Raw genomic sequence first — 518,882 nt, 5'->3', positions numbered from 1 at the left:
AATCCTTAATAATTTTACCTTTAAAAAAGTTATGGTGGTAAAATATACATAAACTTTACCATTTTCACCATTTAAGTCTACAGTTCAGTAGCATTAAGTACATTCACAATGTTGTATAATTATTGTCACTATCCATTTCCAGAACTTTTCCATCACCCCAAACAGAAACTCTGCATCCAATGACTCCCCATCCTTCCCTGCCGCCAGCCCCTGGTAACCTATATATCACCTTGTATCTCTATGAAGTTGACTGCGCTAAGAACCTCATCTAAGTGAAATCATACGGTATTTGTCCTTTTGCGTCTGGCTTATTTCATTGGGCACAGTGTCTTCAAGGTTCATCTATGCTGTAGCACGTGTCAGAATGTCCTTCCTTTTTAAGTCTGAATGATATTCCATTGCATGGAATATATACTAAAGTGCATTTAGTTTATCCATTCACCCCTCAGTGGACACTTAGGTTGCTCTCACCTTTTGGCTATTGTGTATAATGCTGCTAATTACTTTGGTGTACAAGTTGCTATTCGTTTTTAATTATTTTTAAAAATGGGGTTATTTAATAATAACCGGAATTTGATAGATAAAAACCTTCAAAACCCAAGGCCAATTGACAGAAAATAGCAAAAAAGATCGTGGGTGATAAAAATGTAAGGAAATTTGCTCAAGGGCAAGGTTGTTTCCTGTTTGATTTTCTTCCTTGTTCATTTGTGTCAACCTGTTCCTCCTTAACCAGTTGTTAGACACCTTGTTAATTTCATAATAGCTTTGGCCGGGGAAGGAAACACTGTATTAAATATACCCACTGACTATAAATATATCCCAATTTCAGAAATGCTCTGTGTGGATAATTGTTAAAGCTGGGTGATGGATTAATGGAGATTCACTATATTATTCTACTTTTTTTTTTTTTTTTTTTTTGCGTTATGCGGGCCTCTCACTGTTGTGGCCTCTCCCGTTGCGGAGCACAGGCTCTGGACGCGCAGGCCCAGCGGCCATGGCTCACGGGCCCAGCCGCTCCGCGGCATGCGGGATCTTCCCGGACCGGGGCACGAACCCGTGTCCCCTGCATCGGCAGGCGGACTCTCAACCACTGCGCCACCAGGGAAGCCCTATTATTCTACTTTTTAATGTTTAATATTTTAATAAGAAAATAAAGAATAATTTGAAAAACTTAAAAAATGTATCTTGAAGTAGAGGAAAGAGGGTTCATTCTACTTCCTGACTTAACCCACCTTTCCTGGCTCAGTCTCCATCCCAGAGGTTGGAGGTTGGAGACTGGTTTGCGTGCCCGGGTCCTAACAGAGTGCTAGGTGCCCCCAGGAGGCCTCCCGGGGACCCGGAGGGGTACAAGCAAGTTGTTCCAGACTTATTCCCCTCCTCCTCAACCTCTGGCCCCATTTACTGTAGTGAAAAGAATTCCAGTAAAATTAACATCCTGGATGGAGAAGCAAGGAGAAGTGGAGGGGGAAGCACCCCTAGCTCAGCACCTGAGGGGGCCAGCAAGAACCGAGCTGCCAGGGAGAAGGGGCAGGGCTGTACCACAATGCTTCCTTCAATCCCCAACCTCCACTTCCTTATATTAGGAATGTGAACAAAAGAAGGAACATTAAACCCTATAGTAATACTCTGCCAGCCTTTCATGTGGTCTGGGAACATCTGCTTGAGAAACCACACACTGCGGGGTGAGTCACTGGGGTCTGGCCTCGCATTGGCTGAGAGGATCTCCTGATGCCGGAGGAAAACTGGCCTTTCTCCTATTGGAAGGGAGCAGCCCCAGAGCCTCCAGCGATGCCTTGGCTCGGGTGATGCTGCAGCTCATCGCCACCACCGTGGCCTCCCAGCTTCTCCTCGGCCCCTGGCAGTGTGCACGGCTTCCCAAAACTGTCTGCGGAGTTCCGAAGAGGTTGGAAAAATGATAAAGACAGCCGCAGGGTGGTCAGCAAAATCTGAGTGTGAGGGTCTGACCCTGAAACACTGAAACACCGACCACTACCCCACACCTCGTTTAAATGAGCTGACGGGTCACTCCCGGGGGTGTCGGTCCTGATGTGATTGAAAATGTGTGGTGGCTTCTTGATCCCACAGTAAAAATCTCATTTTCCATAGTAGCAGCTCATTCCTGGTTTGTATGTTAAGATTTGGGCCTGGCAGGCAGGTCCCAAAGCAGCCCAACAAGGGCAGGGTCCTATGTGAAAACGTGTGGCCTTGGTTCTCTGAAATCCTAGACGGTGGATTCACGGGTTCTCCCGTGACAACTGTCTAGAAGGGGCTGGCCGTGGTGACAACGGGCTCCCATTTTAGGACCAGTTCTGAGCCAATGCTGCTCCCCTCCATCTCTGCTGGCCACCTCCCTCTAGTTACCATGGATACAACTTTTCCATTTTCTGGAAACATTTGAGAAAAAGAGTAAAGAAGCCGTCTCTAATACCTTTGCATACAATGTGTTTGGGACAATATCGAAGTTCTACAGGCTTCGTGAAAAGGGCTTGGAGAAACCACAGCAGGAACAATAACAGCTGTTTTGTTTTTAGGTCAGTATATAAAAGTCTCGGTGCTGAACTTCCATGGACTATTCCATGTAACCCTTTCCACAAACTGCCTAAGATAGTATTATAATTGTACAGGTGGAAGCCGGTCCAGCAACTTGTCCGAGGCCACACGTGTTGTAAGCGGCAGAGCTGACCTTCACACTCAGCCCTGACTGAGCCCAGACCCCTGAAAGACCTCGAGAGCACCAGCTTAGAGCTCACTGTTCAGCGAGGCTGAGGTTCCCAGTTCTAAAGCATTTGCTTGAGGTCACACAATTAGTTAACAAAAGAGCTGGGATGAGAATCAGGTGTCCTGCCTCCTAGGCCAGGGTGACATGGTTGAAAGAGCTTGTACTGACAGGTAACCGTGGGCTGACTAGCATCTCCAAACTCCAAGTTCCCCTCTGCAGAATCAGCGTGGAAATCCCTACCTCATAGTTTGGAGCGAAGAGTAAATGCCGTAGTAAATGCCATACAAAGCCCCAGTGTTGACCCTGGCACTCGTTAGGACTGAATCATACTACTATTACTAATATTATTATTTATCCTGGCAACGGTGTTGCCCTGTTTCACTCACAAAGTTCCTCCTCGTCTGCTGAAATAATAAGCAGGCCTTGTTTCCTTAACTGGACAGGGACACGGCTGGGAACAGCGCAGGCCCTTGTAGATCCTTAGTCTTCCCTACCCTGTTTTTTTTTTGTTGTTGTTTTTTAATCTTGCTGTGCCACGTGGCTTGTGGGATCTCAGTTCCCCAACCGGGGATTGAATCCAGGCCACGGCAGTGAAAGCCTGAATCCTAGCCACTAGACCACGAGGGAACTCCCTCAGCTGGCCTATTGTTCGGAGTAATCATCCAAACCCAAGGTTGGGTTCTGAGAACTGGGCTGAGATCTGGCCCAGAGCTGACTGACCTCTGTGAGTGAGGAGGTGGGAGTAAAGTGACCGATGTCTTGGTTTGCTCAGGACTGAGGGGTTTTCTTGGACATGGAACTTTCAGTCCTAAAGCCAGGACTGTCCTGGAAATGGCTGGCCACACAAGATGGCAGCAAGTCTAGGCCAGAGTGCATATCCTTGGGGAGCTCTGGGCATTTTGGGGGGCGCTGATCTGTTGACACTCACAAGGGTAGCGAGGGATTTCCTCAGCCAGTTGGCAGAGGTCCTCTCTCTCTGGCCAAGAGTAAAGAGAATCCACCTTACTCTGTTGAATGAGGCTTGACATCAGGTAACTTAAGTATGAAACAATCGCAGCAGCTATTGGAGGACACAAAGGACTCCTCGCCCCTCGCTAGGCCTTTGGGGGTGCCCTCAGCTGCTCTGCTCCTTCCACTAGGAGCACCAACCAGCCACTCCCTAGAGAGAGGCAGCTGCAGAGAGGACCCCAGACTGCTGGGACCAGGGGTGCGGGCTCCTCATTGGCAGGGCCCCTCCTAGAGGCTTGGGGGCATTTTGTACGTGTGATTTTGCATTATTTTTCTTAAAGAAGGTCCTCAAACTGCATAAGCTTCCGGGTCCCTCAAAGCCTGGATCCATCCCTGGCTGAAGGCAGTGGCTATCAGGGCTGAACTTGGACCTCAGCAGGGCAGGAAATTGCTCCCAGAAGAGAGTTTAGGGCATCTCCAGCCTCAGAACCTGAAGCCACCCTTGGAGAGTCATTGCCCAGTGGAGGTGAAAGAATTTGGATAATGAAGACATCCCTGGGGAAAATAGCTATGATCCAAAACTCCCACAGGGCAGGGCCCAGGGGATGGAGGGGTTACAGAGAGCTAAGGGAACAATGCCTTGAAAAGAGGGAGACTGGCCCCTTACTGCCACTGGACTTCTGGTGGGTAGCACCTTCCTGGAAGCTTTGTTCTCAGCACTGGATTCCTGGAAAGGTGAGGCTAGCTGGCATCCCCTAGGGCTCAAAGGCTGGAGTGTAGCCGCTGAGGAAAAGGCACTGTGGGCCCTGAGCTGTGCGGCCCTGGGCAGGATGCTTCCTCCCCCATCTGCGAAATGCCTGACTCTTTAAGAACCCACCCAGCTGAGAAATTTGATGAGACAAACTAGAAACCCAGCCTGCTACTCTCTCTCCAACCTCTGCAAGAACTACCCCATTCCATCCAAAAAAAAAGGAGCAAAATGGTCCAAGGTCATGGGGTGAATCTTTTGTCAGTCTGTGCATCTGTGCAAAGCAGGAAACCCAGGCAGGAAAGAACAGTCTTGACCTACAGCTGCTCCCCTAGCGGTGTGGCAAATAGAATGGGCAGGAGTTTGGGAGACCAGATCTCAGTCCTGGCTATCACTGTCCTCTGTCCCCACGTCTGTCTATGCCCTTAAATGCTGGTGGCAGGGGGAGGAATGCCACTAACATTCTTATTCTGATTTTTTCAGAGGGTGTTGTAAGAATCAAATATGAAAGGATAAAGTTCCACTCATACTTAAAGGGTTATTGTTTACTTAATTCCTTGAAAGAAAATCACAGTGAGAACTTTCTCCATCCCAGGAGGGCTTAGTTTATTGAGAATGATTTCAACACCCTCCAGAGTGGCTTTCACACCTGGCCTAGCCTGCTGGTAAATGCTCAGCCCGGAGACCTTTCAGCTGGATCTCACTGTTATGTAAAGGGACCAAATACGGCCTTAGTGTATTGGCCTAAAATGTTCCCATGTTTATTGATGGGTCCCCATGTTTATTTAATGTTCCCATATTTATCACAGCAGGCTAGGGTCAGTAGTCCAAAGCCTGTCAGCGCCAAGCTCAAATTGTTACACATCTGACTGCTTTAAATATACTCCAAAGAGACATTTGTAGCTATTTAGAGCCTACCTACATTGCATACCCTGTGAAACTGCACAGAACATCTGCCAACCAGAGATGATCTGACCCAGAGATCCGCCCCCCCCAACCTTGCTTCTGAGTGACACCACCTAAATATGTCAGCACCCTCTCCGCCCTCTGCACCCGCCCTGCCCCGGAGTTCTCTTGCCTCACGCCCCTTCTGGGTGGTGGCCTTTTGCCAGGGTCTCTAGAAGGTCTCTTGCTGGCAGGGCCTTCACCTCCTATTGTCCAAGTGTCACCCAATAAAGCTTACATGTGGCTGCCTCTCATGGTCCTGTCTCTTCCTCGATCAACCCTAAAGTCCTCGAACTTACCACGCTCACTCAGCCCCAACCTCAGACATTTCCCCAGGGGTCACCTTAGGTGTTTGTACAGACATCAGCAAGCCTCCTAAGGCTGAAAGTTCTCCACACAGGACTTCACTGCTCAGCCCTCAGGGCCTTTGGGGTGGCAGCAGCTCCTGGAAGCCAGAGGGGCAAAGCCCTAGCACTCCAGGTGTCAGGCTTGTAAGGGAACCTGGAGGTGGGGATGGCTCCAGAGTCCAGCAGGTGTGTGCCTGGGATAGGATCCAGGCAGACAGGGCTCCAGGGTGCTGTCGCTGTAGGTTAGAACTTGGCCGGTAATTTACCCAAGAGACATCACTGACGAGTGAGCACTGAAGCTGGAGGGATCTCTCGTGGAGACCAAGGGCAGCTTCATTTTACAGAGAAGGAAATTGAAGTCTGGGAAGTTGTGGGAAGTGACTTGCCTGATCACATACTAATTACTGACGGGGCTGGGGAGCCTAGTCCATTACTTTTCAACCACAATACCCTACTTAAACATGCACAGGGCCAATTTGTACCACTGAGCTACTTATGTGATGTGCTATGAGAACAGTACCTGCAGATTGGCCGTTCACGTTATCTGACAGCTGTAAGATCAGAACATCTCATTTCCCAGCTACAGTGACTGGTTCAGGGTGAGAATTATGTCAGTCGGGGTATGTCCTCTCTAGCTACACACAGACCTGGGCAGTGTGGGTCTCAACCTGCCGTGGATCCCTTGCCTCACGTAGAGAATGAGAATGAAGACTGGAGATAGAGACTGAATCCTGGCAACATTGTTTGAGCTTCTGGATCAAGCCTCACCTGAAGTTGTCCCAGGACTTTTCAGTCATGAAAGACCTGGAATATCCCTTTCCTACATAACGAATCTGAGTCAGATTTTCTATCATTTGTGGCATACCCTGGAGTGGCAAATCGGCCGTCTCCCTGCGGTTATTTTCTACCATCATTCTTTGGCTATGGTCCTTCTGATCACTCGTGTGGATGCAGATCCACCTCCTGCAGTTCCCTCTTGTGATGCTCTCAAAGTTCAGCTCCGTTTGACAGACATTTACTGGACTTCTACTGTATGCCAGGCCCTGTGTTATGCTTTGGGAAAGAAACAAAATTTTTAGGACACAGTTCCTGCTTTCAAGGAATTTATAGACTCAGAATATATTATTAAATGAACTGCAACACGCAGTGATATGTGCACTTTTGCAAGTCCCAAGCAAGACCCAGAAAGAGTACCTAGGAGGAAGAAATTCAGTGTCAGGAGCTGAGGCAGTTATACTGAACGATAAAGTGAGAGTGACTTGGAAGCAAGAGACTCTTGGATGATGACAGCTTTTTCCTAACCTTAGCTGGCCTGGCTTTAAGCGGTTGTGGGTCCTTAGCACCCCTCCTCCAAGACTAGTTCTTTCCAATGTGTGATGCCTTCCGGAGAGAAGTTTAGATTAAGTACCTCAGGGTCTGAGCTAAGGGCCATGTGGCCATATGGGCTACTCTGGGGTTTTCAGGTTGGAGAAGAGATGAATATTTTCAAATGTATATTTTGATGTTTATGTTCATATACTTGAGGATATATGGAGAATAAGAAAGCACTGCATTTATTTTATGAGGTCTTAGTAAACTGAGACAGGACCAATATGGGCAGATGTTATGAGACCCTTTATAAGACCCTGGCTGAGCTGTCTAGCCTTTCCTCCTGCCATTCCTGTCCCCCTCCTCCCCTCCCCCACCCCATACCTGCCACATGGGACCCCTGAGCAAAACTGAACTACTTCTTGTTCCCAAGACACACTGGGAACTATGTGTTCCCAGTATCTCTCCACATCTTCTTCTTCCAGGAAGGCCTCCTTTTTCACCAACACAGGGCCTCTTCATCCTCTGCACTTCATCTAAAACCTTCCCACCCCTTCCTGGGAGACCCATGTTTTCCTTTCCACGTCTGTCCCACATCCTTTGTACACACCCTGTGGAGGGAGGGGAAGAGAGCAACAGACCTAAAGACAGGAAAGTGTGAAATTGAGAAAACAGGAAGCTCTGCAGGGCCCAGGCCAGCAAAGCTCAGTCAGACAGGTCATCCTTTTCTCTGCCGCCACTGAGGGCCACAGTTAACAGTGGTCAGCTCTGTCACCCATTGGGACTTCTATTTAGAATGACATCCTCTGTGCCCCGAGATGCTTTCAAGGCCCTTCTGGAAGGACCTAGCCCAGCTGGACAACCCCCACCCAACCACTGAAACCACCCATAAGCCAAAGCACAGCTGTCCTCAGATTGTTATTGGTGGCAGGGATGTCTCCTCTCTGGGTTGGATGTTTTTTGGAACAGCAGCTGTATATTCTCATTTTTCTGTCTTCGATGCCTAGCACACTACCTTACTTATAGAAGATACTCAATAAATGTATGTTGAATGAGTCAGTGATGAATAAATGCAAGAATGAATGAATGAGCACTTCCCATGGATGGAGACTTGTGATTTTAAAAAAAAAAACCCACTGAGTTCTGATTATGCTAACTATGGGCTTTGGAAGCTTTATCTTTCTCACCTGAATAATGAGGACAGTGGGCACCTGTGTTCAGGCTCAAAACTGTGGATTCTACAAAAAATGGGCAGAAGATCTAAGGAGGCATTTCTCCAAAGAAGACATACAGATGGCCAAAAAGCACATGAAAAGCTGCTCAACATCACTAATTATTAGAGAAACGCAAATTAAAACTACAATGAGGTATTACCTCACACTGGTCAGAATGGCCATCATCAAAAAGTCTACAAACAATAAATGCTGGAGAGGGTGTAGAGAAAAGGGAACCCTCTTGCATTGTTGGTGGGAATGTAAATGGATACAGCCACTATGGAGAACAGTATGCAGGTTCCTTAAAAAAACTAAAAATAGAACTAGCATATGATCCAGCAGTCCCACTCCTGGGCATATATCCAGAAAAGATGAAAACTCTGATTCAAAAAGCTACACGCACCCCAATGTTAATAGCAGCACTATTTACAAGACATGGAAGCAACCTAAATGTCCATTGATAGAGGAATGGATAAAGAAGATGTGGTACATATATGAAATGGACTATTACTCAGCCATAAAAAAGAATGAAATAATGCCTCTTGCAGCAACATGGATAGACTTAGAGATTATCCTACTAAGTGAAGTAAGTCAGACAGAGAAAGACAAATATCATATATCACATAAATATGGAATCTGAAAACATGATACAAATGAACTTATTAATATCTACAAAACAGAAACAGACTCACAGACTTTGAAAACAAACTTATGGTTACCAAAGGGGGAAGGTGGGGGAAGGGATAAATTAGGAGTTTGGAATTAACCCATACACACTACTATAAATAAAACAGATAATCAACAAGGACCTACTGTAGAGCACAAGGAACTCTACTCAATATTCTGTAATAACCTATATGGGAAAAGAATCTGAGAAAGAATGGATATATGTATATGTATGACTGAGTCACTGCTGTATAACTGATACTAATGCAACACTGTAAATCAACTATGCTCCAATATAAAATGAAAATTAAATGGAAACAAATGTGGATTCTAAGAGTACTGAACTTTCTTACAATGACAAGCTTCCCCGAGTGAAATCTGCTGCAAGAGCTCTTAAAATGCTCTTTCAGTCTGATGATTCCCATTGGAATCCTGCACGGGCTGGAGGACCAGGTGCCACCACCGCAGCCCCTTCTTAACGCAAAGGCTCTTGTGCTAACTTGCCCAGGGTGCCATGCTAGTTAGGGTAGAGCTGGATACCCCATCCAGTTCTCTTTCTACAAGACCACCTGCCCCATCACACTGATGACAGCTAGAGGGCTGCAGACATTTAAATATGTCAAGTGCACGCCAGAGAAATCAGTGCAGTTGCTAACTGAAACCCGGGGCCGTAACTGGAGGGGATAAAGGGACGTTGGTCTCATCGGAAATGTGAAACCAAGAAAGAGACTGGCGAGACTTCTTGGCACCCAATTTGGGTTAGAAGAAGTGAAAGAGAAACTGGGAAACGGAAATGAAGGAAAGAAAGAGTTTGAAAGGAGGTTATTATAAGACACTGGCCAGTTGGACTAGGGGCCAGTTTCCTCCTAGTAGCTCTGTGCCATTCCCAGCAACAAGGGGTGGCTCTTGGCTGGGGTGCCTTGCTTGGCTGTGGTACAGGAAGAAGAGATACTGGGCTATGGGTTTGGGGTCACTGTGCTTCAAAGTTAAGGGGGCAGAAGGTTATAAAGTCCTAATTCCACCTGACTCTCTTGAAGAGCTGGTGGAAAAGGAAGGTTCGCTTCCCTGGTAAGAAGATTTTAGAATATGGCGGCGGTAGCTGATGCATGATACGTGTCAGCATCCAGGAAGCCTGCTCTTCACCCCGCGGTTGAGACCAGAAGCTGTTCTTCAGAATGGGAGAAACAGAGAAGACTTTAGTGTCAGATGTCTACGCTAAAAATGTAGGAGTTTAATTTTCCTGGTTCTGTTACCCCAAGAGATTTTGGCTTCACGGGGATTTTTGGAGGTGTGTTTCTGTGGTTAGATGTTAGAAGCCCAGGTGGAAAAGTTAAGCACATTTCTTTCAGGCTGCATGTGGTGGACACTGTTTCTTGGCTACCCCCAAAGTCTCTCTCAACTCCCTTCTACCTTGCCATTTCTCACTCTCAAGGTTAGAATTTGTCACATATTCACTTCCACAGTCTTCCTTGAAGATAGGGGTGAGCATATGACCCTGTTCTAACCCATGAGATATAAATGGAAGCCTAAGAGGGTAGAACTTAGGGGATTCTGAGAAAGTTTCTGCCTTCATAATAAACATAATTATCTATCCAATCATAACATAATCATCAAAGTGATAGCCTATCACCTTTGCCATATTCTAGTCCCACAAAAATTGCTTTTGAAAAAAATCACACCTCAGTTTTACAAGTTTGGAATCGCTACATATTCGCTTCCCTTCTTAGAGATTCAAAATACACACAAGCATATTAAATGCACTGAGAAGTCTTGGTTATCAGTTATGAAGACATTCACCTGCAAAAGCAGAAAATTCAGCTGCTTTTTTAATAGGGCTTTTTTTTTTTTTTTTTTAAGACAAGAAGCATAGAGAGACCTTGGTTCAATGAACTAGTTGTGCCAGAGCAGATGTCACTGCAATTTTCTTGGTCTTCCCTCACAGTGATGTGATGGCTGCTGTAGTTCCAGCTATCACGTTTGTATTTACAGTAGGTAAGAGGAGGAAGGGAAAATCCCAAGTTGGCCCTCTATTTTGTTTATTATGAAGGCAAAAATGTACCTTATTTTACTGTGCTTTGCAGATATGACATTTTTTATGAATTGAAGATTCAGGGCAACCCTGCATTATCAGATGATGATTAGTATTTTTTACACAGAAGATGTGGCACATATATACAATGGAATATTACTCAGCCATAAAAGAAATGAAATTGAGTTATTTGTAATGAGGTGGATGGACTAGAGTCTGTCATACAGAGTGAAGTGAGTCAGAAAGAGAAAGACACATACCGTATGCTAACACACATATATGGAATCTAAAAAAAAAAAATGGTTCTGGGCTTCCCTGGTGGCGCAGTGGTTGAGAGTCCGCCTGCCGATGCAGGGGACGCGGGTTCGTGCCCCGGTCTGGGAAGATCCCACATGCCGCGGAGCGGCTAGGCCCGTGAGCCATGGCCGCTGAGCCTGCGCATCCAGAACCTGTGCTCCGCAACGGGAGAGGCCACAACAGTGAGAGGCCCGTGTACCACACACACAAAACAATGGTTCTGATGAACCTAGGAGCAGGACAGGAATAAAGACACAGATGTAGAGAATGAACTTGAGGACACTGGGAGGGGGAAGCAGAAGCTGGAAAGAAGTGTGAGAGTAGAATTGACATATATACACTACCAAATATAAAATAGATAGCTACTGGGAAGCAGCTGCATAGCACAGGGAGATCAGCTCGGTGCTTTGTGACCACCTAGAGGGGTGGGAGGGAGACGCAAGAGGGAGGAGATATGGGGATATATGTATACGTATAGCTGATTCACTTTGTTATACAGCAGAAGCTAACACAACACTGTAAAACAATTATACTCCAATAAAAATGTTTAAAAAAAAGTAAAGTATGTACATTGTGTTTTTAGATATGATGCTATTGCATACTTAATAGATTACAGTGTAGTGTAAACAACATTTTTAAAATAAATTTATTTATTTATTTATTTTTGGCTGCATTGGGTCTTCGTTGCTGTGCGGGCTTTCTCCAGTTGCGGTGAGTGGGAGCTACTCTTGGTTATGGTGCACGGACTTCTCACTGCGGTGGCTTCTCTTGTTGTGGAGCACAGGCTCTAGGCGCGTGGGCTTCAGTAGTTGCGGTACACAGGTCCAGTAGTTGTGGCTCGCAGGCTCTAGAGCACAAGCTCAGTAGTTATGTGGCACACGGGCCTAGTTGCTCCGCGGCATGTGGGATCTTCCCAGACCAGGGCTCGAACCCGTGTACCTTGCATTGGCAGGTGGATTCTTAACCACTGTGCCACCAGGGAAGCCCAGTGTAAACAACTTTTATATGACCTGGGAAACCAAGAAATCCATGTGACTCAATTTATTGAGGTATTTGCATTATCGTGGTGGTCTGGAACCAAACCCCAAATATCTCTGAGGTATGCCTACACTGATTTCTGACTCACAGATACTGTGAGGTAATAAATGTGAGTGTCATTTTAAATGCTAATTTTTACAGCACAATAGGAGACCCCTGGGAAGATGCCAGCTCTCAATATAAGACTCTAGCTTGTAGGTTGGTTCTGGTACACGGTGTCTGGGGCTAATGGTTTTCCCATGTGGCCCACTTACTTTTCTTGGGTACTTTTCCTCCAGCAAAGGTGTTCTAATCTAGCAAGCTCTTTTACATATAAAACGCTCAAAAAATGAAACAGTTCCAAACACATGACGTTCTTCCATGAGTTTCATCACCTCTCATTGGTCTTTGAGTCTTTAGAAATACCTCATATGGAGCGTTCATTCCAGGTTTCATCGACTTGCAGAGAAATTGGCTGACCTCACTGGGGGTTCTGGGTTTTTATGGAGGGTTCATTCATAGGCAATGATCAAATCATTGGTCAGTGGCTACAGATTCAACCTCTAGCCCCTCTCCCCTCCCTGGAGGTCTAAGGGTGGGACTGAAAGTTCTAACCCTCCAATCACAGGGTTGGTTCCCCTGGCAAGCAGCCCCCATCCTTAGGTGACCTAGGGACAATCCCAATTCATTCATTCACATAACAAAAGACACTTTGATCTGTCTTACCACTTAGGAAATGCCAAGGGTTTTAGAAGCTCTGTGCTAGAAATGGAGATGAAGACCAAATATATACTTATTATAAATCACAATGTCCCAGTCTACTCCCTGCTCTTCATACATTCATCCCTTATAGCGAAACAATCATAAAGGCCTCAGAAGACACTAGCACATTACCAGAATCTCATTCAGTCGTTAGTAACTATCCAGCCCGTCATCATATCGTATGAAAGTGTCTCCCCGGGCAAGGCCACTTGGGTTTCCAGGCTCCCACTCTACCTTGTCAGCTTCCCAAGGCAGGAGCATTGTCTGCTAACACAGCTGCACGCTTTCAGGCACCGGATATGACTGAACTATGAGTCAATATCATCTCTTCTCTGAACCTCTCTCAAGGTGTTAATGTTGGATTTCCCTTATTAAATAACCCATCCATTCATTCCCTCACCTTCAGCTACTCTTTTCCCTTTTCTCCATTTATACCCAAACCATTCCACCTTCAGAAGGGACAACAGGTGGGGTCACTACACTGGTCTACACTGCAGGCAGCAACACTAGTCTAGCAAGTGCCTTCCCCTCCGCTCATGCCTGTTACACAGGCCAAGAACCAGGGGGCTACCTTTACCATCTGGCAATATGACTGCATTCACTGTTCAACCCAATTTTGCCAGGTGGGGTGAAGGCACCTCCCACCCCATCAGGCCCTTAGAAATTCTGTCTGACATAAAGGTTAAAAACATACTTACATTCTCTTGCTGAGGAATCATCCCCGCTTCCAGCCCTTGTAGGTGTAGCCCTGGTCCTGCCACCACAGCATCAAGTAAGAAAGAAAAATTTGAGGTGATGGGGGGGCTAGAAAGAATACCCACATTTTTCCTCACCCCATCCCCAGATCCACCAGAAAAACAGAGAAACCTGTCCAGTGGGGACACTCCTTTAGCGCCACTCATGTTCACGTTGAGTGTGAGCATAGGCTCGTGAAGGCATCTGAGCCAGCCCTTCATGCTTTAAACTCCCGGCTTTAGACAGCCAACGTTTGAATTGCCTGTTCCAATTCTCTAGCAAACTAGTACTCTGAGGACGATCTCGCTCTGTGTGTTTGTTGGATATTATGGGCCATAAAGTGTGTTCCTTGGTCTGAAGATACGGACGTTCAGCCATCCACCTTGGTGCAATAATACCTGTTCCGGTTCTTTTATAAGACCCTGAGCATTTGTATCTCCCACTGGGTGAGAAAACCTCAGTCTAGCGTCAGTGTCTGTTCCTGTCAGGACCTATTTGCAGCGCCCACACCCCTCCCCCTCCGCCTCCCCAGGGCTACCAGCATCAGTCTCACTTGCCAGCTATGTTCAGAGCCTTCCCACCAGGGAACTCGGCCACACAGCCATCGGCAGCCTCTGTCTCTTCTCAACTGAAAGAAGATACACAATGTGAGAACTGTGAGTTAAGCTTTAGTCAGGGTCTTCCTGAGGACTATAGCCTGGGAGACAGCCTCTCAGTAGCTCTGAGGAACTGCTCCTAAGAGGTCAGGGCTCATTGGGCGGGGGGGGGGAAGCTAGTTTATAAGTGATTTTAAAAATTTTGAGGGGATCGCTACAGAATACATGCAGGCAAGCATACTTCTTGGTGAGAGATGACTGCTGGTCGCAAAGAACAGATATTTCAAGTTAATGATTGTAGTGCTTTTCTATGTGTGGGAAAATGCAAGAAGCTGGGTTCATTAAAATTCTTCCTGAGATACATGTAACTCTCTAAGGGGCCTGTTTGTCCAAGGCACAGGGCATCCTGTCCTTAACTTCCTCTGTCTGAATCACAGAGTGCACTGTGGGTCAGTGACTGAAGTGGGTTCATCTTTGTAGACTTGCTCTCTTGCAAACTCTCTTTGCTCTTCTTTCTTGTTTGCAGTCTCTTGTTGGCAGACAGAACGGTTCTCATTGACATTGTGTGCCTTAGAGTGTATGGGAGAACGACACCCAGACTCAGCCCATTCCTGCATTGCTGCGGTGCCCACGACCCACTTTCAAGGGCGCAGGTAGCCACCTTAAGTGAGCACGTGGGGAGATTTTCTTGTTGACTGCAATTGCCTTCCAAACCTGGGCACCAACGTCCCCTTCTTTAATGTACCCCTCAAATTTCTATAGTGATTTCCACAGGGCTGTGTGCCGTACAGACACCCCTTTAATAGGCCAAGTTTCTGTTGCCCTTCTGCCTGACCGTATGGCCAGGCCATTGGCCACTGACCATGAGTCAGTAAAAACCCAAACATTGGGGCTTTTACCGCTACTCAATTCGTACCGCTGCTAGGAAAGCATCATGCAGTTCAGTGCACTGAGCTGATTTGGTTTTACCTTCTTCAACCAGAGTGGTGGCCTTCCAAACCGGATGTTGTCCCTTTACCCTGGAACTGCCATCCCTAAACCAAGCTGCAGTTTGCTGTTCAGTCAATAACCACTCATAGGGCTCTGTCCACATGGAAGTTGGTTCCAGCAGCTCCTCAGGTGGCTCCAAAGTCAGCCCTAGAGCCCTAGAGGCTCCCTGATAGTATCTCCTCTTTGTCTTGCCTAGACAGCATGATCTTGTATTAACCATTTACATATTATTATGGAACTCTTCGGAATGCTGCCATCCCCATTAGAGCACTTCTCCAACATCACCCTAGACATTGCGGGTATTTCAGATTTCAAGCTCATTTTCTGTCCTCCAGTCATAGGAGTAGCTTCAATTAATAATGTCCAGTAGCAAGGTAGTAACTGCCCCTCAAAGGGAAATTCTCTAGTCCAGAGCCCCAGTGGTCCTCACTGTAAGTCCCAGTCTATGCTCCACGTAGGACTATGGCACAGAGGATTTGTCCCTCCCAGCAATCTAGCTTCTGTCCTACACTGTGTGGGCAAATCTCATTTAGCATATCTAATTAATACTTCTTGAAGGGAGGATTTACATGTCTGCTGCTTTACAATATTAGGTAGGGGAAACGACCACTTCACATAAAGCCTGTTCAAACACACCAGTTCTCCTACAACCTTTTACCTTAATTGCATCAACACTTATGTTTCTACCTGTAGCCTCCATTAGGACTCTATCAACAAGTAGGGGACGCGTTCCCTGACTAGACATGATATCCATTCCCATGAAACATCCAGGTAAAGGAGCCATAACTGCTTTACATTATACCTGCTTAAACATTACAACTTTCACAATCCTATCCATGCTTACATTTTTATGTTCTGTCAGTCTAATTGTAGCCTGAACCTGGGCTTCACCAATGGGTTTTGGTACCATAGTGTCTGGGGCTCCGGTATCAGGGAGTCCTGGAAATGTCTCTTTTTTACCTGCTGACCACTTTATCCACTTTTGTGCAAAAGGCTTTGGATCCCAGGTGAGGGGTTGAGTCAAGGGACCCTGGCCCTTTCATCAATCTTTATCTTGATGACTCAGCCTAACTGTTGCCACAAGCAATCGCTGGTCAGGTTTTTCACTGGAATCTCTGCCTTCCAGACTTTCAAATTTCTCTGTAAATAGAGCAGACTTGTTTGGGGCCCTTAAAGTTGGGGGACCAGAAGGGGGTCTCTTTGGTAGTGCTGTATTAAAAACTGTTTTAATCCCATCAATGCCCGTTTCATTCTTTCCATTTCATGATAACCCTCTAAAGATTGCCATGCTGCGGGGATGAGTCCCATGACACTCCCCTTTTTGTTTCATTCCTATCAAAAGTTGCTTAATTCACCTTATTTCTTAATAACTGTTTAAAAGTTTCCACCTCCTGGGGAAGAGTCTCTTGAAGGTACCTTTGGCTTCTTCTCATTCTCTTTTTATTTAACCTGTCTTCATTAGCATCTGTAAGACCCATGAGGGGAAATTGAGACAACACATTTGATAAGGCTTCCTGGACTGTTATTCAGTTTTGCAACAATAAGGTTACATGGGGCGTCCACGTGAAAGGGGTCTCCTTAACCACAGTATTTGCCATGACTGTTGCCAAAATCTTGGCTTTCTGTGCACCGATGCCAAACAGAAATTTGGAGACAGAGTTATGGAGGAAAAAGGAAAAGTGGCTTTATTTCTTTGCCAGGCAGAGAGGGAACACAGTAGGCTAGCGCCTCAAGAACTGTGCCCCCCTCCCTGGGGAATAGGGAGAAGTTAGATAGTCAGGACTCGTGATCAGAGGTATGTGATAAGGATCAAGGTAGTAACAGTCTTGCATTCTTTCTTTGGCAAAGTTTCCCAAGGATGGGGTTGCTGACAAGATGAGGGTGTGTGCAGGGTCTCCTAATCTTGATGAGTTTCTCTGGTCCCTTTAATCTTGCCTCAGGTGGCTGCTCCTCTCTTGATTAGCAACTGCTCGAATCTGCCCTTTGGAACTTAGGGAAGGTCATGGAGGCAGGAGTCTTGCCTACAAGAAATGGGGGACAAGACCTCCATGCCCGGAAGCCCCACAGGGCCCTGCTCGGCATCATGAGCTGGGTAAAGGGCATATTCAGGGGGTGAACATCGCAGTCGGTCGTTTTAAAGCCAGTTCTAGGAGGCTAGCATCTCAGCTGCTTCGGGTGCTCTCCTTTGGCATTCATAGGGGGAAATGGAGAGTCCCTCTTCTCAGGGTAAATAGACCCTACAGTGGCTTTTATCCAGTCCACCAGGCTGGCTGTTCCCCTGGGAATAACCTCGTGTTCACCTGGATTTTGTATCACCATCTGGGGTTGTTCAACAGTGCCTTGTGTGTCCTGAATCAACCCAAACATGCTCTTACCCTCCACAGCATTCAAAACCGAAGACACAGCCCTCAAATTAGTTACTCCCACAATCCATTTCAGTAACAGTTCTTCAGGAAGCTGATAATATCTATGATCAATGTTATGACTCTTTCACACTGATGAAATCAAATTCACATTTTATGGCAAGACAAGAAAAATTTAAACATAAAATTTTTCTTTGCCCATTGGGACCTCCTCCCTCCCCTTTAGTGTGTGTTGTGCATCTGCATTAACCAGACCTCCTTAGGAGATAACATTCTTTCTAATCTTGTAAAGGGTCACATCTCCTTAGGAGATAAACGTCCTCCTTAATCTTGCAAGGGGCTGCGATGACCCATGACCCACTACTCGCTTTGTACATGTAGATATGGATTGTGTAAACTGTCAATAATACATGGTCATTTAATGTACAGCCCTCTGTCTCAAAGACATATATAACTGTGCTTTGACCTCTAATGGGCGGAACGGTTCTGATTCTCGGAGCTTTCCGAGAGGATGCTCCCAGGTTATGACCCTCCGTTTGGCTTGAATAAAAATTTCCATTTCTTTCTTAGATCAACTGATTAGTTTTTTTGTCAACAGCCCTATACCCCCTGGTTTCAATAGTTTTTTGGTTTTGTCCTTCCCCCACAACCGACTACCTTCCTGGAGACCAGAAGTCTTTGAGGTCCTTTCTGTTTCCCTGCAAAACTTTTACCTTAGAGGGTGGCTGTGAGGCTAGTGACCAGCTCAGACTGACCAAATTCCGAGCTTGGTCTAGTACCAGGATCTGAATCAGCTCTCTCTTTCAGTTTCATTTAGGCACTGCAGAGTAACTGATTGCAGTACAGCAGCTACTCCACACCCCCGGTGACCATGTGGTCACCCAGCAATCAAAGGTTCTTCATCCCTTGCCCCGTCATCCTTTCTCTTTCCAGACCACATATTTCCACGAGCCAAGGCCATTCTAGCAAATTCCACTTCTCTGACACCAACTAAAGATCTGGTCACCAATTTCACTATGCGTGTGTTGGGGGGTGGTCCCCACACCAACAAGCAATTCTTCAACACCAGCTGGGTGTCCTGCAATTTAACTTAATTCTGATGCCATCTGCCTGAGATGGTGTCAGATCCCATAGGTTAAAGGCTCAGTTGTACAAGAGGCTCTCCACCCCCTTTTCCCAACACACTTCAGAGGCCAGTTGTAAGTCCAGGTTGTTACTTGTCCTTCTGACTGACTTGATATAGATTGGAAGCTCCAACGACTTCCTCCTTGGGCTCAATTAATTTGCTAGAGCAGTTCACAGAACTGAGAAAAGCATTTACTCGCTAGATTACCTGTTTATGATAAAAGGATATATACTCAGGAACAGCCAGCTGGAAGAGATGCTTACGGCAAGGTATGGGAAAGGGCGTGGAGCTTCCATGCTCTCTGAGGGTGCCCCTCTTCTGGCATTTCCACCGGTCTACCAATCCAGAAACTGTCTGGATCCTGTCCTTCTGGGATTTTATGGAGGCTTCATTACGTAGGCAATGATCAAATCATTGGCCATTGGCTATAGATTCAACTTCTAGCCTCTCTCCCCTCCCTGGAGGTCAAAGGGTAGTACCGAAAGTTCCAGTTCTCCAGTCACAGAGTTGGTTCCCCTGGCAACCAGCCCCCCACCCCCACCCCCGTTCTTAGTTGATTTTGGGGCATTCCAAATGTCATTCAATTAACATAACAAAAGACACCTTGATCTGTCTCACCATTTAGGAAATTCCAAGGTTTGGGAACCAGGGACAAAGACTAAATATACATTTCTTATTATAAATCAATATCACAGCATCCCATTAGAAAAACTGACAGAGGACAAGATCATGTAAATCATGGAAGAAGAGATACAACTAACTAATACTATGAAAAGATAATGATAGTTAACTGTTAATCAGAGAAAGGCAAATCTAATTTCAATTTCAATTTTAGAATCCATTTTGTAAGTTTTAGGTTGGCCAAGATTAAATAGAACAATAAAACCTAGTGTGGTCAAGGTCTAGGAAAGTCGGGCAATTTTATACTCTGTTGTTAGGATTGTAAAGGGATAAAACTAAACAGGAAGCCAATGATTTAAATCATGCCTATGTTCAGTGCCACCATTTATGCAGATCTTTATCTATACATTCTTTTTATTGAGAGATATTCACCAGATATTGCTGAGTGGAAAACAGAATGATCCTTTATCTCGAACTGCATATTGTAGATAGATGATTGTATAAAGTGTACAGTTCTGCCTATACAATATACAGACTAACAGAAGGGTTTAGAAAGTCGGTCATACGCAGACCTACTAGAGAATGGACTTGAGGATATGGGGAGGGGGAAGGGTAGGCTGGGACAAACTGAGGGAGTGGCATGGACATATATACACTACCAAACGTAAAATAGATAGCTAGTGGGAAGCAGCCGCATAGCACAGGGAGATCAGCTCCGTGCTTTGTGACCGCCTAGAGGGGTGGGATAGGGAGGGTGGGAGGGAGGGAGACGCAAGAGGGAAGAGCTATGGGGACATATGTATATTTGTAACTGAGTCACTTTGTTATAAAGCAGAAACTAACACACCATTGTAAAGCAATTATCCTCCAATAAAGATGTTAAAAAAAAGAAAAGAAAAGAAAAGAAAAGAAAAGAAAAGAAAAGAAAAGAAAAGAAAAGAAAAGAAAGAACGACGGTCAGGGCTTCCCTGGTGGCACAGTGGTTGAGGGTCCGCCTGCCGATGCAGTGGACACGAGTTCGTGCCCCGGTCCGAGAGGATCCCACATGCCGCGGAGCGGCTGGGCCCGTGAGCCATGGCCGCTGAGCCTGCGCTTCCGGAGCCTGTGCTCCGCAACGGGAGAGACCGCAGGAGTGAGAGGCCCGCATACCGCAAAAAAAAAAAAAAAGAAAGAAAGAAAGACGGTCATAGTAGTTCTGATCTCGGGTGGCCTTGGCCTGCGTCGGCTTGAAGCAGGACTCTGGTTCCCAGACAGAGATTGAAGTCAGGCCGCGGCAGTCAGAGTGCTGAATCAGAGTCAGTGGCCAGTGACAAGGTCCTGGCCCTTCGGCTTTGCAGAAATGAATTCCCATAAAGACAGAAGTAGTGAAACAAGTAAAGTATTTATTATGAGGAAAAGAGTACGTGTGGATAGACACAGGGGCTGACTCAGAGAGAGAGTTGCACCCTTGTCATAGTTTGAATCACTTATATGGGGTATTTCTTCCAGGTTTCCTTTGGCCAATCATTTCTATTTGCCTGGTTCTGAGTCTGTATTTGGTATATCTCAGGATCCTCCCACGTGTGTGTGCGCATCTCTCACCCAAGATGGATTCCAGAGAAGAGGTCTATGGGTAGGTTGACGTCACTCCCATTTTGACCTCCAAGGAGCTTTTCTGCGCATGTATAGTCGGGAAGGTCTCCTTGACCTCAAGAATGAGAAATATGCGGTCTCTATCTTTTATCTGAGTGGTGCTCAGCCTCCTCCCTCACTCCTGCTATCTTGGAGTATCTGTCCACAGGGGACAAACTCCAACTACTCAGCCTGGGGCCCATCTATCTCCTGCCTCAGTTCTTTCTGGAGGGTGGGATTTGGGGTTATCTTTCCTCACTTATCAAGTCTGAGAGACCAGCATGTTCCCACCCATCTTCACACACCTTTGTGACAATAGGCCCAGGTCCTTGGCGCCTTTCCAGGCACTTGGCCAAACCGGATGCCCAGGGCACAGCCACCATGAGAAAGGAGGCCCTGGTAGTTGGGAATGCAAAGGAAATTGTAAAGGAAATTTTGGCCCACCGAGAGGAGAAAAGAAAAGTAATTCGTTTTAATACTGAAGAACATCGCCTTTGAATCTGGGAGAAGCTTCCTGGACTAGGCTGCCCTAAGAAGACCACATATAGTTGCTTATGTAAATTTTCAGTACCTTTTTCTGGAGCATTCGTCTATACCTCCCACTCCCTTATATTGTGAAAGAATGTAACTCAGCCAAACCGTGAAGTCCTCTACCAGATGGTGTTTCGCAGCCCAGCCACCCTAAACAATGTTGACTCAGACTGACAAGGAGAGGTTTGGTGCCTGTAACCATAACTTGTACATCTGGGGATGGGGAGAGTTTCTCCAACTTTTCATCCTGTTTTCTTGGAAACAGTTGGACCTATTTAAACTGTGTCTGGATGGAAATTTTTACAAAGAACAAAAATGAAGATTTCCATTCAAAAATCCTTTTTAGGTTTTGTTTTCCCCAGGCCCAATAGTCACTATAACGGGAAGACTAAAAAAGGAAAAAAACATGTGAGCCTTGGGTTTTCTCTGGAGAAGGTGACAACTGATATTCTGCAGCTCTTCTGCTCAGGGGCTGGAAACCCCAAAGTGATGGCGCCAGGCTGATGTGGGGGAAGATGGTAGACCGAGAGTGTCCCCCCTTCTAAAGGGCTGGCCTAAACCCAGAGTCCAGAGTGTCACCTAATCCTCTGATGTTTAAAAAAGGCAGAAATTGGATTTTCATGTCAACTCTCCCAACATGTAAACATGAGCAACTGATTGGAACAGTGAAAAACTATTTTATGAAACAGCAGGAGAGACCCTAGGGATCATCTTGTTGAATCCATCATTTTGGAGATAGACGTCTGAGGTCCAGAGGAACAAATGACTTGCAAGGATGATACCAGAGTCTAGACCTACTTCTTCCTGCTGTGATTTTAGTAACTGGCATTCAACTGATGACTCTTTTAAATAACCAGACATATTTAGTTAGGTGAGTTCTTTCCCTCCCTCTTCTCTTCTCTCTCTCTCCTTCCCGCCCTCTTGGTTCTTTCAAGTATTCATTCATTCACATATATCTCCTTTCCATTATTTTCTAGACAATTTAAATTTTGAATTCCTCTGATTCAGGAGGTGTTTACGAGAGTGCTTCTTAATTCTAAGTACTTAAGAGTTTTAAAAAAATGTTTATTTATTATTTATTTTTGGCTGCTCTGGGTCTTAGTTGTGGCACGTGGGATCTTTGCTGCAGAATGCAGACTCTTAGTTGCAGCGTGCATGCGGAATCTAGTTCCCCATCCAGGGATTGAAACTGGACGCCCTGCATTGCGAGCGGGGAGTCTTACCCACTGAACCACCAGGGAAGTCCCAAAGTACTTAAGACTTTTTAAGGTGTGCTTTTACCATGTGTTTCTAATTTTATTGCCCTACGCTCAGGACATTCGGCTTGTAAATCTCCACTTTTATATCTCGTTGATAGGTTTTCTTTGGAGCCACATATACGATCAATTTTTATAAAGATTCCAAGAGCAAAATAAAATAATGTCTATTTTTCGTTAGTTAAGGCACAGAATTCTGTGTATGTACCAGATCAAACTTGTTGATTGTAATATTCAGATTCTCTAGTCATTTATTTCTGTTTTACTAGATCTGTCAAATTCAGAAGAAGTATATTAAAGTATTTCAATATGTATATACAGTGTGTGCGCGCATGATTTAAATTAAGTCCTCGTATTTTTGGTAGTTTTTGTTTTATGTATCTGGTAACTATGCTGTTGGGAATATCAAAACTTATAGTTTTCTTCACACTGTAGCTTTTACCATACTATAATGTTTCTCATAACTCTAATACTTTTGACTTTAAATTCTACTTTATCTGATGTTAGTAAATCTATCTGCTTTCTTTTTGAATGTCTCTGTTTGATATCTCTGTTTATCCCTTTATTTTCTTTAAGTATATCATTATTTTAATATAATCTACCCATGCTTATTATTAAAAATATAAGAAATACAGGAAAGTATAAGGAAGAAACACATTACCAAAAATTCTACTATCTAAAAGTAACTGATGATAACATTTGGTTGACATCATTCCAGACAGCTCTTTATGCATATATAGAAAGAAGGATCCAGATAACGACAAAGATAGAGATATAAAAACAATTGTGTATTACTCAGCCATAAAAAGAAACGAAAATGAGTTTTTTGTAGTGAGGTGGATGGATCTAGAGTCTGTCACACAGAGTGAAGTAAGTCAAAATGGGAAAAACAAATACCGTATGCTAACACATATATATGGAATCTAGAAAAAAAAAAAAGGTTATGAAGAACCTAGGGGCAGGATAGGAATAAGGACACAGATGTAGAGAATGAACTTGGGGACACGGGAAGGATGAAGGGGAAGCTGGGACGAAGTGAGAGAGTGGCATGGACATATATACACTACCAAATGTAAAATAGATAGCTAGTGGGAAGCAGCCGCATAGCACAGGGAGATCAGCTCTGCGCTCTGTGACCACCTAGAGGGGTGGGATAGGGAGGGTGGGAGGGAGACGCAAGAGGGAAGAGATATGGGGATATATGTATATGTATAGCTGATTCATTTTGTTATAAAGCAGATACTAACGCACCATTGTAAAGCAATTATACTCCAATAAAGATGTTAAAAAAAATTCTGTAAGGATGGTATCATTCCATATGTGACATATTTTTAAAAATAAATACTACACTTAACTTTGAATGAATTTAATAGAAACAAATGCTTAGATCAAACTACTTAAGGTAATTGTTTGTTTGTTTTTTCTCTACAAGGGAAAAAATTTCCTAAAAGATGCCGCAAAATGTAAGGAAATTTAAGAAGTTGAAGTCATTGTGGGTTTTTTAAAAATGTTAGTTTCCATATAGAGAGGATTGGTTGATTACTTGCTAGGAAAGATAGGGGATTAACAAATAGATATATCCTTTATCCTGACCTCTCCTTCCTCCGAATTTTGATGCTTGTATTATTTTAACTTTGTCAATTTTGTCAGAGTTGTAACAATTTCATTCTGCATTCTGAAGCCATAATTATCTCAGATGTTTAATAGTGCTCCTATATCTACGTGGACTCTGTGTTCCCCACCAGACCCATTTCTATGGCTTCAGAATAACAGGGCTCTTTATTTCAATTCATAGTTTAGTGAGTGAGATTTTGCCATCAAGTAGATTTCTCAAAAGGGCTCATAGATGCTGTATTTTCCGAGTCATGTCTGAAAATGTGAGCTTTTGCCTTTATATTGATACTTAAGCTCCAACTTGGCTGAGAAGAATCCACTTGGATCATATTCTTTTTCCTCGTAGACGTTTCTCCTTTGTTCTGGCACTGATTGCTACTGGAAAGACATGTGAAACCTGCACACTTTTTCTCTTTGCAAGCGAATTTCTTTTTGCCCTGGATGTGAAAATATATATACTTTTTTATTTTCTAAGTTTCATAGTTTAGCCAGAATGTGTCTGAAGGTTTACTATTATTGATTTTTCCTAGTAAATGGTGTGTGATTTCAATCTTGCAGATCTAGTCTTTATTCTAATGTTTATATGATTTCACTTTTTAAATACAGATTTGTAATCCATTTGGAATTTATTCTGGTGTATGGTATGAGGGATGGGTCCAATGTTATCTTTCTCTTAATGACTATCCAGGTGTTGTTTGTGGTGTGTTGAACGTTAAGTGCTGGCGTAGCGTGCAGATGGTGCTGTCAGTGGGCCATCGTGGCTGGAGGGGGAGGGGTCAGGGACAGAGGTACTGATTTAGGGTCATAGTGGGGATGGGCAAACAAGGAGACAAATGGGATTGACAGGTGTCAAAAATCCAGAAATGGCTAAATTAAACCCATCATCAATAAACAGTAATTGGTAAGAATTTATTGTGCATGTAAGAGCTTTTAAATTCAAAGACTTAAATGGAGCTCAGGGTCATGACATTATAGGTTAGCTAATAAAGTGAAAGTGAGGAAGTTATTTAACCTTTACAATGACTGGTTATTTATGACGAGGGTTTCCAGACGGCAGGGGATTGGTTAAAAGTGATTAACTCGTATCATTTTTGGAAAGCTGACTTAAGTTTCCTTTATGATTATCAGGCATTTACAAGAAGTGGCCCAAGTTAAGTTCCGCTTGTTTTGCTGAATAAACTAAATTAAGTTTCACTTATGTGGCCTAAGTGTTTTTGTCTGCTCATGGAATTTTCAAGTCCAGTCTCCATTTTGTATTTAATTTTAACAATCCCCTCCTTTGGTCATTCTTTCAGCAGGTTAAGAGTATGAACAACTAGTATAGCATCACTCTCACTTACCACTGTTGATGGAGCTGGGTGGACGAATCACATAGTCACTGTTTCTGCTAGTTGAGTCTTCAGGACAGATGGTCATGAGTCACTGTTGCATTGTTATCATAGACAGGGAGGTCAGATCACTGAGTTCTTCCAGCTGTCTGATCCTGAGGGATTCCATTTGGGATGTAAGTGGCTGCCAAAATGTATTTAAAACCCTGGAGAGAATACAGTGCACTAGAGAGGTTAATATGATGACTATAAGAAAATAATAGCCAAGGATTGAAAAGTTCTCCACAGCAGAGATTCCCAGGAGTCAAGATTTAACCAACTGAATAAATCAAAAAGTTACAATCTGATTCAGATTTTATCTTTCTAAGTCAATCTACATTTTTTTTTGGATAATTTGTAATTGGGTTTCCTTTTTTTTTCTGAATTATTTACATAAGAACACATGATAGGTGAGCAGTCACATGTCCTCATGATTACTTGGGACAGGATGAACATGAGGATGTTAATTTCAGGAGGCGGTGTTACAGGTGAGCTTCCACCTAAATTAGACCTCTACTCGGAGTGAGCAAGCAGGTAATTTATAAGAAGCATTTCTATGGAAACAAAAGAAAAACAAAGGTCAGTAGTTGGAGCAAATTATAAACACAGTTTCTGAATTTGGAGAGCAGCAGTTGAGAAAATTTCTAGATTTGAGTTTTGAGTTAGGATCATCTTTAAATAATGGGAAGAGGAGGATAGTTTCAATTTTTTTTTTTTTTTTTTGCAGTACGCGGGCCTCTCACTGCTGTGACCTCTCCTGTTGGCGGAGCACAGGTTCCGGACGTGCAGGCTCAGTGGCCATGGCTCACGGGCCTAGCCGCTCTGCGGCATGTGAGATCTTCGCGGACCGGGTCACGAACCCGTGTCTCCTGCATTGGCAGGCGGACTCTCAACCACTGCGCCACCAGGGAAGCCCTGGACTGTCTTTTATGATGAACTCTCTTGAGTGTCCCACACAGCAACAGGCATAAGGTTGTCCATATATAACCCATTGTGGTGGTTTCTCCGAGGTCTGCAGGTAGATGTGAAAACCTCAAAGACAACCAACAGAACTAGAATCTAATAACAGGTACACTATAGTTTTCTACTGAAACACAATTTTTATAGTCACCCTGTTTTTATCAAAGGTAATTACAGTGAAACTAATTTGTTTATAAAATAAATCTAGTCTTACTAAACTTGACTTGATTATTTATACAGTTATAGCAAGAATAGTAATTCTATGTATAGCCTCAAATATGACACTCCAGTCAAAGCTTTGGTAATATCCAAGGGGCTTTATTGGTTCCATAAAGTCAACCTTAGTTCCCTAAAATTGGTAACAAGGAATCTCATATTAGACCTTTAAAAGTCTCTTTAGGCTAAGAAGCCAGCCAAAGACTTGTCCAATTGTATCCTGTTACAAAGAGAACAGATTCTTTTTGGACTTATGTAAATACACATATTGTCCTGAGAAATAATAATATTTGTTAAGAGTTTCTGAATTCTGGAGGGATCAGGCAGGGAGAAAAAGATAAATGTTTCAACTTTGGTTTACAAAAGTATACCAAATTGCAGTAAGTTATAGATAGATTAAAAGAGAAGAGAAAAAAGGGTTCTTTAATTCTGGAAAATAAACCATTAAAGAACCAGCAATGTTTTAAATTGTCATAAAAATTATAATCATTTTCATCAGTTCATTCTTTCCCACGTAATTAATTCCTGCTTGATTTTTCAGTTAGCAGTTTTATGAATCAGTCAGTTTTCCATTAGAATTTTAGAAATACCCAATTCAGTGTTATGATTTAAAAGCTACAAGAAACCTATATTCTAAAATACCTGTCAGGGTCATTTCCATGAATCTCTTTGAAGATTAAGCATTTTGCCTGTAGCTGATTGTAAATGCTTTCAGAGAAGAATCAAGAGGAAAACAGGGGCTTCCCTGGTGGCGCAGTGGTTAAGAGTTCGCCTGCCGATGCATGGGACACAGGTTCGGGGACACGGGTTCGTGCCCCGGTCCGGGAAGATCCCACATGCCGTGGAGCGGCTGGGCCCGTGGGCCACGGCCGCTGAACCGGTGCATCCAGAGCCTGTGCTCCGCAACAGGAGCGGCCACAACAGTGAGAGGCCTGCATACGGAAAAAAAAAAAAAAAGAGTAAAATAATAACTGTCTGTGAATGACAAAAGATTAAAATTAGCCATAGTTAAAGACCTGGTGAGAATTTATTTTAAAAAATTATGCAATTGACAAGTAAATTTGATTAATTTTATGATATACAACATTTTAAGATAATAGGTAGAATTATGACTGATAACATTATACCAGGATAAAAAAGATTTTTAGAAATTTCATGTAATTTTTTAATTATAATATATACCCTTGTAAATATAAGCTAAGAAGGTTAAGCGTTACTTTTTATTTGACAATATTTCCCATGCAATTTAACATAGCAAATAAAACTAAATAAATTAACATTTCCCTTTTTATAAGGAGAGAGAGCACATCTTTTGAGATCTTCCAGGGGCCCTCTGAAAAATCCCAAAATTAGTTTGAGGTAAAAAAGACTTCATTTAGAATTTGATTTTGGACAGTTTATCAAAAATGTCCAAAGATTTAAAGCACTTGATCAACTAGGAGCACAAGTCAGTGTGAAACAATACTTAGTTATTCATTCAACTAAATGACAATTAAAAGATTTTAAAGGTAAATGCAGAAAATTACATAGTTGTAAAAAAAAAAAAAACCCCAAAACCTTAGTTTTTTAATCTTGAAAAAACTCAGTTTTTCTAAGTAATCAAAGACTTAATAAAGACAATGTGAAGTGCAGGAAATATTTTCATAGGACACAATTCTTTGTTTCTTAGGCAGATTACATTAAAGGTAAAAAAAATCTTTTTATAATCTTTTACTAAGAATAGATCAGTAATCTAAGAAATTTTGTGACTTTAACAGAGAGAAAATTAAACTCTAGTTTTGTATCCGTACATTACTGAGTTCATTTAAAAAACCTTTTCAAATAAATTTATTCACTTTTAACCAGTTTTGATGTCACAACATAAAATTTCTTTTCCTCAAACTTTCTGCAATATTTTGTATCCATTTAGGCTTCGTCTTCTTCCTTTTCTTTTCTTATTCTGGAAAAACTAGTCATTTTATTTTAGGATAAAATTACTCTCTTTTTTCCTTAACAAAAATACATCCTATATTTTTTGTATACTCTTCATATAAAAATACATCCCATTTTCTTCCCAGAGTTGTTTCCCTTCACTCTTTGTGTCTAGTAGTTTTATTTTTATATATTGATTATAAATTTTAACTATCAATAACCTTTACTTTTCAGTGAAAACTAGGAAGCAGACATTTGTGAACTGTCTATCATATCCTGTAGTATCCTATAGTAAATTAGTGAATTTATAAAAACACAATTATAAAAACATAATTTTTTAGAGATGTATGATTTTTTTATTTCTTTTTTTTTTTTTTTTTTTTGGTACGCGGGCCTCTCACTGCTGTGGCCTCTCCCGTTGTGGAGCACAGGCTCCGGACGCGCGCAGGCTCAGCGGCCATGGCTCACGGGCCCAGCCGCTCCGTGGCATGTGGGATCTTCCCAGACCGGGGCACGAACCCATGTCCCCTGCATCGGCAGGCGGACTCTCAACCACTGCGCCATCAGGGAAGCCCCGAGATGTATGATTTTTATAGTGCAATTTTAAGGTGGCAAAGACATATTTATTAATGGATCTAAATATCTTTTGTCTTTCTGTAAAAACTTAAGAAGTCAAAAGTATATAAATTTATGTTTAGCAATGAATGTCTCAGCGTGTTATCTTATTTGCAAGTTATCTAGATATTCAATGAACATCCATTATTTAGCTTAACTTAGTACAAACTTTTATTTGCACCTATTTAAATTACTTGTTTTAAACAATTATGCTTGGATTAAATATTAAACAGCTAATCATCATCTTAAGTTATTTTTCTCATTGACAAATTTTGTAACAGAGATAGCATGAGCTTATTTGTCTGGTAAACACAAGTAGAAAAAGTTGTATGATTGCATTACCTTTAATGCTAACAATTCTGAAGACATACCTGTTTTTATTAAATCAACAAACTTAAACTAGTTTTTATTTATCCAATATTATTGCAGATTATGTGAACCTGAAAAACATTTGGGTTAGTTTCTACAATTCTGAGAGTTTTAGCGGTAGTTAATTCATATAAGCCCTTATTTTGCTTTAAGCCAATTCAATAGAATTCTTTAAAAAAATTTCATATATATAATATACATACATACATAGATATACAAAAACATAGACAGACACAAAAAGAAATCTTATAGCTTTCATTTAAAAAATTTAACCATGTCTCAGGTACAATAATGCAAAATTCACGTGACTAGCTGGGGCTTCTCTGGTGGTGCAGTGGTTGAGAGTCCGCCTGCCAATGCAGGGGACGTGAGTTTGTGCCCCGGTCCGGGAAGATCCCACATGTCACGGAGCAGCTAGGCCCATGAGCCATGACAAAAAAGCAAAAAAGAAGAGCTGGATCCAAACTGTATTTCTGGCAGATGGACTAAGATTACCTGCTCAGATGACCGAAGTACTTTACTAAAATTTTTAAATTTGTGCACTGTAAGGAATCTTTCAGATAAGCTATTTTTGGAGTCATTTTTGTCTATCAGAAGCTTCTGCACACCAATCAAAGAATGCATTCCACTGTGTCTGAGAGGTTTGGGACCCTCTCTTCTCAAGGGTGCCCCTTAAGGTGGATTATCTTATCTAAGTTAAAGATTCCTCAAAGTGGCCACTATAATTCCAAATTATCCAAAATTTCACCTGTTTTCCAAAAAGACACAAGATCCTGATTTATAGAGGGTATACATATAGGAAGCAGGAGTTTTTGAAGGTGGAGAAAAAGCTTTAGACCGGGTAGACCCCCATCTTTACCTTTAGATTTCCCAAGATAACTTAACTGTGAGGGGACTTTTTTTTCAATAGCTGTTCCAAAATACAGGAAATAGCATGAACTCTCCACCCCCTTTGGAACAGATGAGGGTGACTTAACAAACAAAAGCTTCAACAAACAAAATACAGGTATGCACAATTAAGTCAGAGAGCTCAAAATGCAAAAAGGGCTCAGATCCAGGAGAGACCTGACCATGCACTCCACTGTTGTTGAGAAATCAGTGAGCTCAAAGGGTTCTGTGGATACAGCACCTGGTTTGCTCACCAACCTCAGAGTTGCTGGGGTCGGGGTGGGAGAGTCTTTGGATCCCACCTCTGACACCAGAAACTGTCAAAAATCCAGAAATAGCAAAATTAAACCCACCAAGTCAAAAATAGTGTTTAGGAAGAATTTATTATGCATATAAGAGCAGTTCATGGACTGGGAGCTTTAAATTCAAAGACTGATATGAAGCTCGGGGTCATGACCTTACAGGATGGCTTATAAAGGGAAAGTGAAGAGCTGTTTAATCTTTACAATGAATGATTAGTTATTACAGTGGGGGTTTCCATATGGCAGGGGATGGGTTAAAAGCAATTATCTCATATCATTTTAAGGAAGATGACTTAATTTTCTTTTATGATTATCAGGCATTTATAAGAAGTAGCCCCAATTAAGTTTTGCTTGCCTTGCAGAATAAACTAAATTAAATTTTGCTTATGTGGCTTAAATGGTTTTGTCTGCTCAGGGAATTTTCAAGTCCTGTCTCTATTCTTTATTTAATTTTTAACACAGGAAAGGACATGTCAACGCCAATGTGAGCCAAGATCCAAATCTTAGGAAGTTTATTCACTTAGGGAATGCAAAGAAGGAAAGAGAGGAAGGGGGGGTTGAGGAGGTAGGAAAAATACCAAGCAATGTTAAGGAAGCCAAGGCAAGAGGATTTCAAGGAGGAGGGAATCAACAGGGCCAAATGTTCCACAGAGGTTAAAGGGATGAAGATTGAGAAAAGACCATTGCATTTGGTCTTGAAAGACTGGCCTCCACGGGAAGGTAAGGGCAGGAGCCTGGTGCAAGGGGAAAAGGAATAAGCAGATGATATACTTGTGACAGCTCTTTCCAGAACAGTATGGAAGAAGAGGGAAAGATAAAGATGTTCAAGACTTAGCAGGGTAGAGGGGATGTTTCTTTTAGGCAGAGGGAGACTTTAGTACTTTAGCAGACTCATGAAAGGGGTCAGGGAAAGGAGAGGTGGAAGATAAAGGGGGAGAAAAGCAAGGATAGAAAGGTAGGTGGCGGGAGATGGGATTGCAAGGCAGAGTGCAAGCAACAGAGACTCATTTTGGACCATTTTAGGAAAACAGATCAGTTATTGCCTCATGTAGCTGAAACAAGAGATGGGGAAAGAAACAAAGGAAGCAGAACGAAGAACCCAAATGTTTCCAGATGACTACTTCCATCTTTCCTATCTGCTTTTCTCTGTAGGCTTTCCTCTGCAGGGGAACATAGCTACCAACCTCTGCCGGCCGTGTGTTACAGTTTCACTGTGAGAGAGGCACGAAGGGGAGGTGCCCAAGAATGCTGTTTCTGGAGTCAGACTGTCTGGGTTCGAATCCTTGCTCTGCCTTTATTTGGGCAAATTGCTTAACTTTCTGAGTCTCAGATTCCTTATCGGGAAAATGGGGTAATCACAGAATCTGCTTCATATGAACTAAAGGAGATAATACAACACAGTGCTGACATTTTAAAGTGTTAATCATTAAAGCTGCTGTTATTATCAGTATCATCATCATTATTCTCATGGTGCTGAGCCTCTCCCCCTGACTCCAACATGAAAAACTTCAGGAAAGAATTCTGATTGACCCAGCTTGAGTCACATGCTCGCTCCTGTGGTTATAAGCGGATGGGGAACCCTGATGGGTGGCTCCACTGGAGCCACATGGATGGTTGGAGATGGGGTGTTGGCACCTGAACGCAGGAAATTCTGCCTCCTGGAGAGGGAAGTGTAATGAGTACTAACAGGAGCTGTCCACTCCTGGGAGTGAAGTTAGCCTGGAGAAAGGAAGGGACTGTCCTTTTGGAGTCTTCACTATCTGTTCCTCTCATTTTGACAGCTGCATACATCCCTACTTCCCACTCAAGTGAATTTGACATGAGGTTTTCCTAAAGGCAGGGATCTGGTGTCTGCAGAATGTATTGCAGGTTTTTTTGATGATCTAGTTGCCACTTGGAGAGGAAGCAGGACCCCAGGGAGGTCAGTGATGTTGGGGCTGGTTGGCTGGGCAGAGAGCAGAGCCAGCATCATAGGGCAGGCTGGGCTTAGCCCCACCGCCAGCTGCTTGATGCCGCTCTTCTTCGCAGCACGCACAGAAAAGACGTCTTAGCAGCCAAAGTCCACAGTCCTCTGTCTCACCTGTGAACGTGGCACAGTGGAGAGGCCAATTTCATGCTGTTCCTACTCTAATGATGATTGCACCACCTCTTCTGGAATAAGGCCCATCTCAAGAGCTCTCTATGACACACAGCACATTCGTTTTCCCTTCCCACCAATCTCAGTCCAGCTGTGTGTGATTTCACATCTCTGCAGACAGTCACACTTACATGCCCCACCCTTGAACAAAGATCAGGTAATAGCAAAGAGCGCTGTAGTCTTCACCATATGCCAGGCACTCTGATGCAGAGAGCAGTCACTGAGGAGGACTTGCCAAGTCTGAGCCTCGCTTTTCTCATTTATGTGGAATACCTGAGACCCAAAGGGGGGAGAGCACATGTTTACCATCATACAGAAGCCAGGAGCTGAAGAGGACTGGTTTGTGTAAGTAGCTCACAGTGTAGCAGGGAACACACAGGCCCGTGAACAGCTCGTTAGAGGGCGTTGTGACAGATGCTGCAAGAGGGATGGGAGTCAACCTGTGGCTGAACAGAAAAGGGAGGTGTTCGTTTTGTCCCTAGGAAAGAGCCAGCTGGAATGAGGGGACGAGCTGGAAATTGTAGACACAATGAAGAGGGCCTCAAGTTTGAGTAGGATTCTGCCACATGTTATGGGCTAAACTGTAACTTCATATATTGAAGTCCTCATCTCCAGTACCTCAGAATTTGCCTATATTTGGAGATAAGATCTTTAAAGAGGGAATTAAACTAGAATGAGGTCATTGGGGTGGGCCCTTATCCCATATAACTTGTGTCCTAATAGGAAGAGCAGATTAGGACACAGACACATATAGCGGAAAGACCTTGGGAAGACACAGGGAGAAGACGGTCATCTACAATCAAGGAGAGAGGCCTCAGAAGAAACCTACCCTGCTGGTACCTTGATCTTGGATTTCCAGCCTCAAGAACTGTGAGAATTTTCTGTTGTTTAGCTACCCAGTCTGTGCTACTTTGCTGGGGCAGCCAGAGCAGACTAACAACTAAGTGGAGGAGGATGTGCCTGGCGGAGGGCTCAGTTCAAATACAGTCCCAGAGAGCAGGGACCCCACGGCCTTTTTAGGGATTCAGCAGTGAGACTCAGGCACTGAGACAGTGAGCTGGGGCTGGAACACTAAGGGGCTTGAATCCCAGCAGGCAGACGTGTGATATAATTAGACTCATGTTCTAGAAAGATCGGGGACGGATGGGTGGTGCAGGAAGGGGCAGACGTGGCGCAAGGGGTACATTCCCGACACACAGTTCATCTTTCAAAGTGTCTTTTTGATTCCCCCTTTTCTGCGCCCCCACCCACCCTGCTCCGGGCCTGTGTCAGCAGCACCTGGGTTAGCGCTTCCCCACCCCCGCCCGCAAGTGGTCCCCAGGCTCCAGGCCTTCCGGCCCCACTTGGAGAAGTACCTGGTTCTTGAGCTGGGTAGCAACATGTTTTTGTTTTGTTTTGTTTGTAAAAATGAATAGTAATGACAGGAACATTTTCACAGGCTGGGCAATTTTAAAATTGCTCTTACAAGAAGCCCTGCTCTTAGGAAAAAAAAAGTGTAATCTATAATGGGGAAGACACACACTTGGGGTAGTACATTTTGGGATGCTTGTTTCAAAATTCAGTATCATGATAAGTTTATTCTGAGTCTTGTGAAAAGATGAATGCTTAGTAATAGCAGTCAATCTACAGACAGGACAGTGAGCCACGAAGACATTAAAATATAAAAGAAAAGGTATTTTATTGGTCCAGGAAAAGACAATTGGATCAATGGAACAGAATAGAAAGTCCAGAAACAAACTCATGCACATATGGGAATTTAATATTTGCTAAAAATATCATTTCAAATCAGTAGGTAGGGAAATACGATTCAGTGTCAAGATAGTTGGTTATCCTATAAGAAAAAAAAAAAGCTGTCACCCTATTTCATATCAATCACAAAAGTATATAAATGGGAGATGGATTCAAGACCAAAATCATTTTAGAATGCTTTAAATACTTTAGGAGAAAATGTAGAATATATTGATGATCTTGGGGAAGAGAAGGCTTCTACATAAGACACACACACACGCACACACACATAAGTGAGTCAAAAAAGAAAAGTGTGAAGTCTCATAATTTGATTACAACATTAAAAAAATCAAACACTTGTAAATGACAAATGCATGCAGGTGCGTATGTGTGCATATGACAACAAATAACATTAAATAACAAGTGACAGTGAAGAGAACAGGAAAATGACAGGTTTTGTCTTGGATGATGAGAAAGAAGCTGGTCTCATTTGACTGTGTCCAACCCTGCTAAACAATTCCCCACCAGCGATGGCAACGTTGAGTTTCAACCCCAAGCAGTCATGCATTGAGCATGATTAGACTTTTGATGGTGGATCCCTCTGGTACAATTTCAAGAGGCCCTGCCAGAGCCTCCTGTCCACTCCACCCCTAAAGAATTCTCCTGCCTATTAGCTGATGCCCCAAACTCTCCTTCAAAAGCTACATCCTTACGTCGAGGCTTTGATTCCTGGCCACAGCCTCCTACCGTTGAAGAGGGCTTTACACTCAAGCAGGTGCTTTTCTGCCCACTGGCACATCAAATCCTCCCTTCCACCCCCGATAACTCTGTGATACAGAGTTATCCAAAGGTGGATACAGAGAGGTAGCTGGAGATATAGAGAGGTTAAGTGACCTGCCCAGGGTCAGATGAGGGATCCTTGGCAGAGGTGGGGGGAAAACCATAGCCAGAACAGTGGATGCCTCATTGGACGCCTGGTCTCTGGACACCTGGCTCCCCAGGGAGCCAAAGATGCAGGAAGACAAGATGAAGTCTCTAGAGTTGACTTCACTGACAGTGGAGTTCTGCCTTGGACTGGCTTCCAGGCATCAGTTGACTTCGAAGAACCAATGTCAGCTTGGTCTGAAACTCTGGCCTGCTCACTCAGGGACTATTCAGTGGAGGTGGGGTTCAAGGACGGACAGAGTCATTTCAAGGACACAACCTTGCTCAGATACGTAGGCTCCCAGCCAGGCCTCAGAGCAGCATGGACAGCCCGGTGTTTGTTACTGAGTCGTCTCTCTCCTGATGACTGTCACTAAGTTGATGCCACACTGCCCCAATCACTATAGCTTTTCAGTAATTCTTGAGATGCAATAGGGCAAGTTGTTCTTCAAAACTGTCTTGGCTTACCTTGGCCCTTTGCTCTACATACACATTTTAGCAATAATATATCAAGTCAGGACTTTGATTAACATTAAATAAACTCATAAATTAATTTAGGCAGAATTGACATTTTTTATAATATTGAATCATCCTACCCGTGAGCTTGGCATATCTCTCTATTTAATTTCTTCCATCGTTCTCAATATTAAGTTTTATATGGTTCTCCATTAAAATTTCACACACCTTCAGTTAGATTTATTCATTCTTTACATTTTTGTTGCTACTGGAAAAAGTATCCTTTTTTCCAATACTCTTTTTTACTGAGGTAGAGTTACATATGTTACATATACAGACTACAGTTGTACAGTTTGATGAGTTTCCACAATTACACTTAGCTGTGTAATAATCACCACCTCTAACAAAATGTAGAACATTTTCATTAACTCCAAATGTTCCCTCATGTCCTTTTCTAGTCAATTTCCCCCTGCCCCGAGACAATCACTCTTCTAATTTCTATCCAAAAATTTCCTTTTAAAATAGTTTTTAATTGTTTGTGGTTGTTCAATACATATTTTTATAGAGTCCTAATCCTACCCTTTCATTTCCGTGAAGCACGCATTTCCCCCAGTGCACATGCTCATACGTATTATTGATGTTTCATGTGAGTTTCAGACACTCTCCTGAGAGTGTCTGGGGACTGGGGCAGAGAAGGCCTGTGTAGATGCTGGGTCTGCGGTGGAGATCTACACTCACGCTCTCGGCAAAGGCCCATGAAGGTTTTCCTTAGCTTTCTGATACTTAGAAAATCAGTGATAAGTATTGGTAAGCTCATGCCATTACCCTTAATTCATGACCTCAGAGGAAGATAGGAATTTGGTATTATCATCCTAACATCAGGCTTATCTACATGTAGCCACTGACTCAGACATCTGGATCAAGACTGTTCGCGGGTGAATGAACACACTTGTGGGTACAGACATCTAGTCATAACATACACTTGACTCACTAGCCCCCATTCTCTGGGCTGCAAGAAGGGGAGCAACTGCGGGCACTTGAGCTCAAGCTTCAGTTTCATGATCTGTGAAACGGAGATAAGTTCAATTTAGATTTGGTTAGTGTTCAAGGTGCTTCTGCGGGAGTGGGTATTCGCCCCATTTTACAGATGATGAAACTGAGGCTTGTGGAGGTTAAGCAACGAATGCGAATGGCATCACAACTCCCTGCCCACTTACCGCACGGGGTTGCCCTAAAGACCAGGTGAAAGCACGGATGGGAAAGTGCCCTGAGCGGAGTTGAGTTTGCACAACTATTGAAGAGAGTCCTGGTGGGTTGTCTCACACCTGCCGTCCCTGCCGGCTCCCAGCCAAGCACGTAAGTAAGAAGAGAGGGAAGCATCTGCCAAGCAGATGTGCTTGTCAGCATCCGCATCATCCTTGCTGCCTCTGCCCTTGTTTGTCGCGTGCCAGCATTGTGCAAGGCCTGATCACGCGTTTGCTCAACTGGGAGCTGGAAGCCCTTTGCCCATGGCCGGTAAGGCCTGTAATCTGGCCACTGGCCGCTGCCAGTGGCCTCACTGACCCCAGCCACTTCCACCCTCTCACTCAGAGCCTTCCGCTGGGCTGGAATGTCAGGCAGGTCTGCGCCTCCCCCCCAGTCCCGTGCTCCTCTTCCCACCTGGGACTCTGCCCCCCAGGAGTTCCTGTGTCCTGCACTCTCACTGGTCTTTGCTCAAAGAGGCTCTCCTGACCCCGTCTCTGAACCAGTGCTGTCCCCCGAGTTCCAGCCACTTTCCACCTCCTCACCCAGCTTTACTTTTCTTTACTAAACTTCCCACTGCCTGGCACGATAGTATATCCCCACCTGTGACTGTCTACTCCCCGCATAGAATGTAAGCTCCGTGAGGGCGGGGAACCAGCTGCATTTGTTCACTGTTGCTTCCCACACCTAGAACAGGGCCTGACATTGCAGGACCTCGATAAGTATGTGTTGTTGGTGAATAATAGCGAAATCACCACTGTCACTGAACACTATGGAATGAGTTCAGCCTCCATAACTACCAAATCACTGGCCCCGTGAATCTTATTTCCACTTACACATCTTTGGGGGCTCTCAGTCCAAGGGGCCCCATGGAGACCCTCTAATGCAGGGAGAGCAGGGGACCCAGTGAATGATCTTTTTGGAGAGAACCGTGGCCAGCCCCTCACATAGGCTGTACTCCTCTCTAGGAGTATATTGGGGCCTCTTCCCCTGCCTTTTATTTTGTGATTTTTTAATCTGGTGAAATGGGGTTAAAATCAGTGTGACTCTGTGCTCCAGTTTGCCGGGAACAGGCCTGATTTATGCCTGTTGATAGTTCCCCTTTTACTTTCAGAGTGTTCCTGTTTCAGCAATATGGTCACCTTGGTTAAAAGGATTATCAAAGGCCACCTGGAAGGGGGAAGAACTTAGCCAAGGGCAGCCTTGGATGGGAGGGAAGTTTGTCCCACCCTTGGCCTTGGCCTGGCAGAGGGACAGGGTCTGATTTCTATGAGCTTCCTGTCCTTCGTGGAAAGAGCTAGGCGGGCCCACCTATTCCCATCCTGCTGCCCGCCTGTCACTGAGCAGCCCTGACGGTTCTGACTTGGAATCATGTTGCAATCTGTGTGAGAGCCCGGGTCAGGAAACGCCCCACTGGTTCCTGGAATCAGAAGGTCCTCCTTTCTGAGAGCTTTGCCTCTTTGGCATTTTCTGGGGATCATTTTCTCCTCCATCCCATCTCCCTTCTGCCCTGAACTGCTGTGAAAATGAAACAGGAGAGCTGGGGACTGACTTGGGGATCCTCTTGGGACCCATTTTCAGACCAGGAGGTGAGGTTGGGAGAGGTCACTGACCAATGTCCCTCTGCCGAGTGTCCGCTGTGTGCCAGGCCCTGCTATCAGCACGGGCAGGGTGTTGAGTGGTGGTAAAGACAGACGCCCCTGCCCCACGGGACTGTCATTCTGGTGAGGCGGACAAACAAAACCAGATGCAAATAAGAAAACTGGCATCAGGATAAATGCCGTGGAGACCATTCTCATGGTGTGAAGTGGAGTGGTTGGTAGCAGGAGGGTGAGTCGAGGATGGTCTTGACCTTCCAGCTGAGACTTGAATGAGGAGAAACAGCTGAACGACAAGGGGGAGCTTGCTAGCAAGGGCAAGGAAGCAGCCTGGTCAAGGTCTGCGCCGGGACAAACTTGATGTGTTTGGTGAGTAGAAAGAAAGACCTGTGTGGCTGACGTGACAGGTAGCAGGGTGGAGATGAGCGGGTAAGGGATGCAGCTGTCAGGTAGGCAGGGCTAGGGCAGGCAGAGCGTTTTAAGCCAGGGAAGTTTGGGATGTTTCTCTGGATGTGATGAAGAGTCTGGAGCAGGGGTTTGACTTGACCTCTAGGGCCACAGGAGCGGAAGCTAGGAGACCACCTTGGGAGGCTGCTGCGTGTCCAAGTGGCTTGGACTATGGTGACAGTGAGGGGAGGGAGGAGGTCTGGCCTGGGATATGATATGGAGATATGGCCAATGGGACTTAGAGCTGGTGGGCTGGGGCAGTAAAGAGTGAGAGGAATCCAGAGAGGCCCTGCACCTCTGCCTTGCAGATTCACCCTGTGGAGTAAAGCTACACGCATCACCATCACACCAGCCATACTGCAGTCAGCACTGGCCCGAGCCAGGACTGTGACACCCCTTGACCATCTGTCTTCTTTTTTTTTTTTTAACCCACATTTGTTTATTTATTTATTTTTGGCTGTGTTGGGTCTTCGTTTCTGTGTGAGGGCTTTCTCTAGTTGTGGCAAGTGGGGGCCACTCTTCATCGCGGTGCACGGGCCTCTCATTATCGCGGCCTCTCTTGTGGCGGAGCACAGGCTCCAGACGCACAGACTCAGCGGCCATGGCTCACAGGCCCAGCTGCTCCACGGCATGTGGGATCTTCCCAGACCAGGGCTCAAACCCGTGTCCCCTGCATTGGCAGGCGAACTCTCAACCACTGTGCCACCAGGGAAGCCCACCATCTGTCTTCTTGCCCCTGCCCTCCAGGACTCTGCTGGCCTTCCCTTAAGTGGAAGCTCCATAATAGAAGAAACTAATCCAGGATCCTGCACCAATAAGAAAGGGCAACTTGGAGGGAATGTGTGTGTAGTTTTATTTGTGGCCTTTGGTAAATTTACCTTTTCCTAAAGTATTTTCCAGATGACAGTGATACTGTGAGATGCTCTGCAGTTACACCTGCACACTACTCCCTCCTCGTCGAGCCCATGAACATGTATCATCATATTCAAGGCTCTGAGAAGTTCTGCAGCAAGCGTGCCTATTTCTCTTTCCCAAACTCCATTTACCATGGAACCCCTTTTATTAACCGTGTATTGGCATCCTGAGGACCTGGTGCTCTGCAGACGATGCTCGGGAACACTGAACTAACCCATCGTTGCCCCAAACAGTCAAGCCCAAGGCAGAGTGGAGGCAGGCTGGTCCCCCAAACCATGCCTCCTACCGCAGGCTCGAGTACAGAGCCACGCTGTTGTCCTGAGTGGGGAGGGGAGATGTGCTCCTCCCCACCCTGAATCTGTCAGGTCAGCCCTGCAGCTCAAGCCCCTCAGGGCTGCTTGGAGAAAGTTCCATTGGCTTCTGTCTGCACCATCTCCTCACAGGCTCACTTGTTATAAGGGAGGCTGGAGAGCCAGCATCATCTCTGACTCTGCCCCTAAACTGCCTTGAGCAGGCATCCTCACCTGCTAGGAAATCTAAACTGTGCAAATAGACATATTGGGGTGCAGGGTGCTCACAGCCCGTCAGGAGCAGCCAGGACCCCTGCGTCGTGCATTCGGGATGCATCCGGCACCTGCACGTGTTATCCAGGAAGGATGAGGTGGCGACAGTGGGATTGGTGTCCTCTAGGCGGGTTGTGTGAGCCAGGTGGGGCGGCTGAGGGCTGAGCGGCAGTGGGCAGCCCTTCCTGCTGGCCTCTAATTCTTGCATTGCGTTCACATTCCTCCCCTGAAGCCCCTCTGGGCCCTGTCTGGTGGCGTGTGAGGGCACAGAGGAGATGCTCCTTGGGGTGGAGTCAGTCCCCGCCCATCCAGCTGGCCTTGAGTCCCACATCCAGGGCTGTATTCCAGGTCCAGTACTAGGGAAAGGCAGCTCAAAGTCCCTTGGGCCTGCCATTGCTGGTTGTGAGATGTCAGTTAGAGAAATCTGCAGTTATGCCCTCCGAGAAGCCAGGAGGAAGCTGTCCTGAGGCTCAGAACCCTGGGAGCAGCGGCAGCAAAGAGGACACTTCGGTAGCCCTGGGCAGCTCTGGACAGTCTGTCTCCGGTGCACTCCCGCCACACACCTGCCAAGCAGGCAGGAGGCGCTTACTTCCTGGTCTCGGCCCGAGGAAGTGGAAATTCAGGGAGTGACGATGAGGCTCGTGCAGGGCTGGAGCGGGGTCAGACCCGGGCTCTCTCACCCCGACCCAGAGCGCTCCCTCGCAGCCGTGCAAGCAGGAGGTTTGGCTAACAGGGGGACTGTGGGGTACCGTGGCCTCACGCAGCTGAGCAGGCAGCTCCTGGAGGAGGTCATGGGCTTGCGCAGTGGGTGCAGGGAACACCCTTATGCCTGACTGAGCATTACCCACAGCCCCCGTCCTCAACAAGAGCACATTTGCTTGGACCCCCTTGAAGGAAATAACACTGCAGAAAAACTGGAAATGGGGCCAATGAATGAGCCCTGGACCCAGCTTCTAAATGCTTCTGGGTATACCCACAAATAGGTGTGTGAGCTCGGAGAGATCACTTACTCTCTCTGGGCCTCGGTTTCTAGAACCAGCAAATGGCAGTAATATTTGTCCTAATTACGACACAGAACTATTGTGAGGATCAGAGAAAGCAATGGGTGTGAAGGCAAACTTCACAAGGTTCAGCATTTTCTCATTATTCAGGAGCCAGATGGCATTAAGCCAGTGTTTTCACAGCTTCCCCCACTACTATCCCCCCTTCCGGTTCCATTAAAATCAACTCAAAAGTTCCCAAGGGATGATTTCACTTCTTGATTGTCCAGAAACTTGACTTTATCTTTTCTCCTACTGGCTGATCTGGGGTGGTTTTCCAGAATGTAAACTTGCCCCCAAATTGTAAACAAGTTCAAGTAGATCAACTCCAGGGCACAAGGTGGGGAACAGAGAGTGCGAGGGATTGGGTTGAACTTGCTGGGGACACGAGGATATGAAGTCTCAGGAGGTTTACGCCATCTTTGCAGCACTTCCTTCTCCTACTATACGTGGATGACGATACGTAGAGCCTCTGTGTAGGAACAGGACTAATTACAGTGCTCTAGGAAGTGTTTCTCAAAGTGGACTCCTTTGAAATACTCAGTGATAAAGGGTTTGTTCCCTGGTCACATCCCTTTGGGAAGCTTCTGAATCAGCATACTACCTCATCCTCTTACAAATGACCAGTGAGCATTTATCTTTTTAAAGCTCTGGGAAGTCCCATAGTTAAGAAACCTACACCTTAACTTGGTATCTGCCAAACGTACTTCGCTAGGAAACCCCAGCCCATGCTTCAGCCCAGGAGCATCTGCGGAGGCGCTGGGGACCAACTGCGTGCACAGGATTTAACACCAGTCCAGCTAATTTGGGGTTAGGTTTGTCTGGGAATTCCAGACCGTAAATAGGCTCCTTACAGCTGGAGGCATCACATGCTCTGAGACCCAGAGACGGAGCTGACCTTACGTCAACTGTGTGGGCTGCTTCTGGGGGCTGGGAGGCTCCTGGGGTGGAGAGAGTGCTCTCGGGTGGCCTTGGCCTGCAGCTGCTTGAAGCAGGATTTAGGTTCCCAGCCAGAGTTTGAAGTCAGGTTGCGGCAGTGAGGGCGCTGAATCCTAGCCACTAGACCACCAGGGACCAGTGGCCACTGACAAGGCCCTGTGTAGGTCAGCTGTGTAGAAATGAATTTCCACACAGAGGTGGAAAGTAGTGAAACAAGTACAGGGTTTATTAGGAGGAAAAAGAGTACTTGGGGTAGACACACGGGCAGGCTCAGAGAGAGAGGTGCCTCGTGGTAGTTTGAATCACTTTTACGGGGCGTTTCTTCCGGATTTCCTTTGGCCAGTCATCTTGCTTTGCATGGTTCTGAGTCCGTATTTGGTTTGTCTCAGGGTCCTCCCATGTGTGCGTGCGTCTCTTAGCCAAGACTGATTCTAGTGAAGAGGCCTATGGGTAGGTTGACATCACCTAATATGCGGTGGCGCCCCCTCTCTTTTTGACCTTCAAGGAGCCTTTCTGCACATGTGTAGTCGGGAAAGTCTCCCTGACTTCGAGAATGAGGAATATGTGGTCTTTTATCTCTTATCGGGGCAGGGCTCAGCTTCTCTTCCCTCCTGCTATTTTGGAGTACCTGTCCACAGGGGACGAACTCCAGCTACTCAGCCTGGGGCCCATCTATCTCCTGCCTCAGGAGGTTTTGGACTCCTGCAGTAGACAGTCCGTCTGGGACAGAGACAGGGGCTGAAGGGTGAGGGGGGGCAGGTGCAAGGGTCTGGTGGCAATGGTAGCTTGGTGGTGGGTCTGGCCGCGTGTTTAAATCCTGCCTCCGCTACAAGTGAGCTCTGTGAGTTTGGGCAAGTCCCTTCCACTCTCTGTGCCTCTTGTTCTTTATCTGAAAGGGGGGATGATGATAATAATAGTTCCTGCCCTACTGGGTGCTGGGAGCTCTGAGGGCCTGCCGAGCAAGGTTTCAATAGACGCAAGAGGGAAGAGATGTGGGAACATGTGTATATGTATAACTGATTCACTTTGTTATAAAGCAGAAACTAACACACCATTGTAAAGCAATTATCCTCCAATAAAGATGTTAAAAAATAAATACATAAATGCCAGCTATTCTCTTTATGCAAATCCTTTTTTACTTTCTCTCCCACCTTTCAAGCAGCTTCCTCCTCAGGTGCCTCACTGGAATACCAGAGTCGGCCCATTTGGGGCAGCTGAGGGAGATGCCACTTTAGAAACCAGGATACGAAGTGGTCGGGAAGGAAGTGCCAGGCGAGGGCTAATCCCATCTCCCGCTGTCCCTTGTGAGGCCTCGCGCTTCAGGTCTAGCTCAGGTCGTCTGTGTTGCTGCCTAAGAGTGTTTTGTTGTTGAAAGAGCTTCTCACAGGCTTTCTGAGGTGCAGGTGCAGGCGATGTAGCAACATCCCCGGGACGGCCGGCAGGCTCTCAGCCCAGGCCAAACAGCCTCCCCGCAACGCCCCACCACTCACATCACGGGGGACCCTTCACTGTCCTGCTGACCAGTGGCCCATGGAGAAGGACACCAGAAGAGAGGTGACAGGCTCTGCTCTTGTGGCTTCTGGTAGCTGGGACAGCCCTGAGCTGAGGTAGGAGGATCTGAAGGGGCCCAAAGGCTCTGTTAACTAAAACGTAGCCATCTAAGTGCCCAGAATTCCTCTGTTAGAAAGAATCTTTGGATTAAGGCCATTGGGCCTCCAAACAGGTCCTCCATGTGCGTACATGCACCGGGGCAGACAGCAGGTGCAGCAAAATATCACTACAGCTTCTGGGGCTGGACCAATAGGACACCGGCGGATAAATGCTGAGAACACTGCACAAGAATCAGAGGCGGAAGAGGCCTCAGAGGACAAGGCCAGGTGGAACGGCCCCGGTGGGGGGCAGGGGGCACCCAGAGGCCAGGGAAGGGGCTAGGAGGCCAGCTTTCCAGTTCCAGCTGTGCCATTATCTTGAGGGTGAAAAACTGACCCTGTGGGTCAAAGATGGGGGCCCCTCCTGGGTAAAGCGAGGCAGCAGTTCAGACCATCCCTAAGGTTAGACCTGGGGGGGACTCGGTTAACTCTCAGGTTTTCTGGTTCTCTGCGGCCAAAAGCACTGGGACAATGAAGCACCAGGGTGGCCGGAGGGGACAAGGGTGGGAGTGTGAAGAGGCTGCCACTGGGAGGTGATGGAGGCGATCATGGTCCGAGGGAAGCTCAAGGCCAGGCAGAGCCCTGGCAGGCAGGGCGCGGGGAGGCTCCGGGAGGCCCTGGCTGCGGCCCAGCGTCGCCTCTGCCCTGCCCACCCTGCTCCGGGCTTCCCTGGTGGTGTAGTTGTTGAGAGTCCACCTGCCGATGCAGGGGACACGGGTTCGTGCCCCGGTCCGGGAAGATCCCGCATGCCACAGAGCGGCTAGGCCGGTGAGCCATGGCCGCTGAGCCTGCACTTCCAGAGCCTGTGGAGCAAAAAAATGTTATTAATAAGTTTTATAAAAAAACAATATAGATAGATATGTGTCACACTGTATAAAAGGCATTGAAACCATGTGTATGGTTGTAGGTTCTATTTTCTCTACCAGATTAACCAGCCATGATGGAGTTAAGAGAGTTAGTATCATTCATATTTTTTTGGAATACTTCAAAGTACAAAAAGCAGTATTAATATTTTAAGTGCAAAGAAAGCTTATAATAAAACAGACTTTAAAAATCTGTACATCAAGGATATTTTTCAGGCCTTCCTGTGTGCATAGCACGGATATAGAAAGAGAAGGGGAACTGCCTAGAGAGGACCCATCACATCAGGTGTTACAGGTCTGGCCCATTTCAGCTTGCAGGACCATCTCTGTTCTCAAGGGGAAAGTGTCGATCAAGTTGAAGAGGGCCACTGGCGTCACCAGGGAGACATAGCGCTACTTGCCCATGCCGCGCTTATCCACTAGCACCATACTGAAGGAGTAGAGTGGGATTCTCAGCGACAGCCTGAGCTGCAGAGCTAGGGCTGGAGGCATAATCTTTGCTCCCATCCTGCCGACGAGGGTCGGGAACACACCTGCCAGCTCCACTGCGGTGCTGTGTAGAAGATCCAGGCCACACTGTGCTTGCCGCAGCAGCCCCAGCTGCGGCCGGTAGAGGAGGTTTCGGGCTGTGGGCGTGGACGCAACGAGCAGTCTTCTTTTCTCATAAAACTGATCCAGAAGCGCAGCTGCTGTTCTGACGCCGACATTGACATTCGTGGCTTCAAAGCCAGCAGCATAGCATCTTCCAGCCTCTCTCCGGGCCCCTCCCGTGGCGGTGGAGGCCGGGCTCAGGTTTCCCGGGGTGAGCGGTGGCCCGAGGCCCACCGGCCAATCTCCGCTCGGCTCCCTTCGCGCGCGCCTCGGGGGCCTCTCCTTGCCCCGCCCGGCTCGGCCTGCTTCCCTCTCTCCCTTCCCTGCGCCCTCCCCAGCCCGTCCGCACCTCCTTTTCTCCGCATCTCTCTTCCTCCCCCATCTCCAGCGAGGAAACCTAAGACCCCGTGTTTCCTGTCGTGGTTTTGTCCTCGCGGAGGGCAGATCTCCCACGTCCCTGTCCCTCCTGAACTTTCCCCTCCGCCCCACAAGCGATGGCCTGGCGATACAGGCAACCGCTCTCTCCTGACTGGGGGCCCGGCAGCCTGATGGGGCTGGGGGCTGCTGCTGAGCGGCCCTTAACACAGCTGCTCAGGACACCCCCAGGTGACGGGAAGGTGACGCACCCTGAGTTAGCCACCACAAAGAAAAACCCACGTAAGCTGAGGTTCTCCTGGGCTTGACAGAAATCGGGCTGACTTCCGGGAGGAGGAGGATCAGGCTCAGGCGGAACTAGACAGACCTTTCTTATACCAAACCTGGAGTCCGGATGTTTTGGGAGAGAGGTGTCCAAGGTTGGAACTTTTTGGGAGGAGAGTCTTGGGAGGTTTTAGAAGTGAGGTCCTGGGGCTCCCCTGGTGGCGCAGTGGGTGAGAGTCCGCCTGCCGATGCAGGGGACACGGGTTAGTGCGCCGGTCCGGGAAGATCCCACATGCCGCGGAGCGGCTGGGCCCGTGAGCCATGGCCACTGAGCCTGCGCGTCCGGAGCCTGTGCTCCACAACGGGAGAGGCCACAACAGCGAGAGGATCGCGTACCGCAGAGTAAAAAAGAAGTGAGGTCCCTGTAGATTCCTTTCAGGAACGTCTGGGGCTATATTTCAGCTTATTTTGCTCAGCTATAAAAGGCATTCTGGGAGGTCAGCAGATCAGCTTTGAGAATTTACAAAACAGCAAGAGAAAGAGATAAAATACCACCCTACGAGGGGCGTGACCTCTGGAATGGCACCCCGTGCTGGAGAGACCACTCTGCCTACAGCCTGCAAGCCAGGGCAGCTGCTTTCTGCCAGCTCAGCTGTTGATGGGAGCCATGATCTTGGGCGAACGATTTCCCTCTCTGGGTCTCAGGGTTCCAGGTGGAGAAGGGGTTAGGCCTTCCAGGTTTCCAAGGATGGAATTTCCTGTGGACCGCAAAGGGGGGTCTCTAACACGCCCCTCCTGGCCGATCACAGCCTCTGCATCTGTGCGCTGTTTATTTTCTCTTCCTTTAGAATGAACTTAACTCATAGGAATGTTGCTGATAATTGCCCCCCTTCTCCCGGGTTTTATTGTTACTTGAAGATGCTCATTAAGTATCTGGGGAATGAGGCCTGGCAGATGTGCAGGACTTGGAGGGTTGGACTCAGTGTTGGAGAAAGAGCCCTGGATGGAGCACAGAGCTGGCTCCTCAAGGGTTCTGGGTGCCCACTGTGGGCCCTGGGCCTTCCATCACCTGGCCTGTGTGTGCCCGAGCTTCTGCCGCCTTCCCTGGTTCTCTCCAGGGCAGGCACCTGAGCCATGGGAGAGTCCCCTGGCCTGGAGCAGGGAGGGGGCGGCTGCTGAGACCTGCACCCCGTCTGCAGGTGGGGCAGCCTGGAGGCAGTGTGGGGAGCCTCAGGATGAGCCCTTGCCTGGAGCAGGGGTGCGGTGCAGGGCTCGGCTGGGAAGCCTGCAGCTGCAGTGTTGGGCACAGCATCCCAAGCAGGAGATAAAGATTGAATGACCATGGGCATCAGGCACCACTCTGATCCTCTGAGGCCCATCTGAGAGCCCATCTCCTCTATGCAAACCTCTTCTCAAGCAAAAGAAGAAGAGGAAGAGGAAGAGGAGGAAGGAGAAGAAGAAGAAGGAGGAGAAGGAGAAAGGCAACCCTTCCTTAGTTCTCAGCGTGACCGCAACTCTTCTCTGACTCCCATAGTCCAGACCAGATAACGTATAATTCTGTACCGTCTTGCATTTAATCATTTCAGGGCTTTTCCCATGGGTTCCCAGAGAGGATATGATCACTCCAGGACCTTCATGTCCTCTACCTGTATGAGAAGCGAAGGAGCCCCTTTCAGAAGTACTGGGGGGTATGCCTGCGGATTTGATGCTTCCACACGCGCACTCCCCACCGCCGCGCACCCCACTCCTCAGCCCCGGGCCCGGGCAGCAGACTTGCGTGTCCTGCCCGCATGTCGCCCTCCTCTCCCTGTTCAGTTGTTCTCAGTACTTGTATTTTCCTTGTGCCATTTGCTTTTTCTCTCCTCTGCCGGTCTCTGGATGGAAATTAAACACAGAGGAATTCCCTTCGTTGCATCTCTTCAAGGAGAAAACTACTGTCTCTGCTTCCTGCCTGCACTGCTGTCCACCGCTTGTCGTAAGGACACCGATAGCCCTGGAAGACCCCAGGGGCTGCCGACGGTCAGACATAGTCAGAGACACTCGAGCAATTTTAATCTTCGGTACATTTTATTGCTTTCTGATGCTTCATAAAATTAGAGCCATCCCAGTTCGCTGATTCTCTGATGCTCATGCTGTTAACATCTCTGAAGCTGGGATGCATCTCACTTAAATTGAAGGTAGGCTCTTCCAGAGAGGGCCGCAGTCACTCCTGCTGGGCACCTGAGAACCACTTTAGAGTCTTGGCTTCGGGGTGGTGTTTTGGACCGCATGGGAAGTGTGAATTCAGACCGCAAGCCTGTGTGAGGAGGAGCCTGCAGTTCAAATTTTCAGAGACTCCCTTCCCTTCCCTTCCCTTCACTCAGTACCGGGATGAACATGAAGTCTCCTTGCTGTTCCCACCGTGAGGCGGGGTCATCACTTGTTACTGGTACACCGAGCCCTCTGCTGTCTCTAAGAGACTCTCCATGTGGGTTTATTTTCTTTCTCAGGGATGTGTGAAATAATGTTCATCTTACAGTTCCTGATAACTTTGATTTGAAAAAATATGGCTTGTGGTTTCTCTATTAATCAGAACCCCCATCGTCTGGCCATTCCGGGGAGCAGGACAGCTGCTCTGTTAGTAAATTCCAGCGTGGCTGTGGTCACTGAGAATTCACTGTAGAACCCAGCACGTGGGTCTACAGATCTCAAGGGGCAGCGCCCGGCAGCCCAGGTGTTCTGAGTCTCCCCAGCACATGTGGGCTGGGCGGTTAGGACCGAGCCCAGCCAGACAAGACACACAGGCACTTGCCAGACCTAGGCTGGGGGTGAGAGTCTGGAATCCCTGCAAGCCCAGCCCCACCCAGAGGTGGCTCAGGGTGAGGTGAACAGGATGGGTGGGAAGGGAACTCGTGTATTGGTTGCATTCTTTCAGGGAGAGACTCGTAGCTCAGCTCAGGTGATGGGGTTTGACCAGGGTGGTGAGAAAGCTCTGGGAGTGACCTCAGTAGCCATGTAGTCATCGGCCCAGTGGTGACCCTCCTGCTTTCACTTCTCCTTCTTGGCTTCCACTGCCATAACCTGCCTCCAGGAATGACTGACAACCCAGCGCCTCAGAGCAAGAAGCCGACTGCCAGGTCAGTTAGTCACTGTAAGTGCATAGCGTCCCAACTGGGCAGGGTTCCCACCCCCTGCCACCCTGAGGGCCACTGGTTAGCCTACAAATGCCTGCTTTGGCTGTGGCACCAATTTCTGGCCAATCAGCTGTGGCCTGGGTCACATGATACATAGCATGGAACCTCCTGGAACCACTTTTTCTCAGGAAGGGGCAGTATTACTGCTCAGGCAGTGTGTTCACCCTAAGGTGTAAGTACAAGACCCTGGCAGTTTTGCATGTCATCCTTCCTTGGAGCTTTGAACTTTAGCGAGGGATGTGGAGTTCAGCATGCCGACTTAAAAAATTTATCTTTTACTTTTTAAAGAATGGAGATGTAATTGATATATCACATTATATTTGTTTCAGGTGTACAACGTGATTCAATATTTGTATATACTGCGAACACGCTATCGTTGTTCCACTCTCCTTTTCTTAGATTTCTTAAGGCCCCTCAGTTGTGACCCGACACTTCTACAAATCCCATGGTTCCCACTTCCAAGGGCATCTTCATCGTTTTGAAAAATGGCACAATGGCTCTGTCATGAGTCCACCATATCAGGCCCATGATCTGTCCAGAAACAGTTCTATTCAAATGAGGGATACTGACATATGTGCCATGGAGAGGACTGGTTAGCCACGGGTGTCAACCCACAGTCTCCTCAAATATACTTCAGATACCCTTGGTTTACTTTAATAACCTATGCTGATTCTATCAGATATACACTTTGCTATATATTTCTTGAACATATCTCTTTTAAAATATGGCATTTAAAAAATAATGCAAAAAACAGAAACATGTTATAAATATTTGTAAAATAAGAGAAAAATCACCTACCTCACCACTTATAGACAACCACTGATGGTATTTTTTTAAATACATACAACAAATACAGTAAAGTACACAAGCCATTAAGTATAGAGCTCAGTGAATCTTTACATATGTGCACATCTGTGTTACCACCACCCCGATAAAAATGTGGACGTTCCCAGCAGCCTAGTACACACCCTCATGGCCCTCTCAGGAGACACTCCTTCCAAAGCTAACCACATTCTGACCTCTGTCATCATGGATTAGTTTTGCCCATTTTTTGAACATCATATACATGGAATCATATAGTATGTAGTTTGATGTCTTTTTTCAAGAACACAATAGCTGTGAGATTCATCCATATGCCTATAGTAGTTTGTTTTCACTGCTGGGTAGTACTCCATGTATGTATTTCATAATCCCACCATCTTAATATGAACACCATTAGCATTTTAATGGCATTAGTTATCTTTCTTCTGCATGTGTATTTTTAAACAGTTATAAAGCAGTGTACTACAGCTTACAGTGTTTTTTGTCTCTTTATGCTTAACATTTCTGGTCTTAAGAATATTTTATTTTATTTTATTTTATTACTTTTAAAATTTTATTTATTTATTTTTGGCTGCGTTGGGTCTTCATTGCTGTGTGAAGGCTTTCTCTAGTTGTGGCGAGCAGGGGCTACTCTTTGTTGTGGTGTGTGGGCTTCTCACTGCGGTGGCTTCTCTTGTTGCAAAGCATGGGCTCTAGGCATGTGGGCTTCAGTAGTTGTGGCACGCAGGCTCAGTAGTTGTGTCTCGTGGGCTCTAGAGCGCAGGCTCAGTAGTTGTGGCGCACGGGCTTAGCTGCTCCGCGGCATGTGGGATCTTCCCGGTCCAGGGCTCGAACCTGTGTCCCCTGCATCGGCAGGCGGATTCTTAACCACTGCACCACCAGGAAAGCCCAAGAATATTTCTATTTTAACCCTGTACTGTGTCTTGAAGAAAAGTTGCTGGAGTTGCTTTACACCCATGTGAAGACTTCCTCCTATTTGTTGCAAAACAGCCATTTAGAAAGCTCAAAGGGGCTAAACACCACAGTATCCTTCATAACTTGGTCTGTCCTCACTCAGCCATTGTCTTTACACTTGGAGGTCTCGTTTCCTCCCCAGACTGATGGGCCCAGGCCCACATCTGGGAGCTCACGTTCATATGGACACACAGAAGCCTGCGGAACAGAGTTCCTCCCACTTGGCAGATTGCCTCGTCTCAGGGCTGGGCGAATCCACAGTCTTAGGCTCTGAGCTGCCTGTGAGGACCAGACAGCAGGCTTGGTAATGACCGAGATGCAGTTGGTCCAGGGCAAGCCTGGGATGCTGCTTAATTGCTGGATGCTGCTGGCTGTCCCTGAAGATGCAGGCTTAGAGCCCTGGAGGATGGTATGACTGTGGTCCCAGCTCCCACATCCCCTTCTTTCCCAGCACCAGGCACATGGCAGACCAGGCACAAATCTAAAGGCTGGCTGGGCTCTGAGTCCTATTTCATCTGCTGTGGGCCTCAGCTCCTGGGGACTTGGCTTCTCTTTGCAACCTAGAAATGCAGTGTGAGGAACAACGCGTGTGCGAATAGTCAGCATAGCTTGCTCTTTGCTCTTAGTATCAGCATATTCCCTCATCATGTAATTTCTGATTTTATCTTGTCTTGTGTTTCTAAAAGACTCCAGAGGAACTGCATGTTCAAAGCACAAGTCTGGCTTTTACTTCCCCGCCAGAACCCCTTGTTCTACAACAGCTTTAGGCCTCCTGGATGTGTCTGCATGTCGACTGTGCCAAGACGGGCCAGAGGATGGCTTCGGAGGACCCCATCTCATTACTTTCCTTTGCTCTCACTTGCTGGAATATGGCAGAACTCTGGGGAGAGTGGATGCTGCTGAGCACAGGTAGAAGGGGCCTTGTCTTCCTCTGGCCGTGTTCCTGAGAAGTATTACATCCATCTTGTTTCCTTACTGAGGCTCTCAGAGCAGAGGCGCTGGGGTGTATGCGGAGTCTAAGACAGCGTGCCTATCCCTGGGGAAGTAAGGCCAGGGCACAGGACACAGATCTCCCCGCTTGTCTTTGCTCTGTGTGTCTGAGCTGCACCCCACAGCCCTCAGACCTCACTGGTTATGGCCCCAGTCAGTTTATGTCCATGAAAGTGTGGAGGGGAGACTAGAAGCAGCTCCCGGCAGCCCTTGCTCTGTCAGCCGGGAAAGGTTGGGGGCAGCTGGGCACTCTCGAATAAATACAGGGTCCACGGTGAAAAAGAGGAGCCCCCGGGCTCCAAGTGTCCATGACGGCGAAGCACAGGGAGTATGAATGTTGCCCCACCTTCTCTCTGCTCCAGACTGTGTCCCAGCCTCTCTCCCCATGCCCTCACCTGGTAGGGCCCAGCGCTCACCGCCTCAGTGGGGCCTGTGGTCTGTTACCAGCAGCTCAGAGACTGTGTAGCACTGGACTCCCTAGGCTCTGGGCCTCTGCATCTGCCATGTTTTCACTGAGGAGAAATAAAGGGCGGTGTCCTTGGCCAGAGGGACCTGGAGCATTGGCTAGCAGGTGGGACAGATTTTTGGTCCCCCAGCTGCTGCCCTAGGTTTCTTTCTGCTGGCTCCTTCTCTCCTTTCAATTCCCAGGAAGTGAGAAAGACCAAGAGTTCGGCCAACTCTGCTGAGAGAAGCATCTTGGAGATGCTGCTGAGAAAGGGACCGAGGCAGCACAGGCCTGTAGCACCACCTAGGGGAAGAAATGCCCCTGCGCTCGCCGCTGGCGCAAGCAGACTCCTCATTGCAAATCGACACAATTTATGAAAATGCAGGATTCACTTGAAGAATAAAAAATGAGATGAACAGAAAGGAAAAGGAGAGTCATTGTTCATTTCATAAAAATTATTTCAATTATTTCTCAATTACAAAGGCATTCCTTTTCAGTTAGGGTACCTTTAAAAATGTATGTTCCCATCCTTCATTTTAAGTTATTCAATTTAGTAAGGAATTTACATTTTTTTTCCATGAAGTGTTAAGAGATGACACTTATATAAAATTATAAAACTTGTGAAAGAACTGGATCACTCTCCAAAAGGGCAGTATAGATATACCTGGTTTTATAGATTATTCTTATTCTCATTAAAATTTTTAAGTCATAAAAATGAAAACCTCAGAGTGTTAATAGAAGGAAAATTTTCTTGTTTGACTCTATCTAGGATGGAGGCCACTAGTTCTTTTTTTTAACTTTTTAAATTGAGGTATAGTTGACGTACAATATTATATGTTTCAGGTGTACAGTATAGTGATTCACACTTTTTAAACGTTATTCTCCATTTATAGTTATTATAAACTACTGGATATATTCCCTGTGTTGTACAATATATCCTTGTAGCTTACTTATTTTATACATAGTAGTTTGTACCTATTAATCCCCGAACCCGTTTGCCCCTCCCCCCTTCCCCCTCCCTACTGGCAACCACTAGTTTTGTTCTCTGTTATCCATGAGTCTGTTTCTTTTTTGTTATATTCACTAGTTTGTTGTATTTTTTAGATTCCACATATAAGTGATATCATATAGTATTTGTCTTTCTGTCTGACTCATTTCACTTAGCATAATCCCCTCCAAGTCCATGCATGTTGTTGCAAATGGCAAAGTTTCATTCTTTTTCTGTCTGAGTAATATTCCATTGTGTATATATATATATACCACTTCTTTATCCATTCATCTGTTGATCGACACTTAGGTTGCTTCCATATCTTGGCAGTTGTAAATAATGCTGCTATGAATATTGGGGTACATGTATCTTTTCAAATTAGTGTTTTTGGGTTTTTTTTTTTTTTTTTTTTTTTTTTTTGCGGTACGCGGGCCTCTCACTGTTGTGGCCTCTCCCGCTGCGGAGCACAGGCTCCGGACGCGCAGGCTCAGAGGCCATGGCTCACGGGCCCAGCCGCTCCGCGGCATGTGGGATCTTCCCGGACCGGGGCACGAACCCGTGTCCCCTGCATCGGCAGGCGGACTCTCAACCACTGCGCCACCAGGGAAGCCCAGTGTTTTTGGTTTTTATGGATAGATACCCAAGTGTGGAATTGCTGGGTCATGTGGTAGTTCTTTTTTTTTTTTAATTAATTTATTTTTGGCTGCATTGGGTCTTCATTGCTGCACGCAAGCTTTCTCTAGTTGTGGTGAGCAGGTGCTACTCTTTGTTGTGGTGCGCGGGCTTCTCACTGCGGTGCGCAGGCTTCTCATTGTGGTGGCTTCTCTTGTTGCGGAGCACGGGCTCTAGGTGCACGGGCTTCAGTAGTTGTGGCGCGTGGGCTTAGTTGCTCCGTGGCATGTGGGATCTTCCCAGACCAGGGCTCGAACCTGTGTCCCCTGCATTGGCAGGCGGATTCTTAACCACTGCGCCACCAGGGACGTCCTGACAGTTCTATCTTTAGTTTTTTGAGAACTGTTTTCCATAGTGGCTGCATCAATTTACATTCCCACCAACAGTATAGGAGGGCTCCCTTTTCTCCACATACTCGCCAACGTTTGTTATTTGTGTTCTTTTTGATAATAGCCTGACAAGTGTGAGGTGATATCTCATTGTGGTTTTAATTTGTACTTCTCTGATGATTAACAACATTGAGCGTCTTTTCATGTGCCCGTTGGCCATCTGTATGTCTTCTTTGGAAAAATGTCTATTCAGGTCTTCTGCCCATTTTTAAATTGGGTTATTTTTTTGATGTTGAGTCGCATGAGCTATTTATATATTTTGGATATTAACCCCTTACTGGTCATATCATTTGGAAATATTTTCTTCCATTCTATAGGCTGTCTTTTCGTTTTGTCTATGGTGAGGCCCCTAGTTCGTGATCCCGTCCCGTTTATATGTCAATGGCTCTCTGATCTAGCTCCTTCCTAAAGCCAGATGGACGCTCAGCATCTCTGCTTGGATGTCTGAACTGAATTCCTGAACCTCCCCCCAGACCTGCTCCACATGCAGCCTTCCTGCATCTCAGTGGCTGAGATGAAAGGCCCAGGAGTCATCCTTGACTCCTTTTTCTACCAAGCAGCAGCCAATCCATGAGGAAATAAGCTTCTATCTTCAGAACATAACCAGACTGACAACTTCTCACCACTCTATTGCTGACTGTAGAGCCGAGATGCCTGGATTACTGCAGTAGCATCCTAACCCAACTTCGTCCCTTTACAGTTCACTTTAATAGAACAGACTGAGGTGTCCTTCAAATGTGTCAGATGAAGTCTCTCTTCTACTCAGAAGGCTGCAGTGGCTCCCGTTTACTCAGAATAAAAGCCAAAGTCCCTGCAATGTCGTCTAAGGCCCTATATGGTACACACCCAGGGTGCTTCTCTGACTGCAACCCCTGTCCTCTTGCTTTTTCTGCTCCCACCATGCTGGCCTCCTTGCACAGCAGGCGCGCTTCTCTCTCAGGGCCGTGCACTGGCTGTTTCTCCTACTCTTCTCGGGTACCTGTCACCTCCTTCAAGTGTTTGCTCATCTCCCAAGTGCTCAACAAGTCTACCCTGACTTAATAATCTTCAAATCCAACAATCACACTCAAACAGTATTTGTTCAGCTCTCTTGAATTGAACAAACACTGTTTGTTTATTCTTGGCCAGAATAATTCCAGTTTATACTCGTTGCTGCAGAGTAATTATTAACAGTGTCCCCTTTCACTTCCCAAAAATGACCTGGCTTGCATGTCACCAGGCTCCTCAGGAGCTGGGACCGTGCCTGGTTCATCTCTTCCAGTGTCTGGCATGTGAATGGTGACTGAACTGGACCGTGTCACACAAAACTACTCTTCTGGAATTGACTTCAAAGCCTACATCTTAGTCTTATAAATAAACAATCTCATGATGTTAAGTACCTGTCCTTTGAAAAAGTCAATGTTTTCGCTGCTTCCAGAAAGATACTGAGAAACGTGACAACAACCAGTGTGGACCCACAAAGGGGCAGCTTCGTACGTTCCTGGTGGAAACGTTATTTATACAAACTTTCTGTGGAGCAATTTGTTAGTGCACATGGAAGACCTTTAAAATGCGGTTAATCTTTGATCTGTTGATCCCATTTCTAGGAATTTATCCCAGAGAAATAACTGCGGACATACAAGGATTTCCCTACAATGACGTTATTCTTGGTGTTATTTTAAGAAGTAAAAATTATAAACCACTGATTCTTCCAGTAATGGGGAACAGGTTACACCAACTACAGTGGAACAGCAAACAGACGTGACAAAGAACACGGAAAAACAGAAAGCATTTTCTGTAGCAAGTTTGAGAGGCAGGTTCTGTGAGAGTACGTAGGGTAACGTACTTTGTTTTTTAAATAAACACAGGCACAATGACGAATCTGGAGACACAGAGATATGTTCACAGCAGTTGGAGGCAATTCTCAGTGTAAAAATCCTGGAAGAGCACGTACAGGGCAGTGTGCATATTACACTGTCACTGAGGTAAAATGGGGCGGCATACATAAATGAGTTAACAAACAGGTACATGCCCATTTGCTTGTACACGTACAAGACATCCACAGAGGTGGACCCAAAATCAACGGGACCAGATGCCTGTGGGGAGGAACCATGACTTCACACTTTTATACTCTGAAGTTTGAACCACACGAACTTACCACTGCTCCAAAAAATAAAAACTGGAGATAAAAAAATAATGTTGAACAACAGTAGCATCATTTCAATTAGTGTGTGGTCTCTCAAGGAATTATTCTGAATGAATCGTAACTGATTTAGGGGGATGCTAGTTTTTAAATGATGCATTTCAGTAATGGTTAACTTTTATGTATGCAATGAACCACACGTTGGTATTACAACCAGAAAAGAAGTTTAAAATATAGAGTAATTTTTAAAAACTTAATTGTATCCTTTGACTTTTTTTATTAGAAAATCTCTTTTTGGAAATGTATTCAGTTCACATTTTAAGCCACTTTTTGACGCTTTTAAAAACAGTAAAATTTGTCAACAATAAATTTTCATGTAAATACAGCTAAAAAAAAAAAAAAAAGACCTGGCTTGGATGGTAAGTTCTATGGTCGTCCTAGGGGCAACCTCATGCATTTGGGTTTCTCTCCCAACTCTTCTCTACCACATGTAGTTGGTTAGGTTCAAAGTAAACGGCCCAAGGTCACTCTAGTGTTTCTATTGATCCTTAGTGCCAGGCAGCAAGCACCGTTAGAATCTCCCCGTTTTCTACCCCTTCTCTCTTGAAAACACACGGGCACACAGGTGCGTATGACCAGGCACACAGCCGCTTCCGTGATCATCTGTGGAGATAGAAGAGGTAAATTGTATGTGAGCAGCTACTTGCTGCTTGCTCTACTTCTCTGTGACTCTGAGAAAAATCTCTCGTGCTTCAGTTTCTTCAATCATCACCCATCCATTTATCCATCCCCACATTACTGTGCGCCTATTTTGTGCCAGGCACTGTGCTGGGCACATGAAGTCCTTGCCTTCTTGGAATTTACAATTTAACAAGGGAGACGGACGATAAACAGTCTAATAACGGAATACAAGCTCAGAAGAGTTCCATAAAGGTCTGGGGAGAGGAACTTAGGGGGAACAGAGAACACCTGCCTAAAGAGAGAGCATCTGAGACTTGATGGACGAGTAGGGAAGGTCCTGTCCTGGGAAGGCAGAGGAAACAGCATTGCAGGCAGAGGGGAGATCTTGGCACAGTCCTAAAGGATGAGCAAGCATGGCATGTGAGAAGCCCAAAGAAAGGCAACATCTGTGAAGCACGGGGAGCCAGAGGAACAGTCTGAGCTCGGGTTAGAGGCAAGTGGAGGCCAGACCTCCTCAGGGGTTGGGGGTCACCATGAGCAGGCCACGGTGGGAAAAGGGTCTGGATTTTATTCCAAGCGTGATATAAACCTGTTTCAGGGCTTTAGAGAAGGGTGACCTAATATAATTCGTGTTTTTAAAAGATGCCCCTGGCAGCTTTCTAGAGAATGATGGAAGAGGGGCCAGAATGGAGGTGGGCTCTTGTAATCCAGGCAAGTGATTCTGGTAGCTTGGAGCAAAGTGGTGGAGGTGGAGAAAAGAAGTGGGTGGATTTGAGCTACATTCTGAAAGAATTGATAAATCTTGCGGATGGGCTGGATATGAGGGGTGAGGGAGAGGGTGGAATCAAGGAAACGCCCAGATCTCTGACCTGAAGTACTGGAATTGAGGAAGAAAGGACTTGAAGGAGGAGAGGGTTTCGTGAGAGAAATAAATGTCTAGAGGGCAGTTAGGTACAGGAGTCTGCAGCTAGAGGACAGACCAGTGTCGGGATGTAAACGTGATGAGTCCTGTGACTCGGGATGGCATCACCAGGGAGAGCACACCCCCCTGCCAAGGACCAATTCTGAAAAACTCACGAGCAGAGGTTTAGTAGAGGAACAGCTGCAAAAACAGACCAAAGGGACGGTTACCTGTGTCATGTTTGGGAGAGGTCAAAGAAGATGAGGACAGAAAAGTTTCACTAGATCTGGCAATGTGAAGGTGGTTGGTGACATTCGCAAGAACAGTGAAGTGGTGGAGGCAGAGCCAGGTTAGCGTGGTTTGAAGAATGAGTCAACTATTCGTGAATTTCTTAGCAACATTAGGAGTAGAAGGAAACTTCCTGACTTTGATAAAGTGCACCTATCTGCCACCTATTGTAAGGATCACACTGAATGGTGAACTAATATGAACATTTCTAGGTTTGTTTTTTTTTTCCCTTCCAACATTGCATTAGAGGTCCCAGCCTAATGCAAAAGGGCGATAAAAATAAATGAGATATCGTCTACATGATTAGAACTAATAAAAGGGTTTGGGCAAGCTGCCTAGATACATAATACCCCAAAGCTATTCATTAGCAATACCCAAGTAGAAAATAAAATAGAAAAAAATCTCATAAAATAAATCCTACTCAAGACTTTCATGGGGAAAAGCGATAAACCTTTACCAAAACTGTGCTGGGAGATTCCCTAGGAGGGGGCTCTTTTCGGCTATTTGCTCAGTGACAATCTCTGTTGACGTGACCTAGGGAGCATGTATCTGATACAGAATGAAGAAAAAGTTATTGGTATTCTGGTCATGGAACCATGAGGTCCTTGGCCAACTAGATGCTAAAGTTTCCGAGAATCAAGACATGATCTAATGATTTTTTAAAAGGTGACAGAGGCAGTGATAATACAGTCACTGGAGGAAGGACCCGAGCATGAAGCCGGTAGACAGAAATAAAGAGAGCAGCGGGGTGGTATCATTAATCAACACGAACCTCAAAAGAGCACAGGGTTCTGCAAAAGGGAGGGGATGACTGCTCTGGGGGCAGCGTGGAGGGCAGCAAGGCCGCTGACCCACACCCAGACCTGAGACTGTGGGGCAAGAGAGAGACGAGGCTTATCCTTGAGGTGTGCTTAAGACATCCTTGTTTATGAGGAGCTCATGCTTTGAAGAATTAGTAGCAGTCATATTTGTACTACTACATTCATCTCACCTTCCCAGCCTCTCCCCTGATCCTCAATATTGGTCTATATATAATCTCAGCAGGAGAATTTAGAAAGCTGAATACTTTCATATTAAAATGTGTGTGTGTGTGTGTGTGTGTGTGTATACATGTACCCATGTATGTGTATGAACAAACAGAACGGGGAGGTGACGTGAGGAGGGGATGGTTGGATTTAGGGTTAAAGGAGGATTTTTTAACAGTAGCACTCCTGACATTTTGGGGCCTGATAATCCTTTGCTGGAGGGGCTGTCCTGTGTGTTGCAGGAGGTTTAGCAGCAGCCCTGGCCTCTACCCACCAGGTGTCAGTCGCACCCCCTCCCCAGTCATGACAGCAAACGAACCTCCAGATATTGCCAAATGTCCCCTGGGGAGAGGTGTGCAGAACAGGACGTAATTTAGGTAAACTGGGAAAGTTAAAGGAGAGGGATGAAATCCAGGCAAAACTTTGTTGTCTTCAGTCTGTGGCTTCTCTAAATTTTAGCGTAAACCCATTGGTTTATAATAGCTACTTTCTACTGACTCACTTTCCCCATTTTAGTTGGCTAGTGTAATAAACATTAATGACAACATTCCTTTCTGACTGCTGGGAAGTGGTGGTGGTGGGGGAGAAGGGGTGACACAGGCCTTCTTCTGAGACTTGACTTGTAGCCTTTCTCAACTCCACATTTTCCATGTACAGATATGGTCCTTAAAATAAACATAAATCTTCCTTAAGGAAGCCATGCTCCGATTCAAATGTATTTGAGGAGTTATAATACATAACCAGCACTGTCTTTATTCAAGGGAAGAATCAATCTAATATGATATTGTTTATTAATATCAAGACTAAATTCAGTAATTTTGCTCTTGGGCATTTATCTCAGAATGAATTATGAACGTCACTCAACACACAAATTGAACTGGGTTTCAAAATATTTTTTAAAAATACAGGACAACTCAACAACAAAAAATAAAAAATTCAATTTAAAAAACGGGCAAAGGACTTAGATATTTCTCCAAAAAAGATATATGAATGGCCAACAATCATAGGAAAAGATGCTCAACATCACTAATAATTAGGAAAAGCAACTCAAGACCACAGTGAGATATCACTTCATACTAATTTTTTTTTAATTTTATTTATTTTTTTATACAGCAGGTTCTTATTAGTTATCTGTTTTATACATATTAGTGTATATATGTCCATCCCAGTCTCCCAATTCATCCCACCACCACCCCTCCCCCACCACTTTCCCCCATCGGTGTCCATACGTTTGTTCTCTACATGTGTCTCTATTTCTGCCCTGCAAACCAGTTCGTCTGTACCATTTTTCTAGGTTCCACATATATGAGTTAGTATACGACATTTGTTTTTCTCTTTCTGACTTACTTCACTCTGTATGAAAGTCTCTAGATCCATCCACCTCTCTACAAATGACCCAATTTCATTCCTTTTTATGGCTGAGTAATATTCTATTGTATATATGTACCACAACTTCTTTATCCATTTATCTGTCGATGGGCATTTAGGTTGCTTTCATGATCTGGCTATTGTAAATAGTGCTGCAAGGAACAATGTGGTGCATGTGTCTTTTTGAATTATGGTTTTCTCTGGGTATATGTCCAGTAATGTGATTGCTGGGTCATATGGTAATTCTAGTTTAAGTTTTTTAAGGAACCTCCATACTGTTCTCCATAGTGGCTGTATCAATTTACATTCCCACTAATAGTGCAAGAGGGTTCCCTTTTCTCCACACCCTCTCCAGCACTTGTTATTTGTAGATTTTCTGATGATGCCCATTCTAACTGGTGTGAGGTGATACCTCACTGTAGTTTTTTTTTTTTTTTTTTGCGGTATGCGGGCCCCTCACTGTTGTGGTCTTTCCCGTTGTGGAGCACAGGCTCCGGACATGCAGGCTCAGCGGTCATGGCTCATGGGCCCAGCCGCTCCGCGGCATGTGGGATCTTCCCGGACTGGGGCACGAATCCGTGTCCCCTGCATCGGCAGGCGGACTCTCAACCACTGCGCCACCAGGGAAGCCCCACGTAGTTGTTTTTCTGGGGTTTTATCTTGTTCCTTCATCTGGTACATAACCCTATGCCTTTTCATTTTGTCTCTCTGTAAATGTGGTTTTTGTTCCACAGGCTGCAGGACTGCAGTTCTTCTTGCTTCTGCTGTCTGCCCTCTGGTGGATGAGGCTATCTAAGAGGCTTGTGCAAGTTTCCTGATGGGAGGGACTGGTGGTGGGTAGAGCTGGCTGTTGCTCTGGTGGGAAGAGCTCAGTAAAACTTTAATCCGCTTGTCTGCTAATGGGTGGGGCTGGGTTGGTTGGTTGTTTGGCCTGAGGTGACCCAATACTGGAGCCCACCTGGCTCTTTGGTGGGGCTAATGGCGGACTCTGGGAGGACTCACGCTGAGGAGTACTTCTCAGAACTTCTGCTGCCAGTGTCCTTGTCCTCACGGTGAGACACAGCCACTCCCCGCCTCTGCAGGAGACCCTCCAACACTAGCAGGTAAGTCTGGTTTAGTCTCCTATGGGGTCACTGCTCCTTCCCATGGGTCCCGATGCGCACACTACTTTGTGTGTGCCCTCCAAGACAGGAATCTCTGTTTCCCCCAGTCCTGTCGAAGTCCTGCAATCAAATCCCACTAGCCTTCAAAGTCTGATTCTCTAGGAATTCCTCCTCCCGTTGCCGGACCTCCAGGTTGGGAAGCCCGACGTGGGGCTCAGGACCTTCACTCTGGTGGGTGGACTTCTGTGGTATAAGTGTTCCCCAGTCTGTGAGTCACCCACCCAGCAGGTATGGGATTTGATTTTATTGTGATTGCACCCCTCCTACCGTCTCATTGTGGCTTCTCTTTTGTCTTTGGATGTGGGGTATTATTTTTGGTGAGTTCCAGTGTCTTCCTGTCGATGATTGTTCAGCAGTTAGTTGTGATTCCAGTGCTCTCGCAAGAGGGAGTGAGTGCACGTCCTTCTACTCCACCATCTTGAACCAATCCTCCCACCTCATACTAATTAAGATGGCTATTATAAAAAAGAAACAGAAAACAGCAAGTATTGGTGAGGATGTGGAAAAATTTAAACGCTTGTGCGATAATGGTGGGAGTGTAAAATAGTACAGCTGCTATGGAAAACAGTACGGCAATTCCTTTAAATATTAAAAACAGAATCATCATACGATTCAGGAATTCCACTTCTCAGTATACACCTGAAAGAACTGAAAGCAAGGCCATGAATACATATCTGTACACCCATGTTTAGAGCAGCATTACTCACAATAGCCAAGAGGTGGTAGCAACCCAAATGTCCATCAACAGATGAGAGAAAAAACAAAATGTGGTTATCTATCTATCTATCTATAATGCAATATTATTCAGCCTTAAAAAAGAAGAAAATTCTGACACATGATACAACATGGATGAACTTGAGAACATTATGCTATGTGCAATAAGCCAGGCACAAAAGGACAAGTGCTGTATGATTCCACTTATATGAGGGACCTGTTGGATGGAGTCAGCTGCATAGAGACAGAAAGCAGAAGGTGGTTGCCAAGGGCTGCAGAGAGGGAGGAATGGGGAGTTGTTGAATGGGTGTAGAGTTTCAGTTCTCCAAGATGAAGAGAATTCTGGAGATGCATTGTGGTGATGGTTGCATAACAATGTGAATGTATTTAATGCCACTGAACTATAGGCTTAAAAATCATTAAGATGGTAACTTTTATGTTATGTGTATTTTACGTCAATTAAAAATTTAGAAAAATACAAGAAACGATAGGAAAGGATTAGCTGAAGTTAAGGCAGAATTTATTCAATTTCCCTGCAATCATATTATCTAAGACATAAGCGGTGGTTATTTGGCAAGGATACAATTCCGTTTAAGGCCTTCTATAGTTGGATTTTAGTTCAGAAATGCAGCATATTTGGTACAAATTTGAGAGAATTTATTCTGGCATGGGCTCTTGTTCATGATAAATGCATCTTTGCCTCACCATTCCTTGACCAAACTCAATCACTCTCAGTGCAGGGCATGGCATGACCTTCACAGCTTCGCTGAAGGTCACCTGGCGTACTGTGGCCTGGCCAAGTCATGTGAGCGTGGACGAGGGCAGGCTCCCTGCTCTCCTCAAGCTGTGTTCTCAATGATGACCGCAATTCCTTGGCCCCCTCCAATGCAGGCCGATCCTACAGCGTATTTTCCACCCCGACGCCTAAGAAAGAAAGCAGTGGCTGAAATCTACTTGAATAAAGAATGGACAGAATTAGATAATTAAGTAAATAGTATTTATAATGGTCACATTTGCATTATTCATTCTTGTTCAGCTCATCAGCTCAATCTTTTTTCCAGTCCTCAATATTGGAGAAAAGAGGAGAAAGAATTTGGAAAGCTGGATAGTCTTATTTTTAAAAAAAAGTAGTAACAAAGAAGAGGGAGGCTGAAACAAATATAAAAGCTTAGGCTGCTGTGAGGAAGGAGTGACGACAGGAGGTAATTGGGATAAACTGGAAGTTGAAGAAGGGGGAGTAAATACTCAGCCCCTTTGGTTTATTTGTTTTAGATTTTTATGAACCTTAGAATAAGTATAATTACTGAAGTTCATCCATATGAAAGGTCAGATAATTTAGAAACATTTCATGTCCCTTTCATAAAAATCAGATACCTTTAAAGTACCATCTGCTCTAATTCTTCAGTCCTGATAGAATAACCTTGAGAAACCATCAAGGAATTATTTTTTGTGCACATCAATCACTCATTTCATCTCAATCATTAAGTGAAACAGGAGTCCCATTTACCTTAACTTCCCAGGGGGGCAGAGTGATTTTCTGCCCTGACATATTTGGTTTTGTTTGCAATTTCCCTACTAACAGAGCAAAATGATCCAAATTACACAGTACAGAAGGAGGAGCTCTTCCATTAAAACTGAAAAGTATCAAACACACAGAAGGCTCCTCCTGGAACCCTGGAAACAATGAAGGAAAAACTTAGCTCAGACCCAAATTGTCAGTTTGCTTAGGTTTCTTGAATGACAGCACCTAGATCAGTATTTTGTTTTCTTAAATAATTGTGTCTCAGTCCTATAACTGGCACTAGAATGCAAGTGCTATGAGAACCAGGGCCTCATCACGGGCTTGCTGCTCTGCACCAGCACCAGGGATGGGGCCAGATGTACACTAGGCCCTCAGTGAACATGTGCTGAGTGGCTGCACTGCGAATGTGAGTAAGAGCGAGCATCGCAAGAGCAGAGGCACCAACAAGTCAACTGAGTCATCTATAAGGTCTACTGAAAAAGGGGTCTCCAAATAACCTGTTCCTGGTGAGAAGTAGTGCGAGGCGGTACGAAGAAGAATGAAAAATGTTGGATTGTTCTGGGGAAACCCAAATTCGTGCCTTTATACAAAAGATGGCAAATCTGAAAAGCAACAATTTCTAGCACGTACCTTAATTCATGAACCAGGTGTGCAGTAATCCTTGATCCAGATCCCCCTAATGGGTGACCCAAAGCAATGGCCCCTCCATTCACGTTGGTTTTACTTCGGTCAAGATCCAAACTCTTTTCAACTGCCAAGTACTGGGGAGCAAATGCTTCATTCACCTTAAAACAATCAAAACACTAATAAAAATGCTTATTCACAAACTTATTTCTGAGAACTGTCCAGTCCTGTCAATGGCTAATCATCCTGGTTTTTTTTCTACTTAAATTACATTGCAAGGTTATTTTAATTTATCTTCAATCATTCTTTGTAAAGATAACAGGTTTGAAAACGGGTATATTTACTAAGTGATACTTGAAGTGTAATATATCCCTTAGAGAAAAGAAATCCTCAGTGATACTATAAACGGATACTGGACTAGAGGCAGTAGGATACTGTAGAAAGCCCACAGGTTCTGCAGCTAGATGGACAGTTCAAATCTTGGCTATATGGATGTTCTTTAAACTCTCTCGACACTCAAATTTCTTCAGTGGTAAAATGTGACTGTCGTATCATCTTAAGAGTTATTGTTAAGGTTAAGTGAAATCATGGGTATTAAGTGTTTAGTGTATTATCTGACACAAGCAAGTATTCAATAAATAGTTGCTATTATTATTACTACTACTCAGTACTACTAGCCACACTTCCAAGAAACTGATAGACAATAAAGAATAAACCGTCAGGGGGGACAGCTTCAAGATGGCGGAAGAGTAAGACGTGGAGCTCACCTTCATCTCCACAAATACATCAAAAATACATCTACATGTGGAACAGCTCCTACAGAACACCCACTGAACGCTGGCAGAAGACCTCAGACCTCCCAAAAGGCAAGAAAATCCCCATGTACTGGGTAGGGTAAAAGCAAAAAGAAAAAACAGAGACAAAAGAATAGGGATGGGACCTGCACCTCTGGGAGGGAGCTGTGAAGGAGGAAAAGTTTCCACACACTAGGAAGACCCTTCACTGGCAGAGACTGGGGATGGGTGGGGGAAAAGCTTCAGAGCCGCGGAGGAGAGCGCAGCAACAGGGGTGCAGAGGGCAAAGCGGAGAGATTCTCGCACAGAGGATCAGTACTGACCAGCTCTCACCAGCCTGAGAGGCTTGTCTGCTCACCCACCAGGACGGGTGGTGGCTGGGAGCTGAGGCTCAGGCTTCGGAGGTCATATCCCAGGGAGAGGACTGGGGTTGGCTGCGTGAACACAGCCTGAAGGGGGCTAGTGCACCACAGCTAGATGGGAGGGAGTCCAGGAAAATGTCTGGAACTGCCTAAGAGGCAAGAGAGCATTGTTTCAGGGTGCGCGAGGAGAGGGGATTCAGAGCACCGCCTAAACAAGCTCCAGAGATGGGCATGAGCCGCGGCTGTCAGCGTGGACCCCAGAGACGGGCATGAGACGCTAAGGCTGCTGCTGCAGCCACCAAGAAGCCTGTGTGCGAGCACGGGTCACTCTACACACCTCCCCACCCGGGAGCCTGTGCAGCCCGCCACTCCCAGGGTCCTGTGATCCAGGGACAACGTCTCCAGGAGAACACAGGTCGTGCCTCAGGCTATGACAATGTCACGCTGGCCTCTGCCACTGCAGGCTCACCCCGCATTCTGTACCCCTCCCTTCCCTTGGCCTCAGTGAGCCAGAGCCCCCTAATCAGTTGCTAGGTTAACCCTGTCCTGTCTGGGCGGGGAACAGATGCCCTCAGGTGACCTACACGCAGAGGTGGGGCCAAATCCAAAGCTGAACCCTGGGAGCTGTGCGAACAAAGAAGAGAAAGGGAAATCTATCCCAGCAGCCTCAGGAGCAGCAGATTAAATCTCCACAATTAAATTGATGTACGCTTCATCTATGGAATACCTGAATAGACAACGAAACATCCCAAAATTGAGGCGGTGTACTTTGGGATCAACTGTAGACTTGGGGGTTTGCTTTCTGCATCTAATTTGTTTCTGGTTTTATGTTTATCTTAGTTTAGTATTTAGAGCATATTATCATTTGGAGATTTGCTTATTGATTGGGTTGCTCTTTTCCTTTTTTTTAAATATATATTTTTTTCCTTTTTCTCCTTGTGTTAGTGTGTATGTGTATGCTTCTTTGTGTGATTTTGTCTGTATAGCTTTGCTTCTACCATTTGTCCTAGGGTTCTTTCTGTCTGTCCATTTTGTTTGTTTTGTATAGTTTTTAGCGCTTGTTATCATTGGTAGATTTGTTTTTTGGTTTGGTTGCTCTCTGTTTCTTTTTAAACTACTTTTAAATTTTTTAATTTTTAATAATTAAAAAAATTTTATTTTATTGTATTCTTTCTTTCTTTATTCCTTTCTTTCTCTCTCTCTCTCTTTTCTCTCTCTCTCTCTCTCTCGTTCTCTTTCTTTCTTTCTTTTTTTCCTCCATTTTCTTCTGAGCTGGGTGGCTGACAGAGTCTTGGTGCTCCAGCCAGGTGTCACGTCTGAGCCTCTGAGGTGGGAGAGTCGAGTTCAGGACATTGGTCCACCAGAGACCTCCCAGCTCCATGTAATATCAAATGGCAAAAGTTCTCCCAGAGATCTCCATCTCAATGTTAAGACCCAGCTCCACTCAACGACCAGCAAGCTACAGTGCTGGACACCCTAGGCCAAACAACTAGCAAGAGAGGAACAAAACCCTGCCCATTAGCAGAGAAGCTGCCTAAAATCATAATAAGTCCACAGACACCCCAAAACACACCACCAGACGTGTCCTGCCCACCAGAAAGACAAGATCGAGCCTCATCCACCAGAACAAAGGCACTAGTCCCCTCCACGAGGAAGCCTACACAACCCACTGAACCAACCTTAGCTACAGGGAGCAGACCCGAAATACAACAGGAACTACAAACCTGCAGCTTGCAAAACGGAGACACCAAACACAGTAAGTTAGGCAAAATGAGAAGACAGAGAAAGACACAGCAGATGAAGGAGCAAGGTAAAAATCCAACAGACCAAACAAATGAGGAGGAAATAGGCAGTCTACCTGAAAAAGAATTCAGAGTAATGATAGTAAAGATGATCTAAAATCTTGGAAATAGAATGGAGAAAATACAAGAAATGTTTAACAAGGACCTAGAAGAACTAAAGAGCAAACAAACAATGATGAAGAACACAATAAATGAAATTAAAAATTCTCTAGAAGGAATCAATAGCAGAATAACTGAGGCAGAAGAATGGATAAGGGACCAGGAAGATAAAATAGTGGAAATAACTGCCTCAGGGCAGAATAAACAAAAAAGAATGAAAAGAATTGAGGACAGTCTCAGAGACCTTTAGGATAACATTAAACACACCAACATTCTATTATAGGGGTCCCAGAAGAAGGAGAGAAAAAGAAAGGGACTGAGAAAATATTTGAAGAGATTATAGTTGAAAACTTCCCTAATGTGGGAAAGGAAATAGTCAATCAAGTCCAGAAGCACAGAGAGTCCCATACAGGATAAATCCAAGGAGAAACACACCAAGACACATATCAATCAACTAACAAAAATTAAATACAAAGAAAAAATATTAAAAGCAGCAAGGGAAAAGGAACAAATAACATTCAAGAGAATCCCCATAAGATTAACATCTGATCTTTCAGCAGAACCTCTGCAAGCCACAAGGGAGTGGCAGGACATATTTAAAGTGATGAAAGGGAAAAACCTACAACCAAGATTACTCTACCCAGCAATGATCTCATTCAGATTCGATGGAGAAATTTAAACCTTTACAGACAAGCAAAAGCTAAGAGAATTTGGCAACATCAAACCAGCTCTACAACAAATCCTTAAGGAACTTCTCTAGACAGGAAACACAAGAGAAGGAAAAGACCTACAATAACAAACCCAAAGTAATTAAGAAAATGGTAATAGGAACACACATATCGATAACTACCTTAAATGTAAATGGATTAAATGCTCCAACCAAAAGACATAGATTGGCTGAATGGATACAAAACCAAGACCTGTATATTTGGTGTCTACAAGAGACCCACTTTAGACCTAGGGACACATACAGACTGAAAGTGAGGGGATGGAAAAAGATATTCCATGCAAATGGAAATCAAAAGAAAGCTGGAGTAGCAATCTTCATGTCAGGCAAAATAGACTTTAAATTAAAGGCTATTACAAGAGACAAAGAAGGACACTACATAATGATCAAGGGATCAATCCAAGAAGAAGATATAACAATTGTAAATATTTATGCACCCAACATAGGAGCACCTCAATACTTAAGGCAAATGCTAACAGCCATAAAAGGGGAAATCGACAGTAATACAATCATACTAGGGGACTTTAACACCCCACTTTCACGAATAGACAGATCATCCAAAATGAAAATAAATAAGGAAACACAAGTTTTAAATGATATATTAAACAAGATGGACTTAATTGATATTTATAGGACATTCCATCCAAAAACAACAGAATACACTTTCTTCTCAAGTGCTCATGGAACATTCTCCAGGATAGATCATATCTTGGGTCACAAATAAAGCCTTGGTAAACTTAAGAAAATTGAAATTGTATCAAGTATCTTTCAGAGTTTTTTTTTTTTTTTTTTTGCGGTACACGGGCCTCTCACTATTGTGACCTCTCCCGTTGTGGAGCACAGGCTCCGGATGCGCAGGCTCAGCGGCCATGGCTCACGGGCCCAGCTGCTCCGCGGCATGTGGGATCCTCCTGGACTGGGGCACGAACCTGTGTCCCCTGCATCGGCAGGTGGACTCTCAACCACTGTGCCACCGGGGAAGCCCTCAAGTATCTTTTCCAACCACAACGCTGAGACTAGACATCAATTACAGGAAAAAATCTGTAAAAAATACAAACACATGTAGGCTAAACAATACACTACTAAATAACCAAGAGATCACTGAAGAAATCAGAGGAAGTCAAAAAATACCTAGGAACAAATGACAATGAAAACATGACGACCTAAAACCTATGGGATGCAGCAAAAGCAGTTCTAAGAGGGAAGTATAGCACTACAATCCTACCTCAAGGAACAAGTAACATCTCAAATAAACAACCTAACCTTACACCTAAAGCAATTAGAGAAAGAAAAACAAAAAACCCCCAAAGTTAGCAGAAGGAAAAAAATCATAAAGATCAGATCAGAAATAAATGAAAAAGAAAAGAAGGAAACAATAGCTAAGATCAATAAAACTAAACGCTGGTTCTTTGAGAAGATAAACAAAATTGATAAACCACTAGTCAGACTCACCAAGAAAAAAAGGAAGAAGACTCAAGTCAATAGAATTAGAAATGAAAAAGGAGAAGTAACAACTGCCACTGCAGAAATACAAGGATCATGAGAGATTACTACAAGCAACTATATGCCAATAAAATGGACAACCTGGAAGAAATGGACACATTCTTAGAAATGCACAACCTCCCGAGACTGAACCAGGAAGAAATAGAAAATATAAACAGACCAATCACAAGCACTGAAATCGAAACTGTGATTAAAAATCTTCCAGCAAACAGAAGCCCAGGACAAGATGGCTTCACAGGAGAATTCTATCAAACATTTAGAGAAGAGCTAACCCCTTCTCAAATGCTTCCAAAATATAGCAGAGGGAGGAACACTCCCAAACTTATTCTATGAGGCCACCATCACCCTGATACCAAAACAGACAAAGATGTTACAAAGAAAGAAAACTATAGGCCAATATCACTGATGAACATAGATGCAAAAATCCTCAACAAAATACTAGCAAACAGAATCCAACAGCACATTAAAAGGATCATACATTATGATGAAGTGGGGTTTATCCCAGGAATGCAAGGATTCTTCAATATACACAAATCAATCAATGTGATACACCATATTAACAAATTGAAGGAGAAAAATCATATGATCCTCTCAATAAATGTAGAAAAAACTTTAGACAAAATTCAATACCCATGTATGATAAAAACCTTCCAGAAAGTAGGCATAGAGGGAACTTACCTCAACATAATAAAGGTCATATATGACAAACCCACAGCCAACATCGTTCTCAATGGTGAAAAACTGAAACCATTTCCTCTAAGATCAGGAACAAGACAAGGTTGCTCATTCCGCTATCATTCAACATAGTTTTGGAAGTTTTAGTCACAGAGATGAGAGAAGAAAAAGAAATAAAACAAATCCAAATCGAAAAGAAGAAGTTAAACTGTCACTGTTTGCTGATGTCATGATACTATACATAGAGATCCCAAGGATGCTACTAGAAAACTACTAGAGCTAATCAATGAATCTGGTAAAGTAGCAGCATACAAAATTAATGCATAGAAATCTCTTGCATTTCTATACACTAACGCCAAAAAATCTTAAAGAGAAATTAAGGAAACACTCCCATTTACCATTGCAACAAAAAGAATAAAATACCTAGGAATAAACCTACCTAAGGAGACAAAAGACCTGTATGCAGAAAACTGTAAGACACTGCTGAAAGAAATTAAAGATAATACAAACAGATGGAAAGATATACCATGTTCTTGGATTGGCAGAATCAACATTGTGAAAATGACTATAGTACCCAAAGCAATTCACAGATTCAATGCAATCCCTATCAAACTACCAATGGCATTCATCACAGAACTAGAAGAAAAATTTCACAATTTGTATGGAAACACAAAAGACCCCGAACAGCCAAAGCAATCTTGAGAAAGAAAACTGGAGTTGGAGGAATCAGGCTTCCTGACTTCAGACTATACTACAAAGCTACAGTAATCAAGGAAGTATGGTACTGGCACAAAAACAGAAATATAGATCCACGGAACAGAATAGAAAGCCCAGAGATAAATCCACACACATATGGTTACCTTATCTTTGATAAAGGAGGCAAGAATATACAATGGAGAAAAGACAGCCTCTTCAATAAGTGGTGCTGGGAAAACTGGATAGCTACATGTAAAAGAATGAAATTAGAATACTCCCTAACACCATACACAAAAATAAACTCAAAATGGAGTAAACACCTAAATGTAAGGCCAGACACTATCAAACTCTTAGAAGAAAACATAGGCAGAACATTCTATGACATACATCACAGCAAGATCCTTTTTGACCCACCTCCCAGACAAATGGAAATAAAAACAAAAATAAACAAATGGGACCTAATGAAACTTAAAAGCTTTTGCACAGCAAAGGAAACCATAAACAAGACCAAAAGACAACCCTCAGAATGGGAGAAAATTTTTGCAGATGAAGCAACTGACAAAGGATTAATCTCCAAAATATACAAGGAGCTCATGCAGCTCAATATCAAAAGAACAAACAACCCAATCTAAAAATGGGCGGAAGACTTAAACAGATCTTTCTCCAAAGAAGATATACAGATTGCCAACAAACACATGACTGCTCAACATCACTAATCATTAGAGAAATGCAAATCAAAACTACAATGAGGTATCACCTCACACCACTCAGAATGGCCATCATCAAAAAATCTACAAAGAATAAATGCTGGAGAGTGTGTGTAGGTAAGGGAACCCTCTTGTGTTGGCAGGAATGTAAATTGATACAGCCACTATGGAGAACAGTATGGAGGTTCTTTAAAAAACTAAAAATAGAACTAGTATATGACCCAGCAATCCCACTACTGGGCATATACCCTGAGAAAACCATAATTCAAAAAGAGTCATGTACCACAATGTTCACTGCAGCTCTATTTACAGTAGCCAGGACATGGAAGCAAACCTAAGTGTCCGGCAACAGATGAATGGATAAAGAAGATGTGGCACATATATACAATGGAATATTACTCAGCTATAAGAAGAAATGAAATTGAGTTATTTGTAGTGAGGTGGATGGACCAAGAGACTGTCATACAGAGTGCATTAAGTCAGAAACAGAAAAACAAATACTGTACGCTAACACATATATATGGAATCTAAAAAAAAAAATTGCTTCTGAAGAACATAGGGGCAGGACAGGAATAAAGACGCAGGAAAAGGGGCAGGACAGGAATAAAGACCTAGGAAAAATGACCTCACGATCATCAGAAGTCTCAAAGACAATCATGTCAGGGTGTTGAGAGCTATGTCTTTGAGTGTTTATACATCTATAAATGGTGATGAACAGCTCTGCGGAGCTGACATATTTCAAGAGTTTTAAGTGTGAAATCTAAAGTCAGAAATTTAATGGTACTTATTTGCTAATACAAATATGGTAATTAAGCAGCCCCCTTTGAAGCTCTGAGCTATGACCACCAAAGAATGGAAGAAGAGATTTAAGGATAAACCATTCATCTGAAACCACAGTTACTTGGTGAGAGATTACCACAGAGGACGTCACACATGTGCCTAGAGTGAAAAGGCCCTTTCTCTATCAGTTTAAATAGAGAGATTTCCTTTGTTATATTAGTTATTTCCCAATATCAAGTAGCTTAATTACCTAAAATTTTCAAATACTCCCCAAATGTAGAATGTATATAATCCATTTTTAAGCATTTTCTTTATCCTTTCTTTTAATTGTACTAAATATTTAAGATGCCTTTGTTTTAAATTAACATTAAACAAATCACTCTTGCAATAAATTTAAGTTTCCAATGCCAAAAGTTATGATAGGTGCGTTCCAAATCAAGCCACACTATGGTGTAAAAGCCAAAGGTAAGTCTGGGGGATGGGGGTGGTTGTGAACTTGGCAGAAGTGCAAGAATCTTTTAGATTTGGGATCAGATTATTGTTTTTCTATTAGGTCAATTTTTTACCTGTATTTTTTCACTTTAATCCATAAAACAAGGGTAAAGTTACTTATTTCTCACCCACCTTATATAACATTCAATTCAATTCAACAGGAACATTAATAGTCTAAAATGTAGTAGAATCTTACGTCGTCATAAAAAGTTTCTAAGAGTTTATACTTTAGTAGAAGAAATCAGGCTCTTTTAATTATTCAAATATAAATAAGGCATTTTAATCAGGTATGGCCTGATTATATGCCAATACAGGCATGTAATGAAAGTAATACTTATTTAGATGCACATCATTTGGAAAGTTTAATGGTACTAAAACAGAGCTATAAAAATCAAACTAAAGCCATTTATGCAATAGGAGTTGGTGGTTTATCTGTGCTGTAAAAAACGTAGAACACTTACTTCTACCAAATCCATATCCTTAAGACTTAGTCCTGTTTTCTTCAGTGCCCCATTGATAGCAGGGACAGGACCTATACAAGAACAAAACCCAATTTCATCTTATAAGTATCAAATTTCTCCTTCTTTACTAATCAGGTACGTAAGGAGGAAATAGAATGACAGTTAGTAGCTGAAAATCTTGCCACCCTGATAGCACACAATACTAAATGATATGACAATAAAGAAACAGGAAATGGGACCAGGGTGAAAAGCTGTTTATACAAGTTGTAGATGAGAGACTTAACATGAAAAGTTCTACCATAAGTGACTTTAAGAGTTCAAACAGCCAAAGGAGTCATATGGGGTTTTGTATAGATCATTCTTTTTTTTTCTACAAAGTCTTCCTTTATTAATGAACTCCTATTTCCCTCATGGTAATATTGAGAGATCAAAGCTCATTGGTTCCACGAATTTATATACACATCTATGTACATACACACATAGGTGTTTTTTTGCTCTTTTTTTTAATGTTTGTTTTTTTTATTTTAGTTTTTATTTAAAAAAAATTTTGGCCTCTTTGTGCAGCTTGTGGGATCTTAGTTCCCCAACCAGGGATTGAACTGGGGCCACAGCAGTGAAAGCGCCAAGTCCTAACCACAAGAGCACCAGGGAATTCCCGTGTATAGATCATTCTTAATACCAAATGGTAAGGCAGACTGAGCGCTCTCCTGGGATACAAATCATATGTATTCCCAGTACAGAAGTGACTGTGGCTACACTGAATTTTCAGGCCCATTTGGACAAAAGGCAAGAAACAGCAGTAGTATCTCCATATGGGCATAGTAAGATAGGAAGCTACCAGGCACTTTAGGGAAAAGATATCTGAAGCAAGGAGACGTTTATAACTCCAATGGTAAGCAGAGATTTGAAGTAAAACATAACCCCCACTGAAGAAATGCAAATCCACCTTAAAAAACTTTTGAAATAAACTTTAGCTCCCAGATTTCTGATGATCACTAATGACAGTTTAATACTGCTCATAATTTTTAAGTAAATTGATATTTCTTTCCAAAAAAAAAAAATCTGGCTAGGGATGATTATCTACTTCTCTATCGGTTCTTAGAGAATGAAATTGCCATAAATGTCTAAAAAGAAAAATATGTGGTTGTGTTTTGTTGAATTCAAGGAGTCAAATATTCTGTATCAAGTTTCACAAACATACCTAAGGTAAAATGGGAAATCAGTCTTTATAAGAAAAGCAAAACACAATCTAAATGCAATGTAATTAATTTTATCACCTAGTTAAAAAGTTTCTTGGACAACAGCCTGCTGATTGGCAGGGCCATCCAATTAACACTTTTCGATTGAAAGCATCAGTTCTATACTGGCTACTGATTTAATACAGAATCTAATTCCAGATTCTTTTTGTATCTCTAAGACATGAAAATGGGATGGGTAGTCGATAGAAGAGCATCAGTTATCCAGCATGGTCAGGGGGTGAAGTATCCTACAGGGGTGAAAGATACACAGAACTAAAAGCTGAGGGTGTAAAACCATTGTACATACTTCCATGTCTTCATAACCACAGTCAGCATGACTAAATGTGTTCATATTAACTTAGAATCATTACACTCGATTGTAACAATATGCTAGGCCACAAGCTAATTTTTAAAGGACTGTTTCCATACCACTCTGCTATTTACTGGGACTCAGGAAGGTAGAGCATTCTTGTTGGGAAAAGGACACTTTACTCCTAGTGCTAGCTCCTACCACTAACAGCTGTGTAACCTTGGGTACCTTTGGGGGCTATAAGCGTCTCATCAGAAGTGCTTTGAGCTGGTTTTTAACTCATTTCTTTTGAAGCACTGGAATCCTTTCTACAAATGAAACCCTATAACAGATAAAGCAAGAGCTGCCCTGGCTGAAGAGGCATTTCAATGGCATTTATTGTACTACGGGGCAAATATTCAGGCCCTGAAATAGAAGGAAGAAAAACTACATTTTCTTGCTAACTATGTCAAAATGTATCAGAACCTCTTAAATGAAGCTAAACTGAAAACTATAAAATAACTACTTATCTATATCAAATAAATATGGTTGATCATTAAAACAATCAAGGTACACTGAAAAAAACCCACATTCCTAGGCTCTACCCTGGACCTACTGAAACAAAACCTTGGGGTGGAGTAGGGTTATGGGTAGATTCTGATCATCATTTGGGGTTGGGAACCCTAGATACCCTGCCCTAGATACCAAAATGATAAATGCCATACCAACATACAGATATTTAACTTTTCAAGCTACCTTCCATTTCTAAGATGAAAGTTATATTTTGCTGACAGCGGGTAGCTGAAAGCTAGTAAGCTTTTAAGACTGTAATAAAGAAAAAAAAAAAGACTCACATAGCAGTTACTAGAGTTGTGGGAAGATTAAATGAGATATATTAAGGACCATGTGTAAAACAGCCAGTGGGGTATCTTCTCTATTTCACCCCATGATTTTTCCATCTCACGTTTTCTTCTGTCTTATCAGTACCTCGTAATCCTTCTATGTTGTTTACCGTGTGTTAATTTTATGTATCTTAAGCGGACAACGGGACACGATTACTGCCCAGAAGGAGTTTACATGGTCTTGATCTTCCTATTATGCCTGGCACAGTTTTTCATAAAGATAAGTTGTTTAAATGATCGATTAACAATCTCCTTTTCTCTACAAGTGCCCTTGATTTGGCTACTGTTTCAGGAATCTGAATGCCAAAGAAGCCTTATCTTCAGAAATGTAACAGAACCAGTTTGTTTCACTACAAACTTACCAATACCCATGATAGCGGGATCACATCCAGACACAAAATAGCCCACAATTCTTGCCAGTGGTGTGAAGTTATGTTTTTTAACAGCATCTTCACTAGCTATGATAACAGCTCCAGCACCATCAGAAATCCCCTTGGAAACAAAAACAGATGTTAACTAGAGGGTAAAAGAATAGGGTTAATCAAGGTTTGAACTAATGGAGTGGTATTAGGATTATGGCAATACACAGGAAGCAGTGCCATAATTTGGGATACAAGTAGCATTAGTGGCACACTGCTGGGTTAAAGAGATTGTTTTAGGCACAGAATACAACCTCACTAAGGGAAAATAGGAAAGAATGTCAAGAAAAAGCTTATAACCAGATGTGGGTAGATGTAAGAAGAAATCTGATGAGTTGTATACATGAGGAAGAAAAACTAAAATAATAAGCCAGGTAGATTTCCTTCTAACATTCTGAAAAGACTAAGAAACTGGAAAAGTATTATATAAGGGCTCCTGGCTAAAATATTTTATTTTGGACTATGAAAACCCAAATTAATAGAATATGAACACTACTAGCTTAAGCTAGATAAGCAAAGACTAGCATGAAAGGTATCTAAAAGGTACTGCATGATTATTTTGCATTGAACACATCAGGAAGAGTTCAAGAGAATCCGTGGTGCTACCTACCGATGCGTTCCCTGCAGTGACGGTTCCTTCTTTCTTGAACACTGGAGGAAGTTTACTTAACTGCTCCAGGGTTGTTTGGGGCCGAGCGTGTTCATCTACCTGCACTGTCTGCTTTCCTTTCTTTGTCTTCACCTCAATTGGTACCATCTCATTATTAAAGCAACCAGCATCATTAGCTGAAATAGTAGAAAGACCATTCATAAGACAGGGGAAAAAACAACAGAAAGCAGAAAAATGAAATCAAATATACCCTTCAATTTATTAATTTAGGCTGCACCACACAGCTTGCAGGATCTTAGTTCCCCAACCAGGTGTGGAACCTGTGCCCCTTGCAGTGGAAGCACAGAGTCCTAACCACTGGACTGCCAGGGAAGTCCCTATATTTCAGTTTAATTTAATATTTCAGTTTAATTTCAGTCCCTATATTTCAGCATATCTCAGTCTATTTTAATATAAACCTTTATTACTTACATAACTTACCTTGCCTATTGGAGGATTTAATATACTATCATCCTTGCAGATGCGTTCTGTACCTTTTTAAAATTACAATTTCCGATTTTTTTTACAAGGTACTGCTAGACTATTAGTGTTTGTTACCTACAGGTGTAATGGCACTGAATGGATTTCATGCCCTTTTTTAACTTCTCTGGGTGAGACATGAAGTAATTAAAAAGTTACCAAGCTGCACCTACAGTCAACAATAATGTATTGTACACTTAAAATTTTATTAAGAGGATAGATCCCACGTTAAGTGTTCTTACCACAATAAGAAAAAAAGTTACCAAGTTGTCTATGTCACCAAGTAATCTATGACTGAAATTTAATGACAGGCAACCTGAAGAAATTATACGTGCTATTACTGACACAATTCTAAGTAAAACAGCTTACCTACTTCCACCTCCACTGAGTGGACTGGACAATAGTAATATAAAGCTTCAGAAATAGAATAAGCCAGGAATAATATGACCTTAATTTTGATATCACTTTATAGCAGGCTAACACTTTCCTTATTTGGTTCTCACAACAACTCTGTTAGGAAAAAAGGGAAGGCAAATATTTTTATCTCTGTTATTAGCTCAGTGAATAAATACTTGGTGAACAAATGACTTGACTGAAGTCAGGAAAACTGTATGTGGCAAAATTAGAAATAGGCTGATAACGCTTCACCTCTACACCAATACCCTTTCACTTAAATGTGTAACCAAAAAACAGAGGATGAGTTGGATTGGCTCCATTAGACTTATCCCTCTTGAAATGCTAAAATGAACTTTATCCTCACTATTCCAAGTATTTAATACCCCTAAATAAGGGTTTCTGCTCAATTATAATAGTTTAGTTTTCAAAACCCTTTCAGAGGACTAACAAATTTCTTCAACTCACCATACTGATAAAAGAATGGCTGTCATCTTGCTCGTTTTGGACTGGCTCACCAGCAGTGCGCAATGTTACACAAGGGCACCACGGCACCACATTTAGGGCCTTGGACTAGTTCTGGGTCTCTGAATCAGGCGCAAGGATTCTCAATTAGGAATGGGAGAGAGAAGTCATAAAAGGATACCCAATGGGTCTTTCCCAAACATATCATCCCCTTCTTGTGCATATGATATGCCTCTCGGGGGGGGAAATCCTCTCTGTCCCAGCTGTCCCAGTGAGCCATCGTCTCTGATGGAGTGTATCATAGCCCTCAGAGTCTTCTGCTGACCAGTTTGGGGCAAAATTCAAGTGTTCAGATAGGGCCAATTAACCATGCTACTTTTTTTTTTTTTTTTTTGCAGTTCACGGGCCTCTCATTGTTGTGGCCTTTCCCGCTGTGGAGCACAGGCTCCAGACGCGCAGGCTCAGCGGCCATGGCTCACGGGCCCAGCCACTCCGCAGCATGTGGGATCTTCCCGGATCGGGGCACGAACCCGTGTCCCCTGCATCGGCAGGCGGACTCTCAACCACTGCGCCACCAGGGAAGCCCCATACTACTTTAAGTAGTATTCACATACTTCAAAAGAGAAACACCCAGTTAATTTGCAATTTATAGAATATTTAATCATTAAAAAAAAGGAATAATGAAAAACTGTGGTTTTCTAAAGGTATACTTTTAAACTAATATTATTATATGACCTTTATAATCTAAAATGATAAAAATCTTTCCTAGTTTTCTTTCTGTAGATATTTATAATAAACAATTTCACCGACCAGCTTTCCACCTCTGCTGTGACTGCAGGGCATATTTGTCGCTGTCTTCTCTGCTTATTTTATGTTTTGCAGCAAGATTCTCTGCAGTAATTGCCATTGGGATTTGGATATGCTGATCTGTTAATCCTGTCCACAAAGAGTCTTCCAGCTATTAAAAGAAATTAATAAAATGATCCGTAAAGCGTATCTTTTGAAAGTAATATGCTGTCATTTCTTTAAATTTAAATAATCAACAGTTCCAATAAAAATAGTAAAATTAGATTTTCTGATAAGCATTTAGTATTATGATTCATATTCGGTTCTGAGACATTTTTTTAAAACCATCCAACACCATAATAAAATGCACACACCCTCCTCTCTAAATGCAGGGCTCTAAAGAGAGCCAACAGTGCTAAACGTGCAGGGTGACACACACAGGAACTCACCCCACAATCAAAACTTAAACCCTTGTGGCTCCATTTTGTAAGACACTTCACAGAGTCCTCATGCAACACTTCCCTGCAGCCACCTTTGTAAAGCAGTTACAAGCCCCTTACAAAAGCATACGGCTCTGCTCTTTTTCCATCCCATGCCTTCTGTGGTAGGAACAGCTGGTTCAATCAGCTGTTACTACAAGGTTGAAAAGAGCCTGGAATAGGCTCCTTGAGTAACAGTTGGTATTTGTTATCCAATTAGTTAAGTCTCTGATAAACGTACTCCACCTGTTTCTTCTAGACTGCCTTGTCACCTTTTGAGTCACTGACCTGTCTTCCCAAAGGTTTTCTTAAACATATTAGGTATCTTAAATATTACCTCATATTTTCTAAGTCTTACTCCTTTCAACTTTCAAAAGGCAAGGTGAGAAACTGGGTGAACGGGATAAATCAATGATTACAACTGGGAAATCCTAAGAATATACAATGTCATCAGTCCTTTGATGTGGGAAGGACAGCATACTATCACTCTTTTTTAAAAAATATTTATTTATTTGGTTGCACCAGGTCTTAGTTGAGGCAGGTGGGCTCCTTAGCTGTGGCACGTGAACTCTTAGTTGCGGCATGCGTGTGGGATCTAGTTCCCTGACCAGGGATCGAACCTGGGCCCCCTGCATTGGGGGCGTGGAGTCTTAATCACTGTCCCACGAGGGAAGTCCCTATCACTTTTTTTCAGTACTACTCAGGCAGTTCTCAAAGGGTCATTTTTTATCTGACTGATTTGGGACACTATAAACTATATTTGAGGAGAATGTTTTCTGTGATAAAGAAGAAATCTATTCAATGGAGATGGCTCCAGAAATAAAATTTCCATAAATCTTGGTAAAGATTTAATTATTTGGTTTACCAGTTATTCAGTAGAGAGATTAATTCAACCTTTGCCCATCTTTTTAATCCACTCCTTCCCTTCCTCTATCTCCCCGGGTGTTAATGCCACTACCAAAGATGTGCCGAGATAAAGTCTAATTTTATGTGAGTTAAAATGTCAAAATTAACAACTACGAAATAGTTTACAAATTTCAAATCATTCATATTTTGCCAATCCCCTATTAACAAAATTGGTTTAAAAATTTTTCTCTACCCCAAAATGCTGTTATTGAAATTATAGTACAATAGCATAAGAAATAATCTTTAAAAATTTTAATGGTTCCAACCTTGAGATCTGATCCAAACGTAGTTCCAAAACGAATATTTCTGACATAGAAGGGAGCCTGGCTCATGCTTTCAGTTCCTCCACACAAGACAATTTCAGAGTCTTTAACACAAATTTCCTATTTAAAAACAAATGAATGACAACAATGAAACCTTTTATTGTGATAGAAGTATGACTTAAAAGTAGGTATTAAGCAGTAAACCAATAGTAAAGCTAATAAGCAACATACCCTCGCTTAACAGTAAAACTTCCCCATTACAGTGTCTCAAAGGGAAATATTTGTAAAGTAATTGCAAAGCAAATGCTAAAATATCCATTCCCAAGATACAAGGAGAAAAAAAAAAACGAACAGACTTCAATCATTTGTGCAGAAGTAACAAATCCTACCCACATTTTGACAAGGAATGGTAATTCTTAACTCAATACAAATATTGAAAATTAGCATAGATATTAATGTCTGATATAAATGTACAGATTTGCAGCAGATAATAAAGAATAAATCCTTTAAAAAGGCAAAAGTAAAATTTACCCTATTAATGGATGAATCTGAAGGAGACCACAGATTTATAAGAACTAGGTTAACCTAGAGGACTCATAAAGAGGAACCTATTTCATTCTTCCAAATTTTTCTACTATTTGCATTTCTCAGAAAAACAGCAAAGAACAACCCTCCAGGAGAGAGACCTTCAAGATGGCAGAGGAGTAAGACGTGGAGATCACCTTCCTCCCCAGAAATACATCAAAAATACATCTACATGTGGAACAGCTCCTACACAACACCTACAGAATGCTGGCAGAAGACCTCAGACTTTCCAAAAGGCAAGACCTGGGTAGGGCAAAAGAAAAAAGAAAAAACAGAGCCAAAAGAATAAGGATGGGACCTGCACCACGGGGAGGGAGCTGTGAAGAAGGAAAAGTTTCCACACACTCTAGAAGCCCCTTTGCAGGCAGAGACTGCGGGTGGCGGAGTGGGGGAAGCTTTGGAGCCACGGAGGACAGTGCAGCAACAGAGGTACGGAGGGCAAAGAGGAGAGAGTCCCGCACAGAGGATCGGTGCCGATTGGCACTCACCAGCCTGAGAGGCTTGTCTGCTCACCCGCCGGAGTGCAGGGCTGGGAGCTGAGGCTCAGGCTTCGGTCGGAGTGCTGGGAGAGGACTGGGGTTGGCGGCGTGAACACAGCCTTAAGGGGCTAGTGCACCACGGCTAGCCCGGCGGGAGTCTGGGAAAAAGTCTGGAACTGCCTAAGACAGAAGATACCATTGTTTCAGGGTGTGCGAGCAGAGGGGATTCCTTCCCCATGTGCCCACAGAAGGCAGAGCACTGCCTAAGCGAGCTCCAGAGAAGGGCATGAGCCACGGCTATCAGCTCAGATCCCAGAGACGGACATGAACTGTGAACGCTGCTGCCGCTGCCACCAAGAATCCTGTGTGCAAGCACAAGTCACTACTCACACCCCCCCCAGGAGCCTGTGCAGCACGCCACTGACAGGGTCCTGAGATCCAGGGACAACTTCCCCAGGAGAACATACAGCGTGCCTCAGGCTGTTACAATGTCATGCCAGACTCTGCTGCCATGGGCTCGCCTGGCATTCCAATTATGACTACCATACCCCTTCCTCCCCCCCGGCCTGAGTGAGCAAGAGAGCCCTAATTAGCTGCTGCTTTAACCCCGCCCCCGTCTGGGCGGGGAACAGATGCCTGAGGGTGACCTACATGCAGAGGTGGGGCCAAAACCAAAGCTGAACCCCAGGAGCTGTGCGAACAAAGAAGAGAAAGGGAAATCTCTCCCAGCAGCCTCAGGAGCAGCAGATTAAATCTCCACAATCAACTTGATGAACCCTGCATCTGTGAAATACCTGAATAGACAACAAATGTTCCCAAAACTGAGGCAGTGGACTTTGGGAGCAACTGTAGACTTGGGGTTTACTTTCTGCAACTGATTTATTTCTGATTTTTATGTTTATCTTAGTTTAGCTTTTAGTGCTTGTTATCATTGGTGGATTTGTTTATTGGTTTGGTTGCTCTCTTCTTTTTTTTTTAATTTTTAAAAATTTTTATTTGTTTATATATATATATATATATTTTTTTTTTTCTTCCCTTTTTTTCCTTCCTTTTCTTCTGAGCCGTGTGGCTGGCAGGGACTCAGTGCTCTGGCCAGGTGTCAGGCCTGAGCCTCTGAGGTGGGAGAGCTGAGTCCAGGACATTGGACCACCAGAGACCTCCCAGTCCCACATGATATCAATCAGCGAGAGTTCTCCCAGAGATCTCCATCTCAACACTAAGACCCAGCTCCATCCAATGGTCAGCAAGCTCCAGTGCTGGATGCTCCATGCTAAACAACTAGCAAGACAGGAACACAACCTCACCCATTAGCAGAAAGGCTGCCTAAAGTCATACTAAGTTCACAGACACCCCAAAACACACCACCAGATGTGGCCCTGCCCACCAGAGAGACAAGATCCAGCCCCACCCACCAGAACACAGGCATCAGTCCCCTCCACCAGGAAGCCTACACAAGCCACTGAACCAACCTCACCCAATGGGGAGAGACACCAAAAACAATGGGAACTATGAACCTGCAGCCTGAAAAAAGGAGACCGCAAACACAGTAAGTTAAACAAAATGAGAAAACAGAGAAATATGCAGCAGATGAAGAAGCAAGGTAAAAACCCACCAGACCAAACAAATGAAGAGGAAATAGGCAGCCTACCTGAAAAAGAATTCAGAGTAATGATAGTAAAGATGATCCAAAATCTTGGAAATACAATGGAGAAAATACAAGAAACATTTAACAAGGACGTAGAAGAACTAAAGAACAAATGAAAAATGATGACCAACACAATAAATGAAATTTAAAATTCTCTAGAAGGAATCAATAGCAGAATAACTGAGGCAGAAGAATGGATAAGGGACCAGGAAGATAAAATGGTGGATATAACTGCCTCAGGGCAGAATAAACAAAAAAGAATGAAAGGAATTGAGGACAGTCTCAGAGACCTCTGGGACAACATTAAAAGCACCAACATTTGAGTTATAGGGGTCCCAGAAGAAGAATAGAAAAATAAAGCGTCTGAGAAAATACTTGAAGAGATTATAGTTGAAAGCTTCCCTAACATGGGAAAGGAAATAGTCAATCAAGTAGAGGAAGCACAGAGAGTCCCATACAGGATAAATCCAAGGAGAAACATGCCAAGACACTATTCAATCAAGGTGTCAAAAATTAAATACAAAGAAAAAATATGAAAAGTAGCAAGGGAAAAGCAACAAATAACATAAAACAGATTTCCCATAAGGTTAACAGCTGATCTTTCAGCATAAACTCTGTAAACCAGAAGGGAGTGGCAGGACATACTTAAAGTGATGAAAGGGAAAAACCTACAATCAAGAGTACTCTACCCAGCAAGGATCTCATTCAGATTCGATGGAGAAATTAAAACCTTTACAGATAAGCAAAAGTTAAGAGAATTCAGCACCATCAAACCAGCTTTAAAACAAATGCTAAAGTAATTTCTCTAGGCAGGAAACATAAGAGAAGGAAAAGACCTACAAAACAAATCCAAACCAAGAAAGTGGTAATAGGAACATACATATCGATAATTACCTTAAATGTAAATGGATTAAAAGCTCCAACCAAAAGACAGAGACTGGCTGAATGGATACAAAAACAAGACCCGTATATATGTTGTCTACAAGAGACCCACTTCAGACCTAGGGACACATACAGACTGAAAGTGAGGGGATGGAAAAAGATACTCCATGCAAATGGAAGTCAGAAGAAAGCTGGAGTAGCAATACTCATACCAGACAAAATAGACTTTAAATTAAAGGCTATTACAAGAGACAAAGAAGGACACTACATAATGATCAAGGGATCAATCCAAGAAGAAGATAGAACAATTGTAAATATTTATGCACCCAACATTGGAGCATCTCAAGGCAAATGCTAACAACCATAAAATGGGAAATCAACAGTAACACAAAAATAGTAGGGGACTTTAACACCCCACTTTCACCAATCATCCAAAATGAAAATAAATAAGGAAACACAAGCTTTAAATGACACATTAGACCAGATGGACTTAATTGATACTTAGGACATTCCTTCCAAAATCAACAGAATACACTTTCTTCTCAAGTGCTCCTGGAACATTCTCCAGGATAGATCATATCTTGGGTCACAAATTAATCCTCAGTAAATTTAAGAAAACTGAAATAGTCTCAAGTATCTTTTCCGACCACAATGCTATACTAGATACCAACTACAGGAAAAAAACTGTAAAAAATACAAACACATGGAGGCTAAACAATACACTACTAAATAACCAAGATATCACTGAAGAAATCAAAGAGGAAATCAAAAAATACCTAGAAACAAATGACAATGAAAACATGATGACCCAAAACCTATGGGATGCAGCAAAAGCAGTTCTAAGAGGGAAGTTTATAGCAATACAATCCTACCTCAAGAAACAAGGAGAGGGCTTCCCTGGTGGCGCAGTGATTGAGAGTCCACCTGCCGATGTAGGGGACACGGGTTCGTGGCCCGGTCCAGGAAGATCCCACATGCTACAGAGCGGCTGGGCCCATGAGCCATGGTCACTGGGCCTGCGCGTCCGGAGCCTGTGCTCCACAACGGCAGAGGCCACAACAGTGAGAGGCCTGCGTACCGCAAAAAAAAAAAAAAAGAAACAAGGAGAGTTTCAAATAAACAACCTAACCTTACACCTAAAGCAATTAGAGAAAGCAGAACAAAGAAGAACCCAAAGTTTTTTGTTCCTCAAACCAAAGAAGGAAAGAAATCATAAAGATCAGATCAGAAATTAATGAAAAAGACATGAAGGAAACAATAGTAAAGATCAATAAAACTAAAAGCTGGTTCTTTGAGAAGATAAACAAAATTGATAAACCATTAGCCAGACTCATCAAGAAAAAATGGGAGAGGACTCAGATCAACAAAATTAGAAATGAAAAAGGAGAAGTAACAACTGACACTGCAGAAATACAAAAGATCATGAGAGACTGCTACAAGCAACTACTGTATGTCACTTAAATAAACAACCTGGAAGAAATGGACACATTCTTAGAAATGCACAACCTCCCGAAACTGAACCAGGAAGAAATAGAAAATATGAACAGACCAATCACAAGCACTGAAATTGAAACTGTGATTAAAAATCTTCCAACAAACAAAAGCCCAGGATCAGATGGCTTCACAGGCGAATTCTATCAAACATTTAGAGAAGGGCTTCCTTGGTGGCGCAGTGGTTGGGAGTCCGCCTGCCGATGCAGGGGACGCGGGTTCGTGCCCTGGTCCGGGAAGATCCCACATGCTGTGAAGCGGCTGGGCCTGTGAGCCGTGGCCGCTGGGCCTGCACGTCCGGAGCCTGTGCTCCACAACGGGAGAGGCCACAACAGTGAGAGGCCCGCGTACCGCAAAAAAAAAAAAAACATTTAGAGAAGAGCTAACCCCTATCCTTCTCAAACTCTTCCAAAATATAGCAGAGGAAGGAACACTCCCAAACTCATTCTATGAGGCCACCATCACCCTGATACCAAACCCAGATAAAGATATCACAAAGAGAGAAAACTACAGGCCAATATCACTGATGAACATAGATGCAAAAATCCTGAACAAAATACTAGCAAACAGAATCCAACAGCACATTAAAAGGATCATACACCATGATCAAGTAGGGTTTATCCCAGGAATGCAAGATTCTTCAATATATGCAAATCAATCAATGTGATACACCATATTAACAAACTGAAGGCAAAAACCATATGATCATCTCAATCGATGCAGAGAAAGCTTTTGACAAAATTCAACACCGATTTATGATAAAAACCATGCAGAAAGTAGGCAGAGGGAACTTTCCTCAACATAATAAAGGCCATATATGACAAACCCACAGCCAACATCGTCCTCAATGGTGAAAAACTGAAACCATTCCCACTAGGATCAGGAACAAGACAAGGTTGCCCACTCTCATCACTGTAATTCAACACAGTTTGGGAAGTTTTAGCCACAGCAATCAGAGAAGAAAAAGAAATAAAAGGAATCCAAATTGGAAAAGAAGAAGTAAAGCTGTCACTGTTTGCAGATGACATGATACTATATATAGAGAATCCTAAAGATGCTACCAGAAAACTACTAGAGCTAATCAATGAATTTGGTAAAGTGGCAGGATACAAAATTAATGCACAAAAATCTCTTGCATTCCTATACACTAATGATGAAAAATCTGAAAGTGAAATTAAGAAAACACTCCCATTTACCACTGCAACAAAAAGAATAAAATATCTAGGAATAAACCTACCTAAGGAGACAAAAGACCTGTATGCAGAAAATTATAAGACACTGATGAAAGAAATTAAAGATGATACAAATAGATGGAGAGATATACCATGTTCTTGGATTGGAAGAATCAACATTGTGAAAATGACTCTACTACCTAAAGCAATCTACAGATTTAATGCAATCCCTATCAAACTACCACTGGCATTTTTCACAAAACTGGAACACAAAATTTCAGAATTTGTATGGAAACACAAAAGACCCCGAATAGCCAAAGCACTCTTGAGAATGAAAAATGGAGCTGGAGGAATCAGGCTCCCTGACTTCAGACTATACTACAAAGCTACAGTAATCAAGACAGTACGGTACTGGCACAAAAACAGAAATATAGATCAATGGAACAGGATAGAAAGCCCAGAGATAAATCCACACACCTATGGTCACCTTATCTTTGATAAAGGAGACAAGAATATACAGTGGAGAAAAAACAGCCTCTTCAATAAGTGGTGCTGGGAAAACTGGACAGGTACATGTAAAAGTATGAAATTAGAACACTCCCTAACATCATACACAAAAATAAACTCAAAGTGGATTAAAGACCTAAATGTAAGGCCAGACACTATCAAACTCTTAGAGGAAAACATAGGCAGAACACTCTATGACATACATCACAGCAAGATCCTTTCTGACCCACCTCCTAGAGAAATGGAAATAAAAACAAAAATAAACAAATGGGACCTAATGACACTTCAAAGCTTTTGCACAGCAAAGGAAACCATAAACAAGACCAAAAGACAACCCTCACAATGGAAGAAAATATTTGCAAATGAAGCAACTGACAAAGGATTAATCTCCAAAATTTACAAGCAGCTCATGCAGCTCAATATCAAAAAAACAAACAACTCAATCTAAAAATGGGCTGAAGACCTAAATAGACATTTCTCCAAAGAAGATATACAGATTGTCAACAAACACATGAAAGAATGCTCAACATCATTAATCATTAGGAAATGCAAATCAAAACTACAATGAGATATCATTTCACACTGGTCAGAATGGCCATCATCAAAAAATCTAGAAACAGTAAATGCTCGAGAGGGTGTGGAGAAAAGGGAACACTCTTGCACTGTTGGTGGGAATGTAAATGGATACAGCCACTATGGAGAACAGTATGGAGGTTCCTTAAAAAACTAAAAATAGAACTACCATACGATTCAGCAATCGCACTACCGGGAATATACCCTGAGAAAACCATAATTCAAAAAGAGTCATGTACCAAAATATTCATTGCAGCTCTATTTACAGTAGCCAGGACATGAAAGCAACCTAAGTGTCCATCAACAGATGAATGGATAAAGAAGATGTGGCACATATATACAATGGAATATTACTCAGCCATAAAAAGAAACGAAATTGAGTTATTTGTAGTGAGGTGGATGGACCTAGAGTCTGTCATACAGAGTGAAGTCAGTAAGAGAAAAACAAATACCGTATTCTAATACATATATATGGAATCTAAGAAAAAAAAAAAAGGAAGGTCATGAAGAACCTAGGGGCAAGACAGGAATAAAGACACAGACCTACTAGAGAATGGACTTGAGGATATGGGGAGGGGGAAGGGTAAGCTGTGACAAAGTGAGAGAGTGGCATGGACATATATACACTACCAAACTTAAAATACATAGCTAGTGGGAAGCAGCTGCATAGCACAGGGATATCAGCTCGGTGCTTTGTGACCATCTAGAGGGGTGGGATAGGGAGGGAGACGCAAGGGGGAAGAGATATGGTAACATATGTATATGTATAACTGATTCACTTTGTTATGAAGCAGAAACTAACACACCATTGTAAAGCAATTATACTCCAATAAAGAGGTTTAAATAAATAAATAAATAAATTACTATCTTGAATACACCCATTTTATAAAGCAAAATGGACTCCAACCCAAGAATGTGAATATAAAATATTTTGTCCCATTGTAGTAATGAAAATCACGTAAGGTCTCAAAATTTATAGCTGTGATAAAATATAGACAGTAGCAAAGGAAAACTCTGTCTGATCTGTAATAATGTCAACCTCATTTAAGGAGGGATATAGTTATCAATATATAAGCACCACTTTCATTCTCTATTATGCCAATCTCTTTTCTTATATACTTTTTCCCTCTCTTGTCTTACCAGTCCTGCAATCACATAGATGATAATTGGCCAAGCAATTCATCTTTGCTATAAGCTTGGTGAAAAAGCAAAACATATGAGCTAAGTACGCTAAAGAAAGGGTAAAATTGATAGCAACAAAAGCCTAAAAACATGATTTCCTTGGTGGAAAGTTGTTCAAAGTCAATTTCACACAAATTTTCTTTCCAACCACAAAGGATTCAAGAGTAATAATCATTATTAGTGTTGTTGTTTCCCAATATTTAGTAAGACAGTGTATAAAATCTAAGTGCCTTGAAGAAACCACCAGAAATTTAAGACTTAAGGGCTCAGGAACAATAGTATTAAAAGAAGTCAGAGCAATATTCTTCTTAGAGTCATACTTTAATATGAATATAACATTAATGATGAAACTGCATTTAGCCTAGTCCCTTAGAAAATTTAGTAATAACAATATTCCTGTGTTTTAAAGGGAAGAATTTAGTAGTGTTAGGCAGAGGAGTAAAATCTTACCTTGAGGTTACAGAAACATTTAATCATCTTGATTCTCTCCTACTCCGCTATAATATATATTACATTAATTAGATTTATATTCCTATCTATTTTTGAAAATGCGATTTTTAAGACATTTTCCACATTTTGTTATATCAAAACAAGCAGACCATTCATTTATATGGATTCAGAATAGGACACGCCTAGTTATCATCCATAGCATTATGTTACTATATTTGACAATGATGGAAGCTTGTGTATGTAGTATGCCTATACCTGTAATAAAAGTAGATTAGATTAATTTGTTCCTAATTCAAATTTGATTCCATCTGAACAAAATTCCAAGTCATATGGCTCAGAACAAAGTCTATATTTGACTTCCACAATTTAAAAAGACATTGACAAAATGAAAAGGAGTTGAGGAAATCCCCAACTGTATATTTAGACCTAGTTCATTTTCACCAAGATCAAGATGTTATTTTCCAGACCGAGTTAAAGAATGAGTTTTCACCAGGGTCCAGCTAATATTTATTTTCTCTAAGGACTAAAAGAGAAAAAATTGGAACCTGATTCATGATGATTCAGATTAGAAAAAATAGAAAATGTTTTGAAATTTCAGAGTTATTAACTATCGCAATGAATATTATTGAGGCTGTGAATTTCCTTTCGCATATGTTAAGATTGGCCTCCTTCTATCATCCGTGTGGGATAACATATGCAGCTTTAGCTGCCAAAAGCTGTGCAGTGAAAATAGCTACATTTAACATTGTGGTGTGATAATACACACTATAGTTGAGGATTCTGCATGGACCTTTGCTTTTTTGTTAATAAAGTAGATTCAAATTTTATTTTTAGTGTGAAATAATTAGAGAGATTTATGGAGTCATCTATCCTAGTCAGTTTGTTCTCTTTATTATATAATGGGTTAAAAAAAAGTTTAATCTTTAAAAAAAATCCTCTAAGAATTCAAGATTTGCATGCATCTCGTTGTGGTGATCTGTAGCTTTTGTGTACCCGGCTGTCTATGGTTATAATTTAAAAAAAAAAAAAAAAAAAAGCAGTATACAGATGAACCTGAACCATAAATTATTTAACATATTGTAAAGTTTGTAAATGTATGTTTTAGGAATGTTCTGTATAAGTTCTCAAAGAAAATCAAAGGTGAACTCATATAACTAGTTTTTGTACATTTACACGAAAAATAGCACGTTACACATTGCAGCTTATCAATCACTTGTCTGCAGTTACACTCAACATGCTCCTGGATATTTCATTGCACTGGTTGTACATGTAATTGCTGTTATTTTTACAACAGCCATGCAGCACCCCAGAGGCTGAATTCAGGAAATGAAATTGAAGCTTATTGAAATTTGAGGAACGACTGTCCAGTAATATAAAGAAACAAGAAAATAAGTTGATTTTGCCCCTTATAAATGAACAAAATTGATTAGTAAATGAGCCAAGTTGTCCTTCAATTCTGTATCAAATGTCCAGTGAAAGTTCTGATTACTAAAATCTATGCAATTAAAATATTATAAACCCCTTGTTACATGGGTACACTATCAAAACATTTACCTCAATGTTATTTCAACAATAAGCATAATTAACAATGTTATAGCTCTGAGGTTTTACATAGACATTAAAAATGCCTATAACAAAAATTAAAAAAAAACAAGGACTTTTTCAGTACCAATAATTAACCAAGTTTTTGCAAGTTAAAGATAAATGTACAATTTTAAATTAAATGGCAAACTAATATGGCTACTGATTCTCTTCCTCAAAGCTTAACCTGAGAGAGGTTCTAGAAACAAGAGAGGTTTATGAATCTTGTAACCTAACAGAAAAACTTTGATAACACAGTTATAAAATGAGTGTAAGTGTGTTCCGATAAAACTTCATTTATGGACACTTGCATTTAAATTTCATATAATTTTCATGTGTCATAAAATACTATTCTTCACTTAATTTTTTAACTATTTAAAAATGTAAAAAATATTCTTAGCTTGTAGGCTGTAGAAGAACAAGCAGCAGGCAAGATTTGCCAATGGGCTGTAGTTTGCTCATCCCTAAGCCAAAAGGAAAAAGACCGGGTCTAAGGAGTCTTCCAAAAGTCATCAGGAATGACTGAGGAAGAAAGAATTAGAAAAAAGTTGAGATATGAAGTAAAAAATTATGTAATCTAAGTACCCAATTATTTATTTAAATATATATCTAAAATTCACACAGTGACCTTCCCTAGAGGTAGGAATTTAGGGTACTTTTATTTTTTTTCTTCTCTATTTTTCTAAAATCCCCATAATGAACATGTTATGTTTTTATTATTAGAAAATAAATCACTTTAAATCTGGAGGGAAAAAAGAAAAACAAAAAATCCTCCAAGAGCCTGATGTTTAAAATGATTGCTAGGAAAATCAGGGTCACTACCTGATATATTGTTACAGAAATAAATTAACCTGAAAGTGATTTATTCATTACAAAGTTTTATCTTTTATTTTGTAATAACATGAAGACTTTGACAACTTAGATTTTACTATATCCCTTTTCCTTATGCTCAAGGGAACAAATGTATTTGCCCAACTATCCCTTGAAGAGATTATGCTAGTTTGTACTTCTACCAACAGTATCATTCAGTTCCTTTGTAATAAAATACATTTCTTATCATCCTCTAAATTCTCCAGCTCCCTTCCTCATCTTAGAGTCTTTATTCAGTGTTTCAAACTGCCTTGCCCGGCACTCTCACAGACCTGGGTTCAGATTCTTCCTCTATAACTTAGTAACTTAATGCCTTTAATAATCAGTTTCCTTGCCTGTAAAATGGGAATAATAGTTCTTGCCTCATAGGACAGTTGTGAAGATTAAATGAGATATTGAATGTAAATCTATGTGCACAGTGTCTGGCACATAGGAAGCACTCAATAAGAATGACAGTCATGACTAGCTTTTTAAAAATTGTGATAAAATACACATAACATAAAATTTACCCTTCTAACCAATTTTAAATATACAGGTCATTAAGTACATTCACACTGTTATGCAACCAACCACCATCCATCTCCAGAAGTCTTTTTCAATTTCCAAACTGAAACCCCACACCCACTAAACACTAACTCCCCATTCTCTCTTCCCCACCAGCCCCAACAATCCCCATTCTACTTTCTGTTGCTATGAATCTGACCACTTGAGGGACCATATAAGTGGACTCATGCAGTATTTGTCCTTTTGTGACTGGCTTATTCCATTTAGCATAATGTTTTCAAGGTTCATTACTAGCTTTCAAGAAACTATTTTCTATGAATATTTTTCCAAGAAAAATTAAATATTGACCTCTCCTAATAAGTACTATAAAATTAAAAACCTACAGTGTTATATTGAAGTGAGGCATTTCCTCTAATAACTATTAATATTTTCAGAGAATTAAATGTTACCTATACCTGACATCCATTCACAATGGACTGGAAACCGGAGCCACAGAGCCTATTAACAGTGACAGCTGGGGTCTCTTTTGGGATTCCCACACGCAAACCAACATGTCTTGCCAAGTATATAGCATCTGAAGAAGTCTGGAACAGAGGGAAAGAAAAAGAATTTCCTCTATATATCTAGGAATTAAGAAGAAGGACACAATATAGTAAAATGTTTACAATTTTTCAAAAATTATAAATTATACGGCTCTAAGGTAGGACACAATGCATACAGGTACAGCATATTTTATATAATACGTGTTAATGATTTGAATAAAAACTTTAATTCGGCCAACTCGATTTTAAACAAAGTATGAGAAATCCTTATATTAAAATCTCAGTAGAACACAGAATTTCATAACAATTAGAACTGTTTAAAAATGGAATACGCCATCTCGAAGTAGTATGTTCTTTGACAGAGGAAGCATTAGAGGCTATGGTTCTCAACCTTGGCTGCACAGTGGAATAACCGAGGAAGCTTTATTAACACAGTGATGCTCAAGCTCCTAACCAAACCAATTAAACCAGAAAGGCTGGAGGTGGCCACAGGCATCAGTAGTTACTTTTAATAGCACCCAGGTGATTGTAATGTGTAACCAAGGCTGAGGCTGGCTGACCTAGGAAGGGGAAAGATGAACAATGGTCAGGAGAATAAGAGGTGGGACTAGACTACTGCTTCCCAAACTTTAAAATGCATACTGGGGCATCTTGTTAAAATGTAGGTTCTCAGTAAATAGGTCTAGGACTACCTGAGATTCTGCATTTCTAACCACTGCCCTGGTGAGGCCAATGTTGCTGGTCCAAGGACCACACACTTTGAGTAAGAAGGGATGAAACAACTTTTTTTTCTTTTTAACAATAACAACAGCTTCTATTGTAGAGAAAGCTAAAGCAAATTTGATAAAATGTAAAGTTACAAGAATAGTACAATGAACACCCTAAAGTTACCTTGATGGACCAATTCTTTACGTTTTATCAAATTTGCTTTAGCTCTCTCTACAACAAAGGTACGTTAGTGCCTTTAACACCAAGAACCTTAACACCTCTCAAAATAGGCAGGACATAAATATATAAGTTCAAAGTATAGTCGATTCTTATTATGTGTAGATTATATACTTGCAAATTCACCTACTTGCTAAAATTTATTTGTAACCCCCAAAATCAATACTTGCAGCACTTTTGTGGTCATTTGCAGACATGTGCAGAGTGGAGAAAAATTTTAGCTGCCTGATAGGCATGTTCCTAGCTAAGGATGAACAAGGGGACACTCTGCCTTCTTGCTTCAGCTCTCATCCTAGAAATAGTGATCTTCCTGCAGTCTATTTAGTTTTATGCATTTTTGTGCTTCTTGTGGGTGATTTTACTGTTTAAAATGGCCCCCAAGTATATAATGCTGAAGTCCTTGCTCTCCAGTATCCCTAAGTGCAAGAAGGCAGTGACGTGCCTCACAGAGAAAATATGTGTTAGATAAACTTCATTCAGGCATGAGTGATAGTGCTGTTGGCTGTGAGTGTAATGCTAATGAATCAACAATATATATTAAATACAGTGTCCTTAAATAGAAACATATATAAAACAAGGTTATGTACTGATCAGTTAACAAAAATGTCGTGACCAGAGGCTCACAGGAACCTCACCCTGTCGTTTCCCCTGGGAGCAGTGGTTCAATAGTTGCTAATTCGGTGTACACGGCAACTATATAAAACATAACTACTGTGAATAACGAGAATTGACTACCATGAACAGTTGTGTGCCAATAAATTAGATAATTTAGGTAAAGAGGGCAAGTGCCTAGAAAGACACAAACTACTGAACCCAACTCAAAGAAAAATAGACAATATGAATAGACCTATAACAAGTGAAGACTGAATTAATTAGTAATCAAAACACTACTCACCAAAAAAGCCCAGACTGGCTTCATTACTGAATTCTACCAAACATTTAAAGAAGCATTAATATCAATTATTCACAAACTCTTCCTAAAAAATAGAAAAGGATCACTTCCCAACTCATCATGAAGCCAGAATTATCCTGATATCAAAACCAGACAAAGACATCACAAAAAAGTACAGATTAATATCTCTTATGAATATGGATATAAAAATCTCCAACAAAATACTAGCAAACAGAATTCAGCAATGTACAAAAAGAATTATATGCCATGACCAGTGTAAGGGTCATCCAGAAATGTAAGGTTGTTTCATCACCTGAAAGTCAATTAATATATCACGTTGTATCAACAGAATAAAAAACAAAAATCATACGATCATCTCAATTGACATAGAAAAAGCACTTGACAAAATCCAACACCTTTTCATGATAAAAACATTCAATAACCTAGGAAAAGAAGAGAACTTCCTCAACCTGATAAAGGGCATCTAGAAAAACCCATATAATCATACTTAATGGTGAAAGACTGGATGCTTTCCCCACAATATCAGAAACAAGACAGGGATATCCATTTTTTGTCTCTTTCATTCAACATCAGAGGTTCTAGACAGAGCAATTAGGTAAGAAAAATAAATACATAAATAAAAGAAATCCAGATTGGAAAGAAAGAAACATAACTATTTCTACTCTCAGATGACATAATGTTATATATAAAAAATCCTAAGTAATCAACTAGAAAATGATTAGAAGTAATAAATGAGTTCAAGGTTTCAGGATATAAAATTAATATATAGAAATCAATTGCATTTCTTTTTTTGAAAAATCAGCTGCATTTCTATACACTTGCAATGAACAATCTGAAAATGAAATAAGAAAACAATTCCATTCACAATAGCATCTAAAAGAATAAAATACTTAAGAATAAATTTAACAAAAGAAGTGCAAAACATATTCTGACAACTCTAAGACATTGTTGAAAAAATTAAAGAGGATTTATACAAGTGAAAAAACATGCCATGTTCATGGCAATATTCCTTCAACTGACCTACAGATTCAAAACAATCTCTATCAGAATCTTAGCTGACTTATTTGTAGAAATGGGTAAACAGATTCTAAAATTATCAAACTGCAGGAGACTCAGAATAGCCAAAACAACTTTGAAATGAATAACTAAGAAGGAGGACTCACATTTCTTGATTTCAAAACTTACAAAGAAGCAATGATGATCAAGACAGTGTGGAACTGACATAAAAAGGATAGACATATAGATCAGTGGAAGAGAACTGGGAGTCCAAAAATAAAATCATGTGTCTATGGTCAACTGATTTTCCATAACAGTACCAAGACCATTCAATGGGAGAAAGAATAGTCTTTTCAACAAATAGTGCTAGAACAACTGGATAGCCACATGCAGAAGAATGAATTTGGACCTGTACCTCAAAACATATAAAAAAATTAAATCAAAATAAATCAAAGGCCTAAATGTAAGAGCTAAAACTATAAAACTTAGAAGAAAACATAGGGATAAGTCTTCATGACCTTAGATATGGAAATGGATTCTTAGATAATGACACCAAAAGCCTGAGCAACAACAACTGAAATTGGGCTTCATCAAAATTAAAAATTTTCATACTCCAAAAGATACTATTAAGAAATGAAAAGATCGCAAAGTATAGAAAAATATTTACAAATCATGTATCTGTTAAGGGACTCATATCTAGGATATATAAAGAACACTTATGACTCAATAATAAAAAGACAAATAACCCAATTAAAAAATGAGAAAAGGATATGAATTAGACACTCTCCAAGAAGATACGGCACTGGCAACAAGCTAATGAAAAGTTGTTCACATCATCAGTCATCAGGGAAAGGCAAATTAAAACCACAATGAGATACTACTTCATATTCACTAGAATGGCTATAATAAAAAGACACACAATAACAAGTGTTGACAAGGATGTGGCAAAAGTGGAACCTTCATACACTGTAGGTATGAATGTAAAATGTTTCAGCTGCTTTGGAAAACAGTCTGAAAGTTTCTGAAACAATTAAATGTAGAGATACCATATAGCCTAGCAATTACACTCATAGGTATACACCCAAGGGAAATAAAAACGTATGTCCACACAAAAACTTGTACTTGATGTTCAAAGCAGCATTATTCACAAGGGACAACTGTGCACCTTTTTCTGAGCCTTATCCCAGCTCTAAGAGCTGAAAGCGCTCAGCGCAGGAGGTGGCAGTAGCCTCCAGTCTTCTCAGCCTGCCTCACCCTTCTCAGTCTGGAACCACCTTAACGAGTCAGGAGAACAGTGATTAGGGCCCCAGTACTGTCAGTGGCAATGCACTCAGTGTAGAGCCTCCGTCCCACCAATGAGGTCTGGGAAGAGTAAGACAGTCCCCACTTCATGGCCACACTTTGAAGAAATATTCAGCTTTCAATTACTGCAAATGAATCATCTATTTTGTACACCATACATAGCAAGGTAGAGGGTAAAGGAGCTTCTCATTTCCCATAAAACACTGACCAAGCTCCTACTGTGTGTAAGAAATGATGGGAGATGTGTTGCATTGCTTGGGTTTGCTACCCTCCTTGGTGGCACACAGAGAGAACCAATTTACTTCAAATAAGTCAAGGAGATTAATTTGCTATTTAAGAAGCAATAAAATGTATCCCAAGTCCCAGACAGATCCCAGATAGATATACAGTTTCTGAATATATGTTCTTTTGAATTATATATGTCCTTTTGAATTATATATGCCATTGCTTCTGGAGTCAGAGGACTCCTCAAATTATGAATACCTTCAACTATTATTAACTAGTACACCATTACAACACGTTAAAGGAATTATTTTTAGAAACTGATAAAAGAAAGCAATAGGAATGAAATGTCCCTTCAGCCCTACTAACCTGTATGACATTGCCTACAACGACACTGTCGATAGTTTCAGGCGAGACTTTGCCAGCAGACAAGGCAGCCCTGGCAGCAGATTCAGCCAAGTCAGTAGCTGTGAAGTCTTTCAGAAGACCTCCATAAGCCCCAAAGGGTGTCCGCTTAGCAGCAACGATGAACACACCTATTGCAAAGAGGAGAGGTTTATGAGCAACTACAGGTGAGTCAGTGTCCCTAACATGCTTTAAATAATTTCATTGTGAACCTTATTGTAAAGTACAATTTTCAATTAAATAACTAAAAATCTTTGTCACATAATAATACATAGAATGGGTCACACTCACAGAAGCAGTACTAAAAGTTATCATTTTGATCAATACCTACATGCTTGTACCAAGAACTGCACTGCAGGCTACCATGTAAATCCATTTTGGCTAGATGACATTCTTATAATCTGATGATTTGCAATGCTAGAAACATTTGTTTAAAACGAAAGGCTTCTTCTATTTGCTGGAGTATATTGCCTGGTCATAGAATCAAAGAATCTCCCACTAGAAGGTACCTTAAGGTTGTTTGAGGCCAACCACTCATCCTATAAGAACATCCTCTAGAATATTCCTGACAAGAGGTCCTCTCTAACTTCTGCTAAAGAACTTTCAGTAAGAAGGCATGCTCCATTGTGTGAAGCAGTGTGCCCGTGAACAGGCAACATAACCTAACGATTTTTTTTCTCATACTGAGCTGGGCTTGGCTTACCAAGTGTTCCATCTACCAATCGTAGTTCTATCTAAATGCATTCCAAACTCAGACAGATTATATAGCTTCTAGAACATACACTGCTTTGAATTTGTATTACATATGTCACTGCTTCTAGAGTCAGAGGATGACTCAAATTACAAATTTCAAATAATGTGAACTATTATCTTTTAGAATAAAATGAGCATAACAGATAAAACAGATGACCTTTATCATGGGTAGCCCCTCCAGTATCTGGAGTCAGCTAACCTGCAAAATTCCCCAGACCTAATGACTCTTTTCCCAAATACACAAAAAGCGTTCTTTCAACAGTTCTTTATTTAACATTAATTCTGGTTGTTTTTCCCTAAAGACACTCTCATTTGCTAATATCCTATTATAACGTGTCAGTTAGAATGTAACAAAGTTTCCTACATCTGACCTAACCACAAAGGATACAGAGGAATTATCTATACATCTATTATTGCAAAGACCACAAATTTGCAGTATCACTATTGGTTCGATTGGTGTCCCTGTACAGATAAATACAAATTGTCCCTTCCCAAGGCACTCTACTGCCACCTGCCTATATATATATATATATATATATATATATATGGTTAACAAATCTACAATGACTATGATATGAGCGGCACCCACTAGAGTTGTGAAATGCAAAGCCTGCATACCGGGGAACAACATCGGTTACAGCAGCTTCATCACACTAACATTTATTAGGCACCTACTGAGTACTAGACATCTCATCACTTGTCATATAGTATCTAATGATGGACTTCATGCTTGATGCTTCGTATACACTAACTAAATTTTCCCAAAGACAATCTGAGCACACATTTCCACATCTTGCCAAGAAACTGAGGGACTTTTAACAATGGGTTTGTACCCAGATATTGACCTATAATTGAGACCATGCAAACATTATACCACTATTGTTATCTGGGTACAATTCTCCTGTTTATGTCAGAGATCTCTTTCCATGGAACAAACTAAATCTATCCTAAAAAAAATTCCAGCTTCTTCTTTCATTCCTACTTTGAGAAATTTACAGTCTAAAAGAATGTTAGGAGCAACATATATAACTATACTTTAGAACAGATCCAATCAGTTCTTTACAGATAAAATATTCAGATACTTACAAAATGCCATAAACATTGGTTTGGTGCACTACAAATGTTTTCCTCTGAGATGGGTTATTCTGGGCCACTATGCCTTCCTGTAAACATCCTCTAATCCTCCTTGATTAATAGTCTCTGCCTATTTTTACACTGGTGTTTGCTTTATTTCATTTTTCTTTCCCCTTTGCTTGCCTTCTTCCTGATTTTGGTACAGTTCTGCTCTGGTCATCGCCTAGTATGCTCCTATTTGACCAAGTCTCCAGTAGACACTGACGATATATAAGAATGGCTTCCTCAAGTCCTTGGAGAATGAACAAAAGTAGGCAGATGTAGAGTAGATATGGGAAAAGGGAATAACACAGGGTGAGTGTCCAAGTTATTTATAACCTCTAACTTGAAGGCCAGCAGCCCACGCTAAATAGAATGGCGAGAATTCAGAAACTCAAAGTCTTGCTGGCTTGAAGAATCAGAGAACTGAATTTATGGCAATCACAGATACTGGAAACTGAGCGGGGGGATCTGTGAAAGAAAAGCGCTACAGTGGGGAGCCCAAATATCTCGCTGAATCCTTTATCATGAACCTGTGGGGACAACTACAACCACCTCAGCTAAGCCTAAACGAATTAGTTAGATCTGAGCTACTGCCCTCTACAGGGGAGACAGAGTGTGCAGTTTGAGTTCAGCCAAATTAACTGCCTGCAAAAATAGTTAACTAAATAATCGGTAAGTCAATACATTTTGGAAAGTACCAGAATCCAGTCCCTACAATGGTTCACCTGCACTGTCCACCACACAATCCAAAATTTATTCACCTATGAAGAAACAAGAAAATACAGGCATATCTCAAGAGATATTACAGGTTTGGTTCCACACTACTGCAATTAAGCAAGTCGCACGATTTTTTTTGTCTTCCAGTGCCTATAAAAGTTACGCTTCTACTGTAGCCTGTTAAGTGTGCAATAACATTATGTCTAAAAAAATGTGCATACTTTAATTTAAAAAAGACTTTATTGCTAATAAATACTAACCATCATCTGAGCCTTCAGTGAGTTGTAATCTTTTTGCTGATGGAGGGTTTGAAACATTGCGAGAATCACCAAAATGTAACACGGACACAAAGTGAGCAAACGTTGTAGGAAAAATGTCACCAATAAACTTGCTCAACTGCAGGGTTGTCACAAACCTTCAATTTGTAAAAAACCGCAGTACTTACAAAGTGCAATAAAATGACATATGCCTGTGTGACTCATTCTTGAGATAAAAGAAAATCAACAGCAACCAACCCCAAGATGACCCAGATGTTAGCATTAGCAGACAAGGATTTTAAAGCAGCTGTCTATCATAACTATGCTCAAGGATGTATAGAAAACTTTGTTCATAATAAAGGATAGGACATCTCCACAAAGAAAAAAAAAAGCTTAAAAAAAAGAACCAAAGTGAAAATTCTAAAACTGAAAAATATCTGAAATAAAATACACACCAAATGGGAAAAAGCAAGTGTGAAAAAAAGAAGTGTAAAAGCAGAATGGAAGTGAAAGGAGTAAGATTCAGTGACCTTGAAAGAGATAAATAGACATTACCTGATCTGAAGAACAGAGGAAAAAGATGATTGGGCAAAACAAAACAAAAAACATGGGCAAAGTCTGACAAAGGAACAAAGGCAATCCAATGGAGAAAGGATAGTCTTTTCAATAACTGGTGCTGGAACAACTGGACATCCACACGCAAACAACAACAACAACAAAGTAGACAGACCTTACACCTTTCATAAAAATTAGCTCAAACTGGAACACAGACTTAAATAAAAAATTCAAAGACTATAAAACTCCTAGAAGATACCAAAGGAGAAAATCTAGACGACCTTTGGTTTGGCTTGGTGATAACTTTTTAGATACAACACTAAAAGCACAATCCATGAAAGAAAAATTTGGACTTTATTAAAATTGAAAACTTCTGCTCTTCAAAAGACATTACTAAAAGCACAAAAAGACAAGCCACGGACTGGGAGAAAATACTTGCAAAACACTTATCTGATAAAGGGCTGGTATCTAACATATACAAAGAGCTCTTCAAACTCAATAATAAGAAAACAAACAACCCAGTTAAAAATGCATAAAAAATGTGAACAGACACCTTACCAAAGATACTATACAAATGGCAAATAGCCATATGAAAAGATGTTTGACATCATGTTGTTAGGTAACTGCAAATTAAACTAACAATGAGATACTATCCCACAACTATTAGAATGGCTAAAATCCAAAAAACACTGGCAATACAAAACGGTGAGGATGTAGACCAAAAGAAACTCACCCACTGCTTCTGGGAATGCAACATGGTACAGCCACTCTGGAAGACAGTGTGGCAGTTGCTTCCAAAACTAAAACTAACCCTACTCCACTCATATGATCTAGTAGTCACACTCCTTTGTATTTACCCCAGTGAGTTGAAAACTTAGGTCCACACAAAAACCTGTATACAAACGTTTATAGCGGCTTTATTCATAATTGTTAAAACTTGGAAGCAGCCAAGATGTTCTTCAGTAGGTGAATGGATGAACTGTGGTACACTCATACAATGGAATATTCTTCAGCACTAAAAAGAAATGTGGTATCAAGTCATGAAAAGACATGAAAGAAACTTAAATGCAAACTTAAATGCTGGTGAAAGAAGCCAATCTGAAAAGGCTACACACTGTATGAGTCCAAATATATGACACCTAGAAATGGCAAAATTATGGAGACAGTAAAAAGACCAGCGGTTATTAGGGGTTGGGGGTGGTAGGGAAGGAGAAATGAATGGGTAGAGCACAGGGAAATTTTAGGGCAGTGAAACTACTCTTTATGATACTAAAATGGTAGAAACATGCCATTATACATTTGTCAAAACCTATAGAACTATACAACACCACAAATGAACCTTAATGTAAACTGCGGACTTTAGTTAAAAATAATATATCAGTATTGGTTCATCAATTGTAACAAATGTACCACATTAATGCTGTTAATAATAGGGGATAACGGAGTGAGGTGAGGAAGTATATGGGAATGCTCTGTACTTTCTGTTCAATTTTTCTATAAAACTAAAAGATAAATTTACAGATTCAAGCTCAGTAAACTCCAAAGTGAATAAATGCAAAATACACGCACACACTCACTCATCTTGGCACATCACTGTCAAACTTCTCAAAACGAAAGACAGAATCTCAAAAGCCAGATAAAATTATATATTGCATACATGAAAATGATTTGAATTGAACGTTGACTTTTCAGAAACAATGAAGGCACGTTTCATTTGCTTCTCCATAAATTTCCTGTCATGAGTTTTTTCCTTGTATTTCATAATCTAAGAAAGCATTGTTGTGTGGGAAGTGCATATGGTGAAATATGAGAAATCTACAAAAGAGTGTGCGTGTGTGAAAATGAAAATGAAAGCAAGAACTTCCCCTTTCCTTACATCACGTCTGCTTACTTGAAGCTCCCAGGCTGTAAAGGTTAGCATGAGCAAGGCTAAAACTGAACTAATACAATTATTTTGAGTGGGGAAAAAGCTATTAAGTGTATTTTAAAAAATAATCTGGCATGTGCAGGTACAAAGACTAGACAATCTAAAGGATTTTTTCCTGTAATTTCATAAACTGGATACCATGGCAATAATTATTTGATCTGATGTCGATTTTATGTGGAAGTTGAAAGGTCTAAAACTTAACAATCGGTAACACCCAGCTAAGATCTTGTGTATTTTAAAAGGCTCTGAAAATTCAGAGGTTAAAGATTTTTACTGAAAGACAATGAAAAGACATATTAATCCAGAGCATAGTGAGTCAGAAACACCAGGAAAGGGCCTGGCAATGTGGCAGATGTGACCACAGAGGCAATGTGGCCTGGCAATGTGGCAGATGTGACCACAGAGGAACAGTAACACTAGAAGAGAAAGAGGAATTCTGCCTTCCTTTCTATTACATTGTTAGGCAAATATTTACTCATTTAATTACAGCAACTGCAGACAGCAACCAAAGCTAACAAGGAGAACTGCTGCTTCTGAATCCACTTCAGTTTCAGGATTAATCTGGCAGCTCCCTGACCCCCGCCCCCACCTGCCCACCTCACCTGCCTTGAAGGGTTGCACAAACATTCCCAGCAAAGCTAAGGAGCAGTAAGAGAGTTAATATTTGTTGAGTGCAACCCTTCTACCAAGTCCTGGGATTGGTGCTAATAAAAACCCGGGATATTGGTTCTACAGAAATCTGATAAATTAATGACAATCTTTACCAAAGTCAATTATGCTCCCATTCAAATGTGTCCTTTTCCCCACAAGAATCAGTCGCACGTTCTCTCTTACCCACTAGTCCTGCAAGCACCTAGTATGCTACTTGAGAGAAGTATGTATCTGTAATGTATTCTAACTAACCAATAACAATCAAGACACTAACTACCATTAGAGACAAGCCATTCTACCTTTCTGGACATCAGTAAAACAGGGAAACATTCCCTGTAAAACAGTTTACAGTTTCCCTGTAAAACAGGGAAATGGATAAAAATACGATCACTAACTTTTAACACCATAGTGAATGGTATCCCAAATTTATAAACTTCATACTTCCTTAATGCAGGTGTTGATGTACATCCTTTCCCCTTCCTGGGTTCATAGTTTTCATCAAATTTTCAAAGGGGTCTGTATTAAAATAAAGTGGTCAGAACCACTGATAAATTCTTATACAGAGAAATCAATAAAAATATAATTTCTTTTAAAGATGATAGCTCATGACCATGCAGCTTTTAAATAATTTGGGTTTTCTGAATACCTCATCTAAAAAAAATCAATATGCTGCTTTATTAAATTCAGAATTGTAAAGAGCGCTGACAAATTAAATTAAATCCTCTTGTCTCAGAATACCTATTTCTCACGTGAACTGTTCACATGTCATTTTGGCTCTTCTGAGCTCCAGATCCCCCTAACCAACTGCCTACCTGATATCTGCACTTGAGCACCTCAGTATTCTCTTACAAATCTGTCCCTTCCCCAGTTTTCCTCACTCCATAAGGAGTATCATCATGATACTCATGATATCATCAAACCAGAAACCTGGTCATTCTTGACATTTCCTTCTCATTGACCTGCCACATCCAACCTATCACCAAGTTCTGTGAAGTCCAACTCCAAATCTATCTCAAATCATTCCTCCCCCTTTTCCCCAACTCCACTGTCCCCCACTTGAGTCAAAACCATCATCTGATGTTGCCTGGGCCTTTGCAATAGATTCTTAAATTCTCCTTGCTACATGGACAGCCTCATAGCCCTGAGGAAATGGGGGCAGATTGGATATCAGATCCTGTTATTCTACTTTAAGGTAGGAGATTGCCTTCTTTTGAATTTAGAATAAAACCCCACCTCCTTCACAGAGCCCACAGGGCCCTGGACCACCAGAATAATGGTTCTCAGTTCCTGCCAAGTGTTCTTCTGCCCGGGGCCTTGATATATAAAGTGTTCCATTTGAAGGTTCTTCAAAGGACACATAAAGTAAGGATGAGCTTTCATCCTTATTCCACTGACTGCGACCATTTGTTATGAAAAGGGAGTTTACATTTTTTTTTTAAGTTAATAACTGTAGAATTTATGTACTCAATGACTGCACTCTTCTGGACTCACTCGAAAGAATAGAAGGGAAAGGGATTAAGGAAAGTTCTCCAACAGATCGCCACCAAGCACTGTGGGGGGGGGAACGGAAATCCACTGCCGACTGCAAGACAACATTCCTTCCTTTCCCCCAAGCCCCGCCCACCCTCTGACCAAGTCCGAGGCCGCCGGGCTCCTGGGAAAGGCACACCTCCGCCCCAGGCCGCCTCGTGCTTATGGCGCCGCCCCAGTCTTCCAAATAGCTAACCTCGAACTAGGTGGGTCACTACCGCGCGAAGGCAAATGACCTTCAAGGTCAGAAGCAAGCAAACCGTGGTCTCAACTCTCAGCTGGAAGTTGCCGGGAGATCACTGTCGCTAGTGCCTGACAAGTATGTTTTCTCCTAAACCCAAACAGTGCTTTCGGGTTGGGGTTTTATCAAGTCCCCTTTACTGCCTAGGAGGCCTCGACTCCCCGCCGGGACCGGGCCCTTCCCCACCCCCCACCAACCAGGGGCGAGAGAGGCGAGGCTGTAGGGGTCACCTCGGAGCAGGGCCATGGCGGCGGGCGTCAGCGCAGGGGTCCTCCTCGGCGACGCTGACGTACCGCCCCGGGCACCCGGACTTTAAGCGCGCGGGGCGGCGCCAGCGTGGCCTCGGCCGCGCCTTTTTACCTACTTCCCGCCGCTCGGCCAGGGCTCGCTCTCTCTCTTTTGGCAGGACGCGGCCCTCTGCGCCACCCCGTGGGAACCAAGGGTACCAAAACCTCCCGGGGAGACCGGCCTTGGACAAGAGAACGTTCCTCGCAAGCGGATTTTTTTCCTCATATCGCTCTTTTTAAAGACTTTGTCTCTCTTGTCTCCCAATCAAGAGAATGATTTGACTCTACCTTGTCCATCCTATCTACGCCCCGCTACCCCAACAGGTAATTAACGTGCCTCTTCACCCCCACTCCTGACTTTTCTTTTCTTTTCTTTTTTTTTTTGTGGTACGCGGGCCTCTCACTGTTGTGGCCTTTCCCGTTGCGGAGCACAGGCTCCGGACGCGCAGGCTCAGCGGTCATGGCTCACGGGCCCAGCCGCTCCGCGGCATGTGGGATCTTCCCGGACCGGGGCACGAACCCGTGTCCCCTGCATCGGCAGGCGGACTCTCAACCACTACGCCACCAGGGAAGCCCTGACTTTTCTTAAACGTGTGACCAGGCGGCCGAAAGTGTGGAACTGCTTTGAAGGAGGTGGGGTGCGGCCGGGCGCTGCCTGTGGACCGGAAGTCGAGTGGGGGAGGCTCGGAAGACGGCGGGAGGGGAGTGGCTGAGCGACTCCCGCAGGCTGGGGAGAGCGGCTGCGCAGACCAGGGGCAGAGGCCTAGACTGCGGGGCAGGCGAGCGGGACAGGCCCGGGGAGGTTGGCAGGCGTGGAGTGTAGCGAGTGGCGTAGGGCAGGGGCGCCCCCGGGTCCACGATGCAGCTCCGGATGAAGCCGCTGTATTTTCCTTATATGATCGGGCCCTATGGCTGGCGGCGCCGCTGGCGGAGCCTGAGAGGATTATGAAAACTTGTCAGGCGAAATGGGGCCAGGGAACCGGGGGCTGGGAGATTAGGGTGAGCCGGTTAGGGCACGGATGAGGGAGGTTAGGGATGCCTCTGCCGCTGTAACTGTGAGCCCTGGTCGATGATGACGTGACCACTGCGCAATCTGAGTTCTGGGAACCAGGTGATGAGTGTGTGCTGAGAACGGACTGAGACCGGGCGAGCAGGAGGCGACCCGGGCAGAGAAGGGGCAGAGCCCCAGCGCCAGGGCTCGGAGGCTGGCCAGGCTGCCTCGGGCTTGATTCGCGTGGTCGGTGTGGTGTGCTGCAAGGACAATGAACAAGATAAACTAAAAGGGCCAACATCGCCGGAACAGAGAGTTACCAGACCCTTAATCACTCTGTCATGCAGCAACCATTGCAACATCTCTGAGCTTTCCCAAGCAGCATGCCTTGCTCCTTTTCCATACCATATACAGAAAGGTATTCATCCTACTGGAAACATGCAGATCCTATCCAATCAGCGGGTGACTCAGAAGTCCCTTTGTTCTCTGGCTATAAAAACAGACAAGCAGGGTATATGCCCGGTGGTGGGATTGCTGGCTCCGATCAGCTCGCTGCCTTGTGACCACCTAGAGGGGTGGGATAGGGAGGGTGGGAGGGACGGAGACGCAAGAGGGAGGGGATATGGGGATATATGTATATGTATAACTGATTCACTTTGTTATTAAGCAGAAACTAACACACCATTGTAAAGCAGTTATACTCCAATAAAGATGTTAAAACAAACAAACAAACAAACCAGAGAAGGAACCCACGCTCAGGGTCGGCTTTCCCTGGCTACCAGGAAGTCGGCCAGCTGTTCTTGCAGCGACCCTTCTCTTTAATAAACTCTATCTTCCTCACATTCTGCCTTGTGTCTGGAAATTCTTTTCCAGCCTGCGCTGGGACCACACAGTTGGGAAGGGGTGGTGGGAGGCACTGAGGTGTTCTGTGAGCTGTCAGGCAATGCCTGCCCTAGAATCCTGCTTTTCAAATGCCTTTGTGGCCCTCTCACATTGTGTTTGTTTGTTTAATTTTATTAATTTATTTTTGTCTGCGTTGGGTCTTCGTTGCTGCGCGCAGGCTTTCTCTAGTTGCGGCGAGCAGCGGCTACGCTTCGTCGCGGTGTGCGGGCTTCTCACTGCGGTGGCTTCTCGTTGCGGAGCATTGGCTCTAGGAGCGTGGGCTTCAGTAGTTGTGGCGTGCGGGCTCAGTAGTTGTGGTTCGTGGGCTCAGTAGTTGTGGCTTGCGGGCTCTAGAGCACAGGCTCAGTAGTTGTGGTGCATGGGCTTAGTTGCTTCGCAGCATGTGGGATCTTCCCGGACCAGGGCTCGAACCCATGTCCTCTGCATTGGCAGGCGGATTCTTAACCACTGCACCACCAGGGAAGTCCCTATTTGTTTGTTTTATAGTCCAAAGTTTTTATTATGAAAACTTTTGAACATACAGGAAAGTGGAAAGATTTCTACAGTGAACACCCATATATTCACCACCTGTATTCTACAGTTGTTAACATTTTGCCATATTTGCTGTATCACGTCCCTCCATCTGTTCTTCCATCAAACCATCTTTTTTTTTTTTTTTTTTTTTTTTAATGCAGATCTTAGTACACTTCACCCAGAAATACTATGACTCATGTTAGGAGGTCAGTATTTGTTTACAGTTCTTTTAAGGCAAAATCTCCATGGGGTCAAATGTACAAATCTTAAATTGGATGAGTTTCACAAGCGCATATACTCTTTTAACCCAAACTACTCTCAGCTTTCAAAATATAATTTAGAACATGTCCATCGTTACAGAAAATTCCTTCATTTCCCATTTGTTCTCCCAGTTATCCACTGTTCCCTTTTACTCACCATCTATTGTAATTTGACCCTCTGGTTTATTCCTTTTCTTTCTTCTGTTGCTTTGATTTGAGCAAATCCAGGAAATTGACAGTCGTCAATTCAATACATGAATTCTGAGGCCATTGACTTTAAAAAATATGTATGCTCCTTTTTCACAAGAAGTGTATATAGTCAGTGGAATTTGGACTTTGAATAAATCAAAACTTCCCACATACCTGATGATTTTCTTTCACCTTCATATTCTGGATGATGAGCAAAGAGCATAGAAAAATAAAAGCTACCATCTATGAGCACTGTGTGCCTACCATGCACCAGGCACTTATGTATGCTGTTTATAATTCATATACTCAGGCAATATGATAATTTTTATATAAAACTGAATAACATACAATTCATATAACAGACAAATCCAAATTAAGGAACATTCTGCAACCCCATGAAATAGGTAAGAGTTTTTTCTTTCTCATTTTATACATGAGGAAGCTTAGACCCAGAGAAACCAAAGAATTTGCCAAGGCCTCAAATCTAGATTTGCTGAATTATAGGTTTGAACTCTTGATTCTCAGAAGCCCAAGGCCCATGTTGTTTGTCCAGGGCTTATGGCATGTGGAACGTAGAAGCGGAGGTAGAAAAAGAGACAGGTATCATTAACTAAGGTATATGTTATAGAAAACAGAAAAGGAGGTGAATGTTAAGTTAATCTTCCTCGGTGGAAGAAATAAAGTAGTTGAAACCTTGGTAAAAGTAACATACTTGCATATGGTGGCTTGGATTGGAAGATTTATTTGCTTTTTCGGCAGGGGAAAGATCTAGGGGTATGAGGTTAAGTGTGGTTTCGGGTAGGTGGAGAAGTGAGGCAACGTGTCACTACTAGATGCTCAGCCTTTCTCAACCACGGCTCCTACAGAAAATGATTTGAATGATTATTTTCTTAATCCTTCCAAGGATGGTACAGAGCTGGTACCATTAGAGCATTAGAACTTGATTTATGTTTGAAAGCTAGTAACATAATAAAATTGAAACCAAAATGGAATTCATTAGGTGAGCCAAAACCAACACATTTTATCTCAAGCCGACACTCAGTAAACTTAAGCCAGTCAAATGTGTGTTTTGCAATGAAGAAAATAAAAATCAGAAAACATGTGCAGTGAATTATCTGTAAGTGTGAGATACAGTGGCGGAGGAAATAAACAGATCTTTAAAAGTTATGGGTTTTTCCATTAAAACTTTCTAATAGTCCAAATGCAGAGTAATTGCATCTGGTCTGTAGAACTATTGATAAGGGTATTAGCGTTCTTCAATAAGAGAAAAAGTCAGGTTCTATTCAATTTGCCCCCCATATATTTATTAAGAAAAGTTAAGATACCATCACTCTAAGTATCACGGTTTCCCACTCAATACCTTACAGATCACCAGCAGCAAGTCTTTCCAAATTTCCTAAGTTTTTTGTAACTAAAAATGTCATGAAAATGGATGGATTTTGAAAACCATTGGGTAAAAGTTTTACATATATAAAAAACATGTAAATCTATGTAAAGATATTTACGTAATCTCAAAGTATCATGAAGAGGAAAAGTTATCCATACACTAGAGAAATCTTGTATTACCATGACCAAGTGACCAAGCTTAACATTACCAGTAATGGGACAAACTGACATCATGCACCCTCATGTATCCACACTGAGGGCACAACCTCACTTATGTAGGATTTCTCCAAAAAAAGTCTGACTTGAATCTAATCATAAGGAAACAATCAGACAAACCCAGATTGAGGGACATTCTGCAAAATAACTGACCTGAACTCTTAAAAAAATGTCAATGTTGTGAAAAACAAAACAGGCCAGGCATAGTATTAGATTAGAGGAGATATGTGACATTTGAATGTAACATAGGATCTTTAATTGGAAACTGGATTTAAAAACAACAACTCTAAAGATCAGAATTGGGACAGTTGGGGGAACTTTCTATAAATTGCATGAGACGGTAGCATTGACATTACTTTTCCTGATTATGTTAATTATATTGTAGATATGGCAGAGATTGTCCTTTGTTCTTAGGAGGTACACACTGAAATATTTAGAGGTGAAGAGTCATGATGCTGCAACTAATTACCAAATAACTCAAAAAATGCATACAAATACAGTGGCAGAGAAAGAGAGATAGCAGATGCTGCAAAGTATTACCAATTAGGGAACCTAAAGGTAGAGTATACGGTTGTTCATTGCTCTATTTTGACAACTCTTCAGTAGTTATTTAACTTTTCAAAATAGCAATTGGGAGGAAAAGTATCTTTCAATAAAGATGCAAAATTACCGGAAATAAATTATAATTAGTTCTTTTCATGTTTAACCATATATAACCAAGTATATATTGTATAACACTAAATATCTATATCAAAATTAGTTATTTTATAATTCTTAAAATCATATAATATAATAATATAATATAATAATCATATAATCTTAAAATCATGGGCCCTCGTGAGATGTAAATGTTCTAAGACATTTAGCTCTCGGTATTTTTAGAAATGCCCTGTTATCATTTCTTTCTGTAATTATTTTTTTGAAAAAAAAAAAGAGGAGTAGATCAGCGTTAAGACTAGAAATCAATGAATCTATTGTAAATCTGTAAATTCTAATGTTAAGATTTCATTAGGATTTCAGAAATAACCAGCCTCAGCCCTATCTTCTACATTTTGTGGATAATTTTCCTGTGCTTAAACTTCCTATAATACTCAAAATTAATGGTAGCTTATGCAGCAATGGCTTTAGAAGTTTCAGTAACAGAAACTGGGAAAATTGGTGGAGTTGGTAGGGGCTAGGACAATGTTAACAAATGTGTAGAGTTTTCCCTCTGTATCTTAGGGAATGGTTACAGGAGGATACCAAAATCAAGTCCCTTATCTAAAATGACATGGTATTTGGATATAACCTACACACATTCTCCTTTAAGCAATCTCTGGATTAGTTATAGTACCTTATACAATGTAAATTCTATGTAAATAGTTGCTGGTGCATGGAAGATTCAAGTTCTGCTTTTGGAACTTTCTGGAAAAAAATTTTTTTCAAATATTTTTGATTTGCAGTTGATTGCATCCATGGACACAGAGCCCAAGGATACAGAGGGCCTTGACTTTGAATAAATGAGACAGGTGAGTTTGCTAATCTTGAGTAGTTGGGCAAGTTATGTATGTGCTCATTGTTAATCTAACTGCTTTGGTGATAACTTCAAATTTTGTTAATTAAGAAGAAGTTATTACCTTGGATGTAGTTTTGTCCTTATAACAAATACCTACTCTACAGAAAGTTCGAGTTGCCAAACAAGAACATCAGAAATGAAATGTAGACAGAAAATAATACAGACACTGATTTACCGAACTTATTTTAAGCTTACCCCAGGTCTAGGTGTGTTCCAAATAGCTTAAGATGTTGTCACAGACCTAAGTGAAGGATATATACAGTTGACCCTTGAACAGCATGAGTTTGAGCTGCACGGGTTCATTTATACGCAGAATTTTTTCAGTAGTAAATACTACTGTACTGCATGAGCAGAGGTTGTTTGGAACCTCCCATATGGAGGGCTGTCTATAAATTATATAGAGACTTTTGACTGTATGGAGGGTGGGCTCTCCTACCCCCCATTCAAGGGTCCAGTGTATTTGTCTTTGTTCCTCTACCTGTTTGAAGGTTATTTGCAGTGTCTATATCCTTACCAAGCCTTAGAATTTCATTTAGTAATACAGGCATACCTCATTTTATTCTGCTTCACTTTATTGCATTTTGTTTTGTTTTGTTTTGGTTTGTTTTTCATTGAGTATGTGGCAGCCCTGCTTGGAGCAAGTCTACTGGTGCTATTTTTCCAGCAGCATTTGCTCACTTTGTGTCTCTGCGTCACATTTTGGCAATTCTTACAATATTTCAAATTTTTTCACAATTATTATATTTGTTATGGTGATCTGTGATCAGTGATCTTTGCTGGTACTACTGTAATTGTTTTGGGGTGCCACAAACCGCGCCCATATAAGATGGCAAACTTAATCGATTATCTTGTGTGTGTTCTGACTGCTCCACTGGCTGGCTGTTTCCCTGTCCTTTCCCTGTCCTCAGATCTCCCTATTCCCTGAGACACAACAGTATTGAAATTAGGCCAACTCATAATCCTGCAGTGGCCTCTTAAGTGCTCAAGTGAAAGGAAGAGTCACACATCTCTCACATTATATCAAAAGCTAGAAATGATGAAACTTAGTGAGGAAGGCATGTGGAAAGCCAAGATAGGCTGAAAGCTAGGCCTTTTGCAAACATTTAGCGAAGTTGTGAATGAAAAGGAAAAGTTCTTGAAGGAAATTGAAAGTGGTACTCCAGTGAACACACAATAATAAGAAAGCAAAACAGCCTATCGCTGATACAGAAGTTTTCATGGTCTGGATAGAAGATCAAGCCCGTCACAACATTCCCTTAGGCCAAACCCTGGTCCAGAGCAAGGCCCTAACTCTCTTCAGTTCTGGGAAGGCTGAGAGAGGTGAGGAAGCATCAGAAGAAAAGTTTGAAGCTAGCAGAGGTTGGTCCATGAGGTTTAAGGAAAGAAGCCATCTCTATAGCATCAAAATGCAAGGTGAAACAGCAAGTGCTGATGTAGTAGCTAAAGCAAGTTATCCAGAATCTAGCTAAGATAATTAATGAGGGTGGTTAGACTAAACAACACATTTTCAATGCAGACAAAACAGCTGTCTATTGGAAGAGGATGCCATCTAGGACTTTCATAGCCAGAGAGGAGAAGTCAATGCCTGACTTCAAAGCTTCCAAGGACAGGCTGACTATCTTGTTAGGGGCTAATGGAGCTGGTGACTTGAAGTTGAAGCCAATCCTCACTTACCTTTCTGAAAATCTTAGGATCCTTAAGAATTATGCTAAATCTACTTTGCCTGTGCTCTATAAATGGAACAACAAGCCTGGATCACAGCATATCTGTTTACCACATGGTTTTCTGAATATTTTAAGCCCATTGTTGAGATCTCCTGCTCAGAAGAAAAGATTGCTTTCAAAATATGACTGCTCATTGTCAAAGCACCTGGTGACCCAAGAGCTCTGATGGAGAGGTACAATGAGATTTATGTTGTTTTCATGCCTGCTAACACAGCATCCATTGTGCAGCCCATGGATCAAGGAGTCATTTTGACTTTCAAGTCTTATTGTTTAAGATATACATTTTGTAAGGCTATAGCTGCCATACATAGTGATTTGAGAAGATTAATTTTGAAAGATGTTCTACTGTGGGTAAAATGCTATCAAACACCATTGCATGCTACGAGAAATCGTTCATGAAAGGAAGAGTCAATAGATGTGGCAACTTCATTGCTGACTTTTTTTTTCTTTAATTTTATTTATTTATTTATTTTTATACAGCACGTTCTTATTAGTTCTCTATTTTATACATATTAGTGTATAGATGTCAATCAGAATTGCTGCAGCCACCCAACTTTCAGCAACTACCACGCTGATCAGTCAGTAGCCATCAACATTGAGGCAAGACCCTCCACCAGCAAAAAGATTAAGACTTGAAGGTTCAGATGATGGTTAGCATTTTTAAGCAATAAAGTATTTTTAGATTAAGATATGTACATTGTTTTTTAGATATAATGCTATTGCATACTTCAGTATAGTGGAAACATAACTTTTATATGCACTGGGAAACCAACAAATTCATGTTACTCACTTTATTGTGATATTCACTTTATTGCAGTGGTCTGCAACCAAACTGGCAGTATCTCCAAGGTACCTGCCATAACCTGTATAACCTGAGGTGTAACCATGCAGGCCCCTATTGGTCCTTCCCTGGACAGACCCGCCCCCTACCCCCACCCCCACGTCCTCCACCTGCCTCTTGTTGGTAGAAAAACTTTAACCGCCTAGGCCTTCCCTGAGTTGCAAAGAGCAAACTTAATCAGAGAATGAGAAAATGCAGAAACAAAAGAAAACAGTCAAGACAAAAATAATAACAGTTTAGCCATTAAACAAAGTCAAGGACCTTTAGTTCCTCCTCAAGGGCTATAGATAATATTCTGAGCCAAGTCCTTTGAGCTGTTTTGCAGATACTGAAACTGCCACCAGGTGGGAGAAGTTAACTTCGTGCTGCCCACAAACACATAGACCCCAGACCAGCTGGAACCAGAAGGTTGGTGATGTTGACCCCTGATTACCTCACCACCAACCAGTCAGAAGAATGTCTAGGAGCGGATCAGGTACCCTGAGACCCTCTGCCTCACCCTGTCTTTCAAAGCCTTTCCCTGAAATCCATCTGGAGTTCAGGTTTTTTGAGCATTAGCCACCCATACTCCTTGCTTAGCCCTGCAGTACACTGCACTTTCCTTCTCCACGGCCCCGTGTTGGTAGATTGGCTTTGCTGTGTGCAGGCGAGCGGACCCAAGTTTGGTTCAGTAACAGTACCTCCTTGGTTCTAAGTTTACCCTGAACAATGCTAATATTGGTGGAAGGGGACAACACTGTGTTGAGGCCCTTGAGCCAAACGCCTCCTGGCACACACCTGTCTGTGAACAGGCTGGGTTTAACGCTGTTGCAACAGGAAGCCTGCACAGCACGGGCACACCTTAGGGAAGTGAGGGGCAGCTCAGTGAGAGGGTGTTGGACATTGGGCTTTGGTTAGGTGATTTGGGGAGTCCAGCGATGCAGAGGTTCACTCTGGATTGGGTGCTGTTCAGAAGTAGGGTCAAGTCTTTGATTAGCTATTTCAGCATGATCCTACCTAGAAGGAGGGAAGATCAGAGCTAGACTAAAGCTGCAACTGGTGAAGAAGCTGCAGTCACCCATTAGCCAGGAGAGGGGTGTTTGGTATCGTGTGGTTTGCACAGAGATCCTGTGTTTGTGTTTAGACAAAACTGTGACGTAGTCTTGTGTTGTCTCCCTTCATTAGTCAGAGTGAGCTTGTCTGATGTGGTTTTGTAAGATTGTGTGCAGAAGGAGATCACCGGAGCCTAGCTGGGAGCACCAGGCCAGCTTCTGCCACCACCCAGACCTACCTCTAAGTGTCAGACCAGGACCCAGATGTCGGCTGCTTTGTTCTTTCTCTACTGTTACTGCATAAGTGTATGCTGTCTGAAATTTGGCTCTTGGCACACAGTTTTCCTGTTGAGGTCCTGAAGATAGGCGCTCACCTCTCTGGGAATGAGGTGGAGGCTTTCCTGAAGAGAGGTTATTCTTCCACCAGCCACCCAGAAGTTTGTCCATCCTTAAGTTGGAAGTTGGGTTCCAGAGGTAACTTTTCAGCTGATCAGTATGTTGTGAACACATTTCTGTATCATGAGATATTCCAATAGGGTTCCCTAATGATGGGTGTTTAAGGGCACCTTCCCTGGAGATGTCTTATCCTGTACATTTGGGTGAGGTTGGTTATGTGAGTTCTTAAAAAGATTTCCAGGTGATTTTTGTGTGTGCTCCTCTAGGTAATAAACAGTCTACCAACGTTTCCATGCAAATGTTCAGTTTCTAGGCTCTCTGTTCTGCTCCAATGGTCAAATTTTCTATCTCTGTGCCAGTTGCACTCATCTGAATTACTGAAGTTTTATAGTAAGTCTTGGTACGCATTAGGGAAAGCTTCCCCGCTTTGTCTTGAGGAGCCTCTTCCTTATCCTTGGGCCTCTGCTCTTCCATATAAATTTTAGAATTAGCTTGTCAATTTTCACCAAAAAAAACTGTAGTGAGATGGATTTTAATCTACGGACCAACTTGGGGACAATTGACATTTCTGTGGTATGGAGTCTTCTTATCTGTGAAATATATTTCTCCAATTTTTAAATGTTATTGTTAATGTTTTTCACTTATATATAAGATCCTCCATACAGATCTTGTAAATATTTTCCCCACTGATTTGTAATGCCACCTCTGCCATTTACAAAGTTATACATATGAGTCTATCTCTGGGCTCTCTGTCCTATTCCATTGATCCACTACACCAAAACTGCCTTGTTTGAATTGTGTAGCTCAGTAAGTCTTATTTTATAGGGAAAGTCTCTCTCTACCCCAACTTGCAGGCTGTAGTTTGCCAAACCCTGGTTTAAATGATCATGAAGCATCTTTGAATATAGGCCCCTGAATAGTTTCTTAAGCATTAAAAATTAACTTTTCAGCCAATGTGTAGTTACAGAGTTTTAAATTTCATTTAAATTTGTCACACCACTTTTTTCAAAAGTATTTATTTCCACAAATTTTTATTCACAGCTGAATATTACAGTAACTAATACAAGCAATTTTTATAAATAAAGGTGCAGTTTACAGATTTGGTCAAAGTGGAAAAATATTTTTATTAGTAGTATTTCTTCTCCATTGTTAGATTCACCCATGAATATGATGGGATCCCCTTCAGTGAAGAAGTTCTTCATCCAAACATCAGTTGGGAGCAAAATGTTATAGTCAAATCTGGATTATTCTGATACTGTATCACTTTAGAAAGTAGTTTAAATTCATTTTTGATTGACCCCCTTTATTAAAATTAGAAATTTTTTTAGGAAAAACAATCTTGAGTATCTAATGACCTTTATGATAAGAAAAAGTCCTATGGCATTGGCGTCAACCTCTAATTTTCTATACTCCCCAATTCTCTATGGTACCGATGTGTACAAAAAGTGAATTATGGCTATTTGGGTCATGCAGCAAATAATTTGAGAAACTGCAGAGAAATCTACTATGAGGAAAATCTACAGTGTCCTGCCCCATGCTGTCATACTTTAGTAACTGTTTAGTCATTGGGCATTATACAAGTGCTTCAACCTAGGATGCCCTTGGTGCCTCAGAATGAATGAAAACAGATTTACTGTATGTAAAAGAAATGGATTCTAATGCATTTGTTACTATAATCTTAATGCATTAAGTGAAGCTCTAAGTAAATATTTGATGAACTGATGGTAGCAGTGTTCATTTTTTTTAAGTTTTCCAAGTTCCTCGTTTTGTCTGTTTTGTTTTGTTTTTACAAAGCTTTAAAATTTAGTACAGGAAAGGGAAGAAAGTCGTATTGATATGCTTCATAAAAAGGGGGGAAAAGCCTGTTTTCCTTTGCGTCTGATCTGCTTGCCGGGTACCATAAGTCTAACTGCAGCTGTGATGGCACAGGGAGAATGTAGGCGATATGCATGTAGGTGATATGCTTGTCAGCCTCAGCAACGAACACACACTACTCTAGGTAGACAGATAGGTCCCATATAATACTTAAAATACAAATTGTTTAATCTAAGTATTTGATTCTTAAGTAATCTTTGAAATGCTTCTCATGTTTCAAAAGACAGATCAAAACACCACCAGGACATTATGCTGAACATGAAAATTCTTCCCACAGAAACACTTATTTCAGAGAATTGATGTCAGTTACCTTAGTAACTGCTAAAGGCACATAGTGAGAAAAGTGACAACTAAGTTTAAAATATTACAATATAAAGACAGATATTTGGTTTAGAATTGAAAACTTTACGTTGAATTAAGTTATTTAAATTAAGTCATTATTGATTTCATGAAGGTGGAAAATGAATTGAACTGACTTTAAAAAAAAATGCAAAGAAGAAAAATGCTAACATATTAAAGATGCTTCTTCCAGTCTCCAAGTGTTACATTAAAAAGGGCAGATCTAAACATTAAGTAACTGATTACTGTATTCCTTTATTCCTGGTGTCTATAAAAGAGTACTTGTTTTTTAAGTATATATAGATCAAGTACAGCTCCAGTGAAATACCTTTACCTTCGGAAGAGGAGAACTAAACCTGCATTTCTTAGGCTAAGTAGAGGACTATTCACGAGGTTCCCCCACCCCATTTATTCTACGTGCCAAGCTTTTATTCAGTGAGTCCTTGGCACCCAGTGATTAACCAGTGACAGCAGAGGGAGTAACCCGGAGGGATGGAGAGGATGAGGGTGTAAGACAGCACGTAGGACAGGAAGCCGTTGCATTTATGGAATCGCTGCTTTTTACACTCCTTAGCACTCTAACAAGGCATTTTTGGTTCTCGAAGATTAAGAACAGGCCTTACATGAAGCCAAGTTTTAAACTAAAGTGCAGTAAAAAGCAAGTTACACATAATAAACAACTTTAAAAAGAGGCAGCCACGGACTCAACTGGTTTAGACTGGCCTTCCAAAGCTAGTCAGCATGTGGGTTGTTGAAGGGTGTGGTCAGGGATGTCGTATCACGTAACTCTAGCTGGGAAGGAAGGGAAAGGCACAGCTCTGCGTGGACACCTAAGAGAAGCCGGGGCGTGCAACGTGGAGGTCGAGGGGATCATGCCGCCGACTTGGGTTGGGACGTGCTGGGCAGCGGTCTTCGCCCGGGGGCTGTGCCTCGTCCTGCCCAGCGGGCGAGGATAGCTCCGCGCACAGGATTGTTTAGGGCTCGGAGTGTGTTGTGTTTCCAAGAGCCTTTTAAGCTGAGAGGCTGAGTGAGAGAAGGTGGCGGGGTATGGGGGCTCTACTTGTACTCTGTGGAGAAATTTTTTCTTCTTGATGCAACATAGAGGCTCTTCTATGATTTGCAAACACCATCTGTTCCTGTCATGGGAGCAGCATACTGTTATCTACCAGAAATATGAAAAAAATAGTAGAAGACTGTAAACAACATGTAGGATTTTCTAATCGAATGCTTGCTTTAGAAGAGACAAAAAATTATAAAAGTAGCAAACAAATTCATTGTAATATTATCATTGAATATTCTTTAAATCTCCCCATAAACCCATTGAATATTCTTTATTCTTTACAATTCATTGTAAAATTCATTGTAATATCATCATTGAAAGTTCTTTAAACCCTTATTTCAAAGCAGAGATATTTACAGTTTTTTGTGGTAAATTTGAAAAGTGTTGAAAATAACCTGAAAAGGGAAAGTTGACATAAGCTTCTCTCCCTTTAAAAAGAACACACACACCCACAAACACCCAAAAGTTTTGGATAATAATTTAATAATACCTGAACTGATTTTTAAAAAAGGCTTTTCAAATAGTCTGATCCTCAAGATGAAGTTTGTTTTCCTTACTCTTTTAGTTATCTGGAATTACTAGCGCATTATGTAATGTTCTTTTTGGAGGTATAATGGCAATAAGGGATTAAAGGCTTTTATCCTGACTTGTTTGGTTTTTATCTGTAAATAAGGCTTGTTATTCTTTTCTAACATTTAGCTTACACAGACTTTTGTGAAAGTTTTGTTGACTCAGGAAGTGCATGGATTAGCATCGGAAACGTAAAGAATATCTTTCTGTTTGCTCACATTTTTCGTTTGGGACTGCGGCATTTTTAGCGTAATTCTTCCGTAAATTCATGACTACACAAGTGGGTTTGAATACGTTAGGGACTGAGTCTTCTAATTTTATTTCAGAAACCAATAATCAAACTGTTTACTCTGGAGGTCAATTACACCATTGTCTCTGCATCACCAGGCATTAAAAAATATCTTTGGGAAACTTCTCAGAAGGCCCAGGTCTGTATATTTGTCCTCAAAACACCTCCCCATAAACCCATCCACACCTACGGTTTGTTGACGGGGGGGAAATGTCACTCACTATATGACAGTGTCATGGTTATTAGTACCGTTATTTGTTAAAAGTCCTCTGAAGGCAGTTTATGTGACTTACATATGTTTTATATCATTTTACTTTGGGCATTCTCCAGCTATGTGCAAAGATCAAAACTAGGCAGTTTCCATTTTATAGACTGGTATCTTTTATATGGCCCATGGGGACTGCTTGGTGGCTGTAGATCATGATGTATATTTGTTTAGACCGAAATCATACTTTAAAAAAATCTTCCATATTTCAAGTGTTTTTATTCTGAGCAGTAGGTACAAAATAAAATAACAGATGTGTCTTATTCTGTATAGTTCACTCTGCACAGGTTCTCAACCTCTGATCTGATCTACTTTTATAGATTTAACAGATCCTTAAATTCACTTTACTGTACTGTATACTTCCTTCTGGCAATCGAGCTTTGGCACATGCGTTTTCAGACTTCATTGAGGAACTCCAGATTGAGACACGCTGGAATGTGGATTGAGTCCATGGTCAGAGAAGATGGATTAAATGGGAACAAAACGGGAAACATGTGCTTGAAGTCTAACAGCAGGTGCTGAGGGTCATTCCGCTCTTGCAGTTGTGCCTGTGGGGAAGAATAAGATGACGTAAAATACTTCCTATGCCTAAAAATAGCCAGTTTTGGTGAACTCACAAAAATGAATCACAGGAATATTTATGTTACAATAACTGGGTAGGACTTCAGGAGAATGTGGTCTCCCTCTCCCTGAGGTATTTAGCAAGGAGCGAAGATCTGGTTTAGGCTTGTTGGAGATCATATGACTTTAACTCCTCTCCCAATTCTAGCATTCTTTAAAAATTTTCCATCTAAGGGAGAATAGAAAAATATAGTTCAGGTGCAAATCATATGGCGAGGCAGTATGGTGAAGTGGTTAAGGCCATGGGCTCTGGAGGCAGATAACCTGAGCTCTAATCCTGGCACCACCCTGGGTGAGTTCCTGAACCTCTCTCTGCCTCAGTTTCCTCATCTGTAAAAAGGAATGGGGAGACTGACATCACACAAAATGACAGAGCAGGAACCTCCAGGGGTCAGTCCCTCCACTGAAGCAACCACTGAGCTAGAAAAAAGCAACTGGCATCAACTATCTTGTAACTCTGTAACCTGGTTGGACACTTACAACAACCAGGAGAGTGCCTGATGAAGGGAGAGCCTGCTCATCTTTGCTAAGAGATCAGTGTGCATCAGCTACCATCCCCCATTCTCCAGCCCCACTGCAGCTGTAGGGATAGTAACCCACAGTCCTGGAGCAGCTGGCTGGTGCCAGGGTAGGCAGTGAGATCCTGTCTTTCAGAAATCTGGGGTTGTGCACTTCGGTTGGTCTAGTTCCCTGAAGGACTGGCACAGATGCCTGCCTTGACTTCGGCTCTCTTGGGATGCAGTGGCTCCCTCCAGCAGCATCAATTGGAAGATTTAAAGGGATAGAGCCCATCTCCTTTTCCCTTTATTTGGAGGCAGATATAGGAAAAGTATAATAACTAAAATGAAAATTTTCATTTAGTTCACTAAAGGGGTCTAACAGCAGACTTGAGCAGGCAGAAGAAATGACCAGTGAAACAGAAGATAAAGCAACTGAAATTCTTCAGTTTGAGGAGTGGACAGAAAAAAGGGTGAATAAAAGTGAACAGAGCCTGAGGGACCTGTGGGACACCATAAAGTGTACCAACATATACATCATAAGAGTCCCAGAAAGAAAGGGACAGCAAACTACTGGAAGAAATAGTGGCTGGATTCCAAAATCTGATGAAAGATATATTTCTCTCTATATATCTCTCCAAGAAGCTCAACAAACTCCAAGCAGAAAAAGCTCAAAGAGATTCACACTGAGACACATTATAGTCAAAATTTCAAACCCCAGTGACAAAGAAAGAATCCTGAGAGCAGCAAGAGAGAAGTGACTTACCACATAACAAGGTGTCCTCAATAAGAGTAAAAGTGGGTTTCTTATCAGAAACCATGGAAGCCAGAAGGCAGGGGTGATATATTTGAAGTCCTGAAATTTCTTCTTTCTGTCAACCAAGAATTCTATATCTGGCAAAACTATCTTTCAAGATTGAAGAATTACAGTCAGCCCTCTGTATCCATGGGTTCTGCATTTGTAGATTCAACCAACCATGGATCAAAAATATTTTTAAAAATTGCAGGGCTTCCCTGGTGGCACAGTGGTTGAGAATCTGCCTGCCAATGCAGGGTACACGGGTTCAAGCCCTGGTCTGGGAAGATCCCACATGCCGTGGAGCAACTAGGCCCGTGGGCCACAACTACTGAGCCTGTGTGTCTGGAGCCTGTGCTCCGCAATGAGAGGCCGTGACAGTGAGAGGGCCCGCACACCGCGATGAAGAGTGGCCCCTGCTCACCACAACTAGAGAAAGCCCTCGCACAGAAACGAAGACCCAACACAGCAAAAATAATAAATAAATTAATTAATTTTTTAAAAGTTGCAGAAAGTTCCCAAAAGTAAAACTTGGATTTGATACATGCTGGCAACTATTTACATAGCATTTACACTGTATTCGGTACTATAAGTAAGCTAGAGATGATTTAAAGTGTACAGAGGATGTGCATAGCTTACATGCAAATACTATGTCATTTTATATAAATGACTTCAGCATCCACAGGTTTTGGTACCCATGGAGGTTCTAGAACCAATCCCCCACAGGTACTGAGGGACAACTAAGTCATTTCCAGATAAACAAAAGCAGAAGGATCTGGTTACCAGTAACTAAAGAAAGTCCTTAGGCTGAAATGAAAGGACATTAGACAGTAGCTCAAAGCCATAAGAAATCAAGCCATAAGAAGAAATAAAGAACACTGGTAAAGCTAACAACATAGGTAAAAGTAAAAGCCAGCATTATACTTTTGGTTTGTAGCACCTTTTCTTGTATGATTTATACAAATGCAGAAAATAATTATAAATCTCTGTTAATGGGTACACATGTATAACAGATGTGATCTGTGACAATAACAATATAAAGGCAGAGGGATGGAGATGTATAGCAGCAGAGTATTTGTGTACTATTGACACTAAGTTGGTATTATTTAAACTAGGTCGTTATAAGTTGAAGATGTGAACAGTGATCACCACAGTAACCACTAAGAAAATAACTAAAAAATATACAGAAAAGGAAAGTAGGGAATCAAAATGATACACTCGCTACAAGAAATAAACACACAAAAAGGCAGTGATGGAAGAATTGAAAAACACAAAACATATTAAGACATCCAGGAAACAAGTAGCTAAATGGCAGAAGTAAATCCTTTATCAGTAATACTTTAAATGTAAATTTAAAGGCAATTAAAAGGCAGAGATTGGCAGAATGGATTGAAAAAACATGATCCATCTACATGCTATCTACAAGAGACAGTTTAGACACACAAAAAGTTTGAAAGTAAAAGTTTGATAAAAGACATTCCAAATAATCAGAAAAGAGCTGAAATGGCTATATTATTGTCATACAAAATATACTTTAAATAAAAAAAGTTTACAAAAGACAAAGGAGGACATTATATATCTGTAAAAGGCTCAATCTATCCAGAATATATAAGAGTTACAAATATACATGCACCTAGCAACAGAGCTCAAAATACATGAAACAAGAATGGACAGAATTAAAGGGAGAAAGAGTTCTATAATAATAGTTGGACACTTCAATACCCCATTTTCAATAATGGATAGAACAACCATATGGAAAATCAACAGCAAACAGAGGCCAAAGAACACCACTATAAACCAGTTAGACTTAACAAACATATACATGACCAATTTGGAGTTATCCCCAGAATGCAAGGGTGGTTCAACATACAAAAATACAAGACTGATATTCCTGTGTATGTATATACCTCATGCATTGCTGGTGGGAATCCTTTGGTGTGTTTAACAATCCCCTTAAATTTACATTCTTATAGGTCAGCATATTCTGTCCTCACCACCCAAGTAAATGGTTTGCTTTAATAAGCAACTTGTATTTATCCTACATAAGGTTCAAGTACAGGAGGATGGCATGGATTGTCCGAGCCTTTCCTCTGAGCACTGTCTAGGGAGAAACAGAACATAAAACTCTAGCAAGAAAAACAAAACAAAACCCAAAAACCATTTTTTGAAAGAATTGCTGGACATGGGAATTGACTGCTAAGGAAGACTCAGAATCTGACTGTACATGTCTCCAGAGACTATCTGACCAACTTCCATTGTCTTTTTCCTACTTCCTTAATTCAAACCCAAGTCTGACTTGGCTCATATTCTTTGACCTTTGGCCTGAACTCTTCTGTAAACAGTGCCAATTTATAAGCAGTTACAGCTCTCCCTCTAATGTATGTTTCAGGTATTTAAAGACAGAAGAGACTTTGTAAATCTGCACTTTGCTTTGTGTAAATTCTCAACTCTCCATAAAAACAGTAGCGGGTCAGAGAACTCAATGGCTTCTGTCATCAGTCTTTTCAGCAGCTGACTATACAATATCTGTGTTGGTGACTCTCCGCCTGCTTCTCTGTGATCCCAGTCTTTAATAAACCACTGCATTTCCCCCACTGCCTTTAAGAGAACACCCTCCCTTGATCTTCAGCCTCTATTCTCTACTTATACATGACGCTCAAGTTAATTTATTCTTTTCCTGCCTCTTCCTCTGATTACTTTTCCCCATTTCATTTTATCCTTGTTTCATATTGACAATTACTTCACAGGCTAAAGAGGTTGTTTAAAAGTTTGAGAAAGTATTAGGTCTCCTCAAAATGTTACCCACATATACTAATGGGAGAAATGCTCCTCGTGTTTTGAGTAATCTTGATGTGACTCATCATTTACATGCTGTCCGCTAGGGCGCCCACAAAGGTTAGGCACTCAGCCCAGATCACCTAGGGCTCAGCTTAGGCAGCTCATCTTTTTTTCTTTTTGAAATAGTGATCTTGGGGTCTTCTTATTTATTTATTTATTTATTTTTGGCTCTGCTGGGTCTTCGTTTCTGTGCGAGGGCTTTCTCTAATTGTGGCAAGTGGGGGCCACTCTTCATCGCGGCGCGCGGGCCTCTCACTACTGCGGCCTCTCTTGTTGCGGAGCACAGGCTCCAGACGCGCAGGCTCAGTAGTTGTGGCTCATGGACTTAGTTGCTCCACGGCATGTGGGATCTTCCCAGACCAGGGCTCGAACCCGTGTCCCCTGCATTGGCAGGCAGATTCTCAACCACTGTGACACCAGGGAAGCCCAGGCAGCTCATCTTTATGTAAAAATTCCCATACTCTTAAGACAGATTTAAATAATCATTTCCCGGAAATGTTTTCTTTCAAGCATATTCCTAAGGGCAAATATTGTAAGCCTTAAGAGTCAAGATTTAAGAGCTCAAGTTGTTTTCTGAAAAGAGTATTTCTTAGTTCCATTTGTGGGTAGGGTTGATATTCTGCTTACTTTGTTAATTTCATTTTGCGCTATAGTTTAGTAACATGCTAGTGGCAAATGAACTACTTAGACAATGTCTAAGATCTGAGAGGCAGAGATGATTGACGTTCAGTCTTCTGTGCGTATATGATAAGTAATTCATGGGTGGTGTGGCTCATATTTACCTAAAGAGAACACCTAAAAATGTAAGGTCTTCTAGAATGTAACGTTATTTCATTAATAAAGAGAAGCAAGGTTAAAATCTAAACTACCAATTCTTTTATTTGTTTTTCACTAGGACTTTATAAAATTGATTAATATTTTAAAACTCACCTGGATTGTTCGTATAAAGGCCACTGTTACCCGTTCTTCAAATTCATTCAGGGGAGTATAAAGGTTCAAAATTTTGACAATCTGTTGGAATAAAAACAAAAGTTCAGCACACAGCTAAGTGAACATAAGACAACTTTTGAATTTTAAAGAACATATGACATTGGCACAGGAGGACACTTCTCTTTAGGCAAGATCCACAGTTTAGATACAGCTGGCCTGATGTTTAGGGGTCTACATGTAGTAAACTAGAGTCCGGAAGCTCTGCCTGGAAGATCTGAGCTCTCTTACCCCATTCCTCTCTCCCGTATACCTGCCCACCCCGCCCTCTACGCTCCATGGCTTATAAAGTAATGAGGATTTTAGGGAACTGCTGCCTGAAGCACTCAGCCTCTTATCCACGAGTAATTTAAAGGTTTCAGTAAAAGAGTCCTGGGTATCTTACCTTATATAACAAAGGTCTTAACAAAGCCTTCCTACCTCCCCTCACCCCCAAAATCACTTACGAAGGAACAGATTTTACTCCTGTCTAAGTGGAAGCTAATCCTCTGTCTGCTACCAACTGTCTGGGGGAAGTAGCCAGCCCAGGGGCAGAGCGAAGCCAGTTGCAGTCTAGGAGTAAACTTGTGAAAGCAACATTTTAAAAAGTTTCAAAACTTTCAGTACACTTGTAGAAGGAAGCAGTTTTCCTCAGAGTTTGGGATCTCATCTCTTAGTAGTTCGTGGAGGAGGTAAGGAAATGTATGTTTACTTTGCAATGCTGAGTTTGGATTTTGCTGTTCTCTAGGTGCTGGGCAGGGAGAAGGTGCATGATTTAATTTGGAAAATCTGATTTCCTCATGCTGGTCTCATTCTGCACTACCACCTTGTGGAGGGCCCATTTCTAAACAGGCACGTTCATGGCGGAGGGCAAGGTCACCTGTGTGTGGACAAGACTTATCTTTTTACAGACTGGTAATATCTCTGCAACCGAGTCCTAGTACAAATACAATTTTGAGGGGAAAAGGAAAGGAACATTTAAATGCCTCTAGCTAGATTCTCACTGACTTTATTTAAAATAATGTAAATGGATGCTAAGTGAAAACAGGACCATAATGGAATCATAGCTGTAAAGAAAACAATTTAATGCCAAATGCCGGATGCTTAAGTTTCTAGGTGAGAGACATTCCAGAATTCACTGTAAGCATTTAAAAAAGTGTGTGCCTAAGCTTGACGTTTTGTGGGTTGACTACCTTATCTTTCTACGTAAACAAGAGACACCAGAGAGTTACTGGGAAACCGTGTCATCTTGTTTCACAGACCGAAGTAGCCTTTGGTTCATCCAGGAACGTCCCATCCTCTGGACCTTCAGGACTGTATCATTGGGAGCAGAAAGGGCCAGGAGTGCCACACTAAGAAACAACCACCGGCAGGAACAGACTTGAAATGGAAGCTGGGCTTGCTCTGAGGCCCTCGGCTGACAGTGACCACACCTGCTGGGTGCTGAGGGCGGTGCACAGGGAACAGATGGCCTCTGCATCTTCGGGGCTTTTCTTCTTTAACTGCAGGAGCTGGGCTGCTTGGATCAGAGGTTCCATGGTCTCAGCAACTTCCCTCTGGTGCAGGTTTCTTCCCCGAAGCCACTCCTCCAGCTGACTTATATTGTACCTTAGACACAGGAAAAGTGAGCTCTGTTAAACCTGGCCTCCTACTTCACTGGGAAGAGCTCACCTCTTGTGTTTATTTTGCAGGCCAGCTGCCATTAGTGTTATCATTCTCCTCATCTTAATTGTCCCACATGGGCAAAAGCGTGAAAAGTACCTGGCACTCAATAACTTTTTGTGAAATGAGTGGGTGCTTAAAATCAAGCCAAGATGAAGTATCTAAAGTGTCTGTACTAAGTTAATGAGAAAAAAAGGCATTAACTGTATTGAATTAAAACTTAACATTTAACATTCGCAAACATGTTCGTACTTCTCTGTGAGCCTTCGTGCCTCTTAAGTCATTAATTTTTCTCTCTGACCTATCCACCTCATATTTACAATCTTCATATTAAAGTATGTAAATGTGTTTAAGCTCTGAACTAATTTGTTTACCGGGTCACCATCTCAGTGTGTGATGAATTTCACCAACCAATAAAAAGGTGATGGATCTGAGTCACATACTGACTGTGACAAGGACGATCAGTTGCATTTGGATTTCAGTTTCAGAGACAAGTGTCCCGTGCCCGATGGGGCTGGTGTGTGCCAGGCCAAGGCGCCTCTCGTACCTGAGCTGCATGCCTGTGCTCCAGGAGCAGACGTCCTTCCTCAGAAGCAGGTTGTTGAGAGTCACCGCGTTGATCATGTAGAAGAGCTGTTTGAACACCTGCAGGATGATCTCGGGGTCCAGGCCCTGGTCGCACATGACTGTGTGGAAGGAATTCATCTGGCGGATGACGGCTTCCAGGCAGTAGGAGTTATCTCCATCCGCCAGGCTGGAGGTGCGCTTCCGGTAGCCCGTGGGCTTCACCCCAGACAGACCCTGAATGCTCTCGTTCTCCAACATGGCAGACACTGAAAGAAAAGCATGATTAGAGAAGCTGCATGTTCCCAAAGAAGATCTGTTTTCGGGTCACTGAGATCACACAGTACTCAGGGCTTTGGCAGTGATCCCACCCAGAGGTGAACAAGGTCGACGTGCTCAGGAACTTACAACATTTGGCATGGAATTTCTAACCTGTTGATTTCTACACAGAATAGGACTTCCACATAGAAATCTCGGACTAAACCTGTGGACCACATTTTTGCGTAAATTTATTGGTGATGGGACAGAGGTAAAAGGCACGTACCGACTTAATTCTGTTCTGGCTTCTGTGCTGAGAGACCAGAATGGAGCAACTTGGGTGTAGTCATGGCCCAGCCACTGCCCTGGGCCTGGACCCTGAGATCAGCCTATAGGTGTTCAAATAGCTTTTCTCCATCAGCCACCGACCATGTAAATCCTAGGTGAGCTGGTCTGTCATACTTACTGCCCAGCACTTAACTACAGGTCAGGCACTTTATATTCAGTATTCCTTTTAATCTTCCAACAACCCATTTCCTAATGAGGAAACTGAGGCATAAAGAGGTTAAATAACTTGCCCAAGGTCACCCTGCTAGGAAGTGGCAGGGCCAGGATTTGAACCCAGGTATGTCTGATTCCAGAACTGATGCTGTTAACCATCATCTTACCTGAGTCATGAAACATCCCCAGTTCTCCCTGTCTGGTGAGAATAAACTGGCGTCTCATAAGAGTCTCAGACAGGAAGAAGGATTTGGAATGAATCTTATCCCAAGGGGTATATTTCTGGATGGCATGTAGGACTCTGTCCTACTTGGAATTCACTTATAACCTACTTGTGTTGTAAGAACCTGGGGAAAGAATTACTTACATGGTCCAGGAGACTATTTCCTCGACAGCCTGTAAGGAGCACCGTGAGCGATGCATATACGTGTCACTTTTCTCGTGACTTAAAAAATAACTGCTCTGATTTTCAAATCTGATTTCATGTTAAGTGCCCGAGTGTACTGCTTTGGACAGAATGTTTAATAAATATTTTATTGCACGAGCGTTTACTACTGTGTTCATTTATATGAACATACTTAATGCGTTCCTTTTTCCATGAATAAAGTATATATATGGGCAAGCGGATTATATCTTTTCACTGTACATGCATTTACACTTTCTGAATTTATATTTATTACTTATGGAAATTAGTTTCTTTTGGGAAAAAGAATACAGTATATTACAGAAAAAGAGATAAAGGAAAAGTGATCTATACTCTCACTACCCAAGCACCACGTGCTTTGACGGGCTGGCGTTGAAAAGTTCATAACTGCTTTTGAGCAGGTGGTACACACCTCCTCAGCTTCCTTCACTGGGAGGTCCTGGCTTTCTGGAGGCCGCACCTAAGATATCTGGTTCCCTAAATGTAGGGAGTGCTTACCCTCACTTCGGATCCCGTGATGAGCCAGCTTACCTATCATCGGCTGCAACAGGCCCTCGGAGATTTTAATGAGCTGCTGGTAGATCTGAATGGAAAGGTCGCTCAGCACCTGGCGGTATTCAGTGAGGTCAAAATTCTTAAGACAGTGCTCATTCTGCTTCGCCGTATTCTGAGTCATGAAGCCCTGCAGAGGCAGATGGGTGCTGTGCTGAGGCTCCGTGGCCTGCCGTGCTCAGCAGGCCTTCCGGGCCTCCAGTCACTTTCTCAATACCCTATTTGTGGGGCCCGATCAGGCTCTGTCTGCTAATATGATGTTCTACCAGACCCTGTCAGTTCTTTGAGGCTCTTAGATTTGAAGGCAGTGTCAAAACTAAGCAGATAGAGGACTCAAAACTGCTTAATGAAAAAGGCCGCAGTCATTTAGTCCAAATCCCTGAAGTTTCCCTAAGGTAGCAAAGTGAAGTTTGGTAGCAGGTCCAGGGAAAGAGGGAATCCATGCTTTCTGACTCTACCCAATTCTCTTCCTAATATACCAAGTTACCCTAAAATATTAGATTATACACAGTCCCTAAAGAAGTACCCGGGTCAGAGTATATGTTTTTAAAATGAGAAATTTATGTGGATTCTATCACTGAGTATCAGAATTAATGGATGAACTGAAACGATTCCACAGCTACAGCACTATGTCTTCTTAGCTTTCTATGTTAACAAGATGAAGTAACAGGCAAGTTCAGAGTTGCTAATATCAAAAGGACTCATGTGACCAATGTCTCTCTGTATTCAGGCCAAGGGGAACCAAGAGCAGCCAGAAGGTCAGTGTTTTCAAAAGGGTAACTATCCCCGGCAAAGCCTCTCATACTGTGTCAAATCAGAAATCCATTTTTAAAGAAAACAAGAGCAGGCAGAAGGGACTACCCTGGTGGCGCAGTGGTTAAGGATCCGCCTGCCAGTGCAGGGGTCACGGGTTTGAGCCCTGGTCCGAGAAGATCCCACATGCCGCGGAGCAACTAAGCCCATGCGCCAGAACTTCTGAGCCTGCGCTCTAGAGCCCGCGAGCCACAACTACTGAGCCCGTGTGCCACAACTACTGAAGCCCGCATGCCTAGAGCCCGTGTTCCGCAACAAAGAGAAGCCACCACAATGAGAAGCCTGCACACCGTAAGGAAGAGTAGCCCCCGCTCACCCCAACTAGAGGAAGCCTGCACGCAGCAATGAAGACCCAACACAGCCAAAAAAAAAAAAAGAAAGAAAAAAAAAAGCAGGCAGAAGAGGGGATAACAAGATAGCTGTTATTTAGGCTACATAGATATGGTTATGCTGTGGTTCAAGTCTTGTCCCTGGGAATATAAGCACGTGAAACAATAGCCTAACGTAATGGAGTTCTTGGTCCTCCCTAGCCCTATGTAATGTTCCCTGCAGGGTACAGACAACATTGGGTCAAGTGATGATTCTCAACGAGATAACCTTAAATGCAGTTCTCTGCTTAAAGTGAAAGCTTGCATATAATATTAGGGTTATGGAATAGAGGACATCTGGTTTGAAATGAAGCCCATTTCTTCCAATAATACAGTAAACACTATTTCTTTAATATTTAGCCCACTCCCTCTCATAATGAAAGCAGCTGTATCAAAGTTCTGATTCTAGGAGGCAGATGGAGTCAGGTTCCATCCCAAGGGTGGCAACGCTGACTGGCGCGCGCCCTGTTACCCTCCCAGGGAGAAGAGTCTGTGAAAACTTGTTCTAGCACAAAAGATGGAATAAAGCTTTCACAATTGTTGCACTATATTGATTTACACTGTCTTGGCCTTGGGGAGGGAGGGTGGAGAGTGAGATATGTGAAAGGAAGGGGAGAAGGAAAGTCAAGGAGGCCTGCAAGGCACTGGGAGTGGGCAGTGCCTGGGACGAGTTGGGATTCTCACCGGAGAAATTCGGGTGAAAATGGGCCGTATGGTACTAGGTCACTGGGCTGAATGCAGAGCATGGGAAAAGTTCTTTCGAGGACCAGCAGTGGGAATGGTGAGTTCTAGATAAAGCTGGACCCTAGAGGCCCAGAGCAGAACATGAAGTGATAGGGCGAGCTGGGCCTCAGGCCAAGGAACTGAATTTGGTGAGAAGCTCGAAGCTGGGCCTCAGGGTCAGTTTGCACAGATGTAGTTCAATTACGTTGCGCCTCTTCTCTTGGACCATCTCTGTCTGTCTTAAAATGGACAAACTAATTGGTTGGCTTAGGAGACAGTCTGACATCCCAGACAACTGAGCTTTCTGCATTCACAGAAATGGGGCTCTTCTAGGACTGCTTCAGAAAATTAAGGTCACAGCGTTTTCAGGGGGAGTCCCGAGGGCTCTCAGATGATGGATGGGTTATGCAAATTCATTTCCCTACAAATCCACTTATTCATTCAGGATGCTTTCCAGGGGCCCTTGGGGTCATCGAGGCCTGCCTTATTCCTGCTTCCAGTGAACAGGTGCCGAAGGCACGCCCAGAGCCTGAGGTCCCAGAGGGGCCCCAAAGGTCTCACAGCCTCTCTTCAAGGGATACAGAGCAGCTCAGAATGACATTTGGACAAAACAGAGATGCCTTCTATGACCGAAACCTCTGCCCTCCTTCTGACCTGAGATCTGAGGTGCTCTGAAGTGGAACACGTGTTGCTGTGCCCAAGGAAACGAGGGCCTAACTGCTGAAGAACACAGGGCACCCTGACGGAGTTTAAGTGCACTTTAGGGGACTGGGTTTATCTTACACTCACCTCATCCCCGCTGTACTGCTTCAAGCAATGCAGGAGGCGGCAGGTATTGGACAACCAGAACGATGTCATCTCAAAGTCATCATTGTGCTTCTGTGAAAAGAAAAAGAGGTTCTGGTTATGAGTAAGTGGTTCCCATCTGGTCAAATGCTTACCTGGTCCCTCCATGTCCACGTTTCCTCCTCTTACCCAGTAGGCCCCAAGCAGATCCGATGGCAAGCGGGCCCTTACTAATCACAGTCTCACAGAAGACAGCCATCCCCACGAGGCTGCGTGACTGCTCTTCCACTACCGGGGATGATGTACGACCCAGCCCTGGTCCCCGATCAGTGGTCCACACACGTCAGCTGCCTCTACCGCTGACGACTACAAAGCCAAGTGACACAGACGAGCTTGACTCCAGCAGCCCCGGGCTCTGCTGTGAGCACTGGGCCAGCTGGCCTGGCAGGTTCTCACCATCAGTGATCCAACATAAGGGGTGTTGGGGAGCACGTGGTGAAAGATTCTGATATCCTGTTTATCTAGAGGTCAGGTGTCACTTACCTTCAGACCTGGAGATTTTGGAGAACTTGCGATCACAAAACCCAGACAGAGAGAAGCAGCGGTGAGCTGTTGTTTTCCCCGAGTTCCCCACACACCACCACCCTCGGCCTGGACACTGACCTTGAGGACCTTCTTAATGCCGTTGATGGTGGAGGTCAGCAGGGAGTGCACCTTGAGGTCGTCGTTCACGTAGTCCGCGTGCCTGATGCACATGTAGAGGATGTAGGCAGGGAGGCAAGGCACGGTGCCCGCCAGCGCCTGGGGCTTCAGGTCTACCGGCAACAAACAGCAAGAATTAGGTGTACAGCCGATGCCTGGGGCTGCAAGAATCCTGGCCTGCAATGCCAATAATTTTAACATTTTCCTGTAGCTCCTCATGGGGGCTGGGAGAGGAGCAGGGGAGAAGCTGCCCTGATACACAGATTCCCTCTGACCTTGACTACTGGTAGTTTCAGAAACTAGTTAAAAACCCCAAACGAACAAAAATCATGTTCCTAATTGTTTAAAATAGCCTCCTCACTCCTCGTCCTTGCAACATGGGGAGAAGAATCCACAGGTGGCTCCCTGCCCGAGTTTACACACAGTAAGAAGGGCCCGCGGCCAGAGGCCAGCTGGAGACAGGGGCTGGCTCCCTCACCAGGCGGCCGGGGCGAGAACGTCCCACCCCTCTGCACCAGCACTTCCCGTGGGGGACACAGGGGCCCTGCAGCTGCAAGAAGGCGAGGCCGACTCCCGCAGACAGAGCCCGCGTGCCAGGGGCTGGGAGAGCTGCAGCAACTTCTAGCGCGTCCGGCGCTCGGTTCGGCAACTGCATGGCAGCGCCCGCCGCCCGGACAGCCTCGGAGGCAGCAGGTGAAGCAGGCCACTGACTGGCCACAGCCGCTCTCCCCTCCCCATGCCGCCGCCTCCCTCTTGGCCAGCGGTAGCCTGGCCACACTCAGGGACAGCTGCTCCCCCCTCCCCTCCCCCCAACTCCTCTCCTCTAAACCGCCACCCCGTGTGCTCTGGCAGGACCAGAAGCGGCTGGTGGGCCTCCCCGTGAACTGCAGACTCCTGCTCGGCCTTTTGGTCCTTTCCTGCCAAAGCCCCTGGAGGGCCAGGGAGAAGCTGTCAGACTGCTTTCCATGCCAGAGGGGGCCCGGGGAGGCACAGACCAGGCTGAGAGCAGCAGTGCTTGGTGGGGGCCCAGAGCAGGAGGAGGAAAGGCCCAGGGACAGGCAAGATGAAAGGCGAGCACGAGGCCCGGGCACAAGGCTACGGGCCTCAGACTCCAGGCATGCTCACTGCACCCCCAGGCCTCACCCCACACCCTCATGACCGCCACCCCCAAGCTCCACCCAGCCCAGGCCTCAGGAGCCACCTCTAGGCTTGGAAAGGCAGTGAGGGAGGCCACCTCCCCTCCACCTGCAGGGCAGCTGGGGGAGGGGAAGGGGCAACTCCTCAGATCTTCCGCCAGGGCGGTCTAGGGCCAGGGCGGTCTAGGGCCAGGGCGGTCTAGGGCCAGGGCCGTCTAGGGCCAGGGCCGTCTAGGGTTGGGGCTGTGCATGTGCTGCCAGCTTCTCCAGTGGGTACCCGGCCTCAAATACACCTACAGGCCATAATACTCTGGGTACCTGGTTAACATCTGGGCATCTCATAGGTTTAACAGATGACTGCGGATTGGCCTTTGGCTCTAATTAGAATGCCAATAACATTTATACAGAAAAATGTGTTTTAAGGCCCAGACTTCCAACCTACAGCTTCTTGCTTCGAGGCTGACCCGATGCAGATTGCAGATAGCTTGTCCTGCCTTGGAACTTTCTATTGTGATTTGAGTCCCGCAGCAGCTAAATGGTAGCGTCTTGGGGGCAGGGACCATGGCTCTACTTTTCTCCATCGTCCACAGTAACCAGCCAACACTGGGCCGTGATCAGTGGAATCCCGGTGTTCGTGTGGAAGGGTCTTTTGGAGGGAAGGTGACCAGTGCTGTGTGCAGGCGGCTTAGCAGATGAGCTGGCCTGGGGCCACCTGAGCGATGACCGTGGGAGGGAGCCACCCACTGGCTGGCGCAAGCAGCCTCCACCATTATTAGTCTTTTTGCTCTGATGCTCTGAACTTTGAGTTTCATTCATCAGAGATTAAAGGCTCATTCCTAACGGTGTTTGAACAAGATGCAGCCTGGTTAAGGAAATTTGAGGTGAACTTACATCACATTTAGTAGTCAGGCAATTGTGGGGAAATTAACCTTTATAAAAAGAGCAAAATACTCAGCTACTAAAAATACCCAAAACAAAGAGCTGAAGCAAAATCTGTGCTAGGCTGAAGTCATGCTCCATTCTTCCCGCAGCCCTTGGCCCAGTACTCAGCAGACTGGGACGTCGATAAACGTACACTTCTCTAAAGTAACATTTACCTCTTATTTGAACTCCAAATACCCCTGCAAAAGCTACCACCTCTTTGAATTCCTCACATTCGAGAAGCGTTTCGCAGCTTTAACACAGCACTTTCACCTTTGTCATATTTCAAGTGTGGGGTGGGTGGGGTCAGTATCCTTATCCCCATTTTACAGATGGGAAAACTAAGAGACTGGAGAATGGAGCTAGTAGCTCAGGGGCCAGAGGACCAGACCACCAAAGAGCCCTCCTTTTTTGGTCCAGGACTCTTCCTGCCGGCTCTGCAGGCAGCTGATGAACTGGGCTGAACACAGAGCAGGAAGGCTGGCATGTTGCAGCCAGATGGGATGTAAGACCAGAGGGGTCGGAGCTGGTACAACTGGCAAACCAGGCCCGGGGCTGGCAAGGAAAGCAGCTCCCCAGAGCCCTGCATGCGGCCCCGGGGGCAGCCCACACACTAACCCCAGCATCACTATCACCTGGGAGCTGGTCAGAAGTGCAGCAGCTTGCGGTGGTGGCTGAGAGTGGCTGGGGCATGGAGGATGGGGGAGGAGGAAGAGGGCGGGGGTGTCTGTGGGATGGGGGGTGTGCAGGAGGTGCAGGAGGAGGGGCTGGGGGTGGGATGCCACAGAGGGCCTGACCTGTCACCAGATTCCGAATGAGCAGGGCCTCGTCCTCCTTGTGGTACTCCAGCATGCCCTGGAAGTCCTTCTCTTTCCGCTGCACGGTGACCTGCCTGTTGAGCTCGTGGCGCCTCCTCTCACTCTGGGCCAGTGCCTGGGCAGCTGAACAGGAGAGAGGGACGGAGGATGAACTGGGACCTCCAGGCTCAGGCCCGGGGGCGGGGTCATTTCAGGTGGGTGGGGTTGGGGCCTGGGGCCCCAGGGTTCTGGGTTCTCTGGGCTGTCACACTCCTTACATGGTCTGTCCCTGCAGCCTGGGCCACACTCCAAGTGTGACCAGAGGAGCTTAGCATCAGGCACTGGGGGCCACTCAGGACAGGGGCTGGGGAAACACCCAAAATGGCAACGGGCAGGTTTTGGATCAGAGAAAACTCGGGAAGGATGTGAGGCGCAGGATGTACAACATCCGGCTGGGGAGCTGTTTCTTTTTCTCCACCCAGCTGTAAGAAAGGGAAGGAAGGAGGGAGGGGGAAGGAAGGAGGGAGCGAAGGGGAGGAGGGAGGGGGAGGGAAGGAAGGAGGGATGGAGAGAGGGAGGAAGGGGACAGGACGGAAGGAGGGAGGGGGAAAGAGGGAGGGGAGGAGGTGGGGGAGAAGAAAAAGCCTGAGTGACCAGGACTTTGAGAACTCTAGGAACAGAAAAGAGAAATCCAAAGATAGAGAAGGGCATGTGGGGTATGGGGGCAACGGCCCAAGGCTGAACAGGACACAGCCCTGCCCTCCTACAGCCTCGTCCAGAGCAGCAGGTGGACATAAGCAGGTGATTAAACAATACCTATGATGGGAACTGTGACGTAGCTGTGTGGTGTCAGGACAGCAAAAGAGGGGACTGGAACCCTGAGGACGTTAACTCCTGAGCTGAGGTGGAAGGATGGGGGGGTATCCCAGGTGGTGAGGGGACAAAGAAAGGTTTCCCAGCAAGGCAGGCTGTTTAAAGGGTGGGGAGTGACATGATTAGATCTACAGCGGGGAGTCAAGGAAAGAGAACATTCTGGGGGTTTCTGGGAGACTGATTTAAATCTCTGCCTGACCTCTCTGGGCCAGATTCCAGCTGGGAAGTTTAACCACAGAACTGACCTCTCTCCCTGACTACTGCAGCGTGGAGAAGGGCCCCCGTGGTTCAGGGCTTTATATCATGGAGGATTCTTTCGAACCAGAAGGTATTGCCTCCCAGCTCTAAGCCCTCTGAACGCAGGACCACAGGGCCACTGTCTCAGCTGCCCCTCCCCACACAGCTTGAGTCAGCACCCAAACACCTGCTAGGTTTGTGGGTCATCAGTGCAGGTTCCGGCAAACGGACTGGGGGAGCTCCTGGGGTCTGTGTGATTGTGCAGGGGCGGCAGCAGGTGGGGGAAGTGGAAGTGTCGGGCGGGCAGGCAGTCCCCTCCCTGAGGGCGGCCGAGCACACCTGTGCCTCACGACACCCACACTCACACCCTACCTTCCAGGTCCTGGACTTTCTTCATGTAAATCTTCAGTTGCTTTTTGAGCTTCTTCTCGTTCTTCTCCAGCTTTTCCACCAGTTCTTTAAGGTCCTAACAGCAGAAGGAAGCAGTGTGAGAACAGATCTAATCCTGCCCTGGAGGGCAGGGGTGGGATCTGGGGCCCAGCCTGGCTCACAGGCAGCATCGAGGAGGCCAGGCCCCGGGTCCAGCAGGAGGTCCGCCCCAAGCAGCCCGCCGCTCCCCAGGTCTGGACCCATGAAGTGGGAGATGGGTCACAGCGTTCTCTCAGCCCGGACGGCAGACTCCTCTGGGCTCAGGCTGCCTGGTGCCCTGCCCAACCCACAGTTCTCTAGGCCGAGCCTCCTCAGGTTGCCATGCCAACCCCCAGGAGACCCTCAGCCTCAGGGCCCTCAGGTGGCTGGGAGGTGCCCTGGGAAGGAATGGACAGGTGAAGGCATGAGAGCGCAGCGGGGAGGTATCAGCTGGACGAGCCTGCAGGCCAGCGAGGTTACCTGGGGCCCAGGAGCAAAACAGGCTCTTGGCCCGGGCCCCTCAGTGGCTGCCTAACTCCTAGCAGCCACCACCACAGGGAGAAAATCAGCCCCCGGGACCTGAACAGCATTACTGTCACCCTGACCCAGCTGGGCAGTGGAGGCAGGAAGCGCCACGACCGTCAGAGACACTGTGACTAGGAGTGACGCAGGAGACAGAAGCGAACACGGCCCTGTGGAACCTCGGAAAACATCTGGACCCCCTTTCTCCTTCCTCCTCTGCACGGTGACGTCCCTTTCGTGCCTCCTGCCTCAGGTCAAGCCTCCCCTACAATTCTTTTTCTGTAATACTTGTTAATCCCATGTAGAATCATGCTTTTGGAAACACCATCTTCTTTCTCTTCTTTTTTTAACATGTCTTGCTTCCCCTACTAGCCTGTTAGCTCTCTGAGGACACAGACTGTCTTTCATTTCTCTGGCATCTGCGCGGCTCCTTTGGTTACTGCCAGGATGGCTACCAACCATTCCTCCCCTCCAGCAAGAGGAAGAGTCCATCCCCATCACTCAATCTGCCCAGATTTGTCTTAATCAACAGAATGTGGCAGAAGCGACCCTGGGCCAGTTCTGGCACTAGACTTGAAGAGGCCTCCCAGCTCATCCTGTTGGAAGTCAGCTGCCATGTAAAGCAGCCCATGGTGGTCCAATGAAAGACGGCCACATGTGTGCAGAGAGCAGATGGCGTGGAGGGGAACTGAGGCCCCAGACACAGGACTGGGGCTGTCTATGTCCTCCAGCTCCCTCCAACCACAGTAGAGCAGAGACAAGTCACCCCCACTGAGCCCTGCCAGAATTCCTGACCCACAAAATGTGGTTGCTATTCCAGGCTGCTAAGTTTTGGGGAGGTTAGTTATACATTAACAGATAAATAAAATAGCTCCACAAACACTTGCTGACTGTAGATTTCTAGACTCTCTACTCCTACCACAGGGCCAAGCACATGAACCTTGTCCATTTGGCGAAAGGCCACTCCTGGTCCCCTTTGCTTCTAGAATGTGACCTCCCAGAGCTGGGCTCCACGGGGCACGGCGACTCACCAGGTTCTCATTGGTCAGCCTGGACAGCTCCTGCTGGATGCCGAATTCCAGCTGGGCCTCTGGGGACAGCAGTAGCGTCTGGCAGAAGGTCTGCTGCTGCTCGTCCATCTCTTCCTTCAGGGCCTGCACCTGGGCCTTGAGACCCTCCACCTCCTCCCCGTGCTCACGGCTCTGAGCCTGCAGCTGGGCCTCCAGCAACCTGCACCCGGGAAGGAGGGCAGGTAACCGTGTGGCTTGCGTCTGTGCCCCCAAGTAGGGGCCACACGTGGACACGCAACAGGGCAGCAGCCGAGCAGGGACACAGCAGCAGCAGCAACTGCATGAAACCAACAGGGGACGGACACGGAGGGGAGCAGCTCCACGGGGCTGGGCGGGCAAGCAGGCCAGCCTTCCTCTGGGAGGACAGGGGATCAAGGCCAAACACGGCACCCCTTGCCTTAGGCCTTTTTCTCAACCACCCTCATCCCTTTGTTCTTTGTTCCTGAGCACAGTCTATTGGTCTGGGATTGAGAGACTGTCTCCATGTCAAAATATCATCAGCAGAAATAAACTTCTTACAGCATCTTTTCAGTAAAAGCGTCCATATCTGCCCAAAGGTCACAAGAAGCTCCTTGCTACGACAAAACTCTGGTAGACTGAACTAGCTATATTACTTGCATATTTTCCCTTCAGTAGAGTCTCTGCAAGTTTTAGAAAGATCCTTTCTTTTTACCTTTTTTTTTAATTTTTGAATTTTATTCATTTTTTATACAGCAGGTTCTTATTAGTTATCTATTGTATATATATTAGTGTATACATGTCAATCCCAATCTCCCAGTTCATCACACCACCACCTCCAACTCCCTGCCGCTTCCCCCCTTGGTGTCCACACATTTGTTCGCTATAGAAAGATCCCTTCTTTTTATTTACCTTATACCCACTTCATCTCTGGCCTTTTATATACATTTTTTCCCCAGTCAAAACAGAAACTAAGACTAATTGCAAATGATCTGGGGGGAGGTTTAAGATCAACTGATGTCATGACAAGAAGCAGAGAGACCTAGAGAAGATCTGGAGAAGGTTGGGGAGAAGCTTCGGGAGACTCTGGGCAATTCTGGGAGACACCTTCTGTTATGAGGGAATGGGTAAGGAACTAAGGGAGGTTCTGAAGCAGCCTCCTCTTCAGGAAGTTAATTACTGATGTGACTATGATGCTGTCTTCTTGGGCGTAACTACTTGAACAAACTTTCATCAAAAGCCTCCTGACTTGGTCACCCCACCCTCTCCCTGGGATGCAGACAAAGACTGTGACCAGAGCTCAGCAGAGTCAGGACCATGGAAGTGCCTAGGAGACAGCTCCATGTTTCTGCAGTTCTGCTAGTTCTGCTGTCATTCTGGGAGGAGATGATTCCCACAAGACAGGAGGGAGCAAATCTACAAGGGAGCAAGAGAGAGGGGAAAGTCTACACCGGGAAGTCCCGGATGGAAGCAACCCCGTGTTCAGTCAGTTCCACGGCGGCACCAGGTGCAGTGCTTGGCCCCAGGGACTTCTCAGCAAAGTGACACAAATGAATGAAGAAATGACGGAGGGAGGACTGATTCACCCATTCATCACAGGCAGCATCACCAAAGGAAAACAACAATGCGAGGACTGTGGAAAGTAATTTGGTAATTGAATCAGCATTTTTAGGGGACACACAATATTTAGATAACATCCAATCTTGGCTACAATAAACTAAAAGTAATCACCAGTAAGTTATAAATTTAATGAGAGAAATAGACTGGAACGCTTGGGCTCTAGGAACTCTGACTGAAGGAGTAGCTCCCGGGTTGCACTGTGAGTTTGCTGCTCACATCTTTCTTATCCTCCATGTAGACTGTAGTTGGGTGACTTAGTCCAGGGTTCTGTGCAAAGTCGGAGAACCCCTGACTTAGCAGGTGAGAAAACTAAAGGTGAGAGAGGTTTGAGGCCACTGCCAGTGGCAGATCTGGTTCTGGATCTCCTGAGGCATAGGGCTGTGCCTTCTCTGTCTTATTAATGCATTCATTTCTTTATGTATTAAAGCACATCCTATTCCCCCTCCCACCCCAAAATAAAACAAACTTCTAGATGGGACAGGAATTTGATCTTACTCCAAAATAGCCACTGTAATACAAGTAGCAGCTAATATTTATTCCGTGCTTTCTATGTGGCAGGCACGTGCAAAGTGCTTCACCTTCATCTATTCCTTGCAATGACCCGAGGAGGCAGGTCTGATTCTGATCCACATTCTAACAGAGAGGAAATGAAGCCAGATGTCATGTTGCTCACAGGTGGGGCCATGTTTGAACCCACAGCTGGGAGACATGCTGCCTCGAGAACCAGCTGACCTCAACTTTCTTCTGCCAAGTAGAGAGGCTCTTGATACTGTAACGGGACCTCCATGACGTCATCAGCAGGCAGAACTCGGGAGACGATGCGAGAGGCACTGGGCTCCCGCTCCAGCCCGCCGGCATCAGGCCGAGGGTGCTGGGCACAGCACTCACGCCACCTTGCCCAGCCTGTTTCCTCTTCTGCGAAACAAGCGTATCGTTGCGAATCTCAAGTGCACGAAGCTATGCCACAGCCCTGAAAAGCCACGCGCTGGCAGGAAACGTGCGATGTGATCGTCAGGTTGTGTTAATTCTGCGCGCATCTAACTTCCTTTGCTAAGCTGATCACCCAGGGCTGATGGCCAAAAGGGTTACGGATTCAGGCTCCAGTAGCAAATGGAACCAGGTTCACATTCTGGATCTTCTGCTCAAGCAGCAAGTTCCTCACACGCTGCAAGCCCCAGTGTCTTTGCCCCGTGAGCGCGCGGTGAGGGTCAGACATGGCGACCCTGAAGCACACTGGGCGCTGGGCTGGTCAGCTCTTCTGAGGTCCAGGCAGTCACTGCAATGGCGACTGGCACACGTGCTGGAGGGCAGGCTGCCAGGACCCCTGTGCTTGGAGCACGGCCAGCAGCACAAATGCAGCCGATGCTCTTGACGGATCCTGCAGTCAGGATGGTCAATGTGTAGCACGGAAGCAGCACAGACTCAGAAACCCACAGAATGAAATTCCCCTCATTCTAGAGAGCTGTGCACCTGCTGCCACGTCACCTCCCTCTGGTCTATTCCTTCACCTGCAGAGTGAGTGAGCTGCAGCCGGTGGTCTCTGAGGTCCCGGTGAGCCATCTAGTGCTACCACCTTGACCCAAACAAGCAGCCTTCACACAAAGTGACAGACGACGATGCAAGGGGCTACCCGCCAACACCCCTCCCTGTCTCACCCCCGCGAACTGTGCCCTTGCATCCACTCCAGCTGAAAAACAATTAAGCATAGACACAAGCGGACAGAACAGAGCAGACACAGGAAGAAAGGCACACATTTGACCTGGCAACTTGCTTTAGGCCTTGGTAGGCCAAGCCGAGCTCTCCATCTTCATTCAAGTATCCCCAATCCTCAGTCTTGCTAGAAATAAAGGACAGAAAAACAGGGCGTCCAGTGTAGAGGCAGAGAGAGGGCAGCAGAGAGCCCGGGGAAGAGATACTACAGCCAAGGTGTGGAAAGGCAGGAGGGAAGGCTCCAGAACACCCAGCTCCCCTCCTTTCCCTCCCATCACCAGCAGCTCCTCCTGTGGGATCACTGATCACCCCAGGCCGGAAAGCACGCTCCTGAAGACAGAGCAGAGTGTGGCGCTTTTTCTGCTTATCTGCAGCACGGGCGGGGCAGAGGCATTTCCCTGTGCTCGCTCACGGTCCTTCCCACTACCAGGAGGATTGGGAAAAGAAAGGGAGAATCAGGAGAGATGCAAACAGGACAGGGAGGAGAGGACCTGCGCAGGGTGGAAGGTGCAGACACTGAGCAGGGGCCTAACTGTACAGGGCGGGGTCGGCGGCCTCCCAGATGCCGGATCTGGGGAGCAGCAGGGCGGCACCTTGGGGACACCTGGCTCCGAGAGGACAGGGAAGGAGACCACATATTTTGCCTGCTTTGTAATGTGTGTTTCCTTCCTGTCACTTCTTAAGGGCAGAAAAGTACTAACTCATCTCAACTCCTGTCCTCACTGCAGTCTTGCATAAAGAAACAGTTAATAACAACTTTGCTAACAATAACCAGCATGATGAGCACTGAGCTTTCTCCCCTTAACCTTGGGCCCCAACTGCATTACTCCTATTTACTCAGCTGGGAAAGCAGGAGGCCAGATGCCTCCTATTTGCGAGTTATTTTATCCTCTCCATTTGCCCTGTGTTTGCCCAATGCCAGCAGCACAGCTCCTGGAGACGAGGCACATGTCACATACTCCCCCAGCACGGACCTCCCCCAACCCTACACAGCCCCGGGCACACGTGAGGCCCTCGAAGGCCAGCGGGACTGAGTGGTGGGCGGCAGGCAGAGCCCTGCTGTCCCCACTAGATTTCGGCCCCTCAGTCCCTGCTCCCAGAGGCCTCTGCTCCTGCCGGTTGGATCTGTTTTCCTGGCAGGAATCACGAAGCAGGAGCTGCGTTCCCACTGCTTGCTATCAGGACCAGTAACCCCTTCCTATGCCCTGCTGTCAGGCTGTGTGGGAGGTCTGGGGGTGCAGCCACCCATTACACCTCCCCCCAGCTCTGCCTCATGAGGAAGGGCCCAGCCCTTGCGGGGCTCATCCAGGCTGCTTCTTGGGCACAGCTGGCCACACAGACATCAGGCCCGACTCTGGAGCCAATGAAAAGGAGCAGAGGGAAAGCTAGTGAGGAGGATGCTTTGGGAGCCACTCCGTGGCCTCTGCTTCCTGGTAATGCTTGTTCTCCCTCCGGCTGGGTGCTTGCCCTGGGACCTCACACAGGCCTGGCTTCTCCAGATACTGCCTTTGCTTGTAGACTCTGCCGGCCCTGCCCTGCTTAGCTCTCAGCTGGTCTGTGTGTCCCATTATCCTTGCCAATCCACACGTGGCCTGGGCTGTGCGAAGCGGGGAGCCGATAGCTGAGGCCTTTCCCTTCCCAGCTGTTAACACTTACATTGAACTCAGGGCCTTTTAGCATCTACTGAGCTAGTGCTTTAACCCAGAGGGCGGGTCACTGGGAATAACTCCTGGCACAGTTGGGGTCATCCTTGGGTCGGGCCCAGAGGTGGGTGTGTCGTTGCTGAAGGGGCCCTCGGGGATCCCTTCCTCCAACTATCTCATTTCCACGTGTGCAGGGACACCAAGGGGTAGATGACCTGCCTGACACTGACACCTAGGCTAGAACGCAGGTGCCCTGTCTCCCGGCCTTGGTCTCAAGCCCTTTCCTGCCTCACGCTGGCTGGCCCCCCAGAGCACGAGGAGGGGCTGCCAGCCTCTGAGGGTCCCCGCACTCCTACGGCTCCCAGCAGACTCCCTCTGCAGGGGGGCACGCGTGTAGCGCTGAGCCCTGCGGTGAGGAAGTAAGCATTCCTAATTCTGTAATAACATCCAGGCATGGTGCACAAAGATTACAGTGCCGTGCAGCCCAGTTGTCCCATGGGGCTCAGGACGTCAGGCACACTTGAGGACACGGGGAGGGGGAAGGGTAAGCTGGGACGAAGTGAGAGAGTGGCATGGACATATATACACTACCACATGTAAAGTAGATAGCTAGTGGGAAGCAGCCGCATAGCACAGGGAGATCAGCTCTGGGCTTTGTGTCCACCTAGAGGGGTGGGATAGGGAGGGTGGGAGGGAGGGAGACGCAAGAGGAAAGAGATATGGGAACATATGTATATGTATAACTGATTCACTTTGTTATACAGCAGAAACTAACACACCATTGTAAAGCAATTATACTCCAATAAAGATGTTTAAAAAAAGAAAAAAAAAAGAAGAAAAAAAACCAGTCAACCAACTCCTGGCCCATCTTTTGTTCCCGTTGAAGGGGGTCTCCCTCCACCTCCTCCACACCACTGGGGGCCAGGGCCGGCGAGGGAGCGCCCCCTAGTGGTTTGAGAAGGAAACCCCCCAAACAAGCTCACGGGAAATTACTTTTTAAAATAAAGCTAAGTCTTGATGTAACTTAATACCAACCCATATTCATGGAGAACCTCCCGTGTATGTGCCCCTGTGCTGAGCCCTGTTGCCAAAGAGGCCAGAGACACACACAAGAGTAAGCAGCGGGCAGAGCCTCTGACAGCGCCCAGGCAACGGCTCCCCTCGGCTAGGGAGCTCCGGCCTGGGCCAATCACCCACGCGGCCCCGGCCTCCGCCTTCACTGTGAGTGAAAGTGCTCAGCTGTGTCATGGGAGAGGTTTCTTCCAGATCGGCAGTATACAACCTAAAACTGGAAATGGCGCGCACCAGAAAAGGCCTGGGATAATATTACTTTCCCTCTGTGGAGACTGTGAAACCTAGGACCCAACGACCGGCCCTCTGCCCAGCGGAAGGACCTGCCACCGCATGGACAGACACAGGCAAAGTTCCAGCCAGCTCGGTGTCCCATTTCTACAAAGACCGTTTTGTGCTCCATGGATGTTCTCATTTCTTTACTTCCCACCCAGACTTTCTACCCAACTGCCCAAGAGATTCGGATTCTCTGAGAAGTGGGAGGCAGCAACCCCAATACCAGGAGCAAGAGGAATGTTGAAACCACAGGCCTGGCCACAGAGGAGGGAGCTGTTCATGGATAAATATGGTTATGCCATGGAATTACAGGAGACAGAAGTTGTGCTGATGGCTCAGGACCAAGAGAATTTGGGGGAAGATAAGGGAATGATCACCCCCTAGGGGAAAGCTGAGAGCTTCTAGGAGCAGCTGAGCTGGGTCTGTGAGAGAAGCTGAGCAGAGTCTAGCTGCCTCTCCTTCGCCCTGCCCAGCAGGACAGCCTGCAGCAGCTGGGGCTCAAGGCCAAAGGAACCGTCAACTCCAAGCCACCCTAAGGCGGCTGCACGTACCCCTTCCTGGTGAGACCAGGTCTCCATCCTCCTGCGCAGGCCCGTCAGGGGGTGAGTAATAACCCCAGGGTCAGCTGCCCAAGCCCAGGTGGCAACAGCAAACCTGCTCTCTGTGCCCAGGGCCTCGTGTAGTTTCCCAGCACCTGCTGGGTGGGGAGGGCCTGCAAGGAGGTTTCTTGTGACCTGAGAAAAGGTCCAAGAATGCACCCTAAGTCTTGCTCCGGAGTTCCACAGACTTGGGAAGGCTTGGGTGGAACGGGCCAGCAGCGAAAGGAACATGTTCCTGGAGCCAGACCTGAGCCCCGGCAACACCCCTGCCCCCACGCCGCTCTGTGACCTGGGCGCATGCCCAGAGGCGAGGCCAGCCCGAGAGCAGCAGGAACCTCTGCCTCCCAGCCCACCTGCCCGTCTCTCCCGGGAAGACCCTGATGCACTTGGTTCCAGACAGCCCTGAGAAGACGGCCCCTCCAAACACCCAGCCTGTCTGCTGCAGCCCAGCTCTGGGGCACGGACCAGCCTTCTCTTTACCCTAGTTCTGCGTTGCTGGCTTCTCTTAGTTCCCCAGATGTGAAAATGAGAGAGCGTTTGGAAGCAGAAGTGCTCTACATATTCCTGTGGCTACTCTCAGAGCAGGCCCTCAACACTGGCTTCTCGCTCCAAATTTGAAAACAAAAGACACAGTTGCAAAGATCAAAAAAGAACTCTATAAACCATGAAAGTTAGCAAGTGAAAAAGTTCCAAACTTGGAAACCAGTACTCTTAGAGGGGCTGTGATTGGGTGGGGTGTGTGTCTGTACTCCTTCCAGAAGTCGAAGCAAAATTCAGTGTATACGTTTTTCTAGGGAGACCACAGATTCTCCAATCGCCCCAACTCCAAAATCATCCCTGCATAATACAATTTACATTTCAACCAGAACACTCTCCACTACAGGAAAAGCAACTCTGTCTTCAAAGCACTTTTGCAGGGAGCAGCCCTTGTTGGAAAGGACACCCTCGCTGTCTGGGCTCCAGGAATCACATCCTAACCCTCCTGCCCTGCCAGCCTGCCCACTGCTGTCCTTCCTTGCTGCTGCGATTCAAGGAATTGGAAGAGAGACAAACCCACCAATGTCATTTCCAGGTGCGGGGCAACTGGGGCACTGGTTCTTCTGGCTTCCCTTCCCCGAGGCAGAGGCTCCTTTCTATACTTAACTTGGTTTCACAGGCTCTTAATTCCCTATAGTACCCTGGGTTTGCTGGGAACTGAATTATTTTAAGACATAAGAAAAGCTATTTTTATTTTATCACCATCATCATTATTGCTGCAAAGGAAGACAAATCCAGGGTATTAAGCATCCCCTGGGAAACCTATACTTAGGTCTGGAGGCCTAACAACCATCTGGATGAACAAAAAGGGGGCTGATAACAGCGACGGTCCATGAAGATCAGAAAGCTAAGCACACGCGCTTGTCAGGACTAAGCTCCCAGTTTCCCCAGTTTCCTTCTTCCTCTTAAAAAATTTTAAAATATCACCTGTGTTCCTTTTTCTTATTCACCTCATTTCTTATCTTCACCCAAGGTGATTTAAAATGACTACATCTTGACTCAGTTTTGGCATTCAGAGACTCACCTTCATTTCCTTCTTTCCCTCCTCTTGAAAGAAACTGAATGTCCTCCTGGGAAATTCAGGCCTGGGGGCCTGCTAAAATACCCTCACCTCCCGATCACCTACACAGCGGGCTGGGGGCAGCCCAGCCTGGGAGTCTGGCCTTCGGATTCTACCTGGACTCAGTTACAGGCCCGTCGTGGGCCTGAGTAGCTCGGTTTTCTCATCCGCAGAAAGAGGGGCCAGATGAGAAGATCTGGGAATCAAAGCCCTGGGAAGTCCTCACGTCGTTCGGTGACGCTCCTGCAAACAGGTTCATGCTGCACTCCCAGTGCCCCCTACTGATGACTTTCTGGGTGCACTTGCTGCTTTTAGCAATTTTAAACAAATGCTTGATGATGGATCAACATTCAGGAAGAGAGACAGGTAGCCAGGGAAAAGGCCAGCTCCGGTTTTACAAGTGCCCACAGAGGCACAGGTAGTAAGAGGGGCTGTAACGACACTGATGTTTACTGCGTGCTTATCATGGGCAGGCACTGCTCTGAGGGCTTTGCACGGACTAACTAGCCTAACCTCAGTCACCCTATGTGGTAGGCTGCGATGACCGTCCCCAGTTCACAGGGGAGGAAACCAAGCACTGAGCGGTTTGAAGTGTCCCTAAATAGCTGGTAAGCGAATGGAACCCCAGTGCGCACTCTCAAGTGCTCGGCTGCACTACCTCGGGGGCCCTGCTCTGTCCTGTGTCTCAGGGTCCTGCTGCCTCCCTCAGTCACTCTCTTTTGCCTTAACCCTGCGTAGCTCCCCCTTGAGGGGAGACCAGAAGTGGGAAAGTTCTGGAATTTAGTCCAGGCTGAAGTCCAGGGAAATCTCCTTTTAGCCAATATGGTAGTGGTCACATTCTCCCATCCAATCTCTGCAGTGCCTGGCTTGGGTTCCATGTCTTAAATGCCAGGGCCAGTGTCACGTGCGTCCACCAGCTGGGCTGAGTAAAGCTGGTAGACGGGGCACACAGCTGGAGCAGCCCCTCCGACACTACTCAGATGGGCTCACTTGGCACCTGCTTCCGTTTCAACGAGAAAAGTCGCTCCCAGCCAGTCCTTCCCTCTCGTCCTGCCAAACCTCCCAGGGAAGCTCCCTTCCCTGGTGCTTTTCAGAGGATCTGGGTTCGGGATGTTCCAGGGGTGCTTGCTGGAGTCCCGCTGATGCTAACAGCAGGCTTCCTTAGCGCACGGGACTCACCAAGTCCGCTCCTCCTCATTTATCTCCTATAAAAACCAACACCCTGATGCTGAGCGCAAGGTCAGTGCCTGAGGAATGGCCCTCACATACCAGGCTGGGCAGGGCTCCTTCCCCGTCGCCCGCTCCAGGCACAGTGACTGCAAGGTGGGGCTTACCTGTTCGTCTGGCAGACCCCGTGATAGGCCTCGATAGCGTCTTCCTGATCCACGTGCTTTTCACTGTTAGGCCAACTTGTCCTGGCATTGATGTTTGGCTCCTAGAACGCCCCAGATTAAAAAATAAATAACTCTGATTATACAAACAATTGTCAGGAAATGACTATACACAGAGGGAGAAAAACGAGCCTTTGGGAAAAGACAAAGGCAGCAGAAGACTTCAGATAACAGAGGTTAATCCCTGGCAGGAATGTGACTTTTAAAAATCACACTGGGGGCTTCCCTGGTGGCGCAGGGGTTGGGAGTCCGCCTGCCGATGCAGGGGACACGGGTTCGTGCCCCGGTCCGGGAAGATCCCACATGCCACGGAGTGGCTGGGCCCGTGAACCATGGCCGCTGAGCCTGCGTGTCCAGAGCCTGTGCTCCGCAACGGGAGAGGCCACAGCAGTGAGAGGCCCGCGTACCACACACACACACACACAAAAATCACATTGGGAGAGTCAGGGAGAATCACAGTCACAGTCAGAGGCCTGGCTATGAAAGGCAGAGAGGGTGGAGGGGAGGCTGGGGGAGGGAGAGGCAAGGATGGTGTCCCTGGAGGAGAAAGCTCCCCGAAGGCGGAGGAGATGACTGAAATCTGTCTTAGTTTGGAATCCTGCACACTCAGCGCTGCCCACCTGCCCCAGCTCCCCCGCCCCCTGGGCCCACGCCCAGAGCAGCCCAGGTGGCCTCCGGCCCCTCCCGCCCGCTCCTCAATCTGTGCAGGAGGGGGAAACACTAGGAACAAACGCTCAGTTGCACTTGTCACCCTGGGAGAGCTGAGAGAGAAGGAAGGCTTTCTTTACCTGGGAAACAAAGTAAATAGCAAGGGGCAAGACCTGAGGTGAAAAAACCAGGCCACGGGGGCTGCTCAGGCCGTGGCCCAGGTTTACTCTAATTCTGAGCCTCGTTCCTTTTGAGCTTGTTCCTACTGAGTAACTTCAGAAGGTCCTAGAAACTTCCAGCAGCCTCCTGTGAAAAGGCATGCTGGGAGGACAGCTGGTACCTTGCTCTACTTTCAGAGGAGACTCTAAAAGACTCTGCTATTTTAGGTTGAAGGTCCTCCTGTGTAAAGAAACGTAAGAAAAACACCTCTCCCCCTAGCGTGGCCCCAATGCCCCGCCCGCGGCCCCCTCTCCTCACCGAGCCCTTGCCAGCCAGGCGGCGCTGGTCGGCGCTCACGATCTGGGTCCTCAGGATGAGCACCTCCTCCTTGCGCACCTCCAGCTCCTCGTGGGCCAGCTTGAGCTGGTTCAGCAGGAGGCAGTAGCTGTCAGGGGTGCCGTGGGCGGCGCTGTGCTCTGAGGCTTGGTCGGCCACGGCTTTCCTCAGCTCGTTCAGCTCATTCTTCAGCTTCTTGTTCTCCGACTCCAGCTCCTGCCTCTGGAAGGCAGCCCGGCAACATACTCATCACTCCCTGGAGACCGGGCAGCGTCCCCGGGGGGCCTCCTCCTCCACCTTCCTGAACCACCTGCCCCGTCCACCTGGGAAGCTAAGAGCAACCTTCCCGTGTTAACGACGGGACACACAGTATACGTTCTGACTATGTCAGCAAGTGGTCAAAGCTGGGGCCTGGACTTGAACCCAGACCCCCAAGTTATCGGTGTCAAGGATCTGACATGATGCCTGTATGGTCGCAATCCATAGTGATTCAGTGGGGTTCGTATTTCTAGGTGTATTTGGCTATGAAACCCTTCTTTGTGGAAGTGCTGGGTTAACAATTTTAAACATGTTGTTAACACAGGACTTCCTGGAACCCTAATATGTTAATGTATCTTTTGACTTTCCAAGAGAAAACATAAAATGCCTGATATCCTAAACTTATTTGTCTAGAGAGGCCTCCTTGCCGTTTCCTTCAAGGAGCATCACATGGACTAGTGTTTTGGAGAAGAGACCAAGAACATTGTTTTGGTCATACGGAAAGCCGTCAATTGCAAGTGCTAGCAGAGAAAACGCTGCCTGTGTACAGAGTCAAAAATACCATTGAAACTCAGTTTTGGAATGTATTTAAAATTTTCTAGGTAAAATATTTAACTGTGTGTTTGAGATGAAATCTGATAATTACACATAAATTGCTGATAAGGCTCTGGAATACATGGGATTCAAAATTTCCCACAGAAAATCAAGAACATGGATAACTGGGCACTGGTTACACATTCATCACAGAGCTAGGAGGTCACTGGGTAGAACCCTTTTACTTAATGAACGAGGAAGCTGAGGATGGAGCAGAGAAGGCTCACAGTGAGTTTACAGGCTGGTCCAGGGTCCTTCCCACTACTGCACCACACACGTGGTCATTTCTGGGAGATTTGGGACCAGGCATGGAGACAAGTGATTCTGCAGAAATGAGAAGGGCCCTGGGGTGTGGTGATTACTGGCGTGTCTAGTTATTAAGTTCAGGAGTTAAGACTCCACTCAGAGCCTGGGTGATTTTCCTTCTGCTAGCAGTGTGCACTCCCAGGACAAGCCAGCACTGCCTGACGAAGGTGCACTGGCTTGGAGGCAGGAGCCCTGGGTCCTCACTCTGGCTCGACGTACAACTTTGCACCCCTGGAACCTTTGCTTTCTCAGGTGTGGTTCAAGGGACTGAGACCAGATGGTGGATGAAGTTTCCTCTGGCTCTGACCAGAGTTGAGTGGGCATCAGAATCCCCAGAGGGTGTGTTAAAACCCAGATTGCTGGACCCACCACAGAGCTGCTGATTCAGCAGGTCTGGGCTGAAGCCCAAGAATCTGCATTTCTAGCATGATCCCAGTGATACCGCCGGTCCCAGGACCCCTCTTAAGAGAACCACTGGGATGGACCATTTTATCATCTTTAAAATGAGGGGTGAGACGGATGTCCCGATAGCCTAACAAGATCCCGTGTTCCTTTCCTTCCTCTGGGGCTAAGCCTCCCTCAGGAAAGGAAGCTGAAGGATGGTGTACAGAAAGCCCTGTAACAGGCATTTATCCCAGCAAGAGACTCCCCTGCCCCTGGGAAGGTGTTAAACCTTTTAAGTATCACATGAGAAAGTAAGTCTAATCAATAATTCAAAAGAGAAAAACCTACCTAGCACCCCCTTCTTATACCATTAGTGTGGCCCTAGTTGTTCAAAAAGCTGTGGGAATGACTCAGGGCTGTTCTGAGCAATATGGCTGTTACCAGAGTTATCTGCAGTCCTGTAAGTGGGACCAGGCTTGAGTGGCCCTGGCAGACTGGATAAATTCCCAACTCCCAAGTCTCTGGGAAAGAGGACAGGGGAGGGGGAATGCCCCATCTAACGCCCCTTTTCTGTACCTCCCGCCCACCCCCGCCCACACGCCGCATCGCTGCAGAAAACGCAGGCCCGCTTGTCCTCAGCCCTTCCACCCTCCACCTGGCCACCTCCTGCTGGACACGCTGGGAGAGCCCTCGGCCTCACATATCTCCATCCTGGTCTGGATTGTTTTTCAAGTGAGTCCGCTCCACTGGCACATTTTACTCTAGCTGAAAGTGTATCAGGCAGGTAAGATACATGTGACATAATAAGAAATATATATTTGGTCTCTGGCTCTGGTTCCTGGAAGAGCTTCTTAAACTCTTGTAACCTCCTAGTGTTAGAGGTGAGAGGAACATCTTCTGTTGTATTTGGTCTTAGCCCCTGGTTCCTGGCACAGAGCTCCTAAACCCTTGGAATTTCCTGAGTGATGAGGTGAGGGAAATGTCTTCTGTTATTCATCATAAGCCCCTTTCAACCACGCTGGAGTTGATGCTGAGGTAACTCTCGGAGGATGGGGGCTTCCAGAGGACCCAAGCCTGGGGTTAGAGCCCTGCAGCCTTCAGCCCACCCATCGACCTTAGGAAAGGGGAGGAGGAGGGCAGGAGATGGAGTTAAACACCAACGGCCAATGATTTAACCCCATCATGCCTGTGTTAACGGAACCTCCACAAACCTCTCAGGGACAGGGTTTGGGAGCTTCCGGTTGATGAACACGTGCAGGTGTCTGGAGAGGGCTGGACACTCCGAGTCCCCTCCCACACGCGTCACACCCCTTCCATCTGGCCTTTCCTGAGTTGTACCCTTCACAGTAAACCAGTAATAGTAAGTAAAATGCTTTCCTGAGTTCTGTGAACCGTTCTAACAAATTATCAAACGTGAGGAGGGGGGCATGGGAACTCATGATCGTAGCAGAGTCCTGGGGACCCACCGATGTGACTGGCATCTGAAGAGGGGGCAGTCCTGTGGGGCTGAGCCCCTAACCAGCAGGGTCTGTGTTAACCCTCGGAAGTTTGTGCCACAGTTGAATTTAATTGTAGGACTCCTAGTTGGTGTCCACAGAGAACTGGAGAATTGCTTGATGTGGAAAACTCATACATTTTGTCTCAGGGGTGTTTGGAGTAAATACAAATTTTCCTTCACTTCAAAGATGAAGAAACTCAAGTGCGGGAAGGGGAAACTGTGGGCTTACGGCTCCACTTACGCGTAGACGGAAGCTCAGGACTGGACTTGCCGTTGCCCAGCACCATCATCTGTCCTCCGTAGGGTGAGTTAAGGAAGCTTGTCTTCCAAGAATCTTACCTTCAGACTATTGTAGGCTAGATCTGCATCCTGGTCCACATCTAAGTCACTGCTTGGCCGTTCCGCCTGCATGGATGAAGAGGCAAGGAGGTGAGCACGGGCTGCAAGGCAGCTGTTCCACAGGACGATTTCCCACCATGGTCAGGACGAGCTTGTTTTGCCCTTGCTTGTGCCTGGCACTCCCACCCTCTGTATGTCCGCCTCCTTCCTGCCAAGATGCAGCTCACTACCTCAGGCCACCACGGAGCTCCCTCCTGCCTGCCCACATCCCCTACGTAACTTTATTCACACGATCTTCACAAGCACCTACAGGTTGAACACAAATAACACTGCGTTATGGGTTGAGCCATGTCCCCAAAAAGATACACCGAAGTCCTAAGCCCTGGTACCTGTGAATGTCACCCAGTTTGGAAATAGGGCCTTTGCAGATATAATCAAGTCAAGATGAGGGCATTAGGATGGTCCCTTGTCTGACGTGACTGGCGTTCTTAGAGGAAGGGGAGAAGACACGCACACAGGGAAGACTCCCCCACCCCGCCACGTGAACTGAAGATGGAGGCAGAGCTTGGAGTCACGCAGCTGCAGGTCGAGGAATGCCAAGGGCCGCCAGCAGCCCAGACACTCAAAGAGAGGCATGGAGCAGATCCTCCCCAAAAGCCTTTAGGAGAGCATGGCCCTGTTGACACCTTAACTGTTGGCTCCTGGTCTCCAGAACTATGAGAGGATAAAGTTATGTTGTTTTAAGCCATCTAGTACCATCTAGTTCATGGTACTTGTTTCAGTAGTCCTAGGAAACCAGCACTGTTAGACTTGTGTGCGTATTAGGAAGGTTAACATATAATAATGATGTACTTATTATGAGGTTTAAGAGCCCCTCTTCGGTTTTTTTTGGCGGGGGGCGGGGAAGTGTGTGTGTGCACATGTGTATTGTTTTCCCAACTAGGTCACTCTAGGCGCCTTGTGGAGAAGCCTGCTTCCCCTGTGTGGCTCTACAATAGGCAGTGTGACAGCTGGCCCGCCACGGAGCACCGTGAATGCTGTCTGGCTTCACAGCTCCACAGCGGGCGGGTGTGGACAGCAACAACGGGAGCACCAGCCCGTTAGGACTCAGCTGGGCCGATGACTCCTCTCACTGTTCAGCAGCTACTGGACTTGACCTTGACCTGTCCAATGAGAAGGGGTAGAAACACCTTCACAGATGGTTAACCGCTAGGCGTGATTTCAAGTAGTGAGTGATAGCCCCTGAATAAGATGGGTTTCTGGAGCTAAAACCTGACAGTGCTTAATCAGATATCCACAGTGCTAGCAACCTGAAGTCCAGCTGTGGCTGGATTAGGTGGGTCCCAGGCTTGGAGATTGGGGCTGGATCTGAGCAGCCCTTTCCAGGTCAAGGCCTGCGACGCTGGCTGCACCGTTTCCAGTCTGCAACCTGGGAAAGCGACGCTCCAGGCTACCAGTCTCTGCGTCGTCTCCCACTATCCCCAGTGGTAGGGGATGTGACTGCTCAGGGCCAGCTCATGACCCGCCGGCCTGGGGAGAGGCCTGCACCTGTGTTCTATGTAGCATGGGCTTGCCGCACGACCATGGATTATTGTTAAGTGCGTTAGGTTCTTGGAAAATGGAGACCATCTATCCAAATCTGAGGAGCTGTACTAGGGTGGACCAGCAGTTATGTTTCTAAGTGGACAGCCCACTGGAATCCCCCTGATAGCCATGGTGACTTTGCCAGGCCCGGGGAAAGGGAGCCAGCTGGATGGGAAGTCAAACACATGGATGGGCTGTCCCAGAGGCCCCACCTCATGGCAGGCTTGGTGCCCCCCTCACTGACAGGCTCCCTACGGACCTCCCTGTCATCCCTCATCCAGAGCCTGGCCTCTCTCTATAGCCAAGACCTGGGCCATATCACTCCAGACCAAAGACCTAGGTGGCTCAGAGTTTCTCTTGGGACCCAGGGCAGATCCAAGAACAGGATCTCTGAAAGCTCAGTTTCAGGGTTTCTGCAGAGGGATTCCATACTCTGCCTTTCTTAGCAAACTCTGGCAGAAACAAGGTCATTCTTCCTAAACAGAGATCCTCGATGCACGTTACAGGGCTGTGAGCCAAGCCCGCGGTTCTAACTTTTGCTCAGTGATTATTTTTTAATGAAAGATATACCCCTTTTTATCTGGTTTCGAGACAAGCAGAAGTCCTAAAGCCAAGATTCCAAAATTATTTGGCATTTCTGCAGCGGGGAGCCTGGCGAGTGAGCCTTCAGGGACAGCTGGGCGGCCAGGAACTTTCACGTCAGGCATTGTCTGACGTCTGTGCAGCTTTTCATCTATTTGATTTGTGCTTGCCTGTCAGGGCAGATTCTCTTCTAATTGAATGAGTCATTTATAAACCTAATCCTTTCACCCTCCATTCTGAATCTAATCCACCTGAAAGATTTAAATCTATCAGCAAGATTTACCTCCCCACTTACTGCTCAGGAAAAACCCCAAGAATTTACCAGTAATACCGATCAACATCTGTATCACATTTGATTGGAAAGGGAAGTCAGGTGTTACAAAAGGAGAAAGCGTGTAGGGGTGGGGTGGGGGTAGGGCTGAGGATGCAGGGAGGGGGTCGAACCCCGCAAGGGGCAACTCAAGCCTGAGAACAGACCCAAGGCCTTTCACAAACCCACAGTGAGGTCAGCTAATGATGTGATCCATGTCTGAAACGGCCTCATATCCCATTAGAAGCGGTCCTCATAGCAAGTGGAGGACCACTCGCTCTCTATTCCTACAGCACCAACCTGTTTGTACTCAACCTGGCATTTATTTGAGCGCTACCAATGTGATTTTTTATTCTTCACCCGTGTTATGTCTGGTCCTCCTGACCTAGATTACACATTCCTCGAATTTATAATCTAGTCAATGGGGGGATTTCTCCTCTGTTTGTATCTCCCTCATTTAATAAACACTTTGAACACCTACTGTGAGTCTGGCACCAGCACAGTGCTGAGCGCAGCATAGGTGCCCAATGGGTCCTTGGGATGGAGTGATACATCTGGGGACACTAAGGTTTCAAAAAATATCTTTTCAAGACCCAAGATACTGATGATAATTTAGATTGAGGCGAGGCTGCAGTCCTGCGTGACTGCAAACTTGGTCTGCCCCTGACCCAATGGGACTAAACTCAAGTCCACACCAGATTCCAGGTACAAACAGGCATCGATTTTCTCTAAGATTTGACTTTCGCCTATATAGTCGACCCTTGGATCACATGGGTTTGAACTCACAGGTCCACTTATTCGTGCATTTTTTTCAATAGTAAACACTACAGCACTACACAATCTGTGATTGGTTGAATCCTCAGATGCAGAACCAGGGCCGACTATACGTCACAGGTGAGCTTTCAACTGTGCAGAGGGTTGGGCGTCCCTAGCCCGAGTTGTTCGAAGGTCAACTGTGTTTATACTCTAATTACGCCCTGGTTCTCTTTGCAAGTGGGTGACAATGACACAGGCTCCCTGCTGGCTTCACCACTGGAAATCCTTTACCCTGAAGGTACTGGGGAAGCTGACTCCTGTCCGACTGGCGTGGTGTGGGCACTTGCAGAGAAGATTCAATACGCCATCAAGACAAGATGACGCTCTTCCCTGAAACCCAGCCCCAGCACGACCTCTCGTGGTCACACCTGACCCCGTGAGCCCTGGCAGGAGTGAGCTGGGTCATTCTGACGCCAGCACCCTCAGGGTGCGGCCCTGCGGGCTCGCAGCTCCTTCACGCACCGGGATTTTCTTGCTGTCCTGCTGTTCTTTCTTCTCCAGTTGCACCTGCAGTTTCTTCCTCTCCTGCTCAAGCTCTCGCACCCTCTTCTGCAGCTTCAGGAAGACTGTCAGGTCCATGGCCGCCTTCTCCAGGCCAATTTCCTTCCGAGGAAGACAGGGAGCAGGAAGAAGAGGTTTTAATAGCACAGATGCCTTAGGAGCGCACGGCACCCCCCGGGTCAGCTGTCTCCGTCGGCCGTCTGTCCTCCCTCTCCCTCCCAAACATCAATCCACGCCTCTGAGACAAAGCCAATGCCAACCAACTATCATTCTCATATTAAAGTTGGTGCTCCAGGCTCATTTTCTGTCTACGTAACATCTGAGTCTCAGCCACTTATATTCCTCCTGTGTGAGCCACCCAAGATGACCAATCATATACTCTAGGAACAAATGGATAAGGACACAGCCTTTTTATTTGGAAGTTAAAAAAGAGCTCATTTCTGGAAAATGGTCTCACACAGAGAAGTTGTAAAACTCAGGATATAATGCTTCCTGATGAAGGATCAACGTGCTTACTAATCACCGTTAAATGTGCTGTCGAATACCACTGACTGCACCTTGAATCAAGATCAATGCTTGCTCTGCCAGGGAACCCGTTTATCCAACAGATCCTGCAGCATCAATTTCCCAGTAGATTTCTTCCTTCAGATTCATGCCTGGGTCTGCCCTCCAGGGTCTGTCACGTGTGGGTGTGCATGGACAAATGTGTATCGGCACAAGCATATCCACATGGATCTTAAAAGTACATGTTTGTACATAAGGGACAACATAATGTGGTTCAGCCAGCACTTAATGAATGCTGCTCTGGCCAATCCCAAGAACCAGGCTCAGCTTCCCGGAAGACCATAAATCCACTGATGGAAGTGCTTATGCCTGCTAAATGCTTACTAAGTACATACAGCAGGCAGCAAACCACACCAAACTGTGCAGCAGACAGACCTTTACCTGGAGGACCTCCTTTTCTATCCTTCCACCCTTTACTCCATCACTCGCCATCTCTCACCATCCTTCACTTTCCTTTACAGCACTTAACGGTACTCGCAATTGTATTATAAGCTTCTTCCATCAACTGATTAGTGTCTAACTCTCCATCAGACAAGCTCCATGAGGGCAGGGACCTTCTCTGGCTCGATCACCTGTTTCTCCAGTACCCGCCAGCAGCGCCTGGCACAAGGATGCGATCAAAGCACATTCGTTTTTATAACCGTCCCTCTTCCACATCTATCTTCATGTGCTTCACACGGTTTTACGTGCTTGTGATTTTCTGCTTTTCAAATGCCAGAGGAAAAACTGTGTGTCTATGTACCTTTAATAAAATTACACACAGACTATAAAGACCGCTGTGTGACTCTAAGAGGCTATTACCGACAAAGATACATTTCGTTCAGCAAATATCTGTTGTTTCAAATATTTGTTGCTGTCCTCTGAGTTTTAGCCAGCTTTCGAAGTCAGGAAGGGAAATTTTCTTGTTGATATTACTATATGTGCTGTGATACTAAATGGGGATGATAAATTATATCCCTTTTAATGACTCAGCTGTTCCAGCTATCTCACCTCTCTGCAACAGGTCCTCAGTTTTGCAAGAGGAATCAGGGATCTTCCTTTATGGAGAGTGGGAACAATAATGTATTGCCTTGCACAGTAAATATTAACTCCAGAGAACCGTCTATAAGTCCGCCGCAGTTCGAGTGACCCTGCTGTCAGGAATGAGCCCAGGGAACTGTGGTCCCAGAAACAGAACAGCGCTGGTGGGGGAAGCTCCACACAGGTCACAGACCCGCCCACTGGAGCACAGACAAAGAGCCAAGAGCCTGTCTTACTCACCTCCACCTGTTGGAGGGCATCTTCTGCGTCTCCGACCTCAGATGTCGAGATGGAGGGGTAATTAGAGTCAGATTCTAAGCTACTCTGGTTTGATGGGTTCCGCCTGTGGCCTGGGGTTTGCTGTTTAGGGAGAAACATGTGAAAACACATAATGAACTAATGTTAACAAGAACTATTATTTTTCAAATAACAGTAGATTCTAGAATTGGACTTTTGCCTCCTTTGTCAACAAGAATAGGTACCACTGTTTCTTGGAACGACGGCTAAGCAACAAAATGACACTTGGAAGAGAACACAGCTCTACAGCGGGTCTGTGCTCCCTGTAAATGAAATGCAAACCCCTAACATTGGGCCAATTTCTCTGAAAAGTCCTGGGGAAAAGACCCTTCACCCCCAAACGGCCTGAAGTACACAGACAGTCCTGTCACCGCCTCCCTCTTGAAGAGAACACTGCACACCGGCCCCTCAAGGCCCCTGCTTCAACCTGCACTCCACCAATTCTGTTTCTGAAAATAGTAAGCATATTAGAAATAGAGCTTATCATCTATACTGTTCACTTAAAAATGACTCTTTTCCCCCCTTGCATCTGATTGGGCGCTGAGAGTAAAAACTGATCTCGGTAGGAAAATTTTAGATTTCTATATATGTTCCTACTCAGCTTCTCTTCCTGGTTCCTATACAATTAACTTATTCAGTCTCGTTTGAATACGCCTTTTTGGAGGGAATAGTTACATGGGGTAAAAGAGAATGACAAATTGTGAAACGTGAAAACGTTCCCCTGTATCTGCGTGGCATCGAGGGTTAGGAGAAGCCGTCAGACCCTTGCAGGCCCCCCCGCAGCTTGTGCTCCCCACGCCATTCCTGTTTCCACACAGGGATTCTCCCAGAGTAGGAAACAAGAAAGAGAACACATTTACGTGGGTGGAATTTTCCTTCAAGTCCTAACCAAGATCTTCATAAGACCCCAAAGTTGGGAAAGGAGCTGCCCTTGGGAAGGACTCACTGCCCAGCTATATGCTCGTTTGAGATCTACCCGCGGGAGGGGTGAGAACTGACACGGGGAGGCGACACTGTTCGTGCAGCACCGATCACCGGGCATTGCTGTGCCAGACGGCACTGCAGGGGCAGCGGCGCGAGAACAAGGGCTGCGAAGCCGGTGGGCGGGAGGACTGCCCTCCTTGCCTTTATGATGGTCATCTCGTCCCGGAGGTTGTCGTATCTCTGCTCCAGCCGGGAATATTCCTTCACGAGGTTCTGGTACCGGGAGCGTTCCTCCTCCAGCTCCTTCTTCATCAGGAGGTTTTCCTCGACGGAGGTCTGGGCAAGTTCATCTGGAAAGCAAGTGCACGGAGCTGCACGTCTGCTTGGCATGGCTTCCCCTCGAGCGTGACCACTCGTGCCTGCCGACTAAACTCTTGTTAAAAGGCTGCCCACAACAAGCTCAGGACACAGATACTTGGCGAGTTTATTCAGCGACCTCACCCTCTGCAGGCCCCTAGGGGCTGGGGAGAGAAGCCGGCTGCACGCACGACAACTCGCTCGGCTAACATGCCAGACTCTCTCTTACAACAACTGTCATAGCAACCGCTGGCAGCAATGCTGGAAGAACCCAGGTTCTGTTCCAGAGTTTCTTCCTTATTCCTGGTCTTTCAGGTTCTTGTGCAGAGAGATTAAAGGAGATGTGAGGAGATATGGCCGCAGGTTAGGTGGGGGGAAGGAGGGAAGGCAAAAAGGTAACATGGGTGGGCTTTTCTCCTACCAAAACTTCTGATTCGTATCAGTGGAAAGAAACAATTTTTAAAGGGAAATTTAAAACAGTTAAAGACCATGCTGGGTGAGTCTGTGCGCTCAGGTGATTAAAACTCCTGAAACCAAATGTCGCGGGATCTTAAAGATCACCCTTCTTTTTCATCTCTCTCCTGATGAAACCCTTTCCCCACTGCAGCATCCGGACTAACTACACGCCTCGTAGAAATCTTTGGGGGAAAATTCGTGTGGAAAAGAACTTAAAATCCAAAATGAAAAGTCCTGCCCTCTGGTACCTACCTTTAGATTGGCACAGGATTTGGTTGTTAAGCTGTGCCTTCTCATCTTTCAGGAGGGCATTTTCTTGCTCCAGGTCTGCAACTCGCTGAAAGAGAGAGCAGGGGGAAGAATATTTGCCTGGGAAGCCGGGCAGAGGAAAGGCTCCTTTTGTGAGGTCTGAACTTCAGCTGGTTAAGTTTAAATGCTCTTTTTACTAAAGAAAATTGAATCGGCCAAAGCTGCTTTCATTTGGGGATTAAAATTGTACACTGAAAGAAAAACCCCATTAGAACAAGGCAGATGGGTTTACCACTGTTTGTGGTTTTGCAATGCCCACAGAAACCTCATGAAAAGTCTACGCCAAGGTCATATGCTGTGTTCAGGATCTTACATGATAACTGGCCTTCTTGTATTTAGTTCCGTGTCTTGGTAAATTCTGAGCTCGCATGTTTGAGTCTCAGGAAAGCCTAAAGCTCACAATGAAGAATTACCCCTGGTCTTCACCCGCCCCTGCCCATGTGTGTCTCACTGGACCCGCACAGCTCAGATGCTGGGGAAGGGAAGGAGCCTTGCTATTGACTTTCAACTAGAGGATGTGAATTATGTTCAGTGAAGCTGCTGTTTTCCTAAGCACAGTACCCTGTGCTAGGTGTGGCAAAAGACAAAAAAATGAGTGTAAGACAGGCTCCCAGGTTTGGTCTGAGTGATAAGCGTAAACAACCTTGCTCCCTTTGGTTGAAGAAGTCGGTTCTGGCTCTGTGGTACATTTTATGACCTACTGGGGAGAGGCTTCTTCCCAGCCTGGGTAGAAGGAGCCTCAAAATGCCATCCTCAGTACAATAACAGAACACGTGATGACCAGCCTGTTCAGAGTAGCTGAGACTAGATGGTGACCTACCAGAATTGCTACCTAGGAGACTGTGGCATGGAATCCAGGGGGAGAGAGGATCACACAGATCCCAGAGGACCCACCTGCACTCCCTTGAAATGCTGCTAGACCCCGTGGCAGGAAAAGCAGGAAAGGAGGCCCCAGGGATGCTGGCTAAAGGGCAGAAGCCTTGGAGAGGTTTGAATTCCAACTAGTTATGTTTCAATGCCATCTTCCCTTCCTCCTGGCTTTAAAGAGGTGGGTTAAGAGAACTGCTCCCCCCAAGCCCCAGCATCACGTAGAAAGGGTCAGGAGAGAACCGCAACGAGGCTGGAGTCCAGGACTGAGGTCTGCTGTTCTCCCCTTCGGAATTCAGATGGCAGTGGCTCCACTTAGGTGCCTTGGCCCCTCTGGGGAGCTGCTGACAGTCTGCAGGCGGCGTGCTCTCTAAGGATCCTTACAGAGAAGAGCAGACACACAGTACTGGCAGAGGCTTGCAAAAGGTCCAAGCCATTTGTTAACCGTCCATTAACATGACCCAACTCCTTCAAACTTCAAGGAGGTTTCAATCTCCTTCAAAATGTGGCTCAAAACTACCTTCCAGGACACTGTCCCATCCTGGCAACGGGACACTGCAGCTCCTTTGCAATCTCAGTTCAGATGGACTCAGTTTCCCTCGTCAGCTCATCTGCGGATGTGCTGCTGAGAGTTACAGGAACGAGACTCTGACTAGTGAGGGCAATACTGACACTACTCTAGGTCGAGAACCGCTGGCATTACGTCTTTATGTTCAGCAGACCCGTTCCCACCAAGTAGATTATTACCCCCTTCATGGTCAGGAGCTCTCTCTATGGAGGATCAGGCAAAGGACCATGCTCTGCCCCCCCACAGGATATCAAATGAGATAAGGCTGGTAAATATGTATACACTCATGTGACTAATTATACCAAACTGTTATCTTCGTCGACAATTTATTTTTTATTATAATGAACACAACTGATGTTTCGTGTCCACAGAGAGCAAACCTGACTTGGTGGTGAGGGCAAAGTATAAAAGAAAAAGCATCGGGATGGACGCTGTTTTATCCTCAAAGGCTCCCACTTGCGAAGCCTAGTTCTGGCCCAGGGGGTGACACAGGGCAAGGCTGTCACTCATCCATCACACACTTCCTGATGCGCTTCTCTGTACCAGGAGCCCTGCCAGGGGCTAGGGGATGCAAATGAACAAGACTCAAGGTAGCTGCCCACAGAGAGGGCCCAGCCTAGCAGGGCTGAGGAACAGGTGGGTAACAGTGAGAAAACAGGTAAGGGCCATAGCAGGTTTCCGTAAAGCAGGGTTTCTCAGCCTTGGTGCTACGGCCCTGCCCCCTGGCAGACATGCGCCTGCTCAGCCTGGACCAGAGGCCTCAGCAGGACCCAGGGGCCACGTTCCAGGCTGTCACATCATCAGCACCCGGCCCGACGCGGGCACCTAACGCTTGTTGAACGAACGAATTGCCCTGCAGATCCAGTTAAGGAGCCCAAGCTTTCCTCATGCAAAAATCAGGACTCCTTTAAAGGGTTTTTTGTTTTTTTAAATGTGTTTATAGTTGACTGAAACATCTAGAAGACATGAGCTTGTTTAATCAAATAATTCAATGCGGCTCAGGAGGCCAGGAAAAAGCACTCTTTAAATTCATCTAATTTGCTGTTATTGGACGCAGTTCACCACCCAATGACCTCCCGTGTGCCTTTAAATTAGCTTGGCAAATACTCAAAACAGCTTTCCCCTTTCTAGGTGTACAAGTAAAGTCAAACTGAAAACGACCAACAGAAGAAACCACGTGGTGTGAACCTCTGCAACAAAAAGCCCACCCAGGGTGCAGCCAGAGTGAAGCTCCACCTGGTGCCACAGTCAGGAGGGCAGGACTCCAGTCCCCCTCGGAGAAGCAAGACTGCAACCCCTGAACCAGTGGACCAGGGTGAGTGGCTGCTCAGATCAGGCTGTGAGGTAACCAGACCCTCCATGGAACTAGGCCTTCCATTCCCTAAACCACCTTCTGTATACACGGGCAGCTCACAGAGCAGGTGGGCACCTGAGACGGCTTCCAGGATCACTCAGTGCTCATGACTGTCCTCTGAGCATCCTCCAGGCCGGCAACGTCCCTCTGAAGTGGAGCGTGTCGTCTGCCCAGTAGAGGGCGCATGCCACCACCACGAGGCTGGACCTGAAACCTCCATTCCTCCGAATGCAGGCGAAGATCATGAAGCTTCATCGCAACCACCTGTGATCTAAAATCTCGGCCAAGACTCCAGCTGGCGGGGCAGCCACGGTTGCGAGCGTGTACCCACTAAAATCTGTTGTGCGGGCGCCTCATTTCTTTCCTCCGTCTCCCTCCAAGGCTTTGGTTCCAAAAGACAGGCCTCTGATGAACTCAGCTGTGTTATTCTAAGCCATTCATCAAAGTGGCATTGGGGAGCTTTGCTTTTCTTCCTGCCTGAGCAGTTCTGGAGGTAGGCGCACAGCAGGAGGGATGGGCCCCATCTCAGCTCCACATCCCAGGCGGGGGCAGAGAGCGCTCCCCCAATCACACTTCCCCAGGTGCTGGCCATCCCCAGTCTCCCCAACCAGCTAGCATATGGAGAGTTTGTTGGCCGCTGTTGTGGTGGGTGACAAACTTCTGCAGCCAAATGGCCTTCCTTTTGTTGTCAGGGACGCAGGCTGCAGGGGGAGACGCTAACACAGAATCAGGCAGGTGTGTCCCCTCAGGTGATAAATAGCACCTTCGCCAGCTGTGAGGGCTCATTAAACATCATTCAGCAGCTCCTTTTTTTTTTTTTTTTTTTTGGTGGAGGGGTCTTTTAACTCTTGCAAGGCAATATTTTTGGGAGTGTTTCTTACCTCTAAAAGGTGATTGGGGACAGATCATCAGAACCAACACTGGTGTAAATCAGGCTAGTTTAGTCCCTGGTAAGTTAAATGAAACAAATGGCTCAGCTAAGTAACTGCCTTTACTAGTGATAATGTTTGGGGATACAATGTAGCTCTGGGCTTTTGGTTTTGTTTTGACTTAGTTTTTTCAAGTTGGGTTCTTGCACTGTAAAAAGAGCCAAATGCAAGTCTTCTAGTAGAAAACCACAGCTGGCTGTGGCCCTGAGCAGACCGGGTCCAGCTCGTAACCACTAGGCAACCCTGCATCCTGACAGGTCAGAAGGCTGACACATGAAGGACAGCGATGTCGAAGCCTGGAGCAGGCCTCAAACACCTGGTTCCGACAGCAGAGTTCCAGGAAGGCGTTCGGGGCGGGAGGGACCTGGTGTGTGCTGCAGGGACCAAGTGCACCAGACAGACTTGCTCATCTCTCTGGAGGGTTCACGGCCAATGTTGCCTTCAAGGTCAGAAGATCCTTCCTGATGTGATCTCACCACCTTCCTACCCTTCTCCTTGCTCTGTCCACCTCAGCCCGATGGCCTCCTTGTTGGTCCTTGAACCCACCCAGCCTACTCCCACCGCAGGGCTGACGCACCTGCTGTGACATTTGTCACCTGTTCCCTAGAAGTCCCCATGGCTCACTCCTCACCTCACTCAGGTATCTTCTCAGCGGGAGTCTGAATGAAACACACCTGCCCTGGCCCCAAAGGTTCCCCTCTATCCCTTTACTCTGCTTTATTTCTCTTTATTGCACATGAGGGATAATTTGTATTTGATTCCCATCTGTATACTCTCCAATAACCCCCAAATATTTACACTCCCTAAGAATGAGAAGGACTTTTTTTTTTTTTTTTTTTGCGGTACGCGGGCCTCTCACTGTTGTGGCCTCTCCCGTTGCGGAGCACAGGCTCCGGACGCGCAGGCTCAGCGGCCATGGCTCACGGGCCCAGCCGCCCCGTGGCATGTGGGATCCTCCCAGACCGGGGCACGAACTCGTGTCCCCTGCATCGGCAGGCGGACTCTCAACCACTGTGCCACCAGGGAAGCCCAAGAGAAGGACTTTTAAAATTGCTTCCTTTTGCACCAGTGTGCAGAACAGTGCCTAACAAATACACTCAATAAATAACTACTGAATAAACGAAGGGCTGTGAGCTTCCATGATTTCTGCGGTGAGATAACGTCCTTCCATGAGACGCATGGGGTCCTCTTTCTAACAACCATCAGCCTCCTTATGAACCATGAAGCCCGCTGACAGCACAACTCTGAGTCTTAATGGGCCAAAGAAGTCCTGTTCTGTATCATTGGGGGGGAAGGCTCAAAACATTCCACTGTGAGAACGCCCGTACCCCCAAAGGCAGATCTTTTTACTTCTATTTGGAAAAACACAAAACCTTTACACTGGAATTATCCAAGGTAACTATCCGCTGGCGGTTCGGTGGCCGATGACACAATACAACACAGAACCCCAACTGCACCAGCCTGAACGCTCGAGGCCTGCGGGGCTCACCGGTGTCAAGGACCCTCGCTCAGAGCCAGGGACCTAGCTGTGGGCTGCTCTTTCTTACCCACCCACAGCCCTGCTCTGAGCCAGGCCGTGCTGGCCTCACCAGCAGAGCAGATTCTGGATAATGAGCCATTGCCTCTGTGTCAAGGGCAGCCCTGGGACTCACGTCTCTTTCATCAGGGATAGGAAACAGCACAGCTGCACAGTCCGTCAGCGCAGGGATCACTGATAGCTTTAAGAAGGAACAAAATACACATCCCACAGCTAAAAGGAAAGGAGGCTCCAGGCCGAGGTGCAGACCACTCTGGGGAGAGGCCCCAACAAGGACACCTTTAACAGAACGACTGTCAGCTAACTTCTGCAGCTGATGGGGGTGGGTCATGCCCAGGCTCTGCCCCCAGGGAGGCCTGGCCTCCCACAGTCCAAGGCAGCATGGCCACGTGGCCTGACAATGAGAATGCCGTCAGAAGCGGGGAGCCCCGAGTTTACCGGGTTGCCAGTGCCAATACAACATTTGCTGACAGAAATATCAAATCCATTAATTACACACCTACCAGCAGGCAGCTCCCTCCCTGCTTCGCCCACCTCATCGATCTTGTTCAGCAAGGAGCAGGCTGCTGGACAAGCCCGAGAAGAAACCAACTGTCTGATTATTCAGCGTTTGTTAAGACTGGACGTGGTACCTTTGATAAATATTAAACCCAGACTCGGCAGAGAAGAACCAGAGGGGGAAAAAGCCAGCCCCTACCTGCCCTACCCCACAGCCACCAGAATAAACGTTTGGAAGACCTTAGAGAAAGAGAAAAATTTGCTTCCACTTTTTCTCCTCCTGGAAAAAGATGGACATCGCACTTAATCATTTCACGCCAGTTTCTTAAGTTACCAGCTTGGGACTTGCTTATATTTGGGGTCAGGGAAGGTGCTTTCCTCGTTCCGCCTCTGTGCCTGCTATTCCCTTTTTGGCAGTGTCCTTGAATTTTTCTTTTTTCTTGCCAGGACCAAGCTCTCATTGTATTGATATTTAAGACCCAGGTCCAGACTTCAATAGTAACAATTTTTACAAAGGAGAGGAGGAGGCAGCCCGCTTCCTTATTTGGCTCATGGGATATTATAAACCCTTAGGCTCCCCGGACGGAGACGTGGATACTTTAAAAGTACTCTGAGTCCCCAAATCACAGTGCCCCAGGGGAGGCAGAGAAGGAGCCTAGGGAGTCCGTGAGTCAAGTGCCCGCTGTGGAGGTGGAGACCGCAGACCCCGGTTTTGTGATCTGCTGGGTTAACAGACTTCCCAGCATCTCATGTAACCAGCACCCATGTGCAGGGAACCTGCTTTTCTTTTTCTCCCAGGGTCACCAATCTCAAGAGTTTCCAGTTCTGATCTTGGCCTCTTCTCTCTGCCTGTGGATTTCACCATCTTGTCTCTTATTCCCATACAAGGGTTCCTGTCTATCTGTTATCAAGGATCCATGAACAACAAGTTTGGAATTCCACACTTTATAGGTTACAGGCTTGTAGCTACATTGTAACGGGGGTTTCCTTAAGCATGTGCTTTACCCCGAAGAATGAAGTCCACTCCAGGCGTGGTGGGTGAGCTGGCAGGTTTATCTGGGCAACAGGCTGCAGGGTGGCCTCTTTTGTGCCAGGCTGCCTGCACCGGTAAGTCCTATGTCTCAATTTCCTCGTCACCTAATCCCCGTGTGGATCCCCCTTCTGACTCTGGGAAACCCCCTGGGATCTGGGGAAAGCAGTGGCTGACGGTGGGGAAGTTCTGCCCAGGACAGGAAGTGACGTAGGCAAGCCCAGCAGGAGCTGGCTCCGCAGGTGGATGGCAGCCCCCCTATTTCCCGGTTGTGCCCGAGGGCTCAGCCCAGGAGAAAGTAACTGGGCACAGGAAGAGAGAGGCACTACAGAGCAGGGTTGAGGGAGGTTCTTTTTCCTTCTAGAAACCATCAAATACCATCTCATGGAGCTGACTAGCTGCAAGTAGAAGGGGCCTAAAAAATGATCTAAACCAACCTTTCTTCTTCTTCTTTTCTTTTTTTTTTTTTTAAACAGATGAGGGAACTAAGGCCAGTGAGACTTCCTGCATGCACTTGGTAATGGCAATGCAGGGAAGAGAATCTGGAAACTCCTGTGTCTACCTCAGGATGCTTTCTGTGGCAGCACTCAGCTTGCCCCAGTTTTTAAACACTGAAAATTGTTATTTCAATGTTAGGAACACTGAGTCCTTCCCTCTTAGATTCTTAACCCATCGTGACTCTCCAGTGATGGACAGGAACTAAATAAGTGGGCAGTGGGCCATCTTCCCTGTGGCCTGTGGGTTGCCATAAAGATGGGGGAGAGAAGCAGCGTCCTGAGACCGTGGAAGGCTCCGCAGGGGCACGTGGGACTTCCCTGGTTTGAACAGCTATCTTGGCAGTGGAGAAGGGAATCTCTGTATCCTGACATTTGAGATGGGAGAGTGGGGTCCAATCCCATTTTATGGGGTGGAAAGAAAACCTACAGAGCACACCAACCAGAGATTAGTCAACACTTAAACTTAAGGCAAATTCCCCAAAGCACTATGATTATGGGTAGGGATGCCTAGAGGTTGCCCCTAGTCCCTGCAGGCAACATTAAGAAGAAAGGCCACTACCTCTGTACCGTCTCTCCTGCCAACAGGAACTCGGACTGCAGAGCGGACTCAGTGGCTAGTTCTAGACTATAAGGAACATGCCCAAAGGCACATGTGTGTAACCTTTCAGGGGATGCCATCATGTCCAGGTAATGGCAGAAACTCAATCAGCACTTGCCAGGCGAATGGACACGTGCTTGTGTGGGTTCCCCCAAAGCAGTGGCACTTTACATCTGAACGCAGAGGGACGGTCAGTCTTGGGCACAAGCCCCAGTGAAGTCCATGCCAGTGTAACAGCTGGAAGAAGAAACCACTTCGGAGGGGCGCTCTGTTAGCCAGCCACCACCCAGCTGCCCCTCTGGCCCCGACATACCTTTCTCAGCTCGTCCTTCTCCCGGGTGTGGGCGTCCTCCAGGACCTTACGCTCCGAGTGGGCCCTCTGCAGTTCTGTCCGCAGGCTCTCGACCTCCTCCTGCAGCTGCGGGCTGCTGTCCCCACCCTGGCTCTGCTGGTAGCAGGCCAGCTCCTCCTTCAGCTTCTCTACCTCCGTGGCGTGTGTGGAGGTGATGGCTGACAGCTGCTCCGACAGCATCTTGAACTCTTTGTTCTGGGAGAGCACCAGCAAACAGGGAGGGAGGAAACAGAGGTGGAGAGCAAGGTTAGTGGGACAGGAACAAACATGAAGGCAATTAAAAAAGGGACTTCCAAGGTGGAATTAAACCTCACAATCACCGAACGCTTGAGTGCTTTCTTGGCATCTCCCTAACAAAACTCTACTGTGAACCTAGGAGAAATAAAGGAAAAGAAAAAACACCAGCACTGACATTCAAGGAGTGTTTAGGAGCTGTGACAGAGCTGGAAGCTGGCCGACAGTGGTTAGCCTTCTGTGTCCGGCTGGAGAGATCTCACGCCCGGTTTTTAAGTTGCAGGAACAATGTTTTTGGCTTCTTGGAACTGCAGCCTTTGCTTTTCAGGATTCCCTGCTCCTTCACGCTGGGCCCTCCTGTCCTTGGACTCACTGGCACAAAGAGCTGCAACCTAATCGCTGGCTCTGAGACAAAGGACCTCTTCAGCATCCCCTCTTCCAAGGAGGTCCTCCATGGGGCCTAGGGATCCCTCCCACCACCTGTCAGCTTATCCTGTAAGACTCTGACTCCAGAAACGGATGCCCTGGCAGAACCCGTTCCTGCCGACGAGGTACCCAATCATGTACCCACTCAAGCAATAGGTAAGTGAGAAGCATTCTCCCGGGTGCCTGGCAGAGGTACGGAGGGGGGACTCGGAGGCAGACTGTGGATGAGCTCACACAGAGGAAGCCCTGAGGACCCAGGGCCAGTGTCAAGTGCTAGTGTAAACATGGGCAGGAAGTGGTGCTGCAGTTGAGCATATCAGCTCAAAGTGGTTAGCAGGGAAAGTGCAGTGGAAGAAGCAGGGTTCTCCCAGTAACCAAGCAAGCAAGCAACAGCCAGTGACAATTCTTCATTGCTGTTCTCTGCAGGAGCTCCAAGTAGAACAGAGCTATTGGCTAAACTACCAACAAGCTGGGGCGTCAGGAACCAATGACTAATTCACACCAGCAGGGAAGCTTCATGGGAAGCAGCGAGGGGCGGCCGAAGAACAGCTGTGGGACCCAGCACAACACCATGAATGCCGTGGGACCTTAAGGCTGAGACCCACTGTTGGTGTCCAAGCGGTACATTTCCCTCATTGATACAGCACAGAAAGATCCTCCCACAGTCTGTGGAAACCTCCCAGTTATTACCTGACATGCCCTCATGTCTGGTCTGACAGTCAGCCTTGCTCTAAGTAACCACAAATAAGAAATCCAATTAGGCAGCATCTGTTTAAAAACCCCAGTGCCATCTGCACTGCCCACCCAGGTCTGGGTCTCCCAGGAAGCTGAAGAGTCCCTGCACAAGGGGGGTGGGGTTCAGGGAGGGAACACGTGTTGGACTAGCCACCTTGACTTTGTTCTGCTCTGGGCGGGAAGCGAGGTTCCTCCAGGTGCTGCAGCCTGGGTCAGATCCCCGGAAACGTGGGAAGGAGGACGGGGCTGCGGGGGCCTCTAGATGGAGCAGGTGTGGGGTGTGGAGAGGTACACAAAGTGATGGCGACATCCTGCTATGGGCAGTGATGACACCCCAGGACCCTCATGCAAAGATAACATGTCTAGGAGGCCAGCTCTTTGCTTTCATTGACACGCACGCTGAGGCGGGGCTCTGGGAAGTTGGGGAGTTAAGAGACTGGACCCAGACAGACCTGTGCTCAGACCGCAGCTCTATCCTGATCAGCTGCGAACGTGTGGTCAGGTCATTCCTCCTCCCTGTGCCTGGCTTCCTCATGTGTGAAAGACAGATAACTGTAACTCCTTCCTCACAGGGTTTTATCAAGGCTCAGGGAGATTAAGGGCTTCCCTGGGGCCCGGCACCAGGGGCACAGTTAGTGCTTGATAAAGGGCAGCTTCTTCATCATTCAGTTCTCTAGGGACCCCCTGGGAGAGATGCTACGAACTCTTTGCCGGCCGCCTGGGGAGTGGGTGGGAGATTCCTAACAGCGGCACATTTCCTGTTCCGGAGGCATGGTTTTAGAAAGGAGGACCCCAGAAGGGCCCAGCAGTTTCCTGCCTCATCCTCATGCCATGGAACCCATGGCCGTGCAGCCAAGCCTGGCACAGGGAGTGGTGAGGGGCACTTGCCCCTCACAGACCCCGGAAACCCTCCCTGTGACGGCAGGCCAGGCTCCCTGGAGCTGCCTTTGTCAGTGTGACTCGAGACCCGGCCAGCTCTGTCCTCCAGCGAGGGCCTTTTCCTAACAGCAGCGGGCTGGGGATTTCCATATGGACCCCTGTTCTCCTCGAGCTCCCCAGACATCCCGAGAGGATGCTTACTCTGCACCACTGCTCAAGGGCACTGTACTACATGATTCACATCTATTAACTCATTCTCTAGTCACAAAAATCCTATGTAGTAAGGCTGATTAATATCTCCATTTCACAGTTGAGAAAACTGAGGCACAGAGGACATAAAACTGTAACTTGTCACATACGATATTTCAAATGTACATGGATGAAAAATAAAATATTAACTAATGTTTACCGAGTGTGTACTAAGTACACTGAATCAAACTGATTGAAAAGGTTACTGACTTGTAAATAAGTTCATCTGTCCCTTTTTTTTTTAAGTTTCCACATGTAAGTGATATCATATGATATTTGTCTTAGAAATAGAGTCACAAATGTAGAAAACAAACTTATGTTTACCAGGGGGGAAAGAGGGGAAGGGGAAGTTGGGAGATTGGGATTGACACATACACACTACTGTATATAAAATAGAAAACTAATAAGAACTACTGTATAGCACGGGGATCTCTACTGGATACTCTGTAATGACCTATGTGGGAAAAGAATCTAAAAAAGAGTGGATATGTGTGTATGTATAACTTATCCACTTTACTGTATATCTGAAACAAACACAACACTGTAAATCAACTACACTCCAATAAAAAATTTTTTAAAAATAGGAAAAAAAAGAATCTTAATATGTTGTAAAATAAATGAATAAATAAATAAACAAATAAATAAATAGAGGTTACTGACTGAATCCATACGTTTGCATCATATTTTCATATATCAAATAAAATATATTTAAATATAGCCTTATACTCGTAAAGGTATAAGGAACTTGACCCTCATTGTAAAAATATTGTTAGCTCAACTGGCCTTCTCACTCTCCACGCTGTGCTTGAAAAAAGCCAGATGGATAGAGCCAAGTTCATAGGTTACATCATTTTGGCTGAAAAGTGTCACACCACAGGCCTACACCAGGAACACTGCAAGAAATCATCCCAGGAACTGTCACTGAACTTACTGCTGAAGGATACTGTGAAGGATGTGGTTTATTACATCAGATTCTGAAAACCCACAGGATACCTGTCTCAGCACCACGGACAGCTCCAAACCCTCCTCAACTCTTTCAACAGCTCTCAAGGGATCCTGTTCCCTTCTTTCTGTTTGCTTGGGAGCTTCGTGCTAAACTTGCATCTTGTCTCTTCAGTTGGGTGCACAAAACCTTAAACATGAATTTGGGGCACTAACCTTACCCTGCTTTTATCTTTCAGTTTCCTCCTTTGCTGACTTCTTGGCAGTGGGGATACTTTTTAAAAAAAGCTTCCCCTCGTGATTCTTCATTGCAGTCTGGAGCTGGAAACCACTTTATTAGCCACTTTATGGCATCAGTGAATTTTTGAGCTAGAAGTTAGAGATCTTAGGCCAATTGTCTCTGAGGAACTCAAGGCCTAATCAGAGATTCGGCCATAAGCCCAAACTGTCAGCTCTGGTTGCAGGTATAACTGAGACAGAACTCAAACCTCCATCCAGCTGGGACTTTGTCCACCACACCTCATGCTGCTCTGACAAATACTCTGGGATGCCTTCGCCTATGTTGTTCCTGGCACACGTGTATCCTTTCCTCCTGGCTAAGAACCCTGCGTGTCAGGGGAGCAGCTGCCTGAGCTGTCTCCAGCCATAAAGAAAGAACAGAAACCCATTCATTTACAAAGGCCAGCCCTGCCTGCTAAGAGACTGCAATAAAACAAGTCCTGGTGCCACGGATTACGCTGCTGACTCCTCTCGTGACACAGCACCACACGTGCTCTTTGACACTGGGTCACACACCCCACTGTCCAAGGACGACGCTGTCTATGAGAATGAACCCCAAACAAAGCTAAGGGTCTTCCTTGTTCTGAGGAATTCTCACATGTCTGAAGAATCCCGTAATATGCAGATATCCTAAAATTTGGTTGGAGGCAGCAGAACATTCTTTGGAACCAAACTGCCAAGTTTCAATCCTAGCCATGCTACTTACTAGCTGTGCGGCCTTGCGGGCTACTTAACCTCTCTGTGCCTGTTTAAAATGGGAATAATGTTAAATCTCATAGGGTTGTGGTAAGGATCAAATGAGTTGACACATGAGAACAGCGCCTAGCACACAGTCAGGCAACATGGGGAGGGACACAAGAAAGCAAGATCTAACCCACCCCCTCCTGCCTCTTCTCCTTACCCTCTGCACACAGGGTAACACCTGCCACTACTCACAGATGTTTGCCAAGCAGGAAGCTGAAGGCAAAAAGCTCTTTAAAAATAGGCCTTTTAAATCTGCTTCTCTTTGATGTTCCAGCACATGGAGTATAAAATACCAGATTTATTCTTAACCTCTCAAGTCAACTTGAGAAATCAGCAATGCCAATGCAGGGCCCTATGGCTGGAACCTAGGGCCGAGGCGGTAGGGCAGTACATGGGGCTCCTGGCAGGGTGCAGCAGTGCCAACAAAATCTGCTTGTCCTTCTGACTATACCTTGCTCAGAAGGTTAATTGGCACAATGTCTTTCCTGGCCAGTCATCAACAGCCATAATAATAATAATAATAATGGCAATGATAATAGTAATACAACCCTAGGTCCTCCTTGTGATTGTGTTTTCCAAATGGCTGATCCCAGAGTACAGACCTTTTCCTATCCACTCCTGATGCTCTGGGTAGATATGTCTTCCTCCCTGACCTGACCTATCACTGTAGGCCAACCAGGGCCAGGTATGCATTGAGTGTCCTCCACCCTGCACTGAGCTTTCTGTCTTGCTTCCCCACTAGGGAGCCAAGCCAAAGAAGACACCTGTAGAACTCACATAGAGACAGACACCCAGGGCCACAATTTCTTCTCCAGAAGCCGTCTTTTGCAAGAACAGAAAGGCAGGAACATCTAACCACTTTTGGGCTCCTGTTTAGGGCAGCTGGTTTAGGTGTAAAATGGCTCATTTATTTTCTTGCCCTATTGGGATCATGAGAAGCTTAAAAAAGTGCCTAGCATAGAATAGGTACAACAAAACCAGTGACTGCCAAAGCCCTGCCTGGTGGCCCGACTCCAACTGTCTTCCTCCACACCACATACCACACGCCTTCAGCATGTTTCCCCCCCCCCTTCCTTTGCTCCATCTTCTTCTTTCCTTTCTCAGGAGGCACCTGAAACCCTCCAGGGCATTGCAAGAGCCTGGGCCTGAGGCCATTAATACCCTACACGAGCAAGGTACCAGTGAGCCTGCTTTCAACTCTGGAAACCCATCTTAAGCCACGACACAGGAAAGGACCGACACTTTAGTGACATTTGGGGTTAAAAACACCAGCATCACCCTCGTTATGGCTGCGGGATCAGAAGACCTGGGCTGGAGTGCTGGTTCTGGCACTTTCTAATTCTGTGACCTTGGCCAAGTGCTTGATGCCCCCGATCCACAATTTGCTTGTCTGTAAAATGGCCTCACGAAGTCTTGTGGGGATCAAATGAGAGCTCCCTGGGGAAGCCATGGGTCTCTCTCAAACATGCCCGTGGAGTCTCCCCACAGCCCCACCCCCTGGGTGGGAGCTCAAGACACCAACCTGGTCGTCGATCTTCCGCTGCAGCTGGACCACCTTGTTCTCCATGCCCACGTTGAGGCGTTTTAGGTGCTCTGCTGAGCGGGCCTCAATCTTGAGGGCCTTCAGCTCCCGCTTGGCCTTGAGCCTCCGGAAGCCGCACTGGATGACAATGGCTGCGCCCCGAAGCCGTTGGAAGCACCTGCGAGCCAGCCAGCTCCGCACGTGCTTCTGGATGATGGTGGCCTTGTGCTCCCTGAGGACCTGGCAGGGGACAAGCACACACCTGGTGGGTTTGCACTGCAGGACGGGAGGAAGGGGCTCATGTACTGCTCTGGGGAGAGAGCCAAGGTCAGCGAGAGACAGCCTCCCTATGGCTTAGGGCTCTGGTGGCCATTTATTTTATGAACAACTTGTAACTAAGTTGGCAGCCTGTGTACCTACAGGAAATGAGCTGTCAAACTCTCCTTTCTAGTTTTTTAACTTTTTATTGGTTAGGAAACCACAGTCTAAAAACCTCAAAGTTGGAGGGGCTTAAACATTATCCAGCTGATAAGGCCCCCGTTCAACAGATGTGGATCCCCTCCTGGTGACGGTGAGCGGGAGAGATGAAGTGACACTGTCGAGTGAGGTTGCTGAGTGGGTTAAATGGCTTACAGTTACAAACTTGGCTTGCAATTCACTGTTTGTGCTTTTTTCCTACCCAGTTAGAAAACCACTCAGAAAATTAAAGCAGCATCAGTGTTCTCACGCTAATGCCCTGCAAATAAATATTTGTGGAATGAATAAATAAACATGTTGAAAGACTAACATGCCCAGTATCACAGCTCTGAGATGAGCTGGGTTCAAACCCTAGTGCCTCCGAAATGCCACCTGTCCCATCCACGGTGACACCACACAGATGGCACCAATCTCCCAGGAATATTCACAGAAGCTTTTCCCACGGGCCTGGGGGTGCTCCATCTGGTGCCTAACCACGTTTGCTTTTTCATTATCAATGTAACACTTTATAGTTTGATTACTGAGAAAATCACACCTTCTCTGATCATACATGAGGTAGATGTTCATTTTAGGAAAACAAAAGACCATTCTAGACATTTCGTTCCAACCCATCTTTCATCTTAGCATTGAGCTTCAGTTACGTGGGGGTGATCTGGTGGATGGGGTGTGTCCTGACTTGGGGCTACCTAACTGGGTCTTTCAGCTTCATTGGATAATGGCCCGGCAGGGAGGAGGTCAGGGTCCTTCTCCTGACCTCACCTCACTGGGCTTCAGGCTGCTAATCAGATAAATGGAGGAGCTAGCCTGATGACTCCCAATACTTCCCCCTTCTCTCACCTCTGTGTGAGCCCCAGATAGGTCACCAGACTCTGCCATGGGCTGACCGAGTGCCCTTGGGCAGGTGAGTCAGCTGCTCCAAGCATCTCACAGCTGTTGAAGGGGTACAATGATACGCACCCTTCCTACCTGTGATACTTAATATGTGTCAACTTGACTGGCCACGGGATGCTCAGGTTAAAGACTGTTTCTGGGTGTGTCTGCGAGGATGTTTCCAGAGAGAGAAGTATTTGAGCCGGTGGGCTCAGTGAAGAGGACTGCCCTCCCCTGTGTAGTGGGCATCGTGCCATCCACGGTGGGACTAAATAGAACAAAAGGTGGAGGAAGGAGGAATTCGCCTTCTTCCTGCCTCACTGTTGAGCTGGGACATTTCGTCTCATCTTCTCCTGCCCTCAGACTGGATGTGTACCATCAGCTCCCTTGTCCTGAGGCCTTCAGACTTGGGCTGAATTACACCCCTGACTTTCCTGGGTGTCCAGCTTGTAGACAGCAGGTGGGGGGACTGCTCAGCCTCCATGACTGCACGAGCCACTTCCTCATAATAAACACACACACACACACACACACACAGAGATACACGCATCTCCTATCCGTTCTGTTTCTCTGGAGAACTTTTGAGACACTACACCTCATGAGACTTTGGTTAGGATTCAGTGAGAGCAGACTTGTGAAATTACTTAGAAAAAAGTTAGAAGCGCCCAAGAAACATTTATGTTGGTGCCAACCCATTTGCTGCTGCTTAGTTCTGAGTTTACAGCCTGAGTCCCTCAGGGTGGCTACACACCTGTTGGTAGATTCTCCGTACAAACATGCCCCGAGCGAAGGCCTGGATGACGACGGTGGCCCTGCGGACCCTCTGGTAGGCCTGGTGAGCCCTCCGCATGCGGTACTGCTTCTGGAGCACCACGGCCGCCCGGGTCCTCCGCAGATGCTCGGCCAGCCTGGGGAGGGAGAGAGTGGTGGGCCAGACTGACGGAGGCCTCTGGGTCACTCTTGAATGCGAGCCCCTCCCCCCCGGCCCTGCCTGGACACCACAAGGGCAAGCCAACCCTCATCACCGTTACCGACTGTAGCAAGGCCTTGGGGACTTGAGGCTCAGCTCAGAACAGCAGAATTGGCTTCCTCCATCTTGTGCAAAACGTCTTTCCACATATTTACAACGCAGTCTAAGTCTGATCAACTCTGATCCTCATTTGTCCACTCCCCCACCCACAAGCCCCTCCTGCGACCTGGGCAGTCCTCAACATCACATGTTCACACCCCTGTCTGGTCCCTGGAGCTCATCGGGTGTGGAGAGGTCAGGAGCCATGTCTCAAGCATCCTCGTACCCCTACATCCAGTACAGGGCCTGGCATAGTGGCACATGGTTAAGTATTTGCTGAATGAATAAAACCTTCTCAGACCTGCAGCGACCCCTCTTTGTTTTCTCATTTCCCAGCCCGTTCTGCTGGGGATACACTGTACATGGGCATCTACTTTCCTCTGTTTCATTTCTGCATTCTCCATCTCACCCCTCAAGACAGACATAAAGTCAGTCCAACACTTTTTACCCTCCTTCAGGGCTTTGCTTGGTATCAGGCTCATAGCGAATGCTCAACTAGAGAGTCAGAATATTAAAAGCTAGAAAGGACCTTGGAAATCATCTAGCGCAGCTCCAGAGTGGGAGGTGACCCACTCAGCCCTGCTCTACCTGATGAAACGAGTCCGATTCCTGGTCCAGCTCTCCCTGAGCAGTCTCTCTAGAATACAAACACGCTGCAGGGAGAATGCAGGCCAGCTTGCTGCCCAAGTCAGAGCCCCCGGCACAAGGGTGCTCAGTGATGCCCTGACTGTGGATGATGACTTAGTGTTGATACTACTGACAACCTTCTCATTTCCATAGCTTTTGTTCCAGAGACCATCTCTCAGCTCTTCACAGGTAAATTAATGGCATTCATCATCTCCAGTTCTGCTCGGATAAACAGCTAAACAGCAAGGACAGGAGGGGGAGCTGGAGTAGTCTTCTAACTTTATGGTACAAAGGGTGCCTGCTCTGGGCTTGTTTTCTATATTCAAGCAGAGATGCCTGAGCAGCCGCTTGTGAAACTTCGGCTTCCAAATGCAAGGCTTCCTGGCAATGACCGTCATTTCTCCGAGGAAATCCGGATCTGCAGAGGTCACTGATTTTGAACTAGGGCTGGGTCCAAAATCTGATGAGCTGTGTAAAGGTCCGGGGATGGGTCTGGTGGCGGGGGTGTCCTCCACGCCCATCCCTCTGCTCTCCGGAGATGCTTATACCGCTTTAGCGTTTCGTCAACCCAATGACATCACTGAGGAGGGGACGTTTAAAGCAAAGTAGCTTCTTCTACATGGTGCTGGGCTGGGTCAGGGCAGCCGACTGGCTTCAGGCTCTGCCCTTAGGCAGCTGCTTGTGGTCAGACGAGGCTCGCCCTCTCTGTGCTGGCTGAGTGCAACGACTCATAGAAGGGACCTCCCCGGGTCTCGCCAGCCCTATTTACCAAACTCCCACGGGATTGTGAAATTGGTGGCATAAATCACAAAGCCGAGTGTATGTTGACTGTGACAGAAAGGTTGCAATTGTCTCTTTTTCTAAAAGAAGATTGTTTTACTTAAGAGTTTAAGCAAAGGGCAAATGGAGGTTTTGTGGGAAAACGAGCCAGTGCTAGCCTAGGACAGGGACAGACTGGGGGAGGCAAGAGACCTGGGAACTAGACCTACATGCTCAGGTGAGAAGGGCAGGAGAGAGAGAGGCCCAGCTGCTGGGGGAAAGCCGGAGGCAGACAGGGCCCAGCAGGAACCACTCGAACTACCGGGGCTGAGAGAGGCCAGCCAGCTCGGAGCTGGTCCCAGCCCCCGCCCCTCCACCCTCACCGCCAATCTGCTACCTTAGATGTGCCCCGGCTCAGCTCACCTGCGGGCCAGGTGTCCTCGGCAGTACCTCTGCAGAGTTAAGGTAGCTGCCTTCAACCTGCGGTATTTCACCTTCTGCAGCCAGCCCCGGACGGTTTTCTGGATCATGATGGTGGCTGCCCGGAACTTGTCAGCCCGAAGCTTCTCCAGGTAGGCCACCTGGCCTGCCCGGAAGAAGATCTTGGTGCGGCCAAACTGGAACTTGTCAGGATCCTTCACAAGGCAGGGAGGGGAGCTGGTTCACCATCCGTGAGCAGTAAGGGAAAGTACCCTACCACCCCAGGTCCTCTGACGCACAATTCCCTTGCCAGGTGTCACATGCCCCTGCTCCTTAAACAAATGCTGAGAGTTAGTGTGTTAACAGACCCCGAGCCTGTCCCTACTACTGGTCAGACACTGAATGCAGCAGTGAAAAAGATCCCTGCCCGCCAGCAACTGACATCGCCGTGAGGGCAGCCGGACAAGCAAACAAGGACACAGTACATTTCAGGCAGTGCTGAAGATTACGGAGACAATAAACTGAGGGCTGGAGGACGGGATGGAGATGTTGAAATAGGCTAATCGAGGAAGGCATTTCTATGGAGGTGATGTTTAAGCAAAGGCCTGAACGAAGTGAAAGGAGGCAGGTGTGGGAAATTACGAATATATTGCAAATAACCCCCAAATACATTTTATTTGGCTTCTAACTATGTTGTGAGGTTTTTTCAGACATATAATTACTATCTTTAATTACATCTATTCAGGTTGAAGTTAACTGCCCTTCCCTGCGCTCACCCTGGTGGATAAGGGAAGATGACCCAGCCACGTGTATGCGGACGAGCCTGGGCTACAATATTCGATAGGTAACTCACGATAATTTTGCTCCCTTGGCATGCAGACCATAAGGAGGAGATAACGAGCCAAGGTCTAAGGAAAACACACACACGAGAATACACTTCACGTTGACAAATGGCTCTGAAATAATGCTGAGTCGCCACTCTTCACGGCCAAGCCCTGGACGGCTAACGGGAACCTGGCTCCACGCGCAGGAAAGCCAGGCTGCCTGAGCCATGGCTGAGCTGGGACACAGCATCTGGCTAGACCGTCACTGACTGTCCCCTCCATGGTCGGGCTGCCGGTGAAGCTGGGAGGAGCGAGCTGCGAGGCCCTGGTTCTCATCCCTGCATCTGCTCAGGGCCCTCAGCTCACGCCGGGAGGAACAGGGGCTGGGCTGGGTGGGGAAGCTCTGAGGCGGCCGAGGCCTTGCCTGCATCACTACCCTGCTGGGGAGACTCCTCTTCGGTGAGCAGGGCTCCAGAAGCAAAAGGTGGGCGGCTCAGCCCTCAGTCGGGGGACAAGGCTGGCTACTGGGCCTTTAGCAGAGCGAGGGCCTGGGGGGTGCCTGCTGCATCTCAGGAGCCACAGCACACAGGCTCCGTCTCCTATGCTGGAAAAAACCACCAGGGAAAGGGCAGTCTGGTTCGCAGGGACACAGTGTTTACAAATGAGGATCTCTCTGAAGGTCCTGCCTGCTACAGCCATCACCACTGCCCTGATGGCTGCACTCCCCTTCCCCCAGGTGTCTTGAGAACTTCTACCCCAGGCCTGCTCTCTGTAACCCCTAGAACTGGCTATACTCTTCACATACCAATCAGAGGTTATCTTTTGAGAACCCTTCTCCAGTAATCAGAGACTGAGGGAGTAGAAAGGAATCTTAGCAATCTACCCCAAGCCACTGCTTTTATTTTTACAGATGCCTAGAATGTTGAGGTGACTTGCCAAAGGTCTCACTGAAAATATCAAGGAATAGAACCCGAGACCCAGGACTCCCAGACCAGAGGTCTCTTACTACACCACGCCGCTTCTGTAATACCACCTCCTTCTCATACGCCTCACATACATATTTCCTCATGCTCTCTGGGTCTCAGGAGATGCTTGTTAATATGCTCCTTCACGGTCAGGATGAAGGTTCAGGTTTGCATGACGGCCAGTGATGTCTATAACCACACTAGATGACCATCTGTCCTGGAGGGCAGGGCCCATCTAGTACACTCTTTCAATAACCCTCACACTGACCACTCCAGGTTAGTACATAGGAAGAACTCAATAAACATTTGAGGAGTTAAAGAAAAAAAAATTCAGGCTAAAGATGGAGGTATTCCTACAATCCTTGCAGGATGAGACTATCAATCGTGAGCAACCTCATGATGCAGCCCCTGCCCCGTGGCTGCCGGCCAATGGATGTGGCTGGTGAGCGCCTACTGCCCGGCCTACAGGCCGCCTTCGTCACTGCTTCTCTCCTAATCACTCTGCTCTAAAATGTACTATGACATAAATCACAGCAAGATCCTTGTTGACCCACCTCCTAGAGAAATGGAAATAAAAACAAAAATAAACAAATGGGACCTAATGAAACTTCAAAGCTTTTGCGCAGCAAGGGAAACCATAAACAAGACGAAAAGACAACCCTCAGAATGGGAGAAAATATTTGCAAATGAAGCAACTCACAAAGGATTAATCTCCAAACTTTACAAGCAGTTCATGCAGCTCAATAACAATAAAACAAACAACCCAATCCAAAAATGGGCAGAAGACCTAAATAGACATTTCTCCAAAGAACAAATACAGATTGCCAACAAACACATGAAAGAATGCTCAACATCATTAATCATTAGAGAAATGCAAATCAAAACCACAATGAGGTATCGTCTCACACCAGTCAGAATGGCCTTCTTCAAAAAATCTAAAAACAATAAATGCTGGAGAGGGTGTGGAGAAAAGGGAACACTCTTGCACTGCTGGTGGGAATGTGAATTGATACAGCCACTATGGAGAACAGTATGGAGGTTCCTTAAAAAACTACAAATAGCACTACCATACGACCTAGCAATCCCAGTACTGGGCATATACCCTGAGAAAACCATAATTCAAAGAGTCATGTACCAAAATGTTCATTGCAGCTCTATTTACAATAGCCAGGACATGGAAGCAACCTAAGTGTCCATCAACAGATGAATGGATAAAGAAGATGTGGCACATATATACAATGGAATATTACTCAGCCATAAAAAGAAACGAAATTGAGTTATTTGTTGTGAGGTGGATGGACCTAGAGTCTGTCATACAGAGTGAAGTAAGTCAGAAAGAGAAAAACAAATACCATATGCTAACACATATATATGGAATCTAAGAAAAAAATAGTCATGAAGAACCTAGGGGTAAGACGGGAATGGAGACGCAGACCTACTAGAGAATGGACTTGAGGATGTGGGGAGGGGGAAGGGTAGGCTGTGACAAAGTGAGAGAGTAGCCTGGACATATATACACTACCAAATGTAGAATAGATAGCTAGTGGGAAGCAGCCGCATAGCACAGGGAGATCAGCTCGGTGCTTTGTGAACCCCTGGAGGGGTGGGATAGGGAGGGTGGGAGGGAGGGAGACTCAAGAGGGAAGAGATATGGGAACATGTGTATATGTATAACTGATTCACTTTGTTATAAAGCAGAAACTAACACACCATTGTAAAGCAATTATACTCCAATAAAGGTGTTAAAATAAATAAATAAAATAAAATAAAATAAAATGTACTAAGCACGTTCCTGGAGAGGGCAGGGAGCTGGAATGTGCCATTTTACTCTAACGTGTGGCTTTGCAGAGTCTCAGTTGCTTGAAGTCCCAAGTCACTTAGCATTGGTGACCAGAAGATGTGGTCCCCAAAAAAGGGAAAAAACAAACCAAAAAAGGAAATAGAAGGTCTCTAGGTAAGTCTTAAAGCACTGATCCTTATTCCATCTCTAAGAAGGGTAATTATACAGTGACATTAATTAATCAGTCAGACTCAGCGGGTGATGTGGTTTAGACTGTGGGGGCTCCTGAGTCGCCTTGGGCAATTTATATCGGCTGCCTGTGCCTCAGTTTTCCTCAGCTGTGAAATGGGCATCATGTTGTATCTTTCTCGTGAGGAACTGTTAGGATGAGATGAAGCGTGTGAAGCAGTTAGAAAAGTGTCTGACTCCTAGTAAGTGCTTAATAACCGTGAGCTACTGGTGGCAGGTTCCATCAGGACAAGCTCATGTCACCCATGCAGCCACCTGCACAAAGAGCAAAAGAGCTCACAAAGAGCTCACATCAGAGCTCCTGTGATGACCAGTTATTGTGCCAGGAACAAATGACAGTGGGGTCCTTGCCATTTAGTTGTTCAGAGTCTGGTGAAATGAAAAAGAAGCCCTTAACTACAATACAAGAGGAGAAATGCAAAAATGGAAGACAGAAGTTGAGAAGTGTTAGCCAGTGACTAACTCCGACTGGGAGGCTAGGAACAGGCTTCAAAGACCAGAAAGCATTTTAGAGCTCAATCTAGAGGGAAAGTAAAACCTGGCCGGACAGGTAAAAGAAGGAAAAAGCACTTCAGGCAGAGGAAACAGCACGTATTCACATACTTTAGGGAATTCACCTGTTCACTCATTCCACAAATGTTTGGTGAGTTACTTCTGTGTGTCAGGCTCAGTACTCATAACTAGGGGAGAGTGTCAATACAAAGACCATCCTCTGAAAGAAAGGAGACACATCTGGAGCACAGGACAGCATGGTATGGGCTCAGAGAGCGCTGGATTGAGGAAACCGGGAGGGCAGAGTCGGCATGGAAGCTGGGCATTAACAAGCCAGCAGCCTGAGCGTATCACGAGCGGGACAGAGCAGTGGTACTCGGTCCTGCCAGCTGGAGGGGAGCAGAGTGGGGTAAGCTGAGTCAGCCAGTCGGACCTGGGCCCCCTCCAGAGTACCCTCTGTTTGGGAAGCAGCAGTTCTGCTGGAAACTTGGAGAAATCCAGGGAAGGCAGAGGAAGTGTGGAACTACAGTCTGGAGAAAGGAGAAGGCAGCCCCACGGCAGAGCGGGCTACTTGTGACCCTTGATTACACGAAGGGGCTCCCGGTACCAGTAGAGAAGGAAGACTCCCGACGCTCCACGTCAACCAGAATCAGCTGACCTTGAACACATTTTTCTCACCCGTTGAAAGAGGACACGTTGAAATGTAAACACCGACGGATATACCACAGCAAAAACCTCAATTAACCAGAGTCCAGAGAACCAACTGCAACCTTCAATTAACGAGATTGTCATCCTTTCACTCTATGGAATATTTAGCACAGTACTCTGCACTGTCTGCAGCTACAGACTTGAGCTGCTAAGACAATGCTGAGGGTGACTGTGTCACTGTCACAAAATAACATATGACCGTAAAAGCTGATCACCTGGCAATGAGCTATACTCCCGATGAATAGATTCTCCTAGCAAAACAATACTTAGAAATTAAAAAATTTAGATGTAATTCTCTTACCTTCTTAAAGGAAGATTTCTGATATAATTTAGCCCTTTATTGAGACCATCAAGTACCATACTCTGCTGTAATCCCTGGATACTCTGGAACTAAGAAATAGTCAAGGATCTGTCCCTCACTAAAGGCCCCCAAGAGCTCTGCTATAGTTCTCCAGTCCCAAGTGTCAGCTGTTGAGTTCAGATTGTTTCAAATAAAATGAAATCCACTGCCTTATTTAAAACAAGCATCTGGGGGTGGGCCTGAGGCCGGCTCTGCAGTGAGGAAGCTACCGGAAGCACAGCTATTTTCCCCTCCGCTGGCTCCCAGGCTGTGCCCGGGCTCCACATCAGAGCCCCCGGGTGGGTGCACTGGCGCCGGCAGGCTGCGCTGTGGAGCCCCAGGCTTTGGGGAAGCCAGAGATCCCGGCCAGCAGCTTGTAGCCAGGAGCAGCCTCATCACGACCCCCAGCGTGCTGTATAAACAATTTCATTTTCTATGTGAGCTGTGATGTGGGAAAGGCTAGAAAGTTCTCCGGGCAGGTGAAGGGGCTTCTCCTTTACAGTTGCTGACACAGGCAAATGGATTAATATCTCAGGAACAGTTTCAATACGAGGGATGAAGACCAGAAAGGCAGCTAACACCTCCCCCACGCCCCTAATCCCAGGGCGGCTGAGCCTCCCCTGGAGCCCAGCCGTCCGTGCGCAACTCACCTTAATGAGGCTCTCCAGCACAGACTTGCAGATGGCCTTTTTGTCTGTGTTGGCTAGCTCTTTCTTCTTGACCAGCACCCGATACCGGTTGTAGAAGTCATGGTAGGCCCACCTGGAGGGAAAACCGGTGCATCAGGGGACACATCCTGCCTCTCGGCCACACAAGGGCCATGGGTGATCTCAGACAGCGCCCCATGGGGTCAATATGCCTGGCACAAAGCCCTTCTTAGAGCAGCAAAACACGTTCTGGGGCATTCTGTTCTCCCTTGATGCCTTCTGAGAATTTCAGTGTGTAGTTAAGTTATAGAATCATGGCTGGAAGACTGAAAGAAAAAGGAAGCATTGGAGGCTCCCCTGGGAGGGCTGACCAGAGGCAGAACCACTCACGGGGGGTTTCTGCCCCAAAACGTGGAGCTCCACTCCACTGCTGCTGGAATGGGGGAGCCTTACCTGGAAGGCAGCTTGATTTTTCTTCTTATAAAACTAAAGCTAATATAGCTCACTGAAAACTTTCTAATGCAGAAAAGTGTATGTTAGCAAATAAAGAGAGGTCATATTCTAACCCCTGGAGATACACTGTTCACACATGTTGGTATAGTTTAGAAGGAGCCATTTTTCTCCCGCAAGTATACTTTATGATTCCACACCACCCCCGCTGCTTATTAGAGTAATGCAGGCCCACTGTAAAGAAAATGTCCATCAACGCACATAAAATAAAGAGCACTTATAATTTCACTACCTTTTAAGTAAGTGCCGTTCTGGTACATTCTGGAAGGAAATCTTTAAGAGAGCCTTGAGTTTATCCCTTGGCCTCTGAGGAGATCTCTACTTAAACAAATGCAGTCTTTTCAATGACCAAAGACGTCATTTTCCAGGGGGGCTCTGACCCTTTCTCCTGAAAGCGACCTCGGTTCACACGGACGCTCATATTTTCCTCGCTTCTCATCTCGGTTTTCAGGGGACGCGCACAGCCTTTGCGTGGAACTCATGTTCTGTTGCAGCACAATCCTACTCTATGGAGACTTTGAATTTGCAGTCTAAGTCCCTCTGAAGGTGAATTCGGCCCATCTGTCCCCACTCCTTCCGAGTCCTCGGAGGCATCAGGAGATGCTACACACACACTCTGTCTTGAGGTCCACATGCTGTCCACGGTGCCCATTTGGAAATCATGTAGGTGCCGCCTTGAGATCGTGTGTTACCATTTACCATCACCTGCGGCCTTGCTGAGTGACTGTCCAGTTACTCAATCTCCCTCATTCTAAAGTATTAATGCAGAATAAACGGATTGCATCCCTTCTCCTGGAGCCCATTCGCTTTTAAAAGGGATCCTTTAGAAATTTTGTCCAAAGAAATGAGTACTGTGGAATATCAGGGGCCACTGCGAGCTGCTCCCCTTGCCCTCCACAGTCGCATGCCAGTGTGGTCCTTGGGTTCCCCCTCCCTCCCAGGCCACCCATCTCCACTCCCTGGGACGAGAAGGAAAACAGACTGAGCTCAGAGCCTCTCCATGCCTTTGAAGACACTCGCCTGGTTTGGTGGAAGACTTCTAACACAGCCATGGGTCTCAGAGAAGGTGCAAATAACAAAATGGCTTTTTTTTCCATCTTTTTTTTCCTCTACATAAAATGGCTTGTGCCTTACCTTTTTTTAAATAACAGCTTGAGATATAACACACATACTGTAAAGATGTACCTTTTTAAAAGTATACAATTCAATAGTTTTTTAGTACCTTCACAAAGTCGTGCAACTATCCCCAATGTTGAATTCCAGAACATTTCCATCACCCCCAAACGAAACCCGACACCTAGTATCAGTCACTCCCTGTTCTCCCCTCCCCCCAGACCGTGACATCCACTAATAATATACTTTGTTTCCATGCCCTTTACCTTTTCAATGTGTCCTGTCTGTCACAAATGCAAGGTCACAGGGGAAAGACAGCATCTGTTCTGCTCGGAGCTGACCAGGTGTGCGCATGGCCCTGCTCCGCAGGCTCACAATGTGTGGGTTCCCCTCTTCGGGAGGGGGCGGCAGAGGGTGCTGGGATCGGGCCCAGGTAGCGTTTCTGCTGCTCTGTGCCCTTTGGGACCGTGAACCAAACCCACCTAATTACTGGAAATCTCTACCAGGAGGCTTTAAAAATGGAAACACTTATTATTTGCCCAGCTAAACGTTACTTCAATGATTTCAATCAGGCACAGTAAATGTCAAGAAAACTCCAAAGCCCTGACCGACCTAATACTGGCGGCCCAGGAACAGAGAGCTGGATGGATAAGCTGCAAATTAGACGTGCAGTTTTTTTTTTTTTTTTTTTTTTTTTTTGCGGTACGCGGGCCTTCCACTGTTGTGGCCTCTCCTGTTGCGGAGCACAGGCTCCGGACACGCAGGCTCAGCGGCCATGGCTCACGGGCCCAGCCGCTCCGCAGCATGTGGGATCCTCCCGGACCAGGACACGAATCCGTGTCCCCTGCATCGGCAGGCGGACTCTCAACCACTGAGCCACCAGGGAAGCCCCATTTTGTTTTTAATACATGCAAACGCTGTTGAATTTTTTCTAGGCTCTTTCTGCACCAGCCCCCAAGTTTTAAACATAGACCATTCCGTTTGCTGATACTTCCACATGGGGCAAGATGGATCTGGGCAAGAATCCAAGAGAATGAAAAGTGTCCTTACTCCCCACGCCCACCATCAGTGTTTCACCCGGGTCATGCCCTCCTTCCTGCCCGCCCAGCGGGGTGTGGGCTCTCCCTTCAAGGTGGCTCAGCACTTTCGGCGTGGCTTTCTGAGGCCACTTTCCACCTCCTGCAGTTCGGTTAGCCATGTCCTCATCTGTCTGGTTTCTCACTATGAGTTTGCAATTTCTCTGGGGGAATAATTAGAGCAGCATTTCACTGGGCTAAAAACCTTCAATGCTTCTAATTTGAAAACCACTTACTGCTGACAGTTCTATAACTCTGGGAGGTTACAGGCTCCAGGAGATGACGAGGGAGGAGGGAGATGTGACCGCAATACAGAAAAAACTTGGAGGACGGGAGCAGAGAAGCCCGCTCTGACACTGACTGGCAGGGTGACCTTAGGCAAGTCACAGACTGGACACCTCACCTCCCCTGTCTGCAAGTGGAGAGAACATCACCCACCTCACGAGTACCTCCCAGGACTTCAGTAGCCAGTGAGTTCACGGATGTGGAGGGTTTGGAAAGCTGCAACGCTTCCTAAAGACCTAAGTGACTCTCCCTTCCCATCCAAGCCCTGCCCCATTTCTCTGAAAGGCTTCCTCAGATGCCTGCATCAAGGTGACACCCATGGGGGAGGAGGATGCTGCAGAACGCAGCCCTTCCACAGAGAAGGGCTTGGGTGGGCGCTCCCTCATGGGGTACCACAACAGGGTCCAGGCAGGTACGTGTCCTTCACCGAAGGACCCAGAATCAAACGTGGATTCCGTTTTCTGTGGACCTCTGTGCTCTTAGAAATGAAATCTTCACAGGAAAGCCTCCCTCATCCGTAAGAGGAAAACCTTCCAAGGGAATCTAAATAGAATATGTGATTCTTTTTCCAAAAGTAGAATTTCTTAACAAGACTTTCTGTTTTGGCAGGAACATCTGGATGGAGGTCTTCTGTGCCCGTGTAAAAGTTAGGAAAGACCGCTTATTATCACCACAGGTACCCAAGGTTTCCCCTGGAGCTTACGTACCATGAAACCTCTCTCTCTCATAGCATTTGAAGTATTCCCGTTTCCCTGGGGGACACAGCTTTCTGCATTGTACTGTGGATATTTTTTTGTACATGCTAGCTTCTCTGCTGGATTTGTGCCTCCGGCCAAGCTCGGATACGTCTTCCGATACTTTTTTTAAACCTCCCAGCGCCTATCATGCATGGTATCTTTACCTGCAGTCACTTACTACATCTTAAAAACTCGGTATTTTCTGAGCTTTAAAATGGCTGGAACCCAGTGTTAAACTTTTCTCTCTACCAGAGTTTCTCAAGGAGGGCAGGAATGGCTCTGGGGCAGACACTTCCTCAGTGTGTGGGACAGTTCCCCAGGACACAGAGCATTCCACCGTTACCCACCACCCCTTCATTAAGATATGCAAAAATGTTCCCAAACATGTGTGGAATGTGTATTACAGAACACAGTCCTAGTCCAAGGAACCTTAAGAACAATGGACCACGACTGCCATCCGCCTCTGCAGTGTGAATCTGCTTCCTCCGGTCCCGTCCCCCCCTCGTCCCCCCCTCGTTGGGTGGCCCTGGAGACACCCTCTCCCAGGCATCTCTGTGGCCGATGGCCTGGGGGTGTCTTTTAAGCCCACCCTGGGCCCAGCTGCTCTTCCATTCTATTCCATATTAGCAGTGGGAGAAGAGCTCCCATCCTAAGTGTATTCCAGGCCTCAACTGTGGCCCCAACCCTGGGCTACGTGGAGTCGTAGGGGCCTCAGAGACAGGATTCACTCAGCCCTGTTCTCTCTGGATTCAGACTCGCATGCCTAGGGTCTGGCTGAATGTCCCAGACTTTAATATTGTGTTTTCTCCGAAAGTGAGGCCTGCTTCACCCTATGTGTCTCTGGTCTGCTGGGGAGCAGGCATGCCAACCGGTAGAGCCGTCACAGCTGGGTGTGGGGAAAGCCCAGGACCTGTGACGGCTCCTGGGAAGAAGTGGGAGCAGGCATGGTGGATGAGCTGCACCAGGTCAAGGGTTCAGCAGAGCCCACCAGTCTGGAAAGGTGCTTCCTCGTTACAAGCTCCTCAAGACAGTGTGTGGTGGAGCACATGCAGTGGGGGGATGTTTGCTTGACTGAGTTCCCATCTGGAGCCTGATACTGCACCTAACATCTACATGTGGGGACGCCCCACAGAACACGCCTGCCTGCAGGGCCCCAATGGACCAGTGTGTACAATGGGGTGGATCTGCCAAGGTGGCCGCACTTTGCTTCCTTCTCTTGGACAGGCTTCCTCATGCGGGGACTGGCTGGTATAGACAAGCTCTGAATCTCTCCAGTAAGACCAGAGTATGAGGCTAAGTCCCACAACTTCTCTGACATCAGCCACAAGAGGAATCCCTGAAGATGGCATGTCAGATTATCACAAGGACCCCTAAGAAAAAGTTGACGAATCCATCAGGGCTTTTCAGGTCAGGATTAGGTGGGTTAACCTGTACTTTGACATATCTCACGGCCCTGTGACATTCAACTTAGGCAAAGATCCTGGTCATGCCGACACGGAACATAAGGGGTAATGCTTCTCTTCTAGTTTGAGAACCTTCAGGAGCCTGTGAGCTCCAGGGGCCGGGGTGGGGGGCTGGTCCCCTCCAGTGTTTCACACACAGGCCAACAGACATTTGCGGGGCAGAGGTGTTTAGTCATGCTGAGGTGCCCGTTAACCAGGACCAACAGAGTCTGTCTAGATACGAGTTGCAGAAACAATTTTCATGATAGACACCACGCACCATACTCTTCTCTTGTTCTCCCTTTTGAAGAAACAACCCAGCGGAGAAATAAATGACGTTGCATGCAGGAGTTTTGCTTGGAACTGTATCAAGGACGGACCAGATTTTCCAAGGAACACAAGAGACCGAAGTCTGAGGAGAGGGCACTTTGTAGCAGACTCACAAGCGAAGGCGTCCTTAACCCCTGGCCGTGTGGTGTGGCGACTCCACCCCTTGCTATCTGTGAGGATGTCATCTGATCGCTGAACTCTTAAGGGATCTGTTTCGGCACCCTGAACTGGGCTGGCGCCGCCGTATCTTGCCTAGCAGGAGTCAACACGGTCTTTTCAACAAATGGCGCTGGCACAACTGGCATCTGCACGCAGAAGATGAGGCTGGGCCTCTACCTCACCTTACACACACACCAACCCCAAATGGATTAAAAACCTAAACCTACACAACTCTGAGAAGAAAACATAAGGGTAAATCTTTGTGGCCTTGGATTGGGCAGACAATCTCAGAGGAAAAAACAGATACATTGGACTACTGCTAAATGAAAAGCTTTTATGCTTCAAAAGACACCGTCGAGAAAGTGAAAAGTCACCCCACAGAATGCGAGAAAATATCTGCCAGGCATATGTCTGATAAGGATCTAGTATCTAGAATATGTAAGGAACTCCTACAACTCAACACCAAAGAGACAACTAACCCAATTTAAAAATGGGCCAGTGATTTGCATACCATTTCTCCAAAGAAGATATACGAATGGCCAATAAGCACATGGAAGGATGCTCAACTTCATTAATCATCAGAGAAATGCAAATCAAATCACAGTGGGATGCCACTTGACACCCACTAGGATGGCTATAACAAAAAAAGACAGACAATAACAAGTGTTGGCAAGAAGGTATAGATATGGGAAGCCCCATCCATTGCTGGTGAGAATGTAGAATGGTGCAGCCATGCTGGAAAACAGTGGCAGTTTCTTGACAGAGTAAAGAGTTATCATATTACCCAGCAATCCTACCTCTAGGTATAAATAGGAGAAATAAAATATACATGCATACAAAACTATGTGCATGAATATTCAGAGCAGTATTATTCATACTCGTTAAGAAGTGGAAATAATCCAAATGTGCATACAAAAACAAGACCCATATATATGCTGGCCACAAGAGACCCACTTCAGACCTAGGAACACATACAGACTGAAAGTGAGGGGATGGAAAAAGATATTCCATGCCAATGGAAACCAAAAGAAAGCTGGAGTAGCAATTCTCATATCAGACAAAACAGACTTTAAAACAAAGACTATTACAAGAGACAAAGAGGGACACTACATAATGATCAAGGGATCGATCCAAGAAGAAGATATAACAATTGTAAATACTTACGCACCCAACGAAGAAGCAGCTCAATACATAAGGCAAATACTAACAGCCATAAAAGGGGAAGTCGACAGTAACACAATCATAGTAGGGGACTTTAACACCCCACTTTCACCAATGGACAGATCATCCAAAATGAAAATAAATAAAAAAGACAAGCTTTAAATGATACATTAAACAAGATGGACTTAATTGATATTTATAGGACATTCCATCCAAAAACAACAGAATACACATTCTTCTCAAGTGCTCATGGAACATTCTCCAGGATAGATCATATCTTGGGTCACAAATCAAGCCTTGGTAAATTTAGGAAAATTGAAATTGTATCAAGTATCTTTTCCGACCACAACGCTATGAGACTAGATATCAATTACAGGAAAAACTCTGTAAGAAATACAAACACAAGGAGGCTAAACAACACACTACTTAATAACTAAGAGATCACTGAAGAAATCAAAAAGGAAATCAAAAATACCTAGAAACAAATGACAATGAACACACAACAACCCAAAAGCTATGGGATGCAGCAAAAGCAGTTCTAAGAGGGAAGTTTAAAGCTATACAAGCCTACTTTAAGAAATAAGAAACACCTCAAATAAACAACCTAACCTTACACCTAAAACAATCAGAGAAAGAAGAACAAAACCCCCCCAAAGTTAGCAGAAGGAAAGAAATCATAAAGATCAGACGGAAATAAATGAAAAAGAAATGAAGGAAACGATAGCAAAGATCAATAAAACTAAAAGCTGGTTCTTTGAGAAGATAAACAAAATTGATAAAACATTAGCCAGACTCATCAAGAAAAAAAGGGAGAAGACTCAAATCAACAGAATTAGAAATGAAAAAGGAGAGGTAACAACTGACACTGCAGAAATACAAAGGATCATGAGAGATTACTACAAGCAACTACATGCCAGTAAAATGGACAACCTGGAAGAAATGGACAAATTCTTAGAAATGCACAACCTTCTGAGAATGAACCAGGAAGAAATAGAAAATATAAACAGACAATAACAAGCACTGAAATTGAAACTGTGATTAAAAATCTTCCAACAAACAAAAGCCCAGGACCAGATGGCTTCACAGGTGAGTCCTATCAAACATTTAGAGAAGAGCTAACACCTATCCTTCTCAAACTCTTCCAAAATATAGCAGAGGGAGGAACTCTCCCAAACTCATTCTACGAGGCCACCATCACTCGGATACCAAAACCAGACAAAGATGTCACAAAGAAAGAAAACTACAGACCAATATCACTGATGAACATAGATGCAAAAATCCTCAACAAAGTACTAGCAAACAGAATCCAACAGCACATTAAAAGGATCATACACCATGATCAAGTAGGGTTTATCCCAGGAATGCAAGGATTCTTCAATATATGCAAATCAATCAACGTGATACACCATTTACACAAATTGAAGGAGAAAAACCATATGATCATCTCAATCGATGCAGAGTAAGCTTTTGACAAAATTCAACAACCATTTATGACAAAAACCCTCCAGAAAGCAGGCATAGAGGGAACTTTCCCCAATATAATAAAGGCCATATATGAAAAACACACAGCCAACATCGTCCTCAATGGTGAAAAACTGAAACCATTCCCACTAAGATCAGGAACAAGACAAGGTTGCCCACTCTCACCACTATTATTCAACATAGTTTTGGAAGTTTTAGCCACAGCAATCAGAGAAGAAAAAGAAATAAAAGAAATCCAAATCGGACAAGAAGTAAAGCTGTCACTCTTTGCTGATGACATGATACTATACATAGAGAATCCTAAAGATGCTACCAGAAAACTACTAGAGCTAATCAATGAATTTGGTAAAGTAGCAGGATACAAAATTAATGCACAGAAATCTCTTGCATTCCTATACATGATGAAAAATCTGAAAGTGAAATTAAGAAAGCACTCCCATTTACCACTGCAACAAAAAGAATAAAATATCTATGAATAAACCTACCTAAGGAGACAAAAGACCTGTATGCAGAAAACTATAAGACACTGATGAAAGAAATTAAAGATGATACAAATAGATGGAGAGATATACCATGTTCTTGGATTGGAAGAATCAACGTTGTGGAAATGACTCTTCTACCCAAAGCAATCTACAGATTCAATGCAATCCCTATCAAACTACCACTGGAATTTTTCACAGAACTAGAACAAAAAATTTCAGAATTTGTATGGAAACACAAAAGACCCCGAATAGCCAAAGCAGTCTTGAGAAACAAAAACGGAGCTGGAGGAATCAGGCTCCCGGACTTCAGACTATACTATAAAGCTACAGTAATCAAGACAGTATGGTACTGGAACAAAAACAGAAATATAGATCAATGGAACAGGACAGAAAGCCCAGAGATAAACCCACACACATATGGTCACCTTCTCTTTGATAAAGGAGGCAAGAATATACAGTGGAGAAAAGACAGACTCTTCAATACGTGGTGCTGGGAAAACTGGACAGCAACATGTAGAAGAATGAAATTAGAATACTCCCTAACACCATACACAAAAATAAACTCAAAATGGATTAAAGACCTAAATGTAAGGCCAGACACCATCAAACTCTTAGAAGAAAACATAAGAAGAACACTCTTTGACATAAATCACAGCAAGATCCTTTTTGACCCACCTCCTAGAGAAATGGAAACAAAAATAAACAAATGGGACCTAATGAAACTTCAAAGCTTTTGCACAGCAAGGGAAACCATAAACAAGATGAAAAGACAACCCTCAGAATGGGAGATAATATTTGCAAATGAAGCAACTGACAAAGGATTAATCTCCAAAACATAAAAGCAGCTCATGCAGCTCAATATCAAAAAAACAAACAACCCAATCGAAAAGTGCGCAGAAGACCTAAACAGACATTTCTCCAAAGAAACAAACACATGAAACAATGCTCAACATCACTAATCATTAGAGAAATGCAAATCAAAACCACAATGAGGTATCACCTCACACCAGTCAGAATGGCCATCATCAAAAAATCTAGAAACAATAAATGCTGGAGAGGATGTGGAGAAAAGGCACTGACACTCTTGCACTGTTTGTGGGAATGTAAATGGATACAGCCACTATGGAGAACAGTATGGAGGTTCCTTAGAAACTAAAACTAGAACTACCATATGACCCAGCAATCCCACTACTGGGCATATACCCTGAGAAAACCGTAATTCAAAAGGAGTCATGTACCAAAATGTTCATTGCAGCTCTATTTACAATAGCCAGGACATGGAAGCAACCTAAGTGTCCATCAACAGATGAATGGATAAAGAAGATGTGGCACATATATACAATGGAATATTACTCAGCCATAAAAAGGAACAAAACTGAGTTATTTGTAGTGAGGTGGATGGACCTAGAGACTGTCATACAGAGTGAAGTAAGTCAGAAAGAGGAAAAAAAGAAAATGGTCAGAAGAACCTAGGGGCAAGACAGGAATAAAGACACAGACCTACTAGAGCATGGACTTGAGGATACGGGGAGGGGGAAGGGTAAGCTGGGACAAAGTGAGAGAGTGGCATGGACATATGTACACTACCAAACGTAAAACAGATAGCTAGTGGGAAGCAGCCGCATAGCACAGGGAGATCAGCTCAGTGCTTTGTGACCACCTAGAGGGGTGGGATAGGGACAGTGGGAGGGAGGGAGATGCAAGAGGGAAGAGATATGGGGACATATGTATAACTGATTCACTTTGTTATAAAGCAGAAACTGACACACCATTGTAAAGCAATTATACTCTAACAAAGATGTTAAAAAATTAAATAAAAAATCCAAATGCCCATCAACTGATGAATGGGTAAAATAATACGTGGTATATTCTTATAATAAAATAGTGTTAAGCATTATAAAGGAATAACGTTCTGATGCATGCTACAAGATGGAGGAACCTTGAAAATATTATCCGAAGTGTAAGAAACCTGACATAAAAGGCCACATGTTGATCACATGTGTGATTCCATTTATATGAAATATCCAGAATAGGCCAATTTATAGAAAGATGATACTCACGCATGGGTTCCCAGTGCAAAGGTGACAGGGTGCTCACCCCGCCACGGATACCCCGTATTTGCCTCTCCCTTTATCCCCCACGTACGTCCTGGGCCTCTCAGGGGAACACAGGCTGAGACCCCAAGGTGGCCCTGGGTCTGAAGGTCGCTAAGCCCTACTGCAGGGGAAGGGAGACACAAGCCTTCCCCACTGGCTCCATGCTGGAGCCGAGACGCCAGGTGAGGACAGAGGCAAATCTAGGCGTCTTGCACTGCCCTCAGTCAAGTGGCTGCGGTTTACCAGGGGCCAACACTTCCCTTTGGGCGACAGCTGCAGGGCAGGATGCATCTAAAAATCACCTGGGAAGTCTTGTCGAAGGCAGACTCTGAGTCTGAGGCGGCTCCTGGCTTCTGGGAACGCTTCCACGTGACCGTGATGTGCAGCCGTGGTCAAGAACCCTGTGTCAGACCCTGGTGCCCGGAAATGAGCACAGCGCTCAGGGGAGAAAGGGCCAGAACTAAGGGCAGGAAGAGCTGAGATAAAAAATTATTTTGCTGCAAAATAAGTTCCAAATTCTTCTTTCTTGGTAGGATTTTTAAAAGCAAGGCGAGTAACTATGTGTCCCTTTGTTTAATCATGATTAAATAGGAAGGTGAACCAAGCAATTTCTCAAGCCTCCATCCAGTTCTCCAATCCTATGCTACTTAGTCCCTATGGGGCAGGGGGTGAAGCTGAGGAAGGAGTGGAAGTCTTTTCGGAAAGCACCAATGAGTTTTTCTGACATGACTGTGAGGTAGAGTGAAGAGTTACGGTGAGTTTTTTTCCTAGGATATAAATACTGCATATTCAAGCAGATCCCCTCTCTCCTCGCCCCCACCACACGCTTGTTTTGCTTAAGTGGAATTTGCTTCACAATTCCTCCAGGACACAAAGTTGCTCTGAAGCCCCCCGAGGAGGGAGACAGGTGACTGCACAAGCGTAAGACACCTCCCGGGGTGGGGGTGGGGGGCTGGGAGTCAGGTGCTGGGGGACGAGCTTGTCTTCCTGGACAGCACATTTATCACGGTGCTTCATGGACGTGATCATGGACATTTTTCTTAGCCACTGTCGCATTTCAACTTGAATGATACATTTTCATTTTAAATCAGACTCACAGAGGGCCATAGTTCTTAGGGAGGATAAAAACAGACAGGTACACTGAAGCCTGAGACCGGGGTGAGGGAGCGTCGGAGGCCGCGGCTGGCCAGCGACTCTGCATTCATCCTCTCTGGCTTGGTGGGCTGTGTGGGCACTGGCATCTATTAATTTCGGAACAGGGCTAAGAGCTGCACACCCAGGGCATCGGTAGGCTGGATGCAGGGACCTGGCCTGAGATCCCAGCTGAAAAGGGCTGCTTTTGGCTCGGGCTCCTTGGGGAAGAGCCCCCTGGACATTTCATCACACGTCCCTGCCACCCTGGACCATGCGTTCCCTTTCCCTTTGCCATGTTCTTCCCTGTAAAGTGATACCTGCCCTCTGGCCACAGAAGGAGAAATGTAGGCAAATGTTATGAGTTGTAATCCCCGTAATCAAAGAAGCCATTCAAGCTTCCTTTGGAGACAGCTGTGCAAAGCTACGGCTGCCTGACGAGCTCACGCACGTGGCATCACCTGGCCGCACTGCGTCTCAGCAGCCACGGGAGCTGAAGGCTTTTTGTGATGACCCTCTGGTCCCACGAAGGCTCCTCGAGTCAGGTCAACAAAACGACTGCTCACCTCTACACTGAGGGAGCACACGTGACACCTGTGTGTTTCCTTCAGTGGCAAACACCTTGACAGGCACACAGTATCCGTTAAACCTCACTCACTTCACCCCCAGACACAGCAGACACACACCAGGCTTCTGGATGAAGCAGTTAGGTAGCATTTTGTTTTCAACCAGCGAGGTCACTCTACGTGGCTACCAAGGCTGGCAGCTACCGAAAGTCAGGCCACGTGCAGAGCCAGAGACTCCGGGTGTGGCGGTTTGCCCCGCAGCCCTTCCCTCTCACCACTCACCTTCCAAAGAAATGCCACCCGAGGTGCTGTGACTTGGCGGCGGGGAGAAGTTAGGATCCAACTGAAATAATATGGAGGATTCAACTCCGTCTCAACACTAACAAAGGTGGCACAACACTATGGTGCCTCTTTCCAAAAGTTAGTATTTCAAATGGCAGTTTGGGGAGGAAATCCTCTCTTTGACCCTTCAGCAAAATCTGCTACGATAGCAAACAGGAGGAGGATATGGAACGCAGTGTTCTGGATCTAATCTCAAACATTTAAATCACAGCATTAAGTAACATCTTCTGTGATACCAGAAAATACCAGGCTTTCTTTCCTTCCCTACAATACCTTTCCATCATCCAACTGTGTTTTGCAATTACAAAAGCAAAAGGTACAGATGCCCTTGTAATTATCTGCTGGGAATAAGTCTGAAACAATTAGGGAGGAAGGGAAGACACCCATCAGCTGCCCCATAAGAGGCCAGCAAGTCTGTGGGCGTCTCCACTTCACTGGCAACTCTGTCTGCAGCCAGGTGGAATGAACAGCAGAAGTGGTTCTCCACATGAATCGAAAGACTCGGAGGGAATGCATTCTCTTGGCTGCCAAGGAAGGGGCTGTCTGGATGAGGCGAAAAGCACCCCTGGCACGCTAAGACTGGAGGACTGAGCAGGGGGAACGGGCACTGAGCTGATCTCCCCCATCACTGGACAGGAAGAGCAACCTACCACCCCTTCCAGATCTGGACCACACGCCGCGCCCTGACTGGCCGTAACCTCCCGCTGCCTCCGCATCAATCCGAATACTCCTCACCCTTCAAGGTCCAGCTCACGTCTTACCTCCTCCATGAAGACATGTTTTCCTCCTAAACTTGCACCTACAACAGTCAGTTGTTCTCTAACTGCTTTAGGCGTGTAGCACTCACTCCTCCTAGACTGTGAGCTCCTGGTGGGCAGAGGCCATGCCTTACATCCTGAATCCCCTCAGAGCAATCGGCATGGAGCTAGATGCTCGATACGGGATGAGACATGCTGTGGAAGGACAGATTAACAGGAGAAAGGGATACCATGAAGGCAAGAAAACCTTCTCATGCTACAAAAACTCTCATGGGAGAGTTCTCAAAAACAAAAACTTCTCATGCTACAAAAACTCATGGGAGACCACAGGAGACCTCTTCCACCTCCAAAACAGATGGTTTTGTACTGTGTCAGCAAAACCAGTGGGTGGCACACGCTGTCACTCCGATTGCTTTCACAGTGAGGCTGCGAGGAAGCTCCATGGGTGGATCGGAGGTGACAGAGGTGAGCAGGGGCCTCTGCCTGAAGCATGGTCTACAGTTCAGCATGTCAGACTCAAAGACTTCTAGCCTTTCCTTGACGTTCTCCAAGAAAAGAGGGTCATGCCCTCTGCAAGCCATTTGTCCTACTATTAAACAATTCATTCTGTTAGAAAGTTCTTGGCGAAACAGGGGGCTCCTTATATACTGAGACGGGTCCCCAAGCTTCCATCTACCTTAGACTATCTCATTTTCAAAGGGTCCCAATGTTCACGCCTCCCATTGGACAGGCCCAGCATTAGCACCCATTATATGTTACATAAAAAGATGAGCGCCTGGGTTTCTCTGCTTACCTCCAGACCTCTGCACTGTACAGCACAGGTATGCTTGTGAGGACCCGTGATCCCTAAGTTTCCTGCACAGGGACCCTCAACAGTTTAACATGGGACATCTCAGCTCTACTCTGTTTTGACGTACTTTAGACAATTCTGAGACTGACCTTTTCAATTGCTTGGAGAGTTCTGAAAACTCCAGAATGCTCTTTTGAGGCGACCAGGTACATCAGGATTTCACAAAAACAAAGCTAGAAATGTCTGATATAGACATGTCCTACCCTGATAATTACCCCAGAAGGATGCAGCTTCTCGCTCATATCTGGATGAGGAATAAATATGTTATTAAATGCTTATGTGCCTGTGCTGAGGACTTCAGATGCATTACCTCATTTATCACAACAGTCCATGAAGTAAGTATGACCATTCTACTAAATAATGAGGGAACCCAGGCTCAGAGAGATTAATTTACTCGCCTGTGGTCACCCAGCCTAGGAGTCTGGGAGCTGACACTGAAATCTAGGCCTGACTCTGAAGCCCAAGGTCCAACCACCAGGTTCTGACGGCTCCAGTCCAGGCCGCGCTTCTGCAGTCTGGTCTTTTATTTACAAGCTGGAGAGGGCAGGGAGCAGCTCCACACCAGGCCTCCAGCCTGGGCCCAGCCCACAGGACCCCACCTGTCCCCTCACTCCTCCGAGACACCTGTTTGGAAGAAGAGTGAAGAAACGCTTCACTGACGTAAGCAGTTAAGATGTTTGCCAACCACCACCCAGCAGAGCAGGGCAGGGTGATTCTAGTCCAGCCCGAGCACAGCCAGCTGGTGACCCTGGGCAGCTCACTTCCTTCTCGGGGCCCCCCTGGTGAAGGTGCATGTTAAATCAGGAAGCACCCACACCTACACGTACAGCTAAAGTGAGCTCAGGCCACAACACACTTTCTGCCGCAAACTGCCACCTTCTATTTTCCACCTGAAGTTATTTCGTTAAACAAACAAGATGTTGGCCACAGCCCATTAAATTGCTTTCCTGACCCCCTAGTGGGTTGCGATGCAGTTTTGAGAGACACTGGACTCAAGATGGGGGATTAAAGAAACCTTTCCGGGAGCCCAGCAGATAGAAGAGCCAGGAGCCGGAGTGGGGCCCGGCTGCCAGTAGAACACGGTTTGAAAACCAGTGGTTCGACAGCTCCCTAGCGTCCTTGTCAAGTTCTTAAGTGGAACAAACTATGCCTGGTCTGAACCCTGTGCTTGGACCATCACTGAAAGGCCATCCAATCAGCCAGGCTACAATACTTGAACTCAAGATTGAACCACCGTGCCCGCAGCCTGAGCCCCTTCTGCTCAATCAAAAGGCTGATGTGGACGCTGCAGGGCAGGAAGAAGGAGCACAGAGCCTTCACCTAAGAAGGGCAAGCGCGGCCCACCTCATTAATCGTGGAGTTGTCAGCCAGATGTGTTCAGACCCCAAGGTCCAAAAATGAGATGGAGCCCCAGGACACTCCTTGTCTGTTTTCTAAGAAGAGAGATGTGGGTGAAAGACAGTAAGAGCAGCCTTCTACCTCCAGCTGGAGCAGATCATTCTGAGCAATGCTTGAACCTGCTGGGTTTTGAGAAGCTGCATGGATGTTGCAGATTAGTGACAGTTCTTTGCACCTTCCAGGTCAAATGCAAATTCCTAATTCCATCAGCAACTTCCTTCCCAGGTGCAACATCTGGGAGCCGTTGATGGTTAAGTTGTTTCTGGGTAACTGACCACTGCATATGGATGTTTCCTCAGCTGCAGTGGGAAAGTGCCAGGTGGAGATGGCAGGAGGGGGGCTGGGCTGCCTCTCCTCCTCCCCATTTCTGGCTCCTTCCTCCTTCTGACACTTAGAGGACCTTCTTCAGACAGGTGGGTCCCTGTGGGAAATACCACAGGCTCCGGGTTGCTACAGTGCCCTGTTCAGCTCCAGTTCCTGGCAGAAGATGTTTGGCTTACGTGATTTCACGGGGGCTAGTTGGTCGCTATCTGTACCCCACCCCTATTTCAGGCCAGTGTCCAGCAGAGGGGATCCACGGTCTTGGCACAGCTTAACAGACACTGGGGCGGCTCAACGGCCTATCCACAATGCACATCAGATCGTGATAGCGGTCTTTTAGCTCAAAGAAATGACATTTTCCGTCATATATCTGATTCTATATTAAAAGGTAAAGGGGTCCATTGACAGATGAATAGATAAACAAAATGTGGTCTCTACATATAAGGGAATATTATTCAGCCTTAGAAAAGGAAGTTCTGACACATGCTACAACATGGATGAATTTTAAAGACATTATGAGAAGTGAAATAGGCCACGCACTAAAAGACAAGTACTGCATGATTCCACTTACACGAATCATCAGTGTAGAGTCATCAAAATCATAGAGACAGAAAGTAGAATGCTGGCTGCCAATGGAGGCAATGGTGAGTAGTGCTTAATGGGCACAGTTTCCGTTTTGCAAGATGAAAGAGTTCTGTGGATGAACAGTGGTGATGCTTGTACAAGTATGAATGGACTTGGTACCACTGAACTGCACACTTAAAAATGATCAAGATGGTAAATGTTAGTGTATTTTGCCACAATAAAGAACAAACAAGCAAACGGTAAAGAGGACAAGGTAGGACTTGGGCACAGGAGAAATCCCCTTGGCAACTCCAGCCAGCCCGACACCCAGACCAATGCCAAGTTGAAATCTGAAAAGCTGTCCAGGAGGATGTTACCGTTGACACCCATATTTCTCAGCCCAAACTGAAATTCTTTTATCTGTCAGCACCCTGCTTGAGCCCTCAGTGTTGGGGAACATTTCTGGAGGCTCTGTCTTGGGGGACAGCACATAAGAGGGTTCCCTGGGGAGCCAGGCTCCAGGGGCCGCGGTACCTGGACGGGTAGCCAGCTGCGCTGATCCGAATGGTCTCCAACACCCCGCACGCTCGGAGCTGCTGCACTGCTCTCTTCGGGTCAAAGCTGAAAAACACAAGACAAGCAGTGAGTGCCACACGGCAAAGGAGTGGAACAGGGGAGGGGGAGAGCCCACCCCCTCCTGCACAGGCACGCTGGAGCTCAAGGTCAGGGGCCAAGCACAGACTAAAGAACAGTGACTGGCAGCACACGAGCCATCTCAGCATCTTCAGTTCTGTGCATTCTTATTCGCACCTGGGATACTCCTCTTCTCTGCCCCCCACATTCTGTCCACCCACCAAGGCTCATTCCTGCTTCCTCTGCAGAGCCTTCCCTCATTATTTCCATACACAGGGGCATCTGTCTTAATTCAACGGCCAAATCATATACACTCGGCACCACAAGCATTATTTGGCTCCAGAGTTAAAAGGGGGAGTGTCTCAGGCCACGCAGACCTGGGTTTGAATCATGACGTGATCACTTATAGCTGCATATGTGATTTGGGGCAAGTAACATAAACTTGCACGGCAGTATCTTCATCTGTCAAGTGGGGATCATAGAAGTATCCCTTTTAGAGGGTTAGTGTGAAGACGAAATGTAATGGCCCATGAGAGCAGTGAGAACAGTGCCTGGCAGAACATAAGGGCACATGTATTGTTAGCTACTATCATGATAGCTGCCCAGTTAAGAATCATATAGATGAAGAACTTTATCTTCCTGTCTTTAGAGATATGAGCCATGACTTCAACAACTCACCCACCCTAAAATGCTACATCTAGCACTGAACACCCAGTTTTTATTCTGGGTATATGTGTATGTGTATGTCTGGGTATACGTGTATGTCCTACACATATACTGAGTGGGACACTGGAATAAAAAGTCAGACGTGGTCTGGATTTTCTAAAAGCATCCGCACTTGAAGAGGAGAGAAGCGTACAGAAGAAGTAAACCACACGGCAGTATGTGATAAAGGTGGTAAACATGCTGAAAGAAACTGGAGGGAAAGATGTTGAGGTTGGCTGGGGTAATCAGGGAGTCTTCGTGGAGAAAGAATTAAGCTGAACTAGAATTAATCATTTGTATTTGGGATGAGGAATAAGTGTTTCCATTTCTTTCTGGCTGTTCTGAAGCCTGGCTACAAGCCGAGGGCCTCTTGCTCCTCGCACTCTGGGAGGAGGGAGGGCAGGGGTGAGGCCCTCCAGACTCAGTCCGGGATCCTGCGGATTGTACTGGCTTCAGCGCACGCCTGGCCGGGCAGTCGGGCAGCCTACTTGCCCTGTTGGGTAAATGCTGTTGGCAGCTTCCTTACTCCTAGGACCCGGGAGGGCTCAGCAGGCAACCTCTCACCACATTTGTCTGCCGCGCTCCCGGACGGCCCCACATGCTCTTCTCCCAGCAGCTGGACCCACTCAGCATTCTGGAATTCTGCAGGAAGGACCTGGCCTGGGGTCGACCGCCCTCGATTCACATCTCTCCATGGGACACACCCTCTCTGTCCTCCCATCTCTACGACCTGCTCGGCCCCTGGTCACGTTGCTCTCTTACGCTGAGTTGCACGTGGGCCAGGGGCCCAGGAGTCCACTGAGGCAGATGGTGCCCTGCAGTGGCCTGGGCTCAGCGGGCACTTGGTGGTGGGGAAACAGCAGGCATTTTCCAAGTGACTGAAGACGGCGAGCTGACCTTCCCCGGGCACTCTCTTGGTTCCAATGCGCAGGGCTCGGCGTCCCAGGAGACGCCCTCGTCCTCCTCCAGGCCTGGGCTCACTCTGACTTCCTCCCGCCTCCCCCTGCCTGCCCCAGTCCTCCCTTCTTTGGACACCCAGCTCGTCCATACAGTCTTCCTGATGACTCCAGCCCCAGGGTGCACGTGGCACTTTGAGTGTGTAAGGCACAACTAAGCGCTGAACTCTGCAGAGTCCTGAACACCAACAGTTACCTCAGAGGAGTTAATTTCATCTTTTTAGGCAGAGAAGAAGCTCCTTCGGATGAAAGGGAACACTCGTGCTGAGACTAGACCGTAGGCTGAACCTCTTACTATGCCACCTACTTTGTAATTTTGCTGAGGCCGCCCCAGGATTCGGCTCAGTTCTGGGATCCGAGGAGGACCTTCATACGGGTGGTGGTGATCAGTTTCATAAGAAGCTGTACGTCCGAGGGACATAAAGGCTGCCTGTGACCTCGAGAGATCCAAGGCGGCCTTTGGGAGGCAGGCTCTGCCGTTTACAGGTTCTGCTCCTCTCGCCTCTCAAATGGTCAGCTGGGCCCTGAGTCAGGAACGCAACGTGGACGTGCTTGTCCTTGGGAAAGGTTTTCTGCTCACAGCAGCCTCTCCCTCGAGGCACCCTGCAGCCAGGATCTCGACTGGCCATCGGCTTCTTCCCTTTGCTTGGCACAACTACGGGGTCAAGTTCAACCTGCTGCACATGGTGGGGACGGGCAGCATGCTTGGCGAGCATCTGTGACCTCTAGTCCTTTGTGAGCTGTGGGTCTAGCTGGGGTCCCTACTTCCTCCAGGACCTCCTGCTGCTTCCTGGCTGGAAAAATGAGCTGTCACTGAGAGGCCCTTCCCTCCTTCAAGGGACTATTACTCTTCCCCAGCACCCCCATCTCCTCCTGCTCTGGACCCCGGTATCATGTCTATGAAAACTGGGCATGCCAGCTCTGGGCCAGGTCCTGTCTGATGGCTGGGGAGCGGCTTGGGAATGTGACCCCCGCTCCCATGCAGTGCTGTGGAAGCTCTTTGGGGGAAACGTCTTCTCTTGGGGCCCACACACCGAGTTGGTCCCATGGAAGGCATGCGGCAAATAATTTTTGAACTCAGCTTTAACATTCTTCCCTGCTTCTTGATGACCTCAGCAAAATCCCGTCCTTCTTCACATATCCTCTTCCCCGTGGTGGGGGAAACGAGCAAGGCTGAAGGGGAACTTGGACTGGCCTTAGCTCTGCCACCAGCAGCTAATGTCACCTTGTGCAAAACACTCTCTCTGGACCTCGTCTTCCTCACTCATTCAATGAAAGCTGAGAATATCTGCCCAACTCTAATCTACTGGTTTGTTGTAATGATCGAGTGACGTAAAAGAGAGGAAGCTGTTAGCAAAAACCCGAGAAGACAGTATACCAAGAAGATACTGCCATGACCCTCCCCTGTCCACACCCCCCAGGGGACATGTAAAGCCTGCCAGCCTTCTGTACCTTAATCTTATCTCCCTGATAGTAAAGAAAACTCACTGTTAAACTCTCTCAGTCTGCCTCCCTGCATTAGTTACCAGTAACTGGGAGTGAAGACCAGCCCTTCCACCTATTAAATTTGGGAGGGCCACAGTGCAGACAAGCAACACCTAAGTCTGGACTGAAAAATTACCAAAGATATGTAAGGGTCCAACTGTTGAAATGCAGGGTTATACTCTCCTCTCTCAATCAACTGTGCAGGTTCAGCAGAGCCGGAAGCTTGCTGGACGCAGAGTGAGACCTCCTCCCGTGGCGCCGCCTGGTTGATTCCGCACAGGCTGCCTGGGGCTCTGCAGTGCTGTGTGTGCACGCAACACGCAGGACTCCGAGGTGCTCAGGACCGCCCGCTTCTAAGATCAGCGGACTGGCCTTCAGGAAACCTGGCCAGTTCCTCCGACGAGCCACCCCAGATGATCACACACACCCTAGGCCACCTCCTTCCTGGACACTTCATGCCCTCTCGCCTCTATGCTGCTGTGGCTTCTACAGACCCACTGACAGTCACTCCTTCCATGTGGTCAACAGTTATTTGTGGCTGGCAACTCCTTAAGGATGAAGGCTACGTCTTATTCACTGTCATTCCACCTGTCCTAGCCCAGTGCTCAGGACGGATGGTTTCTGAATACAGGAAGAGGTAGAGAGAAAGACTTTTATAAAAGAGAGGCTAACAAAGCATTCAGTGCAGGACAGCGGCACTCCACTGGGGCAATTCTGCCTCCAAGGCACATGTGGCGATGCTTTAAAACATTTTTAGTTGTCACGATAGTAGGGATGTTCCCATCTAGTGGGCAGAGGCCAGGGGTGCTGCTAAGCTTCTTCCAGCGCACAGGACACCCCACAGCAAAGAACTCCCTGGGCCAAAATGTCAAGAGTGCTGAGGTTGAGAAAGCCTAGTTTTAGGGGATGGGAGGAGGGATATAGCACTTTCCTTCCAGAATATCAACAACATCATATATATATATATATATATTTTTTTTTTTGCGGTACGCGGGCCTCTCACTGTTGTGGCCTTTCCCGTTGCGGAGCACAGGCTCCGGACGCGCAGGCTCAGCGGCCATGGCTCACGGGCCCAGCCGCTCCGCGGCATGTGGGATCCTCCCGGACCGGGGCACGAACCCATGTCCCCTGCGTCGGCAGGCGGACCCTCAACCACTGCGCCACCAGGCAAGCCCAACGTCATATATTTTAACGGCATACATTTTTATGCATGTCACAAATAATCTCCATTACCTCCTTGAATTCTTCCATCAGGATAATTATTTCTTTAACCACAATGAACAGATGAGGAAATGAGACTAAGAGGGTAAAGGACTAGTTCGGGATTCGCCAAATAATTGGTAGCAGAGAATCCAGGCTTTCTGACTTGGTTCTGTATTTCCCCCCATTTTCTTTACTGGGAGGAAGATTTTGGTCCCGAAGGAAAAGGAGGGCCTTAGAAAAATGGGATATTAGGACTAGAAAGTCCCTTTGAAAGTCCCCAGTGTCTTCTCTCACTTGGGAGGGGAGACCCAGCATGAGAACTCGGCACATGGCGGGCGTCCGGTCTGACGAATGAACTGCCCAAGGTCGCGCTGGCTGGGGGGCAGAGCTGGTGCCAGCCCTGGACTCTCCTCTCCCGGGCCCAGCACTCCGCTCCTGCCCTTCACACATAATCTAAGTCTTCCGCACATGCTGTGTTTCTAACAGGCTCTTTTCTTCTGGAGGCAGCTGGTAAACAGATGCCACGCGGCGGGGGGAATTCCTAAGCGTGTCTCGGAAACTTGGAGGAAGGGAGAAGAATGAACCGTCAGCACGCTTCAAAGAAGGCTGATTTGACGCTGTCTTCCTAACCTTTCTCAGCACAAGGTTCCTGTGAGTGGAATTCAAGCTTTATTAACTGATACAAATTGCAGAAGGCAGTTCAGATATTCATTCTGAGAGTCAGAGTTGCCAAAATAAATTATTTCACAGAAAGAAATTATGCCAGGACCAAAAAGGAAATCAGAAAGATGGGAGGAAAGTGCTTGAAAAATGTAAAAACATCCCTTCTCCGGCCAGAGGGAATAGCACATGTGGAGGCTCAGGGTAACAGAAGAAGAGGCTGCAGAGGTGAGTGAGAGACCATTCTAAAGGCGCAGGGCAGTATCCCAGGCAAGAGATGAAGAGAGTCTGAAACAAGGCCGAAGTGGAAGGGAGAGACGAGGGAGACCAGTGTGAGAAATTTTCAAGTGACTCCGTGGGACTTTGACAATGACTGGATCCTGGGGGGTAAGGGAGAGGGAAGAATCAAGGGTCATGCTGTCCAGTATGGTAGCCACTAGCCACTTGTAAGTAACTAAAATGAAATTAAGAATTCACTTTCTCAGTCACACCAGCCACATTGCAAGAACTCAATGGTCACATGTGACTAGCGGCTACCATGTTGGTCAAGGCAGATTATAGAAGAGTTCCATCATCACAGAAAGTTCTACTGGACAGCACCGGTCCAGAGAGACCTCAGGTTTCTGGTTTGGAAGAACGAAGTTTGGCGGGTGGATGAGATGTCAGGAAATCATTATGCCATTTGCTACAACAGAGACCAAGTAAACAGGAAACATTCAAGGGGGAAAGGATGAGTTTGGTGTCAGACACGCTGAATGTGAGGGGGCCAGTGAAGCTGCAGCAGGCCTGCAGAAAGGCTGGCTGGAACCTGGCACAACCCAGAAATGACAACGGTACTGAAGAGTCACTGCTCCCCAGATTTGGGTGAAGTCAACCATGGGAGTGGTGTCAGAAATGGAAGAAAATTTTTAAGGTAGGAGTAGTGGCAGCATTTGGGTTAGAGTGAGGGGAAGGTGAGCAAGTGTGGGTAACTCCGGAAGCCCAGCAGGAGAGGGGATGTGAGAAATGGGACCATCTGCATCGACACACTGCTTGAGGTTACGCTTCCTCCATCAAGAAGCCTTCCCTGACCACTCCGGACATGCTCCGGTCTCTGAACTGAGCAGTCACTGTGAGACGCACTATGTCTGCATTTAACGGCACACTTCTAAGTGGTTCTCGGATTCGTGGGCACATTTGACACCACTGTAAGCAACAGGGGATCGGGGAACTGGATCTTCTCATCCCCCTGAATCCTCCGGACAGCAGACAGGTGTAACCTGTATTCGGCATATAAACCATTGGGGAGTGCAGGACCAGCTACTCATCCTGCTGAAGACTGCAGACCTCTGAGAGGCTGTGCCTGCCCCTGAACTTGTAAGGCCACGTGAAGAGGCCGGCACTCACCGGAAGGGGAGCTTCTCGTCGTTGGGCTTGATGCAGCGGACGTAGTGCGGCGTTGTGGTGTTCAGGGTCTCCATGAGCAGGTGCAGGGAGGTGCGGAACTGGGGAGACAAAGATCAGTGACTGGTGATTTATTTGTCTTCAGCTTTGTGGCTGAATAAGGAACAAAAAGGAGCACACACAGACTGGTGGTAGTATCTGTCAATACTCTTATTGTTTAGATCATTCCTGTTTAACCCAGGACAGGGGGACACCCAGGGACCTGGTGTCAGACTCCAGCTCTGACAGCTGCCTGGCTGCATGACCAAAACCAAGGCCCTCCCACATCCCCGGCACCGGGGCTCCTCAAAGCACGTGGGGAGAGACCGCCCGGATGCGTCTCATTCAGTGCCCCGATCAGATGAGATAAGATGAGCAAGTGCTAAGAGCGTGAGAGGGACCATCGCTGTGAATGGAGGCCCATGAGTCCTAACCGTGAGGCCCTGGAGCCCTGACACGTGGTGCCCGGGCATCCCGGGAATTACTGCCTTATAGGACATGCTCAGAGCCGGGAATCCATCGAACTATTAAGGTCAGTGGCTGCCAGGGGCTCAGCAGGCACTCTCTTCTCTTGGGAGACACACTGGACATAACATCCCACAGCAAACCCACGGCAGGAGCTGTTTCTCAGTTTCTGGGTCCCCGGGCTATTGACCCCTCCCTCAACACCTGCACCTCTAGACTTCTGGCCTCGCCCACAGGTGTCTGTGGTCCGGCAACATCTACAATCCCCACAAGGATCAGACGCATCGTGTGGGGCTGGAGTCATCCTCGTTCTCTCTCTGCCAGTTCCCTCAAGAGAAGGTTTCGCAGTTTCCTTCTTCAAAGGGCAAGAAAGACCGGCTGGGCGCTGGGGATGCGGATGCCGAGGCCACTCTGGCCTCCCTCTGACTCTGCACCTACATCCTTCGTCTCCAGAGAGGCAGCCCCGCTACACGTGCCAGGGCCCACAGCTCCCGCCATGAGGCCTGGGGCTGACCTGGTGGCCCACGGTTTTCTTGTGCTCCTTGTTGGAGGCTTTCAAGGGGGGTCTGGCAGAGCGAACGCTGATCTTTGAAGATGTGGCGGCAGCAGGAGCAGAGTCTTTGCCATCGTGGAACAAGTCAGCCACCAGGGGGAGCTAGAAACAAACACAGAGAACGAGTTCTTGGACTTTATGCTGCTTACACTCTTTCCAAGTAGCTTTCCAATACACGCCTGAGAGAACTGGAAACACACGTCCACATTATTCCTAATAGCGTTACACATGTACAGCATTATTCCTAATGCCCACAAAGCAGGGACAACCCAAATGCCCATCAACTGATGGACAGATGAGCAGAATATGGTGAATACACGCGATGCAATATTACTCAACAAAAAATATAAAGGAATGAAGTCCTCATACATGCCACAACCTGCGTGAACCCTGGAAACACGCCAAGTGAAAGAAGCCGGACCGAGAGGACCACACAGTGTGTGATTCCGTTTACAGGAAATGTCCAGGGGACAGCAGGTCGTATATACGGTTTGCCAGGGGCGAGGGGAGGGGCAAAGTGAAATGCCTGCTGATGGGGACAGAGTTTCTTTTTGGAGTGATGAAAATATTCTGGAATTTAGAATGGCGATAGTTGTACAACTTGGTGAATATACTAAAACCACTGAATTACACAATTTAAAAGGGTGAACTTGGGGTACAAGAATTATATCTCAATTTAAAGAAAGGAAAAATGTAATTTTCCCAGACAATCTCACTTAACCTTTACCTACAAAGATGGGCAAAACTTCTTTCCCTTCTGGTGTGGTAGAAGGTAGCTATGTTCTAAGAAAACTGTTTAAATTTTTCCATACTTATTATTACTGGGTCTTGTAAAGTTATTTAACTTCCTTAAGCCTTATTTTCTTCATCAGTAAAATGGGATAAGAATGTACCCATTATGTGGAGTTGTTATGAGACTAAATAAGAATACCTCTCTGTTAATGCACTGTGTGTACCAGGGTGAAGATCAGACCATGCGTGAGGGGCAGGTGGGACAGAGAGTCCCAGCCCTCCCCCATCCCCTACAAAACTAGTCCTGCCAGCATCCCTTGGGGAAGTGGATGCTGGGGATAGACTCAAGTGTTGTAAGGCCACTACCACATGCCTGCATGTGGGGAGGGAACAAAAGGAGCCCAGGCCCCACTCTCCAGCCCTGAGCCACTCCCAATCCCAACAGAAGAGAGGCTCAAATGCTTGTGCCTCCGCGTCCAGGCTCCGGTCCGTCACATCCCCTGCACCTTTCTTCCCACAGCCCCCATAACGATGCTGTCTCCCATCTCCTCCCGCCAATTCTGAATGCCCTGAGTCTGTCTTCCGGGGGCTCTGCAATCGGATCCCACTCACCCCCTCTCAGATAATACCTTTTCTCTTTAAATTAATTTTTATTGGCGTATAGTTGCTTTACAATGCTGTGTTAGTTCCTGCTGTGCAGCAAAGCGAATCAGTTATACGCATACATGTATCCACTCTTTTTTAGATTTCCTTCCCACTTAGGTCACCGCAGAGCAGTGAGTACAGCTCCCTGTGCTGTACAGTAGGTTCTCATTAGTTACCTATTTTATACATAGTAGTGTATATGCGTCAATCCCAATCTCCCAGTTCATCCCACCCCTGCTTCCCCCCTTGGTAACCGTAAGTTTGTTCTCTATATCTGTGTCTCTATTTCGGCTTTGCAAGTAAGTTCATCTCTACCATTTTTCTAGATTCCACATATAAGCGATATTATATGCCATTTGTTTTCCTCTTTCTGACTTCCTTCACTCTGTATGACAGTCTCTAGATGAAGCTGATCACTTTACTGTCACATAAACCAACATGCTTGTTATTCCCACCGTTGCTCACCATTATTCTTATCTGAAACACCCACCCCCTTCTCCTACCTGCTCTCGTCCCGAGAGCCCCATCTCTCAGGGTCCGGCCCTGCCTCCTCCACGACCCTTTCCCAGATCACTTCATCCACTCATTTCTGCCTCTCCCAGGCTCAGCCTGTGCCACCTGGATACCACCCGAGTCTGTGCTGGGCCCTGAGCCCTAGGCTTGCTGAACCTACAGCCTCCTAGCCTTCCCCATTGATGGAGGATGAGAGCTGAAGAGAAGACTAAAGGAGAAAATCCACGTGAGTACAGAGAAGAGTGCCCGGCATAGAATAAGCACTCATACATGATCTAGTTTTATTATTTTTATTGGGGGGATGTATATATATATATATATATATATATATATATATATATAAAATCTGTCTACATTGTGAAAGTACAGATGCCTGAGAGAGTTATATTTTTGAGCTGAAGAGGAAACAGAATCATAGAATTTAAATCTGGAAGAACCATAAAGATCAACCCTCAACTTCCTGTGGCAGGTGAGGAAAAGAGCAGCTCTGGGAGGAGGGACCTACCAGACCCTGCTTCAACCCCCAGTCGCCCCACAGCAACCACGGCGGGCGGCATCAGCTCGACCAGGGCTGTTGGTTAATGGATGAGCCAGGGCTGGAAGCACTGACCTGGGCCTCCTCTCTGAACACCTCTTCCCTGAGATTCAGCAGGTCCACATTCCTCTGACTTTCTGCCTACTTTTCCCAATGTGTTCTTTCCCAGCACCTTTCGCTGGTCCATCTTCTGCACTTCCCTCCTTTGAGTCGCTGATCCCCAAAACTGCATCCTCACCACTTAATTTTTCTAACACTCATTCCCTGGACTGTATCCTTCATGCCCATGGCTTCAACTATCACCTTCAAGCCCGTCTCTCCATCTTGATTTTCTTCCACTACCACGGTCCATAGTTCCAACCATCTGTTGAATATCCTGCTTCTCCTCACTCTGGGTGTTCCACTGGAAACTCCAAATTCAACATGGCCCAAACCACCACCACCTGCTGTCTTCCCAGATTTAGGTTAGAGATCCTGCCATCACCCTACTTCTCATCCCCATCAATCACCAAGTTCTGTCCACGGTTAAGTCTCAGCAGTCCTTTCTCGATCAACCAGAACGTCGCTGCCCTGGTTCAGGTCTACCTGAGCTCTCTCCTGGGTCACTATAGTCACCTACAAAACTCGAGTGCCCTACCTCCAGGCATACGTTCATACAAACACATTCTACCCCACAGCCAGTTTTCTCTAAATCCAAACCATACCCAGTAACCCCCTGTTTACAGACCTGCTGGTCCTCACTGACCATGGCAGAGAGCCACCATCACACATATTAACTGAGAACAGGGGTAGGGGCTGGAGGGGTGGGGGGAGAGGACAGCCCAGGCATGGGGACTCTGTAAACTGGTGCCAGAGAGCCAAGGCACACGTGAGAAAAGGTCAGGTGCCCAGGCAGAGTGGCGCCTAGAAATTTCCATAGGGAAATAATTAATGGGAGGCTGAAGCCAGGTTCACATTCTAAAGACATCAGTGATTCAGTCTGCCAAGTCTAAACAATATATAAACTGATTAAATTATTCTAATTCATATACTTTCAGAAATAGACTTCCAAGATGTTTGAGTCTTGGGTAGAAGTTCCCAACTGCATGACTACACTGTTTAAGGGGTCTAATGTACTGAAATCGTTAGTAGTGGCTTTTTCTGTGAAAAATCTGTTAACTTCTAAGGTCAGGAGCATGTATCAGAACCACAGGGGGAACTTTGAAATCGGATTCAATTATAAGAGTATTTTAAAACGTAAGCCCCTTTCTCTTGCTTCAATCAGAAAAGCTATGCCTTTTTTTTTTAAAATTTGACATATTAAAGGATTTATAACTTAAGAACAAAAAAGGAAAACTTTTGTTCAAGGCAGATTTTAATCTACACTGGCACTGCGCTATAATTTGGGAACAACCAAGGTTTAGTCTGGAGAATTTGAACTTTATTTTAAAAGTTATGTTTTAGGGCTTCCCTGGTGGCGCAGTGGTTGAGAGTCCACCTGCCGATGCAGGGGACACGGGTTCGTGCCCCGGTCCGGGAAGATCCCACATGCCGCGGAGCGGCTGGGCCCGTGAGCCATGGCCGCTCAGCCTGCGCGTCCGGAGCCTGTGCTCCGCAACGGGAGAGGCCACAACAGTGAGAGGCCCGCGTACCGCAAAAAAAAAAAAAAAAAAAACCTTATGTTTTAATTGTAGGTCCCTGCTATTGAGACCGCATTTGGAAGTGGTAGGGTCCCTGGGATGGAGAAGAAGATGAGTTTGTTGGGACTTTAGGGAGGAGGGGCAGGCTTTACATTCTATACAGAATTTGTATGATAAACTCAGTAAACGTACAGAGACATCTAATTTGACCACAGGACTGAAAGACGGACAGGCACCATGTCCAACCTCAGGCTCAGGCAGCAGTAAAAGACCAGGACAAGGGGGCTGGGCCAGACACGGACCTCCTTGCCCCAGGAGTGTCCCAGCTGTAAATTAACCCCAAGTCCCAATGAAAAGTAGTTACCAAGTTCCTGTTTGAAAAAGGATTCATGCAAAGGAACACATTTCTGAGTGAGAGAAAAAAAAATTTTTTTTTTAATTGACTAACTCCAGTTCTGCTATTAGAGTGACCGGAAAGTCTATTTACCAGATGACCAACCAGTAATAGAAGTACTACAATTCATCTTAGGGCAGCCCTCAGAAACATGATCCACCTGGGCTTTTCTAAAAATTTACTCCCTTCAGTTTTGAAAACACTTAGATAAAACTTTCAAACAAACCAAGTACTTCCCTGATACTACTTGTCACTTATTTCAAAGTGTCCACAGGTACTGGCTTTCGTGTTCTCTGCTATTCAAGTCTATATATAGATTTTAAAAGCCTGAGGCAGATCTATTTGAAAAGGGATTAAAAGAAGTATAAAAACACTTTCTAAAGACCACTTGACAGTTTAAGAAAAATGTCAGTTACGGGTATATACATAGCAGTTACCTTGGAAATCACACCTAGTCATTTCCATTTATATGAACATAAAATATCTTTTCTTTAAAACAGACATGTGAAACTAAAATAAGACACACTATAATAACCATTTGATTGGAATCTCTTGTCTAGAATCTTATCTTTAAAAGCTACGGCTGTAAACAAAGTAACAAACACATTCTCTTTTCAATCAATTCTTTTACATGGTAAATGCTACCCTCTGGGGGGAAAAAATATCAAAGTTTTAGGTAAGAAATATTCTGTTTAAAGGGGGTTTGAAGAGGATTTGGAGGAAAAGTCTTAGTACTTCATTTGTTTAAAGAAGGAAAGGGGGACCTTCCTGGACTGCAGAGAATGATTATATTGCTTTACTGACTAAAGTTCTCTCTTACATAGTTACCTATTTATTCTAAATGTTGGTAGAGGCGTTTTAACTACCAGTACAAACTGATTTTAAACAGGAAGCATCCAAAAACACTTAAAAGCAAATGTTATATAGTATGTTGACTCAAAGGTTATTATATAAAAAATAAATTAAAATTTAAAGCAAATGCGTTTGCTCAAAATGAAATGTGTGTATAACCTGTAAGGAAGCTAGCAGCACGGAAAGCAATGGAATGCATGCATTGTCACCCTTGGTGAGCTGAAGTTGAGGGAGAACAGAGATGGGGGGAGATGGAGTTTGGGCCTTGTTGGAGCTACTCCATCCTGACTCCTGGACCTCCGGGATTGTCATGGCCCAGGGTAGGCAGCTTTGGGCTAATATGGTCTACTTGGCCTCTGGACCACACTGGTCTCGAGATCCCTTCCGCTAGGATGGCATGGAGAGATGGCATCAGGGCTGCCTGCCTAGGAACACGGCCCAGCGTGGCCCTCACTGACCAGTACCTGCTGGCATAAACTCTGGACCCACTGCCTATCTGTCTGACTTACACTCAGCACTGCCCCAGAAGAGGAAATCTCCAGAAGAAAAAAATTCTCCTTTCGAGATTATTTTTTCAGATTGATAAAATATTGCTTTTTACAATAAACACTAAGAAGGAAAACCCTCCACCTTTAGCATCTAAAACAAATCAGTCTGTTAACCTGAAATCATGTTTTAAAGAGGCATCTCTTAAGTCTCTATTTATAGCTCTCTGACAGCTGAGAAAGCAATTAGCTATATTATAGCCTCTTAGGCAATGTAACTGGCTTTACTAATTACATTCTCATTAACACCGTTTTATCTCGCTGCTCTTAGTGGGAGCTCTTCAAACATCCTTTTGGCTGATAGGGTATATGGTAGTCTTCCATCCCATACTGCTTAATTTTTCACAGTAATTTGTTAATTTCTTATCAGGAATGCCACACAAAAGAAAAAATAGGTCTCCCCCCAGATAAAAATACTTTAAGTAAAACTGGATCTAAGATCTAGCTATGCTTAGTGAGAAGAAAACCAATAAAAAAATTGGGCATTAACCGGATACCATAGGCTTGCATCTTTCCAGGTCTTTATTTTTCTCTCTGCTTTTAAGTGCGCCTTAGAAACATAAACCTTGTGGGACTACTGTGAAAAAAAATTAAAGAAAACGATAGAGGCTCATTTTAAGCTATGAGTTTTAAAAATGCCACAATGACAGATGTCGCCAGAGGTGTCCATCTGTCCAAATGATTTAAAGCACATTTCTGATCACTCTGATTCGTAGCTGCAGTCTGTGGAAATCCCATCTGTAGGTTTATAGTGACCTAGTGTCGATCTCTGCTTTCCCTCCTCTGGGATGTCTGAAATGGGTCCAGGGTGGAGAGTTCTCAGCGCTCCCTCCTCCTGCTGGGGTCTGGTGGGCCTAGAAGCCTCTCTCAGTTCATCTCTGAGTACTGCTGGTCACCATCACAGCACCTCTGAGGGTTTGCTGGGATGGGGGTGCAAGGGTCTGACAACAAGGTCATTGGTTCTTTAGAAATGTTAGTTGGTGAAGGGGGAGGTTAGAGTTGTGGCAGGTGGACAGGGAACAGAAAGGAGTTGGTACCATTTAAGAGTAGATCACAGACCTATTTTACACTCCAACTTAGCAATACCTCTAGACTTTTGAAGTGCATATTCTTTGAACTGTCAATTCCATTTCTAAACTTTTACAGACATAACTATACAAGTAAGCAAAGATATATGTAAAGGGCATTCCATGCAGTATTAGTTGAATTAGCAAAATACCAATAGCTGTTTAAAAAAAGAAAAGAAGTGGATATGTACTCATGTGGAAAGATGGCCAAGATACAATGGTAAGTGAAAAATTAGAGAGGACAATGTATAACGCAATTCATTTCAATCTTTTTTTTTTTTTTTGGCTGTGTTGGGTCTTAGGTGCTGCGTGCGGGCTTTCTCTAGTTGTGGTGAGCGGGGGCTACACTTCGTTGCAGTGCGCGGGCTTCTCATTGCAGTGGCTTCTTTTTGTTGCGGAGCACGGGCTCTAGGCACATGGGCTTCAGTAGTTGTGGCTCGCGGGCTCTAGAGTGCAGCCTCAGTAGTTGTGGCACATGGGCTTAGTTGCTCCGCGTCACGTGGGATCTTCCCAGACCAGGGATCAAACCCGTGTGCCCTGCATTGGCAGGCGGATCCTTATCCACTGCGCCACCAGGGAAGTCCCCATTTCAATCTTAAAAAGATGTACCAGTATGTTTGTATCATCAGAATGGGAATTCATCAAAAGGGAGGTCAGGAATGGGAGAGAATACTTTCATTTTACATATTTCTATACTATGTGAATTTTTATAAGCCTACATTTCATTTCTAATAAAAACTCAATCTACAATGATACCCCTATTTAGAAAAGAGCTAACATGGCAGGCCTGAGACTGCCATCCTAGAAAGGCCTGCTTACAAGGTTGACCCTTGGCTGGTGTCTGGAAATGCGGATTTTGAGAGGGTTTTCAGCAGTCCCTGATAAGAATGGTTTACTGAGCCTAAACTGTTTATGCAAACAGTATGGTTTATGCTGAATGAACCTGCTTTCCTTCTGGGAGTCTGGACTTTCGGTATGTGCTAGGCAAAGGGTGCCCATGTCACTGACTCTCAGTAGGGAACACTGAATGCCCAGGCTCAGGTGAGCTGCTCTGGTAGACAGGTCACAGGCATCATCACAACTCAGTGCTGTGGGAATTAAGTATATTCAGTGCGACTCCAGCGGAAAAGGACTCTGGAAGCTTGCACCTGGTTTCGCCTGGACTTCACCCCATGCACCTTCTCCCTTTGCTGATTCGCTTTGTACCCTTTTGCTGTAATAAATCATAGCCATGAGGACTACAATATGCTGAGTTCTGTGAGTCTTCCTAGCAAATGGTTCAATTTGGGGGTGACCTTGGGGACTCCCAGCACATTCCTATTACTCTTTTCCATAGAACCTTCTTCTTGACCTTCACAGCATTACCAAAATTTTTGATTAAACTCTATATCTTTTCACTAGACTGTAAGTTCTGTGAGGTTAACTACATACATTTGTTACTACTACATACCACACAAATATTCAATAAAGTTTGTTAAATAAAAATAAGAAAAAAAATCTCACTGACTAATAACAGATGATCTGCTGGAGAGAGAGTGTGAGAGATTCCCTTCTAGACTCTGGGATCCCTAAGAGACACTCAAATTAAGACAAAAATTAATGGCAGAACCAGGCGCTGCATGCCCCTCACTTGTGCTCCCACCTGAAAGGAGAAACTTGTAACAAAAGTTTCTCAGCCCTCTAAGGCCAGTGTCACAGTAACAGGAGGTCACAGGCGTCTAACTTCTAAGACGCACACAGTGAGGACACGTGCTCCTCAGGGCTCAAACCATCCACTTCTACTCTCTCCCTGTGGCTTTTCTCCCGTTCCCTACCTCCCTTGCAAAGAATGGAAAAAGTCACGTCAACCACCATGGACTAGAGGGCTGGACACCTGGCAAGCCGAGGGGTTAATCTTGCACTGACATGCACATTTACCCAAAGCAAATTTGTCTTAGTGACGGCTAATTCCCTGATGCTCCAGATATCGGGAGACGGCATGGGGCCGGGGTCTGCCCCGGGCCGCCCACATCGCTGGTACTGACTCAAATCCTCCCTAAAACCCTGGCCTCGGGGCCACGTGATTTACTTGCCTTTAGGTACCTGGGTCCATTTTGCGGGGTGTATTTTCTCCATTCCATCATCTCACCCTAACTGCATTCATCTAAAGCTTACCACAAAGAGAAATTAATCTGCCATTTCTAGTGTTATCAGGCCTCTGCAGTGAGTTCAGTACCATGTGGTCTGGTCGAAAGCCTCCTAAATCCTAGAGAGTCCTTTTCTGGGTTCCCTCTGAAAGGCTGAAGCCAGCAACGGCACCTGCATCGGCGGGGTGGCTTTCTGTAACAGCGGGGCTCACGCTCCCTGCACCCCCACCCCAGCCAAACCTCCTCTCTTTTCAGGTGCTGTATGCTTGTTTTTCTGCCCACTCACAGCCCACTAGAATGTAAACACCTAGAGAGTAGAACCTATCTTATTCACCTTTGTACACGGTGCATTTAGGGGCAGTGCCTCACAAGGTATGTGCTTAACAAATATTTGTTTAGGTGAGTCAGTGCCTTGTTTCTTCTACCTGTAGAATGGACACAATATTGGTTATCTTTTTGTCATGCTCGTGAGAAGGAAATAACTGGAATTCTGGAGATAACAGAAAGTAACATTCCAAAATTGTAGATTTAAGTGTCCCTTGAATCCTATTATTCCATTTAAGTTTCTGGCCATAGGGAAGTTCCACAGACTGCTAAGCAGAGATTAAACGCACTGATACTAGGATTTGAAGGGGTTTCAGTACTTTTACATCTGCACGTAGGAGGTGGAGGACAAATGACCCGATGAATGCCAGCAATGTTTTCACAGTTATACCTACCATCGTCTCTCCGATTGTCACTTCTCCTGTTCCCCCCGCTCCCCTGTCCTTCCATTAGCTGGCATCTTTCCCAGTCACCTCTGCCATCCCTTGCTTTCTTCCCTCCATCAGGCCGTTCTCAAATTCTCAGACTGAAATAACCTACAGACCCCTCACCTCCCCCTGCCCCACACCTCTGCCTCGGCCCCTCCAGAGTGGGGACGGCACCAACCACACCCTGTCTGGCTCTGGCCGTGGACACTCTGCCTCTGTTTCCCTGCTTCCGACGCTCTTTACCTTGCTGGCCTTCAGAATGTTGATCTGCTCTTCGTACACCGTGTCTCTGTTTTTCTCCAGAAAATTATCTGAAAGGTACTCCACCTGGAGCCACGGCAGGAAACAGAAACGGTAGTTAGTGCTCCAGCCTGACCCGGGACCCTCAGCAGCTTCTCCAGTAGTTTCAGCTCATCCACAGCGTTTTCTGAAAAGAGCTGTGCATACATGGGAAACCCACAGATGTTCTCATCCAAACTGCAAACCCAAGATGTGATCAGGGTTCACATAGAGGGAGTTGAATATTCATTTTGCGGGAAACCAAATTGTTTTTAAAAAGGAGTTCCTGCAAGATGGCCTTTAATAGAAGGCTTCCTTTGGGTGCTCTAAACGCAGCTGGTCAGCCTCACCCCAGATCAACTGAATTAGAACTTGCCTTTGAGCAATACCCCAGGTGACCTGCACACACATGAAAACTTGAGAAGCACTGGGCTAGCGCACACAGAACACAACCCACGTAGAGAAATTCTAAGTTTACGCCAGCTGCCAGGAAAGCAGCCACCTGAAGAAGAATCACTCTTTCTTCTTCTCTCTCAGGCTCCAGGAGAGTAGACAAGGCCCCACCCAAGAGACTCCAGGCCCTCTGAATTCAAAGGTCAGCTCCCTCTTAGCCCAGGAACCCCGAGTCCACCTTGGACACGGCTCACGGAGCACCGGGCCCACCAAGAGGAGACCCACCTTATCTGCAAAGTGGACGACAATGAAGGCCGTGTTGGACATGCGGGGTTTCTGGAAGTGCTGGCTGCCGGAGTGCCGGTCGTAGAGCTTCTGAGCCCAGTTCTGGTCAGTTCCTTTGGGGACCTGTGGATCCACAAAATCAGGTGCTTTGTGAAGAGGGAAAAGGAAGCCAAGAGTCATGGCAGAGTGATGGAGTCCACCAGGAAGCTGACCTCATGAGGCTGGATTCAGCTCTGAGACCTGGACCCTAACTGGACGTGGAAAGCAGACTCAACCGTGAACGCCTGGCACCCCACGTGGCACGCCCTCAACATGCCCTGTACGCTGGCACCCTGAAGGGGTGCGCTGAGCCTCCAAGACCCTGCCGTCTGGCAGACGCTAGAAGAGTTGGGAGAGGAAGAGGGTGGAGGCCAAGGTCACAGGAGTAGAATCATAACCCACAGGATAAATCTGAAGATGCTTCTTTGCTCTGGTGGGGCCAGTGACTTCAGGGTCATGAACACACCACATCCGCCTCCAGCGCCAAGTTCCTGCTCACTCAGGTCAAGTCCTGCAGCAGGAAAGCCCACTGTCTCTCTCTAGGGCCATCTGAATACCAGCGTCCAGGCTCAGCTCAAGTCTGTCCTTTTCTCTGGAGCCTTTCCTGACCACCCTTGATCTCGCTTTGGAATTCTTCCAATTTAGCTCTTACATATGCACTGCCTAATATTGTTCATCATTTGTTTTTTGTGTATTGTCTTGTCTCTATAAACTGTAAAGTAAGTTTGTTGGGTTCAGAAGTATGACTTACTGTTTTTTTTCCTGTCCCTCAAAGAACTTAAAATTGGATTCCAGGGCTTCCCTGGTGGCGCAGTGGTTGAGAGTCTGCCTGCCGATGCAGGGGACACGGGTTCGTGCCCCGGTCCGGGAAGGTCCCACATGCCGCGGAGCGGCTGGGCCCGTGAGCCATGGCCGCTGAGCCTGCGCGTCTGGAGCCTGTGCTCCGCAACGGGGGAGGCCACAGCAGTGAGAGGCCCGCGTACCACAAAAAAAAAAAAAATTGGATTCCAGCCATGCACTGGGTGCTAAGTACCTGGTGATCGAGCTACGCAGCACTAACCTCTACCCCCCCCAAATTTAAAGTTAGAGATTTACTACATTAATAATTCTGAAGGGCAGCCTCTTTTAATATCTTTAGAGATGGCTTCAGAAGTGAAAAAGCATCTTGCTTTGTTGAAAGCACAACACGAAGTCACTGTAACCACCACTCAAATTATCAAGAAAGATGGTGCCTCTGCTGATGGGAAGGTGCTCCCCACCACCTGTCATCCCTGAGCATCGCTGCACACGCACCTTCCTCAGCTATGGGCCACCAACTGCCTTTTGCCCTTTTCATTAGTTTAGATTGTATATTTGGATCAGGCAGGGTTGAAGGTGACCCTTGAACTAGCCATTTAAAAAGGGCTTTGTTTAGTAAATTAATAATTCCTGTGCCATAAGAAAAATGCTTACACACTTGAGAAGAAATTTCTCAAATACTTTGTAAGCAAACAGATTTTTCTCAATATCCAACTTGGTGTAACTAGGATTGAATATCCAGTGCTAAGTGCCACAGGATTTTTAAGGAAACTCCTTCTTGAAGGAGACTATTAATTGTGTTGGGCAGACAAAATAAAATCTGTTTAATTGAGCATTTAAAAATATATTGTTTTGTATTTGTCTCCAAGCATCCCGTGTTTAGAAACACCAGGTACGGGGGGAAGCAAGAGGGCAGCCTGGCGGAGCTGTCAGGAGGCGAGGCTGGAGAACAGGAACACAATGGACCCAGCACTGGCAGAACCGGGCAAGACAGAACAGAAAGGGTAGGGCTATGACGAGAAGCCCCGCCTGGTCAACACTTGTATTTGCCAGTATCAAAATCATCTTGTCTTGACAATGAAATTGGACTTCTGTTAGCAGACTCCATAATTCCACATAGTCTCTAATTCAGACTTGCATAAATCAATGAGTGAGGGAGGCCAGGAGTCAAGGTCATAGGTATACATGTTTCCTGACAAGCGTCAGTCTCTCTTCTCACCCCCACCCTTGACTAAAAATAAGGGCCAGCAGGAATTCACAACCATTAAGAATCTCAGATAATAAAGCAAATGCCCAAAGAACTTACTGCCAGGCAGTTCTCTATACATTTTCGATGTATTAACTATTCAATCCTCGCAATAATCCCATGAGCTAGGTACTATGGCTGTATACATTTTACAGATGAAGAAACTGAGACAGAGAGGTTAGGTAACTTGCCCAAGGTCACACAGCTGGGAAATAGCAGAACTGGGGTTCAAACCAGGACAGGCTCTAGGGTATGTGCTCCTCACTATCATGCTTTCCTGCCTGACGAGAGAGTTTTAAAGGTAACCACAAAGGCACGGTTAGGCAAGATGTAGTTATTTCCAAAAATCCTTCCAAAAAGTAGATTTAGAACAGGCGTAGGAGACAGAAAGCAAATTTTGTATTTTGATAAAAGCTACAATAGATTGTGGTTATCAGTAGGTCTGGAATATGCAGCAAATCAAATCCTTTAAAAAAGAATCTGCCAGCAGCTTCATGCAAGCTTCCTTACTCTCCTCCCCAAAGGCAGTGGACCAGGAGCCAGGACCCCAGCTCTGTCCTCATCTAGGTGGGTACTGTCCCTCAGAGGGCAAGTCCCCCTGACCTGCTCTGTTGGCCACTGGTCACAGCAAAAAGTGAAGGCCCCGGTCCCACACAGGCAAATCTCCAGAGGTAGGAAGTAGATTAGTGGCTGCCTAGGGCTGTGGGGGAATGGAGAGTGACTGCTAAGGGGTTTCTTTAGGGGACGATGAAAATGTTCTAAAATTGATTGTGGTGGTGATGTCTGCATGACTCTGAATATACTAAAAAACACTGAATTGTGTATTTTAAACAGGTGAATTGTACGGTTCACTAATTCTATCTTAATAAAGCTGTTAAAAATGCATTAAACCTGACTTTACTCTTTGTTACTGAAATAAAACAGAGAAAACATGGGGTGGGGGGAGGGGAATGAAAGTCCTCAGACTTACTAAGCCCCTCAACAGCTTGGGGTATAAACCCTGTGGCCCAGGACAACTTTTCACCAAGGTGTTGCTGGAACCTTGTCGGAAACCGTACTCTCTCTTGAAGATGTCTGGCTGCCATCACTGGCCTGGGACATCGCCAGGGGCCAAAGCCTGCCCCAGCCCAACAGTTGACAAGAGCTGACTGATAAGGACCCCAAAGCCAGTTATTCCATCTCCGCTCCTTGTCCCGCTTTCCGGGGCCACTGCCACAACGGCCGCCTCCCTGGTCACTATCTCACTCCATCCCATACCTCCGTGGGCTCCCTGATGCCCTCTCACATGACCCTGCCCCCATCAACCCCGAATCCTCCTGCGATAGCTGGGCCTCCAGGACTCTGCTGTCCTAACAGCTCTGGGCAGAGGTGGCTCCTTCCTCCCCACCTGGCAGCCATCTTCTCCAAGGCCAGCTCCGGGCCTTTACTTTTCCACCCTCACAAAACAGCCTTTCCGCGTGCTCAGCGAGACGCTAATTCTAGAGCAACTCAACGACCCATCCTGTCCCTTCCCACACCTGGGTGGCTGGCTAAGATCACACGTCAGCGCCTCTTCCCTTAATCGACTCCTGCTCTTAAGTTAATATAATTTAGTATTGCCGCCAGAAAATAAAATCAAATTTCACTGTGAGCGTCACTGCCATGGATTAAGACACTGTGCCCAGATTGAAGGGGAGAGTTGACTCCGACAACTCCCACATCTCACTTTATGGTCTCTGACCTCAGTAAACACATCTCTGCACTCGGTATTGCTCGTCCCTGTTTGTAGGACACCTTGTCCCCTCCTCCTCTGTTCTCTTCAGCTTCTAACCCTGCTGCGTCTTAGCAGATGCCTCGTTTCCTCCCTCATAGGGAAGCCAGCTGTCAAGCAGGAAACTTCAAATTCCTGCTCTACATCCAGAAACTCAGCTGCATCCACAGCCCTTCGATCCTTTGGGCCCTTCTCACGGAAGGGAGCGCTTCTTCCCCTAGCCGGCATCCTGCACACGCACCCCTGCCTCCTGGAGACCTGGATCCACCCAGCTTCCCTCTCCTGGAAGACTCTCCCACCTCTCCTCTCTCTCACCTCCTCCTTTTCACAGCTAAGCTTCCGGAAAGGAATTCAGACTTGCCATCTCCACGGCCTCACCTCCTATTCTCTCCTCAAGTTACTGAAATCAGGCTTCTGCCCAGACAACTTCCTTGAAACTGCTCTAAGCAACAACTCGCTGCCAGATGCAGGGCCTCCGAGGCCCTCACCATGGCTGCCCTCCCTCCTCAGCCCCTCTGCTCCTCGCCTAGAGCCCTCGGCATCTCCTCCCGGCTGGACAAGTGCAGTGCTGCCAGGGCGCTGCTGACTCCAGTCTCTCTGCAGCTTACGTTTCACACAGTTGCCAGGGAGACCTGTCGAAAAGTGAGTCACATCTGATCACACCTCTCCCCCGCTTCACACCCTTCCACCCCCAGAGCCTCCAGAGTCAAGTCCAAATGCCTTCGCCGGGCAGGCAAGGCCGAGCCTCATATTCTTGGACGGTTCCTCCTCCCGCCCTCGCCTGCCACCACCATGGGCTCTCTCTGGACAGATAGGACCATTTCATGTTTTGTGAACGTGACATTCCCTTTGCTCAGAACCCCTCTCCCCTCATGTGACCCCTGCTTACACAGCTGCCCTGGGCACGCTTTCCCCCTGAAACTTTCTTCTCAGTGTTTCCATTTCCCTGTCATCCGGGGAGATGATCTCAGTGCTTGCTCGACCCCCTCTGATGTGTGTTGAAGGGAACATGGGGTTCGCAGGGTGGATGAATGCGGGAAAGGCACTGCCCCCGCCTCCACCACAGGCTTCAAAGCTGCGCACAAGCCGTAGCCTCTGGGGTGACGTCCTAGGAAACCACAAGCCCTTGGTCTTGATCCACAGTAAACTCTCTTGAGAGCAGCCTTGCCCAGGTCAGGAAACCGAAGGGTATTCACCTCCCCATCTGCAGGCTGCTTTCCTTCTACTGCCTCAACAATAATACATTAATTAGGAAGGTCCATCCTCGTCGGCTCCGCAGGCTGGGTTCCATGAAACAGAGAATCCTAGTCAACAGGGCAGAGCTTGCCTCCCCGACCCAGGCCTTCCTTCGTGGGTCCCTAACACAGTCTCCTCAACCTGAGACGGTGTCTGTATATTCATTCACTAGAATTGCTTCCAGGGGTCAAAGTATCATTTTCACAAAATCCCTGCTAAAATGCAAGTATGTGATTTATGAGGAAACACGCACTGACATCTCAAATCCTATCAGCCCTAAGCAGTTTGTTCCTCCAAGAAGGAGGGACTGATGACAGAGACATGGGGTGGGCAGGGAACTCGGGGTCTGAATTCGGCGTAGACGCACTTATGTCCACAGCACCCACAGCAGCCTTAGCGCCGGGGGAGGAGAGTTTTGTTACGAGCAGCCCGGAAGCTATCATTTTCCACAAGCAAACACCCCCTCCCCTGGCCGTGGTTACTGAGGAGCAGCTGTAGTTTGCGGCTCTGTCTGGGTCTGATGATAAATTCATGACTGTAGGGAAGCTTTCCCACCCAGAGGAATCCGGAGCACTTTGCTGTCCTGGTCCCCACGCCTCCTCTGCAGCTTCCGGCACCCAGCACAGGCTGAGGAGACCCACCCTGCGTGCTGCCCCTTTCAGTCCATGGCTACCCCGTCTCCACGTTTCTCATTTAAATCTCAGCTCACTGGTCCCGCCTGCCACTAGGTGTCTTCTCCAGGAGAAGTGGTTTTCCCGACGGCTGCTTCTTACTTCATGTGGCTTCGTGGCCTGTCGCATGGGGGTCGCAGAACCCACTTCTTCACAGCACGATCTCCTGATTCTTTCTCACCCTGCAGAGTGTATCTGAGGCAGCTCCACATCCAACAGGATGGCTCCCGAGAGACGCAAGCTGCCCAGGTGTGACCAATTCCATGGGGATCCCTAACCTGCTTAGGTCAGAGCCACGGGTGCTGCTAGAAGGGTGCAGCAGGCTGCCCTGTTTTCTAAAGTCAGATTTACAGTATGATTTCCAAACAGCCAAATGCACCCTCTTTAAGTGTACAGTTTCATGACTTGACAAAAATAATAACTGTTGGTTAAAACTCCATCTGTTACTAGAAGCTGAATCAGATTATGCTGAATGACCCTGAATTCCCAGAGCGGTTAAACCTGGTGGAAGATGGCGACCACACTGTGGGGTTTTGTTTTATTCCTTAACTTGGTGTTCAGCTTGCCTCCCCTGCTATACTTGTGACTGGCGGCTAGTGAGTTTGAAAGTGTCACATTCACAGTACTACCCCCAATCCAACGGGACACTCTAGTCCCCACCAGCTTGACTAGCAAGAAACCCAGGCTTATCCTCAGACCTTCCCTTCTAAGGAGCCGCAGGGATGGGGAAGCAAGGACCTAACAGAACTGCCGGGGCTGCGTGCAGCTCAGCACTCTTTCTGACTTGGTGTGCCCTGCCCTTGAGGTCACTCGGCTGTCACTCCGCTGCCCCTGCTGGGCTCTGGTCCCTGCCCACAGCCCTCTGCGGGCCCCTCGCCCTCACTCAGGCCAAGCTCTTCCCCAGCACCATCCTGTCCCTCTTCACCCTTTGCTGGCCGGCAGGGAGATCCCTGCCTCCACTCCTGAGGGTTTGCCCCTCAAGACCAGACATACAGTAGGGGCATCATACATTCTGGGTGTCTGGCAGGAGTTTGAGTTGGATACAGTCTTCGACTTAAATCACCTAATTTTACAAATCCAAACAGAAGGCACCACAGAGCATAAGGCAGAGACCATCCCTATAAACATAGCCGGATTTTACTTCCCCTTAGCTTCTTGAAAGTAATATAGGCAGCGTGCATTCTGTAGGAAGACTGAACAGAAACGTCTGGGGACCCCTACTGCCCCGGGAATACCCAAGGCTTCAAAGTCAAGGGATTTGGGGAAGTTACTTTCAAAACTGCTGAATACTTGCACCTTGGTCCTCCCTGCAACCACTGCCTACTTTTCAGCTGCACTGCTAAGCACTCCTCCACCACTCCCGGAACCACCTGCTGCCCGTCCCAGTGCTGCAGTGAGTGCCCCCCACTCCCTCACCCAGAGGCCTGGGTCCCACTCTCTGGACAGCAGTCTGAGGTCTCCCACCTTGCACTGGGACCCGTGTTCCCACCGCTGTGACCTGACATTCCTGGGACACGTTCCCTAGGGTAGTGGCACCTCTGAGAACCTCAAACTGTGAGCCAAAACAAACGCACAAGTAGTCCTGGATTGCCTGCCAAAGGCAGGAAAAATCAGGGACAACTGATTAGACAGCTGCTGAATTCACAGACTCAGTCACCCTGAGGCACTGGGCTGTTCCTATGAGAGGTGTGTGTAAGGCGCAAGGAGAGGCCAGGCCCCTGGGGCCGTGGTTTTGGTGTAGTCAGCGCTTCAGCACAGAGCCAGGTAGAGCAATGCAGAACAAGCCGCCTGCCTCAGAGCCCTGTATGACCTTGGACTTCACAACTGGGTAGGGGAAAGAAGAGCTGGAGCCCTCCTGGAGCCAGGGCCTGGGGGGCTGCGCTGGCTCAGCGGCCAGAACGGGACCGAGGACATGGGTTGGGGGTGTGGAGCTGGGGAAGGTTATGGAGAGGATCACAGAGGGTCACAAGGGGGAGGGGAGCGTGTTCCCCGAGGGTCAGAAGGGAGCTATTGGCCAAGAATATGAGTGAGCGGTGAACACCGGGAGGGGAGACTGGAAGGCCTGGGCTGTGACTTCTGTCATTGAGCCAGTGCCACTCGAGGCAGGGACAACTTCTTATCACCTTTACCACAACCTCACAGGTGGAGCAAGACAAGGCTCACCTCTGCCACACTGAGGAATTACCTGTTCCTGAACCTGACTCCAGATGAAGTCCCCAGCTTTGAAAATGTGCTGAAAACCATCAGATAAAAATGTCGGGGGGAGGACCTTCAAGACGGCAGAGGAGTAAGACGTGAAGATGAGCTTCCTCCCCACAAATACATCAGAACTACACCTACATGTGGAACAACTCCTACAGAACACCTACTGAACGCTGGCAGGGGAACTCAGATTTCCAAAAAGGCAAGAAAATCCCCACGTAACTGGGTAGGGCAAAAGGAAAAAGGAAAAAAAAAAAAAGAGACAAAGGAATCTGGACAGGACCTGCCCTTCTGGGAGGGAGCTGGGAAGGAGGAAAAGGTCCCACACACTAGGAAGCCCCCTCACTGGCAGGGCTGGGGGAAGCTTTGGAGCCACGGAGGAGAGCACAGCAACAGGGGTGCAGAGGGCAAAGCGGAGAGATTCCCACACAGAGGATCGGTGCCGACCAGCACTCACCAGCCCGAGAGGCTTGTCTGCTCACCCGCCGGGGCGGGCGGGGCTGGGAGCTGAGGCTCGGGCTTCAGTCGGAGTGCAGGGAGAGGACTGGGGTTGGCGGCGTGAACACAGCCTGAAGGGGTCAGTGTGCCACAGCTAGCCGGGAGGGAGTCCAGGAAAAAACCTGGGCCTGCTGGACAGCAAGAATCCACTGTGGCGGGCTGCGGGAGAAGAGGGGTAGGCCCACCAGAGGAGCTTCCTGCTCTGTGCGCCCACAGACGGCAGGGCAACGCCTACACAAGTGTGAGCGTGAGCCGCAGCTCTCATCTCGGAACCCAGAGGCTGCTGCCGCTGCCACCAAGGGTCCTGTGTGCAAGGCAGGTCACTGCCCACACACTCCCGGCAGCCTGTACAGCCTGCCCTGCCGAGGGTCCCGCGATGCGGGACTAACTTCCCCGGGAGAAGGCACAGCGCACCTCAGCTCTTGCAACCTCGTGCCAGCCTCTGCTGCTGTAGGCACACCTGCACGTTCCAACTGTGACTGCGGTATCCCTCCCCCCCCCGGCCTGAGTGAGCAAGGGAGCATTTACAGCCGCTGCTTTCACTCCCTCTTGCCTGGGAGGGGAACAGACGCCTGAGGGCAGCTCACACGCAGAGGCGGGGCCAAAGGCAAAGCTGAACCCCAGGCGCTCTGCGACCAGAGAAGAGAAAGGGAAATCTCTCTGTGCAGCTGCAGAAGCAGGGGGTTAAAATCCCTGCAATTGGCTTGGTAAACCCCGCATGTGTGGAATACGTGAATAGACAACAAGTGTTCCCACAACTGAGGCTGTGAACTTTGGGGACAAGTACACACAGGAGGAAAGCCAGATGAGAGGCTCAGCTGGCCCAAAAATGCCCACAGCAGAGACCTACCGAGAAGTATAAGAAGACTTCCTGGATGGGGAGGGACTGGCTGCGGCTCACTGGGGGGAAACGGACACTGACAGCTGAGGCCCCAGGAAAACACCACTACTTTTTTTTCTTTGTTTTGTTTTGTTCTATTGTTCTTTTTTTATGATTATTCTTTTAATTTTTATTTACTTTTTATTTTCTTTCTTATGCTTTTATTTCTAATATATTTTAATTTTTTTCTTCTTTCTACTGTACTTTTTTGTTATATTGTTTTTTTCTTGTGTTTGTTTCTTTCTTTGTTTTGCTTTGTTTTCATTTTATTTTAAACTATATTATCTATTTTTACTTTACTACTTTGTTTTGTATTTTTTCCTTTTGTTTTCATCTTTCGTCTTTACATTTTTTTATCGTTTTTGTGTGTTTGCTTTATGCTTTCATTGCCTTTTTTTAGTTTGCTTTCTGCATTTGATTTGTTCCTGGTTCTGTGTATTTATTAGTTTACTTTTTAGTGTTTGTTTTAGTTTTTGAGATTGTTTATTGGTTTGGTTGCTCTCCTCTTCTTCATCTCTTTTTTTCTTTTCTTTTCGTGAGTGCGTGTGTGTATGTTTCTTCATGTGATTTTGTCTGTTTAGTTTTGCTTTTACCATTTGTCTTGGGGTTTTGTCTCTTTGTTTGTTTGTCTCTTCTTCCTTTTCTTCCATGCCGTGTGGCTTGCAAGGTCTTGGTGCTCCAGCTGGGGGACAGGCCTGAGCCTCTGAGGTGGGAGAGCTGAGTCCAGGACATTGGACCACCAGAGAACTCCTGGGCCCATGTAATATTAATCGGTGAGAGCTCTCCCAGAGGTCTCCATCCCAACACTAAAACCCAGCTCCACCCAAGGGCCAGCATATTCCAGTGCTGGACCCCTCATGCAAACAACTAGCAAGACAGGAACACAACCCCACCCATTAGCAGTCAGGCTGCCTGAAGTCATACTAAGCTCACAGACACCTGAAAACACACCACCTGACGTGGCCCTGACCATCAGAGGGACAAGATCCATCCCCACCCCCCAGAACACAGGAACCAGTCCCCTCCACCAGGAAGCCTACACAAGCCACTGGACCAAACTCACCCACCGGGTGAGAGAAGTAAGAGGAACTATGATCCTGCAGCCTGCTTTCTGACCTCAAACACAGTAAGTTAAATAAAATGAGAAGACAGAGAAATATGCAGCAGATGAAGAAGCAAGGTAAAATCCAACAAGACCAAACAAATAAAGAGCAGATAGGCAGTCTACCTGAAAAAGAATTCAGAGTAATGATAGTAAAGATGATCCAAAATCTCAGAAACAGAATGGAGAAAATACAAGAAATGTTTAACAAGGACGTAAAGGAACTAAAGAGCAAACAAACAGTGATGAACAGCACAATAAATGAAATTAAAAATTCTCTAGAAGGAATCAATAGCAGAATAACTGAGGCAGAAGAATGGATAAGTGACCTGGAAGATAAAATATTGGAAATAAATACCACTGAGCAGAATAAAGAAAAAAGAATGAAAAGAACTGAGGACAGTCTCAGAGATCCCTGGGACAACATTAAACACACCAACATTCGAATTATAGTGGTCCCAGAAGAAGAAGAGAAAAAAAAAGGGTTTGAGAAAATATTTGAAGAGATTATAGCGGAAAATTTCCCTAATATGGGAACGGAAATAGTCAATCAAGTCTGGAGAATGCAGAGAGTCTCATACAGGATAAACCCAAGGAGAAACACACCGAGACACTCATTAATGGAACTATCTACAAAAAAAATATGAAAATCAGCAAGGGAAAACCAATAAATAACATACAAGAGAATCCCCATAAGGTTAACAGCTGCTCTTTCAGCAGAAACTCTGCAGGCCAGAATGGAGTGGCAGGACATATTTAAAATGATGAAAGGGAAAAACCTACAACCAAGATTACTCTACCCAGCAAGGATCTCATTCAGGTTCAATGGAGAAATCAAAAGCTTTACAGACAAGCAAAAGCTACGTGAATTCAGCACCACCAAACCAGCTCTACAACAGATGCTAAAGGAACTTCTCTAAGTAGGAAACACAAGCGAAGAAAAGGACCTACAAAAACAAACCCAAAACAATTAAGAAAATGGTCATAGGAACATACATATTGATAATTACCTTAAATGTGAACGGATAAAATGCTCTAACCAAAAGACACAGACTGGCTGAATGGATACACAAACAAGACCCATATATATGCTGTCTACAAGAGATCCACTTCAGACCTAGGGACACATACAGACTGAAAGTGAGGGGATGGAAAAAGATATTCCATGCAAATGGAAATCAAAAGAAAGCTGGAGTAGCAATACTCGTATCAGACAAAATACACTTTAAAATAAAGACTTACATGAGACAAGGAAGGACAGTACATAATGATCAAGGGATCAATCCAAGAAGACATAACAACTATAAATACTTATGCACCCAACATAGGAGCACCTCAATACATAAGGCAAACGCTAACAGCCATAAAAGCAGAAATCAACATTAACACAATAATAGTGGGAGACTTTAACACCCCACTTACACCAAAGGACAGATCATCCAAAATGAAAATAAATAAGGAAACACAAGCTTTAAATGACACATTAGACCAGATGGACTTAATTGATATTTACAGGACATTCCATTCAACTACAACAGAATACACTTTCTTCTCAAGTGCACATGGAACATTCTCCAGGATAGATCACATCTTGGGTCACATATCAAGCCTTGGGAAATTTAAGAAAATTGAAATCGTATAAGCAACTTTTCCGACCACAGCATTATGAGACTAGATATCAATTACAGGAAAAAAAAACTGTAAAAAATACAAACACATTGAGGCTAAACAATACACTACTAAATAACCAAGAGATCACTGAGAAATTAAAGAGGAAATCAAAAAATACCCAGAAACAAATGACAATGAAAACATGACAACCAAAAACCTATGGGATGCAGCAAAAGCAGTCTAAGAGGGAAGTTTATAGCAACCCAATCCTACCTCAAGAAACAAGAAAAATCTCAAATAACCTAACCTTACACCTAAAGCAATTAGAGAAAAAAGAACAAAAAAACCCAAAGCTAGCAAAAGGAAAGAAATCATAAAGATCAGATTGGAAATAAATGAAAAAGAAATGAAGGAAACAATAGCAAAGATCAATAAAACTAATAGCTGGTTCTTTGAGAAGATTAAAAAAATTGATAAACCATTAGCCAGACTCATCAGGAAAAAAAAGGGAGAGGACTCAAATCAACAGAATTAGAAATGAAAAAGTAGAACTAACAAGTGGCACATCATAAATACAAAGGATCATGAGAGACTACTATAAGCAGCTATATGCCAGTAAAATGGACAACCTGGAAGAAACAAATTCTTAGAAATGCACAACCTTCTGAGAATGAACCAGGAAGAAACAGAAAATATGAACAGATCAATCACAAGCAGTTAAGTTGAAACTGGGATTAAAAATCTTCCAACAAACAAAAGCCCAGGGCCAGATGGCTTCACGGGAAAATTCTATCAAGCATTTATAGAAGAGCTAACAACTATCCTTCTCAAACTCTTCCAAAATACAGCAGAGGCAGGAACACTCCCAAACTCATTGCATGAGGCCACCATCACCGATACCAAAACCAGACAAAGATGTCACAAAAAAAGAAATTTACAGGCCAATACCACTGATGAACATAGATACAAAAATCCTCAACAAAATACTAGCAAGCAGAATCCAACAGCACATTAAAAGGATCATACACCATGATCCAGTGGGCTTTATCCCAGGAATGCAAGGATTCTTCAATATATGCAAATCAATTAATGGGATACACCATACTAACAAGCTGAAGGATAAAAACCATATGATAATCTCAATAGGTGCAGAAACAGCTTTTGACAAAATTCAACACCCATTTATGATAAAAACTCTCCAGAAAGTGGGCATAGAGGGAACCTACCTCAACATAATAGAGAACACATATGACAAACCCACAGCCAACATCATTCTTTTTTTTAAAACTTTTAAGTTTAATTTAATTAATTTTTTTATACAGCAGGCTCTTATTAGTCATCAATTTTATACACATCAGTGTATACATGTCAATCCCAATCGCCCAATTCATCACACCACCATCCCCATCCCCCAACGGCTTTCCCCCCTTGGTGTCCATACGTTTGTTCTCTACATCTGTGTCTCAACTTCTGCCCTGCAAACTGGTTCATCTGTACCATTTTTCTAGGTTCACATACATGCGTTAATATACGATATTTGTTTTTCTCTTTCTGACTTACTTCACTCTGTATGACAGTCTCCAGAGCCATCCACGTCTCAACAAATGACCCAATTTCGTTCCTTTTTATGGCTCAGTAATATTCCATTGTATATAGGTACCACAACTTCTTTATCCATTCATCTGTCAGTGGGCATTTAGGTTGCTTTCATGACCTGGCTATTGTAAATAGTGCTGCAGTGAACACTGGGGTGCATGAGTCTTTTTGAATTATGGTTTTATCTGGGTATATGCCCAGTAGTGGGATTGCTGGATCACATGGTAATTCTATTTTTAGTTTTTTAAGGAACCTACGTACTGTTCTCCATAGTGGCTGTATCCATTTACATTCCCACCAGCAGTGCAAGAGGGTTCGCTTTTCTCCACAACCTCTCCAGCATTTGTTGTTTGTAGATTTTCTGAGGACGCCCATTCTAACTGGTGGATGTGATACCTCACTGTACTTTTGATTTGCATTTCTCTAATGATTAGTGATGTTGAGCAGCTTTTCATGTGCTTCTTGGCCACCTGTATGTCTTCTTTGGAGAAATGTCTATTTAGGTCTTTTACCCATTTTGGATTGGGTTGTTTGTTTTTTTTAATATTGAGTTGCATGACCTGTTTATATATTTTGGAGATTAATCCCTTGTCCATTGATTCATTTGCAAATATTTTATCCCATTCTGAGAGTTGTCTTTTCATCTTGTTTATGGTTTCCTATGCTGTGCAAAAGCTTTTAAGTTTCATTAGGTCCCATTTGTTTATTTTTGTTTTTATTTCCATTATGCTAGGAGGTGGATCAAAAAAGATCTTGCTGTGATTTATGTCAAAGAGGGTTCTTCCTATGTTTTCCTCTAAGAGTTTTATACTGTCCGGTCTTACATTTAAGTATCGAATCCATTTTGAGTTTATTTTTGTGTATGGTGTTAGGGAGGGTTCTAATTTCATTCTTTTACATGCAGCTGTCCAGTTTTCCCAGCACCACTTATTGAAGAGACTGTCTTTTCTCCATTGTATAACCTTGCCTCCTTTGTAATAGATTAGTTGACCATAGGTGTGTGGGTTTATCTCTGGGCTTTCTATCTTGTTCCATTGATCTATGTTTCTGTTTTTCTGCCAGTACCATATTGTCTTGATTACTGTAGCTTTGTAGCATAGTCTGAAGCCAGGGAATCTGATTCCTCCAGCTCCGTTTTTTTCCCTAAAGACTGCTTTGGCTATTCGGGGTCTTTCGTGTCTCCATACAAATTTAAAGATTTTTTGTTCTAGCTCTGTAAAAAATGCCATTGGTAATTTTATAGGGATTGCACTGTATCTGCAGATTGCTTTGGGTAGTATAGTCATTTTCAAAGTATTGATTCTTCCAAACCAAGAACATGGTATATCTTTCCATCTGTTGGTATCACCTTTAATTTCTTTCAACAGTGTCTTATAGTTTTCTGCATACAGGTCTTTTGTCTCCCTAGGTAGGTTTATTCCTAGATATTTTATTCTTTTTGTTGCAGTGGTAAATGGGAGTGTTTCCTTAATTTCTCTTTCAGATTTTTAATCATTAGTGTATAGGAATGCAAGAGATTTCTGTGCATTAAATTTGTACCCTGCCACTTTACCAAATTCATTGATTAGCTCTAGTAGTTTTCTGGTGGCATTTTTAGGATCTCTATGTATAGTATCATGTCATCTGCAAGCAGTGACAGTTTTACTTCTTCTTTTCCAATTTGTATTCCTTTTATTTCTTTTTATTCTCTGATTGCTGTGGCTAGGACTTCCAAAACTATGTTGAATAATGGTGGTGTGAGTGGACATCCTTGTCTTTTTCCTGATCTTAGAGGAAATGCTTTCAGTTTTTCACCATTGAGGATGATGTTTGCTGTGGGTTTGTCAGATATGGCCTTTATTATGTTGAGGTAGGTTCCCTCTATGCCCACTTTCTGGAGAGTTTTTAACATAAATCGGTGCTGAATTTTGTCAAAAGCTTTTTCTGCATCTATTGAGATGATCATACGGTTTTTATTCTTCAATCTGTGAATATGGTGTATCACATTGACTGATTTGCGTATACTGAAGAATCCTTGCATCCCTGGGATAAATCCCACTTGATCATGGTGTATGATCCTTTTAATGTATTGTTGGATTCTGTTTGCTAGTATTTTGTTGAAGATTTTTGCATCTATGTTCATCAGTGATATTGGTCTGTAATGTTCTTTTTTTGTAGTATCTTTGTCTGGTTTTGCTATCAGGGTGATGGTGGCCTCACAGAATGTGTTTGGGAGTGTTCCTTCCTCTGCAATTTTTTGGAAGAGTTTGAGAAGGATCAGTGTTAGCTCTTCTCTAAATGTTTAATTCACCTGTGAAGCCCTCTGGTCCTGGACTTCTGTTTGTTGGAAGATTTTTAATCACAGTTTCAATTTCATTACTTGTGATTGGTCTGTTCATATTTTGTATTTCTTCCTGGTTCAGTCTTGGAAGGTTATACCTATCTAAGAATTTGTCCATTTCTTCCACCTTGTTCAGTTTATTGGCATAGAGTTGCTTGTAGCAGTCTCTTAGGATGCTTTCTATTTCTGCGGTGTCTGTTGTAACTTCTCCTTTTACATTTCTAATTTTATTGATTTGAGTCCTCTCCCTCTTTCTCTTGATGAGTCTGGCTAATCAATCTTCTTTATCTTCTTAAAGAACCAGCTTTTAGTTTTATTGATCTTTGCTACTGTTTTCTTTGTTTCTATTTCATTTATTTCTGCTCTGATCTTTATGATTTCTTTCCTTCTGCTAACTTTGGGTTTTGTTTGTTCTCTTTTCTCTAGTTCCTTTAGGTCTAAGGTTAGATTGTTTTGAGATTTTTCTTGTTTCTTGAGGTAGGCTTGTATAGCTATAAACTTCCCTCTTAAAACTGCTTTTGCTGCATCCCATAGGTTTTGGATCGTCGTGTTTTCATTGTCATTTGTCTCTAAGTATTTTTTGATTTCCTCTTTGATTTCTTCAGTGATCTCTTGGTTATTTAGTAACGTATTGTTCAGCCTCCATGTGTTTGGCTTTTTTACATTTTTTTCCCTGTAATTCACTTCTAATCTCATAGCGTTGTGGTCAGAAAAGATGCTTGATATGATTTCAACTTTCTTAAATTTGCTGAGGCTTGATTTGTGACCCAAGATGTGATCTATCCTGGAGAACGTTCCATGCACACTTGAGAAGAAAGTGTAATCTGCTGTTTTTGGATGGAATGTCCTATAAATATCAATTAAATCTATCTGGTCTATTGTGTCATTTAAAGCTTCTATTTCCTTATTTATTTTCATTTTGGATGATCTGTCCATTGGTGTAAGTGAGGTGTTAAAGTCCCCAACTATCACTGTGTTACTGTCGATTTCCTCTTTAATAGCTGTTAGCAGTTGCCTTATGTATTGAGGTGCTCCTATGTTGGTTGCATATATATTTATAATTGTTATATCTTCTTCTTGGATTGATCCCTTGATCATTATGCAGTGTCCTTCCTTGTCTCTTGTAACATTCTTTATTTTAGAGTCTATTTTATCTGATATGAGTATTGCTACTCCAGCTTTCTTTTGATTTCTATTTGGATGGAATATCTTTTTCCATCCCCTCACTTTCAGTCTGTATGTGTCCCTAGGTCTGAAGTGGGTCTCTTGTAGACAGCATATATATTGGTCTTGATTTTGTATCCATTCAGCAAGCCTCTGTCTTTTGGTTGGAGCATTTAATCTATTCACATTTAAGGTAATTATTGATATGTATGTTCCTATGACCATTTTCTTAATTGTTTTGGGTTTGTTTTTGTAGGTCCTTTTCTTCTCTTGTGTTTCCCACTTAGAGAAGTTCCTTTAGCATTTGTTGTAGAGCTGGTTTGGTGGTGCTGAATTCTCTTAGCTTTTGCTTGTCTGTAAAGCTTTTGATTTCTCCATTGAATCTGAATGAGATCCTTGCCAGGTAGAGTCATCTTGGTTGTAAGTTCTTCCCTTTCATCACTTTAAGTATGTCATGCCACTCCCTTCTGGCTTGTAGAGTTTCTGCTGAGAAATCAGCTGTTAACCTTATGAAAGTTGCCTTGTATGTTATTTGTCATTTTTCCCTTGCTGCTTTCAATAATTTTTCTTTGTCTTTAATTTTTCTCAGTTTGATTACTATGTGTCTCGTCGTGTTTCTCCTTGGGTTTATCCTGTATGGGACTCTCTGGGCTTCCTGGACTTGGGTGGCCATTTCCTTTCCCATGTTAAGGAAGTTTTCCACTATAATCTCTTCAAATATTTTCTCCGGTCCTTTCTCTCTCTCTTCTCCTTCTGGGACCCGTATAATGCGAATGTTATTGTGTTTAATGTTGTCCCAGAGGTCTCTTAGGCTGCCTTCATTTCTTTTCATTCTTTTTTCTTTATTCTGTTCTGCAGCAGTGAATTCCACCATTCTCTCTTCCAGGTCACTTATCTGTTCTTCTGTCTCAGTTATTCTGCTATTGATTCTTTCTAGTGTAGTTTTCATTTCAGTTATTGTATTGTTCATCTCTGTTTGTTTGTATTTTATTCTTTTAGGTCTTTGTTAAACATTTCTTGCATCTTCTCGATCTTTGCCTCCATTCTTTTTCCGAGGTCCTGGATCATCTTCACTATCATTATTCTGAATTCTTTTTCTGGAAGGTTGCCTATCTCCACTTCATTTAGTTGGTTTTCTGGGGTTTTATCTTGTTCCTTTATCTAGTACCTAGCCTTCTGCCTTTTCATCTTGTCTTTCTGTGAATGTGGTTTTTGTTCCACAGGCTTCAGGATTGTAGTTCTTCTCGCTTCTGCTGTCTGCCCTCTGGTGGATGAGGCTATCTAAGAGGCTTGTGTAAGTTTCCTGATGGGAGGGACTGGTGGTGGGCAGAGCAGACTGTTGCTCTGGTGGGCAGACCTCAGTAAAACTTTAATCCGCTTGACTATTGATGGGTGCGGCTGGGTTCCCTCCCTGTTGGTTGTTTGGCCTGAGGCAACCGAACACTGGAGGCTACCTGGGCTCTTTGGTGGGGCTAATGACAGACTCTGGGAGGGCTCACTCCAAGGATTACTTCCCAGAACGTCTGTTGCCAGTGTCCTTGTCCCCATGGTGAGCCACAGCCACCCCCCACCCGTCTCTGCAGGAGACTCTCCAACACTAGCAGGTAGGTCTGGTTCAGTCTCCTATGGGGGTCACTGCTCCTTCCCCTGGGTCCTGATGCACACACTACTTTTGTGTGCCCTCCAAGAGTACAGTCTCTGTTTCCCCCAGTCCTGTCAAAGTCCTGCAGTCAATTCCCACCAGTCTTCAAAGTCTGATTCTCTAGGAATTCCTCCTCCTGTTGCCGGACCTCCAGGTTGGGAAGCCCGACGTGGGGTTCAGAACCTTCAGTCCAGTGGGTGGATTTCTGTGGTATAAGTGTTCTCCAGTCTGTGAGTCACCCATCCAGCAGTTATGGAAACTGATTTTACTGTGATTGCACCCCTCCTACCATCTCATTGTGGCTTCTCCTTTGCCTTTGGATGTGGGGCATCTTTTTTGGTGAGTTCCAGTGTCTCCCTGTCGATGATTGTCCAGCAGCTAGTTGTGATCCTGGTGTTCTCGTAAGACGTAGTGAGAGCACGTCCTTCTACTCCGCCATCTTGGTTCCTCTCCAATATCATTCTTAGTTGTGAAAAACTGAAAGCATTTCCTCTAAGATCAGGAACAAGACAAGGGTGCCCACTCTCATCACTAAAAAAAAACGTGCTGTGGATTTCAGTGTATTTTCATTCTGTCTTCCACTGTCTTATTAATTGTTCCTTCTCACTTTCAAAGGCAATGAAACTTGGAGAGTCCTTCTGGAAGGGAAACATCTGCTCCTCCTAAACCATCAAGTCACAAGCCACTTTAGAGGGAAGACATGGGAGACCAGAAAGTAAACTCAACTGGGCTCTTCCGTTTCAATACTGAGAACCACGTGGCTTCTACACCTTTTAATTAGAGTTTCCATCACTGGAGGAGCTGGCAAACATTTACCCCCTGATCACCAAACACCAAACCAGGAGAAGTTTTGAAGATCATCAGATCCAACCCCCCTCAATTTATAGAGCAGAAAACCAAAGGCCAAAGTAGTTAGGTGATTGATAACACCCAGTTCCCCTGCCCCACATTTCCAAGGCTGCCTGTTTCTCTCCATGTTGGCAACTCAGGGCTCTTCCTGTTATAGCAGGTAGCATCCCTGACAAGCTACATGGGGGAAATCTACAGCTTTCACCTGCTACCAAGCATGTGGCTCTTATCGCTCCCAAGCCATCTGGCACGGTAAAGATGACCCTGTGCTCTTGACTCACACTCTGTGGGATGCCTGTCTACAAGTCGGGGTCCTTCTCTCAGCACCTAGGTGATCTGGGGCACCAAATCCATGCCACCATCACATCATGCCAATCCGTAACACCCAGTCTCTGCCAGAAGAGGCACATGTTCACCAATGCAGCAATACCTGCCAGTCATACTCAACGTGTTACCTTCTGGTATCTTCTAGTATGCAGAACAGACACCAGCGCTTCTCCCAGCAAACTAAAGGCCAGCTAATCACAGATGAAATTCCAGCTTTGAGATCTCACATGTTCCCCTGCACCACAGAGCAGTCCTCTGCCCCACACCCCAAGCCTAGAATTGAACTGATTCAATGATAGCATCATCAGTTTTACCTTACATTCTTCATCCAACAGGTCCAAGATGCCCAGCTTAGCTTCTATGAGGTCAATACAAGGTTGGTTATCATAAAAATCAATCAAGGTCCAAGGGATCTGCTCCTTCATGTATTCCTCTTGCTCCAACTTGAATACATGCTGGTGTAAGAAGTGAAAGGTCAAGGTTAGTGAACTATAGACACACCTTAACTTTCAACTCCCCTGAGCTTCAACCACATGGGTTCTGAGCCCTGGAGGATGGTGCATACTCGCTAGAAAAGGTTTAGGCACAAGTCACAGTCATGAATGCAGAAGAAAAAAGCTCAGTTAGGTGATCCTCACTCCCATGTGAACGCTTCCCTAGGACACTCCAATAATCACCTGTAATGTCATACCTCAACCAGTAGCGAGAAGCCTCATAGCTGGCTTTCAATTGCTCAAATACCATAGAAGCTCGGGGTCAAAAGAGTGGGAGTCAAAGCCAAGGAGAGGATCACTGACCTTCTTCTGAGCAGTGGGGAGCACCTGCCTAGAGCTGGGGCACCACCAGGAAACCAAGGGCAGGTCAGGGCAGAGCTAGAGCCCACTGACCCTGGACAGAAGAGAAGTAGGCCGGGCTGTCTGCCACTCCCTGGTGGGGAGAGAGGTCTCCCCCACCCGACATGTCCGGGTCCAGAAAAACCTACCAAGTTGAACTGTTGCTGGAGCTTCTCATTCGCATAGTTGATACAAAACTGCTCAAAGCTGTTCACGTCAAATGTCTCAAACCTGCAGAATGGAAAGAGCAGAGGATAAAGTAAGAGACATCTACTTTTATCGAAGGAATCACTGGGACTTCAGCAAGGCAGCCCTCGTCCTCTGCTCCCACCCAGCTCTAGCCTTAACTCCAGCACACAATTCCCATCTGCTCTTGTGCCCAAAGAGACCACTGTTGCCGGCATTAGCACGACAGAGTCCTATTAAATAGGAAAGTAAGAACGTACATCTTTTTCGCAATTAGAAAAAGTACTGACAGCAGGACATTCGGAAAAAGCAGGTGTAAAAAAGAGAAAGTCACCCGTGATTCTATCACTCATGTTAACCACCAGTTACACTTTGGTATGTTTCCGTCTAGTGATTTTACATTTTTGAGAAAAGTAGAATTATATGTAAAATTATACCTATATTTGTCATTTAACTCCCCATTCGTTATTCAACATTTTCCCATGCCATTGTTCTTCAAAGGCATCAGTTTTATTTATTTATTTATTGGTTTTTGGCTGCGTTGAGTCTGGTTTTTGGCTGCACTGAGTCTTTGTTGCTGCCCGCAGCCTTTCTTTAGTTGCGGTGAGCAGGGGCTACTCTTCACTGCATTCTCTTGTTGCAGAGTACAGGCTCTAGGCAGGTGGACTTCAGTGGTTGCAGCATGCGGGCTCAGTAGTTGCGGCACGTGGACCCTAGAGTGCACGGGCTTCAGTAGTTGCCGCATGTGGGCTCAGTAGTTGCGGTGCATGGGCTCTAGGTGCGTGGGCCTCAGTAGTTGTGGCTTGCGGGCTCTAGAGTGCAGGTTCAGTAGTTGTGGTGCACGGGCTTAGTTGCTCCGCAGCACGTGGGATCTTCCCGGACCAGGGATCGAACCCGTGTCCCGTGCACTGGCAGGCAGATTCTTAACCACTGAGCCACCAGGGAAGTCCCGAACGACATCAGTTTTAATGTCTGCCTCATGGACCCTCGTATGGATCACAGATGCTGCTTTAGGCCTGAGGATTGTACAGGTGCCCAGGTGAGGGGTCCAGTGGGGCCAGAATTTAGCTGATGCCCCCCTCAAGTCTGGGAGGGAGCATTTGCCCCAGAAGGGATGCCTTTTTCCAATTCACACAAAGGCTTCTCCTGGGCTGGCAGTGGTCCCCATGCAGATGAATCATAATTTAACCAATCACCTATTGTAGAACATTTTGGTTCTTTTTCCAGTTTTTAGCTGCTATCATTGCTGTGACAAATATTGGATATACATCTTTGAATTCGTGATCTTTAAGATGCTATTCTAGAAGGAAAATTACCATGTTGGAGTTTGTTTTCTTAAATAGAAGAAAATCACCTTCCAGAAAGATGGAGCCCATTGATGTTATCACCCTACCCCCACCCCAGCCTCCCAACGTATGAAAGCATCTTGTTCACCTAATCCTGGTTAATCAAGTTGTCTTTAAATTCATGTTTGACTTAGAGTTTATGTACGATAAGATGCACCAATTTGAAAGATATATTTCAATGAGTTTCTGATAAATATTATACTACCTGTGTCCACCATCACAATCCAGATATAGAACAATTTTTATCACCACAATCACCCCAAAAGTTCCCTTGTGCTCCAATCAGGTACGTTCTCATTGCCCCTCACTGGGAGTATTAATGCATCAGAGATCTTTGGTCAGTAATGTAGATTAACTTTTAAAAATCTTTGGTTAATTATTATACGAAAAATGTTGTTCTTTGATTTTTAATATCTTTATTGATAGAGCTCAACATTTTTCTGTGTGTGTGTGTGTGTGTGTGTGTACTAGTTGTCTGTACCTTGTGAACTGTCTGTGATTGGTGAAGTATTTTTTGGGTTTTAACTTTAAAAATGGACTTATTTGAGCTCTTTATACTTCAGATCATCAATACTGACATCAACTACTCAACTGAAATGTTTGCAATATGGCTCGATCACTGCTGGGGAAGGGAGTTGGAGAAGAGGTGGAGCCTGCAGAGAGGAGGGCAGGTAAGGAGACGAGACACGGCACGGCACAGCACAGCCGGGCACAGTCCCACCTGCAGGCCTTGTATGCTACACTTGAGGGGTTTGGATTTCACCAGGAGAAATGGGGAAAATTTGAAGGATTTTAAATTAAGAAATGACAACCAGGGCTTCCCTGGTGGTGCAGTAGCTAAGAATCTGCCTGCCAATGCAGGGGACATGGGTTCAAGCCCTGGTCCGGGAAGATCCCACATGCCACAGAGCAACTAAGCCTGTGTGCCACAGCTACTGAGCTTGCACTCTAAAGTCTGCGAGCCACCACTACTGAGCCCGTGTGCCGCAACTATGAAGCCTGCACACCTAGAGCCCAGGCACCGCAACAAGAGAAGCCACAGCAATGAGAAGCCTGCGCACCACTGTGAAGAGTAGCCCCCGCTCGCCGCAACTAGAGAAAGCCGCACACAGCAATGACCCAATGCAGCCAAGAATAAATAAAATCAATTTATTTTTTTTAAAAAAGAAAAGAAATGACAACCATACTTGCATCTTAGAAACACTGTGATTTGTGGGAAGGTGTGCGAGACTGAATGCAGGAGGTCGAGTAAGGCAGTTACTACTGGAGCAGTAATTCAGGAAAGATCCAATCAGGTCATGGCTTAGGCTGGTGGTGGCCAAGTAATGGGAATGTTCTAAAGACATGAAGGAAGGTGGAAATGGGAGGACTTCAAATGACCGATGGCGTGTGGAGACGAGATTCACCTGTACAACTGAACGGACGTGATCACCCACCAAGCTGGGAGCATCATTATAGCATCAGCAGCTTGAGCTACAAATGAGTGGGGCCACCGTGTTCGCAGAGCAAAGGCATCAGGCTGAGGGGGTAAGAAGGGGAAGAAATCGAGGAGGAAGAGGTACCTTATTCTCATTCACGCACCGTGCTGAATGAGCTGGCAGGGACCCTGTAAATGAGCACCTATAGAGCACCAGGCCCCAGATGCTTCATGAGCTCCCTGAACACCCACAACGAACAAGAGCTCGGGTCTATTACTAATCCCATCCTACTGTTGAGGAAACTAAATAACCTGCCTGAAGTCAGAGAGTCAGTAGACAGAAGAGCCAATATTTGAATCCAGAGAGAGTGATTTCTGAGACCACATTAACTCAGAAAGGAATAAAAGTTCCATTTAAGAAAGAATGAAAAATAAATAAGTCAAAAAAAATTAAAAGAGGAAGGAAGGGAGGGGGGGAGGGAGGGAGGGAGGGAGGGAGGGAGGAAGGAAGGAAGGAAGGAAGGAAGGAAGGAAGGAAGGAAGGAAGGAAGGAAGGAAGGAAGGAGAGGATGCCATGTGCCCAGGTGAGTGCTGCTGCTTTGGACAGGCTGGGCTTGCGAAAGCCTCAACATGCCTTTGGCTAGAGATTTACTGCATCCTTCCTTGGAAGGAGAAAAGAAAAAACATTAAAAAAAAAACTGGCTGGTTCAAAGTCCAAATTCTTCATGAATGTAAAATGTCCGGGTTGCTACAGGATTACCACAGTTTTCAGCCATGCTCAGACAGTGGTGCTTTGTGTTGGTTGTCCAACAGTGTTGTGCCAGCTGATGGGAGGAAGGGCCAGGCTCACAGAAGGGTGTTCATGTAGAAGACAGCACCACTAGTGACCCACGCAGCTTCCTGAATTGTGTTCTATCGCAGAAAGCCTTATCTGTTCAGTGATTCTAGTTCATCTACCAAGATGATGGAATTACGTTTAATTCTGTAAGGTATACGACAGTGCTCTCCTATTTTGATGTCAGTTTTTCAATAAAGTTTTGATTATGAGCATAAATAAATACATACATAAAGAAGGAAGAGATGACTAGGAAGGGCTGTGGAGGAGAGGAAAACCTCCCAGGGGAGGAAGTGTTTGAGCACGTGGAGAGCGGGAGAGGGGTGACACCGAGGGACCCCAGGCTGGGGACACAGGCTTCAGCCTTCATAACCTCACATCGCTAGCCCTCTCACTCTTTGTATGGGTGACTGAGTTTTCTCAGTCTTACATAAATTTATGCCAGCGCTTCCTACCATTCCCTAATAGAAATGTTGGAGCTGCCCCCGGTGGGGTTGGGGACGGTAGTGGTGGTGGAAAGGCAGCACCATAAGCAGCAGAACCAGCAAAAATAAATGCATCAGATGCCCAACAGGGTTGGCTCAGTGCCCAGAAAACATCAGGCTTCTCCTCCTCTGTGCCCACCTCCCCCACCAAGGTATAAGACGCAGAGAAGTGGGAAATCATCTTGAGATCAGAGGAATCAACTGCTTGGAGACAACCACATTAAAGCACAGCCTTTGGTCATGCCCACAGAAGAGAAGTAATTCTAGGTCAATAAAACACGATCAGAGGTGGAGGCACCCCAGACCATGCAGGAGGGAGGCACTGGCTCTTCCAGTCCTTACCCTGGATGAGGGTCCTCCCAGCCCAGAGGATGGTCCTATAGCCCGAGTTACGCCTCCTAGGACCGCATTTCCTCTCCCTATAATCCCGTCACACCCCAAGAAAGGTTGCTGGTGACAGCCAAGTCCCAGAGGAAATTTCATTAATAAAACCTAGGAGGAAGATAAAAGAGCTACCCTACAACCGGCCAGATGACAGCACGCGGGCGTGCTTGCTGAGCTTGGACTGGGCTCCACAGATAAAGGATTTAAATATCTCCCACTTGTCATGTTTTAAAGGTTTACATTGGTAGCACTCCACAAGGAACATTCTCATTAATTTGAGAGGGCCTGAAATTAGCTCATAATGTCTCTATTTCTAAGATATTATCTGGTAACAATTCCTCTGCCGTCTAGTGTAATTACTGTAATGCTGGAGGGCCAGACATGAATGAGGGGTTTGGGTAGCTTGGGAAATGTCTAAGAAAACCACAGATAGGGAGATGGGGCAACTTCTCTAAATTAAATTGTATTTGTAGTAATTCTTGCCATCAATAGAGATGACTTTTAAAATAAACACAATGGATCAATTTATAGTTCACAAGATTAAAATATCACAAAGAAATTTATATATGAGAGGGAATTGGATTTCTCTTCTAAAATCAATGTTGGGAATATTTAGACTAGAATCCTTGGGTGGAAGGAAGGTCAAAACATGAAATAGGATTTGATGCTGAGACCTGAGATCTGTACTCACGGTGGTACAATTATCACCCCTACTTCAATGTTCCCCTATCTTCAAAAATGTAGTAGAAAAGTAGAAAATTCCCTTCTCATTCTACCCGACTTCAGGATGGGGTAAGGGATACAAGCACCTCTATAAAAATAAGGCAGTGTCTGTGGGAAAGTGAAACTGCAATAAAAAGAAGTCAACCTGTCACTCTCAGTTAATTATTAACCTCCACGAACCATTCATTCCAGAGCAGAGAGGCAATGAGATGCTTTGAAGGTTGGGAAACAGTTCTTCCCCTGGAGCACAGGTCAAAGGAACTAGACTTTCTTAGCTCAGGCTTGTCTATTTCACCAAGACCTCTCTCTATCCTTCTACCAAAGGTCAAAAGAAAAGATATGTGATATAGGTTAGACATAGAGGGGGCCTTCTAGGGAATGAGTACTAAAAGTCAAACAAGTCCTCTCAAGGTCTCTTTCCCTCCTGAAGCCCACGAAACCTCACAAGGGCACCTTGCAGTCTGTTAGGGAGGCCAACCCTTCTTATCTCTTTACTAAACAATCCTGGGGTGCCAGGTGCACCTAAGAATGGCAGGACTTGAATTCTGCTCACGTGCTTCTCTCTGTGCCCAGATGTCCCCACATAGGACTTGTCCTTCAGGGACAGCACAGTTCTAGGCACTGCTCACATCCCAAGGTCAAGAATAGTTCTTCTGGAGGACCTAAGTCCATTCAGTTTGCAGTGTGCTCCAATTCCCGGCTATTCTCCATGTCTGAAAATCTAATGTGGGACAGAAAGATGCCCACCATATGGTAACCCTCTCCCAATCCATCAGTCAACTGTCCCAGGAACTGTAAGGGCTGCAGAGAAGAGCAAGTCATGGACCCTGCCCAACAGAGCTATTAGGAGAATAACATGAAACCAGTATATGAAACCTTCCCTAGTAGAGATTTTATGTGTTACAAGAATTTAAAGGAGGGTGAATTCATGGGGGTGCTGGCATGGACAGAGAGAAATGGGAATTTATCCAAGCTTTAAGACTATGTAGTGGTGTTTGGTTCCAGGAATGCTCCAAAGGGCTGTGTCAGAGCAATTCTGGAAGGTTGAGCTTGACTTTCAAGCACTCTGAGTTACATGGCTCTCCTGGGAGACTCAGAGATTCCAGGGAGAACCCAGTTGCTTCGGGTGATCTGCTGGATCTGAGAACACTGGGGCCAGCTATGCATGTCTACCCTGAAGAAGACATGTCCAGGAATCTTCTGGGCTGTCCAAGGTTGGGTCACTGTTCACAGGCTGCAGGGTAAATGCAATCACTGACTTCTCCCCCTCCATTCGCCATGAAACCTTTCCATACTAGACAGAGAGGGGATGGGTAGTCTTCTCCAAATAAATAACTTAGGATTGTGAAATTATCTGTAGTCTATTTTGAAGAGTGAGACCAAGAAAACAAAACATAACAAAGACACAAAGAATTTCCATCAAAAAAAAAAGAATTTCCATCAAAATGATGACGGCAAATGGTGAGCCTAAGAAATTTACTTAAAATATATCATTAAAGGCAACTTACAGAACTGTAGAACACGTTTGCAAATCATATTTCTGAAAAGGGGTTAATATCCAGAATATATAAAGAAATCCTACAACTCAAAAAAAAAGTAAATAACTTGATTTAAAAATGGTCAAAGGACTTAAAACATTTCTCCAAGAAGATATATGAATGGCCAAGAAGCATATGAAAAGACCATCGTAAATCATTAGAGAAATGCATATCAAAACCACGAGATACCACCTCATACCTATTGGGATGTCCACTATCAAAAAAACAGAAAACAACAAGTGTTGGCAAGGACGTGGAGAAACTGGAACCCCTGGGCACTACTGGTAAAAATGTAAAATGGTGCAGCTACTATAAAAAACAACATGGATGTTCCTCAAATAATTAAAAATAGAATTACTATATGATCCAGCAATCCTACTTCTGGTTACATATCCAAGAAGTCTAAAAGAAGAGATATTTGCACACCCTTCCTTGGTCATTGCAGCATTTTCACAATAGCCAAGAGGCAGAAGCAGCCCAAATGTCCATCAATGGATAGACAAATAAAATGTGGTACATGCATAAAATGCAGTATTATTCATCTTTAAAAAAGAAGGAAATCCTGTCACATGCTACAACATGGTTGAATCTTGAGAACGTTATGCTAAGTGAAATAAGATGGTCCCAGAAGATAGATACTATGATTCCATTTACACGAAGTCTGTGGAAGTATCAAAATCATAGAGACAAGGGCCTCCCTGGTGGTGCAGTGGTTAAGAGTTCGCCTGCCAGTGCAGGGGACACGGGTTCACGCCCCAGTCCGGGAAGATGCCACATGTTGTGAAGCGGCTGGGCCCGTGAGCCACGGCCGCTGAGCCTGCGCGTCCAGAGCCTGTGCTCCGCAAAGGGAGATGCCACGACAGTGAGAGGCCCGCGTACCGCAAAAAAAAAAATCATAGAGACAGAACGTAGAATGGTGGTTGCCAGGGGCTGGGTGAGGGAACATGGGAGTTGTTTAATGTATAGAGTTTCAGTTTTCCAAGATGAAAAAGTTCTAGAGATCTACTGCACATCAATGTGAATATACTTAACATTACTGCACTGTATACGTAAAAACGGTTAAGATGGTAAATTTTATATTGTGTGTTTTTTTTAAACTACAATTTAAAAATACTTTTTACATCATTAAAAAGCACTGAGTAGAGCTGGATGCAAATTTAAAGTTAGGAAATACCATAAGAGACACAGAAAGTAACACAAGAACTGAGGAAGATATAAAATCCCAGCAAACCCCATTTCCTGCTCCTGGGGCCCAAACGTCCCTCGGCATCCTCTCCCTCACCATTCCTCGGCATTAGGCATGAATCTATCCCTGCCTTGCTCCCAAAGTCCCCTAGGCCAACTGTCCTCTTCAAGAATGAGCTGGCCATAGCCAAAGCCTCCTGCTATCTTGGCATTTTGAAGGCTCAGGTCAAAGACAAATAAATGTGTATTCTTCCCAAATTGGAACCATTTATTTCTCATTGCTTCGAGGAGGAGAGAGGAATAAAGGGTTACGATTGTAATTAACCAAGCCTGTAGAGGCAAATGCTGGTTAATGCAACAGGAGAAGGAAACCCCAGCCAAAAGCTGCCTGGCTCTCTCCGATTAATTTCCATCCCCTGCCTGGTAAGAAATACCCTGCAGGCAGCTTCACAGATCCTTAGTTAAGGAACAGAGCTTGGCTTGGGTTGGCTAAATTGCCCTGGGTGTTGCTTGCTCTGCACTTTTTGGAGCTGGGGCAGGGGAGCGAGATGTAGGGAAGCCGTGCTTCTACCAGGACACTGGGTATCTGGAACTGTTCAGGAGAGCCTGAGAGCAGGGCCTATGAGCAGGGGGCTCACCACAGCTGCGGTGGAGGCAGCTGTGGCCCAAGCAATTTACGTAGGCGCTCACAGCCTTTTCTACCATCTGAACTAACTACCCTTCAGAAGATCATGATAAGGGGAGGTATGTATGTATGATGCTGGCTCACACACTGCTTGCTTATGTCTGCAGAAGTGACTGTTTATTCACTCTAGCTGCTGATTCTATAGTGACATATTAAACATTTATACAAAAACCTGGAGTGGCTCATTTATACTATGAAACTCCTTCCAGCTGTCTCTAGAATGAGCCTGACTGGTGACCCAGTAACACTCTAGCTAGGTGCTACAGTTTATCTACGGACAGTCATCCCAGCTGAAGGAATCAGTACCTACTTGCAGGGGAGGGGGCAGCAATCCCACTCTCATTTGCTTGTTGCACATTCCCAACCTAATTCAGAGAGGACGATAACTCCTCCTTCCTTTCCTCTCATCAGTGGGCTTTAATGTATTCAGAAACCTAGCCCCGCCCTCCTCCCCGCTCTCTGCAGCGGCCACACGCTCTTTTGCTCACAGGTGACAAGGAGGAGTAAGAACATTAAAAACGTTAGGTCATCCCAAGGGCACCTTCTATGTGCATCAAGGTATCCCCACATCTAGGGCTGAGAAACGACGAGCGAGACATTGGGATAGATGGTCTCCTCCCTCTCCAGAGTTTGGTGGTCAGGGATTTGGGTAGGAAACTCAAAATATTTAAAAAATGCTGGAGTTTTCAGACGCCATGGAAGAATCACTTCCCATAGTCATATCGTTTGTAAATAAAGCCTAGAAACAGGAATTAGTTTGAAATGAGAGGAGGTCGTTAGACAGGGTCACAGAGGTGGAGTACCAAGCATGACACCCACTTTCAAGTAACTGAAAACAAAAGATTCAGTGGGTTTCTGAAAGGTATCTTTTCTGAAGGTTTCTGAAAGAGAGCTGGAAGGTGTCTGAAGCCCACAGGAAACAAGGCAGAAGAACACCATGATTGGGAAAGGGAGATGACAGTAAATAGTTCAATGTAAATCCCAGTTTCCACCAAATGTTGCCACTTTCTCCCGGATTAAGAAATAGTGTCATTAACCTGATGGATCAGAAAGAGTACTTCCAGATTCAAGTCACCTGCTTTCCTGTGAAGTTTTTGGTTTTAGTCTCCTAAGCGTTCATTACATACCTTCTTACCAGAAAAGAAAGAGAATGACTTCTCAGCAGACCAGAACGGTTGAGGAGCAGGTGTATGTACCTTCAGGGTGGTCTGTAAGTGCTTTTCCTTGGCCACAAACGGCCCGGTTAGACAGCAGCTGGTTCACGCTGAGCCCACCTTATCTAACTTGCCATCCTGAACTCTGCCCACAGCATGTGAAGCCGGCACTGACTGGGCAGACGGAGGAGGAACCGTGCATGGCATTTCTCTCTCCCCAGGAGGAGATGAATCGCTTTCTAAGTATGACCGCTTTATGACAAGGTTTGAAAAAGTAAATTAGCTTCTGAGAAGGAACAAGGATTTAAAAAAAGAGAAAACAGCATAGCGCACCTGGAAGGAAGCAGAAGGGGAGGAGACTCCCCGAGAGTGCTTGTCTAGGGCCCCAGGTTGCACAGCCCCCCTGTGATGGGACCTGTCCTCGCTGAAAAGCTGTCAGATGTTCTCAAAGGAACCCACGGCCGCATGGGGAGGAAGGAGACACACAGGTCAGGCGCTGGCACCAGAAATAGGAGATGGAGTCCTACGGATCCCCATCCACCCACGGACAAGTGCACCGTCACACCAAAGACAAGTCTTCCCTGTGATCTATTTCTCCCCTTTGGGCGGGCACAGGATCTTAGAGCAAATAAACTCAATTATAAAAATTAAATGGCAAATATGAACACAAAATCCCAGCTTGCAGGGGCTCAGCTAACACCTCCAGGCTCAGCAGCACCAGCAGCCCAACCCACAGAGGCCTTCCTCTTGCTGGGGATCCCTTAGAAGGGAGGAGCTACCTATTTAAGCTCAAGGCACTGCTAAGACAGTATGTACCTGTAACAGAACTAAGGCATGATACTGTACGTATCAGCAGCACTGCAGTCATACTACTTTTACGTGCCATTAACAATGGGAGACCTTCAACGTGTCGGAGGAGTAAGAAGTGGAGATCACCTTCCTCCCCACAAATACATCAGAAACACATCTACACGTGGAACAACTCCTACAGAACACCTACTGAACGCTGGCAGAAGACCTCAGACCTCCCAAAAGGCAAGAAACTCCCCACGTACCTGGGTGGGGCAAAAGAAAAAAGGAAAAACAGAGACAAAAGAATAGGGACGGGACCTGCCCCACTGGGAGGGAGCTGTGAAGGAGGAAAAGTTTCCACACACTAGGAAGCCCCTTCACTGGTGGAGACGGGGTGGCGGAGGGGAAGCTTCGGAGCCACGGAGGAGAGCACAGCAACAGGGATGCAGAGGGCAAAGTGGGGAGATTCCCTCACAGAGGATCAGTGCTGACCAGCACTCACCAGTCCAAGAGGCTTGTCTGCTCACCCGCCGGGGCGGGCGGGGGCTGGGAGCTGAGGCTCGGCTTCAGTCGGAGCGCAGGGAGAGGACTGGGGTTGGCAGCGTGAACACAGACTGCAGGGGGTTAGTGCGCCACAGCTAGCAGGGAGGGAGTCCGGGAAAAAGTCTGGAGCTGCCAAAGAGGCAAGAGACCATTGTTTTGGGGTGTGCAAGGAGACGGGATTCCTGCTCTGTGTGCCCACAGAAGGCAGGGAACCGTTTAAGTGAGCTCCAGAGACAGGCGTGAGCCGCGGCTATCAGCTCAGACTCCAGAGACGGACATGAACTGCTAACGCTGCTGCTGCTGCTGCAACTAAGAAGCCTGTGTACAAGCACAGGTCACTACCCATACCGGCCGCCAGGAGCCTGTGCAGCCTCCCACTGGCAGGGTCCCATGATCCAGGTACAACATCCCTGGGAGAACACACTGCACGCCTCAGGCTGTTGCGATGTTATGGTGGCCTCAGTTGCCGCAGGCGTGGCCCACATTCCAGTTGTGACTACCATACCCCGCCCTGTCCCCAGCCTGAGTGAGCAAGAGAGTCCTAATGAGCTGCTGCTTTAACCTCCTCCTGTCTGGGTGGGAAACAGACACCTGAGGGCAACCTACACGCAGAGGACAGACCAAAACCAAAGCTGAACCCCAGGAGCTGTGTGAACAAAGAAGAGAAAGGGAAGTTTCTCTATTCACCCTAATGAGTAGCAGATTAAATCCCACAATCAACTTGATAAACCCAGCATCTGTGGAATACCTGAATAGACAATGAATGTTCCCAAAGTTCAGGTGGTGGACTTTGGGAGCAACTGTAGACTTGGGGTTTGCTTTCTGCATCTGATTTGTTTCTGGTGTTACGTTGATCTTAGTTTAGTTTTTAGTGCTTGCTATCATTGGTGGATTTGTTTACTGATTGGGCTGCTCTCTTTCTTTTTTCTAAATTTTTATTTTCTTACTATTTACAAAAATTTTTTTCCCTTTTTTTTCTTTTTGTGAGTGTGTATGTGTATGTTCCTTTATGTGATTTTGTCTGTTTAGTTTTGCTTTTACCATTTGGTTTTGGGTAGTATCTGTTCGTTCTTTTTTCTTCTTCTTCTTCCTTTTCTTCCAAGCCGTGTGGCTGGCAGGGTCTTCGTGCTCTGGTCGCGTGTCAGGTCTGAGCTTCCAAGGTGGGAGAGACGAGTCCAGGACAATGGACCACCAGAGAACTACCGGCCCCAAGTAATATCAATTGGCGAGAGCTCTCCCAGAGATCTCCACCTGAACACTAAGACCCAGCTCCACCCAACGCTCAGCAAGCTCCAATGCTGGACACCCCATGCCATACAACTAGCAAGACAGGAACACAACCCCACCCCTTAGCAGTCATGCTGCCTAGAGTCATACTAAGTTCACAGACACCCCAAAACACACCACCAGACACAGCCCTGCCCACCCGAAGGACAAGATCCAGGTCCACCCACCAGAACAAAGGCACCAGTCCCTCCACCAGGAAGTCTACACAACCCACTGAACCAACCTCACCCACTGTGGGCAGACACCAAACATAACAGGAACTATGAACCTTCAGACTGTGAAAAGGAGACCCCAAACACAGTAAGTTAAACAAAATGAGAAGACAGAGAAATATGCAGCAGATGAAGGAACAAGGGAAAAACCCACAAGACCAAACAAATGAAGAGGAAATCGGCAGTCTACCTGAAAAAGAATTCAGAGTAATGATAGTAAAGATGATCCAAAATCTTGGAAATAGAACGGAGAAAATACAAGAAACGTTTAACAAGGACCTAGAAGAACTAAAGAGCAAACAAACAATGATGAACAACACAAAAAATGGAATTAAAAATACTGTAGAAGGAATCAATAGAAGAATAACTGAGGTAGAATAATGGATAAGTGACCTGGAAGATAAAGTAGTAGAAATAACAGCCACAGAGCAGAATAAAGAGAAAAGAATGAAAAGAATTGAGGACAGTCTCAAGAGACCTCTGGGACAACATTAAAGAATTTGAATTATAGGGGTCCCAGAAGAAGAAGAGAAAAAGAAAGTGTCTGAGAAAATATTTGAAGAGATTATAGTCAAAAGCTTCCCCAACATGGGAAAGGAAACAGTCAATCAAGACCAGGAAGTGCAGAGAGTCCCATACAGGATAAATCCAAGGAGAAACACACTAAGATCCATATTAATCAAACTATCAAAAATTAATTACAAAGAAAAAATATTAAAAGCAGCAAGGGAAAAGCAACAAATAACATACAAGGGAATCCCCATAAGTTTAACAGCTGACATTTAGCAGAAACCCAGAAAGACAGAAGGGAGTGGCAGGACATATTTAAAGTGATGAAAGAGAAAAACCTATAACCAAGTAAAGACCCACAAAAAAAGCCCCCAAACAATTAAGAAAATGGTAACAGGAACATACATATCGATAATTACCTTGAATGTAAATGGATTAAATGCTCCAACCACAAGACACAGACTGGCTGAATGGATACAAAAACAAGACCCATATATATGCTGTCTAGAAGATACCCATTTCAGACCTAGGGACACATACGGACTGAAAGTGAGGGGGTGGAAAAAGATATTCCACACAAATGGAAATCAAAAGAAAGCTGGAGTAGCAATACTCATATCAGACAAAACAGACTTGAAAACAAAGACTATTACAAGAGACAAAGAAGGACACTACATAATGATCAAGGGATCAATCCAAGAAGAAGATATAACAATTGTAAATATTTATGCACCCAACACAGGAGCACCTCAATACATAAGGCAAATGCTAACAGGCATAAAAGGGGAAGTCGACAGTAACACAATAAGAGTAGGGGACTTTAACACGCCACCTTCACCAATGGACAGATCCTCCAAAACGAAAATAAATGAGGAAACACAAGCTTTAAATGACATATTACACCAGGTGGACTTAACTGATATTTATAGGAAATTCCATCCAAAAACAACAGAATCCACTTTCTTCTCAAGTGCTCATGGAACATTCTCCAGGACAGATCATATCTTGGGTCATATATCAAGCCTTGGTAAATTTAAGAAAATTGAAATCGTATCAAGCATCTCTTCTGACCACAGTGCTATGAGACTAGGTATCAATTACAGGAAAAAAACTGTAAAATATACAAACACATGGAGGTTAAACAATACACCACTGAATAACCAAGAGATCACTGAAGAAATCACAGAGGAAATCAAAAAATACCTAGAGACAAATGACAATGAAAACACGATGACCTAAAACCGATGGGATGCAGCAAAAGCAGCTCTAAGAGGGACGTTTATAGTAATACAATCCTACTTCAAGAAACAAGAAAAATCTCAAATAAACAACCTAACCTTACACCTAAAGCAATTAGAGAAAGAAGAACAAAAAAACCCCAAAGTTAGCAGAAGGAAAGAAATCATAAAGATCAGATCAGAAATAAATGAAAAAGAAATGAAGGAAACAATAGCAACGATCAATGAAAGTAAAAGCTGGTTCTTTGAGAAGATAAACGAAATTGATAAAACATTAGCCAGACTCATCAAGAAAAAAAGGGAGAAGACTCAAATCAACAGAATTAGAAGGCTTCCCTGGTGGTGCAGTGGTTAAGAATCCGCTTGCCAATGCAGGGGACACGGGTTCAAGCCCTGGTCTGGGAAGATCCCAACCCATATGCTGCAGAGCAACTAAGCCCATGCACCACAACTACTGAGCCTGCGCTCTACAGCCCACCAGCCACAACTACTGAAGACCATGCGCCACAACTACTGAAGCCCACACGTCCTAGAGCCTGTGCTCCACAACAGAGAGGCCACTGCAGTGAGAGGACCACGCACCACAACAAAGAGTATCCCCCACTCACCGCAACTAGAGAAAGCCTGCGTGAAGCAACGAAGACCCAATACAGCCAAAGTAAATAAATCAAAAAAAGAAAGTTTATAAAAACTAAAAAAATTTTAAAAAAGAATTAGAAATGAAAAAGGAGAAGTAACAACTGACACTGCAGAAATACAAAGGATCAGGAGAGACTGCTACAAACAATCATATACCAATAAAATGGACAACCTGGAAAAAGTAAACAATTTCTTAGAAAAGTACAACCTTCAAAGACTGAATCAGGAAGAAACAGAAAATATGAACAAACCAATCACAAGCATTGAAATTGAAAATGTGATTGAAAAACTCCCAAGAAACAAAAGCCCAGGACCAGATGGCTTCACAGGTGAATTCTACCAAACATTTAGAAAAGGGCTAACACCTACCCTTCTCAAACTCTTCCAAAATATAGCAGAGGGAGGAACACTCCCAAACTCATTCTACAAGGCCACCATCACCCTGATACTAAAACCAGACAAAGATGTCACAAAGAAAGAAAACTACAGGCCAATATCACTGATGAACACAGATGCAAAAATCCTCAACAAAATACTAGCAAGCAGAATCCAACAGCACATTAAAAGGATCACACACCATGATGAAGTGGGGTTTATCCCAGGAATGCAAGGATTCTTCAATATATGCAAATCAATCAATGGGATACACCATATTAACAAACTGAAGGATATAAACCATTTGATAATCTCAACAGACGCAGAAAAAGCTTTTGACAAAATTCAACATCCATTTATGATAAAACTCTCCAGAACGTGGGCATAGAGGGAACCTACCTCAACCTAATAAAGGCCATATATGACAAATATCACAGCCAACATTGTTCTCAATGGTGAAAAACTGAAACCATTTTCTCTAAGATCAGGAACAAGACAAGGTTGCCCACTCTCGCCACTATTATTCAAAATACTTTTGGAAGTTTTAGCCACAGCAGTCAGAGAAGAAAAAGAAATAAAAGGAATCCAAATTGAAAAAGAAGTAAAACGGTCACTGTTTGCAGATGACATGATACTAGACATAGAGAGTCATAAGGATGCTACCAGAAAACAACTAGAGCTATTCAATGAATTTGGTAAAGTAGCAGGATACAAAATTAATGCACAGAAATCTCTGGCATTCCTGTACACTAACGATGAAAAACCTGATAGAGAAATTAAGGAAACAATCCCATTTACCACTGCAACAAAAAGAATAAAATACCTAAGAATGAAACCTACGTAAGGAGACAAAAGCCCTGTATGCAGAAAACTATAAGACAATGATGAAAGAAATTAAAGGCAATACAAACAGATGGAGAGATATACCATGTTCTTGGATTGGAAGAATCAACATTGTGAAAATGACTATACTACCCAAAGCAACCTACAGATTCAACGCAAGCCCTATCAAACTACCAATGGCATCTTTCACAGAACTAGAACAAAAAATTTTACAATTTGTATGGAAACACAAAAGACCCCGAATAGCCAAAGCAATCTTGTGAAGAAAAATGGAGCTGGAGGAATCCTGACTTCAAACTATACTACAAAGCTACAGTAATCAAGACAGTATGGTACTGACATAGAAACAGAAATATAGATCAATGGAACAGGATAGAAAGCCCAGAGATAAACCCATGCACATACGGTCACCTTATTTTTGATAAAGGAGGCAAGAATATACAATGGAGAAAAGACAGCCTCTTCAAGAAGTGGTGCTGGGAAAACTGGACAGCTACATGTAAAAGAATGAAATTAGAACACTCCCTAACACTATATACAAAAATAAACTCAAAATGGATTAAAGACCTAAATATAAGGCCAGACACTATAAAACTGTTAGAGGAAAACATAGGCAGAACACTCTGTGACATAAATCACAGCAAGATCCTTTTTGACCCACCTCCTAGAGAAATGGAAATAACAAAAATAAACAAATGGGACCTAATGAAAGTTAAAAGTTTTGCACAGCAAACGAAAACATAAACAAGACGAAAAGACAACCCTCAGAATGGGAGAAAATATTTGCAAATGAAGCAACTGACAGAGGATTAATCTCCAAAATTTACAAGCAGCTCATGCAGCTCAATAACAAAAAAACAAACAACCCAATCCAAAAATGGGCAGGAGACCTAAATAGATATTTCTCCAAAGAAGATATACAGATTGCCAACAAATACATGAAAGGATGCTCAACATCACTAATCATTAGAGAAATGCAAATCAAAACCTCAATGAGGTATCACCTCACACTGGTCAGAATGGCCATCATCAAAGAATCTAAAGACAATAAATGCTGGAGAGGGTGTGGAGAAAAGGGAACACTCTTGCACTGTTGGTGGGAATGTGAATTGATACAGGCGCTATGGAGAACAGTATGGAGGTTCCTTAAAAAACTAAAAATAGAATTACCATATGACCCAGCAATCCCACTACGGGGCGTATACCCTGAGAAAACTGTGATTCAAAAAGAAACATGTACCACAATGTTCATTGCAGCACTATTTACAACAGCCAGGAGATGGAAGCAACCTGAGTATCCATTGACAGACAAACGGATAAAGAAGATGTGGCACATATATACAATGGAATATTACTCAGCCATAAAAAGAAACAAAATTGAGTTATTTGTAGTGAGGTGGATCGACGCAGAGTCTGTCATACTGAGTGAAGTAAGTCAGAAAGAGAAAAACAAATACCGTATGCTAACACATATATATGGAATCGAAAAAAACAAATGGTTCTGATGAACCTAGGGGCAGGGTAGTAATAACGACACAGATGTAGAGAATGGACTTAAGGACACGGGGAGGGGGAAGGAGAAGCTGGGACGAAGCGAGAGTAGCATCGACATATATACACTACCAAATGTAAAATAGATAGCTAGTGGGAAGCAGCCGCATAGCACAGGGAGATCAACTCGGGGCTTTGTGTCCACCTAGAGGGGTGGGATAGGGAGGGTGGGAAGGAGGGAGATGCAAGAGAGAAGAGATATGGGGATACAGGTATGCATAGAGCTGATTCACTTTGTTATACAGCAGAAACTAACACAATGTTGTAAAGCAATTATACTCCAATAAGATGTTAAAAAACAAGAACAGTGAGTCTCCACATTAATCTTCCCACACCGAAAACTCAGTAAAAATAGAAACTTGCCCATGTAGATTAAGGGAACCAGGTCAGATGCTGCATCCTGACTTTCTCTAGCTCTTACATCAGAATGTGACACTAAAGGTCAGTTTTTTTGAAACCCAATTACCTGAAAATACTCATGGCAGAGGAATTAATGACACAGAATTAATTACTGACAGCTCGGTAGTATGTTTCCAGGGTGCACAGACTGTTCTATGTTGCTCTCCCCAGAGCAACTGGAAGGGCTGAGTCAAAAAGCAGGCACTCAATGGAGCAGAAGAGAAGTGGCATGTCCACAGTCACTCGGCTAGAACCCTGGAGAGCCCGGGGAGGATGCATTCTCCTGCCTCCCCCCAGGTCATCCTCCACTGTGCTCCGCATCACCTAGGAGGTGGCTTTTTCCCTACCATCTGGACTGTGCTCCTGTCCCAAAGGGTCTCCGCCCCCGCCCGTGTTCTACTCTCTCCTTGAAAGATCGATTTCAAGCCTCACCTTCCACGTGAAGCTTTTCCTGACTGTGCCAACAAGCGTGCACTCTTCTGCCTTGAAACTCGTACAGCACCAAGTGTCCAAACCCTCAAACCGACCCTGTTACAATTTCTTCTGTTGTCTCTTGTATTATGTAGCTCGTGCATGTGACTTAACTCTTCAGCATGTTCTGGAAGCCTCTGTGATGCCAGAAATCAAGTTTACTGCCACAGCATGTGACATGATTTGATTCAAAGCCCAGTGATGAACAAGCGCATCAGAGATGGAGCTGAGCCTATCTTTGCACGGGAAAGCGGCCGCTTCTAGAGGAGGTTTTCCTTTACTACAGCCTCAACACGAGGCGAGCACCAGCTTGTCAGCCCACTGAGCAGTCGTTTCTACCAGAGTGTCATGGCTGTTACAACTCTGCACTTCTAAGCGTCCAAAGTTCTATTTTAAGACAGAAACCACGACCTCTGTGATACAAAGATCCAGGAGGATTTCATCTATTATTAGCTTAAAGAGGGCAGGACATTGATCATAAAAGAAGTGCAGGTAAGGTTTCAGCCCAGTGCATATAATTTCAAGCAATTCTAGAAGGACCTGGAATGCACCTAAGAGAGACTTGTGGCTCAAAACTTCCTTTCAAGCTGTAGAAACTAAAGAATAGAAGGGCTGTGATCTGTAGAGGTCATTCAGCTAGCGGGGGACAGCAATGAGTCAGAAAGCCAGTCTCCTAGTGCCTAGTGAAGTACACTCTCTACATGCCAGGTTGCCTCTCCCTGTAAGTTACACTGTCATGAGTAACTGTCTTTTCCACTAGGCTAGAATTCTAAAATGCAGAGAAACTTCAGGAATGACCACACACAGTATCAATCTGTATCGCAGCCCTGGGCACAGTTACGGTATTAAAACAATCACCTTGATTGGTAACATCGTGAATGAGGTCGGATGATAGTTTTAAATAAAACATAACTGAAGTAGAAAACCTGAATTTAAGTTCACAGAAACCTCCAGTCTGATGTTGAACAAGACACTGCCATCTCTGGGCCTCAGTTTCCCACAAGGACAAAGGGCTGTCTGTGGGGTTTCTCAGTGGGGGAGCTACTGGTGTTTGATAGGGTCCATTTTTCCTCGGGACTGTCCTCTGTATTGTAGGACACCTAGCATCTCTGGCCTTGGGCCACCAAGTGCCGGCAGAGACCCAGCCAAAAATGCTCCCTTCCCCCATATTTCACACTCCCCTGGTTGAGAACCACCAGGAAGGTCTCCAAGGTCCCCGCTGGCTCTAAAATGCCAGCAGGAAGACACCAGTGATCGGCAGCAGGAGGTACCGTCCTACCCGTAGATGTCTAGGACCCCGATGAAGGAGTGCTGCTTGAGCGAGGTGTGCAGGGCCTTGTTGACATGCCCCACGATCCAGCCAAACAGCTGGGCGTAGATGTGCTTGGCCAGGGCGTTGCGCGCGTTGACCACCTGCTGCAGGGACATGGTCTTGACGTAGGTCTCCGAGGTGGTGACCAGCTTGCGATGGCACAGCCAGTGCTCCATCTGACTGTGCTCCACCCCTAGCAGCTGGCAGAAGTTGCTCAGGTGTTCATCCTTGGGCTGGAAGAGACATGGGAGAAGGGTTCAGGAGGGGCGTGGAGGACAGCCCACCACCATGCTCTAGGGAGGGAAGGAACCCAACTCTAGGCCCCCCAGAACCCTATTTCATCCCTAGCCACTGCCCCAGCCATCTCATGCACTCTCACACCACTAGGTGACAACAGGGGCCCAAAGAGGGTTGCTCAAACTGATAATACTTGCTCATGAACACATCAGCAGCAGGGCTTTAAAAAACAACTCTCCACTTTCCCTGTCCCCTCCTCCCCTGCCAGGGCCTGAAGGGTAACTGGAGGAGAGGGCTCCGGAGTGAAGGGTGCAGGATGAGAACTGATAACTTAGGAACAGATAATCTTTTAAGAATAAGGAGCCAGCGGCAAAATCCCAGTGAACGTAGCTTCCAGCTGCAGAGTTCCACATGCAGCGCTCAGTCCACAGCCCCGGAAAGGTCCTCGCTTTTGAGTGTTACCTTGGGCTCGCACGCGGTCTAGAGCAGTGCGCTCGGGACGAGCCCTGAGCTGACCCCCTTGGACGATGACAGCACACTGACATCACACCGTCCTAAGCTTCCAAGCAGATTTGCTTTCATCTTAGCCCTGGTCATACTAAACACATAACGGAACTTATTTACATTCTTTAAGCACTTGCCACTTGGAAAGAAAGTGAATCTAGGTGGAGAGCTAGGACAAATGGCAAAAAATAAGGAACAGATTTTGACTTGGGAAGATCACTTGGAACACTGCAACTGATATTCATGTTTAGAGCTGGGAAAAACTAGGAATGCCTCCAGCGTAAGTCCCTTCGCCTACAGGTAAGAAACTGAGCCCCAGAGAAGTATAAGAACGCACCCAGGTAGCCAGCTGCATTTCATCTTGACCCTCAATTACCCAAAGTACCAATCACATCACCTTGCCCTTGAGTCCCTGATAACCAAGTCACCCACAGAGTTTTATTTCCCAAGTGTGTAGGTGTCCTGGGTCCCCCTTGCTGCCCATTCACAACACCCCACAGAAAACCTGCTTTTCCTCTAGAGGTTCTTCTCGCCCATTATTCATTCCCTCATCTAAATCCCCCAGGGGAAGTTGATAACCCAGCCATGAGCCTGCTGGAGAGCTTAATAACTCGGAGGCTGAAAGGGAATCCTTTAGAATGTCATGTGCCGCCTCCTAATGGCCCTGAATTGCTTGTGGGAATCATTTTCTGATGACGCTGCCACCACGTAAATGCAGGCTTGTTCAATGAAAATTAACACAGATAACTGTGCCATTTCCCCAGCCCATTTTTTCTCCCTCCTACAGATACTTAAAATCCATCTACCCAAATACACACAATTACAAAATAATAAAATGTCAGAGTAGGAAAGAACCTCCAAAAGTCATTAAGGCCAGTTTTTCCGGAGTATGGTTTGTGGAGTTGGAGTAATAGTTACAAAGGCCATTAACTGGCTTTACTCAACAAAAGTGGGGGGGCTGGGAGAGGGACAGTAGGTTGAATGTGGTGGAACCGGCTTGTTAACGTACCCTGTAAACACACACACACACACACACACACACACACACACACACACACACACACACACACACACACACACACACACACACACACACACACACACACACTTCCACAAGTGCTGGTACTTTCCACAGGGCAGGCTCCCATCAGCTGCAGCAGGGAGTGGCCTGCCCATCTATTACCCACTCCTGACTGTTGATTAAAGGTACTAACTGAAACTGATTTAACCTTATGCAATTACACTTAAGCTTAATCGAATGATGCTAAATCCATTAAAGACAGCCAGCATCATAGGCAGCTGATGAGTTTTGTGGGCCCGTATTGCCAAGTTCAAGAAACAAGTTGCCTCTGGTGTCCGAGTAATCGCATGCTACTGCATCTCCAAGGTAACTCTGGCAGTTACGGGACATATACTCACGCTTTAATTAAAAGTAACAACTACCAAGCAGAAGGCACACCACACCTGGACAGACAGCCCTCCACAGCAGGAGGTCCACCCTACGCACCCAAGGCATAAACCAAAATCCGTGCACCAGCACCCACTTAGCAAAGCATTTCTCGAGCGAGCACACACTGCGTGCCCGGCAGCGTGCTGGGCATGGATGGGGAACATCAGGCTAGTGGAAGACAGCCCATCCAGAGGAAGGCGCAGGGCCGGTGGTGGCGTGGAGCAAGAACGCTGGCTGGGCTTTGCCATTAACTGTCATTGTGGCCTTAGAGAGAGAGTTTCCTCTCTCTGGGCCTCAGTCTTTCCAACCCTGTGAAGGGAGACGGATGCTCAGAAGGTCCATTCTGGCTCTGCCAACAATGATGATAACAGTCGAGAACTCAAGCCCTCGAGCCCTGTGCCAAGGTGGGTAATATCACCCCTGCCCGCAGATAAGGAAACAGGTAAGAAACTATCAGTAAGTGGCAGAACCAGGATTTGAACCCTGGCAGCCCCGACTCCAATTTCTCACTCTCAATTAGCTCTCGACACAGCCTTTAACTGGAGAACAATATGAGACCAGCCTAGACCACATACCTGTGCTCAGAAACCTCTGACTTCCTGTCGTCTCTGAGAGTAAGGGCCTGGTGTCCAAGCCTCCACCTGTCAGGCATCCTCCCCTCCCTCCAGCACCATTTGTGTCCTCCGTTCCCCCCCTTTCCCCAAGTGTGCCCTGATAGCCCTCCTTCACACAGTCTTTACACACACACTCAGTGGGTGCCAGTGTGTGTCAGGGCTAGCAGAGTGAGCACAGCAGACACTGTCCTGGAGTTTAGTGGGGGAAACGGGCGTCGATCAAATACCACCAGTAAACGTTCACTCTCCTTCTCACCCGAAGGTACCTGCAGAGGCTGGTGCGGAAGATCAGCTCCAAGATCAGAGAGACACTTCCCTGATAAGCCCAAGTCCTAGCTCTCCAAAGAGGCCCTGGCCTCACTCAACCCACAGCCACCGGCGCCCAGGAACTCGCCGGCCCTGGTCCTCGGGCCTCACCGTCAGCCCCGCCCAGTGTTCATCTATTTGCTCACTTGCGTCACCCCTGAGCCTTCGGAGCCTCCATCATCCATCCATCTGCTTACTGGGCATCTACCAAGTCCTGGGCACCGTGCTGGGTGCCGGTGATACAACAGCGAGCAAACAGTCCCCGTTCTCATAGACTTTGGAGTCTCATGAGGGAGAGAGACACACAGCAAATCATCCCATAATAAATGTAAAATTACAACCATGCTGAGAGATACGGAGGAGAGGCATGAACGCTGTAAGAATCCACGACGGGGGATGTGACCAGGATGTGACCTTGAGAAGGAGGAGACTGGGGGAAGGGAGGGTGGAGGCCAAGGGAAATCTGTCAGCTTCCCTGCATTTGGCCAGCCTACATCAGGAGTTCTTCAATGCCAGTGTTCCTAGTCTCACCTGTCCCCGACACTAGGCAGCGTACGGTTGCCCTAAGGAACCGGGGGACATGTATGGGGACGTGCTGGGAAGGGAGGACAGACCCTCTGTGCCCTTCTCAAGAGGGACAATGCTTCACTGGCCCTAAAGAGTGTCTGGCCTGCACTAGAGGCCCATCCGCCACCCCACCAAGGCACCAGGTTCTCCTCTGCCCACCTCAATCCGTCTCCCAGCATCACCACGGCCAACCACACTGCCCCGCCACACACACACACACACACACACACACACACACACACACACACACAGAGGCACATACACGCAGACAGGCGCACACACACGCCGATGTCCCGGGGCACCGAGCGCTGCCCAGCTCCAGCATTCCCTGCTTTCACACTGGGCCTAGCGGGTGATCCTCTCACGAGGCTGCAGACTCCGTGCGGAGGATGGCGGCAGGCCTGATGGGGCCAGGGGTTCCAAATCCAAGGCTATTTCTCTTGTAGGTGTATGGGGGTGATGAGCTCGGCCAAATGCCAGCTACCATTCAGGACTTCCTCTCCCTCAAGGCAGGGCCAGGTTTAACTGGGTTAAAAAATGTCTGCACAATTGAAAAAGGATCAGCTCGTGCGTGGCCTGGACACATGCCCACATTCCTATTCTGTAGTACTGTCTTCTGTATTTCCCCAGTTATTTAAATTCTAAGACCTTGGTAGCAAGAATCATACTTTGTACCTCCCAGGACTTGGCCATAAATGGACAGAGAAGAGGCCTAAAAGAAAGAAACAATTGCAGATTCCTTACTCAAGGTCAGAATAGCAGTTTTTTAGCCCAGCCCCACACCATCACATACCAGAGAGCACACAACATGCTGTCTATACTACTTGTAACCGGCAGTATTCCCCCACCCACCCACTTAGACATTTTTTATCTACCACATAGAAGGTACTACGCCAGGCACCAAGAAAGTAACAGTCATTAAGAGCATTTATGGAGCACTTCGTAGTTTGCAATACTGTCATATAGATGTCTCAGTATTCTCTCCTTTGTACTGTCAAAATCTTGGCAACTGTGGTTATCTGTCCTGTCCACCCAATTAGATTGTAAGCTCCTTGGACACAGTGTCCAACACTCCCTCATATCCCTGCAAGCAGACCGGAAGTACTCATGAGCTGATAGCACTGTAGAATTCCATGGACCTCGGGTACTTGGGAAATCAAACCATCAGAAATAATTTATTGAGTAACCACTAAATTCCCTGCCCTCAGTGACAGAAACTGATGGCAGCTGATTTGAAAAGAATTTGTCGTTTTAAATAATTATCAGCAAGGGAACAGAGACCATTCCCCTTAAGAATAAATAACCTATGAATGTCCTCTAAGCGTAAAGGTATTTCAGTTGTATAAAGCTCTACGGACAGAGTAAGTTGTGTACGTGTTATCTCGGGTGCTGGTGGGCAACTTACTGAGATACTGCAGGATTCACCATCGCGCTCCGCTTGAATCTCCACATTTCCAAGGTGTAGGATGGAAGCAATTATCTTAAAAATGTTTATCTGATGGGACTCTCTCACTCCTGGGGAAAAAAAAAAAATGAATGAATGGCACTCAGTATCCACGGTAGGATAGAAAGGATGTTTTCCCCTCTTTTTAAGGACTTAAGGAAAAATGTTTCATTTTCCTTTCTGGGCCAGTGACTCCTAAAATGATCCAGGCTCCTCACCAAGTAATTACCACTCACAGTAACAGCTCAGAAGGCAAAGGGGCTCCTTGGACTAAAAGAGAAATATCTTCACGGTGATTGTCCCGATCAGACCAGATGGGTCACGCTACCATTTTCACTTCTCCAAGAGCAGAGGAGAAGCGGCAATCAAGCAGACCCATTTTGGACTTCATTGCAACCAACACTTTATGGATGTTTTTATGAGTTTAGTAAGAATGGTCATCTATCTGCCGTCATTTTTCTCCCAACATAATATCCTGCAAACATCTGTGACACACATCTGAAGCGCCAACGGAGAAAGAGGAGAAATTTCTCCTGGGGGCGCCGCTACGGGGCTGGACGGCCAGCCGGCCCCTGGCTGTTCCCCTGGGGGCTGTTGCTTACCACACTATATGCTCCGTCAGTTACAGACACACACACCTACACTGGCGGCAGATATCTACTGTTGATTTTATTATTTATGCATGTAAGTTATCAAAGACATGGATACTCTCTTAAAATTTATATTTAGCTTTAAGGCATTACCATTTCTTTTTGAATTACCAAATACTTCAGACTTAAAAAAAGGCTACAGACCAATATAGTGAACACCAGTTGACCTACCATTCAGTTTAACAGATAATACAGTTGTTCTCCAAATTCTTCCCCAGATGCAGTTACTTATGTTTAAGGCAATATTTTACTCAGGCTTAAAAAAAGAAAAAGTCAGTAACACCTATATAAATGGGAGTAAAGATGTGTCATGTTAGGATTAAAAACTTTACTCAGATAATCAACAAAGTGGACAACCCAAGCATGAACTAGACAAATTAACTCTACACTTTCACAGTGTTAGATGACCCCTACTGTGTAAACTTCATAGGGTCAGGGATTTACTTTTTAATTTTTATTACACAACATCTTCAAAATATACAAACTTAAAAAAAATTACAACGAATCCCTGTTCTTGCTTCATCATTATATCCCCAGTGCCTGGCACATAGTAGGTGCTCAGAAACATGAGTGACAGAAAGACTGTATTGATACTTGTTACGCAGACGGAAGTCCTTGCAAATGTCTACAGAAATGCATGCATTGTTCAAACATCTGGTTTTACTTAAACTAATAATCCAAAGAACAGCCAGAGGGTGAACGATTTAGGCACATGTCCTGAGTGTAACTACATGAGAGTGGCAAAAGAAAGACCAGTTAAAGCCAGAGGCTGAAACCCAGGACAAGACAGGAGGCTGGACGGTTATGCACCCGTATAGGGAGTAAAGCACTGTAGAGTGCTCTCAGATACGTCCCACAGAACTAGTCAGGAAGTGGGTGCTGGGCCCATCACAGGATGAGAGGGATAGATCACTTTCCTCTCCCCTTCTCTTATTCTTAGGAACCAATGCTTTGTCAATTTCCAAAGACCTAACCACCCTGTCATAGTAGGAATTTAAGTAGTAGATACTGGATGACTGACTACTGAATCCTAACAATAGTTAAGATTCCTATGCTATACTGACCAGAAAGTCCCTTTTTAATACAGGATTCTCCGAATAAGCAGTACCTCTTTACAGGAAGCAACAAAACAAAACAAAAATCAAACACTAAATCTGAAAGGCTCGTAGCCCACAGCCTGTTTTTGTAAATAAAGTTTTATTAGAACAGTCATGTCTTTCCTTTTACATTTTGTCTATGGTTACTTTTGCACTACAATGGCAAAGTTAAGTAGTTGCTACAGAAATCGTACGGCCAAGAGGGCCCAAAATATTTACTATCATGTCCTTTAAGAAAAAGTTTGCCAACCTCTGGAATTTAAAAAATGGACATGTTTATTAAAGAGTAGGGAAGAATGGCTTATTAAATAATTAATTTTAAAAATTCCATTTGCTTTGAGAATTAAAGTACCTAGTCTCCTTAGGGCCTTGGAGGGAACAACCATCTCCCTGGACCAGCTTATGCCCACTGCTCACACCAGCACTACCTTCTTGTTTCTTAGCCGACTGCTATCCTCCTCAACATCGAGTCTCCTCTATACCTGCTCCCCAGCGCTGGAGAACAGAACAGCTCCGTGGTGCTGGGGAACTCAGGGACACCTGTACCCAGTTTATCATCTCTCAGCTTCAAATCTGCCCTCCTTTGCCCTGCTGTGTCACACCGGTGCTAGACTCTGTAAACGTTTCCCCTTGGCCTGCGGGTGGCATGTCACACTTGGTCAAGAGAGGGCACTGCAAGGACTTCACAAGGCGAGAGCAGCAAGAAGCCATTTCCATCCCTGGCTCTGGTCCTCCACAGTCATCAGTATTCATCTTGGGAGCCCAGCCACCCGCCAGGTGAGCTCCAGCTGTGTCTTCAGGCCACGCTCCCCCATTAGCAGCTGCGTCTGAGGAGTTCTGGCTCCACCACACCCCAGGGCACTACAGGCTGCTTACACGGACCAGGGATGGCCCGCACCCTCTGGCAGGTTCCTTTACCACCAGAGGGCTTCCTGACCTTGGGGCAGCCACATCCTCCTAGAAGTGTCCGCAATCTCAGCCTGGCGTGGGGGGCTCTCCTAGTCAGTAGCTCCCGTACTGGCTGTTCCTCCTCTCCCTCGAGACAGCTCTTTTACACCCACTATTTCTAGACCCCTAAAATACTCTTATTTATAGTTAATTATCTGCTACTGCTCTTGTTAACAATTATAGTATTTTTTCTCTTTTGGAATAACCAGTGTAGTTTCTGTCTCATGGGTACAAAAGGCAAACCACATCTATCCACCAGTTATCCAGAGAAGTGAACAGCACTCAGATTTCAGCACATGCAGTCCTGACTTTCTCCCCATATGGAGATCAGCGCGTGTCCTGTTTGGCCATGCTTTATTTGGACATTGGATGAAACCTCCCTGATTCCCAAAGAACCTAAGAAATGCTGCTCTGGGTTGGTCACATGACTCAGAAGCCAAATGTCTGTCAGGGAAGGGCTGGGAAAAGCACCAGGTCCCCCGGAGCCACTTTGCGGATTTCAGGCTAACCTCCCAAGCTTCCCCTTTTCTGGCTGCAGGTCCCAGGAACTTACCACTTCAATCTGCCAGTTAAGCACAGACTGCCTTCCACTTTACCACTTGGGGGCTCTTTTCCCCCAAAACTGGCCGGGGAAAGGGGCAGTTTTCTCCAGCTCTACTGTCTTATATGACCCAGAAGGACAGAGAGATCTTGATTTATAGATTCCACTGCTAAGTTCTATATGGAAACAGCAACAACAGAAATAACACTGCATGTATGGCAGAGCTCCTAGACCTCTGCAGTCTGTTTCCCACTTGGAGACCCTGACTGTGGAACATGGGTGGTTTCGGTCCCTAAGGCATGTTCCTTCTGCTAGAACACACTGCCTCAGACCCTCAACACAAAAAGACACGGCTCTTCTTGGCTTTCATCCATTGGTGTCAATGCCATGAGGGAGTGAGAAGGAGTACTTGGCAATGCCTCAGAGATCAACTCTCAAATCCTATTGTTAAGAAAGGGCACCAAAGTTCCATGCCATAAGCTTTGGAGCCCAAGGGTTGGGATGGAATAAGAGTATGAAGATATTCACCAAGAGCAAGAGGGCTTCTCCACCAGCTCATGAAGGTTGGCAAGCAGAGCGGGACACTGCCATGCTTCTTCTCCACGCGATCAACCCTCTGGGCCTTTCTCCCCATCCCCAAGTTCCTTACCAAGGAGCGTGAAGGCTTGTCGCGTCTTCTCAAAGTCCTCAGCGTCATCTACACCCTCGATGGACGTGTCTCCTCCCTGTGACGTGTAGAAGAAGTCCTCGGCACAGGCTGCGGTGGGAAAGGAGGTGAGGCATCAGGCATGGGAGGGACGCTTCATCCCCAGGTTCACTACAGACCATGCCCCACGAGGATGTCCACCCCCTGAGCAAGGTGACCCGGGCCAGAGTTTATTCCCAGCTGGATGTGGAACCCTTTCAAATATCATCTTTACCGACAAAGGCAAGTGGGAGAGAAAACTGAGTAACAAAAGACAGAAAAGTACAGCACAGTGACAGAGCCTGTTGTTGCATTTGTGTTAAAACTGATATCTGAAAAACCAGGGAACATAAAAGTCACGGCAAGTTCAAGTTACAGGAGCATTCACCACAGACTTGTTTTTTAAAAGGCTCTGATAGACACAGTAAAATGTACACCCACCCTAGAACCAGACTTCCATGACCATCAATAATCTTAGTCTGACAACCTCGTTTGACACATGAGGGGCAACGACGTGCCCAGAGTGACACGATTTGTTTGTTTTAAACGTTGGGGCACCTTGAGCTATTTAAGCACGTGTACAAACATAGGCTGAGACTCTCATCCCCTGGCTTACTTCCTCTTCAGTCAGACCTCTGCTAACAGCCTGGGGATGACTAGCGAGGAGGGGCCCAGGTTCCGTCATAGAATTCAGAGCCACCCTCAGCAGAGGGCAAAAGTGCAACGAGCCCTGGGGAGTATCTGAACTACAAGGCTTGAGAGCCAGCATTTCAGGTAACAATTGTACGTCATCAAAATCACCCTCGAAAATCACTTCAACTTTCCACAAACTATAATGCCTTTGTGTGGTACAATTCTGTCCAATGCTTGGCATTTCTAAGTGTAAAATGTTTGATTTTGATAAGATGCCATAACTGGACACTAGCTGTTCTCCCTCCTCCCCTGAAAACACCAGTTAAATGATTTTCTCTTGACCTGGGCACATACGGTTGTGATTATGATGGGTCTCTTGTCCTCCAGTTTGGGTCTCTCTCTTTACTTTCAGCTACACATGCTTAGATGCAGCTTCATTGCAACTCCCAGCCCTCCTTCAACACTTTGTCCTCACGATTTGATCTCCGAAGAATTTCTTGAGTCTCTTTCCTTCCTCCATCCTGACTGCCACTATCCAGGGTCTGACCTGTCCAGCATCTGTTGTCTGGGGACTGTTGCAAAAGACTCTAAGCCTTTCTCCCTGCTTCTGCTCCTGTCCTTTCTAAATCCTCCTTTAAACTTCTGGTAACTCTGATCACACCACTCCCTACTTAAAGCCCTTTGGAGACACCCTCCTGTTCCACTGCCCTCAAGGCAAAAGTCAAACACCCTAGAAGGGCCTCCCGGACCTTTTGTGAAGCGGCCTCCTCCGACTACTCCAGACTCACACCTAGTCCTTCCACCTCTATGTCCCAGATACACCGGCTTCCTTCCTGTCATTCCTCAGCTCTACCCCTGTTCATGCCGTCAGTGGCCCTGCAGACGTCTCCTTCCTGGTCTCTCCCACTTCTCCCCTTGATCCTATGCTCCAAGCCACGCTGCACTGTTCTGCCAATTCCTCCCACCGCTCAAGTCCACGATACCAGGCCCAGCTAGGAAGTGGCAGAACTCAGCCCCAAACCCCAGTCTCACACACAACCAACAGGCAACACTGCACATGGGAATGAACAGCAGAATACTGGTCGTGTTTTATGAGGGAAGGCTTCCTGGAGGAGTGATTCAGCCCACTCTGATGACTGCAGGCAGCTGAACTGGGAGACGAAGAACTTTGGCCCTGAGCTCACTCCCAGCCACAGCGGAAGCGAATTCTGATGAAGCAAGACATCAGGTCGTTGTGGAAGACGGCGTATTTGGATCTTCCATATCTAATCACCCTGGAAGCTCTGGTACAGAGTAATGTGACAGCTTCAAGCGTTTAATAAAAGCATCAATTCTTTTTTCCCCTTTACACTCACCCTTCAAAACACCTCATTTGATGATGTTTTACTGTGTCCACATGAAGACGACTGAATACAGTCGTCCCTCTGTATGCACAGGGAGTTGGGTCTAGGACACACCCCCCCCCCAACAGATACCAACATTCACAGATGCTCAAGTCTCTCGTATAAAACGGTACAGTACAGTCAGCCCTCCACAACCATGGATCGAATTTCAGTTGGTTGAATCCACAGATGCAGAACCTGCAGATATGAAGGGCCAAGTGTATATTTACTCCCATTTCTCAGACAGGCAAACTGAGCACCATAGGGCTTTAAGGGGTTTCCCAGGCTCACCCAGGGTTTGGCCAGGCCTGTGAGCCCATTCCTTGATCACCCAATTAAGGAGATGGTTATCTATGACATCCCATGACTTAGCCATAAATACAACCTACATCATAATCCAAAGTATCAGTTGATACATTAGAGTCACCTGAGACTCCAAAAAGAACACAGCTTTCATATTGGAGGGAAGGAGGCATTTTCAGCATCAAAGACCTTTCATTGTCAAAGGCCAGGGCCCCAATGCCTGATGTTCTGAGTGAAACAGACCTCCCCACCCTTCCCTGCTTTGAGTTCCCAAACTCACAGGCCCAGCAGAGTAACTTCTTCCTGCTCGGGTTCATCACTGCAGGGGCCACCCCAGCCAATCACAGCATTCTCTACTGAATGATTGGAATCCAATCAAAATAATCATCTCCTTTCCATCTGCTTTAAGGCTACAATCACCTCTGTTAACGTCACTCCCAGACCCTCTTAATAAGACAGACATCCCAACAGGATGCAGTCACTCTTCCCCTATTTGCTTTGCCTGCCTGGATCTCAGCTCTCCTTTTAGGCCCATGAAGCCAATCATCCCATCCCAGAGAGGGGTCTCTTGTCCTCCAGTTTGGGTCTCTCTCTTTACTTAGAATTCCCAAGGAGATATACATCACAAAATCCCCAGTTAACTGGCTCACTGGATCAGACTAGTGTACAGAAGGGTCGTGAAGCCAGTGATTAGAGCAATGGACCATCAAGGCCACGGCCCAGGGTTTGCACTTCACCTGGGGAGGCTGTACTCTGACTTGTGCAAGGCAAGAGAAGGTGGTTATAAAACTGTATCTATGCAGCTACGGAAATGAAAAAGAAGAAAGGATTTATTCCTCATTACGTGAAGGCTGCATTTAAGGGAATATGGTCCATTACACCTCTTTTTACCACCATTTATTCACACTCTAACACACTATTCACTGTATTATTTTGTTAAATCTCATCCCGAGGTCATTTTAATGCAACAGACCACCAACCACAGGGCAGAGGCAAGTGGGGCTGTATGCACATCTGTCCACTTCATTCTCAAGACAAGTGCACAAAATTCCTGCAGGGCCAAGGGGTCTTACAGAGATTTCTGTGCATTTGAACAGCACAGTTTAGGTGAAGAAAAGAGGGAAGGAGGGGAGGCAGGTCTGAATATTCACTAGAAGTCACTGGCTAGTCCTTCATTTATTTGATGTTTCCATCCATTCAACCAGGGTTATCTGTGGAACTATAAATGTCAAGCTTCAGGGCTCACAGCCCATCCATCCACAAGGCAGAAGACAGCCTCATGCCTGAGCATGAGAGCTTATCAAAGGCTCTTCACTTCACTCCAAGATGCTCTCAGAGGGCACACGCAGGTAAGAATGCAAGAAATGGATCCAATCGGGTAGTTTTCAACGGCTCCAGCCAGAGGCCCAAGGAGCCTGCACCTTGCTGAAACACGGAGTAAGGAAAAGTCATTTTTCTCCTCAATGCACTCCTGTAAGTGGGGGAGTGGGGAGGAGGATTTCTTTCCTATTACCTGAAAGTTACATTTGGGATAAAATAGTCCAAATACAGCCAGATGGATCTTACCAGCATTCGTTCATTTTCTATAAAACTGACCCTAAGAAAAAAGTTTTCAACTCCCGCAGGTTGGCCCTGAGAAGTCCAGCTGGGCCTGTGGAAGGAGGGGGGAGGATGGCAGTAGCCCTTAACGTGGCCTGCCTTCCTGGTCCCTTGGGACTGTAAGCCAGCACGAGAGCCCCAAGCTGCCAGCTCAGGGCAGTGCCCAACAAACAAGGCTTGTAACATTCGCTCCTTGTCCGAGGAGTCTACGACTTCACTGGGGAGAATCAGACCTGCGAGCACGGAACAGCTAGAGGACAGCACAAAGCCAGCCTAACGTGTACCATCCCAGGCTTCCTCCTTTGGGACCCCATTTAACACGACCTCCCTGAGCAGCTTCTGACCCACCACCACTGCGCTTCGCCTCAGCACAGCCTTCTCACTCCGTACTGTAACTGTAAGTGAAGCAAGGGCAGGACGCACATCTGGTTCAACGCGACATCCCCAGGGCCTAATTTGCCTGCATGAGGCTTAATGAATGAACGGAGGAGCCAGTACTAAGCTGCATGGCACAGGCACTGAGTGCCGCCAGACTCCATGTGCAAGTAAAGCGGAGAGTGAGGAGGGCAGACCAAGGTTTGAACCACTTGACGTATTTTACCTACTGGGAGCATAGGCTGGAGTGGGCAGAGCTGGATCTGGTGGTGGGTCCTTAAGATGGTGAGGATTTGGCTCTGGGACAGTAGAGCCTCAGAAGTCTACTTCTCTTACAGTTGCACAACAGCCAACTAACCTCTGTCTAGACACCCAGCTCTGTACGCCATCTGCTAGCACTGGACCTACCCACACCTCCCCAAAATACAGATGACAGGCCAGAGACAGGGGAGCTGCACGGCCCCGAGGCGTGCCCTCACCACACGCAGCCCAGCAGGTGGCTTGGAGGACTCAGCGGCAGGACTCAGTCAATATTCCAAGATAGGGCTGCGCACATAGAACGGGGAAGGCGCCAGGCCCGAGGGGCGGGGCTACAACGCTATGGTGTCAGGAACTAAAGCCTGCTCGTCCTTCTTGCTCTGTCCTGGCTCTCAACTCCACTAGCTCCAAGTCAACAGTCTCCAGGCACCTTAGCAGACAACAATAACAGAAACGGAGGGTGACTGGGACCCGCTGAAAGGCTGTCTTCCTACCTGATGGCAGCAAAAAGCTGACGCATGCCCCTGGCACCCCACTCTGGCTGCTCCGCTCGGGCCTCCAGGCTGCAGGGTGGATGTGGGCAAGCTGCCCGCCTGCTTGCAAGGAACTGGAGCACTGCTGCCCAGCTGAGGCTCAGCGGTCCAGTTAAAGTCTTTAAGTTCCTCTCTCACCTTCTGTGGGGCCTCCCAGGATTATCAACATGCTCCTTGAGCCAACCCCACGTTACCCCTGCTTTATCCTCACCCCCTTCCTTCTTTTTCTTTGTCTCAGTCCTTAAATATGACTTAAAACACGTCGACCACAATTAAGTGATGCGCACTAGCTAAATCTCCAGATCCTCGTGGTTGAGACACATTTCTCAGGGCGTCTAGAATGAAAACATATTTTTCAAAATAATAATGCATGTCAATTCACCTGTGCTCTGCAAAACACTGTTCCACCCCCAGCCTCTTATCCTCTCATTTCCTGTGGGCGTGAAACTCACAGAGGGGTGGGACTGTGCCCACAGGTGAGGCAGAGCTAAGAACCCGCGACAGAGGTCACCGAGCCGCGCACACCTTCTCCCTCAGAGCCCCCAGATGCGCCACCTGCGGCAGCAGCAGCCCAGCCCCAGGATGGGCGCGCAGCCCGTTTACTTACTTAGTGCGAGCTCTTTAAATTCCGGAAGATTGGCAGCCGCGCAGAGCTGGTAAAAGATGTGGTAATTCCTCTCATCATCTGCCTGGAGGAGGAAAACAGTTAAGCAGTGTTAGGGGCAGGGACCCCGAAGATTGTCCCCTCGCCCATTCTAATTCCAGGGTGACAGAGGTCAAGGCTTTTCCTTCACGCCTCTGCCACCTTCAATTCCCACCTCCAGGTTTTTCATTCACCGTTATGGGGCCTTCTGCCAACCAGAGGACTTTTACCTCTTGATTTATGCAGAACACAGGGGTTTCTTTTTCCTCCTCTATAGGGCATCACTGCTACCCCACAAGTGACGTCTCAGCGGGTCAGCTCTTGTTCAGATAACCGAGCTGCCTGGCTCATGGTGGGCTGACTGTCACTTCCCTGCTGCAGGTCCCTTTCTCCTCTGGGAGGCTTGGAACTAAGTAAAAGCTATGCCCTTGCCCATCATGTCAGGCTGTGGCGGTCAGGAAAGGTCCACGACTGAGACAGGACTTCCAGGGGACAATGGGGCCAGACCTGCCTTAAACTGGCGGAGTGGTCGTGGTGGTGGTGGGTGGGACGGGGGCTCCAGGAGGCCTGAGCAAGGGCAGCAAGGAAGAGGAAAGCCCACAGGGAGTCTGGCCAGAGCCGTGGCCAGCACAGCAGGCTGCTTGCTCTGATGCAGTGAAATGAAGGATGTGGGGTAGTCCAACCAAACCTGGGAGGTGGAGAGAACCGCTCTGGGGGTTGTGAACTGCAACGACCACCACCGAAGGCCAGGGTGGAGGAGGAAGAGGGTCACCAAGAGGCCAAAGAGTAGTTGGGAAGGAAGGAACAAAAGGCGAGCAAAGAAGAACTGAGTCACATGAGAAACGAGAACTCCATTTATTTGAAAAGGAAATAAAGTAAGTGGTCAAGTAGGTTTTTTGTTTTTTTAATATAACTTACCAAATAAGATTCCTGGTGAAAGTTGAAATCCACAGACCCTACATGACATTCCCCTGATCACAAGACTCCGAAGTCCACAAAGAACACAACAGTCTTATTCTTCACTGTATCTCTGGTGACTAGCACAGGGCTAGCACATAACAAACAATATATGTTTGTTGACTGAATCTAAAATCAATGCCCTGGGACTTCCCTGGTGATCCAGTGGCTAAGAATCCACCTTTTAATGCAGGGGACGTGGGTTCACTCCCTAGTCACGGAGTGAACTAAGATCCCACATGCCTCGGGACAACTAAGCCCACACACCTCAACTACTGAACCCGCAGGCCATAACTAGAGGAGCCTACGTGCCGTGACAAAGACCCAGTGCAGCCAATAAATAAACTAATAAATAGATAGATAAATATTGTGCTTGCGTGGTATATGCATGGTATTTATTTATTTAAAAATAAAAAAATAAAAACAATGCTCACTGAAACATATCAATACTGAGTAAAAATTTTTCAGGTCTGATGCCTATAAATTAATACTTCTTAATGGAAAAAAAAAGAAAACCAAAAGAACAAGTCTATCCAAATCCAGGTTCAAGCAATGAGATGTTCTTTGGGCATAGGGAGCAGAACATGGAGCGAGTAAAAATCCATGGGAAAAAGTACAAGAAGGTCCAGTCACAGGGCTCACCTGAAAGACCACTCTGGACTTCTCCAAAAGGTAGGTCCTCATGTTGGCCCCAATGATGCGGTACCTCTTGTCAAAGCCAATCTGAATGTACTTTCCGAAACGGCTACTGTTGTCATTGCGAGTGGTTTTAGCATTCCCAATGGCCTGTGCAGAAAAAACAAACAGAAAGTGTGCACAACATGGCGGGTTTTCTTAAATTTCAGGACTGTATGCTCATGGCGGCACCTCTATTCCCGCCCTCTTCCTTCCTTCTAGAACCTCTCTACTATTAGGATGACAATGGGTCGAGCTAAAAGAAAACAAAACAACTTCATTTTCCTGCTTCCCTTACTCCTAACGATGGCCAATGAGAGTGATGAGTTGACTGATGGTCCCGCTAAAGGGGACTAAACAGCTGGAAGGTGCACCCCATTGACCTTCCTCTCTTCTTCCTTTTCCTACCTGGAATGTGCATGTGATGGCTACAGCTCCAGCAGTCACCTTGGGACCATGAGGGAAAGGTCTAGAGAATCACTGCTCTGACATCCTCGAGCCACTAAATCAATGCCAGCACCCAAGAGCTCTAGACTTTCTGTGAGAAAAATGAATCTTCTGGGGCTTAATCCACTTTGATCAGGTCTCCACTGATCAAATGTCAAATGTCATTCCCAACTGTTAAATGGTACTTCCTAGAAAGAGACCAAATGTCAAACGCCCCCCTCCCCCCAACACACACATCATCACTAGGACATATCAGGAAGCCATTAACCTCTTGGTACTATTTCTTACACGGCAGCAGGGACACAGTTCAAAACACGAGACAATAATCTAAAAGACAAGTGGCTAAATGACTGGTCTCACTGTGTGACTATTCACTTTCTATAAAACATCACATTGCTGATGGGTTGGTAATGAACATACTAATACTGAAACCCCTTTCACAGGTTTCCTTTTTAGGTGGTTACAACACTTGAAAAATATCCACTGTAACTTTTCAGCTGTCCAGGAAATTTGAGGCATAAAGAGGCTAAAAGCAGATCACGATTTTGGAGGCCCTGAGGGACCCAGCCCAGCCTGGCTTCTCATCACTCTTGCCCTCTGTCTCCAGCCTCTTATGATCCTGAACTTGCTTTTCTTTCTCAAAAGACCTGTGTTCTCTCTGCCTCCTCCCCCACCCCCCAAGTTTCACAGACATGGTTCCCTCTGCTGGGAACACTCTCTGCCCATGCTCCCTCCACCTCTTCTTTCTGGTCTCAGCTCAAATGTGGCTTCTTCAGGAAGGCCTACCCTGGCCTCATAAGCGAGGGGACCTCCCTCGCCACGTGCTCTCCCAGGCCTCACTCTGCACGTCCCCTTGTTTCCCTAACCCCCATCTCCACGAGACACCACCCTGGCTCCGTGAGAGCGGGGTCCGCACGTGTGCTTCCCCATGGGACCTCCCGCACTCACCCCAGTGCCTAGCACACAGCAGGTATTCAAAACATCTGCGTGAATGGAAGCATAGATGAACTTGGGTTTTGGTTTTCTTTCCTGTGAAATAAGAATTTTAAGTCCTTGTCCTCGAAGGTCACTTGCCTCTTTAGGTCCCTAAAATCTCATGTTAGGGTCATGAATACGTATTTTTTCTTTTAGGGTTTAAAGTGTATACAGCAACCTATACCTCACATATACAGCGTGTACCTCTGCAGGAAAGTGGGGAAAGTGTAACCCCAGTACACTGCATTGCTCTGAAGGGAACCATGGAGCATGGAACATGCCCCTAAGGTCAGGGCGAGGCTGGAGCCTGGCCAAGCTGAAACGACCGTCAAGAGATGACTAATCCGAGGAGTTTATGTCATCACTCATGCCCCTCTGCATCCACCAACCTCATCGTCTCAGCAGAGGCTTCACCGTACCCACTTCCAAGGGGGCCCTGATCCTTCAAGGCACCACGTGACAAGCCACTGTCAGACTTCAGGGAGCCTATTCGGTTTGAAAAGTGGCAAGGAGGGCTGTATTCCCTAAAATGCAGGTAAAAATGATGGTTTCCCAGGCCTCCATCACAAGCTAGGTCCTGGGCTGGGATCCCGTTAGCTTCCCCGAATCCAGACAAGAATCCCAGGGGAGAGGCATTATCAAGTTTCCTCATACCTATGGGGAAACTTAGGCTCAGAAAGGGTAAGCAGTGTGCCCAGGGTCACTCGGCTGGGAAGCGCCAACACCAAGATATAAATTCAGATACAACTGAGTCCGGAGTCTGTGTTCATTCCCCTTGGTTTCGCAGTCCTTTTCCAGCTCTCCAAACTACTCACCACCAGACAGGAGCTGCCGCCCATGTGGGTAACTTCTTACATCTCAAAGAGCCAGGTCAAATCAAAGGATAAAGACAAAGACATGAATCCTCGCTTTTACCTTTTCATAAGAAAGGGGAGAAAAGCCTTTCAGAGGATGGCAGGGAACCAACTCATTACTCTGACAACCAGTAGATAAGGAATCAGACATCCATCCTAACCTCCCTGTGTAAACTCTATCAGCGTAACTAGCTGGCCAGGAGAAGTTTCTCTTCCTAAACTTATTCCAGCTGATAAATGCAAGAGGAAAAATAGAATGAGAACGTCCCCATTTTATAACTCCTGATGAATTAATAGATCTGGGCATAAGCAACGGCTGCTGACGTCACCAAAAGACACCTAAATATTCTGTGCATCTTGACGGGAATACATACCACCACCAATAAAGGGTTCTTGGATTTTAAGAACAAACAAGCAAACAAACAAACCTAAATCTAATCAAGCCTCTGAATTTTACTACCCTTTCAAAGGATGTCCAGAGGCCAAAGGAACATGTTAACAACATCAGGACGGTGCAACCAGCAAAGGCCAGTTTGTGTAAAATTCTAAAGGATTATCTAGTTTCAAACAAAAAATCTCGATTCCAAAAGTTCAAATTCTGTCATTTCTAAAATGGCAACAAGAACCGTTACCATATCTGAGATCACTCCTTGTGGTAGCTTAGGGGAAGCTTGTCAACATTCTAAAGATCACTGCCAAAATGTCTACCCTCTTTACCTCACTAGGCTGCTTTAAGAAGTGATATAATGGATCTACAAGTACTTTGAAAGCATATAATGGTACCCACAAAGGGAAGGGGTTGCTTGTATATTACTACCAAACCCATAAACTCCACTCTGGGCATGAAGAACTTCCAACTTCTACACGTGTGTGAAGGACCTGCACATTGTTCTTTATCTTTTAATCCCTTGCTAGGTTTTTTGTTGTTGTTGCTTATTGACTTAGAAAACATTTTGACGCATGAGGAAAACAAATCCAGTTGTTATAGATGATAAAAACCAAGGCTTTGACTCTGAGTCCACAGTCCAACAAAAGACACAGTTATGATACAAATAGTTAAAATTTGGAAAATGAACAAATGATGTATGCAGGGAATGCATGGAAGAAACTCACATGACCAATAAACATAAGATACCCAACCTCAGTGGAAATCAGAGAAATGTAGACAAAAATGACAGTCCAGAGTGGCAATAACTTTGATACTATGAAATAATGATGAGGATGTGAGGAAAAAGGAACTCTCATACGCTGCTGTAATGTAAATGTAAACTGCAACAGCCATTCTTAAGAAGAATTTGGCATATCTAGTAAAATTGAACATATATGGACCTAACAATCCAGCAACTGTACTTCTAGGTATTACCTAGAGAAACTCACACAAGTGTGCAAGTACTTGTGCAAAAGAATGTTTAATGCAGGCTGTATTTAATAATAAAAAATACAATCTAAATGTCTACTAGTAGGAAGAAGAGATAAATAAAATGTGGAATATTCATAAATGGGATGCTAAAAAGCTGTTAAACTAAACTAGAGCATGATGCATGGATAAATAAAAAAACAATCAGTGAAAAGCAAGTTGCAAAGTGGTTAACAGAATATGATACCATTTGTATGTGATATAAAAGAACTACCTTTTTTCTGGTTTATACACGTACAAATAGGTAGTAAAGTAAAAATGGACTAGAACAAATCATTTCAATATGATTGGGATTATACAGTACCGAGATGCATATCAACCAGTGTGGAAGCAGAGAAGGGAGAAATTCACCAATGCTGGCGGAACAGGAAACGCTTTAAGAAGTGTAAGATGAAGTGGATCTTAAAGGGTGAGCAGAATTTTACCAGTGGGGAAGGAAAAGGAATTTTATTTATAAACATAGTGTAGGCAAAGGAACAGGGGTATGTGAGAGCCCCAACAAGTGAGGAATGGCTAGAGTGTGTTGAAACATGAGAGAAAGCAAGAGGAGAAGGTAAGGTATGTTGGGGGCAGATTCTTGTAGGAATAGGTTAATAGTTGTAGGCCTACTTGCTTCTTCAGCTTAAAAAAAAAAAGTCACACCCTGAAAATTACATAGTAACTGGTCTTAGTTTCTGTCAATTTTGCTCACTGTACCCCTAGCCCCCTTTCTTTCTCCCAGGTTGGGGGGAGTCTCTGGGGCTCCTAGAGTTGTATGCCTGCACACTCCAGTCAGCCCAAGAAGCCACGTGACCCCTCTGGGCTGGGCCTGGGTTCTGTCCCTGCTCTATCAGTCTCTTGACTAGCAATACCTTTTTAATCAGTGCAGACTTGTGAACAAATCACTCCCAGGATGCTGACAAGCTCTTAAACAGAATGGGGCCAGAGAGCTCTGGCGCTGACGATAAATCATCCCAATCCACCCCAGCCAACCCCAATCCACCCTCAAGTCACCTTCAATTCACACAACTGCCACTTAGCGCAGCCCACTGGGAATTCCGCCTCCTCAGACGGCCCTCAACTCTCCGACTCCCTAGGAGGCATCTGCAGCTGCTGGCCTGGAGAAATAATGAGGTGATGACGTGACCATAACTGATTGCTTTGCTGGGAGGTGCCAACCTTCCCCGGGACAGGACTGGAGTCATCAGTAATCAGCTGTGCCCTGATTAAAACATGACTTGCACTGGTTGTAACCCTCTGAGGAGCCACAAAGCTGACTGGGCTTCCTGACACAAGGGCCCAAGTAAGACTCTGAACTTGTGAAAAGTGGGTTTGGGCAGAGCAGAAGCTGCTCTTTCTCTGCTTGGCAACACTCTAATTCCACCTAGAATTCTTCCTGGCAATAATTCTTCCTTCCCATGTTCACGTCCAACATTTCTCTCAAATGTAACGCTCAATAACAGCTCAAGGGATAGTTTCTGTGATAACAAAACTCTGTATTTGACAGAATGAGCCCTCTGGACTTACCCACATAATTTCCAAAGTACCAATTTGCACAACTTTAGAAATTTAATGTTTTAAGCTCAAACCACTGCAACATGTGTTTACATGACATCATGCAAGAACAGGCTGGTTCATGTACACACTCCTCCTTCCCTAGGGGTGTGCCTGTTGCTCTCACATTTCTTCCATGCCTCCCCAGCAGTCCACCAGCCTACTCAAGCTATAACAGATACTGAAAACATTAGATCATTTCAGATCACGGTCATTTAAAAAACATTCCCAAAGCCGTGACCCAAACAGGTGCCCGCCAATGTTCACAGCAGCATTACTCACACTGGCCAAAAGGTGGACACAACCCAACTCTCAGCGCAGGAATGGATAAACAAAATGTGGTACATACAAGCAACAAAATGTTATGCAGCCATTAAAAAAACACACAAAGTACTGATGCGTGCTACAACACGGATGAACCTTGGAAACATTATGCTAAGCGAAATCAGCCTGACACAAGAGGACTGATGTCGTATGATTCCACTTGTATGAGAGACACCAAAGAGGCAAATTCACAGGGACAGAAATTAGGATAGAGGTTACCAGAGGCTGAGTAGAGGGGAGAATAGGACGTTACTGCTGAATGGGTACAGAGTTTCTGTTTGGATGATTAAAAAAAAATTCTGGAAATGGATGGTGGTGATGGTTGCACAACATTGTGAACATACTTAATACCACTCAACTGCACACTTAAAGTGGTTAAGGTGATAAATTTTATGTTATGTATGTTTTATTACAACAAAACAATAAAATTAAAAAAAATCATTCCCCGCTGTGTCTTGTACCTGCTTAATGTGGTGATCTGTCTTCACTAAATTCCTATCTTGTCTAACAAGAACTGTGTTCAGTCACCAGAGATCAAACAGGTTTCTTCCCTTCCCTGTTTTGTCCAGAATAAGTACGTACTTTACCTCCAAAAGAAGAGGCGCTCTGTGTCTTTGCAACTTTGCTACCTAAAAGATGAACTGAATTTTGAAACTCAGAGGCAAAGGAAAAGCTGAAATCCTGGTCTCACTCCCACCTAAGATGAAACGTGATGCTAATCGCAGAGTGCTGTCTTAGCTGCCTCCATTTAAGCGCAGTAGACGGCCCAAGGGGAGTGTGGACTCAAGTCCATGATCGTCTCCTGAATCCAGGCCATGGCCAGGCCGCCACCTTGGGGCTTAGAATAAATGCTATGAGCAAAGAGGCTACCAACTAAATGTCTGACAAAAGGAAGTTAAATTATGGTAAAACCATCTATTAATGTATGTTTGTAGCCAATAAGTTTGTAAAAAGCTTAATGATACGGGGACAAGGCATATACTATAATATTCAGTGAAAAAGCTGGAAGGAAATATACCAAAATATAGAACAATTATTAGCAGGCTGTAGGATCATGGGGGATTATTCCCTTCTCTTCCATATTTTCCAGTGACTCCTTCCTATTTTTTTTAATATTTATTCAACAAATGGTTCTCAAACAGGTGTGGGACCCAGATCCACAGCATCAGGATCACCTAGGAACTTGTGAGAAATGCAGATTCTCAGGCCCTTCTGAATCAGAAACTCTGGGGGTGGTGCCCAGCTATCTGCTTTAACAAGGCCTCCAGGCGATTCTGATGCACAGTCAAGTTTAAGAACAACTGTAAACTAATAAAAGTGTTTTTTTGTTTGTTTTTATCTGTTTGGCAAAAATGCCTTCAACTGCACTGACCACTTCCCAATTCATATAAGAACAGATACCAAAACTTGCTTTTGTCTAATTCTTAGTGAACACAGTGTGTCTGATTACTCAGCAGAGAGTAAAAGCTCTCTGGATAACGCAGCTCTGTAGGCAGGAGAGTTTGTCTGGATAATCAACGAGCTCCTATGAACTGACACTCAATTTACTCCTGCACTTGGTAAAGGAAGAGGGAGAGAGAGGGGACCCGGGAAGGTCCAGGCAGGTTCTTGTTCCCCCAGCCCCAAAACGATCTGAAGGACCAACCACACCAGTGCTTTGTGTCTTACTCGGCAGGGCTCACGCTGTGCAGAGAAACCTGATGCTGTTCTGGTAGCTTTGGGCCTCAACTGAATTTCTTCTTCCTAAAACAAGGGGGCTGTTCGGGGTTGGCAGAAGGGCCGACTCCTACCAGACTGCAGCCCAGACAGTAATGAGGAGCCTCAGCTTCAAAAGCAGGAAATCAAAGCTGGCCCAGGGACTGTGCAGCCATTTAGCTCGACTCCATGAGAATGAAGCGTTTACAAGGAACGGAAGAAAAAGAGAGATGGAGTCCTGACCCTGTAACATGGTTTACTATGACCCAAGGTTTTGGAAATATCTCTGGCCCTGCACTTGCATCGGCCGCTCTGAGGCCACCCAGCCGGGAGGTCGGGGTGGTGAAGAGACAGGCAAGACCTGTCCAGGCCAACAAAGGTAACATTTTCTGAGGATCTTCAACAGATTCTGTGTCGTCACATACCTTTGGACTCTATCTCCCCCCAAAAGAGTCACATAGCTTTGGACTCCATCTCCCCGCAAAAGAGAAAACGTCCAAGTATCTTTTGGGAAAAAGGGGAATCTTTTATCTAGGCCTCCTCACCGCCATGAAGACGGCCCTCCCGACTCAGCGGACCTTCATAGCATCAAATGGTTTTGGTGGGACACTGATGTGCTGACACAGGATGGCAGCAGTGGGGAGGAACACAGCAGCGACGGCGGTAGATGGGGGAGGACTGTCACAACAGTATTCAGCAGAGTCAAGGAACAAGGAAAACATGAAGAGGCCGCTGTATCCAATACTGGGGACCTGGGCTACCAGGTCAGAATATTCCCAGATCTGTGGTTTTAGGGGCACCTTTGAAATTCTTCCCTCAGCAGTGGACAATGGGTTCTTGGGGAGAGGCATGAATGCTGACTGAGTGAGTGGCTTCCAAGAACTCTGTGACCGGCCACGTGAGGTTGGACACTCAAGCAGTCTTAGTGCCAGCAGAAGGGACTCCAGACAAGAAGGCCAAGGACATGTGGATGGCTTTACCTCCATGATGGGACTGGACGCCAGGACCTTCTCTTCGATGTTGGTGTCACTGGCCGAGCCACTAACCGTGGCGAAATAGCGCATGGCGTACTTGGCCGACACGGTCTTGCCGGCTCCAGACTCCCCGCTGACTATGATGGACTGGTTCTTCTCGTCTCTGCAAAGGAAAAAGCCTTGGTCAGTCGCTGGCCGCGGAAGGGCATGGTCGCCTTCCAATGACACTGTCGCCTTCCAGTGACACCGTTGACAAGGGCCCAAACCCAATCAGGAGCATCCCTCCCTCGTTTGGGAGTAAACGTGAGGGGCAGCGTAAAAACAGCCCACCTTCCTTCATACGCTTGCTTGCACAAGCTGAAAGTGGGAGAAAGAAGCTCTGAGAAGGGCTTACAAATCCTATTTTATGACCTGAGGGAATGGGGATGTAGCCGTCGGGTCACTCTCCCAAGTTCTCTCTGGAGGCAGTACCCCATAGACCACTCCCTTCCAAAGACATCCCCTGAGAACTTACATAAATATACACTTTCAGTTACATAATCTCGCCTTTCTGTTACATGCCCATCTTGTGCCACTTTCTTCAAGAGCAAGGTTCTTTTCTTCTCCTCTTGTATTTGAGCCTAGCATGCCAGCAGACACAGTTCTGAACATTTTTGTTCATGTAGATCTACCACAAAGGGCATGCTACTAGCCACCAGGCTAATCTTGCCTCAAGTTTCCCAGAAATTAGATAAACAGCTATGGATTGCAATAAGAGGGAGTTCAATCAGACTACATGGGAGGCAGAGAGCAGATACTCTACATCAGATAAAATGTATCTGTATGTATCCCTTTGAGGCATATATGAGACAGACAAGTAATGGAAAACGCAGCCTATCTGGTCTCCAAGGAACATGGATGTTCAAGCAGGGAGTAAGAACAAACATCTGCACCACGAGTCTGGGGAACGAATTGCTTGTAAGAGCTATACTCAGCCATCTACCTCCAGCCACAAATCCACTGCCAGGAGGAGGGCAGGCACTTTGCTTTCAATCTGCAGTACCTTTAACAGTGCCTGGCATAGAGAATACACCCGAGATAAAATATTATGTTGGAGGAGAAGCCAACTGAGGGATCAACCAGCCCTCTTCCTTTCCAGGTGAAGAAACCGAGGAGTGTGAAGTCAGGTTTAGAACACGGGTCTCCTGACACCAGCCCAGTACTCCTAACACCAGCTCCTGTGGCTTCCTGGGCAGGGCTGGCTACAGAAAGAACGGCCTGCCCCACCTTGGCAATTATCAGCACAGGTAGATTGTACCTGATCAGCACAGGTGAATGAATGTTGGCCCTGCTTCTGCGCCAACAGCTGAGAAGCTGAAAAAGCGGTGTGATGACACTGATGTTAACTAGAGGTGAACTAGAAAGACAGACAAAAACCGGCTTGAAAGGGGGGCCCCGGGGGAGAGTCAGGTGTGGTAGCCGGGCTGAAGAAACCTTAACCTTCAGCTGCTCTTCAAGGTCAGCGAAGAGCTGAGCAGTCTCAGCTCACACACCATCACTAAGTGGGGAGGGACTTGAGTGAATACAGATGGCGAGTAGATGCTATTGAGAAGATGAAGCTGAAAAAACCTCATCTTTCAAACTGGCTATACAACCAATTACCTGAAAAGCTACATAGAATCTCACCTAGTATTTGGAGGATGGAACAAGAAGTGGCTTTCGGAGAGCCCTTGTAGTTCCAGGATACCACTGTCGTGAGAGTGCTTCTCCTCTCCTTGGTTCTGTGAAATCTTCATACTGAAAGGGGGCCTCTAAGGAAGCCTGTGGATGCTCACAGTTCCCATCCTCATCTGTTGTTTAAATTTTACATGACATCCACTGGACCCTGGGGACCAGGACAGGTGTCACCCCTCCTCTTCTCAACACCATCAAAATCAACTCCTTAGAGAACTGCTCAGAAGCATAACCATCCCAAGGGACTAGGCGTCTAACAAGCTGGGCTTTAGACCTATGAAAGAGAACCAAGTTGGATGCCACCTTTAAAACTATCTGAATCTGCAACAAGGAGAACTAAATTGCAGGAGCCATACCCAAAAGTTTGGAGTTTTGCTCAAAGTCTGTATGTTTAACCTAAAAAGGATGAGCACAGGTTGTGTCTAAGACTTAGTCCTCCACAGAGAACCACATCGAATGGGGAGGTATATACTGTCCAAATAACTTAATAAGGATCCCTGGGAGCAATATGTGGATGCCAGGAGAGAATTAATCAGATTGGTGGGGGGCTGGGGGTTGTGAGTACTGCCAGGCGCCCTGCGGCAACACAGCACACAGAGGGAACTGAACTGCGAAGAGACCCAGATAACATACTACATCTGGCACAAAAAAGGTGGCAGGCTTCCCTGGTGGCGCAGTGGTTGAGAGTCCGCCTGCCAATGCAGGGGACACGGGTTCGTGCCCCGGTCCGGGAAGATCCCACATGCCGCGGAGCGGCTGGGCCCGTGAGCCATGGCCGTTGAGCCTGCGCATCCGGAGCCTGTGCTCCGCAACGGGAGAGGCCACAACAGTGAGAGGCCCGCGTACCGCAAAAAAAAAAAAAAAAAAAAAAAAAAGGTGGCACAGACCAGCGACACCTGTCACTTTTCACTTGCTGTGTCAAGATGGGCATTGCCCTGCGCATCACTGGGAAATGACTGAAAAGTCACATACTGCTCAGGAAAGAGAATGACCCACACAAGAGGCAGAAAACTTTGAGGGCCAAGCAGGCTATTCCAAGTGTAAGTGGCCAGAAAGGCAAAAAGGCAGGGCTACTTCACGTGACAACAAAGTGTCAGGACCTCACAAAAAGAGGGAATCAAAGGCAGGGAAACAAAAAACTGGCAGGATGTGGACGCTAACTTTGGTGTTTTGATGAAAACGCATATATGTGGCCAAACTATTATCAGAGCTTATAAACATCCCCAAGTGTTTCAAATCTTTACACTCGAGGCTCTTGGGCATGAGGGAGTCTGGGCAACGACCATTAGTGCTAACTCCCAGCTAATCTGGTGGATAGTCAAACTGATGCCGATAAGACTAAAGTTAGGGAAATTCAACTCTTCTTAGACCAAAAAGGACCGTTCAACAACTTCCCTTACTGAGACCAACTTAAAATATTTTTTAAAATTGATGATTTTTATTTAGTTCTACTGCACTTCTGCACACCCTACCTGCTCCCATTCTTAGTCTACTATGTGGCTGGGTGCACACTACATATCTGTACACTATTTGTAACGGCATGATGTGCAAAAGCATCCTCAGTCCGTTCTACCCATGTTAGCTTTGCTTCCAACTCAACTAGAGAGCACAAGACCAGAATACGGGCAGTAAAAACAAACTTGATTTTGAACCTCACGTGCACTGGTTAGCTGTCTGACTTCAAGCAAGGGAGTTGACTTCCTGACCCTCAGATTATCTCAGTCCAGTCTCTTATGACTTTGATCCCTAACCATGCTCATGCTTTTCTAGGTGGTCACCCTGACTTAGGGTCCTAGGTCTCTAATTCATCCTAACATTCCTGCCAGATTAAATGTCTAAAGCACAGCTCTAATCATGCTCTCCCCACTCAAAAAAAGTTAACTACTCATCGCTTACCGAATCAAGTCCAAACTCCTTAGTTGAACTCCTCCGCAATGCACATCCCAACGCTAAATCCCTTGACAAGCGTCGGCATATTATGGTGCTAAGAACAGAACACCAGGCTTTTGGTCTAAGGCTCTTGTCTGAGTCCTGGTTCAGCCATCAGCAGGCTCTTTGTAAGCCTTAACCGCATGACAGAGGATACCCCCATCTTACAGATTTGCTGCAAGATTATATGAAACGATCTCTACGCTTCGTATAAGATGAGGGTATTACAGTCCAGACAAAATGCGCTACGCGCCAGTCTCTGAAACTGCACACTTTCCCGGCACTGCCATCTATGGTTTTCCCCCACCTGAAATCGCCTTCAACATACACCCTGCTGCTGAAGTCCAACCTGTCTCCGGCAGCCCGGCAGGCCATGATTTCTCTGCCTTCTAAAGTCTCACGTCATCTGCTTTGTGCCACTTGTGAGGCATTGTCACCTCTCATCCCATATTGATGTCAGGCCCTGTGTGGTCACTTTACTTGCTGTGTGACCTTGGGTCACTTCTTTTCTCTGGGCCTCTGTCTTTGCATCTTGTAAAGTACAAGGTTGTGACATGGACTCCCCCAGTGATTTAATCTGTCTCTGACATTCGATGACTCTGTGATCAAAATTGTAACAGAAGTGTGGGTGGGGAAAAGCTCTCTATTTCAAACTTCCATTACTTAGGGCTGGTCGTGGGGGAGACATTTATGAGTGTGGATTCTACCCAGTGTCCTTCAGAAACACAGCCAAGGTATGGCTCCATCCATTCGGCCGAGTTACAGACATGACTTAGCTGACAACTTGGGTCCATGTGCTTTTCAGTCAGTCCTTTTCTCCTGAGCCCAGTGAGGTTCCCTTTACAGGCATTCCTTGGAGATATTGCAGGTTCGTTTCCAGACCACCACAATAAGGCAAATATCCCAATAAAGAGAATATCCCAATAAAGCATCACATGAAGTTTTTGGTTTCCCAGTACATGTAAGTTATGTTTACACTATACTGTAGTCTATTAAGTGCACAATAGCACTATGTCTAAAAAAAAACAATGTACATGCCTTCATTTAAAAATACTTTATTGCAAAAAACAAAAGTGCTAACCACCATCTGAGCCTTCGGCCAGCTGTAATCTTTTTGCTCGGGGGGGCGTCCTGCTGCTGACTGATCAGAGTGGTGGTGCTGAAACTGGGACGGCTGGGACCGTTTCTTAAAACAAGACCACAGTGCAGTTTGCTGCAGCGACTGACTCCTCCTTTCACTTGAACACTTAGAGCCACTGTAGGGTTATTAATTGGCCTAAGTTCAATATTGTGTCTCGGGAAATAGGGAGCCCCGAGGAGAGGGGGAGAGATGCGGGAAGGGCCGGTTGGAGGAACAGGCAGAACACACAAAACATTTATCAATTAACTTCACCCTCTTACGTGGGTGTGGTTCGTAGCACCCCAAAATAATTACAATGGTAACATCAAAGATCATTGATCGCAGATCACGGTAACAAATAGAATAATTGTGGAAAAGTTTGAAATACTGCAAGAATTACCAAAATGTGACACAGAGACTTGAAGTGAGTAAAAATGGTGCCGACAGACCTGCTTGACACAGGGTTGCCACGAACCTTCAGTTTGTAAAAAAAGAAAAAAGGCATTATCTGTGAAGCACAATACAGCATAGGGCAATAAAACAAGGTCTGCCTGTATTTAGAAAAATTAACCCACGGCCATGGCATTTCATGCCGTGAAATACCAGCCGTTACTCAGGCCCAGGCTGTCTTCAGGAAGGCAGCACCACCCTAAGCAGGAAAAGCCCCTTGAAGGCCTCTGCGTCAGGCAAGAGCACAGGATTCCCGGTCAGGTACCAGCCACTCTCCAGCTTCCAACACGTGCACCACAGACTTTCCCTGGTTCACACTGGAATCCCTGTCTTTGACATCTGAGAGGCAGGATTTAATCGCTGCTAAGCCACCTGCTCTTCTGGTAAAAGTTTCCCACCAAATCACTGCAGCACTTGAAGCTCCCTGAGCAAGGCCAACCTCTCTCCCCGTCCCCATTTTTGGAGAGTGGAAAAGGAGGCTGTCCAGGCACCTGAGGTCCACACTGCAGAGCACTGATCAGCCAGGGAGACACTGCGGGAACTGCGGGGACACCCCGCTGAAGGGTTGCCTTGTTCAGGTTTCCTGCATCACCCGTGGCCTCCCCATCAGCAATGTGCACACAGAACCATCAGGAAAGCACTGCTTCAGCCGATTCTGACTGAGAGAAGCCCTGGCTGTGACAAAGAGGCCAGGCCCTCCACCTGCGGACGGGTGCGGCACCACCATCCTCCCACCTGGAACTCCCTGTTCTAACTGCCACAGTGCGTCCACACGTCAGTCACTGAACTGAGAGCTCCCGGAGGACGGGCACTTGCTTCAACCTTGAACCTGCAGGGCTCCTGGGGCCGAAGCCTCACCGTCACTTCCCGTGCCCCGATCCAGGCCTTCTCTGTGTAAGTGGCACCAGCCTCCACTCACCCACTTCAGCCAGAAACCTGGAGTCACTGTGGATTCCTCCCTTTCCCTCCAGACAGCATGCCCTATTGAATTCACCTCCCAGTACAGACCGCTCTCGTCTCTGGACCTCCTTGTGCCAGCCATCATCTCTGACAAGCATTGCAATAGCAGCTTTCTAATCCTCACTGTCATCCTGCTGTAAGGCAACCTTTTTTTTTTTTTTTGCGGTACGCGGGCCTCTCACTGTTGTGGCCTCTCCTGCTGCAGAGCACAGGCTCCGGACGCGCAGGCTCAGCGGCCATGGCTCACGGGCCCAGCCGCTCCGCGGCATGTGGGATCTTCCCGGACCGGGGCACGAACCCGTGTCCCCTGCATCGGCAGGCGGACTCTCAACCACTGCGCCACCAGGGAAGCCCTGTAAGGCAACCTTTTCATATGACCTTTTGTCGTGAATATTGGATCAAACCTCTCCCCCTGCTTTAAGCCGTCCAATGGCACCCCTCTGCCTCCAAGCTCCCAGCTCTGGGATCATGTTCAATACCCCCCGTGAAGCAGCACCTCTCTTTCCAGCTTTATCACGCGCCACTCTTCTCTTTGTTCATGACGCTCAAGCCACACAGGGCTTGTTTCTTTATTCCTTCCTACTTCACAGCTGTCTGAAGCTATTCCAGTTCAAACTTATTTTCCCTTCTTTGACCTCACAACTCTTAATGCCTGGTACTCAATCATACTCTGATGGCGGCTCACGCCTTACTACTTTTCATGGTAATTCATGACCACCACCTACTCACATCATGCTTGAATGGTGTACAAAACTCTTGGCCATGTTATCTCTCGCTTAGGACTCACGAGACCATTGGTGCCAGAACTTCTCATTTTAAAGAGGATAAAACTGAAGTTTGGAGAGGCCGAGTGATCTTCCCAGAGTTCTCAGCTAGTAAGACACCAAGTGCACATTTGAACACAGGCTTCCTCACCCCTGTACAATTTCCCACTGGGTTATGCTGTGACATCTCTGTATCACCACTACAGCCCCTTCATGTGTAATCAAGCATCCATTAGTGAAGCCCCCTAACAAATCTAGCCTCGGTTAGGACATTAGGCATAAAGCAGGTGTTCTGTGTCCTCAGTGCTGGCTGGCGTAGCATCACCTCCTCAGCTGAAACATCACTTCTTCAGAAGCCCTCCCCTGACCACCCTACTTTCATAGCATTCAGCATACAATTTACTAATACTTTACTGATCTACTTAGTAGTCCTTCTACCGTTGCCTTCCCCACTAGATGGTAAGTTCCATGATGGCCAATCTCAGATGCAGGGCTTGGATGGGCAGGCCAGCACCTGGATTGTGTCAAGAAAAGAGCCCTAGTAAGGGCTGTCATGTATGGTGGTCTATACAGGCTGAGGCCAGGGTCTGGTGCCCCCTAGAGATGTGCAACTTACCGCCTGCAAACCAAACTTGGTGGTTCCTGCCCTGAGTTCAGTTTCCCCAGCTCGCTCATGGGAAGGGGGCTGACAGCAGGGGCCTCAATCCTCAGGCAGGTGCGACTCTCTTTCCCTGGATTGGGCACTCCCTGAGAGAGGTGAAGAGGTGGGAACAAAACCCGGACACACAGTGGAGGTGCGAAACAGGAGGGAGGGAAAGCCTGGCTCAGACGCAGTAGGAAGGATGCCCTGTCTCTGAACACATCATTAAGTCCCTCCATCGTTTCTTCCTCCAGTAACAAATCATCTGAAAATTTAGGTGCGTCAGTAGAATATATTCTATTCACTAATGGGATAATCAATCTACTGTCTCTTGCCTGTCTATATCTGTCTAGTCTCTAATGATATTTTCAACACCATCATCACAGTGCAGGCCATCTACTATGGTTAAAAAAGAAAAAGAACTGCACCAGAGAATGGGGATACAAAGAATTTTTAATCAAGAATTTCTGTTGAACAAAGATATTTGTGTCAGTACCAGGGACAGAGTTAATAACTGGGAGACAGACTAAGAAAACAATGGAAATGAACCTTAGAAGCAATGCCAGCTAAAAAAAAATGACAGTACTATATACGGTATGACACTCTTAGAAACTCAACAAGAAAAAAGAAACAGGATGCTTAGGGATACAAACACAACTATATTAATACAAAATGATATCAAAACCCCATCAGAATGGGGGAAGTCATGTAACGCCAGGTAGAAGGCAGAATCAGACTGGCGGAAATAAAACTGGGTTCTGTGGGGAGGGAAAAGTAAGATCTGGGGACAGAGATAGGTGAGGATGGAGGTAAAGTTAGGTGAGAAGAATACAGAAAATTACAGTGAGGCAGTTGTGGGCTCAAAACAGAGCCATACAGTTACAGTGAGTCTAAAGTTAAAGATTTCCTCTCAAGGTTGGGGCACTAGAAAGAACAGTCCTGCTGTGAGAAGGGGCTGGGCAAGAAAGCTCCAAGCTAGAGATTCTATGAAGCCTGCCAACAAGAGAGCCTGGCTCAAAGTGGGAAGGAGGACATATGTCCTGGCCAGCTAGAGGGAGGGCACCTATGTGAGGGGTCCTCCAGGCTCACGGCCCAAGCAGGCCCTGGGCTCTAGGTGTGAGGGAGGCAGACAAGCATCTCTGAGCACCTCTGCCATCAGGCACTAATGTCCTACACTGCCACCCTCCCAGGGAGCGTTGTGTGCTCACAGCCCAGAACTCAAGCCATTCAAGAAGGCGGCCATAAATATTCATGGAAAACTGCTTAACGGGTAGTTAACAGTCAGAGTCCTAAGTGTCTACTAAGATGAAATTGAACCTTCTTACAGTGCAGGAGCTAAGTACTTAGTGCATTTCATACCCAAGTATCATTTTTCCTCTTCAATATCAATTTCACAGTGGCCTTCCGAGTGTTAAGTTCTGTTTATAAACCTCCTAGGTGTAGTGTGATACAGGTAGTAGCAAAATGAATCCATCTCCTTCCACTTACTCGCTGTTCCCAGGAGAGGCTGTCTCCTCTCAGATGTGAACGCACCACAGAAAGAACCTCTGGGAACTCAGTCAAGCCCACCCCTCACTGGAAGATAAGCAGGGCAGAGTGAGACAAACTGGGTGGGGGGCTCCTGGGTGTGAACGGGGATGTGCCAACTTCTCCTCTTTTAAACGAAAGGGCTGGAAGATGATCCTTAAGACCTCCTGCTATTCCTGAACTCTGATTCTAGATCCAGGTTATAGCTGAGCTGTGCGATACTCCACATCAACTGCAGCTACCCGCTAATTTTGAAGATACACCTTGAAACTCAGAAATCTGTGGGTTTAGATGAAGGTGAGCAACAGAGGCAAATGTTTCCTGTGATTTTAAATTTTACAGAATTATTTTGTTTAATGTTATCATTAGCTGGGGGTAAACTATGATATACACATATTTGTACCCTACAGAACCAAATAAACGCTTTTCAAGCTCTATTGCATTGGGTGCTGGAAACTATTTTGCAGTGAAGGAACACATTCAAGCAATACTCAGGTAAAAAAGGCTTCTCGTTGGTCAGTAGTCCAGCTAGTTAGTATCTGAAGCCAGGTGCATCTGAGCACCTCAGTCTAAAGCTCATCCTCTTTCTCTACACTGCACTCTCTCTGCCAAGCTACCAGTAAGATACAAGGTCTTTTACGATTTCTCGTATAAATACTGCCTCATCCATTCATCTTTTAAATATTAGGGCATCCCTGCAAGTCAATTTCAGCATCTCCTCTCATTTCTCCAGGTTGCCTCTAATGTGATCTCAGCTTTCCTCATGACTACAACTGCCACCCAAAAGCTGTCCACACTCAGATATACCTCCCCAACCCAGCTGTCTCCCAAGAGCCAAGCACATCCGCACAACTGCCCTCTGGACAATGATACTCATCCTTTCTCTCCGGGATTCTTCCACAGCATCATAGCTGGTCCCCCTGTGCCTATTTTAGCCCCTACTCAATCCATTCTCCTCATTGCCATTGGAAAGATACTTCCAAAACACTCATTTGACTGTATGTACGTCCCGCTAAGCACCCTCTCATGAGACACTGTGGCCTGTGGGATGCCTTTAGCGTCTTCAGCATTCCAGGCCCTTGGTGATCTATTCCAAGAGGCCATTCCAGGCAGAGGTGTCAGGCTGTGCAAAGGGTGGGAAAGCACAAGCAGTGCTCAGGGAAGAGGGTGAAGTTTAGGGCACTAAGACCCCAACAGGCAAGTAACGGCCTCTGGCAACAATTTGACTGCAAAGAACCATCATTTGTTCATCAGCCCTGGCTGTATATTAGAAACACCTGTGGAACTTACGAAACTCCCCCTCCTGGATTCCACAGCAGACCAACTGGATCACAGTCTCTGGAGGTGGGGCCCAGATATTTGTTTTTTTTTTAATTCCACAAGTGATTCTGATGTTCTGCTACAACATTAGTTCTGCTACAACATTAGTTCTGCTAGGGTTAAGAACCACCGCTCAACAGCTTAATTAAATGGGTCACTATATAAATATGTTCAGGTACTCGTTGAAATTCAAATACCTTGTGAATTATTCATGGTTGATATCAGCCTAATACCATGTAACACTGAACGTAAAACAACGATTAGCTACACAGAGGCTCAGGGGCTACACAGTCCTTAATGTGTGAATTTATTAACCATTTTTCCTGGCTGCAAACGATAGGAGCCTTTACATTTAAGTCTACGCTCCAGCTAATGGCTTATGATAAATCACCTAGAAATCAAAGCAGAGTCTCCTCATTAACTGGATTTACATTGTTGATGCCCACAGAGTTGAAATAATAGTGGAGACTGGTTAGAAGCACGCAGATGCACACACACTACAAGGGGTGTGCTGCTGCCTGCTAATGCCTATAGCTGGGGAAAGGAGACAGCTCTGCCCTATCCCTGCTTCAGGTGTTCTTTACCTGGGGCCCACACATTCCCAACAGGCCCATGAACACAATTCGGGGGGACCTGTGAACTTAAATGGAATAAAAAAAGCACATCTTTATTTAGTTTTTACTAAATTTTAACAACTTTAACATTTTCTTCAGTTAAGAATATAGCCAAAAATTATACAAGTGAATTTATAAAACAGAAACAGACTCACAGACATAGAAGACAAACTTATGGTTATCAAAGGGGAAAGCAGGGGGAGGGATAAATTAGGAGTTTGGGATTAACAGATACACACTACTATATATAAAATAGATAAACAACAAGGTCCTACTGTATGGTACAGGGAACTATATTCAATACCTTGTAATAACCTATAATGGTAAAGAATCTGAAAAAGAGAATTATATATATATAAAATGGAATCACTTTGCTGTACACCAGAAACTAACACAACATTGTAAATCAACTATACTTCAATTTAAAAAAATAAAGAAAACAAAAGAATATAGTCAAAAACAGAGAGAATAGGAAGAACCTGTGACTCTGACACCATATTACAGTTGCTGCAGATACCATTAAATATTTACACTCACCACTACTTCAAAATGATGGTTATTATTAGATCTGCCACTAATGCATTAACCATGCCTTATATTTATCACAAACTCCTAAAATATTTTGATAATTTCAATATAATCAGTCCTTTGTAATTGTACATATTATATTTGATACATTTAAATGTTTTAAATGGAACAAAAATGGTTAAGAACCCCTGAACCTCTTTTCAAAGTGTTCTTCTTTTCTTTTCTTTTCCTGATTGCAAAATCCTGCCTCTTTACACAGCATTAATGACGACTTTCAAGGAAACCATGCTTACATTTCACCAGTCCTGCTGCATTTTCCAAGAGCGAATCAGAAACACCACTAAGTGTGCTGGTAGAGGTGGGAGGCAGATTTCAGAGACCCCCTAGGGTATGGGGCAAGGCTCTCTCCACTGGAAAACACTGCAGCTTAAGCCATAAAGTTGGTATATAAACTTTCAGGCCTTAAAACTGAAGCTTACTAGAAGACTAAGTGGCACTCTCACACTGTCTGCATCTTACTGCCCTTAACAGTCCAACACCGCCCTTTGGGAATGCAAGGATTTTGAGATGTACTTTCTGATAAGTTCCTGGGTGATGCGGATGCTGCTGGTCTGGGCACCCTGGGAATCACTATCCCTTTGCTGGTTTGAAATTTCATGATTCTCTTATGTGGCCATGAAATTATATAGCACCTGGGCCTGAAGCTGCATCTGCCTTGGTTATTTTGGGGAGCCTACTCCAGTGTGTAAGGAGCTGGCTCAAAAGGCAGTGTTTGTGCGCCCGTCTCCCCGCCTCCAGTTGCCAAAAGGGTCTCACAGGCCTCCGTTCAGAGGCACTCTTCACTGAGTTCAGCTCTCTCTGGACCCTTCCTCTCCTGAATGCAGCCACCCCAGCCTCGTGGCCCAGAAACCGCTTGTCCAACCTTTCAAGTATGAAATGCTCAGCACCGGGTGGGGATGGGAAAGGAGGAGGACAGGTGCTCAGCACTGGGTAGTGTCAAGAACTGCCAAGCCCTAGGGCAGACGGTGGACATACCAGAGTCTGGTGCCGAGAAGGCATTCAATATTTCACGATGAAGGAACAGATGCTGTAGGTGGAAAAAGAGAATGCGAAAGACAGTTTGGCTACGGAAAGGTACTGCTAATTGCTGTCATTTGTGTCAGCTATTTAATATTTATGCCCAAATTATCATGTAGCACAATGATTATGAACATCATTAAACATGTTAGACTAATTCTGCTGTAGGCTTTACTCAGCTACAAAAATAAATGCTCCACCTTCACAGTGTTTTCCCTATGCAGCTTAAAAAAATTAGACCACTACTGCCAGGCACAAACCAACAGACCTGAGCCACGAGGAAGCTGACTGCCTTAGGAATCTCACTTATGACCCACTAGCCGTAAACTAGAGCGCCAAAGGCAAGTAAAGTAAGGGGGACCATGCAGGTGTGGGTTTGACTACAGTGCACTGGAGCCTAAGCAACAGTTAAGCAGGGCAGTAAAGCTTTTCAGAAAAAGACGTGATAAAGGAACCAGGGAAACTCAGGGCAAAGCAAGTCTCTGCAACTTGCAGATAAAGGCAGTGGAAACTACGGTTCCAAGACATACTAGATAAGGGGGTTGATGCAGGATAGAGAAGTCATGCCTTTCTTGAGGGCAAAGGTCAGCGGGGGGCGGTCAGTGGCACAAGTGGGAAGCTAGCAGGAGAAGTTCCAGGGTCGATATCCATGTTCTGCTAACAGATCTATAAGGGAAGAGCTTTTCCATTCTTCGCCCTTCAACGGGGGCTCTAAGCAGGCAAGGAATATGTGTATAGGATTCTTAGACAATACAGAACTGGAGAATAAAGGGCAGCATTTGCTTTTCTATGTATTTTCTTTGATATGAAATGCAGTCTCCTATGACAAAGTAGCCAAGATGTTGAATGTGGAGCACTTCGGTTACCTGTTTCCATAATGAGCTCTAGTTCATAAAAGAGCTCTTGGCTGTTGTTTACTTTGCTGTGTCTCCGCCCTCACCATCCTCTTTCTTAGTGTAAACACACCCACGCTCCTTCCACTTCCTGCTTTTAGTCACTTCATAGCATCACCCAAAGAGGGTACAGAGTAGAACGTGAGGGAATATGGCACAGGGAAGGGCTTCACTTGACCGGACCAAAGGTTCTCCTCGGCTGCCTCCATCCCAGGTGGCCCAGGGAGCTGCCCCGGCACCAGGTTTGAGGTGGAATTCCCACCACCTTCTGCACTCTCCAGCCTCACCAGGGACCCCATGTCCAGCGGACCACACTGAGACAGACTGACACACAGGACTGTGAAGAGCGGGAGACTAGGAAAACACAGCAGTCAGCGTACAGCAGCCAAGCTGTGAGAAATCTGAGCCGGGGCTGGGGCTGGGGCCAGCAGAGGAATCGGCCCGACCCCATGAGCTTCACCTCCACCAGCAGAACCAGCACCACAATTACAAGTTGTAAGGAAGCTGCCGTCAGCTCCAAGAAACACAAAACCTTTGTAGGTGCAGTCAAATGGCACTATTCCTGCTCTCCCACATTCAGCCACACTTTCTTTTTACCTCTTTCTCACTGTATTTTTCTTTAGGGGGAATTCTCTCTCAGTCTCCTTCCCCCAGTTTCTTTTCTTTTTAAATGTATTTGTTTATTTATTTATTTTTGGCTGCATTGGGTCTTTGTTGCCGCGTGTGGGCTTTCTCTAGTTGTGGCGAGTGGGGGCTACTCTTCGTTGCAGTGCCCGGGCTTCTCTCGTTGCAGAGCACGGGCTCTAGGCATGTGGGCTTCAGTAGTTGTGGCACACGGGCTCAGTAGTTGTGGCTCGGGGGCTCTAGAGCACAGGCTCAGTAGTTGTGGTGCACGGGCTTAGGTGCTCCGTGGCATGTGGGATCATACCGGCCCAGGGATCGAACCCGTGTCCCCTGCATTGGCAGGCGGATTCTTAACCACTGCACCACGAGCGAAGTCCCTCCTTCCCTCAGTTTCATACTCAAATCTTACCTATCCCTCCAGGACTAATGAAAAGGCCATCTTCCAGGAAACCTGCCCTGAAAATCTAGCTGGAAGTAGGTGCTGCTACTTTCCTCTCCCCCCATGGAGGAAACAGAGGCAAAAAAAGCTGCATGATTTGTTGGAAGCCACTCTAGGTTAAGTTGCAGAGCCCCAGCTGGACACCCAGCCCAGCATTCTTTCTACCACACCACGTGTTCAACCATACGAGAGGCTGCTTCATAAAACAATCTGTTTCAGACTGAAGGCGTTCAAGCAAACACAGAACCAAACTCATGGCTTAGTAGATAATGTTGGTATTATCTACATGTAACTGCTGGGCTCAGAGCAAACACACAACGAATGGTCGCTCTGGTTATTTACCAAGAGCACGCTCATTCATGGGTCTCTTTAGTACAACGTCCCAAGTCTGTGCATCCTGGGATACCCACTGGGTCCCTAGACAGTTTTGAGTCCTCAAAAGAAAGACTCACTTTAATGGGCTGAAGAAAACCTAATAATGGAAAGCAAGTCAATTACTCATTACGCTGTCAGGAAAACTCGCCAGCTCTCAGAAATGTCTCTAACAAAACAAAAATTGAGAAATGCTACTCCACTCTCTCGGCCCACATAGGCTTTTGATACGGTCTTAGATCTGTCTCATCTGGGAAATCCTAGCTGAAGGTCTAAATGTACCAGCCCCACTCCCCAGGCTTCTACGGTCAGCCAAGGCATCTTCCCCACCTGCACTCCTTGAGATTTTAAGATGGCAGATGAAACCATTTTAATAGGTGAAGAGACTATAGCTGACCTCTGAGCAACAGGTTTGAACTGCATGGGAACGCTAACATGCAGAGTTTTTTTCAGTAGTAAATGCACAACTCACGGTAGGTTAAATCGGAGGCGCCGCGGATGGGGAGGGCCAGCTCTAAGTTACATGCGGACGTTCAAACCTGTGCCCCTAAACCCCATGTTGTTCAAGAGTCAACTGTACACTTATATTGAACTTCTGCAATAGCAGCTTCAGGCCGAAAATCGGCTACCTTCTGGAGAAGATCACTGGATCCTTCTGCTAGAGTGCTGGGTCAGAGAGTAACCAAGATCTTATTCTAACAGTTCCTATTGACTACTCACCCCCTGCCCTCTCTCAAGACCTTTTGACATAGCACAGATATAAATGGCCAAGAGGTAACAAAATAGGAAACCTATGTAACAGGGCTAATCAAAATTCACAATAGTCAATATCAGTTCTGTCTTACTACGTGATCGCATCTAAAACTTCAGTCTACCCTTCTGCTGACAACATGAGGCAGATCAGGTAACACTCCTTCACCCACTTTACAGGCACAATAACGGGTACAAAGCAGAAGTAATTTATCCAAAGCCAGCGTTTCCTTGGCAACGTCCCACGTTGCTCCTTCCCCCTCCACTGCCAAGCCCAGCAGAGGGTGTGGCACTGAACACTTCCCACAGGTTAGAGCCCACGTGCCCTTCAACAGGGGTGGCGCGTCAACGTGGGCAAGAACCCAAGAATTAGAGTTCAACTTCCGAGTCGGGAATCTTTAACCCTTACTTGAGTGCCTACAAACCTCTCAGCATCAAGAAGGGGAGGGAAAAACCATGATGATTGGCATAGAAGTATATGAAAACAGCTCCTTGACACTCAGAGGGACACCCAGCACACCGAGAACAAAGGGCAGCGTTTGTGCTGGAATGTGTGGAAGAGACCGCCACTAGTCTGAAACTTCAGAGAAGGGAAAGATCCAAGAGGGCTGAGACCTTAGAGAAAGACCCCCAGAGAATCTTGTCAAATGTCAGTGTTGACAGCCTTAAGGTGGATCTTGACCAAGAGCTGGAAGTTTGCAGCAACAGAAGAGAAGCGCAGAGACAGGAATTAGCTGTGCGATGGGTTCAGGGGACGGGGACTGGAGAGCTGAACCAAAGACAATTTTGAGGGTACAAGGTAATTATGTAAAAACCTTGCCCTCTGAGGGAAAAGAACCTCCGTCAGAACAAACTTCCTTTTTTGTCAAAAATTCAAAACAGCGTCTCCCCACGAGCAAAGGGACTGTTTTAATGCAAACAATTGACTTTGGGGAGATTTTGGGTTCTGAATATTTGCAGGCTTTGGGGGGTTGGGTAACGTAATTAAAGCAATACTCAAATATTCCCAGCACCAGAACTGGCTTGCTGTTTTACTCTTTAAAAAAATACATTCCAGGGCTTCCCTGGTGGCGCAGTGGTTGAGAGTCCGCCTGCCGATGCAGGGGACACAGGTTTGTGCCCCAGTCCAGGAGGATCCCACATGGTGCGGAGCGGCTGGGCCCATAAGCCATGGCCGCTGAGCCTGCACGTCCGGAGCCTGTGCTCCGCAATGGGAGAGGCCACAACAATGAGAGGCCCGTGTACCACACACACACAAAAAAAACCAAAAATACATTCCAGGATTTCCTTTAGTAATCTTAAATGCTGAGATCTGGCTCTTTTCAGTAATGGTTGTGAGAAGTCCCTCATCAGTTGCACAAATCCCAAATGGTTAAGTATTTTTAGTGCTATTTTTAGTGTCCTTTATCAAGATCCACACGCATTCTAAATTTTAAGTTAAATACTGTACTGGAGCAGCAGGTGTGCCCAGGGAGAGGGAAGTCCAGCTTCCTGGGAGGAAGTTACCAGTTATCTTTGAGGGTACATGCAGCCACAGCGTGTTCTCTCTCAACTACTAGAGCCCTCCTCCCTGCGCCCCCCCGCCATAAGCAAGCACTGTCTCGCCATAAGCAAGCACTGTCTACAGAAGGAAATGCTCCCGTTGGAAGCAGCACATTTTCCTTCTCTGGTCTGAGTGCCATGATTGTGCTCCATCCCATATTCATCAAACGCTGATCTGGAGCATATTAACATTCTTGTTGATACCATGGTCACCTCCAGTCCGGGAAGTACTACAGGCTCCACGACTGGGAGCTTAGCTGGCCAACCTGCTCAGCAACCACAACTTGGTGCACTTTGCTGAGCCATGTTCAGGCTTCTTGACTAGTGGAGAAGGGACATAGGGAAAGGGCCAAAGATGGGAGGCATCAGGCAGTGGGCAAGGCCTTCAGAACCCAGGAAAGCAAGATCAGAGAGCGGGGCAACCTTGAGCTTGAGATGGGCCCTACTGCCCAGCTGCTGAAATGTTTCTTCTTCAATCCCCTTCTCTTCTTGCTTCATTTCTTTGCTGTCCCTGACTCTCAGTTCCTAGCCCGGGATCTAGTCCTATATGAACTCAAGTCTTAAACCCTTTCTTTTTAAATCCTTGTTTTATATTCAATGAAGCTTAAATTTATAAATCTAGCTTACGACTTGGAGAAACCCTCTCTTTTAAATAAAAACGTAGATTTATATGCATATTGGTTAGCCTGTGTGATACTGAATTCTTCTCCAGGTGGTGCGTACCTATTGAAATACAAACAAACCTTTCTGGACAGGATTCTTCGCAACATAACATTATTCACAGCTGCCCCCCTGTCCTCATGCCACCTGTCTCAACCTCATTTTATCAGGTCTAGTATGATAGTATCAAATGATATCACCTAAGAAATGTAGTTCCTGTTCACCTTCTTCTCTAAAATAACATCTCTAAATCTGCTTTCCACCTTTTATTAATTCGGGGGGGGGGTAACAGACAGCTTTACTGAGATATAATTCAAATACCATACGATTCTCCCATTTAAAGTGTACAATTCAATGGTTTTTAGTATGTTCACAGAGTTGTGTAAGCATCACCGAAATAAACTTTAGGATTCTGTCGTCACTCCATAAAGAAGCTCCCTGCCCATTATCAGTCACTTCCCACCAGTCCCCCTAACTCTAGGCATCCACTAATCTACTCTCTGTCTCTACGGGTCTCCCTGTTCTGAACTTTCATGTGACTGGGAACCATATATGACCTTTTGACTGGCTTCTTTCATTTAGCATAATGTTTTCAAAGTTCATCCATGTTGCAGCACATGTCACTCCCTTTTATGGCCACACAATATTCTGCTATATGGATACACCACTTTTGTTTATTCATTTTTCGGCTGGAGGACATCTGGGTTGTTGCTACTTTTTGGCCATCATAGGTAAATAGAAATATTCATGTACAGTGTTTAGTGTGGACATGTTTTAATTTTTCTTGTATTATAACAGTAGCTTTGTGGGTTTGTCTGAAGGACAGGCACTGAAAATCCCCTTTACTTTGAGCTGATCAGAATCTAACTGTTGTGTCAAAAGATGAGAGATAGCATACTATTGAGGAACAATCCCAATCGCTTTATTCCCCAGTGAGTTATGTTTAGTGACTTTTTTAATCAGCTAAAATGGAGTAAAAATTCCTTAATTCTGAGATGTTTTATCTGACAAATAAAACAGTACACCTTTTACTTCAAATATTTATCAAATAAAACACTAAAAAAACTGATACCCCTTGCAGTCGACTGATTTGCAGTCTAGCACCTAAAAAATACCAAAACATTGAATTTTCAATTTTGGAAAATTCAAGTATCTCTTAACAGAGCATTCGATCTGGGGAGTTTAGTATGACTATTTAGGTAGTGCCTTTGTTTTGGTTTTTTGCATCTGACCTCAAATACGAGTTCAAGTGGGCTGCTTTAAGAGTGGTTTCCTTCAGTCACTCACATCCTTTTGCTTGATGATACTTCTACCCTTTTTAGTCTACCTTCCTTATGCCAGGAGGAACTTTACATTTCCATGTAGCATCTTCCTTTAAAAGTTACATTGATTGAAAACTTATGTCCACACAAAAACCTGCACAAGGATATTTCTAGCAGCTTTATTCATAATTGCCAAAACTTGGAAGCAACCAAGATGTCCTTCAGCAGGTGAATGCATAAACTGTAGTACAACCAGAAAATGGAATATTAATCAGCGCTAAAAGGAAATGAACTATCAAGCCATGAAAAGACACGGAGGAAACTGAAATGCATATTACTAAGCGAAGGAAGCCGATCTGAAAAGGCTTCATACTGTATGATTCCAACTCTATGACATTCTGGAAAAGATAAAACTATGGAGATAGTCAGAAGATCAGTGGTTGGCAGGGTTGGGGGGGATGAGTAGATGAAGCAGAGAGGTCTACTTAGGACAGTGAAACTACTCTATACAACACCATAATGACGGATACATGTTATTATACATTTGTTCAAACCCACAGAGTATACAACACCAAGCACGAACGCCAAGTGTGAACCTTAAAGTAAACTATGAACTTTGATTACGTAGTTATGACAAGTCAATATAGGTTCATCAGTTGTAACAAACGGACCACTCTGGTGGGTGATGTGGATAAAGAGGGAGGCCATACATGTGTGGGGACAGAGGATATATGGGAAATCTCTGTACCTTCCTTTCAATCTTGTTGTGAAACTAAAATTGCTCTTTAAAAAAGTCTTAAAGATAAAAGACGTTGATATTTTAATTTCTTAGATTGTTCATTCCTTGTACAGTTTAGAACTCATTTCTCTGAGAAAAGTCTCACATTCATCATATGACTCAATCTGATGTCCACCTTGGTCAAGCACAAGGAACGGTGGGCCTGAGGTCAGCCTTAGTTCATATCAACACACACACACACACACACACACACACACACCCTGGGCAGATCTGCGGGTCTGACTGTGGCCCAGGGAGCTGGCCTTTCCACTGAAGCTTAGAAGGAGCCGTGGGCTTGGGGTCTGGTACCATGGGGCCTCAGTACAAATTCAATGCAGGGCTTAACAAGTCCCCTCTCCTCCCTGGCACTCAATTTCATCTTCTGTAAAATAAACGAGTTAGACGGGAAAATATCTAAGCATCCTTGCGGCTGTCAGTCTGATTCTCTCTCTCTCCGGGTCTCTCTATCCCACCTACGACAAGCGCAAGGGAGCCTGGGTGAGTGAGGGTCTGTGGCCACCGGCCAGGTGGAGGTGTCAGGTCCACAGAGATGTGACACCAATGACTGTCTTCAACACCACATGCCAGATCACCAAGTGCACCTGCCGCGGTGCCCTTGGAAAATGCTGCAGGGTTGTCACCACCCCCTTATTCATCTGTCCCTTGAGAGACAGTCATCTCATCTGGCCGCCCACCTGCCTTTGCAGCAACTGGGCATCAGTTAGCTGACGGCACACACGGCAGGTTCCGGTACATGCGACTTATTCCTATCCCAGGGATTCCCCCAGGCACATCTACATTATGAGAGATACTACAAAATCCACATGTAATTCATCTAACATGTCAGTACCTATCATGTGCTAGGACAAAAGGAGTCTTAGCAATCAAGGGAAAAGGCCTCGAACAGTTCAACTTCCTGCTACCACATCTACCAACCTTCCTGCGGCATCAGCACCCAGCGCTTCTCCTCCCTTTCCCTAACAACTGGAAAATCCTACCTTCTTGGAGGTAAATTTCATCATCTGAGCTCTAGATCCCAGCCCCATGTCCAGAATTCCACTCTACCGGTTATCCCCTTTCTCTGTCTCCCAAACCCCTCCCAGCTGGCAACCTCTCTCCCCCAACTAGCTCCTTCCCATCAGCATTTTAACATTCTGAAATCATTTACCAGAAAACACACACACACACACACACACACACACGCTCCTCTTCAGCAGCGTGGAGGATGGACTTGGGAGTTAAAAAAAAGAAACACAGGCAAGACTGAGGCCCATTCAGAGACTGCAGCAGTGACCCAAATGGAATATGAGGCCCTGAACTCAAGCTGTGGTGGCAGAAATCGAAGGCATTAGACTCGAGTTACATTTGAAAGTTGTGACATATATGACGTTTTCTCTCTCCGATACTAAGTATATTTTAATAGTTTTTTGAATCATAGCTGAGAAGTAGGGTAACACTTTAAATAAAGTGATAGGCCACGGAGATAGATATTTTTAGGCAGGAGAATCTTTGGTCAGCCATCTAATCAATATTACATAGTTACTTGTCTACTCTGAGAATTTAGAGGGCTGCTGTCATCTCCAGGGCTGAAAACTTTGGTACCCAGAGCATTCCTGTAGGCCCACATAGAAGTTGCCCACATACACAGAGATGGGGCACGTCAAGTGCGCAGAGACATGACGAGAACAGGGAAGAGCAAAGAATATATTTGCCTGACACCCACTGCTGGCTCCGCACTCATAGTACATACATGGGAATCCACCAAGGATGAATTATCACCTGCTCTACGGTCATCCACAGAGAGCAGTCCAGGTGTCCAACAGGTCTCCCGGCAGACACTGTCATTCAGCAACCATGAAAACTTCCCATGAGATGGAGCAAATTCATTAGTACAAGCCCAGCATCCCTGCAGAAGTTCAGCTAGAAACGCAGGTCCTCAAGATTCAGTCATAGAAGGAGGCACAGAAGGAGAAGAGAACAGCAGGAGCCCTGGAGCAGCAGCAGGAGAACTGGTTCCAGCACTAGTTCTGCCACTCATGAGCTTGGTGACTCTGGCCAAGCCCCTCAAGGTCTCAGCTCTCAACAGCCCATCCCTCCACACTCCTTGAGTTTCAAGTGAGGAGCCATGAGATAGGGAGATTTTTAAAAGGCCTGAAAACTAAAGGGCAACATAAATGTGAGTGTCAGAAAGAATGTTAAAGATCATTTTGAGCATTTGGGGCAGAGCAATGGAAAGCAAGTGCATAAAGTCTTAGATGCACAGGACTGCCCTGCCTGTTTCAGGTTGTTCCAGACTCCTAACCAACATCCGGTCAAGGCAGTAACCCACTCAGTGCATTGCCCAATCAGCACAGTACTGCACACCCCCAGCCCAGCTGTGCCAAACAAAACTCCTACACACATTTCCAACTGCCCCCAAGAAGGAGGCATAAACCCCATCACCTGTAAGAAGGGGTGATCATCACACTCTACAGGTTCTTCTTCAGACCAGATCTTCAAATGCTCAGTTTCCTCGGGGTTAGATCTGAGAACTTTTCTCAACAATCTCTCCCACGATGACATCATCCACTCCCAAGGCTTTAAGTCCCACCTATAGGCAAAGACCTCTCACCTCCATCGTAGACTCAATTACTAGATAGCTTTATTTGGATGTCAGGGGTGGGGGATCCTGAATGAAACAGTTCCCAAATAAACTCATTTTCAACCCTTCAGAGTGTCTCTCCTAACTCCCTTCCCCCATCTTCCTGGTCTCATCAGATAGAACTTCTATCTACCCAGTTTCCCAAGCCAGAAACCCAAGAATCATCTTTTCCGGGGACGCAGGGTATCAAAGTGGTCAAGAGCACAGGGTTTGGAATTCGGGGGCCCGGGTTCATATCATCTCTGCCAACTGCTTGCTATGTGCCTTAGGCAAGATGCATGACTTCTGTGGTTCCGCTGACAAACCTATAAAATTTAGTTAGTGCTGCAATAATGATTAAGTAATGCTCATACATCACTTACGGTCTTAAGGAACATTCCGTGTTGTTATCATGCCTATCGATAAAGTAGGGAAATATTTTTGAGATACACTAATAAACTCTTCTCTTTTACATTTCTTTTACATGGCATTCTCCTTCCTCAACTCAAAGGATTAATTTGTCTCGGGGGGATTAGGATTGTTATAACAGGAAGGCGAAGACAAAGGAAAAGTGCCCAAGTTCACCTTCTGACTGTCAGAACATGATTTACGAGTATGTTAATTGTCTTGGTAGCATGGTAATTGTCTTGAAGTTCCGTCTGCTGCTGTGGAGAAATGAACTAAAAGTGTGTTAAATTTCCATTCCAAAATCAAGAGCCAGGCCTGGGGGAAAGTGAACATCAGTTTCAATGTAAATCACAGACAAAGAGAACTCAGGATGTGAAGTGAGGGGAACCGGGAGAGGCTTCTGATGCGATGAGAAGAGCCTGGAGGAAGGCACACAGTGGCACCAAGGGAGGCAGGCAGTGTCATTTCTAACCTGGGCTCTTTACCCCCCACTTCCGGCCTTAGGGGAACCGTGGACCAGCCTAAGGAAGAAGCCAAGCCTCAAGGGGAAAGCCCAGGTTCAGCTTTGGTATCCTTGATTTAAGACTGACAGCATGCCAGGACTGGTGGAGGAGGAAAGGGGTGAATCATAGGATGATGATGACGGAAAGCAGAATTTGCTTCTTATTCCTCAAAACTTAGAAGTGTCTTCCAGATGACTTCTTCAAGAGCAAACCACTCATTCTCTTCTTACAGACTTCCTAAGTGAGAAACTCTGCAGTGTTTTGTGAAACAGTCACTTTGGCTTAGTACCATGATAGCAAGGACATCTTTGATTAGTTCTAAAAACAATGCATCATCAGCCCAACTCAGAGAGAGAGAGGAAAGAGCACAGGAGAACAGGAAAACCTGGATGCTAAAATGGACACTGCCACCTAGCAACGTGATCTGGACAGGGCCTACAACCACGGTGGGTGAGTCTGCAACATACTTCACAATGGTTGTACCTAACTGTGATCATCGTCCAGGCCACAGTGTGGATGTATTTTGGTTGACTCATCAGTCATCACAGCAAGAAACTATTAGTAAATTTCTATTGATGCAGCCCCCAAGTATTTATATCCCAGGAGAACAGGAGATGGCCACGGACTCCTTCTCTGGTCACTCTGGATCTACACTCTGGGCTTAATTACGGATGCCGCATTTCATGGGGTACACTGAAAAATTGGAATATACTCAAAGGAAGTCAATCAGAATTCTGAACCGTCACATGAGGAACACTAGCCAGACCAGGAAGAGTCTAACTTAGAGGAGAAAAGACTAAAGTGCATTCCCAGACCAATGTGTTCTGGTGGCTGCTCCAAAACGAGGGTGGGAGTAAGTGACAGCAGGATATCTGCTCACCTCTGAGTTTCAAACAGTGGAATGAGGGAGACTAGAAGTTTCCAGAAAGACTGGGTACCATAACACTGAAGATGCTGAAAAGGAACCCCTATCCCAGAAGATTTGACCTCAAAAGCCTTCCAGCTCCAAGAAGGGAACTGTTAGTTATTCTATGTATTTCATGAACATATACTCTGCAAAATAAAATAAGAATATCTACAAATACAAGGAAGTAAAATGAACAGCATTGTAGAAATGACAACCTCATACAACTGGGAAGAAAAATCTCTGCTTTGGATTGCTGAGCTAGAATTCCTACACATCAGGCAATTATGATGGATCAATATGTGCAATGATAAATGGAATAAAACTCTAGGAGCCCAACGACCCAGTGGGGAAGCAAAACCAACTGGAGTGAGCATATATCGATCCCCAATATCTTAACTGAAGACTGGTACTCCACATTTAAGCTAAACGCAGCTAGACTCCACACAGTTCACACACCTATATTAACAGGTCCCCAGTAACCTCTCAGTAACCACACCGTTAGGGGTACAGTACTGCTAGCTACTAAGTATAACTAATCAGAAGCCGCTGGATACTAGGATGTCCCCCTGCTCTTCATCCCTCTCTTACTAGGTACAAGGCATTTTCTTCTTCTTCTTTTTCTAAAATTTATTTATTTTACTTTTGGCTGCATTGGGTCTTCATTGCTGCATGTGGGCTTTCTCTAGTTGCCACGAGCAGGGGCTACTCTTCGTTGAGGTGCGCAGGCTTCTCATTGTGGTGGCTTCTCTTGTTGTGGAGCACGGGCTCTAGGCACGTGGGCTTCAGTAGTTGTGGCAGGCGGGCTCAGTAGCTGTGGCTCGCGGGCTCTAGAGGGCAGGCTCAGTAGTTGTGGTGCACAGGCTTACTTGCTCCATGGCATGTGGGATCTTCCCGGACCAGGGCTCGAACCCATGTGCCCTGCATTGGCAGGCGGATTCTTAACCACTGTGCCACCGGGGAAGCCCTACACAGCATTTTCTAAAAAGACATCCCACACTTCTAAGTACTCTTGGTACTGGCTCTTCTGAAGAACGTTAATTCCCTTTTTAAACAAAAGGGACACCTTTTTAAAAGCAAGTCATTGACCATGAGGCATTTTCTTCTCTAGTTCTGGGAATACAGAGGACCGAATTAATTTCCATCACCTTTTGGCTGTAGGTGCCCCTCCTCTGGCTTCCCAAATCATTGATCTATGATGGGGACAGGAGCCAGGTGGACTCAAAAGCATTTGCTTTTAAATCTGCCCACTGTGCTTCTAAAGGACATAAACACAGGGCCTTCTCCTGGACGTGCTGCATGGCCTGCAGGCTTTCTACAACGTTACCTGTGCACAGAAGAGTCCCTTCACTTCCCAACACTCTGCTGTTGACAAAGACCAGGTGGATCGCCTGAGTTACACAGGCGGTTTCAGCAAAGTTCTCAACACGCTTCACTCAGACAGCACGTGGAAGTGTTTATATCACCACCTGAGCACCATCTGATTAACTCAACCTCTGGGGGTGAGGCCTGGCCATGGCTAGTTTGGAACCTCCCTAGAGATTCTCCTGTGCAGCCAGGGTTGAGAATCACGGCAGGAAAAGCTAGGCATCTGCTATATTTGGAGGATCCTCTACCTTCTAACAGGCTTTCAAATTCTGTAACTTCTTTCCTTGATCAAAGTTCACTCTCAGAGTCTTAATTCATACTGAGATGCTAAAAGCAACCAAGCAGAGCTTAAAGACTAAGGAGACAATTAAAGCTTGTGACACGGACTCTTCTTGTGAGCACCAGCTCTGAATCCCCCAAATCACAGAGACTCATCTATTCTAAAAATTTCCCAAACGCCTGTCAAAGACTTACTCCTTTCTGAATCAGTTGTAGAGCTTCTTAAAGAGATAATTTGGTTTCACCCCTTAAATTCTGGTTCAGTAAAGCAGGTGTGTGTGTGTGTGTGTGTGTGTGTGTGTGTGTGGCGGGGGGGCGGGGGGGGATTCTCTCCATGGTTCTGAAGTGGAGTCATCTGGGGTAACCTCTGCTTACTCCCGCCATGGGCAAGGCCAGTACTAAAATTCAATTCTAACAATTTATCTCCATTATAAAGGACCTCCCCAAGGCTTTCTTCTTTTTCTTTTTTGAGACAAAACACTGTCCACTGTTACATGAGAACCTATGTTCTGATGTAATCAGAAAGCTACTAAAAGAGCAGTGCTCTTTAACTCAGTCTAGGAAAGTGACACTGATAGAGGAATAATGGCCATGTTTTCCTTATATGTCTCCTATGATGGGGATGGCTTGCACTGAGCCAGCCACCTTCTCTCACCTTCTTTCCACGGTAGCACACCAATAAGAACTACGGGGCCAGGGGACAGATTTCCTCTGGGGACCATGAACTAGTCCACAAAGACAACTGCATTTATGGGTGTAGACACTGCCCTGGACGCGAAACTAGTCCTCTCTTTTCCCCTATTAGGAAAACTGTGAGCAAGTGCCCCCTGAAATATGTATTCATAAATTACTTTCTGTGCTACTGTACTAATACACTGTGCATATTATAAGAGATACACCAACAGAATTTTAAACCTTAAAAGACTGTGAAAAATAAAGTTCTAATATTTTCTTCCCACATGCCAGTGAATCTTCCAAAAACCAATGTGCCCGAGCAGACCGTTGCTCTAACCAACTGATGCACCACCGCAGCGACCAGAAGTGACCGAGTCTCACTTCCATCCACTTGGGAAAAGCCGTGCTTTGTTTTTGTTTTTTTTTTTTCACATCTTTATTGGGGTATAATTGCTTTACAATGGTGTGTTAGTTTCTGCTTTATAACAAAGTGAATCAGTTATACATATACATATGTTCCCATATTTCTTCCCTCTTGAGTCTCCCTCCCTCCCACCCTCCCTATCCCACCCCTCCAGGCGGTCACAAAGCACCGAGCTGATCTCCCTGTGCTATGCGGCTGCTTCCCACTAGCTATCTACCTTACGTTTGTTAGTGTATATATGTCCATGCCTCTCTCTCGCTTTGTCACAGCTCACCCTTCCCCCCACCCATATCCTCAAGTCCATTCTCCAGTAGGTCTGTGTCTTTACTCCTGTCTTACCCCTAGGTTCTTCACGACATTTACTTTTCTTAAATTCCATATATATGTGTTAGCATATAGTATTTGTCTTTCTCTTTGTGACTTACTTCACTCTGTATGACAGACTCTAGGTCTATCCACCTCATTACAAATAGCTCAATTTCGTTTCTTTTTATGGCTGAGTAATATTGCATTGTATATATGTGCCACAACTTCTTTATCCATTCACCCGATGAAGTTTCCATCTCCGGGCTATTGTAAATAGAGCTGCAATGAACATTTTGGTACATGACTCTTTTTGAATTATGGTTTTCTCAGGGTATATGCCCAGTACCGGGATTGCTGGGTTATATGGTAGTTCTATTTGTAGTTTTTTAAGGAACCTCCATACTGTTCTCCATAGTGGCTGTACCAATTCACATTCCCACCAGCAGTGCAGGAGTGTTCCCTTTTCTCCACACCCTCTCCAGCATTTATTGTTTCTAGATTTTCTGATGATGGCCATTCTGACCGGTGTGAGATGATACCTCATTGTACTTTTGATTTGCATTTCCCTAATGATTAATGATGTTGAGCATTCTTTCATGTGTTTGTTGGCAGTCTGTATATCTTCTTTGGAGAAATGTCTGTTTAGGTCTCCTGCCCATTTTTGGATTGGGTTGTTTGTTTTTTTGTTATTGAGCTGCCAGACACTATAAAACTCTTAGAGGAAAACATAGGCAGAACACTCTTTGACATAAATCACAGCAAGATCCTTGTTGACCCACCTCCTAGAGAAATGGAAATAGAAACAAAAATAAACGAATGGGACCTAATAAACTTCAAAGCTTTTGCACAGCAAAGGAAACCATAAACAAGACCAAAAGACAACCCTCAGAATGGGAGAAAATATTTGCAAATGAAGCAACTGACAAAGGATTAATTTCCAAAATTTACAAGCAGCTCATGCAGCTCAATAACAAAAAAAACAAACAACCCAATCCAAAAATGGGGAAAACTGTTTTTCCGGCCTCCACCACATGCTCAGTTAGTGATATCAGGCAGGCTGTCTCTCAAGCAACTGCCTATTAAAGCAATCGAATAATCACTTGGTTCCTGCAGTGTATTGTATTACTTTCCTTTTGCTTAAGCTTACAGATTCCATCACCGAAGGGCAGTGGTGTCCACATTCTAACACTGTTCTAGGAGCTGCTGAGCGAGTAACAAACAGTGCAACTTCACTTTAAGTTCAAAACTCAAAGCTGTTGGTTTTCTGTATATGACAAAAAATAGGTTTAGACCTAGTGCCACTGAGGCTGTATTTCCTCTAGACAGATTAGCAACAACCTACAAACTTCTTTAATTCTAATTTCAAACACAAGCCTATAAATCCAAAAGAACATTGCTAATCACGTGGAATGGCCAGCCTTCTACGATTCCCTTGGGCCTGAAGGACCATCTGTTCTCTGAGGGCGACCTATAAAGGGAATCCAGCTCAGCCCTGATGTCTCCTTCCAGCACTTCTTTCCTTTGGACCCTATGAAATGATAATGACATTACTTATCAAAGCACCAGTATTATTTATCACCAGATTATCACCACCACCACTGTATCAGACACTTACTGAACACTTACTCTGTGCCAGAAATCATTCTGAGCACTTTTCATTTATCAACTAATTTAATTCTAACAATCTGGTGATTTAGACACTATTTATCCCCATGTTAAAGACGCAGGCACTGATGCAAAATAAGGTTAAGTGGCTTGCTTGCCAAGGTCACACGGCTCCTCTGTTCTGAGAGCCAAGGCAGTCCTGTCCCTGGACGCCGAGCCGCTGTGCTGTACGGCACCTTCCTCTCCTACTAAACTTGGGCACATGAGCACATGAGGTCCACGGCCACTCTGTCTTTCGGGAAATAAATGTAAAGACACGCAGTTAAAAAAAAGAGTAGCTAACGTGGTGTGAAGGCATTAGCATGATGTAAACAGAAATGTCATCTCATCCTGCGAGGCTTCATATTTTACCAGCTTTTTTTCACTGAAACTTATTTCAGACACCGTGTAAAACGAAATCTTATTCACATGTCAGCACCACTATGAATTCTGAAAGCAGCCCGTGTGAGGTGATGAGTGTGACTCTGACAGCAGAACCAAGCTGGGTAACGACAACGCGGGGGGAAGCTCGAGAGCGTGTCCACTGGGTCCTGCCCGGCGCGGGACGGCTGCTCAGGGGCCGGTTATCTCTTACAATAACCCGAGGATGGAAGTACACACAACGATCCTCTTGCTTCAGCTGAGGAAATGGAGGAACTTAGGTGAAAGAACATGACCAGGTGAAACACAGGAAGGAAGCAGTGAGGCTGGGCTGCTAACTAGGGTCTGGCGTGCCCACCTCCTCAGACATGAGCCCCTGAAAATCACGCCTGACCAACCTGGTGCGCACAGGTTTTAACACGATTTAAAATACAGGTAAGGACCTAAGTTTTTATTTCTATTAGATTAAATTATCAGTTCTTAGTCAAAGAACTGCTCCCAGCATGTTATAGCAATCCAGCCGGGTTAACATCTCCTCATCTATAGATAAGGACGGAAGCAAAAGATCTGTTAAATTTGCACATGCGTCAAGCCAGGGAGACTTAAAATATCAAATGCAATAATCAAGATTCAAAGAGATACCCTGGAATATTGGAACACAGGGACAAAAGGTGAAATTTAATACAGGTAACTCTGAATCCTGCTCAGCATATAAAAAATCAATTGTGCAAGTTGCAGAATGAGGGAAACATATCTTAGAAGGAGAAACTTTTCGAAGTTAAGGGAATATTCATTACCTGGATCATGGTGATGGTTTCGTGGGTGTACGCATATGTCAAAATCTGTCAGACTGTACGTGCAATTTAATGTAACTGCACTTTCAATAGGTGCAGCTTATTGCTAGCCAATTAAACCTCGTTACAGTGGTAATAAAATAATTCTTGTGCATATGTGGGCAGGGGGAGGGGAAATAGGAATTTGACAGCTTGCAAACTTAGTAAAAATCAGCAATATGAAATGCCTGCCAAGTCAGTGCAATTGTCGGCTCTGTAACAGAAACTCTCTGTAAGGAGGAACTCTTCGCCTCTCCTGGCAGAGCGCATTCAGAGACCACGGACATCAGAGAGAAAGACCGGATGGTGTTCAGGGGCGACCCACAGTGGGAGAGGGACTGAAAGCCATGCTCAGAAGGAATGGCTGTGGGAGCCAGGATGCTCAGCCAGAGTCGGGAGGGGGCTGCCACGTGTAAGGAAATGCTTACTGTCCTGTGTAGCTGCTCAGGACAGAGCTCAGAGCCACAGGTGAAGGCGACTGGAGACGAGTGGAGTGCCGCGTGATGGAGAAGTTCCCGACGATGAAAGCTGTTAAAAATGGAACACGCTTGAGAGACAGAGCTACGTGGACTAGGAATGGTCAAGCAGCACCCAAAGGACCAGTGGCGGGGATGTGGTCTCCAGTGTCCCTACAGCTTAGCCCGTTCCTACCAAATGACTGCAGGCCCTTTCCTAACATGACGTCATTCCCCAGGTAAGATAAAAAGTGGTTACTAACAAAATGAAGTATCTTTCAGCTCTATGATTTCTGATATGGCACTTGACTATTAGTAACATTCATGACCTCTGCAGTGTCACAGAAGTGATCCAGTCCTATTCTTTTCTAAACTCACAATTTTAAAAGGAGATGACAATATATATTTATCATCAATTTCTTTTAACACAGGGATGTCATAATTAGCCACATTCACTGCATACTTAACTTTCCCCTACACTCAAATCTAAATAATATAACTAGAATTTTAAACAGGGTAGGTAGAAATATAAAGAAACTATACAGTCTAAGAGATTATAAAGGATCAAATGATGCTATCGACCTCGGTGCTGGGGCACCCCGTGGGGACGGAGAGGGGTGTACAGGCATGGCTGAGCAGAGGGGCATGGAGAGGAGATGAGGGAAGCAGGGAGGAGTAAGTGCAGGAGGAGAGCCTGGGGAATACAGCACCCTGGGAAGAATCTGAACAAAGGGAACTAACTACCCAGGGCATGTTCGAGAAATGAGATAATGGCAGAGAGGAGACAAAGTCATTCCTGTGTTCAGACATCTTGAACATCACCTATACCTTGTCCTAAAGCAACCTAGCCCTGACCTGAAATCATAAGGAATGGGAAGGAAAGCAAAACTGCAGCCAAAAGTCAGGGCTGAATGAAGTCGCAGCTTCAGACTTTACTGTAAAATTCCAGGAAGTCGCTGCTCCCTAACCACTGACCTCCCCAGCGAAGCCGTCACTTGTGTTCAACGACAGCCAAGGAAGCTGTCCGTCAGCTTTAACATCAGCGCCCCAATTTTTATAGCACTCAACGGGTTTTAAAGGTTCCTCATGACTTCTCGCAGGTCCAAATCCCTCTCTGAGGTGATGCCACTATTCTCCTTAAAGGGTGGACTCACTGAGAACCACAGGCCCCGAAGGGTTTGTGCATGGACACACAGTAGGTGGGAGAGACATCGCCAGGGACAGACCCCTGGACACTCCCGTATGGCAAACATCTTACAGAGAAACAAAACCTGGCTCTGCTCTCAACACTGAAAACATGAGGCTCAATCAGAAAGTACTTCACATCCCAAACTTCCCCAAACTATACAACCCAGAATAATAAACTACCTTATATCAAAAAGGAAGAAAGAAACTGACATCATTCTAGTTAAAATTTGATCTCAAAGCAAAGTGTGAATTTCGGTCACCTATGTGCAGTTCTTTTTTTTTTTTTTTTTTTTTGCGGTACACGGGCCTCTCACTGTTGTGGCCTCTCCCGTTGCGGGGCACAGGCTCCGGACGCGCAGGCTCAGCGGCCATGGCTCACGGGCCCAGCCGCTCTGTGGCATGTGGGATCTTCCCGGACCGGGGCACGAACCCGTGTCCCCTGCATCGGCAGGCGGACTCTCAACCACTGCGCCACCAGGGAAGTCCCTGCAGTTCTTTTAAAAAATTATTTTCCCAAAGATCCAAATTCCACAGAGTCTGCAGCCCAAAAGAGATGCTGAAATCTCCTGAGTCCGTTCTTGTCTATCCCAGAGTATGCCACCCCAATGACCAGGAAGATAAAGTTGTCAATTCTATTTTTTCTTTTTTGACCTCTGAAGATGGAAAATGTAGAACTTTCTCATTACCTCTCTCCCTCTGCAACACATCTCCACAGTCAGGATTTCTCTTGGAGCACTCCCACAGGTGGGGGCAGGTTTCAATCGGCTGCCACAGGTGGGCCGAGCTGCACTTCCCCTCCCCAGGACCCCAAACAGGAGCAGTCCCATCTTTCACTATTAGTCACAGCTCAGCAGCACCGCAGAGCCAGATGGAAATGTGTGTGCTCTATTACCTTGGCTACCTGAGCAAATGAATTTGCTCTGCAGTGTCCCCACTCTCTTTCAGGAAAGAACACAAAAGGTAAAAAAGAAAAAAAGGATCAGACCTGGGGAGCACAAGAAGGTGGCCCACTCCTACCAGCAGAGCTACAAAATACACCAAAACTCTAATCTCACTCTGGAATTTAGACACTTTTGAAACATTAAGGCAAACGGTCTATCCTTCGGTCCTCATGGCCCTGAGGACCAGAGTTTGCTCTGTTTTGGGAAGACTACCTGGGGCCAGTCGACAGGCACCAGTGATGGAGGGAGTACAGTTTCTCAGCAGGTACAAAGGGCTTTGGGGCAGAGACCGGGTCTGAATTCCAGCTTCAGCATGTACTATCAATCATTACACAGAGGTCATTGAAACAGGCAAGGTATTTCCGCAAGAATCTAAACGACTCATGAGAAGGTGTTCTCATCCTTGGAAATGATATAGGAATATGGAGAGAAGGAAGCGATTTTGAAATAGGGCCCATCAGAGAAAAATTGGTCTTTGAACATCCCTTGTGTCATATTATCTCTTTATCTAACAGGCTCTAAAATGTATCCATTGCTCTAGGCCATCATTTCCCAAAGAGTCCTTGAAGACAGTTTTGTGTCTAAATATGATTTGCAAACCCAGCATAATGCATCCCCATCGTGGAGACTGGAGACTCGAGAATGCATGTCAACATATCTACCCGAAGAAGCCCCCTGCCTTGAAGGTTCACTTGATTAATCCAGGGTTTCCAAGAGTCGTCTGACCATCTCTGAACCCTTTGATAATAGAACACGCTTTTCTCCCAAAGTTCACCCCGGCCTTCAGAGGCCTCCACCGTCTGGCCACCCTGCCTCTAACTCTACCGTCCACACACCCCCGACGCAGACGCACTTACCACATAGGTTAAGCTTTCCTGGGTGCTGGTTCCCTAACCACGCCTTTTGTGAATAATAGCTTTTTTGAGATATAGTTCACCGAACACACGATTCACCCATTTAAAGTACACAATTCAGTGGGTTTCAGGGCATCTGCAGAGCTGTGCACCCACCCACACAATCAGCTGCAGAAAATTTTCATCACCCGCCCCCCACCGTCGCCACCACTTAAAAAAACAAGACATCCTCATCAGCAATCACTCCCCAGTCCCCTCAACCCTCCAGCCCTAGGCAAATACTAATCTACCTCTCTCTACATATTTGTCTACTCTGGACATTTCATATAAGGGGAATCGCTCAGTACGGCTTCTTTTATGTCTGGCTTCTTTCACTTAGCATATTTTCAAGGTTCATCCCTGTATCAGTATTTTGTTCCTTTTCATGTACCAAGTAATATTCCACTGTATGGCTATAACCACACTTTATCCATTGGTCAGTTGATGGATATTTAGTTTTTTCCCCACCTTTTGGCTACTGTGAATAATTCTGCTATGAATGTTTGTGGATGAGGTTCTGGGTGAACACGTTTTCATTTCTCTTGGGTACATACATAAGAGTAGAATTGCTGACTCCCGTGGTAACTCTGTCTAACCTGAAGAACTGCTGGACTATTTTACAAAGCAGCTGCACCATTTTACATTCCCACCAGCAGCGTATGAGGATTCTAATTTCTCCACATATTTGCCAATTCTTGTTGTTATGTCTTTCTGATGACAAACATCCTAGGGGGTGTGAAGCACTATGTCACTGTGGTTTTGTGACCGTACTTGTTGATGCCCCACTGTTAGGGTATTGATCACTCTACTCCACCCACCTAGAGTTCTGCTTCTCACTCTACACATCCTACCAATTCATCAAGATCCAGCTTAAATGCTACAGTTTTCTTGGCCCAGGTGTGACAATCATCTCCAAACTCAATTCAAACAACGCGGAGCATGGCTTCAATTTACACTTCCTGCAGTTACAGGCTTTTTGGCCTACTGTGTCCTCTCTCTCCAACCAGACTAGACCGTTGGCGCCTTAAGAAGTGGGGAGTGGTCTCACATTTCTTAGTGTTCATTCGGGAAGCAGCCTATCAAATAATTGATACTTCACAAACTGATATGACGTAACACAGGAGCTGAGGCTGGAATCAGGGGAGGTAAAAATGAGGGAATGGGCATCTCGGATCCTGAACAAGGGAGGAGCAGAAATAAAGCCGCGGTCAGTCTCCTTTCTCACGGGAACTACAGTCTCTTATGTGGAAGACAGAATTCACAAATTTGATGTTTTATACTAGCTTAGCCTTTTTATTCACTGTGAATCTCCATTTACTCTCAAGCCTAGTCTTGAAGTCAACAGGGATATAGGGACAAGGAACCAATCATCTTGTTATTGTGTCTCCTCAACCTTTCCATCCAGCACAAGATTCTGGGTGGAAACCTCAGGATGGGGATGAAGGTCTGGATTTATCCCTTCGAGCTTTGACAGACTCCTCCCACACACTCAAAGCATCAAGAATTGGAGTGTCCCAGTGTGAACGACATGAAGAAAGAAAATCCAGTCCCCAGTGAATCAAGAGAAAGAATTGCTGAGTCCAAGGCCAACTGACTCAGAGTCACAGAAGACTGGGAGTCATTAACTTTAGTTTCTTGTACCTTTATTTTGCCCAGCGGTTATGGAGGCTCAGATTCAAAGCAAACTGTGTTAGACTGTGGCTACTTGATCCACATAACAACTATTTCAAAAACTGCTGATGAGTCAGGAAGAGCACAGTACAGTTGGCAAGTATTGTTAAATGAACGTGTTCTAGTATTCAAAGTTGACAGAGAAGGCCCATAATGGAAATGCAGCAAAAAACCGTCCCTGCATCTGACCAGTGGGTCTCCCTCTTTCCCTGCAAAGATTCTGCTGGGGCTTCTAATATGCCTCTCAGATCAATAGCAGGAACCATGAGCTGCTGACAACAGAACTTATACAAAAATAGCTCCTCTCTCCTGTGGCCACGTGTGCTGGCCTCATGCTTCTAATGCACGTTCATGAGCAAAAACTGCACAAGAATTTCAGCAAAATTATTTGGCTACACCCTAGGACTCAGTGGGTAAAACGATTATAAACCTTAGCACTTTAAAGAAAATCCTTGAGGAAGCAACTCCTTGTCCAACTTTAGCATCCAAACCCCTTAATCATCAAATGCATTACCATAGGCAAGATCATATCACCACCACCCTGGATGCCCACACCTGCCCTTTCCCTCTAACAGGTGTGAACAAGGACCCAAACAAGTGAAATAACCCAAGAGCACAGCTTCCGGCACGGAAAGGAAGGGAGGTATTTAATCAAAAGGATCTATGGTATGGATAAAAGTGGAGGCTAGATGTTTCTCAAAGCTGTAGGGGAGCCTCAAGAAGTCTGATAAAGAACAGCAACTTCTGATACATCTAAGTGCAACTGGCTAGAAGAGGAGAATGGAATGAAAAACAAACATCAATGACATCCATGAAAGGACAAGTCTCAGGGAGCTGGCGGAACTTTTAGCATGGAAGGAAGTCGTCAGAACCAGGCCATACTCACCTTCCATTTTAGAGCCATAAAGAAACCATCCATAAAGGAGGAAGGATAATCTTCTTCACATGAAGCAAATGATGACTTGGCTTAAGTGATTCTCCCAAGATGTAGAAGCCTGTCCAGACCCCAGGTCCCCCTCCACTGTGCATACACCTGAGCGAGGCCGTGTGCTGCATCACGCTACCCCTCATCCTTCTCCACATGTGATCTGACCTTGAACTACACTTCAGTCCAGAGGTGTGTGCCTCAACCGTTTACCAAGCTAAGCGACTCCAGGTCAAGCCCTGATAGCAGATGAACATAGAATGTGGTCGTTTTATGGCATCAGAGAGATCAAAGGTCATGACCATTTTAGCTCCACAATCTATAACATTTGGGAGAAATAAAATGGTTTTAGATCATTCTACTTATTATATTGCTGTTCTCCAATCACTGCTTATATTGAATATGGTCACTGTGTATCCATAAGGAAACAGACCTTTTACATACTCATCTCCACAGCCAGCAATAAAACATTATAAATTAGTAAGGAAACTTATATAACAGTCTTTCCTCATGGAAATTTTCATTGGGCTGAAAATTACACCCTGATATCCACCGAAGCACAGACCACCTTAAGTGGGATTCTTTCTCACTCCTCTCACTAAATTAGCCTAAAGCAGCCCTCCTCCCCACAAAGGACTCCTACCTTTCCTGCTAGCTCTGTAAGATATTCTCTAGAGGTGGCAAAAAAGATTTAGCTGAAAGGATCCAGCATTTTTCTGTTAATTGGAAAAATGCATTTCCACCAAAACTTTGGTAAAACTATCTTTCCCCATACTATATCTTGACAGTTCAAGACCAACACTGTGGTGGTTAATTTTATGTGTCAACTTGATTAGGCCACAGTTCCCAGACATTTGGTCAAACATTAGCCTGTTTGACTATGTTTACTGCTATGAAGGTGCTCTTTTCTAGGTGAAATGAACATTTACATCAGTAGACTTGGGTGGGCCTCACCCAAGCAGTTGAAGATCATAAGAGAAAAACATTTGACATCCCCACCGAAGAGAATTCTGCTAGTAGAAAGCCTTCAGACTCAAAATGCAGTATTTTTCCCCTGGATCTCCAGCCTGCCAGCCTACCCTGCAGATTTTGGACATGCCAAGCCTCCACAATTGCATGAGCCAATTCCTTAAGATAAAAATCCCCCTCTTTACATACACACACACGCACGTGCGCGCACACACACTCCATATTGGTTCCGTTGCCCTGTAGAACCCTGACCAATACACTCACCTAGCCCACCTTCTGATGAAACAGACCTGGACCTATCTTTCAGAGTTCGAAAATCAGACGTGCTTAAGTGCCTACACAGAACTCCACTTCCAGGCTAAAAACCCGAAACCACGATGCATAACTGCTAATTTGAAATTTCTGTATCTGCCCCAAATGCCTGGCATCTCAATAAGTTGTCAGAGTCCTGGTTCCTTCAAAAGGGAGCCTTCAGTGAGATCTGCAAAATGAATGGTGATGGTATAAAATGGATTCATTACACCTTGAGGGGAGGAGAGACGGCCAAAAGAAAGTCAAGGAGAGATGACACACTAGGCATTAACTGCATTGCTCAAAACTGAAATAAGTCTAAGGAGCCACTGTTCTCCAAGCCAAGGCTCAGGTTCACAAGAAGACGAAGACATGAGGAAACGCGGTAAGAAAAGAACCTGAGCTGGTTTGGCTCCCAAGACTCTTCCTCAATCCCAGAATCACCACTCCACCACTGAGAAAAGGCAGCCAAAGAAGGCAGAAACTCCCTTTTCTTCCCTCTGACTCTACCCAGGAGGACTTCTGCGCTGAGGTTATTCTTACCTGGCCATCTGCTTGTAGGCTTCCTCGGCCACAGCGAAGATGTGAGGGTCCATATCCCCCATGTTTTGGCCACTGTAGGCATAGATGACATCTTGGCCATAGATTGGCAGCTGTTCGTAAGGATTAATGGCAACAAGCACGATCCCTGCAAACAGAAAATGCAGTCAGTTCTGAGAGCACGACGGCCTCGTGACAAGAGCTTTACAGGCCCCTGTTCATGTACATCAGAACTAAAGAAGGAAAGAGAACAGAATGAGTCTTAATCAATCACTCAACTAAATCCAGATGTATGTGTGTTTATCAGGCACTCTGCTAGGCCCTGATGGAGAAAAGAATGACAGGCCAGGCCTCCAAATGCCCTAGAGCATGGAATAAGCATAATATGCACGGGGACGTGTGCACACACACACACAAACACGCACGCACAAATGCTCAACAAATTGAATTCATAAAATACACACGTACAGAGTGTTGCAGGATCAGAAAGAGGAGGGTACTTAACCCGGCCAACAGGTGTTAGGCTTAAAAAAAAATCTCAGAATTAAAATCTAAAAGAGGGACTATTAATTTCTCATTTGTATGTGGGTTGTCTTAACTAAAATATAAACAACTTGTGAACAGGAAATACGATTTACACATCGTAATGGCAAATCTCGGCTCAGCCGATTATTTTTTATTTTTTAACATCTTTATTGGAGTACAATTGCTTTACATTGTTGTGTTAGTTGCAGCTGTATAACAAAGTGAATCAGCTATACGTGTACATATATCCCCATATCCCCTCCCTCGTGCGTCTCCCTCCCACCCTCCCTATCTCACCCCTCTAGGGGGTCACAAAGCACCAAACTGATCTCCCTGTGCTATGCGTCAGCTGATTATTAATTGTGTGACTTTGCCAAATTACTTAACCTCTGAGTGCCTTAGTTTCCTAGACTGCAAAATGGGGATAATAATTGCATTTCCCTGGTTATCCTGAGGGTAAAATGATTAACAGAGAGAACATTCACACCATTCAGATTTGCACAGTAAGCACTGAGTGTTGGCTATTTTTTATTGTCTCACATCACACTATATCATGCATTATCTTTCACTTCACTATTTTTCCCATCTTGTGTCCCCAAAAGGACATATTGCAATGGTGGACTCAATAACTACATGTTGAATGAAGAGTTAGCAAATCCTCTCACCCTGAAGATCTTTTACGGAAGGGTAAGGTAAATTGATATTTGAGAATGTGAAGGGCGAGAAAAAAAACAAACTCAATATTCAAGTTAAGACAAATTCATGCCTTTTTCTTTCACATAAACATATTCTGGATCTCAAGGGAACCACTGATGGGTACAAAAAATGTGAGCTTTTCCAGTCATCTGGGGAAGAGAAGGCAAGAATGCAAAGGGTCCCTGCCAAGATGGGAGAGCTCCTACATTGTGCTCCCTTCTGGTGTGTGAAAAGAAGCACAGTCAAGAGAATGAGAAGACAAGCCACAGACATATCTGATAAAGGACTGTTACCCAAAATATACAAAGAACCCTTAAAACCCAACAGTAAGGGAATGAACCATCTAACTAAAAAACAGGCAAAAGACCTAAACAAACACCTCACCAAAGAAGATATAGAGATGGCAAATAAGCATGGGAAAAGATGCTCCACATCGTAAGTCATTAGGGAAATGCAGACTGAAACACCAATGAGATACCACTATACACCTATTAGCATGGCCCAAATCCAGAACACCGGCAAGGTCAAATGCTGGAGAGGATGTGGAGCAAAGGGAACTCTTATTTCATCACTGGCGGTAATGCAAAAGGGCACAGCCACTTTGGAAGCTCCTTATGAAACTAAACATAATCTTACCATATGATCCAATAATCACACTCCTTGGTATTTAGCTAAAGGAGTCGAAAACATATCCACACAGAAACCTGCACGTGGATGTTTATAACAGCTATATTCATAATTGCCAAAACTCAGAAGCAACGATGTTCTACAGTAGGTGAATGGACAAACTGTGGTACATTGAATAATGGAATATCAGTGTTAAAAAGAAATGATCTATCAAGATGTGAAAAGACATGGAGAAAACTTAAATACATATTACTAGGTGAAAGAAGCCAATTCGAAAAGGCTACACACTGTAACTACACCATATGATATTCTATAAAGGCAAAATTATAGAGACAGTATAAAAACTCAGTTGTTGCCAGGGGTTAGCGGGGAGAGAGGGATGAACAGGCAGAGCACAGATGACTTTTAGGGCAGTGAAACTACTGTTATGATACCATAACGGTGGCTACATGTCATTATACATTTGTCTAAACCCGCAGAACACACAACACCAAGAGTGGCCTAATGTGAACTATGGACTTCGGGTGATAGCGATGTGTCATTGTGGGTTCATCAATTTTAACAAATGTTTCACTCTTGAGCAGAATGGTGATAGTGGGGAAGGCTCTGCATGTGTTGGGAAAGGGGTTATATGGGAAGTCTGTGTACCTTCCACTCAGTTTTGCTCTCAGCCTAAAATTGCTGTAAAACGTAAAGTCTATTAAAAAGGGAAAAAATACGAGAGAGAAGGAGAGAGAGAGAGAAAGAAACGTGAAACTTAATAAACCACATTGCCCAAGTAAAGAAGAAAGGGCAAGGAGAGGAAAAAGACAAAGTCCAAAGACAAAGTCCTCTCCAGATGAAAGTTTTCCTGAAAATACAACCTGGAATGAAAAATAAGGCCCAGAACTGAAAAAAACTCCAATTAATAAGAGAATTCTCCAAGTCATTCGCCGTAAAAAACAGCCTCTCATGTTCTACTGGTTATTGAGAGTTGTCTAAAACCCTAATTCATTCCATTCAAATTTTGATATTTTACTCTGAGGTCACACATTTTCCTAAAATGTCTCAGCCCCCTCCACAGCAGGTAAGAGTGCTTCTTGATGACTTAGAATTCTGCGCTCCATCAGTCACTCTGAAGGCTGAAGCTGGAAGAGCCAAGGTACGCTTGGATAGATGCATGCAGACACCCGGACCTCTCTTAGAAGGGATGCCTGTAAAAAGTGAAGCTGGTGGTCATTTATCCCTTTCTCCAAAAAGGGAGATTTTCAAAAATCTTTTTGAAAAAAAAAAAAAAACCACTTACTGAGGGCTTCTTTCAAATAAAACTCTCACTAACAACTGGGGGAAAGGAGCTTTGGGAAACTCCCTCAAGCACTGAAATCAACATGGTATTTCCAGCTCCCGAAATCTGGCATAGAAGCTCACCCTAACTTAGCAGCCAGCTGGCCAATTCCAAACCAAAGTGGGATATCACAATGAAAAGAACCCTGACCCCCTGAGGGCTCACCTAGGATCACAGATAAGACCAAGGCACTGAAGGACAAATGGGACAACCCCCCACAAAGAAGCCCTCAGCTGCCTCTGCAACCAGATCCTAAAATGCTTTGCCCCTCAAACAACAATATATATAGGGTTCTTGTTTTCACCATAGCACTTAACAATAGTCTAAAAAAGAGAAGCCAAAATGTGGGATGGGGGAAATTGAGAAATTGCAAGAAAAATGTGAGAGAAATTTTAGGACATTTCTTTAAAGCATCTGTCATGGCACATAAATCATACCAATGTTTTCTTGGGTCAGTCTCCCAAGACAATAGAAATAAAAACAAAAATAAACAAATGGGACCTAATCAAACTCACAAGCTTTTGCACAGCAAAGGAAACCATAAAAAAGAAAAGACAACCTACAGAATGGGAGAAAATACTTGCAAACAATGCAATCAAGGGCTTAATTTCCAAAATATACATAGAGCTCATACAACTCAACAACAGAAAAACAGACAACCCAATCAAAAAATGGGCAGAAGACCTAAATAGGCATTTCACCAAAGAAGATATACGGATGACCAATAGGCACATGAAAAGCTGCTCAACATCGCTAATTATGAGAGAAATGCAAATCAAAACTACAGTGAGGCACCACCTCACACCAATCAGAATGGCCACCATTAAAAAGTCTACTAATAACAAATGCTGGAGATGTATGGAGAAACGAGAACCCTCCTACACTGTTGGTGGGAATGTAAGTTGGTGCAGCCACTATGGAGAACAGTATGCAGGTTCCTCAGAAAACTAAAAATAGAATTACCACATGATCCAGCAACCCCACTCCTGGGCATATATACAAACAAAACTGTAAGTCAAAAAGATACATGCACCCCTATGTTCATAGAAGCACTATTTACAATAGCCAAGACATGGAAACAACCTAAATGTCCATCAACAGATGAATGGATAAAGATGATGTGGGGTGTGTCTGTGTGTATGTGTGTTTATGTATTTGTGTGTGTGTGTGTGTGTGTGTGTGTATATATGAATACTACTCAGCCATAAAAAGAACGAAATAATGCCATTTGCAGCAACATAGATGCAAACAGAGATTATCATACTAAGTGAAGTCAGAAAGACAAATACCATATGATATCACTTATATGTGGAATCTAAAATATGGCACAAATGAACCTACCTATGAAACAGAAAAAGACTCACATATGTAGAGGACAGACTTGTGGTTGCCAAGGCGGAGTGGGGTGGGGGAGGGATGGAATGGGAATTTGGGGTTAGTAGATGCAAACTACTACATATAGAATGGATAAATAACAAGGTCCTACTGCATAGCACAGGGAACTATATTCAGTATCCTGGGATAAACCAGGATATTGAAATTAACACAACATTGTAAATCAATTATATTTCAATTAAAAAGTAAATTTAAAAAAAGCACTTGTCATGGTTTCTGATCATGAATTCAACAAATATTCATCATGCACATGTTTGTACGTGGGCAAGTGAGAGGGTCAGACAGAAAGGCAACCCTTTCTCAAGCAGAAAACAAAAACACGCACCCCAATGTTCACTGCAGCACTGTTTATGATAGCCAAGACACGGAAGCAAGCTAAATGTCCATCAATAGAAGAATGGGTAAAGAAGATGTGGTACATATATACAATGGAATATTACTCAGCCATAAAAAGAATGAAATAATGCCATGTGCAGCAACATGGATGGACACAGAGACTGTCATACTGAGTGAAGTAAGTCAGACAGAGAAAGACAAATATCATATCGCTTATACATAGAATCTTAAAAAAAAAGGGTACAAATGAAGTTATTTACAAAACAGAAACAGACTCACAGACTTGGAGAATCAACTACAGTTACCAGAAGGAAGTGTGGTGGGGAGAGATAGGGGGTCTGGGATCGACACATACACAATGCTATATTTAAAATGGATAACAAACAAGGACCTACTTATAGCACAGGGAACTCTGCTCAATACTATGTAACAACCTAAAGGGGAAAAGAATTTGAAAAAGAAGAGATACACATATATGTATAACTAAATCACTTTGCTGTACACCTGAAACTAACACATTATTAATCACCTATACTCCAATATAAAATAAAAAGTCAATAAAAAACAAAAACAAGCCAGCTGTACATTTGCATCAGTGCGCTCCACAGTGAGAGCAAACGCCTGAGCTAGCACATTGGGGTGGATTTACTGCTTTCCTACTGATTCCAGGAATGTGCCTGACCATCAAGCCACAAGGTGTGGCCCAATTCTTCCCTGCTTGAGCTGTGATTAACACCAGTCCTCCCACAGAGAGGTATGGCAGCCTAATTAAGCCACATTCACTGACTGCAAACATTTCAAGGGTCTCAGGGGAGAGGCACTTATAATGAGAGTGAAAGTAGGATTCTTAACCACTGGAGTTTAACAGGTAAAGTCTAAAGACTGTAAGCACTTTCAAACACACACAGCCAATAGATACCCCACTTACCACAGTAAGTGTAGATATGGTTGGACTCCAGGAAACGGACCTTTAAGTTATGCAAAACTGCAGGCTCATGTAGATAGCTAAGGGCAGTTAGGTCATTTTCTCCCACCAGGATATCTGGATTCCGCAGGAAGGGAAGCTGGTTGCTTTGGACATCAATGGGGTATTCTCGAATCTAAGGAAAGGCAAGTGACAAACACAAAAAGGCACAGTTATGAAGCATTTAGCCGGTATTCAATGTCCTGTCTTGTTGGCTAGGATGGCTACCCTAACATGATCGTAAGTGAAGATAAATAACACGTTTTAAACAAAGCGAGTTGAACAAAATACCTGTGTTGCCATAAGTGACAAGCTCAGGTAGAAAATTTGCTGATAACATAATCCCAGTGTATCAAGGTAAAAGACTGAATGACATGAGAAATTCAGGAAGCACAGGTAGATTTAATAAAGTGTTCTTCTGCTTCTCAATGCAAAAATACTGAGTCTTTAATTCTAGCTGCTGTACTGTTCTTTCTCCCATCCAGGAAAGCTTCTTTGGTTTGCCCAATGTGATGCTGCTGTTTCTTTACTCTCCCTCCCATCATCCAACGCACTCACTTTTTTTTTTTTGGATTACCTTACAACTAGCAAACTGCTCTCCATAATTCCATTCAAGTTGTCCACATATTTTTCCCCAACCTAACTGCGAGCAGTAATTTTACTTTAACCTAGAGTATAATAGGAGCTTGAGGGTGTGTGTGTGTGTGTGTGTGTGTGTGTGTGTGTGTGTGTGTGTGTGTGTGTGAGATTAGGGCCTATGACCACACACCGTAAAGTCAAACCTCAAATACAAGGTGTTATCCTTGTACTCTCAGCATACATAGAACTCGGACTACATAAATACTCAAAATATGTTTAGTGACAGGATATATAACTGACACCTGTACACATGTAATTAATACAAAGATGTAATTAAGAACAGTCAGCTCTACCCACCACCAGTCCCTCTCATCAAGCCTCTTAGACAGCCTCATCCACAAGAGGGCAGACAGCTGAAGCAAGAAGAACTACAGTCCTGCAGCCTGTGGAACAAAAAACCACATTCACAGAAAGATAGACAAGATCAAAAGGCAGAAGGCTATGTACCAGATGAAGGAACAAGATAAAACCCCAGAAAAACAACTAAATGAAGTGGTGATAGGCAACCTTCCAGAAAAAGAACTAAGAATACGGATAGTGAAGATGATCCAGGACCTCGAAAAAGAATGGAGGCAAAGATCGAGAAGATGCAAGAAGTGTTTAACAAAGACCTAGAAGATTTAAAGAACAAACAAACAGAGATGAACAGTACAATAACTGAAATGAAAACTACACTAGAAGGAATCAATAGCAGAATACCTGAGGCAAAAGAACGGATAAGTGACCTGGAAGACAGAATGGTAGAATTCACTGCCGCGGAACAGAATAAAGAAAAAAGAATGAAAAGAAATGAAGACAGCCTAAGAGACCTCTGGGACAACATTAAATGCAACAACATTCGCATTATAGGGGTCCCAGAAGGAGAAGAGACACAGAAAGAACCAGAGAAAATATTTGGAGATTATAGTCGAAAACTTCCCTAGCACGGGAAAGGAAATAGCCACCCAAGTCCAAGAAGCGCAGCGAGTCCCATACAGGATAAACCCAAAGGGAAACACGCCGAGACACACAGTAATCAAACAGAGAAAAATTAAAGACAAAGAAAAATTACTGAAAGCAGCAAGGGAAAAATGACAAATAACACACAAGGAAACTCCCATAAGGTTAACAGCTGATTTCTCAGCAGAAACTCTACAAGCCAGAAGGGAGTGATATGATATACTTAAAGTGATGAAAGGGAAGAAACTACAACCAAGATTACTCTATCCAGCAAGGATCTCATTCAGATTTGATGGAGAAATCAAAAGCTTTACAGACAAGCAAAAGCTAAGAGAATTCAGCACCACCAAATGAGCTCTACAACAAATGCTAAGGGAACTTCTCTAAGTGGGAAACACAAGAGAAGAAAAGGACCTACAAAAACAAACCCAAAACAATTAAGAAAATGGTCATAGGAACATACATATTGATAATTACCTTAAACATGAATGGATTAAATGCTCCAACCAAAAGACACAGGCTTGCTGAATGGATACAGAAACAAGACCCATCTATATGCTGTCTACAAGAGACCCACTTCAGACCTACAGACACATACAGACTGAAAGTAAGGGGATGGAAAAAGATATTCCATACAAATGGAAATCAAAAGAAAGCTGGAGTAGCTATACTCATATCAGACGAAATAGACTTTAAAATAAGGAATGTTACAAGAGACAAGGAAGGACACTACATAATGATCAAGCGATCAATCCAAGAATATATAACAATTATAAATATATATGCACCCAACATAGGAGGACCTCAATACATAAGGCAACTGATAACAGCTATAAAAGACGAAATTGACAGTAACACAATAATAGTGAGGGACTTCAACACCTCACTTACACCAATGGACAGATCATCCAGAATGAAAATAAATAAGGAAACAGAAGCTTTAAATGACACAATAGACCAGGTAGATTTAATTGATATTTATAGGACATTCCATCCAAAAACAGCAGATTACACTTTCTTCTCAAGTGCACATGGAACATTCTCCAGGATAGATCACATCTTGGGTCACAAATCAAGCCTCAGGAAATTTAAGAAAATTGAAATCATATCAAGCATCTTTTCTGACCATAATGCTAATAGGTCAGAAATGAATTACGGGGTAAAAAACGTAAAAACACAAACATATGGAGGCTGAACAATACGTTACTAAATAACCAAGAGATCACTGAAGAAATCAAAGAGGAAATCAAAAAACACCTAGAGACAAATGACAATGAAAACACGACGATCCAAAACCTATGAGATGCAGCAAAAGCAGTTCTAAGAGGGAAGTTTATAGCTATACAAGCCTACCTCAAGAAACAAGAAAAATCTCAAATAAACAATCTAACCTTACACCTAAAGAAACTAGAGAAAGAAGAACAAACAGAACCCAAAGTTAGCAGAAGGAAAGAAATCATAAAGATCAGAGCAGAGATAAATGAAATAGAAACAAAGAAAACAATAGCAAGGATCAATACAACTAAAAGCTGGTTCTTTGAGAAGAAAAACAAAATTGATAAACCATTAGCCAGACTCATCAAGAAAAAAAGAGAGAGGACTCAAATCAATAAAATTAGAAATGAAAAAGGAGAAGTTACAACAGACACCGCAGAAATACAAAACACCCTAAGAGACTACTACAAGCAACTCTAGGCCAATAAAATGGACAACCTGGAAGAAATGAACAAATTCTTAGATAGGTATAACCTTCCAGGACTGAACCAGGAAGAAACAGAAAATATGAACAGACCAATCACAAGTAATGAAATTGAAACTGTGATTAAAAATCTTCCAACAAGGGCTTCCCTGGTGGCACAGTGGTTGAGAGTCCGCCTGCCGATGCAGGGGACACGAGTTCGTTCCCCGGTCCGGGAAGATCCCACATGCCAAGGAGCGGCTGGGCCCGTGAGCCATGCCTGCTGAGCCTGTGCGTCTGGAGCCTGTGCTCTGCAACGGGAGAGTCCACAACAGTGAGAGGCCCGCATACCGCAAAAAAACAAAAACAAAAACAAAAATAAAATAAAATAAAAATCTTCCAATGAACAAAAGTTCAGGATCAGATGGCTTCACAGGTGAATGCTATCAAACATTTAGAGAAGAGCTAACACCCACCCTTCTCAAACTCTTCCAAACAATTGCAGAGGAAGGAGCACTCACAAACTCATTCTATGAGGTCACCATCACCCTAATACCCAAACCAGATAAAGATACTAGAAAAAAAGGATATTACAGACCAATATCACTGATGAATATAGATGCAAAAATCCTCAACAAAATACTAGCAAACAGAATCCAACAATACATTAAAAGGATCATACACCATGGTCAAGTGGGATTTATCCCAGGGATGCAAGGATTCTTCAATACACGCAAATCAATCAATGTGATACACCATATTAACAAATTGAAGAATAAAAACCATATGTTCATCACAATAGATGCAGAAAAAGCTTTTGACAAAATTCAACACCTATTTATGATAAAAACTCTCCAGAAAGTGGGCACAGAAGGAACCTACCTCAACACAATAAAGGCCATATACAATAAACCCACAACAAACATCATTCTCAATGGTGAAAAACTGAAAGCATTTCCTCTAAGATCAGGAACAAGACAAGGATGTCCACTCTCACCACCATTATTCAACATAGTTTTGGAAGTCCTAGCCATGGCAATCAGAGAAGAAAAAGAAATAAAAGGAATACAAATTGGAAAAGAAGAAGTAAAACTGTCCCTGTATGCAGATCACATGACACTATACATAGAGAATCCTAAAGATGCCACCAGAAAACTACTAGAGCTAATCAATGAATTTGGTAAAGTTGCAGGATACAAATTTAAAGCACAGAAATCTCTTGCATTCCTATACACTAATGATGAAAAATCTGAAAGAGAAATTATGGAAACACTCGCATTTACCATTGCAACAAAAAGAATAAAATATCTAGGAATAAACCTACCTAGGGAGACAAAAGACCTGTATGCAGAAAACTATAAGACACTGATGAAAGAAATTAAAGATGATACCAAGATGGAGAGATATACCATGTTCTTGGATTGGAAGAATCAATATTGTGAAAATGACTATACTACCCAAAGCAATCTACAGATTCAATGAAATCCCTGTCAAATTACCAATGGCATTTTTTACGGAACTAGAACAAATCATCTTAAAATTTGTATGGAGACAGAAAAGACCCCGCATAGCTGAAGCAGTCTTGAGGGAAAAAAACGGAGCTGGAGTAAGCAGACTCCCTGACTTCAGAATATACTAAAAGCTACAGTAATCAAGACAACATGGTACTGGCAGAAAAACACAAACACAGATCAATGGAACAAGATAGAAAGCCCAGAGATCAATCCACGCACCTATATGGTCAACTAATCTATGATAAAGGAGGCAAAGATATACAATGGAGAAAAGACAGTCTCTTCAATAAGTGGTGCTGGGAAAACTGGACAGCTACATGTAAAAGAATGAAATTAGAACACCCCCTAACACCATACACAAAAATAAACTCAAAATGGATTCAATACCTAAATATAAGACCAGACACTATAAAACTCTTAGAGGAAAACATAGGAAGAACACTCTTTGACATAATCACAGCAAGACCTTTTTTGATCCACCTCCTAGAGTAATGGAAATAAAAACAAAAATAAAGAAATGGGACCTAATCAAACTTAAAAGCTTTTGCACAGCAAAGGAAACCATAAACAAGACAAAAAGACAACCCTCTGAATGGGAGAAAATATTTGCAAACGAATCAATGGACAAAGGATTAATCTCCAATATATATAAACACCTCATGCAGTGCAATATTAAAAAAATAGCCCAATCCAAAAATGGGCAGAAGACCTAAATAGACATTTCTCCAAAGAAGACATACAGGTGGCCAAGAAGCACATGAAAAGCTGCTCAACATCACTAATTATTAGAGAAATGCAAATCAAAACTGCAATGAGGTATCACCTCACACCAGTTAGAATGGGCATCCTCAGAATATCTACAAACAAGAAATGCTAGAGAGGTTGTGGAGAAAAGGGAACCCTCTTGCACTGTTGGTGGGAATATAAATGGATACAGCCACTATGGAGAATATTACGGAGGTTCCTTCAAAAACTAAAAATAGAATTACCATATGATCCAGTAATCCCACTACTAGGCATATACCCAGAGAAAACCATAATTCCAAAAGACACATGCACCCCAATGTTCATTGCAGCACTCTTTACAATAGCCAGGTCATGGAAGCAACCTAGATGCCCATCGACAGACGAATGGATAAATAAGTTGTGGTACATGTATACAATGGAATATTACTCAGTCATAAAAAGGAACAAAATTGAGTCATTTGTTGAGACGTGGATGGATCTAGAGACTGCCACACAGAGTGAAGTCAGAAAGAGAAAAACAAATATCGTATATTAATGCATGTATGTGGAACCTAGAAAAATGGTACAGATGAACCAGTTTGCAGGGCAGAAGTCGAGACACAGATGTAGAGAACAAACATATGGACACCAAGGGGGGAAAACCATGGTGGGGTGGGGATGGTGGTGTGATGAATTGGGCGATTGGGATTGACATGTATACACTGATGTGTATAAAATTGATGACTAATAAGAACCTATAGTATAAACAAACAAACAACAAAAACACAACTAATACTAAACTTTCTTTGGGTTATTTGTATGGAAATATGTTAATATAAATGTTTCAGACATTACATGAAATTTCTAAAAATCTTATATGTTCTGGTATAATGTTATAAGTCCTAATTCTAGTTATTACTTTAAAATGTATATCTGAGAAATAACTAAATTTTCTTGTCAATTGCATTATTATGAACTTTCATCAAATCTTTAACCATGGTCATTTTTAAGTCTTTTGTCATTTACAGACAGTTCTGGGTGTACTCTGATGCTTTTGCAAATATGTTCCTATAAAAGGGTTTCATCTTCAAGGAATTCATGGAAAAGAATCTGACAAGTACACGTTTCTGGTAACTGACTATACTGCTGAACTGAATGAATAAGCATTTTTAGAACTCTAATGGAAAACTGATGAATTCATAAAAGTGCTAACCAAAGATCACGATGAAAAAAATAATTAATTACGTGGAACTGAGTGAACTGATGAGGATGATTATAATTTTTGTGACTTTCTGTTTGAATAAAAAAAAAATCCCACAAGAACTCAGATGTAAAAAATATACAAATCAATCTTCACTGCAAAGTAAAGGAGCTGTTGCAGTGGAGGATTACTGGACTGAATGTCAATATTATGACATAGTATGAGTGTGTTTTGTGTTTGGTAATTGCAATCATTGTTGCTTTTGTTGTGGTCATCTATTTACAATGCTTGGTGTCAGTTTATCTCTTGTAAAAATAAAATACAGTGTGTGTGTGTGTGTGTGTGTGTGTGTGTGTGTGTGAAAAAAAAGATGTTATTAATAAAAAGGTAGTGTTCTTTAATATTTAAACAGAAGGAACTTGACTGTTGCTTACCATGTTGTATCTGAGTGTTAAGTTTCTTATGGTGTTCTTAAAAATCATCTGAGAGCTTGTAAGAAGAGTTTCCTTGGGACTTCCCTGGTGGTCTAGTGGCTAAGACTCTGCACTCCCAGTACAGGGGGCCCAGGTTTGATCCCTGGTCAGGGAACTAGATCCCACATGCCGCAGCTAAGAGTTCACATGCCGCAACTAAAGATCCCACATGCCACAAGTAAGACCCGGAGCAGCTAGCTAGCTAGCTAGCTAGGTAAGTAAGTAAATAAATAAATAAGTTTCCTCAACACAACTTATGTTCAGGAGCTCTTGGGCAGGGACCAGGAACATCAGTTGTTAAACATCCCCACGTAGTTCTGTACTGGTGGCCTATGGATCATGTTTTTTTAAATTAATTATTTATTTCTGGCTGTGTTGGGTCTTCACTGCTGCATGCAGGCTTTCTCTAGTTACAGCGAGCGGGGGCTACTCTTCCTTGCCATGCACGGGTTTCTCATTGTGGTGGCTTCTCTCGTGGTGGAGCACGGGCTCTAGGCGCATGGGCGTCAGTAGTTGTGGCACAGGCTCAGTAGTCGTGGCTCGTGGACTCTAGAGCACAGGCTCAGCAGTTGTGGCGCACGGGCTTAGTTGCTCCGCGGCATGTGGGATCTTCCCGGACCAGGGATCAAACCCGTGTCTCCTGCATTGGCAGGCAGATTCTTAACCACTGCGCCACCAGGGAAGTCCCTATGGATCATATTTTAAGAATCACTATTCTATACAAGTCTTTCAGTGCTCTCTCCTGTCCCACATTTAGAGCGACTTGTACTACCAGATATTAAGGTATATTATTAAAGCTACTATGGCATTGGTTTAAATTAAAGTACTGTGGTAATGGTTTTAAAATAGACAGATAAATGAAACATAATAGCAGGTCCAGAAATAAATGCAAGCACGTATGGGTAATTTATTCATGATGACATCAAAATAGCAAATTAATGTTAAAAGGGATTTTTCAGTAGTGGTAGGTAAACTTGCAGCCATTTAGGAAAAAAAAATTGAGTCCATGTTCTATTCTCCCTCATATTAAAATAAATTTTAGATGAAAAAAAAATAAAAATTAAATGAAAAAAGAAAAAGAAAACCAACCAATAAGAAAATAGAAATTAAATGAAAAAAGAAAATTAAAACCAATAAGAAAATGTGGGCAAATCTTCGTAAAAGCTTTGAAAGGAAGTACCTTTAAGGGGTGAGACAAAAGCCAGAACAATGTAGGGAAATACTCATTAATTTGACTATAACCTAAAACTTTAAAACCATCATAAAACACACCCTATGTAGAGTAAATTGAGAGAAGGGAACAGTTATTCTGCATTATTTAATAGAATACTCTTAACATCCAAAGAGTTGTAAGAAATCAAAAAGAAAACCAATACCCTCACAGAAAATTGTGCACGGAATACAAGTCACAAAGCAAGAACTACAAATGGACGATATGTGAAAAACTATTCAACTTCACCATTAACAAAAGAGACGCAAATAAAAGATTATTAGCACCACTATCCATCAGCTAAGCAAAAGTACATAAAAACTGACACCCAGGATGGGTGTGGGCAAAAAGGGTTCAGACTGATTTAACTTTTCTGGAGGGCAGGTGGCAACACCTTGTCAGAATTTTTCATAAATATATTCTTCCTTGGCCCCAGGAGACAATCTTACAAATGAGCAAATGTATCAACTCCCGAAGCTGTAAATACAGAAGTAAAGCACGACACAGCCCGATATTTACGGTCAGGCAGCTACCCACAGCATTCTGCTGCATCTAACAAAAGGCATGTTACAGTATGAAATCTATGATAGGATTCCATTTATTTAAAACTGTATATTAAAGTCTGACTGGAATAATGTCCCAACAAAATATCAATGGCTACCTGTGTTAGTGAGGTTTTCTTTTGTACAGTTTTCTGTTGTTGGGATTTTTAAAATATTAATCAAGGCTCTTTTCTTTCTGTGAAAAAGCTCTTTTATTCTTATCAAACTTACTTCATACAGGAGACCAGCGAACAACTACCATGAAGATGCAGATAAAATTTCCAAGAGGTGGGAAACAAGTGGGAAATGGAGACTGATTGAGAGTTGATTTTTATTTCATTAAATTCTAGAATTGCTCCCTCACCCCCATCATCTCCAGCAGAGTGGGTTGTGTCACTGGGACTCTAACCAGACGTTCCTCTCTGAGCCCTCTGAAAGACTTCCCAATGCGGATGTCCCTCTGCCCAGCAGGAGCACGTCTGCTCTGGTCTCCCACATGGCTCTTCACCCTGCCTCCCTGGTAAGCAGCACAGAGACAGCCAGGTGCAGAGCCACAGAGCTCCCCCAGACAACCCCTCATTTTTCAGATCAGAAAGCTGGGACCTGAGCCTGGTATCTTTAAACCCTGAGGCAGAAATGCTGGCATTCCATATTTTCTCAGATGAATCTCCCCTCAAAAGACTCTCCCCCCAAGCGTGTGGAGGGAAAGGCATAGGCAGTTTTGTGAAAACATGGTCCAAAAATAAGCCAATGGTACTGGTTACAGTAAAATTGATAAGGAATAAAAATGCCCAGAGCAGCAGCAAAGAAGTGAGAGCTGCAAGCTCAGCATTCTAAAACTACAGACTTCTGGGGCTGTGTATATCCAGGGCGAGGGAGGGAGGGAATGAGAGCCTTAAGAACACATTGTTTTCTCTAACAGGTATTTGATTCTAACAGCGCTGCTAGGGTTGAACACTTACGGTTAATATGGTTTTATTTGAAATTAAAGGGTTTATGACACGATCAGAGACATTGAACTTTCTGCACAAAAGACTTCACTACATAATAACTGGGTCTTTGGAGGTAAAGAGGAGGCTGAATGTTAACACCCTTCACAAAATTAATGCTCGGTCACACACCTGGAGTGGACCTTCTCCTCTCCAAGGCCAGGAGCTGGGAATCAGGAACAGGTGGGGGTCTCCAATTGGTCACCATCTATCTAGCAAATGATACTGGACAACACTTGAGAATATAGAGGGTGGCATAAGGTAGAGGATTGGTCTAGACCTGCACTTGCCAATACATGGTTATTTAAATTGAATTCATTAAAGTTAAATACGATTAAAACTTCACTTTCTCATGCTAGCCACATTTCAAGGGCCCAATAGCCACATGTGGCTAGTGACTGCCATACCGGACAATACAGATAGAGAACATCCAACTGTTGCACAGTGTTCTCTTGGAGAGTGCTGGTCTAGATTGCTCTAAACTCAGTAGATCTGTGATTCTATAATGCTTAGTAGGTGCTTAAAAATACCAGTTGAATGAAATGTCTGATCTTTTCATGACCTCTCTCACACCTCAACTCATGTCCATGTTACATGGTACCACAGCAAGAGAACATAATCATAAAAACATCTTCAAATGACAAATCCCAACACAAAGATTTGGAGCTACTAATCAGCATATATGGTAGAGTAGGAGAAACAAGTTTTCTTTATCTACCCATAGAAGAAGAAGATCTAGAGAAAAGAAAGCTGGTAAAAACAGAGTTAACAGGAGGCAAGCAGTTGGTACTGACCCTGAGGTGCCACATGGCTCACAGAAATGGAGACCGACTAGGAGTTAAACCCTGTATTCAAGTCCTGGCTGTCAGCTAAAGCAGTGGCTCTCAACCCTTCCTGCACCTTGGAATCCCATGAGGAGCTTGCAAAAAGATACTATGCTGTGTCCCATCCCCAAACTCTGATTTAAGAAGTCTGGCCGTGCTACAGCTTTGCAAAAATTTTTTAGCTCCTCAGGGGTTTCTATCACGCAGCCAAACTTAAGAACCACTGAACTTAACTGCTCTGAGGTGTTGAGTCCATCACTTCATTTCCACAGACAACAGCTTCCCTAATTGTAAGATGGGAGGACTGGTCCCAACACTCTTTAAGGGCCCTTCCAACTTTATTGGTCTAAAGGACTTATCTTAGGTCAGTGGATGTGGGTGTGTTCTCTTCTGTGTTCTCTTTCTGAGCTATCCTCCTGGAAAACAGGAGACCTCAAAGCTTGAATCCACTTACACTTACTATAATAGCAAGTGTGTGGCTCCAGGTTCATTTAGCACATACTAAAAGCCCAGTTTCCGTTATGTCCTAAACGCATACAAAAAACATTCACTTAATGAATGCTCTGCTGTGTCTTATTCTGTGATAGTTGTGTTTAAATCTTACAGCTCCCTCTTCTCCAGTCTCCAAAAAGATCATGCTTCTTAAAAAGAACCTTCTTGGGCTTCCCTGGTGGCGCAGTGGTTGAGAGTCCGCCTGCCGATGCAGGGGACACGGGTTCGTGCCCCGGTCCGGGAAGATCCCACATGCCGCGGAGCGGCTGGGCCCGTGAGCCATGGCCGCTGAGCCTGTGTGTCCGGAGCCTGTGCTCCGCAACGGGAGAGGCCACAACAGTGAGAGGCCCGCGTACCGCACACACACACAAAAAGAACCTTCTTATTCTTCACCTCATATCACTTAGCCCAGGCCTAAGCACAGGCATGCAATTACTTGAAAAATAAAATACTCTGTGACTCATGTGAATTTCTTAGTTAGGAAGGGTTAGGTTATGAAGAAATAACAAATTAACCCTGAAATCTCAGAGGCTCAGTACCACAAAGGTTTTTTCTCATTCATGCTAGGTACCCAAGGCTGGATGGGATGGAAGCTCTGCTCCACAAGGTCAACCAGACATTAACACGTGGCCTCCACCGTCACCAGGCAGAGGAAGAAGAGAGCATGGCAAACTCCCATAGGCTCTTCTATGCTTCTGCCTGGAAGTGACAGACAGGAATTCTACCTAGAGCTCTCTGGACGGAAGTAATCATGGGGTCCCACATAACCTGCAAGGGGGCTGAGAACCATGGTAGAACGTTTGCATGCCACCTCTACCATGGTAAGTGTTCCTGCTTTAGTAAGTCAGCAAGAAACTCCGAGGTAGCTGCCCAAGGGGGTTTCAAAAAAGTGTGTGGGGTTGGGGGGTGAAGACAGAGGGAGCAGTGGGGTAGAGTCAGGCACCTTACCATGTTTCTCATGGATTTCTAAAGATTCTTGGCCTTGAACTGTTCATATTCTAAAGCCTATATTTGTGTATGTATTACATTCATTATAAGTTAGACTGAAAGCTCCACAAAGGTACAGATGTACCATTTTCACTGCTGTATAACCAGACCCTGGCATATAATAATTGCTCAATAATAACTGTTTCTAATGAATGAATGGTGATGCAAGTAATTAAAGGAAAAAAGCACAAATGAAAATAGGCAATTATGAAGTTTAAATTATAAACAAAATTACAGCAGTATAAAAATGTGAAGTCAAAAATAATCTTTTGATTTCAATTTATTTCAGGGAAAACAATTTACACATTCTGTTAGAATATGGAGTTATAAAAGTTTAGCTTTTAACATGGTGTCTTTCAGCAATGGCGAGTCCAGGACCATTTCCTCTACAGGCTTAAACCAGGGTTTCTCAACTTTGGCACTGTTTTCATTTAGGACTGATAGTTGTTTCTTTGGGGGAGGGACCTCTTAACAACATCCCTGCTCTCTACCTATCACTAGATGCCAATGGCGGACCTCCCTCCTCAGTCATGACAACCAAAAATGTATCCAGACATTGCCAAATGTCCCTTGGGGGGCAAATATCACTGTTTCACCAACCTCTAAGCAGAAGCAGCCAGGCAAAGTATCCTAACTGATGGAAAAGATCATGAATACAGCAGGGGAAGAGGTCAATGATAGTAACTAAGTAACAGAGATCCATCTGGAGATGGATGGTAGCGATGATTGCACAACAATGTAAATGTCCTTAATGCCACTGAACTGTACTCTTAAAAATGGTGAAGACGGTAAATTTTATGTTATGTGTATTTTACAATATGTTAATTTTAAAAAATACCACTGTAGACAAGATAACTAATTGTATTGGCAACAATATTACCAATAGATATTTATATGCAATGTGTTATTTTATAACTTTAAGGAAACTTTTTTTGCATATGTACGATATAAATATTGTCTTCCATATTATCCTTGCCATCCAATCAACAAAGTGTAATACTGTCTCATTGGTGTATTACTGAGCAATTGAGAACAAAACAAAGATAAAGATAAAAAGTATCAGATGATCCATAAACCAATACGAAAGTAAAAAAGAATGGAAAACCCAGTAAAACAAGAAGAAAAAAGAAATAATCAAAGTCACGTGCACTAAGAGGCTTTGCTGGTACCAGAGAAGTATCACCAAATACTCTCAGCTCTGTGCACGGGGTTTATGTGAGCTCTGTGAGCACTCTCAGGGTATGTGGTCTGAGTACACCAATGTGTAAGGACAACAGTCCTAGCTCTTCTGTGAGTCTGTCGCTTCTTGACTTGAAGAACCATGTTTGCTCTTTCCTCGCTATAATACCCTGATATGTTTGGTACCATCCTTAGACCTGAGCAAGAGGGGCCCTTCCCTGGACCGTGCATCTTAAAGGGCTCCAACATCACAAATGCAAAATATAACCTTATTAAAGAACACATGGTACCTCTGTCACCTGGGATCAGCGTTCAGTGCTGACACAGTGAGATCTGCAACCCTCAACATACACTCTTGTGACAAATGCCATCAGGCCCCAGGGAAATGCTTCTGCACACCTCTTGCCCTGTGTCCTTGAAATAAGACAAATGTGTCCAGGCACCTTGAAGGGTGGTGGGCTATAACATCACCAATGTCAGAGACAGACACTGCTTTGGAGCGTGGGGAGGCATTGGGCAGCAAAGACGTTTAGATAAAAGGAAAGACAAATTATCTTGTTAATCCTTCCTTCCAGATAGCACAAATGCAAAAAAAATTCTCACATAATGAAACACGGGTTCCCAGTTGGGTCGAATATCCAATGCCTTGCTTCTCTGCAAACTCCAATTGTGGTTTCAGAGGTGCTCACAAATTAGTACAGTATCTGCAACCACTGCCAACCTGACTCATGAGGAACACCCTGCAGTACTGAACAAGTCACATTCCTCTTAAATTTGTTTATATGTAGGTACAGACATGACATGCCCAACGCAAGGTAGCAGTTCTTTATACTGGCAGCTAGATGGAGACTGAATAGTAGAGATTCAAGTACTTTCTTTTTAATATATTAAATGCTTTATTTTTTCAAGAATTAGAAATGTCAGATTTACCTAAATAATTCTGATAAAATATGCTTTTAATATTTAAACAGACATAGGCTACATTCCCATTCTTGCCCTGGCCCCAGAAACATTAGCAGGCTTGGATATGCACAGACACAGAAAGAGCACGTTGCTCTTCTTAAAGCTCACATCTCCCCATCCTTCTCTCACTCATGAACACTGCCAGGGCCTTGCACACAGGGAGTACTCGCCCTGGACATGGGATACAAACTTGTTTGGAAAAACAGAATTTAAACGCAAAACCATGGAAATGGGGAGAGTTTTCCCTGCCAGTAGAGGGCAGGAGGTGAGCAGTTTGTAAGGGAAGTGGGTGCAACTGAGAGAAGGTCTGCCAGGCAGAGCTCCACGGCACGCAAAGATTTAGGTAGCTGCATTTATCACCAAGGTCTGCATACACTGGGGTGCTTTACCCAGTCTAAACAGGGTACTGTGCTAAGGGTTGGCACACCCAGATACCTTGCACCCTTCACAGCCGTGGGGAGAAAAAGAGAAGACACGATGCTTTTCCCCCAAGAAGTTTCCCATCTTCTCACTGGCTTAAACAGAAAACATCTTACATTGGGCTGAAACAATCCAGACACAAAAGGACAAGTATTATATGATTCCACTTCTCTGAGGTACCTAGAAGAATCCAACTCAGAGACAAAGGTGAACAGGGATTACCAGGGGCTGCAGGCAGAGGGAGAAATACGGAGTTAGTATTCAATGGGTACAGACTTTCAGTTTTGCAAGATGAAAAGAGCTCTGGAGATGGACGGTGGTGATGGCTGCACAACAATGAGCAAGTATTTCATGCCACTGAAGTGTGCACTTAAAAACGGTCGACACGGTAAATTTTATGTTCTGTATATTTTACCCAAATAAATAAACAAATAAATAAGAAGCAAGCAAGCAACAGGGGAAAAGAAACATCTTTAGAGGAACACCGGGGGGCCTGAGTACCTTGAACAGAGCAGAGCACACAAGTTACTTACTGCTAAGGTAGAAGCCATAGGTTAAGAACTTTACTGTTTTAGAAGAGAACTAGTTTATTTTCAACCTTTGCTGATACAGTTAAACCCACGCTATTGGACTTCAGAGGGAGGAGCAGAGGGCGGGGAAAGAGACTCCAGGGTGGATTTTTCAGCCAACCTGGTACATCAAAGATGCTTTTAGCTACAGAGGAGTTTCTTCAAACATTCAGAGTGCAGCCATCCAACTTCTGTTCTCCTGCCTCTGGTCCACAGCTCAGCTGAGTCGCTCCTAATGACAGCCCAGAGCCAGCAGTGGACAAACCACAGCCCACGAGCGACCTGGACAGAGTCCGATGCTCAGAGCCCATTATTTCTCCAGAACTGCTAACCTCCAGCCCCAGCCATCTCTTCTGATTACAGCTGATGGCCATGTAGCAGGGGAGGGGTCCTGGGCAGCTGCCAGGATTAGTCACGCAGGGCAGAACTCATTCTCCACTGGGGAGGCAAGCATCTGCTCTGTTTCAGCAACACAGCAGACACTCCCTCCATACAACTCTTAAAAAAACACCCACCCACTTACAAGATCAACTGAAATGAAATCTGCTGGAGTGGAAGATACACCATTCACGTGGGTGAACTAATTGTATTTTGTTTTGGGCATGGGGTGGAAAGTTATTCAACATGGTAAACATGATTCCATCTGTTGGGAATTTTGTTTCTCACCTCAAAACCAAGAGGAGGCTGGCAAAGTCTGCAGGCCAGGAAGGGGAAGGGGAGGTGAGCACACCTTAGTGTAAACAACTTCTAACAAACTAACCAACTCACTGTCCCAGGTTTACCAAGGGATGTGCTCAAAGCTGATACAAAACAGAAGTTAGGAGGGGGAAGATGTTCAACCTTCCTACTAATCAATGTGTTAATCTCCACCCACTGTTAAGTACATGTGAGCAAAGCATTAAGACAAGGTCCATTTCTCAAGCAGGTCATTACTACCTAGAAAGACAGGACCAAAGAGCTTGGAAGAAGGAAAAACAGTAAGATAGTAAATGATCAAAGGCTAAGTGATGGGGGACAAAGTTTCAGTGCTCCTGCAGTCCAGAGAGAGGCAATAATCACTCCAGGCCAGGCCAGCTCTGCAGCCCCTCAAACCTGACCCATCCCAAAGCCAAATCTTGATTTTTTTGGCCGCTTGGTTCAAAGCCTGTCCATCTCGCAGTCTCCCCTACTGTAAACCCTGCATGCACGACCTGCATCCCCAGCCTCAGGCTGTCCCATCTGTCCCCTCTGCAGTGGCTTCCAGGTGCACTGGCCTCCCTTCCTTCCACACTCTCAAAGGGGACACACTGAGGCCTCGGGGCTTTGGCGCACAACTCCTGCCTGGACGCTCCCCTCCGCCCACCCGGGCCTGAGTCTTCAATGCTGGCTCCTTTCCACAGCCCCTCCCCAGACACCCTCACCTCAGCTCCCTCCTCACTTTCCTCCTGTACCTAGTCTACTGCTTCCGTGCCTACTGCAGCCTCCTTAGGCTCTTTCCCATATTTCTGTGTTCACGTTCACTGAGCCCTCCAGCACTGAGCTCCCACAAATGGCAGGGCCACACCGATCACCCATAAACCCCCATGACCAGCACAGTGCAAGCCTTCAAATATTCATGAAATGCACAAATCACAGGGAAAGGTAGTGACAAAAGGCTCATGAAAAGGGAAACTGAATCAGATCTTCTAGAAGGAATACAATTTCCTGGTTACTACCTTGTCTTCCTTTTGAGCGAAACCACCTGAAAATCAACTAACGAAAAAACTCTCAGGGCTTCCCTGGTGCCGCAGTGGTTAAGACTCTGCCTGCCAATGCAGGGGACACGGGTTCGAGCCCTGGTCCGGGAAGATCTCACATGCCGCGGAGCAACTAAGCCCATGCGCGACAGCTACTGAAGCCCACGCGCCTAGAGCCCGTGCTCCACAACAAGAGAAGCCACCGCGATGAGAAGCCCACGCGCTGCAACGAAGAGTAGCTCCCGCTTGCCACAACTAGAGAAAGCCCGTACGCAGCAACAAAGACCCAACGCAGCCAAAAAAAAAAACAAAAAACAAAAAAAAACCTCTCACTGGAGCAAATAACATGTAATGAGGGCTTACCTGCCAGGCACGACTCTAAGTACATGCCACACAGTAACTCATTTTATTCTAACGCGCTCCCTAGACAAACTATCACCCCCATGTCACAGATGAAGTAATAGGCACAGAAAAATTGCTAACTTGCTCAAGGGCACAAAGCTAGCAAGGGCCAAGCCAGGACCCCAACCCAGGCAGGCTGGGTCCAGAGCCGGTACTCCAACCACTGTACCAGGCACTGGCTCTTATGCTAAGTGGCTCCCCCTCACCTCCCACTGAGCCTCAACCCCACGGAGGGAAGCCTCCTGTGCCCCCCACTCCACCGAGAAGATTCTTGCCTCAGTCACCCGCCATCTCTCAGCTGCTAACACCAATGGGCACTTGTTTGTAATGGGCCATCCATTCAGCAGCTTCACGGTTTCAACGTTCACATACATCACCATCAACAGCAACAAAACGGATGCCAGGGGCTCAGAAGCTTCACCGTGCAGGACACGCTCTAGCCACAATGTAGCATCCAACCCTGCTCAGGAGAGCCCTGCACTCCCACCCCCAGCATTGCACTCACAGTTTCATCTTCCAGTTGGAGCTGGAGGCTCTTCTCACCCTCCTTGTAGTCCTTGGTTAATTCAGCTGAGCGCCACACTTCATCAGGGTCAGGGATCCAGACCCTTGTGTACTGAAAGATTAAAAGAGAAGAAACTTAGATGCTGAGAGAAGCTTTCAGGTATGCTCTCTATGAGGGGCCCTCAGAACTTTTAAAGTCATCCGCACACATTTCCCTCCCTTCTCATTTCAAGATACAAGGCGATTCAATACCACGACAAGAGACAACTCACAAGATTGGTTACAGAGGACTCCTTCTAGACCCTAACAGAATGTCACAGATCAATGAAATTCAAATTCTACCAGGGGAATGCCAAGCCTAGATTTGGTTACATCCAGAGTTTTACACCATTATCTCAAAAGGTGGTACAAAATTGCAATGTCAGAGGGAGTGTCTAGTGTCCTGCAAACAAAGATTAAGACAACACATGCAAAACCCAACAAGACAATGTAGCAATTCTTCAGAGCTTGGGAATCTCTGCTTTGATATTCTGCATTCAGGGTCAAAGCCATTTTCCTGCAGAAGTGAAAGTGGTCAGCAAATTGAAACTGTTAATATATTCCTGAGTTGTCAGCAATCTCAGTTTAGTTGTGCATTCTTTAAGCCACGAACGTACCCACAAATCTCATGCATCCTTCCCCAGCCCCCATCCGGATCAAGCGTCCGCAAGGTCATTAAGCCGGCCAAACCCTGGCAGGGAAGAACGCAGCCCTTGGTGAGCAGGAGGCACTGTCAATGTCACTCGGGCGCTCTCCGCCCTGACTGCACATTAGAATCACCTGGCAGCCTTGAAAAGACCAGGTCGGGGTTCACCTCAGACCCAAGCAGCACTTGAGGTGACATGAAAGCTCCCAGGTGAGTGTAACGTGCAGCTGGGGAGAACCACGGGTCTGCACCAAACGGCAGCATCTACTAGTGGCTGTCCCTCTCGGCACCACGCCCCTTACCTCTGTCAGACACGTTTTCTCAGTATTTGTCTCATAGGTATGCGATTTCCACAGGGCCTATTTGCTTGAGAAGCTGTCTATGTACACAGGCACATACTCCCCTCCCATTATATATATTTTTAAACTTTTATATATAATTATATTTGTATTTATGTATAATCATATATATATCTATAAAATGGCCACAGAATATTTTTAGCAAAATGAATACTCCTGAAATTAATAGTTCTTAAGACCAGAGGCCAGCCAGAATGTGTGCTTGTGTCAGCACAACCCACCTCCCCCATGGAGGGACAGCAAAGCACAGGCCCTGTGGCCGGTCAGTTGCCGACCTGATTTTGGTCCTGCTTTCTTACAGCAATTTGCTCCACGTGATCACTGGCCGTTTTTAAAAGCAAGGCCCGGCCCCTGCTACACTTGTCTCTAATTCAGGATCGAGGAGTGAAAGTCGTGAGGCAAGAGTTCAGAACAGCAGTTAATGGGAAAGCAAACCACCACCAACTTGCATCACTGATACCCCAGCTCAGGGTACAAAACCAACGTCGTTTGTTTTTGGTTTTACAATGAATCAGGTTCACAGGATTGTCTCTCTGCCTCTGAGCCTGCACTACAGCAAGGTATTCCTATATCTTTAGAGGAAGATACTCTATAGCTTTATAGTATCTGAGTGCTATCGAGTATTACATGAAGAATGTTTGGAGGCATCTCCAGAGAAAACTGAGCGTTTCAACATTTCTCTCCCTTCAGGTGTTCTAACTTACCTTGTCCTCTACCATTTGAGCCCACCATCCATCCAGCTGTGGGGACTTTTAAGCTCCTGTCCCCCAGCTTCAAGTGAGTGCCTTTTCTTAGCCTCGCTACACTTCCTGTCCCTGAGTTAGGCCGCTGGGACTCCCCTTCCAGTCAGAGGGAGGACAGCGCACCCAAGAAGCTCTATTCAAAGCCAAGTCTCCACTCAGTGTAAAGTGGTGTCAGGAAAGGCTCAAGATAACAGAGTGACAAACAACAGAAGAAGGGGGAAATACCAACAGGAAGCGACTGGAGGTGGTGACGTGTGGACATCGTCAAGCTGCGTGATGTACTGGAAGCCAAGGAGCCCAGTCCCAGCTCACATGGCGGCTCCTCTGGCCTTAACCCTGCTGTCCACATGCCTCTCACCGGACAGTTCACTGCACCCAGCACTGGGGAACCTCGCTGCCTGGCTCTGCTGCTGTTTAATTCTCACTCTGGGAGGGTCCATTTACTCTTCTACTTACATAGATCTCTTCTCTCTAAGCAGACTGAAAATACCTGGTAGGCAGAAAATTGTCATCTATATTTTCCTGAACCCATAGAATCCATCAGAGCATCAGGGGCATAAGGGGACCCTACTGATACTCTAGTTCCTTGCTACTCCAGGTGAGGACCTCAGCCTCACCACTACCTGGGAGCTGGTTAGAAATGCAGAATCTCACACCCACGGCATCAGAGTGGGCACACCTAAGTACCTAGTGTTCTGCTCCTGCAATATGATCTCACTCTTCCCTGTTTTTGTACACAGGCCAGACTACAGCCCTGGACCAAATCTGGTGTGCCACTTGTTTCTATACAGCCCATGAGTGAAGAACAGTCTTTAAATGGTGAAACGGCTGGGGAAAAAAAAAATCAAAAGAATGATAATCATATGCTAACACATGAAAACTATATGTGTCAAATTTTGGTGTCTGTAAAGTTTTATTGGAACACAAGGACACATTCTACCTACGTATTGTCTGTGGCTGCTTCCACATATCAGTGACAGTTGTAACATAGGCCCTATGGCCCCCAAACCTAAAATATTTACCCTCTGGCCCTTTACAGAAAAGGTTTGCTGCCCTCTACCTTTGAACATGCTGTTTCCTCAGCCTAGAATGTCCTTTCCTCATTGTCTATGTGGGCAAAGTCCAAGTTCCAGCGCCAATTCCTCACTGAACCCTTCCTTCCCTGTGCACTACAGAGGTAGCCCTTCCCAACTCTGGACTGCCGCAATCAACTCTTCTATGATCAAATTTCTTTACGGTTTTTGCAGTCGTTTCTTTCACGTCAGTTTCCTCTTACTACTCCAAGGTCTTTCAGATACACCATGGGGCATTTCTGTATCCCTGGCATGTAGTAGATGCTCAGGAAATGTTTACTGAGACAGGAATCAGTGAAAAGAGAAGGTGTGTTTATGGGGCACCTGGTGTATACATAAAACACTGTGACAAGCACCATGTAACCAAGTAGAAACATGAAGATCTGTACCCTCACGTTAAGGAACATACCATCTAGTTGGATAGATAATTCATATAAAAAATATACTCTAGGGGGAGGTGTGACCAATTCCTAAGGAGAGTAACAGCTAATCAGTCAGGGGGGGCAGGCAAGGCAAGAGAAGGGAGGGCAATGATGGTAAATGCCAACTTAGAGAGGAAACAGGTGACCAGATTCTCCTACAACGTCTTAAAGGCTAGTGTGCATTACAGACCTGATCAAGCAAGCTTTAGATTCAAATCCAGTAAACATCTGAGTACCCACTCTGTGCTAGATGCTGTCACGTGCCCTCCATCCCCACAATGAAGACACATGTGGACATGCACTGAGATTACAGCAGTTCATTGTTCAACAAGAATGAAGTAAACCCTGTATTGTGATGGTACGGGATGGGTGATATCTGCAGGCAGGCCTCCCCACCGTTACGCTACTTCATAGAGTCTCGGCTTAAGGTGCCTATGAGTTACTGAGCAGGGCTGTTCACCCAATGTCACATACGGTGCACTTGAGCTATTTATAGGACTTCCAAGGGCAATTTTAACCACAATCAAGTTTTGCTTTATGTGCTGACTGAGTCAACAGGCCCCTCCACTCAGACCAAGGAAGAGCCACTGCCCCCGTAACTGAATACAAGGTGGGGCATGATCAGTACAAAGTAAACAGTCAAGAGAACAGACACACAAACTGAGAGGAAGGAGAGATAAGGAACACAGTAGCCAGCAAAGACTTGAGGGAGACATACATATGGAATCTAAACAACAGTACAAATGAGCTTACCTAGAAAACAGAAACAGACTCACAAACAGAAAATAAACTTACTGTTACCAAAGGGGAATGCAGGGAGGGATAAATTGGGAGTATGGGATTTACAGATGCACACTACCATGTATAAAATAGATAAACAACATGGGTTTACTGTATAGCACAGGGAACTATATTCGGTATCTTATAATAAACTATAACAGAAAAGAATTTTAAAAGTATATATATATATAACCATATCACTTTGCTGGACACCTGAAACTAACACAATATTGTAAATCAACTATACTTCAATTAAACAAAAAAGACTTGAGGGAGGAAGATAGATGTGATCTGAGCTGTGGAGATGGAAAGAATTTGTGTGTTTTTTTTTTAATTTATTTATTTTTTCTTATTAGTCACCTATTTTATACACATCAGTGTATATATGTTAATCCCAATCTCCCAATTCATCACACCACCTCCCTCTACCACTTTCCCACCTTGGAGTCCATATATTTGTTCTCTACATCTGTGTCTCAATTTCTGCTCTGCAAACCAGTTCACCTGTACCATTTTCTAGGTTCCACTTATATGCGTTAACATACGGTATGTTTTTCACTTTCTGACTTACTTCACTCTGTATGACAGTCTCTAGATGCATCCACGTCTCTACAAATGACCCAATTTCATTCCTTTTTATGGCTGAGTAATATTCCATTGTATATACGTACCACAACTTCTTTATCCATTCATCTGTCGATGGGCATCTAGGTTGCTTCCATGACCTGGCTATTGTAAATAGTGCTGCAATGAACATTGGGGTGCATATGTCTTTTTGAATTATGGTTTTCTCTAGATATATGCCCAGTAGTGGGATTGCTGGGTCATATGGTAATTCTATTTTTAGTTTTTGAAGGAACCTCCGTAATATTCTCCATAGTGGCTGTATCCATTTATATTCCCACCAACAGTGCAAGAGGGTTCCCTTTTCTCCACACCCTCTCCAGCATTTGTTGTTTGTAGATTTTCTGATGATGCCCTTTCTAACTGGTGTGAGGTGATTCCTCACTGTAGTTTCGATTTGCATTTCTCTAATAATTAGTGATGTTGAGCAGCTTTTCATGTGCTTCTTGGCCATCTGTATGTCTTCTTTGGAAAATGTCTATTTAGGTCTTCTGCCCATTTTTGGACTGGGTTTTTTTTTAATATTGAGCTGCATGAGCTGTTTATATATATTGGAGATTAATCCTTTGTCCGTTGATTCGTTTGCAAATATTTTCTCCCATTCAGAGGGTTGTCTTTTTGTCTTGTTTATGGTTTCCTTTGCTGTGCAAAAGCTTTTAAGTTTGATTAGGTCCCATTTCTTTATTTTTGTTTTTATTTCCATTACTCTAGGAGGTGGATCAAAAAATATCCTGCTGTGATTTATGTCAAAGAGTGTTCTTCCTATGTTTTCCTCTAAGAGTTTTATAGTGCCCGGTCTTATATTTAGGTCTCTAATCTGGAGATGGAAAGAATTTGTAAGGGAAGGGTTTCCTTTGCGATGATGAAAATGTTTGGCAACTAGACAGACATGGTGGTTGCACAACACTGTGAATGCACTCAATGCTGCTGAACGGTTCATTTAATAGTTAATTTTTTGTCCTGTGAATTTCACCTCAATTTAAAAAACAGAAACTGTTTTGGTTGCAGATGATGCGAACAGCATCCTGCACACTCTCTCCTGACATGGGTTCTCACTTCTAATACCTGGAAAAGCAGTAAGATAAAATATATTCTTTTAACAGAAAGCCATCATTTCTATGAGCCAGACAGACACGTTCTAGAACCAAGGTTCTGTGTTGCCTCTTCATTTTTTCTCACCTTCAGGGAATTCCTTCAAACAAATCTGACCTCTACCAACTTTCCTGGAGGCAGCAGACTGTAGGAAAGACAAGCTCCCTCACAGAATCCTATTACAGTACTACTCAATTTGTCACTACGCTGTTTTAACAATACTTAATCCCATCATATCAAAGTAAATAAAATCATGTCTGACCTAATTGTCAAATAAAAACTGAGTTTTCTTTTGGAAAGCGCCCAGTGTATTAACCGGAGGAGGCAGATGCCTCTCTGAAATGAAATGCATTAGTACTGAGAGCGATTCTCCAGCCGGAGTTCATTTCTCCCAGCTCTGCAGCAGACACAGAGGCAGCTCCGACAGACAGCTGGAGGGAGCGGCTGCCTCTGGCACTAGTGCTCAACGTTGGCGCAGGGGAGAACCACCTGGGGAGCTTTTAAAGCTTCCCCAGCCAGGCAACACCTCAGGCCAATTACATCAATCTCTGGGGTGGGAACCAGGCAATGTTTTTTTAAAGCTCCCCAGATGCATCTGATGTGCAGGCAGGTCTGAAAAACAGCAGTCCTTGTGGTTTGACTTGGTAACTGATTTGCAGGGCAGCACAGACCCTCATGTGCCCGGAGGCCTCTCCCCACTGGCCTGGGGTCGAACATGAAATTCCAGTCCGAGGATTCTTTATCCTGAGCAGAGCACTATCTGCAGAAAGCCCCTGCTGAAGTGTAAGTACTACTGAGAAGAGTACAGCACTTGCCCATTTACACTAATGATCATGCAGTGCGGTGCTGTGGTTAAGTGTGCGGGCTCTAGAGCTAGACAGCCTGGGTAAGAGTTCCAGCCACCACTCATTAGGCTGGGTAAGGTGATGAATGGGTCTGAGCCTCGGTTTCCTCATTTGAACAATCTGGGCAAAAGTTAGACCAACCTCATGAAGCGTCCTAAGAATTAGATGAGATCCCGCAGTATTGGTACTGTACGCATTAGGCAGTAGTGACAGTGGTGATGATATTAGACACTGTGCAGTCTAGAAGGCAGGATCCTCCTGGGATCCTGCAGACGATCAGGGAACGGGAAACAAACCCAAGGTGTCCCATGTGACTGGGATCCTTTAGATGTCCTGCAAATCATCATACATAGGTAGCCATGCTTTGCCTTAAAATCAGTAACTGGATCTAGACTACTTCAACCTCAGAACCCTGAGAGGAGTGACTCTCAACGCTGGCTGGCATGTAAGAATTCTCTGCAGATCTTTAAAAAAAAAAAAAAGACCCAATGCTCATATCCCACACTTGAATAATTAAGTCTGAGAGTAGGCCCCGAGCACTGTACTTTCATTTTACGCTTTCCAAGTGATGAATGTGTCAGCAGAGTTAAAATCACTGTTTCAGAGTGAGTCTCAGAACCGAAGTGGACTTTAGGGAAAAGAGAATAGGAACACTGGAAACATTCACTCCAGAGTTATTAATAATGCCACCTCCATAATCTCACACTCATATAAGTAACTTAAATCATTTCATCTAGTTTTAAAACTGAAATAAGATGAGCAGGGTTATCACTAATATTTCACAAAGAAGAAACTTGAGGGTAAAACACACTGGACAATTTGCCCACGTTCACAGTGAAGAGCCGAGTTCAGGGCAGAATCGAAGAGAAGATCTCAGACTCTAAGTCCTCCACTGTCTCCCCCCACCCATGGAGGAATACTGACTTTCTTACAGCAGCCCAGGTCCCACTGAGTAGGTATTTTATACAGTTAAAGTGTCTTATAATCACACATGAGAAAAGTGCAAACACCCATTGACAATGACATGACAAGTTAAGCCACTAAGTAGTTTTGGAGTTAAGAATCAGACGGAAGTTTTGGTCACAATGTAGTCCTGACTTGAAGCAAGGCAGTCTGGGCACAGACCCCCCGGAATGGATGAGAGGGGACGCCACAGCCTAACCTGGTGACTCACTGGATAAACTGCTTGCCCATTCCTACCTGTGTTTAGGCGACAAAGAGCAGGCCCACTGTCGGCCTTATTCACGGCTGTACCCCAGCACTGACATGACGTCATGGTTAGCAGGAACTCAAATCTCTGCTCTATGATTGAAAGCGAGGCTCTGGTTAGGGGTGGGAGGGGAGTCCTTTTGATAAAACAGAGAAACCAGTCAACAGATTTACTCAGGGCGTGAATTTTGTTCTAGAACTCATTTGGAGAAGATGCAAGATCAAGTTGGTCAACTTCCATCCCTCAAGGAGCACAGAAGCCACCAAATTTCTCCGTACAGGACCAATCTGAGATCCAACACAGAGAGGAGCATCAACAAACAATAGTGCTTCCAAGCACTGTTACAAGTAAGTGGACAGGCTGTGGGTTTCAAGGGAAAACATAACTGTGAAAAGGTAAGGAGGTGAGACCTGGAACTCAGATGCCGCCCAAGGCAGGAAGGATCACACACAGCAAAAGGACAGCAAGCTGCTTCCCCAACCTTGCCCAAGTCCAGCTACAAAGTGCGAGGACGGCAGGCTGAGAACCACAGTGCTAAGAGACTACAAAACCTTCTAGGCCAAAAATCATGTGTCCCTTATTGAAAATGGGGCTATTCATAGCTCAGTTCTTTAGTGAGGTTAGGAAGACACCTAAACGCTTCTCCAAAATGTCATAAGTGATCCTCTGTGGGGGTAAGGGTCCATTTCGAAGCTTCCCCTGCTAAAGCAACAGTTCTTGGAGGGAAAAGAAAGACAACACACTTCCCTAAGCTGACAGTTTCATTTCAGCACCATCACAAGAGCAGTTTCCCCAGTGGTGTGGTGCCTGGCAGGGTACTGCCACGTTGTAGGAACTATGAAGACACCTTACCCAGCTGCCCTTATAGCAGGAGGTGGGTCACATTTCATTCTTTTGCATGTGAAGAGTCTAGAGGACAAAGACTAGGTCTTTGACCACATCCTAGCAGAAGCTCCCACAATCCTCTGCACATCTATTGAAGTCTGAAGATCATGTTCATGTACCCAGATACCAACTGCATCCTGAACCCAGTGGTGGTGATTAGTCCCCCAAATCTGGGGGGCCGAAGTCAAGGACATCCCCAGCAGCAAGTTGCTGGGCATCTGCCCTTCCCACTGACTGGGCTCCCGCTATGGGAGACACGTGAGTAGGAGGCTAAGATGCAGGTATCAGGTACTAGCCTCAACCCCCATCACAGGCTGTTTCCTCATCTGTAGGGTGGAGAAATACCGTCCGTATTACAGTTGCTGTTAGGATTAAATGAAATGAAACATTGAGCACAGCATCTGTGACAGGAGTTATTGTTACTGTGGCAGAAACTCGGGCCCTGGGATAGAGACACGGAAAACTCCCTGTAGGAGAGCATAGACACAACCAAATAATCCCAACAGAACCATGTGCACAGAAAGTGTCATGGGAACATAGAAGCTCCAGCTTCCTGAGTTAGTTACCTCCTCCCCTCCCCCCAGCACCAAGGCCAGCCTCCTGGTTTCCCTGTTTACTCATTCCCATTAAAGGCTTCCTGGACCAGTAATAACCTTCCTTTTTCCCCACATGCTCTGCACTGGGAAGCTCCCTATAACTTACAGCCAGAGGGAATTATATGTAAATATTCTGTTTGTCCAGAGCCAAGAAGTAACTGAAAATCCATGTACAATTCTGGGCCAATGAGGTAGGTTCCTGAGGCCCCACCCAGAACTCTTCCAAACTTGTTCCATGTCCTTTCCTAAACGAGAGAACCAAGCTAGTCCAAATGCCAAGAAGAACTTTAACTTAATGCAGAGAGACTGGGATAGCAAAAAGCCACTCAGCATCCTTGGGGTAAAAAGGATAGAACAAAACCAGAGAAGTGAGCTTTATTCTATAACATATAAAGTGCACAGTTAAACAGCAACGTTATAATAAAACCCAACACTTCCTGTCATTTAAATGAAACAAAAGTCAAATATACCAAAAGGAAGGTCCATCAACCTATTTCCTGCACCGACCATCACATCGTAGTTTATATATTTGCTATCTTATGTGCTTATAGCACTATGTCATCTCAACCCAGTCTTCCGAGGAGAGATTCAACGCTTTCTCATATCTGATTACATCATCAGTCACAATTACATCTTAATCCACATTCTATATCTGCCAATGCAGACCCAAGTCTCCACGTGGCTGGTGAAACAATTTATCTGTTTACTGCCCTGCAGATGCTAACAGAATAAGCAGTATATCCTTAAGTGACAAATGGACAAGATGGGAGGCGCTTGGTGTTCGGAGGGCATCGCCGAGTCATTTTATCCATCCAGTTTATACGAGCAGCACGTGTGGTTGATGGAAGCTACAGTGATACCAGAGGCTTGGAAACAGCCATAAAGCAATGTGTTACTTTTGAAGTTTTGGAAAGACCACTGAAGTTTCCCTATTTAAAAAGGGTATGTTGATGGCAAGCCGGTTTTGTAAGCCTGCAATGTTAAATCCATTTAACCTGCTACTAAAGAAGCTAGAAAAGATTTACTCAAAGCTAGTACATTTCATGCAGCTAAATATATGTCTGAATCTTCTCGAGAAGCTAAAGCTTTGCTGGAATTCCACTTCCAGCAACATGACTACCGCTCCTAGACTGTGGACTCTCCCTTGTACAGGGCAAATTAGTATGTAAATTAAATACTCCATAATCATATTATTACAGATCTTTAAGTCATTTAAGACAGTTTTCCAGAGCACATCACCTTCATATTTCCACCTAAGCTCTTTGAAATACCTCGACTTTCCAAATCCATATACTATGCCATCACTGGGCAGCTGTTTCCCTCCTCCCTGCAGGTATATACTCCTGAGCTCCACAGTCGACGACTACTATATTGTTTTCCCCAAAGAAACAGTCTTAGTAGTTTACACTCACCACAATGCTTATTAGCAAGTCACAGTCCTAGAAATATTCACCAAGGCAAAGTTAAGTTTGTTTGCTTCCATTTTTTAATTTAAACCCTGTTCCATTAATAGACCTCTCTCTAAGAAACCAAAATCAGCACTGACTGAAGCCATTTCAGGCTAAGCTGGCTTCTGCAGACAGAACTTCACTGAGCAAAAATAAATAACTGAGAAAGCACTGGGACGCCACTCTTTTCTGAAGAAAACTTCTGCTCTTGCTTTGTCTTTAAGAGATCATCTATCTTAGAACTTAAATGCCTTACACACTTGCATTTGGGACTCAAGCCAGCTCCCAACCTTCCTTACCCAGGATAAAGCATTCTGGCCTTCCCGTCACCAGTATTCAAACACTTCATCTTTGAGGCTATTCAGTAAATACTCTTCGACTGGGACATGTCCCACATAAGCTCCAAGGCCCCCCCGACCAGAACACAGACTCTAGTCCATTCATTCATCCATCAGTATTTACTGAACACCTGCCACATGACAGGCACTGTGCAAGGTGCTGGGACACGGAAAAAGAAGACATGTCCCTATCTTCAAGGATGTCAGACCACATTATGCAATCAGTCTACTGTAATGGTCAGAACTGCTTGGACAGCACAGACATTCACAGCATGTAGTTGGGGGCCCTAACCTAGTCTGGATCATCAGGAAAGGCTTTGTTGAAAGAGCAGGATTCAAGCTAAATCCTAGATGGCCAAGGGGTTGGCTAGACATATTGAGGAGGAAGGAGTGTTCTAGGCTGAGAGGTTATCTGTGTGACAAGCCTGGAACAGGAAGGAAGAGTGCTCACTGAAGGACGAAAGAAGGCCAGTCTGGGTGGGACACAGTGCAGGAGGAAAGGGCTCAAAATGACGCTGGGGAAAGAGGCAGAAGGTGCTGGGGAGCCACATTTTTTTTCATATTATCCATGGCCAATGCAAGTGTTTTACACATGAGGAGGTATCCCATTTGTTTATTTTTGCTTCTGTTTCCCTTGCCTAAATAGACATATCCAAAAAAATATTGCTGAGACCAACATCCAGGAATGTACTGCCTATGTTTTCTTCTAAAAGGTTTATGGTTTCAGGTCTTCAATTTACGTTTTTAAGCCATTTTGAATTATTTTTGTGCATGGTGTGACATCAAAATAAAAAGCTTTTGCATAGCAAAGAAAACTATCAACTAAACAAAAAGGCCACCCACTGAATAGGAGAAAATATTTGCACACAATATATCCGATAAGGGGTTAATATCCAAAATATACAAAGAACTCATACAACTCAACATCAAAAAAACAACCTAATTAAAAAACGGGCAGAGGGTCTGAATAATCATTTTCCCAAGGAAGACATAGAGATGACCAACACGCACATAAAACGATGCTCAACATCACTAATCATCAGGGAAATATGAATCAAAGCCACAAGGAGAAATCAACTCACACCTGTCAGAATGGCCATCAACAAAATGACAACAAATAACAAACGCTGTCGAGGTTGTAGAGAAAAGGAAACCCATGTGCAGTACAGGTGGGAATGTAAACTGGTGCAGCCACTGTGGAAAACAGTATGGAGATTCCTCAAAAAATTAAAAATAGAATTACCACATGATCCAGCAATTCTACCATTTGAGGAGAAGGTATGAAATGAGTGAGGGGACCAGTGGTACTTCCTGTTCAGTCTGTACATGAGAAATTCATCGTTGGGGCTAATTTTGCATGTAGAAGTGGAAGCCTTTGCCTGCTGCCACTTCAACTCACCTGAGCAGCATTAATATACCATCAGGTGAGGCGCCTTGGCCCGCGAGCACCACGCATCCTCCCCTAGGTTATTTCTGTCCTTCTCTCTCTCTCTCTCTCTCTCTCTCTCTCACACACACACACACACACACACACACACACACACTCCCGTGCGCTCGCACACACGCGCGCACACACACACACACACACACACACACACAGCCTCACAACAGTCTATACACTGGAGCAGAGAACACCTCCTTCACATTCCCTCCCTCTCCATCCAGACACGCCGAGCAGCTGCACGGTGGGAGCACCCGGATCGTCTGGAAATGTGACGCCTAAAGCGCTTTCTCGCCCGTATTCAACTCCTCTGTGTTTGCCGCCTGGTCTCTTGGTGCTCCAGCCAGGCGTCAAGGCTGTGCCACTGAGGTGGGAGAGCCAACTTCAGGACACTGGTCCACAAGACACCTCCCAGCTCCCTGTAATATCAAATAGCGAAAATCTCCCAGAGATCTCCATCTCAACACCAACACCCAGCATCACTCAATGACCAGCAAGCTACAGTGCTGGACATCCTATGCCAAACAACTAGCAAGACAGGAACACAACCCCACCCATTAGCAGAGAGGCTGCCTAAAATCATAATAAGGCCACAGACACCCCAAAACACACCACCAGACGTGGACCTGTCCACCAGAAAGACAAGATCCAGCCTCATCCACCAGAACACAGGCACTAGTCCTCTCCACCAGGAAACCTACACAACCCAATGAACCAAACTTAGCCACTGGGGACAGACACCAAAAACAAAGGGAACTACGAACCTGCAGCCTGCGAAAAGGAGACCCCAAACACAGTAAAATAAGCAAAATGAAAAGACAGAAAAGCACACAGCAGATGCAGGAGCAAGATAAAAACCCACCAGATCTAACAAATGAAGAGGAAATAGACAGTCTACCTGAAAAACAATTGAGATAATGGTAGTAAAGATGATCCAAAATCGTGGAAATAGAATAGAGAAAATGCAAGAAACATTTAACAAGAACCTAGAAGAACTAAAGATGAAACAAGCAACAATGAACAACACAGTAAATGAATTTAAAAATACTCTAGAAGGGATCAATAGCAGAATAACTGAGGCAGAAGAACGGATAAGTGACCTGGAAGATAAAATAGTGGAAATAACTACTGCAGAGCAGAATAAAGAAAAAAGAATGAAAAGAACTGAGGACAGTCTCAGAGACCTCTGGGACAACATTAAATGCACCAACACTCGAATTATACGGGTCCCAGAAGAAGAAGACAAAAAGAAAGGGACTGAAAAAATATTTGAAGAGATTCTAGTTGAAAACTTCCCTAATATGGGAAAGGAAATAGCTAATCAAGTCCAGGAAGCACAGAGAGTTCCATACAGGATAAATCCAAGGAGAAACACTCCAAGGCAAACATTAATCAAACCACCAAAAATAAAATACAAAGAAAACATATTAAAAGCAGCAAGGGAAAAATAACACACAAGGGAATCCCCATAAGATTAACAGCTGATCTTTCAGCAGAAACTCTGCAAGCCAAAAGTGAGCGGCAGGACATATTTAAAGTGATGAAGAAGAAAAACCTACAACCAAGATTACTCTACCCAGCAAGGATCTCATTCAGATTTGATGGAGAAATTAAAACCTTTACAGACAAGCAAAAGCTGAGACAGTTCAGCACCAACAAACGAGCTTCACAACAAATGCTAAAGGAACTTCTCTAGGCAAGAAACACAAGAGAAGGAAAAGATCTACAATAACAAACCCAAAACAATTAAGAAAATGGGAATAGGAACATACATATCGATAATTACCTTAAATATAAATGGATTAAATGCTCCCACCAAAAGACACAGACTGGCTGAATGGATACAAAAACAAGACCCATATATATGCTGTCTACAAGAGACCCACTTCAGGCCTAGAGACACATACAGACTGAAAGTAAGGATGGAAAAAGATATTCCATGCAAATGGAAACCAAAAGAAAGCTGGAGTAGCAATTCTCATATCAGACAAAATAGAGTTTAAAATGAAGACTATTAGAAGAGACACAGAAGGACACTACATAATGATCAAGGGATCGATCCAAGAAGAAGATATAACAATTGTAAATATTTATGCACCCAACATAGGAGCACCTCAATACATAAGGCAAATACTAACAGCCATAAAAGGGGAAATTGACAGTAACACAATCATAGCAGGGGACTTTAACACCCCCCTTTCACCAAAGGACAGATCATCCAAAATGAAAATAAATAAGGAAACACAAGCTTTAAATGATACATTGAACAAGATGGACTTAATTGATATTTATAGGAAATTCCATACAAAAATAACAGAATACACATTTTTCTCAAGTGCTCATGGAACATTCTCCAGGATAGATCACATCCTGGGTCACAAATCTAGCCTTGGTAAATTTAAGAAAATGGAAATTGTATCAAGTATCTTTTCCGACCACAACACTATGAGACTAGATATCAATTACAGGAAAAGATCTGTAAAAAATACAAACACATGGAGGCTAAACAATACACTACTTAATAACGAAGTGATCACTGAAGAAATCAAAGAGGAAATCAAAAAATACCTAGAAACAAATGACAATGGAGACACGACGACCCAAAACCTATGGGATGCAGCAAAAGCAGTTCTAAAAGGGAAGTTTATAGCAATACAATCCTACCTTAAGAAACAGGAAACATTCCAAATAAACTACCTAAACTTGCACCTAAAGCAATTAGAGAAAGAAGAACAAAAATTCCCAAAGTTACCAGAAGAAAAGAAATCATAAACGTCAGATCAGAAATAAATGAAAAAGAAATGAAGGAAATGATAGCAAAGATCAATAAAACTAAAAGCTGGTTCTTTGAGAAGATAAACAAAATTGATAAACCATTAGCCAGACTCATCAAGAAAAAAAGGGAGAAGACTCAGATCAACAGAATTAGAAACGAAAAAGGAGAAGTAACAACTGACACTGCAGAAATACAAAGGATCATGAGAGATTACTACAAGCACCTCTATGCCAATAAAATGGACAACCTGGAAGAAATGGACAAATTCTTAGAAATGAACAACCTGCCAAGACTGAACTAGGAAGAAGCAGAAAATATGAAAAGAAAAATCACAAGCTGTGAAATTGAAACTATGATTAAAAATCTTCCAACAACAAAAGCCCAGGACCAGATGGCTTCACAGGCGAATTCCATCAGACATTTAAAGAAGAGCTAACACCTATCCTCCTCAAACTCTTCCAAAATACAGCAGAGGGAGGAACACTCCCAAACTCATTCTACAAGGCCACCATCACCCTGATACCAAAACCAGACAAAAATGTCACAAAGAAAGAAAACTACAGGCCAATATCACTGATGAACATAGATGCAAAGATCCTCAACAAAATACTAGCAAACAGAATCCAACAGCACATTAAAAGGATCATACACCATGATCAAGTGAGGTTTATTCCAAGAATGCAAGGATTCTTCAAAATATACAAATCAATCAACCTGATACACCATATTAACAAATTGAAGGAGAAAAACCATATGATCATCTCAATAGATGCAGAGAAAGCTTTCGACAAAATTCAACACCCACATATAATAAAAAAACCCTCCAGAAAGTAGGCAGAGAGGGAACTTTCCTCAACAGAATAAAGGCCATATATGACAAACCCACAGCCAACATCATCCTTAATGGTGAAAAACTGAAACCATTTCCACTAAGATCAGGAACAAGACAAGGCTTCCCACTCTCACCACTATTATTCAACATAGTTTTGGAAGTTCTAGCCACAGCAATCAGAGAAGAAAAAGAAATTAAAGGAATCCAAATCGGAAAAGAAGTAAAGCTGTCACTCTTTGCAGATGACATGATACTATACATAGAGAATCCTAAAGATGCTACCAGAAAACTACTAGAGCTAATCAATGAATTTGGTAAAGTAGCAGGATACAAAATTAATGCACAGAAATCTCTGGCATTCCTATACACTAATGATGAAAAATCTGAAAGAGAAATCAAGAAAACACTCCCATTTACAACTGCAACAAAAAGAATAAAATATCTAGGAATAAACCTACCTAAGGAGACAAAAGACCTGTATGCAGAAAATTATAAGACACTGATGAAAGAAATTAAAGATGATACAAATAGATGGAGAGATATACCATGTTCTTGGATTGGAAGAATCAACATTGTGAAAATGACTATAGTACCCAAAGCAATTCACAGATTCAATGCAATCCCTATCAAACTACCACTGGCATTTTTCACAGAACTAGAACAAAAAAATTTCACAATTTGTATGGAAACACAAAAGACTCTGAACAGCCAAAGCAATCTCGAGAAAGAAAACTGGAGTTGGAGGAATCAGGCTTCCTGACTTCAGACTATACTACAAAGCTACAGTAATCAAGGAAGTATGGTACTGGCACAAAAACAGAAATATAGATCAATGGAACAGGATAGAAAACCCAGAGATAAACCCACACACATACGGTCACCTTATCTTTGATAAAGGAGGCAGGAATGTACAGTGGAGAAAGGACAGCCTCTTCAATAAGTTGTGCTGGGTAAACTGGACAAGTACATGTAAAAGTATGAGATTAGATCACTCCCTAACACCATACACAAAAATAAGCTCAAAATGGATTAAAGACCTAAATGTAAGGCCAGAAACTATCAAACTCTTAGAGGAAAACATAGGCAGAACACTCTATGACATAAATCACAGCAAGATCCTTTTTGACCCACCTCCTAGAGAAATGGAAATAAAAACAAACAAATGGGACCTAATGAAACAGCAAAGCTTTTGCACAGCAAAGGAAACCATAAACAAGACCAAGAGACAACCCTCAGAATGGGAGAAAATATTTGCAAATGAAGCAACTGACAAAGGATTAATCTCCAAATTTTACAAGCAGCTCATGCGGCTCAATAACAAAAAAACAAACAACCCAATCCAAAAATGGGCAGAAGACCTAAACAGACATTTCTCCAAAGAAGATATACAGATTGCCAACAAACACATGAAAGAATGCTCAACATCATTAATCATTAGAGAAATGCAAATCGAAACTGCAATGAGATATCTTCTCACACCAGTCAGAATGGCCATCATCAAAAAATCTAGGAACAATAAATGCTGGAGAGAGTGTGGAGAAAAGAGAACACTCTTGCACTGCTGGTGGGAATGTGAATTGGTACAGCCACTATGAAGAACAGTATGGAGGTTCCTTAAAAAACCAAAAATAGAACTACCATATGGCCCAGCAATCCCACTACTGGGCATATACCCTGAGAAAATCATAATTCAAAGAGAGTCATGTACCAAAATGTTCATTGCAGCTCTATTTATAATAGCCAGGAGATGGAAACAACCTAAGTGTCCATCATCGGATGAATGGGTAAAGAAGATGTGGCACATATATACAACGGAATATTACTCAGCCATAAAAAAAACGAAATTGAGCTATTTGTAATGAGGTGGATGGACCTAGAGTCTGTCATACAGAGTGAAGTAAGTCAGAAAGAGATAGACAAATACTGTATGCTAACACATATATATGGAATTTAAGGGAAAAAATGTCATGAAGAACCTAGGGGTAAGACAGGAATAAAGACACAGTCCTACTAGAGAATGGACTTGAAGATATGGGGAGGGGGAAGGGTAAGCTGTGACAAAGTGAGAGAGTGGCATGGACATATATACACTACCAAACGTAAAACTGATAGCTAGTGGGAAGCAGCCGCATAGCACAGGGAGATCAGCTCGGTGCTTTGTGACCGCCTGGAGCGGTGGGATAGGTAGGGTGGGAGGGAGGGAGATGCAAGAGGGAAGAGATATGGGAACATATGTATATGTATAACTGATTCACTTTGTTATAAAGCAGAAACTAACACACCATTGTAAAGCAATTATACTCCATTAAAGATGTTAATATATATACCATCAGGTGAGTGGTGCTGCTTGGAAAGGCGGTTGTTGAGGGTCTGCGTTACCGTTGCTACTATTAATAACACAGTGACCCATAGGGGAAGGTGACAAAGAAGTACTCCAGTCTTGCTGGTACTTTGTGCCTTACCAAGTATACCATAAGCATGTTCTAGAAAAGTTATGTGTACAACATTTTAAAATTGCAAACATTTTAAATCTAGAGTTGCCTAGAAACTCTGGGGCAACATGAGTAAGTCCCATTCTTCAACAAAATTCTCATTTGCATACAAATGTCTTCCATAATAGAAAACTGCATTTGGCAAATGCATTAGTGGATTAATGGTTGGTATTGAAACAGGTGTGCAAACTCTATTTTCACAGGTGTACTTCCCAGGTCTTAAAACAGGTACACATGCAAGGTGTTCAATCATCCAGGTTCCAGGCAAAGCCCGAGTCACACCGTATTCTTTCCAGTACCATATAGGTGTTAAAATAGGGATGCATCCCAGGTCTACAGCTCTAGCCTTTCCCAGTGGCCCCGACCACGTCCCTGGTTCCAGGGCCTTCTTGGAGACCCAGCACAGCACAGATGAGGGCCTGAGGAAACATAAGAAACAGAACAACCAAAACTCCAACAAAGGTAACTGATGCAAGCAGTCCCCACTTTAAATGAGCTGAAAATGTCCAAAAGGAGAGAAAAGGAAAGAAAAGCAATCACCCTGGTTCTGGACACAGGCTGAGTCACAGTTATTCTTTCCAAGACAGCCAAGAACCCAGAGCTGGAAATGTCCAGCAAGAGGCACTTGTGTCTGTGGCGGACGACGTGCTGGTCTGGTGGCAGGGTACGAAGGGGCACGGACCTCCCTCAGCAACCAAACAGCAGAACAGTCTTGGACAAATCATTCAAAGCTCCAAGCCTTGGTTTTCTCAATAAGTAGGCTGAACTAAAAAGCACTAAACACTATGCTGCATTTATCGTTCCACCACCTTCCTGCTTCCCAGGAAGAGGGCTGCCTATGGCAAAAATCAGCCTCCATTACATCCAGGGAAAGATCATGGTTTGTGGTTCAACAGAAGGGCCTCCCTCTAATCACAGAGACTGTAGGGGCCCAGGAGTTCAGTGCTTTGTTTTTAGGTAAATAAAGTTCTCTCCTTATTTAGCAAAGGAGGCAAACAAGGCCCCCAGAAAAATCAGTGTCTAGCCCAAGAGCACACTGCTCTCTAGAGTTAAAAGTGTCCTGGGAACCAATAGGGAACAAGTGAAACACGAGAAGTTCCCTGGTAAAAAATAATCATGAGATGTTTAAAACAGACCACGTATTGGCCCTTCCTCCCCTGCTGTATCCACCATCTGCCTGTGTTTAACACATCACCTTCATATTTTGGTTGACGCTTAGTTCTAGAGTCTGTTTTACGGCTGACAGAAGGATGAAGAACTGCATCATGTTATGACAGAGTTCCACCATTCACAGCTGAGATGTTAATCACCAAAATGCAAGCAAATGTCTGCCTGCCAAATGCCAACATCCCATCGCACATTCAAGGGCTTCATGAGCTTAACGAAGCCCAGCCTCATTTCCACTAGCCCCCAGCTGGACAAGGCATCCGTGATCTCCTCCCTCTCCATTTGTGTCTTGTGTAATCTCATCCCCACTGCCCTCGCTCCTAAGCATGTAAAGAGAGAAAACAACTGTTCATTTAGAAAGTGTACTGCTGTTTTCAAAGGGCTTTCACAAATGTGAAGTCTTAGAATTCCACGAGATAGAGGCACAGGTGGTCTCAGACACATTTTACAGATGAAGGACACTGAGATCCAGGGATGTTAAGGGACTTGGCCAACTCAGGCCCCTAAAAAAGAACGGACCCAGCAACAGAGCTGACTCTCCAGCCAGGGCTCCTTCCACCCCTCCAAGCCATACCCAATATTCAGAGCTTAATTAAGGAATCCCAGTCAAGACCTGTTAGCTCAACCCCATTTGTTCAGGTACCTAGAACATGCCAGACACTGTCGACAGCTCCTTTGAATTCAGCACGTCCTCTCAATTCCTGCTCTGCTGCCTTAGTTCAGGACTTCGACTTTTATGTGAAATACTACAATCTACTTCTAATTGGTCTGCCTGACTCCAATCTCCCAACTCCAGCTGATTTTCTAGGCTGCTTGCTTCTGGAGCAGCAGTTCTCAAGAGGGGTTAGGGGGTAAACTTGTCCCAAGGGGACATCTGGCAACGCCTTGAGACATTTTTGGTGGTCCCTCTGGGGTGGGGGGGAGAGGGTGCTGTTAGCTTCTAGTAGGTAGAGGCCAGGGATGTTACTACACTGCCCAGGACTGCACCCCCCAACGAAAGTGATGTAGCCGGAAACAACAACAGTGCCAAGGTTGAGAACGTTTGTTCTACAGTTATCATCCTTAAAAAATATACCCACCCCCCTCATGAAGTCATCCCCCTGCTTTAAATGTCCATGCTGTTTACAGGATAAAGTTCATATTCAGATGGTTCGCAATCTGGCCCGAACAACCCTTCCCGCCACGCCCCGACCCTCCCCCGCACCTTTCCCTCACTCCAGCCTCACTAACCTTGTGTTTCCAAATACCTCGCGAGTTTTCCTGCTCTGTTTTTTCCTCTGCCTCAAACGTCTTCCTCCCCTCCTCCACCTTCCCCACTGCTATTCACCTTTAAGGTCCAGCTTAAATCTTACCCTCCTTGTTGAGTCTTTTTGCTCCTGCTGACCCAAGTGGTCCCTCTCTATGTTTTCACTATAACAGCCTTTAACTGTACTACATTCACTTGTATAGATGTTTCCCTTCCCTCTGGCGTAGGAATAAAATGTCATTTATCTTCCATGCCATACACATAGGATAGTGCCTGGAAACTATTTCAGTACGTGCTGGATGAATGGATGAACCCTAGCACTGTATATTCTGCTGATTATACGCTGATTCTCATAGCAAGAAATTAGAGCTTCTCTCCTGCCAGGAACACTACCTATAGTCCTATCTAAGTAACTTATCAGCTCAGGGCCGTCACCCAGCTTGAGAATATCTGGGCATGTGGAAGAGCAGCTCTGTCTTCGAACTCCAGTGCTGAGGTCTGACGACGCTGCACTTCTCTCTACAGAGTTAGCACGACCGGAGCTCCTGTAACTTCTTAAGTCTTATCTGTCAGAACTGGTTCTGTGGGAATTTCTGGCCCCTGCAGATCAGAAAGCTCTGATGCAATGTGTGTGTAAGTCCCAGACCCCTGCCCTGTCTGTTAACAAGGGACAAATCAACACTTGACCTCCAGAATGCACTGCATCACACAGGCTATCGATCCATCTTCCATAACGAGGAATAAAGCAACCCCCACAAGGCTTGGCCTGAAGGGAAAGAGAAGTAACTAGAAGTCCTCAAGGTCTCCTTGGAACCCCTCAAAACCTCTCCATGGGCTCCAGAAAACACTGATGTCAGCCCTGCAGGAGCAGATGCTACGAAGGAAAGGCAGGCTGCGACTGCCGGGGGAATACAGCAACCACACGCTTGTGGCTTACACAACCAAAACCCATTATAAAAGAAAAAAGGTTAAATAGTGCTTAGCGTTTGCCTCTGCCCTGTGTGGAAAGAGGAAAGAGGCCACAGTCCAGCAAGGCCCTTACAAGCTTCAGGGATTCAGTCCGAAGTCTGTGGAGCATTGTGAGCTGGTGGGAGAGCAGCACAGCCTACGTAGGAGCCAACAGTAGACAGTGAATGGTCTAGTGCTCAGGGAGTAGGGTCTGAAAGAAGGTTGGAAATGGGAGCTGGTAGTCTGAATGCTGGTTCCAGCCCTGTCACTAACTGCTGTGTGACCCGGGACGAGCCACGTCCTTCCCAAGGAAGGTCCGCTTCCTCTTCATTTTCCTTATTTGTAAGAACTGCCTGTCTGACTGTACAAGGGCGTCAAAGGAGAAAAACTCCAGATATTAAACCCCTCACGTGGGCAGAAGATGACACTGCCAGGCACACCATGGGAAGGAAGTCTTCTAAGGCATGTTTTTGCCCTTGGAGAGCTAACAGCACAGTTAAGCAGACAAAGCATAAAAAAGGCAACATTCACCATCAATTAAAGGTAAGTGGCAAGACGCAGAGTTACTGGAAAATCAACACAGAATTAAACGAGTGAGTGGGACCAGCCCTCAGAGATGCTGAAACAGGAGCGCTCTCTTGCTGGAGTCCCTGAAGAGAACCTGACCTGCATGACCAGCAGCAGGTGTGGGACAGGGCTGACCGTTCAGGCAAGAAAGTGCAAGCCCATCGGCTGGGTTCAAAGCCAGGGACTTGTGGGCAGGTGTGATGGGAGGGAAGTTCAAAAGGCAGGTCAGAGTCGTGTCATAGTAGAGACTTAATTCCTAGCCAAGGGATTCTCACCTGATCCTTTCCCCAGAAGCAGCCAGAGTGAGTGTATGAGTAGTTGGGTGGTGAGTACCAAAGTACATTTGCAGCTACCAGGCGTTATACAAATGCTAACTGTCATCATTGCTATTCTTAGCACCCGCCACTGAGCCCGGCACTGTGTACAGGGTATCCAGATGGCAGAAGAAAAACATTAAAAGATAGACCAGTGAATAACTTATATCAATTTAATCACTTAACAATACTTTGCACCCAGAGGGAACGGGCAAGATAAAAGCCAAGAACCTCTGGAAGCCAAGTAAGCACATCAAACCAAGGTGTGTTCAGAATGAAGTCTCCCGCTTCGTGAATGCGCTCTTAGAAGGCAGTTTCCAAAACAACTTAGCTTTGCTGACCACATTCCTGGTCTTTCAACTTCCCTGGCCTCTTCACTGTTTGTTCACTGACTCCTCTCCTCCGCCCACCTGTAAATGACGCAGGGCCCCGGCTTCTTACTTGGCTCTCCCTTTACACACACAACACATGCAGCCCCTGATGTGATCTTGTGGCTGTAACCCTCATATAAGTAACAGTCCACTGAGATCTAGATCCACATGTCCAACTTATTAACGTCTTTGTTTTGGTATCTAATACGTACATTAAACGTTTAAAAGACCAAACTGAACTCTAGAATCCTACCCTGCCCACCACCTGCTTCTTTCCTAGTGTTTCCCATCTCAGAAAATGATGCCTCCGTCCACTTGATTGCTAAGCCGAAAGCCTAGAAGATGTCCCGGCTTCCCTTCTTTCCCTCACATCCACATCCAACCCATCAGCAAGTCCATTAGCTCCACCTCCAAAAGATATCCTGGATCTGACACTTCCCATCTCACCCCGCCCCTTCCCTTCTCTCCTGGACTGTGCCTGGCCCCTCTTACCTGGTCTCCTCTGCTTCTACTCTCAACCTTCACCAATCACTCGCTGAACAGCAGGCAGAGTGCTTCTTTGACAAAGTACATGAGATGCCACTCCCCGCTTAAAGTCTTCCATCACATTAAGAATAAAGTCTGAGTTCTTCATCGAGGCTGTCAAACCCTGCATGTCCTCTCCACAGGCCCATCCCCTTCCATCCCCAGCATACTACAATCCAGCTTCCTTTACTTTCCTCGGGGCCTTTGAATTTGCCACCCTGCAGCCCCTTCCACCACATGGCTCTGCCTCGTCATAACTCTCAGCTTAAATATCACCTTTCTAGAGAGACTCTGCTGAACAACTAACTTAAAAACAGGCACTTTCTACCATACCCCTTATTGTATTTACTTCATTGTATTTATCTGAAATGATATTGTTCATCTGTTGCCTGTGTCAGGCTCATAAACATAACAGTGAACAAAACAGATAGCTCTCTAACCTCCTGGAGCTTACATCTCCAGTGCCAATTGTGCCTGATATACGACAGGTGCTTAGAAACTTGCAGAAGAACCAAACCTGAGCTACAAACCATGTGTACTACAGGTGCTCTGACTCTGGAAGAGATAGGAGCACTCCCGTTGACCCTGCCCCAGTGCTACGGTTCAGACTGGAAAGGGTGCTCTGGAGTCCATGGGTCTGGGGAGATAGGAAAAATACAGGATAGAGAAGCAGGAAGATCTCTCAGGTACAGGCCAGGACACTGAGGAATCCAGGTTTTAAGCATCTCCTGGATAGTGAAGAGCTGGGTGAGGGAGGCTGATACAGAGGAGCAGTATCACTGATCCACTGCTGGCGTGGACCAGTCTATCATCTCCCTTCTCCATAGCTGCAAGAAGAAAAGGGACCAACTGTTCTGATCACCACCACGAGTCAGTCATCTCCCCAGGTAATGTTTTACCCATTGCCATTTAATCCTCGTAACTCTTCCAGTGAAGCACTATACCCCTCGTATCTGTAAATGCTGGGGGCTGCAGCCCACTGAAGGTGCAGCTCTCTCTGCCCAAGGCCATGCGGCAAAGGCAGAGCAAGCCTGGATCCCAGGATGTCTGAGGGCCTTCCCTTGCCATACACACTGCACTGTGGTTCCCCAAGACAGACCAAGAGCTCTAGGCTTTTAGATTCGAGGAGACAAGTGCCAAAAGGGGAGTGAGGAACACAGGACGGGAAGCCCTAGTTCTCTCTAAACAAGCTGTGACACTCAATTCAGATTGAGGAGGCAAGCTTGCTTCCATAAAACGAGCATGGAGCCAGAAACCTGGGCCAATGACTTCTGGCTCCCAGCTCTCTTTCCTGCCACCACCACCCCGTTTTTCAAGATAAATATCGGTGGCAAAGTGAGGCTCTACCAGGAAAGGTACATCAGGCCGGGGCAGGCCACACTGCAGAACGATCAGAAGGGCTGGACTTTGGCTCAGCAAGTCCGTCTGCAAACTGCACTGTGAATCCAAGGATACCTCCAGGATAACCTCTGTTAACCCTCCCACTGACGCCTCCTGGATGAGCTCATGATTTGAAAAATCATATCAAATAAAGCCACAGCTGGGAGGGCAACCAGAAGGAAGGGCGGGCAGGATGTTTTCTTTAATTGCCGAAGATGCTTCACCCAGAGGCCAAGCTCATCCACTGCCTAAAGGGAAGCACTCGGGGTGAAGTCAAGACCCGCCTCTGGCTGTGGGAACTGAATGGAAGAGAAGCCCACTTACCAGCTTATGCACTCGAGGAGGCAGCAGATGGACATACCGTGTTCCCTCCCAACACCCTGAGAGTGAGGGCACTAGGAATCAGAGAGGTATGACTTGCCTCAGTAGGATGGAGGCAAAAAGAAGGAGGGGAAGAAGTGGAAGGAGGGGAGAAAAGGGAAAAGGACTAAAAAGGAAATCAGAAGAAAAGTATGTTAATTCCTAGCAGCGGTATGCCAGCTAACTGCCACCGCCTCCTCTCCATTCGGAATTGGCACACATGGGCCAAGGTTACAATAAGCTAGTTCAGGGATCCGCTTACGTGGACGTTAATAGCCTTCTGCGCTAAGGAAATGAAGAGAGCGAGGGTACCAGTGACCCGACCCAGCATACTCTGGTTCTAAGGCACATTTAGGTCTATGTGATTGCAGTTTTCCCCAAAATCCTTCATTAAAATTCACATTCTAGGAAAAGGTGCCACACTTAGCCCGCGGCTTCTTTTCCTCCGCAGGATGCTGCCACATACCCCCAGGTATGAGGTGGTGGGGGTAATAGAATCCCCTTGGACCAAGCACTGCCTTCCTCCACCTAAAAGCTAGACGCTCTGCCTAGTAAAAGTCCTCCTAACGTCCCCCCTCTGGGTGTGGCCCTCTCTGTAGCCCTGGGATACAGAAACTCATTCACTTTTAAAAACCTGCCGGCCTCGCTGGCACTGGAGGCCGCGAACGGACGATCACACGAAGGACTGCCGCCTTGCCTATACAGCCACTTGCTGTTCCCTCAGGTCTCTGGAGAGGCCAGACCTCAAGGGAGCCGGCTTCAAGAGAAGGCGTGGGACAGATGTGAATCTCGGTATCGGTGGAATCAGACTAAGTTTGGGGCAAAGCATTCGTTACTTCACCCCTGGGCAATGGTCCAGCTGGGGAGTCTCCAAAGGCACGCCCGCCCTTGATCCTGCCTGGGTGAGTCTACACTAGGGCAGACAGTACCGTGCAGTGTCTCAGCAAGCCCCTGGGAACAGCCTGACACTACGGTGGTCTGGTGCTGTGACAAGGTCAACCAGGCTAACTACCCACAGTTAACTGCCTACTTACTATAGACTGAATGCTTGTCCCCCTGCCCCAGATTCACATCAAGTCCTAAGGCCAATACGATGGTATAGGAGGTGGGGCCTTTGGGAGATTATTAGGTCATGAGAGTAGAGCCCTCATGAATGGGATTAGTGCTCTTGTAAGAGACCCCAGAGCACCACCCGGCCCTTCCACCATGTGAGGCCTCAGCAAGAAGACTGTCAACCAGAAAGCAGTCCCTCACTAGACACTAGAATCTGCTGGTGCCTTGATCTGGGACCCCCAGCCTCCAGAACTGTGACAATTAAATATGTGTTATTTAAGCCCCCGCCTCAACCCCCCAGTCTATAGTATTCTGTCACAGCATCCCCAAAGGTCCAAGACACTGCCCTTCCTCACAGGCTCTGCATCTAGGCTCAAGGAGGAAACCTGTGAAGAAGCGGAGAGGACTTAATGCCCTCACCTCTCAGGGAACCATCAAAGCATCCACCTTCATCCCAGCAAGCCTGCCAGAGAGCCTCTCCTAACTTCCACCTGTCCTTTCAAAGTTCTCAATGCACATGTTACTCCAAAGTGGACATTTTCATAAGTTATGTGGGGGGAAGCTAATGATGACGTGCCCCACAGCCTCCCCCAAGAGTCAGGCCACTTACAGGCCATCCACCTTCAGTGGAAGTCTCCTGAAGTATTAGTGTTAGAATAAGACAATGGGATCAAAATCCTCACTGGAATTGTGCTAAACAGCACCACTTATGGAACACTGCCAAGTACAAACCACTGTGCAAAACACTAGGATGAACCAAGTCCCCATGTTGAGAACACTTCACAACAGGCACAGGGTCAAAGTCAATGTGATGAGGTGTCCATGTAGCAGGGAGAAGGTATCTCAGGGGTCTTTGATCATGAATCACTTGTCTGCCCATCCTAGTCTGTCCAAGGGCCTACATTTCAAGTTGGTGTTTCTTTAAAACACTGAATTTGATTATTAAACTGAAAAATGATCAGGAGGCGGCAGCTAAGAAAAATATTTTCACGCAACCGGTGGCAAGCTAAACTTGGAAGAAAATTATGAGTCACTTGACACTCAAACATGCCTTCCAAGAAAGCACCACTCTATGCTCTCAAGTGGCTTTGCCAGCATCCCCTTCCTCCTACTTCACCTTTCAACAGGCCGACAAAGCCTGCATTTAGGTCAACCTCTCCAGTGGTTCCCTCCACTGGGCCAGCCGCCCTTGGGATAAATTATCCTAATCCAAACTCACCAGGGGATTGGATGGCAGTCCTGGGCAGAGATGACCTATTCCCAGAGCCTAAGGGACCCTCCAGCCCATTCTCCCAAATGGGAATATCCTCAACTCTTAGGAAAACAAACACTTGCTATTTTTAAATAACTTTATAACAGCAACAAAAGCTGACTGATGGCTCGGGATGCTGCCAACTGAGTCATACACTCTACACACAGGTGATTCATCCACCAGTTATTGTACAGGTGGTGGGAAAGGGGAAAAAACCACGAGAGGAAAACAGCCCCATTGTGAAGGTGTACAATCCCCGCACTGTAATAAAATAAAATAGCTCTCTCCAAAACAATGCGTTACCACGCTCTGGGGCTGGCTTGGGGTTTTTGTTTTAGGTTTGTTCTTGATCAAAGTACATAAATCACATGTCCTGGGATATAAAGACCCGAATGGGGAAAAAAGTCTTATTTCTGGGCAATTTTTTTCAGTGCAAGTAACATCTAATATTACGATTCACACTTGCAAGCTTCTTTATCTTCCCCTCTGTTGTGTAAGCTTTGTTAGAAAATAAAATCCGGAATCTAGAAATTCACAACTGTATAGAAGCAACCGTGGAAGGAAGAAGGGTTTAAGGCTAGTCTAATGGCCCTTCTTGCCCTGTTATCTCTTATTTCACATTTCCCAAATTCTTGGTTACAGAATTGAAATCACCCAATTATTTTTTTTAACATCTTTATTGGAGTATAATTGTTTTACAATGGTGTGTTAGTTTCTGCTGTATAACAAAATGAATCAGCTACACATATACATACATCCCCATATCTCCTCCCTCTTGTGTCTCCCTCCCACCCTCCCTATCCCACCCCTCTAGGGGGTCACAAAGCACCGAGCAGATCTCCCTGTGCTATGTAGCTGTTTCCCACTAGCTATCTATTTTACATTTGGTAGTGTATGTATGTCCATGCCAGTCTCTCACTTCGAAATCACCCAATTATTGAAGTTTATTGGAATTTTACCAAACAGTGATTCATTTGGTTTAATAATATTTTCTGAAAACACAAATACACTTCTAAGAGGAACATGGTATTTGGTGATTCACACCCTTATAACAAATCAGTTCACTGCCATTTGGAGGAAAATAGTTGAGAACAGCTGCTCAAAGGAAACATCTTTTCACCACTGTCAAGGCGACCCAAGTATGATAGGGCTCTGGGTCCACAGATGCACCTAGAGCTGGAGGAGGTTTGAAAAGGTCAAATGCAACAGGAGGTAGGCAAAATGCCAGACAGCGCAGTCACCCCTACATCAGGAACCACGCCCTATACACCATGGTTAGCAGACCCCAGGGCTCAGGCCTCGCTCAGTCTCACACTGGGAATATTATAGCTCAAGGGTAGTATGGACCAAACAGACTGACCTAGAAACACAGACACCCGCAAAAATATTCCCAGTGGGAAACTGCATCCTAAAACTCCAAACACCTGGTCAAAGAAATGTTTTAACCTACTGATATTATTAGGGCCTATCTACATTTAAAATGCATTCTTGAAAACTCAAACCAATTCAGATCAAGGGCCTCACCCTTCACTATGTTTAAAGCAAAGACATCGGTGAAATATACTAACATCACACACAACTTATTCCGTCCCTTCTACCTCAAGGAAATGTCTAGCCTAATACGAACTGTAAGATTAAGACATATTTCACTCACAATACCCTCTCCCCAACTTCTGTGCCTCCTAAGAGCTGAGACCATTAGTCACTGAGATTCATTTTACTTTAGCTAAGAACCTGAAGCCATCACCCCAATAAAATAGAAAGACTTTCAGATTTGAGGAAGCAGCCAGGTTAGGCAAGCATATTGCATGCAACATGGGATGTCAGAGCACTGGAGAAGCAAAGACAAAGCAGAGAATTCATTCCTTGTTTGGGGACGTCAACTCCACTTTCATTCACAGCCTCAGAGGGTTTTCCTACATCTGGCCAGCCGTTCTACAAAGATGTGAGCTCAGTTACAAGGCTGGTCCCCAAGGCCACATACCACTGGGAGTGAAAGGAGGTACATCCCCTAGTAGGAGTCCCCACACTGATCCCCAAGGTCAGGAATCTCAAACTCATTCATCCTCAGGCACACCACTCCAGTACACCACAAGGGAGATTTATAATTAAAAGCAAATTACAGAATACGACTGTAACTTCCCTGAACAACCACCATGGAAATGCCACAGTAAAACAAACTCTGGAGCCAGACTGCCTGCCACGGAGTAGCAATGTGACTTGGGCCAATTATATAACCTCCCTGGGCATCAGTTTATGATCGGGTCCCTCCCGTAGGGTAGGTGGGAGAATTCCATGAGTAACGTGCAGTGTTTTTAAGATCAATGCCTGGCACCTGTTAGCCAGTGCTTACCAGCACACACCCTCCTCTTCAGCCTCAAATTTTCTCATCTGTAAAATGGGAAGGAGAAAAAACAGATCTGTGTTTCTTTTAATCCATCATCCAGGATGAATCAAATGTCAATTCTGAGAGAGTGGAATATTTGTCCTCTCTTAGATTTCTCTTCCTGGGTTATATTCAGTTGTTTTTTTCCCTAAACTCTGCTTTAACCACCTTTATTGTTCTCTTTGCAACCATTATGTTTTCTATGCCTCACATAAGATTGGTAAATAGAAAAATGTGTCCATAGGGAATCTAAGAGGAAGAGGACCTTGGAAAGACACTGCCTACTCAACTTTCAAACCCCTTCTTCTGAATCTCTGGCAAGAAGACCGTTACCCAATTTAGGCTTAAATACCCTCAGGGCTGGGGAACTCATCACTCACACAGCAGTTCTTTGCCTTGCTGGCGACTCCCCACGTCTTCATGCTCTTACCTTCTGGAAACTTGTGACAAAATCTATATAGCTGACCCTTGAACAACGGCAGGGGTTAGGGGGGCTGGCCCTCTGCTCAGTCAAAAACCCACATATAAGTTATAGTCAGCTCTCTGTATCAGCATCATCAGATGCAACCAGCTGTGATCATGTAGTACAGTAGCATTTACTATTGAAAAACACTCATGTATAAGTGGACCCACGCAGTTCAAACCTCTGTTGTTCAAGGGGTCAACTGTGCTGCCAGAGAATCCTGATGCCTGCTATGACGGTAATGACAACAGAACTGGATTATAGTTTGGAGGACTTGAAACTTTAGCTTGAACCTCACAACTCCTCTGAGAAGTAAGCAGAGTATTATTTCATCTCTGGCAAAGTACAGGGGCAGAGGAGGGGGGAGGCCTCAGCAAGTTTAAGTGACTTTGCCCACATTTCCCCTGAAACCGCAGAGCCGGGACTGGAACCCAGGTCCTTCTAACCCCAAGGCAGGGCTTCAGTCCATTGTCACCCACCTCCCCGTTCATAATTGTGACATGCCCGTGTCACCTGCTGTCGGTAAGGAGTAACATCAGTTCTCTCAGTCCTTGCTGCTTATTCTGTCCCAGTAACTCATTACGAGTGGTCGGTGGTAGTTTTCCCAACATACGAACTTGTGAGCTTGGCATGTTAGTTTAACTAGCGTAACAGGAAAAGCAGTCACACATCGTATATTCTTTAGAACTTCACAGACGCTAATCTAAATCTCTAACACCCAGAGTAATGATTAGCTCATAACCAGCCCCATCTCCATTCCAAGGCTAAACAATGAATATTTTATCTAGTTATTTTTCCTAAGGACATCAGCCATTCACTTATTGTTGCCTTCTGGAAATTACACATAATATGAAACTGAGGTCATCAAACTAGTTAAAACTTTAAGTTATATGGTGATGGAATCAGCCATAAAAGTGCACAAAGATCATTTAACACAGGCAGGCTGTTCATGACAGAGCTACTGCCCACAGGGAAGGGCAACAACTCACAGTGGAGTAGAAATCTGCCTTGTTCTAAGTTCTTTTCTGAGAAGCTGTATTTCCTATTTCAGCTCTGAGCACCGTAACGGTTAACACAGTTGGCATGAGAAGGGGGAAGAGAGAGAATACAACTATCTTACCCATTCCCACCCCCCATAAACTGCAATGTCTCCAGAAAGCTTCGGCTACCTTTCTGCGGGAATGTGGTCCTTGGTACTTGCCAGCAGTCTTTGGGATGCTGTTTCTGGGCTGACAGCGAAGCACCTCACATCACAGTGGGGGTGGGGAAGAGGAGGGAAGCACTGTGAATCAAGCTGCCTGACGGTGCAAGGAAAGGGGCTGTGGCCACCAGCCCTGAGGAAGTTGAGGAAAACAGCCAGGCTCTACCACGAGCACATGGGTCTCAGATCAGAACTGCAACATCACCCACAAAGGAACCTCCAACAGCTGCTCCCAGAAAACTCCTTCCAGGTGAAAGGTCTCTTTCCAGGCTCTGTTATTACTTGTCTAAACCTAATAAATCATATTTTACTCTCAGCATACGGGGAGAAGGTCTCATCTGCATCCTGATTAACAATGTCACATTAATAAAACATTCCTGGATCCATTAATTCAAATAAATATTTAAGCACCAAGGTGGCAGGTGCCAGGACAGATGCATGGACAAGTAAGACATGGTTCCTAGACCTCAGAGGCACCAAGTCAAGTGGACCTGCACTTCCCGATGCTGGCCCATCTCTCCTCAGCCCCCTGGGATCACACATAGTGCCTTTGCTGTGAGTATATATTAAACCATCTGTGAGACCCACTGGTGTTATAGGGATGGCAATAGAGATCCTCCTTAGAGAGGTGTCAGAACAGTGGCATAACGAGCCACACCCTGAATGTTCCCTGGCTAGCCTATGCCCACCACAGAGCTCGACTAACACAGGTAACGGGCCGTCAATATCAACGTGAATGGAAAACGATCAATCATATCTACCAAACATTCTAGGTCTGAATATAATGCGATGACATGGGGGAGGGGAAAGATCAGTTGGGCGGGGCCCCGTCATCTGGGTTCTAATCTCTGGCACAGAAGTGTGGCCCTCGTCAAGTGCCTGCTTAACTTCTCAGTGAGGCTCACGACATTTATTTCTGCTGACCTCTGCTATATCACTGTCTTTCCTTTAAAAAAAAAATTAATATATTGCAGATTTTTTTTTTTTTAAGTACAGAGGAGTTAAAGCAGACATCCATATCTCCAAAACTCAGTTAACGTTTTATAGCCTATTCCTACTCACCTTGGATTTTTTAAAACAAATTTAATGTTACTGTTGAGGGTTCCTTCCCCCTGCAATTGCCCCCACTCTAACCCCCAAAGGATAGCCATTATCTTGACAGTGGAGCGATGCCCTCACATCCATGTTAGTACACCAGGACCACATAAATATGTAGCCAGAAATGCACAATATTGGGGGCTGGATATTTTAGATTAATGGTAGCATATACTAAATACTCCATAATTTTATTTTTTCTACTCACCACTGATATCTATCCTTGTTGATACAAGTAGATCTGGTTCACTCATTTCAGTATTCCACTGCGCGTGTACCATTATCTACCCACTCTCCTATTGGTGGGCCTACACAAGTGTTCATTCACACACTAACTCATCAAGTATTACCCAGTGTCTACTGTGTGTGCCATATACTAGGCAGGCACTAGAGACTTAAAAAGAAACAACATAATTTTCACATCCGTGTCAAAGATAAAGAGCTCCCTTGTGGAAATGCAAAGGTTGGAGGAATCCCACGGACTATGCCAGCAGTCAGCTGGATATTTATGTCTAGAGCTCAAGGAGGGAGCAAAGGCTCAAGAATTACCCTAGAGGGCTTTCCCGGTGGGGTAGTGGTTAAGAATCCGCCTGCCAATGCGGGAGACACGGGTTCGAGCCCTGGTCTGGGAAGATCCCACATGCCGCAGAGCAACTAAGCCCATGCGCCACAACTACTGAAGCCCACGCGCCTAGAGCCCGGGAGCCACAACTACTGAGCCCACGTGCCACAACTACTGAAGCCCGTGTGCCTAGAGCCCGTGCTCCGCAACAAGAGAAGCCACCGCAATGAGAAGCCCGCGCGCTGCAAGGAAGAGCGGGCCCCACTTGCCGCAACTAGAGAAAGCCCGAGAGCAGCAACAAAGACCCAAAGCAGCCAAAAATAAATTTAGAAAACAAAAATAAATCATACCCTAGAAATAGTCTATTAAAAAAAAAATGAGCCTAGAAGTCTCATGCTTACAGGTGGAAGATGAAGCCACGAGAGCAGATGAGCTGGAGAGGGCACTCATGTGACTCAACCCACACAAACATGAGATGAAAATAGACTATTGTTTTTATGCCACTAAATATTGGGGGGGCTTGTACGCAGCAACAGATAACCGAACACAAAATCGCTCTGCCAATATCTCCAAATTAGACGGACTGGGAATAGTGGCCCTCTATAGCAGATCATGCAAGATCGCCACAGTGACAGCACAGCTGGCATGTCTGTGTGTGTGACAGCTGTGAACAATACAACAATCAGGCAGAGACGTCACCCAACACCATACAAGCTTGTGGGCAGGGACACATCTTCGCATTTAGCTTTCTCCCCACATCCTGAGAGAGCTTCCTTAATCTACAGCTGGGTAGGATTCTGATGTTTCCAAACGATTGCCTCTTTACACCCCACAGCTTCCCCGGGAAACTCCCTTTGATAAAAAGACATCTTAGAGACTGCATTATAAAGCAGAATGTTAACAGCATCATATTATGCTTGTCTGCATGTATCCACCATCTATACACACATCAGCAAAACCCACCAAATGGATACGTAAGTATAGCAACAAAGAGGCCCAGGTGTTTACTAGTCAGAGTAAGTACTGGAGATGCCAGTTCTGCCAGTTCATGAGGCACCTTTTCTCAGGAGGTAAGGCCTCTTGTGTGGAAAGCACAGCTGATGTTAGGTGCAGAAAAACCAAGATGAGAAGGGCCTGGCACTCTGCCCTCTCTCCAGGGGAGAGGAGAAAAACTTCCTCAGTAACCAACAATACAAAGGAGAAAATACCAAGGGCCACAAGAGCAGGGTGGGCTGGATGTCACCAGGCTCAGAGGTGGCAGGGATTCTGTTAGCTGGAAAGATAAGGCTTTATGGAAGTACTGACATTTGAGCAAAGCTCTGAAGGGCATGCAAGATTTGAACACGCAGAGACAGGGACGACCAGGAAGAGACCCACATGTAGGACACACAGCAAGCTGTGTGGGTGAGGGGGCGCCTGCAGTAAGGCTGGCTGTGGACTGGGTGTGCAGAGAAAGGCAGAAGGAAAAGGCTGGGAAGTCAGGATTGTAGCGGACCGTGGAGGAACCCAGAACACCTTTCCGGGGCGGAGGAATTCAAGCTTTGGGAACCTACTGAAAGTTTCTGAACCAGATAAAGGTGACATCAGAACTGAGCCCCAGAAAACTTCACTTGGCAGATACGTAGGGAACAGCTGCCACACACATCAGAAAAATAAGTGACGTGGAGTCCACGCACCACCACCACAGACACTGCGTAAACACAGGTGGCCACACCGGTGAAACCACATAGACGAAATACTTTTCAGGTGACTAAAATCTTTTTTATATTTATTTATTTACTTTTGTCTGTGTTGGGTCTTCGTTGCTATGTGCAGGCTTTCTCTAGTTGCGGCGAGCAGGGGCTACTCTTTGTTGCGGTGCGCGGGCCTCTCATTGCAGTGGCTTCTCTTGTTGCAGAGCACGGGCTCTAGGCACACGGGCTTCAGTAGTTGTGGCACGTGGGCTCAGTAGTTGTGGCTCACGGGCTCTAGAGAGCAGGCTCAGTAGTTGCGGCACACGGGCTTAGTTGCTCCGCGGCATGTGGGATCTTCCCAGACCAGGGCTCGAACCCGTGTCCCCTGCATCGGCAGGCAGATCCTTAACCACTGCGCCACCAGGGAAGCCCTGACTAAAATCTTTAAAACAAAAATTGTGTTCCTTTCTGTGTAACACCAGGTTAGCTTATTAGGAATAAAATAGAACAGTGAATTTTTTTAATCTACAGTTTTACATATCCTCTCGCATAACCCTTTAGTCCTGCCCCTCTTCAAAGACCAGCTCAAGCCTGTACTTCAGAAATTACTAAATTTCTCCAATTGTCTGGATTATGCATTTGAGCACATTGCCATTTAAAATGCATGGATTCACGTATGTATAATTTATATCCCCCCATCTTCCAAAAATGATTTGTAGCAAAGTAATTCATTTCATACTGCCTTTTCCAGTCATTGTTTTGCATATCTATCTTATCTACATGATAAACTTTTGAAGAAGCATTGTGTATTATACATCTTTGGTTCTTCCAAAATCCTCAATCCAGTAGAGGCATATGCTAGTGCCTAACAGATTCTTGTTGATTGATTTCTATTGCTCCCTTTCTTGGTAATATCATTTGGGAGAAAAAGTCTCTCTAAAATGTCCATTATTCCTGGCTAATCTTTATTATTCCTGTCCATTACACTAGCAAAAGCAATCTTCCAGAAGGCATACCAGTTTCCTTTTTAAGTACTATTTTTTAAAGTTTATCAAAAGCTCAAGTTATAGGAACCCTTATTCAAGTGTTAGAAATATAAAAAGCAAACCAAAGTTTCTCCTCTGAAGGAAACTAACAAAGGGTGTTCATGGAAGACAGACTTCAGGTCCGCCCACGAGAACGAACCCATTGCTTGCTGACAGGGTGATATAGACTGAATATTTGTGTCTTTCCAGAATTCATTATGTTGAAACCTAATTCCCAATGTGATGGTGTTTGGAGGTGGGGTCTTTGGGAGGTGACTGGGTCATGAGGGTGGAGTCCCCATGAACAGGATCAGTGCCCTTATAAGGGGCTGAAGAGCCCAGAGTTCTCCCCTTCCAACATCTGAGGACACAGAGAGAAGATGGCTATCCATGAAACAGGAAGCACCCCTGACCAGACACTGAATCTGCCAGTGCCTTGATCATGGACTCACAGCCTCCACAAGGAGAAATACATTCCTGTTGTTTAAAAGCCGCTTAATCTATGGTGTTCTATTACAATAGCCCAAATGGACAGGGAATCCAGGAAACAACAGCTGTGGGATGTTACCTAACATCCCTTATTGGGTTTGTCTCCACATCAATCTAGAATTCAACAACCAACATTCATAAGCTCTATAGCCAGCATTTACAGGAAGCCAGGAAATCACCACCACCCCACCACGGGTGGGTTGCTGTTCCTGCTACTGATGCTGCCCCTTCCTTTTTTATCCTTCTTTTAAGGCAATTTTCTTAAACCAAGATTTCAAAATGTAATGTTTAAAATCAAAGCAGAATAGTTTCCTACCCTCTTAGGTACCAAAGTCTTCCTACAACTGACCTGGCCCGTGTTACAATGCAACACAGCAGGGCTACTACCTCTTCGATCCATTTAGAGAGAACCTCATTGTATCGCCACTTCACTTATAACATGGTCCCACATCCTCCTGTAGCATTAAGTGAGAGTTTTCTTTTTCAATATTCAAACAAGCTGTATTCTAAGTTCTAAGTCTGGAACTCAGAATTCACTTTTTCCATAGAAACCATCCTAGAAGTGATAAGTTCCCAGGACATCTCACACAGCCGATATACCAAAATATAGAAAACATGTTTCTATGAGGAAGTGAATTCAAATCACATATCAGTAGGTGTTCTTGGGTATCTCTGTGCCACTAGGATAAGGGAATTCTTAGTAAGGGCTCCACCTGTGCATGTGGGTACACTGCAGTCACTCACCACTTGGACAAAGCAAACTCGACAAAGTCCTATCCTATCATTCGAATGCACTGGAGGTTTAAAAAGGAATTGTTAAATATCTGGCAGCCCATCTTACAGCAGCTCTGATTGATCAATGAGTATTTAGTATATAAATGTTGTGCGTTCCCCTCCTACCCACAGGTTGATAGAAGCTCTCGCCTCCCAAGTTCTTTAGCACTTTATAGATAAAGTCTCCTAGTACATTTACAGATTTTACTCATATTCAACTTACTTTCATACCCATCCTTGTATTCTTGGTAATTCCGTCACCACCACAAGTACTAAAAAGCTATCATTACCATTTATAGATAGCACTTCCTAGTAGTCAGCATACACGAATCTTATCCCTTAATCCTTACAACCACCCCATGAAATGGGTAGACTCAGAAGTTAAGGGATGTACCTAAAACAAAAAGCAACTGGTAGCCCCCAAACTGGGAGGGTTCAAATCTGATTCCTATTTTGCCTTCTTTCCATCACTCCAGGCTGCTTCTCTCCTTGTGCAGGAGGCTCTCAGGGTACACGGGCAGCCATTTGTTTATCAAATGAGCCACATGCCCAAGGGCCACCTGACTTATCACCGCACCCTGTTACCCACAGCTGAGTACCCCCAACCCCAACTTCTGTTCAGTGACTGCTTGCAGTTTCTGTAGATTTGAACTCCCATTTACACACAGGTTTGTACTGAAATTTTCCCAAACCCTTTAATATTAACACACTAAAAGGAAAAAATGGGGGAAATGGGACTACAAAAGTCAAGGGTTTGGCCAAGGGGGTGAGGATGTGCTGAGGCCATCCTCAAAAGTCTAGGAGAAACAGGGGATCTGGTCAGGTCAGCCCCATCAGGAGCTGTCACTGGAATTATAGCCAAGCCCTCTACCAGTGGACTTGGGCTATTTTGGGCCTGTTACTTCATAAGATTCTAGCATCTGCTATGCTTCTTCAGGTTTCTAATTTCAGCTGCAAAGACAGAGCCCAGGAAATGAGGCAGACACATCTAAGGGCCTGCAGAAACAAAGAGAAGAATCCAAATGAATAACTGCCTGCCTAAAGGAATTTCAAATAAGACGCTCAAAAGATGGAAAGAAAAGATCAGAAGAGGGAAATGACAGACAAGAAAACCACAGTAGCAGAGACACAGCCCTAAGCTGAAATTCAAAAGAATCATGAAACCAAGAAACAGTGACGGGAGAGGCATTAAAAGGGATGACTGAGTCCTGCATTTGAAAAATGAGTAGAGGACTCTAGAAAGGTTAAGTGACAAACTCAAGGTCACACATCTTAAAGGGGAAGGGAGATTAGCGTGGGGAGCTCCTGCCTCTGGGCACTTGTTCTAACAAACCTCAGGAAAGCAGGATGCGTTTGAAACCCACGACTTTGGCTGAGTCAGTTTTTAATGAAAAAGCACCCTGTCTGCTCAAAGATCCTTATAAAAGGGTTATAAAGGTGCCATGGAAACCAAGAGGTTCCTGGAAGAGGCTGGTCAAATGCTTAGCTGGACCATAACTCTCAGATTTTCCAAAAGGGGGATATTCAATTTCCTAAAAAGCCGCTGTAATGAATGAACGCCTCTGACATACAGGAGCTCAAAGTGAAATTAATGAGGGGAAGAAATGATGCTTTAATAAGTAGGAACAGAACACATCAAGTAGATACTCTAATATTAGTTAACTTACTGCATCACTGAATAAATATCAAGACTGTTGGGCTCCAAAAATACTTGAAGAATTTCAAAGCCTAAATAAGCATGACATAAAATTCAAAATCCATAAAGGAAAAAGACAGACAGATTTGACACCATTCTTTTTAAAGACTCTCCATAAACAAATTTAAAAACAAATGACAGATAAGAAACATTCACAAGGGACTTCCCTGGTGGTCCAGTGGTTAAGACTCCGTGCTCCCACTGCAGGGGGCCCGGGTTCGATCCCTGGTCAGGCAAGTAGATCCTGCATGCTCCAACTAAGCCCTGCCTCAGCCAAACAAATAAGTGAATATTAAAAAAAATTCTCAAATATACAAAGGAAGGTTTAATACCTTATTCTCAAAGCTCCTATAAATCAGGAACAAAATATTAACAACCTATCAATAGACAGAAATTCAAAGAGCCAATCCACATACGAAAAGATGCTCAACCTCACTCACGATTCAAGGAATGACCATTAAACAGAAGGATACCATTTTTTAACCTAAAAGTTTTTGCAAAATATTAAAAGACGTGTAATGCCAAGAGGTAAGGAAACAGGCACAGTCACGCAGAACACAGAACAGCAAAATGGATTAAACCTGGAGGGCAACTTGACCTCGTCAGGTCAAGTCTAGGAGTTCTCTCCTACAAAAACACTAGCCTGATGATGAAGTCAATAAATAGGGATATTAACTGCACCATGGTTTATAACTGTACAAATTGAGAATTGGCCTAAATTTCCATCAACCATGGGGTGGAAACATATTGTACAGTCACCCATGTGAATCCTGTAGTAACTAAGATGTAGTAGTAGACGAATACGTACGATTTGGGAAGATAATCAAGGTGTATTAAATGAAAAAGTCACAAAACGTATACAGTATGATGCTTATTTTGTTAAACAAACAAACAAAAAACATGGATCTCTGGATACATAGTTTGTGCATGCAAAAGGCTAGTCTGGGAAGTTTACAACAAAACCTAACAGTTTATCTCCAAGCAGGTGGGATTAGAAGAAGGAAGGAGGAACCGTGTTAAGGGGAAGAGTGGTAAGATTAGGAATGACCCTGATTCTCTCTGTTGTTTCCTGCATCTTCCTAATTTTCTATAATACTCGAGTTCTTTTGTAGTCAAAAAGAATTCAATGAAAACACTAAAGATTTCATAATGAAATAAAGAGAAAAGGGTAGTTCATTCTGAAGGGAAGGGAGAAGCCATCTAGGAGAAAACTACAGAGCTAACCCTCAATCTATACCACTGTCCCATGGGAACATTTATCAAAAAAAAAAAAAAACCTCTATGCAGATCAGTGTTGTCTTCATCAAAGATTTAACACAGACTGAGTACTCTGGTGTTCTTAGAGTTCTTATTCCACATACCTGGTATGTAACACACAACGCCCATGATGGGGTACTGACTCTTTCTATAACTATTAGGCTACCAAAAACTGAAGCTAGGACCTGTTGTCTGTGGACCTGTCCAGTAATAAAAAACCTGTCAGGTTTTTTTCTTTAACATCTTCATTGAAGTATAATTGCTTTACAATGGTGTGTTAGTTTCTGCTTTATAACAAAGTGAATCAGCTATACATATACATACATCTCCATATCTCCTCCCTCTTGTGTCTCCTCCCTCTCACCCTCCCTATCCCACCCTTCTAGGTGGCCACAAAGCACCGAGCTGATCTCCCTGTGCTATGTGGCTGCTTCCCACTAGCTACTTTACATTTGGTAGTGTACATATGCCCATGCCACTCTCTCGCTTCGTCCCAGCTTACCCTTCCCCCTCCCAGGGTAAACCTGTTAGTTTTAAACACTTTGTATACAACATTTCTCACAGCAGGACCCTCTGGAGTGTACCCATTTCAAAAACTGTGCTCCCACTAAACTATCTTCTACTATCATGGTCTGCCTGACAAAGCCATTTATCCTCTGGAGAATGATGCCATGACATGGCCAGTAATTCCACCGGTGAAACAGAAGCAGGAGTAATTATGGGTTGGCCAAAAGTGCCTGCAGTTTTTTAGTAAAAATAAAAGACACATTTTTCATTTTCAACAAGAACTTTATTCAACAATGTATCCACCCTTTTGTTCCACTACCTTCTGCCGTTTTTCAAGCAACTTCATAATTCCATCTTTCCAAAACTGTTTATCTTTTTGAGCAAAGAACTGTTCCAGGTGCCTGTTACAGTCTTCCAAGGAATTGAAATTTTTTCCATTAAGAGAATTTTGTAGGGACCTAAATAAATGGAAATCCAAAGGTGCAATGTCTGGTGAATACAGCAGATGAATCCGAACTTCCCAGCCAAGCTGTAACAGTTTTTGCCCGGTCATCAAAGAAACATCCGGTCTTACGTTATCCTGATGGAAGATTATGTGTTTTCCGTTGACTAATTCTGGACGTTTTTTGTCGAGTGCTGCTTTCAGTTGGTCTCACTGGAAGCAGTGCTTGTTGGAATTAATCCTTTGGTTTTCCGGAAGGAGCTCATAACAGAGGATTCCCTTCCAATCCCACCATATACACATCACCACCTTCTTTGGATGAAGACCGGCCTTTGCTGTGGTTGGTGGTGGTTCCTTTCGCTTGCCCCATGATCACTTACGTTCCATATTATTGTACAGTATCCACTTTTCATCGCCCATCACAATTTGTTTTAAAAATGGAACGTTTAAGTAAAGAATCGCATACGGAAATACGGTCAAGAAGGTTTTTTTCGCTTAACTTAAGTGGAACCCAAACATCAAAGCGGTGAACATAACCAAGCTGGTGCAAATGATTTTCAACGCTTGACTAGGATATTTTGAGTATGTTGGCTATTTCCCGCGTGGTATAACGTTGATTGTTCTCACTTAATGTCTCGATTTGATTGCTATCAACTTCAACTGGTCTACCCGACTGTGGAGCGTCGTCCAGAGAGAAATCTCCAGCATGAAACTTCACAAACCACTTTTGACATATTCGATCAGTCCCATAACCTTCTCCACACACTGCACAAATCTTTTGCATTTCAGTTGCGTTTTTACCTTTCTTGAAATAATAAAGCATAATATGCCAAAAATGTTGCTTTTTTCTTCTACCTTCAATATTAAAATGGCTACACAAAAATTCACCAATTTTGATGTGTTTTTTTAAATGCACGCTGAGATGACAGCTGTCACATACAATCTAACAAAATTGTTTCAAATGAAGTTAAAGACAACTAAGTGCTACTAAGAGCCATCTTACAGAAAAAAACGAGCCAACCTTTTGGCCCACCCCATACTTGTATTTTCCTCCTCAGCACACCAGGGCCTGTAGTTAACCCATGAAATAAAGGGGGTGAAGCAAGATCTTGAGAGTAAAAAGGCTAAAAGCAGCTTTATCACAGTGCCATCTCTGATTCTCCACCCAACACTTGGTACTGGCTTCCATGATGAAGGAGGCAAGTGCACTGGGCTCCATGAGTGAGAGGGGCTCTGTCCTCATACAGGTGGTGGGTCTGCACCAAGCCATGGACACACCCATACCCAGCCCTCGTTGTGAATAAGGACCAGCATCTGCGAGGCTGGCTGGCCTTGGGGAAACAGAGCCTATAAACACTGAACAGAAGGCCATGAACCCTGGGGCCTAGGCTGACCAATCGCTTACTCTGACCACCCGTGTGAGGAGTGTCCACAGTTCAGGGGGCCTCGTGTGCAAACACACCCACCAGAACTTACTCATCCAGATGTGAGTCACGTCATTCAAAGTAGTTTTCCAAGAGCCCGAACAATGGCTGTTATGGTTTCTACATGAACCACCTTCACGGGCTGTTGGTTTTCACATATCCTCAGGGGTCAAAGTGTGTTCCATCTTTAGTGAGAATGGAATTACTTGAAAGTAAGGTGTGAGTCAGTCCCAAATTTAGGAAACAAGATAGGACAGTATCACCCACCTCCCAATTCTAATTACTTCTGGCTACTCTCCTGGTCACCAAGCTCAGAACCTTGGAAAAAACTTTCTTCTGCCTCATCTCCCAACCTCTAACTAAGATGACCAAGTAATTTACTACCCAAACTGGGACACTTCTAAGAGTGAAAGGAAGCCCTTTTAATATTAGGTTGATGCATATGAAATGGCCACCTAGGATCATTTTTGACCTACAGAAAGGCAGCTTCATATGATTCATCTATGCCAGGTCAATAGGCATAAACCGTGCATCTCTGGTGCAAACAAGGACATATGGTCACCCAGCACCTAAGCCGTCACCAAACCCTTTCCCACCTGCTTCCCACACCAACCCTTTCCCTTTCCCCATTTGAATCATCTTGGTTCAGGCGTTCTTTGCCTTTAAACTTAGGCTGCCAAGTGCTATGGTCTCCTTGCCTTCGGTCTCTCTCCTCTCCAACCCATCCTACCAATAGCTAGGAGATCCCCCTTCCTAAAACACAGGTCTGGCCTTTCACTCCTTGTTTGAGAAGGATCAATGGTTCCCAGAGCCTCTTTCAGGCTGTTATTCAAGGCCCTTGGTGCTCTCTGGCCACTGTCTCCACTCTCTCCTTTGTTCAGTTTGACCTTCATGAGATGCCCACTTCCCCAGTATCATCCCCACTTCTATATGAGTGTAAGTCCTTTGCCTCTGGCCTCGTTCACACTGAATATCCCTAAAAATTGACACACACACACACACACACACACACCCACACCCTGCCTTGCATTCCTACTTCCTGTCCTGTTCCCACCTCCTCTCCTCAGTCTCTAACTTCCCACTCGCCCAGGGGCCCAACACTGGATTCTATGCTGGCTCCTCAGCTTGGCCACAATATACCCCCCATCTCTGACCAACATCTGCTCTCAGATGCTCTGGGAGACACCTGCTGAGCCAGCCCAGACCCTGAAGCCTCACCTGGCACCCACCCACGGGGGCCGGGGGCCGGTGTGATGAGGAACTGTCACTGCACATGCAGTCAGCCAGTCCAATGGAATTATCCCATTTCCCGAGCAAGCCCTGGACTTTCTGGTTGTTGGTATGGTTCCCTCTTCCTGGAATGCCCCTCCCTCCCTTATCTTATCCTCCTGAAATCCTCCCCATTCTTCATGACTTCAGCCTTCTCTGACTTTCCTCCCACACCCATTCCACAGAGATGAACCTCTTGAATCCATGTCGTCTCCCTCATCACATGCCAATGCATCCCGCTTGTCCCAGGGCTGCCCATACACTTATATCAACCAGACTGTAGGCTCCACCAAAGCAGCCAGAACCATTCTTTTGATTCTCAGACCTACTGCGCTACCTGGCTCATCGAAAGTGTTCAATAAAAGCTTATTTAGTTGTACTGATGAAATGTGTTTGGTCCATGTGTAAATTATAAGATGGCTTGAACGCAATTAGAACTTCCAAAACTTCCTGAGCAATAGTCCTAAAATGACTTCACTCGGCAATAAAACTTGTAACGTGTAAATTCTGATATATTTGTTAAAAATCATTCATCACTTTATAGCAGCAGAATATGGGGCTTATTTTCCAGGCAATAAGCATGATGGATTCGAAGATATAACAGGCAAAAAGTTTTAGGTTCCAAATTAGGCATCATCAAATGACACAAGCCAGTGGTCAGGGAGGGAGAGTGAAACTCCAACACAAGTCCCAAGCCTTGAAATGTCTAGAGGCAAACCCCTGACAGCTCATGAAGCAGCCGCAGGTGCCAAAGGACTCAATGCCAACAAAGAAACCAGGGCAGTAGATCACAGGCCCTGGTGAAACTGAGATTCAAGTGAAACTGAGATGGGGCAGTGAAAGAAACATGAAACTGAAGACAGCACAACCTGGGATTGGCAAAGGAAAGTCAGCAGCCACCGAAACTGATACTCAATCCTCAACAAAGGAGAAACTACATACAGTTTTTGCCTAAGAGGCTAGAGGTGTGAGCCAGGAAAGGACAAGACTGACCAGCCCCACTGAAGCCCAGGCAAGAGACCACCTGTCAAGATCAGAGTAAACGATTCCCTGCAAAATTAATGGACACTTCCTCCACGATGTAATCTGCTTATTATAGCTAACATTCTCCATCGAGCAAGTCAGTCTGTGTGTTTACCTAGAGCTATACTTTAATAGTCAATATTCAGAGTTGTAGAGACACTACACTGCTTAAAATCAGTTGTTTCTTTCATTACTGCTCAAACTGTTTAAGGGCCAAGGTGTCAAGTAGCAATTGTTGCTCTGGAGAACAGGCTCCAAACCTAGTTGCCACATTCTCTGGATTCCAATTAAGTATAACATTCATATCACATGTCCCGAAGACCCCATCGAAATCAATATTAAAATATGTACCAAGTACCAAGCTAGCTATCATCATAAAGAAAACACAGATAAAGGGGAAAAACCATCCCTCACTTCAAGCAGCTTATAAACTACAACTCAATTTTGAAAAACAGTTAAGCCTCCGACAGTGTGGGTACAGACTGGAAGTGCGACGGGGTGGGGTTGGGTTAACTGGAAAAGGCTGCTAGAGGTGGTGCGATTTAAACAGAAGGAAAGGGCCAAACACTTAGAAACAGGAGTAAACCAATGAAGACCGTGGTAATGTAAGGCAGACAAGGTAGTAAGCTCTCCTGGATCATCAGTGCAGTAACTCTCAACTACCTGCTCCTGCGACACGGGTAACTCAGGTACCAACAGAAGTCAACTGAGGAATGGCTCAGGGAAGAGAGCTTCACCAGAGGGGAGCAGGTCAGAACATGGAACCCGACCCACACAGGCCCTGCAACTAAAGACGAAAAACCCCGAGGACACCAAGGCCATCTGCCCCCTAAGTACCTCCCTCAGCACCCAACTGACCGTCAGTATTATACACCTTTATCTTCCACTGAATGAATGCGAAGAATAGATAGCAGTGACCTCTAGATGAATGATCCAAGCACAACTCTAAGAGCAGAGTGACCCTTAGTAACTGCTTAGGCTTGAAACACAACTTTTCCATTTTGTTTGCATTTAATCCACCTTCTCTAACCATGGATGCAATACACATTCCAGCATGTCTAAATCTGGAGTTCCTTCATGAAGTTTGAAGTTGCACATTTCCAACTTAAGACATTTTCTATGTCCTTATCTTTTGTACCTAATGGTCAGAAGAAAAACAATTGAAATATGGGGAGGAAAAAGAAAACCTACCTGAAACAGAAAATGCATGTCAGGCAATAGTGGGAAATGGGTTTGGACAGGTCGGGTAAGGCAGATTTGGGAGGCTTCTCAGCACTAGAGGCTGTCAGAGGCTCCAGGACAGATCAGTGACATGTGAAGACCATGCTTCAGGACTGGTTGTCCAGCAACAGTGATACACACAGCAGAGGCCAAGGGAGACATGAGAGAACTGCAGCTTGACAAGGTGCCTGAGTTTCCTTCCACTTCCGAAGTCCTGGCTTAGATACAGAGTCAGCAGCCTTGCCTCTTAGGTGAGTAAAATGCAGGTGACTCTTGGGATTCTCACCTCCAAGGGTTCATCCCAGAACACAACGACCTTACCCTAAGTGAGAAGGTCTCAACCACGGGTGACATTTTTTTTTTTTTTTTTTTTTTTGCGGTACGCGGGCCTCTCACTGTTGTGGCCTCTCCCATTGTGGAGCACAGGCTCCGGACGCGCAGGCTCAGCGGCCATGGCTCACAGGCCCAGCCGCTCCGTGGCATGTGGGATCTCCCCGCACCGGGGCACGAACCCGTGTCCCCTGCACTGGCAGGCGGACTCTCAACCACTGCGCCACCAGGGAAGCCCCCTACAGACATTTTTGGCTGAGCTTTGAGCTTCTTTTAAGTGGCAGGTTGGAGCTGCCACTTAATTTTCAGCAATTGCCCCTATGTGCATTAGCAGAACGGTTAGCTGAGGAATACAAGATACCTTGCAGTTATTTTTCCCCTGCAAACCCAACTTGGTTCACTGATGCTAATGGGCCTCCAACATTGGACACATTAATGTTATCCTCTACCAAAAGGGCTAACTAAATACTGACAAATATTCAACAGGGCCCCATGTGCCTGCCATGAGCTCCCTGGGCTGGTTGAAGACACTGGACATAGGGCCAGGGCTCCATAGTCCACAGAGGCCCTCCGTGTCCTGAGCCCACCTGCAGGGATTCACCACCCATAACCCAGTACCCATAACCCAAACTCAGAGCCAAGATTCACGGCCCAGATGTTTTAGCAAAGCCCTGGCTGGGAACTTAAGGAAGAACATAAAACCACACGCAGGTGTGGTCCAATGACAGCAAGAGAGGAGCAAGTTTTCTCTTGTACATTAGCACATGTTTGGATATTCACTAGAGTAAATTCTTAAATGACTAATTCAGTTTCACTTTGTCATAGTTAAAGCAAAGTGTTTTATGTGACATATGCTTCTGCTAAATCAGGATCTTGTTTTCTCCTGAGCTGCCACACTGAGGACAGTGACGCATGATGCCGCTCACGTGAGGGCTTGAGAGAATGCCTTTTCACACGTGGGAATCCCAGCTTCACTGAGCATCTCTGAAGCGTTAACTACCGTGCAGCAGTATGCCCACTGACAAGAAAACTTCAGCTGCCGTACACAGAGCTATCCTTAAATTATGTCCCAATAGGAAAAGGCCTGCATAGTATGAAAGGTGCCTACCACCCTCTCCACCTAGTTCCTCACTCTTCCCCCAAAGCACATAATACCAACTGGTTAGATCCAGGACATTGACTACTACTCGGACATGGTCACCGGCGGCCTAAGGTGACACACGGTGCTTCTCCCTTTTCTTCACCTTCTCTCTTCCAGGTCCAGGGATCAGCAAAACTGAACCGGAGATAAAGGCTCCTCAATGTCAGACCCTCTCTGCTCTCTCCCTCCTGTCTTTGCTTTGCAGGGGACACAACCAGAGCATGGTAAGACCCCTAGACACGGATGTGGCTCAGGTGAGCTGAGGCCATTTCCACCACCCAAAACACTGCAATGCTCCAACCCAGAACTCTGCTTTGGAAGGCACTGGGCTTGGGGCCAATCAAAATCTAGTGGAACTTTGTTTAGTATTTGGCAATTGTTCCTTAAGAGGGTCCCAGGGAAGAAGAGTACAGGTGCTTACGAGGCAGTAGTCAGGCATCCTTGAGTCCCTGACCATATCATCTCTGTAGCATGCAATCTTCACTTTAAGTCCTAAGGCAATCTTGACTGCCACACACTACAGTTTTTTTTTTAAAAAAAAGTAACTTAAAAAACCACTCCCCCACTTTTAACATGGGGAAAGAAAGGCAGAACGTTCAGAGAGAATTCGCAGAAGGAATGTAACCCAGATGAAGAAGAGCCAGGTAACAAACCTTCCCAATGGTCCAGCGTTGGACAGACCCACTGAGAAGCTAGAGATGTAGAGATGGCCGCATATTAGGAATACTAAGCCAGAGGGAGAGTCTGCAATTAGTAAGTGACCTTGATACAGGGCAAAGGCTGTCATAGCAGTAACCCAGTCCAGCATGGCCCAGAGGAATGGATCAGAAGCCGGCTATTCCAAGTATGGTTCACACACCAGAAGCAGCAGCAGCAACACCTGGGAGCTTCTTAAAAATGAAGAATCTCCAACCCAGACCCAATGAATGAGAATCTCCATTTTAAAATATCCCCAGGTGTTTTGCATGCACACTATAGTTTGAGCTTTTCCCCAAATCACCAAGGCAAAAGAATTGCATGGCCCCATGCCAGCCCAGAATTTCTCAAAGGCCTTTCTTTCCTCTCCCCATTTTCTGCTTCAGCCCATAAGAGTCTTTTCTGCCCTCTCCAGGGAGCAGTGAGGAAGCAGTCTTTTGTCTTACTTCACCCCAAACTCATTCCTCTCTCAAAGGAGAAGAGTAGTTAATCCAAAGGATTGGATGTTATCAGCAGGTGGAGTTATTACACTCTTGAAACAAACTCTGCCCTCTCTCCTTTCTCTCCTGCCCCACCCCTCCTTGTCTGCCTGTGCTCAGGACTGCAGGTTCACCTTGGGCTTCCTGTAAGCATCCTTTGGTTAGCAGACCACGTGGCCTGCTTTGCAGACTCAGAGCCATCTTGGCATTTTGGCAACATCATGACCTCAACAACTTACCAACAGTCCTGAATCTGAGCATAACAGAGTGCTGACTAGCCATTCCTGAAGCCACCATCTCTAACTAGTTTTTGCTGTGGATATTCTATCAGCCCAAACCACAGAGGCTGGGGAGACAAAGACTCTCTAGCTCAACCCTCCCTGGAAGTTATTGTCAGCATCTCACAATCTTACTCTTATTCAAAGTCCTTAAATCTCAATCCTTTTGGTTTTTCTTTATAAAGATTCCAGTCAAACTCCTAACAACTCTTTCTAACATTATAACCAGATGGCCCTTTGAAATCTGGTGGGTCCTCACTAATAATTTGCCACCAGAGCATGGAGTTCCAAATGGGTAGAGCAACCAGGAAGCATCATTCTGGAATATGGTTTACATGTTACGTAGTAAGCATCTCCTCCTTAGTAAAAAGTACCAGTTGTTTTTTTTTTTAATTTGACTTAGTTTAGGTTGGCACCATGAAAAATTATAATTAAATTTTTCATCTTTGTGATGGTTCTTATCTCTCCTTGGATGAAGAATAATGCTCCAATAGGGTGGGAATCAGGAAAAAAGGCATTCTTGCGTTTCCTACAACAATGAAACAAGTTCCTCACTAATAATATCATTAATAACAATCAATTACAGACCACGCTCTCTTAAGCTTCAGTTAAGTAAACACAAATCTTTCACAGCCCTTCCCAAGTTTAAAGATGATAATTCACACTCCTTGACACTGAACTTATTTCTGTAACACCACAGTTTTGACCTTTTTACCTGGCCTCACAGGCGCATCCTCCAAGGGAAACCAGGTTACAACCAGAAAAAATGTTAAGGATACACAAGTAGTTTGCAGCTTCTGAACAGAGGCTGAAGGTCACTCCCCCTGCTCCTCAGGGGACCACGCTCAGGCAAACAGGGATCAAGGACAGAGGTGGGCAGTAGCAGCCACCACACTCCAGGAAGGAGAGCCAACAGAGGGATTTCTCACCACATCAGGCTTTGACGCCGGAGTCACAAGCACCAGGCAGGAGCACCTCCAAGAGACTCAAAGGCCCCTGATCTATGAGATCTATTCGAAACCCTCCACGGTAGTGGCATACTCTTAGGACTATACGGCTGTAGAAACCAAGCAGCACCTGAGCACCTAGTGCCTGCGGAAGGAAGAACAGAGGGTGAACGTATCAGACAAATAAGATCTGGAAAGAGAAAAGGAAAGAGGGCAACCCAGGTGACACACGGCTTTTGAATCCCACACCTAATGTGGAGATGGAGCTATTTGATGACACAGATGGTAAGAGGTGAAAATCAAGCCCATGTGGTGACAGGCTGCCATGTTATCAGCATGCCGGGCCTCTGCAGGGCCCTGGGGGTCAACTCTTTGATCCAGAGAGTGCACAGACAGATGTGGACTCCAAAAGTAGCACCTACCCTTATTGATCTTCTAACTGGAAGCAGATGGACAAGAGCCCTGCCAGAATGCACAGTAAACACTGGCAATCCCAGAACCACAAAAGGCCAGAGAAGCAGCACCTGTGGGCAGGCTGAGGCTCGGCTGGAGAGGCTCGAATGCAGCATTCTGAGGACCACACACCAGGAGGACTCGAGAAGAGGGCGTACACAGGGATAGCTGGTAGTAGGAAGCAAAGACTTGTCTTCTGAGGTTTAGGAAAAGAACTGTTTCCCTACAGACTGAGGTGTGAAAAAAAAGCAGGAATTCAGACCAGGATGAGGCTGGATGATGAAACAAGACCAAGGCCAGTCACTACCACTTGGGCATAAATGAGAGGTGCACTGCATGGTAAGAAGCAGAGAAACAGCTGCTGGTCCCAGGGCGTGTCAGAGCTGGGCGGGCAGCCAGGATGGATGGTGGGATCTGGTGGGATCTGGAGGGACTCTCAGTTGTGAAGATCGAAAGAATGTTGGAGCCAGGATGTCATTACAACCTGGAGTCTCAAACCATTACTTTCCATCAACCAAAACAGTTGAGCAAGGTCTCCTTAACCTTGAGCTCTGGACCAGCCACACAGAATCCCAGAAACATGAGCAAACACATCAATTAAGGACAAAGCCACCGAGTCACTTCCTTAAGTGCCACCCCGGCCCTCCCAGGCCAGCTCCTCCTGGTGACTCTGGCAGGACAACAGAGCTCTAGGCTAACTCTCAAAGACTCTCATGAGCTGGCCCATTTTTATGTAGTCCACCCTAGTCCCCCTCCCCAGCTGTCTCTTACAGACTCTATTCAAAACTGAGCTCATCTCCTCCCACTCTGGAGCCCCAAGCCCCCCTTGCTTCTGCTCCCTGTCTCAGAGAGGGGCGCTCTCCTCCCAGGAGCCCAGGTAAAAAGCCTCGACGCTCTACTGACTACCCCTCTGCCTTGTTAATGCAAGCAGACCCCCGATTCTCCTGAATCTGTTCACCGTTTCTCTTCCCCCGCCACACCAATACCCCTGCTCAGGCGGCCCCTTTTCTCACTAGGGTTAAGCAGTGGACCCTTGGCCTTTAGCTTGGCCCCCACATCAATCCATCCTCCTTAGTGCAGCCAAAGTGATGTTTCAAAATATAAATCTCATCATTTCCCTCCGTTGCTCAGAACTCTTCAACCATCTCTCCACGGCTCTCAGGATCGACTTCTCGTGCATCTACAAGGTCTCTAACCATTTCCACCTTGGAAATAACATCAGTTTCGCTTCCCTGACTGCACCATGCTTTCTCTCCTAGGCCCTCCCTCTGCCTGGAACGCTCTCCCACCCCTTCCTCCCATTGTCTGGCTACTCCCACCTGCAGGTACTGCAGTCTGGGTTTCACTTCCTCTGAGAAACGGTCCAATTCCCATCCCTCCTCCTCCACACTGCCCCTTTCACAGGCCCCATGACCCCATGTTGTCAGGCAACATGTCTGCATCCCCCACTAAACGCAAGGCTGAGAAGGCAGAGCATCTTATTCACTGCCGCATCCTCAAGACCTAGTTCACAGTACGAGCTCAAGGTCTGCTGTCAGACAAGTCTGTCTCCTCAGCTTCTCCTGGGTGAGGTGTGGTCCTGTAACCCTCCATCTCCCCCACCCCATTCAGCAAGCCCTGGAGAAATGCTCGCTGACCAAGCCTCACTCTGCTGCCTTCACTGAGGGAGGATTCAAAGGCAGGAGAACATCCCACCCTAAACAGCCCAGCAGTGGGAACTAACCCATTATGGGAACCAAGGCTGCCCTGATTCTGAATCATGTACTTTTCACAGCTGGAGGTTACCTTGGAGATCACTGGGTCCAGGGTTTCCTCAAACTCTAGGATTACTCCCAGGGCTCCAAGAACCACCCAAGACCAGAGGTATGGGGGCTCAGACAACCCATCAGGCCACGACCTTCTTTCATCTTGAGCTTCACTTAAGATTGGGTTTGAGAAAGAGTTTCGATGCTAAAATTGGACAAGACCCCAAATTCAATTCCACCCCCTCAACTTACAGATACAAAACTGAAACACAAAGAGGTTCAGAGACTGGCTCTGGTCACACAGCTTTTTAGTGCCAGCAACCAGCCTCGGGATTCCAGCATTCTCTCCAGGTTTTCACGTACTTTAAAGTTGTGTATGCTAGAGCTCACACAGCACACACACACGTAGAGAATAACTATTAGGAAGTATCTGTGTAGCTACAGCCCCAGCCAAGAACACTAGTGCCCCTTCCTCTAAAGGTGAACCACTAACCTCTTTTCAAATAATTCCCGCTTATATAAGAATCTCTGAATGACAGAGCTGAGCTTTGTCTATAGCTGAACTGCACAGAGTCCGTATTGCTTTGTGTCTTGCTTCTTTGGCTCTGCGTAAAGTGGGATCCACTCACGTCACTGTGTGTAGCTCAAGTTTGTTTTAGCTGTTGTGTGCTGGTCCATTGTATGAATACACCACAACGTGGTGAAGGGTATCTCTCCTATGTTTTAACATCAACACTGAATCAACTGACTCCACACAATTTCAACATGACTGTAATGAAAATATCTGAGTATCCAAGGTAGGAACATGACCCCTTCTCCAAGCAGGCTTCACTGGCCGGATGGTTCTAAAAAGCCAAGAAATGGGGAATCGTGCAGGTGGGCCTCCTACAAACACAAATCCTCAGCAATCCACGGTGCTTCCTTAGTGGCCCACAAATCGGGTCCTAAAAATAAAGTCTGAATCAATAAGAATAAGTAGTAACTCTACAGCTAATGATACCAGGTATACAGACAGAAACTGATAAATAACCTTCACCCTAACCAGTTCTGAACTATTCAAGTCTAACATGAGGCTCCATGTGTTGCTTCCAGCACAGAGCTGGGCTAGTCCCGTAAGAGAAGAGGTACGCTTTTCTTTCCTTTCACACGATACAGTGCACCTGGCTTTGAAGGGTCCCACGTGCTAGAACTTGATTCTCTCTGACCAAGGCTCCAAGAAGAATAAAGTCACTGGGTTGATGACTCTGAGATTAGCTACATGGGCCAGGGCTAACTGGTCACTGGCACTAGTTAAGGCCCTAGAAACCCTGCCTACACTTACCTCTCCCATCCACAGCTTCCACTGCTCTAAAAACCACGATGAGGAAGTTTCCAAAGTCAATACACAGGCACATGACAACTCAATCAAGACCAGAGTCTAAATAACAGACCAGATACCTTCCTATTAAAGCAGAAAGTGTTACAGGACCAGAGGGAAGAACCGTGAATGCTGGGCACCCAAGTAGGGAGAGAAGCAGCCACAAATCTTGAAAAACGCCCCCAGAAGAGTTAAGTCCTGTACAACATGCTCTCCAGATCAGCAGCTTGCCAACCTCACCCACACCAGGTCCACCAATAGTGACTTTTTCAAAGGTGGCAGGGCTTAGTGGACAAGAACAAGGCTTTCGTCCTTATCCTACTAACAGCAGCATTCCAGTGAATCGTCTTACAGGATGCCTACTGCATGCCAGGTGCCCTTCATACACAAATGCAAATTCTCAAAAGAACCTTAAAGTCATGCGAAAATGAGGACAGATAGTGTCATTGTCCTGCTCAAAATCTTCCACTTACTCCTCATCTTGGAGTAAAAGTCCAAAGCCTTGCAATGGTCTCCAAAACCCCACACGATCTGGCCTGTGCCCCCTCTCTGAGCTCACATCCTACTCTCCCAACTCAGCTCCAGCCACAGGCTTCCTTGCTGTTCCCCAAAACTCCCAGGCCCACTGCACCTCGGGCCTGGGCTCTTGCTGTTACTCTGTCTGGAATATTCTTCTTCCAGATATCCACACTGCTTGCTCCCTCACCTGCTTCAAGTCTTTGCCCAAAGGGGAACTTCTCAGCACAGCCTCAAATCGCACCATCACTCCTCTCTCCCCGCCGCATGTTTCTCTTCTCACCTTCATTCCCCACCCCGACCTCACCCCAGCACTTAACAGTGTCTAGGAACTAAATACTTTATCTTGTTTGTCTGCCTCACTTTGATGTAAGCGCCATGTGGGCTAGAACCATCGCCCACCATCGCAGTTGGTATTTGAATGAATAAAATAGTATTTACTCTCAGTTTACCTAAGAAAGTGGGGTAATTAATTGGCAAGATTAAACACCCTGCCAAGCATACCAAAAATTACCAGAGCCAGGATTTGACCCTGGATCTGTAGGACTCCAAAGCAAGGCTCTGAATCCACCCTTGCCTTTCCTCCTGAGTCAGTCAAATGTGCTGTTTTTTTCTTTGTTTTTTTGTTTTTTTTTTTTGCTGTACGCGGGCCTCTCACTGCTGTGGCCTCTCCCGTTGCGGAGCACAGGCTCTGGACGTGCAGGCTCAGCGGCCATGGCTCACGGGCCCAGACGCTCCACGGCACATGGGATCTTCGCGAACTGGGGCACGAACCCGTGTCCCCTGCATCGGCAGGCTGACTCTCAACCACTGTGCCACCAGGGAAGCCCAAATGTGCTCTTTTTTTAAAATCCCTAAACATGTGTCACTCAAACCAGCCAGTCCCTCTGTAAATGCAGACCCTTTATAGGATCTACTGAAGGTGGAAGTTAAGGAACCAAACCTTTACTCCATCAGTAAAGAATTTCCAAAGATGTTTGTAGCACAGATTGGTGAGGATGGGTTTATTAGCAATATTAACCACCTGGAAGACCTTGAAAATGTCAACAACAAAATTATATACACACACATATATATATACACACACACATATATATACAGTTTAAAATATGGTAAAGGGAGAAAACACAAAGCCAAACACCTCTGGATTCAGATTAGAGAACGCCTTACTCTACACAAATACATCAGAAAAAGATCCTACAATCATAGTGCACTACTAACAGAATAGCAGCAGATACGAGAGCTACTTTTAAATAAATGCTCACAATAATGCTTACAATACTGAGATTTCTTTTCAGGATTATGTCACATATTGCCTCTGGACCAGCTCTGTTAAGATTTTCATTCTTTGGTGGAGATCCTATTAAGTAAGGAAATGGCAAAAAGAAGAAAGAAAGAATACTCAGATTAGATCAGCTCCAAGATTACTAGTGTGGGAACCGAGGCCGTGCCTTCTATTCACAGTATTGTTGGCACCTCAGTTTAACCACTACCAACTCAAAGGGACGCAGTGAGGCCAGCACTAAAGGCATCACTACCATCATTTACAATCAGTAGAGTTTCTTGCTCGAGTTGTCAAATAAAAGGATTTAAACTGATTATTTTACAGAAGCAAATTCTATTCATAAAACCACCAAGTCCCTACCCTGCAAAGGGCACTGATTAGTCATAGATTGAAACAGAGATGCACCTGACTTCAAGACTATAATTTAAATTAGTAGACAGGAGAACAGATCCTTCTGGGTTATGTCCTCTTTGCAAGCTCTGGTGTGAGCTCTCAAGACAGGTTGCATCTTTCCCTCAAATTCATGTTCTCTGGGTTAAATTAGTTGAGACGAACTCAAAAGAACCAGGAATCTGCTAAAACCCTATCTTCCTTAAGGGGTCAGTCATAACTAAGATCTATAATGGCCATTACTGTTTCATCTATTGCCGTATGTCTGCAGAAAGTTTTGCAATTACCACCAGTAGTTATTAAGGTTCTTAAATTCTCTGCGGTTCACAATGGTAAAGTTATCTCATTAAGGTAAAAGTGCAAGCTTATTAACATTAGGACTTGAGTTTCTAGCCTTTTCCACCATTTCTTTTTTTTTTTTTTTTTTTTTTTTTTTGCGGTACGCGGGCCTCTCACTGTCGTGGCCTCTCCCGTTGCGGAGCACAGGCTCCAGACACGCAGGCCCAGCAGCCATGGCTCACAGGCCCAGCCGCTCTGCGGCAGTGGGATCCTCCCAGACCGGGCCACGAACCTGTGTCCCCTGCATCGGCAGGTGGACTCCCAACCACTGTGCCACCAGGGAAGCCCTCCACCATTTCTTTAACCTACTGAAGAACTATCTCTTACCAACTCATCTCCCCTCTTCCTATAAGGCAACTTGAGCACACACAAGAGTCATCTGGAGACCTTCATGCAATGCATTTATGGAGCACCGACTATTTGCCAGGCAGGCCCTAGGCAATGGGGTATGAGAGGAGGAAAAGACAGGATCCCTGCACTCAGAGAACTCACATTCTAGTAGACGAGAGAGACAAAATCAGATACACAGATAGCTGCTACAGAGAGAAGTAAAGCATGGTAAGGGGCTTGGAAACAACCCAATGGGGGAACCAAGCGTGCGATTTCAGACAGAGTAGTCAGAGACGGACTTTCCAAGGAAGTGACAACAGAGAGGAGACAAGATGGAAATGAGGTAGCAAGGCCCAAAAGCCCACTAAGGCTTTTCCATGGAGGAAAGCAAAATAAAGAGGACCAAAGTGCTTCTCCAGAGGATCTGGGATGCTTCTACGAGTCCACATTTCACACAACCTAAGTGACTCTGTTACGGGTGCTCCAAGAACCTCACTGAGAAACACCGCGATAGGATAAACACGGAGTCCTTTGTACACGACAATGACGGTACTGACCCATCACAGTAAGTATAGCATCAACACTGAGATGTCTCACCAAGAGGCAAAGCCAGGACTCCTACTGGGCCACCCATCCACCTGCACCCACCAAACTGGACTCCACTGGCAGACACACAGTAGGGGACACCCATGCACCCAGGCTTGAAGACACCATGGCACCTTAACCAGCTGAGCACCGGCAGCAGTGTCTTCCTTTGACCACCCACTGTGTGTGATACTTGACAGAGTTATTCCCTGTGAAAAGCCTTTTCTCTCTGCCCCAAGCAGATATCAGGCCCTTCCAAGTCCCAAATACCCCGTATACATACTTCCATCAGAGAGATAAACTCCCCAATGAACTGGATGTTTCTGAACTGGCAGGCAGAAGCTCAACTGTTTGATCCAAGACAACAAATAACAATGACTAATGACAATAATCAAATCCCCATTGTCAAGACACTTATGAAAATGAACCAATTTGTAACAGTGTAACGCCCAACTGAGTGGCTTTCTACTTGCGCTACAACAATGTTGTTGCATTAAAACAAACTGGGTCATTTATTTCAGTAAGACATTTATTAATGCAACAGCAATCACCCAATCTCAAACACCCAAGCATATTACTACCAATATTACACTTTCAAATCATTTCATTTAATTAAGGTTACATGGAAGCTGAGTGGCTGCTTATGAATAATGTACATTGGAGCCCTTTCCCATCACCAGGATTTAATAGTTGTTTCCCAAAGAGACTGTTTCAGCGGTGCCTCTAGCCCCCTGCCCCCACTACCAACACTGCTGAATGTAAGGACGCACTTTCTAAAGCTCCCATGCACTCGCTCCAAAAAATATCTGCTCAGCACCGCTGTGGCCAGCATTGCTCTAAGCACTGGGCATAGAACAGTGGACAGAACAGACAAAAGCTCCTGCCCTCAGGAAGCTTACCATTCTAAAGCCATTTCAAGCACTGCTCCGACATAACACCAGAAGCCTGACCTCTCCCAAGAGTCACGGATGCCTCCCTGCTGCTGCTGTAACAAATTCTGCCAACTTTACTGCAAGGCTCGCCATGACTTGGAGGCAGACAACTACATTTTACATTTGTGCTAAAGATGAGGGACAAATGAACTTCAGAGAAAAAGCTCATCACGGGGCTACGGAACACTCGCTGCTCTGATGTGGTTTAATTATTCAAGCCAGAGAGCTGCCATTTCCTTTTCTTTATGTCTGAACATCAAGTATGGCCTCATAATTATCAGGTTCAGATAGGAAATTGCAATTTGTTTCTGTACATTAAAGAATGTCCCAAAATGCATCGACTACCCAGAGGTAGGTGCTGCGAGGCCCATGAAGACTGAAGTCAGTGCAGGGGTTTATCACGGCAGACTTCATCGGGGGGCGCCTTCTAAATGCCCCTCCTCCCCACTCTCCTGCCCGGCTTTCATTATCGTCCTGGCTGAGAGCCAGTTCTTATCTCCCAGGCATCTCAAATGCTATTTTTCTTTAAGTACATGGGAGTTTAGCTTTTGTCCAAAGCCTAAAGAGCTGCTACACCAATGGAAAAAAGAGAACACACAATTAACTCATTTTATCGATTTCCCAAGCTAAGTCCTGAGACTGAACAAATGAGATCAGATTGCAAAAGATTAAACTTCCATCTCACAGCCCCATTTATAGCATTAAAATCTATCTGCCACTTGAGCTTGATTTCGTGGTCTTTGCCTCCTCTCTTTAAAACACCCAGCACACCAGGCTGTTACTTCATTTGGCCCTATGAAGCAAGCAGTGGCAATTATCACCATTTTACAGATGAATAAACTGAGGCACAGGTATAAGGAAAAGGTGGTAGAATTTGGCTTTTTTAAAGCATGCTATTCTAATACTGAATTTATGCTACATAAAATTTGGAGAATGCACAGAAGTCAAGTCACAGCTTCCCAAAGGAAGAAAGAGAAAGGAAGCCCATGTCTCACATGGGGCCAAGCCTTCAGCTACTGGACTCCTACGAGGCCTTTGCCCACTCTCCAATCACTCTCCCCAGGCAGGCCTGCTGTCCCACATACTGACAGAGAGGAAGCGACAGTTGGCATCAGAAAAGAGGAAGGCAAAAGTGCCAACTGCCATCTCTTATAGATGGGCACCTGCACCTACAGAACCCATTTCTATGGGGGGCGGGTCTGTCTTCCCCGAAACCTCAGCAGAAGGCATTACATTAAGACCAAAAAAAAAAAAAAAAAAAAGACATGTTCAGTAAGAATGAGTGGCAATTGCTGTCATTTAGTCCAAGAAACAGTCTTCTCATTGCCACTTGTTCCATGAGCACAAACCAGCGAGGCAGGAAGAAGGCAAAAGAAGAGTGGGAGATGCAGACCCTCCTCCGCCATGAAGTCCAGGGCAGTGCAGGGCCACAGCTCAGCACTGGGAACAAACCTGTGGACCAGCACACGAGCCCCTCCCAAGCCCAGCCCAGCTCAGGGGCTCAGCGCAGGCCACGCTCTGAAGGCAGCAGACCTGATGTCAAGGCCCCACACTGCCCTTTCCCACCCGTTTGATTCTGGGTGGGCTATGGGCTCCCAAGGCCCAGATTCTGCATTTGTGAGCCAGGGATAATCGTCTCCTGGAGTACCACCCTCACAGGGAGATCAGAAGGATTAAAAAACATGTTCAGGACTTCCCTGGTGGCGCAGTGGTTGGGAGTCCGCCTGCCAATGCAGGGGACACGGGTTCGTGCCCCGGTCCGGGAAGATCCCACATGCCGCGGAGCAGCTGGGCCCGTGAGCCATGGCCACTGAGCCTGCGCGTCCAGAGCCTGTGCTCCGCAACGGGAGAGGCCACAACAGTGAGAGGCCCACGTACCGCAAAAAAAAGTTCAAAGCAATTACCATAAAGCCTAACTGAGCATGTGATTTATGTGTGTTAACTATTATGATTACTAAATTCAAGGTAAGGCTTTAGATGATTTAGACCTTCTCAAACTATCCCTAGTGAAGGACCATGTATTAAATTTCCAAACTATCATACTGATGTTTTTGGAAAATAATGATAAAAATGAATCAGCAGAAAAATCACGTGCTGGAACGTCACAGCAACGCTGACTTGCCTAATACTTCTCAGTGCACCTTTCAAAGCTGCACTAACTCGTCCAGGTCACCAAGATATCATCATGTGACAGGTACCCAAACAATACTCAAAGAGCCCAGAGGGGCAGCCAGGTTTCTGAGGGCAGCTGGCTTCTAATTAAGGGGTAACTGAGGCCTGGGGGAGAATCAGGTTTATGTAATAAAGTTACATAACCCACTCCCAATTCAGACATTTGTCCAAGCTGCACAAGCATGTTCAAGTGTCAGCTGACTCTTTCAGAAGCCTCAACTCACACTGCCCTAGAGGGAACTTGGCAAAGAGCTGAAGGACCAGGGCAGGAATAAGAGCTCATCCTTCTCGAGGGATCAGTGTCACCACATCTGGGAGCAAAAATGTGACGATAATGAAGGCTGGGAGGTGCCAGGGCGACCAGCAATGTCGGCGCTACTTCAACAGCTGGAGCATGTGGCCGCCTCCTCGGGGAAGCCCATGCGGTGCTTTCAGAGATCTACGGATAAATATCAACAGAACCTTCCTTAGGAGAAGATATACACGGTTAGCTACCTGCCCCCTTTCCTCACCCAGGAGGCTCCTCGTTGCTCCACAGGGCATTTGAAAATCACAGATACCGGGGGGAAAAAAAGGACTAAAAGCCAGAAGATCCAGGTTCTACTCTGGACTCTATCACGAACAGGTTGTTTGATCTTGTACAAGTCGCTTTCCTGCTCTGAGCCTCAGTTTCCTCACCAGTACAGAAGGGGAACAAAGCCGATGTCACTGTCAGCACCCCTTCGGACTCCGTGATTTGCAGGCCCACTGCAGGCCCCACACCTCAGTGTGCACTTACCTGTCATTTACACCTGACTCCACACCTGCGCCTCTGTCCTCTGCTCCACCATACCTGTCTTACGAGTGACAACAGCTCTCCACTGACCCTGAGGTGGGGTGACAGTCTAGACTGCTCATTGCAGTCTACTCTCTCTGCCTCAGGCCTTTCCCCCTCACTCCTCACAACACGCAGACAGGAGCGGGCCCTTGGCTAATCTTCAAAAGATGTCTGTGGAATTGAGTCTTAAGGCTAGACTCAACTAGCCTTACGTAAGGGAGGCTGACAGTTATGTAACCTCTTTCTTTCAAAGAGAACTTCTATTCCCATTTTATCAAATATGTATTGAGTACCAACCATGGCCATGCCCTGTGCCAGGCTCTAGAAAGACCATAGCAAAAAAACAGTGTCCCTAACCTCACAGACCTGACAGTTTACTGCTGAAGCCTAGTCATCAGTCTGGCTTCAAACTCTTACAGAACATTCTAGAACTACTAAATAATCTACTCCAATATTTAAATCACCATTATCAGATATCTGTTCCTGTAACATGTTGGGGGATTTTTAGGAGCAGCGAACAGATTTTCTGGTGAGGATTCTGCATGGGTATACAAAGGTGAGTCAGCATGTAATGTTTTAGGGGCGTTGTTTCCTTTTTAAAGATAACTATTAGCTGATCCCCGTCTACTCTGGAAAAAAAAAAACAGGCTTGGAATGTTTCCAGCTACAACTAATCAGAGATGACAAGAGGAAGAAATAATGCAACATCATAACTCCTTCCATGTCCCACCCAGACCCTGCCCAGCTTCCCCATGTCTCCAGGACTTAGACATTGAATTAAAATATAGTGATTTCTAATAAGCGTGATAATGTTTTCCTAGATGATTGAGAATGGGTCAAACAAATTTAATTAACAAAACTTGAAAGTCTAGGACAGAATCCTAAGAATAATCATACCACATTCCTGTGGTGCTAAGAGACCAAAGTTCTCAGCTACAGGACATACAACAATTGGTATCACTCCACGAAAGATGGGGCTACTTTTCTTTCACAAGCAATCTCCCGGTAACACGTGGAGAGATATGTCCCCATAACAGCCTTCTCCCTGGTGGCAGAGTAGTTAAGAATCCACCTGCCAATGCAGGGGACATGGGTTTGAGCCCTGGTCTGGGAAGATCCCACATGCCGTGGAGCAACTAAGCCCATGCGCCATAACTACTGAGCCTGTGCTCTAGAGCCCGTGCGGCACAACTACTGAGCCCGTGTGCCATAACTACTGAAGCCCACGTGCCTAGAGCCCAAGCTCCGAAACAAGAGAAGCCACCGCAATGAGAAGCCCGCGCACCGCAAGGAAGAGTAGACCCGCTCACCGCAACTAGAGAAAGCTCACGCGCAGGAAAAAGACCCCACGCAGCCAAAAATAAATAAATTAAAAAAAAACACCTTTGCATAAAGCCAGTCTCCAAAGGCCTGGGACGGCACTTCCAGCCCCACTCATGGATCAGGAGCAAGCTTCCATGATCCTTGAGCCCAGGACAAGAAACAGCTCTAGGGACATCAGTAATAAAACCTGAAAAACTGGGCTTCCCTGGTGGCGCAGTGGTTGAGCGTCTGCCTGCCGATTCAGGGGACACGGGTTCGTGCCCCGGTCTGGGAAGATCCCACGTGCCGCGGAGCGGCTGCGCCCGTGAGCCATGGCCGCTGAGCCTGCGCATCCGGAGCCTGTTGCTCCGCAACGGGAGAGGCCACAGAAGTGAGAGGTCCGCGTACCGGAAAAAAAAAAAAAAAAAAAAAAAACCTGAAAAACTTCGGACTATATAACTCTACACCATATACCATCACCCCCTTTCTCCTTGGGAGTCTGGTTTTCTTCCTCTCTAGAACCAAATCTTATAACCTATAAAATGGGAGAATTAGAATACCTGCTTGCTTCTTAAACGTTCTGAAAAGCCCAGAAAACTGTAAGTGCATGAAGAAAACAGGGCCATTTTGCTCTGTCCGTAGGCCCCGGCACTCCCAGCAGAGCAGGAGACAAACAAAAGCTACACTTGGCAAATGCCCAAGCGCTTCCCAGCTTCAGCTGACAAATGAAATGATTTTGTTACTAAGAACATCCCTTTCTCTTTCAGACCCCTCCCTGCCTTGGACTTGAACCCACAGAACAGGCCCCTCCCTGGCTTATATAATATCCCTACCACGTGGCACGCCACGTGATAACCACTTACTGTACAAAAGGAGTAAAAAAACGAGTGCTGGGCGGTCCCATCTCCTCCCCACAACTGTGCTCCTGCACTGCCAGGTTCCATGTGGAGACGAAAGAAAGAAGAGCATAATGGACTTCAGCAATGACAGCCATACATTACCACAGGCTTAATGAAAATGGCCTTTTTATTACCACCTCAGCCTCCTACGCTCAACGCAATCAAGAAAATGTTTGTCAAATGATTCCAACTCCGTAGGACAACCAACTTTTTTCCCCTAAACCCTGAGACCAGCTAGGATGCCCAGTTGTCCCAGTTTGTCTGGGACTTTCCCAGTTTAGCACGTCTAGGGAAATCCCCTCTGTCTCAGGCAAAACAGGACAGGTGGTCACCCTGAGACCAGGAGATCCTAGGCTGCTGCTACAGAAAAACAAATATGTAGGTAGGACCACATGTTTCCATCTGAATCCCAATAACACAGTCTCGAGACAGGGTCATCACAGCCGTTAGCAACTTAAAGTGTCTCTCTGGTGACAAGCACTCAACTACTAAGAGCAGAGAGCCTAGACGAGTGCCAGGGTTTCAGAGTCTCCTGGAGGGCTTGATAAAACATACTAACCCCCAGAGATTCCGGTCCATAGTTCTGGCCTGGGACCCATGCATGTGCATTTCTACAAACTCCCAGGTGCCACTGAGGTTGCTGGTCACAGACCATACTAGGAAGAGGAATGGCCTGGGCTGCAGCTCATCTATTAACTCCCTGACAAAGCCTGAGTCAGCTATGGACCTTCCTGGGAAGCCACGGACCTTCCTAGGCTTGTTTCTTCATCTATAAGTATGCATGACCCCTACAAGTATATATGACCCCTAAGTGCTCCTCAAATGCTGTGTTTCCAAAACAGTGTTTCTCTCACTTTAGCATGAAGAATCACCCGGAAGGCTTGTTGAAACAGATTCTGGGATCCCCTCTACTTACTGGTTCAACAGGTCTGAGGCGGGCCCAGGAAGCTGGATTCTACGAAGCTCACGGGTGATGGTGATTCTGCAGAGGGGACCACTTTGAGGAGTGCTGTTCTCCAACATACAAGAGGCCCTTGGGACGTACTTATGCCAATTGTGAACATACAGCCAAGTAGCAATTACCCTATGGGCTTTCACATCATTCAGCTTTAAGTTTTTTTAATCCTCAACAAATTCTATTTTCTCTCCTTACTCATTACACCAACAGCTGCATTCCATCTCCCTAAACGTTTTATATGTGGATTCACAGATTGCTGTCGCTGCAGATAGAGTAATCTCATGGGCTACAGAAGTTTTCTGCTCAATGGCCCGCCCAGTTCCCGTGACAGGGTCACAGAGAAACTCAGGCGGAAAGGACAATCTCTTCACTCTAAAGATGAGAAAGACCCAGAGATGCAGTGGCTTGCCCCAAGGCCCAGAATGCGCGAGCAGCAAGAATTAGTCCTCTTGATCTCCAGCTAAAGCATTTATACACATCTTCCTTTCCCCGCTAACGGAGGGGGTATTAAAGGGGAAAAAACCCACCAATATCAACCAGCCTGCTTAAGTCAGGCCCATCACTGAGCTCCGCTTCTGATCTTTTTCAATTACTTCTCCCAGGGCTTCTTAGAAAATTCTAAAAGAAAACAGGATTAGCTAGACAGGATCTTGCCAATGAAAGCAAAAATCTTTAGTTTGCTTTGCATACCTTCTAATAGGTAGAAATATTTTTTGTTTGTTTTCGTTTTTGGTTTTGTATTTTTTGCGGTATGCAGGCCTCTCACTGTTGGGGCCTCTCCCGTTGTGGAGCACAGGCTCCGGAACGCGCAGGCTCAGCGGCCATGGCTCACAGGCCCAGTTGCTCCGCGGCATGTGGGATCCTCTCAGACCGGGGCACGAACCCACGTCCCCTGCATCGGCAGGCGGACTCCCTACCACTGCGCCACCAGGGAAGCCCAATAGGTAGAAATATTTTTAATGAGCTAATCGACTAGCTCATTCTCATAGCTCTGATGGATGAATGTTGGGTTCGCCAAAAACATAATTCTTAAAATATCTACCTTCCAGCACACAGGGACTTCAAAAAGGTATAAATGAGAAACACCACTGTGTACTCCACAAACAATATTGTGCGTGTGTATACATTTGCTAAATTTCTTAAATATTTAAGCAATTCACTTCTACTTTGATGATGGAGAGAAGGAACAAAGGCTCATCGAGCATTGCTTTGCCGTCTAATTTCCTTCTGGAGACAGCGCAGGACATCCGAAACTGGTCAGCTTCCCGACCTTCACAGTCAGCATTCTTCTGGAGGTTTGAAGGCTGGGTCTGCTTGAGGCAGGCCTCATACAGAGTCCATGGCCCAAAGGTCACACAGCTTCCTACGCGGAAACAATCTTCCCTCCACCAAGAAGCAAGAGCTTGTCTAGGTTTCTGGAGTCTGTTTCCTGAAACCCTTCCCTGACTCACTAAAAGATGAAACGGAAGAAGACAGGGGGCAGGAGAGAGACCCCTCACTTCTCAGGGCAACATGAGTTTGTTGCTGGGACCCACAAAACCCTCGTGAGGTCCCAATGGGTCACGTCCTAAGGAAGCGCTCCTGGAAAGTGGAGCATTGTTCCACCAGCCACCACCCTCCTCACCCAGTGTCATTTGCTCCCGGATCCAGCCCAGGTCCTCCTCTAATTAGGCCGCCTGGCCTTAAGGAGGTCACTTCACATGTGAGCCTTCATTTCTTCACATGTGAGACAGAGATAATCCCTGCTTGGCTGGGGGTTGGAGGATGATTTGTGCCAGGGTAAGGGGCTGCCTCTGCTTTCAGGTGAGTCCACCTACTAGCTAATACCTTGAGGTTGGCCCACCTTCACAAGAGTAGCTGAGGGGGGACCTTCAAGATGGCAGAGCAGTAAGACGTGGAGATCACCTTGCTCCCCACAAATACATCAGAAATACATCTACATGTGGAACAACTCCTACAGAACACCTACTGAACGCTGGCAGAAGACCTCAGACTTCCCAAAAGGCAAGAAACTCCTCACATGCCTGGGTAGGGCAAAAGAAAAAACAGAGACAAAAGAATAGGGACGAGGGCTTCCCTGGTGGCGCAGTGGTTGAGAGTCCACCTGCCGATACAGGGGACACGGGTTCCTGCCCCGGTCCGGGAAGATGCCACATGCCGTGGAGCGGCTGTGCCCGTGAGCCATGGCCACTGAGCCTGCGCGTCCGGAGCCTGCGCTCTGCAACGGGAGAGGCCACAACAGTGAGAGGCCCGTGTACCGCAAAAAAAAAAAGAATAGGGACGGGACCTGCACCTTGGGGAGGGAGCTGTGAAGAAGAAAGGTTTCCACACACTAGGAAGCCCCTTCAATGGCAGAGACCAGGGGTTGGGTGGGGGGGAAGCTTCGGAGCCATGGAGGACAGCACAGCAACAGGGGTGCAGAGGGCAAAGCGGAGAGATTCCCGCACGGAGGGTCGGTGCCCACCAACACCGACCAGCCTGAGAGGCTTGTCTGCTCACCCGCCGGGACGGGTGGAAGCTGGGAGCTGAGGCTCGGGCTTCGAAGGTCGGATCTTAGGGAAAGGACTGGGGTTGGCTGCGTGAACACAGCCTGAAGAGGGCTAGTGCTCCGCCGCTAGCCGGGAGGGAATCCGGGAAAAAGTCTGCAGCTGCCTAGGAGGCAAAAGACCATTGTTTCGGGGTGCACGAGGAGACGGGATTCCTTCCGCGTGTGCCCACAAAAGGCAGAACACCGTCTAAGTGAGCTCCAGAGATGGGCGCGAGCCGCGGCTATCACCTCAGACCCCAGAGATGAGCATGAAATGCTACGGCTGCTGCTGCAGCCGCCAAGAAGCCTGTGTGCGAGCACGGGTCACTCTCCACACCTCCCCTCCCGGGAGCCTGTGCAGCCCGCCACTGCCAGGGTCCTGTGATCCAGGGACAACTTCCCCAGGGGAATACATGGCGCGCCTCAGGCTGTTGCAACATCACGCTGGCCTCTGCCGCCGCAGGCTCATCCCGCACTCCAACTATAACTACCGTACTCCTCCCTCGCCCCCCGCAACCGGCATGATTGAGCAAGAGCCCCGTAGTCAGCTGCTCCTTTAACCCCGTCCTGTCTGGGTGAGGAACAGATGCCTGAGGGCAACCTACATGCAGAGGTGGTGATATATCCAAAGCTGAACCCCAGGAGCTGTGCGAACAAAGAAGAGAAAGGGAAATCTCTCCCAGCAGCCTCAGGAGCAGCGGATTAAATCCCCACAATCAACTCGATGAATGCTGCATCTCTGGAATACCTGAATAGACAACGAACCATCCCAAAATTGAGGCAGTGGACTTTGGGAGCAACTGTAGACTTGGGGTTTGCTGTTTTCTGATTTTTACGTTTATCTTAGTATAGTTTTTAGCACTTGTCATCATTGAAGGACTTGTTTATTGGTTTGGTTACTCTCTTTTTTAAAAAAATATTATTATTACAATTTAAATTTGTTTATTATAATACTTTAAAAATTTATTTTAATAATATTATTTTATTCATTTTTAAAATTTATTATTTATTTTCTTTCATTTACTCTCCCTTTTCTTCTGAGCTGTGTGGCTGATAGGGTTTTGGAGCTCCAGCCCGGTGTCAGGCCTGAGCCTCTGAGGTGGGAGAGCTGAGTTCAGGACATTGGACCACCAGAGACCTCCCGAAACGACGTAATATCAATCGGTGAGAGCCCTCCCAGAGACGTCCGTCCCAAGGCTAAGACCCAGCTCCATCCAATGGCCAGCAAGCTCCAGTGCTGGACACCCTATGCCAAACAACTAGCAAGGCAGTAACACAACCCCACCCATTAGCAGAGAGGTGGCCTAAAATCATACTAAGTTCACAGACACCCCAAAACACACCACTGGACGGGGCCCTGCCCACCAGAAAGACAAGATCCAGCCCCACCCACCAGAACACAGGCACTAGTCCCCTCCACCAGGAAGCCTACACAACCCACTGAACCAACCTCATCCACTGGGGGCAGGCACCAAAAACAACAAGAACTATGAACTTGCAGCCTGTGAAAAGGAGACCCCAAACACAGTAAGTTAACCAAAACGAGAAGATAAAGAAATATGCAGATGAAGGAGCAAGGAAAGAACCCACCAAACCAAACAAATGAAGAGGAAATAGGGAGTCTACCTGAAAAATAATAGAGTAATGATAGTAAAGATGATCAAAAATCTTGGAAATAGAATAGAGAAAATATAAGAAATGTTTAACAAGGAGTTATAAGAAATAAGGACCAAACGAACGATGATGAACAACACAATAAATGAAATTTAAAATTCTCTAGAAGGAAGCAATAGCAGAATAACTGAGTCAGAAGAACGGGAAAGTGACCTGGAAGATAAAATAGTGGAAATAACTACCACAGAGCAGATTAAAGAAAAAAGAATGAAAAGAATTGAGGACAGTCTCAGAGACCTCTGGGACAACACTAAATGCACCAACATTTGAATTATAGGGGTCCCAGAAGAAGAAGAGAAAAAGAAAGGGTCTGAGAAAACATTTGAAGACGTTATAACTGAAAACTTCCCTAACATGGGAAAGGAAATAGACAATCAAGTCCAGGAAGCACAGAGAGTCCTATACAGGATAAATCCAAGGAGAAACACAACAAGACACATATTAATCAAACTATCAAAAATTAAACACAAAGAAAAAATATTAAAAGCAGCAAGGGAAAAACAACAAGTAACATACAAGGGAATCCCCATAAGGTTAACAGCTGATCTTTCAGCAGAAACTCTGCAAGCCAAAAGGGAGTGGAAAGACATATTTAAAGGGATGAAAGGGAAAACCCTACAACCAAGATTACTCTATCCAGCAAAGATCTCATTCAGATTCAATGGAGAAATTAAAACCTTTACAGACAAGCAAAAGTTAAGAGAATTCAGCAACACCAAACCAGCTTTACAACAAATGCTAAAGGAACTCCTCTAGGCAGAAAACACAAGAGAAGGAAAAGACCTACAATAACAAACTCAAAACAATTAAGAAAATGGTAACTGGAACATACATATCTATAACTATCTTAAATGGAAATGGAATAAATGCTCCAATGAAAAGACATAACATAGAATGGCTGAATGGATACCAAAACAAGACCCATATATATGCTGCCTACAAGAGACCCACTTAAGACCTAGGGACACATACAGACTGAAAGTGAGGGGATGGAAAAAGATATTCTACGCAAAAGGAAATCAAAAGAAAGCTAGAGTAGCAATTCTCATACCAGACAAAATAGACTTTAAAATAAAGAGTATCACAAGGGACAAAGAAGGACACTACATAATGATCAAGGGATCAATCCAAGAAGAAGATATAACAATTGTAAATATTTATGCACCCAACATAGGAGCACCTCAATACATAAGGCAAATGCTAACAGCCATAAAAGGGGAAATTGACATTAACACAATCACAGTAGGGGACTTTAACACCCCACTTTCACCAATGGACAGATCATCCAAAATAAAAATAAATAAGCAAACTCAAACTTTAAATGATAGATTAAACAAGATGGACTTAATTGATATTTATAGAACATTCCATCCAAATACAACAGAATACACTTTCTTCCCAAGTGTTCATGGAACATTCTCCAGGATAGATCATATCTTAGATCAGAAATCAAGCCTTGATAAACTTAAGAAAACTGAAATCAGATCAAGTATCTTTTCCAACCACAACACTATGAGACTAGATATCCATTACAGGAAAAAAACTGTAAAAAATACAAACACATGGAGGCTAAACACTACACTACTTAATAACCAAGAGATCACTGAAGAAATCAAGGAGGAAATCAAAAAATACCTAGAAACAAATGACAATGAAAACATGACAAACCAAAACTTACGGGATGCAGCAAAAGCAGTTCTAAGAGGGAAGTTTATAGCAATACAATCCTACCTCAAGAAACAAGAAACATCTCAAATAAACAACCTAACTTTACACCTAAAGCAATTAAAGAAAGAAGAACAAAAAAACCCCAAAGTTAGCAGAAGGAAAGAAATCATAAAGATCAGATCAGAAATAAATGAAAAAGAAATGAAGGAAATGATAGCAAAGATCAATAAAACTAAAAGCTGGTTCTTTGAGAAGATAAAGAAAATTGATAAACCATTAGCCAGACTCATCAAGATAAAAAGGGAGAAGACTCAAATCAACAGAATTAGAAACGAAAAAGGAGAAGTAACAACTGACACTGAAGAAATACAAAGGATCATGAGAGATTACTACAAGCAACTCTATGCCAATAAAATGGACAACCTGGAAGAAATGGACAAATTCTTAGAAAAGCACAACCTTCTAAGACTGAACCAGGAAGAAACAGAAAGTATAAACAGACCAATCACAAGCACTGAAATTGAGACTGTGATTAAATATCTTCCAACAAACAAAAGTCCAGGACCAGATGGCTTCACAGGCAAATTCTATCAAACATTTAGGGAAGAGCTAACACGTATCCTTCTCAAACTCTTCCAAAATATAGCAGACGGAGGAACACACCCAAACTCATGCTATGAGGCCACCACCACCCTGATACCAAAACCAGACAACGGTGTCACAAAAAAAGAAAACTACAGGCCAATATCACTGATGAACACAGATGCAAAAATCCTCAACAAAATACTAGCAAACAGAATCCAACAGCCCATTAAAAGGATCATACACCATGATCAAGTGGGGTTTATCCCAGGAATGCAAGAATTCTTCAATATCTGCAAATCAATGTGATACACCATATTAACAAATTGAAGGAGAAAAACCATATGATCATCTCAATAGATGCAGAAAAATCTTTCGACAAAATTCAACACCCATTTATGATAAAACACCCTACAGAAAGTAGGCACAGAGGGAACTTACCTCAACATGATAAAGGCCATATATGACAAACCCACGGCCAACATCATTCTCAATGGTGAAAAACTGAAAGCATTTCCTCTAAGATCAGGAACAAGACAAGGCTGCCCACTCTCACCACTATTATTCAACATAGTTTTGGAAGTTTTAGCCACAGCAATCAAAGAAGAAAAAGAAATAAAAGGAATCCAAATCGGAAAAGAAGAAGTAAAACTGTCACTGCTTGCAAATGACACGATAGTATACATAGTGAATCCTAAAGATGCTACCAGAGAACTACTAGAGCCAATTAATGAATTTGGTAGAGTAGCAGGATACAAAATGAATGCACAGAAATCTCTTGCATTCCTATACACTAATGATGAAAAATCTGAAAGAGAAATTAAGGAAACACTCCCATGTACCACTGCAACAAAAAGATTAAAATACCTAGGAATAAACCTCCCTAAGGAGGCAAAAGACCTGTATACAGAAAACTATAAGACATTGATGAAACAAATTAAAGATAATACAAACAGGTGGAGAGATTTACCGTGTTCTTGGATTGGAAGAATGAACATTGTGAAAATGACTCTACTACCCAAAGCAATCTACAGATTCAATGCAATCCCTATCAAACTACCACTGGCATTTTTCACAGAACTAGAACAAAAAATTTCACAATTTGTATGGAAACACAAAAGACCCCGAATAGCCACAGCAATCTTGAGAACAAAAAATGGAGCTGGAGGAATCAGGCTCCCTGACTTCAGACTATACTACAAAGCTACAGTAATCAAGACAGTATGGTACTGTCACAAAAACAGAAATATAGATCAATGGAAAAGGTATAAAGCCCAGAGATAAACCCATGCACATATGGACAACTTATCTTTGATAAAGGAGGCAAGAAAATACAGTGGAGAAAAGACAGTCTCTTTAATAAGTGGTGCTGGGAAAACTGGACAGGAAAGGAATGAAATTAGAACACTCCCTAACACCATACACAAAAATAAACTCAAAATGGATTAAAGACCTAAATATAAGGCCAGACACTATAAAATTCTTAGAGGAAAACATAGGCAGAACACTCTATGACATAAATCACAGCAAGATCCTTTTTGACCCACCTCCTAGAGAAATGGAGATAAAAACACAAATAAACAAATGGGACCTAATGAAACTGCAAAGCTTTTGCACAGCAAAGGAAACCATAAACAAGACGAAAACACAACCGTCAGAATGGGAGAAAGTATTTGCAAACGAAGCAACTGACAAAGGATTAATCTCCAAAATATACAAGCAGCTTATGCAGCTCAATATCAAAAAACAAACAACCCAATCCAAATATGGGCAGAAGACCTAAATAGACATTTCTCCAAAGAAGATATACAGACTGCCAACAAACACATGAAAGGATGCTCAACATCACTAATCATTAGAGAAATGCAAATCAAAACTACAATGAGGTATCACCTCACACCAGTCAGAATGGTCATCATCAAAAAATCTACAAACAATAAATGCTGGAAAGGGTGTGGATGAAAGGGAACCCTCTTGCACTGGTGGGAATGTAAATTGATACAGCCACTATGGAGAACAGTATGGAGGTTCCTTAGAAACTAAAACTAGAACTACCATATGACCCAGCAATCCCACTACTGGGCATATACCCTGAGAAAACCGTAATTCAAAAGGAGTCATGTACCACAATGTTCATCGCCGCTCTATTTACAATAGCCAGGACATGGAAGCAACATAAGTGTCCGTCGACAGATGAATGGATAAAGAAGATGCGGCACGTATATACAATGCAATATTACTCAGCCATAAAAATAAACAAAATTGAGCTATTTGTATTGAGGTGGATGGACCTAGAGTCTGCCATACAGAGTAAAGTAAGTCAGAAAGAGAAAAAAAAATACCGTATGCTAACACATATATATGGAATCTAAAAAAGGAAAGAATAATGGTTCTCATGAACCTAGGGGCATGACAGCAATAAAGACACTGACGTAGAGAGTGGGTTTGAGGACACGGGTAGGGGGAAGGTAAGCTGGGATGAAGTGAGAGTAGCATTGACATATATATACTACCAAATGTAAAATAGCTAGTGGGAAGCAGCTGCATTGCACCGGGAGATTAGCTTGGTGCTTTTTGACCACCTAGAGGGGTAGGTAGGGAACGTGGGAGGGAGACGCAAGAGGGAGGGGATACGGGGATACATGTATACATATAGCTGATTCACTTTGTTATACAGCAGAACCTAACAACATTGTAAAGCAATTATACTCCAATAAAGATGATTTTTTGAAAAAAAAGAATAGTTTATGAGCACTGCTACTTCCTGAGTAGCTAGCAGATGGTGACACTTACCCACGCTCTGCTTTACAAGTTTTAGGAACTTCTAGGCCAGACTCAGCAACTGAGGATCTCTTGCTGTCCACCTCTGACCTGCCCTCCAGCTCAAAAGCCAGCCAGTGCAGCAACCCACTGGCAATTTAGCTGTAAGTTCTCTTCTCTGGGCCTCTGCATACACCACTCCCCATATCTGAAATGCTTTCCCTTCTCCCCAGGGGCTTTTCAAATTCCTCTAGGCCTAGTTTGGGTCCCCACTCTGCAAAGCCTTTCTGTTCTGAGAGTTCTTTCCCTTTCCTTCCCTGCAGGTGCCTTCATGAAGCCCCCTCTGAACTCTCCCAGTGGCACTGTCAGCCCCCACTGTGTGTGCCCAGTATGCACCCCTAGTGTACCTGCATGGTCTGTAGTTTGCAGTTTGTATCTCCGTCCTCCCTTCTAGATGTATAAGCATCCTGAGGCCTCACTTATTTCTTCACCCCCAGTGTCAATCACCAAAGTGGTTTAATAAACCTTGTTAGAATACACGAACTATCTCTATATAGTAAGATAATTCAGTTACGGTATCAATGACCTTTTTAAATAAATTCCCAAAGCTGCTCTATCTCACACTAAACAAACAACATGTGAAAATCAGATTTACCTAAAAGATACATCGAAAGGGTTATGTACAACAGGATTCACCAGAGGACTCTTTTTCTAAATATCATCAGGTTCCTGTGCATTTATAATAGGATTCAGTCTGATATTTACTTTATTTATTTATTTATTTTTTGTGGTACGCGGGCCTCTCACTGTTGTGGCCTCTCCCGTTGCGGAGCACAGGCTCCGGACGCGCAGGCTCAGCGGCCATGGCTCACGGGCCCAGCCGCTCCGCAGCATGTGGGATCCTCCCGGACCGGGACACGAACCCGTGTCCCCTGCATCAGCAGGCGGACTCTCAACCACTGCGCCACCAGGGAAGTCCTGATATTTATTTTTTCAGGAACTTGCACTCAATTTAATTCAGCCAACATTTACTGAGAACCAGCTATCACCTAATGGAAGTTGTTCTTCAGAACTAGCTGTAGCTGGGACTTGCCCTATGCTCATCATTCCATGTAATTACGAAGTCTCTCCTTAACAGAGTCCCTGAGGCAAGCAAGAGACCCTGTAGCCCCACAAACACAAGCAGGCACTCTCTTCAGGAGCCTCCAGCCCAGGGACGCACCAGCACCTGAGGCCGCAACTCACGAATATATCAGACACCGCAGATTCCCAGGACCCCAAACAAGCACCAGCATCAGTCCTTTTTGATCACAGACTGTAAAGACTTTGCTTTTCATTAAAATATTTCAAATGGACACCATCTTTAGTTTCTTTTCCCTGCTCCCAAGATTCCAACTCCCCATGGAAAGAGCATGAGCTCTTGCGAGGTTTTAGAGTCAGATGGGCAGCCCTGAATTGAACCTCAAAGCTGCTGCTTAGCAGCTATGCAACCTAGGACACATAAGTTAGCCTCTCTAGGCCTCTGCTTCCTTACATTAAAAAAAAGGGTGATTTGAGAACTAAACAGTGTGCAGAAAGCACTAGAATACTGGTACAGAGAAGGCATTCACTGCATGGCAATTTTCATCACCAAGTCGCATGTCTCCTGATCACACAATTCACTCCCTGCAGGAAGTCTGCCTTGAGAGAAGTAAAAATATGGTTCTTCCTCGTGTTGCTTATTTTAAAAACAGAGCCCTAAAATGCAAGTCAATTCCACAATAAAATACCAATTTGCATCCACTATGATATCTAGAATTTTTTAAAAAATAGAAAATAAACAAGTGTTGGCAAGGATGTGGAGAAATAAGAATCCTCATATATTGCTGACTCCAAAGTAAAATGGTGCACCTGCTGTGGAAAAGGGTTTTGTGTTGACTGAAGAACCTGAACACAGAAATACCACATGATCCAGCAATTCCACTCCTAGGCACACACGCAAGAGAACTGACAACACGTACTCAAATTCTCTTCCACAAATGTTCACAGCAGCGTTGTGTGTGCACAATGGCCTAAATGGGGGAAACAACCCAAATGTCTATCAGGTGAGGAAGAGATAAACAAAATGTGGTAGATCCATAGAGTGGACTATTATTCAGCCATTAAAAGAAATGAAGTTCTGACACGTGCTACAATGCAAGGGACCTGGAAAATGTTATGCTTTGTGAAAGAGGCTAGACATGAAAGGTCATATATCATATGATTCCATTTATATGAAATATCCAGCATAAGCAAATCATAGAAACAGAAAGCAGATTTGTGGTTGCCAGGGCTAGTGGAAGGGAGAAATGGGTACATGATCTCCTTCACAAGTGACGGAAACATTCTGGAAGCAGACAGAGGTGGTAGTTGCCCAACACTGTGAATGTACTGAATGCCACTGAATTGGATACTTTAAAATGGTCACCAGTATATTATGTAAATTTCACCTCAGTAAATTTTTTTAAAACCTCTACAAGAAGATAAAAAAATTTCTACTTTCAAATAGTAGGATATAAATATGTCCCTGCTTGTTCAGGCACTTCTCAAATACCTAGTGGAAGCCTGCTGTGTGCCAGGCACTGGGCTCAATACTGATACCTGCCCTCATGTATCTCATCACCTTGTGGACCATTTGTATCATTAAGTAGGGTTTTTTTGTGCCTATACACAACACACAGACATAAGCCATGCACAGAATATAATGTGGTTTTTTTCCCATTCAAGCTCAGTCAGTCATTTGAGTAACTGGCCCGTGAACTGTGTATATATAAATAAGACCACTTCCACTATAGCATGTTACTTGCGCTTTTTGCTCTACTTAGTAAATTTAATTGAATTACCATCTAAATATTCAGCAAAACCACATTATGACCTGTGATTACCATGAGATTTCCTTGTATTCTGCAACACTAGATATCCCCTCTGCCTACTTAAACTGGTTTTTGATAACAGAAGTTCTAGCAACCACAATTTTATTCTCAAGGCTTTACAGACTTCACAGTAAAACTGTGAGATTCTTTACAAGTTTTCTGACACAAGCGCTAAAACATGTTTTCATCAAAATGTGGCTTCTTTAGTTGAACACTCATGCCCACAGGGGAGACTGGATATCTTGTCCCAAGCACCGAGCGGCCCCATCCTACGCCCTCAAGACACAGTAGCATTTACATTATGGAAGCCATCACCATGTTCTTTTTTCTGTTTTATTAAAAGGTTTAGGGAAAGCGTGGATGTTTTTCTCACCTCTGTTTTCAAGTGAACGTTAAAGAGGAAAAAAAAAAAATTCTCTTGAACGATAGGAATACCACAGAACCAGAAAATGCTTTGAAACCAGGAGGAAAGATACATGTATGAACTACAAGGAAGCCCTGTGCAAATCTCCAATCCAGAAGATGCATAACCCTATGAGCCGAGTATCAAACCTTTACCACGGCGTCCTTCCCATCACTTACTCCATATATCACTGTTTGCTTCTCGCACATCCCTCCTGCTGCTTGATCATTTTGAATGGTATACGCTACTTTTTTAAGATAAACTTCAAGTGAACCTATTTCAAGAATGTTATACTATCCTTCTTGATAAACTACAGACATCCAAGTAAGAATGGAAAAGCCCTACTTTAATTTCCCCAGACTAAAAGAGGACAGAGGCAACATGATAAAGGTTAACAAAGAGACCGCAGCGCTGGAAACAGGCTCAAATCAAGGACCTGATGAGCAGACAGTACAGGAGCATTCAGAAACCCAGCCTCCACGGCTCGGAGGTTACAGGGGCCCGACAAAGGCATGTCCCTTCTGAACTCCTTCCTGTAGGAACAGGCACCAGGGACGCCTGGCCAACTGGGTGGGCTTGGAGGGGGTCATAAAACTACTTCTACCCCTTCCTCCAAGGGTACGATGCTGTAAACCTTTCTAAATACTAAACTGAAAAGAAACTGACTGAATTAAGGGATTCATCGAAATAAATGAGGACACCTAGAGTTTGATTTTTATTTAGCAAATATTTATATTTAGCGCTTGCTATGTGCCAGGAACTGTTCTAAGAGCTTTACAAGTACTAGGTTATTTAATCCCCTAAACAACCCTATGATTATTCAGCATCTAGGTAGATACCCAGAACAACAGAAAGTAGGATTTCAAACAGATACCTGCACACCAAAGTTTATAGCCACATTAGTCACAATAGCCAAAAGGTGGAAACAAACCAAACGTCCACTGACAGATGAATGGATAAACAGCAAGTAGTCTCATACCTACAGTGGAAAATTATCCACACTTAACGGAAATTCTAACACATGCTACCACATGGACGAACCTTGAAGATACTACACTAAGTAACATAAGCAAGACACTAAACGACAAATATTGTATACCCCACTCATATGAGGGACCTAGAATAGGCAAATTCCTAGAGAGAAAAAGCAGAATGATGGCTTCCAGGGATGAGGGGAAATGGGAATAGAGAGTTAGTGTTTAAGGGGTGCAGAGTTCCAGTCTGGGGAGATGAAAAGGCTCTGGAGACGGATGGTGGTGAGGGTTGCACACAATGTGAATGTAGTTAACGCCACCAAACCCTACCATGAAAAATTATTAAGATATGGTTAAGATGGTAAATTTTGTCACGTGTATCTTACCACGATTAAAACAACTCTATTAGGTAGGCCCGTTACTGTAACGTTCATTGTCGAGATGTCCACGTGCCACACCAGCCACTAGGGACACAGCAGTAAACACTACAGCCTCGCCCCTCCTGCCCTGACAGAGCCTACCGTCCACTGGGGAGACAGACACCAGTGGTCGTTTAATTACAACTGAGGCACAGGCCACAAAGGTGAAACCAGAACTCAGAGGGCAAATCACAGGGGAGCTGCAGCGGAGACTCTCTGGGAAGCAGCAGAATCCCAAGTTGTCTGAAATATCTGTAGTGAATCCAACATGTCATTCTGGTGACCAACGGCCTTGATGAGAGCTGCCGCACACATTCCTGCCCTCAAATCATACGCGGACCAGGCCTGGCCAACTCCCCGGCAGACAGCAGTCACACACTCGTCATTGCCAGGACCTGCTCAAATGAGTCTCAGAACAGCCACCGGGCTCTCAAGCTTCCTTCCGATGCCCTTCCACACAATCTTAAGGCATGCCACAGTGGGTAAGAGAGTGCTGTGCAACCAGCTTTCCTGGTTATAATCCCAGCCCTGGCACTCTCCAGCTTTGTAACCTTGACCAAGTTATTAAATCTTTCTAGAACTTGGTCTGAAACATGGGAACGTATACACTTCATAGGGCTATGAAATTAAATGAGTTTCCATGTGAAAAGGGTTTTTAAGAACAGTGCTTGTCATATATAAAAATAAAGTTAGCTATCATCATCATCATTATTACCTTATTCCATCCTCACAAGACCCAAGAGGCAGGTAGGGCAAGACCAACCCATCTCCAGCTAACAGATGGGAAATGGGGCAAAGTGCAAGTTGCTTGAGATCATGTAGCTGGTTGGAGTCTACTGTTTTCCCCACCATGCCATGGAATCTACAACAATCCAAAAGCACATTATGAAAATTTCAAGCATCTCAACAACATTTGGATACCTACGGTATACCAAACACTGGCTACCCCTTCTCTGGTTGCCTGTAGGAAGAAAGATTCCAAGTTCTCCAAACCCATCATGGTGGTCTGTAATCCCAGGAGGCAAATTCGGTATCCTTCATTTCATCCATTGGGAAACAAGCATTTGATTGAGCAACTGGCATAGATCCAGCACTCTACCCCATAGGGGAGACAAAAGTGGTAGAACTTTAGGTATCTGTCCTTCAAACACGGTGGAGAAGGCAAGAGATACTCAGAAAAAAATATGGAGGGGTGGGTGCCATTCATTCTGAGCTCTGGTGGAGCCAACAAGAGTAAGAGGAATCCAGCTAGGCTGAGTCGAGCGTCAGCTCATATAGCCAGGAAAAATGTTGTGGAGCAAGTGGGATTTAAATGAGGCTTCAGGGATCACTACATGTGATAGTTCATCTTATGTGCCAACTTGACTAGGCCACGTAGTGCCCAGATAGGTGGTCAAACATTATTCTGGTGGTCTGTGAGGGTGTTTGTGGATGAGATTACCATCTGAATTGGTGGACTGAGCAGACTGCCCTCCCTAATGTAGGTGGGCTTCATCCAAGCAGTTGAAGGCCTGAATAGAACGAAAAGGCCAGCGGAGCGAATTTCTTCTGCCTGACGGTCTATGCACTGCGACACCTGCTCTTCCTTGCCTTCAGACTCAAATCGAAGCATCGGCTCTTCCCAGGTCCCAAGTCTGCTGGCTTTTGGACTGGAACATACACCATTGGCTCTGCTGGTTCTCAGGCCTTTGTACTGAGACTGGAACTGCCCATCAGCTCTCCTGGGTCTCCAGGACCCAGCAGATCGTGGGACTACTCAGCCTCCCTAATCACATAAGCCTATTACACACACACACACACACACACACACACACACACACACACACACACACACACACACACACACACACACACACACACACACACACACACACACACACACACACACACACACACACACACACACACACACACACACCCTCTACTGATTCTGTTTCTCTGGAGAACCCAGACTAAATACACTATCATTGGCTCGGCAAAGAGAAAGGGGGAAGAAAGTTTCCAGAAGTCTAAGAAACAGAATGAAAAAAGGCAAGATGGTGGGAACAAATGAATAAGGAAGGACATGACAGAGTAGCTTTGAAGGGGGACAGGGGACAAACAGAGGAATGAGGATTGTGAGGTAGACCAGGTAACCTGAGGACAGCTGGTGGATTCTGCATGTGAACCTCCAAGCAGGCAGACAGACAGGATGCTGTTATCTTGGGATTCACACAAAAAGCTGAACTTTAGGAAAAGGAATCTTACAGAGATAAGAGTAGCAAAGATTGCAGCAAGGTGGCCACTATATTTGTCCGGGTAGGAGGAGGGGTGTGTGTGTGTGTGTGTGTGTGTGTGTGTGTGTGTGTGTGTGTGTGTGTGTGTGTGTGTGTGTGTGTGTGTGTGTGTGTGTGTGTGTGTGTGTGTGAGAGAGAGAGAGAGAGAGGGAGGGAGGGAGGGGGAGAGGGAGGGAGGGAGGGAGGGAGGGAGAGAGAGAGAGATGGCAGTGTGTAGGTGAAGGCTGACAGGAAATCTCTTACTCCTTTCAAAGCAGGAAGACTCTCACACTCCCTGTGACTTAATCAGCTTGGGAGCAGTTCAACTCCCTGCCCAGGTACAAAGGCCAAACACCCCAGAGAGAAGGCCACCTGCCAGCACCTAATAATCTGAGATCACTTAACACTTCCTAAGTCCCTCAGCCCCTCTGGACCTCAATTTCCATATCTGTGAAATGGAGAATCAAGCTGTTTACCTCAGAGAAGGACTGTGAAGATAAAATGAAAGAACATCACAGCAGGAAGTGGCCCCGTGAGAGGGCAGGCACCAGTGGAAATTGCCCTGGTGTAAAGTCTGATGAAAGCACCAAATCAGCCTGTAGTCCACTGGAAAAGCAGGTTTTTTACTGACAAAACCTGCAGAGAATCGCCTCCATAGCAAGTTGTTTTTAGGCCCCTCCACCCAAGGCCTAAAAACAACTTGCTAAATCTCAGGGATGAGTCACTGCCGCACAGCCTTAGCCTCCCCACTACTGCCGGGGATGTCATGTTCAGCTCAGGTGAGATCACGTGGCAGGGAACACTCAGCCATGTTGAAGGAAACACCCAGGTCTTGCCCTGTGCAGGTGGAGGTGAAGGCTGTTGAGTGGGGACCGGGGGATGGGAGGCTTAGCCAAAGCAGGACACTCTGGAGGAGGCAGGGACCGAGTCAAACAATTCCTGCAACTGATGCTTGAAACCCCATAGTCACAAACCCATAACAGCAGTCACCCCCCAAACTCAGGGCATCCCCTTCCCTCCAGGGAACTCTATCATGGGCAAGATTCTGCCTATGTTAAGTCTCTGTCATGCACAACCACTGTAACAAAGAGACCATAAATGCTCCATGCCTGAATATGAAAGGGAACCGGAAATATCAAACTCCGATAAAGCAGAAAGCTCAAATCACTGGTGCTGTTATCCTCCATTCGACTTGAGGGCGAGCAAACAAATGATCCATGAGCAGGTTAATACTGGAGCTGTAATTATAACAGCTACACTCCAAGAGCTTACCATGTGTCTGGTCCTGTTTCCTAGTGCCTTCCACATAGTAACTCCTTTAATTCTCGCAGCCCTAGAAGGTATAATCTCCGTTTCGCAGATGAGGAAACCGAAGCTTGAAGAGGTGAAGTAAGTTGCCCAGGGTCACTAGTAATAAATGGAGCTGGGATTCAAACCCATGCAACAGTCTGTCTCCCAAATCTGTGCTCTTTAGAAAGTGCTGAAGTACAACCTAATATTCTCTACCTTCCATCTCTAAGGGGCAAAAAACAGGGCTGATACTACAGGAACCTCTGCCCAACAAGAAAGGTCAGAGGAGAGGCTTTATTTTGTCTCCTGGCTTTTCTGATTTTTCTAAAATGAACATGATACCCTTCTTTCAGCAGAAAAACAGAAACCAAACCTAGCCAATTATTTTTCAATGACCCCCCCTCCCGCCTGCCATCCTCCTGCAAACCCCTCCCAGGTAGCTCCCAGGAGATGAGCAGCACAAAGCTCACCAGACCACCTGAACACTCAGCATGTCCAGAGCAGCTCCTCAAAAACAGAAATGCAGATGCAACCCCAGCAAGCTGCCCTGGGGCCCTAGGACCCTGAGTAGAGGCTCCTCCACCCCTGTCCCTCTGCCCCAGTCCATCTGCTGCTGGCGGACTCCGCAGCCCTCCCTCTCTGTTTGGAACGCCAGGTGTCATCTACCCCAAGCTGAACGGTTACATGGCAGGAGGAACTCTGCCCGGCAATCAGGAGCCCTGGGCTCGGGCCGCAGGCCTGTCATGTTCCAGCTGTGGAGCGTGGGGCAAACCTCTTCCCCCAACCTTCAGTTCTTGTAAGTGCTGGATGAGAAGCATGTTCTGCTCAGGTCACAGCGCTTTTTGTGAGAATCAAATGAAATGATGTAGGTCATGGCACTTTACAAACATCAAAGCGCTATGCTGGCCAGTATTAATCATTCATTGCGTTGAATCACAGAACGGACAGCATTGACACTCAGACCTGAAAGGGAGTCCTGACACTAAAGTGAAAGTCAGGCTACAGGAGGAGAGACCATGGTCACACTGAATGGAATCCAGTTCACAGCAGAGGAAGAAATCAGGCGAAATTGTTCAGGGCCAAGCTTTACAGGGGGTTATAAGGGGATTTAGGCACCATCCTCTAAGATGCACCCATCAACCAGCAGAGCCTGGGTGACGGTTAAAATGCTACTGCCGAACATCCAACGCTGGGGAAAGAACTGGCCTGTGCCCCCCTGGGCAACAGACGTGCTGGAAGTGTGTCATCCCCAACACCAAGGATCAGAGGCAAAAGTCAGGGCCCCTGCGCTTGCCTGTGACACACACACTGAGTAGACAGAAAAAGCATATATTTCTATAAAAAGCTTACTTAGATTATACGAAAACAAAGATTACTTTTTAATAACCCCTAAAAAGATACAACGATTCCTTAAGTCACTGGTAAATGGCGGTATGGTCAACCAATGAATAGTTGATATTAACTGGCCGGTTAGGTCCTTTTCTGAAAGACACCCAGCTACTCAGCCTGGGGAATAGTGTCCTGCTTACCACACTGCCCCACAGGAAATCACCAGACCACAATTAAAAACTGGTTGGAACGCACACAATTATTCCCAGGCTCGTCCTCTCCCAGCTTCCCACTGGCTCCAGCCTACCCAGTCATGCTCATCTGGTTTGCCTGCTCCGCCACCCTGTGATGCAGTGCTGGTCTCCTCCCTTTAGTGTCCCCAGAGGAGCCTGAGCATTTTCTCATTGCCCCCTGACTCCAAGTGACGAAAGTAGAAACAAGAATGCAGGACCCCACAATAAAGAGGAAGACCACAGCACCGATCCACCAGTGAGCCTTGAGTGTAGTCTCAGCTCTGCCCTTTAACCTTCTCTGTGACCCTGGGCAAGTCATCTGACCTCCTCCAGCTATAGTGCTGTCATTTGTAAGAGGAGGAGATCGGGTGAGATAACTTAAGGTTCTCCCTAGCTCCAACATTACAGATTCTAAGTCATGGTGTGAAATCTTCACTTTCATCTTTTAAGTTTCTTTCTAGGTTCCTCTGAACATGCCCAGTGATAAGTAATTTTCCAGAACCAACAATATCTTTGGTTGAGTCAACAATACATATGGTTCTACATAAATTCCCACAAGAGGAAAGTGTTTCTGAAAGTCAGTTACAGGTCAGCCCTCAGTGAGGGTTGCTGAGGGGCTACTGCCAGCTCAAGAAACCTCAGTGAATCCCTCTCAGACAGCATCCTCTGTGACCCCTAACCTCCCAGGGCCCTGCCGTGGAGCTCATCACATGCACAGATGCCATGGATACACAGCACCACGTGAGAGCCCACCTGAAATAGTACTTCTGAGGTCTTCTGTTTTCCATCACCCGTCCTCGTTTTCAGCACAAATTCCTGAAAATTCAAGTGGGCTGATGGGTAATTCTGTCACTCCACTACTAGACTTCTGTGCAAACGGCCTCCAAACATGTCCAGGAGGCACTTCTCCCGCTTCATGGAAGCAGGTGAAACTACTCTCATACACCCCACCCCACATCATCCCAAACCCTTTAAACCCCCAGCCTGTCGATGGAGCAGCGAGCCTTCGACCCTGTGCCTTCAGGTCAACTCTGATTCACGGCTCAATAATAACTTAGCATCAATTTATCACCAGCTGCTTGACACGTTCATCTGATCTGTCCATCTAAACTGTAAGATTGGGGGGCAACACTTTTTCCTTATAACCCCCATGCTGTGCTGGGCAAGGCCTGGTGCTTCACTCTGGAGGCCTCAACCCCAGTGACTCCTCCCACCTGCTCCCTCTGCCTTTCCCTACTTCCCACCCTGTAGCCTCACGGACGACCCTAGCGGAGAAAGCAAACGATGCTTGCGTTCCTCCTCCTCCCCTCACATCCTGCTTCCTCCCACCACTGTCATATGTGACGATTTACAACCGATTACTAAGCTGCAGAGTGAGATAGACAGGACTGAACACTACTTCTCTGGAGCAGTGCTTGAACTATTTTCCTCCAGGGATACATCAATGCCAGGTGAGGTTCACAGCCTGAGAAAGATGCTCACAGGCATGTGCAGAGATAGAGCAATTTCTAGCTCCTGGTCCTAACACTGTCCCACCCACACCCTCTCAAGAGAACATCCTAAAATACCTGAGTATACTGATAAAGGAATGACATGAAATCAAGGTACACATAAACACATGCAGCCAGAAAAAAAAAAAAGTTTTGCTCTATTAACTATTACTGGAAAGAAATTACCTGAGAGAGTCCTCATAATTGATCACAATATATTAATGTTGAAAAAGCAGTATTTTTCAAGCTCCAACCCTCCAACTCCCTGCCTATCACACCCAGGCTTTAGCTACAAGAGACATTTCGCTCCATTCATGCACAACTTGCACCATGAATCTTTGAATATGTCAGTAGGACTGTAAGACCGGCAGCCAAAGCCCTATGGGAAATGGTCTCAAACCACATGCAAAATCAGTGTCAATGGAAAAGTAAAAGGTGCTGAGCCCCCAGCCCACCTGCCATCTCCTGTAAACGCCCACCAAATAAGCCTCCTTTCTGACACTGGCCCTAAGCATTGAAACACTGCCATGGCACTCAGCACAGTGCTTTGACTGCTAAATCGTCATCATAATTATTACTATTCTTTGATAGAAAGGTAGGCTGAGCAGTGCTTTAAAAGCATTTGTAGCTCCAAAACCCATGGAAGCAAAAGGCAATTTCAAAGCATTTAGCTGGATACTGAGATCAGTGCAGAAACCTATTTGTCACCATGACAGGAGGTGATAATGTGACATTTCACAAGTTTCAAAACAGCAGGGGAAAACCACCTCCCCTCTATCATTTGTAGCAACGCTGGACTTCCAAACACACTCTCTGCATGAACTATGAATCACTCTAATTATTCAGCAGGCTGAATACCAAACCAACCACAGTCCACAATCAGATCTGTGCCTGAACTTTTTGTGAAGACAACATTTTTAGCTTCTGTACCTGCAGTTTTCCCCACCAGCACCATGTTCCCCAACAAATAATAATTTGCAAAATCCTTTATTGAAAGGGGCTTCTGCGTCCACAGTGGGCACTGGCAAACAACACATTTCCTGTTTTCTCCCCTCCCCTAGCAGGCCAATATCTCCTCTCCACTTTAAGAACAAAATCAAGGACTCGATATTATCCCACAAAATCAAGGACAGAAAACTATCCCTGAAACCACCATCCACTTTCTGCTTTGAAAGACTGTCCACTGCTGTCCTTCAAGAATCCTCCAGAAATGTAAGAACAGTGAACATCAGAACATGCTTGGGGGAAAAGAATGTAGTGGCTATGTATCTGAGGCTCAAATCCTGCTTCTGCTACTTCCTAGCTGTGTGACCTTATCCAAGTTACTAAACCTCTCTGGCCTCAATTCTCTGTGATGTTAAATAGAGATAACAGAAACTCCCCTCCTTCCACAGTTGAAAGGACTGAGTATAAGATTAATATATATGTCAGGTTCTGTGATATGATTCACATCATAATGGTTCAATGTCAATTAATAATGCTAATAATTGATAATGCTCTTCCTAGGACTAACAAGCCTGGCTAATAGCAGTCTGCTGTAGGCTGGGGAAGAAAATGAGCATTAATGCTCACGTCACTGTACCCAGTAAGATGCTTATCTCTGCCACATCTCCCCCTTCTTCACCATCTCTCTTCTTGGGACTAGGGCTGCCTGCTCAGATTTGCTCAGTAACAGATTATGAGAGCTGGCATAGAGCAAACAGCAAGAAGAAATAGGCATTAATTTATGTTTAAAAGGAGTTAAGTGGGGGTGTGAAACTCAGGAATTTTAAGTACCTCAGGTAAAACTTGAAGGGCAGGTAAATTCTATAAACACCCTTTAATCCCTTAAAATCATTAACATTTTCTTCCTTCACATCTTTCTCACAGCACCGTGGTTATACCCACAATTGCAACCAGTCACTCAAGATGTATTTAAAAGTCTTAACCTAAATCAATTAAGGGTGGTGTTTTCTACGAATTTATAGAGACCCGCGGTCATAGTTATTTTTTAACGAGCCTTGAAGAAGATTCTCCAAGACCAGCCTATGCTGCTGAGGACAGAATTAATCCAGGATTTAATTGTTTTCTTCTTGAAAAAGCAAAAACCTCAGCAAGGAGGAGTGAGTTTCAAGTCATTCCTTATTCATGCCCCCTTAAAAGCACTCCAAAATGCACCACGATATCCCAGGCATAAGAAGACACATCAAACCCAAGACAAGCCCAATCATCTTCCTTTATTCTCTATTTTCTCTATTTGGGGGCTCTGCTCAATTGGACAAAGGTAAAACTAAGCACAAAGAAGATACTACAGACCAAGATCAAAAAGGAGGTCAGGAGAATGCTCACTGCTCTGCGTGACACTAACGTTAGAGTCTCATTTCTAGTCCAAAGTATTGAAAGAACCTGCAACAGCACCAGTCATCATCTCCAGGTATCTGTGAGGAACCAATGGCAAGCTTATGTGTCAGAATCCTCTATAATAACCCATTACGAAATCCGGAAGGGAGAGCGAAGTCCGGTCCATGGTCTGCGATTTTCATCATTTGCCTTTTCAGAAATGTAAATACTTGCTTATCAGGTATTAGAGAGGAGGTTCCCGTCAGTGAAACTAAAACTTCAAAGATCAAGATGGCTTCTAAGATCCTGTCCAACACTCAGTGATAACCGAAAAGCACCATCCGCCCCTCACATCCCACACCAGGCCTGCCCCACGCTCCAGAGGGCTCCCCAGGTCTGCACGAGGCAGGAGGCCCTCAGAGATGGACAAGACAGTGCAAGGAACAGCAACCTGCTCTGATCACACCCAGCTGTTAACCTGGAATAGTCACTCAAAAGGATGTAAAAAAATGCTCGGCTTCAGTAAATCCCCTGATACCACTGCATTTAATCACATTTCCCAAGCTTCACTTACTTTTTAAATAATCATTTATTCCTATTTCTACTTTCTACAGTCACACAAAAGAACCATTCGGGGGATTACAATTCCCACCAACCACTGCCCTGGGAATAAGCGTTCCAGGAGTGCTTGGCAGTGGGAGAAGGAGAGTGGCATCCCTTCGGCACAACTGAGAAAGGGAGGCTGAAAGAAAGGGAAAGGGAAGGAGAGGTGGAAAGAGACGTAGAAGAGACTCAAAGTTCATACGCTGTGGACCTCAGCAATGGAACCCAGAAGGCAGGTGCAAACAACTGTAGAAACTGCCAAGGAAGGTACAACCTGCACTGCTCCTCAGAACCTAGAACCAAGGGTAACTGCATAAACACATAAATCACTCCATCCCTCCCCACGACTGCCCTGGTGTGTTGAAGTCCAGCTCCGATACCCTTTCAGGGTTTCCAGAAATTGGCAACTGCCTGATTTTTCACAGCACAGAGCAGTGCTTCTCCCCCTCTGGCCTTTTCAGAATTACCTGGGGAACGTGGTCAGCAGGAAAGGGCCAGGCCCTGCATGACTCCAGGAGCCCAGGTTTGCTATTAGCTGTCCAGGTGAGTCTGTCCACATCAGGTTTGAGATCCACCGCCATGGAGCCATAAAAAAATTTTTTTAAACAACAAAAACGCAAGAATCTTCAAGATACATTGTTAAGGGGAAAAAAGCAAGTATATTACAGTGTCTTTAGCTGCCAAACATACAGGAGAAGATGGGGACTGAAGATGAAGGGAGAGGAGTGACATCGGCAAGACAGACGACTAAGATATCCTCTGCTCCTGTACCCCCCTCCCCCATCCCAACAACAATCTGGCATCCATCCATCCACAGACAAAAATGCCTTGTGGGAGCTGCGGGGTCCAGCACCTTATGCCAAGGGACCTGGGAGAGGCGTCACCCACCCAAGTGTCAGGGAATAAGCCTACAGACCTCGGTCCCAGCTGTGGACTCTGAAGTGGCCCATGAACTGGCTCTAGCCACTGCTGGAGAACACTGCAGAATCACATGCAGATGAGAGCATTCAAGGAAATCCAAAAGTCCAGTGGAGACGTTCTAGCATACCGCTGGAACAACAACAACAAAAATCTCCATTTGGACGCTTTGGAGAGGTAAGAGGACCGGTGTGACTTTACTCACATCACCCTCTCCCAAGGCAGCACAGCTCAGTGCCAAGAGAGACCGTCCCAGCAATGATTTCTCCCATGAGATGGGGGGTGAGAGCACGTGCATGAGCATCCAGCTTCCCCCGCTGCTGGGACGATTCCAAAGAGGTTCATTTCTCTCCTGCCCCATTCAGAGTACTAAGTCTAGGAGGCAGGAAGAGACTAGCAGAGCAGCAGACAGGACTCTCAGAGGGCGTTAAAGGGACACAGATGCTACTAAGCAGGCTGCAGACTCCACTGAGAAGCCTGCCCACAAGCCGCCGGCGACACCTTGCCCATGGATCTCGCCAACTGGCACACGGGCAGCCCCAGCACTCCAAACTCCCCAGCCATGCACACCCCGACCCCGTGGCCAGCTCCCCTTGCACACTCCTGACGGCAGTGCAAGCAAGCTTTCGTAGATGGCTAGTGAGCCCACTCAAACCCAGCAAGTCTGCAGGCCAGGGCCAGACCCCAGACCTGAGCCCTAGCACCACCCCTGGGAAGCAGAAAGGAGGCTGTCAGCACCTGTCCTGGAACATTGCAGGATATAAGAAGGCGTATAAGCTTAAGAATTCTGCCACAAGAGGGAGGAAGAAATGTGCAGCACGTGTCTCCAGAGCTCTGAGAGCCCCCAAATCCCTAGCAGGGCTGACAGAAGGTGTTCGTCTCCAGAAGTCAGTAAAGACTGAAGGAGGGGGCTTCCCTGGTGGCGCAGTGGTTGAGAGTCCGCCTGCCGATGCAGGGGACACGGGTTCATGCCCCGGTCCGGGAGGATCCCACATGCCGCAGAGCGGCTGGGCCTGTGAGCCATGGCTGCTGGGCCTGCGCATCCGGAGCCTGTGCTCCGCAACGGAAGAGGCCACAGCGGTGAGAGGCCCACGTACCGCAAAAAAAAAAAAAAAAAAAAAAAAAAAAAGACTGAAGGAGGTAACTACCACCTCAAATGTGAAGACAGCAACTTAAGACCTCAAGGAACATGAAAAATCAAGGAAACATAACACCAAAGGATCACGATAACCTTCCAGTAACCAACCCCAAAGACATGAAGCTGCAGTTTACCTGATAAAGAATTCAAAATAGCTATTTCAAGGAAGCTCAATGAGCTACAAGACAACAAGATATAAGAAAGACAATTCAATGATATTAGGAAAACAGGACATGAAAATGAGAAGTTTAACAAAGATAGAAAACATAAAGAAGAACCAAACAAATTCTGGAACTGCAGAACAGAATGAAATGATAAATGTAATTAAGAGCATAAACAGCTGAATGGATCAAGCAAAAAAATAAATAATCTGTAAAAGTAGAAGAAAAGACCTTGGAAATTATCCAATCAGAGGAGAAGAAATAAAAATGAAGAAGAGTGAAGAAAGCTTATGTGAACTATTGGATGCCATCAGAGAAGCATCCTGGGAAATACTGGAGTCCCAGGAGAAGAGAGGGAGAGGAGGCAGAAAACTAATTTAAAGGAAAAAGTGGCTGAGAACTTCCCCAAATCTGGAAAGAGATATGGCCACCCAAGTTCGTGAACCACATACATTCCCAAACAAATTCAACTCAAAAAGATCTTCTCCAAGACATATTATAATAAAAATGTCAAAAATCAAAGACAAAGAGAGAATCTTAAAAATAGCCAGAGGGGCTTCCCTGGTGGCACAGTGGTTGAGAATTTGCCGGCTAATGCAGGGGACACGGGTTCAAGCCCTGGTCTGGGAGGATCCCACATGCCACGGAGCAACTAGGCCCGTGAGCCACAACTACTGAGCCTGCACGTCTGGAGCCTGTGCTCCGCGACAAGAGAGGCCGCGATAGTCAGAGGCCCGCGCACCGCCATCAAGAGTGGCCCCCGCTTGCCACAACTAGAGAAAGCCCTCGCACAGAAACGAAGACCCAACATAGCAAAAATTAATTAATTAATAAATAAACTCCTACCCCCAACATCTTCTTTAAAAAAAAAAATAGCCAGAGAAAAGAAGCTTATAACTTACAAGGGAACTCCCAAAAGGGTATCAGAAGATTTCTCAGCAGAAACCTTAAAGGCCAGGAAAGAGTGAGATACTACAAAGTGCTCAAAAGAGAAACTGCCAACCAAAAACACTTTACCTGGCAAGCTTTCCCTCAGAAGTGAAGGAAAGATAAAGATGTTCCCAGACAAAGAGAAACAGAGAGTTCATCACTAGACCAGCCTTACAAGAAATGCTGAAAGGAGTTATTCAAGCAGAAATGAAAAGACACTGATTAGTAACACAAAAACATGACACTATACCACACACTGGTAAAGGTAAGTATAGTCAAATTCAGAATACTCTAATACAGTAATTAGGTACTGTGTTGACCACTTAACTCTACTAAAAGAACAGAAGTATTAAAAATAACAATAGCAGGACTTCCCTGGTGGTGGTTAAGAATCTGCCTGCCAATACAAGGGGACACAGGTTCGAGCCCTGGTCTGGGAAGATCCCACATGCCACGGAGCAACTAAGCCCACGTGCCACAACTACTGAAGCCTGCGTGCCTAGAGCCCATGCTCCACAACAAGAGAAGCCACCGCAATGAGAAACCCACGCACCACAATGAAGAGTAGCCCCCACTCGCTGCAACTAGAAAAAGCCCACGTGCAGCAACGAAGACCCAACGCAGCCAAAAAAATAATAATAATAATAACGATAGCTGCATTTGCTAATGATGTTCGTTACACACAACATAAAGAGGTAAACTGTGACATTAAAACAAACAGAGTAAAAGGGTAGAGTCTTTGTATGCAGTCGAAGTTAAGTTATCAACACCAAGTAGACTGTTATATCAATAAGATGTTTATATAAGCCTCACGATAACCACAAAGCAAAAACCTACAGTAGATACACAAAAAGGTAAAGAGAAGGGAATCAAAGCATACCAACTATGAAAAGTCATCAATTCAAAAAGGAAGACAGCAAGAAAGGAACAAAGGAATTAAAAAGCGGCCAAAAAAACCCAAAGAAAACAAAACAGCATTAGCAAATCCTTATCAATATTACTCTAAATGTAAATGGATTAAATTCTCCAATATAAAGGCACTGAGTGCCTGGATGGATTTAAAAGATCTAAATATATGCTGCCTATAAGAGACTCACTTAGCTTTATGCACACACGCACACTCAAAGTGACGGGATGGAAAAAGATATTCCTGCAAGTGGAAACCAAAAGAACAGGGGTAGCTGTACTTATATCAGACAAAACAGACTAACTCAAAAGCTGTAACAGGAGATAGAGCTGGTCATTACATAATGATAAAAGGATCAATTCATCAAAAAAGATATATCATAAACCTATATGCACTCAACATCAGAGCACCTAAATATATTAAATACTAACAGATGTGAAGGAAGAAAAAGACAATAAGAAACTTTAACACCTATGTTCAATAATGTATAGATCATCAGGACAGAAAATCTGTAAGGAAATGTTGGACTTGAATTATACTTTAAACCAAATGGACCTAACAGACATAGAGGGAATATTCCAACAGCAGCAGAATACATATTCTTCTCAAGAAAAAATGGAAAATTCTCCAGGACAGATCATATGCTTGCCACAAAACAAGTCTTAGCAAACTTAAGAAGACTGAAATCATACCAAGTGTATTTTTCAAACACAATGGTATATAACTAGAAATAAAAGTAGGAAAATGGGAAAATTAACAAACATGTGGAAAATAAACAACACACTCCTGAACAACCAATGGATGAAAGAAGATATCAAAAGGGAAATCAAACAATGTCTTGAAACAAATGAAAATAGGAAAATACCAAATCTAATGAGCTGAAGCAAAAGCCATTCTAAGAAGGAAGTTTATAGCAATAAACAGCTACATTAAGAAAAAAGAAAGCTCTCAAAAGAACAACCTAAACTTATACCCCAAGGAACTAGAAAAGGAACAACTAAGCCCAGAGTTAGCAGAAGAAAAGATGAGAGCAGAAATAAAATGAAATAGAAAAAAATCAGTGAAACTAAGAGCAGCTTTTTTAAAAAGATAAACAGAATGGGCAAACCTTTAAGTAGACTAAGAAAAAAAGAGAAGAAAAAATTAGAAACGAAAGGAGACATTACAACTGATGCCATGGAAATACAAAGGATTTTTATTACACACCAACAAACTGGATAACCTAGAATAAATTCCTAGAAACATATAAATTATCAACACTGAATCATGAAGAAATAGGAATTTTGAACAGACCACTAACTAAGGAGCTTAAAGTAGTAATCAAAAAACCTCTCAGGGCTTCCCTGGTGGTGCAGTGGTTGAGAGTCCACCTGCCGATGCAGGGGACACGGGTTTGTGCCCCGGTCCGCAAAGATACCACATGCCATGGAGCGGCTAGGCCCGTGAGCCATGGCCGCTGAGCCTGTGTATCCGGAGCCTGTGCTCCGCAACGGGAGAGGCCACAACAGTGAGAGGCCCGTGTACCGCCAAAAAAAAAAAAAAAAAAAAAAAATCAATAGATGCAGAAAAAGCACTTGACAAAAATACAACCTTTCATGATGAAAACTCTTAACTGACTGGGTATAAAGGGAACACACCTCAACATAATGAAGGCCATATATTGGCAAATGCATAGCTAACCTCGTACTCAATGGTGAAAAGTTGGAATCTTTTCCTCTCTAAGATTAGGAATAAGACAAGGGTGCCCACTCTCACCACTCCTATTCAACATAGTTCTGTAAATCCTAGCCAGAAAAAAAAAAAAAAGTTATCGAAATTGTAAAGGAAGAAGTTAAATTGTCTGAGTTTGCAGATGTCATGATCTTATATATAGAAAACCCTAAAAACTCCACCAGAAACTGTTAGAACTAATAAACTAATTCAGTAAACTTGGAGGATACAAAATCAGGAAACAGAAATCAATTGTTTCTATACACTAACAACTGACTATCTGAAAGAGAAATTAACAGCCCCATTTGCAATACCATCAGAAACAATACTTAGGAATAAATTTGACCAAGAAGGTGAAAGTTCTGTCCACTGAACACTAAGACACTGATGAAAGAAATTGAAGACAACGAATAAATGGAAAGATATCCTGTGTCCCTGGATTGGAAAAATATTGTTAAAATGTTAAAATTCCTTAACTACCTAAAGCAATCTACAGATTAACTGCAACCCCTATCAAAATCCCAATGGCATTTTTCACAGAAACAACAATCCTAAAATTTAGATGGAACCACAAAAGATACTGAATAACCAAAGCAATCTTGAAAAGGAAGAACAAAGCTGGGGGGCATGACATACTTGATGTCAAAGTATATTACAAAGCTACAGTAATCAAAATAGTTTGGTACTGGCATAAAAATAGATACATATACCAATAGAACAGAATAAAGAGCCCACAGAATAAAGAGCCCAGAAATAAACCCTCACATATACAGTCAACTAATATTTGACAAGGGAGCCAAAACTACTCAATGGGAAAAGGACAGTCTCTTCAATAAATGGTGGTAGGAAAACTGATAACAAATGAATGAAACTGGACCCCTATCATAACCCACTCATAAAAATTAACTTAAAATGGATTAAAGACCTAAACATAAGACCTGAAACCATAAAACTCCTAGAAGAAAACATGGGGAAGAAGCTTCTCGACATTGGTCTTAACAACATTATTTTTTGGATATGTACCAAAAGCACAAGCAACAAAAACAAAAACAAGTGGTACTATGTCAAACTAAAAAGTTTCTGCATAAGAAACAAAATGAAAAGGAAACCTGTGGAATGGGAGAAAATATTTGCCACCCATTTATCAAATAAGGGGTTAATATCCAAACTATATGAGGAAAACATACAACATAATAGCAAAAAAAATAATCCAATTTAGAAATATGTGGAGAACCTGAATAGACATGTTTCCAAAGATGACATACAGATGGCTAACAAGTACATGAAAAGGAACTAATCATCAGGGAAATACAAGTCAAAACCACAATGAGATATCACCTCATACCTGTTAGCATAGCTATTATAAAAAAGACAAGAGATAGGTGTTGGCAAGGATGTGGAGAAAAAGAAATCCTTGTGCACTGTTGGGGGGGAATGTAAACTGGTATAGCCACTATGGAAAATAGTATGGAGGTTCCTCAGAAGATTAAAAATAGAACTATCTTATGACCCAGCAATCCCACTTCTGGTATATATTCAAAGGAAATGAAAACAGGATTTTGAACAGATTATCTCCACTCCCATGTTCATTGACCATTATTCACAATAGCCAAAACATGGAAAGAACCTAAGTATCCACCAAGGGATGCATGGATAAAGATCATGTAGCGTGTGTGTGGATTATTACAATGTAATATTACTTAGCCATGAAAAAGAAGGAAATCCTGCCATTTTTGACAAAATGGATGGACCCTGAAGGCTCAGACAAAGACAAATACTATATGATATCACCATATGTGGAATCTAAAAATACCAAACTCCTAGAAACAGTAGAATGGTGGTTGCCAGGGGCTGGGGAGTAGGGGAAATGGGGAGATGTTGATCAAAGGGTACAAACTTCCAATCATAAGATGAATAAGTTCTGGGGCTCTAATGTGCAGACAACGTGGTGACTATAGTTAACAATACTGCAGTGTATACTTGAAAGTTGGTAAGAGTAGATCCTAAATGCTCTCACCACAGAAAGATGGTAATTATGTGAGGTGATGGAAGTGTTAACTCACCCTACTGTAGTAATCATTTCTCAGCACGTGTATCAAATCACGACATTGTACACTTCAATCTTATACACTGTTAAATGTCAATTACATCTCAATAAAGCTGTGGGGAACATGGGAGAAATAAATATTTTTAAAGGGTAGGGGTAGAGAGATTATATACATGTAATTGCAAACAAACTGATATCTGTATAGATAAGAGACATATTTTATCTACATATAAAATATAAAGTAGACATTATACTATATTTTATATATAGATAAGGATATATATATATACGTGTGTGTGTGTGTGTGTGTGTGTGTGTGTGTGTGTAATCCCCAAGAAATGAGATCCCAGATCCCATCCGTCACCTTCAGAGAAAGGAAATGCCTGACTGGGGATAAAGGTAGAGAGAAACGTATCACCACATTCCTCTTAGTTGCTGGAATCTTGAACTATGTCAATAGATTACCTAACACACCTTTTCGTTGTTTACACTTTAAAGAGGGTTTGGGCTTAGGAGACAAGAAATATAAGCAAAAATAAGTAAAAACAGTGATTTGGGAACAAATAAAAGTAGCAGCCTCGGGGTTGCTGTCCCAGGGTTTCCAGGGTCCTCCTCTCGCCTGCCTGGGGCTGCTGCATGGGCTGCAGAAGTCAAGGTGGAGACAACCCAGCTTCCGGCTAAGGGGAATAGTGCCCTGGAAGTTCCTCAAGAAGCCCCTCATCTGTCCTCTTCCTGAATTCTGTTTCCCACGTAGACTGTATACTTTTTGCAAGGAAAGACTATGCCTCAGCCACCTTAATATCTCCCTTAATGCCTAGAGTCAGTCAATGCCTCCAGCAGCTTACTCCAGAGCTCTCTTTGCATGCGACAGATCATTTAGACACAGACCCTGAGCTCTGGAATTAAGTTCTTAGAAGCTTAAGTTCTTAAAGGCTGCTTTGAATCGTTCTGCCTGATTATAAAGTATGCCTTCCTCCAAGAAGACAACGCCCTCCCCTTTTCCTCTTTAGATCTATACACCAACCCAGAAAAACGCAGGGGAACAACGGTCCTCATGACCAAGTTTCCAGGAAAATTCTGCCCTCATGTTTGTCTTCTGCCTTATATTCCTGAAACCATCTCCCTCTTCTCATTCCCTCTACCCCTTGGCGAGAACAAAACAGCCACCTTTCCTTCGAATTTCACTTTTCTCCTCCCTTCAAGGAAGCCTGCTTGAGGTTGTTCAAGGCACACTAGTTGACAAGTGGGGCCAGAACACAAAGTATAGGAGAAACTAAAAGACAGCAACTGTGTAATGACAACGGGAGAATGGATAACTCAACAATACCAAGAGCTGATCATGTCTGTCTCTGCCAGAGTCAAAGTCCCACTTAAAGCTTATTTCACTCCCACTTGTACACACACACTCCTTTCTCTCGGCAGACTAGAACCCACTAGGTAAAGGGGCAGGGATTCCCGGCTGCCCCAAAGCCACCTCCCTGGGCTTGACAGTGTTAAAAATTCAGTTTGGCTCAAGCATTCTCAGATAGTAGAGAGAATATGTTTTTGAATTGCTGAGTTGGATAATTTTCTGTTTATTTCTTAAACATAAAGCGGGGATGTTAAAAATAACTTGGATTCCTTACACACCATTAGCCTCACTATTTTAAAAGCAGGCTCTGAAATGTCTAGATCCTATTAGAAACTGCTATGAAATAACTTGGATACCTTGTCCATGGACTTGGGAGGAAATGCTGCACAGCGCTAGGTGCTAAGGACACGTAGCAGGCCTCCGGTGGGTGTTTGTAACGGGACTAAGAGGTTTACAGTATGCCAGCATTTACATTTAAGTGCTTTTCATGTCATCACTTTTCATCCATACAAAAACCCCATAAGCTAGATAATGCTCATTATCATCCTAGGAATCGAGTCACAGTTGAAAGTAGATCTTCAGAGCCCACACTGAAAGGTTCTTCCACAGCATCACATAGCCTCTCATCTGTGACCTTACAAGGTCAGCTGATTCAGGGGCTTCATAGAGAACGAAACTGATAACTCAGGTGGTGCTCCCAAGGTCACACAGCATGTCCATGGAGAAACCCTCCTGTGTTCTTGCCATTTAACTAGAGAAACCATTTCAACTGGAATACACCATTTAGGGGCTAAGAAAGCCTTACACCTGTATTACTATCTGCTTTCAGACTCTGAAAGGACTGCATCAACTAATTTATACTTTTTTGTTTTTTTTGCATTTTTTTTTGCATTTTTTGTTTAATTTGCATATACATGCAAATTAATAAGAAAGAATCAAACGGGGTTGTGATTGTAATTTCCAGGTGGGATACAATTAAACATGAGGTGACAAATAGAAAGCCTGTGAGATGACATTCCCCCCAACCCCACTCTGGGAAGGCCCTTGCTCATTCTTCTCAACCTATTCAAATCTAAATCATACTCCAAGGCTGAGCTCAAAACTGACCTCCAGAAGGCCAGTGTGTACGCATGTGCACATGTGTGTGTGTGTGTGTGTGTGTGTGTGTGTGCAGTGCAGTTCTGAGTGCACCCAGAATAGGTAGGGCAGAGAACGGAAGGAACACAGGCCTTAGAGTCCGAGACAAATTCCAACCCTGCCACTTATGGCTCTTTGGGAAATTAATATCCTCCTGTTTCAGTTCTCTCAAATGTAAATGAGGAGAAAACTTCCTACCTTGGAGGACTAGAGCAAAGATCAAAGGAGATAAAGGTTTAAGGCCCCTGGTACGGTGCCTGGCACATAGGTGTTTTTTTTTTTTTTTAACATCTTTATTGGAGTATAATTGCTTTACAATGGTATGTTAGCTTCAGCTTCACAACAAAATGAATCAGTTATATACATACATATATTCCCATATCTCTTCCCGCTTGCGTCTCCCTCCCTCCCACCCTCCCTATCCCACCCCTCCAGGCGGTCACAAAGCACCGAGCTGATCTCCCTGCGCTATGCGGCTGCTTCCCACTAGCTATTTACCTTACGTTTGGTAGTGTATATATGTCCATGCCTCTTTATCGCTTTGTCACCGTTTACCCTTCTCCCTCCCCATAACCTCAAGTCCATTCTCTAGTAAGTCTGTGTCTTTATTCCTGTTTCACCCCTAGGTTTTTCATGACATTTTTTTTTAAATTCCATATATATGTGTTAGCATACGGTATTTGTCTCTCTCTTTCTGACTTACTTCACTCTGTATGACAGACTCTAGGTCTATCCACCTCATTACAAATAGCTCAATTTCGTCTCTTTTTATGGCTGAGTAATATTCCATTGTATATATGTGCCACATCTTCTTTATCCATTCATCCGATGATGGACACTTAGGTTGTTTCCATCTCCTGGCTATTGTAAATAGAGCTGCAATGAACATTTTGGTACATGACTCTTTTTGAATTATGGTTTTCTCAGGGTATATGCCCAGTAGTGGGATTGCTGGGTCATATGGTAGTTCTATTTGTAGCTTTTTAAGGAACCTCCATACTGTTCTCCACAGTGGCTGTATCAATTTACATTCCCACCAACAGTGTAAGACGGTTCCTTTTTCTCCACACCCTCTCCAGCATTTATTGTTTCTAGATTTTTTGATGATGGCCATTCTGACTGGTGTGAGATGATATCTCATTGTAGTTTTGATTTGCATTTCTCTAATGATTAATGATGTTGAGCATTCTTTCATGTGTTTGTTGGCACTCTGTATATCTTCTTTGGAGAAATGTCTATTTAGGTCTTCTGCCCATTTTTGGATTGGGTTGTTTGTTTTTTTGTTATTAAGCTGCATGAGCTGCTTATAAATTTTGGAGATCAATCCTTTGTCAGTTGCTTCATTTGTAAATATTTTCTCCCATTCTGAGGGTTGTCTTTTGGTCTTCTTTATGGTTTCCTTTGCTGCGCAAAAGCTTTTAAGTTTCATTAGGTCCCATTTGTTTACTCTTGTTTTTATTTCCATTTCTCTAGGAGGTGGGTCAAAAAGGACCTTGCTGTGATTTATGTCATAGAGTGTTCTGCCTATGTTTTCCTCTAAGAGTTTGATAGTTTCTGGCCTTACATTTAGGTCTTTAATCCATTTTGAGCTTATTTTTGCGTATGGTGTTAGGGAGTGATCTAATTTCATACCTTTACATGTAGCTGTCCAGTTTTCCCAGCACCACTTATTAAAGAGGCTGTCCTTTCTCCACTGTACATTTCTGCCTCCTTTGTCAAAGATAAGGTGACCATATGTGCGTGGGTTTATCTCTGGGCTTTCTATCCTGTTCCATTGATCTATCTTTCTGTTTTTGTGACAGTACCATACCGTCTTGATGACTGTAGCTTTGTAGTATAGTCTGAAGTCTGGGAGCCTGATTCCTCCAGTTCCTTCTTTCGTTCTCAAAATTGCTTTGGCTATTCGGGGTCTTTTGTGTTTCCATACAAATTGCAAAATTTTTTGTTCTAGTTCTGTGAAAAATGCCAGTGGTAGTTTGATAGGGATTGCATTGAATCTATAGATTGCTTTCGGTAGTAGAGTCATTTTCACAATGTTGATTCTTCCAATCCAAGAACATGGTATATCTCTCCATCTATTTGTATCGTCTTTAATTTCTTTCATCAGTGTCTTATAATTTTCTGCATACAGGTCTTTTGTCTCCTTAGGTAGGTTTATTCCTAGATATTTTATTCTTTTTGTAGCAATGGTAAATGGGAGTGTTTTCTTGATTTCACTTTCAGATTTTTCATCATTAGTATATAGGAATGCCAGAGATTTCTGTGCATTAATTTTGTATCCTGCCACTTTACCAAATTCATTGATTAGCTCTAGTAGTTTTCTGGTAGTATCTTTAGGGTTCTCTATGTATAGGATCATGTCATCTGCAAACAGTGACAGCTTTACTTCTTCTTTTCCCATTTGGATTCCTTTTATTTCCTTTTCTTCTCTGATTGCTGTGGCTAAAACTTCCAAAACTATGTTGAATAAGAGTGGTGAGAGTGGGCAACCTTGTCTTGTTCCTGATCTTAGTGGAAATGCTTTCAGTTTTTCACCATTGAGGATGATGTTTGCTGTGGGCTTGTCATATATGGCCTTTATTATGTTGAGGAAAGTTCCCTCTATGCCTACTTTCTGCAGGGTTTTTATCATAAATGGGTGTTGAATTTTGTCAAAAGCTTTCTCTGCATCTATTGAGATGATCATATGGTTTTTCTCCTTCAGTTTGTTAATATGGTTTATCACATTGATAGATTTGCGTATATTGAAGAATCCTTGCATTCCTGGAATAAACCCCACTTGATCATGGTGTATGATCCTTTTAATGTGCTGTTGGATTCTGTTTGCTAGTATTTTGTTGAGGATTTTTGCATCTATGTTCATCAGTGATATTGGCCTGTAGTTTTCTTTCTTTGTGACATCCTTGTCTGGTTTTGGTATCAAGGTGATGGTGGCCTCGTAGAAGGAGTTTGGGAGTGTTCCTCCCTCTGCTATATTTTGGAAGAGTTTGAGAAGGATAGGTGTTAGCTCTTCTCTAAATGTTTGATAGAATTCGCCTGTGAAGCCATCTGGTCCTGGGCTTTTCTTTGTTGGAAGATTTTTAATCACAGTTTCAATTTCAGTGCTTGTGATTGGTCTGTTCATATTTTCTATTTCTTCCTGATTCAGTCTTGGCAGGTTGTGCATTTCCAAGAATTTGTCCATTTCTTCCAGATTGTCCATTTTATTGGCATAGAGTTGCTTGTAGTAATCTCTCATGATCTCTTTTATTTCTGCAGTGTCAGTTGTTACCTCTTCTTTTTCATTTCTAATTCTATTGATTTGAGTCTTCTCCCTTTTTTTCTTGATGAGTCTGGCTAGTGGTTTATCTATTTTGTTTATCTTCTCAAAGAACCAGCTTTTAGTTTTATTGATCTTTGTTATTGTTTCCTTCATTTCTTTTTCATTTATTTCTGATCTGATTTTTATGATTTCTTTCCTTCTGCTAGCTTTGGGGGTTTTTTTGTTCTTCTTTCTCTAATTGCTTGAGGTGCAAGGTTAGGTTGTTTATTCGAGATGTTTCCTGCTTCTTAAGGTGGGCTTGTATTGCTATAAACTTCCCCCTTAGAACTGCTTTTGCTGCATCCCACAGGTTTTGGGTCGTTGTGTCTCCATTGTCGTTTGTTTCTAGGTATTTTTTGATTTCCTCTTTGATTTCTTCAGTGGTCACTTCATTATTAAGTAGTGTATTGTTTAGCCTCCATGTGTTTGTATTTTTTACAGATCTTTTCCTGTAATTGATATCTAGTCTCATGGCGTTGTGGTCAGAAAAGATACTTGATACAATTTCAATTTTCTTAAATTTACCAAGGCTTGATTTGTGACCCAAGATATGATCTATCCTGGAGAATGTTCCATGAGCACTTGAGAAAAATGTGTATTCTGTTGTTTTTGGATGGAATGTCCTATAAATATCAATTAACTCCATCTCGTTTAATGTATCATTTAAAGCTTGTGTTTCCTTATTTATTTTCATTTTGGATGATCTGTCCATTGGTGAAAGTGGGGTGTTAAAGTCCCCTACTATGAATGTGTTACTGTCGATTTCCCCTCTTATGGTTGTCAGTATTTGCCTTATGTATTGAGGTGCACCTAAGTTGGGTGCATAAATATTTACAATTGTTATATCTTCCTCTTGGATCGATCCCTTGATCATTATGTAGTGTCCTTCTTTGTCTCTTCTAATAGTCTTTGTTTTAAAGTCTATTTTGTCTGATATGAGAATTGCTACTCCAGCTTTCTTTTGGTTTCCATTTGCATGAAATACCTTTTTCCATCCCCTTACTTTCAGTCTGTATGTGTCTCTAGGTCTGAAGTGGGTCTCTTGTAGACAGCAAATATATGGGTCTTGTTTTTGTATCCATTCAGCCAATCTGTGTCTTTTGGTGGGAGCATTTAGTCCATTTACATTTAAGGTAATTATCGATATGTGTGTTCCTATTCCCATTTTCTTAATTGTTTTGGGTTCATTATTGTAGGTCCTTTCCTTCTTTTGTGTTTCTTGCCTAGAGAAGTTCCTTTAGCAGTTGTTGTAGAGCTGGTTTGGTGGTGCTGAACTCTCTCAGCTTTTGCTTGTCTGTAAAGGTTTTAATTTCTCCATCAAATCTGAATGAGATCCTTGCTGGGTAAAGTAATCTTGGTTGCAGGTTTTTCTCCTTCAACACTTTCAATATGTCCTGCCACTCCCTTCTGGCTTGCAGAGTTTCTGCTGAAAGATCAGCTGTTAACCTTATGGGGATTCCCTTGTGTGTTATTTGTTGTTTTTCCCTTGCTGCTTTTAATATGTTTTCTTTGTATTTAATTTTTGACAGTTTGATTAATATGTGTCTTGGCGTATTTCTCCTTGGATTGATCCTGTATGGGACTCTCTGTGCTTCCTGGATTTGATTAACTGTTTCTTTTCCCATATTAGGGAAGTTTTCAACTATAATCTCTTCAAATATTTTCTCAGTCCCTTTCTTTTTCTCTTCTTCTTCTGGAACCCCTATAATTTGAATGTTGGTGCGTTTAATGTTGTCCCAGAGGTCTCTGAGACTGTCCTCAGTTCTTTTCATTCTTTTTTCTTTTTTCTGCTCTGCAGTAGTTATTTCCACTATTTTATCTTCCAGGTCACTTATCCGTTCTTCTGCCTCAGTTATTCTGCTATTGATCCCATCTAGAGTACTTTTAATTTCATTTATTGTGTTGTTCATCGTTGCTTGTTTCATCTTTAGTTCTTCTAGGTCCTTGTTAACTGATTCTTGCAATTTGTCCATTCTATTGTCCATTCTATCTCCAAGATTTCGGATCAACCTTACTATCATTATTCTGAATTCTTTTTCAGGTAGACTGCCTATTTCCTCTTCATTTGTTAGGTTTGGTGGGTTTTTATCTTGCTCCTTCATCTGCTGTGTGTTTTTCTGTCTTTTCATTTTGCTTATCTTACTGTGTTTGGGGTCTCCTTTTTTGCAGGCTGAAGGTTCGTAGTTCCCGTTGTTTTTTGTGTCTGTCCCCAGTGGCTAAGGTTGGTTCAGTGGGTTGTGTAGGCTTCCTGGTGGAGGGTACTAGTGCCTGTGTTCTGGTGTATGAGGCTGGATCTTGTCTTTCTGGTGGGCAGGTCCATGTCTGGTGGTGTGTTTTGGGGTGTCTGTAGACTTACTATGATTTGGGGCAGCCTCTCTGCTAATGGGTGGGGTTGTGTTCCTGTCTTGCTAGTTGTTTGGCATAGGATGTCCAGCACTGTAGCTTGCTGGTCGTTGAGTGAAGCTGGGTGCTGGCGTTGAGATGGAGATCTCTCGGAGATTTTTGCTGTTTGATATTATGTGCAGCTGGGATGCCTCTTGTGGACCAGTGTCCTGAAGTTGGCTCTCCCACCTCAGAGGCACAGCACTGACTCCTGGCTGCAGCACCAAGAGCCTTTCATCCACAGGGCTCCTTAATTTGGGATGATTCGTTGTCTATTCAGGTATTCCACAGATGCAGGGTATATCAAGTTGATTGTGGAGCTTTAATCCGCTGCTTCTGAGGTTGCTGGGAGAGATTTCCCTTTCTCTTCTTTGTTCTGACAGTTCCCAGGGGCTCAGCTTTGGATTTGGCCCCGCCTGTGCGTGTAGGTCGCCGGAGGGCGTCTGTTCTTTGCTCAGACAGGACGGGGTTAAAGGAGCCGCTGATTCGGAGGCTCTGGCTCACCCAGGCCGGGGGGGGGGGGGGGGGGTAGGGAGGGTCACGGAGTGTGGGGCGGGCCTGCAGCGGCAGAGGCCGGCGTGACGCTGCAGCCTGAGGGCGCCGTGCGCTCTCCCGGGGGAGCCGTCCCTGGATCCCGGGACCCTGGCAGTGGCGGGCTGCACAGGCTCCCTGGAAGGGCGTGTGGCTAGTGACCTGTGCTCGCACACAGGCCTCCTGGCGGCAGCAGCAGCGGCCTCAGCGTCCCATGTCCGTCTCTGGGCTCCGCAATCTTAGCCGCGGCTCGCGCCCGTCCCTGGAGCCCTCTCAAGCAGCGCTCTTAATCCCCTCTCCTCGTGCACCAGGAAACAAAGAGGGACGTAAAAGTCTCTTGCCTCTTCGGCAGGTCCAGACCCCTCCCCGGACTCTCTCCCGGCCAGCCGCGGCGCACCAACGCCCTGCAGGCTGTGTTCACGCCGCCAACCTCAGTCCTCTCCCGGCGCTCCGACAAAAGCCGGAGCCTCAGCTCCCAGTCCCGCCCGCCCCGGCGGGCGAGCAGACAAGCCTCTCGGCTGGTGAGTGCCGGTCGGCCCGATCCTCTGCGCTGGAATCTGTCCGCTTTGCCTTCTGCACCCCTGTTGCTGTGTTCTCCTCCGCGGCTCCCAAGCTCCCCCACTCCGCCTCCCGAAGTCTCCACCCGCGAAGGGGCTTCCTAGTGTGTGGACACTTTTCCTCCTTCACAGCTCTCTCCCGCTGGTGCAGGACCCGTCCCTATCCTTTTGTCTCTGTTTAGTTTTTTCTTTTGCCCTAACCAGGTACGTGGGGGGTTCCTTGCCTTTTGGGAGGTCTGAGGTCTTCTGCCAGCGTTCAGTAGGTGCTCTGTAGGAGGTGTTCCACGCGTAGATGTACTTCTGGTGTATCTGTGGAGAGGAAGGTGATCTCCGCGTCTTACTCTTCCGCCATCTTCCCGGAAGTACATAGGTGTTTAATTAGCTCCATGAACCATCCCCAAACTACCCAAGTCCACAACGATCTCTCCGTCTTCAATTGCCAAAACATTCAGAGGCCCTGTTGTAGGCATTCATGTATTACAGCAATTGGTATCAACAGTTTATCTGCCCAGAAAGATAAAACACTCTGAGGGGGACAACCCTCAGAATGGGAGAAAATATTTGCAAATGAAGCAACCGACAAAGGATTAATCTCCAAAATTTACAAGCAGCTCATGCAGCTCAATAACAAGAAAACAAACAACCCAATCCAAAAATGTGCAGAAGACCTAAATAGACACGTCTCCAAAGAAGATATACAGACTGCCAACAAACACATGAAAGAATGCTCAACATCACTAATCATGAGAGAAATGCAAATCAAAACTACAATGAGATATCATCTCACACCAGTCAGAATGGCCATCATCAAAAAATCTAGAAACAATAAATGCTGGAGAGGGTGTGGAGAAAAGGGAACACTCTTGCACTGTTGGTGGGAATGTGAATTGGTTCAGCCACTATGGAGAACAGTATGGAGGTTCCTTAAAAAACTACAAATAGAACTACCATATGACCCAGCAATCCCACTACTGGGCATATACCCTGAGAAAACCAAAATTCAAAAAGAGTCATGTACCAAAATGTTCATTGCAGCTCTATTTACAATAGCCCAGAGATGGAAACAACCTAAGTGCCCATCATCGGATGAATGGATAAAGAAGATGTGGCACATATATACAATGGAATATTACTCAGCCATAAAAAGAAACGAAACTGAGCTATTTGTAATGAGGTGGATAGACCTACAGTCTGTCATACAGAGTGAAGTAAGTCAGAAAGAAAAAGACAAATACCATATGCTAATACATATATATGGAATTTAAGAAAAAAATGTCATGAAGAACCTAGGGGTAAAGCAGGAATAAAGACGCAGACCTCCTAGAGAACGGACTTGAGGTTATGGGGAGGGGGAAGGGTGAGCTGTGACAGGGCGAGAGAGAGTCATGGGCATATACACACTAACAAACGTAGTAAGGTAGATAGCTAGTGGGAAGCAGCCGCATGGCACAGGGATATTGGCTCGGTGCTTTGTGACCGCCTGGAGGGGTGGAATAGGGAGGGTGGGAGGGAGGGAGACGCAAGAGGGAAGACATATGGGAACATATGTTTATGTATGACTGATTCACTTTGTTATAAAGCAGAAACTAACACACCATTGTAAAGCAATTATACCCCAATAAAGATGTTAAAAAAATTTTAAAAATAAATAAATAAATAAATAAATGAAAAAAACACTCTGAGGGGGTGGTGAGGAGCCGGGAGAAAGGCTAATTCTTACCTTTGTATCCCTCACAGCCTCTTGTAGGATGCTCTTTATAATAGAGGCTCCGATATTTTGGAATGAGCTAATTCAAGGGAAAACAAGTTTCAAGCAATTACAAAAAGAACAGTGGCCACAAGGCAGTTTATCTACCAGTCAAAGATTTTGAAGATATACATACCATTGCACTCCCAGTGCCTCTGGAGGGTCCTCAGTGTTATCCACCAAAAGGGGAAATCCACACTCACATTTTCAATAAACATTCCTCAGCATGCTGTATGCCAGCACTGTGCAAGGCCCTAGGAGACCCAAAGATGACTGGGAAATAGGACGGACCTTCAGAGCCGCCTTGGCATAACAGAATGACATCTACCAAAGGTCACACAAAAAGTAAAGAAGCATAGACAAGGTCCTGTTCTTCCAAACTCCACCTGTTCTCTCAGCTGGAAATGAGGAAGTTGGATAGATTGTCTCCAAGGTCTAGTGCAGCTCTGTCCACTCGTCTATTAATAAATTGCCTCTGGAGACGTGTGTCAAAAGTACACATGTATATTTCTACACGTAACTTAGTACCACATCGGTGTTAGAAGGAATATTTTCCATAATGAGCTGAATAACTGTCATTTATTGCCACAACAGAGATGTCAGGATTCAGCACTCTTTCCTGCCAACTTTCTCACCCAGGAAACGAACTGTTCATGGCAAGAAGCTATGGAGAGAAAGGGAACACATAAAGTAAACCCAGTGGGGACAGGAGAGGCAGCAAATGGGAGTCGTGCTGCTGGGAGCAGGATCAGAGACTGCAGAGGAGCGGGCAGTTCAGGAGAAGACTAAATTAAAGAACAGCACAGGAATAGAATGCTAAATTATTCTGGTTCCATTTAGAAGAAGGATAAAAGGCCCAGCCTGCCCTCATTAGACCCTGAAGGAATCTCATCTAAACCACACTGAAACATTGGGTTTTTTGGACAAATCCTGAATCATCAAGAAAATAAGGTGAAATTATGCTCAGTAAACTCTATTTGATAAATCCTCCCAAAATAAAGTTTATGAAGCACTTTGATGCCTAAGTAAACTCTTAGTTGCCCATAAAATGAAGAAACTATTACTCTATTTCCTGATGGTTCAGAGGAAAAGTTTCCCTGTATTTGTTCTAATTTGTTTAAATACCAAAGCCCAGCCATTCTCCCTCGGAAAGATGAACATTCAAAGACCTGGGATATCAGTTCTGAGAAATGAGGGGCCTTGTGCCACCAGGCCCATGACAATGGCCAGCCCAGGGTGGATCCACAGCTCTCTCACCCTCAACAAGTACCTTTTATTTCCATTTTGCTAGGACCCTGTTCTCAACCAATAAACAAGCTAAGTTAATGCATGCTTATAAATTCCTGGTTACCCTTCCCAAATAACTTATTTATAATAATGTAAAAATGCTTAGCTAATTTGAGGAACTCTCAGCAGCATTTTGGGCAGACCAGAGTACAGGAAATATTTAGGTCCATGGGCCTTTGGAAAGCCTGTTCTCAAAATCCCTGTTCCTGTCCTCTGATTCTTCTTCTTGGAGACAAGGCTAGTTCCAAGGATGTTCGGTGTACAGAGGGATCCACAGGGTTGTAGCCAGGACCCTCTCCCAGCTTCACACAGTGCGTGAAGTTGACTCAGCCATTGTATAAAGGGGGCTCATATGGGGCCAGAAAAAAAATCCCTTGGTTTGGGCCCTAGCAGATCAAGACTCTTTCCCCCGGTTCCCCAAAAATGACCCATGAACATCAAACTATGATTTCCAGCTTAACCTGGCATTTTTAGAATTGGCTTTCTTCACTGTCGTGATCTAAATGCAGCCAAGTTACAGACTGTCAATGGAAAAGATTGCAGGTGGGTGACAGAAGTTCCTTAAGAACAGTGGTCCCAGCATTCCGGAAACCATACCACTGGCAAGACACAAGTAACAAGGGCCTTGGATTTAAGTGAGGATCCATGCTAGTCCCATCTATGCAGTGTCTTCACTCTTTCCTGAGAAGATGCAGCCCAACAGCTCCAAGGCAAAGCCAAGGTGATTCCAGCACAACTTGACCTGACACTGCTCCCTTTCACCTCCACTGCTCCCAGCCCGCCAGCGACTTGACCCACTCTCTTCACAGCTCCTGAAACTACATACATAAACAAATCTACAGAAATGTATTATACAGATTTAATAAATAAGAATCAATTTAATAAATTAAACATATATCGTAGTTGATGGGAGTCAATTCTTTTCTGCTGAGAAGGATCATTCAGAAAGTTCCAGTTTTTTTTTTACAGTTAAAACCACCCTAGGGAAAAAGAGTAAAAAACCAATCAGCTGAACTACAAAGAAAATGGCATCAACTTAGATTATTGGATGTATAATTTTACACTCCTATTATGTGCTATGTATGACATTTAGGTTCACTATAACTGTTAAGAGACCCCAAAATTTCACATTTGGTTCTAGATTGAAGATTTAAAATGACTTTATTCTGCTTTCTCTAGGCTATCTTTATTAGTTACCATTTTGGGAAAATGAGTGACTGCTTACTATTTGCAAGATGCCCAAGGAAAGCAACACATTTATCTTCTTTTTAAAACAAAAAGGTAGGAACGCTTTCCAAACACAGGGCTAAGGGGATGAACAGAGTAGAAAACTGAAGTGATGCCTCATGCACAGGAACTAATTTTTAATTGGCAGGAGTTATCCAGTCATTGGGTCTGTTAGGCAACATAGAGGCAAATTATTTCCCATATGAAGCCGTTCCACAGTCAGAGGGACTGGAGTGGTAAGTGTGCCTATTGTCACACCCGCTATAGGACGGAAATCCTCCAAGACCACAGAAAATTCTCAGTCCTTCCTTTCTGAGATTTGCAATCAAAACAGCAGACAGCCTTCAAAGGAATGGAAACCGATTCTTTCCAGTCAGCAGAGAGGTAGAAATAGGACCTAATGAACTCCTGAAGAGTCATGAAGCAAAGGGGACAGTGCCAAGAATTAGGGCCAACTGTCCAGTCGGAGGGCACACAGTCCACATGATCAAGCTCACTTCCAACACCAACTGCAAATTCAGAGATCCTCAGATTCAAGAACTCAGTAGGAGTCACTGAAAGCTGCTGTCCTCACTGTTATGATTTATTACAGGGAAAGATACAGACAAAATCAGCCGAAGGAAGAGACATGTGGGGCAGAGTCGGAGAAATACCAACTGCATTCCATTCCTGGCATTGACGTGTGACAATATACACAGAACGCTGTCAACCAGGGAAGGCCACCCAAGCCCTGGTGTTCGGAGTTTTTACTGGGGCTCATTATGGAGGCATGATTGACTGCTGTGAAACAATAAAGACATATATTGGTTTCTGCCACCAGTTCCTAATATCTGGTCTTTGGCCCTGGTTCCTGACACAGAGCTCCTCCTAAATCCCTTAGAATTTCCTGAGTGATAGGACCACCTTTTGTTTTCACGAGGTAACTCTTAGTGGGCTCCTGTATGGGGGCTGGCGAGCAGAAAGACCAAGCCATAATTGGAAGCTTGGAACTTTCAGCGCCATCTCCTATTCTCCAGAGAGAGAGGGGGGCTGGAAATTGAGCTTTGCCTACATGACAAAACCTTGATAAAAATCCCTAAAGCATAGAGTTCAAAGAGCTTCAGGGCTGATGGACACATCCATGTGCCAGGAGGGTGAAGTACCCCAACTCCGCAAGGACAGAAGCTCCTGTACTCGGGACCCTCCTGGATCTCACTCTATATATCGCTTCATCAGGCTGTTCATCTGTATCCTTTGCTATATCCTCTATGATACACCAGGACATGTGTTTCCCTGAGTTCTATGAGCCCTTCTAGCAAACTATCAAACCCAGCGAGGGAGTCGTGGGAAATCTGATTTACAGCCGTTTGGTCAGAAGCACAGCTCACAACCTAGCACTTGAGACTGGCGTCTGAAGTGGGGGCAGCCGTGTGGGACTGAGCCCTTAACCTGTGGGATCTGAGGCCAACTCCAGGTAGACAGTGTCAGACTTGAATTTAATTGCTGGACACCCAGCTGGTGTCTGAGAATTGGTCAGTGTGGGGAAAAAACCTACACATCTGGTGTCAAATGTGCTGCGTGTGTAGTGGTTGTGTGAAAGTAAAGGAAAACAGGGTGTCTTCCCCAGACAACTGCCTGTGAGGCTGATCTCCAGCCACGCTGGGCATGGCTCAAAGTACCCCCCTAAATCGTTCTTGATCTTTCTGGCATGGCCACGCCCCATCCTAAGATGTGGCCAGCTTCCACCCAAAATCATACTGGTGTTTCTGGAATATCCAGCCCTTCCCCTGAATCACATCGTTTGACCATGACAAAAGCCAGACCTGGGCTTCCCTGGTGGCTCAGTGGTTGAGAGTGATGCAGGGGACACGGGTTCGTGCCCCGGTCTGGGAAGATCCCACATGCCGCGGAGCGGCTGGGCCCGTGAGCCATAGCCGCTGAGCCTGCGCGTCCGGAGACTGTGCTCCGCAACGGGAGAGGCCACAACAGTGAGAGGCCTGCGGACCACAAAAAAAAAAAAAAAAGCCAGACCTGTTTGTGGGCAAGGTTAAATTTGTTCACATGCAGAGGGGAAATGGCCCACTGTCATTTCAGGCATAAAGTCAGATATACTGACCCATTATCACAGAGCGAAGAAACCAGTCAGCCTCCTAGATTTGAAGCCAGCCACTGTTCCCTACCACACCTCTCTTTAAAAGGGGGTAAAGAGCAAGGCAGTGACAATGAGTTGGAAGCTAAAAAAAAAAAAGAAGGAAGGAAGGAAGGGAGGAAAGATGGGAGGGAGGAAAAAGAACTCCGCATACCATTTCTTCTTTAAAATGATGGTTTCTCCGTGGGAAATCCATTTTACTTCCAGCACCAACAGGACTTAGTTTGCTCTGGACTCCACCGAGTAGTCTGCCCGCTACCTATGGGGAAGCTAACCTGGAAGCCTGCTAGCTCATCTAACACATCCGTCAGAATAAACTCGGCTCTGCCGTGGTCACAAACCACCCAAAGTCGCACTGGCGCACAGCAGACATCTGCTTCCTGCTTCTGCTCTGTGTTCATCACGGGTTGGCTGGAGATTCTGATCTACATCGGCCTCCTTCTGGAATTCAGGCCGATGGGGCACCTGCCTGGCACAGCGCTGGTTACCATGGCAGAGGGGACAAAAAGGGACTGGCAAAGTGTGCCACCTAAAACGTCACAAGTTACTTCCATTCACATTTTCTTGCCCAAACCAAGCCCTACAGTCATGCCCAAGTTCACCTGGGTGAGGAAGTACAATTCTACCAGGTGGTCAGAAGGGGAGGAAGACCAGATATTAGTGAACAAGCCAAACTCTGCTACATCCATTTCCCAATCAAAGAAGCAATGTCTCCATCCAAGTCTCTGACAGGATGAAGGGGTTCTGAGTGGGAATTTGGGAGTCTATGTTATTTGTTTGGGGTTTGTGCTAAAACCAAGGAATAGGGGATGTTTTCTACTGAGTTCAAAGGGTAAGGTGGAACAGCTGCAGAAATAAATGTTTTGGTTTCACATGTCCACCTTGCTTTGCAATGTCAGTGCCAGATGTCCAAAGGCCTCATCACAGGAGGTTACTAGTCCCTTGCCTCCAAAAGGCTATTCCAACGTAAGTCAACACAATGGCTAGAGCTGTACCAAGAGCTTAAGTGGTAACTTGAGTCTAACACAGTCAGCAACAAGGTGCCCTCAACTTCGCCTTAATCTGCAAATCCAAGTGTACTGATTTACCATGAGAAATAACATCATCATTTTAGTTGTAAGAAATCACAGTGAAGACAAGCGCCAGAAGACATGTGTTAGGTAAGTGTCTCTTTTCAAGAATGAAAAAAAGATGAATCACAGAAACTCCTGATAACTTACCAACTCAGTTCAGTATGAGCTAAACTAAAACCCCATCACTTCTTCACACAGACTTCAGTCCAGCCGAGGGGAATTTAGTACTGGCATGATGGAACTGCTGTAACCTAAATGAAGCGCTTAACATTTCTATTAAGTTTTATGTTGCTTGTTCCAATCCATCAAGGTAAAAGTAGCTAGCCCTGAGCACTACACATTAAGAACCAACTACACATAAAGACGATCACTGGCAAACTAGCGAGTACTCACAGGAGGGAGAGGGTAGTGAAGGTCTGTTAAGTGAATAACAGTGGAGGGGACTGGACAGGTTTATAGCTTGGAGGGGCCTTGGGAAGGTTGTTTTCTGTCTTGGAAACACCTGAAGAGCTGTTGTGTAGAATACGATAGGTGTTCTCCCTAACTCTGGCGGGCAGGAGTGGCCTCATAGGTGGGATTCAGGAGGAAGCATCGGCTACTGAGACAAGAACCACTTGTGGCAGCGTGAGCATTCCACGGGCTCAGAACCACAGCCTTCTACAGTACCTGGCTGACAGCAGCCCCAGGAAGGGGAGCTGGAGCGGCTGACCCATTTGGGGGTAAGGATTCTACATGACTAGTTACATCAGTATTTATCTGGATACATGAAGGCTAGGAATAAGAATGAAAAAATTCTGAAACGTTAGCACCAGGTCCAGAAAATCCCTGAAGGTCTCCTTAGAGGGTATCTAAAAGCACAAACAGCAAGAGCCTTTTCTGAAAGGGGCCATGGGAAGGACACAAGGTAAAGTCAAAACATAATGTGCAAACAGGAAAGACAGTGTGCAGCCCTGGCCTACTGTTTGCTACGCATGCGCCTAGAGCCCTCAGGTGATCTGCTCAGCACCTTCTGCCCTGTCGCTGCTCCCACAAGAGTCTGACTTGGGGCTGAGCACACAGTAGGCATTTAGGAAACAATCCTCCAGTCAGACAATATTATCACCCTCTCACCCAAACGGAAGCTGACAAGAGGCACAGCTGTGATGGGAATGTGGGCCTTTATGACATTCATTCACGTTTCACTCTCCCATCCAGAAACGGGACTTGAATGGAAAATATGGCAGAGGTTTCTGGAAGATGCTCTGCATGAGCTACATACGTGCAGAACGGTAGCAAATAAACCTGGAAACAACACTCAAAAGAACTGAGGGGAAGAGAAATGGATTCCTCAGTGACACATGAGCACGGCCTAGGACGAAGGGAGATGCTGGTATCCCAACCTAGTGAAACACTAGGTTAGATAACCAGCAAGGGTCTACAAGAAGAAGCACGTGGATTATACATTCTTACAGCTCTTTGCCACACCTAGAAAGGACCTAAGAGATGCACACGGTTCATCCAAACACACCCCACACACATCCGCCAGGCCTTCAGAGGACAACATGCACGGGCTGGTTGAGTCCAAGTGCCAGTAAAGATTCCGGCAGCAGGACCCAAACCCACAGGCCCTCAAATCCCTCAGTGTCGAGGACACATCAGGGCTTGATACTTACTTTCAACAGATCTATTAGTTACCTTAAAATAGGGAACTCCAGGAGAGGTCGCAATTAAGTACCTCCCGCAGGAGAAAGTTTCTGCGGAATTTTCACGTCTTTCTCAGCACAGAGGGAAGTTGAAGCTCCCGCCAGGATGCAAATCTTAGAATGACTACAAAGTGACCTACTTTCAGGTGTCTTTAAAGGTTTTAAGAGCAGCAATCCCCTAGGATCATCCCCAAAAGTGAGGTCTTTAAATTAAAAATGTTGATGGAAAGAGCTTTCGAAATGTATTTCATTTGTCATAAAAAGTGTATTTTTCCATTTGTTTAAAAACTGTATTCTAACAACAACAAAATCTCTAAAAAGATTATCCAACCAGCCTTAACCGAAGTCATAAGAGGTTGGAATTTAACTTAACAGTGGAAGTCCCAGAAAAAAAGATTTCTGCAAACAAAGAAAAAATGTCATTTGAAGGCTACTAAGGCATATCAGGGGGGAAAAAAATGAATGGTTTTCCACTATGGTGGTGTTTTAAAAACTCAAAAGCCGTTCTAATTAAACCTTCAGACTTGTTACACCATTGGCCTTCACTGGTGCCTGTGACATTGATGGAAGAAACCATTTACCAAAAACCGACACACTTCAAAACACTTCCTGCCTGGCTCTTTACATTTTTTTTTTTTAACTTTTTCTTTGCTTTTTAAATTAAAGGAGCAGCCGTTCCCGGTATACAAATTACCATACCACTTCCCTAGAAGGCAGAAAAGGTGATGTAAGACAGTAGCTCAAATAATGATTTACTGAGGGCAAATTACATGGTATGCGGTCTTTTTTCAATATACTTTCATGCTCAACCTTCACTCGGTCTAACCTATAGCAGGTAGATGGGCCAGCTGTCTTGAAATATTTGTGCCAGACACAATCTTAGAGATCTTGGTCCAAGCTTCTCATTTTAGATATGGAAAAACCAAAGCCCAGACAGATGAAGTCACCTGCGCAAGGTCACACGGCCCGTGAATGGCATAGTCTTATTGGCCAAGAAGAAGGACTCCTCTGGAAAGCCCTTTTCTTATAGAGGATACAGATGGCTAGAGACAAGCAAACCTGGGGCCTGCCCTCGGGTGACCTCGCTGCCTCTGGAGACCTCCTGCGTGAACCCGCTTCAGTTCAGTGCAGCCAGGAGCCCGGGCTCGCCTGGCAACCTCAGTGAACCGTGCACCACAACACAAACAGCATGTAGGAAGGAGCCAGGCGGTGAAGCGGAGTGCAGGGCTACACTCCCCACACCCTGCGTCCACATGTGTTCAGTGAAGAAGCACAAACACCACCAAGTCATCTAGATGTTGCTGTTTTGGATAACACTTACAATTCTGTACTTTCACCAAGGGCTGTTAAATCTGAATTAACTCAGCCATGAGACTCAACCTGTATTTTTATGGGATCTCTCTAAATGTTTTTCTGCATGACTCATAGATTCTTAGAACTGAAGGGGATGTTATAAAAGTCAAATCCATCTGGATAAAAATAAAAAGCACACATATTTAGGCTTGTTTAGGCACAGAAAACAGCTGGAAGGATATAGGACAAAATGCCTTCTGTAGCTACTTCTGGGGAGGGTATAAGGTGGGAAAGGGAAGGGGCAGACTTTTTACTTCATATGATTCCGTGCTTTTGTTTTTCCACAAGAGCGTGATCTGCTCCCCTCCCTCGGCCCCCTGCACTTCCTTGTCCTCCCTCCATCAGCATTTTACAGGGTTCCACTGGGGGCCGCCATCTTATCTCCGTCTACACACTCAGGGAAGTGACAGCTTACAGACACAGTTTCCATCCTACCTCATCCCTGATGAAACCCTAAATCCCCATTTCGAGCCTGGAATGCCTTCTTGTGCTGTAGAACTGGATGTCTAAAGGCCTGAAGGTCAGGACCACCAGCTGTTCCACAGACTTCTCGACCCAACCTGCCCCGAACAACTCACCATCCTCCCCCGCCCCTCTTCTTCCCCACACTGGGTTCCCTTCTTTAAGTGTCCAAGTCAGAATCCTGGGAGTCATCCTTGATTCTTTCCCTGTACCTGCCCCACCCAGTGAGTCTGCAAGTCTTCCTGGAATCGCTCTCAAGGCAGGTTTCTCCTCTAATCACCACTACTGCTCCCTCCTGAGTCACCTGAATTACTCCAGTGACTTCCTGATGAGCACCCTTGCCGATGCCTCCAACCCCCGACACGGCACACGGGTCTGTTTACTATACGAAGCTCATGACGTTCACTGAGCAACTCCTGTGTGTCAGGCACCATTCACGGCCCTGAGGATACAGCTGTCAACCAAACAGACATGGTCCCCATGCGCATGGACCCTATATCCTAGGGATGAAATTGACTCTAAGTTCCATTTAGGGCTCCCCATTGCTTCAGGTAAAATCCAGACATCTTAGGTAGCACACAAGACCTTTCCTGACCCCAGTGCAACGACCTCAGCCACCTCACTGGTTACCACTTCTTGCCCCCCATCCCTGAGACCCCAGACATTTTGGACCATTGCCACTTCCCTGAGTGCACATTGCTTTCTTATTTCTGTACATGCTCTTCCCACTGCCCAGAACACTCTTCCCTTTTCTGCCTAGTTACCATGTCCTCTAAGTCTCTGATCAAGTGTCTCCTCCCCCAGGAAGCCTTCCCTGACTCGATTCATTGAGATACCTTTCATCAGAGCCCTGTGCAGGCCTCTGTCACAGCACTTGGCACACAGTCCCATATTTGTGGGTTTAATCTCCCCCACAGGATCAGAAGCTTCTTTAGAAAAGGCCCTGCTCCATCCCTCATCTCTCTCGCATATCTGGCACACGGACACATAAACATGAAATACTTAGGGATCTGCTCCTAAGGAGCTCGATAACTATGCTGCCAAATCCTAGGATCCTGTGGGGTAGACAAGGGGTGGAAACGGTTACCAGCACTGATGGGTGTGAAAAATGCCACTGCCCATAACCAGAGATAAAGCTATACTACTACGACTCTACAGCCCCCTGCCCACCTCTGCTTTCAGGTGCCCTCCATATATGAATACACTGTGCCCCTAAAAGGCTCACAGTCATTAGAAAGCACGTGCACCAGGTTTTAAAGTTAAAATTTCAAGTTCAGCTTTCAGGAGCCTGCCTGTGACCCCCTGGATGCCTGCCTTGGATGCTGTCTCCTAAAACAAGCTTCCAGTCTTTCCTTGGATCTGATTCAGAGACATCTTGGCTTCCTTTTTATTCCAGGCTTCAGTTTTGCTTTTGCTTTATTGTTCTTCCTAACCCCCCATACACACCTCCCTCCCACCCACCATACCTCCACACACAGTGAAAACAGCTCCAATAAAGAAACATGCCAAGACGTCAGACTGGGTTGGCATGCCAGTCTGACATTCCAAGGATAAGGAATTTCCATCACACTATACCCACCATGAATTCTTCCCATAAACAGTGGACCGGACACCACCAGTTCTTCCCCTGCTTCACCCAGAGGTGTCAGTCATTCTGGGTCTCGGCTCCCTCGTGAAGAGTCTAAATCCCAAGGATCATGATTCAAGATCTAATCCTAAAATTCTATTATCAGGCCTTCCTGGATACTGGTGGGCTTTGCTGTCAGATCTAGCTCGAGTGACCTCAATGCCATCATTCCACGTGCAATCATACTCTGAACCTCATAGGTCCACTCATTTGCAAGTGTTTCTTAATGTGTTGCTCTTCCTTTTTGTAAAAAAAGGCATTAATATGACTTGAAAATGTTAATTCATTACTGTTTTCCTTTTTTGAACTATAATATTGTATTTGCTGATTTAGTTCATTAATTTTTCCCTGCCACAATTATACACATATGCGAAGTCCAATGAAAGAAAATTTTCAGTGTCACAGGAAAAACACTTGATCCTAGTAAGAGTTAATATGTGTTAGTTTCCCTTCTGAAACGCTGATTTGTTAAAAAGCCTGGGCAGAGCTAGGACTGGACTGTATCAGAGATCTCTGTTTTGGACCACTGGAGTACATAATTTTCAAGGGATGTGAGGGAGATCAGCTCTCTGACCTGGTCACCTGGCATTGTTGGGGGATCTGCTAAGCTTCTTTGGGGAAGGGTCCACTCTGAATCCCACCAACTCCTGGGTTCCAGCTTCCTCAGCCTACCTTCCAGCTCCACGGATGTACCAAACCACCCCCCGCCCCCCCCAGAGAGCCCGTGTCCCAGGGGAACACCCACCCAGTTCAAATCCCCCTTGGCCTCTGATCTAAGAAAGCTGGAGGCATGCTGAGAGCGGTAATTGGAACGAAGAATTATGTACACGGGAGAGCTGAGTCATCATAACAAGGAAGTCCTCTCCGGACCGCAGTTCTTCAGCTGAAGACCAACACGTTATACAGCAGTTCAATTTTCAGGACCTTGTGGAAAGCACAGCCTGTTGACCCCGTGTCCTGGTTGAGCGCCCCCTTATTTCCTGCTGAGATGGCAAGCAATTAATTAAAGCCACCTGCCTAATCATACAGCATAAGCTGCCTCACAGAATCTCAGAGGCTTCCCTGGGTGTCCCAGGGCTTGACCCACAGAGAAGGTACTCCCTCACTGGAACCTGTACAGAACATTCAGGGATGATGAGTCTGGGTTAAGAAACTAAAGACATCCCTCCTATATTGAGAGAGATGAAAGATGACAGGTAATAGTCTAGCAAATGAGGTGCCGCTGCTTTCAGCATGATTCCAAGGACAGCTTTTTAGTGGTTTTTATTTCAGATTTGACTAAAACCTTAAGCACTGAGACCAGAAAGGAGCTTAAAGCATTATCCATTACCCCGATCACCACAAGACTGACTGCCCACAGGTCTTGACACCACAAGTTTTCCCAGGTAAGAACCACATGAGAACAGGTGATCCTTGTACACCACCACCCACAGGCCCAAATGACCAAAGAAACCTGCCTAAAATGTTTTACTGTGATTTATACCTTGAATTTACGACTCAGAAAAGCTAAAATAATCATTTCCTAAGTTCTGATACTGGGGTTCTTAAAACCTATATAGAGTGGGTGTCAAATCTATGTATATTAGTTGGTGTTCATCAAAAACACGTATTCTGCAAAACTAAAAAACAAAAATAACGTCACACTGGAAAGTTACTCATGCCCTTTGTTCATACATTGGTGAATTCTGGATTCCACTCTGAGGCAAGCAGCAACTAGAGTTTATTTCCCTTATAAAAGTGCAGGAACTCAAACTAAAATTATTACCAGTAGCATGGTAATGCAGATTTGAAGTAGTCGTCTCATTGTCAGGGCTATAAAGTAATTGTGAGTTTCTGATTAGGTCTTCCACAAGAATATCGACGTCCTATGGCGCAAATTAATCACCTAGCATTCCAGCTTACCCAAAAGGATAACATGGCACATTTGCATTTTATACACTCTAATGGTCATGTTCATTGTTTGGGAGGTTAAAACTAAGAATGTCTTATGTAAGGCACCAAAATATAATGCCCCAAGTGTTCACTTCAAAATAGTGACTCTCAAGCTAGGAGGGACCCCGTGTGCAATGAGAAATGTTATCGTAATAATAATGCAGGACATAGAATATTAGAAACTCCTAAAGGATGGAATATATTCTGGCAACTGATAAGCATAGCAGCAACCTGGGAAAAATACTTTGTTTTCCTTATAAAAATAAAACAAGGGCTTCCCTGGTGGCGCAGTGGTTGAGAGTCTGCCTGCCGATACAGGGGACACGGGTTCGTGCCCCGGTCCGGGAAGATCCCACATGCCGCGGAGCGGCTGGGCCCGTGAGCCATGGCCGCTGAGCCTGCGCGTCCAGAGCCTGTGCTCCGCAACGGGAGAGGCCACAACAGTGAGAGGCCCGCGTACCGCAAAAACATAAAAAATAAAGAAATAAAACCACGTCAGCCTGTGAGTGGGGATTTGAGCAAAGCCTGTGTACAAGACCACACTATCCTTGCCTCCCAACTCCTGCAGCCTTGGAACACATCTCCACCACCATCCGTACCTTCCCACCGTCAGGAAGCACATGATCAGCTGGTACAGCAAGATGCCCGTGAGGCCAAGGACCTGGCTGAACCCCGACAAGGGCAGTCAGCTTCCCTAGGCTCTGTGAACACGGGGGTCCCTTCAGGGCCAGGGCTCCATGGGTATGCGGTCGCCTCACAAAGCCTGCCTTATTTATGCAGAACCTCCACACGTGTGTGTGTGTGTGTGTGTGTGTGTGTGTGTGTGTGTGTAGGTGTGCGTGCCTGGAGAATTACAGAGGTTGCCTCTGAGAAAGGAGGGATATGGGCACGTGGGCTTCACTTCTTATTCCAGAGATCCCTATGTTGTTTGTATTTTTACCAAATTATATTGATTGTGTGAAAAATTTTAAAGCTTACCCAAAAAGTCACCAAGAAACATCTGACAATCCACGACTACATGACACTGAGGGCGAGAATCCCCTTTGTGTTTGCTAAATTTGGCCCCCTTGGTTCTTAAACTTTGAACCATTAACGCTCCACCATGCCTTCCTTGATTAGTAATGGTAACTCCGAGCCCGCCAGCATGTTGGGGAGAAGCAGGCAGAGTTCAGGTGGTAAAGTCAAGGTGGGGCTCAAAGACCTTGGGAAGAGTCCTCAACCATCTCAGTGCCTTGTGTCTAGTCTACAAACATCAGTTTGAGTTCACATCTGTTACCTATTATCTGGAAGTACCATGAGGGCATTTAGTTCAAACTGCTTAACAAGCAAAAGCGCAGATTAATAATCCATTAGCTTGTTTAATAAGCACTTCTAACTGGGACAGGCCACAGTGAGGTAGGAGTGACTGGAATTAGTCACAGCAAGGGCTGTTTGAGGCCCTGGAATGAATGAGTAAATTCTCACCTGTCCAAGGTGGTTCTGCTACAACCCTGCCTGACACTAGCTATTAAGTTGTACACTTAGGTTTATAAGGCCAGCACTCACAAGTCTGTCTTCCAAGTACTCTGCTTGTAGCACAGTAAAGAGGTAGCAGTACAGACTGGAAAGGTCTGCTGTAGAGCAGACAGACCTTAATCCCAATTGCAGCTCTTCTTCTAGTGGTTTTAACTCACAGACTAATGTAAAAAATAAAAGTTAGAAAAAAACACTTTTCCAAATTTATATGCATCAATGTATATGTCTCTGACATGAGGAGACACTCCATAAACAGTAGCTGCAATCACTCCAGGTAAGAAGCAATGGTGTGGCACAAACAACTAGACTTCATTTCATGTATGCACAGTGAGCTAAGAACTATCTTTTCTGGTGTAAATTTAACTAAATATATTTAGCCTTTAACTAAAACAAAGCTCTTCATTAGTAGAGCTTAATATAACTTTAACCAGTATTCTTACCATCATCTTTTAAAATACGACCCATATTAGGGCAAGATTTAAAAGGACTACAAGTGCCTGTATTCAACCAGCTATGTATCTTGGTAATCCTTGAGTAAAAGTTTTTTCATCTCACCCTCAATATTTTGAGTTAAAATCTTCCTAATGTTTGTACACTCACCATTGCTTCTAACCACCTTCCAGCAGTTTATTTACATTCTAATGAAAGAGTCCTGATGCTCCCAAATTATTCAGAGAAGAGTCATTAAGTTGCTTTGCCTGGCTCTCCCAAGACACGCAGTGAGTTGTTTCATCCTATTTCTTCTATCAGAGCAGGTGCAAAAAGGAAGAGGAAAAAGCTAAGTGTGTTTACATAAGACTTGGCAACTGTCTTTTTACCAATCAGAAAAGTGACCTCCTCTCTGACTAGTTTATGAGAGGTAGAATTTCTGAGCACTAAACGGAATCTCAGAAACCGAGACAAATAGATCTAAAAATGCTTTATGAAATAGGAAGGATCGCAGTGTCAGAGATGACTTCGAGGTAAGTTTAAATGGTGGGTTTGTTTTGTTTTGTTTTGGGCTACGTTGGGTCTACGTTGCTGTGCGTGGGCTTTCTCTAGTTGCGCGAGCGGCGGCTACTCTTCGTTGCGGTGCGCAGGCTTCTCATTGTGGTGGCTTCTCTTGTTGCAGAGCACGGGCTGTAGGCGCGCAGGCTTCAGTAGTTGTGGCTTGCGGGCTCCAGAGCACAGGCTCAGTAGTTGTGGTACATGGGTTTAGTTGCTCCGCAGCACGTGGGATCTTCTCGGACCAGGGCTCAAACCCGTGTCCCCTGCATTGCCAGGTGGATTCCCAACCACTGCGCCACCAGGGAAGTCCCTAATGTGTTTTTAAAAGTTAACTTCAACTCCTTTCATACTAACAGGCCAAGAGCAGGAACTAGAAGAGGAAATAAATGAATAAAATGGCACCTGCTGTGGTCATGCACAAAGAGAGAAGTTCCAGTGAGGTCCCATGCCTTTCTGGGACCACAGCCTCAACAGAGCCTTCAGACTGTTCCAATTCAAAGCCAAATTAACCAGCACTCAACTATCCAGAGCCAGTCCACTGGGCTTCCAGAACTATTTAACATGGATTAAAAGAAGATATATTTCGTATTTAAAATCAACTTTTAGGAGACATCTACCATCAGTACACAAGCACCACAATCTCCTATGCCTTCCACCGCCTTAAGTAGACTTCAATTTTAGAGCAGCTCTAGATTCACAACAAAATTGAGCAGAAAGTACAGAGAGTTCCCATGTGCCTCCTGCCTCCACACACGCACACCCTCCCCATGATCAACACCCTCTCAAGAGTGGTACATCGCATGTCAGTGCAGGCTCATCAGCTGTTAACGTCACTCAAAGACCAGAGTTTAGGTTTCACTCTCAGTATCATACAGAGTAGTTTCACTGCCCTAACCATCCTTCCCTTCCTACTAACCTCTTGCAACCACTGATATTTTCACTGTCTCCATAATTTTGCATTTCCAGAATGGCTTATAGTTGGAATCACACAACATGAAGCCTTTTCATATTGGCTTTTTTGTTGTTGTTTTTTTAATACAGCAGGTTCTTATTAGTCATCAATTTTATACACATCAGTGTATACATGTCAATTCCAATCTCCCAATTCAGCACACCACCATCCCCACCCCACCGCAGTTTTCCCCCCTTGGTGTCCATACATTTGTTCTCTACATCTGTGTCTCTATTTCTGCCCTGCAAACCGGTTCATCTGTACCATTTTTCTAGATTCCACATGTATGCGTTAATATACGATATTTTTCTCTTTCTGACTTACTTCACTCAGTATGACAGTCTCTAGGTCCATCCACATCTCTACAGATGACCCAATTTCGTTCCTTCTGTGAGAAGCCAGATGATGTGACCATGCGCTGCACTCTGAGAGCAACCGGGAGCTGGAAGCCTGGGCTCTGCTGCTGTTGAGCTGGGTGACTTTGGATGGCACTTAACCTCTCTCTGCTTGAGGTTTCCTGGGTTCCAAGTTTAGGCCCAGCCTTGGAAAATGGTTATGGGGGTCAAGGAGGAGAAAACGCATGTGGAAGCACTTTGAAAATGCCAGCTGGTTGGAATGTATGAAAAGTTTTCTGCAAGGACTGAAATCATTACATATCCGAGTCAGAAAGTGGAGGAAGGCATCTTTTTTTCTTTTTTTCTTTTGACAACACAGGGAGGGAGGAATATATGTCGTACCAAAACTTGTGCCTGATTTCTTAGGTCTTTCCGAAGGTCAGAGGAGCTCTGCCTGTGCTTAGCTGTGGGTTTGGTTCACCTAACTCTGAGGCTGACTGTATCTCAACTAGGGTCTGTTTAGTTTCAGAAGTGAATGACAGCTCTAGACAAACCCATCTTACTTCCTTGAGAGTCTACCCAGGGTAATGAGTTTAAACTTTCTCTTTGTCTCTTGTGGTTGTTAGTCTTCACGCATGAGAGGAGCTGTAGAATGACAGTGCTTTGTGCAGCCAGCTTTTCTCTGGAAATGCCGAGTAATGGTGAGGATAAGAGCAGACACCGTGGTGCACGTTTACGTGTAACCTGAGCTTCGTGGTGATCCATACACATTATCATTCTTAACCTAGGCATCAGATATTCGGCAAGCTTCTCCACATGCCACGAGGTTGATAACACAGCTCCTTCCTCAGAGCACACTGACTCCTTGGGGAGACAGTGACCAGGCAGGCTTAGACTGGGAGCTGGGCAACTGACATTCCCATTTTAGTGCTCTCAACCCTGGACTCTGACCTTGGCTAAATCTGTCACCTCCATGTGCCTTGGGATTTTCCCTTCAAAATGAGGACTTTGGACCAGGTGATATTGAGGGGTCTCCCCAGGTACATTCCCTATTATAGGAGTCTGTCCATTTACAAAGGTAATTGATGATTAAATTGTAAACTGCATGAACAGTACATGTAGTAAGAACTTCACACAAGGGAAAGGCGTAATTCTGGTTCCTAAGGGTCAGAAATGGCTTTGCCAAGAAGACAGAAAAGGAGGTGGAAAGTCTAAATATATAAGAGCAGGGAGTAGAGGCTCACCTGCCCAGCTGAGGTGTTGGTGTAGGAAAGGGCAAATTTGCTTGAGGGTCTAGAGGTTCTTGGCAGTATCCACGTGTAAGCCAATAGGAGACTCAGTGATCTTTCTTTTCCCTACCTTTTTTGTGCCATAAATACCTGTGTATCTGATATGCCAGAGACTGTTTCTGCGTTAGACACATGGGTCCAAGAAGACCTTATCGTATCAAACTAATATAACTCGCTTATTGATGACTTTGAACTCACTACTTTCTGGTCCCTTCCCTCCTGGTCCCTGGTACCTAGAACTAATGTTCTCAGGGAAATGGCTTTGTGCGCACCCTTCCACATTAGATATGCTTCTGCTACCCTTTATTTCCACCTATGAGAATACCAGCATTTAGTTGTGGGAACTTCTTTTGTTATACAGAGTAAAATCTCCGAAGTTTTTCTGTAGAGTTTTAGTGAATTCTGATTGAGAATTAAAAAACCAAAAAACCAAGCTCCATATTTGTTCAATCAGTTCTTTAACTCAACCATCATTTAAGTGCTTACCCTGTACCAGGCGCTGGGTATGCACTTGTAAACAAAACAGACATGGTTTCTGCCCTCATAGCTTTTGGTCTAGTGGGCGGGGCAAACACTAAGTCGGTACACAGATAAATGTGAGATGATCAATTTGATGGGTGGTATAAGTGAAACAGAAGAGGATGACGCAAGAACAACAGGAGTACCTATTTCAGACCTGAGAGGGTGGCCTCATTTAGAAAGCAAGAGATGCGAAGAAGCTCCTGAGGGAAAGGAGCTCAGCTGGAGTCAGGGAGAAAAGTCTGTTTCAAGCAGAGGGAAAAGCTAGTGCAGAGGCCCAAGGTAGGGAAGAGCTTGTAATGTTGAAAGAACTGTAGGAAAGGTCAAAGGGGCAGGAATGCTGTAAATAACAGTAGAGGGGGCTTGATATGAAGATAGGGAAATAGGCCTAAATAGGGTCACTTAGGGCCTTTTGGTGAGGTAAGAAATTTGGATCTTATCCTATATTCAAAGGGAATCAATTGTTCGTTTTTAAAGAGGGGCGTGGCACGATTCAATATAGATTTAATTACTCATTCTGTGTGGCGAGTGGTTGGGGGGCAGGAGTTGAGGTGGAGAGATCAGTTACAAGGGGGTCGTTGTGGCTTAGGTGAAAGACAGCACTGACTTGGACTTGAGTACAAGTGATGGAACTTGGCAGTGGCTGGGACGGGAGAGGTGATGGGAAGAGACGTCAAGGTAGACTCCTAGCCTTTGGCTCTGTCATCAAAATGGAAATGCTGTATACTGAGACGCAGTGTGGAAACGCTTTCCTAGAATGTATTGGGGCACTTTATACCTAGGTAAGTAAAGCTAAAAGCATAACCTTTACTGTGAGATGTGGGCCTTAACGTTGCAAAATGGTGAATTTTATGTACTTGTTCGGTAGATGAAAATGACGTTAAGTATTTGGCTGTTTTTTACAAAACCTAAACATACTCTTGCCATAGGATTCAGCAGCCGTGCTCCTTGGTATTTACCTAAATGAGTGGAAAACTTATGTCCACGTGAAAACCTGCACATGAATGTGCGTAGCAGCTTTATTCATAATTACCAAAGCTTGGGAGCAACCAAGATATCCTTAAGAGAGTGAGTGGATAAATTCCAGACAGTGGAATATTAACACCAAAAAGAAATGAGCTCTCAAGTCTTGAAAAGACATGGAGGAAGCTTAAATACATATTGCTATGTGAAAGAAGCCAATATGATACTGGGCATATACCCAGAGAAAACCATAATTCAAAAAGACACATGCACCCCAATGTTCATTGCAGCACTATTTACAATAGCCAGGTCACGGAAGCAACCTGAATGCCCGTCGACAGATGAATGGATAAAGAAGATGTGGTACATATATACAATGAAATCTTACTCAGCCATAAAAAGGAACGAAATTGGGTCATTTGTAGAGACGTGCGTGGATCTAGAGACTGTCATACAGAGTGAAGTAAGTCAGAAAAAGAAAAACAAATTCCGTATATTAACGCATATATGTGGAACCTAGAAAAATGGTACAGATGAACCGGTTTGCAGGGCAGAAATTGAGACACAGATGCAGAGAACAAACGTGTGGACACCAAGGGGGGAAAGTGGCAGGGGAGGGGTGGTGGTGGTGTGATGAATTGGGAGATTGGGATTGACATGTATACACTCATATGTATAAAATGGATGACTAATAAGAACCTGCTGTATAAAAAAATAAAATTCAAAAATTCAAATAAAACACAAAACAAATGTAACACTATGAAGTTATGAAGTACAATAAAATGAGGTATGCCAAGAAAAGAAAAAGAATATCCAATGTAAAGACAGAAGCAGAAGCAACAGTAGGGTCTGCCAGGTGTGCCTCTACATCCCTAACTCGGGCTCAATCCAGGATAACTGCTCTCCTGGCAGTTCTACTTTATACGAACAGCTCTTTTTTTTAACGTTTAGCAGCCATTTACACCAGGCTCTCTTAAGAGTCACCTTTACAGAGGCCACAGCCATAGGACCTCAGTGTTGAAAGGGGTCTTACACACAGGGCTTAGGAGGCAGCCATAATCTCTAAAGGTGAATCTATGGACCAGTTGACATTTACTTAACTTCAGAGACCATCGGCAACATCCTCCAAAAGGATAGACATAATCCCCCAAAAGTAAGGACTATCTCAGGAAAGAATGGTCCTAACTGAATACATCCTGTGGACAAGCCATGGAGCGGGTGCACTCCCCACGGAAGGCCAGCCCGCTCCCGTGTGAGCACTCCCAAGGGAGCGGTTGGTAGACCATTCCAGTCTTCTGAGAGTCGTGTCTTAGACTGGGCTGGAATCTCTCTCCCTGAGACTTTCACCCACTAGTCACAGCTGTGACCTTTCCACAGAGGACGCCTTGCCTGTAAAGAGCAAATTTAGTTACGACTGCCAACACTGCTCAGCCGCAGCCCCGAGGAACCCATGAGAGAAGGCAAACCCCAGACCGTCAGGAAATCTGTGGCATATTCTAGAAGCCCTCAACCACATCACATCAACCCCTGAAGTACATCCCCTTCATGGGCTGATGCTGGAGGACGTCAGATCAGACCACAGAGGGTCCACGGACCCTGCACTGTGCCAGCCTTTCAGAGGCAGCATCGTCTGCAACCCAGAGGTCAGCAGCGCACCACCCAGGTGACTGGAAGATGCGTCTCCTGGCTGTGCAAACCTCTCACAGCTGATCCCACTCCACCAGGGCAGCTTCTCCCCCTCACATTTCCGGGTACAGCAACATCCACAGGCAAAGCAAAGGGCCCTTGGCAGAGATCCCCTTTTACAAACTGCTCAAGGCAACCACGTTTTCCATTTCAATGATTTTTTTGGTCAGTGTTCACGCAACTGTAAGTAATAACAAAAATGACTTCATGGAACACAGTGCGTGGAACGCAGTGCAATCAGCAGATCCTCTGAAACAGATTGCTACCAAGGGTGTCAGCTTTCCAAGACCCAAGATAATCTAAGACCTCATGTAGTGAGACCTCCAGTGAACGAGAAGCCCAGCCAAGCCTGCTTATATTTACTCCTTTCTCCCCATCCCACCTGTTTACTCTCCAAAAAGAAGAAAAGTCACGCATAAGAATTAATCCACCCTGATGTAGAACTAGAGTGAGGGGTTAACGAGGTTGGCCCCCACTCACTCAGAGAGATGTCTTTCCCCTGTGTGCCCGCCACTCTCCCAGGAGATTGGCAAGCAGGGGCCCCATGCGTGTTCTGGTTTTTCCCTCCCCAGCATTGTCCAACGTCGGCCCAGCTCTGCACACTTCATTTGCAAGGCCATTCTACTTTCTCAACCCATCACGTCAAGGGAGGAGGCGATGCCCTGGCAGCACGTCTAGATGACTCTCCTGGGGCACATGGTCTTAGTTTCCCCTCCTATCTTATTTCATTATCTTTAGTCCCCCACCAGCTGCCGAGGTGCCTGATACCTTGGGAAACTCTCTGCACTGCATTTCTGATAGGATTGTGAGCACCTTTCCTAACAAAAAAACAGAGTCCCAGGTCCAGTCAGCATCTCCTTCTAAAAAGCACTCCATTCAGCAGAGACCAGGCACCTCTCACAAACCAGGACTGTTCAGGCCGCAGCAGGAAGAACAAGTAACCCACGGAGCTGGCCTAGACTCTAGGTGGCTACTCTGCTTATGGGAGGGACAAGAGGAGAGAGGAGACATGAGCGTGATGCAAACTCAGATGCACTCTGAGATTCCAAAACACAGATCAGATGGCCTCTAACGTCCCTTCCAGAGCTGAATTCTATAAACTTCATACGATAGCCATGTGGGCAGGAACAGAACCTACTATTTTTAACACAAACAGCATCAGAAAATAGTTCACACTATTTCAGGTGTAACATTCCAGGCAAAGAAACATTCAAGGAAACTAAGTGTCTCTCTTCTGCCTGAAACCACAAGATGGTTTTTAGTGATGCTTTTAGGTTTTAGATGAAAAGGCCAATAGATCCTCATGCAGGACTTGGACCACAGAAGCTGGCTGTCAGGGGACTCACCATTCCTAAGCAGGGTACCTTTTGCATTACTACTTGTATTCTAGTGATCTCTATGAGTTAGTTACTTAGGTCTCACTTTCACCCTCTATTCAGACCTCAAATGTGCCTTCTAAGGTCTGCACCTTATTATGGGTGGTAATCTCTTCAAGCAGTAATGCCCTAGCCGGGCCAATGGCACTAGTGGCATGGCTGCCAACACATCCCACCTGCAACTGGTGTATCCCCTGAGGAAGACAGGTAGCTTAACTGACGACTGAGCACTCCCTGCCCCATTTAACAGGACTTTCATTTAAGGGAAAGGTCCCCTCGATAAGTATCTATGTACATTATACAGAATGTCTGTAACTCAATGCTCCCTGTGGAATTAGATCTGTTTAATAAAGTTAACAAGATTTTCAAATTGTGATGATTTTTTAAAATTAGTTTTTTTTAAAATTTAGTTTCTATCAAGAGGGACAAATACAAAATGTACCTTCCGGTTGGAGCCAAAGCCGGGTTAAGAAACATTAAGACCAGGTGTCAACTCAGCGCTGCTGTTTCACAAGCTGTATTTTGCTCCCTGGAGGTCCCCCCAACCCTTCTATTGGGCGGGTAGCGGTGGGGGGAGCAGGCTGCGGCTCATCAGGTATCGGGCAGAGTTCTGAAGTATCTCTGGTGTGCCAGGCATGACCCTCACCTTGCACGGGGACCCCCAGAGGGGATGGCTGCAGGTTTACACACCAGGGAGGCTAACTGGTAACCAACTCAGGAGACACACATCTACCAGAAGGCCACTGATCAACATTTAACATAACTGGAAAATCAGCGCCAGCCAGATTCTCCTTCTCCCAGGGGTCTGCCCACTCAGAGTAAGGAGACAGCTGATGGAAGGCGGTAGACGGTTCCCTCAAGCTGCAAGGCTGGCACATGGCTCTCCTGCACCCCAAGGTTTGGATGGTTCATCCACAAGCAAACATTTTCTCCCAAAGTGATGGTTAAACTCTGACCACAACTTGTCGCTGTCCTCTTATCAGCTACCAGAGGAGTCATTACCTTTTGCCAGGTATCAGGTAGCGTGCCATTCGTATCTCCCCCAGAACACACACTGGCCCCAGGACTTACTGGCCACACAGTTTATGAGTGATCCCCCAGGTGGGTTCACCTGACTAATGGGCAATGTTGGTCACAGAAGCCCAAATTATTTTATGAAATGGCCATGCTTAGTTTTCAGTTAAGCCACAGAAAAGACAGGTATAAGCACATCTGTTAAATTTTTTTAACCTGATGTTTAAACAGAAGTTAAAGTTCTAATAGATTAGAGTGTACCAAGTTAAGAATTACAAGCTCATTGCAAATAAATAAAATTTGAACTGCTTTGTACATAAAATATGAAGTAAAATTTCCCTCCTTACTCCCACTTCCCACCCCTACCAAGAGAAACCTCTTATTAGTTCAGGATTTTGATTGCATAACATTCCTCATCAGGAGATTAGATTGAGTTAAATGTCTCATGAAAACACCACTGATAGGGACTCAATGTATGGCTAAAGGGGGACACTGGAGCTTTCCCCCCAGGTGTAACCTACTGCATTCCCATCTTTAGCAAAACCAAGTACAAGTACGCAACATTTCACTTTTTGAAGATCACAGTCTTGGATCTCAAGTTTTATTTCGTTTGGAAAGAACTGCCAATCTTGAACGCATATACTAAATCAATGGTTCCAATCTTTTAAGTGAATAGAAAAGAAGCCAAGAAAGTTTGAAAGGAAGAACTCCCTGGAAAGGATATTAAAGACCTACACAAGTTAACTAAATCCCCTAAGCACATTTTTAGTGACTGCTACCCTGGCAAGCACGCCCCAGTGGGTACGTTTGAACAAAGACCAAAGAATTTACTATATTTTCTTAGGAAAATTCTTTCTGTGTATTGCACAAGGTTCCCTCTGCTTTCGCTGCCCTGTATGCACTCACAATTTGAAAGTTCAAAGGCCACTACTGTGCCCTCCTGCAGTGTGTTTGTATCACATGTCTCCAAATACTGAGGACGATTTTTTTTTTTTTAAGGTATGAGACTTTGTAGTACTGACCTCTGAAACAAGAAGCCTTGAGCTACTGATGTGATGGGTGTAAGGACCCCTGGCATCCGTTTCATTCATCCTCCCTCAGTTCCACATTCTGTTCCATACTATTCAACCTCCCTCTTTAATCTAGAGATTGTCAACTGTCCCAACCTCTAGAGGCTTGATCTATATAGCACATGAGAAATAAGTCTTTGGAGGCAAATAGCAAATCAGAAGTGGATTACCCCATGAAAGGTCATGGAAATGCTTTTCCTCTGTTGTCCTCTGGTCCAAATCCTACTGGCTCTTTAAGATTTCATTGGAGAGCCAATGCCCTCCAAGAAGCCCTCTTTCCCCCTGTTTCCCCAGCTGAGACAGGCAATGACCCATAATCAAGAGACAATCTCCTATGCCTAGGGCTCCTTTCGATTTTTAAAGCAATATATATAACTTGAATGTTCAAGTCTCCAAAATAAATAAAGCCAAGCCCATCTGCCATCTGGCCCCATTTGTGAGGCAAAACCACTTTATCATTTGTAAAAAAAAAAGCCTATGTATAAAGGCCACTGCTGCCCTGGGGGCTTACAGTCTAGGTTAAACTAATAATTCAGAAATAAACCATTAGCGAAAGTTGTAAAATTTCACATAAAGCAAGGTTCTATGGTATTTAGATTGTACTTATATGAAGGACCACATGGGGCCTTGGCTGGCTTTTTGTTAATTCTAAATTATTCAGCACTGCATTGATAAATTGCTCATTAAAGTGCTAACCCCCTAAGGCACCAGCCCAGCTAAGAATGATCCTCTTGGTTTCATTACTATCTCTAAAAGCATGGAAGGCAGGACCTCTCCATTTGCCTTCCTCTCCTCAAACTTCCAGAACACACCAAGGGCCTTCATCCTTACACGTCAAACCTGTTCAACAGCTAAGGAAGTAGAGTGGGAAATCTGGTGACAAGGTGATTTATTGAGGTCCTTTTAGAGGCCTGCAGCTCCAGAAGACTCGGGAAAGAAGGACACTCCTGACACCTGGCATTTTAGAAGACAGTCTGTCTCTTCCATGAATATCCCTACATCTCCTTTGTCTCTCAGGTTGGAAGGGCCAGCTGCCCCCATTAGGGGCCCCTCCCCCAATTCCCCTTCCCCAGCAGTCTCTGCAATAAGCTGGGGCTTCCCCACCCCCCTGCTCCTCAGATACACCAGGACCAGCCTGGACACTAGGTAAAAACTAAGGGAATATGAATAAAGTATAGACTTCAATGTTTTAATATTGGTTTATTAATGGTAACAAATGTAGCATACTAACATAAGATGTTAACAGAGGAAACCAGGGATAGGGTACAAACGAACTCTAGTATCACAGTTTTTCTGTAAATCTAAAATGGTTCTAAAATAAAAGTTTATTTTAAAAAAGTAACCTGAAATACTGACAATGTGGAGAAACGGGCTCATTCACACCGTCTGGCAGTTCCTTAAAAGCTCGACATGCACAACCGTGGAACCCAGCAACCATACTTCTGGGCATTTCTCAGAAATGGAAACCTACCTTCACACACACAAAAACCTGTACACCAGTATTTATAGCAGCTTTATTGTGATAGCCATTAGCTGGAAACAACCCAGATACCCTTCAGTGGGTGAACAGTTCAACTGTGGTACATTCTTACCATGGAATAATACTCAGTAATAAAAAGGGAATGAATTATCAATACACTCAGCATAAATACATCTCCAGAGAATTATGCTGAGAGAAAAAGCCAATTCCAAAAGGTCACACACTGTATGATTCCACACATAATATTCTGACAAAATTATAAATGGAGAGCCGGTTAGTTGTTGTCAGAGGTTAAAAAGGGGGTGGGGGCAGGTGGAGACGGGTGTGGCTGTAAAAAAAAAAAATAGGAGGGGATCCCTGTGGTGATGGAAATGTCCTGTATCTTGACTGTATCGATGACAAAATACTGGTTGTGACACTGTACTATAGTTCTGCAAGACACTGCCAATGGGGGAAACTGACTAAAGGCTACAGAGGATCACTCTGCATTATCCGTTACAATTGCACGTGAATCTACAGTCATCTCAAAGTAAAGATTTTTTGTTAAGCCAGGAGGCCTGAACGAGCAGGTAGCCTAGAGGGAAGGGGTGAGGCCCAAGCAGAGATCTGCAGTCAGAGCCCAGATACAAGTGAGTGGGGGGTCCTCCAGCCAGGCTCGGCCCAGGGTTGAGACTCTGGAAGCAAAGTCCCCAGAGAAAGGGAGTACAAATATGGAAAGCAAGGCTGGCCTGGATTTGAAGGTATTGGTGTGGACTTCTATTTATGTTAAAACCCTTGGGACTTCCCTGGTGGTGCAGTGGTTAAGAATCCACCTGCCAATGCAGGGGACACGGGCTCAAGCCCTGATCCGGGAAGATCCCACATGCCGCAGAGCAACTAACCCCGTGTGCCACAACTACTGACCCTGCGCTCTAGAGCCCGTGAGCCACAACTACTGAGCCTGCACTCTAGAGCCCGTGAGCCACAACTACTGAGCCCACGTGCCACAATTACTAAAGTCTGTGCACCTAGAGCCCGTGCTCCACAACAAGAGAAGCCACCACACTGAGAAGCCAGTGCACCGCAACGAAGAGTAGCCCCCGCTCGCCACAACTAGAGAAAGCCTGCACGCAGCAACGAAGACCCAATGCAGCCAAAAATTAATAAATTAATTAAAAAAAAAAACTAAGTGTACATGTGCATATGGGATTGTGTGTGTATACACAATCATTTCCTAGCTCTGTCCCCCTTAAAGGACCTGGGGGCAGCAACACTCCTGAGCAACCACTCAGTGCCCAGAAACTGGTTTCTAAGCGCCGCTCTCCACTAAAAGAACCAGACCTCCTTAGAGAAACGGCTGATTCTGGGCTTGGGCAGAGACACACAAAATGAGTCTGGAACGTGTTGTAGTGAAAAGTGATGAGAATGTGTCAAGAGGACACAGAGGTCAGTTTAAAGAAGCACTCATGGACCTCATCTGGGACAATCTAAACACCAAAATGAATGACCATCACGTATTATAACCCACTGAACAAAATACATGCTCACAAGCACATACAGGTAAGTGAATACATGGATATGTATGGGGAGAAGAGAAAGCGCTTCCTTACAACAGACGCCAACAAATAAATGGAGAAGGAATGAGGGTAATAACAAGTCATCATGTGGTAACCATAATATTAAAAATAAATTTAAGAGACATTGAGATGATAAGATTAGTAGATGAAAATGAGGCGAGAAAAAGAAATTTGTATCATCTCAAAGTATTTCTCACAAAATATTTATTACAAAAGGGAGAAAAAAGTAACTTCACGGAGGAGAAACCCAACCGACACACTCTTCAAGAAGTGATCAAAGTTACCACCACCAGAAACAGGACAAATCAGACAAAATGTGCCACCCAAGAGGCTGCAGTGGTCATCACAGTATCTGGCCCAAAATACCTACCCCAAATGGAGGGCCTTTCTAACAGTGACATGAAGCCAAGGCAAGACTGAGCAAACATTCTAGACTGAAGGTAACCACTGACAGAGTGACGAGCAGCAGGTATAACATGTAATCCTGGATTGAACCCTTTACTTTACTATAGAACACATTACTGGGTCACCTGGTGAAACCTGAAACCCAAGGCATACAGGAATTCCTTCGATTATTCTCGTAACTCTTCTGTAAGTTTGAAATGGTTTCAAAATGAAGTTTCATATATATCATAAAGGCACCTTTTGCTTGTCACCCTTCCACCTTCTTTCTGCCTGGAATGCAGGCATGCTGACATGAGGGTGAAGTCTCAAGATAAGTAAAGAGAGCAGAACAGTAAAACAGGCAGAACTGCCACATCAGCCCTGGGCTACCCACCTCAACACTTCTTGTTATACATGGTGGAAAATAAACCCCATGATGGTTCAAGTCACGATAGCAGGGTTTTCTGTCACTCACAACCAAAGCAGTCATAACGAACATATTGAATAGGCAGAGGACTACTACTCCATTCCTATTTTCCCACTATCACTAATTGAAAAACCTACCAAAAAGTAACAGAAAAGCAGTGATTTGCTCCAGGGACAAGGCAGCAGAGAAGCTGTGTGTTTTGGGCAGCCACGGGCACTAAGGAAAGCCTGGCCAGAATCAACAGCAGGTCCATCTCCACCTAAAGTCCTGTGAGTTTCCATCCACAAAGGAATGGATAAAGAAGGTGTGGTACATATATAATGGAATATTACTCAGCCATTAAAAAGAATGAAATAATGCCATCTGCAGCAACACGGATGGACCTAGAGATTATCATACTAAGTGAAGCAAGTCAGACAGAGAAAGAGAAATATGGTATGATATGGCTTTTATGTGGAATCTAAAAAAAAATGATACAAATGAACTTATTTACAAAACAGAAGCAGACTCACAGACTTGGAGAACGAGCTTATGGTCACCAGGGGGAAGGATGGGGGGTGAGGGATAGTTAGGGAATTTGGGATTGACATGTACACACTACTATATTTAAGATAAATAACTAACAAGGACCTACTGTATAGCACAGGGAACTCTGCTCGATATTATGTAACAACCTAAGTGGGAAAAGAATTTGAAAAAGAAGAGATATACATATAACTGAATCACTTTCCTGTACACTTGAAACTAACACATTATTAATCAATTATACAATATAAAATAAAAAGTTTAAAAAACATTTTTTTTAAATAAAGTCCAGTGAGTTCCCACGCTCAGCACGAGGAAGAGTGAGGTTAGAGGCAGGACTCTGACGGACAGGCAATGAAAGAGGGACAGGAGACGTCTTCAAAGGCATTTTCTCAGAGAAACAGCTCTGTGCACAATCTGTGTACCACAGCAGCACCTGCTTTGGATACAGGGTGAGTTAAATAGGCTTTCAGTGCTTGCTTTTCAACTGGATCACCACTTAGAACACTGTCTCTGTGAGAAAGATCCTAAATGCTGAATGATACGGGCTGAATATTTACATCCCCTCCAAATTCACATGTTGAAATCCTAACCCTCCCAAGTGATGGTACAAGGAAGTAGGGCCTTTGGGAGGTAATTAAGTCATGAGGATGGAGCCTTATGAATGAGATTAGTACCTTAGAAGAGACACCTCACAGTTTTCTCACCTCCTTTCTGCCATGTGAGGATAAAAGGAGAAGACAGCCATCTGCAACCTGGAAGGGGGCCCTCAACAGAACCTGAGCATGCTGGTACCCCGATTCTGGACTTCTAGCCTCCAGGACTGAAAGAAATAAGTTTCTGTTGTTTATAAGCCACCCTACCTATGGTACTCTGTCATAGCAGCCTGAACAGACTGACACTGTACTTAAAGTAACCTTCAGAATCTAACCTGGCAATAAACTGGGGACATCTGTAGACACCTATTTCATTTATAATTCAACTTTATTTCCTAGCCATCAATTTGTATTACATTTTTCTAATCACAACTCACTTTTCTCATCATAATGCCTCCTACTGGTCTAGTACTCCTTCCTTACTCTTTAAAGTTCCCTTCATACCACGATTTTAATTTCATTCTTGCTCTCAACAGTAGAGTAAGGAAAACCCAATTGCCTCCATTTAACACGTAAGAAGACAAAGTTGAGGGAGATGAAGCCACTGGCCCAAGTCCTCACAGCAAGGAAATGGCATAAATGTAACAAGAATTCTGAGCCCTGACTGCCAATCCAGTGTTCTTTCACCTAAACCACACAGTATGTCATTAACAGCACTGTCAGTTTTTAATATTTCCTGTCTTACTTTAAGATTATACTACAAAAGGCTTGAGCGGGAGGGAGGCGCAAGAGGGAGGGGATATGGGGATATGTATATGTATAACTGATTCACTTTGTTATGCAGCAGAAACTAACACTGTAAAGCAATTATACACCAATAAAGATGTTTGAAAAAAAGATTATATTATAAAAGGCTAGAACACGAGGTCAGAAAAGAGTAAGCAGGAAGAAATGCATACATTTTACCTAATGGAAGAGTGTGCAGGAAATTCAGCACTCTTCCATCATCCTCTTCTTACTCCTGTTTCAGAAGTGAAGAGGTACAAGAATACTGCACCCCTAGTAGACCGCACCTGCCTCCCTGAGACTCTCCTGGCAGCCAGTCCCCCCTCGGTTAGAATGTTCCAGGCCCTTCAAAACTCTACAGAAATACCAGAATCTCAAATGCTTGGCTGCTCATCTCCATGCAGCCCTGCTCTTCAAATGAGCAAGTACCAAGTGCCTGTTATGTATAACACGGTGTCAGGCCCTCGGTGTGGTCTCTGTCCTCCTGGATAAGTCAAGGAGATGAGGCAAATACGTAAAAAGTTAAGCAGCCACCCAAGAAACCAACAACAGTGCAGACCAATGACAGGAGCAGAGGCATAAGAGGAAGATATGAGCAAGTGCCAAGACCAAGTAACGGATAGACAGCACTTACAGATGGACAGCACTTACGGATGGACAGCACTTACGGATGGACAGCGCTTACGGATGGACAGCACTTACAGATGGACAGCACTTACGGATGGACAGCACTTACGGATGGAGAGCGCTTACAGTAACTGCTTCAGATTACAGAGAATAGATGTTCTTTAGGCTGAAGTAGGCAGGGTTTATGGAAAAAGCTAAATTTGAACTTGGTCTTGGAAGAATGAACTTAGGGAAAGCATATTCCAGGTAGATACAGCACGGATGCAGAAAAGCTCAAGGTATGTTCAGAAGGTGCTGAGTGGATAGATCCTGCCAGTGGGAAAGAGTGGACCATACGAGGCAATGATCAACTGACAGTACATCAGTCATGATGCTCTGGCTACGAGAGGCTTCAAACCGGCTTAAACAGAAAGACGCTTCTATCTCTCAAGACAGGAAGTCTAGAATTCTCGTGGGTTCCAGTGTTTTTTCAGCCCAAGGCACATGGCTGCGTGGGGGACGGGTTGTGTTAAGACCAAACTTCTGTCAATAAGTCACAACGTGGGTGTGGATGATCCTACATGGGTAACCAGCCGTCACAAACGGTTACCGTGCAGCGAGTGCCGAGCACAGACCCATGCACTTCACCTTCGAAGCAAACCTGAGAGAGAAGATGACAGGGGAAGAACCAGAAGAGGCTCCTCATCTAACAACCAAATCCAAAACTAGATTTGGAAACGCAGCAATAGATCCTCCTCCTTGTGCCTATTTACGAAAAAATACACGTGGGTTCTAAAGGGGATCTAACCAGGATGGCTGCTCAAATCTGTTCAGTCAGCAAAGACCTTCACTGTAACGACCACTGGGGGCCTGTGTTCATTAAAGCAAAACTGCACTAGGACATTCCAACAAGTTAGTGTGAGGGAATGAATGAATGAAGGCAAAGAGACTGGCCCAGAAGAGAAAGCACACTGATACCCAGGCCTAGGGAACTGGAATTCCCAATATAGTCCTATACAGGGGGTCCTAGCACAGTGAGCTTTGGCCAGGCTCAGTACCCAAGCAGGACTCTCCTACTCAGTCATAGGGTCCATCTCCCTCATTCTAATCCTGAAAAATCTGTAACACAGGTTAGGGGAGTTGGCCAATTGCAGCATTACTTTATAAAGTCCATCTTTAATGTAATGTCATTTTATTTGTTTAAAAAATGTTTCTCAAGCACATTCTACGTGCTACACATGTTCTAGGCCCTGGTGATTCAGCAATGAGCGAGCAGCTGCTGCTCTCATGGACCAGAATCTAGGTAAGGAAGACAAGCCAACAAAAGAGCCAGGTACTGAAAAGCACAAAGAGAAAAATAAAACAGGGTAATGGATTGAGTGGGTGACAGAGAAGGAGTCTGAGGACCCGACTCAGCAGGTGAGCAGGTGCGTGATGAGAAGCCACCAGCGCAGAGACCTGGGAGAGAACATCAATGGAGAAGGACCAGGGCAAAGGCACTGAGGTGGCAAGAAGCCTGCAGTGTTCAGTAAACAAACAAGGAGGAGGCCAGCAGGGATGGAACCAGCCAGTGAGGAAGACGGAACACTAATGCGTCAGGACAAGCAGGAACCAGATTATGGAGAATGCGCTGTAGGCAGGCCTAGCAGGGGGTTGGATTCTCTTCCAAACGCAAAGAGAAACAGCTGGATGGTTTTGAGCAAAGGAGTGACAGAATCCAAGTGACATTTTACAAAAATGACCTGACTACTGTGTGGAGAACAGACTGGAAGGAGACAGAGGAAAAAGCAGGGGAGCTGGTTAGGAGACTGTTGCTACTACCCAGGCCAGAGACCTGGGGGCTGCACAGGTCGGTAGCGAGGGGGTGAAAAGTGAGGCTCCAGGCTCCGTTTGGAAGTTGAGTCAACAGGACCTGCAGACAGACTGGGTATTGAGGGGAAGATGCCTGGATCTGGCGTCTAAGGATTAAACCCTGGAGGATTAATTGGATCATGCCACCTACTGGAACACAGGAGAGCATGGGGAGAACAAGGAATAGCAACAAACAACTTTGCTCCTAAGGGTCTGTCATTCTGAGACAGTCACTTTTGGAAATTCATACTTCCAGTTGAACAATTTCCTTCTCTGAGTGGGTCAGGAAAGAAATCTGGAAGAGGCAGCATCGTTATTTTTTAAACGTACAGATTGGGACTCAGAGATTGACACTTTCACAGAATATTAGAGAGGGAAGAAGCGCAAGAGATCTGGTCCTACCCCCTTCATGCAGCAAGTGAGGAAACCGAGGTCCAGAGAGGTACGTGACACTGTCTCACTCGGGCGGGTCATCGACGTGCCACTATTTAGCGGCAGTTAGTGTCACGTAAGACATCACTCCAAGCGGAGAGTCCCGTGCTCTCTCCATCACACCACGCTGGTCTCTGTGCCTCTCACGATCGATATTTCTCTTTCAGTTGCTCATACAAATGCCTCACACAGGGTGCTAGTGATCTGCCTGATGCAGACACGCTGCGACACCAGAAGACATCTGACCTCAGACAGCAGGCCCTTTTCCTAGAAGAACACGCCCCATGCCAGGGCTCCTGTCAAGTGGCGAGCAGAGTGACGGCCGGAGGAGTCAGAAGGCAGCCAGCCATGCCAGACACACCACAGCAGCACGTCTCTGATCTGTCACTAGGAGGAGCTAAATCAGCAGCTTCCAGAGCATTATAAGAAACTGACATCTGAAAAAGGCAAATCAGGTCCCAGCCAGCCTCTCCGGGGATTTGACCCCGCTTTGCTACAAGCTGCCTTTCTTCTAGGACTGACCAGAGCATTATTCTCTGCAAAGGGGTCCACAGAGCACCAGCCCAGTCCATGGCAGAGCCCACGCTGTGCCCACCTACCTCGACTTTCACACTCCCCCTCCACCTTGATCGCCCTTCATCTGATCTCCTTCATTCATTCTCACCGCCTTCCTGTATGCATCCAAACCTGCAACCTACACACAGCTTCTTCCTAAAAGAAAGGTAACAGGTGGTCCTCTTACACTGCGTTTCCACCTCCCACCAGTGAATCACCACCACCAAAACATGGAACTAAAGCACATTTTAAACTATTTTGTACTGAATCAATTAAAGCTTTGTAATTCTCATTCTTAGAATAAATTCAAGTGAGTTGGAAACTTATTTCTCTAAGAGAAACAAAAATCAGAAAACAAATTTCTTTAGGTTTCCTTTTATAGAGTAGAATCGCATGTGGTTTACTCCTTCCTTCCTTTTACTGTTCATTTGTAATTATTCCTTCTCACCTTAGTTTTATATTTTTCCTTCCGAAGAAGCAGCCATTGCTAGCCACCTTTCAAGGTGGGCAAGAAGTTAAGAGCGTATGGGTCAAATTCCCATTCTAAGGCACCCCCCATGGCATCCTTTGCTGGGTGGTGCCCAACCTGCTAAGATACCTGCAGAGATGAAGCCCTCACTTCCACACAAGGCAGCCCATTCCACTACTGGGGGCCATGTGCTTCTGGACCCCGAGCTCAACTCACCTCCCTGCACATACCCATTGATGATCACTATGACCCTCAGATGAACTCAGAGAGGAAACACATGAATTCCACATGACAGGCCTATACATTCCAGGATTATATCTCCTTTTTTCTGGCCTCTATGCCTGGGGCCCCCCAGCCGTTCTTCATGTGCCATAGTTTCCATGCACTTTTCTCTTCTAGGCAGCTACCTCTAGCTCTATTTTTAGAGATCCCTTAAAAATATGTCACCAACATCAGAACGTAGGGGAGTCACATCTTGGGGGCGGTGAGGAAGCTTGATTCTAAAGTCAATAATAAAGCAAAAATCACCAAGCAGTACCAAAATCACCTTTGAAAATCTCTCACACTGTCCATCACAGTGAGATGCTTCAAGAGGCTGACTTCGCTTCAGAACCTCTCACTTCGAGAGGCTCTGAGCTGCCTCAGGAAACAGATTCCCTCCTTCCATCTCACCCTCGCCCCAATGCACATCCTCACTAAGCAGGGTGATGACTCACGCAACTGATTTTTTTTTGTTTTCCAGTTGGTTGGCTTCTTGGCAATTGTTTGCCTTTGCCCACACACATGCTGAATACCTGATATTTCGGTGTATCCATGACCCAGATTTACCCAAGCTCTAGGATTGCGCCACCATTACCCAGTCCTCTTCAAAGGACATCTGTTTTCTCACATCTGCAAATTCATCCTCCCCTCCACACCTCGTCCTCAATCCAGGCTGATACTTCATGATGGCCAACCAAGAGCCACCACCGGCACAGTTCACACAAAGTTCACACAGAACTTTGCAAAACTTCCATTTTGAACACTCACTATTGTAAATCATCGTCTTGATAAGAAAGAGGTTGTAAAGAGGTTAATGTGATAGCAATCTCACTACAGTACGTAAAATCCATAGCCTTTTCTAAAGCCTGCAACAATTTAAGAAACTACAATTTTTTGCCTAGAAGACAATTGTTCACTCTTATGATCATCGTTTATCATCCCAGGTGAAAAAGTTATTGGCACATGTTTCTTGCCTGTATTTCTGGTTATGTTTGAATCACCTTAAGTCAAGTTAGTGCACCAGTACCAGATAAACCATAGTTAACACTTATTTGTTAAGATTAAAAGTACTATTTTATAAGGGAGATGATGAACACCAAGCTTTGAGAAAACGTCATATGATACCCACTTAAAACAATGGGAAAGAGTAAAACTAAAACAGTTACATAAATCAAGATAATCCAAGTTTTATGGATACAAGTTGATGCTAAATTAACTTTGTTCTCAGGAATAAGCTGCAGAGGTTCAGCTCAGTGTTAGAGGCAGCTCTGAAAAGATTCATGCAAATATTCTTCCATACTTTGGGTAACACTGTATCTTTATGCTCCAAAAAGAAGAGTACAATAAACATACCCTTATAACAGCTCATAAACATTTTGTTTGTTTGGATTTTATATACTCTCATCTTCACCTTCCTCCTCAAATGGCATGGTAATTTATGGGAAGCATTCTTTGACATCACTATTTGATGTTTTCTCCATCTTAAAAGGCTACACAAACCAAACTTCAGCCCTATCCTTTCCCATCCAGTCAGCTGGCTGGATGTCCCCTACATCCAACCAGCTGTTCTACCTGCAGACTTGAGCCCCTGAGGCTGGAGGGAGGAAAAGCAGTCTTCCAAGTGGACAAATGGGGCCCCCATTCCGTGAGCTCTGAGAAGACAGAGCTCAGAGAAGGAATAGCTCTGGAGGCTGGAAGCCCCTGGGTGATGCGATTCTGAGCTTCATCACTACCCAATGAAGTGTGCTTCTGGGGCAGGGGACGTATATGCCCTTCCCCACGCTAAGAGGCAGGAGACAGAAGGGCCCGTTGAGGGACTGACAGGAGGGAAGAGGTGAGACTTCCTCCTAAACCGCTGTCTTAAGAGCTGCCATGACAGCCCAAGAACCTCAACAACTTCCTACTACACGGGGGTCACGTCCTACCACCCTTGTCCTCTCGGTAAGACACTTCCTTCATTCACTACTCCTGGATGGCGCTTATTACATGGAATATAATTGTAAGTTAACGAGGACCACGCGCCTCTTACATCCAGCGCTGCGCCTGACATCAAGAAGAGTCTCAAATACTTGTATCGGTTACCTAACACTGCCCAACCAATTGAGACCAAGAATGGAAGACATTTCAGCTGTGGGTGAGGGCAATTCTGGCCATCATGCTGAGCTGAAAATGGACATCTCCGCAAAATAAAGCTTCAGACTCAGAGTTCACAGCCCAGACTGGCACAGAGTAGCATCAGTGCTACTTCCCACTTGTGTAACGCTGTTAAACCAGAACGTGTATGACTGAAAACGATCAAACTTCCCATCTCAGTGCCATGAACTCAAATTCTAACCATTGTTTACCACAGCGAATAACTGAAGAATTATAATTTCTTAAGGTGCCCTGTAAATTCACAGGAAAAACCGGAGATGCATAAACACAGCTCATCAGGAGACTGCAACCACTGACCCCCCGCTGGCAAAGCACAAGAAACGTTAAGGCGAGATTTCAAATTCCAGCATTAAGCCAAAGTTGACTTACTGAGTGAGATAAAGTGGAAAACAATCATAGCCTAACTAATCATTTGGCTGGCACTTAGCTACATCGCTTTAGATATAGGCTACAGTTCCAGGGCTGCTGGAGTTATTTATAGCCCTGGACACATTATTCTGCGGCCAGCATTTAAGGCAGTTTCTGATTTCTGCGATGGTTCACATTGCGACTTGAGCACAGTTCATACTGATACCCTTAGCGTCTGCCCCATTCAGTAAGGGCTCTCTACATGGCTGAGTGTTGTGTAACCCTAGCAGCCTGGCAGTGGTTTCATACTGCCGGTCAGATTTCAGGGATATTAATGCAGTGGGCAATCCCTAGAGCTTTTATTAAGGATGCATTACAGAAGGTTAAGGAATGTGAGGCAAGGGAGGAGGGAGGAAGTAGAGGAAGCACTTGAAGAAAAAGAAGATGTAGAATACTTTTAGCAGAGGAGACACACAAAACCCAAAAAGGAAAAAAAAAGTCTATTATTGGACTATTGTAATAGCTGTTTTAACATCTATGTTAATAGATGTTAAAGCCCATATCCCAGTGTTGTTTTTAGGGTCTAATAGCAGGTCAGATGTGGAAACCACCACCAGAAACCAAGGCAGGGATTGACAATAGTCAAAAACCAGATTAGAAACTCAAGCAGAAGGATCCAAGTACCACAAATAGCCATGACCTAGCAAAAAACGAAACCAATCCCAGGCTCAATCCCCCAAATCCTACTCTACGGGGATGAGAAGCAGCACCTACATTTTTGCTAGTTCTCTGGGTCATTCCGATGCACCTGTAAGTGGGAAAACCATAGCCTGTAACATCCACAGCCTCTTCTGAGGGAGACACATGGTTCTCAGTGATGATCCATCTTCAGAAGCTCCTTGGACCAGGTGTACCTGCCTAGGAACAGCCAATCAAGAGTCTGCTTTCTACAAAAGCTTTAAAGCTTTTGTCAATAGTGACATGGGAATAACAGCAGATAGTACAGCCAATCTAAACTGGAACTAGAGATTCAGAAAGGGGTGTTTAATCCAAGGCAGTGGTAAGAAGACAGGGAAGAGGGCAGAGCCAAGAGTAACTGAGTCACATTAATGGCACTGGCGTGGAAGGAAACGCATCCCTGCTGCTGACAGGATAACCTGGTCCCTAAAGTCTCAGAAAGGGTGAGCATCTTTCTGGTATCCTAATACTGTGCTGATCTCTTAGGCCAGGCTGCTCAGATCAGCTAAGCCTGGTTCCTAAGACAGCATCCTTAGAGTAGAGCCTACATCTTGAAGTGCCCTTGCAACCAAAATAGCCTAGAACGCCAAGTGCCAGGAAGAGCAATAGACAGATATAGACATCCGCCAAGTGCCAGGAAGAGCAAAAGACAGATACAGGCATCCTGTTAGTGGTGTCAAGGTGGGATGCTCCTCCCGGTACAATCGGGGGCATCCACAATTTTAAGCTATAGAACAGTTAGGTCTGGAGTGCTAGGGTTGAAGATCTGAGATGATAGGTGGTCACAAAGCCAGGACTTTAAGACTCCTTTTGTTCTTTCCTTCCCCACACCTGAAAAAGGAAAAGCATGTGCACAGCCCTAGAGCTTCTCCACCAATGCTGGTGCTCTGCTAAATGAGAGGGCCCAATCCAAGGCTGGCCGCCACATGCAGGAGTTGGAACCAGTGAATCAGCACCCACAGCAACCTTCCCAGCCCTTCAGGCTCTCACCCCACACTGTCCTGCACTGGACTGCGGCTTCCCAAGGACAAGACCTTCTCCTAGCAACAGGATTAGCACCAACTAATACAGTTCACGTGTTCTCATTTTATCTCATCAACAAGCCTCTGAGGGCTGTACTAGCTTCTTACCCCTGTTTTACAGATAAATGAAGCCTAGAAGTTGAGCAACTGTCTAAGGCCACACAGCTGGTAAATGCTGGGGCGGGGGGTGGGGGGGGTGGTGGGGGTGGTACGAGGGTGACACAGACAGGACACCAATACTCAAAACCCAGGTCTATCGAGTCTAAAGGTTATACTCTTGACCACCGTATTTTCCCTGCCCTTTTTTCTCCAGAGTTTTTTTAATTGTGGTATAATACACATAGTTTACTATCCTCACCATTTTTAAATGTACAGTTCGGTGGCATTAAGCACATTCACATTGTTGTGCAGCTATCACCACCAGGCATCTCCAAAACTTCTCATCTTGCAAAACTGAAAATTCCGCATCCATTTAAACAACTCTCTACTCTCCCCTCCCTCCCACAACCACCATTCTGCTTTGTCTCTATGAATTTGACTCCTGTAGATACCTTTACCTTTGTAAGTGGAATTACATAGTATCTGTCACATTATAACTGGCTTATTTCACTTAGCATAATGTCCTCAAGGTCCATCAATGTTTAGCATGTGTCAGAATGTCCTTCTTTCCTTTGTTTTTTGTTTGTTTTTAATTGAAGGTCCCTTACTAGTCCTGCTTCCATGAGTGACCACGACCGGGGGAAAAAGGGAAGGGGAACCAGGCGGCAAGGGGAGGGGTCATCTCTACAACACTGCATTTATATACAGAACTAAACACACAAGGACAGAGTCACTACTCCTATTAGAAGTTGGCAGCATAGGAAAGGGAAGGAACAGATGGGGAACTGGAGTGTTAAAAAATACAGTGCTCCTTCCCCCAGGCATACCCCTGTTTGAGCTTAATCTGCTTCAACCCAAGAAGATCAAAAGCAGTTTGGGGGCTTCCCTGGTGGCGCAGTGGTTGAGAGTCTGCCTGCCGATGCAGGGGACACGGGTTCGTGCCCCAGTCCAGGAAGATCCCACGTGCCGCAGAGCGGCTGGGCCCGTGAGCCATGGCCGCTGAGCCTGCGCGTCTGGAGCCTGTGCTCCGCAACGGGAGAGGCCACGACAGTGAGAGGCCCGCGTACCGCAAAAAAAAAAAAAAAAAAAAAAAAAAAAGCAGTTTGGGAAGGCCAGAACCTTCAGGGATGGAGGGAGGAGGATGGCCCAGGAGGTGGGGAGGCTGTTTGGCAACTGGAGTGAAGGGATTGCCCGCCCCCTGCTGGGACCCCCCCCCCCAGCCCCTCTGGTCTGGCAGGAAGGGGGCAGCCTGCAACCCCCGTGGGCAGGTCTGGGCTTTGCCCTCCAGAGAGATGAAAACTCTGGCCCCCAGGTTCTCTGCCAGGGTGCAGTGGTCCTTGACCTCCTCGTAGCAGTTTGCTTCTAATTCATGCTTGATCCCCGTCAGCTTCTCCTCGATGGCATCCTTGGAGCTGGCATAGATCATTTTGCTCTTCAGGGGTGCAGACTCAGGGGCCCAGGCCTCCTCCTTGCTCTCCTTGGTCTCACAGGCTGCATCACAGAGGGCGTAATGGCAGTCCTTGTGTGGCAGCACCTTGACAAGGATGGCATAGGGGTCGTCTGCAGTCTGGCCCACATCACCTACCAGCATCTCCTCACCCTCCTCCAGGATGAGGTTCTTCGTGTCCTCGCTCAGGCAGAAGAGCACCGCCTTCTTGCACTTCTTCACATCCTCTGGTGAAGACGACTTACTCACCTTCAAGTCATTGAACACTCTGATGACACCAGAGACAGCCACACTGGAGACCACATTTCTAGAAGTGAAAGGGACATAGCGAGGAGAGCCAGAAAAGACAGGAGTCACTGCAGCCAGTGCCGGGATCCAACTGAACCAACGTCCTTCCTTTCTAAGGCTGAATAATATTCCTTTGTGTGGATGTACCCCATTTCGTTTCTCCATCCATTCATGATGGACACTGGGTTGCTTCCTCCTTTTGGCAATTGCAAATAATACTGCTCTGCCTTCCTTTCTTATCCTACCTGATGCATAGCAGGGGTACGAAGGTACAAAGAGCATCCTTCGGGACTTCCCTGGTGGCGCAGTGGTTAAGAATCTGCCTGCCAATGCAGGGGACACGGGTTTGAGCCCTGGTCCGGGAAGACCCCACATGCCGTGGAGCAACTAAGCCCATGCGCCACAACTACTGAAGCCTGCGTGCCTAGAGCCCATGCTCCGCAACAAGAGAAGCCACCGCAATGAGAAGCCCACACGCTGCAACGAAGAACAGTCCCCACTCGCCGCAACTAGAGAAAGCCCACGTGCAGCAACGAAGACCTAACGCAGCCAAAAATTTTTAAATTTTTTTTAAAAAGATCATCCTTCTATCTACTTTCAAAAGAGCATTTTAGGAAATTAGGTGGAATGGGCTTTCCATGTGATTCTTAAATCAGTAAGTATTCATTAATGTTATTATACTTGTCATAACACTGAGGCAACTATATGCCATGTAATAAGTTAACATACATATATATTTAAATGGGACTATAAATCAGTGTTACTATAAAATGTGGTGAGCCTTTAAGTTTTTAACCAAACAAACCAGAACTGCTACATTCAAATGAGTATTTTCCTAACAGCCTGGGAGGCTCTACACTGATTGATCACTGAGAGCATCTGAAGCCTGACTACTTCTCCTGAGGATGACAGCTCGTAAGAGGCCACACACAACTGTCATCAGTACCTGCAAGTCACACTTTGCCTGTAACAGAAATATAAGTCAGTGAATTCCTACCTTACTCAACCAGCTTAGTTCTTTGAATAACTCTTGGCTGTTTCCAGAAAAGAAAGCATACCTTCCAGGCACAGATTTTGCCACCATACAAGGGAAAAAGAATGCATCATCAGATCTGAAGCCAATTTCAGAAGAAGTATTGATGAGCTCCAGTATCCCTGTACCTCTGCCAAAGGGAACATCCCAAAGGAACCAGCATTCATACAGGTAGGATCGGACGTGTTAGTCATAAAAAAAATCACATTTTAAGGGTATTCTTACCATTTCGGTGCACACAGCTTGTTACATAGTTACACACATGTATACACAGTAAAATGACCATTAAAAAAGCAAGCAGCTTGATAGCAAAGAAACACTAGTTTGTGGCTAAGGAGACATTCATTTTCCTTATTTCACAAATACACATTAGCTCTCATTAGCAAGTGTAAGCAAATTAAGAATTTGATTAAATCTGATGAAACAAGACAGAGCAATTTATATCCTTTTAATGTACAAATGCCTCCTTAATACTTATTCATACAACAAATGAACCACTGGACTGGAAGAACTCAAGGTCAAAGACTACTTTGCAGGGATGGGCTCTTCCTCTCTGCCTCATGCATGGGCTGTGACGCATCACTGCAGGTAGAAAGTGCTCTCTACAGGTGTTGGCCAAGTGATGAACATAAAAGATGGTATGAATCTTCAGATGAAAACCATGAATATTATTATTGCTCCTGTGGGAGAAGACGACTGAAGCAAACTCGATCCGATGTTTCCTCCCTGACTCGCTGCTGCCTGCTTTGTTCGATCTCACGGGAAGGATGGAGTCCGTATTCACCCCCACCTAATCACGCAAGTATCCATGAGTCTTGATGAGACTGTTAATAAAAACTTGAGCTAAGCGAAAAAAATTATTATGCTTTTAATGTAAATGATAACCTTAGGAAGGTAAGAGCAAAAAAATACACGTGATCAAAACTGTGTGAAATTAGGATGTTCCAAAACAAGGCAGTTATATTGGCGTTGATATCCACAAATGTTGCTTTGCTATTAACCCACGTTCATACCTTGTGCCAAGCTTTTGCGCACAACAATAAAAAAGAAGAAAAACAACATTTAATTATCTCCTGACAGGGGCTCCACATCCCACAGATTCAGGCAAGTGCCAGGGGATACAGATGGGCTTTCCACCAGGTACTCTAAGCCAAAGTGACAGATAACATGACGGTACATGTGGTTCCTTGGTGAAGAAAGGGCTTTCCTCGAAGGGCTACGGCCTGGAAACAGGAAGGGAGTACAGGTGGTCTTTAAACCAATTCAAGGGCATTTATTGAGTCCCTACAGTACGCAAAACCCTACCTTGGGAAAAGTGAGGGATGTGAGCATAAGATTCAACCTACATCTTCAACGAGAGCAGCTGTACAAATATACACACCCAACCATCGATTGCACGCAGTGAAACACATTCTAAAACTACCTACAATCTCAAAGCTTTTTAAACTTTGGCTTTGTAACTCACCCTATTTTCTGCAGAATCACCTTTTTTTAATATGTAACTGATGCAGCACAGCAATAAAATGAATACCCGTGAACCCGTCAGGAAACCTCGTAGCCCGCTAGCAGTGCTGTTCCCACTTCTGTTCCCCCGCCAGCCCCATCCTCCCCGGATACCTACTATTCTAGTTGCCTTTTCCCTCATTCCCTGGTTTTTACTCATTTTATCACATGTATGTTCTTCACCAATACTGTTCATTTTGGTGATTTCAGAAATTCATAAAAATGGTGTCGATTCTGTGTGGATTCCTCTCTGAAACACCTTAAGTGATACCTAAGCTGGGCATCATATGAAGTCAGTCAGTCATATGAGCATGCATCTTACCATTGGTGGGACTGCACTGGGGTCTGGGTGGGCAGTTAGCAAAAGGAAATTAAACCAGAGTCTAAGGCCAGGGTACACAAAGATAGTTGAATACAGCACAATTTACCAATTCAAATATGTTACGTTTTCATCTACCCCATAAATACACAGTAGCCAGGTCACGATACAGTAGAACTGACAACCTACTGCCCGGTACCTTTTTTCTTGTGGAGTCTCTAAGCCAGGGGACCTGAATTGCTTAGTGCTGAAGAGATTATAAGTCAAGTCTTTGAATTCCATGCAGAAGGCATCTGGGTATTCTCATTCCTTTTAGGATTTCATGCCACTACACGTTTGAGTTTTATAATGGCAAAAGCGCTACAGGAAAATCATTAAGTATCTTTCCTGATGGGCCTCTTCATTCCTCCCCAAACTTCAGCAAAAGATAGAAAAGCCTACAGGGCCCATGTCACTATTAGAATTGTTCAAAGGAGAGTAATAATGCATAGGCCCTTGAATAAACTTTAAGAGGAACATTATATGCCATTAACTTGGAGCTCAGATACATAAGCTTGATCATTCCCACAACAAGTTAGCAAGATATACCAGTGCTCACCTACACCAGGACCCAGACAACTTGAGGACCTCCTCCGCATATCAAACCTAAAATGCTCCTGCTTGGAGGAGCTTCCAAAGTGCTTTGACAAAGTCCCTGATAAGAACCTAAAGTTGTAATAGGCAATGGTCTGGGTCCTGGGTATCCTCCTGTAAGGCTCTCCCCTCATATGCTGGGAGGAAGGGGCCTTGTCTCTGATGGTCAAGCTGACATCCTGAGTGAAGGTGAGCTCATTTTCCAAACACCTGTCCAGCCAATAGGCAGTGAGCAGGGCACACCCATAAATGTGAAAACCTTCAGCTAGGTGGGCAGATGGGAGAGAGCTTCCAGGAGTCTCAGACCTACTTCCCTGATCTTAGCTCAGAAAGGGAACGAAACGCCCATCAGACATCAAGCAGGATAGGAAAGAAGATGCTTCAGAAAGAGATGGAGACAGGGAAAGTGCTGGAAAGCAGACCAGTGCCCTGGGATGAAAGGAGGGTTAGATTTAAAATCAAGTAATTTTACACTGCTTGAGTTTCATGTACACCTTTTGATTGTTATATTTACCCCTTTTTGAAGATGTGATCCTCTTTCGGGGCTTACGTGGCCTAAGGAGAGCCAAAAACAAGGGTTCTGCCTAAATGTGGGACAGTTTTAAGAAGCACCAGGCTGTCTAGGGGCTGCGTGTGGTGGTGGAAGGCAAAGCAGCAGATCCCCGAGGGAAGAACTATGGGTCAGACCATCTGCCCTTTTTCTGTACTCAGAGACTTTCCTTTCTCCTTTCTCCTGGCTGCTGGTGGGCAGGGCAGTGCTGGTAGAAAGGATGCTCCATGTTAGGGCCTCTTTTATGCACAAATGATGTTCCAGACCCACCATCACTGGGACAGAACCTCGTGGAAGGCAGCAGAGTGGTCAGACGAGGAGTGTGGCTTTGGACAAGTAAGGCAGAGGTCCGTCGTTTGTAAATGAGGATGATGGGGGTGCCTACATCATAGTGTTATTATTAAATGAGTGAACATACAGCTCTTAGAAATGACCTGGCTCAAAAGCAGTTGATAAACGGTACCTATCATAACCAGTGCTTTTCCAATTGTAGGGCTGACAGATGCGTAAGCTCCAAACAAGCGAGGGAGAAACTTATGCCAAGGTGCCTTATTTAAAATATGTATTTGTAATATTTTATCCTGAACATTCTGGTTTCCACGACTTCCTATGTCTAAAAATATAATCATTTAATGATTAAAAACAATTATAAATAATGTCTTAACAGAGGAAATACAAAGAAAACTACAAATGAACACACCAAGCATATGAAAAGGTGCTCAACCCTCCAATGTAAGTCAACTTTAAACAAAAATAAACTGTTCAGTGTCCGTTTAAAAAGAGGAAACAATGACCAGTGCCTGGGAGGGGTGAAGAAACAAACCAGTTCTTTTCTGGAGACTACTGGCCTTATCGATGAAGATTCATAAAAGCGCATGCCAGGAATTCCACCTTGGGGAATTTATCCTAAAAATACTGAAAGGTTCCAAGAATGTTCTGCAACATTTTTCACAGTATCAAAAAATTGGAACCAATTAAACGTTCATCAAAATGGGAATGGTTAAAAACATTACAGCACAACCATACAGTGCCCAATTATGCAGCCATTAAAATGGTAAAACTGCCTTTATATGCTACTGGGAGAAAAAAGCCATAGTAGATTAAGATTTAAAATAACAAATAGGATCATGCCATACATATAAGTATATCCTGCATCGTGCCTAAGTCTAGAGCAGTACTGCCCGACAGAAATGAGGCAAAGTACATGTGGAATTTTAAATTTTCTAGTAGCCACATTATATCCAAAATATTATTTGAACATCTGATCAACATAAAAAAGCATAAGTGAGATATTTTACATTCATTTTTTGTATTGAATCTTGGAAATCTGGCGTGTACTCACCCAGTTTAGGGCAGCCTCACCTCAAGTGCTCACAGTCACATGTGGTTACCCTACTGGACACTGGGTGCTAGTCTAGTACACATCAGTGGTTAAGAGGAGCTGTCTGCGAATGGGATTACAGAGCCTTTGCCTTCCTTGCATTGTATGAATGGTTTCAACAATCATTTGTATTAACAAAAAAGTAATAAAAGAACATGGTGAAAAATTGTTTTAATTTTCCTTTAAAGCTCTAATAGGAGACTGGGAAGCACAGCTTAAATTTCAAGCTTCTTTCAAACTGCTCTTTCTCCTTCCCCAGGGGGCCGTGGGGGATAGGAACCTTTTCCCCTATGCCTTGGTTGTCTATTGCTCAGGTAGCTATGTATTTGTAGCAATTCTTCCCTTTCTCTCTCGCCAAGTCCCCTTATGAGCAATACCCCTGCAGGATGGCAGGAGAGGGTTAGGAGAAAAGGCCACCATCCAGCATCACGACTGAAGGGGGAAATAAGCTGATGAACAGTTGCCAGGTGCATACAGTGCGCCAGACACTGTGCTAGGCAGGCACTTCACGTACGTCAGATCACATAATCCTCCAATAACCTTATAATGCAGGTACCACGCCAATTTTTCAGATTAAGCTATCAAGGCTCAGAAAGTATCTGCTCCGAAGTGTCATAGAGTTGATAACGTGTAACTGCACTACCCCCATACGGTCCACAGCAAGATCATGACCAAAGAGGCCAGACTGCCCATGCCAAGGTCATGACCTCATCTTTATTAAAATCATGCTGTAAGACAATTGCATTTCTTAGAGGAAAGCAAATACCCGGGCATCTTTTATTTGCAAGAACCCCAGAACCCATTTCTCCTCTAAGCTCGTTCATACATCCTCAGATGTAAATATTTCCACTTAGACAAACCATTGTCACCCCTAACTAAACGTGTCACAATCAAGCATTATCCTCGCCCCATCTCGACTTCTTTATTTCTGTCCATCCTCAAGCTGGAAACTTCAAGGTCATACATGACTCTTCTTCCCTTGGCTGCATAATCAAACATTTGAGTTCTAGGCTCAGTAATCCCTGAATGACTATTTAATAAACAATAATAAGCACACCTAGCACCCAGATCTTAGTTTCTAAATACCAGTCTTCAAGAAAAGGAAACTGACAGACATCGCCTTAACCAAGGGATCAAAGTGACACCATCAGTAATGAGACACTGATATCACCAATCTCCTGAGATGCTGCACTGAGGCACATCGCTTCTGTGCCACAAATTCATAACCTCCATCTAAGCACGGGAAAGCATCAGACAAACCCAAACTGAGGTCCATTCTACAAAATAACTGACCAGTACTCTCCAATTGCCAAGGTCAAAAGGAGAAATTGAAACTGAGGAACTGTCACCAATCAGAGGAGACGAGGCAGCTGTGATGCTAAACGCAATGTGGAATGCTACATGCACTCCTGGCCCAGGGAAGGTCAGTAGTGGAAAACCTGGTGAAATTCCCATCAGGCTTGAGGACAAGTTAATAGTGTTGTACAAATGTTCATCTCCTGGTTTCAATGACCGCACCTTACTTATGAGGTGTTAACATCACGGGAATCTGGAAATATATAACAGGAACTCTGCTATTTTTGCAACTTTTCTGTAAGGCTAAGATTTTCATAAGAGTTTTAAAATACTACTGTAGTTACTACTCATGGCTGTCCATGCTTAAACTCACTCTACCATCTCCTACTAACAGTGCCCTTCTCAGTCTCCATGTGTATTCAAAGCCTATTCATTCTTCCGGGCCCACTCATGTCCCACTGCCCACCTGACCGATGGCTCTATAGAACGTCTGTAACTATGAGTATCTGCTCTCTGCTCGTGGCACATGGGTCATGTTGGATTGTTAGTTAACTTTGTGTATTTCGGTTTTTACTGTCCAATGACGATGCAAAATGTGCTTGTGTATACAAGTACACCAGGGCACACATGCTCCGCTCACTTTAAAATGGGCTGCTTTTTAATGTGGTTTTTGGGAAGCTACTGGATTACAAAACAGAGGTCAACTAGTATTTCAAACCTATCCAGGTCTACCCTGACAATCCTGTATAGATAGTGACAAATACTCTATCACTTAGGGAGGGCAGTATGTGGACTTATATATTATAAGCAGTAGAGGTATAGCTAACTTATACCACAGAAAATGACGGTATCAAAACATACACACACATGCCAGAATTTAAAATGTCGACTTAGTTTCTACTCAGAGGCCCGCCAACAGCAAGAGAATGCTCTCTCTCTGCTGAACAAAATAAGCACAATAATATACTTAGACTCCAACCAGGCCTGGAGCTGTCAGACAGCCTTCTAATGGGTGGCCATCCTGAAGCTAATGAAATGAAATATTAGGAGCACGTCAACAGAAAGGAAATGGGAAGAAACTAGCAGCTGAAAAGCAAGCTCTCCCAAGCGGCCCCAGTGGAGAGGCCTGGGGCATGGGAGCTCTGGAAACTGCGTGGGCCTCACCAGAGAGCTGTTCTATTCCCAAGGTGGAGGTATTGGAAGCTACAGCTGTTATACTCCCATTGGTTAAAGGACTGTCCCCTTGGGGGACATCAATTCTCAGGCTCCAGGAACCTCTGACAGTGACACAGGTGCTGACTGCTGGGAGTAAGCCAGCGCCGGGCAGTGCGCTGGAGGACAGCACAGGGCAGGCGGAAGAGCACTAGCGGCCTCTGCTACCCTTGGCCTCCAGGTCCTCGTGTCTCTACCGGTGGGCACAGAGGGAACATGAGCCTCTTGCTGCCTTCCAGACTGAAACCTGGGAGAAGGCTGCACTACCTGATGCGCAGGTAAGGGACAGTTAGAGAACACCAGCCCAAGTTCTACTTTCCAAGGGATTGGCCCCTGAGCTCAAAGCCATCACTGACACACAAAGGGCATGTCCACTAGTAAAGTCACCTCCTAGCTGCACTCAAAAATCCACTGCTCAGAACACCACCTGTCAACTAAAAAACAACCAGGATAGGGATTATTTGAAGGTGCTGGTCTCAGCCTGGTGATCTCCCGGTCACTCTGCTGGCTAGAACCAAAGCAGCATCCGGAAAACCTCATCACTTGAGAGAACAGTGTTTAAATTTTTCATCCAGAATAACCCTTGTGTAGAGAAGAGTTGTATCATTCAGCCTGAAGAAGAGGTTATATATTTTATACTTTAAGAACCAGACTATTTTCTGCATTTGTCATAATCAAATCATGTTTACCATGCTTGCACATGTTTGGGAATCTTCCTGGGACCTGGGCTAATTTGATTTATACAATATTGTCTTCTCCTGTGGGTTGGAAGCAAAGTACTAACACTTGTCACATACGTGCCATCTGTGACAAGAGAGCCCATCATCAGCACCACGTTTCTGTAAGGGTGGATGAGGCTGACTCACCTTGACATCACCCTCAAAGCATTGACTCTGATTCTCTTTTCCCACTGAGAAAAACCTCAGTACAAAGAAAGTAATTTCTCAAAGGCAAGGGGTTGGGTCTTCCGAAAACAGGAGTGCCTTTGTTATGGGAAGTGCCCTTTGCCAATGACTAAAATCAACTCCAAAAAGAAATCCACATAGCATATAAGCCTCCATTTGGAGAGAACAGATAGACAAAGAGAAGAGCAAGAAAACAGTTAACGTGGAGGGAGGAAAAGAAGAAAGTCTTTTCTTCGGTAACTGGGAATAGACTAATATACCAAATTCTTACCTGAAACCACTTATAGTACTTACAGGCTAATTTATATACTTAAGTAGGTGTCTCATATTCCAGCAACAATATCTTCCTACCATGTCACTAAAGCAACAGGTATAATCAATAAAGGGCTTTAAAATTTCCATCCCACTCATAAATGCTGTTGGCATAATAGATCACTATTTCCATCATGCATAATACATTAAAGTGCATGCCTGGATCCAGTGTTCATCACATTAGAAAAGCCCACTAGCAAGTTAAAAATAAAAAGGAACATTGGATATTTTGATAATACACTAAAATGAACAAATCATCTCTCCCAAGAAACAAAGTGAATCTGAGTCACAGGCACGATTTCTCTGTATAATTTACGATTCATGTGCATACTGAGAATCCAGCCTAGCAAGTGGAGTGATAGTGGTTAGGAAAGAACACAACTGCTTCTCGTAGTAAAGCATAAGTGTGTTCAACTCTGCCAGAAAAAGTAACAGCTGCTCAAGATGCGATCTGGCTGGAAGCTACTGCGTGGGACACAGAAGAATCTCAATTTGAGATTCATAAACCTAGAAATGATTAAGAACTAGAAACCCATTAACAGTGAGGTACAGTTCCTGGGCCTTAGGGAGAAATTCTAAGACTCTTTTTGGACTAAGTATGCCAAACGCTCACACCAACGAAGCTACTTTTTTTCTTAAGCACCTTGAGCACCTTTCCAAGACCTTTTCCTCATGAACCCTTTTTGTCCCTATATCCGTAAGTCAAGAAGAAGTACACTGGGGGACTTCCCTGGTGGTCCAGTGGATAGGACTCTGTGCTCCCAATGCAGGGAGCCCAGGTTCGATCCCTGGTTAGGGAACTAAGATCCCACATACCACAATGAAGAGCCCACACGCCACAACAAAGACCCAGCACAACCAAAATAAATAATTTTTTAAAAGAAGAAAAAGCACACTGGAACTTTAGCTCAGACTCCCACTAACTCATCATTCCTAATAATTAACATGCAGTATACTCATTTCTAACTAAAAATCAAATTGAGCGTTTTCCCTGAAAGTTGTCTTTAAAAGCAACGCAGTGTTCTTGTTTTTCAAAATCAGGGATCCAAAACTTAAGGGTTTATTCAATCGTCCTTTAGCTTCATATAATACAGCAATTAGTTACTGTCTGATAAGGTACTTTATGATATATTGCAGGTATACTGAGTGTGCACTCAGTATACTTTGTGCACTTCAGTGTGACAAAGCTTCCCTGCCTCGCTGGTTTCCAGCCTCCCGTTGAGGTTCCGGATAACTGCTTCAGGGAAACAACTTCGAGGGCTCCTCCCAAGACTCCCACGGGTAAACGGGATAGGGTGCTCTTCCAAAGCCAGAAACGCCACAGTTTTCACCCCTGGCTCGAACCTCACATCCTTTCCTCCCAGAAGCTGTCTTTCATCAGCGGTCGCTGCCAGGGGACCTGGGGGGGGCGGAGCAGGTGCACCAGGTTATGGTGACCCCGCCCCCAGCCAGGTTACACCCTCCACTGCCACCTCGCGTCTTCCCGCCTCGGCCCTGTCCCCCTCCAGGAGGAAGAAGGGATTCGAAAATTCCTCAAACGAAAAGGGGTGGCCAGCCCACCCAGCTGAAGGGCTCGCCCACGCGCGGGGGCAGCTCTGAGCAGTCGCCAGGTGAGGATGCGGAAGTAGCTCTTCCTCCCCCGCCCAGACCTGTTGGCCCGGGCCCAAGTCCCGGGAATCACACACCCATAACCCACGAGCGCACCGCGCACCCCTCTGCAAACGAATCGGTGGGCACTAAGCACTGTCAAACGTGTCCCGGCCACAGAGAAGAAAAACCGGCGGACGAGGTGTACGGACATCCCAAACTTATTTTTTTTAAGGGGGGAGGGGTAGCTTAAAGGCCCCTCACCCCCTCAACCGCCCCTCAATGCCAAATTGAAACCCGAGGGGGCCCGGGCGGCTGCAGCTCGGCTGTGGGCGCTTCGGGAAGCGGTGGCTGGTCTCTAACTTTAATCACGGCAACTGCTGCGGAAGCGGGGAGTCCTGCGGCCGCACCTGTTCCCGACTCTAAGGAAGGAGCCCTGCGCATCCATTCTGACCTTGAAGACATCCTGGACATCCACACTCCACCCCCGAGTCAGCATTACTCCGACCCCCTCCCGCAATGACTGAAGCCCACCGAGTGCCCACCCAGAGGGGCCGCCTCAAAATGCCCACCCGCGGCAAAGTAAGAATGCGCTTCCCTGGGCTCTCTCCAGATCCCTCGAGCATCCTTAACCCACTGCTTACCCACCCAAGAGCCGCCGCGCCCCTCACAGCAGGTTGAGTCCCCTTCTCTCCCCACCCCCAAATTGAGGAATACCCCACCCCCAAGTTCAGGGTTTCCCCTCGCTGCACTCGAGAGGGTCGCCCTCGGGAGCTCACGCTGCAGAGCACCGAGGTGGGGTCCACGAGCAGGCGACCACCGCGGGGGGCGGTCCCCGCGCCCTAGGCTCCGAGCTGGCGGGGACACCCCCTCAGTTCGGGGACCTCAGCCGGACGGAGCCGGGACGAGGACAGAGACGGCAGAGCGTCGGGGAGCGGGGGACAGCCCTGGCCGGGGCGGGAGCCGCGGGCGGTCACCGCGGGGCGCTCCCGGAACAGCCAAACTTTCTCCGCCACCCGAAGTTCGGGGCGCGGAGGCGGCGATGAAGGGGAGCGTGAGAGGCGTCCCCCGCCGCTCCCAGCCCCGCGGAGCCGCAGGAGAAGGTGCCCCCGAGAGCCGCCCGCTCCACAGCCCTCACCCGTACCCCGGGCCCGGCGCGGCCCGCACTCACCTGGCTGTAGAGCTCGCTGACCGACATGACCCCCGCGGGCCGGGCCGAGCCCGGACCCCGTGGCCAGCGGGCGGCCCTCGCTCGTGTCCCGGGGGCGGCGGGTCGCGGCTCCTCGCGGCCCCGGCGGCTCTCAGTCCACGGCCGGCCCGTCTGGCGCCATCTTCCCGGGCTGCCCGAGAGTTTCTCGGTTCTTTTCTCTCTTCCCCGACCTGCCCCGCCGGCTTCCTGGAGGCGCCGCGGCCGGCTCGCTCTCGGCCCGCGCGACCTTTACTCCCGCGGCGGCGGCGGCGCAGCGGCGGCCGGGCAGGAGGGGCGGGCGGGCGGGGTAGAGGCCGCGCGGCGCCGCTCCCCGCTCAGGTATGGGAGGCGGCGTGGGAGGAAGAGGGCGGGCGCGCGTCCCAGGCGGCTGCCGGTGCGCCGCCGCCGCCGCCTTTGAGCCCTGCGGGGGCCGGGCCGGCCGCGCCTCCCGCGCCCCGCGCCGCAGCGGGGTCCTCCCGGCCAGGGGCGGGGCCGCGCGAGGAGCGGACGCCGTCCGCCCCCTGCTGGACACCGGGCGCTCGCGGGACAGGTGCGCGCCGGCTGCCGACACCTGCCGCGCGGCGCCCCCTCTCTGCGCAGACTGCGCTCTGGGAGGCTGGGCGGGGACCCATTGGAGACCAGAGAAAAAGAGGAGGAAGCACCAGAGAAGGGAGAAGAGGAATGAAAAGGAGAGATGCCTGCGGCCGAAAGGCTCCATACATTTTTCTCTGGGTTTTACGTGGGCATTAACATTTTCGTTATTAAAATTCAGTTATGTGTAGACTGTTACTAAGGCGTTTTGGATATACTAAAGATTGTCTCCGCCAAACAGCTCCCTGCGCTGAAATCCTGATCAGAACGTGGGAGTCGTAACTCTTCTCCACTTTGCGGGTTTCACCCACAGCTTCCAGCTAGGCTCCTGGCCGCCCCCATCAGAAAATTGTTTGCTTTTCTGGGAAACCTCACATTTTCTCCCCTCTCTCACGCACACTCTCAATCCCTCGGTCGCTCCCTATCTCATTTACTTTTGTCGCTTCTGCCAGTGACGCTTGGCAGCTTCACTCCCTCTTCCACTTCCAACAAAAAGTAGAAATTTCAGCCAAAAAGGAAAATAATTGGCAGGAGTCAGTAAAGGGAGAGCCGGAGCTGTAGGAGGAGACACGGTCTTTTGAGGTGGCATTTGTACCTGAATGAGGGATGGCCTCTGAAAGTGGTTCTCAGTCAGAGCATCCATCTCTACAGTTGTCCCGGAGCTCCACTCCCGGGAAGGTGATTCTTAGACTCATCCCATTTAAGACCTTCCCACTTGGAAGGTAGGATCCCCATTTAATCCACCTGCCACCCTCTCAACCATGCCTCCTCAGTGAGAATCACCTGGGGAGCTTTAACAGTTCCAAGGAAGGGACCCCCACCCTGAGGAACTCCAATTCACTGGTGAAGGGTGGGACCCCAGTACCTGATTTTTTTAAGTTCCTCCATAACTCTAAAGGATTGTGCTTCCAGTGTTGACAAATGCAGTGACCAAAGCTTGGGCAACTCTTCTTGGATCTCAAAGGGAGCTCTTCATATCACTGGCAAGAGCAGAAAGGATTCCATCATGTCTCTCTCCCTCAAAAATCTGTCTGCGTAGTTTCCTTCCCTATATTCTGATAATTCTTGAAGTGTGGCCCCCAGGGCCATCAGCAACACGTGGGAGCTTTTTAGAAAGACAAAATATGGGGCCTCACTGCAGACCTACTCAATCAGAAGGGCTGGAGGTGGGGCTCAGCACGGGGTGTCTTCACACCTCCTGGGGGATTCTTCCCTCTCAGACTAAGAAAGACTCCTCGCTAAGGCTCAACCGCACCTCAGCTCCAGATCCCCTTGCCTTCACCACCGTGCTCCATCATGTTCCCATTTCTCCACCAGCAACTCTCTCTCTCAGCTCGCTCTTGACTTTTCCTCTGTTCTCCTTTCTGGCTTAATTGTTGAAGTGGTAGCTTTTACTGCCCAGTCCCACGAAATTCACTGGTTCTCAACACCTTCTGCACATTGGAATCACATTTACAAAGACAAATGCCTGGCTCCCACTCCCAGAAATTCTGATTTAATTTGCCTGGGATGCTGCCTGGGCAAAGGGATTTTTTAAGAGTTTTCAGGTGGTTCTAATGACAGTCAAGGTTAAGAGTCACTGCTTTAATTCCTTCCTAAGCCGCTCCCTCTCAGCCCCCTCCTATTGAAATTGCCTTCTCCCTCTGAAGCATGGGGTGGTAACTGACTCTCCCCACACTGTTGTCCACCCCTGTCCTCTCATTTTATCTCCTCTTGTTTTCCCAGCCTCGCTAACCACACCTTCTGCTTTCTCTTCCTGGTTCCTGAGTAAAACTGTGGCCTATTTCCCAGATCTCACCTTTCTTCTCAGCCATGCCCCCCTATCTCACCTTTTACTGCAATGTTAACTCCTAAATCCAATTCTAACCTTTAGACCCACCTTTCCACCTGCCAGAGAGGCAATGTTAGTGATCCCGCTAGGCCCTCGGACCAACCTTTCTTCCCACCCCCAACCCAGTTCCAACTTTCTGGCTTCCATCATACCTGGCACAAATTAAAAGCTGAATTCATGCTGACTGAGCTGAATCACATCCTTGAGGAGCATATTACTCTTGGCCAGAGCTTTGTGGATTTCTAACCCCACAATCAGATATGGGCTTTCCCTCCTTTGAATAATAATAAAGACATTTTGAAAACTTACTTTGTGCCAGGAAACTTGCCAAGTGCTTTACTTCTGTGATCTTGTCTGAGCCTCAGAGAAAGCCTTTAAAGGAGGTTTGGACATTAACTCTGTATGACAGATGAGCAAAATGAGGCTGGGGGGTGGGGGGAGAGATGTTCTAGGTCAGAGAGCCAGTATTCAACCCAACTCTATCCCACTCTAGAGCCTAAGCACTTGCCAGTGGTTCCCAAACATTAATGGGTATCAGGATGAAAGGGATGACCAGGGGATGCTATTCCAGTTGGTCCACATGTGGACCATGAGTCCTCATGTTTAATAAGTACCCCAGGCGGTATAGAGCCCATACTTTAAGAAACACTGCTCTATGCTCCATGGTGTCTCAAAGTAAAGAGAAGACATCCATTGGGAGTGCCTTGGTCTCCTTCCTCCTCCTTCCTGATGGGGCGTTCCATCATATACAAATGAGGAAGAACTCTGAACTTCCAAAGCATTCATCTGCACTTAAGAAGCTCCCCTCACTGCACCCTGTGTTATGTCTGTGCTAATATCCCTGGCTCCTCCTCAACACTAGGCGCTCAGAGCCTTGAAGGCAGGAACCACACGTGACCCATATTTGTATCCTCTGCACGTCCTAACACCATGCCTTGCACAAAATAGAACTCAAGAAATAGTAGGTGAATTGTGTGTTGGCTGGACCTAATGATTTGCTTACAGCCAATAAAACATAGCAAAGGTGATGATGGGACATCACTTCCATGATTAGGTTATATGACTGTGACTTTTGTCTTGCTGGAATTTTCTCTGGCTCTTCTCATATGCTTGCTCTGATGAAGCAAGCTGACATATTGTGAGCTGCCCTATGGAGCGACCCATGTGGCAAGAAACTAAGGGTGGCCTCAGACCCTCGAGAAACTGAATTCTTCTAATAGATAAGTGAGTGAGCTTGGAAGCAGATTCTGCACTAGTCAAGTCTTCAGACTCGACTTGAAGAACCACAGCCCCAGCTGACACTTTGAGGGCAGCCACGTGATACACCCAGAAGCAGAGGATCCAGAAAAGCTGTGTCTAAATTAAACTGTGAGATAATAAATGTGTGTTGTTTGAAGCCACTAAGTTTGGGGGTAATTTGTTATGCAGCAATAGATCACTAATAAAATCACATACAAAAAGCGTCCTGTAATGACTGAGTCACTAGCAACTTCAACCTAGCAATTGCTCTCCTGCCCTTCATGGTAGGTTGGTTTCCCAAATGCTCTTACCTGCTAAGGCAGCATCTTCAAACTGGGGTTTGTGGTCCACGGGTGTATGCCAAGCCTTTTCAAGGAGTTGTTAGTCCGTAGTTTGTTTTAAGAAAATCAATTTCCAGATCCTAAGTGTCCATATCTAGTGGCAACTCTAAACACGACTTTGCCAGAAAACAAGCCTGAGTCCGGGGGCTCATCTCCGATGGCCCTTCTCACTTCTTCTCCCACTTTGCAGAAGAAAACACATTTCTCAATCCTCCTGGATAGTAGTGTGGTTCTTTCCTTGGGAAGCAAAAGCCTTCGGGGCACCAAACAAAGGACAATTGGAAAACTCCCTTGTTGACACTGACTCTGATGAAGGGACCACACATTCTCTTCAGGTTAGGTGGTTTCCAATTCTGTTATCACAAAATTGAAGGAGGAACTAAGACATTGTCACCTGACAGTTTATTAAAGATAACCTTTTGCGCTTCCCTGGTGGCCCAGTGTTTGAGAGTCCGCCTGCCGATGCAGGGGACACGGGTTCGTGCCACGGTCCGGGAAGATCCCACATGCTGCGGAGTGGCTGGGCCCGTGAGCCATGGCCGCTGAGCCTGCGCGTCCGGAGCCTGTGCTCCGCAACGGGAGAGGCCACAACAGTGAGAGGCCCGCGTACCGCAAAAAAAAAAAAAAAAAAAAAAAAGATAACCTTTTGATGGATCACCATGTGATTTTTCGCAACTCAGAAGGAATTCAAAGAATTAAGGGACCTGTTCTAACAAAAGTTTCTTTACCATCTACTTTTTTATGTAAGCAAATATATAACACTTATGTCTATAACAAAAATACAAATAGATTTTTGAAATTGTATAATAATAGCATTTGTGATGATTCATTTCAGAATAATTTTAATACTTGACCACTGCAAATTTTAAAAATATATTAATTTATATACATATTTTTGTTATAGATAAGTATTATCTGGTGGTTATTAAAGGAGTTTCTAGCATTAAAAAATGTAGGATAAAATTCTGTGGGGAAAGTGGAACAGAATTCCAGGCTCAAGGGAAAAAAAATGAATGATTTAAAGAATTTGTGTTGTTTTTAAATGGGCAGTGGAGGGTATCAAATTGTTATAGCAGTTAGAGTCCATTGGGTTCACTTGATATAAGTTTTATTTTAAGCTGACAATATTTACAATATGCCAGAAATTACATATTTTCCAACTATCTAAACATTAAAAATGTTAGTTATTAACCTAAAAATGTGTGACGACATACATGGTTTTTCAAAATTCCTTTAGAGAATTTGAGAACAAGAAAGTCTGAAGCCCATGGAGCGAAGGGCATCTGCTTCCGCGACCTCCCAAATTAGATCTTTATTAGAAATTCAGGATTTAAAATAGTGTTAAGAACCTGACGCTGTGGAACACTTTCACCTTTGCAGTTCATTCAATGATCATCTCCGAGTCCCTCTTAGGGCAAAGCAGACTTATTTTTCACCTTTTCTGAGTTAGCACTCAGCCTGTGTGCAGATTTAAGCCATGACTTCTGTCACTGTTTGTCAGGGAGAGACAGTGACATAGACCCCAGCCTGGATTTCCCACCGGCCACTCCTCTGTGGGATGCAGGTGGGGGGTGATGAGGGCAGAAGCCGTGACACATGAGGATGGTTGAAGACCACTGGGTTGGTTTGATTTGGGTAAGAAAAGACTCTGGGCGCTGAGGACTGGTGAGAGATTCGGACATCAAAACTATTTTCAAACACTTGAAAATCTGTCATGTGAAAGAGGGATTAGGCTGGGTCTGGTTACTGGAGGCCAGACCACAGGGAGGAAGTGTCTGGGTGATAGATATTGCACAACCATGAAGAACAACTTCTAATAAAGACTGTCTAAGAGAGGCATCTCATGGAAAAGTGAGCTTGCTGTCCCTGGGGGAATTCAAGCAGAGGCTGGATTATCACTGCCAAGGATGCTGTAGATTCTGCCACTGGGTGGGGGTGAGCTGTACCACCCCTGGGAGTCAATGGCTGTGCCCTTGTGGCTGCCCTCCATACACCTGGCTCACGACATCAAACAAAGTTTAGAGCTATTGTCACAAATGCTGTATTGATAACCTCAAGCAAAGAAAACCCCCCTGTCAAAGCTTGCTCCGTGGGAAGATTTGATAGCAATGCTTTACAACTCAGTGAGACCGAATTAGGGGGGTTTCATTTAAAGCTTGACTTTAATCCTAAATGGAATGAAAGGCTTTGCTTCCTACTGGGCATCCTGACTCTGCCGCAAAAGGGTTGGGTTCTTTTCTTGGGGGAAGTGGGAGAGAAAAGAGTGGAGTTTACACTTTCCCAGAATCTCCAAAACTTCTGGTCATGGAAGCTCTTCCAAGACCCAAGGGCTATTGAGTAAATAACTGTAATGACCCTCCCACTCCCTCCCCCCCACCCCTCTCCAGGATGGAGTGACCAATCTACTGGAGTTTGGATGGAGAGGAAACAGGAGAAAAATGAGGTGGTGTGGCTCTGAGTAAACACAATGTAAACAGCTGCATGCCCACAGGCTATAACCCCCCCCCCCCCAACGTAACCCTGAGACTCTAGTCCGCCAATCACTGCTCATCTCACTGTCACTTGCTCTCAAGTAAGCAGCTGCAGGATCCCTTTCCGGAGGATTCCCAGGGACACGTATAGTTTAGCCCTAGCATCTTGCGCCCTCTTCTGGACACTTTTGCGCCCTCTTCTGGACACCCAACGGCTAGTTTTATTTTTGCTTTTTCTCTCATTTTCAATATTCCATAATTTTCTGATCTTCCAAAGTCATAACTGGAAGAGCCTTAAAGAGATCAATACCCAACCTTCTCATTTTACAAATGAAAAAACTGAGGCTCCCAGAGGAGACAGACCTGCCCAAAGTCACACTGCTGATTGGTGGCTGAGCTGCTCTTAGCCTGGACATTTCTGGGAAGAACTAGGAAGTGGATAGGGGTTCACGAGTCCTGCTTGAGTAGCAGAGAATTTCACTCACAATCTCTACCCACTTGCCTTCAAAGCATACCCTTCACCCTCTCTCGCCCGTTAATAAAATTGAACCATTAAACCGAGATCTCACTGTGGGGTTCAAGTTTCTGTCTGATTCCAGATGAGACTTTCTCCTGTTCTGAGATTGAGAGGGAATCAGAACCAGAGGGTGGGCTGAGGATAGATATCAGGGTTTGTATTAATTACACAACCCTGTAAATTAATAAAAACTGCTTGGAATATGCTGTCTGCTTCCAAATTCTACCCATCCTTTAAGACCATGATTCTTGGGCTTGGCTACACGCTAGAATCACCTAGGACTCACTTCAAAAGGGATGATTCCTGTATCTCACCCCAGAATCTCCAGCTGAGGTCTTTACACTCCCAGGTAATTCTAAAGCAGAGCTACTAAACCTCTGCTTTTGGTCTTACCCCCTGTCCCACCTTCTCCATGAAGCCTTCCTCCACTGCATGGATACACTGTATATGTTTCTATTCTATTTGGTACCTGGGATTGACAATATACTTTGAAATTCTTCAGTACATGTACTTATTTTGCATTTTAATTCTAGGGGTAGCCAGGTAATATGCTATCAAGAATTTACATGGCAGGGTTTGGTCAGCTGGCATATCAGAAAAAGCCACATCCCATACACAGCCTACAGGTTCTTCTGCTATTCATATCTGAATCAATAACCAAGTCTTGGCTAATCAGCACACCAATGTCCAAATGAGTTGTTATAGGTTATCTCCCAGGAGCTGATCAAGGACCAGTCCTTTCTTTGGAATGTGTAGGGTTTGAGCACCCCGAGCCTGCTGACTTAACCCTTTACTATAACAATCCCCTAAACAGAATATACTCTTTTACTTAATCTGGCTTTAATGAAGCAAACTTATCACTAATAGTTTCAAAATCTACCTCTGGAAAAAAAATGAACCATTAAAGAAATACATTAAAACATGTATATAGGGACACACATTTTTCCTTTGGCCTCAGGCTCTAATCTGGCCAGCCCAGCACTGTCAGACCTTTATTTAAAATTTTGAAATTTCATTCCTCATGGATTTTTGGCATGAATTTTGATTTTTACAAATATTATTTATCATGATTACTGAGTTTTTGGTGCCCCTTATGTTTTGCACCCAAGGCTAGTGCCTCACTCACCACACCCTAGTCCTGGTCCCCCAACAATCAAGGCTGTTGCTTCTCATTTTTCTTTCTTTCTTTTTTTTTTTTTGCATCCATATTCCATTGATTTTAATACTTTTTCATCACATTATAGAATTATAAGACTGGGATGTAATGGGCAAACTTTTATAGTAGCATAGAAAATCTACTGTTTCTTCTTTTTCTTTTTTTATATTCATTTTTAAAAAAATTTTTATTTTATATTGGAGTATAGTTGATTAACAATGTTGTGTTAGTTTCAGGTGTACGGCCAAGTGATTCAGTTATACATTTACATATATCTATTCTTTTTCAAATTCTTTTCCCATTTAGGTTATTACAGAATATTGAGCAGAGTTCCCTGTGCTATACAGTAGGTCCTTGTTGGTTATCTATTTTAAATGTTGTTGCTTCTCATTTTTCTAACCTCAAATAACACCGAATCTGAAAGGCTTCCCTCATCACCCAGCCTATGATAGCACCCTCCTGTTTCGTTTAATCACTTCACACTCTGAAACTGCCTTATTCATATTCTTATTATTTTCTGTCTATCCTTTCCTCCCAACTAATATAAGCTTCATAAAAGCAGAAACTGTGTCCATCTTATTCACTGCTGAACTCCCAGACTTCAGAAGAGTGTCCCTCGCATAGTAGATGCTCAATAAATGTTAGTTGCTTTGAGCCTCTGCCTGGGGACTGAAGCATTTTTGTCAGGGTGGACACAAAAAGCGGGCACCCAGGTGAGGTTCCCTCTATTATGACTGCCAAGCTGCCCTCTGTGGCTTGGGGAGGGAGGGGCGTCCAGTGGCTGAAAGGACCCACAGAGACAAATCCAGATGGAACATTAGACTCAAAGGAAGCCTCTAGCTATTTCCAATTTTACCAGTTTAACAAGAGCTATTTACAGAGCACAGACAAGTTGCACTCCTGTCAGAGTGCAGAAAACACCTTTCATAGTCAAACTTCACATCATTCAAATTAGCTACATGTATACTCTCCAGCTTTGCAGAAAACACCCCTTTCCCACCACCTCTGAGCTTATTAAGAGATACTTTGGCCTGTGGTCTGTCCTGGGAAAATGATTCATCCTTTTCTGGTGGTGATTTGTGTTTCTAGGCACCTACTATTAAAATACAAACCTCTAAAGGAAAAGGCAGGAACAAGTCATCAGATGTGAAAGTTTGCATTTTAATGCCTGTGATTCTGAGTCTTGTGTTGCTTTCTGGCTCTTGCCCAGTCGTCACCACCATTCTTTCCGGACCCAGAGCCCTCATGGGGTGTGACCCCATCCTTCTCCTTCTGGCCTCCTGCTTGCCTCTGCACGCTTCCTAACGCACAAATCTCTCCTTCTGTCCCCTAGATCTGCCCGTGCACAACCCTCTGACAACTTCCTGT

General features: G+C 45.2%; 2 protein-coding genes, 1 long non-coding RNA gene, 2 other non-coding genes and 1 pseudogene across 8 annotated transcripts; 4 read left to right on the top strand and 2 right to left on the bottom strand.

The window, feature by feature from the left end:
* Positions 1-64,000: 64,000 nt before the first annotated feature.
* ACAA2 (acetyl-CoA acyltransferase 2) lies at positions 64,001-107,388 on the bottom strand. 2 transcript variants are annotated; one of them, XM_060121185.1, is made up of 10 exons: positions 107,234-107,388; positions 99,221-99,387; positions 94,387-94,515; positions 82,014-82,130; positions 80,387-80,534; positions 78,200-78,375; positions 77,533-77,662; positions 74,742-74,812; positions 65,650-65,804; positions 64,001-64,447 (listed from the first exon to the last, which is right to left on the bottom strand). In XM_060121185.1, the coding sequence occupies exons 1-10, from the start codon at positions 107,247-107,249 to the stop codon at positions 64,396-64,398; spliced, it is 1,161 nt and encodes a 386-aa protein (XP_059977168.1). In that variant the 5' UTR covers positions 107,250-107,388; the 3' UTR covers positions 64,001-64,395. The 2 variants fall into 2 exon arrangements, with proteins under 2 accessions (XP_059977168.1, XP_059977167.1); XM_060121184.1 differs by having other exon boundaries at positions 64,001-64,421.
* Positions 106,890-130,924, top strand: LOC132504123 (uncharacterized). The gene is made up of 4 exons (XR_009534745.1): positions 106,890-107,081; positions 107,410-107,614; positions 113,191-113,256; positions 128,672-130,924. It is a non-coding gene; the product is annotated as an uncharacterized LOC132504123 (long non-coding RNA).
* Positions 108,136-108,276, top strand: LOC132504620 (small Cajal body-specific RNA 17). Its single transcript, XR_009534999.1, has one exon. It is a non-coding gene; the product is annotated as a small Cajal body-specific RNA 17 (non-coding RNA).
* LOC132504611 (small Cajal body-specific RNA 18) lies at positions 108,354-108,435 on the top strand. The gene has a single exon (XR_009534993.1). It is a non-coding gene; the product is annotated as a small Cajal body-specific RNA 18 (non-coding RNA).
* MYO5B (myosin VB) lies at positions 121,893-509,656 on the bottom strand. 3 transcript variants are annotated; one of them, XM_060121183.1, is made up of 40 exons: positions 509,351-509,656; positions 350,433-350,543; positions 332,430-332,601; positions 326,602-326,746; positions 288,425-288,581; positions 280,167-280,310; positions 278,532-278,613; positions 272,806-272,913; positions 268,882-268,991; positions 263,766-264,031; positions 243,838-243,919; positions 243,170-243,310; positions 222,925-223,047; positions 222,211-222,294; positions 212,149-212,289; positions 211,134-211,231; positions 204,640-204,726; positions 187,306-187,417; positions 181,301-181,512; positions 179,174-179,330; positions 177,076-177,315; positions 171,027-171,260; positions 162,779-162,863; positions 161,915-162,063; positions 160,733-160,852; positions 158,870-159,010; positions 155,116-155,181; positions 151,719-151,958; positions 150,537-150,637; positions 144,066-144,143; positions 140,690-140,888; positions 139,101-139,194; positions 137,619-137,762; positions 134,726-134,877; positions 134,066-134,155; positions 131,352-131,502; positions 129,621-129,906; positions 128,845-129,019; positions 127,376-127,456; positions 121,893-122,241 (listed from the first exon to the last, which is right to left on the bottom strand). In XM_060121183.1, exons 1-40 carry the CDS (start codon positions 509,375-509,377, stop codon positions 122,089-122,091), a joined length of 5,538 nt encoding a protein of 1,845 aa, XP_059977166.1. In that variant the 5' UTR covers positions 509,378-509,656; the 3' UTR covers positions 121,893-122,088. The 3 variants fall into 3 exon arrangements, with proteins under 3 accessions (XP_059977166.1, XP_059977164.1, XP_059977165.1); XM_060121181.1 differs by lacking the exon at positions 144,066-144,143; XM_060121182.1 differs by lacking the exons at positions 144,066-144,143; positions 243,170-243,310.
* On the top strand, positions 247,268-247,538 carry LOC132503922 (small ribosomal subunit protein eS27-like; annotated as a pseudogene).
* Positions 509,657-518,882: the final 9,226 nt, after the last annotated feature.

Source organism: Lagenorhynchus albirostris, chromosome 14, assembly GCF_949774975.1.
Source record: "Lagenorhynchus albirostris chromosome 14, mLagAlb1.1, whole genome shotgun sequence".
NCBI classification, from domain to species: domain Eukaryota; kingdom Metazoa; phylum Chordata; class Mammalia; order Artiodactyla; family Delphinidae; genus Lagenorhynchus; species Lagenorhynchus albirostris.
This window is presented reverse-complemented; position numbering and strand designations above follow the sequence as displayed.

Excerpts from the sequence above, each read along its gene's own strand:
- ACAA2 (XM_060121184.1), bottom strand. Across the intron at positions 80,535-82,013 it reads CGTTTGGATCAGATCTCAAG|CTGGAAGACTCTTTGTGGAC; the intron begins GTTGGAACCATT and ends TTCTTTTAATAG. Across the intron at positions 65,805-74,741 it reads AGGATATGGATTTGGTAGAA|GTGAATGAAGCATTTGCTCC; the intron begins GTAAGTGTTCTA and ends GATTGTTTTAAG.
- MYO5B (XM_060121183.1), bottom strand. The coding sequence starts at position 509,377 with ATGTCGGTCAGCGAGCTCTACAGCCAG. Across the intron at positions 171,261-177,075 it reads AGCGGAAGATCGACGACCAG|AACAAAGAGTTCAAGATGCT; the intron begins GTTGGTGTCTTG and ends GTGCTCTCCCAG. Across the intron at positions 144,144-150,536 it reads GGGGTCTGCCAGACGAACAG|CAAGACTGAGGATTGGGGAT; the intron begins GTAAGCCCCACC and ends CTTTATTTCTAG.